Below are 475,424 nucleotides of genomic sequence, written 5' to 3'. Positions count from 1 at the left end.
CCAACAAAATTACATTTAGAACATCATACACTGCATAGTCTTGAGTTAAAATGCAAAACCAAGGCGCAAGACCAAGGTGCAATCCCCGTAAATAACCCCTGACCAGATCTAAACCAGGACTAGACCAGAACCAAAACAAGTCTACATCAGGACGTAAATCTGGCATCAAACCAGGACCAAACCAGGACAAAGAAGTACAGCATAGTCTAAATAAGTTAAGAAACATTTAGTCTAACTCTTTACATCCCTGAGGAGTTGAAAAATCCTCCATGTTGTTTTGCTGTTTCTACCCTGAGATCACGGGGAGCAGCGACAGGAGCACAGCGCCGGAACCCCGCAGACCTCCTCTTCTCTGGGCATTCGGACGAGAGGTGGGCAGCATGTGGATCCTGGCTCCTGTCCCAGCCAGCCCTGCTAATTAGTGCCCCTCTTCTGAGCTAATTGGGCGATAAAAAATGAGGCTGGCCCTTCACCGCTGCTGCGTCGTGGTGCAGACTGGCAGCAGAGAGGATTATGGGAACTTATGAGCCATGGTGACACACGGCCGGCGCTCTCCTCCGCTATTAATTTGCCTGTCAAGTGGTCTCTTCTATACGTGCGAGTCACTTTGGTTTGTTAGTTCACTTGAGAGTTTAAAGTGGAGCTGACTTCTGTAAAGCTATTGTGTATCTCTCTGGCATTTAAAGGTCTCATATGACGCAAAACTGAGTCTTGTGAGCTTTACGCCGTGTTAGAATGTTGTTATGTCCTCAAAAGCATGTGTGGAGTTGTGTTTTGTTTCATTCACACATGTTTCAGTAATCCTGCTTCATTAGTCTGTCTACATCTCCAAACCTCAAAATGCTCTCTTCCACATCTCAGTGTTTCATTGTTATTTTGTTATGTCACGTGCTAAATGTATATTTGTTGTTTTTTGTTTTACTTTTATGTGAAGCACTTTGCTCAGCTGAAGTTGTTTTAATATTGTCGTATTGTTGCACATAAGGTCGATATGACGTAATAAACAGGTATAGTCTGTTTTTATTCATGAGTAAGAAACAATATAAAATGTAAATATAGAATTGATGAATAATAACACAAACATAACGGCGGTCACATCAAATGTACATATTTTACTGGATAAAAAAAATATTATTATTAGTAGTAGTAGTAATATTACTATGCATTTATTATCATCATCATCATTATTATTTTTTATTATCATTATTATTATTATTTTATTTTTTTCATTATTATTATTATTATTATTATTATTATTATTATTATTATTATTATTATTTTAATTTATTATCATTATCATTGAATTTTTTATTATCATTATTATTTTTGTATTTTATGTATTATTATTATTATTATTATTATTATTATTATTATATTACTATTCATTTATTATTGTAATTATAATTTTTCATTATTATTATTATTTTATTTTTTATCATTATTATTAATTATTCAAACACAGGCACAGACCACGGTAATAGCACACATGATAAATATGCAAGGACATTAAAATATACAAATAAAATCATTAATACAAGATCTCATGATTGTCTATGTCTAAAAACTGGCTACACTAGAACTGAAATGGGGGGGGGGGGGGGGAAGCTTTTGATTATTGTGCTTCCCAAGAATGGCTACAGCTGAAGGACATGCCAAACTGGATACTTTGGTGCCACAAAGCCACTGTAATAATTTGATAATAAACATTTTATACTCACACCTGCAGCTGTTTTAATGTTTTAAACAGACCTATGCAGTTATTTATTGTTTTCTGTATTTTAAACTCATGAAAAGTAGAGTCTGAGTGCTCATATTGGGTATAGATAAAAACAAATGAATGGAAAAAGAAAAGAGAGGGCATTCACTTTTATGTTCCTAAATATCATAGATTAAAACTGTTTAGCAGATACAAGCACAATATGTCTTCTTTAAATTACAATACGAGGGTTAAAAGACCAAAAAGTAGTGAAGTGGATCCAACTTTGATGCTTGTGCCACAGTTTAGCTCACACAGAATGACAGAAGACTTTGGACCAGGCTGTTGTCCTGTTGAAGCGTGGCCAAAGCTCCTCCACGCTCCTCTCTGTATTTTTTTTTGGTTTTTTTTTACCAAAGAATAACGTGCACATGTAGAGGACTCTGGTTATGAATGGGTGCATCCTTTTAGTCCCGCCTCTTCCGCTCCACGCACGGGCCAATCAGAGGCTCCGGTGCGCAGCGGTGGGACGTCGCGTCAGCTGCCGTCGTGTCGGGATTGGAATGTTACCGACTAACAATCGAAACAACTGAGCACTCGGTAATTGGACACTGGGATCAAGGAATCTCGTCTTTTGGAGGATTTCTTGCGCTGTTTTCCCGGTGTGGAGCGCGAGGTGTGGTGGCCCCGCTCTGTTCACTTACCTACGCTCCTCCTCGCTCCGCTTTTTCTTTTGATTTTTACGCACAGCAGACAGAGCGTGGAGCGGGTCATAAATAAGAGCGAAATGCAGGGATTCGTCAGGTTACATTTGTGCTGCTGAGCTCCGCTGCGCTGCGCTCACGCTGCTGTTCACGCGGGACCATGGAGTGACCAAACACCGGGAATAAAAAGACTCATTCAGCGGAGGAAGGCGACACGGAGCGGGGCTTTTCTTTTTTCCACTCCTGCCTCATGCCATAGCGGCTCCAAAAACATCCAAAAAACGCACTGTACCTTTCCATCTGGGAGAGCCGAGTGGACCCCAGCCGCGGGGAGAGCTCCCAAGGCGGCTGGCTGTGGCGCGTTACCCCGCACAAGTCGGTCCAGGTTCGTGCGTAAAAGTACCTGACGCAAATATGATCAAACTCTTTAATCAGAGGGAGAAATAAAGGACAAGACTTGTAACCAAATCGCCCACATGCACTGGAACAATTTGCGGTTTTGGGAAGCGAATACTCTGAAGGGGGGAGACGGAGGATGGAGCGGTGCAGCCGGGGCGAGTGAGAGCCAAACTTGGGGCTACTTTGAATTCATCGTTCTCTCACAAGTCGCCTCTGTTCCCGGGACACATGCAGGCCAAAAAACGTTACCTGATCCTGCTCTCCGCCGGTGCTTCTCTCGCGCTGCTCTTCTACCTCCTTATTGACCTGCCACCGGCGCGGAACATCAGGCATGAGCGCGGCGGCAGGAAGGAGCAGCCGTGGCCGCACTTCTCAGACCCGTTACCGCCGCTGCAGCCCTGGGACCACGCGGATACGGAGGACTACAACGTGCACACATCTCCCAGACAGAAAAGAGACGGGAATACGAGTGTTTACAAGGGGAAACGGTGCCGCATGGACTCCTGTTTTGATCACTCTCTGTGTCAGAAGAACGGGTTTAAAGTGTATGTTTACCCCCAGCAGAAAGGAGAGAAGATTTCAGAGAGTTATCAGAATATTTTAGCTGCAATAGAAGGGTCTAGGTTCTACACGTCTGACCCGGGACAGGCGTGTTTGTTTGTTTTGAGTCTGGACACGTTGGACAGGGATCAGCTCTCTCCTCAGTACGTGCACAACCTTAAAGCCAAGATCCAAAACTTGCCTCTATGGAACGAGGGGAGAAACCACCTTATATTTAACTTATACTCCGGCACGTGGCCCGACTACACGGAGGAGCTGGGGTTTGACATCGGACAAGCCATGTTGGCCAAAGCCAGCATCAGCTCAGACACCTTCAGGCCCAACTTTGACATCTCCATCCCGCTTTTCTCCAAGGATCACCCGAGGACAGGGGGCGAGAGGGGCTTCCTCAAGTACAACACCATCCCGCCGTTTAGAAAGTACATGCTGGTTTTCAAAGGGAAACGTTACCTGACCGGGATAGGCTCGGACACCAGGAATGCCTTATACCACGTGCACAACGCGGAGGACGTGGTGCTGCTGACGACGTGTAAACACGGGAAGGACTGGCAGAAGCACAAGGACGCGCGATGTGACAGGGACAACGCCGAGTATGACAGGTGAGGGACATCAGGGACTACTGGAGTACTTTTAACATACTTTTAACAGACTTATACACTGCTGCAGTGACATAACAGTGAACACGTGTGTGGAAGGAGACTACATGCTGAGGTATTTATGGATTGATTTGACACTTTTGCTGGGGATAGGGCTCGTGTTATAGGTGTGTATCAGGTGATGGTAGTAGCAGTAGTAGTAGGTGTAGTTGCATTACTAGCAGAAGTAATAGTTGTAGTAATGGTAGCTGTTGTTGTAGTAGTTGTAGTAGATGCAGTAGAAATGGAAGAGGAGTAAGTAGTTGTAGTAGTTGCAGTAGTTGGAGTTGCACTAGTTACAGTAGTTGCAGTGTTTGCAGTAGTTGTAGTAGGAATAGGAGAGGAATAAGTAGTAGTAGTTGTAGTAGAAGTTGCAGTAGTTGTCGTAGTTGTAGTAGTTGCAGGAGTTGTTATAGTTGTAGTTGCAGCAGTTGTAGTAGGAATAGGAGAGGATTAAGTAGTAGTACTTGTTGTAGTAATAGTTGCAGTAGCTGTAGTAGTTGCAGTAGGAATAGAAGAGTAGTAAGTAGTAGTAGTAGTAGTCAAGTATTGCCAGAATGTCTTCAGGTTTTGTCAGTGAGGCTTGGACGTTGTATATAAGGATAAATAAATATGAGGGTAAATATGAGGTAAATAGTTGATATCTGCAATAATAACTTCTTAAAGTGTACATATTACACTATTTTCTCATCTATGTTATAATGTTTAGTCATCACAAACACACCACACACCTTCACTAGAATCATCTGGATAATTTCAACCATGGAATTCCCAATCTCTACTGAACAGAAGGTCAAAAGTCGCTGTTAACTTGAAAACTACCACCTCATGACATCACAAGGTGGAACAGAGCATTTTGAGCTTTGGAGATGTAGACAGACTAATAATAAAGAGTTGCTCAAACATGTGTGAATGAAACAAAACACAACTCCGGACATATAAGTAGTAGTAGTGAGTAATATAGGACCTTTAATGAAATATATATTATTGTCGTCGTTAGTAGCAGCAACCTAGTAGTGGTAGTAGTAAAAGTAGTAACCTAGTAGACATTGCTGTAGCAGTAATATTAGTTAGCAGAATTTCTTACAGTATTCTTCTGTCTGCTTTGTTCCTCGCTGTTACTTTGAGCACCTATGTGTCACTTTAAATCTAAAACTGTTAAAATAATTGTCAGTTTTATCTTCACTTTAGATGGAATCGGCCAATATTTCTATGACAACTCACTCAGCATTTCATCTGCTTAACTGTGTTTTGAAACGACTGAGTGCAAATCTGCCTTCTTAATCCATAACAATAATAAGGGCAATGGGAGATTATGTCATTCAATACCCCATAAATCCTATACGCTTAAAGTGGTGTGTGTGTGCGTGTGTGTTGAAGTTTGCGCGTTAGCTTTTTGCACACCGGCCAATCCACTATAGTGTATTTTCCTATTCAGTTCAATTCAAGTTTATTTATAGAGCGCATTTTAAACGACTTCAGCTGACCGATGTGCGTCATATAAAAGCCAGCAACAAACAAATATACAGATAACACGATACACAGGAAAAGGAAAATAAAACACTGAGATCTCCTGTGTGGCTTGTGTTAAATGCCAGGGGGGAGAGGTGGGTTTTCAGATGAATGTTAAACTGTTAAAGACTGAGAGGATGTGACAGGCAGAGGGAGGCTGTTCCACAGACTGAACACCGCCACAGAAAAGGCTCCGTCACCTCTGGTCTTGAGCCTGACTTTTGTTTTGTCAGCTATTTCGTACACGGGAACTTAAAGTGCATATGACAGGTTTTTGTGGGATAAAAAAAAACAAAAAACGAAACCCCTGGCATCAACACTGAAAATTCTATCAAAAATGCATTAATAATTTACGCAACAGGAACATGTTTCTCTGCTAATTTAACGTTTAGCAAAATAGTTGTGTTTAGTCTAATCATCTAATCTAAACTATTGTGCAGTTTATTTCAGTTTCTCCCCGTGTTGTTAATGTTATGGTTGCTAAGTAACAGTTGTGGAACGTCATAACTGCTGCCCATGACCAACCTTAGAAATAACATTATAAACTTTACACCTTCAGACAGACTTATATTCTTCAAAATTTAAAAACTAGAAAATAAATACATAAATAAATGAATAATAATAATAATAATAATAATAATAATAATAATAATCATAACAACAATAATAATAAATATAGTAATATTAGCAATAAAAATAACAATAATAATAGCAATAAAAATAACAATACAAATAATAAAAACATAAATAAAATGATGATAATAATAATAATATAATGCCAATAAAAATAACAATAATAAATAACAAAAAATAATAATAAAAATAATTATACAAATAATAAAAAAATAAAATAATAATAATTTTAATAATAATCATAATCAATATCATCGTCATCATCATAATCATCATAATCATAATAATTTAATAACATCATATATAATTGTGTATATGTAAAATGCCATATGCACTTTAGGGGAGTTAGTGTCTTTAATTAAGTAGTTACTAAGTCTGAATCATTCTTAATATACAATTTGTTCATTATGTATTGAGTCCTGGTTCATATCCAACTGTACTCAAAGCGTTACCACATTTTGCTTTAAATTGTTAATCACCATGACAACGATCCTCATTTCTCTTCATTCTGAAACCCACAGATAGTTAGTTAGAAAAAACAGAGGAAGTCGTGCGTTGTGGTTGTAAGTCAAAGTGCACTGACCACACAGGCGGTGATGGGGCTGCGTGGGAACTTGACAAATTTGTTACAAGGGTTACTTAAGATCCCAGCGTGGCGTCAGTGCGCACTGCTCCACCTGTCTGCTCCTCTCACTGCACTTGGAACTAAATTACCCATAAATACCTCTTAAAAAGTTTACAGAAATTCCAGGATTAGAAGCGAAGCAGCCGCGCCTGTACACAGCAGTTTGTACTGCGCCGATGTGGCAAATTGTACTGTTAAGATTATTGACAATAGGAAGATTACGGTTTATTATTATTATTATTCATGATTTATTGACACCATGGCAACAATAACATTTTCTTATCATTTCTGTTATACGTATGTGTCTAAGTTCATGAAGTCGATCTGAATCTATAGACAAGTTAATGCGACATAAACAGCCAAGCGTTTTACATTTAGGTTTACCATTTTGAAATATACAAATGCTCTGTTCCACCTTGTGATGTCATCTTGTGGTAATACAGGAAGTGCTCCACTGTATTTTTAAACTCCATACACCTTCACTAGAATCATTTGGCAATTCCAGGTCTGAAATGATCCAATCTCTAATGAACAAAAGGTAGCTGGCTGTTAACTTGAAAAACTGCCACTTCATGACATCACAAGGTGGAGCAGAGCATTTTGAGCTTTGGAGATGTACAGACAAACATGTGTGAGTGAGACAAAACACAACTCTATGTATGTTTTTGATGACGTAACAACATTATAACAACGTAAAGCTCACAAGAGTTGATTTTGCGTAATATAGGACCTTTAAAGGTGCATTATGTAACTTTTCTGTTGGAGAGTATGCCACGTGCTTATGAAAATATTAAAGCTTTGTCTGGAACGTTTCACAGTATGACATTACATTTTCTTCCCTTGCTTCATAAATTGTATATATTTTCATCTCTAAGTCTCATTACATCATGATCTTAATACTCCAGATTATGAATAAACCTAATAATCTTGGCATCTGTAATTTGTAAATATGTCTATAGATTAGATGGCGATGGATGTATTTACTTTTGAAGGTACTTGTCAGAGCGCTCACTGTTTTGAAGAGTAGACAGGAGCAAAGACACGCCTGGCTGCTAATGGGGCCAGAGAAAACACACTTTTATAATGTCAAACAAAGCTTCAAACGGTGGAAGTGTGCTGGCAACTGTGGGCCATGGGTTGGACAATTCAATACACAAAGAGCCTTTTTCTGTGACACATTTTCAAAACATTGTATTTAAAGGTCCTATATTACGCAAAGTTGACTCTTGTGAGATTTAAGGTGTTATAATGCTGTTAAATCATCAAAAACGTATGCTCTGATCCACTTAATGATGTCATGAAGTGGTAGTTTTCAAGTTAACAGCTACGTTTGACCTTTTGTTCAGTAGAAATTGGCAATTCCAGGGCTGAAATGATCCAAATGATTCAAGTCTAGGTGTACGGACTTTAAAAACACAGTGGAAACACCAGTGCACAGCCAATCAGCTCTAATTCAACAGCATCTTATATAACGATGTGCAGAGCGTTTTCATATCAGGTTATGTTTGATAAAATGTTTGTAAGATTGGACGCGACACACACAGCAGTACGCTTTACAAGAGGAAATTTGATAAGCTTCGTAATACACCTTTAAAGGGCTCATATTACGCTGTTTTCTGATCTATGTTATAATGTTGTTTCTTCATCCTAATACAGGAAGTGCTCCACTGTGTTTGATTCCAGTGAAGGTGTTTGGAGTTTACATTTTGATGATTCTAGCCCTGGAATTGCCAATCTTTACTGAACAAAAAGGAGCTGTTAACTTGAAAACGTAACACTTCATGACATCACAAGGTGGAACAGAGCATTTTGAGCTTTGGAGATGTACAGACTAATAATAAAGTGTTATTCAAACATGTGTGAATGAAACAAAACACAACTCCAGGTCTGTTTTGGATGTGATAACACCATTATAACATGACTTAAATCTCACAAGACTCAGTTTTGCGTAATATAAGTCATGATTTAGCCTAGTTTATGATCATGTCAGTTAGTATACAGTAGGTAGAGGGATTTATTTAGTCCTGGTTTAGTTCTGGTTTACAAAGTTTGTATATCTGGGTTAATCCTTGTTTTGTTATTTTGTGTAAACCAGGGTTAGTCTTGATTTAACCCAGTTTCAGTTCATTATCATATCAGATGTCACGCTATGGAAAACTCAGTAAATGTTCTGGCTGTTCTGACCATTTACTTCAGACTAACACCCTGGGACGTCTCTTAAAAATTTTAGATTCTTTAAAGATCCTATATTACACAATTGTGAGGTTTAAGCCATGTTATAATGTTGTTTCCTCATCAAAAACAGACCTGGAGTTGTGTTTTGTTTCATTCATGTTTATCACACAAATCCTGCATATTTAGGCTGAGTTCTTTTCTCAAACACAAAACGCTTGGATAATTTCAGCCCTGGAGAATATGCCACTTGCTGGTTTCCATGGAAATATGAATGCTTTGCCCGGAACGTTTCACAGTATGGCATTAAACTTACCCATCTTACTTCAAAAATTGGCAATTCTAATTACAGTAGAGATAAAAATATATACAATCTAGTCTAAACAAAAGGTAAAAGGAGCTGTTAACATGAAAACTACCTCTTCATGACGTCACAAGGTGGAAAAGAGGATTTTGAGCTGTGTAAATGAAACAAAACGCAACTCCAGGTCTGTTTTTGATGAGGTAACAACATTATAACACGACTTAAAGCTCACAAGAGTCAATTTTGCGTAATACAGGACTTTTAACACTCGTCCAGTTGTTGTTGACATCCATAATCCCTCACTCCAGGAGGAAATGAGCGTTGATCATTATTATTGACCAATGGGATCCACTCTCTTTACTTTAGCACATGACTGATTGGGATAATTGCGTTGACCTTTTGACCTTTTGAACAATGTTTCAACAGGACTAGTCTCCACTCCCCTCTCTGCTCCTACGGGCTACTTAACACGGAGTCACGTTTCAAGATCTGGAGGGCTCATTTGCCGGTTTAGACATGTCACAGTAACATGTTTGTGTTTTCTCGGCTTCACCAGAAAACCATCAAAGTCTGGAGCTGTCAATCAAGAGAGTCCTGTGTGTTTAGTTTGCCACTGAAGTCGAGGTTTTATTGATTCAAATTTGCAGATTTCAGTTGGAAAGAAATAATATATGGAATACACGATTTATATTTTAAAGGTCCTGTATTACGCAAAATTGACTTGTGAGATTTAAGCCATGGTATAATGTTGCTATCTCAAAATGCTCTGTTCCACCTTGTGATGTCATGAGGTGTTAGCTTTCAAGTTAACAGCTACTTTGTAACTTTTGTTCAGTGTAAACGGGAAATTCCAGAGCTGAAATGATCCATCTGATTCTAGTGAAGGTGTATGGAGTTTAAAAACACAGGGGAGCACTTCCTGTTTTACCACATGATGACATCACAAGGTGGAACAGAAAGAGAAGGAGAGATGTATAAAAGAAGAACTTGGTCTAAATATGCAGGGTTTGTGTGTTAAACGTGTGAATGAAACAATATACAACTCAAATGTTTTTAATGAGGAAATATTATAACATAATCCACTGTAGGACTGAGCAATTTGTTTATTTGATTTTTTAATTAGATTTTTTCCCCCAACTCTCTCTGCTAAAAATATTATGCAAATTACAGAAAGTATAATTGTTGTAAATTCAAGTTGTAGTGCAAGTAAATAGTGAGCTTCTATTATTTAAAAGCAGCTGAAGTATCTGATGTTACTTCAACATTTTATTGAGAAGTGATGATATTTAACTCACTGGTCATTGAGGGAAATCCACCTCCATTTTATGAACATCTCATTCAAACTATTATTACTAGTATTTTACAGAATATAAGTCGCACCAGCCAAAAAATGCATAATAATGAAGAAAAAAACATTTCACATATAAGTTGTATCTGAGTATAAGTCGCACCCTCGAGCAAACTATTGTATTTTATTTATTTAACCTTTATTTAACCAGGAAAGTCCCATTGAGATTAAAAACCTCTTTTTCAAAGGAGTCCTGGCCAAGCGGCAGCAGCAATTAAAAAATACAGTTACATAATTACAAAGAGACAAGATAACAGGAAAAGACAAACAGATTATGAAAAAAGTGACTTATAATCTGGAAAATACTGTAACTATAGTGTTGTAAAATTAAACTTGTAGGTCATGTGGATAAAAAGTCGTGATTTACACTTTCACAACATTTAATTTGACGTCACTGATTTCAAAGTCCGCTCTGGCCTTGTGCTAAACTCCTTTGTTTTTCTCTGAGAGTTACAAACACACACAAAGAGTACATCACTTCTAAGATCGTGCTCACAGCGGCCCAGTCGAACCATGCCCAAGCACGGATAGCCCACACACGATTTATGTTTGCCCTGTCTCGCTTACGGAGAGGAAAAAGTGAATGAACTCTGCTCCAAAACCCACAGTGAACCTGCACTCACCGTCAGTCAGGACATACAGCACTTCAGAGTCACACTGCGATCCAACATTTAAGTAAATTTGTCTGAACACATTCTGTACTGTACAGGAGACACAGCACGGAGGAGACTGATGGACAATGGTGTACAGTCCAACAGCCAATCAGGACGCAGAACACAATGCACGATCATACACTGTAAAAAAACAAACAAAATTGAACTGAAAAAATCCGCAAAACACCGAGGCCACGAAAGGTGAACCGCGATATAGCGAGGGACAACTGTAACTGTCAAATTTTCTTCCAAACAAATCGATTTAAACTTAAAATTTGATTGGTTGATTTAATCTTTTTTTCTTTTTTTTTTGCCCAGCCTTACATTGAACCAGCCGGTGGGAGAACCCAAACACAAAAGTTCCTCAATGCACCTTTAATAACGTACTAAAGTATTCTATCTAATATATTTTTCAGTAGATTTATAGATTTGTCATCCATCTTTCACCTTTCTCAGTCTCTCTGTTCTCTCCCTCTTCCTCTCCTCGTCCTGTGTTCGTCTATGCACAGACACGTTTTATTTGCGCCCTGCACTTAACACAAATGGAGCAAAAGTTTACCGTGGGAGTTTTGCTTTGAAACGGAGCTATCCATTTAGCCGATGACCTTGCGATGACAAAACGCTCGCCTCCCACTTTAAAAGGTTGCTGTTGGCAGAGACGATGGCGTGTTGCTGTGAATAAATCTGTCGTAGAGCTTTAATTATCTTGTTAATTTCTCGGAGTTAGCGGCACGCTCTGCACAGCCTCTGGGGACCCTGATTACCACCGAACGTATCGCAGGTCGCAGCTTTGTCGAGGTGGTAATTAATGATTCTTCAACAGCTGTATGCGGCGTTTTGAGTAGCGTGCACTTGACTTCACAGACTGACAGCCGGCGCTCTGAAGCTCTGAGGCAGTGTCTTCAATGGGAGCTCATTTGGAGCGAAACGGTATTTAGTTAAAAGGAGGAGCGGCGGCGTCTGGTGTGATGCGGGGGTACTCCGGTCATGCAAAGTCTTGACATAACTGAGCCAAGGATCTAACATGCAAAGGGCAAAACGCAAGTGCAACAAGTGCAGTTAAGGCTAAGAATACAGAGCGAGTGTGGGCACGACTTAAAGGGACGACGTGGATCTGAGGGTTGTGTAGGTTAAGCTGTCGTGATAATTACTATACAGACTTATCGCTCAGTACACAACACATAGAACTATATTTTTTGTTTTTTTTGGCTTATTATAGACACAAACTAATTGCTTAAGTGTTGCATTCAGTTGTTTCGCTTTTACCGCTCATGGTTTTTAACAGTTTTTTACATTTAGAAAAGTTTTTGGGGGATAATTCTGCTTTATGGTTTGGTTTCAATATTACCGTTTATTGTAGGCATTTACCGATTTACCGGTCAATCTACGTTCCTACCCTCACCTATGGTCATGAGCTTTGGGTAATGACCGAAAGGACAAGGTCACGGATACAAGCGGCTGAAATGGGCTTCCTCCGCAGAGTGGCCGGGCGCACCCTTAGGGATAGGGTGAGGAGCTCGGTCACACGGGAGGAGCTCGGAGTAGAGCCGCTGCTCCTACACGTTGAGAGGAACCAGTTGAGGTGGCTTGGGCATCTGCTTAGGATGCCTCCTGGACGCCTCCCTAGGGAGGTGTTCTGGGCATGTCCCACCGGGAGGAGGCCCCAGGGAAGACCCAGGACACGCTGGAGGGACTATGTCTCTCGGCTGGCCTGGGAACGCCTTGGGGTCCCACCGGAGGAGCTGGAGGACGTGTCCGGGGTGAGGGAAGTCTGGGAGTCCCTGCTTAGACTGCTGCCCCCGCGACCCGGCCCCGGATAAGCGGAAGAAAATGGATGGATGGATGGATGGATGTAGGCATTTACTCCAGCAATATGTCGCACTTCTAAATGTGTTATGTTGGCATGCCTAGTGGAAATATCTGCTAAGTATTACAAAATAGAAATTAAATAGGAGATAGTTGTTGCGATAACCCTTTACACTTTATTATTTATTAGTCTGTCTACATCTCCAAAGCTCCAAATGCTCTGTTGCACCTTGTGATATCATGAGGTGGTAGTTTTCAAGTTAGCATCTATCGTTTTACCTTTAGTTCAGTAGAGACTGGTACTTCCAGGTGTTCTGCCCCAGTGGTGAAAGATATTTCTATTTTGAGTTAATGTGTTTTGTCTATTCCGAGCCACTGTAGCTGCCATATTGTTGCAGACTTTCAACAGTTCAGTCATTTTTCACTGGGTCTAAGCCCTGTAAACTTTGGCCCCATGTAAATATCAGCTACGTTTTACATACTTCTGTTCAGTAGAAATTGTCACTTCCAGGCCTGAAATCGTCCAAATGAGAGTGGAGTTTTAAAACACATTGCAGCACTTAATGACATCACAAGGTGGAACAAAGCGTTTTCTGTTTAAGAGAAGAGCTCAGCCTAAATTTGCCGTATTTGTGTGTTAAACATGTGTGAATGAAACAAAACACAACTCCAGGTCTGTTTGTGATGAGAAAACAATTGGAAACAGGTTAACGATAATGAATATTGTGCTGTAAGACCAGATCTGTTTTCTGATAAACTGATACAACTGTTAAATCAATTGTAAAATGAAAGCCGCGATGAAAAGCAAAAACGTCAGCAGACATTTTAACGTTTTGATCTTTGAGCTTTGATCTGTGACTTCTCTGACTCTGAGGGTTGGTTTAGTCTGTGCGCATTAGGGCTGCAAAATTATACTAAATCCGCAGTAGCTCAGTTGGCGTTTCTCCTCGTTTCCTCATACTGCCATTGTGTCCTTGGGCAAGACACTTAACCCACCTCGCTCTCAGTGTCTGCGTACACCGGCGAATGAATGTGTGCGTGAGTAGGTGAGCGCGAGTGCCTTGAAGTCGGAAAAGCGCTGTATAAAAATGTGACCGTTTACCGTCAATACTCATTTAAATAGATATAGATGGGGAAAGAGTGGTCTACATCAGATTAAAGATTCAATTTGAAACATTTGTATTGACATCTCATCTCATATTAAACCAACACAAGACCCTACGTAGCCCTACCGCTGTGCAACTCACCTTAAATATACATTCCTCTGCGATACTGTCATCTGTACTGCGTCCTTGGAGTAGAATAAATTATGAAAACACTCTTATATTTGTTTGGCCAATAGCAAAACTCCGACTTGTCATAACGTTAATATTTCAGTGGATTAAACTAGCACCATCTTGCTTCTGTCACCGCTATCAATACATGAACTTCCATAGCTGCACCTCGAGGCGATCTCTCTCTGGATGTATAAGTCGAGCCTGTGTATGTGTATATCTGGATTAGGCGCCATGGTTTTTCTGTCATCTTCTCCTCCTCCTGATTGACACTCGTGTGATCTCCAATACCTTCCTTACATCTCCTCTACCTCTGCAAAAAACCCAAGATAAACTTCGACATGTGATAACAGAACTTATGGCATTGTTCCTGCTTTTTTTTTTGTGCGAGCGAGTGAATACCTGCACCTCCGAACAGTCAAAAAAGGGCCAAAGCGTAGGAAAGTTAACCCCTGCATATTTCCACTCTATCAATCAGCCAGATAAGAGCTACGTCTTAACTACGAAAAGGGGCCGAGAGGAAGACGACTTTCTCTGAACTCGGAGTGAACTTTCAAAGCACTTCGCAGTCGCAGGAATAATGCAAAAAGATGTGCTCCGCATGCATGCACTTGTCCGGCAGTTCGTCATTGGCTTTTCCTCTTAAATACGTCTCTCCTTCTATCTCTCTTTCGCTCCCTCTCTCCTGAATACCTTAAGCTCTGTGTCAGTGGTGCAAAGATGTCATCCATTATCAAACATGGCACTCATTGGAGGACAGTCCGACACATAATCTCTCCCAGAGGCTCCTGTCTAAGGATTTGGATATGAATCTCACTTTGAAGCTGGAGTTAGAGAAAAAAATGTTCAATGTTCAATTTTAGTGTTGTATTAAAGCACTCATGTTGCGCTGTTTTCTGATCTGTTATAATGTTGTTTCCTCATCACAAACACACCTGGAGTTGTGTTTTTTCATTCACTTGTTTAACACACTAACCCTGTATATTTAGGCGGCGTTCTCCTCTCAAATGGAAAACACTGTGTTCCACTTTGTGATGTCATCATGTGGTAATACAGGAAGTGCTCCACTGTGTTTTTAAACTCCATCCACCTCCACTAGAATCACTGGGTTAATTTCAGTCCTGGAATTGCTAATTTCTACTGAACATTAAAACATGGGTTAGTTTTGAGTAACACTGGACCTTTAATGTTGCTAAGTGAAAACATTGGTGTTTTTACACATTTTGCATGTAATACAATAAGATTACAATGAGAATAGATTTAAGTGTGTTGAGGCAGAGGTTTGTGTTTGCATTGCTAGCTTCAGGTTCTATATGGTGGATGAAAGATTGGCGTAGTTGTTTGTTTGGTAGAAATCTGAGACGTGACATAATGACCCAAGTGATGCAATATAAATGTTAAAACTTTTTACTTTTTTATTTGAAAAATCTCTCAGACAGGAACCATCTGCAACTTTAGACCTAACAATACCTGGATTTGATTTTGTTTTATTTTATTTTATTTATTTTTTGTTATATTTATATTATTTTGTTTATTTTTATTATTATTATTATTATTATTATTATTATTATTATTATTATTATTATTATTTATTTATTTATTTTTATTATTTATTTTTTTATTTATATATATATCTTTTTTTCAGTATGCATATTTTGCGAGGATGAAACCTGGAAAAAAATACTATTTGGTGCCTATTTAAAAAGTGTTCTTCCTTTTACACGCCCGAATTTTAGAATGAATGAATGCATTTGGGGTTTTTTTGTTTTGTTTTTTTGCTTTATTCCATGTGCCATGTGACAAACACTTAAATAAATGAAATGGAAATTGCAGGTAACACTGTGAACACTAAGAGGTTCACTTTGACACAGCCCTGGTCCCAGTCTCTCCACTGCACTCTTTCACGCTTCATACATTTAGATCAATACTTCTGCCCCTTCATCATTCCATTTCCTCCATTGATCCTGTATGTGATTTCTCCGCACACGAAATACATTAATCCTGATCACATCTCCACCCAGTCGCCTCCCGCTGCCTCGTTTCGTTGTACACGTCGTCCCGAGTCGCTGCAGGTCCGGTGACTCTCTGTGGGTTGTGCTGGTTGTGTTCATTTATTTATGCAGAAATAGAAATAGAGTTTCTCACAAGGACGATGGTTATCACTGATGCCCGAGGCTGCGTGAAGCCCGACTCAACCAGTAATGGCAGTGGATAGGAAAATGTGTATTTTTGTGTATTAGCATGCATTTACTTTGAATGTTTTATCACGTAATGGAGAATTTTACAACAGAAACAAATATGTGCTTATAAACTGCTGCAGCTCATGAACGCCACTACATTTAGAAGACACTAACCGTAAATATTAACTATCAAATATCGTTTTATAAAATGCCAAAATACACCAGATGAGATGGTACTGCTATGATTATTGTGAGGAGAAACATTGCAATTTTTTATTCAAGGTTTTTGACACCATGACCATAAAAGTGAATGTTTAAGACACGAGAGCGAAAACGAGAACAGATTTTGAAATAATTAACAATAATCAGATCTATGCACAATTTTCTCAACATGGTTTATACATACAGTGGTCCCTCGTTTATCGCAGGGGTTACGTTCTAAAAATAACTTTATTTTTTGCAATTATTCTATGTTTTTGGCTGTAAAACCCCTCACCACACACTTTATACACATTTCTCTCACAGGCGTTAACATTTTCTCACATTTCTCTCTCGTTTAAACACTCTCAAACCTTTTCAAACCTTCGTCAGCGTCTTTGTCGGTGCAGAACGTTTCATCGACATTGTGGGTTTTGTCGGGGAGAAAACAAATTGCAAACATACAGCACTTCAGAGTCACACTGCGATCCAACATTTATGGTGTGGTGGGTGTATTTTATGTGTTGATATCGCTCTAATTGGACCAAATGAAGTAATTTTAGTCATGTGGGTTTAACGGCTTTAATACATTGTGTGCTGTAAACACTTAAACCTACTTAAACACTAACACGTGTGTAAATCTCCACATGCATCACTGCTGATTTATTACAATATACTCAATATATTATGTGTACTGCACCTCATTTGTATTATTCAAATGATTAGACTGAAGCTGGATCTGTTCTGTCGGTCCAGCTCCTCCCATTCTCCCACTGCTATATACTTTTATATGCACATGGAGGAGAGAGAGACGCAGACACAACTTATTTTAAACTGAGTTCTCGATGAAGAAGCCTAAATATCTCTGGATCTTTTTAAAATAATGTTCAAGTGAGGAAAACGTCGCCTGTTCTGCTCTCTTCATCATAGACTCGTGTATATTTAATTATTATTTCGCAGTCTTTTTGTACAAACTTTAGCACCGATTATCTGCGTCAATATTGGTCCGATCACTACGAAATAAAAACTGGGGCAAAGTTTAACGTTTTCGCTGTCCAAATATGTGAGCTCCAAGTCTCTGAGGAGGAGTGTTTTAGCTACAGCTGCTCAAAGATACGCAACTTTCCTGAGCTTGAGCAACACGTAACCCTTTCATGCCCGCGCCAAATGTAAAGATGCAGAATAGAATCTCACGAGGTCGTTGAACAGACTCGTGGCACAAGATCTCGTCCCAGGTCCATTAAATACATAATTTTCTTTCATTCACCCTGTTCAGTAAGGAGACCCTCCCTCCAGTGTGTGTCTATATCTCTAAGAAATCAGGCTGCTCCTAAAAATGTTTTCTCTTTTTTTTTTCAATTATACTGTTACAATTATTGATCTCTCTTGTCAGAAGTTGTCAGTCCTGGAGCTAACTGGATACCGTCCACTGGTTCTGTGCCAAAGAGCCGTCATCAGAGCCATCACTGCTGCTGATCATGAACGAATCGTTCTGTCAAATATCGCCAAGAGCAAATTGTTGTATGATTTTATTGCATGAACTGGAGCAGGTATAAAGAAGAAAAGTCTCATCAATCAACTGTGGTTTTACCACAAACTCTTTTAGCAACAAATCCACCAAGCTACCAGATGTCGTCTTCTTCCCTCTGTTGGCATCAAGCACCTAGCAACAAAAAACACCACGTCTCCAACCAACTTGAGCTCATGGAAAAGTAGCACCGCATCCCCTCTCCTCCCCGAAAGAGGCTCATAATCTCTGAAACTGAAAAACAAAAATGTGAAACTAGGAAATTAAGTTTTAATGTAGAACTGTGAAAAATAAACATTTGTTTTCAAAAGTTAGGATTTAAAATATATTCATAATAATATAATACATATTTTTTCATTTTTTTTGTCAAGTTCAAACTTTTATTTCACCTTCAGATTTTTTACCCTGCGGAACCAACTTTTCAAGTTTGAAGGGGGTTTTTTTTCTGCTTCAAATCCATTGCCGCCCCACTCTCTGCAGCTAGTAGCCCCTTAGGGTGCTCCCAAGCCCCGCTGAGGCAGAGGCGTTCTGTCTCACAGCCTCAGGCCATGACCACCGCTCTGCCTCCTACAACACTTCTCAAATGGAGAGCCTCACCCTCAGACGGCCACAGTCCCTCACCCAGAGCCACGATCCCTCGCCCACAGACCTTCACCTCTGCAGCTCTGTCTGTGCACAGCACCCAGTGCTGCTGCTCTGGCCCTGGGACGTGGCCACAGTGAAGGGCACTTGGGGCTGCTCTATGAGGAATATGACACTGGCCTAAATTAAATAATGACCTGTTTTTCTGTTTTCCCATTTTGAATTTTCCATTTTTAAAGCGAAAATCAAATGGCCAGCAAACCTGATGTTAAAAGTCATGTACAGGTTTAGTGGGGCGGGCCGCAGGGCGCTGCTACTTTCATGTCATGAAAATTGTGTTGGGGAATCTTGAACTCCAGAAAATGACCAAGTTATACTTTTTAGTTGTGTTTAAAGTACCACGAAGGCACCACGAGGCCCCGCCCCATGCCTTTAGGATCCATGCAGTGCAGGCAGAGGAATGCACACACTTGTCAGAGCAGCTGTTCACTGTGGCACAGGGAGGAGGTGAAGGAGGAGAGGGGGATGAACAGAGGTATAGAGAAGAGAGAGAGAGAGCAGCCAGACGTGTCTATAATGTAATGCACAGTGTTACTGCATGTGGACTATAGAAGTTTGAGTTTTGGAGATGCTCAGACCCTGCAGTGTAGAGTTTGATCTTTGATAATTATAGATCAGAGAATTTTCAGTTAGCCAAATTTTTTTCTCTAAGGTTTTAAAGGCACAATATGTAACTTTCTGTAGTAAGCACGTCACTGTATAGTATATATTATACTAAATATCAAACTTAGCACAAGTGATAGATGTATTTACCAGAGGTCACCCAGCGGTCAGTGTATTGAGTTGGTCCACTGCTCTTTTCTATACTTTTTAATATTGTTTTGGATATTGCTTCTCTATGGACACTTTGCATGCTGGGACACCAACATGAGCCAGTTTAAAGCCAAAAATGGCCCGTTTTCTCCCTGAATTAGATTGTGTCGTTGGGTGAATCTCTGCTTTTGTGAAATTTCTATAGACAAACTTGAATTACTTTGTTAACTTTAAACGACCCATATTTTCTGATGTATGTTATAATGTTGTCTCCTCATCACAAATATACCTGAAGTTGTGTTTTGTTTCATTCACACATGTTTAGTTCTTCTCCCAAACAGTAAACGCTCTGTTCCACCCTGTGATGTCATGTGGTAATACAGGAAGTGCTCCACTTGTTCAAGTGTTTTTAAACTCCACACAACTTCACTAGAATCATTTGGATGATTTTTGGCCTGGAAGTGCTAATCTCTTCTGAACTAAAGTATGTAAAAGGAGCTGTTAACATGGAAACTACCACTTCATGACATCACAAGGGGGAACAGACTGATGATAAAGGGTTACTCAGACATATGTGAATGAAACAAGACACAACTATGTTTTTGAGGACGTAACAACATTCTAACATGACTTAAAGCTCCTAAGAGTCGTTTTTGCGTAATATAGTTAATTTTATTTCATATACCATTACCTCTAAGTCTTACTAAGTCTTTACTCTTGGGTAACAGTTACTCATACAGTCTCAACAACACATCTACACGAATATAAAGGTGCCATTAGACAAACTGCGGTCACTAAGTCTGTTTACAATCGATGCACACCACCCACACTGCCATACTTCTCTCCATACCTCGCGACCTTCTGACCCCTGAGGAATGCTAGCGGAATGCAGCATTAAGGGCAAAGCTAAAGCTAACGTCACGGTATATAGCTGTGTACTGTCTCTCACCCACACAGCTCTTACTTACTGCACTCATTCAATTGATTTTCTTTGCTTTGAATTTGAGGCAGTCCGCAGCAGTTCCATGGCCAAACGCCGATGAAAAGAAACATTCACGGGCGCATTATCCGGCCCGGGCTCAGGACCGCTGACAATGACGCCGCCACACACTGAACTCTGCAAAGCTATTAGACCAATGACAATCCAAGCGTTTAAGATGAGGTGGATCATTGGGGGGTACTTTAAAAACTCAAATGTTATTTAATGTGTTTTTTCTTTACGCTTTTGCTTTGTGGTTTTCAAAAAGTCCCTCTGAAGGTTGTTTCTTCTTCTGCTTTTTAGTTCTCAAAAGTTGGGGGAAGTTTGGTGCGTAGCCAGATTGTACAGTTGGTGCGTTTATAGTTTGGGTCTGGTTTGGTTCTGTTTTGAGCCCAGTGTAGTCCTGATTTTGACTTGGTTTGGTTAGGTTTTAGTCTCTTTTTAGTCTATATTTAGTTTAGATTTGTTTTCCCTGTGTCTCGGTGGGTTTTTCCCATCAACCCAAAACTTGCACGATATAATATCCTCCAGCTCAGGTAGTTCTGACCAAACCTAGCTCAAGATCATGGAGATGGGCCCTGGAGTCTGCTCTTGACAGGTTTCTCTAAGACGTATCTTTGTTTTAAGTGCATATAGTAATTACAATACAGTTTTACATAAATCGCAGTGTGACTCTGAAGTGCTGTATGTTTGAAAGTTTTCTCCCCGACAAAACCCACAATGTCGATGAAACGTTCTGCACGGACAACGAAGGTTTGAAATTTGAGAGTGTTTAAACAAGAGAGAAATGTGAGAAAATGTTAATGCCTATGTGAGAAAAGTGTATAAAGTGTGTGGTGAGGGGTTTTACAGCCAAAAACATATAGAACAATTGTCAAAAATAACGCTTTCTACTTCGCGGATTTCGCCTATTGTGGGTTATTTTTAGCGATAAACGAACCACTGTATAATCTGTCTGCACTCAGAGGTCTCTTTAAATATATTTGAAGTACTTGTGTTGTTGCTCCTTCTGCCTTGGGCCTTTAAGACTTTAACTCGCTCCCGATCAGACACTAACAAACATGTCCCCTCACGCTCTTCTGCTTCACAGAGATATCCATTATATCGACCTGAGGAGATCCAGTCAATAAGGCATCAATGCAGACCAGACCAATTAAAGAGTACGCAGTGTCAGCCATGTTAACAAGCTCATTAGGAACGGCTAAGTAAGCAGCATTTATCTGAGAGAAATGGGAAAGATTTGTAGAGTAAACGCTCAGTGAATCAGAACATGCCACCTTATGTGCGCATGGATTTATACAGTGTAGTGGAGTAAGGTTCAGACGAGAACAAGAGCGAATGTGCCCTACACGACAATGAATGAGAAATGAGAGTATTATTTTCTGGATGAAGGGCTCTCATTGGAGTTTTAGCCAATCACAGCAACCAAATACAGCGGTCCCTCGTTTATCGCGGGGGTTACGTCCTAAAAATAACCCGAAGTAGGCGAAATCCGCGTAGTCAGCTTTATTTTTTATAATTATTCTATATGTTTTTGGCTGTAAACCCCTCGCCACACACTTTACACACTTTTCTCACACAGGCGTTAACATTTTCTCACATTTCTCTCTTGTTTAATTAATTAACAGCGAATTGTCCTGCTGTTTCTGACTCTCGGATATAACCTTTTCGCTCATCAGTCGTACAAGATGGAGTCTCGTGAGTTTGAAAACCCAAACTTGAACCATGTCTTTTTGTTGATCCAAACTTAGGTGGACAGTTTTATACATACACTTTAAAACGTCTAATCATTGTGACCTTTTACGATAGCTTTAAATATTCAAAAGCTACAATTTTATGTAAAACGAGCGACTTCTCATCAGTATGGAAAGCGCGCGTCCCACCCTCCATTTGTGCTCAGTCAGGACGTAACGCCGCCTCTTTATGCCTCACAGAAAAGCACTCTAAATACGGGTTTATAGCATTTCTTTCTTTTAATCCACACGTTAAATCAGAAAAGGAGTGTTTCCTATTGTGGACTGACCTTCAGGTGTGTGCCATTACTGCGGAAGTGGCTGCTTACATACAAATGATGATCCTCGACAAGAGCGCGGCGATGCGTTGTGCAGATGTCAGGACTACACTCAGTTTCTTAAAGTACATTCTTGATAAGTGCTGAGTGGTCTATAACAAGCTGCCTACACATATTTTTCTTTGATTAATACTTAAGCAGCTCTGTTGACTCGTATTGACTTTGTACTTTCCAGACGGCGTTGGAGCAAGGTCACCTGGGTAAGACCGGAGCGAGGGAGCGGAGACCGAGGAAGTCATGTGGGGTTTAAAGTAAAACATGAATCTATGGGAAAAGTTCTAACGAGTTTTTTGTGGTTCGTTTGATTTAGTTTTGAAACATCTCTAAGGCTGAGCGATATGACCAAATTAATTAATAATTTTTTTTTTTTTGTCATATTTGCTCCAATCAGAAATTAAGTAAAATGCTTTGTAGCCATTGGCATTTATCAACGAATATAATTATATATATATTTTTTTAGTAGAAAAAAAAAAAGTCCCAAATATTGGCAACATTACAATCACTTTAACACAAAAGAATCAATACCCTGATACTATTTGATACTGCAACCACAATCGAACTGTCCAAAAACCCTTTTCTGGACTCATTGTGTGAATGTGACCATCAACCTTCATATTAGTTTTTAAAAGCCATAGATTTGTGTATAGTTGTACTTCAGTGCGTTCTCATGTACAGTGTCCTGTGTATTTGTGACTCACCATCTCTCACTGAACACCTGTGAGTATTACACCGGCTCTTCCTCTTATCTTGTTTAAACAGCGTTAAGAGCAGCAGCAGCAGCACTCGGGTCCACGTCTGAGAGGAAACAGTATCTGTCCAACCCCTCACCTCCTCACTACTACTACTATTATATTACTACTATTGCTACTACTACTTCTACTACTGCTACTGCTACTTCTACTACTACTGCTACTGCTACTGCTACTACTGCTACATCTACTACTTCTACTACTTCTACTGCTACTGCTACTCCTAGTGTTACTACTGCTACTACTACTGCTACTTCTACTGCTACGACTGCTACTACTGCTACTACTGCTACTACTGCTACTACTGCTACTTCTACTGCTCCTACTACTGCTACTACTGCTACTGTTACTTCTGCTACTACTGCTACTGCTACTGCTACTTCTACTACTACTACTGCTACTACCGCTACTGCTGCTACTTCTACTATTGCTACTACTACTACTACTGCTACTTCTACTATTGCCACTTCTACTACTGCTACTAGTGCTGCTTCTACTAGTATTGCTACTACTACCACCACTACTGTTACTACTATTAGAAATGACCATATAAACCTACAGTTTACTACATCATAATTTACTATTCACCACATCCCTCAGATGAGAGAATTAAAGCCTGTCTGTCTGTGCAAAGGGTATTACTACTACTACTACAACTACTACTAGTACTACTGTTACTTCTACTGCTGCTACTCTTACGACTCCTGCCTCCCAGTCGGTTTGAGCTGTGTCACTCCGGGCCCTCCTGTGTTTGTGTTTCCGCTCTCATATTAATAAATGATGAATATTTATGCTGGGCTCTTTGGATTAAGTAGCAGTGTGCGATGAGAATGTTAACGATGCAGAGTATAATTAGCTCCAAACCGGCGCCGCTTAATTAGACCTCATTGATATTTGGATGTGTACTCGGCTAAGAGACGCTGATTTTAGACAACGGCTGGCAATTTTTCACGTATTTGTGTGTGTATCTGGTGTAAAGACCCGCGTTTGAGGGACTATTTTTCCACGGCGTCGGGTTTCTTTGGTTTAAAATCAAGGCTGAGTGTCTGTGATCGTTTTACAAAGTGTTTCTGTCGGATCTTTGTCTGTCTGGTTAAAAAGCAAGCAGTTTTTCTTCATTTATAGTTTTGTAGTACAGTGTTTTGTATCAACAGAAGCATTGGTTTTCAAAGAGTTGTGCTGTTACTTTTGGTGGTACGTGGGATTTCAGGATTCAGACCGTTTTGTTCCTGATGTTGTTAAAATTTTGAACTGATTTAGTTACTTTAGTCCGGGTTTAATCCAATGTATTTGTAGTTTTTTTCACATTTTTAGCAAGTACTTCGGGAGTACTGCTATGGTACGCACCTGTCCTGATCTGATCTTGATTTGAGCGCACAAACTGTATAAAAAAAAATAAACTGAGTGCGACATCACTATTAGCATTAGCTTTGATTAGTTTCATTTCACATTTGGAGCTGATTTCCACAAGTATCATAGCAACCAAAGAGCCAATCCAGAGCGAGACTGTTGACGGTAACGCCCCTTTGCTACCCGCACCGCTAGTTTAGCAGCGAATGGGCAAGGGCTTAGCGACGCTGTCAATCAAACCTGTTGCTAACACTAGTGGGAGCTTGTCTTTTCCTTGATTTATGGACAAAATAGCCAAATAAAAACGCTAAGATTATGTAGCGCAGGTTAATACGAACATTTTACGACCAAAATAACGAGTTTGACAGCAGCAAATATGGAGAGAGGAGTGAGAGTTTTTTTATAGAATGTGAATGGGAGCCTTTGGAACGTAGCAGCGGCGGATAGCAAGTTAGCTAAGTCCAATTAGCCTTATTGTATTTCTCCATACTCTAATGCAGTGATCTTTTGAGATGTTCCTGATGGTTCTTTTGGAGGTTTTATCAGTAAAAACAACAGTGGCGCAGTGGGTTAGGTGCTCGCCCTCCAACCACAACATGGCTGATTATAACCGTAATCACAAATGCATCAGGATTTCACCGAATAGCACTTAATTTTCACCAAAAAAGCATCTTTTACATAGACTTTTCCCCCTGTTAAGTCAAAGCATCGTCTTCCTCTTTGGACTGCCCAGTTTTGTTTTGGTCTTTTGTCTCTTTGGTCGCCGTGTGAACGCTGTCCTATGTGTGTGTGCGCTCCGAACAGGGGGGTCGTGACCTCTCTGTCTGGCCCTCTCCTTGCCGAGTGACGAAGCGCGCTGACCCAGATTCACTCAGGCATTACCAGACCAGCCAAACACCCCTCCTCCTCCTCCTCCTCCTCCTCCTCCTGTGACCCTCCCTGAACCCTCTGGCCCTGGCCTCAGAGGTGGCAGTGCTGCTGTTGTATTGTGTTTGGGTGACTGGAGGACAGGGGACAATGGGAGGCCGGGTTAGACATCAACCCCGTTACAAATAAGGCCAGACGTAAGGATGCGCTACAGTCAAATATAACATTTAAAAAAACAATAAACGTAACACGGTGATCTAAATATGTTACGTGTAAAATACCCCTCTTTAAACAGAAATATCACACACTTTAGTATAAAACTGTACTGTACTTCCCAGACAAATTGTTAAAGGATGCTCTTCTCGCAGTGGGAGATTGATCAGTCAGGAGGGATCCCCAAATGAAAATCAATGGGCGTATTAACACAGCAGAGGTCCGGCCGGAACTCATTTCCTTCATTAAAACCTGCTTACTTCCACTTGAGCTGAAAACACTGCCTCTGCTCACTGTACTGTGAAAGAAAATGAACAATAACCAGGCTGTAAATTAATAATGCATACTGTTTTTCCACCAAGTTGTGCTCATTGTGTGTCTGTGCTTCTCAAACCGAGTTCAACCAAGTTAAATTGATGTAATACCTTTTATAAATACTTTTCGTTGTCAGTGTATTTCATTTTTTGGGGTGTTCAATATGTCAGGAAAAATGCGGCGTGTCACTTTTCTGATGTCTGCTTGTCTTCATGGAGGTGTTGTTGCATTGTCTGGAATGTTTCACAGTATGGCTTTAAAACTGTCCCCCTACAGACAAGCAAGTCGCACCAACAGGCCATGTTACAGGTTACATCTATGGAAAGGCAAGGACACTCAGAGTAAGATCCATGTTTTATGGTATGAATTAATCAAGTGTTTTTTTTGGGGTTTTTTTAATAGATTAGTAATTAAGAAGTTCAAATTCAATAATCTATAATAATCTGAATAATCTGTAATAAAAGCAGTGGATGAAGTACTTAATTTTGATACTTCAGCAAAAATACAGATATAAAGGCGAAAAGTTACTCAAATAAAAGTAAAATTATCATATGAAAAAAATCTACTTAAGTAAAAGTATTTAAGTACCTGTTTAAAAATGTACTTTAAGGGTAAAAAGTAAAAGTATTTCACGTTGTTAATTTGTTAATGTGTTAAATGTAGTGATACTGATTACTACTACTGCTACTACCGTACTACTACTACTACTGCTACTACTACACGTATTTTGGTCGATAGTAACAATACGAATCCATTTTTAATTTTTAATTTTTTTATTTTGTGTATTTATTTTTGTTTACTCAAAGCCAAAACTTGAACTGGAAAACTTTAGTCAGGATGTCACCACGAACATGGTAAGAATAACCCGTCAAATCATATGAAAAGTACTTTTACTCCAAAACGTAGTGGAGTAGAACGTACAAATACCTGCTCTCAAATGTAGTGAAGTAAACGTAAAAAGTATTGCAGTGCAGATATCTAAAAATCTAAAAGCACAGTACTTTACTACATGTACTTCGTTATCATCAAACACTGAATAAAAGTACTCACATTTGTCCAATTAATTACACATCGTCCTAGAATATACCAGCATTTTTCAACACGGGGACCAGATTTTTTTGGGACTAATACCACGCTAAAAACTCATAAAAAGTAGTCCCTCGGTCCGTCTCTGTCTTGAATCCGTTCCAGTGGTATCTGATGTAGCGGTAAGTGATGTGTGCAGTGTTCACACAGACAGGTGGAGTCTTGGAGTGCGGCGGTGCTGAACAGACCACACAAAGGGAGCAGCTGATTGGACTGTTACAAACTCTATTAAAGACGACACTTTTGTGAATGGGACGTGTGATCAGGAGGGGCGTGTGAGTGGCAGCCCCGTCAGGTCGGAGCTGCGGAGGGGCGCGTAGAGGCGAGGGGGTTCTGTCCCTAGAGTGAGGAGAGGAGTGTGAACGAGGGCTGCACATTAAGGGGACAAATCAAACTGGTATTGCGTTTGCGTTTCATGTTTAAAAAATAGAATTCTGTTCAGACGGCGCACTCTAAACAACCTCAGGAGCATTAATATTTGAGCGGAAAGACGGAAATATGAACTGATAAACTCATGCAAGAAGCCCATGAATTTCTGAACATGTTTAGAGAAGTTTCAAATACAAGACAACAAGACTTTTCTATAAAAAGACGGGCTGTTTTTGTTCTTGTGTTGTCGAAATAATTCCACTTTTTGCCATTTCGTAATTGTGCCAACTCAAACTGCAGTTTTCATTCATTTGCAAGATATTATGCAACCTTACTTTGTCATTTTCCTATATTTTTGTTCAAAATCTTCATTCTAAACACAAACGTTGCAGATTCCTTACAGTAGTTGTGCCCATTTGCAGCACACTCCTACAAATCCTTTTCAATCTATAGCATAGGCTGTATATATAAATGGACATAGCAAAGCCGTTAGCTGTTGCGTTACAAGTAGAAGTGGGCATGGGCGCGCTACCGGCTCTATCGACACTACACTTCACTTTCTATTGAAAAACCGTCTCCGTTCTCCCTTTAACTGCTTCTGTCAAACTTGTCATTTTGGTCTTAAAATGTTTTGTTTTGTTTTGCTATGATGTCTGTAATTCACAATACGAAAATGAATAACAGACGAATCAGGTGCCTTGTTTCCCCGACGTTGCTCAAGCTAGCGTTAGCAACAAGCTTAATTGACAGAATTGCTAAGCGTTCGCTCCTTGCTAAACCAGCAGTGCAGGCGAGAAGAGGCGTTACTTTCAACAACCTCGCTCCGGATTGGCTCTTTAGTTGCTATGATACTCAAACATGGAACTCGGCTCCAAATTCGCCCCGATAACTGCTAGCTTTAGCTCCAGCTGAACGCTACGGGTGACGTCACACTCACTTAGTCGAATGCTTTATACAGTTTATGATCTATAGCGCTCAGATTGGCCAACACATCCCACAAACGCGACTACTACTTTGAAAATGATTGAACGAAGTGTGTAATATTATGTCATTAACTTGCGTGACCGACATTATCGCAAACCAGAGAAGACCTTATAGTATTTCCTGCCCTAAACAAACATGAATATATTCCGAGAGACTAATTCCTATATAATCACATTCACTCATCCATCAAAACACAAACACACTTCAGAGCTCTTTTTCCATATCACATGTTTTTCCCATTTAACGCAGCTCTATTAGTCACACGCTGAAAAAACATGAACGTGACCTTTGAGCTGCGCCATAAAACGTTCCGAAGTCAAGTAAATTCCTTTTTGATGACTGTATTTACCGCACTTGAGGCTGACCGTTTGCACACGTGACGAGGCGTGCAGATAAGATTTTGATTTCCCTTTGCGTCACAATAGAGTTGGTTATCTCTTTACAACGGAACAGTCTTCGTTTAGGGGAGTGTGTTTTATGGAGTGTGCAGATTTGCCTTTAGTCCAATGGCCCTAAACTCCAGTGTGTGCTTTATCTCACCTATGAAGAGCAGTCAGGTGAAGATGATGGTCTATATACTCACTACACAGACGCTGCAGGGGGAGTGTCACTATGGATCAGCACTTATGAGCTGTGGGCCAGACGTAACCTGCTGCTGACTGTTTCCTTTAATACTACATTATAATAGTCATTTTATCCAAGTGGTTAGTTTTAGATGTGGACAATATATCTGGATATTGAGAATTTTTGGTAAACGGCCACATTTTTATACAGCGCTTTTCCACCTTCTAGACCAGGGGTGTCAAACTCAAAGTCACAGTGGGCCAAAATTTAAAAACTAACACAAATTCACGGACCAAACTCCATATTTACTGAAAAATTGACTGCACCTGACACGTAATGTTTAACCTTTTCATATGGAAACTTTAATTTTGCTTAAACACAAAATCTGGAACAACTCAAGCTTCATTTTACAAACATGAGAAATTAATTTTGAAATAAAAGAAACGCCAGTAGTATTAATTTCTTATTTAAAGAGATAGCATACATTATCTCTCTCTGCGTAGCAATTAATTTGGCCGAGGTGACCGGTAGCTTAGTTGCTAATGAGTGTCAAACAGAAAAGGTGGGGTGCTTGCTAGTTTCAACTGCAGCTTACTAGCAAAACATTGGGGGATCTGTAGTATTAATGGTACATGCACTATATACCAGCGGGTCAGCTCCAATGCACATTTGATATGATTTCATGGGACAAATATAATTACACCGTGGGCCAGATTTCACCCCCGGGCCTGAGTTTGACATATGTGTTTGTTCTAGACATTCAAAGCGCTTTACATGAAGGAACCACTCACCCATTCACACACACTTACACACATTCACACACACTTCCACGCGATGGTGTACGCAGACACTGGGTGAAGCAGGTTAAGCCAGATAAAAACACAAAACTAAAACATTTTGTCATTAATTTTACAACAGTGTAGAGTGATTTGGTGAACTGTCTAAAACTTTACTTCAGGTTGTCAGTTTTGCCTTTGATTGTACAATATGTATCAGTAAATGGTCCTAACTATAGGACCATCCCTGGTTTGTTACATTCCCTGTAACTATTGCCACCATTGGAGCGTCTGACTTGGGAACAGGAAGTTGTGCTTGGTGACATGGAGCTAAAGATGATCATTTTATGGCTAAGCGCTTCCTGGTTTTGGAAGCAAAGGATGTCACAAGTTACCAGACCATAAACAGGGAAAACTGACTCATTCAGGACTATTTTAAAGCACAGTTCCTTTTATTTCTTTTTCCTGCCTAATAGAATCACACATAAACTCTTTTATTTGCTCGAGTCCTGTTTGAGAGTTTCAGTTGGTTCAGACTTCGAGGTGTCAGTGGGTGGAAAACGTGCGTTTGAACATGACAAAGTACGTCACTTATGATTATGGCTGAAGTGAAAGACCTTAAATAAATCAGTTCAGTTTTATTATATAGCAACTTCAGCTGCCCAAAGTGCAAAAAACTAAAAACAAATCCTGCTGGTTTGTTTCTTGACCTTCTGAAGTGAAGATCTTATTTGATTTGGACCATAAAAGTTGACATCTTACCATGTGGTTGCTCTTGTCTCTTTGTTTTTCAGCATTTTCAGATTATGGCATCAATATTTTTCTGCACATTTCAGTGTCTGACCAACAGAAACAAACAACAAAGATCCGAAGGTTGGCGGTTCGAATCCCGCTCTCGACCTTAAACATCATCGGTCGAGCGGTCAGATCCACCGACCCATGTGTCTTCAAGGTGGAATAGTGCGGTATAAAAACGAAATGCACAGAGTAATAAAAAAAAAACATGGAACAACTTAACCTCATTTGTGAATTGAATCATATCAGATGTTATGATGAGATTACATAAGATTATCTCTGCAGTAAAACCCACTGCAGAATAATTACTCTGGGCCAGATAAACAGTGTCAGTGTCGGTCATGGGGCGTCCTGTACTCTCATGTGTCCCACGAGAGGACACTACCACTGGGACAGGGAGAGGGGGACAGACGGAGAGGGGGAGGAGGAGGAGAGAGATGAGAGAGAGAGGAAGAAAGATGGAGTGAGAGGGGGAGAGAGGGAGAAGAAGCAGAGAGATAAAAGATATGAGAGAGAGTGAAAGGGAGGGCGAAAGATGGAGGGAGAGGGGGAGAAGAGGGAGAGATAAACGATATGAGAGAGAGTGAAAGGGAGGGAGAAAGATGGAAGGAGAGGTAGAGAAAGGGAGAAGAAGGAGAGAGGTGAAAGATATGAGCGAGAGTGAAAGGGAGGGAGAAAGATGGAGGGAGAGGGGGATAAAGAGAGGAGAGAGGTGAAAGATAAGAGAGAGAGAGATGGAGGGAGAGAGAGAGAGAGAAGAAGCAGAGAGATAAAAGATATGAGCGAGAGTGAAAGGGAGGGAGAAAGATGGAGGGAGAGGGGGAGAAAGAAAGAGATGAAAGATGAGAGAGCGAAAAGGAGGGAGAAAGATGGAGGGGGCAGAGGGAGGAGAAGGAGAAATGAAAGATAAGAGAGAAAGATGGGAGGGAGAGGGAAGGAGGAGAGAGGCGAATATGAGAGAGAGATGGAGGGAGGGGGAGAAGGAGGAGAGAGATGAAAAATATGAGAGAGAGATGGAGGGAGAGGGAGAAGGAGGACAGATGAAAGGTAAGAGAGAGAGAAAGGGAGGGAGAGAGGAGGAGAGAGATAATAGATATGAGAGAGAGAAAGATGGAGAGAAGGGGGGAAGGAGGAAAGAGATGAATATGAGCGAGAGGGAGGAGAGGGAGAAGGAGAGAGATGAATATGAGAGAGAGAGAGCAAGAGAGAGAGGGAGAAAGATTGAGGGAGAGATGAGAGAGAGCGAAAGAAGGAGAGTAAAGGGAGAAGGAAGGAAAGGAGAGGCCACAGAGAAAGTGATAGAGTAATAAAGAGAAGAGGGAGATGAGAGAGAAAGAGATTGTGAGAGAAGGAGAACAGAGGGAGAAAGCGAGAGAAAGAGGGAGAGTAAATGGGGGAAGGTAGGAAAGAAAATGACAAAGGACAGGGCACAGAGAATGTGAGGAAAAGATAGAAAGATAAAGAGAAGGGGCAGAGGAGAGAGAGATAACAGTGAAGGGGAAGAAGATAGGAGGGAGGACAGGGGAGAAAGAAGGGGTAGAGGGAAACAGACCGTGCGTAGAGTGAGAAAGGAGTAAGAGGATGAGGAGAGAAGACGGATAAAGAAATAGAAAAGAGGGAGAGAAAGATGAGCGGGAGGAGGGAGGTTGAGTGGTGGTTTTTATGGGCCTCAGAGACATTTAATGAAGTTTGCAGCTCTCCTCTGGGACTGCAGGGCCTCATATTCTGGTCTGACTAACGTTTTATCACCGGATACATTTGACTTTTAGGAATATATAGCAACAACATGCTTTTGAATTTGGAAAAATCGTTTTGTAAATCTGCACGCTGCTTTTGTATCTTTGTAAGGTTTTAAACTACAAACTGGATTTTGAATACATAAATCAAACCACATTTCATTAAAGGACCTATATTTCATACCTGGAGTTGTGTTTTGTTTCATTCACACATGTTTGAGTAACCCTGCATTATTAGTCTGTAACATCTCCAAAGCTCAATGCTCTATAACACTTTGTGATGTCATGAAGTGTTAGTTTAAGTTAACAGCTCCTTTTACCTTTAGCTCAGTAGACATGGGCAATCCCTAGGGCTAAAATGATCCAAATGATTCTAGTGAAGGTGTAAGGAGTTTAAAAACACAGTGGAGCACTTCCTGTATTACCACATGATGACATCACAAGGTGGAACAGAGTGTTTTTAGCCTATATATACGTGCAGGATTTGTGTGTTAAACATGTGTGAATGAACTAAAACACAACTCCAGGTCTGTTTGTGATGAGGAAACAACATTATAACATAGATGATAAAATAGCGTAACATGGGCCCTTTAACTTCCTTGTTTGTATAAAATAACTTTATGTACAAAAATGCTGATTTCAAACGATAAATGCATTGACGGATTTTGTGTGCCTTCTAGTCATTGCCCCAATTTTGGTGAGAACTTTGGGGGTAGCGTTGAGGAAGAGGAGGGGTGCCGTAGAGTCGTCTGTGAGGAGGAGGGGGGGGAGGAGGGGGAGGAGGGGGAGGAGGGGTGAGGAGGGCATATAGAGGCCAATAGCTTAAAAAAGCATTATGTCACTGAAGAATGCATGTGTGGTTGTGTGTGAGAGAGGACCAGGCTCCAGGCACAGAAAGAAGGTTTTGTTGGGGCAGATCTGGCACCCCGGCTTCGACGCGCTGCTTTATGGCCCAGACCCTCTCCCTCTGTCGGGTGTAAAAGTTAGAGCGGCCCTCAGGCTCTCCAAAGGGGGCCTATTCAGTGAGAGTTTGCCCCACTTCCAGAGAAGAGGCTGGGGCTTGTTGACACCGCAGCCTCTTCATGTGGTTTCAGTTAGCGCACGCTGCTACTTCATGGCTCTTGTCTCACAGGAGTTTTTGGTCTCGTTTGTCTCTGCTTCTCGCGTTGATACTGAATTGCATCAAGCTTCAGATTTTCAAAACAGAAATATGTAGCGATAGTTCAGTCATTTCTACTCGTCAATGATAATCTTGGGTATTTTTAATGGAGTGGTCTACAGCTAACATCAAGCGGTTTGGACTTTGACAGAATACATTTGACATCATTTTTGTCTTAAAAGGCATTTAATAAAGGTCTTGTTTTTGTGTGCTCTTGTGGCTGCCTTGCTGACACACTGAGCGGTTTTTAAATGTTTTGGTTTTCAACAGCATATGTAATTTTAACCAAGAAGTGCAGCTTGTGGAGTTGAAAGGACAGAAGTTGGGGACTGTTGGATTGTGTGAAACGAGCTGTTTTATTTCTCCTGTATCCATGGATGTAAGAAGTTAACTAAGTTGCTAGCTATGGACATCTGAATCGCTACAGGGTTTTTAGACCAAATTATGGTAGAAGAGCTTCCAGAAGAAACACTAGTTTGATATTTTTTTTGCTGGATTTTGTCAGATTTGATTTTAGATATTGATTTGACACATGATTAAAGCCAGATGCCCTTCCTTTTTGTTTTTAGAGCATTGACCACCAACCTGAAGGTTAAAGGGCCCATATTACACATTATTATTTCCTGATCTATGTTATAATGTTGTTTCCTCATCACAAACAGACTTGGAGTTGCGTTTTGTTTCATTCAAGTTTTTCTCTCAAACAAACAAAAAAAAAAACACTCCACTTTGTGATGTCATCATGTGGTAATGCAGGAAGTGCTCCACTGTGTTTTGAACCTCCACACACCTTCATTAGAATCATTTGGGGGCCATTTCAGCTCTGGATTTGCCAATTTCTACTGAACTAAAGGTAAAAAGTACCTGAACAGAGCATTTTGAGTTTATGAGATGTACACATAATGCAGGGTTACGTAGACATGTGTGAATGAAACAAAACACAACTCCAGGTATGTTTTTGATGAAGTAACATGATTATAACACGGCTCAAAGCTCACAAGAGTCAGTTCTGTGTAATATTGGACCTTTAACCAGTTGATTCTCGCTACAATCAACTCAGAGGAGGGACTGATTCATGATCTTACAAAAGTTTTATCATAACTCTGGTTCAATTCTGTTTTTGTTGTCCTCTCTGGCTCCAACAATTTGTCCTGTTTATCCTTGCTTATTAGTGTTTTGGAAATACCAGCATGTCCAGTTCTTCCCCCCTGCTGACTCAGACTCACCATGTCTTCACCGCTCCATTCCAGCAGGTTCGTCATGCTCCATTATGGTTGGCTGCTGCGTGTCATTTTCTTGGTTGAAGTCTTTGAGACAACTGGCAACAACTGTGATGCTACTGAGCCAAGCCTGACAGCACCAGACCGGTTTGGCATGGCTCAGGCCCTTCACGGATCAATGGTTTTGCCAAAACTCTGCAGCGAGGGTGGAGGATGTGGGCTAGGAGACAAGGAAAGAAGGCATCTGGTACCAACAAGGAGATTCCCAGATAAAGCCAAAGAGTGGGCGTGTGAGCGGACCAGGAGAGGAAACAAAAACAGGAAGTGGGGGATTATAGCAGCACAGTTTGTCACAAAATTATATATATTGGTTGATGCGATATTCATTTTCTAAGTGAATTAATGCCATGTAATAACAAATCTTTTGTACCATGTTGTAATGTTTATTCATGAAAAACGTTCCTGAAGAGGTTTTAGATGACATTCATGCACGTTTGAGTAATTTAGCGACTTCACCGGGCCTTATTCGAACCCTCTTTATGTTTAGCTGTAAGATTCTGTACAAGGCTCCGCCCACAAACCTATATCACCCATTCTCCCACATGATAAGTCTACATAAATATACAAAAACATGTAACTAAAGTGTATACAACAACTTGACAAACCTGATGCGATGTGCAGTAGTTTCATGCTGATTGTGTTGTGATAGTGCTCTGAAGGGGGAGTGACTTAGCGCAGAGAGCAAAAACTTGTAAAATATGTTAATACGTTGTTGTTTTTTTTGTTTTGTTTTTTTGTATTGGTCTTGATTTATGTTTAGTTTAGCACCAGTAAATTACATTATTATTTTCCTGTTTTACGTAGTGTAAAGGTACACTATGTAACCTTTCTGGTCAGTGGTCTGCCACCTGCTCGTCTCCATGGAGATGTTATTGCTTAGCCAAGAATGTTGTATGGTGTTAAATTAGCTTAGCTCTATGAAAACAAGCTAAAAACAATCATAATTAAATAAATGTAAGATACATCAGTTGGTTGCACTTTTCCACCTGCCACCTCTTCAGTGTCTTGCCCAAGGACACAACGACAGCATTAATCTGTGGGAGCTAGAATCACACCGCCAACCTGTGGGTCAGTGGATCGGACCGCTCGACCAATGATGTTGATGTCAAGAGCGGGATTTGAACCCCCAACCTTTGGATCAGTGGACAAATGCACAACCACTTTAACTAAACTCTCTGTGCCACTGTAAACTATTAAACTATTATAATTTTCCCAATAGTTCCACTTAGTTATTGGATTTTGCCAGATTTTTTTTCTCATAACATGCCGCCGTAACTCCATCCAAGTGAGCGTGGGTGTGTGAGGAGAGGAAACGAGGAAAGGAAACGAAGAGAGGAAACAAGGGATCATTGAGTGGTTCATTGTGGTGTGTTTTTGTGGCAGTTTGTTTGGTAAAGTGGGGTCTTTATTCATAAGCTCCGAGGGCCCCCTTTTCAGGCTAAGTGGAGGAATGCGTGCTTGATTTTCGGGGAGGCAGACTCGGACAGGGAGCAGCTGCCGATGGAGATGCAGGAGATTTTAAGTTTACGCCCACTCCTCTTGTCTTCGTCGCCTCCCGACTCCTCTTCATCAATCCTTCGACTGTTTCAGGGAGACCTCCATGTCACCTATAACACAAAGAGACAGAGCGGAGAGTTATGTGAACAAGAGATACAAGAGTAGTGTTGAAATGTTGTCATAATTGCATCCCATATTACACAAAATGGATTCTGTGAGTTTTAAGTCATGTTATAATACTGTTATCTCATCAAAAACAGACCTGGAGTTGTGTGTGTTTTTTGTTTCTTTCACACATGTTTGAGTAAACCTTTACTATTAGTCTGTCTACATCTCCAAAGCTCAAAATCTTGTGATGTAGAACTGATTTTTGGACCTACGAGTATCAAGAAATGCAACTGACCAGCACTTAACTTCTTTTTCTTGCCCAATCCAAATGTAAACACATGAAAAACAATCTCACCACATTGTTTTCATCATGTGCAGAACCATGTCTCGCGAGATCTTGTCCCATCCTTGTCGTGTAGTGGTAGCTTTCAAGTTAACAGCTCCTTTTACCTTTAGTGCTGCAGAGATTGGCAATTCCAGGGTTGAAATTGTCCAAAAGATTCTAGTGAAGGTGTGTGGGTTTTAAAACGCAGTGGAGCACTTCCTGTTTTACCATATGACATCACAAAGTGGAACAGAGCGTTGGTGCACAGGCTAAATATGCAGGATTTGTGTGTGAATGAAACAAAACACAACTCCAGGTACATTTGTAATGAGGAAACAACATTATAGCAGAGAGAGATCAGAAAATGGCGTAATGTGGGCCTTTTTAAGTATCAACATTTCCACATCTTTTTAAATCAATTCTTAAAATCAAGTCAACATGGCCTGTTAGATTTTATTAATTTTATTATTTTCACATTTTCAAACTGTATCTCAACCCTAACCCCAATCAAAATGTTTCCAAAATACACAGAGCTACTCATACCTTGCAGTTAAATATAAGTATAAAATCATTATCCATTCACTCCACAAGCTTCTATTGTAGCCACATCTGCCCTGGGACAGACTGATAAACACAAGCGGCACTGCCAATCCGTGCCGTCAGCCACTCTGCCAACCAACACCGCTCAATTCAGCTTCAGTTTATATCCCAAATTTAAAAACCACTTCAGCTGCCCAAAGTGCTTCACATAAAAGTCAACAAAAAGTGAATAAACACAGGATATGAAACAGTCACATCACATTTATAGCAGGGTGGGTGAAGTGTCTTGCCAAAGGACACGCGGACTGTATGCCGAGAATCGCCCTGTACCTGTCCTGGCTTCTTTTTATGATTTCGCCCTCGTGCTCTCTGTTCTAGCACATCCAGCATCAAAGCAGAGCCAGAGACTATAACAGGAGAGAGATCGACTGTGGAAATCCTGTCATCCCACTGAGAAGCAGGAGGCTCTATGGGAAAATGCATCTGAACATAGAAAAGAACAGCGCTGTGGAGGAGGAGAGGAGGAGAGAGGAAAGGACTGAGGAAGAAAAGATGGAGATGTAGATAAGGAGAGAGGTGGAGCGGAGGTATAAGAGAGAGGCGTTTTGATAGAGAGGGAGGGAGAGATGCGGATAGGAGGGTATAAGAGAGAGGAGGTGAAATTGTGAAAACGAAAAAAAAAAAGTGGACTGGAAAGGAGGATATGGTGAGTGAGGGAGGTAGGTGAAGGGAGAAGTAAAGATGGAGGGATAGAAAGAGAAAACAGGTGTGCGTGTGTGAGAGAAAGAGAGAGAGAGAGAAAGAAAGAGTGAGGGTGGGGGATTGAAAGGAAAAGAAAGAGAAAAAGGAGGAAGAATGATGGATAGGATAGATGCCGAAAGAGAGAGGGATTGAAAGGGGGGATTGAGAGTGAAAGAGGAGAGAGGGGCAGTGAAAGATAGATAGAATAGGCAGGGAGAGAGAGAGAAAGAATGAGGGTGGGGTATTGAAAGGAAGAGAAGCAAAGAGAGAAAGAAGAGGAAGAATGATGGATAGGATGGATGCCGAAAGAGAGAGGAATTTCTAGAAAGAGGTGGGATTGTGAGAGACAGAGAAAGAGAGGGAGGGATTGAAAGAGCGAAAGGGATAGAGAAAGAAGAGAGAGGGGCAGTGAAAGATAGATAGAATAGGCAGAGAGAGAGAGAGGGTGGGGGATTGAAAGGAAGAGAAGCAAAGAGAGAAAGAAGAGGGAAAATGATGGATAGGATTGATGCTGAAAGAGAGGGATTGATAGAAAGAGGTGGGATTGTAAGAGAAAGAGAGGCAGGGATTGAAAGAGCGAAAGAGATTGGGAGAGAGTGGCAGTGAAAGATAGATAGAATAGCCAGAGAGAGAGGGGGATTGATAGAAAGAGGTGGGATTGAGAGAAAGGATACAGTAGCACAGTAGCATAAATGGTAGAGTGTTTGTCCACTGATCTGAAGGTTGGAAGTTCGAATCCCGCTCTTGACGTAAAGATCGTTGGTTGAGCGCTCAGATCCATTGACCCACAGGTTGGCGGTGCGATTCCAACTCCCACAGATGAATGCTGTCGTTGTGTCCTTTGGCAAAACACTTAACCCACCTCGCCCCCAGATCTTGTGTACACTGGGTGAGCGGTTCCTTCATATAAAGTCCTAAATAAAAATGTGACCATTTGCACTAAACGAGTGAGAGACACAGACACAGGAGAAAGAGGGAGAGTGCTGCTGCATTCGTTTTCGTGGCTGTGCTTGGCTGTATTTTCTCAGCGGAGGAGCAGTCTACTGTTTATTTTCCCGGAAACGATGACACGACGACGGCACTTTGTTTTGACTTGGACTTGTTCCTTCACAGTAGACTTGGCTAGCAGGAGCTCAGAGGTGAGGTCAAAGCAGACGGCAGGTCCTTGTGCCACTGTGAAGACGAGACCGACAGACACAGGATCTGACCACGGTGAAGCCTAAGTGTAAATAAAGCCACATTTTGGTTTGTCCCTGTTCTCTGTTCCCCGTGTATTTGAGTGAAATGTGTCTTGCTACAGCACAGATATATTGTATAAGCAGCTGAAAATAAGGTCAAAATAAGTCTGTGTGCATCCAATCAGAAAGCGTTTTATTGTACTAGAATCAGGAAGTGCACTGTCTGTATGCTAGTTAGCCTTACAGTTATGGTAAAACTCATCTTGGGCCACTGAAGCTAAGCAAGACTGGGACTGGTTAGTACTTGGATGGGAGACCGCTGGGAATACCAGGTGCCACGGTCGGGCTCCACTGGTAAAAATTGTTTTTGTGTCCTTAGGCAAGACACTTCAACCACATTGCTAAGTATGAAAGTGGTGTGAGCGTTGGCGGTGATCGGAGGAGGGCTAATACCGCAGATTACCCCAGGCGAGCTGTGGTTACAATACAAGCTCACCATCACTGAGCAAGTGAATAATGCACAGAACTGTAAAGCGACTTTCAGCGTCTGGAAAAACCCTATGTAAGATTATTAGTATTATTATTTGTGAAATGTGCTTGTAAACTCATCCTGGTGATTCAGTAGGATACTCATAATGCTTTAGACCATTGCCAACCCTTAAAAATATGAAAAGCCGAACAATTTCATTTTAAAGACCGTAAAAGTCAGGTACAACGCCTTTAAGGTTGTAAAAATACCCATGATTTTAAAACTAATATCAATAAGTAGGCGTATTGATACTGAAAAAAAATTAAATAATAAATCACATATATAGGACGTTATTGGACATTTTTTGAGAAGTTTTAAAATGGCTTCGATCTATATCAACACTAAGAACACATACTGAAAGAAACTACTATCGTTTGTCTTAAAAGTCACATTTGGTTGCCTAAAAAAATGCCCTTCCATACATCTATTTTCCAGCAGTCTAAGCAGGGACTCCCAGACTTCCCTTACCCCAGACACTTCCTGCAGGTCCTCCAGTGGGACCCCAAGACATGTTTTTGATTACCATTATGGGTTGGAAATCTGTATAGACTGTACGTATAGATTACTAGTGGATTTATTTGCTCTGAACTGAAAAAAGTCCAGATTACAGTTTTAATTTGCACGTAACAATTTCCTGTTACAGTTCACACTCGTCTATGCTTCATAAAAATAATCTGAAGGAAGGAAATGGAAGATGCGAGCTGTGGTCAGTGTATCTAGTCGATCTTTTTACACATAACACTACAGAGCGTCGCCATGTGTGAAGTAAACACGCTCTGAGAAAACACATTTGAGCAGAAATAGTTTAAATTATGTTTGAATCTTAACCGCTCAAAATGCACGGAGTGACCTTCGCTCTGAAAGTCATCACTGTGACTACAATTATAATCAATGATGAATAAAACCCCACACTTAAACCTGATTATGTTTCTCAAGGCTGCCTAAGGTTTTTCATTTTCTTTAAACATTGCAGGAATTTTTCAGTCCTTTTGAGTCAGTGTTGACCCAATTTCCAACTCATATTGAAGAAGACGCTTTATGGCATGAAGCAAAATGGACTTTTAGCTTTTTACCACGATATAATGATACTCAGGTAAAGTTGTATTTTGAGTGAGTTGTATTTTGAGTGAGTTATGCACGTTTGAGTAATCTTTATAGTTCTCTGTTCAAGACGCCATTGCTCTGAAAAATCCCGTTTTCACCTACCCCCCATGTACGCCCACCACCTTGTACTTCCTTTGTTTTTTTTATTTTTGATACATGTAGTGTTCAACTATGATGCTACTTTCTATTCTGGTGCAAATAATAATAATAGTTCTTGCTGTGAACTACTTTAAAATTTACTTTAACTTTTAACCTCAAAATTCAAATAATAATTTACACAGGTCATATACCTCAGTAACAGAAAATGAAGTATTTGATGTATGAATTCCTTATTAGAGATCGACTTCCTGGCCAATGGCGATACCGATTTTAGAATCCAGAGCAACCGATGTCCAGTAAGCTCTGCCGATATTTTAAGCCGATATGTAGAGCCGATTTTGATTATTTTCCCTATAAATTTATGTGAGTATTCATTTCAAATGATATATGTTGTCTATACTTTTTACTGCTCTACATAATTGAACTATAATAAGGAACGAAACATAATCTTAATAGAAATTATTTTTAGACATCCACAGCTTTTTACTACTAACCCATAATGGAGCTGTGTAATCTCATTTTGCGAGTGCCATCATCGCACTGAAGTGTTCAAATAAAGCTTTATGCAACAATCGGAGAGACTTATCCATGCATTTGTGTCCAGTAGGTTAGACTACTGTAACGTCCTGCTCACTGGCCTCTACAAACGAGAGTTAGTTTTGATTTTTTTTTTTTGTATTGTGATTTGAATGCCTTTCTTCTTCTGTAAAGCACTTTGAATTACTTTGTGTACGAATTGTGCTGTACAAATAAACTTGCCTTGCCTTTCCAAACCAAATATCGACTTAGGCAGGAGAGTTGAGGCCAATAGCTGATACGCAAAAAAGTGCAAATATCGGCCTATCTCTATTCCTTATCCTACGTATTTTGAATCCTATTTTCTATGTCTGTACCATCGTTTATTGCACTACTTAAATCATCTGAACTGCTGCGTAGATCATGTGTTCAGAATATGGAGGTGAAAGGTCGTTCGCTCCTGATGTCCAGACACAGATGTGCTAAAGTAGACCCTGTATTTGCCAGGGGCCCAGTCTGGCCTGTGTAAAGGATCTAGTGCCTGGAGTATTTGCTTTCTAACATAGCTTTCTATCTATAAACAGTGCTACTATATCCACTGGGGTCAACTCGGCACCATATGGAACCAATGAGGTAATAATGTCTGGAGGTGCTTTCTATTTATTGTTCTCAATGGAAAATGTGTGTATAACTTGAGTGTTAAATGCTATGGACTTAACCTGTGTAGTGTTAAAGCCAGAAGTTAAACTTGTATTGAAATTTAGACGAGTATGTGCGACGTTTATAAAGCAGTCTGAGCTTGGCTGTGCGTAACTAAAATATACACAGAGAGGTAGACCCCTGGCTGCAATTTTCCGCAGTAGCCAACCCTTAAATTCCTACAGACAGACCGCATTCCCAGGGCTTAAGTAACCTGCAAGTGTGGCCATGTCCATTTAAAGCTTCACACAGGAATGACCAGGAGAGAGCTTCAAATCCAGAAGAAAAACTAAACACAAAAAAACAGATTCACACATTCTATAGCTTAAAGAAGACCTATTGCGCTATAGTTATACAGTTGTCCCTCACTTTATCGCACTTCAGCTTTCCTGGTTTCGCTGTTTCCCGGATTTTCTTTGTTTGTTTAAGTTTGGATAAATGTTTAGTCGCTAGCAGTGTGACTCTGAAGTGCTGTAAAACCCCACAATGTCGATGAAACGTTCTGCACCGACAAAGAGAGTTTATACACTTTTCTCACACAGGCATTAACATTTTCTCACATTTCTCTCTTGTTTAAAGTGTGTGGTGAGGGGTTTTACAGCTGCAAAATATGTGTATAATTGTGAAAAAAAGCTGACGACTTGCGGATTTCGCCTATTTCGGGTTATTTTTAGAACGTAAACGAGGGACCACTGTAATCTATGACACCCGTGGATCATTATGTTTTCATTTGCACGTTTTAATTCGCAATATTAATCTAGAACAGGGGTGTCAAACACATTTTCACCGAGAGCCACATCAGTAAAATGGTCGCTCTCAAAGGGACAGATGTAAAATTAATCTAACTACTTTTTTAACTTGTTAATAAACAGTTTTTGTGTTTATTACTTATTCAAGTTACAAATATTGCATATGCATTTGCCTAGATATAAAAATATGGCTGTGTAACTGCGTATCTCCTGATAAAAAAGGCATTTTAAGTCCATCATACCTATAATTTACCCTGTTATGGGCCACATAAAATGATGTGGAGGACCACATTTGGCCTGTGGGCTTTGAGTTTGACACATGTGATCTAGAACAACTTAATAAAAGAAATGAGTCCGCTAATTTCCACGTTAGAAAACTGTGGTGTCCAATGGGAGCTGACATCGCTGTAAACGTCATAACAACAAAGAGCCGTGTAGCTGTTGGCGCCCCCTATGGATCGCTGCACATTACGCTGGCGGAGATCTGATTTTTTTTCATTGTGCCAAAATAACTGCGTGACGCTGCTGAAGCTTATGCGCGTCATCACTTAGGAAAATATAATTGGAGAACGAAGTAAGTACAGAGCAGTGGGCAAATGCGGTTAAAGATTACTCAAACATGCACGAATCACTCCAGAAACAACTCCGAGAAGAGGAATGAGAAGCAAAACAACTATAATATGGATAAACGCTCTGAAAATTGATCTGCGTTAAGACTTACATTGGGTTTACACTAACAATTAACCGAATAATAGGGCGACAGCAGCTCAGTTGGTAGCGTGTTCATCCGCTGATCTGAAGATTGGCACAGATTCCCACAGATGATTGCAGTTGTTGTGTCCTTGGGCAAGACACTTAACCCAACTCACCCCTGGTATCTGCGTAAAGTGAATGTGTGTGTGAAGGGGGAGAGTGCTGTATAGGCAGATGAAACGTGGAGAGCTGGTTGAGGAAAGAGGAAGAGGACTATGAAAAAAAGTTTGTTGTTCTTAAAGTTGAGGATTTACCGAGCACGAGAAACTGCAAAAAATGAAACTTTATCATGAAATTTAAATGATAAACGTGATCATGTGCAGATGTGTATATTTAGATCTTGTTTGACGAGCCGTTCGCGCTGTCTGCTGCTTTAGTTCTGTAGATTCTTGTGAGCTTTTATTTTTGGTGTTATTATTATAATGTGTGAGCTGCTGTTTCCCAGTGATTTCCCTCATGGATCAATACCAACTGTCTGTGTCTAAGAAACCCTGTTTACACCCTGTACTCCTCCTGCTGCTGATTCAGAGGAGACTCCATCTCTTTCTCTTACACCACTCTCTTTCCCTCTCACCCTTTCTCTCTCTTTTCCCATCTGTGCCGCCTCTCTCTTTCTGTCTCTTTCTCCCCCCTCTCTCTCTTTATCTCTGTCTCTCTGAGTTTCCCTCTCTCTCAAACTCAGCACTGAGCATCACAGCTTCTTGTTTGGATCTCTCTCTCCCACTCTCTCTCTCCCACTCTCTCTCTCTCCCTTTCTCTCTCTCCCTTTCTCTCTCTCCCTCCGTCTTGCTCTCTCTCTCCCTCCCTCCCTCACTCCCTCTCTGTCTCTACCTCTCCCTTTCTCCCTATCTCTCTCTCTGTTTCCCTCTCACACTGAGCATGACAGAGCCTTGTTTGTCTCTCTCTCTTCCTCTGTCTCTCTGTCTCCCTCTCTCTCTCACTCTGGCTTGAATCGTAGTCACTGGTGTGTATCTCTGTCGCTCCCTCTCTCTATGCCTCTGCCTCTCTTTCTGTGTCTCTCCCTGTCTTTCTCGTTGAATCATAGCCACTGGTGTGTATTTCTATCGTTCCCTCTCTCGATGTCTCCCCCACTCTCTCTCTCTGTCTCCCCCCCTCTCTCTCTGTCTCTCTCTCATTGAATTGTAGTAACTGGTGTGTATTTCTATCTCTCCCTTTCTGTCTCTCTCTCTCTCCCTGTCTGCCCACTCTCTCTGTTTCTCTCTCGTTGAATCATAGCCTCTGTCTCACCCTCTCTCTCCCCCCTTCTCTCTGCCCCCTCTCTGTCTCTCTCTCTCGTTAAATCGTCTCCACTGGTGTGTACGCTCCCTCTCCCTCTCTCCCTCTCTCCCTCTCTCGTTGAATCGTCTCCACTGGTGTGTAACATCCAGGAGCTACAAACATGAATAATTCATGGTGGACAGCACTTTCCTCTTTTATATTAAGTATCGTGTCCACATATGTCTACAGCAGACAGCCCCCGATCGGCTCCGACTCGGTGGTCCTGGTTCTGAGCTTTTTTCAAATGCAGCGAGCCCTGCTGAGATCGCACGGGCCAATCTACCCCCGATGGAACATTTTCACATTTGTTCCCCAGTATTTCTGAGCTGATCCTGTGATTCCGAAGCCCGACTTGTGTGAACACTTAAGTGATAGATTGGCTGAGGTTTTGCACAATGTTGATTTTTGTAGAATTTGATTGCTCCAAATTTGAAACGGTTGATTCGGCTGATTGGGAAGAGGCAGAATTTGATTGTGGTAAAACAATAATAAAAATGCAAATTGCGTTTTCAGAGTTTTCATAAATTTGCTCCAGCTTTTTTGGGTTGGAATAGAAACAAAACAGGATCAATTCAAAGTATTCTTGAAAGTTTCACCCAAACTTCCACCCATATTATTTATTCCTCATCATTTTCAGAGTCTGTTTAAATCTGTGATATTTTTAGAGATGTTGAAATTTTTTTTTATTTCTGGATTTGTGAGTGACCCGAGGAGCAGTTTTTGAGTGTCATTGAGCTGGTTTACACAGACTCAGAGGCAGACGCAGATTAATTATTCAATAAATGCTTTAATTTGAGTTTAAAATGAGGCCAGATGATGCTCGCTCCTGTGATTAGGTTTTTACAGGACTACACGCAGGAGGGAGGGGCTGTCAGAGCGCGCCCATCCACAGACGTTATCTACGGGAATAGACATCGTCATCGTTAATGCTCTTACTTTTATTTAGCTCTTTTCAACCTTCAAGACACTCAAAGCGCTTTACATTAAGGAACCAATCACCCATTCACACAACACATTTGGGTTAAGTGTCTTGCCCAAGGACAGTGGATGTGAGTGCTCAGCCAAAGGATTCGAACCGCCAACCTTCAGTGGTCAGTGGTGGATCAGTGGACAAACACCAACTGAACTTCTGTCTCCCGTTCTTGTGTTGGTTTGGTTTCACATTTCCGTCGTGTACCATTTTGAGAACCCCTGATCTAGTAGTGCATACCGTTGTTGTGTCCTTAGGCAAGACACTTCACCCACATTGCCTAGTATAAATGTGAATTGTGAGGGGCCCATGGAGCAGATTTGCAGCCTCGCTCTTGTGAGTCGAGCCCAGGGCAGCTGTGGCTACAATAGCAATAGTTATCATCACTAAGTATGGACTGAAATGGTGATATTGGTTTTGAAAGATACATTGCAAATCTAATGGGAATTGAAGTTTTTTGTTTTTTTTTGTTGTTGTTTTTTTAGCTCTTAGTCATACGAGAGGCTTGCTAATATCAGTGAAAAGCATGGTAAATACACTGCATGTTTATTTTAATAGCTTCTTTTATTCAGACCAAGGTTTACTTTGTTTTCATATCGTTTAAAGTCCTATGGGGGGGCTTTTTTACTCTCACACACCTGGAATACTGTCCTGAAGAAGTCGGACTGCAGATGCCTCCAAAAGTAGGAAAACAGCGCCAAAAAAGCTCTTTAAATCAGCTGACCGGACACTCTGAGCAAGAGCGCTAGTGAGCAGTCCAAAGTGTCAGGTATGAAAACAAACTAAACCTTTGACTGAAAAAAGAACTGATTGAAACAAACTATCAGAAGACCAGATGAACCTCATGGGACTATGCATTGCGCGTTTGCAGAGGCTTCGCGCTCCTGCCTGTTCCTGATTTCCGTGGTATTCCTGCTTCCTCTCTCAGCCCACAGATGCTGTAGGAGACACGGTGTTAAAGAGTCAGAGATGTGATTGTCTGTCATTGCAGTGCAGGTTCCAGCCCACACCTGCTCCTGTCAGGAATACCAGGAGGAAATCTTTCACAACGCAAAAACTTTGGCCTTTCCTGCGTAGTTTTTTTAGCGTAGCATTGATCAACAGTATTTTTGAACTCATTTAAGACCAAACGGTAATAGAAACATAAAAACATGATTTCTTCTCATTGCCAAGTGAGTCTTTCGCTTATTTTTTTACAGGATGATTTAGTAAAAGTGGAGCTTCAGATGAGAGATTCATTGAGGTCAAGGCAATACAAACCCAGATATTTTTATAAAGTGATATTTTCTTCACTTGATTAAAAAATATCTCTGTCCACATGCAGTGTTTTTTTTTTTCGTTCAGTGTCGACATAATCGTTCCATTTTTTTCATGTCTCCTGTATTGATTTTTGCATTACTTTACCCTGTTTAATTAGTAAGAACTGCATTTAACTTGAAGAGCAGACATTGAAGATACAGAGCATAGACTAAAAAGAGCCTAAACGTCCTAAATTGACACTGCTGATCACTAAGTCCTGACAGCGCTGCCTTCATAACCACAGGAACCCGAGCCTGTGTGTCCACATGACGACGTGGACCAAACAAAACAACAAGAGAATGTTGAAATAAAAATGAAATAAATGAGCGGCTGTTCAGTCACATCTCACATTTAAAATGATGTAATGCCCAAACACAGGGAAATGTGAGTTTATGAAAATATCTGGGTGGGTGTAGCCAGGGCCTTACTGTAAACACCTGCCCTGATGTGAGCCATTCCAGATCCTGAAGACGATTGTATCAGAAATAAACAGAATGTAAATGCGCTTTTGACGTTAAAGCATTTTCAAATCGGATTTTTAAATGTTGTTGTAAGTATTTTTGACCCAAGAGGTTCTAATCAGTTTCCATCCATCCATTTTCTTCCGCTTATCCGGGAGGCCGGGTCGTGGGGGCATCAGTCTAAGCAGGGACTCACAGACTTCCCTCACCCCAGACACGTCCTCCAGCTCCTCCGGTGGAACCAGCCGAGAGATATAATCCCCCCAGCTGTTTTAATCAGTTTATAGTTTGTCAGAAATAAGTTTTTGTTTAATTCTGTCGACCATTACTCTACAAAAAAACTGAAATACTTAGAAAAAACATAACTGGAATGCATCCTCTTTGTTTTGTGATAGCACTCTGAAGGGGAAGTGACTTAGCACCGAGAGCAAGCGGTGCGTCAGAAGCCAAAATGAGACTAATTAAACATGTTAATACATAGTTTACAGTAAATATAGCAGTTTTTAAATCAGAAGATGTGTAATATTCCCTCTTTAATGGATTTTCTCGTGGGTCATTGGCGCAAATTTACACAATTATTTTATTTATTTGAAGCGTTATTTTAGCTGAAGTCTCTAAAATCCTTCTCTTTTATGTTCACCTTTATTAACTGTCTATACAAGTGTCATCTGTGTGTTATTTCACGTCATATATCGTTTGCGCATACCCCCCGTGTCTTGTATAAACTGTGGGACTTATTGTATGTCTCTAAGCTTTAATATGCAGATTCGTTTGTTATTATTAATTATCGCTGGATGAAACTAAAACCTTTTTCATCAACAATGCTGTCAAACCATCGTCGGCTTGTTTTTCATGTGGAACTCTAAAGTAAACAGTGGAAATCTGGCTCCAAATGCCAAGAACAGCTGGAGACAAGCAGCTTTTCATTACAGCCCAAAACAATAGGTTTGAATTCTCCATCTGGAAACACACACGGGCCGTAATATATGACAATTACATTCTCTACATTACAGTCTCTTTCTCTGTGACATAAGTGTGCTTCAAATCAGCTTTGGGAGAAAGTGACACTGTTTGATTTGTAGATTGAAGATTTCCATAGAAAAGCTGTGTGGTGTTTGACTGTAGACTGTAGATTTGTACTGGGGGAATTTGTGATTTTGCATTTGACCCGTTCTTTCTGTCAGTGGGGTTTGACTTGTCTGGAGCAGCGCGGGCGGCAGGAGCTCAGGAGTTTGTATAGTGCTTGTTTTCTGATCTGAAGGTTGGCAGTTCAAATCCCGCTCGTCGCTTAAAGGTCCTATATTACGCAATATTGACTCTTGTGAGCTTTTATCGAGTTTATAATGTTGTTACTTCATCAAAAACAGACCTGGAGTTGTGTTTTGTTTCATTCACACATGTTTGAGTAGTTCTTTATTATTAGTCTGTAACATCTCCAAAGCTCAAAATGCTCTGTTCCACCTTGTGATGTCATGAAGTGGTAGTTTTCAAGTTAACAGCTCCTTTTTACCTTTATTTCAGTAGAGATTGGTAATTCCAGGACTGGAATTATGTAAAATGCTTCTAGTGAAGGTGTGTGGAGTTTAAAAACACAGTGGAGCACTTCCTGTATTACCACATGATGACATCACAAGGTGAGACGGAGTGTTTGAGAGAAGAAATACACCTAAATATGCAGGATTTGTGTGTTAAACGTGTGTGAATGAAACAAAACACAACTTGTGATGAGGAAACGACATTAGGACACAGGTTGGCAGTCCGATCTCAACTCTCACATTGTGTCCTTGAGCAAGACACTTAGCCCATGTGCGTAAACTGATTTGTGACGTTTTTTATCATTAACCAGCAATATACTTAATTTGACTCATTTTGCATATTTACAAAAGTACAATTATGCTAGTATCCATTGTTTTATATACCCCCAGCCAAAAATCACACCTGACACCTTCTTGTCGTGAGGCGTGGGTGTTAGCTACTCCGCCGCTGTGCTAACATATTGAGTGTAACAATGATGCATAAGCGGTGGCTAGCGTAGCGCGTATCATGACCTCCGGTTGGCCTGTGGTCTGTGGTCAGAGCACAAGTGGAGCTGCTGTATTGAGGCTAACCACAATTTTACGCAACACTGGAGTTTGTTTTTCCAGTTCATTAGCAGCAGTGATGCTAACAACAGTGAAAGAGCCTTATTACTGCTACTAGCAAGGTTAATACAAGACGGAAAGTGGAAGTTGATGGTTTATCATTTAACACTGTGATGCTTAATATTTACTGAGATTCAAATGTTTGTAGAAACTGATTAAACCTTTATTACGACTCTTTATTGACGCGATACAATAGTTAGCATCAAGTGAACATTTTTTCCTTTTTGAAATGAATTGTTAAGCATTAGGATTTGTGGAAAAATGTATATAGCAAAAAATGGTCTTCCTATAGCTAATCCTTAGGCCTGTCGTGATAACAAATTTCGAAGTTCGATTTATATAGATGATAAACGATAATATTGAAACTAATTTACGCCACTGACGCAACAATCCAAGAGCATTTAAACCACAAAACTATTCTGAATCTACAATATTGTTAAAAAAAAATCATGAGCTGCAATAAATAAACAGCAGAATGAAACACTTTAGTACTTAGTTTGTCTTTAAGTTATTAATTCGATCTTTTACGGCTTAAATCTTATCACATAGCCCAAAAAATTATCAAAAAATTCCAAGTAGTGTAAAAAAAATGTACACTTGATAAATATTGACCCCAAAAATTATTGTTCCAGCTTTAATATAGCGCTCGATGAGTCAGTATAGTAATTATCGTGACAGACCTGCTAATCCGTTCAGTTCATATTATTGGCAAAGTAGAGTAAGTCTGGACATGATTTTTTTAGCGTATCAAAGTTGTTTTATTAAATATCATTGGCTAAACGACTACTGCAGTTGTGTCCTTTGGCAAAACACTGCTTCTAACACTGCCAGTCGTGTAACATATGAGTGAGTTTCGATAAAAGAATGTTCCATTGGTTTAAAATGTTTGGAGTGCCTCGTTTTTACTGCGGATTGGCTGTAGACGTTGGCTGCAGATCTCGGGGACCGTACTCGTTGAAGACTCTGATCACCGACGGGGGTTGAGACCATTATCCGTCCTAGTGGCTTTGGCCGGAAGTGACCCGTCCCTCCATCCAGAAGGCAGCAGGTGGAACATGCGGCGTGCTGGATGCGAGGAGTCCCTGAGCGTGCTTTGAGTCCGGCTCATGCAGTGACAGTCTCCGGGAGGTTGAACCCGATGATTTTTCCAAGCGGTTTTCCACCACCCTCTGCAGTGTTTGCTTCTCTGCTTTAGTGCAGCTGGTGGACCACAGACAGACAGAGGATTTGTTTTGTCTCTCTTAAAGTTTAAATAAAAAATGCACCAAAAGAAACAACCGCAGACCGTAGCGCATTTCAGAACATGTTTGTACGGTTCTGAACTACAGGGTTAGTAGGTTTTTACGCAGAAGATATTTTGTTATTGTGGAGGTAATTATGGTACTTCAAAAATGGCAGACATTGCGATTTGCTAATGTCATTCGTTCATTCAAATTGCGATTTAGATTAAGTTTTGATGAATCTTACGACCATAGCTCCTGTCAAATGAAGCTCATCAAGGCTAGTGATTACAGAGGTCAACCGCGAGTATCATAGCAACCAAAGAGCCAATCCAGAGCGAGACTGGTGAAGGCAACGCCTCTTCCCGCTGGCTTAGCAACGCTGTCAATCAAACCTGTTTCTAACGCTAGCGACAGTAACCTTGGGGAAAGAAGGCACCTGATTTGTCTGTTATTAATGTTCATATCTTGATTTACGGACAAAATTACGCTAGGATCATGTCGTGCGGGTTAATACGAACATTTAAAGACCAAAATGAGGAGTCTGACAGCAGCAGTTATGGAGAGATGCAACATTTTTTTATTAGAAAATGAACTGGAGCCAGAAGTGCATCCATGTTCTTTCCCTATTTAGAACGCGGCAGCTAGCAGGTTAGCTTTGTCCGTTTATATATGTACATTCTATGAGCCCTAGCTAGGTCCTAAGCTCTTCTTCATTTAAACAGAAAGTATTTTGCATTTTCAGCTTTGTGAATATTTCTTTTGGATACGTCTTCCAAATAGCATTTAATCTAATCAGCCACGCCGACCTTTGACCCCGACACTGTGACATAATCATATCTTTTAAAACAACCGCTTTCATTCCTTCCATTTCACCTAAACCAGCGCGGTTTATTTTAAATGTCCGTCAGGTCTTTGTTGTTTTGGAAAGCGCTTGGCCCCAGATTGTGATGGATGGTTGCAGTCCGGTGCGTGTTGCCGTGGGTTACAGATGGAGTAACCGCGGGACCACTGCATAAACAACAGCATGTGTGTCCCTGCCCCATCCCGTCCCACAATGCCCAAACCAAAACACAGGGGCATGCTGGTCTCCTCCGCTCCATAAATATGTACTGTGTGTGTGCTTTTAGAAGGCAGCATCTGGTGTGGTCAGTGTGGTCAGTCAGTCTAACCTCTGGACCTCGTTTAGCTCTGCCCTCTGTGTCCCGTGGGGCTGTTCTCCACTGCAGCTGCGCACCTCTGCTCCGCTCACATTAATTAAGGATTTCTCAGTAGAGCTGCGGTGATGTACGAGGAAACGGCGAGCCTACAGCAAGGAGACGGCCTTACACAGGAAACGGACACAGTACGATGAAATGCTGGCTTTAAAGCTGCTCCGTGTAACTTTCCTGTTTGTGGGGGGTCGCTCACCTGCACCTGTAATGGAGTAAATGCAAGATAAGCAGGTTTAAAGCTGTACAGCGGAACATTCCAGGCAAGGCGATCGGTTCTACGTGGAGAGAAACAGGTAGCAGACAGTCCACCATCACGTCACGCTATGTAACTTTTCTCGTCTCCATGGAGATGTTATTGTTTTGCCTGTAGAATGTCCATCCATGCAGACAAGCGGGTGACATGAGCAGGCCAAGTTACAGGTCAAATCTGTGGAGAGGTGATCATTTACGGTGTTTGTTAGCAAGAAAAAACACCTGTAATTGAAAAGGATCGTCATGGATTTGTTTAATGCCATACTGTGGAACATGTAGGCGTAGGAAAAACATCTGGACACAAGCAAGAAGCTAATCCCTCGTACCAGAAAAGTTCCATAGTGCTCCTTAAGTAAATGTATTGTACCTTGTCTAAACCAGTGCTCGCTTGACTCGTATAGATGCTTTTCAGGCTCATATTGACACTGGGGGGGTTCTGCGTGCAAGTGTATGGCGGAATGTTCAGGCGTTACCATGGTGACACAATGCACACGTATGCAAAGCGATTTAAGCCTAAAAACACGAGAAAAGAAAACACAAAATGGATTGAAACAGCACATTTTCAGGACCTGCGATCAATCCGAGCGCTCATGGTTCTGTTTAGGAGTTTGATTTTCAACAAATAAGTGAGAGAGACTAACTAAAATCTGTTGGCTAATGCTACTTAGCTTGTGACTGTAATGCTAACTGAGAAGAACATGTTTAACAGTAAAAATCAGCTCATCTGTTGTAGTTCCGACTAAGTCACTACTTTCTGGTCAGGCTGTGTTGAAATAAAGCACAGAAAAGTTAAAAGTCTGACAAACCCTCAGACAGAGCGTGCCCACAGTTAGCATCACACCCCCGGGGAACGTTGATGACATCAGCTGCAAAGTGTCCGTAGATGCCGCGTCGAAAAGCAGAGTTCTCCTCGTCTCCATCTGTCTGAGCACACACGGTGATAACAGAACGAGGAGGCTCTGTGAATGTGCTGTGAGTATAAAACATCTGCATCTCCTCCTAATGTCACACACTCCGGGCTCAACGTGGAGCTGGGTTTACTTTGTTTTCATATTTACAACAGAAAGACAGATGTGTGCAAGAAAAACATAAGCTTTTATTCTTCTTTTTTGGCTGCACATCCAAATGCCACATAGTAAGATCATGTGACAGGAAGTTATGGTGTCTCTCTACATCTAGTCAGTGTTTTTTTTTAAATACACTACTCTCTCATTCAGTGTTGTTTTTTTCTTTGTTTTACTACTTATATACACACAGAAGACATCAAATATATGAAGTAAGCTATATGAAATCACGTAGCAAAGAAAAAAAGTGAAATAAATATAAAATAAATATCTTTCGACGAGTGGCTACTTTGAGGATTTGAATATAAAGTATTAAAAACAAGGATTATTTTTCTTTACTACATAATTCCATATATCTTGCTGCATATATTTGATGCCTTCTGTGTGAATAAAAAGGGGTTGAATGTAATAAAAATAAAGAAAAAAAACATTCAAAGAGAGGCTGTGTTCAAACTTTTGATTGGTAGTGTACTTATTTTTTTTCAATTTGTTAGTTTTTGTAATTTTCTCCTAAAAATATTACGCAGAATAAACAAAAATATGCCCATGCACCTCTTGATAAAAGACAGAAATGTTTTAATTAGTAAACATCTAGTCTACTTTTAATGAAACTGTCTTTACAATAAACTTCTTGTACCGCAAATCTGTTTTATATATACAAAATTCTCATCAGTTATTAATATCATCATTTTTATTTAAAGCATCACATCCATCTGACTATTATTTACCTCCCTAATGCATTTAAAGTAGTGACCCGTAACAGTGCCCGTCCAGGTACGAGTCCACAGTCTGTGATTCTCTCCACACATCCCCATTACACAAATAAAACCCCGCATTAACAATTAGCGGAGTCTATATCGTTTTCTTGTTTTGCCCCAGTCCTGGAAATGCTCCTGCAGCTCTCATTAAGATATCAATAGTGTTTAAGTTCATTAGCACAGCTGCATCCATTCTGCTAATGATACCACACACACATATACACACACATATACACACACATATACACACACATACACGTCACACTCCAGGGATGAGCAGTATCAGTGTCAGTATCAGTGTCCTTATAATGGTACATAGTCACATGTTTATATATTTACATCAAGGAACCGCTTACCCATTAAGTGTTTTGCCCAAGGACACAACAGCAGCATTTATCGCACGACCAGCCAGTGATGTTTATGTCGAGAGAGGGATTTAAACCGGCAACCTTCAAATGGACAAACACTCTGAAAACTGAGCTACTGTCGCCCTCACGATATCACTAAGGTTATCTGTCTGATAAAAAATGTGATGTTTATTAAAAAAAAATGATACTACTACTACTACTACTACCACTACTACCACTACTACTACTACCACTACTACCACTACTACTACTACCACTACTACCACTGCTACCACTGCTACTACTACTACTACTACTACTACTGCTAATAATAATAACAATAATAATAAATGAACAAATAAATACTGCCTAATAATAATAATGATAATAATCATAATAATAAATACCGCCTAATAATATAGATGATAATAATAATAATAATCATCATCATCATCATAATCATAATAAAGGAGGTTTTATTAATATTTTTCCTTATTATTAAGTCCAAAATTCCCCTGGTAACTGGTTTTGTCTCTGCTAAGCATTTAATTTTGACACTTGACACTGTATTAAACCAGAAACTAATGTCTCTTGGCTGGCCTGGGGGCACCTCGGAGTCCCGCTGGAGGAGCTGGAGCAAGTGTCTAGGGTGAGTTAAGTCTGGGAGTCCCTGCTTTAGACTGCTGTCCCCGAGAAACAAATGGATGGATGAATAAATAAAAGCATGTATTTTTTTTGGTTCATTCGCCCTGAAATTCTTGAATCAAAAACTATATTTAAATATCTCAGTATATCTCAGTTCATAACAGCCATATCTCGTATCGAAAACATGTTCTGATATCACACTGTGCAGCCGTAATTCAGACTTTATTTTGACAGAGCCGGGCCCTGTGGAAAGTATGAGCTCAGAGGAGAGAGAGGGGAGGGCAGCTGGTTTAGGAGCGCTGCAGGCCAAACACACAGGGCTGGTATGAGAGTGCACCAGGTGAACCAGAGGCTGTAGAATGCACCGCTCACACATGGGAGAGGCCACCAGGAACCCACGAGCTCAATAACCTTTTGCAATGTTTGTATGAAAATGATGGAACATGTTTCTGCCTTTATTTCAACACTGGTTTGAAATAGAGATGTTATGACTATGTGGACTGGCAGAGTGGTTAGCAGATTCTGTGAGGAGTTTGCTTGTTTCTTGGTTACCTCGGTTGCTTGGTTTTGTCTTTGTCAGAATGTCAAATAAACACGTTTGTTCAGTCATGTTTTGTAACTTTTATTACACCATTATCTGATCTATGTTATAATATTGTTTCCTCATCACAAACATACCCAGAGTTGTGTTTTGTTTCATTCACTCATGTTTAACACACACATCCTGCATATTTAGTTCGGAAAACACTCTGTTGCACCTTGTGATGTCATCACGTGGTAATACAGGAAGTGCTCCACTGTGTTTTTAAACTCCACACACCTCAACGAGAATGATTTGGATGATTTCAGACCTGGAGTTGTCAATTTCTACTGAACAAAAGGTAAACGGTAGCTGTTAACTTGAAAACTACCACCTCATGACATCACAAGGTGGAACGGAGCATTTTGAGCTTTGGAGATTAAGTACTTAAACATGTGTGAAAGAAACGAAACACAACTCCAGGTGTGGTTTTGAGGAGGTAACGACATTATAACATGACTAAAAGTTAAAACGTGAGATTTGTTCACCATAAATTGCCTTGTTGTTTTACATTAGTACTGTGTAACTTACCATTTTCTTTTCTCTCTTTTCCGGTCTCTTGTGCCTGGCTCTCTCCACCTCCTGCACTTTGCAACATCAGGTAAGAGAATACTTTTACACATTTTGCTTCGTTGACCTCCAAACGTGATTGTTTTTAGTCGTTTTGCTGGTTTTGCTCTGTACTTACTACATTCCCCAGTTTTATTTTCTTAATGTGTGATAAACGCTGCAACACAACGATCTGCAGCCATCTATAGGAGGCGCCGATTCTTTGTTGTGATGACGTTTACGGCGACGTCAGCTCCCATTGGGCACCGCAATTTTCTACTGTGGATGTCAGCGGACTCATTTCTTTTCTTTTTTTTAAGTCGTTTTAGATGAATATTATGATTTAAAATATGTAAATGATAACATAATGATCCACGGGGGTCATAGGTCTTCTTTAAAGCTCTCAAACGTCACCTCCAGATTTCCCTCTCGTCTTTAGGCTCTTGCTAAAATGCGAGCCCTCGTAGCTGCTGCACGTCGAAACCATATTGAGAAGGACGAGACTCTCAGCAGAAGATTTCACATCGTTTTCATGTTTCTCTCCAGGTGTACTCTGCCTCATGTGCAAATGCCCCATCCTCACAACTCCTGGAATAATAAACGCCTCTTTGCAAATGTTTTCTCAAATGTCACGCTGCCACTTTCATTCTATTAATAATCTGACAAAACACCGTCTGCTGTGTTTTCCCGCGGTCCTTGAATGCATCAGGCCCGAGCACGTTGCCAGTTTTTATCCCTGCATCGCTCCTGCTTTTTTTTTTTTTTTTTTTTTGCTTTTTTTCTCTGAGCGGTGGTTTTCTGATGAAGCGGTGCCAGGGAAAATGAGTTTGTTTTCTCCGGGGGAAGTTCGAGGTGTGGACTTTGGCCCGGATTGTTTAGCGTTTGAAAGGATGTCCGCTGAGAGGAGGAAGAGGAGGAAGAGGAGGGTACAGAGGGGCAGAGCTGTACTGAAGCAAAGGACAGAAACACAGTGAGGTCCTAGTAGTGTCGTCATGATACTAGAATGTCAAACTCAATGTTGATTCTAAGGCACTGACTCCGATTATGATCCCACAAAGAACGTAATGTTAATGCTACATATTAAAACTGTTCAGGAAAGCTTTAATTTGTCCTATTAATGTGACTTTTTTAGTATCAATCAAATGAGTATCTAGTTTCTGTTCTAATTTTAGTATCGAGTAGTACATGATTTTCGATACTGTAGCGTTCTGGTGCAAGGAAACACACCAAATTTCTTCTGGTTGTTTATTTTCTGAACACGATGGGCTACTGTAGGCCGTAACCAACGCCAAAATGAGAGCAAAACAACAGCCGTCTCAAGTCACTAGAGCCAGTCTCCAAAACAGAATAGAAACTGACCAATACAACCTTCACATCAACGTGTCGGCATAGCAACCAAGCGTCACATACAGAAGGAGTTACATCAACGACACATAAACAGATACAAGACCAACTAAAAGTGTCAACGCTGAACTAAACACAAAATAGCACATTATTACGTTAGTTCTGTCATTTTTTATGCGGATTTGACCAAAACTGGAGTTATAGACGTTAAAATACCAAGCAAAGCCGTTTAATGACTAGATTACACTTCACAACATGTTGAGTTAGACACATTACACACACAACACACGTGACACAGTGACACAGTGGTGAGTGATCATGCCTCTTGGCTGGAGGTTTGTCAGTTTTGTTCCTCAGATTTGTTCTTTTTGGTCCACTTTTGATCGCTTTTTTAAACATTTGCTATCTATAATTTCACAAACATTGGTGCTAACATTTCTATAATACGTGGGATTATTTGGATTAGTCCAGCTGTTTATATTTCAATCTGCTGTCAACAGAGATGTAGCACCAAATTTTGGGCCCTGGGTACAAATCGTCTTTGTCGACCCGCATTACCTTACATGATGATTAATGAAAAATGGGAATTGCAGACTTTGTAAAGGGCCCCTCGCTGCACTGGGCCCTTTACCCCCCTCAGTCTAACGCTCCTGTCTTGCAAAATAGAGTTTAAAATGTGCACTCTAAACAAAAATCCTGATTTAAAAACATAAATGGCTAAATCTTATCTTAATACTTAACTTTTTCCCCAGAATCGTGCACACATAATGCTGTACTCTGCTAACATCAGCTGTGAGCGTGACCTTTCCATTGAGACATATCAGCGTTACATCGAAACTCCAGCGATTTAAACTGCAAAATCACAGACCTGACTTCAAATCTATGTGGCAGTTTTCCCCTCTATCCCTGTCCTCTTTCCCTCTCGCTAAACTCCCAATCCCTTTTCTCGCCGTGGTAACCGTTCCATCCCCTCTCAGCTTCAGCCTCTATGCCTCCTGTCAGTCATCGCTCTGTAAAATCCTCTCTCGGCTCCAGTTTGGATCAGAGCGCCCGTGTCCCTGCGTCTGCTCCGCTCCGTGGGACTGAGAGGGTGGAAGGGGGGGAGGACGAGGTGGAGGTCGGACGGGTCCACCGGGGGGCTGCCTTACACCTCGCTTCTTTGCCCCAAAGTCCCTGAGCTCTGGCCCCAAAGGGTACAGAGTGGAAGCAGGATGTCTTTACTTATGCGGGGGAAAATATGACGTTTTTTGAAGATATTTTTAAAAAAGAAAACATACTTTGACTAATACAAAACTTGATTTACTCGTAGTAGTCAATTACGAGTTTCCTGTACCATGTTATAATGTCGTTCACTCATTAAAAACATGAAACAGCTGTATTCCTGATTACTTTCTCCTCAATCTGAGTAACTACAAAGCAGTATTTTTTGTATTTTTTCCTCTCCATAAACCATATATTTGACGCAGCGGTTTAAAATCCGCTCCATGGAGCGATTACTGTCCAACGCGATGACACACGAGTGCAGTCCGACCTCACCTCGACCTCTGGCACGGAGAAGGGGAACTTTTTCATATTTATCGTGAAAAACCCAAATTGTTCAACAGTGGAATATATGGGTCAGAACAACGGTGATCTAACCCGGCGTTTGTTATGGGCCCAGGGGAGGAAGTGACTGCGCTTTTCTTGTTCTGGACCCAAAGCTTATGAGATTTATCAAAGGCCAGACTCAGGTTTCCAGTGTGCAAAGGAAAAAAGGATCCAAAATGGAGTCGCGTTGAAAGAGCAGTGCAAACAAATTGTCTTGTGCCCTTACTGAAAGCTCGCTGCCTCCAGACCTGTGTTCTCAGTCTGGTAAACCGATGATATTTTTTTCTTTTCTTTTATAAAATACCTCTCCGTGAGTCATGCCTTTTCAGACTTCTTGCAGAAAGTCACTAAAAGGTTTTGGTTCCAACGCAAATTGAAAAGTTTAAGGCAAATCAGCTTGTTGTGTGCGTTTTTTCTTTTTATTAGGACATTTTCAAAACATAAAATCGCACTATGGTTCTACGTACTTCTTACTTTCTCATGTCTAATGCCAATACTGAACGAATCGTTACTGTAAAAATGAGTTAAACGCCTTCTACCTGATTTTTTCCCCATGTATTTGCTAAAAATATGTCTTGCCGCAGTGTTGACATGTTACAAAAGCAGCTCTTAAGGTCAAAATAAGTCAGCGGCGTACTGTCTGCATCGAATTACCAAGCCCGATAATCAGGAAGTGCGTGTTAGCATGCTAGACAAAACGTCAAAACCCCGCTCCTGCATCTGAGAGTTGTGAAAAGCACTTAAAAACTCATCATGGTGAATAATTGCGTTATGTAAATGAGAAATGACTTGGGACCACTGCAAACTGAGCTAGTTGTTTTTCACGTTTTAAGGCGGTGCAAATCAGGTGCGGGGGATTTACTTACAAATTTAAGGTAGAATTGTCAGTCTTGATAGAGCGCAGGTTTCACATTTTCAAATTGCACCAAATTATAAAAGATTACTGTTATCAGAATAATGTCCTGTCAGTGAAGGCTGCTATTAACAATTTTGATCCAATTTGACCAAAGACCACCGCACGGGACGGTGTCAAATCCAACAATTTTTCAAACATAGAGCGAAAATCATGGTCGCGTTTTAACCGTTTTGAAATTTGTAATACATCAGCGTGACTTCAGGTTGATTTTGTTCATCAATTCACCTTTTTTTACCTTTTCTGTTTCATAATAATGTCTCGTAGCATTTTTAACAGATCTACTTTTGAGTTATTTAACGAGAGGGTATAGTGGAAAAACACGACTGAAGAGGTTTTAGATGCCATCCGTGCATGTTTGAGTCATTTAGCGATCTCTCCTGAACCCTAATCAAACCCTCCATTGTGTACAAGGCTCCGCCCACAATCCTACATGTCAATTTTCCGTAAATATACAAAAACATGACACAAAACTGCACACGACAACTTCACAAACCTGATGCGATGTGCAGTAGTTTCATTAACGGGACGCATGCTGATTGTGTTGTGATGGCGCTCTGAAGGGGGAGTGACTTAGCATGGAGAGCAAAGTGAGGAAAGACTCAGAGTGAAACTAATAAAACATGTTAATACGTTGTTTTGGGCGAATATAGCCGTTTCAAAACAATAAAAGCTAACACGGTGATCTAAATATGGTAAGTGTTAGCAGTTAATACCCCATAGCAGTTAAATACACCCTCTTTAATAAAACAAGTTAAAATAGAAATAAAAAATACCAGAAATATGAATAATACGACTTTCCCAGGTTGTATTTGTTATGTTAAATCCTGTTTCTAGGACCACAGATGTGTTCAGTGTTTTACAGCGGTTTAAACATCCTGGTATTTGAGCTGGCCTTAGTCTCCTTCTGTTACTGTGGCCTTCGTCCATTTAAATCTCTGTTTCAAAAATCAATGTGTGAAACGTTATAAGGTCCAGGGAGGGAGTGGGATGGAGGCAGCTGGATCGTGTTATCAGGGCAACATGGGAAACGCCGCTGATGTTCTGGCTTATGATAACTACAGTATTCAAAAGACTTAATAAAACATGACGTCACTCGTAATGAACAAATAGTTTAGTAAGAATGATTCAGAGTGGCTTAAGTATTTCATTTAGGGGTTAGGAGTTTTGGGGTTTTAAAGGTGCTGTAGATGAGTTATTCCTCACTTATCTTATGCATTCAGAGCATCCTAATTATTCACCATGATGAGCTTATAAGCACTTTTCACAACTTTCAGCCCTTCCTGATCTTTATTATCATTGAACAGCTTTATAATTAGATGCAAACAGCGCATATGCAGACTTATTTTGACCTCAAGAGCTACTTATACAATATATCTGTACTGGGATAAAACGTTTTTGCTCAAAATCATGGGAACCAATCAGGTGCAGGGCCTTAAGTTATTACAGTATATACAAAACTGACCCTTGTAGCTTTAAGCCATGTTATAATGTTGTTACTTCCTCAAAAACACACCTGGAGTTGTGTTTTGTTCCACTCGTACATGTCTGAGTACGCATTTATCATCAGTCTGTCTACATCTGCAAAGCTCAAAATGCTGTGTTCTACCTTGTGATGTCATGAAGTGGTAGTTTTTCAAGTTTTCAACAGCTCCTTTTACCTTTAGTTCTGTAAAGATTGGCAGTTCCAGGTCTAAAATGATCCAAATGATTCTAGTGAAGGTCTTGGAGTTTAAAAACACAGTGGAGCACTTCCTGTATTACCACATGATGACATCACAAGGTGGAACAGAGTGTTTTCTGTTTGAGGGAAGAACTCAATGTGCCTAAATGTGCAGGGTTTGCGTGTTAAACATGTGTGAATGAAACAAAACACAACTCCAGGTCTGTTTTTGATGAAAATAACCATTAATCATTCTTAATCAATTAGTTCATTACGGAGAAAGTCTTTGTTCATGTTTTATTAAGTCTTTTAAGGTGTAGTTATTATAAATAGAGTCTTTTTTGTGCGTCGTGCTTCAGTAGCGCCCCCTCCCCCTCTTTTTTGCTGAGTATCATGGCTTTTAATAAAACAGGCTTCCTCGATGTTTGAGCCAGAGGGAAATATCTGCAGTGTTTTTAATCTTGTTTTGTCCTGTCCTCAGCACGACAGACAGAAAGAGAGTAAGAGAACAGAAGAGACATATCTACAGTGAGACGAGACGCAGGGAGGTCAGGGAGACACATCTGGACAGAAACATGAGACATTTTATACTTTAAACCTGGACATTTGGTATGAAATTACAACTAGAAATGTATGAAACTTAGGACTTATAATGAGCAAAATGTACGTCTACATATTACTTGCTTTTTGCCTGAAAGTTAATTTTTAAAACTTGAAAATCGACAAAAATTTTGTTTGAATATTAGGACTAGAGTATCATAACAACCAAAGAGCCAATCAGGAGTGAGGCTGTTGAAGTTAACGCCCTTTCCTGCCTACACTGCTAGCTTAGCAGGGGAGCGAGAAAGTGCCTGCTATTAATGTTTGTATCTTGCTTTACTGATAGAATAGCAAAATAAAAAACACCAGGATCATGCAGCGTGGGTTAATACGAACATTTTAAGACCAAAATGACTATTCTGACAGTAGCAGTTACAGAGAGAGGAGCGACGTCTTTTCAATAGAAAGTGAATTGGAGCCAGAGTCGATGTAGCCAAAAGCACCCCTATGATCACTTTGTATTTGTAACACGGTGGCTAGCAGGTTAGCTACTTCCATTTATATATACAGTCTATTCTGCAGACACATTTGCGAGTGCCCTCTTCACACTCGTGTTCAAATAAACCTAAGTGTGTTTCCTTTAGTCTGGTGCTCAGCCAAAACAACATATTGGTCTGTGTACTTTATACTGCGAGAGCCCAATGAGAGTACTTAGACTCTTTTTCATGAGCGTTCTGTTCAAATACAGAACAATACGATAAACAAACAAACCAAATAACTGCATAGGTCAATTTAAAAACATTAAAAACGGGAGCAGCTTTGAGTATGAACGTTTATCACAGATTATTAAAGTGCATTTGTGGCACCAGTGTATCTAGTTTTGCATGACCTTCAAATGTATTCTATTAAATAAAAGATTTAAGGCCAGTAGCTGACACGATAAAAAGTGGAAATATGCCTCACCAAAATATATATACTGTCTGTATTTATCTAATGTTTTGCTGTTAATTATTATGAAATGATTGGCCCTAAAAGATTAAGTATTTTAAATTACAGTTTACATGTAGTTGTATTTGTAGAAGTAGAAAAAAAAGTAAATTAGTACATAGTTAGGGTTAGCAGTAGCAGTAGTAGTAGTAGTAGTAGTACCAGTAGTCGCATTATCGTGGTATTAGTAGTAAATAAAGTCTTACATGAAAAGTTGAAGGGTTGAGTCCATGCACTAACAATAACAGTACTGCAGATTAATTTAATTCCATTGGTAAAGTGAATCTGCCGACTCATGACTATGCACTTGATCCAATCTCGCCCCCCCACCTCCGCCCTCACCCCCACCTCCGCCCTCACCCCCACCTCCCCCACCTCTCCACTCTTAAAACTAACCACAACATCCGCCGCGCTCTCCATCAGGCACACTCTCTTATCCCATTACCGCTGCACACGGCGTAGCTAACCATCTTTGCCGCTCCATTCACAAACTGCTGAGCCAAAGTTTACTCATTAAGTTCCCCAGCCTCTCCTCCTCCTCCTTCTCCATCTTCCTCACTCTTCTACTTCTTCTTCTTCTCTCTCTGTGCCAGATTTCATACCACACATTTGGATGCTTTATTGGTTCTACGCTGTTGGATTTTGATGTGAATGTGTGATTCAAATCGCGGCAGAGCTTTGACTCGTGCTGTTCCGATACGATACTTGGCCTTTGTTCGCTCACCGATACCGATACCGATCTGATACGGCATAGTGTGAAGACGTAGACTACTGCTACTCGACTTTGTTACAGTACAAGAGCAAAACATATCTCTCGTAAAAGGCAATCGCTAAAGAAAATCTACAAGAATAAATGAGTTTTTCAGGAGCAGTGGTGGAAGGTGACGAAGTACAAGTAGAAAAGTACTGTCTGCACTTTATTTACGTGCATTTTACAGTGGATATTTTCTACTTTTACTTTGCTACATTTGAGAGCAGGTGACTTACTTTTGAGTCTTGTTAAAAAAACATAGTGGAGTAGAAAGTACAAAGTATTTTTTTATGATTGTGTAAAAAATATATATATAATTTGAGCAAAAAAAATAAAAAAAATAACAAGAAACAGAATCAGCTACAATAAACACATCGATTCAGTTGTTTCAGGTACTTAAATACTATTGATTAAGTAGTTTTTTCATGCAATACTTCTACTTTTACTTGAGTTTATTTGTGCTCCAGTATCTGTACTTTTCCTTAAGTAACAAAATCATATATTTCTTGCACCACTGGCTAATACTGTATTTTGTTTCGTCTTTTTCGCTCGTTTGCAGTTCGTTCCCCGTACAGTCTCGTCCTCTCGTCCTCCGTGTACTCCACCGTCGCTCATCTGCACACGCTCAAACCATCTCATCTCAATCAAACCGTGTCATAAACAGAACCTCAGCGTTGTCAGATCTGCCGTCTGCCTTTCATTACATCCCCCAGATTACAGTACTCGGTTAAACTTCAAACAAACCATATTCCAACAAGCTCACCAAAAGCAGCAGACGTGTTAAGATGTTGTGAAATACACGTGTGAGTAATACCGGTGACTTCATTTATAACTGAAGAGATTTCCTGAGAATGCTGTTTTTTTTTTTATGTAACAGGAAGTGAGTGAATCGGCACCTCTAATTCAAGACAGAAAGTAGATCTGACAATGCTGAGATTCAGTTTATGAACATGTGCGTCGTGTGTTTGAGATGAGATGGTTTGGACATGTACAGAGGACAGACAGTGAGTAGAAGAACAAGTATGCAGAGGTTTGATGATGAGGCTATAGAGAACGAACTGCAGACAAGTGAACACAGGAAACAACACTGAGTATGCCAGTGAGTGATGCCAGTGATCCAAAAATAGCATTAGCATTTTAAAATGTGATTTCAGTAGCCTGCTGTTTATTCCTCTTACTCTTGTGTCAATGTTAAATGTTTACAGTTTAAATTAATTATATCTAATTCATTTTAAAGTTGCTATATTACACAAAACTGACTCTTGTGAACTTTAAATTGTGTTATAATGTTGTTACCTCATCAAAAACACACTCAGAGTCGTGCTTTGTTTCATTCATTTGAGTAACCCTTTATTATTATTCTGTCTACATCTTCAAAGCTCAAAATGCTCTGTTCCACCTTGTGATGTCATGAAGTGGTATTTTTCAAGTTAACAGCCCCCTTTACCTTCAGTTCAGTACAAATTGGCAATTCCAGGGCTGAAAACATCCATATGATTCTAGTGAAGGTGTGTGGAGTTTAAAAACACAGTGTAGCACTTCCTGTATCACCACATGACATCACAAGGTGGAACAGAGTGTTTTCTGTTTGAGAAAAGAACTCCAGGTATATTTTTTTTTTTATGAGGAAACAGCATTATAACATAAAATAGCGTAATATGGACCCTTTTGTTTATTATGCCTTATTCTTTAAACTTTTTTTTTCTTTTTATTAATGCTATAATTTAACATAAAATGGGTGTCCAAAGGAGGGAGGAGGCCCTGGATCCAGGATACGCTGAAGGGACTATGTTTTTCAACTGGCCTGGAAACGCTTTGTGGTCCCACTGGAGGAAGTGTTTGGGTGTTTGGGGTGAGGGAAGTGTGGGCGTCCCTGCGTAGAAATGTAGCCATCCCAAATAATTGCCATAAATTAATAAGCTTGTCAAAAGTAATGAAAATCAAATACTAATCAGTGAACTTTCATGAATAGTTTTATAATGATGTTGAGCTGTATCAGAACAAGTATAAGACACATAGACTAGTACACACATGTCCCACGAGGAACCTACTGGACGATTGAGGGATTACACAGATATAAGACACATGGGAATAGAAAAGAAAATACTATGATTTAATGTTGAAAATTACATTCTGTTGTTTAAATAAAGTTTTTTGTTATCATCGTGGAATCATAAACGGTATTGAGCATCGAGTCATATTCCGTAGTATCGAAATCCAGTAAAAACTTTCGATGTCGCTTGATACCCTCCCTAACATCAGCCTTAAGTCCACATAGGGACGTAATGAAGCCCACTGCCCTGGCATCACCCTGGATGTGTTTTTGGTGAGTAAACATCTCACTGCTGAATGGGCCGATGGAGCAGCTGTTGTGGACGTTTACACACTAATTCAATGGACGCTGCTACAGGCTGGAATGAGATCATTTTAACCAGCGCCAAATGTGGCTAATACAGGACTCCATACAGACCCATTTAACATGGGAAATCTGCGAGTCAGGGGGCGTATTGGGAACAGATCGTCTTCTGTGTAGGGCCATTAGCTGAGTTAGGGTATTACTGCATGTGTCAGAGCGAGTGCAGTACTTTTACTTTTACTTAACTAATATATTCTTAAGTAACAGCACGTACCTGAGTAAAGGCTTGTGAGAAAGTCTGAAAGTGACAGTGTTGACAATATCTCCATTTCTGCTTGTCTTGTACTGGAAAAGTAGGAAAAGTACTGTACCTGAGTAAAGTGGATAATTTTCACTTTTATTTAACTACATTTGAGAGTAGGTATCTGTACTTTCCACTACACTTGAACTGGACTGGAAAGTAAAAGCATTTTTTTCTTATTTTTATTTTTATTTTTAGTGCATTTAATTTGAGTTAACGTCCCAACTTTGAGCAAACTTAATACACAAATACACAAAAACAGCTAGAAACATAAGAAAGCGAGTGAATCACTTAAATCAGCTAAATTACTTATCAAAATCACTACATTTAATACTTTAATGGTTCTCAGTGTCTGTTGTCTGCACATTTTTAAGAAGGAGAAGGAGAGAGGGAAAAGAGGGAGAGAGAGAGGGAGTGAGATGGAGAGAGAGGGAAGAGAGGAGGAGAGATGGAAGGAGGGGGAGACAGTTGGAGAGATGGAGTGAGGCTGTGATAAGTTGTGAGGAGAGGAGAGAGGAAGAGAAAGGGAGAGAGATGTAGAGAGCTGACATGAGAGTGATGGAGAGGAAGAGAAGGGAAGAGGGAGAGATGGAAAGAGGGAAATAAGGGGAGAGAGTGTTCCCAGTGAGACTCATTAAGCGGCTCAGGGGCGGCGAGGAAGAGGAGAGGGTGGTGATGAAGGCAGGTAAGCGAAAGTGTGAAGATGACAGACAAATGTACAGTACGGGAATGCATTATAGTATCATTATTATAATATAGATACTTTTGGATCAATATACTTTTCTCAAATTCTATTATTATTTCAATGTTTAGTCCCGTTCACGTCCAACCTCCTCAGACACTTTGAAGATAAGACTGAACCCATAATATGCTTAAAGCTGCACTCTGTAACTTTTCTGATGTAAGGTCTATCACATGCTTGTCTCATGAAAATGTTATTACCTTGTTTCTTGTTTATTCAGTTGGACGTTTCCATGGAGACTGACAAGTTTCATGCCATTTTTGTGGAACATTCCAGTCAAAACTTGAACATCTTTGAGAATAGAAGGTTTTGGACGCTACATTTCGCTTCAGAGATTCAAACTATTGCCAACTTTCAAGAAGGAATGCCACATTTAAGGGCAATCTTTACCGAACTAAACGTAAAAGGTACCACTTCATGACATCACAAGGTGGATCAGAGCATTTTGAGCTTTGGAGATGTAGCCAGACTAACAATGCCGGATTACTCAAACATGTGTAAATGAAACAAAACACAAGTCCAGGTCTGTTTTTGATGAAGCAACAACATTGTAACACGACTTAAACCTCACAAGAGTCTATTTTGTGTGGACCTTCAACATCCCCATGCTCTGTTCACTGCCCTGTTCGCTTTATGTTGACACTTTGATTGGACAGGTTGTTTTGCTCTGTGGGGTACTCCCTGATGCCTGCTCCCCTCCTCCTAACCTCCCAGCATCTCACAAACAGTCCGAACCATTTCTACCCGCGACGCAACAGGGAGACGAGCCGTGCCGAGGTGCATTTTGTAATGATAGCTGGAACGGAGCGTCTGAACACACTCGGCTGGCTGTTGATTAGAAGGGAAACCAAGCTGAGGGTCATTGTGGTTAAACGCACTTGTGGGTTCAGACTCCTCAGCACTGGTGGTATAATTAGCCGAGCGCTCATCTCTGGTGCGGTTGTGGTTAGCGCTTCACTTCCTGCTAATTTAAATTTTGTAAAATAGCCGTGAGGCGCGTGGCAAAACGTGTTATTAAAGTTATTGTTTTGGACTCATTACATGTATCCCCGTGGCACTTCTGAAAGCTAATTTTGGGTAGTGCTTTTAAGAAAAAAATAAAAGCACTTTTTTGCATGTTCCAATCTTGCTGGAAACATATACCAGCTCCAGACCTCGAAGGCATTTGCGATTCAAATTTCTGCAGAGCGGTAACTCAATCTGGATCTGCCTCACACAAAGTAACAAGAAGTGACAGGAGAAAGTTATTCTAGAGGGGAACTAAATGCAAATTGGGTTAGAAGGATGCAACTGTGCCTGTGCTTTGTGTTTCTAATTTAATAAACTGTCAAACATGCGCGGCTTCATTCTTTTTTTGGCAACATTGTGATAACTAGACAAAGTTTGTAGAAAAAAAAAACAAAACTCAAAAGATATTCACAAAAATGATGTACTTTTGACAGGTTATCGTCACTTGACTTCACCGTAGGCAACGCAGCTGATATTTCAACGCAGGTCATTTTAAAAAGACTGTATGTATAAATGGACATAGCTAACCTGCTAGCCGCCGCTTTCAAATAGGAAGCGATCATGGGCGCGCTTCGGCTCCATCGACTCTGGCTTCAATTCACCTTCTATTGAAAAACTGCCGCCTCTTTCTGTAACTGCTGCTGTGGGTCTCGTCATTTTGGTCTTAAAATGTTCGTGGGTCAAATCAGGCACTTTCTTTCCCCAAGATCACTCCTGCTATCGTTAGCAACAGGTTTGATTGACAGCGTTGCTAAGCGCCCACTCCCTTCTAAACCAATGGTGCAGTACAGGCGGGAAGTTTGGGTTTTTTCATTAGTTTTTTCCAGTTTGAGAGAAGAACTCAGCCTAAATATGCCGGAGTTGTGTGTTAAACTTGTGAATAAAATAAAACATAGATGCGCTTGAAGCTTGATGTTGGGGTTCTTCTGGAGAAACATCGTCATGGTTCCACAATGGACCACGTTTCCTTGTTGTAATGGATTAAATTTTACTTTCTCGTCCTGTTCAGCTGTAGCATTTACTTCAGTGAGGAATGAAGGAGAAAGTTGGGACAGAGCGCTTGACCCAGCCCTGAGACTGATACTGGAGGAGGTGGAACTGGTGCTAAGGCCAGAGTCTGTCATCGGGGGACGGGTGACAGTCATCTGGTACTGAGCGTAGTATGGGCCCTTTAAAGACTTGATATTGTTTGCATACCTCCTAAACCAAAACAGCATTCTATCCATTGTTCCATGTATCTCCCCTCCTCACAAAGCAGAAATAGAAACATCATTGTCATTGAAACAAACTTTCTTGGTGCTGAAAAATAGTCTTTGGCCTTAGACCTCAACCGTCCTGCCGACTGAGGCCTCTGCAGCAGCACAAGGCTCTGGGCCAGTTCTAACACTGCATTCTGAACTGTCACACTGTGTAATAGTTCTGTTTTTAGGGCCAAACTTGGGGAGCACAGTGTGTTTCTGAGAGTGTCATGAGCCCAAAGCACAGTTCTGTAGTTTTAATGCTCCAAAACTCTCAGTGCTGCTGTTCAGACCAGAGCTACAGGGGGCCGTCCTCCTGTTCTGTCTGTCCTGATGCCAAACCATGAAAACGTATTTGTGTTGTTGGGTGTTTACTGTATAGGGTGCGCTGAACATTTTGGTCAAAGTTTGGTTCCACTTTACGGTAACTCAGCTTGAATTAGTGTTTTAAAGGATCTATATATTACACAAAATTGACTAGTGTGAGCTTGATGAGTATTTCTTTATTATTACTCTGTCTACATCTCCTAAGCTCATAATGCTCTGTTCCACCTTGTGATGTCATAAAGTGGTAGTTTTCAACTTAACTTTGTACATCTTGTTCAGTAGAGATTGGCAATTCCAGGTCTGAAATGATCCAAATGATTCTAGTGAAGGTGTATGGAGTTTAAAACACAGTGGAGCACTTCCTGTATTGTCTTCCTGTTTTGTGTTTGAGAGAAGAACTCAGCTTAAATACGCAGGGTTTGTGCGTTAAACATGTGAATGAAACAAAACACAACTCCAGGTCTGTTTGTGATGAGGAAACAACATTAGAACAGATCAGAAAATTGTGCAATATGACCCCTTTAAAGTACTTGTACCCGCAAAATGTATCTTGCCCCACTACACATATATTGTACAAGCATCTAATTAAAAACCTTTGTTGTTTGATAATTAGGAAGTGCACGTCAGCCTGCTGGTTGTTCTTGGCTTTACTGTCACAGCAAAACTCCTCTCTGCTCTGGTCTGTGAAAGTTGTGAAAAGAACTTACAAACTCATCATGGTGAATAATTAGGATGCTCTGAATGCATAAGGTAAGTGAGGAATAACTTTGGAGCACTGCAAACTGTTTAAAATGAACTCGTTTTGTTTTTCATGTTTCAAAACCAGGAAAATCAGGTACAGCGTCTTTAGTAAACTGAATAATACATTTTTGTTGCGTTATTAAAGCTAAAGGTGGGTTATTATAAAGGTGGGTTATTATAAAGTGTTGTCTTCTCTTAGAAAAAGTTTAACGAAAAAGAAATATTGATGTAAACCCAACATAGCAGCTTATCATTAGAGAGAATATGGCAGTGAGATTATTCAATATTGAGTTCATTTGAAATTTGAATTTGCAATTAGCAGTTTGGCAGCTCATAGTTCAGTCTGTTCTCAAATGTTAATGCTCCCAGTCATGGTTAAAATGTGGAATCACTCTGAACTGAATCCTGATTTCATAAATACAAATCACAAATCTAATGAGAACATTTGAAATTTTGATTTTTGGTTGATTTTCAGCTAGAAATGTATAAATTACTCTGCACTGGTTCTTGAACTCTGTGAAGTATCAAGCGCATTTGCCTAATGGGTCATGCGTGATGTGTCTTGCCCAAGGACACAATGACTTAATAATAGCTAATCTCTTCTTGTTGCTGAGAAAATGATTAGACCTCCTGTAGATCCGTGGTTTCAGAGTGGCAAAAAATTAGTATTGTCGCCGTAGCAATTAACAATTCAAAATAAAATGTGTGTGTGGTCACTGTTACCATGACAACTCAGTGCTACTAAGGTAAAAATGACAAAAACGCTTCAAAAACTACATTTTCTCTACAAAAATGCTAAATAACTTGAGTAAAAAACGAAATAGTATCCATGTGCTCCTGGTCGGTGATTAGCATTCCCTGTGGCCATTCCGTAGCCAAGGCAGTTACTAATTCAAAATAAAATAGTCTTTTTATGTGGTCAAAACTGATTAAAAACAAACATTTCTTCACAAAAATGCCACATAAATTGAGCACTTGTGCGTAAATCAGCCCGTTTCCTGGCAGGACACTTCCGACCCCAGTTTTTGTCCGTGCTTCCTGTTGCTGATGAGGATTCCCTGTGTCGTCACCGTTGCCAAAGCGATTAATAATTCAAAATAAGTCTGTGTAATGTCCAGGTATGACTCATAGTACAAGAAAAAATCAAATCTGTCAACTGGACAAAAAAGACTGAAGACTGAAGCCCGCCCAGAACTGAAGAAGCAGCGAGACGTCTTCACTCCTACAACCTTTTGTCCAGTTGACAGATTGGAATTTTTCTTTTACTACAGTTCAAAATAAGTCTCTCTTTTTGTGGTCAAACGTTCTCAAAATTTGAACAGGAAGCTAAAAAGTACTGTAGCTCTTCAAAGGTATGAAACTGATTAAAAACAGCATTTTCTTCCACATAACTTGAGCACTTGTGGGTAAATTGAATCCATGTGCTCCCGGTTGGTGGTGAGGATTCCCTGTGGCGTTACTGTAGCCAAAGCGATTAATAATTCAAAATAAAATAGTCTTTTTATGTGGTCAGAAGTCCTCAAAATGTCGGAAGCGAATACACAGCCCTGCAAAGGTATATAACTGATTAAAAACAACATTTTCTTCACAAAAATTCCACATAACTTGCGCACTTGTGAGTAAATTGAACCCATTTCCTGGCAGGACACTTCCGACAGCAGTTTTTGTCCGTGCTCCCGGTTGGGGGTGAGGATTCCCTGTGGCGATTATTCACTCTGAGACAAACTGTGCTTACTGCATTTAGGTGCAGACATTTTGTACAGAGCGAAGATAAATGACCCATGTGATCACTTATTTGTCCAGTCAATGGGACGGCGTACAGTACCAGAATAAGAGCAGTCTGGCAGAGCTGAATACACTCGGAATACTGAATATGTGAATGAATGGGAGGAGTGGGACGCAGCCAACAGCGTTACGAACAATAGTTTTTTGTTGTTTTTTTCTTTTTTGCCTCGAGGAGTTTGGCTTCGAATTGACCTAAAACGAGAATGTGATAGCGGCCTTTGTAGCTGTAGTTAACTGCAGTGTTGGAGTAAGTTTGTTGTTTTGAACAGTTTTGATCTGATACATTTTTTGTAACAAGCATCAAGACTTCAAGGAACCTTTGAGATCACACTGAAAACTGCTAAAACTGCTTGGTTTTGTGTATATAAGACCCCATAGAGACTTGATATTTTGGTTGGACACATTGACTGTATATATAAATGGACATAGCTAACACGCTAGCCGCCGTATTCCAAATCGGAAGTACTCGTGGGCGTGATTCCGGCTCCAGTTCACTTTACATTGAAAAGTTGTCTTACTTCTCTGTAACTACTGCAATAAACCTCATTTTGGTCTTAAAATGTTTGTTATTTCGCTATTGTATCTGTAAATCAAAATATGAACGTAACAGACAAATCAGGCGCCTTCTTTCTCCGAGGTGCTCCCGCTAGCGTTAGCAACAGGTTTGATTGACAGCATTGCTAAGCACCCGTTTCCTTGCTGAACCAGCGGTGTGGGCGGGAAGGGGCGTTATCTTCAACAGCCTCGCTCCACATTGGCTCTTTGGTTGCTATGATACTTGCGGGCGAAATTCGAAAAACTTTGCTTCAAATTCGCCTCTATAACTGCTCGCTAACCCTGAGCTTCATTTGACTGGAGCTGAACGCTGTGGTTGACGTCACACTCACTTCTTTATACAGTTTATGGGCGAACTTTATGCTACCAAAATCTTAGCACAGTTTAGGATTTGACCTTTGAAGCTACTTAAATATTCTGTTGCAGTTTTATAGTCCATGTTGCCTCAAAAGTGAATGTGTCCTTGTCATTGCTAAAATAAATACAGGATTTACAGAAGTGGTTGTCCTTCTTTGGGTCACTTTTGATAGGCACTCACCATTGCAGACTGCGAACACTCTACATGAGCTGACATTTCGGAGATATTTATTAGTGTCCTCCCAGTAGACGTCGTATCCAAGGAGTCCTTTTTTTTCCAGGAAGAACAATGGCTTGAAATGTATTTATAGCGTCAGCATTGTTGCCATTAGGTTGTTATTCTGCCATATCCTGCTTTTGTTACAGACACTAGTGGTTCAAGTGGTCCAAAGATAACCTATTCATACCTCAGACTGTTACTGTCTTGTCCTCTTGTACCACCCAAGGAACTATTCAGCTTTTCAAGTACCACTAGGTCTAAACTAGGTCTGTAGTCACGCATAGTCATGGGCAGTTGATTCTCATCCAATAATGTCTCTGATCAGATTTGTAATTGGTCCCACAGCGGTTCTGGACTCTGATTTGATCAAATTGGTAGTCCCTGGCAGTTGCTTCTATATGGTTCTCATCCAACAAAATCAATGTTAAACTGTATAAGAACTAGAGAACGGCCAATATGGGTTTTTCCAAGGCCAATGCCGACTCTGATTGTTTATAATACAGAATAACCGGTGGCCGATAAGCTCTGCCGATATTTTTAGGTCAATATTTTGGGTTAATATTGCATATTTTCCCTAAATTATGTCATTTAAATTCACTGCAAACTCACCTGAAGCCCCTTTTTTAGCACAAATCTCCTAATTAAAGTGTTAATATAAAGTTTTATGTGTATTTTTTAGACAGCAAATTGACCAATACAAAATATCAGTAAGTTAAGGCCGATATCAGATACGCTAAAAAGGCCAAATATCGGTCTGTCTTTAATAAGCTGTAGCATTCAGTCAAATGTTTTGCCAGAAATCGCTGCTTTTACACCAAACTATATGAAGTAAGAGGCATTTCATGAACTAGTACAAATTGGATACGTTCCCTTTAAGTAGTTTTACCTGAGGCTGTGGTGTGTCCCGCATTGTCCTGAAATGGTATATGTCATATACAGTGTTCTGCCTCAGAGCCATGAGCATGGCACACCTGACTGGATCTGTTACAGCTAATCTAGGACAAGAGTTTGGACGAGCTCGAAGAGGGACCACCCAAAAGTGCCACTTCATTAGCGTAGACTCTATATATAAATGGACATAGCTAACCTGCTAGCTTTCTCTCTGTAACTGCTGCAGTGAGCCTCGTCCTGGTCGATCCTGGTGTTTTTATTTCACTATTGTGTCCGGAAATCAAGACAAATCAAGCACCTTCTTTCCCTAAGGTCGCCGCTACTGGTCTTAGCAACAGGTTTGATTGACAGCATTGCTAAGGGCCCGCTCCCTTCTAAACCAGAGGTGCGGGCGGGAAGGGGCGTTACCTTCAACATCCTCGCTCCGGATCGGCTTCACGTGGTCCATTTCTTTATACTGTCTATGGACATTAGGCAGCCAAGATACTTTAGTCCAGTCTGTCTTACTGAAGTGCCAATAAATTCAGAACAATTTGGCCGGATATAGGAAAAAATATAGTAGCATTTAGGGTTGAGCACGCAGTCAAATTTTAAAAGAATCGTGATCCAATTATTTCAAATAATTCATGAGATGCTGGCGTCATTTTAATTGGGAGTTTTAGAGCCAATTCAGCAGCAGTAAAATAATGCGGTTTGGAGCAGTTCAGACTTTAGATAAATACATTTGCAATACATCCAAGAAATAATACAAATGCTATGCTAGGTTGGTATAAATCCATTCCCCACCAGTTTTTAATTTATGTAGCGTGCTAATTTAATCTTATGCTAATCCTGCTCTTACTAATGTTAGCCTCTGTGTGCCCTCCAGTCTGTGAGCAAACCTGTCACAACATTACACTGGACACTGTTTATTCTGATACCAGTCGACAGCCACCACCCTGCACCCCCGTCCCCCCCCCGTTCCCTCCTCTCCCTTCCCTCCTCTGTCACCCCGGGGACCCTCTCCGAACGAGCCGCTTTGATCAGCTCTTGTTCCCCCTCGCCTCCGTCTTGCCCCGCCACCAAACGCTTTCATCACAGAGATATTTAAAGCAGGGGTTAGTCTTTTTTTTATATCTTTTTTTTTAAGTCTCAAGAGGAGTTCGAGAGTGTCCGTTTTTTGTTTCGGTGTTTTGGTTGAGGGCCGCGCTGACAGGTAAAGTTCTCCGGTCTAAATGCATTCGAGGTGTAGTGTCTAACATGCGGCTGACAGCTCGGTGACACAGGAGAGAGGTTGGTCGGGGGGTGGAGGAGGAGGAGGAGGAGGAGGAGGAGGAGAGGTGAGACGGGGGGACGTGGGAGGGTGGTCTTGGTCTGGTTGGCACCTTTTCATGTGTTGACGATCTTGTGTGTCTCGTGTTCACTGACCCTCCTTCACACAGGCTTTCAGAGTCCCGTCCTGGTCCTGTCTACTTCTACTGACGCTTTATTTGGACAGTAAAAAGCTGGCTCGGTTTTTGAAATGTACGTTTTGATGTGATAGCTTAAGTATTTGTTTTATAATGTCTATGCGTGAGTATAAACTCTTAGTCTGGGTTTCCATTTTCACTCGTACTTTGTTTCCTTGCTATTCAGTCAATGCCTTTGCCAATTAATCTCATATTTGTTTATTTAATTAGTCAAACAAGCATAGAAAATATGAATTGTGATGCAAAATGTGATATTGTGACATCCTTATACACATTTTATACAGCGCTTTTCCACTTTCAAGGCATTCAAAGCACTGGGGGCGACGTGGGTTAAGTGTCTTGCCCAAGCACACAACGACAGCTTTCATCTGTGGGAGCTATAGAATCGTGCGGCTAACCTGTGGGTCAGTCGATCTAACCGCTCAATCGATGATTTTATACGTCGAGAGCGGGATTCGAACCGCCAACCTTCGGATCACTACCAACTGAGCTACTTCCTGTCGTCCCGATTATGTTAAATGACCTGAAGTCGTGCAATAAACCTCCAAAATATACTGTGAAACCAGCTACCATAGATGAATTCTGTTGTTGTGTTCTCGAGCAAGACATAACCCCACCCCTGGTCATACGCCCTGGTGTATGAACGTGATGTAATATAAAGTGCTTTTGAGCGCGTTGAACCTATAAAAGCTCTATATTAATGTAACCTTTTACCATTTTATATTGACCAGAACAATTATAGCTCCCATACATGCCCGTCTGACCTTGTCCCTTTGTCAGTGTCTGCAGCTGCTCTCTCTCTCTCTCTCTCTCTGTGTGTGTGTGTGTGTGTGTGTGTGGACTTTGGGTGTGGGGTTTGGATCTGGCCTGGCTCTGGGCTTATGGGGGACTTAGAGCCGGGAGAGCGCTGCCTCTTCAGCCTTTGATCCACGGAGGAGCGACGGCACGGCTAAGACCCCCAAACTCCACACGCTCCTCTTGGGAATCAAACCCCCCAACCCTCCCCTCTCCCCGGCTTCTCTCCAGCTGAAGTCTTTGCATTTTTAGGATAATTGTTCCTTCACTGCAAAACGTCAACTTGGATTTTGAATATTGCAAGCATGTGCATTTGTCAAGCCTTAAAACTTGGTTTGTATAGAATAAGAGACAAAGGCAGATGTAACTATACAATACTGTTTTTTTTCCTCTTCTCATTTACCCTCTCGAAGTTGTAAATGAAGTGATTCGTGCATGTTTGAACAATCTTTAATCGTTTATTTTCAAGACGCCATTTTGCCGATCAACTCAATAACAACATTATAACATGAGTTAAAGCTCACAAGAGTTTTGTGTAATAAAGGACGTTTAATGCTATACTTTGCCACATTTTAGGCAAAAAGACAACATGGACGACTTGGAGACAAACGAGTGGCAGTCCTTCCATCAGAAAAGTTACATCGTGGACCTTTAAAATAATCAAAAGTAAACTGAAACCTCAAACCAAGTCAGAAACATCTTGAGACGACGACTTAAATCAAGATTCAATTTCGATATATCTCTCTCTTCCTTTTTCTGATGGCTGTTATAGTTCCCTCAGCTGAAACCAGGCTGCCCGCCGTGTCATATGTTTCTCCTTCCTCTCTCTTCCTCTTCCTCAGTGATGTAACGTTCCCAGCCTTCTCACATGGAGCTAATTCCAAGACTCGCTGTCGGCACCCACTGAACCGACGCGGCTAATGCTATGTGGTCTGCCGCGCGCCGTGACATAAGCAGACACTGACATCCACATCTGTAATTTTCTCCTTCTTTTTTTTTCCTTTCGCTTTTTTCAGACTTTCTTCGACTTTCCATTGAGTCTGAAGAGAAACGTGAACCCCGGGCAGTGGAGGGATCCCCTGTATTTTCACGGCATTTGAGGCGAACCGTGCAGCTCTTAGACTCTGACTCGTGTTTTTCTGAATCGCTTGTTTCAAAGATGTTTTCACTGTGGAGGATGCATTACACAGTTTACAACAGCACACAGAGATTGGCTGTATCCTGCATTGGTCGGAGCGTATCCATAGAGACCACATCGCCGGTCTCTATGGATAAAGGGAACAGACTATAGGAGCATATGGAGGCTTCACTTGCCGTTATGTGCTACAAACACTACAGCCAATTACTGTAATCACCTATATCCTGTATAGTGTATGTGCCATGCTGTACTGATGGTTCTCTCCCATAATGCATTGCAGTGTACATTTCTCTGCTGTTAACATTTTTATATTGACAAGCACCATAGACTGTATAAAGAAGTGGATTAAGTGAGTCACCCGCAGCTACAGGCAAACGAAGCTCATCGGGGCAAGCGGTTATAAGGGCGAATTTGGAGCGGAGTTCTGTAGTTGGAATTGTGACCACGAGTATCATAGCAACCAAAGAACCAATCCAGAGTGAGGCTCAGACTGTATCAGACTGTACTGCATTTTTTTCACACAACTACCTCTATTTTACACATCTGTATTTTTCCTTTGACGCATCGAATAACTGACTGGGAAAATCCTCGTGGCAGCTGTGCTCTGATTGGTCGTCTTCGAGGGACGACGTAAGCAGATTACCGTAATGACAGTAAAATATTTAAATAGCCGGATGCCTCTGCTTTGAGTCGCCGTTTGAATTTACATGAAGCACAAGAGTTACGCTAATGGAAAGTCCGCAAGCACGAGGCTATGTGCGACGATAGCATCCGACACTATAGGGTTAAACAGGGAGCGGGCGCTTGGCAACGCTGTCAATCAATCTGTTGCTAACGCTAGCGGGGAAAGAAGGTGGTTGATTTGTCTGTTATTATTGTTCATATCTTGATTTACAGACGCAATAGTGAAATAAAAACACCAGGATCATGTAGAGCGGGTTAATACGGGCATTTTAAGACCAAAGTCGATGGAGCTGGAATCACGCCCATGCTCACTTCCTATTTGGAGCGCGGCGGCTAGCAGGTTAGCTATGTAAATTTATATATACAGCCTATGACCAGTACCCAATATAAATAACTAGTTTGAATATAATTGATTGGGAAATACTACTAGTTTGCCTGATGGTGGTGGCTTCCTTCTATTCTCATTAAGATCTAAAAGTATATTTATACCAGTGTTTGTCAAACTGTGGCATGGGTACCACTAGTGTCGGCTTTAGGTGGTACCAGGGTCCTACGCAGTTCTGTCTGGGTTTGGGTTTAGTACTACTCATATCAGCCTGGCATAAAGTAGTTTTTTAGATCTGGTGGTATGCAGAGATCTGACATTTTCTTTACAGGATTTAAAGTGTAGAAATAACTGTTTCATTGTGGCAGTTTGAATTTGATAGAAGGGTTGATGTTAATTGGCCAAAGAGTTGAAAGGAAGTGTGTCCTGGATATCATCAAATATACTATGGAAACAGTTTGGGATATTCTGTGTCCATTCCTTAGATAAATACTCATGAATTATGTTCCCCATCATCTAAAATCACTCATTTGTCATGTCTTTCATATCCCCAAAACCAACAGTACCTGCTGTTTATCCGCCCAAACTGCCTGTATTTCCAGCTTTGGCCAAATGCACTACACAACCTCCTCTTATTTTGTTTATTTTCTCCCTCGCTCGCTCTGCCTGGCTGCACCCCGCTCACCGATTAGTCACTTAGACCATCGCCGTGTTTATTTTCAAATGGCTTCCAAGTGCCCTTTTTACGCTGCGGGCTGTTCTCACGCCGTGCCAAGCGGCTAAAGTTAGCATAGGCCAAATGATGTAATGCTTTCTAGTGGGGCGCGTGGAAGGAGGGTACGGTTGGATAAGAAAATACTGGACGTGGGTTTCTAGTAAAAGCGGTGCGTGGTGTTACAGCTACCATCTGAAGGCTGTAAACGTCCACAGCGTCGGTTCCAGGCGCATATGTGCAACGCTACGCTAGTTTTACAAGCGCTCAATCTCATATAACTAATAGACTGAATGAGGCGTTCAAGGTTATCATATTTTTCTGTAATTCTGGAAACTGCAGCTTTTTTTCTTTTTTAAGTATTGTTTGATTTTCTTTTTGTTATTTGTTATTTGATTAGAGATTTGATTTTATATAATTACATTTTGACTTTAATGGGCTCAATAAACATGTGTCTAACGCTCATTAATTTACTAGAAGCCGTATTTTATCTCTAACGACGTAGCACTAACAGAGTGATTCCCAAACGTCGCCATGGAGATGTTACCGCTTTGCCTAGATCACATGTGTCAAACTCAAGGCCCGTGGGCAAAATGTGGCCCACCAGGTCATGTTATGTGGCCGTGACAAAGTAAATTAAAAGGTATGACTGTCTTAAAGTATCATTTTTTTCATATCTATGCAAATCCATATGCAATATTTGTAACTTGAATAAGTAATAAATATAGAAAAAAGTAGTTGCATTTATTTTACATTACATTGAGTTATATTTATCTTACAGTTACGTCTGGCCCTTGGAGAGCGACCATTTTGATGATGTGGCCCTTTGAGAGAATGACTTTGACACACCTGGCCTAGATTGTTCCACAGTACGACATTACGCTTGTCTGCCTTCCTGGAGACAAGCAGGTGGCGCTAAAGGCCGAGTTACAGGTTAGGTCTGTGGAGAGGTATCCCTATTGCGTATTTGTTAAGATTAATGAAAAATTGGAAAAAATGCAAGCAAGTTTAATGCAGTACTGTGGAACATGTCCATGATGAGTCCAGCTATCAACCAATCAGCTTCATTATCTGTTTGATTCTGCTGTATTTTATAACAGTATAGTCAAAATTGCATTGTGGGAAAAAAATGACACAAGCTCTCAATGGGGTCTAATAAAAGACTACACATTAAATTAAAATAAATGAAAAATATTTTATTTTCAGTGGTTTCGGACAAGTTTGGAGTCCTCCTAACCAGCCATATCCCAGTGCGTGTGCGTGTGTGTGTGCGTGTGTGTGCGCTGGACCCTGCTGTTGTGTTTACCACGAGCAGAGACCGTGACCGAGCACACAGGCCGCGCCGCTGCCACCGGCCCACAATGCACTGGGGCGTGTGTGTTTGTTTGGGAGTGTATAGAGAGGTCATTAGATCAGAGCAGAGCAGGTGGTCACAACCCTATAACCCCTCCCCTCCTCTTCCTCGTCTTCATCACCTCCTCCCGGCAGCCCCGCATACAGCCGGGACCGCTGTTGTGGGAGTGGCGGCGGGGGTCAAAGGTGAAAGGTCATGTCCAGAAAAAGGCTGGTAGATACGAGACAGAGGCATTCCTGCATTCCTCCGGTGCAGTCTAAACCAGATCTGACAAGAACAAAGGTGTTATTAGACTGTATAGATGCCATTTGTCTTTTTTTTACTCCAAACTCAAAGCTTTTCTATTTCCATTCTATTTCTATCGTTTCATGGCATTTTAAAGAATAAGTGGAGGAAAGCTTGCACGGCAGTCATGGCTGATTTGATTAACTCGCGCAGACAGACAAACACAACCTGTAACCTTTTTTTTAAATGAAAAGTGAAAGTGAAAGTTTTTATATAGCACATTTAAAACAACGTCATCTGATGAAAACGCTTCACATAAAAATAAAAATAAAAAATTAATATGTGGATTTTGTGCTAACATTCAAACATTTAGGCTTTATTTCCGTGATTATTTGCATTGTAGATTCTCACTGAAGCATCAAAACTATGAATAACACATGTGGAATTTAGCCAACAAAAATACACTCAAAATGACCAGTTTTATTATTATTTATTTATTTAATTATTTATTTACTTTTTTCTTTTAATCTCCACCCTTTGCTTTGAACCCCAGTTTGCACTTTTGGCATTTCTTGACTCTGACGCAGCATCATCTGTGAAGTGAAAACCATTCAGGAGACTTCATCAAGACGCTCATTGAAGGAAGGTCAAGGGTTTGCAGCTCTCCCGACAGCAAATTTCAGGATTTCAGGTTTTGAAAAATTTAGTTGAGCAATTTTATTTTTTCTCTTGTTGCATAATTCCACATTTCTCTCCTGGGCTGTATTCAAAACCTCCTTACGGTTAGCTGTAAGATTCTGTGCAAACCTCTTCCCACAAGCCTACGTCACCTACGCTCCCACACGACAACTCTACATAAATATACACAAACATGATACAAAACTGTACACTACGACTTCACAATCCTGATGTGATGTGCATGATGATGATACTCTGTTATGTGATTATTTTAGTTGTATGATTTTTACCAGTCTTGTAAATATACCCGGCGACTGTCTGTAGGGAGAGGGTCACGGGGGGTGGGTTGTGGGGAGGTCGCGGGGGGGTCGGGGACAGCCGCTGACAGACGACACCACAGTGGACTGTTTTATCTCTCCCCAGATGACATCGCTCATCGCTCATCCCATAAAAGACCCCCTTGGACTTGACACATTCTTAAATGATTTACACGAGCTGAAAATATATTTGAGATTTTAAAATGTCCTCCTCATGACATAAAAAGAGGCTCCTCCAATGCATTATGGGAAAAACATGATGAATATTTCACTTTAATCTGTTGGGCTCCTTGTCATCTCAATCAGACAATATGAATCTTTTATCAAACTCTTTTATCGTACAGTTTTGGACCTCACCGCTCCATGTAGGACAGAAGTGACTGAATAATAAATACTTCATTTTTGGGGCTGACCTTGTCTGATTTCCAACAAAATTCGGAAAAAAAGTGTTTTGCCATCGTAAAAGATAAAAGTTTGCAAGTTTTGAAATAGCAATTAATCCAGGTGCCCTTCTTTACATTATCCTCTTACTGTCACGCTTGAGAATAACACAAAGAATACGCCACCGATAACCTCCCAGAATAAGATTGAACATGGTGTTCACTCTGTAACTTTTCTGCTGAAGTTGTCCACTTGCTGGTTTCCATGGAGATATTGCGTTGCATGGAATGTTGTTATCTCTCTTGCATTTATTAAATCGCTTTATTGCTCAGAAATACCTTCAAAAAACACGGATTCTTACTGTAAGCGGGGACGTAGAAAGTTACCTAATGTACCTTTAAAGGTTCTATATTACACAAAATGGACTCTTGTGAGCTTTAATCCATGTTATAATACTGTTACCTCATCAAAAACAGACCTAAAGTTGTGTTTTTTTTCATTGACACATGATTGAGTCACACTTTATTATTAGTCTATCTACACCTCCAAACCTCAGAACGCTCTGTTCCACCTTGTGATATCATCAAGCGATAGTTTTCAAGTTAACAGCTACTTTTTACCTTTAGTTCAGAAAAAAATGGAAGTTTGAGGGCTGAAATGACCTAAATGATTCTTCTGAAGGTGTGTGGAGTTTAAAAACACATTTGAGCACTTCCTGTATCACCACATGACATCACAAGGTGGAACAGAGTGTTTTCTGCGTGAGAAAGGAACACATAATATGAGCGCCGTAAATCAGATTCTAGCTTCTCCATCAGAACAGAGCAGTGTACTGTAATTTCCTCACTATTCTTTTTGGATAATGGCCAAAATAGTTGTGTATGTTGCATTTTGTTTTCCCTTTGAGCTGTCAATCATAATCCCCGTGTACCTTCGATCCAGAGCCAAATAACTGGTAAATATATTTGAAGTTCGCATTATAACACGAGCTGGAAGGTTCCTGGCTGGAATGCTGACAGCGCAGGGTTCTTGACATGGCTTGTTTGGTATGGAGTAATGGCATTTTCTGATCGTAAATTCACACGTAAAATAATAATGTTGAAGGTTTTTTTGGCCGAATCCCAAAGTAAAAAAACAAAACAAAACGTAGATTTATTGAAAGCTTTATGCAGCGTTTCAGCGACGACTTCTGTGTTTTGTAACGGGGTGTGAGCGTTTGCGCTGCAGGAGGGCAAATCAGGAGACATCCATTATTTATACAGTCAAAGCTGCAGCTAAAACCTGAGCCAGAGTGAGGTAACACAGGAGGTAAGAAAAACACCGTCAAACAAACGACAAGGTAAAGAGGAATGTGCCACTGACCGTTTATTACATGCCAAAAATCACCTACATTTAAATTTTCTACCTATTTTCTCCATTTAAAAGTGGATTATGTAACTTTCCTGGAACCTAATACACCATCTGCTTTTCTTTATGCAGATACTATTACTGTCACTGGAATATTCCACCGTACAGCATTAAACGTATTCATTAAACGTTTTACTTGGTGTGGTGGAGCTCGCCTCTCCACAGATCTCACACGTGTAACTTGGTCTCTGTGGAGATGGTTTACTGTAAGTTTAATGTCATAACGTGAAGCATTCCCGGCAAAGCAAAAGACAAGCTAACAGAGGCTTACCAGAAAAAGTTACATAGTGCAGCTTTACTAATTTTGTATTAAATTAACTTATATTTTTACATTTGATCATCTTAAAAGTCCTATATTACGCAAAAAGTCTTGTTATAATGTTGTTACCTCCTCAAAAACATACCAGGAGTTGTGTTTTGTTTCATTCACACATTTTCGCACAATCCTCTCCAAAGCTCAAAATGCTCTGTTCCACCTTGTGATGTCATGAAGTGGTAGTTTTCAATTTAACAGCTACATTTTATCTAGTCGTGATTGGAAATTCCGGAAACTACATCATCCAAATGATTCTAGTGAAGGTGTTTGGAGTTTAAATACACAGTGGAGCACTTCCTGTATCACCACATGATGACATCACAAGGTGTAACAGAGTGTTTTCTTCTAACATAATATGGCCCCCCACTGTAGAATCATTATTTGGCATTTCTTGAGCCTTCAGACAATACAACAACAACAATTTTCTTTCATTTAAAACCTAAATCTAACCCATTGTCGAGTAGCAAGAATTCCAGAATTACCGTGAATATGTCCAGAACATTCCCAATATGTCCGATTTTAAGTTTAATTTAATCCAAAGCTAAACAGGCATTCATCCGAGACCTACCATATGCTCAATCTTCAACCTTCTGCCGTTCTGTAGAGCATCGTCTTTATAAATCAACTCAAAGCCCAACAGGGAATTCGGACTTGACATTTTAACTCATTTTCAACACTCCCGACGGCAGTAGCGCTTTAACTGTAGTGGGGAAGATCAGATTTTTTGCGTCCAATTTGTGAGTGATGAACCTGACCTACACCAGGAAGCGCGGTATTCCATTGTCCCCTCGTAAATTAATATAACAATTGTGCGAAGTGATTAAGCACGTTTGTTTCTAAGCCTTAGGCAAACCAACGTGACCGGTGTTTTTAACGAGACGGTGTTAGCTCGAAGTACACATGTATAGGTTTTAAAGAGATGGGAAATTTCCACTGTTGCCATAACGATTCCATAGAGTCCATCGCCTCCTCGTCTCAATGTAGTTGTTATTGTTTTGGCCCAGAATGTTCCACGGTTTGGCGTTAATGTTCGCCATCTTGGATTTACCAATTACAGGTGTTATAATTGCTGAAAAGTGTACACTGAAATATGCCTCTCCGCAGATCTGACCCGGTTTAAAGACCCACTGCGTTAACTCAAAATTCACCTCTATAGATTGTGGGGATGGATGATTACCACTGTTGCCATAGCGATTCCAAAGATGTGCTAACAAACGTGACAGGTGTTTTTAATGAGACGGTTTAAAGGTTTAAAGCCCCACTGCGTTAGGTTTTTCATGGTAGAGTGATGGAAAATTACCACTGTTGCCATGGCGATTGTAAAAATGCGCTTTTCCGGGGGTTCATCCTCCTCGTCTCAATGTAGATTTTGCCTGGGATGTTCCACAGTATGGCGTTTACGTTTGCTATCTTGTATTTACCAATTACAGGTGTTACTGCAGCTTAAATGTATACAGCGACACACGCCTCTCCACAGATCTGACCTGTAACTCATAAATTAATGTAACAATTGTACGAAGTGATTAAGCACATTTATTAAAAAAAGTGTTTTAATGAAACGGTTTAAAGCCTCACTGCGTTACCTCACAGTACACATGAATAGGAGTGATGGAAATTTACCACTGTTGCCATAGCGATTCTAAAAATGTGCTATTCTGGGGAGTTCATCCTCCTCGTCTCAGTGTAGCTGTTTTAATTTTGCCTGGAATGTTCCACAGTATGGCTTTAATGTTAGCTATCTTTATCAATTGCGGGTGTTATTATTGCTGAAAAGTACACACTGAAACACGCCTCTCCACAGATCTGACGTGTAACTCATAAATTAATATTACAATTGCACATTTATTTCTAAGCGTTTTAATGAAATGGTTTAAAGCCCCATTGCGGTACCTCACAGTACACATGCATAGGAGTGATGGAAAATTACCACTGTTGCCATAACGATCCCATCACCTCCTTGTCTCAATGTAGATGCTTTAATTTAGCCTGGAATGCTCCGCAGTATGACATTAATCTGAGGTAACTTGTATTTACCAGGTGTTATTATTGCTAAAAAGTATACGTCGAAGCATGCCTCTCCACAGATCTGACCTGTAACTTGGCTGTTTGGAAAGTTTGAGGTAAAACAAGCAGGCAGCAGACCAGAAAGTATGTCTTTAGTTGTTAGAAGTCCTCAAAATGGCGCCTATAGCAAGACGCTGAATCCAATTTCGTTTAGTATCTTCTGGCAGATATTTAGTTTGTTTTTCAGTATTTGTCCTGCAGTTTTGAGGACGTTTTGGGAGAGTCTGTGAAATGATCGGTGAAGATAATGGTTTGTTGAACCGTCGCACGTCGCGGGAAGCTAATGTACTAGCATATGGAGAGAATGAATTAAACAGGGAACACTGTACTGTACTAACCAAGGATGGAGGGAGGGTTTGTTTGGGGAGAGAGAGGAGGGAGAGGTGAGGAGAGGACAGACGGAGAGAGAGTGGAGGGAGGGGAGAGAGAGGTGTGAAAGGAAGGAGACAGGTGAGAGGCACGAGGGAGAGAGGATAGACAAGTGAGAGAGAAAGAGGAGAGCGAGGAACAAGAGTGGGGGGAAGAAAAGGGAGGAGAAGAGGAGAGACGCACGAGAGTGGAGGGAAGAAAGAGAGAGAGAATATGGAGGAAAGAGAGATGAGAAGGAGGTGGAGGATCGAGAGGAGAGAGAGGGGGGAGGGGAAGAGAGAGGAGAGGGGGAGAGAGAGAGGAGGAGAGAAGAGAGCGGAGTGAGGAGGAGAGAAGGGAGAACGGAGAGGAGAAAAAGTGGATGGAAAAGAGAGAGGGGAGGGGGAAGAGAGAGGCAAGGAGAGGAGAGAGAGAAAAGAGAGGGGATAGGGAGGGAATAGAGAGGAGAAGGAGGAGAAGATAGAGAGAAGAGGGGAGACAAAGAGAGAGGAGGGACAGAAGAGGAGAGAGAGCAGGGAGAGAATATGGAGGAAAGAGAGATGAGACAGAGGTGGAGGATGGAGAGGAGAGAGAGAGGAGGAAAGAGAGAGAGGGGAGGGGGAGGAAAGAGAGGAGGAGAGGAGAGAACAGAGAGGGGATAGGGAGGAAATGGAGAGGAGAAGGAGGAGAGGATGGAGAGGAGAGAGAGAGAGAGGCGGGAGGAAAGAGAGGTGAAGGAGGAGAGAGAGAGGATGGAGGGGTAGGAGGAGAGAGAGAGGATGGAGGGGTAGGAGGAGAGAAGGTCATATAGTCACTGGACCGTAGAGTCACTAATGGATCCCAGCAGTAGAAGTCTTCACCTCTCCTCCGTTCCCCCTCTCCTCCGTTCCCTCGCTCTTTAGATGATCCTCAGGCTTCTCCGAGGCACTGAGCTGAGACAGGTCAAAGTTCAGACTGAGGCCCGAGGAGGAGCTAGCGCAGGTTAAGCTATTCTGTGGTGCAGGGAGAGTGTCTTAGCTCTATGTGCGCAATATTCAAGCACAGGAACACTTTAAGGGCATTTTTACATTCTCTTTACTCCAAAAATTTAAACTTTCCCTTTATAAATGTGTTAATTGAAAGTAACTGAAATATTTGCCTTGGATCAATAAAAATGAATTACATTGAAAAACAACACTTTGAGTTTGTTTCCATGTTCTACAGATATTAGCAATGACAATAATGTAAAGTGTTTTGTATCAAGAAGGGGCGGAGCTATATTTTCATAGTAAAGTAAAGTATATTTGGCTTTTGAAAACATTACTACACTAAGAGTAAACTTCAAGCCTCCGACGACTTTTTCAAATGGCATGTGTCTGTTTTTGCAAATGAGCTCTTAAATAAATTTTTTTGTCTAGTTTAACAGCAGTAATACGACTATGCTATGATTTTAAATAGATTTGAAATTGCAGATTTATTTCAGATGAATTCACCCAAATATTACAGGCATTTTGGTGTAAACGTGATTATTTTTAAACTAAACTTTGGATGGAGGTAAGAAAGGAGAGGGGGAGAGAGTGAAGGGAGGAGGGAAAGAAAGAGGAGAGAGGGGCGGGAGGAGGGACAAAGATGTGTGAGAGAAAGAGGAGAGGGGGAGGGAGGAGGGAGAGAGGAGGGGACAGAGAGAGAGAAAGGAGGAAGGGAGAGGTGAGAGGAAAAGGAGCGAGAGGGGGAGTGGTCACAGAGAGAGGAGGGAGAGGACAGAGAGAGAGAGGAGGGAGCAAGAGCTGAGACAGGTGAGAGAGGAAGAGGAGAGGGGGAGATGAGAGGACAGAGAGAGAGAAGGAGGGAGGAGAGAGGAGGGAGAGGAAGGGGAGAGAGAGCGAGGGAGAGAGAGGGGGAGATGAGAGGACAGAGAGAGAGAAGGAGGGAGGAGAGAGGAGGGAGAGCGAGGAGAGAGTTGAGAGAGGAAGGGGAGAGAGAGCGAGGGAGAGAGAGGGGGAGGTGAGAGGACAAAAAGAGAGAGGAGGGAGAGGTGTGAGAGGAAGAAGGAGAAGGGGGAGTGGGAGGAGAGAGGATAGACAGACGAGAGAGAAGGAGCGAGAGATGAGAGAGAGAAGAGGAGAAGGAAAGTGGGCAGGAGGAAGGGAAAGGGAGGAGAAGGGATGGAGCGGAGAGACGCAAGAGAGGGGAGAGAAGAACGAGGAGATAATAATACACCTATGCTATGTTTAGGTATGTGTAAATGTGTAAGTACATTTGAATGAGCAGATTTATTTCACATGCTCTTTGGCATAAACGTGATCATTTTTAAAAAACACACTTTGAATTCTGTTTTCATTTTATTGTACTTTATCTTACATTAGCATAAATTTGAACTATATTGTGGTTCTGCCCGTCTCAAGTCTCTAAACCACATCATTTTTGCTCAGTAAAAGGCTGTTGTGTTGGAAATGACTCTTCGACTAAACATAGGTAGGAGCTGATCCACCGCTGCAGCGTCTGTAATGAAGACAGATGACGCTCCTATTGTTCCGCTCTCTGCACCAAACCCACAGATAAACCAGGTCCATACATCGCACTGTCGGGTTCATGTGTGTTTTTATCCCAGCGTCATGTAGAATTATGTGCTTAGCTCCCTATCACCGTGCGGCGTCGCTTTAAACCATTTAGCTCATTACGGCTGGAAGCTCCCCGCACAAAGACGTCCTGCTGAGGAAGACTGGGCCCATGGAAAGTCTATTAGACACAAGCAAACAGAGCAAACGCACTCGGTATTAAACGGATCCACCTCGGCCTGTCACCGCTACACTTTGTGAAGTTAGATACAGTTGTTCGTCGCTATATCGCGGTTCACCTTTCGCGGTTTCACTGATTTTTTTAGTTAGTTTAAATTTACATAAATGTTGGATCGCAGTGTGACTCTGAAGTGCTGTACGTTTGCGAGTTTTCTTCCCGACAAAACCCACAATGTCGATGAAACGTTCTGCACCGACAAAGGCGCCTACGAAGGCTTGAACTTTGAGAGAATTTAAACAAGAGAGAAATGTGAGAAAATATGAATGCCTGTGTGAGAAAAGTGTATAAAGTGTGTGGTGAGGGGTTTTACAGCCATAAACATAGAGAATAATTGTAAAAAAGAAAGCTGCTACTTCAAGAGACAAACGAGGGACCACTGTATAGCGCTACAGAGAAATGTTGTGGTAAATAATAATAATGAAACTACTTTAAACCACTGACACAAAGCAGGTTAATCCCAGTAAACCGTTTTTTAAATAGACACAATTATTAAAAAAACATGAGCTGCGACATGTAAATTGTTAACCACAGAAGTTATTTACTTTGTCCTCTACAGCTCAAGTCTTCACATAGTACAGGCATGCCCAAACTGTGGCCTGGGGGCCAAATGCGGCCCTCAGACCAATTTTTCTTGGTCCTCAAGCTTCCAGGTGAATTAACCCATATTACCTTAAACAGTACTTTTTACTGTACATTTCTGAAAATCTACTTTAACAAGCCCATATCAAGTATTTAATGTGCCCCACTGAGGATGTGAGCGTGAATAAAGGTCTAATGGTTCAGTCTAACTTGTGATAATAACACAGATTTGAAGTATTCAATGTACTGGCGATGAGTCCATGGCCCTCAATTGGCCCTCAGCTTTGTCTGTGTTTTTATATGTGACCCTTAATGAGAAAAGTTTGGACACCCGTGGGATAGTAGTTTGACAGTAGCACAGTTGGTTGAGTGTTTGTCCACTGATCCGAATTTAACAGCAAACTTTTTACATTTAGTTCATTAGAGATTGTCAATCCAGAGCTGAAATAATCCATTCTAGTGAAGGTGTATGGAGTTTAAAAACACAGTGGAGCACTTCCTGTACCACCACATGACATCACAAGGTGGAACAGAGTGTTTTCAGAGTGAACGAAGCCTAAATTTGCTGGGTTTGTGTGTTAAACGTGTGATGAGGAAACAACATTATAACATAAATGAGAAAATAGTGTCATATGGGCCATTTAAGAAATGAATGTAACTGTTCTAATATGATAGATCCATTACAAAATAACTGGTTTGGGCAATTTCTTGAGCATTTATTGACTGACACTCAATATAATGTTTGTAAAAGTGCTTCGTATTAGCAGCTCATCCAATTTATTGTGTGGGTTTTGTGCAGCTTTGTCTCAGACGGGCTCAGGCTGTTATTAATCACACTGAAGGCTTGTTGTGCTGAGACCACTGCCTTAGTAAAATACAAGTGTTTCTGGTCTGAGGTGGGAGCAGTGAGGCTGTAGACTCCACGTGCAGTATACGTGTTATATACATGTGGGCGGGGCTAACACACATGTATCGATTTTGACCTAGAAAACTCTCTGTTTCATTCATGCACAGAAAAGATTTGTTTCCCTGTTTAGATCAAACCAAGGAAACTGGTTCTTACTAAAGTAGTCCAATACCATGACTAGTTTCCAGTAAAAGTAGTAAAGTACTGCAGTTAAGTATACATTTTAAGTATCTGTACATTTTAAAGTGGATGCTTTTTACTTTTACTTCACCACATTTGAGAGCAGGTATCTGAACTTTCTTCACTACATTTTTAACTTGATTGATAAGTAATAGTATTTTTTATTATTCTCTGAGACGTGCTAAAAAGGCTGAGGGGATTATCTTTAACACGTTCACAGTTTGAGCAAACAAAAATGTACAAATAGAATCATATAAGATCAAAATTCAGCACAAGTCTTTATCAAAATCACTACATTTGAAGCGGTATTACATGTCAAAATCTGTGTGAAATACTTTTACTCTTTAAGTACATTTTTAAAGGGGTACGTTAATACTTTTACTTAAGTAGTAGTAATAGTAGTAGTAGACGTTGTAGTAGTAGTAGAAGTTGTAGTAGTAGTAGTTGTAGTAGTAGTATTTTCATGTGATACTTTTACTTTACTTGGGTTTTTTGGTTTTTTTTTTTGCGGTATTTATATTTTTACTTACTAACTTAAGTAACAAAATTGAGTACTTCTTCCAAGTCTGTTTATTTTCAGTAGGTAATGCTCCAATAAGATAAAGTGCATTTGACAGATTCATTTTTTTGTTTTTGTTTGGTGGGATAGTTCCTGTGATAAATATACATGTATAATGTGACATAATTTAAGTGGTAGTTTGTGAATAAAAGCACAAAACGAGTAACTTAGAATCCCTCGAACTATATCATCAACTGCCGTCAATTCCATCGAAAATCCAGAGACAATTTACACACAACGAAAGCGTTTTTCTGACAGTTTAAGAAGTAGTTCCTTTGAGCTCTGGTTGACTTCTATTGAAAAGTCTTTGCCCCTCTCTCTGTAACTGCTGCTGTCAGGCTCCTCATTCTGTCCTTAAAATGTTCGTATTAACCCGCTCTACATGATCCTGGGTTTTTATTTCACTATTTGGTTCCTAAATTAAGACATATAACGTTAATAAGAGACCAGACTGACAGAATTGCTTAGCGCTCACCCCCTGCCTATCCACGAACGGGAGGGGGCGCAAACTCGCTCCTGATTGGTTCTTTGGTGTCATGGTTAGATTTCCAAATATGGCTGTTTGCAGATTAGCCGCTATAACTGCTAGCCTCAATGTGCTTCATTTGATTGTAACTGAACACTATGGAGACGACACACTCACTTATTCCTCTTCTTTATTCAGTCTGTGGGCTCGTATGTCATATCTGCAGCCTGTATCCAGCCAGGAAGTAAAGTTTAAAGATACTTGATACTTTCTCCTTTTTCTTATCTTCTGTCTCTGTTGTATGCTGCTCTATACCTGCTCTTTATTGCACTTCCTTGAAAAATGTGCTTGATCACTTCTCTGAGTCTGACTGGTGTGATCTATAGAGGCTGATAAGATCAAAATTGGCTGAGTATTTGACAATTCTCAGAGGAAATGTTGTGTGCTGCAGCCAAACTGCTGACATTACAATTAGTAATGTTCACATGCATTCTTCTATTTGTCAGGTCATTTCCTCTTGGCTCAAACATGTCTGTAAATATATATCTGTCTCTCTCTTCATTAAATTATCCCTTTGCTGTCTCTCAATCCATCCCTCTCTCTCTATTTCTCACCATTTCTACCAGTATCTCTCCCTCTCTCTCTCTATCTCTCGCTCTCTGCTCCCCTCTCACCCTCAATGTCTCTCCCCCCACCCTCTTTCTCCCTTCTCATCCCCCCCTCTCTCACTCTCCCTCACACCCCTTTCCTCACTCTCTCCCTCCTCCCTCTCTCCCCCTCTCCTCAACTATCTCTCCCTCTCCCTCTTCCCCTCCTCCCCTCTCCCTCCTCCCACTCTCTCTCTCTCTCTCTCTCTCCCTATTCCCCTCCTTCCCTCTCCCTCCTTTCCCTCTTTCTCTTCCTCCTTCCCCTCTCCCTCACTCTCTCTCCCTCGTCCCCCTCTCCCACCCCTCCTCCCCATCTTCCTCACTCTCTCTCCCTCCTCCCCCCTCCCACTATTTCTCCCTCCTCCTCCTCTCCCACTCTCTCTCTCTGCCTCACTCTCTCCTCCCCTCTCTCTCTCTCCCTTCCCCTCCCCCTCTTTCTCACTCTTCCTCCTTCCCCTCTCCATCCTCCATCCCTCTCTCCATCTCCTTTCCCTCATTCTCTGAGTTGTTTGTGGTTTGCTGCAGTGTGTAACATGGCACGGCTTCGATTTCCTGTGATTCTTGTCTGGTCTCTCTCTCTCTTTTTTCTCATTCTCTCTTTCTCTCTCTCTTTCCTCCTCGTTTTCCATGCCGCTCTTGTTTGATGTTTTCATTGCATGTCTGTTCCATGCTAGACGCTAAAGGTCCCTACAGGACGCTGCCAATGCAAACACAGGCGAGTGAAAGGAAGTCCCTGATTGGACGAAAGACAGGAAGTGCTTGGCTCAGTTTCCTGTTTGTGCCGCCTATTGTGCTCCTGAGAGGTCTGGGCAGGACCTGTTTGCATGAGATTAAAGCCCGCGGTTACAAAAATTCATTTACAAGTGTGAAACAAAGCGGTGTCAACACTGATAAGGCTGCGTTGACGTAATTGTTCCATTGGAGAAAGCTGCGTTCGATCTTGCTAATTTTCCAATGGTTTTCCGAATCTCGAAAGAGCCAAGGGATCGGGACACTGTACGCTCAATTTATTTAAAATGGGGTAAAATTCTAGGCGGGGAAACAAACTCTATAATGAAATGCCCCTGAAAAACCTCACTCAGCAAGACCTGTCCATGCATGGGTCCCAAAGTAATGAAAAAGAGCTGCGTTGCCATGGGAATTAACTATTCAAAACTAAATAGTGTTAAAAGTTCTCAAAATGGCGCCTAGAAACTGTAAGCTGAAACCCATGGATGTCTTCTTGCTATGTGCTAAACTCAATATGGCGTTTAAGTGTTTGTCCGCTGATCCGAAAGACTGACGGTTCGAATCCCGCTTTTGTCCTAAACATCGTTGGTTGAGCGGTCAAATCCAGTGACGCACAGGTTGGCGCTCGGTTCCAGGTCCCACAGATGATTACCGTCGTTGTGTCCTTGGGCGAGACACAAAGCACATATCTGAAGTGTATCTAAGAGGTTAGACTACACATTTAACTAAACTTTAGTGAAAAAAAATCCATAGTTTGACCATTTTCGCCAAGTGTATCGTTTTACTTTCTGGTTGGACATGGGCAGCAGATGGGATCTTGGCTAAACCGAAGTTGCGAACATATAGTCAAACAAAAGATACGATTAAGAATTTTATGTCAAAGCAAATTTGAGCAGGAGTCAAAGATCGTTGAGGCACAGCTGCGACAATCGGGATCCTTCTCTTAGCCTTAGAAACTGGGAGGTTTTCTCAAGTTCCTGAAGAAGTAAGGCTTTGTGGTGCATGTGCGTTGGGAGAAGTGGAAAGTGAATTGTCCATTTTACGAAGAATTTGATGAAATGTTCGCCCGATGTCCTGATGTTTTAGTGTAATGACGACAAGATGAAATGGTTGTTTCAGTCTAACGTTTATAAGTTAGCTTTATTTCTCGGTAAAGCCTGGAAGAAACGGTGGATGAGTTTGTTTAAATGAGTCCATTGGTGTTTGTAGCACACGTCTGGAAACTTGCATATGGAATTTTTTTATAGTTTGTTAATGGCGCCTTATAAGCCCATTAAAGGGTTCGGCATTCATTAATTCATTCATATAGATGTCATTCCTGTCCAGTTAGCTGTAAACATGAACCAAATCTCTCTCAGTTTGCAAAATAGTCATAATTTAAAAGTAAAACCACAGAGAAGCACCTTTACTTTCTTAAATCAGTGTTACAAAACCACATGGTCGTAATCTGTCCCTGTATTTGACATTGTTTTATACATCTGGGCTCTGCTTCCTGTATGTTTTATCCTTTCTTTCTTTTGTCCTTCCCAAAACTATCTCTTAACTGATGCGAAACTGATCGATATTTACTATCCCACCAGATGAAGTAATAATCACAAAAACATGTCGAGCTGTCATATGCACTTTTAGAATATCCCACTTACTGCTGCGTAGAGTCCTAACTGTCCATCAAAACATCGAGCGGGATTACTTCACCATATTTTTGGACCAGAGTTCCTCCATCACGTCCAACTTCATTCTTTGTCTATAGAAACCGGTCTGAGTTGCACCACGGGGATTTGATACAGTACATTTTTACAATTTTATGTTTTCTTTTTCAGAATTTATGAGGGACGAGATCTGAAACCGACCAGCTGAACCACTCCTGTTTTTAGAGTATCTGACAGTTAGAAAGTGTAGATTTTGACGTGTGTGGCATGGTCAACTATCTATAGCTCGATGACAGACGAAAGGTCGAAGGTCAAGAGTAACCGGCGGTACTCTTGTGAGGTACTCTTGTGAGGTACGGCTCTTTTGGAGAACCGGGCGAGTGGGGGGGGACATTGAGGGTGAGTGAGGAGGGACGGAAAGAGACATACCGGTAGAAACAGAGAAAGAGGAATGGATTGAGAGACAGCAAAGACACAATTTGATGGAGAGAGAAAGAGTGATAAATATATTTACAGACATGTTTGATGATCCGAAGGTTGGCGGTTCGAATCCCGCTTTCGACGTAAACATCGTCGTTCGAACGGTCAGATCCGGTGACCCACAGGTTGGCGGTGCGATTCCAGCCTAAACAGAATGAATGCTGTCGGTGCGTCGTTGGGCAAGATACTTAACCCGCCTCGCTGAATGTGTGTGTGAGTGGGTGAGCGGTTTGTTGAAGGTGGAAAATGTGAACACGTACTATAATTTGACATATTGTGATAATCAAAACAAAACAATTACCGTATTTTCGTATTTTCTGGAGTATAAGTCGTATTGGAGTATTAGTTGCACTGGAGTATAAGTCGCACTGGAGTATAAGTCAGCCAAAAAATGCATAATAATGAAGAAAAAAGCATATATTTTGCATATAAATTGCATCTGAGTATAAGTCGCACCCTCAGTCAAATTATGGACAAGTACAAATAAGTGTGACTTATTGTTTTTTCCTTGTACTTTGGTGTCATTATGTATTTGAGTTTAATTTAATATGCGACAGAGTAACATTACTACACATTCTCGAGTAGATATTTAGCCAGAGTAAGACCGAGCCTGAAGCTGAACCCGTGCTTCCTTAACTCCACAGTCTCAAGTGTCGTTAGTGTTCAGCTTGTCTCATTAAAAGTTCGTTAGAGCCCTAAAGCCCGACATCACATCAGATCGACTCCACTCCCGTGTCCCTCTCTGTCCTCTGGCTCAAATACAGAGTCATGGTGTATTTGTGTAGTACTGCGGTCGTAGTAGAAGTACTGTGTGATGTACGCGTGTTTGTGTGTATGCAGATGAACGGTGACGTGGGAGAGAGTGAGTTTTGTAAGAAGAGTGAAAAGTCTTTACTGTAAACCTGAGGCGAGCTGCAGCGGTTTTGGTTTCACTGCAACCCACACAAACGCTCCTGCGGTCTGACACCTGAGAGAGAGAGAGAGAGAAGAGAGGGAAGAGAGGAGGAGGGGAGAGATGGGGAGAGAGATAGAGGGAGAGGAGGGGGGAGAGTGGAGAGAAAGAGAGAGGAGGGAGAGGAGAGAAAGACAGGTGGTGGGAGGAGACAGAGAGGGAGAGGAGGGAGGAGAGAGAGCGATAGGAGGGGGAAGAGTGGAGAGAAAGAGAGAGGGGGAGGAGACAAAGAGGGAGAGGAGGGAGGAGGAGGAAAGGGGAGGACGGAAAAGAAAAAGCGATAGGAGGGGGAAGAGGGTAGAGAAAGAGTGAGGAGGGGGGAGGAGACAGAGAGGGAGAAGAGAGAAAGACGAGATGAGAGGAGACAGAGAGGGAGATTAGGGAGGAGAGAAAGGAGGGAGGAGGAGCAAAGAGAGGGGAGAAGAAGAAAGATAGAGAGAGCAGGGTGGAGGAGAGAGAGAAAGAAAGAGGGGGGGCAAGAGGAGGAGGGAGAAGAGCGATAGAGAGAGGAAGGTGGAGGAGAGAGAAAGAGAGGAGGGGAAAGGAGAAAGAAAGAGACGAGGTGGGAGAAGAGAGAAAGAGAGGAGGGGGAAGGAGAAAGAAAAAGAGGAGGAGGAGAAGAGAGAGGGGAGAAGGGGGGGAAACAAGGGAAAGAGAGCTAAGAGAGAAAGACAAAATGAATGATAGAAAGGAGATGGAATGAAAGAGAAAGGGCAAAAGGGAGAATAAAAGAGAGACAGAGGGAGAGAGAGCGAAGAGATAGACAAGGAGAGAAAGACAGACTGAATGTGAGGGGTGTTGGGAGGAGAGAGAGTGAGAGACGGAAAAGGAGAGCGAGACAGAGAGAATGCACAGAGAAAGAGAACACAGAGAGAGAGAAAATGAGAGAGATAAAGCAAGGGGAGAACGAAAGAGTGTATAGAGAGAGCAAAGAGAGAAAGGGAGAGGAGGACAGACTGAAGGAGGGGTGTGTTGAGAGGGAAGTAAACCAAGAGAGAGAGAGGGAGAGAGAGATTTTTTGCTACTTCCATAGTAGTTTTAGAATAGAATCTAATTACGTATAATATTACTACATAAAATACTCAAACCTCAGCCAGGATCCATCCATTCCAGGACGTTCTGATTGAGCACAGCTGGTCCGGGCCGAGTCCAGCCCCTTCAAACATCACATTTACTCCTCACAGTCTGGACTGAGCTGTCAATCAAAACAATCTCATGTATTTGACCATATTTTGGGCAGAATTTCCACCCACAGAACTGAGCTGAAGTGGAGGAGAGAGTAAGATGTTGACCAGTGTTGTAGATTCCCACTGGACTTGAATGTAACTTCTGTTGTCACACGTCCTGAGAGGTTTGGGCTGCGGCCGCACTGACCGATATCAACCTTTAAACACAACCTGCACGACTCTGTGACCTTTCACTCCGCTCTTTTGGTCCTGTTTGTTTACAGATCACACCCCTCTTTGGTTTGGGGGATTTTAGCTCGGCCTTTACCACCTAAGACCCAATGAATAACACACACTCGTACTGGCATATTAACGCTATAATATTTGAGTTTTTTTTTTTTTTTAAGCACTTTGGTCAGCTGAAGTTGTTTTAAATGTACATATAAATAAACTTGAATTAAATTGGTCAGTTTGTTATGTGGTTTTCTGAAGATTCTTGAACATATTACATTTTCGTTTTGAGTTTATTTAGTTTTTTATTCAAAACAAATAAAAATGTCTTTCAGAAATCATTTCCTGACAGTACAGACTTTGGATCACTGCCATGTGCGCTCAAGTATATAACTATGACTATTCACAAAGAATCTCTGTTTAAATGACTAATTGCACAGAAAGAGGTGAAGAGGGGAGAAAAGAGAGAGGGAGAGAGAAGGGAGGGCAGACAGGAGAGAGAGAGATGGGGGAGAGAGCAAAGAAGAGAGAAAGATGATGATAGAAAGTGAACGATAGAATGGAGAGGGTAGAGAGAGGGAAGGAGGGAGAATGAAAGGGAACGAGAGAGGGAGGAAAAAGAGAGAGGGAGCAAAGAGAGAGAGAGAACATAAAGAGAGGGAGAGAAAGGGAGCAAAGATGGAGAGAGAGCAAAGAGAGAGAGTGCAAACAAAGAGGGAGAGAGAGCAAAAAGAGAGGGAGAGAGAGTGCAAGGAGAGAGAGAGTAAAAAGAGAGGGAGCAAAGAGGGAGAGAGAGAGCATGCAAAGAGAGAGTGCAAAAAGAGAGGGAGAGAGAGAGCAAAAGGAGAGGGAGCAAAGAGGGAGAGAAAGCAAAGAGAGAGAGCAAAAAGAGAGGGAGAGAGAGTGCAAGGAGAGAGGGAGTAAAGAGGGAGAGAGAGAGCAAAGAGAGTGAGAGAGCAAAAAGAGAGGGAGCAAAGAGGGAGAGTGCAAAGAGACACAGAGAGAGAGAGAGAGTGCAAAGAGAGACAGAGAGTAAAAAGATAGACCAGGAGAGAAAGACAGACTGAAGGTGGGGGAGGGGGTAACAACCCGGTTTAAAACAATACAGGAAATCTCCAAACAACTTCTTTCTGTATCTGTCATTATCTGGATTTGCACCTCCAACCTTCAGATCAATGAACAAAATGCTCTACCAACTGAGCCACTGTCACCCACATCCACCCACCTGCAGGATCTCACTTCCTTCTCAAAGTTAAAAATGGCCGCTCCTCATCGTATCAGCCTTTGCCGGTCCACACTTTCTGACAAAACCTCTGTGATAACTTTAACCTTTCCTCTGGCCTTTCCTTGTAGCTCATCACATTTTTCCTCCATTTTGGCTCTAGCATTTCCAGCCTGCAGACACTTCACCTTCTGCACCGGGCTTCAAAGCGTCCCATAAACAGTTCAAAAGCGTGATTCAAACACAGGCGCCCTATTAAAGAGCGCATTAGCTCGTAGCGCACATAGCGGCTGCATGCTAAGTGACAGCAGCTTGTGGGATATTTAGTGCAAGCGTTGGGCTCCGTGGCATTTAAAGCAGAGAGAATGAGCACTGTTCATCATTACACTGCAGCTGTGCTTGGATTTATGGGGCGGGCGCTTCCAACAAAAGTCAGATCTTATTTCATGAAATTTCTGTCACAAGTCGAGCGTTTCGGCTTCATTTTTTTGTCTGTCGCTGCTGCAAAAGGCTTTAAAAAAAACTTTCCAACCAAGCCTAGTGTAGAGAGCGAAAAAGAAGTAAAAAAAACATTGCATATTAGCATTTTGTGACATTAACTGTGTGAAATTTGATTTAAAGGTCATATATTACACAAAGTTCACTCTTGTGAGCTTTAAGTCATGTTATAATATTGTTACCTCCTCAAAAAAGGACCTGGAGTTGTGTTTTGTTTCATTTACACGTTATTAGTCCGTCTACATCTGCAAAGCTCAAAATGTGACGTCATGAAGTGGCAGTCCGATGATTGTATGAGTTTAAAAACACTGTGGAGCACTTCCTGTATTACCAACGTGACATATGGGCCCTTTAATTAAGAATATGTCCTACTTTCAACATAAATTATATCTTAAAAGTTGCTCCTTGGAATTTTACAGACGGGGGTATCTCCATGGAGATGTTGGTCACAGTTTGTTATATAGCACTTTTCCTATGACGCTTATGTCGAGAGCGGGATTTGAACCGCCGACCTTCAGATCCGTGAATAAACGCTTTACCAACTCAGCCACTGTTGCAATATTACTGTGTTCCCTTGAATGTTCCAGAGTATGTCTTTAATTTCACAGTGCTTATCTATCTTGCATTTATTCTATTACAGACTTTACTGCTTAAAATTTCCTCGCCTTTCCACATATCTAACCTGTAACATGGCCTGGCTCCATGGCGTTAGATATAGATATGTTTAACGAATCAAGCAGGCAGCCTCTTGCCCAGAAAAGTTCCGTAGTGCACTTTTAAACAGATACGCGCTTCTTAGGACATAAATATTGCTGGAAAGTGTTGAGCTCCCAGTCTTGCCAGATCGATACTATGGACTGCAGTATTAATAATGTTTATAGAGCTGTTTTTAATTGGCCACATTTATGTTGTAGAGTATATATATTTTTAAAGAGATGATCAGGGAAGCAACAGAATGAATAACGGACACTAAAATCAGCTGCCGATCTGTGAGACTGAAGGTGGTGGAAGTGATTCGTCAGTGATTGGACTTGTTGTCTAATTAATCCGTGGGCTAATGACATTTCCTGTGCTGCGTTCAGGCTCCGTGTGGAAATCCCTGCTCTTGTAAACAAAGAGGTTTTAACTGCCTCCTCTTTCCCACTGCTCCGACAATGGAACCAGCGAAGTGTGCACGGCTCACCTTATACAGCAGGGCCCTGGGCTGTGGAGGGGTGTATACAGGGCTTTTATGAACCGGTGTTTGGATTATGGGATGTACTGTTACTCTGATGCTGCGGTTCAACATTTGACACGTTGACACTGTATTTTCCGGAGTATAAGTCGCACCGGAGTATAAGTCGCATTGAAGTATAAGTCGCACCAGTCAAAAAATACATTCTGACTTTATTTAAAACCAAAGTGTTAAGACTAGCCACAGATGAATCCTGCCGTTGTGTCCTTGGGCAAGATGCTTAACCCATAATGTCTGTGTACACTGGTGTATGAATGTTTGTGTGTGGGTTCCTTGACATAAAGCGCTTTAAGTGTCTTCAAGGTGGGAAAGCGCTGTATAAAAATGTGACCGTGACCACCATTTTAAACATGTTTCCTGAAACTGATAGACTGCGCAAGTGTAGAAAAAATAATGCTAATCAATACAAGCAACTTTTTTTCTCTTAGTTTCGTTAACGTAAAGGTCCTGTATTACACAAAATGGACTCTTGTGAGCTTTTATCCATGTTATAATGCTGTTACCTCCTAACATATCCAGAGTTGTGTTTTGTTTCATTCACACATGTTTCAGTGACTCTCCAAAGCTCAAAATACTCTGTTCCACCTTATGATGTCACAAAGTGGTAGTTTTCAAGTTAATATCTACCTTTTACCTTTAGTTCAGTAAAGATTGGCAGTTCCAGGGCTGAAATAATCTGAAAGGTTAAGAAAACTCCCACACACTTTCTCACTCTTGGTTCACTTTTATTCACACATTCCGGTCCCTCTGATCTCTGAGGGAGGTTTATGTGAACTTTTAAAGGTGTCACTTATTTTGCTCAAAAAGGTCACATTTACAGTATACAATTGTTACCTTTTTAGCATGATAGTAATCTTTGTATTTTTCTAGTCATTATCCATGCGTTTTAACTCGCAAAAGTCTGATGTAAAGTGAATTCTGCACAATTTTGCGGGTACATTAGGGTCTGATTGTAAATGTATGTTTTTCACGGTTGTGATTGGTCGATTACTTTTAAAGAGGCAGTTCCTTAACTTATATAAGGGGAGCGGAAGGGGCTGGATGTGTGAATGAAACAAAACACAACTCCAGGTCTGTTTTTGATGAGGAAACAACATTATAACAGATCAGAAAACAGCGTAATACGAGCGCTTTAATATTACCGCTATTAATCTACAGTAATATACATTTGTTGTAGCGCCTCCTACAGTCAGTCCTCCATCACAGCTTGGTCCATTTCACAGAAAGTGTGACCTACAGTTATGATATCAACCTTTAAGCCTTAAACCAGGAACAAGGAAGCAGTATAATCTCAGAGTGGAGTGGATTTCCTCCCAAACACAATTCACTTCTTGTTCTGAAACTGTTTTATCTCTCTTCAAGTTGTGACAAGCCGCTGTAATCTGGAGAGCAGCGTGAGCTTATTTGTCCTGATACGGCGCTTTAAAACGCTTAGCAATCATGGCGTTCCCACTCAACGCTTCCTGTTATTTTAGATTACACAGGGAACTTAATTATTGGGGTTGGTTGCCAGAAAGTGAAGGCTTATTGCAATTTTTCTTTTTTCTTTTTTTTTTTCTTTTTTTTTTTTGAGAGAGAAAGTGCTCACCTAACACAATGGAATTCTGTTGACGTTTCAAGTTTGTTCGGGTTTGAAACAAAGTGGAGAAAGTTGGTGCATGATGGATGATGGCAGTGGATGATTGGCTGGTGCGTTTATGTATAAATGGATCTCACTTACCAACGAGAAAATCTTAAAGGGCACATATTACACTATTTTCTGATCTGTTATGTTTTTTCCTTATAAAAACATCCCTGGAGTTGTGTTTTGTTTCATTTTCACATTGAACACACAAATCCTGCATATTTAGACGGAGTTCTCCTCTCAAAATACACAGAAAACACTCTGTTCCACCTTGTGATGTCATCATGTGGTGATACAGGAAGTGCTCCACTGTGTTTTTAAACTCCACACACCTTCTCTAGAATCATTTGGATCATTTTAGCCTTAGAATTTACCAATTTCTACTGAACAAAAGGTAAAAAAGTAGCTGTTAACTTGGAAACTACCACTTCATGACATCACAAGGTGGAACAGAGCATTTTGAGGTTTAGAAATATAAACAGACTAATATGCAAATGAAACAAAACACAACTCCAAGCATGTTTTTGATGACGTAACAGCTTTATAACACGACTTAAAGCTGCGTCCATTTCTTGTAGTAATGGCCCTTTAAACTCCGCTCACACAGAAGTGCTCGAGAGTCCCAAAGTATGTGTATTACTAAAATCCAATTTCAGTTTTATTTATCTTTATTTGTACAGGGAGAGCCCAAAGAGAGCGCTCAGACTCAGTTTTTCATGAGCACCCTGATCAAAATATAGAAGAATACAAACAAAAACAGCAAATATAGGAGCATTTAAAACATTAAAAATAAGCGCAGGTGTGAGTATAAATGTTTATCATCGAGATTAATGAGGTGGTATTTAACTTCTACGGGTTTTTAACTGCTAACACATATTTAGATCACTATGTTACCTTTTATTGTTTTGAAGGATTGTGAAGTTGTAGTATAATGTTTTGTATCATTATTTTGTGCATATATGGGAGATGTAGGCTTGTGGGCGGAGCATTGCTTAAAATCGCATAGCTAACTGTAAGGAGTGTTCAAATAGAGCCCTGGAGAGATCACTAGATCACTCAAACATGCACGGATGACGTTTAAAACCTCTTCAGGTGTTTTTTTGACGAGGAAACATTATAACATGTATTTTTCTTGTACGAGTATCCATATCGACCCAATTTTTCCAACTGAACGCTACTATAGTCGATTTATTATCTACTGTTAACCACATTAATGAGACGATTCTATCCAGTACATCCAGTCCCAGGCCCCCTCTCCCTGACCCTGGCCTGTGGGTGCGTTTGATGTCCCCACCCGGGCGGGCAGGAGGCAGCAGCGGCGGCGACGGTGTGTGGGAACATGTGGTCCGGGTGCGTTTGCGGGTCACCTCTGTCATGTGCAGTGCTTTGAGCCTCCCCCCCGCTGATTCCACTCTCTCTAATTGAGGTTTTCACTACAACCTGGCAACCCGCTGGGGCCCGTTTGAGTGTGCGTTGCCAGTGTTAAAAGCTGCGGTGGAAAGAAACCAGGTCTGGAGTGATGGCCGGCGAATGCCTCATCGGGATCTGACATTTGTGTAAATTGGTTTCACTTTTTAATGGCATTGTAATGAGCACGTTCTGCATTTTGACATTTGAAAATATGTCAGGTTTGTAGGTTAGGCTTTTTAGGCCGACCTGCAGGAGGGAATGTTTTGATTTTAGAGGTATTTTTTTGCAAAGTTGAGGAAATTATTTTGAGTGGAGTGGTTAAAATATGCTTACAATTACTCGAGTAACTTATAAATAATAATACTACATTTATTCTACGCTAGTATTATTTTAAAATAGCAGTACTTTTACATGACTTGTCTGTTTTGAATGTGTGTTTTTAACGCAGCAGTTCAGTTTTTTCTATGGTTATGTTTTTTTAAAGGTCTTATATTATGCAAAATTGACTCTTGTGAGCGTTAAGTCGTGTTATAATACTGTTACCTCCTCAAAAACATGTCTGGAGTTGTGTTTTGTTTCATTCACACATGTTTGAGTAACACTTTTATCATCAGTCTGTCTACATCTCCAAAGCTCAAAACGCTCTGTTCCACCTCGTGATGTCGCAAAGTGGTAGTAGCTACATTTTACCTTTATTTCAGTAGAGTTTGGCAATTCCAGGGCTGAAATTACCCAAATGATTCTAGAAATTAAGGTGTGTAGAGTTTAAAAACACAGTGGAGCACTTCCTGTATTACCACATGACATCACAAGGTGGAACAGAGCGTTTTCTGTTTGAGAGAAGAACTCAAAGCCTAAATATACAGGGTTTTTGTGTTAAACATGAGTGAAACACAACTCCAGGTCTGTTTGTGATAATGAAATAACATTATAACAGATCAGGAAATCGTTTGCATTGTATTTTGAACACATAACTAACCATACATTCTCTTGTTTCTCTCTTTCTCTCTGTCCGGTCTCCTCCGCCTGATGCTGTGTCACTGTCCATCTGCTCAACTTTACAACTCCCAGGTAAAACTTTTTATATATATATATTTTTGCAGTGGTTTGTTACATAAATCCTCCAAATCAATTCCTTTGTGCTCGCTGAGTTTGTTTCCAGCACACAAACATGCTTCACTTTATCAACACTTTCATATTTTGAGTTACGGTTTGTCTGGTTGTAGTTGAAAAGTTTTAATGAAGAGTAAAAGTATAATCTTACTTTTGGATTGGAAAGTATTGGACAGTCAGTTTTATTACTTAAGCACAAGGACAGATGACAGAGCAAAGAAATACTCAAGTAAAAGTAAAAGTATCACATGAATAAATCTAATTAACTTAAAGTATTAAAGTACATGTTTAAAAATGTACTTAAAGAGTAAAAAGTAAAAGTATTTTGTGCAGATTTAAGATCTAATAAAGCTTCAAGTGTAGCGATTTTGATACAGATTTGTGCAGAATTTTGAAAACAGAAACAATTGAAGTGAAACGAACTAAAGTACAGACACCTAAAATGTATACTTAAGTACATTTCTCCTCACTTGTTATGTTCTGCCACTTGTATTGCAGGAATTATGTTGTTTTTACTCTGTTTATTTGCATATTAACTTGCAGAGCTCAGTAAGTTTCACTGTCTGACAAAAAAACAAAAAAAAAGTGCTGAAGCTACAGGTTGAGTGCACCAGATTTTGCAGTTTTTAGGCACAAAAAGCGTTGGTGTAATAAGGTACGAGGATTTGGAAGTGAAGAGTATGTGAAATAGATGTGTTATAGTTGTGTCTGTATCTGTTTTATTGTTGCGTTTTGGCACATTTGGCTAGAATTGTCTGTTAAAATCATATAGTGAGGGACAACTGTAACTGTAAGAGAAATTGCCAGTCTAACATAAAGCCTATAAACCTTGATTTGTAAAGTAGTTGCGGCTCTGAAAAGGCCAAATTTCGTTCTTATAATTCGCCGTGGAGATCTCCTCTGCATTCCTCAACTCTTTTCAACACGCTCCTCAAATGTAAAAGAAGATACCAGACATTTTTGGTGATATCGCAGAATAAAACCTGCTCGTACTTGTAACTTTAGCTGCAGCTGACGGCTCTGGGTGCAGCACCTGTGTGAAGAGGGATTCATATTTTATCTTTGTTGTGAGCGTCAAATGTAAAGGAAAATGTCAAGTAGTTGGAGGGTGATTAGCAGGGAAATCCCAGGCTGAGGATGCGTCTGTGAAGGGCAGAATATGGGAGTCACCTGAGCCACTGTCACCTGGTACAGTTTGTTACTCGTAAATTGTTCTTGAAAACAACATAAATGCGACAAGTTAAATACAAACTTCACGTCATTTTACTCCTGCTGCTGCTTCATTGTATTTCATACTGCACTGGCTTTAAGTGCAGAGAACATATGGTCTGGTTCTTGCTCTCCTCTTACTCTCCTCCTCCTCTCCTCCCCCTCTCCTCATCTCCCTCCTCCTCTCTTCTCCTCCCCCTCCCCTTCTCTCCTCCTCTACTCCTGCTTTCCCTCCTCCTCTCATCCGTTCTTCTTCACTTTCTGCTCCTCTGCTCCTCCTCCTCTCCTCCCTCTTGCTCTCTTACTTTCCTTCCCTTCTCCTCTCCATCATCCTTCTCTCCTTCTCCTCTCCTCCTCTACATCCCTTCTTCTCCGCTTTCTGCTCCTCTCCTCCTCCTCTCCTCCCTCTTGCTCTCTTACTTTCCTTCCCTTCTCCTCCTCCTCTCATCATCCTTCTCTCCTTCTCCTCTCCTCTGTTCCTATCCATCCCTCCTCTACTCCTGCTTTCCCTCCTCCTCTCCATTCCGTCTTCTCCGCTTTCTGCTCCTCTCCTCCTCTCCCTCTCTTTTCTTCCTTTCCTTCTCCTCTCCTCCTCTCTCCATCCCTTCTTCTCCACTCTCAGCTCCTCTCCTCCTCCTTTCCCTACCCTCTCCTCCCTCTTTCCTCCTCTTGTCCTTCCTCCTCTCCATCCCTCCTCCTCTCCTCCTCCTCTCCATCCTTTCTTCTGCGCTCTCCGCTCCTCTCCTTCTCCTCTCCTCCTCCTCTCCTCCCATTCTCCTCCTTTCCTCTCTCCTCGTCTCCTTCTCTCCTCTCCTCCCCCTCTCCTCTCCTCTTCTCCCCCTCCTCTCCCCCTCCTCTCCTCTCTCCTCTCCTCCTCTCCCCCTCTCCTCTCTCCTCTCCTCTCTCCTCTCCTCTTCTCCCCCTCCTCTCCCCCTCCTCTCCTCTCTCCTCTTCTCCTCCTCTCCTCCTCTCTTCCTCTCTCCTCTCTCCTCCTCTCCTCTCTTCCTCTCTCCTCTCCTCCTCTCTTCCTCTTTCCTCCTCCTCTCCTCCTCTCCTCCTCTCTTCCTCTCGTGTACTTCTTTACTAGACTGTATATAATCCTACAGTAGTTAAAGATCTGGACGCTGGTCGGACACTCGAGGGGTCGTCCACGACTCTCGACAGCTTGACCCAGTTTCTTTGAAGAACTGTTCAAATTCAAAGACAAATCCCCATGGCAACAAACGAGACAATAACCCATGTTAAATCTTTAATGTCCAGGCTCTTCCTCGCGCTCACGTCTCATGTTGGCGGGGCCGTTGAAATGTGCAGAATGATAAACAGTTTGGGTCAGGGGCCGATCGATTCTCAGAGCGCCACAAAGAAATGCATTATGGGTGCAGACAGACCCTCGTGATTTCCATTGCCACCTCTCTGCTCCACTCTGGGCTCGGACTGGACAAGTTTGGCTCGGCTCACACGGCAACGCTGCCAAATGTCCCTGTTCAATGCTTTAAGTGCATTAAGAGGAGAGCAGAGGCCTCGCTTTGTGTGGTAGTCTTTAATCACAGAGGAGAGGAGGAGAGGAGGAAGGGAGGGAGGGGAGGAGGGAGAGGAGAGAGGACAGAGAGGGGAGAGGAGGGGAGGGAGGGGGAGGGAGGGGAGGAGAGACAGGAGAGGGGGAGGAGGAGGGGAAGAGGAGAATAGGAGAGAAGTGAGGAGAGAGAGAAAGAGGAGAAGAGGAAAGAAGTGAGGGGAGAGAGAGGAGAAGAGGAGGGCAGGGAGGAGAGACAGGAGAGGGGGAGAGGGAAGGAGAGGGGAGAGGAGAGAGAAGAGGAGAGAGAGGAGGAGAGGAGGGAGGGAGAGGAGACAGGGGAGAGGGAAGAAGAGAGAAGAGGAAAGGAGGGAGGAAAGGGGAGAAGGGAGGAGAGAGAAGAGACAGAGGAGAGAAGTGAGGAGAGAGAGAAAGAGGAGAAGAGGAAAGAAGTAAGGAGAGAGAGAGAGGAGAAGAGGAGAGAAGTGTGGCAAGAGAGGGGAGGAGAGGAGGGCAGGGAGGAGAGACAGGAGAGGGAAAGAGAGGGGTGAGGAGAGAGGAGAGGAGATGAGAGAAAGGAGGAGAAGAGGGAGAGGAGACAGGAGAGAGGGGAGAGGGAAGAAGAGAGAAGAGGAAAGGAGGGAGGAAAGGGGAGAAGGGAGGAGAGAGAAGAGGAGAGGGGACAGGTGAGAGAAAAGAGAGAGGAGAGAGAGGTGAGGAAAGATGGGAGATGAGAGGAGAGAGGAGGGAATAATGAGGAGAGAGAGAGTTTGGATGTGCTCCGTTTGACTATCTGCTCCTGATCATGTCCACTACTGCACATTCATTTATGTAGTAGTAGTAGTAGTGGTAGAAGTAGTAGATGCAGTTGTAGCTGTTTTTGTTTTACATGCAACAAGCCTAATCCTAAACTATATGTAGTAGTAGTTGCATCATTAGGAGTTGTAGGATTAAGATTAGTACCATTTGTAGCATTGCTAGTACTCTAATATTACTACAACAAGAAAAGGTACAACACTCATCAATACACTGACAATCCTACTACTGCTGAAAAATATTAGCATTCATAGTAATTGTGTGCGTAGTAACTGTAGTCGTGGCTGTTTTGCATTTGTTGTAATAGTAGCTCAGTTGTGTAGTCACAGTATTTTCCACCGACTTGTCCAGTGACCCACAGGTTGGCGAAGTGTGAGATTCCAGCTCCTACAGACGAATGCTGCCGTTGTGTCCTTGAGCAAGACGCTTAACCCACGTGAATGTGTGTGTGTGAATGGGTGAGTCGTTCCTTGACAGTGGAAAATGGTAATACAAGAATACTGCGATGCTATAACACTTCAATATGCAGTTGTAGCAGCAGTAGTGGTAGTACACAGTAAGTAGTAATAATAGTAATAGCAGCAGCATGAAGCTCTGTATATGATTTTCACTGGCAGCTCTGGAGTAGTAAGTAGGTACTGTGGGTTGTTGTGATATTCCTCTCTGAACTCCTCTTTTTTTTCATCTGTATCTTCAGTATTTTCTCATGGAGCCTCGTATCTCCATGGCTCCTTGTGACTTTCAAACCCCACTGTCCTGTATCTCTGCGTTTTTCATGGACTTACGTTTGTAGCACACACTCTTTTACTGACCATTTTGTGTTTCTCTCTATCTCACACACAAACACACAAACCCTGTTCTTCTTCTTTTTCTTCTTCTTACCAGCTGATTGCGTTCACATTTTTTCCTGTGCTAGAGATTTATGGTTTGGGGAATGTTGGAGACAGCGTATTACCATGTCCTGTTTGAACTCATCAGTCAGACAAAATGCAGCTATAGGTGGAGCGTTTGCCTCTTTCTCCTTCTCTTTTCCTTCTCTTTTCTTTCACTCTATTCCTCTCTTTCACATGTGAACCCTGTTTCATTAGCTGCCTTTACCACATTCTCTTTCCCTCTTTCTCTGTCTCTCTAACCTCTCGTTCTTTCTCTCTAGCCATCCACGCTTTCCCATATACCTCTGGTTCACTGACTTCTCTTTCTCTCTCTTCCCTCTCTTTCTCTCTCTGTTCCATCTCTGTGCTTTCTCGTTATCCATTCCTCTCTTTTCCCAATGTTAACCCTGCTTCACTGGCTTCTCTTTCCCTCCCTCACTCTCTCTATCTCTCTTCCTTCTTTCTTTCTCTCTATCCATCCTCTTTTTCGCAAATAACTCTGGTCATTGACTTCTCTTCTCTCTCTTCCACCTCTTTTCTTTCTCTTTATCCCTCTCTCTCTCTTCCCAGTGTTAACCCTGTTCACTGGCTTCTCTTTCCCTCTCTCACTCTACCTACCTCTATCTCTCTTTCCCCCTCTTCCCTCTATTTTTCTCCCATTCTCTATCACTCTTTCTTTCTCTCTCTCTCTCTCTTTCCCCCTCTATCTCTCTTCCCTCTCTTTCTTTCTCTCTATCCATCAATTCTTTCCCACGTAACCCTGGTTCACTGACTCCACTGACTCCTCGCTCTTTTCCCTCCCATTTCTTTCTCTTTCCCCCTCTTCCCTCTATTTTTCTCCCATTCTCTATCACTCTCTTTCTTTCTTTCTCTCTCTCTCTCTTTCCCCCTCTATCTCTCTTCCCTCTCTTTCTTTCTCTCTATCCATCAATTCTTTCTCACGTAACCCTGGTTCACTGACTCCACTGACTCCTCGCTCTTTTCCCTCCCATTTCTTCCTCTTTCTCTCTCTTCCCTCTATTTTTCTCTCATTCTCTATCACTCTGTTTCTTTCTCGCTTTTCCTCTCTTTCCCTCTCTCTTTCTCTGTATCCCCCTTTCTCATGTTAAACAGCTTCACTGGCTTCTGTCTCCTTGTCCCTCTATTTTCCTCTGCCTCTTCCCTCTCTTTCTCTCTTCCTTTCTCTATTCCTCTGTTTCTTTCTCTCTATCCATCCTCTCTCTCTCTTTCCTTCCCTCTCTCCTCTCTTCCATCAGAATAAGCGTGTCAGTATGCTGTGGTCTTGTAGCTCATTGTGGCATTGGGTTTATCACATGTTACAAACCAGAGTTACTTGAGTCTGTGTTTTGGTTCATTGGAGCTGAGGCTTTGACAGATTTATGGAAGGAAAAGAGTCAAAACAATGTAATGGAGCCAGTCGAAGTGATAAGTGATATTTTTATTTTATTTTTTTTTACATTTTTTATTATTTTACGGACAAAAATGCTAAGCAACAGTTTCATTACAAGTCAGTGCTCAAGTGCTCAAACCTAGTATATTTATAACTCAAACAGCTACAATATGTCAGTGTTTTTATATCATTGACGCACTTCTTAATTCTTTTTTTCGTAATTTTGAGAGTAGATTACACACTGATGATTATATTATTGCAGTATACTGAAGTGGCAGCAGTATTGACAGTATAACTCAGGTGACAGTAGCTCAGTTGGTAGAGCGTTTGTCCACTGATCTGGAGGTTGCCCGTATTTGACATAAACATCACTGGTTGAGCGGTGCCATTCCAGCTCCCACAGACAAATGCTGTTGTCGTGTCCTTGGGCGAGACACTTACCCGACTCGCCGCTTGTGTCTGTGTACTCTGGTGTGTGAGTGGGTTCCTTGATATAAAACACTCTGAGTGCCGTGAAGTTGAAAAAGCGCTGTAGAAAAACGTGAACATTACCAGGGCCGGCTCAGACTATAAGCAGACTAGGCAGCTGTTTAGGGCCCCGAGACCAGCAGGGGGCCCCCAAGAGCCCATACATTTACATTGAAAATAATATCAACATTAATAACATTACGTTTTATTGGAAACAGGGCGTGTCTGTTTACAGCAGCCTAAATATTTCTCTCGAACGATTGCATTTGTTTTATATCTATAGTAGCAAAATATCTACTGCTGCTTCATTTGTTTTTGAGTCGGGCAGAGGTGAGGGCAGCTGTGTGTTTACACCGGTGCAAGGACCTTTTATAATGTAAATGTCAGCCCACTGTCACCAACTGGAACACATTAAAATCCACCAGAAACTTGTCTAGAATTTCCAAAATTTTGATCCTCTTATATGTTTGTGTTCTGTTCTTGTGACTGTGGTAGTTGTGACATTCTGGATGTTTTCAGTCTGATGTTGTTCACATAAACATAAAAACAACTGGTCAAAGTGATGAGAGCAGAGTCAGAATGTGTCAAATGTGAATCACCAATAGCTGAGCCACTACTCTCGGGGGCCCCAGACATAAATTGAGCTTAGGGCCCCCTGAAAGCTAGTGCCGGCCCTGACCATTCCCAACTTTTCCTATCAACGTGGTAGTAGTAGATGGTAGATAGTAGTAATTTGACTGTTCATGTATTTATCCAGTCCAGGCTGATCTCTTCGACTGAATTACTGCTATTGATCAGTTTAATGCCATTCCGCGGGACATTCCAGGCAAAGCGACACCATCTCGGTGAAGACGAGCGGGCGTGGATGTAGTGTAGATTCATTGTAGATTGTTCCGGAGGGTCTATAATCCCGCCTCCCTCTGATCCACTTGCCTTGACTAGCTCGAGGTGTCTTCCCGGATCTCCTCCTCCGCACGAAATTATTGTTATTTAGTTTATGGCTTCGACAATTTACACAGCCTTCTTTCTATGCACCCATTCATCATGAGCGGCTGACGGAGCACAAAAGAAAGCATTACGGCAAGTTTCAAACGCCAAGATATAATACCGCTTTGGACCTTAAAAACTGCTGTCTCAAATTTCGCCAATAAGTCTTTTTTGGATGTTTTATATCTTTGTTTTGTTGAGTAACACATGTGGAGTGATTAATCTAGCTTTTCCTCCCTGACAGAAGAGCCGCAAACATCTGGCTCTTGATAAATGTTGCGGGGATAGTGTTGGCTCTGGTTGGTGATCCATGCTTACTGGAACTTTTTGGACCACCTGGCTCATTTTCTCTGCTTTTCGGTACTACAATAAAAGTCAGGAGCAACTTAACCAGGGATATATCACGGAAATATTGGTTTGTTTCTTATTAATGTTCATATCTTGAGCTACGGACGCAATAGTGAAATAAAGATACCAGGATCATTTAGAGCGGGTTAATGTGAACATTTTAAGATCAAAATGACGAGCGACAGTTTTTTAATGGAAAGTGAATTGGAGCCAGAGTCAGTGGAGTCGGAAATGCAGCCCATGATCACTTCCCATTTGGAACGCAGTGGCTAGCAGGTTAGATCTGTCCATTTATATATACCGTAACCCACGCCAAAACAAGAGAAAAAGTGCAGCAGTCTGAACTCACTAAACCAGTCTCCTAAACAGACCAGAGAGACTGCAGCGTGTGCCCTCCTCCTTCAGCTCGTTATCATTAAATCTAAGAAAAGTCAGACGATTATAATGGCTTTGTTTTGTTGTTTTTGATATTCAGCTGTTGTTCAAATCCAAACAGCTCCTTTTATAATTGTCTGCATTCATCATTTGGAGACGCCACATATGAAAGAATGATTCATTCTCGAGGAGACGCCTGCAAAGTTTTATGTGCAATAATAATAAAAATACCTGAGCAATAACTTCCTCTGTATCAAACTGTCGGCAAGTTTGGATTTATATATTTCTCAAGAAACAGCACAATGAAAGAATATGACGAGGTAATAACCTCACACTATTCAGCGTCTGTCTCGTACTGTGTTTCTCATTGCTTTAGTCTAATGTTGTAGCTATTTTTAACATGCATACACCTCCAAGGCACTCACAATGGCATTTCAATTCTAAATTCATATCGGGTGCAATTCAAAATGTTACTGATTGTGTTTTTATGTGTGCATTCTATGAGTCCAGGTTATTTAAGGGAGCAGCTCTATACTCCACCCAGAGCCCTGAGGTCAGAGGTCAGCTGACCAGCTCCTTCTACTGTGCCCAAAGTCAGACTCAAGGCGAGAGGAGACCGAGGCTTTTCTGTGACAGTGCCCAGACTATGGAACAGCGCCCTCTGCCTGTCAGATCCTCTCAGTCTTTAACACAGACTACACTGAACCCCCCCCTTCTCCCTGGCATTTAATACTAACTACACAGGATATTTCCCTATGTATCATGTTATCTGTACATTTGTTTTTTGCTGACTTTTATGTGAGGCACTTTGGGCAGCTGAAGTTGTTTTAATGTGCTACAGAAATAAACTTGAATTGAATTTGAAATGTCTTCTAATTGAGAGTTAAATGTTATTTTTTACCTGTAGCCTGAGTTTATACCTCACAGCAGTAATTAGCACGTATTTAAACAGAACATTTGTTCTCTTAGTGAGCCTCATAATTTATTTAAGCGTAGTTTAGATCTCACTTTCTGTCAAGGCCACAATCTACAGTTCTTTCCCTTCTCCACTCAGCAGCTGTTCATTTTAGTTTAAGATGTGCTCTGCAATTGGCTTGATGTGAATTTGGAACATTTATATTCTTTATTAAAGGCATCATCAAGAGCATCCCTGAAGCTGGGTTTGGTCTAGTCCTATATCCAGTTTAGTCTGTCTTCTGAGATCAAAATGCTCCCACACTGTTTCAAGAGTTTGGAGTAATTAAAACAGCCATGAGAATGCGTACTATTTGACTTTTATTATCTTCTTACATGTTTATAATCCATCTGTACCACATTAAGACCACATTGCTACATCTGAAGCTTTTAAAGACCCATGTTCATTTCATTTTATGGGAGCCCACCTGCATGTTCTTGTTCCTGGGTGACCTTCCTCAATGGTCTCCCTTGATCGTACTTCTTCTCATTACATCACACCGTCTCCGCCCCTCCACATAGACTCCGCCCCTCAGTATAGGCCCCGCCACCTCAGCAGCACACAGAGCAGGACCTGTGGGGTTTAATGCAAAGTTAGTTATGGGTCTATAAAAAGGAGACAATGCAACTTCCTCTGCTGTTTTTGAGGACTTACTGTATGGAGCTCCACGCTAAAGCTAGTGCTAAACACAAAACACAACTCCAGGTCTGTTTGTGATGAGGAAACAACATTATAACATAGATCATAAAATTGCGTAACATGGGCCCTTTAAATGTGCACTGTGAACTGAATCTTCACTTAAAAAATACTGCAAATTTCAAAGTATGCGATAAACCATGTTAGATATTTTGAAACCACTGAGACGGCATTTGTGCTCCCAAAATGTCCCTCCTCTCATCAGCAGTTCTTTGTACAGTTTTACATCTTATTAAATTAGATTCTCATTTTCTGCTCGTCTGATTCTTTCATTTCTGAACACTGTCCGTGTTATCAGAAACAGATTGCATTACTCACTGTGTTGTTTTTTTAAATACTGGGGTTTGGACCAATTTATTTTTGTAGACGTATCATGTGGCTTGTGCTACTATACTGAGGATTTGGGAGAGAGATCAACCAACGAACCAGTCACTATAGCACTGCCAACCATGAAAACGATAACAAAGTGTGAAAGTCAGACACAAAAGAACATATATTTGATACTATGGTAAATGGTAAATATGGAGCTTTTCCACTTTCAAGGCACTCAAAGCACTTTACATCAAGGAACCACTCACCCATTCACACACACCACTGAACGCAGACACTTGACACAGATGTATTGGGCCGTTATTTTCACTTTTTAGCACATCAGCTATTGGCCTTAAGATTCCAAAACAGGCCGATATTTACTTTGGCCAAACCAGCTGCTTAAATATACATAAAAATTATATATATCTGAACAATTTGCATACGCAGAAATGTGCGTACACTTCTCTTTTATCCAGTTTGTAATAAAACAGAATTGTGGATTAGTTTATAACAAATTCAAACTATATAATTTTGGGGGAGAGTTACCAAAATTGGCCCAACATATCGGCCCAATATATCAGCCATAGTTTCTTAGAATTCGCAATAATCGGTATCGACATCGCCCATGAAAAAAAACAACAACAACATATCGGTTGATCTCTATTATGTTCTAACTCAAAAAGGACTGGGCATTTTGACCATGTAAACTTATAAGTGTGACCAAAAATAGCTGTGTTGTTTTAGATACATTAGGTCAGGCATGCCCAAACTGTGGCCCGGGGACCAAATGCGGCCCTCAGATCAATTTTTCTTGGTTCTCAAGCTTCCAGGTGAATTGGCCCATATTACCTTAAACAGTACTTTTTACTGTACATTTCTGAAAATCTACTTTAACAAGCCCATATCAAGTATTTAAGTATTCACTGTACTGGCGACAAGTTTATGTCCCTCAGTCGTCCCTCAGCTTTGTCTGTGTTTTTATACGTGACCTTTAATGAGAAAAGTTTGGACACCCCTGCGTTAGTGCATTCAGTTATAAATCGGCATATCACACCCCAGCATTTTTCCCATTTTCAGTTTCCATAGTTTCACGTGTGGCGGTTTTCATTCTTACTTTATCCCCTCAGCCCATTCGTTATCACTGCACCAGTCCTATTCAGGCCCGAACGTCACCGCTGCCTCCCTGCTCCTGCCCCTCCCTCCCCGAGTCCCGTACACTTATCTGGAGGCAGCAGAGTGGCTCTCCAAAACACAAGCGCACAGTCGAGAGCCCACTTCCTCGCCAAGATCCCCCCCTCCTCCCCCATCGCCGCCCCCTTCTTCTCCTTTCATCCACAAACAGATATGGAGTTAGCGTGCAGCATATTGTAGCATACTTTGTCATGGAGTGGATATCAAAGCTAACATGACCCAACCACACACTGACACGGGGAGCGAGAGCTTTGGATAAACATGCGTGTCCATTGTCGATAGCTCTGCAAGGGGCTTATGGGTAATAAATAAATAGAATGAAACATGGCTCAATATTGATGTCGGTAATGTTATGCAAAGTTACCTCTACCTGGCTGCCCGTCTATTCTTGAAAACAGATAAACAATTGGGTCGTGGTGTCGAATGCAAAGTACCACATACAGTGAGAACATGTTTATACAGTATTTGTACTTTATATACTGGCTCTGGGTAATATGCCTGTTTATATTTTCAGAGTTTCACTTCTGTTTAAATGTGATCTGTGTGTTAAGTTAAGGTACGTGCACATTTTAAGCCAGATGCCCTCTCTGACTCTGTCTCTTGTTGGTGGACTTAACAGTGACGTATTGTGGATTATACTGATATAAACAGACAGAAATTAGCTGTAGCTGTACGTTCACACACAGGACGCATATAGTTAAACAAATTTGCACTAAAACATACAGAGACTGAACATAATTTTAGATTTTTTTGCAAAAATCTTGCCTAGTTCCTCATTTAACAGTTTTGATGAAGATTATAATTTGACTTCCTGGTTGTACAATGAGACTTTAAACAGAAAAGGCTCTTAGTTTAGCTTATTTTATCGACTGAAACCTGTTTTTTTTGTGTTATACTCTTCAGTACTTGCCTCTTTCTCTCTATTGGACATCTCCTATACAATTCTTTACTCCTGTTTTGGCATTTGAGGCACAGTTAGAAGCTTGTTTTGCTCCAGTCGACCCCAGTGCCATTTGTCATCACGGTTGGAGGGCTTGTGGCTGACAAGCTGCTCGAGGGGGAAGAGGGGAAGAGGGGGAGGGGAGAGGAGGGGGTGATGAAGAGGAGGGGGGACAGCAATGCAAGGGAGGACAGAAGAAGTATCAGCAGGGGTTCACATGTCAGTCAACCCAAACACTAATCGCTCTCTTCATGATTGGCTGCTGGAGTCATTGGTTCAGTTCAAATCCAGTCCATGTTTTAGTTTTAGTAGCTAGACTAACTGAGGACAGGGAGTTTTTGGTATCTTTGTTGCTTTCTATACTTTTTTTTTATGTTATTAGACGTGATCGTGTACCCAACATTTAGTTTTTGAGTTCTTGAATAACTTAATTTATCCCCAAGAAGCAGTTTAACACATTACATTGACAGTCTGTGTCAAAAGATGAAGTCTTTTTAGCCAAATCATGATAGTAGTCAACATACAGGTCTGAGGTTGTTGTTTTGTCTAGAATATTCCACAGCTGCGTTATTAAACTTCTCTAACTCCATGGAGGCAAGCAGGTGGTTCCACTGTGGAGAGGCGCTCACACACAGAGTAAGGATGAATGTTTTTCAAGGTATTTTTGAGCACTAAAAAGTCCTTCATTTCAAGATTTTATACGTCCTAGATTATGTAAAATCTCGTGAGCTTTAAGCCATGTTATAATGTTGTTACCTCATCAAAAACATACCTGGAGTTGTGTTTTGTTTCATTTACACCTGTTTGAATAACTTTTTTTTATTAGTCTACATCTCCGAAGCGCAAAAATGCTCTGTTCCACCTTGTGATGTCATGAAGTGGTAGTTTTCAAGATAGCAGCTACGTTTTACCTTTTGTTCAGTTGAGATGAGCAATTTCAGGGCTGAAATCAACCAAATGATTCAAGTGAAGACATATGAAGTTTAAAAACACACTCGTCTCGTGCACTTCCTGTATTACCACGTGACGAGTGTTTTCCATTTAAAAGAAGAACTCAGTCTAAATATGCAGGGTTTGGGCGTTAAACATGTGTGAATGAAACAAAACACAAGTCCAGGTCTGTTTTTTATGCAGTACTGTGGAACATTTCAGGCAAATAAGTATAATTTCGTGGGATTCAAGCAGATGGCGGGAGCTGACTATCGCGGAGAAAAGACTACTGTAGTTTGAAGAGGAATAGTAGCAGCAGCAGTTTGTTGTAGATCACAGCGTCTCTTTTGTTTTGGAGTGGAAACATCAAGGTTTTCGTGGTCATTAACCGACTCTGCCTCTTTCTTAACAACAGCTTGTAGTCAGCCTTGAAACACATTTGCCCTGGCCTTCCAACAACACTGCGAGAAACAATATCAAGGCGTTCGCTAACAAGAGCAATTTGAAAAACTAAGTGTCTCAATCACGCCTTTATTCCTCCGTCCTTGTGAGCTGTGGTCGTGTTTGTACTAAGGGGACTTCTCGGCTTTAAGTAGGATGCAGTGTTGGCTGGAGCTGATTATCTGTCTGTCACTTTGAGCGCATTATAGTGTGTAAAGGAGTCTCAGAGCTGCAGTCTCTTATGAAGTGAACGACTCCCGCGGCGTCATTTTATTCAATGGGCCAAGACGCTCTCCGGTGATCTACAGGTGTGACAGTCACCTTCCCTCCTGCTCGTGTCGATGGCTGTTTTTTCAAAGCTGTGTGAGACGTGAGCTGGATTTGTGACTGCAAATATTTGATTAGATATGAAGAGCAAAGCAGTATTTCTACGCCTGTCCTCTCTCCATTACAGTGACATGAGGTGTAGAAAACTTATTGAACAAATAAATTTCATCTTCAGAATGAGCGATGTCATTGAATCGGGGTTGAGCCGGGTTAGTACTTAGATGGGAGACCTCTGGAAATACCCATAAACCACATGTGTCAAACTCAAGGCCCGTGGGCCAAATGTGGCCCACCAAGTCATTTTATGTGGTCCACGACAAGGGAAATTAAAAGGTATGACTGTCTTAAAATATCAGTTTATCAGGAGATACACAGTTATACAGCCATTTTTTCATATTTATGCAAATCCATATGCAATATTTGTAACTTGAATAAGTGATAAATATAGAAATGGTTAATTATCAAGATTAGTTGCATTTATTTTGCATTACATTTGGTTACATTTAGTTACATTTATACTATCTTACAGTTACATCTGGCCCTTCACTTGCTCCGATTCACTTTCTATTGAAAAACTGTCACCTCTCTTTCATAACTGCTGCTGTCACACTCGTCATTTTGATCTTAAAATTTTCCTATTAACCTGCGCTACATAATCCTGACATTTTATTTTGCTATTTCAGTGAATCAAGATATGAACATTAATAACAGACAAATCAGGCGCCTTCTTTCCCTGAGGTTACTCCCACTAGCGTTAGCAACAGGTTTGATTGACAGGCAAGACACTTTACCCGCATTGCCTTGTATGAATGTGGTTTGTGTGTGTTTTGTGATGATGTCAGAGGGGCCAGTGGCGCAGTTTGGCAGCCAGCTTCGGTCAGTCTGCCCCAGGACAGCTGTGACTACAATAGCAGCTTACCACTATAAAGTATTGGCATAGACTATTAAGATATGTTGAGCATCTGATAAAAAAGATGGTCTGGTATTTAAGATAAATCATTATTATTATTATTAATGTGATTAGCTTTAAATTTGCATAGATGTAAAACTGTGGAAAAATACTTGTTTACACATTTGAATGCTTCTTAAAGGTCAAACTTTTCGCTTGCGTTTTGATGAATGGAAGTGGATCCTTTGTGTTTAACGTGCTTTAGTGTTGGTGTAAGTGACTGATGAGCCAATTAAAACAAGTCGCCATGTTTTAGAAGCCACTACCTTTGCTAAAGTCGCACTGGAGTACATGCAATTATATGGACCGTTACTTATTCAGATATTATGGAAATTGATTATAATGAATATTAATACATTTTATTTATAAGCGCCTTTCAGAACACCCACGGACCCTGCACAGAGCACGTTAAAAACATTAAAAAAACAGGTGAAAAATTGTAGTTGGACCCATTTGGCTTAGTAATATCTCTGCAAACTGGTCACTACCACTACTGTCCATAAACATCACTCATATACTACCACTAATTACACAAGATTTACTTCATTACGTGCATTAAGTTCCTCCTGCCACCCTTTTGCTCTCTCTACCTGTCTATTTTACATAAGAAACCCCACTACCGCTGAGGGACTTTTTTATGATTGGAGCCTGACCTTGGAGTAGCATGTGAAGCAATTATAACAAATGAGCCAAGTATTAAAGTGCGGATACTTTAAGTGGTGCTAAACCTTTAACACAGGGAGACGCACTGATGAATTACCTCCATTAGCTGCTGTTTAAAGAGCTGTTTGGATTATAGACTGAAAAAGTGGCTAAATCCGGTCTATAAAAGGCTATTACTGATGAGCTATTATCATATATAGAGGGACGTCTTTGTCAGTGCAAGTCCATAATGCAGGATTAATGTTGACTCTACACACAGTGACAATGAACGTAGAAACGGCCCACTGTCCTCCGCTTCACGCTTCACTGACTCTGAGCCTTATTCGTCTTGATTAGTAAATTAATTTATGACTAAATAAAGCAGCCGTGGAATGGGATTTCCGTGTAGCCGGCTTTGTACATAGTTTTAATCAAGTCCCTCGGTGATGCATTTGAGATGTACATTAAGAGCGCGCGGAAGTGTTGGGAGTTCAGAGGAGGTGAGCGTTGCGACTAACTTTTATACGTTTGAAGATTCATAATGATTAAAAGTAAATGGATTGTATTTGGCTCATGTGTTGATTGAGGACAACACATGTACAGGATGTCCATAAAACGTGTATTACAAAGGCAGTTTATCAGATATCTTACTCAGACCATCTCTATATGGGCACCATTAGTCACACGAAGCACATCCAGACGGTACAGGATTTCTTGCCGTGTTTGTTGTAGCATAGTCTCATTAGTGGTTAAAATCACATCTGTTATCTTTTGCTTTAGTTCAGTAATGTCCCATATCTTTGTTCGATACACGATATCTGTAACATAGCCCCATACAAAGAAATCCTTCTCTTGAGGAACAACCATTTCTTAGCTGTTCTTTCAAAATATGCCTTTTTAATCAACAGGATGCCCGAAATACAAAAATGCAACGTGTTTAAAAACTTTTATTACCACTGAATACAATAGAACAAATGTAATTAATATATTTTATCAGGTGCCTTTGTAATTAAATGTTAAAATTGTAAAGAGACTTTATGGACACCCTGTGCAGTCCAATCAGAAATGATCCAGACTTTGCTATGATCTTGAAAACAGATCGTGACAAACTTCACTGAATCATCATTTCTTATTTACATTCAGGCTGCAGAATGTTTGTTTTAGTATTCGGCTACACAACATTTCTTTTGCATAAATAGACTAGTAAAATTTTCATGTACTGCTGATATTCTTAAATAAAACTTAGATACTTTTCACAACGTTTAACAGAAACTCTGCATATTTAGGCTGAGTTCTTCTCTCAAACACTCTGTTCCACCTTGTGATGTCACGTGGTAATTGACATTGCCAGTCTCTACTGAACTATAGACAAACAATAGCTGTTAACTTGAAATCTACCACGACCTGACGTCACAAGGTGGAACAGAGCAGATGTAGACAGACCCTTGACTAACCTTTTAATAATAAAGAGTTAATCGAGGTATGTTTTTGAGGAGGTAACATTAAAACATGACCTAAAACTCACAAGAGTCCATTTTGTGTAATATAGGACTAATTATATCACTGTTGCCATGTAATGCACTTGATTTCTTGGATGTGCATAAAAAGCCCTGCTGAAAGTTGAATCTTTAAACACTTTTCATTTGAAGGAGTTTTGTAGAATGTCTTCAATATTAGATGCTATTTCATTCAATTATTAAAGATCTCATATTGTCCAGTGTCATGTACTTTGAAAAAGATTCATATCTAATTTGTATAAAACCACCTACAAGGACATATTTTGACTGCAGGGTTGGCTTTTCTGTAACTCTGACAGAAAAGCACTCATAAGTGCTCCCCTCGAACGCCCTGTTACACCTGCCCTATGACAGGATACAGTTTGCCCTGTTAGACTTGAAGTTTGCCCTGTTAGACTTGAAGTTTGCCCCGTTAGACTTGAAGTTTGCCCCGTTAGACTTGAAGTTTGCCTTTTAGACATGAAGTTTGCCCTATTAGACTTGAAGTTTGCCCCGTTAGACTTGATGTTTGCCCCGTTAGACTTGAGGTTTGCCCTATTAGACTTGCCCTATACCAGGTTAAAGTTTGCCCTGTTAGACTTGACGTTTGCCCCATTAGGCTTGACGTTTGCCCTATTACACCAGCCCTATGCCAGGTTAAACTTTGCCCTGTTAGACTTGCCCTATGCAAGGTGCTAAGTTTGTCCTATTAGACTTGCCCTGTGACAAGTTCAAAGTTTGCCCTGTTAGCCATTACGCTCATCTAAGACCCACCAGCTAGCTTCATGCATTAATCACGTTGTCTGTACGCTCTTTAGAGAAGGAGTCTGTTTCTAGTAAAACAGCCAGCCCTCGGAGGAACCCTCGGGTGCTTCCCTGCTCCCTAATTAGTCCAGATCCTCGTCAGTTCTCCTCATTCGGGTCCCGTGGGTGCTGCCTATTCTACGTCTCCCTATTTACCACGCATTCCTCTGCTTCCTTCTCGAGCGCCGGGCCGCGGGGGAGACGGGATTTTCAGCACAAATAGACATAAAGAAGACAGATGATGCTGGGGACATTAGCATGGCCCGTGCCTTCAGCTCACTCTGGTACAGCGGTGTGTCTACAGTGAAATTACACAGTCTTAAATGTCACTGATGAGCCGCTTGGACACTGTCGCCTCTGGTGTTCTGCAAAGAGGAGCGGTTTGGAGTAGCTAATAAAGCCCTCTATTTTATACAAACAGCAAAATACACGATTGAAATTCTAGCTCTCGTCTGAATCTTTTTTTTTCTCTGCTTTAAATTGGTTCAGTGAGAGTTTGATATTGCATTTTAACTTTTGCTAATCTGTAGACTGTTTTCTCATAGACTTCCTTTTGGAATTTGGGATTTTCTTCAACAATATTATTCATTTGTGGAAGCTGGAATCGCACCCCCAACCTGTGGGTCAGTGGATCTCACCGCTCGACTAATGTCAACTAATGTTTACGTCGAGAGCAGGATTTTAACCGCCAACCTTCGCATCAGTGGACAAACACTACCAACTTAGCTGCAGTTGCCTGTTGAGGAATGACCCATATTTAATTAAAATCTTGACTGTTTTGTGAATTATTTGCTGAAATTACAAGAAAAACAATTGAAACAGATTTGCACAGATGTGTTATGGGTAAACTTAACGTTCCATCATAACTCATGTCTCCAAACTTAAACCTGAGTGACTGTTGGGAGTTGGTTATTATTTCTAAATACAATGCAATTAATAAAAGATAATCACCAAGTTTTAATAATTAGCCAATGTATTTTTAATGTAATTCTACAAAGCCCTATTTAATATTTAGAAGTAATAATTTTGAAATGCGATTCTTTCTGTTTGAACCTTCTTAGCAGCATACATGTGACGTCCATATTACAGTCTTGTGTGTACATTTGCCCTGCATTAGTGCGTCTGGATGTTAAGCCCTGGTCGTCTCCGGCTCTCACACTCTCTCCTCCGGCTGCCTCTAAATATACGTGACCTTTTTATTTCCCAGATGTGCACACAGACTGGATCACATCAGCTTTACTCTATCCTCTCTCACACAGATCTGCTCTCATCCTGAAGGGCACCTGTATGAAGAGATTGTTTGGTTTAGACGAAAGTTATTTATTTGCAGTATTTTGTGGATGTTCTTGTTCTCAGACTGAAGACAAAAGTGTTTTTGATTCTTTGTGACATTGTCTGCTGTGGAAGCTTATTACAATTAGATGTTGTTTTGTTTTTTTCTTTGAAAAGACTGAATGTGATTTTGGTGTCCTCTATCCCTCCTCTGGTTCTCCCCTGGTTCTCCTCCTCTGTCTCTCCTCTGACTCATCTGTCTCTCCTCTGGTTCTCCTCTGACTCATCTGTCTCTCCTCTGGTTCTCCTCTGACTCTCCTCTGCCTCTCCTCTGTCTCTCCTCTGCCTCTCCTCTGACTCTCCTGTGGCTCTCCTCTGACTCTCCTCTGCCTCTCCTCTGCCTCTCCTTCTCTCCTCTGCCTCTTCTCTGCCTCTCCTCTGACTCTCCTCCTCTCTCCTCTGCCTCTCCTCTGACTCTCCTCTGCCTCTCCTCTGACTCTCCTCCTCTCTCCTCTGTCTCTCCTCTGACTCTCCTCTGACTCTCCTCTGTCCATCCTCATGCTCTGTTTGATGTGAGCTGTGGTTCATTGCCGCCCATAACCTGCGCTGTGTGGCTCTTGTCACTTATTACTGCTGGCACCCCGGAGCTCCATCTCTTTAAAAATTCTCTGCAAGGATAAAACAGGAGAACACATGAAAGGCCACATACCACGAGCGTATATGTGCAACCCTGACCTATAGAAATGATGAAGATGACGGCGGTATGTAGCAATACGTCTACGTCGGACTTCAGAGAGGATGAGAGTATTTCAAAGCAAGTGGCTCCATTGTTCCTGAGATTATGTTGAAGTTACCAAACCAACTAGTGCACGTACGGACCAAAAATACGACGGTTACTGGTCGCAGCCTTTCAGATGTTCAAGCAAATACACCTTGAGTTCTTTGTTGTTCGTGTATTGTGTGTTTTGGGGGGATATTAACACGGCTAACGATTCTAACTTGACAACATTGGGGATATTTTGGAGCTTCAAAAGATCTGTTTTTTATGTATGGAAAAAGATGTCTTGTATATTTTATGAGGCAAAATTCTGTTAGTTGCTTGTATAAAGAAAAGCAAAATGTTACTTTAACTGGATTTAAATGTTTGCTATTTACTGTAATCCAGTTTAAAACAACTCTTGGTTCATTAGAATACATTTGAAGTACCAGAGATCATAACGTCACGGGTTCATAATGTCGTCATGAAGGAACCATTCACCCACTCACAGACACTGGGGGCGAAGTGGGTCAAGTGTGACACAACGACAATGTTCATCTGTGGGAGCTGGAATCGCACCGCCAACCTGTGAGTCAGTGGATCTGCCCGCTCAACCATTAATGTTTATGTCGAGACCGGGATTCGAACCGACAACCTTCGGATCAACGGACACTCAATTGTGCTACTGTCACTGTGCCATATTAAGTTTTAAATTTACGAAAAATCTGGCCTAGTTTTTTTGTAGCTTTGCAATTTTAGCGAAGGTTATAATTTTACTTCCTGGTTGGACACGGGCAGCACATTTGACATATGTAGAGCTATGCTACCTAGCAACCAAAACGTTACCAAGGGCCAAAACTTGTCTAAATTACACAACAGTTATGATTTGACAAATAAAAATAAAAGACAACACCTTTATTTTGTTGCATAGACGTTTAAACTGTCAGAAAAAGCCTTTTGTTGTGCATTTTGACTTGAATTGATGACAGTTACTTACATCTACTTCCTGGATTTTACAAACTACCACTTCGCTGATGAAATTATTCTAAATATTTACCCACCAAACCAAGTCAGTATTAGATAAAAATATTTGAATCTGTCAAATGCACTTTGCATGTCACATCGTCTTATTAGTATTTTAATTTGATCGTGTTTTATTGAAGCGTGACGTCGCTTGTGTTTCCCAGCCTTAGCATTTTGTATTGTTATGCTCTGTGTAAGCTAGCTCTGAGGTGTCAGCAGGAGCGGGAGCCATGCGGATTCTGCTATGGCGCTAATTAAATGTGTTTAACCCAAGGTCGTTCACAGAGACATAGAGAAAACCCTCTAAATTCAAGAGCAGTAACAGCCCAGAAGATGGTAGGCAGAGGAGAGAAAAGAGCGTAACCGTGTTGTTAATGTTTTATTGAGCTGCTTTGAACTACTGGAGCTGAAGAATCGTGATTCAGAGGACTCAGGAGAGGGTCTTACCTCTTACACTGATGACCCAGTTAAAGTGAATATGACAGATTAGGATAATGATTTAAAACGGGGTTAATGTCATTATATTTAAGATTTTACTGAAAAGTCCTGCTTAATATTCATCCATTTTTTTTATTTGGAAGTTTATAGTTTTATTTCCTGGTTGGACACGGGCATACATGGCGGTAATTCCAAAACTGTTACCTAGCAACCATAATGTTAACAAGGGCTAAACCTTAAATTGCACAATAATTATGGTTATATAAGAATATACGACATACTTCGATAGACTGTATATATTAATGGACATAGCTAACTTGCTAGCTGCATGCTCAAAATAGGAAGTGATCATGGGCGTACTTTTGGCTCCATCGAATCTGGCTCCAATTCACTTTCTATTGAAAAAACGTCACCCCTTCCTCCATAACTGCTGCTGTCAGACTCATCATTTTGTTCTTAAAATGTTCGTATTAACCCGCTCTACATGATCCTGGTATTTTTACTTCGCCACTGTGTTGGTAAATCAAGATATGAACAATAATAACAAATCAGGCGTCTTCTTTTCCTGTGGTTGCTCCCGCTAGCATTAGCAACAGGTTGATTGACAGCGATGCAAAGCGCCAACTCCCTTCTAAACTAGCGGCGCAGGAGGGAAGGGGTGTTACCTTCAACAGCTCTGGCTCTGGATTGGCTCTTTGGTTGCTATGATACTCGCGGTCGGGATTCTAAATATGGAATTCAGCTCCAAATTTGCCGCTATAACTGCTAGCCTCGATTAGCTTCATTTGACTGGAGCCCTGCACTATAGGTGACGTCACACTCACTTAGTCCACTTCTTCAGTATAGGGTTACTTCCTGTAGCATAAACTGTCACTTGACTGATCTAAATGTTTACCACTGGTACTGTCCCACCGAAAAAGTTATAATTAGAGCAACTCAAGAACCTGTTATACGCGCTCACCAAATATACACTTTCCAAACTGGACTCCTGCTGAGCTCCTGCTGTGTATGTTCTTCAGTGAAACTTCCTCCAGTCAATTTGCCAAAAGTACAGCAGCTTTTGATCATCGCTCATCAACCAGCGGCCACACAGTCTCACTTGAGTTGAGCTGAAGTTAAATTGGGCTCTATATAAATCTCTGAAACGGCCGTAATCTCTGATGTTTTTTTTGATTTGGGAGATTTGAAAGTCAATTATGTGCTTAGATGTTTATGAGTGAAATAAAGATGGAGACTTTTTGATTGGAGAGTTGGTCAGTGATTGTAAAAATCATTGGTTCAGATGATATTTTCCTCTTGCGTTAATCGGTGTTGAAAATGGTTTTGGATCCTCGTCAAATGAACTCGTTTCTGTTCTCAACATGGCATCAAACTTAGCTTATACTTTTATCAAATATACAGTGAAACATTTAAAAATAAATAATTAAACTAAGACATATTTTAAATCCTTAATCAGGCTTAGCTGTTTGTCAAAGTAATATTAATTGCAGCCCAATTGGTAACAGAAAAAGTAACTTAAAGTGACACAATGTGAGTTTTTCGGTGGACGTTCCTCTATTTTATAGTTTATTTTCTCCATGGAAATGTTGTTTGCCTGAAATGTTCTTATCTTATCTCTTATCTCTATGACAACAAGCAGTTAACTCCATCAAACCAAGTATGTTTTGGCAGTAAAAACACCTGTAATTGAATACTGTAATTAAACATAGAGCTGTTTAAAGCATACTGTGGAACTTTCCGGGCAAAGCAATAACTAGACCTGTCACAATAATGAATATAGCAACTTATCGTTCAATATATAAAAGCTGGAACATTATATTTTGGGGCTCAATATTTATCGAGTGTATATTTTCTCTATAAAAGTTGGGAGATACTGGGTATTTTTGTTGTAATAGAGTTACATTTGACTTCTATGGTTAATTATTGACTAATATTATTACATTATATACTGCAGCTCAGAGCATTTAACGATACCGTTGGTTTACTCAGATTATCTTGCATTACTGTTATTGTGTCAGTGGCTTAAAGTAGTTTATATATTATCATTTATCACAATATATCTTTGCAACGCTGTCAATCAAACCTGTTGCTAAGGCGAGCGGGAGTGACCTCAGGGGAAAGACAGCAGCTGATTTGTCTCGTATTAACCATCATATCTTGAGTTACGGACACAATAGCGAAATAAAAATGGCAAGATCATGTAGAGCGAGTTAAAACGAACTTTTAAGACTTAAAATGACGAGTCTGACAGCAACAGTTACTAGAAACGCGGCCATAATCACTTCCCATTTAGAACACGGTGGCTAGCAGGTTAGCTATGTCCATTTATATCCAGTCTATATACCTGTCTTTGGTTTAGATCAATACCAGTGAACGATGGATCCAAATGACATGTAATATATCTGCAGCAGTGTAACATACTACATTTCCCAGGGCGCATCTTGATAAAGTGAAACGCCCCTTTAATTTCCATGTGGTGAGCGCTCGATGAGCACAGATCTGATGGGCGTCTGCTCTATGTCTGCGTTTCTAATTGCATTTCACCGTCGCTAACACAAACCTAAATCTGAGCCCTGTCTGTTTAACCATAATGCTAGCATGATTAGCTCCTTCCATTAGCATTTATTGTTTTGGCAATCTGATTCTTGGTAGGTGGGGAAACCATTCTCACAGCGTAGCGTTTTAAGTTCACTGTCACTGTTACGTAATGAAACTAAGGACTAGCGTTACCTCATGTTAAGTTTGAAAATAATCCAACTGGGTTTGAGCAGTTTTGTCATTGATCCAAAAGAGTTTCAAAAAGTGGGATAATACCTTTGCCGTTATGTGCCAATGACTCACTTTAAACTTTGGCAATGAACTAAAAATACTTGTCTCGCCAGAGCTTTGTGGTCATTTTAAGCAGCGTGCAGTCATAACGGGACAGGTCTTATCACGTTTAAGTTTGAAAGACATTGTTTTTTTAATCTTTTGCGGGTTGTATCCAAATTATAATAGCAAGTTTATACCAATCAGATATTTGGTAATGACAGATGATGACAACTAGCAGTGCAAAACAAGAGACTTTTGTGCTTGGAAGCTACTGTAATGAAAGTAGAAGCAAAGTCCACTGCATTTGACCCATTCGCTAATGCAGGGTTGCCAGATTTTTAGATTTTCAAGTGATTAAGCTTGATTTTTTTTTATGTATTTATTTATTTTTTCAAAATTACTGATCCAAACCATAAAAAATAATCCAAGAATTATGAAAAAACTTAAGACAACAGCTTTCTTTCAGTTACTGTTCAAGATAGATTACTCAAATTTTATGATGTTTTTGTGTTGTTTTTTCTGTATTGATACTTAAAATGAGTATCAATTATCGCAAGTCAGATACTAATCAATACTAAAACCAGTAAAGATTAGCATTTGACTTTCGATACTTTTGACATCCCTAAAAGACATCCAGGACCACTACACACAAAACCCAGAGAATAAAAGTGGGTCTTAAGTTCTTAGCTCTTATTCGTCTGCCACTGGTTCTCCTTTTAGCATTTGCGTCTTTGAAATGAAGGAGGTAGGAGGAATGCTGTGAAAAACCCAGTCAACAATATCCCTCTGTATAGTCGGAACAAGAGGAGAAGGTTTGGCTCTCTGCTCCATTGCACCACAGTAATGTCTGACTCCTCAATGGGACCAAGAGCACAGCCAACTTTAACATTTGGCTTTGGCTCAGACTGTATCCAGATACCTTTAATCCTGCATTCCTTTTGTAGACGGTGTTAAAATGGTTTCCACACTTTGCCATTGAGAAAAGCTGGAGTTAGTTCTGAACCTGTTGTAAATTAAGAATGAATACATGGCATCTGGTGCAGTAATTGCTAAAATGACAAGATTCTGATTTACTCCAAATTGACTCCCACGAGCTTTTCGCCATGCTATAATGCTGTTATCATCAAAAACATACCAGGAATTGTGTTTTGTTTCATTCACACATGTTTGCGTAATCCTGCATTATTAGTCTGTACATCTCCAAAACCCAAAATGCTCTGTTCCACCTTGTGATGTCACGAAGAGGTAGTTTTGAAGCTAACAGCTACCTTTCGCAATTTGCTCAGTAGAAATCGACAATTCCAACGCTGAACTTATCCAGATGATACTAGTGAAGGTGTATGGATTTTAAAAACACAGTGGAGCACTTTCTGTATTACTACATGACATCACAAGTTGGAACAGCGCGTTTAATACATACAAAGCTTTATATTAACACTTTAATATGGAGACATAGCTGCAGAAAACATGACTACACAGCTTTCTTATTGGGCTGTGGTTAAGAAAGGGGCTGTGGGTGAGTTTGTAATACGTTTAATTTACATAAATTGATGAAAATAATCAAAATTGTTCAAACATATTAGTCCAAAATATCGACAGAGCATATTGGACACATTCAGTATCGGCATTGGCCATAAACAAAACCATATCGATCGATCTCTACTAATAATAATCCAATTAAATTTCCTGAGCGATCCCAAACTTTGACCTAACATAATTTGGATTGGCGAATGGAATAATTACCCAGAATGCAAATTTTTAAAACTCTCAATACAGCCTATCAATATTTAGCTGAAAATGGTACAAAAGCTATTTTCTTCCAATCTTATTCTTAGGATTTTTTTGGACGCAGCGCTCCCATTCAAACTGTGTTATTGTCCACCCACATGCCCAAGAGACTCACAGTTAGAATGGAGCACAAAAGAGCCATAGAAAGATGCTTCGAAATAGAAAACGATACAGAAAGATCGGTTTAAAATTTATGAGAAAAAAATATCTTTGAAAACGTGTCCCGCGGCATTTATGAATTGGTATAGTTCATTTGTCTTGTGTCTTATCGTGGCGTGATGTGCAGTGCTTTGTAAAGTTAACTTCCTTTGAAAAGCCGCTCAATATTCCTCCCTTTTTCTAAAATAAAAAGTTGTACACACTTTGAGGTCTTTAACCTTTGAAAAACTGGTGAAATAAAATTGCATCTTATTATTAGCTGAAGCTTTCTGCGTTGTATTCTTCACCTGCCAATGTAAAAGCACCGGGTTATGGGTCGGTGCGTATCCACCTACACAGCTCTCATCCTTGGTAATCGTACCTGCAGCGGTTTTGTTAAATGGTAAAAACGTTCTTGAGGAAAACGCCTCCGCCAATGCCCCATATGTGTGTAATTCAATCAAATGTCATGGGCGACTTGTGAAACTTAACCCTGAGTCTTTTGTCCTCGTCCGCACCCTCCTTCATCACGTTTCAGTTTTGTCAAATTGTGCTGACGTTGCCCCTGTTAATGCAAACCAGCTTTAGTTTCAGCCTTGGATTTTGCATTTACATACAGTCATTTCGAAATCTGAAATGTCAGGTCTGTTTTGGCGTAGCGTGTTGGCGTTCTTGTGTTTTTCATTACCTAATTCTTTTATGTTTGGTCTTTTTTATCCTTTTATCCTTGTTTTCTTTGAACATCCAGTCCCACCTTGGAAATTACTGACCTCATCTGATTTTGGAAGCTAAGCAGAGGTGGGTCTGGTTAGTACTTTGGATGGGATGGGAGACCGTTTGGAGGGAATGCCAGGTGCTGTAACGGGGCAACAGTGGCTCTAGTGCACAGTATTGTTGTATGAATGTCTTAAGACTAGAAAGAATGCAAGGAGAAGCCACAAAAAATGCAATGCAATTTTAGAAAACACATTGAATAAAGACACATTTGACTCGTATAATCCATATACTGTATATAAATGGACATAGCTAACCTGCTAGCTGCTACGTTCCAAATAGGAAGTGAGCATGGGCGCGCTTCTGGCTCCATCGACGCCAATTCACATTCATACACTGAAAACCTTCTTTCCGTAACTGCTGCTCGTTATTATGCTCGTCAAAATGTTCTGCATGATCCTGACGCTGGTTTATTTCGCTATTGTGTCCGTAAATCAAGATATGAGCATAAACAACAGACAAATCGAGCGCCTTCTTTCCCCGTGGTCACTCCGGCTAGCTTTAGCAACAGGTTTAATTGACAGCATTGCTAAGCGCCCACTCCTTGCTAAACCAGCAATGTGGGTGGGAAGGGCCGTTCAACAACCTCGCTCTGGATTGGCTCTTTGGTTGCTATGACACTCGCGGAGAGAATTCCAAATATGTAACTCGACTCCAAATTCGCCCTTATAACCGCTAGATTCGATGAGCTTCATTTGACTGGAGTCGAACGCTATTGCTGACGTCACACTCACTTAGTCCACTTCTTTATACTTTGTTTTGCCCCCCATGTGGGAATATAACATCACCACATTCTATAATCTGAAAGCCACCATATAGACCTATTTCATAATGCTTTATGCGACCAAAACAGACCACTGAAATTCCAATTTACTGTCCATATTATAAAGCTCCTCTGTGCCCATATAAGACCTATACCTCACCCTCCCTGCCTCTTGACACTTTTTATTGCATGATCCACAGACCACAGTATAGAGCAGGATTTGCACCATGACAGAGCACAGATGGTCTATCAGCTTCAGGACATCTCTGCTCTCATATGTTTCCATGGAGACAGGCTCTGATTAAACACAACATAAACCACCGCCTGGTCACATTCATGTCATTTACAGATCACATCATACACAGGCAACATATAGACGTGAATGTCCAACTCAGTCATTTATAATCGAGCACATATTCTGTAAAGGTCCTGTGTTATGTAAAATGGACTCTTGTGAGCTTTAGCAGTAGTTGTGAAGTTAACAGCTACTTTAGTTTAGTAGACATGGGAAATTCCAGAGCTGAAATAATCCAAATGATTCTAGTGAAGGTGTGTGGAGTTTACCTAGTGGAGCACTTCCTTTATCACTCCAGTAGGTTGAAGAATGTGTCTTTGTTGGTTGTGATTCTTTCCTTTCTTTCCTTTACAGATGCTAGCCACTCTGTCTAATTCTGTTTAATAGCCGTTTACAGTGAGTGAAGATTCTCTGAGGCTTTATGTAACACCTTGAACAAGTTTCCACATTCATATTTTAACAAAGGTTTTGCTCAGAAAGTCTAAATTGGCTCCCGGCCTAGTTTTGGTCTCCCTCTTGCACTCCCTGATCTTCAAATTGTCTTCTTGTTGGAGATATTATTCTTTTGCTCAAAGTGTCGAGCGAAAGGGATTTAGCGTCTCGTCCGAATTATACTTTTTGTTCTTGGAAGTGCTACACAACATCTCCAATAGTTTTCTTTTGTTCCTCAGAGAGACAGAAGCTCCCCTCCTGCACAAACCTTATTAGTTTGGGCTGTCATGGTCTTCTTCACTGCTGGAGCTGACCTGTGCAGTTTGTGGTGGTTCTTCAGACTTATCATATTATGGGTTATCCTGAAATAGACATCATCTCCAACGGTGGTCTTTATTTAACGTTGCAGTGGGGTTTCAAGCCTGATGGTCCATTTTCAACTCTAAGTGAAGAGCTAATAACGGTTATTTTAACATTGGAAGGAGTTATATTGTGGGGGAAACCTTTATCTATCTATAATTGGTAAATAGATCCATTTTACATTGTGAAGTACAGTATATCTGTGTAATCCCTCAGTCGATCCACAGCAAAAGAAGTTTAAATCTGTCAAGTGGACAAATCGTTGTACGAGTGAAGACGTTTCGCTGCGCATCCAAGCCGCTTCTTCAGTTCTGGTCAGATTGCTGGTGGATATAAGGCAGTGTACACCAGCATTGTGAAGCTACGTACACTATTTTCTGATCTATCTTAGGTTACCTCATCAAAACATACCAGGAGTTCACACACACTCTGCATATTTAGGCTGAATTCTTCTCTCAAACAGAAAACACTATGTCCCATGTGGAAATACAGGAAATGCTATATTTTTACACTCTTTCACTAGAATCGTTTGGATAATTTCAGCCCTCGACATGACATTACAAGGTGGAACAGAGCATTTTGAGCTTTGGAGATGTAAACAGACATCTACAGAATCAAGGATTACTCAAACATGTGTGAATAAAACAAAATACAACTCCAGGCATGTTTTTTGATGAGGTAACAACATTATAACATGGCTTAAAGCTCACAAGAGTCAGTTTTGTGTACATATTGCACTTTTAATCATAGACATCGATCCATTGACTTCCTGTTTAAAGCTGCAGAATGGCAAGCAGTGGATTTTCATGTGTGTGTTTATTGTTGAACATAAATGATCGGAGTACTTACAGCATAAAGCATCCATCAGTTTGAACCTGTTTCCAAGGGGTGCACTGAATCGATCTAACGAGCTTCACATACGGAGATCAATAATATAATTCATGACATATGCTAAGTAAATTCACTTTGCACATTATTCAAATCTGTACTGACATGTGCCTGAGTTCGTTTGGGATTTGAGATCGAAAATCGCTGACCATCTAAAGATACGGGACTGTGGTTTCCCAGTGCCTTCCACATTCTGCTGAGTCTAGACATATCTGCATCTGTGTCGTGTGCAGGAATCTCACGTGAATGGGTTTATATACATTTAAATGGGATCCTTTTAAGTAAATCCCATATGGTTTTATTGAAAAATAGTGGAATGGTTTTACTGTTAAAGGTTCTACGTTATACAAAATTCTCTTAACCTTTTATCTACATCTCCAAAACTCTGTTCCACCTTGTGATGTCATGAATTCCAGTGCTGAGATGATCCAAATGATTCTAGTGAAGGTGTACAGAATTTAAAAACACAGTGGAGCACTTCCTATTTTACCACATGACATCACAAGGTGGAACAGAGTGTTTTCTGTTTGAGAGAAGAACACAGCCTAAATATGCAGGTTTGTGTGTTAAACATGTGTGAATGAAACAAAACATAACTCCAGGTATGTTTATGATGAGAAAACAACATCATAACACAACATTAATTGTTATTTATTCAATTAAACGTGCTTTTGTTGCTAAAAAAGATTACATACATTTGAGAAACATTCTTACTGTAGCCGGGTCTCCTCTCCACATATCATACCTGTAACTTGGTCTTTTAGCCTCACTTGTTTGTCACAATGGATATTGATATGTTTAATGCCAGACTGTGAGAAATTCCAGGCAAAGCATTAAAAGATACGTCCAAATTTCACTACACTTTGGGAGGAAAAAGTATACGAAATAACATGCGATTTGAATAATATGTATTCTGAAAACGTATCAGTTTCCTTGTCAGTCACGATTCGCTTCATGTAATGTTTCTTAAGTAAACTCAGCAGAGGGATATCCTTTCTATCCACTAACCTCTCTCTCCTCTCCCACGATGTTGTTGAAGACCGCAGTTCCCAGAAGCCTCGGGGCACAGCTGTAGTCCGCGCTTGTCTTTCTCTGACCTCTCGGTGCAGTGCTGCCGAGCAGATGTTGCCTGTACACACGAGGCCATGGGCGGGTGCGGGCTTGATGTGGGGGTGATGTGGGGGTGATGTGGAGGTGATGGGAGAACTCTAGGGGGCGCTGTGGGGCAGCAGGGGAGCGGGGCAGAGTTCACATTGCAGGTTGTTTTCACACATTTACACTCAGAGTTACTACTACTTAGGCTCATCATTTGCACTCCGCACAGATAAAAGGGATGATACAGTAGGAGGACATACTGTGCTTGTTTGGGTGTTTTGTATTGATCTAAAACAGCTCATATAAACACAGAATATAGAATAGAAACAGGTTCATTGAGTTTTTCATGGCTGATCCCGATGTCAGTTGTTTAGAATCCAGAGCAACCATTGGCCGATTAGCTCTTCCGATATTTTTGGGATGACATTTAGCACCAATTTTGATCATTTTCCCTAAATTATGTAATTAAAACTCACTATAAACTCCTTCCAAGCCCTTTTTTTTTTTTTTTTTACAACAAAGCAGCTATCTTTTTTATCTTAAAGTGTAAATATAAAGCTTTTGATGTATTTTTTATACAGCAGATCGACCAAATCGACCAAAATCGACCTGCGTTGGAGATTTAAGGCCGATAGCTGATACACTAAAAAGTCCAAATATCGGTGTGATATATCGGTCAATCTATCGCTATTTAAAATTTCTCATAGTGACACTTCATCATAACAAGGAATAGATTTTCATGTTTTTGTTGTTGAAAAACGAGTATGTGACATTTTTTAACCTATCATTCGTGACCTCGAGTATTATTTTTTGTAATATTCGCTAATAACTAGTACTTATCTCCGCCCCTATCTGCCCTTATCTCCGCCCGCTAGTGTTTTGTGAGAGCTCAAGTCTTGAACGGATGACAATAGACGCTTCAATGAATAGAAATACAACAAGTAAGCTAGACAAGGAAACGCTTATAAAGGTTGATTTTACTAAGTATGTCCCTTTTAAGTTCATTTTAATGTATGTATATTTATGCATAACTCTTTGTTGTTGGGGGTAATCCTTTGTCAAATACCACAATTCCAATACTGATTTACTTTTGAATACCACAACGATTCCCACATTTGCCAGGCACAACAGCATCCCGCCCTGTTTAAACTTGAGCCGCCGAGACCCCCCTCCTCAGAGACTTAATCCTCCTTTTGTCTGTGTGGGTGGAGATCAGAATGACCTTTGAACCTTGCTCTGACCACGCCTTCGGTCATATGACAACCAGGTCAGTCCCGGAAAAGGTGAATCATGTGACCGTAGCCGCGGGCATGGGTTGTTTGGGTGACAAAATTATACAATGCAATCTATCCTGTAATTAGAATAGTTTCATATTGTGTTGTTTGAGAAATTGTCGTGAAAGAGTTGAAGAGTTTTGAGTAATTTAGCGAACTCTCCTGGGCGCTACTCGAACCCTCCTTACGTTTAGCTACGAAACACCGTCCACACTTACGTCACCCATGTTCCTACATCTCAATTCTCCATAAATATACAAAAACATGATGCAAAACTGACAACAACTTGACAAACCTGATGTGATGTGCAGGAATTTCATTAGCGGGACGCACGCTGATTGTGACATGTTAGTGCTCTGAAGGGGAAGCGACTTAATGCAGAGAGCAAACAAAGGCGAGACTGCATTTGCAAAACAATAAAAGGGAACATGGTGATCTACTACGCTACGTTTTATCAAGAGTAATATGATGACGACACTATTAAAACATAATTGTGCGTTTTAGACACAGGAACTCATACCATTTGATTTCGTCTCTAAAAAGTATACATTTTGGTAGTTTTTATGTAAACTTTCTTTAGTCATACCCTTTTGAATTAACCGTTTTTGTTGTTTTGTTAGTTCTGGCCCTAGTGTTCATCCTACCTCGTGTCCTAAGTTGCCTTTTTGTACATGTCTTTGTCTCCATATTCTCTCTGTTTTGTTAAGTCTAATATGATGTAGCGTCTCTTTAAATTCTAATAAGATTTTGGCTTGAGTTAAATTTGTCTGGATTGTCTTTGTGCTCCTCCTAAATGTCAGCAGCTGCTTCTGCTTTGTCTGCGGTGACTCAGGGTTTAATTAGACCTGCTACAGACTATGATGGCACGGCTTCTGCTATAAGAAAACTATGAGAAAACATATTTACAATACTTAAGTGCAACGTCGCTGTAGTCTTGTTATGCATAAATGAAATTGCGAGGATCAGGCAATTATTTTTTTAGTTTGTTGAAAGAAAAGTGAACTAAACTCATATCTGTCACACTTCAAAATAAGAATATAAAGTTATAGTTCTGCATTTCTGTGGTTGTTTTACATTTGGTTGATGCTTCAGTTAGACATGTTAAGCAGATATGTTTTGCTAATTGCTATGTCAACGGTGCTAGATTTGCATAACTTCTTCTTTCTTAAAATTCTTATGGGGATACGCCAAAAATATTCAGATGCAACATTTTCGGCCATCCTTCGTTTTGTTGTGGACCTGGTTTAGTCCTGACTCCTATAGGGTCCTGGCCTGTGTCCAAATGTCACCGTAGTGTCTAAACCTTCATCCACTGCACTGCCCTGCACTCTTTTATCAGACTCTATAGTGTCTTATTCACAGAGCAATTTGGAGACACTACGCTCAGGTCATATGACTCTGGCGTCTGGGTGAAAAAAGTCTGCTAAACTAATAAAACTTAATTTCTGTCTTAAATAATGATCAAATTGGACTGGCACACAAGTATTTGTGGACTAATAATAACTGTACAGGTTTTTGTCAAGCTGGATCTCATGTAAATGGAGTGGATTTTTAAAAACTTTGTCTAAGATGTGAAAATTATCGCTCATTTAACGGCTCAAGCTAAGATAAGTGGCTAACCCTAGTAACTTTACACAGCAACGATTTATTTAAGAGTAAATGTAAGAATGATAAACCAGCGCTTCAGTCGTGTTGTGTGAAATTTTGAGTGCACTACTTTTTCGTCAACTGGCCATTCTCACACCACTAAAAATGGCGTGACCCCTAAATACTGCCCCCTGTAGGGAATAGTTTGGACATTTGGCACAGCCTTGTTTAGTTCTGGTCTAGTCCATTTAATTCTCAATGAATCTTGATTTTTGATGAGATGGATGTACAAGTGTGAACACGCTGGAGGGACTATGTGTCTCGGCTGGCCTGGGAACGCCTTGGAGTCCCAGCGGAGGAGCTGGAGGAAGTGTCTGGGGTGTGAAAAGTCTGGGAGTCCGTGCGTAGACTGCTGCCTCCATTGAAGTGTCTTGACTAACTCCACCATTCAGTCATTACCATCAATTAGAACGCCCTGTTACAGCAGACTCCCTGTTCCCCCATCGCCACATCGGGCTCTGAATGAGAATCCAGACCTCCAGCTGACTCGTGTCTGTGATTAATGACAGCCTTGGGTTAAGTTTGGACTCGTAATGACTCCAGTTTGAGCCGCTGAAGAGCATATCGATATTTGACATGTCTTTTGAATGTGTTTGCATAATGGATGTGGGGCTCTCAATTGAATCATAATTTCATCATAGCGGCCAATTCTCCTTTCCTCATTAAGGGTGTCCTCTGCACTCGGTCCTCTGCGCTCGCTCCACTCCTTTTACCGTGCACTCATTTGTAAAAAGTTTGAGCCCTGGAAAATTTGAAGCTTCTCAGATTTGAATGTTTTGTAAATCTCGGAATTATATGAAAACATTTTACCACGGATGGAGCCAGCAACAGCCTGGGAAAAGCATCTTGGCACCACATCTTTGGCTGATTGTTTTGGTGCCTTGACAAAGTTTGTTCTATTTTGAAATTCCGAAATATCTTTTGTTCAACCTCTGATGTCATGTGAAAAATCATTTGTTGTTGGTAAAACTGTTTGTTGTATTTGACAGGAAGTCATTTATTTCTACTTCCTGAAACGTTGTTGTTTATTCTGTCCATGGATAGAAGAAAGATTGGCAGCACGGTGGCTTTTTGCTTAACATAATGCTCCATAGCAAGAAGGTCCTAGAGCCTAGTTCCCCGTCAAAGTGGAGTATTTTTGGATGGGATTTGCATGTTCTACCCATGTCCTAAGGGTACTACTGTTGCCCTCGTCAACCCAAAACGTACATTATAATTATCTTCCAACCAGTTACTCCTGACCAATTATATCTAATTACCCCAGTGGTTTTGAAGGATGGGTCAAATGCCAAGAGGCTGGAAAGTATATCCCCAAGACATTGAACTTTGTGACAGTTTTTGTTTCATGTGGATAGGCCCAGTAATTAGAGATATTAACCATAAACCAGGTCAACGAATCTGCAATCTGACAGTTAAAGGGCAAAGTCCGCCATAGAAATCTCGTCCCTAGTTTATTGCGGGGGGTTACTTTCTAAAAATAATCCGTGACGTATCAGCTTTATTTTTTACAATTATTATATGTTTTGTGGCTGTAAAACCCCTCACCACACACATAATATTTTCTCACATTTCTCTCGTTTAAACTCTCTCAAAGTTCAAACCTTCGTAGGTGTCTTTATTGGTGCAGAACGTTTCATCATCATTGTGGGTTTGTTGAGGAGAAAACAAGGAGAACAGGAGACTGATGGACAATGGTCTACAGTCCCTTAGCCAATCAGGACGGAGAACACAATGCACATTCATACACTGTAAAAAAAAGCATGTAAAATTGCACAAAAAAATCCACGAAACAGCGAGACCGCGAAAGATGAACCGCGATATAGCGACGGACAACTGTAACACTTTTCCACCTTCAGGGCTCTCAAAGCGCTTTACATCAAGACACTGGAGACGAGGTGGGTTAAGTGTCTTGCCCAAGGACACAACGACAACATTCATTTGGCGAGAGCGGGATTCAAACCCCTTCAGATCAGTGGACAAACGCTTGTACCACATGAACCCGACCTATACAAAACACCTTCTCTTCTGAAATACTTTGTTATTATATTTATTGCATCATATTCTCCTGTTCAAATCACCGGTGAGCATTTACCCCTGAACTCCAACCATATCCGTTGCCATAGTTCCCCGTATTAGCCTAGCACGAGAGGCAGATGGGCTCCGACAGACCCTCCGTGTGATGAAGTGTTGAGTGACAGCGGCCATCACGCGCTCGCTGGGAAGTCTACGGTCGCGCTCAGATCGGCCTCTTTGATTGACAGCCGCCCCTCCCTCCCTCACAGACAGAGGCCGGGGGGGTGGGGGCGAACGAGACACCCCCCATCCCGTCCCATCCCGCAGCGCTGACATACCCGACGCTTGATGCCCCTGTCGAACTCAAATTATTTCCGTTGCAGGCAGAGAAGCAGAGAGGAGCCGACACAAGCAAGTCTATACATCACACTGCATGTATATTTGATAAAGCCACGCGAATGAATTTTATATGGCCCTGTTGTTATGGGGAAATCTGCACCGACATCATATTGTGGAGGTCAAGTGCCTTGTTCTTTGCAGAAAACAGAAGAGAATGGCGCCGCGAGAGAAATCGAAATCGCAATTTGAACCAACGCAATTACCAAATCGTAAAGGCTGCAGTTTTTGAAGTGCCTCATTTTCTATAAAACAAAATGTCCGTCTTATTCTGCACGAAAACTGCAACCCCGGTAGTTCGGTCGTGTTCTGAAATGTGATCTGGTATTAGTTTGTCGGTTCATATTTCAGTTTTTGTCAAATCTGGATGCGTTTAAAATGGGAACTTTGAACCGAAACTCAGTGGCGGAATGTAACGGCGTAAAAGTAGCGAAGTACTGTACTGAACTATAGATTTTAGGTATCTGGATAGTTTTTACTGAACTACATTTAAGAGCAGGTATTTGTACTTTCTACTCCAGTATATATATTTTTTTTAATATTTAATTGTATTTGTGGTTTAAAATGCCATAGCTGGTTGTGGGTTTGATCCTTCTAAATGTTACATATAGTCTAGCAGAACTTGTGTATCTTACATTCACACTAACAATGGTTGCTATGGGTTACTAATATCTGCACATGTTGACAGCAGCATTAAGTTCAGCATTCATTTACTACAAATAAATAAATGTAGCTGTAATATGAAATGTTTTCTGCCGACAAGAAGTATCTCATATTACGGGGTCCTTAGGTCTGTATAAAACCTGCTAAAGTAAATGTAGTTTAAAGCTTTGCAAAAAATCCTTGTATTAGTTTAAAGGTCAAAAAATTAATTCTTGTGAGCTTTAAGCCTTGTTATAATGTTGTTACATCATCAAAAATATACTCGGAGCTGTGTTTTGTTTCATTCACACGAGTAATCCAGTATTATTAGTCTATCGACATCTCCAAAAATGCTCTGTTCCACCTTGTGATGTCATGAAGTGGTAGTTTTCAAGTTTCAACTTTTACCTTTTGTTCTGTAGAGATTTGCAATTGGGTTGAAATTATCCAAATGAATCGAGTGAAGATGTATGGAGTTCAAAAACACAGTGGAGCACTTCCTGTATTACCTCGTGACATCACAAGGTGGAACAGAGTGTTTTCTGTTTGAGAGAAGAACACAGCCTAAATATGCAGAGTTTGTGTGTTAAACATGTGTGAATGAAACAATTTAAGCCCTTCTTGCAATCTCGTGAATCATTCTTCTAAGTCTCCATCCATTTTTGCAGCGTTGTGCAGTGAGACCCAGGTGGCAGTGAGTAGCCAGCGCTTTATTTAGCATTAGCATTAGCATTAGCACATCTTGTGGACAGCATGCATTAGAATCTGTTTGCACGTGTGAGATTAGACCTGCTGAAGTTTGTGCCGTGGACCCATGTTTAGGACAGATGGGAGCAGATAATGCCAGCGCTGTCTTGGGAGGGGCAGGGGCAGTGAGGAGCGATGTGCATTTTAATACCATCTCAAAGGGACTCGTGCCAAAAAGGAATGAAAAATTCTTCCTTTGTGAGTAGATTTATTCAGAGAGCTTTGGCACAGACGAGATCATTGTTGGTTTATAGGCCTGTCGTGGTGAGAGGGTCTGAAAGCTCTTTTCTTGCATTTTTTCCTCTTTTAGTTGGAAAAAAAAGCTTGTGAGGATGCTGTTTCCTTTTGAATCGACCTGCTTGGATGTTGTATATTTTATGTTAAGAGCTATATAATTATTCTCATCTAATCTATTTCTTATATATTTGCAGACTTTATTTATTTAAAGCAGACCTATTGCACTTGTGTCTGCTCTATAGTTATAATCTATGACATCCGTGGATCATTATGTTATAATTTGCACATTTTAAATCGCAATATTCATCTAAAGCGACTTAATAAAAGAAACAAGTCCATTGGGTTCCATGTTCTAAAACTGCAGTATCCAATGGGAGCTGACGTCACCGTAAACGTCATCACAACAAAAACTTGAGAAGTCGTCGGCTGCACATCACACCAGCGAGTGGCACTTTTTTTTTTTTCATTTGTACCAGAACGACTACACGACGCTGCTGAATCCCCCATGTATCAGATAAAGAAAATAAAATTGGAGAACAAAATAACTACATGCCACGTTTGATAGATTTGACTGTTGCTATAGCGATGGAAAGTACATGAGGTAAAGGGACATACTGTAGTTTATTCTTGGAGTGACTGGTTCCTGAGGATGACAGAGTGATTCATGGTGAAAGTGACTGATTTTTCAAGATTCTGTCAGTGTGATGTGGACATGTGCGTTTGGGGCCTCGCTTCATATAATCTCCATTATCTTCTGGTACATGTCGGCACATAACTAAATCTGACACTGCCCAACACATAAAGATCAGACAGAGTGAAAATAGGGGTCCCCCAGGGGCCTTTGAAGGGGCCACAGCTGGTTTGGACTAATCTGTGACTGGGACTAGGATAATGACTGAGATAATTGGACTGGGCATGGTGGAATTATATCAAAGCTACATTTATTTTAAAATATGCAGTCATGAAACATGCCCCTTGAATTTTCAGATTTTGTTTCCTTTATATGATTTATCAAGTTGTCCTTATGTTTTACCCTTATATTCTACTGGCCCTTTATTTTATGTATTTACAGAATTCCTCTGTTAAAATACTGTACTGTCAGTGCTGTTACTCCTTCATTTTTATGATTAATGGAAAATGTGTTTTTATATAGCGTTTTTCCATCTTCAAGGCAAGTGTTTTACGTCAAGGAGCAACTCAAGGCAAGGAAAGTTTATTTGTACAGCACAATTCATACACAAAGTAATTCAAAGTGCTTTAAAGAATAAGAAAGACATTAAAATCACAATACAACAAATGAAAACATAAATAATCACAAATAATCATCATAAAATTAACATTAAAGGAGAAAAGTGCCCCGATCCCCAGTGTACTCAGACACTGGGGACGACGTGGGATAAGTGTCTTGCTCAAGGACACAACAACAGCATTCATCTGTGAGAGCTGGAATCGCACCGGCAACCTGTGGGTCAGTGGATCTGACCGCTCAACCGATCATGTTTATATTATCAGAGGACAAACATTCCACCAGCTGAGCTACATTTGCTGCATATTGATATTTTTTGTAGTTTTTAGTTATCCATAATCAGAAAAATAGTAGTAAAAAGTGATAAAATGATAGCATGTATAGGATGAGGTGTTAAATAAAAGTACACTTATATTATACACTAAATATATACAAAACATACAGTATGGATGGACAGAACAACAGAGTGTAACTATAAATCCAAACTGATGTATTGTTGACATGTCTAAACAACTTCCTGTTTGTACTGTTCTCCTCCGGTTTGAAATGTACCTCACTGTCGCCCCCTTGAGACACATCTGTTCGCTGCTGTTTCTCTACTATCTCCACTCCTGATTCACTGAACATATCTGAACACCTCCCTCCATCTGTCTGGTGTGGGAACCTCTGTGTGGACAAATTGAAAAGATTGCATTGCTTGGATAAAGGCGTCATCGCGCGTTAGCTTCTCCACGGGGCGACTCTTCGTTATCGGGTTGTTTGTAAAATATTCCGGCTCTCATGTTTGAAGGGGTGTGAGGACAGCTGGAGGCAGAGGAGAGGATGCTGAGTCCCACTGATTTGGAAGTTTGTGAGGAGCAGAGCGTGAATGAGTATAAGGGCCGTCGGGACAGGGTTTTTGAACACCTGCCGACCAGCGAAGAAGAAGAGTTTGAATATAAGTATCACAACAATACACATTTGCAACGAATGCGGTTTTGAAATTCTCACGAAGCGAAATCTAGGGGTCGTTCATGTTTTTAAGCAGTTTCTGTTAAAATGATTGGACCTATTGGATACTTAAACTTTGTAGATTTACTTGGGATCAAAGTTCTTCTCCCAAATGGAAAACATGCTGTTCCACCTTGTGATGTCATCATGTGGTGATACAGGAAGTGCTCCACTGTGTTTTTAAACTCCATCCACCTTCACTTTAATCGTCTGGATCATTTCAATACTGGAATTGTCAATCTTTACTGAACTAAAGGTAAAAGGAGTTGTTAACATGAACACTACCACTTCATGACATCACAAGGTGGAACAGGACATTTTGAGTTTTGGAGATGTAGACAGACTGATAATAAAGTGTTACTCAAACATGTGTAAATGAAACAAAACACAACTCCAGGTATGATTTTGAGGAAGTAACAACATTATAACATGCTTAAAGCTCACAAGAGTCAAAAGATCGTGTTTTGTTCATTCATTTTACCAGATCGTGTAGGAGATGGTGGTGCCTCACAGCCAGAAGGTCCCCGGTTCAGTCATTTGCATCCATCTTGTCCATGTAGTGAATTGCCAATACAAGAATCTATGAATGTAAAGTGAATTAACAATAGCACAAGGAAGATATTTATCAAGATTGGGGTTAGTCAATGTGGGGATTTAAGCTCTTGTACTTTGATATTATGTACGGTTTGTAGATACTGAAATCTGTACTGAAGAAACTGCATTGGATAAAAGTGTACATTTACTGAATAGTTTTAAAGCAGACCTGTTGAGCAAAACTGATTTAGGCATGTTATAGTTGTTTTCCTTCACCTTTTACTCACCCGAAGTTGTATTTTCGAGCGATTCCTGCATGTTTGAGCACTCTTTAATCGCTCATTTTCAAGACGCCATATTGCAGATCAACTCTCGTTTTCACCACCACCGCCTTCCTCTGCTCTGTATTCACTTTGTTCTTCAATTTTATTTTGTTAATCGATGATACACGTAGGATTCGGCAGTATCGCGTCACCACTTTGATACAAATTTCTAAAAAGTCAAGTCTTGTGATGAGGTTTACGTCGACGTCAGCTCCCATTGGGCGCCGCAGTTTTCTAACGTCAACGAACTTGTTTCTTTTATTAAGTCGTTTTACATGAATATTGTGATTTAAAACGTGCAAATTATAACATAATGATCCACGGGTGTCATAGATTATAACTATATAACAACCACAAGCACAATAGGTCCGCGTTTGACAGTTATATATTACGACAACATCAGTTTGTACTCTAAAAATTCTAGTAGCGAGTTTTGAATTCATCGACGGTAGTAAGCAGAGTCCTCCAGGTCGGGGATTTATGAAAGATACATCACTTTTCCTCCAAGCCTAAAGTCCAGAGCCGTATAGAGAGAAAAGTGAATCTCGTATATATTAAACATGTAGCCATCAGTGAGCGTTCCCCTGCAGAAATCCACTTTACTGGAGCAGAGCAGCCCGTCACATTTGGGCCTGTTGTATCTGATCGTGCACATCCTGGTCCTGTTAACACTGTGCAGACAGAGCTAAAACTCACATAGTGTCAGCCTCCTCAGACTCTCCACTGTCACAGATATCACAAAGGTACTACACACACGTCATGTACTCAGACCTACAGAGGTGGGGATGGAGGCGCGGAACAGCGGGGAGGAAATGGGCAAATCAAACCTGTCGGATATAGCGGAATTGTCTTATGTCTTTTGTACAACTCTATGTCAGTTTGAAATCCTTTGGACGACTTTGCATGGACTTTCTGAATTAAAGCCGCACTATAACGTTTCTAGGGGTGGATCGGGTATCTGCTGGTTTCCATGGAGACGTTTTTGCTTTACCTGGGATGTTTTACAGTAGCGCAGTTGGTCCAATTATCTGTGAGCGAGTGGTTCCCTGATATAAAGCTGTGTGAGTGACTTGAAGGTGCCTTGAAGTATCCATACGTACATATACTATAGAACATTCCCGGCATTGTGGTCAATTTGTATTCATTTGCTCAGTACATTTTGTGTTCCCATGCTTATTAAAAACATCGACGAGCCAAATGCCCAGTATGCGTGTTGTGATGCATTCATAATAGACCAGTGCAGTGAGCAGATTTCAGTCCATTCTCCGTCACATCTGTGTAAAACATCTGCCACTTGTTTCAGTTTGGCCACATTTGCGCTGATGGATAATACACGGTGTTCTGGTTCTGTTTAGTTCTGGTTACTCATCGCCTGTAGGGTTTATTATTTTGTATATTTTGGCTCTATTAGAATAACTGCTGCTGCTTATACTTTAATAAACTTTATCCGCAACCCATGTACCGTAAAACCTTGTCATTACGCCCAAACTGAACTTTGTAAGAATGATACAGAATCCACTTTGACTTTGTTGACCCAGACCCATCTCTCCTGGGCCCATCTCGCCTGGGAACCACCTCGCCTGGACCCGCCTCGCCCTCGCTCCCCGTTTATTTCCAACCTGTCTGAGTCCCGACGTCATAGCTAATATTTACAGTATGTGATTCAATGGGTGTCTAACTACTTCATCTGTTTTTATTAGCCCAGATGTTTCTGTGGTATTCATGGGTTTCAGGCTTGAGGATTGCTTCCTGATTTGAAGGATTTGGCATGGCAACGAACGGTCCTCGGCTGTTATAGCAATGACACAGTACAAATCAAAATATTGTATCTTTTGAATGGGGGAAGGTCCTCACAAAATCCTTCAAATCAGGAAGTGAAAACTCTCGCCTGAAATCCACGAACAGAGACGTGATCAGAATGAAACGGCTGCTTTTTATCACGCTACTGTTCACTTGTAAACTATTATATTCCAGTGTAAATATAGCACATTTAAAGCTGCAGTATGTAACTTTAGAAAGGGGGTACGTCAATGGCATGATTAGATGGAATAGAAAGTTAAAACCATACTTTGGAACATTCGCCATGGAGTTTTATGCCATATCTTTGGAGATTATTGGTGGTTTTCAGTTTCTTGAATGTGATGTTGTCTTTATGAGGGGAAAGAGCCAGATTTCTCGATTGATTGCGTTGTACTTCGCCGTGAAATATCTGAAAGGTAAATTCATAAATGTTGAACCTGATCACTTCTATTAGTGACTAGACCCAAGAACTCACCATGTTACAGCAAAAATCATCAATTTAACACATCAGTTCTATCAGTTTTAGCTGCCCTGATATGTATTAAATATTATGGGCCTATAGAATGTCACCAATAGCCAAAGGACAACATTTCCATGGAAACAAGCAGGACAGGTGTCAGGTTTGTGGAAGTACAAGCCCACGTTTTTTTATGTTTTTCACTGCAATAAAATCAACTTAAATAAAATCTGTTTTATTTTACAAAAACAGACAGTTGCACAGGGCAGGAGCAGCTCTCTTCAGCAGTGCGTTGAACTGCAACTATACACGTTTATAGTTTGAGTCTTGAGCTCAAACTTTAGGTATTCACACTGACCAAATGCCCTCTGTTCATTTTATTAAGAAAAGCAGCAGCAGCAGCCGCCCTTACCTCACATTTTCCATGCATGTTTTATGACAAATGCCCCATTTCACTCCACAGCCCAGAGACGGCAGACTAAACTAAACCCGTCTGGTACATGAGAACACAGGCAGAGATAGACTTAAGTATTGGGGCAGGCAAACATCTTTTAACCAACATTACCAGTGCTCCTTCAACACAATTTAAGCCCACCTTAATTGTGCACATTATGTAATTTTCTCCACCACTTTGTCTCCATAGAAATATTACCGCTCTGCCTGGAATCTCATACAGTATGGCTTTAAACTTGTCTGTATCCATGGAAACCACCAGGTGACGCTACCATGGATCAGATTTCTCACAGTAAGAATGAATGTGCAGGGATTTACAAGCTAGAAAAACACCTGTAACTAAACAAACGCTAGATGTGTTTAATGACATACTGTGGAACATTCCAGGTAAAGAGTTATAATCTCCATGGAGAAAGGCAGGAAAAAGTTACATAGTGCAGTTTAAGATGTCTCCTGCACTTGTTTGGGCCTTGATCCACCAAATGTTCAAATGTTCTGATTGTAAAGTTATTATTTTATTACACTGAACTTCTTTGTCTGTTGATGTAGTGACATACTCCAGCCACCAGGGTTCGCACTGCGCCCCTGCCCGCTTCTGGGTAACATTTGATCAGGCCTTACGTTGAAAAACCTTAGCGTCCTTGTGTATTTGACCATGAACTGTTGTTTGTTTAGCAGACTGGACCGCGGTATTATTCTCACTCTCCAAAGCTAATGGGAACTAGCATAAGCCGGCTAATGAGCGCTAATTCGCCAAATGAATTAGACGCGGGTTTACAGGCGGCGATGGCAGCGGAGGGGCCATAGGGACAAATGGACAGCCAACTGACATCTGGATAGGCTCACCAGATGTTCACTCTGCTAAAATATTAAAGATAGATCAAAGAAGGGACGCCGGATTCATTATAAATCTACAGCTTGTGAAGTTAGCTAGCCTCCCTTTAGACCGTATACTTCAAATACATTCACGGTTGAGAAGGGGCAAACATGGCCCGGTTTTATCCGCTCTCCGTTTGGCGTGCGCATCTGGAGCGGTCTCCTAGGATCTTGATGCTTCATGATGTGTTTTAAGTTTTTCACGAGTGTCATTGTTAAAGGGCCCATAATGCACTCTGTTCTGATTCATGTTATAATGTTGTTTCCTCACTCATAAACAGACCTGGAGTTGTGTTTTGTTTCATTTGCACGTTTAACACTCAAATCCTGCATGTTTACGCTGAGTTCTACTTTCAGAAAACACTCTGTTCCACCTTGTGATGTCATGTGGTGATACAGGAAGTGCTCCACTGTATGTTTAAACTCCATATTCCTTCACTAGAATCATTTGGATAATCTCAGCCTTGGAATTGCCAATCTCTACTGAACTACTGAAGGTAAATGGTAGCTGGTCAGTTGAAAACTACCACTTCATGACATCACAAGGTGGAACAGAGCATTTTGCGCTTTAAAGACAGACTCAAACATGTGTGAATGAAACAAAACACAACTCCAGGTCTGTTTTTGATGTCATAACAACATTTTAACATGTCTTCAAGCTCACAAGAGTCAATTCTGTGTAATATAGGACCTTTAATTATTATCAAGAGAATCGAGATCCCGTTTTTTTCAAATCGTCGGTAATCAGCTCGGGTATCTTTAACAGCGAGGTCTACAGCTACTCTTTCATAGGTTTGGAGCAGAGTTCAGATTCTGAAGGAAGAAATGTGACTATTTTTGTTGAACGGCACTAATGAAAATCGTGTCTCATTTACGTTCATGAAATTAAGACCGAAAGCCATAATTATTTATTTTTTAGCGAAATTGAAAAGTGTGATTCGTGTGTTTGCCATTTCCCAAACCTAAAATGTGTTTAATCATGATGATGGACAAGGCTTATGCTGCAATTTGTGAATAATATAAAACTCTACTGATGTGTGATTTCAAATCTAAAACCAGCATCTAATTACGACCTTAGTAATATGTAAAGTAGACCTAAAATGTGACTTTTTGCCATTTTTCAGGGTTACTTCTTGGCTAAATCATGAGTCCTACAATCAAGGTTATGCCGCTCATGAAAAAGCGTTATATAAATCCTCCTGTAATCACAATTTGCTTAAATGGAGGCACTGAAAAGTAGATTTAAAGCTTTGATAAAACAGCACTTGTTCCTTTTGTGTTCATTTCTATTTAAACACAAAAGCTATTGTTTGGACTGCACATATTGCCTTACAGCTGGAGTGGTTATTAATTCCAACTTGACCTGACCTTTCTCTGTGTGTTTTCTCAGCAGTCTCTTCATGTTTTTCCAGATAAAAAAGCACTGATCATCCTCCATTTTAAAATCTGACCACAATTAGCCCCGGTCCACCCCACTTCAAAACCCAGACCAAAACTTTGATGTTCTTTACACAGTTTTCTCATATCGAGTTCAAATACAGGCCACAGCTAAAGAGGCTCCAGGTTCAATGCTCTGTAAAATTAATAACTTCTTCTTCTAGGTTTATTTTCTTGTAGAAATGTGAACTCACTGCAAACCTGAGGATATATTTTGCTTTATGTACTAGGAAATTGGTCCGATTTTCATACTATGTTCAACCCACAACTCCCAACAGAGGCTGCAACTGTCCTGTATATTTATATATTTGTGTGTTTTTGAATTATGGATTTGTGTAATTCACTTTTAATAGGCTCTGTGCACACGAGCACGCTAGCTAACTCACTGTCTCTCAACGCTAACAGTCACTTTTATTAATATTGATCTGTGGAGAGGCGAGCTTGCACACAATAAGAACGGACATTTTGAAGGTATTTTGAAAAATATCCATCATATATCCATCCATTTTCTTCCGTTTATCCTGGGCTGAATCGCGGGGGCATCAGTCTAAGCAGGGAGTCGCAGACTTCCCTCACCCCAGACACCTCCTCCAGCTCTTCAGCCCTCCTCCTGTTGTGACATTCCCAGAACACCTCCCTTTAAACTTTTAAATGCAAAATAGACACGTTAAGACAATTAGTTAGCAGACACGCCATCAGAAAAGTTACGCAGTGCACCTTTAATTTACTTTCTACTTTAGTACATCTTACCGCATTGACTTATTTATCTCACGTTGCCCCTTATTTCCGCTTGTGTTGTTTGTCAGAGCTGTTTAGTTCAGGGACCACAACAGAGCTGTAAATTGGCCTGGTTGTGTCTCCTCTCCTTTAGACTCTTGACATTTCGTGGTTCTTCGGTTTTCTTTGGCGAGAGTTTGGCACCAGACAGAGCCAGGACCAGACCTTTTTGGTGGCTGTCAGACCCCCGTGAGTTAAGTACATTAGTTGGAGTGGTGCAGTTCAGTCACTTTAGTGTTTTTCATGGCCGTTTTCTTTGCATTAAGAGCCCCTCTGTTCTGTCTGTTCCCCATTACACCTGAAAGAAAGAGGATCTAAGCTAAAGACGAGCGCTGGGAACTGGGAGCAGACTAAGTGAATCTAGGAGAAGTGAGTCAATCCTGTTAAACGTCTATAGTGGTACAAAAGCGCAAAAGTTGTTTATGTTTCTAATGTGTCCATAGACGTAACAGCCAATAGAACATACCATAGTTTAAGCTGAATAACTATGGGTTTCAAGTTTGTGATTATTTAATGTTTTTGACAGTTCCTTGAGGTTAGATCTAGTTTATAGACATTATTCCGCCCCGCCCATTTTTGCCATAAATGAGAATAAACCACAGCACTTCCGGTTAAGTGAGAGCCTCATTCATTTCAATGGAAAATCTGAGAAAATCTGATGTAAAGTAGGTTCATTTGTGTAAAATCGTCTTCTCTGTGAGGCTTTAAAAAGGCTCTGTAGTCCCTATAGAACCCCAAAGACTATAGCTGCACCACGATAATCTCTGGAATAAGATGATTAGACCTTGCAAACATGTAACTTTAACTTATATATTCGCATAAAGTTGAAAACCAGCTTGAAATGAGTTTGGCGTCTCAGTTATAAAAGTATCTGTAGATGTAGTTATTAACTTGGCTTTCAACAAGTGCATAAAAGAAAAGTTTAAATGTAATATTATGTACGCTTGGTTATATAAAATCATTTTGAATTAGCCGTTCTTTCAAAAGCTCAGTGGCAGTATATTTGCTAGTAGCATGACTCATATTATAAATTCCATTAGATTATTATTAAATCGCATTATTGTAATCTATTTAAAGTTGGCGGTTGGTCACAAACAAACTACTTTAGTACTTTTACTCATAAGATCTGTATTGTTTAGCTTTTACGTATACAACATGCCCTTTTACATATACAAAATACCCAAAACATTCCAACCTTTGCTTTAGAAATGCCCTTTAGGAGCGATTGAGACGAAAATTAAATAAACGATGTGACGTGTGTGGACCACAGGGGGGCAGTGGAGGTGTAATGAACAAGTGGGCGGAGTCATCAGCTAATTCTGGCCTCGCAATTACCCCTTCTGTGAGGATGCTCCGCTCTATGTTACCGCTGTAATTAAGACGATACTAACCAGGGAAGTTTAATGACATGTTTCCACGGCAACTGTGCAGAGTCGTTACTGTGGCGACGGTTTGCGAGAGAACAAGAGATTTTATACTTTTACTATTATACTATTATACTTTTTATATTGACAAAAGGCCGGATTGAGACAAATGACGTTATTGTTTTATTGTATTGTTGTATGAAGAGGAATGCAAGAGATTTTTTAAAGGTACAGTATGTAACTTTTTGTAGATTGAGCATCACCTGACTGCTTCCATGGAAATAAAAAGTTAAAACCTTCATATCTAAATGGTATAAAGGTTTAGGGGTCAACAGGAAAAATACGTATCGTTATACATTAGGGATAAATGGGTGAAAGAAATTAAAGAAGAAATAAGTGTCAAAATCAGACAACCTCAACTAATTCAACAAGAACATAATCAGATTTTTCATCACCCCAAAAATTCAAAAAAAGCATCACTATCTGTGGATTGTGTTGGAGACAATGTGGGGAGTATAATGTGGGACATGTGTTTTGGCAGTGCAACAAAGTGTCACAATTTTGGGATACTTTGGGCAAAAAAATTGGGAAAATATTTGGCTACACATGAGCAAGAACATGCATAACAATGTATTTTGGGCAAACCACTGACGCACACATCCCACAAAAGGACTATTATTTAATCAAGATATTACTGGCAGCATCAAAAAAAGCCATTACCCGCAAATGGCATAAGGAAGACGCCCCCTACGCTCGGCAGCTGGAAGGACATCGTGGAAGAAATTCGCTTTATGGAGAGACTTACTTATTTAGACTCTAAGGTTTCAAAAAGAAAAATATGAAGAACACTGGGAAAAGTGGAAACTGTATTTAAATAACAGCTGACTAATTGGTCTTTGTTCTATTATCATGTCTTTTGAAAACAACAAAATATAAGTTTCTAAAAAAAAAAAAAAAAGTTAAAACCATACTTTGGAATATTCTCCGTGGGGATAGATATGTTTTATGGCATATTGTGGAATATTAAGTATAGCCATGGAAACAAGCAGGATGAAGCCCTCCTCCATGCCAAATAAGTCAGGTTTATGGAAAAGCAAGCATGCTGTCAGTAAGGATCCATGTTTTTAGTGCAATAAACACAACCGAAAATGGAAAAAATTCTGTTTATTTATTAGAATTGTATATTTATTTAGTGGCTTTAAAGTTCATTTTAATTTTTATGTTTTTATTTATTTCTATTTTGTTTCTTATTGTAGTGTGGACCATGTGGTTTGAGTCTTTTATGGTATTGGTTGGTGCATTATAGTGTATAGAACTGTCCCTTTTGCCTTTTACATGTTTTTTACATAACGTCTCATCAATAGAAACACAATCTGGGTCTGAACTCTGACTTAGTACATTTCTGTCTGTATGTGTGATACTTGAAAGTTCAGGCAAAGTTACAGGTCAGATCTGTGGAGAGAAGTGACCACATGTAGGAACGCACATGTTTTATAAAAAAAAATCACCTATAATTGAATAAATGTGATAATAACGCAACAACATCTGCATGGAAACAAACAGAATGTAATAAAAATGTTACATACTGAACTGTTTAACCCACTCCCTGCTGTATTGTCACATACTGTTGTGTTGTCCATTACCAAGACACATCCCACGCTATTTTTCAGTACGATAACTTTCAGTGCCTTTTAATCATAGTGTATCAAACAGACTGGCCAACCTGACTATCCACGTGAAGTCGAACTCAAGAGAAAAGGAAAAAAAAAAAACGTGTTAAACAGAACACTCAGAGCAGCAGCTGCAGTGCAGTGCATAAGCCAGGAGTCAAGGTCGCCACGGTTACCAGAGACTGTATTCAGACAGAGCAGAGAGAGGAGAGAAAATGCAGAGGAAAACACATAACCACACCAGGGTCTTTTATTAAATTGGTATTAAAATTCTTAATTAAAAGTGTGTAAATCTGCTTAGACTCGCACATAAACAAAATGAGCGCGGCAGGTGGTGGAAAAATCCTCAATCCAAAATAGTTTGATTTAGATTAGCATAAATTTAAAGGTGTACTACATAACTTTTCAGGTGACGGGTCTACCACCTGCTTGTCTCCATGGAAACATTAATCTTTTATCTATTCTACAGTAAACTTGTGATGCTGTGCCAGTAATAAGTGTAGATGCAAGGTATTTTTTAACCATCTGTAAGTGATTAAATTGTCTTTTAGTTTGTTTTCATACCTGACAGTTTGGACAATTGATTGTTTAAACCGTGACTCGTTGCCATGGTAGCCTTCATACGGACTTGAAAATGCCTTGAAATACTGTATGTAAACGACAAGTGTTACAACAACTTTTCATATCAGCACGTTTTGATGTAAAAATAACAGCAGCCATCTTGGATTCCTCTCTTCACGGTAGCGCCCTTCATCGTCACTTGCCTTGGCTGCGTTCACACCTGCATGCCTACATCAGAACTGGGACTAAACTGAAACTAAACCAGGACTAGAATTGGCTCAAAACAGGACTATATATTATAAACGCCCAGGTCCACAACGTTTTAACATGTGATTTCTAAGACAATAGTTTTATGACCTGACATTTACTCTCTGTACAATCTTTATATTCGTGACTCGTACCTCTTTAGCCCAGACAGACAGCTGGTATGAGGATATGACTTGTCAAATATCTACAGGTGACAGTGAGAAGGCGCGACGGCGTGTCTGTCAAATGTATGCGAGAGGAGAGAGAAGAGAGAAGGTGTGAAACCAAGGTGGGATTTTAGCACGGCTGTAACTTCCATTTTAATGATTGAAGACAGGAACTGAATGCATTGAGGAGCGTTCAAATTGCGTCAGCCCGGATTTGTCTGTGGTCCATTTCGGAGGTGTAAAATGCAGTTATGTAAGCTGAAGTTTGTCTTTTATGGTGTTTTTGCATTTGAGATATACTCGTGTCTAGTGTCAAGTGAGTTGTTTGAGCAGAAGTGATGTGTAAAAGGTTCTAGTTTGGAAATTTATGAATGAACGAGTGGATTCATGACTTATCCAGTGCTAATAGATCGATAGATGTCTTCATAAAATGTCTAAATTCAAACATAACTAGTTTATTTCCAGTTTAAAGGTGTACTTTGCAACTTTGCAACTTTTCTGGTGCAGCGTCCGTCACCTACTTGTCTCCATGGAGATGTTATTGCTTTGCCTGAAATGTTCCACATGCAGTCACTGTTTGGCATTAAGCTTGTTCTTCTAGCATTTATTTCATCGTAGGTTTTGTATGGCTTAAACACCAAAAACTAAATGTGCATGTGTTCTTAAGGTGAGTGTGCTCACCTCTTCATAGACCTGACTCAGCTTGATGGCATCACCTGCTTGTATCCATGGAGCTAGTCTAATGCCACACAGTGAATCATTCTACAAAACACAATGATATCTTTATCGAAACAAGCATGTGCATATATTCTCCGCTAGAAAAGTTACATAATGTATCTTTAAATGCTAAACAAAAAAAGTATAAGTATAAATTAAAAATATCCAATACATGACTCACATAGGGCTCTGGATGCTTTATTTACTGGGCTGCACATTTGTCTCCAAATCTCAGGGACATTCTAACGTCCCTGGAGCCTCCATCCTAGTCCTATTGTGCACTTGTTTATCGATGCTTTCTCAGACCGCTGCCTCAGCACCTTCTCCTGCTCGAGAAGGACACACAGAGGGACATGAGGACTGGGACTGTAGCCTCTAGAGTGGGACTATAGCTGGACCAGGGGCCAGAGACCAGAGATCAGGGACCAAGAGACCAGAGATCAGGGACCAAGAGACCAGAGACTATACACTAGAGAGCAGGGGCGAGAGACCAGGGACCAGAGACCAGGGACCAGAGACTAGGGACCAGAGACAAGGGACCAGAGACCAGGGATGAGAGACCGAGGACTAGAGACCAAGGACTAGAGACCAAGACCTAGAGACCAAGGACTAGAGACCAGGGACTAGAGACCAGGGACCAGGGACTAGAGACCAGGGACCAGAGACTAGGGACCAGAGACTAGGGACCAGAGACAAGGGACCAGAGACTAGGGACCAGAGACAAGGGACCAGAGACAAGGGACCGGAGACAAGGGACTAGAGACAAGGGACCAGAGACAAGGGACCAGAGACTAGGGACCAGAGACTAGGGACCAGAGACCAGGGATGAGAGACCAAGGACTAGAGACCAAGGACTAGAGACCAGAGACCAGAGATTAGGAATGAGAGGCCAGGGACCAGAGACCAAGGACTATAGACCAGAGACCAGAGACCAGAGACCAGAGACCAGAGACCAGAGACTAGAGACTAGAGACTAGAGACTAGAGACTAGAGACTAGAGACTAGAGACTAGAGACCAAGGACTAGAGACCAGAGACCAGGGACCAGAGACCATTGACTAGAGACAAGGGAGCAGAGAGAGATGGATGAGGCCTAAATGATAAATGATTTCCTGCCTGAGCTCCTTGTTAACCCACAGTCCCCAGAAACCCTATACTTCATTATGTTGCTATTCTTAACCTGATGTCAAGACGTACGATACAGAGGAATATGTTCAGGGCTATTTTAAAGTACATCTGTGGCTTATGTGTCAGAAAAAGGTTGTATTTTTGCTGGCTATGAAAATAAATCCTTACATTTAATAAAAAGATTTAGTTTGGGATTCACAATGAATATTCAGGTCAGTTGCAGGACAAGCCCGATAGTCGGATACTAACATCACCACAAGGAACGGCCGTTTTGTTTTGGTGGGAGACTCTGAGTTACTTGTGAACTCTTGAGATTCACAGTGTGGGTTCTTGTTTGGATACAATCTCTTCTTTATTGAAATCAGAGTTAGTAGAAATGATTTTGATACAGTACATAGATGTTTGGAAACTCATCACTCATAAGGTTTTGGTTCCAGTTTTGCAGGTGAAATTGATGATTACCATCTATTGTAGTTCAACAAAGCGACTTCTCCCAAATATTTGTTCTATTCAGACTCCTTTTTGCCTTTCAGCCCAGAATCAGGGCATAATGACCTAAACACTCTGACGATTGCATCAGTTTGTTTAGTGATCTGCATATTTGTAATGATCAAAGCTTCTTTTGATTTGGTGAAATTGCAGCTGCACATTCAACAGCAGGGGTCCAACAAGCGGCAAATAATGAGATTTTAATCTGTACAATTGGTTTAAATTGCTCTCTGAAATGCCGACGTGGATGTAGAAATAAAAGATCTACACGTTTATAGTGATGTGATCTAAGCTACAGTCGTTTTTATTGTATTGTGTTCGTAATTACAGAAGTGTTAAAAGGGCTATTTTCTGATCTGTGTTTGTGTTTGTCTCTTGCAGATATGACTACAGAGAGATGCTTCATAACTCCACCTTCTGCCTGGTCCCTCGCGGTCGTCGTCTGGGCTCCTTCCGTTTTCTGGAGGCGCTACAGGTCAGTGCCACCTCCCACTAACATTTAATTTAAGTTTCATTCTGTTTATATTAAAGGATTGCTAAACTATTGGCCCTGCGCTTTTAATAAGAACATACCAGACCACCAGTGAAGAGCAGGGAGGTGGAGTTCACTCGAAAACATTTTGCAGTGTTAGTTTAAGTTGTTCAGTTCGCTTTGTTTGTGTAGCGCGCAGGGCTGGGTGTACAGGGGGGCAAAAGGGTGCATTGTGACCTCAGTTAAAAATGTTTGCACCCAGAGCTGTTTACAAAGACGTCAACTACTGAAAAACGATTAATTCAACCAAATGTAACACTATAATTACTTAAAAGCGATACAATTTAATGAACAAAATACTGTCTGAGGAATGGTACACTTGGAAGAGACCCATGATTTGGCCAAAACATGCAAAATAAGCAAAAATCTCCAATAAAAGTAGTCCTAATCAAGCTTAAATCTGGAGATGGGTCTCTTGGGTGCAGCACTTTGGTCAAACACAGCTCCTGGCAGCTTGCCCCAGCAGGTCTGATGGATGGGTGTAAGTGTACCTTAACACAAGGATGGGCACATTTTTCAACCCGAGACCGCCCAAAGTAACCACGCACCCCACCCAGGACCCACACAGCTGAAATACATCAATGGCAATTATAATTTCATGCAGAAAATGTTTGTTTAATAGAGATTCAATGGCATTTCGGTTGGTAGAGTGTTTGTACATTGACCCACAGGTCGGCGGTGCGATTCCAGCTCCCACAGATGAATACTGTTGTCGAGTCCTTGGGGATGACACTTAACCCGCCTCGCCTCCAGTGTCTGTGTCTGAATGTGTGTGTGAATGTATGACTGTTTCTTTGATGTGAAGTGCCTTGAAGGTAGAAAGCGCTATATAAAAACATGACCTTTTACCATTAATTTAGTGGTTTATTGTGTCATTTGACCCAAACATATTCTATTTATTTATCAAAATCACAACAGCAGTGGCCTCGCAAGACTTAACAAAGTTTTTAAATTAGAAAATCAAACAGTGAAACAGTCATTGGTCAATTAGTCTAGACAAACAGATAACATTGACAAGAAATAAGCAGATTTTTTATAGCACTTTTCCACCTTCAAGCACTTTACATCAAGGAACCACTCACCCAGCGTCTTGCCCAAGGACACAATGACAGCGTTCATCTGTGGGAGCTGGAATCGCACCATCAAACTGTGGGTCTGTGGATCTGAACCCTCGACTAATAATGTTTACATCGCCCCGAGTGGATTACTGCTATGTATACAGTTTTCGGTTCAACTTAAATCATAAAAGAAATCATAAAAAAGCATCTTCGGACCATCCACTTTGCAAATCACTGACTCAACCCACCTTAACCTCTTATGGGACCAGTGGTTTTAGAATTCTAAAGTCACTGGTGAATGGGACGGAGCCAGTACAGACGCTGTGTTGCGCTGTGCCTTGGTTTGTCTAAACAGGATGTGGTTGTGTGATCAAAGCCGCTGTGCAAAAGGGAAGAGCTCTGTTTGGGCTTGATCATGTGTCAGATAAAACATGCTTTCACTTTAGTTTAAAACGGCTCTGGCTCCGTCTACAAATCGGCACAAATACAAGTGTGTTTGAAGTGTGGCCCACGAGCCTCCACATGAAATGCTTGTTAATCAGGTTTGGGGGATTTGATTTATCAGACAATGATGTTTAAATGTGTTTGTGTTTTTATAATGTGACCAAATCATCGTCTTAACATGAACTGATACAATGGCTCTTTGACTCACATCACTCGTCTGCTCGTGGCTCTCGTCTCTCGACCGTGGCTCTCTTCACTCTCCTTTCTTTCACCTTTCCTCTCCCTCTTTTCTCTTAAGTCTCTTTCTCCCAATCTCATTCTCCTTCTCTTTCTCCCCCTCACACTCAAGCGCTCTCTCCCACTATCTCCCTCTCTTTCTTTCTTCTTCAGTCATCGCCCCTCTCTCTTCTACACTCTCCTCACCCTCTGCCCTCTTTTTTATTTTCACCTTTCCCTCCCTTCTTTCTTCTCCCTCTCCCCCACTCTCTTCTCTCTCTCCCTCTCACTCTCCCCCCTTCTCTCCTCTCTCTCTCTTTCTGTCTTGCCCTCTCTTCCCCTCACTCTCCCTCGCTCTCGTCTTCTCTCTCCCACTATCTCCCGCTCTTTCTCTCCTCTCTCAATTGCTGCCCCTCCTCTTTTCTCACTCTACTTACCCTCTTCCCTCTTATTTTTATTTTCACCTTTCCCTTGCCTATTTCCTCTCCCTCTCTTTTGTCTTAACGCTCTCTCCCACTCTCTTCCACTGTCTCTCCCTCTCACTCTCTCCCTCTTGCTCTCCCCTCACTCTTTCCTCTCTCTCACTTCTTTCTCCCCCTTCCTGACCCTCCCTTTCTCCCGCTCTTTCCCCTCTCCCCCCTTCTCTCTCTCTCCCTCTCTCCCGCCGCTCTCTCCTCTCTCTTTCCCTCTCTCCCACTTTCTCCGTCTTCTTTCTCCCTCTCTCTCCCCTTGCTCTTTCCTCTGTCCCCTCCCTCTCTCCCCCTCCCCCTTCTCTCCCTCTTCTCTCCCTCTTCTCTCCTTCTCTCCATATATCCCTCTCTTGTACATATTGTCTATGTTTTTATAATGTAACCAAACCGTTCCCGTGAACATGACCTGATAAGTGCACAGGTCGTTCTGAATCTAAGTTGGTTGGATTTAAACGTTCATAATGAAGAGATAAAAATAAATGATATTATTAAGAGTTTCATGTAATGATGATGTGATGATGGATTTCACCTTTCTCCTTCACCTTTCTCTTTTCAGCCTATTTGACACTTCACACTACTCGTTTACTTGTCTCTCTCTTCTCTCTCAACCCCCCTCCGTCTCTGCTCACTCTCCTCTCCCTCTTCCCTCTTATTTTTGTCTTTCACCTTTCCCACCCCTCTCCCTCTCTTTTCTCTTGACTCTCTCTCTCTCTCCTACTCATCTCTCTCTCTCTCCCCTCTCACCCTCTCTTTTTCTCACTCTCTTCTACTCCCTCCCTCTTTCTCACCTCTCTTTCCCCCCATCCCTCTCTCTCACCTCTCTTTCTCCTCTATCCCTCTCTCTCCCTCTCTCACCTCTCTTTCCCCTCATCCCTCTCTCTGTCTACACACCCTCTTTCTTCTTTCCTCCTTCTCTCTCCCTCTCTTCCTATATCCCCCTCTCGCACATGTCCTATGTACTTTACCTCTTTACCCTCTCTCTCCTTCTCCTGCTCTCCCTCCCCTCCCTTTCTCCCATCTCTCTCTCTCCATACATCCCTCTCTCATACATATCTGTCCTTTACCTCCATTTCCTCCACATAAATCGTTCACAGGACTGATCCTTGTGTGTCTCAGTACTTCAGTGTGACCAGACCACTCCCGCTGTGTACTGTCATATTCTAACTTTAAGAAATTGGGTGAAAATGTCATCTATTTGTTTCTTTAATATTTTTGAGGCAGCAGAGGCTCATCAGGTTGTGTTTGTCCAAACTCTAAACTAAACCTTTTGTGTTTCATGTCATAAATGAAGGTGTATTTTGCCCCAGTAAGAGCTGATACTGTAAAAGCAGCTCTTAGGGTCAAAATGAGTCCACTGTCTGCATGTAATTATAGAGTGTTTTATCCTCTGAGTATCAGGAAGTGTGCTGTTGACATGCTAGTTATTGTTAGCATTACCATGACGACAAAACTCCGCTCTGGTCTCTGAAAGTTGCAAATTGTGCTTATAAACACTGGTTAACTAGGATGCTCTGAATACATAAGGTAAATAAGGAATAACTTTGGACCAAACAGTTTAAAGTACTTTTGTTTATCACATTTTTAAAACCATAAAACTCAGGCACTTTTAAATAAACCTTGCTCAGTGAACTTTGACCATTGGTATTTGATTGTTGCACTCAAAGTTTGGTGTGTGTGTGTGTTCAGGCGGCCTGTGTCCCGGTCATGCTGAGTAACGGCTGGGAGCTTCCCTTCTCCGAGATCATCGACTGGAAAACTGCAGCGGTCATCGGGGACGAGAGGCTCCTGCTGCAGGTAAACACATATACTGTAAATACAGAGCGAGGCACTGCTGTGTTTAAGGTCGTTTTCACTCAGGTTACAGCTCTCAGTGCAGCGGCCCCCTGGCACTGTGTTTAAGTCTGTTCACTTCTTTTTTGGGGTTGGTTCTTGCGTCGCTCATCATTCAACCCCAAACATAGAACTACAGTATGAGCCACGTGAGCTGATCAGTAACCTTATCTCCATGACAACGTGTTTTTTTATCTGATTTTAAGCACTTTTACTGTCATCACTGTCAAATGCCCTTTGACCTCAGAGGTGACAGTGTGAAAATGACCTGAAACGACAATGTTTTTATGTTTTTTTATATATATATATTTTTAAACATTTTTACACGTTATTTATTTTATGCACTAAGATGTAATGCTGTGTTTGTAAAATCATACTTAAATTCAAGAAAAAAATGATTTTTTTCCACAATGGGGCACCAGTACAGTAAAAGATCAGCTGTTCAAAAGTAGCCAAATGTATTCGATCTAAATAAGACAGTTTAAATATCCAGTATATTTGTTCAAACCTACAAAACATGTTCAAGTAAAAATATGATTTCCACTGATGTAAACGTACTGATTGAGACAAAATGAGCGGGACAGTTCTCTGAAACGACGCTTTCATTTATCGACTGATTTCAGATGAACCAGACCAGTTCCTCCGTGTTTTTTTCTGTAACATTCTCACAAATCGCAAACTAATCAGTGTTTTATTCAAAGCCAAAGAAAAATCATTACCTCCACATTAAACCCGGAGTGTGTCGCCAGTTTTCTCAAAAATCTCACCAAAACAACTTCTTTATAAACTATACTTTCAAATCAAATGTACTTTAACATAGGACACACACAGCACATGGAAACAACTATAAATACACACATTTTTCATCATACAGTGCTCATTTATTTGTTTATTTATTTGCCTTTTTTGCATGTTTTTAGTGTCACATTTTGTTATCGCTAAAGGATATTTATGTTACCAATTTGTTTTATATTGCAAACGCACGAGGGAGCGTTTTAGTTCTGTGCGTGCCAAACACCATAATTACATTGTTACTTTAAATGTGACAATATATGCCTTTGGGTTTTGCAGTGAGAGAGACAAAAACAAAAACACAAATCTATTTTAAATGCACCTAAACAGCTGCACACTGTGATTCTTACTTCTTGGCAGCTGTCCAAATTGGAGCCGAGCAAAGAAATCTTCAAATATTTTCGACAAGCAAAAACACTCACTAACGTTCTGAAAATCCAGCAGATGTAGAGCTGTTATTTAGAATTTAGAATGAAAGGCATGCTGCGCCGAGGAGGAACAGCGTAAAGCTTCATTCACAAACCCTTAGAATTTGTGGAAGCAACGGTATTTGAAATAGAAGTAGGAATAATACATAGTTTATAGCGTGTTTCAAAACACTCAAGAGCACTCATCTTAACATTACTTCTACAAAAAGAGTGAAAGAGCAACAATAAAAAACTTACAATGCAGCTACATCAACTTCTGCTCTCACTAAGTAAAGTGTATGCAGTATATGATATTTCTTTAATGGTGTCAGTATATCTGGAATGGATTTTATTTTCACATAAAAGTCAACAAAAAATGAATATATAGATAATACGGTACACAGGAAAAAAAATAAAATAGGACATCCTCAAAGGCCAGATTAGTCCTATTGTAGTTCTGGTTTAGTCCTGGTTTAGTCCTGATATTCCTGGTTTAGTCCTGATATTCCTGGTTTCTGTCACATGTCTGATTGTGTGTTTTGTGTGTTTTGTGTGTTTTGTGTTTAGATTCCCACCACGGTGCGCTCCATCCACCAGGACAAGATCCTGTCTCTGCGGCAACAGACACAACTCCTCTGGGACGCATACTTCTCATCTGTGGAGAAGATCGTACTGACCACACTGGAGGTGAGGAGAGGAGGAGGAGAGGAGGAGGAGAGGGACAGGAGGAGGAGGATGAGAGGTGATGAGGAGAGAAGGAACAGAGAGAGGAGGAGCAGAGGAGAGGGAAAGGAGGAGGAGGAGAGGAAATGAGGAGAGAAGGAGGAGAGGGAGATGAGGAGAGGGAGAGGTGAGGAGAGAAAGAGAGGAGATGAGGGAGAGGAGGAGGAGAGTGAGAGAAGGAGGAGAGGAGGAGGAGAGGAAAGAAAGAGAGGAGGAAAAGGAGAGGAGGAGAGGGAAGAAACAGAGGAGGAAAGGGAGAGGAGGAAGAGAGGACCAGGAAAGGGAGAGGAGGAGGAAAGGAAGAGGTGGGAAAGAGGATGTGGAAACGGAAAGGATAAAGAGAGGGAGTGGAGGAAGAGAGGAGGAGGAGACGAGGAGAGGGAGAGGAGGAGAAGAGGAGGAGTGATTGGATCAACTTACAATCACTCTAATATGTTGAGAAGAATAAAAATAAAGCGTCAAATAAACAAAAATAGCAGAAAGTGACTGTGACTGGCATGTAGTGTTTAGTGAATCGAGTCTTTAGGGCAGGTCTAGCGCTGTGTCTGTCTTTTTAAGTAAATATGTCTTAAATACATCTTCTTAAAATGAACTCCGGGGGCTGAATTTGATCCTCAGCACATGTTCACCGTTACCGGACATGTCCCGTCAGTCTGAAGGTCACACACATCTCCAAAACAAACAGAGAAATATCGACAACACGATTCAAACGGCAGCTCTATAAATCCCTGTTGGGCTCAAATCATGTTATTTAATAGAGATATCCGTGTGTAAGTGAGAACGCACCCTGACAAATGAAGTCTCCTCTCTTCTGTGGATTGACTTTATTAACAGTATAAGAGTTGAGCATCTGGGGGAATCTCGTCCTTATCGAGTGGAGAGAGGCTGTTGTTTACATATGCAGAGGACGGGCTCAGAGCCGGCTCACGCTGTGGGTACAAATGTTCACTATTCAGGCTAATGTAATTCTATTCACGCTGAAGCCTCCAGCAGCAAAACGCTCTAATGAAACATACAGGTAAAAAGACTCTTGTGAGCTTTAAATCATGTTATAAGGCTGTTACGTCACCAAAAACATACCTGGAGTTGCGTTTTGTTCCATTCGCACATGTTTCAGTACGATTTTATCATCAGTTTGTTTGTATCTTCAAAGCTCAAAATGCTCTCTTCCACCTTGTGATGTCACTTTTTACATTTTGTTCAGTAGAGGTTGGCAGTTCCAGAGCTGAAATGATCCAACTGATTCTAGTGAAGGTGTATGGAGTTTAAAAACACATTGGAGCACTTCCTGTATCACCACATGATGACATCACAAGGTGGAACAGAGTGTTTTCTTTTTGACAAGAACTGTGTTAAACATGTGTGAATGAAACAAAACACAAAACCAGGTCTGTTTTTGTATGTAATTCATTAGAAGAATAATTGTTCAACCAAATCATGACCATGCTGTACTGACAAAATTCAACTACACTAAATGTCAACTACATTAAAGTTTTGCCATGTAACTTCTCTAGAGGAGGGTCCACCTGCTTACCTTAGGGAGATAAGCAGGTAATAACTTGTAAAAACATGTCTTCTTACTGTGAGCAGGGTCATCCCTCCACAGATTTGACGTATAACTTGACCAAGGGGCCTGTCTCCATGGATATACACAAATTTAAAAACACACTGCGGCTCATTCCAGGCAAAGGTTTGATTGACATGGAACCAAAACAATTTACGTAGTATAAATTATTAGCTTTGTGCAGCTAATTCAAATTCATGTATACACTGCCTGGCCAATAAAAACTAAGCAAATGCGTTGGGGTTGCTGCAGTTGGTCAGGTCTAGATTCAGCAACAGAATGAGGTCAGCTGACACCTGAATATACTGAATGACCAGGTTATTCCATCAATGGATTTTTTCTTCCTTGATGACACAATCATATTCCAAGATGACAATGCCAGGATTCATCGGGCTCAAATTGTGACAGAGTGGATCAGGAGCATGAGACATTATTTTCACACATGGATTGTCCACCACAGAGTCCAGACTTTAACCCCATTGAGAATCTTTGGGATGTGCTGGAGAAGCTTTGTTCAGCGTCAGACTCGACCATCATCAATGCAACATCTTGGTGAAAAATGAATGCAACACTGGATGGAAATAAATCTTGTGACATTGCAGAAGCGAAATCAAAACAATGCCACAGCGAATGTGTGCGGTAATCAAAGCTAAAGGCGGAAAAAACAAATATTAGAGTGTGTGACCTTTTTTTTGGCCAGGCAGTGTATAATAAACTACCGTAAATTTCGGACTACAGAGCGCACCTGAATAAAAGCCGCACCAGCTAAATTTGAAGAGAAAATCAATTTTGTACATATATAAGCCGCACCTGAATAAAAGCCGCAGGTTTTCATATTGTAACATGAGATATTTACACAGAAAGACGGTGCACTGACACGCTTTTTTTTTAAACTGTGCCTGAAAATTGGAACCAACACGACAACAACACGGGATGAACACATCTGCAGGTTTAGAAAATAAAACTGCACCAAAACGGAAAATCTGCTTTTATTTCCTCTGAAAACTTTTGTCGTCTTTTACATTGACCAAGTTGGATTCATTGATGTCGAGCTTACGTGCAGTGGCTCTATTTCAGGAGTCGGCAACCCGCGGCTCCGGAGCCGCATGCGCCTCTTTCAGCCTTATACTGCGGCTCTGCATGGCTGAAGTGTATTTTATTTGTGTTAGCTCTTTTTTTGTTGTAGTTTAAATTGGAAGATTATTATGATCTTAAAATAAAATTATATTTTCTTATTTTTCGTTGCTCAAAATAAGCGTCACACTCGCGGAACAATGTTCAAAACAAACACCGCTCACGTCTCACAGACACAGACACAGACACACACACAGACACAGACACAGACACAGCTCACAGTCCTGCGTAAAGAGCCCTGATTTTCAGACGCTGTACGCACAGGGGTCAGGAGCAACTTTGGCCCGTCCCTAATGACACACTAATAAGCTCGTCCGTAGATGTATCATGAAAATCCTGCTGGAAATCGCCACAGAAATCTATTTGATGTAGTAGCAAGTATATTATCTGCTCTTGTATCCGCGATGACGTATCACGTATAACACATCAGACACGACGCACAAAAGTAGAGCCACAAGCGAGTGAAAATGAGCCAAAACAAAAGTCTTTGGAGAGATTTTAACAAAGGGGAAAAGGACAACTGAGGAGCCAGAAGAGGAGACTACGACCTCCAAGAAAAAGAAAGATAAATTTAACAGACAATGCCTACTTAAAATCTGGGTTTGTCGCTGCAGGTGACTCTCACGCACAGTCCGCTCTGCGTAACATACGGGAAAAGCAAATAAGGCAATGAAACCTTCAAAACTGCTTTGGCACATGGAGAATAAGCACCTGGGATTAAACGATACGCCTTTAGAGTTTTTTTGTTGTTTTTTTTTTTTTTGAAAGAAACTGCGGAGCAGAGTAGACATAATCACATAATCAGCGCAGGGCTCCCTCTGATGCAGCAGTTTGGTGAGTTGTATTTTTTTAATGCACTTAAGTTGTTTTTGCCATATTTATCTGCCACGTGTAGAAGGCTTGTCCGTGAAAATAAAACCCAGGGGCCGTTATCCAGTAAAAAATCCATAAATAAGCCGCACTGCTGTATAAGCCGCAGGGTTCAAAGCGTGGAAAAAAAGTAGCGGCTTATAATCCGAAATTTACGATACTACTGCTGCTGATAGTACTCACATTATTACTATGAAACAACTACTTCAGTCAAGGGTCAAACATAGGATTGATGTTTATTGTGTCCCACTTTTCCAATAATACTAAATGATGCTCTGTGTGTACATTTAAGTATTTAATTTCCTCATAATTTTGAAAATGCAAGTTCTTCAAGGCACTCAAACGTTTTACATAAAGAAACCACTCACCCATTCACTCACCCATTCACACACACATTCACACACACATTCACACACACATTCACACACACATTCACACACACATTCACACCGGTGTACACAGACACAGGGGTGAGGTGGGTTAAGTGTCTTGCGCAAGGACACAACAACAGTGTTCATCTGTTCTAGCTGGAATTGCACCACCAACCTTCAAATCAGTGGACAACAAAAGTAAAAAAAAAAAAAAGTTTAAGAAAAGTTTAAGTGAAAAAAAAGTTAAGAAAAAAGTTTTTTTTTTTTTTTTAAAGTTAACAAAAAATTTATTTTAAAAAGTATTTTTTAAAAAGTAAAAGGAAAAAAAGTGAAAAAAGTAAAAGTAAAAAAGGACAAAAGTTAAGAAAAAAGTAAAAGGAAAAAAGTCAAGAAAAAAGTTTTAAAAAAAGTTTAAGTTAAAGTAACAAAAGTTAAGAAAAAAGTTTTTAAAAAAAAGTTAAACAAAAAAATAAGAAAAAAATATAAGAAAAGAAAGGAAAAAAGTAAAAAAAAAAAAAAAAAGTAAAAAAAAAAGTTAAGAAAAAAGTTAAATAACTCTACTAATGCTAAATATCCTGGCTGAATCATCTCATTGGGTTGTAGCAGTCACATTCTATAACATCCTTGGGCCGGTCTTATAAAGCGGGCATCCCTCCCTTGGACACATCTTATCCGGAGCCGTGTTCATATATCTGTTTGATGAGTGACCACACAGCATCGCTGGAATCGCCCCACCGACCTTCAGATCAGTGGACAAACACTCCAACACTCCAACTCCTACCAACCGACCTACTACTTGCCCGTGAACGTCATAGCAACCGATTTATATTTGACATGTCCATTATATAAAAATAAGTGTGTTTTTTGTTTGCTATTTTTAGCTTCACTGTAGCATATCCACACCTTGCCTCCACACGCCTACACTCCAATACGTCAAAACCCTCCAGAGTGGCGCCCCCTTATGGCTGACTCTCCATCACGCCGCCTTTAATCACGCTTTAATCACTACGTCTACTCTCGTTCCCTTCGCTCTTCCTTCACTAGCTGTTGTTTATTAACTCCTACTCCACCGCGGTAGTCCATGTACCTGAACCTGTCCGGAAAACCTCCACCAATCACGTCCCATTTCCTGTCAGGAGATGACCTTGTTCCAACCAATCACAAGGTCACTGTGCTTTATAGACACTACACCGGCGCAGCTATTAGCCCCGCCTACGACAGCGGCGGGCAGATTTATCTATCATGCTCTAATTGGTTGATTGTGGCCGTTGTGAGGTGAGATTGAGTCGTCTATCACGCGCAGGGCCGAAGGGGGCAGAGCGCTGGAGCGGACCCAAAACACCTCCCAGGGCTCAGAGGAAGAGCAGACACAGGATTTTAACATTGTAAGTCTGCTTTTGATAGAGAGGAACGGATTTTCAGTTAATCCGCTCGGCCGAGGCAAATGGTTATCGACTGCCCTCAAGGACCGCGGAGAAAGGTGTCCGAAGCCCCGCCCCCTCGTAATGAATTTTGATGGGGGTTTGTCGATATTCTGTTACAGTGACTGAGGGCTCCAGGCTGATTTATAATATAGAGCTTTTACAGTTGAAGCGGTCACGGTTAGAGACACGGTACACGGGCAAATGGAAATAGAGTCTGGATGTGCGGCGGTGGTGAAACCAGAGCGAGTGCGGGGAGAGCGGTTCATCGATAAACAAGGAAATTATGCAGGAAACAATGATATGAACCAGTATTTTTTTAGAATTATAAGGAAGGTTGAGCGAGTTTGCAGCATTTTTGTGAGAAGCATTGGGTTTGAGATTAGAATAATGATTTATACGACCAGTCAAAAGCTTCTACACACCATCTCAGTCAATTTGCATGTGTTTTTCTTTATTTTTACTACTTATATACACAATATATGAAGTAATATATGTGGAATTATGTAGCAAGGAAAAAAAACATGCTAAATATTTGTTTAATATTTTATGTTTAAATCCTGAAAGTAGCCACCTCTTCGCTTTGTCAAAAAATATTTAGTAGATTTATTTTACGTTTTTCTTTTCTATATTTGTTCAAAGTTTACATTTTAAATACGTCTAAAGATATTAGCATTTGAGAGCATGTTTGTACTGGAGGATATTTTGTTTGTTTGCAGCTCAAATTGTGACTGAAATAATTGTATTCTTAATTACTAAATACGGCCATTCAAATTCTGATTCAGCTGTGATTTATGTGGCAGTCCTGTTTCTGAAAATCCTTCAGATTTCATATTTTATTGCTTTCATTTATTTTATTTATTTATAGCTCGGAAGACGTACACGTTAAGCATTTTTAAATACAAGATTGTAGGTCCAATAAGTATTGATAATAAGACATGCATAAGACATAAGACATAAGACATAAGACAGCATGTTGAAGTTAAAGGGAAGCGAGAAAGAGCGAGTGAGAAGGATGTGCTCACATGAAAAAATTAACAAGAATGGAGAGATGAAGTGAGTGATTTGGACACACCCTCTCATTCAATTTAAAAAAAAATATATATTTTTACCTCTTTTTACATTTTATATACACACAGAACACATCAAATATATGAAGCAATATGGAGCTATATGGAAATATGTAGTCAAGAAAAAAAGTTTTAAAAAAAGGAAAAAAAGGAAAAAAGTTAAGGAAAAAAAAGTTAAAAAAAGGAAAGAAAAAAAGGAAAAAAACAGTTAAAGGAAAAAAGGAAAAAGTTAAGAAAAAAGTAAAAAAAAAAAAAGTTTAAGTAAAAAAAACAAAAAAGTTAAGAAAAAAAGGGGGGAAAAAAGTAAAAAAGTTAAGAAAAAAAAAGTAAAAAAAAAGTTTAAGTAAAAAAAAAGTTTAAAAAAAAGAGGAAAGAAAGAAAAAAAGGAAAAAAAAACAGTTAAAGGAAAAAAAGGTTAAGAAAAAAAGTTTAAAAAGTTTAAATAAAAAAAAAAAAAGTTAAGAAAAAAAAGTAAAAAAAAAAAGAAAAAGAAAAAAATGAAATAACTCTACTAATGCTAAATATTCTAGCTGAATCATCTCATTGGGTTGTAGCAGTCTCTAGTCACATTCTATAACATCCTTGGGCCGGTCTAATAAAGCGGGCGTCCCTCCCTTGGACACATCTTATCCGGAGCCGTGTTCATATATCTGTTTGATGAGTGACCACACAGCAGCTGTTACCTCCACTGTCTCAATAGCCTCCATAAAACACTGCCACAAACCTCTGTCGTTTTTACTGAACCAATTTAGCTTTGCTCAAGGGCACAGCGGCAGTATCTCAGTGGCAGAGTAATGCAGAGTGGACTTATTTGGAGAGGAAACATTGATTATTCTCTCTGTCCCTTTATTCCCTGACCGCTCTATTTGTTCACAGGCGATTCTGAGATACAGCGGTGCGATTCCAGCTCCCATAGATGAACCCTGTCATTGTGTCCTTGAGCAAGACACTTATTTGTTACTTGTTATATACACTTTAAACTGTTATTTGTCTTGTTCTCACTGTGCATGAACTCGGTAGAAAATGGTTCACTGGGTTATTACAAAGAGTTTAAAACCTTCAATATTTGTTACATGTAAAACTGTAATAAAAAAATATTCAGTTTATTTAACACTACACACGTTTGTGGTTTTGAAAAGATGTTCAGTAATTGAAATTTTTCGCTAAACCTTTGTGTTGCGTTCAATGTCAAGGCTGAGTTTAGTATGTGTGATAGTATTTTCACTATGGACAGGCACAGTTATGAAATATTTCTTTGTTGTTCGGGCCTTTTTCAAATAGTCCGTTGGATAAAATGGTAATACCAGGGTTCCATCTTGTTACTGAAAAGTCCAACAAAGAATCGCACTCTCAGGTTGCACATGTCAAAATGTTTTACGGGGGTAACATTTCATCCTTATAGCCTTTGTCAGATTTGTTTTCTTTGAGTCAGTTACAAACATACAGCTCAAAAAGGAAGTTTATCTTATTTATGTAGCGCATTTAAAACAACTTCAGCTGAGCAAACCACATAAACCGTCTACATAAAACAAACAAAGATAATATGACACAGGCGAAGAACAATAAAACACCAATAAAGCACCAAGATATCCTGTTTATATCCTGTCTAGCTTGTATTAAATGCCAGGGAGAAGAGGTGGGTTTAAAGAGGAACCTTAGAGTGCAGACATTTATACACAAACACACATAAAAAGTAACAAAACTACATGAAAAAAGACCAAATAAAACAGGCTAATGTGCAGTCGGACAGACAAACCTTAAAATCCGATGTGGGTAATCTGATTTTGTTCCGATCAGGGTCCCACGAATTACTCATTTTAATAATCTAACAGCTCCAGAAAACTGATAATAATGTTTGTGTATGTAAACCATAGTTGGCATATATAAATGGACATAGCTAACCTGCTAACAGCCTCGCTCCGGATTCGCTCTTTGGTTGCTATGATACTTGCGGTTGGAATTCCAAATAATGGACCTCAGCTCAAAGTTGCCCCCTATAACTGCGAGCCTCGATGAGCTTCATTTGAGGTTGACGTCACATTCATTTAGTCCACTTTGTACAATCTATGGTGTAAACACAGTAAATTAAACAGCAAAATCCACCATAGAATTCTACCATATTTTAATATCTAATGTCTGGTGTGTTGTGTTTCCAGATCATCCAGGACCGCGTGCTGGAGCAGGGGTCCCGCAGCTCTCTGATGTGGAACAGTCACCCCGGGGGTCTCTTCGCTCTGCCTCAGTACTCCTCATATCTGGGGGACTTCCCCTTCTACTACGCCACACTAGGTCAGTCACACGCTCAGCTGTGTGCCTAGAGGAGGTGTAGGGTTTGCCTAGTTCTGACTTCCCACTGGTGAAGTTAAGCGTTTTACATAGTTTGGACCTTGGTTTAAATGTTTTGTTTAAAGTTGTACTGCGTAACTTTTTGGGTAGAGGGTACATCACATGCTTTTTGCCTAGAAACTTCCACAGTATGCCTTTAAACATATCTATTTATCTCGCATTTATTTGATTACTGGTTTTTGACGCTACACTGAAGTTACTCCACATTTACTCCACACTCTGCACACTTAGCCTAAGCCGACCTGGGGCAGACTAACGGAAAAGTGGTTGCCAATCTGCACCACTAGCTCCTCTGACCACCATCAATCACTCACACACACCACAGTCATAAGAGGCAAGGTGGGTGAAGTGTCTTGCCTAAGGACACAACAACAGAACTTGTTTCGTTCCTACCTTTTGGATTTTGGACGAGCGGTCTGACCACTGAGTCACTGTCGCCCCCAAAAACCTATACCAAGTGTTCCTGCTCGCCTCTCCACAGATCAGACTTGTACTTGGCCTGGTCTGGTCTAAGTGCTCATACACAGATGACCTCATGTGCATTTAGTTTTCTACAGACAGGAGGATATTCATGTAAATTTACAGTGTTACAGTTCTGCAGATCACAACCCACCCACCCTCACCCTCCTCCCTTACCCCCCGTCTCTCCTCTGGGCCATCCCGCTGAGGGATCACCTCCCTCTCTGACTGATGGAGCAGGAGGTGGAGTGATGTGCAAACAGATGAGCAGCGACAGGCTTCATGTGGCACAGCAGAGACAAAGAGGCTGTCAGAGATATGAGAGACAGGAGACAAGATGGCCGACACGAGCGCGCCGTTTAGTCATGTCAGAGGAAGAACGGCATGGAGCTGGTGTTTTTATAGAAATAGAGTAAGTTTAAAGATGGACGGATAGATAGATAGATAGATAGATAGATAGATAGATAGATAGACCGATAGATAGACTGACAGATAGACCGACAGATAGACAGATAGATAGACAGACAGACGGACGGAGAGATAGATAGATAGATAGATAGATAGATAGATAGATAGAATGATTGTTTGATTTTAACACGTTTGTTTTGTCCTAAATTAGTAGCATTCATGAGTCCAGAACAGTGGTGGAAGAAGTGTTCAAAGTATTCAATTTTGTCAAGAAAAAGTACAGATACTTGAACAAAAACTACTGAAGTAAAAGTATGGCATGTAAAGTATTAAAGTACCCATTTACTTAAAGAGTAAAATGTAAAAGTATTTAAATTCAGCTGATAAAAATGTTACATATTTACATCCTCTGTAGTAGTAGTAGTAGTAGTAGTGGTGGTGGTGGTAGTAGTTGTAGTAGAAACGTTACATATTTACATCATCTGTAGTAGTAGCGGTGGAAGTAGTAATAGTAGTAGTAGTACTGGTGGTGGTAGTAATAGTAGTAATAGTAGTAGTGGTAGTAGTTGTAGTAAAAACATTACATATTTACTTTGTCGGTACACATCAGAGCTGTACACAGAGTAGTTTCCAGACTCGATATACTTCCATAATGATGGGAGTTAGTGAGGGGTGTAGAGGAGGTGGTGTAGAGGAGGTGGTGCTAATGCCATCAGCTCTGCATCATGTTCATCTGGTCCACATTACACTTAAATGAGAAAATGTCTCACACATGGAGGTTTTGGCTTAATTACAGCCAAAATCAGCATTTTTGTTCTTTTTAGTCACTAGATTTATGAAGCCAGAAAGACATAAATACCGTAAATTTCGGACTACAGAGCGCACCTTGATATAAGCCGCACCAGCTAAATTTGAAGAGAAAATCAATTTTGTACATATATAAGAATAAAAGCCGCAGGTTTTCATATTGTAACATGAGATATTTACACAGAAAGACGGTGCACCGACACGCTTTTTTTTAAACTGTGCCTGAAAATTGGCACCAACACGACAACAACACGGGATGAACACATCTGCAGGTTTAGAAAATAAAGCTGCACCAACACGGAAAATCTGCTTTTATTTCCTCTGAAAACTTTTGTCGTCTTTTTACATTGACCAAGTTGGATTCATTGATGTCGAGCTTACGTGCAGTGGCTCTATTTCAGGGGTCGGCAACTCGCGGCTCCGGAGCCGCATGCGCCTCTTTCCGCCTCATACTGCGGCTCTGCGTGGCTTGGGAACTGACAGACACAGCTCAGTCCTGCGTAAAGAGCCCTGATTTTCAGACGTTGTGCGCACAGGGGTCAGGAGCAACTTTGGCCCGTCCCTAATGACACACTAATAAGCTCGTCCGTAGATGTATCATGAAAATCCTGCTGGAAATCGCCACAGAAATCTATTTGATGTAGTAGCAAGTATATTATCTGCTCTTGTCTCCGCGGTGACGTATCACGTATAACACATCAGACACGACGCACAAAAGTAGAGCCACAAGCGAGTGAAAATGAGCCAAAACAAAAGTCTTTGGAGATCTTTTTAACAAAGGGGAAAAGGACAACTGAGGAGCCAGAAGAGGAGACTACACCTCCAAGAAAAAGAAAGATAAATTTAACAGACAATGCCTACTTAAAATCTGGGTTTGTCGCTACAGGTGACTCACGCACAGAGTCCGCTCTGCGTAACATACGGGAAAGCAAATAAGGCAATGAAACCTTCAAAACTGCTTTGGCACATGGAGAATAAGCACCTGGGATTAAACGATACGCTACGAGTTTTTTTGTTGTTGTTTTTTTAAAGAAACTGCGGAGTAGAGTAGACATAATCACATAATCAGCGCGATGCATGATGCAGCGGTTTGGTGAGTTGTATTTTTTTAATGCACTTAAGTTGTTTTTGCCATATTTATCTGCCACGTGTAGAAGGCTTGTCCGTGAAAGTAAAACCTACATTATTCCGTTACATTATTGTTATTATACAGTGTTATCTTCATTTTAGATGTCAAAAAGTATTTGCGGCTCCCAGTGTTTTATTTTATGTGGAAAGTGGGTCCAAATGGCTCTTTGCGTGTTAAAGGCCGACCCCTGCTCTGTTTCCTTTCTGTTTCTTTATCTTAAAAACGGCATCATATCCATTTCATGATGCGCAAAATGATCGTTCAAAATCAAAACTAGTGAATTCTTCAGAGCAGAATCTTTCCCCACGTCTGTCTCACTTTTACGTTTACAGCTAGAGAGCGCCCCCCAGGGTCCGTTATCCAGTAAAATTCCATATATAAGCCGCACTGCTGTAAAAGCCGCAGGGTTCAAAGCGTGGAAAAAAAGTAGCGGCTTATAATCCGAAATTTACGGTATATAGTGTATTTTGTTGTCTGCCTCAAGTACAAGTATTCTGTCTGACTTTGTTGTTGTTTTTGTTGTTGCAGTAGTAGTAGTAGTAGTAGTTGCAGTAATAGTTGCAGTAACAGTTGCAGTAGTGGTAACAGAAGTAGTTAGAGGAGTTGTAGTAGTAGTTGCAGTAGTAGTAGTGGTTGAAGTAGTAGTTGTACCAGTAGTTATAGTAGTATTTGCAGTTGTAGTAGCTACAGTAGTAGTTTCAGTAGTAATAGCTGCAGTAGTAGTTTCAGTAGCAGTTACAGTAGTAGTTGCAGTAGTAGTAGCTGCAGTAGTAGTTGCAGTAGTAGTAGCTGCAGTAGTAGTTGCAGTAGTAGTTTCAGTAGTAGTAGCTGCAGTAGTAGTTTCAGTAGTAGTAGCTGCAGTAGTAGTGTCAGTAGTAGTTACAGTAGTAGTTGCAGTAGTAGTTGCAGTAGTAGTAGCTGCAGTAGTAGTTGCAGTAGTAGTAGCTGCAGTAGTAGTTGCAGTAGTAGTTTCAGTAGTAGTAGCTGCAGTAGTAGTTTCAGTAGTAGTAGCTGCAGTAGTAGTGTCAGTAGTAGTTACAGTAGTAGTTTCAGTAGTAGTTACAGTAGTAGTTGCAGTAGTAGTTTCAGTAGTAGTTACAGTAGTAGTTGCAGTAGTAGTTTCAGTAGTAGTTACAGTAGTAGTTGCAGTAGTAGTTTCAGTAGTAGTTACAGTAGTAGTTGCAGTAGTAGTTTCAGTAGTAGTTACAGTAGTAGTTGCAGTAGTAGTTTCAGTAGTAGTTACAGTAGTAGTTGCAGTAGTAGTTGGACTAATGGTAAAAGAAGTAGCTACACAATTTACAGTAGTAGTTGTTGCAGTAGTAGTAACAGAAGTAGCTAGAGGAGTTGTAGTATTACATTTGAGTCTTTTCTTTTTGTGAGTTGACATTATATATTCATTTTTCATCTTTTTTCACTCCGTTGCCTGTTAAAATAAAGAGCCAGTCTTACCAAACAGTACATTAGTTTTACTTTGTTGAAGCCGAATTGACAGTATTTCTTTAAAGTACCAATTTACCAAAATCACACCTTAAGGAGCTTAACAACAGGCTCCTCCAAATCCTTTTCTATAACCTTAATAACGTAACGTAGCTGTTATCAGACGACAGGAGGCCGCGTATGGACCAGCACAGATATGATGTGCTCCACTATCTTAATTATACAGTAAACAAAAGCTTCTCCAGACACACACACGACTGCTTTTTCATATTTCCTTATTAGTGAAGCTGATAACAGACTTCCAGCCTTCACTGTGGTATTAGGCTCTTTGAAGGCGCTCTCAAACTCACTCCAAAAAAGTACAAGTACAGCGTGAGTCCTGTCACTGTACTTCAAATACTGCGCTCTCTTCACTGTCAAGGCTGTGCATTCTCAAGCTGACATGAAGTATTCAAATTCAAGCATTTCAAGGTTTTTCCTTTTGGTATTTCTCCTGGTTTAATAACAGAATACAGCCAAGTTATGTACTACTTTTTATATAACATGGTCATATTTTCCACTTTCAAGTCACTCAAAGTACTTTACATCTGCACTACTGTTAAATCTATCAGTGAACTACTACATCTTTATAGTTGCAGTACACATTTTATATTTTTATCACAAATCATTTTAGTTGTAACAGTCCAATGAGGTTCATCTGGTCGTCCGATAATTTATTTTACGACACAGTAGCATCACGTGACCACTGTGAGGCGCCAGTGATGAAAAACAAACTAAACCTTGGTCTAAAAAAAAATCTATTCATATAAATCTTTTTAGTTAAGTTAAGTATTTAAAGACATTTAAAGATGCACGATGTAACTTTTCTGGTTGAGGGTCCACAGCTAACCCCATGGAGACAAGCAGATGACCTCACCGGACTGAGTTACAAGTCAGATCTGTGGAGAGACAATCCTGCTCAGAGTACATGATAATCAGTATTTTTTCACCAATAAAAATGTTTGTATCTGGGTAAATGCAGGATGGATACTGTGGAACATTACAGGAAAAGTAATAATTGCTCCATGGAGACAAGCAGGCGGGGGGCACTCTACCAGAAAAGTTACATAGTGCAGCTTTAAGACTGAACATATGTCACACTTGAAATATGTGCCTTTACTTTGTATTGCATTATGTCTTTGTATAAAACTGGGCACTATATGAAACAAAAGTCCTGCTTCTTTGGGCTTTTCATGTAAAATCAAATAGAAAAGTGGATAAAATGAGGTCTTGTGAAATCTATAATATTGTCACTTACATTTATCTCCCAAAGATGAGTGCAAATATTGATAATAAGTGATAAATGACCGTGTACTATGTGTGTGTTTCAGGTATTAGACCGTACCCAAAGTTCACTGCGGTGATCCATGCCGTGTCTCCTCTGGTCTCTCAGTCTCAGCCCATCCTCAAACTGCTGCTGTCGGTGGCCAAATCCCAGTACTGCGATCAGGTATGGAGGTTTCTAATTACATCTGTGTACTCTGTAGTGTTTCCTATGATTATTTCAACAATACAAAAGCGTAAACTTGGATAAAAATACTTGATTCAAAAGGAGTTGTACTTGTGTAGTAGCAGATCAATAGAACACAATGGTCTTGATCTGTTGTATGTCAGACCTAAGACAAGACACATAACAGAAAAGAAAGAGCTGGTTGATGTGCTACTCCAAAAAAAAGTTGTGTTTTTCATCATTGGGGGATCCAAATCTGTGTCAAGTGTCTTTCAGGCTGTTACCTTAGTACAAAAATCAACAGTATAAAGTTACAGGACCTATATAGTACTATTTTTAATTAATGCTATCGTGTTTCCTTATTACAAACAGACCTGGAGTTGTGTTTTAGGACTTTTGTTTAGCCCGTATACTCTATGTAGTTCACTGTTAGACCTGTCAACAAAGGGTAAAGTTAGATATAATTAGTACCTAACATTAATATGACTACCCGACTATCCAGTAAATGGTGTTGTTGCAAATTGTGGCTAGCAGTACTGTGTCCTAATAGACAGATTTCAATTTTCAGTAATCATAAAATCCATCTATCGTTTCTTATCACAAAGATCGTATCACTGCTCGTACCCGTGCGTTCGTCGGTGGTTTCGTGTTAAAGCGGTGGATTTGACGTCGCCATGGCAGCGGGCTCGCAACTAGGCCCTGGATCGATGCTGCTCTTTTGACTGGAGCAGGAAATTAAATGTTCTGCTGTGTGTGTGTGTGTGTGCGTGTGTGGGGGTGTGCGTGTGTGTGTGCGTGTGTGTGTGTGAAGCAGCTCTGTGGTCTACATGGGGATTTGGTCAAGATCTTAGCAGGATTTGTATATATTGTTTATTGGCCCTCGCCACTCACGAAGTGATGGCGAGGGGCATTGTTCTTCCTGGGTTTCTTCTTCTTATTATTATTATTTTTTTTCTCCCCCTGGGATCGCAATTTTCACCCCCTGAACGTCGACGAAAAGTCTCACATGGGGGTATCAAATCGACCGGCTTGGCAAAAAATTCAAGAAAATATGCATCACGAAAATGACCCACACACACTGGCTCGACAGCGCCACCTAGAAAATTCAAAATTTTAAAATGAATTGGGAGCCGACACGCATTTTTCGCCCTAGCTCGACGAAATTGACACCAGTGATAGAGCTCATGGAGACAAGCAAAAAAGCCAATCATAGTGCGGCCCTAGGACGGACAGGAAGTCGGCTATATTGAATCGAAAATTTGCCAAATTTTTCGCTGCGTATTTTCAAAACCCTACTAGTCTCAGGTTTTTGGTCCAAATGAGCTCAGATTTCACATGCCACATCCAGACACATGGGTTTTCAAAAGTTATCCACGTTTTCTCCAAATTCCACACGGTTCGCCCGTACGCCGCCGCCGAAATATGCCTTCGTTTCCTGTTTTTTCGATGTCCTCTCACGACCACAGGCATTGCCCTACAGAGCTCACATTCACATCACATATGCGAGATTGGGGCATGAATGGAATGCAATATTAATTTTAATCAAAATGAACACTATAGCGCCCCCTACCATAGGGGTGAAACACCAACATTATCGGATTCCTACGAAATTCAGGGAATAAATTGGGGGCATGACGTGGACCAAAAAATAATATTACGGGCATAGGTCATTTTTCACACTTGGCCACCAGGGGCGCAAAGACTCCAAAAAAAATCATTTAAAAATGTCTGACACGCACATGCATTGGTCTACACAGCTCAAATTCACATCACACGTGTGATATGAGGGTATTAATAAAATTGATTATTAATTGTAATAAAAATGAACACTATAGCGCCCCCTATCATAGGGGTGAAACGCCAATATTATCGGATTCCTACAAAATTCGGGGAATAAATCAGGGGCATCAGAAGAAACAAAAAATTACATTATGGCCATGAGTCATTTTCCACGGTTGGCCACCAGGGGCGCAAAGACTCCAAATAAAATCATTGAAAAATGTCTGACACGCACATGCATTGCCCTACACAGCTCAAATTCACATCACACGTGTGATGTGAGGGTATTAATAGAATGCACTATTAATTAGTATCTAAATGAACACTATAGCGCCCCCTACAGTATTGGTAAAATACACAACTTTGTCCGATTGGCATGAAACTTGGGGAGATAATTGTGGGCATTAAAAGGGGCAAAAAAGTCAATTACACTATACCTGTATTATGTACGTAGTTGCCGGTGCAAAGCCACAGACCCCTCTCATATAGAGTCAGGGCCACACAGCTCAGGGCCACACTGCATATTAACATTGTTCTTCGTTTTTCCGCCAAAACAATCGCATTTTTCACCCCCTGAACATTCACGAAAAGTCTCACATGGGGGTATAGGATCGACCGGCTCTGCGAAAAATTTCATAAAATTGGCGTCGGGACAATGTTCGAAGCACACCGGGTCGACAGCGCCACCTAGAATATTCAAAATTTTAAAATGAATTGGGAGCCGACACGCATTTTTCGCCCTAGCTCGACGAAATTGACACCAGTGATAGAGCTCATGGAGACAAGCAAAAAAGCCAATCATAGTGCGGCCCTAGGATGGACAGGAAGTCGGCTATATTGAATCGAAAATTTGCCAAATTTTTCGTTGCGTATTTTCAAAACGCTACTAGTCTCAGGTTTTTGGTCCAAATGAGCTCAAATTTCACATGCCACATCCAGACACATGGGTTTTCAGAAGTTATCCACGTTTTCTCCGAATTCCACACGGTTCGCCCGTACGCCGCCACCAAAAAATGCCTTCGTTTCCTGTTTTTTCGATGTCCTCTCACGACCACAGGCATTGCCCTACAGAGCTCACATTCACATCACATATGTGAGATTGGGGCATGAATGGAATGCAATATTAATTTTAATCAAAATGAACATTATAGCGCCCCCTACAGTATTGGTAAAATACACAACTTTGTCCGATTGGCATGAAACTTGGGGAGATAATTGGGGGCATTAAAAGGGTCAAAAAAGTCAATTACACCATACCTGTATTATGTACGTGGTTGCCGGTGCAAAGCCACAGACCCCTCTCATATAGAGTCAGAGCCACACAGCTCAGGGCCACACAGCATATTAACATTGTTCTTCGTTTTTCCGCCAAAACAATCGCATTTTTCACCCCCTGAACATTCACGAAAAGTCTCACATGGGGGTATAGGATCGACCGGCTTTGTGAAAAATTTCATAAAATTGGTTTCGGGAAAATGTCCCATGCCCCCTGACTCGACAGCGCCACCTAAAATTTCACCCCTATGGGAGAGGAGCCTGTTTAATTTTGGAATACATGCACAAAAATCAGAACAGTGATAGAGCACCATCGGACAAGCATAAAAATGAATTGAAGCACCGCTCTATGACGGACTGGAAATCGGCCATATTGGGTCAAAAATTCGCCACTTCATTCGCAGCGTGTTTTCAAAACGCTACTAGTCTCAGGTTTTTGGTCCAAATGAGCTCAGATTTCACATGCCACATCCAGACACATGGGTTTTCAGAACTTATCCACGTTTTCTCCGAATTCCACACGGTTCGCCCGTACGCTGCCACCGAAAAACGCCTTCGTTTCCTGTTTTTTTGATGTCCTCTCACGACCACAGGCGTTGCCCTACAGAGCTCACATTCACATCACATATGCGAGATTGGGGCATGAATGGAATGCAATATTAATTGTAATAAAAATGAACACTATAGCGCCCCCTACCATAGGGGTGAATCGCCGACATTATCGGATTCCTTGGAAATTCGGGGAGTAAATTGGTGGCATCAGAAGAAACAAAAAATTACATTATGGCCATGAGTCATTTTCCACGGTTGGCCACCAGGGGCGCAAATACAAAAAAAAAAAATCATTAAAAAATTTCTTACACGCACATACATGGTTATAGACAGCTGAAATTCTCATCACACATGTGATATCAGGGTATTAAAAGAATGCACTATTAATTGTCATCTAAATGAACACTATAGCGCCCCCTACAGTATTGGTAAAATTCTCAACTTTGTCCGATTGGCATGAAACTTGGGGAGATAATTTTGGGCATTAAAAGGGGCGAAAAAGTCAAATACACCATACCTGTATTATGTACGCGGTTGCCGGTTCAACGCCTTGCACAGCCATTGTAATGTGTTGGTCACACATATTTATATAGAAACTGTTTGAAGGGGGGCGGATTGCGGCCGTGGGGTGGCCGGGCGGGGAAAATGGTGCGTGGGGGCGGTGGCCGGCCCCGGGCGGTCGCATGGGGGGGCGGTCGCGCGGGGGGCGAGGGCCATCATCGCCGCTTGCGGCTTTAATTATTTTTGCGTTCCCTATGTTTCCATTGATTTAGTTTGTCAGACGCAGGGTTAAAAATGCAGCGAGTGGTTTTATGAGGAAATCGATTTGGTCTCGACTTGAAATTTTGAAACTTGCTTTGGAAATGTTGCGCTAAAGTTTTTGTGAGTTTCGTTACTTGATGTTCTAACCTGTGACTTGTTCTGGGGGAGTCGCCTGCTTGTCTCCACGGGGATAAACAACTATAATAACCATTCTAAGCGATAATATCTCCATGGAAACCAGCAGGTGGCACACTCCTCACTAGAAAAGTTACAGAGTGCCCCTTTAAGAGATGCGTAGATGTGTTTCCGTCTTAAAACTTCATCTACGGCATACAAAACATGTATTTATCTTTGTATTTTTTCTTATATGTACATTTAACTAGTCGACTACACCATCCACACACTGTATAATCTAATTGCTGTCGTTCTATTTTGTTTTAAATCGTTTATCGCTATGGCAACCTCTGACTGTCTATCTGTCTGTTTGTGAAGAAGCAGACTCTCGCTGCTGTTTCCTGTTTCTGTGTTTTTATGTTTGTGTATGCTGGTTCCTTCGATGTTTGCTCTATATCTGCGTGTGTTTTCTTGGCTCAGAGCACAGAAAAACCCGGGGTATAAATAAATAAATGAATGAATGAGACGGCGGAGGGTTGCTGACGTTATTCCGGGCTGTGGTGGACACTAGAAAGCTTTAAAGTGGAGTTGTTGGTGCGCACTGACAGACAGACCTCCTGCGGCGAGCGTGGACGTGCACACTCCTCACGTGCACACACCTGCGGCTCGTGCACGTGGGATTTCCTCGACTGATACAACTGATACACAGAGATAATGGAGCGAGGAGAGGGGTCTGTGGACTGTGGCCGAGTCAAAACAAACAGGGGCAAAGTCAAGTACCGTGTAGTCTGATAAGTGCCATGCAGACCAAAATACTTATTCTCATTAGTTTGCTTATTTGCTAATGAGCTGGTAGATTTATATTACCTCATTTGTCACATTTCTGGGATACAATTGACATCACAACAACCTTTTCATGGGTTTAGTCACAAGGATTTAAAGGGCCCATGTTACGCTATTTTCTTTCTTTCAAAGGTCTTTTTATTGAGCAGTAAGAGGAACAATGAAGTGGACAATATTTATAATAATGTAACTTTTTCCTTTTTTTCCAAATAACATAACAAAATTACCCCACCCACACACACAAAACAACTACAGACCAGCTGTACAAAACAAAAATGAGACATACATATAATAATGATCATAATAATAATACAAAATAATAAAACATAAATAAATAAATAATGTTAAAAATAATAATAGAATATAATTTTAAAGCTATAATACGCTATTTTCTGATCCATGTTATAGTGTTTCCTCATCACAAACAGACCTGCAGTAATAGTATTTTGTTTAAGCTGAGTTCTTCTCTCAAAACAGTCTGCTCCACCTTGTGATGTCATCGTGTGGTAATACAGGAAGAGCTCCACTTCAGTAGAATAATTTGGATAATTTCAGACCTGGAATTGTCGAATCTCTACTGAACTAAAGGTAAAAAAAAAAAAAAAAGTAGCTGTTAACTTGAAAACTACCACTTCATGACATCACAAGGTGGAACAGAGCATTGGAGATGTAGACAGACTAATAATAAAGTGTTACTCAAACATGTGTGAATGAAACAAGGTTAGAGTTAGTGAAAATGTTTTGGGGTAGTTAACGTGTTAGCTTATGTAACTTAAAAAAAAAAACATAAAATAAAACATAAAACAGTCAAAATTATAACATTTTAGTCCCGTTCACCGCAACAGAAGCTAACGTGTTACCATGGCAACCAGCACTACATGATGACTTCTGTCCCTCCGGCTCGTCTGATCTGATCTTTATTATTACACATGTGCTTGGTAAAATCAGTATTGTTATATTTTTGCAGATTATTGGTTTAATTTGTGATCTGTGGAAACTAAATATTTTCCCGTCAGCGTGTCCTACAGTTTTCTGCTGAGGCCGTGTTGGCACAGTTTATCCATTTTTGAATAATTTGATTGAAAGTGATTTCTGTAGAGTGTCACTTCCTGCCAATATTTAATCTGTAAAGTAGAGCTGAACAGTTTTGGAAATGTATCTAATTGCATTTTTTTAATTTAAGTTTTACTAGGATTTTGTTTAGAGCTCAACATTTTAAACACACCAGGAACAGGAAGTGGTGTTTATGTTGCTATTTGCTCTCTGTTTAATCATAATACAAGTAAAATGTACTGAAAACATAAAGGTACAGTCTGGAATTTTCTGGAAGTCACATGTCACCTGCCTGATTCCATGAAAACAAGTTAAAGCCATATTTCGGAACATTCTCCATAGAGATAGATACGTTTCATGACACACTGGACAATTACAGCCGAAGGAACAACATTTGAAGACATTTGAGGCTTAGTAAAAGTCAGGTTTGTGGAGATGCAAGCCGAATTGGCCCTTTAACTAGGCCTAATGTCAAAAGCCGTATTGTGGGACATTTTAGGCAAAGCAATAACTGGTTACGAATAGGGTTAGGACAATGTTTTGGGGTAGTTAGCACATTGGCAGAATTAACCTTAATAAACAAAAGCTAAATAAAAAACATGCTTTAGTTTTAGTTTGTTTTTGGCTAAAATATTACATACTATGGCTTTACCAGTACATGTTTAGCTTGACTTCAGAATACTGATAAAAACACAGCTCTTTGTCCTATATCTCCCTGCTATAGTCAATACATTTTCACACTTGCTCATGGCTCCCCGTTTCTGGCCTGTCCGCTCAGTATCGAACATGTCCCGTCACATTCCCGTCTCCGTGGGAACCGGGCGCTCGTGGTGTCGCTAATGTCAAAATAATGTGGAACTTTATTGATCCCCGACGGCGAAATTCTTGCAGTTTTGTATTGAGAAACAGCAGATGATTTAGTGAACGCAGCTTCAGGCCTGAGCAGACGAGAGCCGACACGACGCAGATGAAATATTGATATGACATTACTAATAACGCTGTTGATGGGACTAATTCTTTACTTAATTTTGTTGATAGTCAGCGTCTGTGGTGTCGTCTTACACCTTAATATCGTCGGAGTAGATTTATGAGCTATGGTAAATAATGGTTTTGTACAGCTCCAGGCAAATCCACATTCAAAACAGTGTTATCTTATAGAGCTAAATGATTTCCGTGCCTGGAGGTCTCAATTTTAGCAGTTTAGATAAAGTGGGGGAAGTATAGTGGTTTGTCGTTGTCGGGGGAAACCAAAATAGCAGATTATGAATGCTTTTTTTAATGCAAATTCATAATTACGTAAATGAAGCCCAGTTGATGTTTGCTGGCCGCTTTTCCACCTTCAAAACGCTTTATATCAACGTACCACACACACATTCAGGTGCGTTAAGTGTCTTGCTCAAGGACATAACGATGGTATTTATCTGTGGGAGCTGGAATTGCACCGCCAACCTGCGTGTCAGTGCACAAACGCTCTACCAACTGAGCTGCTGTCGCCCTGTAAACTGTTAAAGTCCATCAGTTGCACTTAAATCCAGCCCGTAATGCCGAGTTTACCTTCACCCGTCAGAGTCCAAACCTTTTCGTGCTATTTCAGGACTCAACCCTGGTCCCGTGTGTGTCAGAAGGCTCCATTTTTCATGTCCTGTATATCAAACTTTAATGCAGTCTGCAGTCTGAGCTCTCAAAGGTGAGCTTATCTCATGTTCGCTACTCAAACGCAACCACAACACCTTTACTCTGCCTCGAAAACACGCTTAAATCATATAAAAACCGTGTAACATCGACAGCCTACATGGAGCAAGCTGTATCAACCCGTGTCAGGTGTGCAAAGGATTATGGGTAAAATGTTGTTGTTTTTGTGCAGGTTTTTTTTGTGTGCGTGTGTGTGTGTGCTCTGTGGGCTGCTCTGCTCTTTGTAGTTCAATCGCACCATTATTAGATGACATTTGCGGCCGCGGGGCACCGAAATGTCACACTGTCAAAAAACAGAAGAAAAAACAAAACAAGGGAACACAAATCAAAGAGTCTAATTGAACAGTTTTGGGTAAATAGTGCACTTGTGTGTTTTTATGTAGACTTTCTGTGTGATATGGCAACAACAAGGTCTCTGTTTTTTGTCTAAGAAGATGACAGTTAAGGACGGGTTTTCACAAATACGTCAGATTTGTTACATGAATAGAAATTAAAGGCTTTTGATGGGTTTTAACTGCGAACACGTAACATATTTAGATCACAATGTTGCCTTTTATTGTTTTGAAAAAGCTATATTCGCCAAAAACAACGTATTAACATGTTTCACTCTTGTTTTTGCTCTCTACACTAAGTCACTCCCCCTTCAGAGCACTATCACAACACAGTCAGCGTGCATCCCGCTCATGAAATCGCATCAGGTTTGTGAAGTTGTAGTGTAGTTTTGTATCATGTTTTTGTATATTTATGGAGAATTGTCGTGTGGGAGCGTGGGTGATGTAGACTTGTGGGCGGAGCCTGGTACAGAATCTTACAGCTAAACATAAGGAGGGTTTGAATAGGGCCCGGGAGAGATTGCTAAATTACTCAAACATGCATGGATGACATCTAAAACCTTTTTGAGCATGTTTTTCGATGAGGAAAAGTCATTCCAAAAGAGGAAAAAGGCATTTTGTTATATGTACAAAAGTGAAATATTTGAACGTCTTGACATGGATTTAAAAATATTAATATTGGTATCGGGAAATATCTGTGAGATAAATCGGAGATCGATATCGGTTAAAAAAAAAAAAGTCTTTAAAAACGGTTCAGATTTGTGCAAACTGTACAACAAAACTGGTGCTAAACTGAGACAAAACCCAGGACTGAACCAGGACTAAACCAGGACTGAACCAGGACTAGAACAGGACCAAGATATATATTTTTTTAACACACTTGGTCTCTGTTAGGACTAGTATAAGACCACATGGAACTACTAGAGAAACTAGCCTTATTTTGGATTGAAACTTACATTGCAGTTGTCCCTCACTATATTGCAGTTCACCTTTCACGTACCTTTTGTATGAACGTGCATCGTGTTCTGCGTCCTGATTGGCTGTTGGACTGTAGACCATTGTCCATCAGTCTCCTCCGTGCCGTGTCTCCTGTACAGTACAGAATGTGTTCAGACAAATTTACATAAATGTTGGATCGCAGTGTGACTCTGAAGTGCTGTACGTTTGCGAGTTTTCTCCCCGACAAAACCCACAATGTCGATGAAACTTTCTGCACCGACAAAGACGCCTACAAAGGTTTGAACTTTGAGAGAGTTTAAACAAGAGAGAAATGTGAGAAAACCTTAATGTTTGTGTGAGAAAAGTGTATAAAGTGTGTGGTGAGGGGTTTTACAGCTGCAAAAGTGTCCTATTTAGTGTTCGTAATTAAAATCGGTATCAGGTATTGAGTTTTTTACCAAAATCAAGTGTGATTTCTGTACATAACGGCTCTGATTTCTAACACTGCAACACTGACAACTTCTATTCATGCATCAAACTAATGTGTTCTCATTTCCTTTCTCATTTCAGATCATTGTATTGTGGAACTGTGACAAGCCTCTCCCCGCTAAACACCGCTGGCCCGCTACGTCAGTCCCGGTCATTGTCATCGAGGGCGAAAATAAGGTACAAACTATCTCGCAATCTCGCCACCTCACTGTAACTCCTATCCCCAAACTGTACGAGGCTATAGTTTCTCCCCTCTTATGCCAACTGTAATGGTTTTCGATTTGTGCAGCCGCGATCCCATTAGAAGACAGTTTGTGTGGTTTTAATTAAGGCGCGGTAATGGGAATAGTACTGCAGGAAAACAGCTAATGCATATTGGGTTGAAAGATAAGGAGCGGGCTAATATGGCAGTGTGCATTTATTTTCTGTGTGGCTCTGTTTGCTTCATTTTTCAATCACAGCCCAAATCTCATTAAGTGAAGAGTGGCGAGGGGCTCTCCGTGGAATTGCACCAATCACATCACTGCGTTTGTAACCAATGAGTCAGACCGCACTAAAAAAGTTACATTTGTGGGTTATTTCAGAAAAGCTGCGCGGTGCTGTTTTAGTGGGCTGCAGCTAAATAAGTTTCACGGTTAAACAAAATGGATTCTTTTGAGCCTTAAGCCATGTTATAGTGTTGGTACAGCCTCAAAAACATACACGGATTTGTGTTTTGTTTTATTTACACATGTCTAAGTAATCCTTTATTATTAGTCTGTCTACATCTTGGCGCTGTTCCACCTTGTGATGTCATGAAGTGGTAGTTTTCAAGTTAACAGCTACTTTTACCTTTAGTTTAGTAGAGATTAGTAATCGCAGGGCTGAAATTATCCAAATGATTCTAGTGTGGAGGTTACAAACACAGTAGAGCACTTCCTGTATTACCACATGATGACATCACAAGGTGAAACAGAGTGTTTTTAGTTTGAGAGAAGACCTTAACTTAAATATGCAAGGTTTTTGTGTTAAACATGTGTGAATGAAACAAAACACAACTCCAGGTCTGTTTGTGATGAGGAAACATTATAAAACAGATCAGAGAATAGTGTAATATTGGCCCTTTAATACTGAGTTGAGCTCTGGCCAATCAGAGCAGGCGATGCAGTGATGTGAGGCAGATACAGAGGTACGACAGCAGCGGAATGAGGTGATTGGGACTTGTGCTGTGCTCACGGTTTAAAATTTAACTTATTACTATTACATGGCTTTAATTATACCCAATTATAAGTACAAGTTTAAAAATCTACTCAAAATATGTTACTACACGTGCTGTAACGTGAGTATTTGTCACTAGAAACTTTCCACCCCTGTACGTTCTCCTAGTTTTATTATAATGTTGTTCAGTCATGAAAGTATGTCTAGAGTTGTGTTGTGTTCATGCATATTTCTGTAATCTTTCATATTCACTTCAGTCTAGTATGTCCTTCTCTAGAGCTCAAAACGCTCTATTCCACTTGCTGATGTCATGAGGTGGTTCCCTGGTGCAGTAATATTTATCAAAACATGGTCTTATTAGTTATTATTATAAAAGGCTATGTGCACAGCGGCGCGCTAGCTAGTTCACTGTGTCTCAAAGCTTTTGCTAACTTTTATTAAAAGTGTAAAATATAAAATAAACAACCTATTACCTATGTTGTTTTAATATTTATTATGTCTCAAAATTAGCATTAGCGTTAGCATTGAGACACAAACCTCTGTCTTTCTAAACACAGTCCTCTGGTAAAGTACTCATTTTATTTGTGTCATTTTTAACATGTTGACAGATACATCCACACACAGCTCTCTGTCCACTGCCTGATCTTTAAATATTCATTCATTTTAACGTGACTGAGCAAAAACCTCACAGAGATAACACTGGACAGGAAGTAGTGACGCTAACAGTCAGGGTGAGGGCGCTGTTCTGCATAGAGCCAATTAGCCAAGACAACTATACCTGCTGTAGCAAAAGAAGGTTGAATTCTGTGGGTTTTTTGTGGTTTTTTTTGTTTTTGTTTTTTTGAGTGAATACGTTTCAACCTTCATTTAAGTAGCTACTTGAGTTTTGTGGCTGTTCTGGTGAGACTGTCACACCTGAGCTGCGTACCATCAGGGGTATTTGTTTATATAGCTGTTATATAGTAGACACAGCCAAACACATAGAATAAACATGATAGTTGTATAAATACTGATGCTTTTCCAATGTTCCATATGTTTTTATCTTATCGGCTGCATACTTTCCACAATATGCCGTGCCAGGTTAAATCTACCACTGTTCTCCACAAACAGATAGAGTTACACTCCTCTTGAGACTGAGAAGCAAAACATATTTTTCTTGTATTTTTCTAAGCCCCCAGCGACTCGTAGCTCCCAGCATGCCTCAGTGGCACTTATTTTGACAGGATTATTAGACTTTACTTTGAAGGGGCCGATGTGTTTATTTTGACTTTCTCTTAACCGGTCCTCAAGAGTTCAAAGGTCATGTGAGGAGCAGAGTAAAGACAGAGACTAAATGTTTTTTTTCTGAGCTTGGAGTTTGGGAGCTTACGTGTGTTTTACAGCGAGGATTGAACCCGACTGTCAATCAAAATAAGAGCCTCCCCCACATCAGTGTCTGAGATAGTCCAGGTTTACACTGAGTTTGTCAGAGCTGTCAATCAAACTCTGCCTCTGCTGCTCTGTGAATGCGAAAGACGAGAGGGCGGGACATCAGGACCACAGCGATAAAGAGAAGAAGAGGAGCCGGCGGCTTTACGGATTTAAAATGTAGAAAAATCACTGTGTCAATCAAACTGAAGAATGACATAGAAATCAACAATGCTTAGAGAGCGCTGTGCTGTGTTCACTGACTCTACAAATAACAACTTTAGACAGCGTTTTATAGACAGCGCCTCAAAGTGCTGAAGTGGCCTGGAATCATCCAAATGATTCTAGTGAAGGTGTGTGGAGTTTAAAAACACAGTGGAGCACTTCCTGTATTACCACATGATGACATCACAAAGTGGGACAGAGTGTTTGAGAGAAGAAATCCACCTAAAGATGCAGGATTTGTGCGTTAAACGTGTGAATGAAACAAAAAACAACTCCAGGTCTGTTTGTGACGAGGAAACAACATTATAACATAGATCAGAAAATCCTGTTGTATTGGACCTGGAAATCTGATCTGAAAGTGCTAAACTTTACTCATTATTCATTCACTCTTTGTACTTTTTGATGATACTGACAAAAATAAACACCTTCTAATTTCATTTTGTATATTTCTCAAATGTTTTGGTTGAGGTATCACACAAAAAGCAAATGATCGAAACACAAATTGCTAAAAATATCACTTTATATTCATCATTTTGTCATTACACATAAAGTACTTTTCAAAATATTTCAGTATATGCCCCACGTCTGTCCTGTTATACGTGTACTACCTCCATGTTTGTGTTTATAAGCAGCCTGTGATTTAACTACAGTACTATGACTTTCCCTCAGACCCCTCCTTTCCCAATCCTCCCTCTCTTCCTCCTCCTCTCTTTCATCCAGACCTCTGCTTTTCCTCTTTTCCTATGCCCACGCACTCCTCCCCTCCTTCCCTCCTCCAGCGTGATAAATATTTCAGGCCATGACGATACACACATACATCTTTAACAGCTCCGGCTCCTTCTATAAATGCACTTGACATGTTTTAAAGCCAGGGAGAAAAATAGAAGGCGTATTACTTTGAAGTTGTACAGTGCAAGCTTAATATAGTGTTTTTATTAGGCTATAAGAGAGTCGGACTTGATTTTAATAACAGATGCACTGGTACTGACAGTTCATATTTTTGCCTTTTATTTGGGTTTAAAATATGGAGTGGGCGATTAAAAACTGTTGGTCTATAAAACCTTTTAAAAAAAATAATTTGTCAAGAATGTAAAGGAGATCCATAGACTGTATATATAAATGGACATAGCTAACCCGCTACCTGCCGCGCTGCAAATAGGAAGTGAACATGGGCATCAACTCTGGCTCCAATTCAGTTTCTATTGAAAAAAACGTCGCTCCTCTCTCTGTAACTGCTGCTGTCAGACTCGTCGTTTTGGTCTTAAAATGTTTGTATTAATCCGCTCTACATGACCCTGGTGTTTTTATTTCGCTATTGTGTCTGTAAATCAATATATGAACAATAATAACAGACAAATTAGGTGCTTTCTTTCCCCAAAGTTGCGCCCTGTTCATTTGACTGGAGACTTAGTCCACTTCTTTACACAATCTATCGTAATACATTTTCTATGGGAAGATTAGCAACCTCTACCACAAAATAAAGCAAAAACAACGCAAAAGTCTTGTTTGATATTGAATTGAATAGAACCTTAGCAAGTATAGCAATATTTATAGAATATTTAGGCATTTAAAGTTCTTCTCTCAAACCTTTTAGATCATTTCAGCCTTGGAATTACCAATCTCCACTGAACTAGGTAAGGTAAAAAGTAGCTACTAACTTGAAAACTACCACTTTATGACATCACTAGGTGGAACAGAGCATTTTGAGCTTTGGAGATGTACAAACTAATAATAAAGAGTTACTCAAACATGTGTGAATGAAACAAAACACAACTCCAGGTCTGTTTTTGATGAGGTAACAGCATTATAACATGACTTAAATCTCACAAGAGTCAGTTTTGCGTACCGGTAATATAGAACCTTTAATAACCTCATATTTTAACATTTTCTCAAAACAAAATATACGTTTTTGAAGGTTTTTTGGTTTTGATAATATCCTGTAGTAACACATCTACTCTCTCAACTCTTATTTTATTTTCAGTGATAAAAATTCCCTATGCAACTGCAGCAGCGTGCATTTGTATTCTGCGTCTGCACATCCCATAATACTATTTCAAAAGGTCAGCGGGTTCCTATAGGGCCTGAATCAATAAACACATTACAATTTCCTCACCTGCTTCAGCCACAGAGACGAAAATTAACAAGAGTTTTTCTGTCAACAAAACTCCTCTTCTTCTTTTGTGTCGGCTTTTGTTGCCCCCAAAGACTGATACATTGTTTTGTATAGAGTTTACACCATCTTTAATATTCTACCATCTACGAGTGAAAACAAGACGAACACAGTTATAGCCAGGAAAATATTAACCAATCGACCATCAAAAATCATCCATACACTGCATTCATACATTGGCAAGATGTTAAGTTTGTTGCTCAATGACACATCAATAACGTGCACTTCTAAGAGCTGGGTTTGAACTGTCAACCCTCTATTTATAAAACAACCAAAGCACGACAGATTTACTTGTAACTTGATTCCTGTTTAAGGACACAAGCAGTTTGATACTTAATATGGCTTAAAGGTTCACTGTGTAACTTTTCTGGTTGGGGGTCCACTACCTGCGTGTATCCACAGGCGTAAAATATGTTCCACGGTATAGCATTATACTGTATTTATTCAATTACGTGTACCATAATTTCTGGACTATAAATCGCACGTTTTTTCATAGTTTGTTCAGAGGTGCGACTTATACTCAGATGTGCCTTCTTCTTCTGCTTCTACTTCTTTTTTTTCTTCTTCTGCTTCTTCTTCTTCTTCTGCTTCTTTTTTCTTCTTCTTCTGCTTCTATTTCTTCTGCTTCTTCTTCTTGTTCTTCTTCTGCTTCTTCTTCTTCTGCCTCTTCTTCTGCTTCTTCTTGTTCTTCTGCTTCTTCTTCTTCTGCTTCTTCTTCTTCTGCTTCTTCTTCTGCTTCTTCTTCTTCTGCCTCTTCTTCTGCTTCTTCTTCTTCTTGTTCTTCTTCTGCTTCTTCTTGTTCTTCTTCTGCTTCTTCTTCTTCTGCCTCTTCTTCTTCTTCTGCTTCTTCTTCTGCTTCTTCTTCTCTAAACATACCAGACAGTTTGTTCTGTTTGTTACATTAGCGTGTGCTGTACTGTTATTCAGCCTGTTGTTCTCTATTTTATTGTTATTATAATTTACCTTTAAAGATAAAATGTCTGTTCTTGGTCTCAGATTTTGTAAAATAAATTTCCCAAAAAGAACGACTTATAGTCTGAAAAATACTAGTATTTCTATTGCTAAAAATGCCTTAAACGTGCTTTATCTTGTAAGCAACGTCGCCTCTCCGCAGACCTGCAACTTGACCTCATTGCGTCACCTGCTTGTCTCCATGGAGATAGAGAAGTTCAACACCGTACCGAAGAGCAGCAACATCTCCACGGAGACAAACTGGTGATGGGTTCTACGTGAGAAAGGTTACGCAGTGCATCTTTAAACTACATCCAGAGCAGTTTGTGGAGTTGCTCTCGTTTCGTCCTGTATCTTTGAGTTTCGTGTTTTTTTCCTGATCACATGCTGTTATCCAGTCCAGGTGTTTTCTAAGAGTGTCGACCTTGGCTTTAAACCGTATTACATTTCCTCTTGGGTTCTGAGTGCGTTTGTGAGTGGGTGGTTTTTCTTACAAGCCCAAACAGTCATCGTCTACATGTCCTGGAGACGTTTGAACCCGGACCCCGCCCACTCAGATCGGTCGCCGTGGGATACACATTTCCTCTAAATATTCAGATGAGCTTTGGTGTAACATGTTTAGCTGCTGTGTTGTTTATGGTGAGTCGGAGGTCTGTTTGTGCCCAGAGCGGACATGAGTCAGTGTGTATGCTGCTGCTGGTTTGTACTGATTAAAAACACAATGCTAAAACAACAGTACTGCGGATTTGAACAGACTTTAACTGTGTCTTTTTGGGGGTGCTCTTTTGTAAATCTTTGTCTATCACTTACCTAACTACAAACAAACTATAAACAAATAGATGTATTCGTTTCCGTGTTGTTAGCTCCTTACTTCAGACAGACATAAGGCAGTGTTTTGGCTTGATTTCGTACAGTTTGAAGCAATTTTACTCCGTTAGCACGTTATATTGTTATGTTAGGAAACACAGTGGCAGAGTTGGCACGTGTGGAGCCATATCAGTCCAGTTACATAGTTAAACTCTATGACTTTCAGTTGTTTTCTAGTTGAAATTGTACTTAGCTTAACACCAAAACCTTTTACAGTTGATACAAGCGTGTTTTAATCCTCCTGTAATCCTTGCTCTTGTCGCTTAAAGGTCCAATATTAAACAAAATTGACTATAGTGAGCTTTAAGTCATGTTATAATGTTTTTAAATCCTCAAAGACATACCTGGAATTGTGTTTTGTTTCATTCCGTCTACATCTCCAAAGCTCAAAATGCTCTGTTCCACCTTGTGATGTCATGAAGTGGTAGTTTTCAGGTTAACAGCTCCTTTTACATTTGGTTTAGTGGAGTTTGGCAATTCCAGGGCTGAAATGATCCAAATGATTCTAGTGAAGGTGTATGGAGTTTAAAAACACAGTGGAGCACTTCCTGTATTACCACATGACATCACAAGGTGGAGCAGAGCGTTTTCTGTTTGAGAGAAGAACAGAGGATAGTGTGAGCCCTTTAACATGTGTCACCACCTCATTATGTGTCGGGCGGTGTGTTCATACGGAGTGTAATCTCTGTTCTGTACTTAGAGACGGTGCAGTGGTGGGAACACGATGTTTTCTTGTTGTAACAGTGTGTGTCTGTTTCTGCATTGTGTACCTAATATGTCTAATACACATAAACTTCTCTAAATATAAAAAGCAAGTATTTTTAAATCTAGTGCTATGAAAATGGCATTAACTTTAAACCTGTCGTCTCTCTGTCTCCCCCTGTAGGTGATGAGCAGCCGGTTCCTGCCGTATCCGAGCATAATGACAGATGCAGTTCTGAGTTTGGATGAAGACACAGTTCTCTCCACCACCGAGGTACAAACCAGTCCAACTAACTCCTCTGGAAATAGATCAGAAAATCTTATCTTTGGTCTTCCTCTGTGTTCACCCTCCCTCCTCTACATCTATTCTTACTTTGAGGGGTGTCGCTTCTCCACAGATCTGAATTGTAACTTGGCTTGGTGGCAGTCACATGCTTCACTCCTTATATAGATACGTTTAATGTGGAAACACCCCAGATGAAGCAATAACATCGCCATGGCAACAAGCAGGTGGCAGACTCTTCACCAGAAAAGTTACATAGTGCACCTTTAACTTCCGAATCCATTCTTATGATGAACAAAAATAGATAAACCAATAATTCTCAAGCCGTTTAACGCAAAAGTCAGACCAGAAAATGGGATCTGAAATTTTAAGTGCTGATTTAAGTCCAAAATCTTCTTAAATATTAATAAATCGATTCTAGGCCCAAACTTAATCTCAATACTTAAAGGTATTTATGAGTTTCATCTTACTGTTATATGCAACATTTTGAGGGTTTTTTCCCATTCAATAGACTGTAAACAAGACAATATTGAAGTAATAATCAAAGTTTATCTAAAGTTTTAATCACAAAGTTTGGGGAGTTAAAAGAAGCAAAAGTTCCATCTTATATTTCTGTTTTTTGTCACTCAGTGTTTGTCCCTGTCGCTGCTCTGATCCCCTCTGTGTCGCTTGCCTATTCTATGTGCTGGTGGGACTCTTGTTTCCCGGGGACATATTTTGGCGCGGCACCAGAGGAAGCCAGACGCTGCTTTGAACAGATCAGAGTTGGATCTCAAAGTCTGTTTTAGCCGAAGGGAAAATCCAAACAAAACCAAATCGACCCACAGCTCGATCAATCACAGACGCATCCGAGACTCAGGAGTTTGGAAACGAAATATTGTGAAACTAGAGATGCTTTTAAACGCATTTGAGACACGTCTTATTCAATCAGTCTAATGGCTTCAGTGAATTCTTAAAATGTAAAGGCCTATCGCACACTTTTATCATTTTTATTATATTTTATTTAACTATAGTATCTTTTTTAGACCTATATACTGTTTCTTCATCTAAGCTGTGTTCATTTTGACCAAACTAAAAGGGAAAAGTTTGAATTAATTAGTCAAAGACATTTTAAAATTTCATGTTTTGTTATTTTTTCCAAACAAAACCTCAAACTTAACTATAGCTCATATGATTAAATGTCCCATATTATATAAATTGACTTTTGTGAGCTTTAAGTCATGTTATAATATTGTTCATCAAAAACAGACCTGGAGTTTTTTCGTTCACACATGTTTGAGTAACTCTTATTAGTCTGTCTACATCTCCAAACCTCAAAATGCTCTGTTCCACCTTGTGATGTCATGAAGTGGTAGTTTTCAAGTTAACAGCTACATTTTACTTTTAAGTTCAGTTGAGATTGGTAAGTCGAAAGCGGAAATGATCCAAATGATTCTAGCTTAGCTGTATGGAGTTTAAAACCACAGTGGAGCACTTCCTGTATTACCACATGATGACATCACAAGGTGGAACAAAGTGTTTACTGTTTGGGAGAAGAACTAAACATGTGTGAATGAAATAAAACACAACCCCAGGTCTGTTTGTGATGAGGAAACGCCATTATAACATAGATCAGAGAATACTGTAATATCTTGACTCACGGGCGTCAGAATGATGGAAAATTAGGATTGTTGCCATAGCAATTTACAATTAAAAACAAAAAATATATATATCTTTTGAACTGGAAAAAAAACGTCAAAATGTTCCATATTACCAGGTGCTGAAATGCATTACTGTGACCAACTAAAGTTTGTCTGAGCATAACATCACTCTCTCTCGCTGCGTTCTCAGGTGGACTTTGCCTTCACCGTGTGGCAGAGTTTTCCGGAGCGGATCGTGGGGTATCCGGCCCGGAGTCACTTCTGGGACAGCAACAAAGAGCGCTGGGGCTACACCTCCAAATGGACCAACGACTACTCTATGGTCCTCACCGGAGCGGCCATTTATCACAGGTACATGGCAACAAACAGGTCGCAAACTGAAGCAAATGTAGTGGTGAGACGTTTGAGTAAATGAGGATAGTAACCAATGTTGTTACAGAAGTAAAAGTGCAGTAAAAAGTATTTAAGTAGCCGTTTAAAAATGCTTTCTACTTGTACTTCGTTACCTTCCACCACTGTTTTTTGTCATTACTAAATGGTACAGTAGATCAGAAAGACAATAGAGGAGATTGGAAAGTAGTAATTGCAGGAATAGACATAAATTCTATACTTGAATCATCATCTCTAAATGTTACATATCACTGAAACTCCTGAATATAAACAAATCCCTTCATTAGGACACGGACAGTCCCTGTGTTTTCCTCAGTGCTGTTTCCAACACAAAATAATAGAATACTTCAAACACACTCCTCGAGAAATTTGTCTTCATAAAATTACATCCAGATTCTCATTAAAATCTTTGTATTTCACCATGTATTAAAATGTTCTGTTCTGCTTTTATGCTTAATACTAATCAGTCAGTCTCACATATGTTTCTATATCTCCTTTTGTATCAGTTTTAACCTTGGACTCCACACAAACTAGTCGCTGATTTTGTGCTGGTTTCTTTCAGTATTTTCTTTTATTTGTAGCAGATGACAGCCTCTCTCCTCCCTCCCACTTCTTCCTTTTTCTCTCTTTCCTCCCTGTTCTTCTTCTCTCTCTCCTCCCTCTTCTTCCTCTCACCTCTGTCTCTCTCCTCTCCTCTCTCTCCTCTTCTTCCTCTCTCTCCTCTCTGTCTTTCTTCTCCTCTTATTCCTCTCTCACTCTCCCCACCCTCTTTTCTCACTCCTCTTCTTCCTCTCTCTCCTCCCTCTTTTCTCTCTCCTATTCTTCCTCTCTCTCTCTTCTCTCATCCTTCTCTCTCCTCTGTCTCTCTCTCCTCTTCATCCTCTTGCTCCTCTTGTTTCTCTGTCTCCTCTATCTCTCTTCTCCTCCTCTCTCTCCTCTCTTCTCCTTCTCTCTCCTCTGTCTCGCTCTCTCTCCTCTCTTCTTCTTCTCTCCTCTCCTCTTCTCCTTTTCTCTCCTCTGTCTGTCTCTCTCCTCTTCTCCTCCTCTCTCTCCTCTCCTCTCCTCTTCTCCTTCTCTCTCTTCTCTTTCCTGGTTTTGATAAGGCCGTTTGAAGCTGATGTTCAGATTACACAGACTGATATTTGTTGTGCGCTGTCTGTCCACTGCCTTCGGAAAACTCGTCTGACTCTGGGCACTTTTATCCCATAATGTGCGAGCTGCAGCGCCCCCTGTGTGCTGTGTGTGAACTGCAGCTCTGTCAGGTTTAATCCTTTTGGCTGATGTGATGGGGACAGTCCATTAATCTTGAGTCGGCCGATCAGCGCTCGCCAGCGGCCGATCACTTTCAATAAGACTCGCACGTTCAGTCGAATATAACACAGAAATATGTGTTAGCGACACAATTATAGATGTGTTTAAAGTTGTACTACATAACTTTTCCGGCAGGCAGTCCGTCACCATGGAGATGAATGTTAGTTAATCTGCCCATCTGTTATCGACTAATTTACCAATCTGTTTCACTGTTTGATTTTCTAACTTTCTGTTGGTTAAATTAAGGATCGTGTTAAGCCCAAAGAGCCACCTGCTGTTGAGATAATGAGATTTACAAAAATAAATTTAATTGAATGTTACCGCTTTCCCTGGAATGTTCCGCAGTGTGGTATTTAAGTTATCTAAGTTGAATTTATTTAGCTACAGGTGTTTTTATTGGTCACTGAAAAACATGCATTCTTACTGAGAGCGGGGCCACCTCTCCACAGATCTGACCTTGTCTCCATGGAGATATGTTTAATGCCTGACTAAGAAGCGTTCCAGGCAAAGCAATGCAATCCGTGTGAGCAGGTGGCCAGCTCTCCACCAGAAAAGTTACATAGTGCAACTTTAAAGCACAAAATGATGTTAAAAAATACATTATTTCTGTATTATATAAACCTTATACAAGTCTTTATGAGTATTTATTCCTAAAGCGCAAGTAGTACATCCGGACAGTGATTTCCTTGTTTAAGTGATTGGAGGTCGTCTGTACGGCCAACGGCGCAGACTGGCAGCCTCACTTTTGCCAGTCTACCCCAGGGCAGCTATGGCTACATAAGTTGTTTACCATCTCTGGGTGTGGGAGTAAAGAAAAACTGTATGAAACTGGGTCAAAAATTTGTGTAATATAAGACTATTTCATTATGTTTGTATAGTACAGTTGTAATGTGTGTTGCCCAAAGACACAACAACAGCAGTAAAGATTTGATTGGATGACAAACGTTACCAAAAATGTCGTGCAGCGTTTATATTATGTTTACTGTGAATTTGTGATGACATAATATTTTGAAATAAACACACAAACCTCCATCCGCTGACAACTGATTCACATCCAAGATTAGTTCGTGATCGTTTCGTTTCTTCGTCCCAGGTATTACCACTTCCTGTACACGCACTTCTTGCCGGTGAGTCTGAAGACCATGGTGGACCAGCTGGCCAACTGCGAGGACATCCTGATGAACTTCCTGGTCTCCGCCGTAACCAAACTGCCCCCCATCAAAGTCACGCAGAAGAAGCAGTACAAGGAGACCATGATGGGGCAGGTAATGGACCGTTTAACCAGCGTTTAGTCCAATCACTAAGGCTGAGTTCACACTTACACACTAAGTACATGCTGGGTTTAAATGTCACATGGGGAAATTACATTGATTTACATTCATTTCCTTTTAAACGTAACCTACTTTTAACTAATTGAGGGTCTGATTGCTGCCCCATAGGTCATGCAAATGTGTATACAGTATACCACATCAAAAACAAGGACTACACAGGGACTAAACCCAGAACTATACCAGGACTAAACACGACTAAAGCTCAATAAAACCAGGACACTTGAACGCAGCATCAAACATTCTTTATTATACTGGATGTATTGTAACGAGAGGTACACATAAAATCTTACATCACAAAATTGGTCAATGTAAAACTGCAGTAACTCAGTGTTGATATGTTACAGCTGATGTCATCGACGTTCCCTGGGTGTGTGACGCTAACTGTAGGCTCTTGTCTGTCTGAAGCTCTGTTAGACTTTAATCTGAGCTTTGTTTTAACACATTCGGACCATATAGAACAGAAACTACAACCAGTGAGCTGATTTGAGCTGTTAAACAAGTCTCTCACACATAAAATTATAGTGACAAGCTAGTTAGCGTTAGCCAATAGTTTTTTTAGTTTGTCGCTTTCACCATTTTGTTGAAAATCAAACGCTTTGATTGATCACAGAGTCCTGAAAATGTGTTGTTTAAATCCATTTTGTGTTTTTTCTTGAATTTTCAGACCATCTTAAAACTTTGCCAGTGTTTGCAATGTGTCACCATGGTAACTACTGAACACTCCACCATAGAGTTCCATATAGAACACCCCCAGAGATCAATTACTTGGGACTTAAAACCTGTTGACCATATCTGTAGTTGCGTTTCCACTGATTTCTTAAGCCCTCCTACTCAGGTTACGTGTTGAAATCTCTTCTGGAGGTGACCAAAAACGCAAACAGATGCCCCTCTTCTTGACAACCCCACAATAGAGTGAACATAAAGTGTCCCTGTGTAGCCATAGTTTTGTCTCATGTCTGAGCTCTGGTACTTCACACAGCTGGAGCTTCTGAACCACATGAATTATTCCTTTTAAAACATCGGGTCAAAGAGCAGCTGTAAACAGTGTGTCTGAACAGAGACACGGGAGCAGGGCCGTCTGCAGACTTCACACTGAGAGACAAATACTCTTCAATTCAAACATGTCTCTATGAATACATATCTTTTTCAGTATGATGTATAACAAAACTTCAACCAGTAACTTTGATCCAAGAAGCTAGTCTCTCGTTTCAGCAGAAAATAGCCACTATGTGTGTCACTATTCAGCCAAAGTCACACTGGAATCAAGATCCAATCATTTCAAATTGTCAAAGATCAGCTTGGGCCTTCGCAGTGTTGGGAAGAAACTGAGCACATGTACTGAAAACGCATATTCTGAATACTCATTTTGAGTAGCTGCATTCTTGTACAGTTACTCTTGCATTTGGTGATATTCAGAATTCAGTTACTTTGCTAAATTAAAAGGAATACATGACAGAACTTCAGCTAATTTCGGCTTTAACTGCACAGAATTAGTGCGAAATACACAAAAAACACAAAAACGCAGCTTGTGTGATTGGGTGTGCGTTATTATGTCTCTAATTAGTTAATTCATAACAATAAAAATAAAGCTGTTTGTAAGTCCATGTCATGTTTTTTTTCAGAATACAGTACTCTGATTGGCCCATGTAACAGAATATGTTACAAAGTACATTTTAATTTGGGTATTCAGTATTCTGTAACTATATGTTCAATGTATTCTTCCCATCGCAGAGTTCAGACTGTGGAGGGAGAAAGAACTTTTATATTACATGGAGTCAAGGAGTGTTTTGTTTATGTCCGTAGACTTTAAATTTAAAGTCATATGTATTTGTTTTGAATAAGAAAATGTAAAATCAAATAGAAAATTGTAAGTGATCAATACAAGCAACTGTTTTTTTGCCATATGAAATTTTTCAACTACTACTACTACTACTGTACTTACACTATACTTACTGCAGTATTATACTATGACACTGGCAAATGTTTTGAAATGCATTTAATGACCACTTAGTTTTTTTTTGTTTTTTTTTTACCATCTACAACCACATCAGAGCTTAAAGTGAAAGTTGTACCTCAGCCAGAATTTATATTGATATTTTTATGGGTACTTTTAAATCACGTATATTCTCTGTCATTATTTAACCCTAAAAGACAGTGGACACGAGTACAAACATTATGGATTGGAGAGATTAATAATAATGGGGGGTCTGGGTGTCCTCCCCCAGGAAATTTCAAAATCAGGTCTTATTCTCTCTAATTTGTTGGATTTTAGATAAACAACAGTCAACATAACCAACATAACCATAAATAAACATAATTTTGGATTGTTTTACGTGATCTGTAACAGTAATGAAGAAACCGGTCTTGTTTTGGGTTGTATTTACTTGCTGTAGTTAGCTCAAACACAAGCGCACTTATTATTTCACTGTTTAACTTGTCCTGACTTCCCCTCTCCCCTCTTTGTTTCTTTCTTCTTCAGTCTTCTCGGGCGTCTCGATGGGCCGACCCCGACCACTTCGCCCAGAGGCAGACCTGCATGAACAAATTCGCCAGCTGGTTTGGCGCTATGCCGCTAGTCCACTCCCAAATGAGACTGGACCCGGTTCTGTTTAAGGACCAGGTCTCCATCCTGCGCAAGAAATACAGAGACATCGAACGCCTCTGACAGGACAGACCCCCTCCCACGCCGGGGGACCCCAAAACGGACTGAAGAACCAGCCGTGAAGGGGACGAAACCAGGGGCTGCACCCAAACACTACTGACATGAACTCATAGAATATTTTTTGTACATGGGGAATGACTTTAACCGCTTCGGCACAACAGCGGGGTTCGGAAAGAGGGAAGATGGAAAATGTATTATGCATCAGGACTTCAGAGTTGGTTTGATTTCTGTACAAATCAGCTGATCGTTTATTACATAACCATATTACATTCAGCTATACCAATAGCACTGGTCCATGGGTTTAATGTTGTTCACTCATGCCAATTTTGAACCTGTTCTGTCTCCACATGGAAGTTGACAAATCATATTTTCTTTTTCCACATACAGTTAAGCCCCAAATGATTCATACCCTCGCTAAATGTTATGACAGATCCAAGTATAAAACCTATAGAACAAAGAATCAGATGTTAGCAACACATTTTAGCAATTATTTATTTAACATTTTGACAAATTAGTTGGGAAAGAGCCTTGTATTTTCTAACTGTTGACAAAATAGTTATTTGCACATCTAACTTGGGTTTTCTGGCATCCATTTTTGTGTTAAAAGACCTCCAAGAAATAACCGTGGTCTTCAGATTTCTCCATCAATCCAGTACTGTAGATGTATAAGTCATCTATATAATTAGCTTAAACAGCAATACTTCAGTTTGTGGTGTTGTTTTACGCATCCACTGCCTGATCTTTAAACATTTATTAATTTTAGACTCGGCAAAAACCTCTGAAAGATAATATTGGAGAGGAAGTAGTGACGATAACAGTGAGGTTGTCAGGTGCTGTTGTGCACAGAGCCAATTTGGGCTGCTAAACAATGCTAGAACTATAATAAAACGATTGCACAAAAGTTAAAACTCACAAAAACTAGTATTAATTCTTTTAGAAATAATAAGACAACATTCATCACTACTTTTGCTTCATTTTGCGTTATGGCTTTGAGCTTGGGTATGAATACATTTGGACTTACCTTTTACTTTTTAAAATATATTTTGTTAAACCATCCTGTTATTTCAGAAGGCTGTCCACATCTAGAGTTTTATCATGTCTGTGGCGGCACTATCCTCAAATCGCCTCCTGTCAGTAAACAGCAGTATTTGTGCCTGGCTTCTCTGTGCTGATATCACTTCTATAATGCTCTATCTGCCTCTCCGTTATCACAAAGATGGACCCAAAAACCACAATTTCATATCCCATTTCCCTCTCGTGCGCTTGTACTTTTCTCATTTTCACTTTTTTCCGTCTTTCAAAGTGCGTTTTTGTGTGAGCGCGTTGCAGACTTGGCTCATCCGACCATAAGCCAGCACGGAGTCCATTTTCCCTCTGTTAGTGCAAATCCAAATGAACATTTCGGGGTTAAATGGTGCGTGACGTCGCTCCCAAGCTCATTCCAGCTACGGTAGTTTTTCCACCTCTCCCCTTTCTTCATGACTTCAGACATCATCGCTTGGAGATAAAATGTCTTTGAGTGCTTTCATTAAAACCAAGTGCCAGTCTTGTTTTAGCCGCCTTTAGTGGACTTTAATCGTGGACTTTTTAACTTTTCTGATGGGGTCTGCCAGCTTATCGTCTCCATGGAGATGTTGTCACTTTACCTGGAATGTATCTGATATATGTACCGGATTTTTATGGTCCTAAAAACATGAAAAACTCGTTCATTTTAAACAGTTTGCAGTGGTCCAAAGTTATTCCTCATTTACCTCATGCACTCCGAGCATCCTAATTATTCACTACGATGAGTTTCACAACTTTCAGAGGCCACAGCGGACTTTCCGTGACTAGCATGCTAACGCGCACTCCCTGATTATCGGACAATAAGATGCTTTTACATTATATCTTTACTACGGAAAGACATTTTTTCAAATATATGGACAAAATGTATTTCTCTACAGATGCACAAGATTAGAAATATCTTAAAAACATACATTCTTACTATGAGCAGGGTCACCTTTCCAAAGATCTGACCTGTAACTTGGCCTTTATGGCACTACCTGCTCATTTCCACGAAGCAAAGTGTAATGCCAGGCTGTGTGATATTCTAGTCAAAGCTACTTAATCTCCATGGAGATAAACTGGACCCTCCATCAGGAAATTTGCATAGTGAACCTTTACATTCTTCATTGCACTGTGCATTTTTTATTTTTTATTTTTTGCTTGAAAGAACAAATTTAGGATGCAAATTGACAAGCGTTTGGGTGGATTAAATACCATGACCAGTATGACCAAGCTTACTGGTCCTATGTTACGCACTGGTATTTTAAAAAGCTAAACATAAAACAATACAAATGTACAGATCACTCAAATTGTTCATGGTTCACATTTGACCTGGTTTTAGCCTGGTTTGGTCCTGATACAGACTTGGTACAGTCCTGGTTCAGTCCTGGTCTAGTCCTAGTCTAGTCCTGGTCTAGTTGTTGTTTAGTTCCAGTCTGGTCCAGGTCTGATCTTGGTCTAGTCCTGTGTTTAGTCCCAGGTTCAATATGGTGTGAACACTGCCTTACTCTTGACTTAAACTCCTTCCCGAACATTTTAATCCATATTTCTTGTTTGGTCCTGGTCTAATCCTGGTCTAGTTCCATGTTAAATCCCAATTGTTCAGACCTGGCTTATACTAGTCTCCACCGAAACCATTTTTGTTTATTTCCGACAAATTGTGTAGCTAATACCACGTTTTCCATTGCCGATTTTTGTTCCTCCATTTGTCAAGCGCACATTCACTCAACCTTTAATTTGCCGAATGAGTCTGCACTTTGTGTCATCAAACTTCACCCTGATTGGCCGAGTGTGCTCTTAACGCGTCATAAATAAGCGAGTGCGTCAGGTTATAATTGGCCGCTTCCATCTCTGAGCACTGACACTAGCATTATCTGTTGAAACACTTGACGGAGAGAGCGGGGCTTTTAGTGGCCTTTTGGAGCAGAGTGGTCATCAGCAGCTTCAAAATGTGTCACTTTTCTTGTTTTTATTGTCAATGTGAAGTGTTTTCTGCATTCAAGTGTCCAAAATATGCTGTTTGTTTTTAGTGCCATACCTTAAATGTGCTGCTAGAGCCTTTACATTTGGTTTTACGATGCATTTATGAAGCGTAAATGTGGTTCAGACTCTTTTGAATTGTTTTAAAACATATGTGGGATCCTTGGACAGTTCTTCTGCTGTGGTAAAGTTGAATATTAAGGGTTTTGTCAATAAAAAATACATTCATAAAAGGTGTCTTGCCTGGAATGTCCCACAGTATGGCATTATATCTATCTCCGTGAAGACAAACTGAACGTCACCAGGCTTAATTACGGTTCAGCTCTCTGGAAAGGCGACCCCAATCATAGAAAGAATGGTTATTTTTCAAACTATTTGGAACCAAAAAAAAATGCATTTTATACATTTTATGCCATACTGTGGGACATTCCAGGCAAAGCAATAACATCTCCAAGACAAGACAAGCAGTTAGTGTACCGTCTACCATAAAAGTTACACAGTGCAGCTTTAAAGCGCTTTATTAAACCTTCAAAACTGCTGCAAAACTAAACATTTGAAGTAGCAGAAAGCATCGTATTGTAACTCATTTGACGGCTCTATCCCCTTCATATCATTGTTTATTTGTACATCGTTCAGTCATATCTTGGGTCTGGTGGTGAGTACGGTTTTGAAGTTGTTTACTGGGAATATTTGCATTGGGTTTACTGAAGTATCACGTGATCAAATCCTGGAGGGAAACGCTACTTTCTGTACACAAGCCCATATGGCCCACCGCACAGTCAGAGCCGAATGATCCATCCGAGCTTCTCATGTATGTTTGTTACTGGTTTCCATCATCTCTAAAGACTCAATGCTTTGTGTTTATGACTTGCAAAAACAATTCTGTATGTATTTATTACAATCTGAGATGTGAATGAAGATCTTGCATTGTTAAGGGGAGGAAATGGATTCAAAGGACCTGTACTTGATTTCATTTTGCCGTTAGGATTAAGTATTTCGCTGAACCATAAAGGAAGCAACCGCCACGGACAGTTGTATCCATTCTCCCAGACACACAAATTAAAGGTGAACTATGTAACTTTTCTGGTTGAAGGTTCACCGCCTGCTTGTTTTCATGAAGTATGGCTTCAAACATACCTATCGCCATGGAAACAAGCAGGTTACAAGTCAGATATGGGGAGAGTCGACCTCGATCACAGTAAAAATCGAATGTAATCGAATATAAAATTATTGCAGAAACGTTGAAAGATGAGAACTATGTAGAAACAACTATCCTAAGCAGTTTCTCTTTCATGGTTCAAAAAGGTACTAAGTGGACAGGCCTAAAAAAAAAATCAACTACAGGTCCTCATATGCTTTGAGAAATAATGCCATGTACAACGTTTGGTTTTCCTTTAGGCTCCGATCACTCTGTCCCGTATATATTTCAAAGTCTTGTAGCTGAGGGGGAAAAAAGTGAAAAAGATCCCAGTCAAACAGTGATCTCAAATTCAGTAGGGCTACAACATCTTGGCTCACAGCGGGAAACAAATTGGAAAAATCCCACTAAAAGCTACGGCGATTCTGAAGAGCAGATGGGAACGCGGCGCAGAATGCTTCAATGGTAAATTTACTCTTCCATAGCTTGGTCAAATAAGATGGAAAAATGTGGGACCATTTTTCAAAGTGTTTAAAAAGTGGGATTTAAATATGTAACAGGGAAATGCAAAGTTAAGGGAGTTTTGACATCTGGGTTTGGTCTGGATTCTCGAGTCAATTCAACTGTTTTCATTTGGTCAGATCATTATATTGTGAAGCGAATTACCAAATCAAAGTTGCGTGTTTTGTTTTGATAACACTTTATAATAACTACACTTGTAATTCATTATAAATTGTGTATGAACATGTTTATTAAGAATGATTCCGGCTTAGTCATTACTTGATATACACTAACTTCTAACTCTTTAGAAGTAGCTTTAGCAGCCTAAGTAAGCCTGAATCTTACTTAAAGAATACTTATTATGCTTGTGTCTGCACTGTAGTTATAATCTATGACACCCGTGCATCATTAAGTTATAATTTGGACATTTTAAATCGTAATAGTCATCTAAAATGACTTATTAAATGAAACACGTTCGCTAACTTTGCCGCGAACATCATCACAACAAAAAGCTGTACAGCTGTCGGCGCCTCCTATCTAAAGCGGCACATTAAGCCGTGGATTTATGTTTTTCATTTGTACCAAAATGACTACGCACCGCTGCCAAATCCTATGTGTATCACTGACTAAGAAAATAAAATTGAAGAACAAAGTAAGTACAGAGCAGTGGGCGTGTGCCGGTGACGGTGAAATAACATATTAAGGATTGCTCAAACATGCACGAATCACTTCAAATACAACTTTGGGGGAGTAAATGGTGAGGGGAAACAGCTAGACCATGGTTAAAAGATCTGAAAAGTCAATTTTACAGAAAAGCTAAAGCTAAAGCTAATCAAGGTATAGTTATTATAAAGTGGTACCCGTCACTTAAGTGTAATGTCTGTTTTAATTATGCTTTTTTAAATAGTTTCACTACAGTTTGGGAATCACAGACAACAGTAAAAAGTGTATTATCGATAAGTTTGTAATCAATAATTCCTCTGTTCTCATCAAATGCAGTGTTTCATGTGTAGAATTGTACGTTAAACTCCCATAATCCCTCTCCATTACCTTATCCACCATTTTCTAAAACACTGGTCTAGTCTTTAAACTTATTTTGTTGGACCAAAAACTTCAGCTGTGGAAACTCCCAAATAGTTTTTCATTTTACCTTCATCCAAGCGCTTATGGTTTGCTTCAGGAAAGACTTTAATATTAAATGTGCCAATCATTTTTGTTCATATCTTGAGTTTTGCGGACTATAAAACTTGTCTGCTCTTGATTTGTGCCTTTAAATCTGTTTGAATGGTTAAAACATGAGATCTGTCAGTATTCACCCTGCCTTCATACACTGGATCAGCTACAGACGCCATTTTGTTTCTTCACTTTCTTCACTTCCTGTTCACTTCCTGTCCGGACACTGTTGCCACGGGCGACAACGCATGTTTAGGATTATTTATCAGATTAAACAAGTCAGAGTATAATAAAAAAATCTGTTCTTTGACGGTTTGGGACTGTCCTGATGCCTTTTTCTTCCCTCAAGGGTGTAATTAACAGAAGACTTTTATAGAAGTCACAAATGAAACAGACAAATGCCAATTTTGTAAGAATGATTTATAAAAAATAAACTCATATTTGATAATTGCATCTCTACGTGTCTTTTGTGGTCAAAAGTGAGGGGTAGGCATAATAAGGTTACTTAAAATATACTTAAAGAGGAAGTATGTTACTTCTATAGACTATTAACCGCTAACACATAACATATTTAGATGACCATGTTGTCTTTTATTGTTTTGAAAATGCTGTAGTCGCTGAAAACAAAACGTATTAACATGTTCGATAAGTTTCACTCTCGTTTTTGATGCTCTGAGTCCACCTTCTGTTTCCTCCCCCTTCAGAGCGTTATCACAACACAATCAGTGTGCGTCCTAATTATGAAACTACTGCACATCACATCAGGTTTGTCATGTTGCCGCGTACATTTTTGTATCATGTTTTTGTATATTTATGAAGAATTGTCATGTGGGAGCATGGGTGACGTAGACTTGTGGGCGGAGCGTTGCACAGAATCTTATAGCTAAACATAAGGAGGGTACAAATAGGGCCCAGGAGAGATCACTAAATTACGCAAACACACATGGATGACAACTAAAACACCTTCTGACATGTTTTTGATAACGGAGCAGCATCACAATATGGTAGAAAGCTGTTGTTTACGGTACTGTATTTTGAAACGAGAGGAGCTTTATTATAAAACATGTCTGTTCATTGTGTGTTAAAATCCCCCATTTTCATCTCCACTGTGAGACTGTAAAAGTTGTCATTGTGGGGTCTGGACATGTTAAGGACAAGTTAAAAATACTCCCACAAGAGAGAGAGGACGAAGGAGGAGGAGAGGACAAGTGTGGGAGAGATACTAATATGGTTTCATACTACAACTTTTATATAGGAGCAAAAAAAAAAAAAAACTGTAGGATTCCAATCAAAAAAGTAAATGAGACCCACACCATATTTCCTTCAATGTTGCCATAGCAATAACAGAAACTCCCCATTTATTCCAACGCTAACATCACCCATCTGTGTTGCGCAGCATCAACAAGGGCCTATCATTGCCGCTTGCTATTTTTATTTCCTTTATCATTTCTGCCCCTGACCTCTGAATGAAATCCCACTCCATTTGTCTGACCATAAAACTCCCACAATGCAACAGTGCCCTTAGAGATACAATAACCACACCTGCATTAGCTCTATGAGGAGGGCTTGATAAGTTACTACACACCATTGATTTTTTATTTTGCCGAAAGCCACGACTGTCCTTCTACATCTCCCCAATGGACTCTATCCACAAAACTAGTCTAAGAAATAACTTCACTTCTGAATATTTAAACACTAGATCTGTAAGTCTGTTTTAGCTCGTGTTTATAGGCATAGGACTAAAAGTGACAGCTGTAATTAAAATTGGAAATAGCTATTAGCATGTATCCCTATAGTTTAAAATTACAGTGAAGGACAAGTGGAATTTGCTGTTTAACTGTCAGATTGCAGATTTGTTGAGCTGGTTTATGGTTAATATCTCTGTAATTACTGGGTCTATTCACGTGAAACAAAAACTGGCATCATGAGGAAAGAACATTCTGTGGAAATACTGAAGCAACATCTCAAGACATCAGCCAAGAAGTTAAAGCTTGGGTACAAATGGATCTTCTGAATGTACAATGACCTGAAGCATCCTGTCAAACTGGTTACAAAGAGGCTTAAGGATGATAAAGTAAATATTTTGGAGTGGCCATTACAAAGCCATGACCCCTCCTGTTGAATCCTATTGAGAATTGATGGGCAGACCTGAAAAGGCATGTGCGAGTAAGGCAGCCAACAAACTTGATTCTGTAAGGTATTTTCTAGCAGTGCAGCACTACATCAAAGTGGTATCTTGATTTACTAACGCTACGGTAAATAACACGTGCCCACCAGGGGGTTGGTAGACATATGGAATGCGTGGGGACTCATGAAAGACACTATGCAGTCCAGCGCTGAGCTAACGAGGACGCCATGCAGGTCAGAAGGACCCTCATCGGATGCACAAACATATGCCCATGCACACATACATTGGGAAACAGTATAAAAACGCAAAAATAAAAAAGCATATCTTCATATCCTTTTCTGAGAGTCTGTTGCTTCATTGTTCAATTTACCTGTGTGGAACTCATTAAAACCCTTCTGACTTTATGTTTCAGACTCTTGGTTTTCTCGTTTTTGAAGCTTACACCAGAAACAAACATTCTTACAGCTCACATACACCAGTTCTGTCAGGATGAATGGGCCAATTCCTATTGTGAGAAGCTTGTGGGATATCCAAAACGTTTGACCCAAGTCATACAGTTTAAAGGCAATGGTAGCAAATATTAATGAAATGTATGTAAACCTCTGACTTTGAAGAAGGTAATGAAAAAATGCCTTAAAAATCATTCTCTCATTAACAGAAATAATTGTGTTAATCCTAATTGACACGAAACAGGTTAAGTCTAGTCTAGTGATTTCATGTCAGACAGTGAGAAAAAAGTATGTGTCTTTTTATACAGTGTATGTAAACTTCTGGTTTCAACTGTATAAACCACAGTTATATCTTTTTCACAATAGCTTCAGAAAGTGGTGCCATTACTCTAACCCAAAAGAATAACTGTTGAAAGAACTTAACTTAATATGGAAAGTTTGTGAAGCCAATTCCTAACAAATATTGATAAGGTTCAACATTTGTGGATTATACGTTTGGATAATTTTTGAGAAACAGCCGTGAACACAATCTATATAATGCCCACTGTAATTGTGGTCTAACTGTGTGTATATGAAACCTGCTAACCCTGTAGTTTAACATTCTGAAACAAAAAAACTACTGAAACACAATAGCTTTGTTGCAGTTCATATTTCAGTCTTCTCTCCAATGTCAGTGCTTACGTCATGTTTAAAATGAGCACTTTGAACACAATCTTGACTTTAACACAATTCAAATCTTACACATATTGCATTTGGATTAAGACAGTCTTCCAAATTCATCCAGTTTGTATTTTTTTTATCAGTTGTGAGGAGAAAAATACTAATTCTGTTGAACCGACTTGCTCCGACGGTGAACATATTGAGCGGAAAATGAGGTTTAAAAATCCCAGCGAGGTTTAATAGTTGAACAGAGTGGTTAACAAGGCTTTGAGATGGCATGTCCACAGTAACTAGAGCTAAGTGCATCAGATCTGGTTACACACCGAGACTCAGCGCTTTGCTACAGTGCGATTTCAATTTAGAGAGCCCCCAATCTGCAATTCAAAACTTGAATTTAGCATAAAGCCACGCACAAGCAGTACATTAAAGCTACCATCGGTTGTATTCTCACATTAGATGACACTCCTAACCTACCCCGTATCGCTAATGCTAACCCTTACCCCAGCCCTAACACTAAACCTAACTCGAGCTCTAACCTTAGCCTTAACCCTAGCCTAACCAAATCCCAACCTTAACCCCACCCCTAAGCCTAACCTTACCCCAACCCCATCTGTCACACTATCAGACATTATTTCTGCCTGATAGTGTGCCACCTTTGGCCTGACAGAGGAAGACCAGAGAGCACAGGTGAGTCTAAACAAAGGACAGGTAAGGAAACGGGGCGGGGCCAGGGCAATACAGGTTTCACATCTGCTATCTACTAGTTACAGATGGTAGCTTTAATGGAGGTTATACATCTGCAGTTTAATATGGCTGTATTTGATGAACTGGACTACTTACTTTGTGTTGAACAGACCACTAAGGCAACAGGGAGTCAATTTAATACCAACACAGAATACATTAAACACACTGTTAGGCAGCTAAAATACGCAATAATACAGACTGAGATAGCACCAAGTATACACATAAGAACAATAAGAATTCACAGTGCTTCTTGAGTCTGGTTTTCAATTTGTGAAGGGCAAATTGATGGAAGTCTAAAAGTATTGCTACAACATTACTATTGGAATTATTACTAGATTTGATTGTTTAGGACGTGAATAATGTCTTAACTATGTCTTTGGTAGAGTTGTCAACACTAACTGATACTCTATTATCAAGTCATTGTATGTGCTGATGCTGAAATAAAATGATGAAACTAGGACAAAGTTGGACCTTTACTGAAAAGTTTAAGTTGAAACTATCTATATCAAATATTTAAGACCTAATATTATGTGATGATATTAAAGAGGGGGTATTTTACTTCTATGGGGAATTAACTGTTAACTTTTTAGTGTTTTGAATTTGCAGAAAACAACGTATTATCATGTTTTATAAGTTTCACTTTGAGTGTCCCCTGCCTTTGCGCCCCGTGTTAAGTCACTCCCCCTTCAGAGTATTATCACAGCACAATCAGATGCATCCCACTAATGAAACTACTGCACATCACATCAGGTTTGTCAAGTTGTTGTGTACAGTTTTGCATCATGTTTTTGTATATTTATGGAGAATTGTCGTGTGGGAGCGTGGGTGATGTAGGATTGTGGGCGGAGCTTTGCAGAGAATCTTACAGCTAACCATAAGAGTGTTTGAATAGGGTGCGGGAGAAATCGCTAAAATACTCAAACATGCATAAGTGAACGGCATGTTTGAAAAGCTTTTGCATAATACCCCCTCTTTAAAGACACTGCTATAATCTTGCTTTAAAAATACATTGCTTTACTTGAGTGTGTTAAATTGTCATTTTGGTATTGATTGAAAGATATTATCAAGTACCAAGCCTTGTCCTTAGTGTAGAAACATGATCACTTTAGTCTTTGGATAAGCTGTAAACCTGGGAAGGATACAGCAGTCATTGTTAGCATGACGTAGCTACATTACTTAGCTAAACTTCCAATTACTAATCATAAACCTTTCTTCAGAAATGATAAAGATGCTAAATGTATGCAAAACAGACTCTGTATTCCACCCACCTAATGAGTTTTTGTTGGACAATGGATAAACAAATACGTACGGGCCAATGCTTTTACAGATTAGGGGCTCTTTAAAGTCCTAAATATTAAACCTTTTGCATTTAATTTTATACACTCAGACAGACAGAGACAGATAACATACAATAACAGATTACTTAAATGACGAACAGTAGAACAATAGAATATATAAACTTTGTCGCTACATCTACAAAAAGATAAAATTACATATATCTTCACTCTTCAGGTTAGTCTGATAAAACGTTGAATACTGATCACTTAAGAGATGGGTTGTCCACATTGTCATAACAGTTGGTCTTGTTGCCTTCTTCATTTCATGTCCTTCATATCTTCAGCAGAAACAAGTTCAAATTGTGTAATATCATTTAAAGTGCGCTCTGTACCCTGTCACGTGTCCAGTTCTTGACCACATTGGATTAGCCTGTCTGTTGTATTTAAAAATAAGGATTAGTTTTACTCAGAGTCTTTCAGCTCTTCACGGCCAGCATTGAGTTGATCTCCCAGATGAGGTTTCTCAGTTGGTCCATGATTTGCTTCAGTTGCTGGTTCTTCTGCCTCAACTTCTGCAAGACACAAAAGCGTAAAAGCATGTAATAAATATAAAAGCGTCACAATCAAACAGGTCTTCAAAGCTTGGAATTCTTTCATCTTTTAGGCGGTAGGCCTCTCAACTTTGGGGAAAAAAATGTATGAGATTTACAAAATGTTTAAAGGGCCAATGTTACACTATTTTCTAGTCTATGTTATAATATTTCTTCATCAAAAACAGACCTGGAGTTGTGTTTTGTTTCATTCACACGTTTAACACACAAACCCTACATACTTCTCGGAGTCAAACTGAAAACACTCTGTTCCCCCTTGTGATGTCATGTGGTAATACAGGAAGTGCTCCACTGTTTTTTTTAACTCCATACACCTTCACTAGAATCATTTGGATAATCACAGACCAGGAATTGCTAATCTCGACTGAACTAAAGGTAAAAGTTTGGTCAAAACTACCACTACATGACATCACAAGGTGGAACAGAGCATTTTGAGCTTTGTAGATGTAGACAGACTAATAATAAATTGTTACTCAAACATGTGTGAATGAAACAAAACACAACTCCAGGTCTGTTTTTGATGAGGTAACATCGTTATAACATGGCATGGGTCAATTTTGCATAATACAGGACCTTTAAGAAGTAGGGTTCTGTTGTGAGTGAATTGTAAACAACTCCAGAAGCATCCATTTTTGACTAAAGACTAAATATGATAAATTAACACAAGAATCACATTAATTTCATGTTTGCAGAAATCTAAACTACAGGTAAAACATCGTTTCTTCTACAAAAAGACTGGATAGGTGTTCTGGAGTACAAACATAATTCTAGCCTTTGATTATCTTTCAAATTGTCATGTAAACCTTGTTCATATGGTTGGATAACTTTGTCCCCAGGGATTTACAGAAGCAGAGCAAGAACTTGTGGAAAGGCTTTTGATAATCTCTGGTAGTCTGAGCCAGGATTTCAGTGTTACGATTCTAAGGCAGGTGAGTCGTATATGCACTGTACAACAAACCACGCACACACGCACGCACGCACGTACACACACAACACTGGAGGAAAATGTTGAATTATTATCAACTGAGTCAGAGGCTTAAAAGGACCACATTACTCTATAGTCTGATCTATGTTATAATGTTGTTTCTGTTGATGTTTCTGATCTTTAAACGTTTATTTTCAAGACGCTATATTGCCGATTAATTCCTGTTTTCACCATTACCACTTACACTCACTGCTCTGTATTTACTTTGTTTTCTTAATTAATGATACGTTCAGGATTTTTAGTGGAAAATTAAGTTGTTTTAGATGAATATTGAAATTTAAAATGTGCAGATTATAACATGGAGATTGACAGGTTTCATAGATTATAACTATAAAGCAGACACAAGCACAATACGTCTTCTTTAAAGCAACCATGTAGTAGTAATATGTGAATGTATATAGCCATTTACTATACTAGTTTCTGCTTTCATAAAAATATTGTATAATTGCTGGTTTACTTTCTCTCTTTCATCCAAATGAAAAGAAACATGACCAACTTCTTTGTGCTTTCACAATCCAAACTGCTTTCAAACTGTTTTACGTCACGTGTATAGAGGGATCTACAGTTTAAACTACAAAGCGTTCATTTGGTCCAATCCTCACCTCATAATCTGCGTCAAACTAAAGTGAAACATCTGGAACAATAAAAACAGCTCTGAACATAAACAGGAGATTAAACCACATAAATGAGTTCAAAAAGCCAGAGCTGCTTCAGAATAACTGTCCCCTGACACCAGACAGACAGTTTTCCAACAGACCCAACACCTTGTAAAATATTCAAGAGCTTGTGTTATTTCAGAGCCTTATAAGATCACTCTTGTGCGCTTGTTTTTGTGAGAACAAGAGTTTTGGTCCAGTGGGATTTCTAAAGGTTAGTGTTTCTGTCCTTTTAAGCTGCTATCAAGTTTACACCATAAACTAGTGCGATACTTTCATACTTTGGAGGCTCGAGGGAGGGCTAATAGTCGACCTGAAAAATAAGAAGATACACCATTTTCAACAAGGATATTTGGTGAGTCGAGCCACAGGATTAAAAACAGCCTGGTATTTTTAAAAGTTGTTCAAAGATCCACTAGCTAAAGTAGAGAAAAGAGTTTATTAAAAAACAAGCGCTTAAGGAAAAAAAGGGCATACTGGATCAACCATAATATTCCCCCACACAAAAAGTGACAAAGTTCAGTTTATAAGTATATTTGACTGTATTTAGACTGTATATATAAATGTACATATAAGTGGACATGGGTAAACTGGTAGCCACCGTGTTCCAAATAGGAGATGAGCATTCAACTCTGGCTCCAACTCACTTTACATTGAAAAACTGTGGCCCCTCTCTCCGTAACTGCTGCGGTCAGGCTTGTCATTTCGGTCTTAAATGTTCGGATTAACCCGCTAATTTTATTTCGCTATTTTGCCCGTAAATCAAGATATGAACATTAATAACAGGTTCGAATGACAGTGTCGCTAAGCGCCTAATCCGTGCTAAACCAGTGGTGCGGGCGGGAAAGGGCGTTACCGTCAACAGCCTCACTGTGGATTGTGTTTTTGGTTGGCATATGGAACTCCGCTCCAAATTCGCCCCATGACTGCTAGCCTCGACGAGCTTCATTTGACGTCACACTCCCTTAGTCCACTTCCTTATACAGTCTATAGTTCAGGCTCAAAAGTGCTCTCTTCTGTCAGCAGCAGCGGGTTGGCCGGTGTAATTACAGATGGTAGCTTTAAACACATTTTCCGCTTTTTCCCGCTACAGTTCAAATCCATGCCCCTCTGTAGCTGTTGTATTTTGCACATGTAACATTGCACTATTGATCTAAAACAACTCCATTGATCCCCGGGTTGAGAACTGCGCAGCTGATTCCAGTCTTGACATAAATATCACCACAACCAACATTGCTACGCTAATCAAACGTGTATTACCAGTTAAGCTACAGTTTTATGCAACAATTTGAGGACTTTTTCCCATTCAACAGATACGTTTTGTTTTAAACTGTTTATCACTACAGTCCCAATCTTTTATCGTTCTTAAATCCATGAATATAACATGGTTTAGATCTTCTTTTGAGTTACTTTGTCCTCCCTTTGCTCAATGACTTACTCTTCGTGTGACAGACAGCCACGGAAAGTAAGAAAAAGACTCTACTGTAGAGTTAAGAGCAGAAATCTATTAAGATGAAACTGGTGTGGCTAACGCTCCTTTAGCCGTGACCAATTACAGCCTCTTCTACCGCACTGATAGCACCGCGAGCCATCGATTTCACACGCAGCTCTTAATATCAACTGTTTAGCTGATTGTCCTTGAAGATATTTCAGCGTCTAGAGCAGAGCAGAGGATCAAACATTTCAAGTACCACCCCAGGACAAATCAGGCCTTTAGACACTTCTATAATGAACTAAATGAGCTACGATATTAAGATCTAAAATTAGGGGGTTGATAATGTATAGATAAGAACAGACGGTGAATTTAAGAGGAAAGAATGGGGTTACCAGATTTTGTATTACACTAAAATGGCATAAGACTGATCTATTGCCATGGAGACAAGCAAAAAAACGCCACCAAATCGAGACATAACAATCCATGTAATTTAAATTAAAGCTGTGGAACATTCCAGTCAAAGCAAGAACATCTCCATGGGACAATCAAACACCCAATTTGGTTAAAGTTAAAAAATACTTTATAAATTTGTATTTTTGGAATGAACTGTGAAATCCTTCAACAATGTATATACACTTTAAAAACTAGGGTAGTCCTGACGCTCAAGATCTGGAGATGGGTCCTCTGGGTGCGAGACTGACTGGGTCAAATGCAGAAAAAAATGAGACAAAATGTTAAGAATTATAATATATTGATGGTTACATGTTTATATAGCGCTTTTTCACTTTCAAGGAACTTCTCAGCCATTCATACAAAAGTGTACAGAGACACTGGAGGCGAGGTGGGTTAAGCGTCTTGCCCAAGGACACAACGACAACGCTCAACCACCAACCTTCGGATCAGTGGACAAACGCTCATGAATTTTGGACAGAAATATGTTGATATAAAATGAAAATGATGAAAATGGTTACGGTATTTGACACAACTAAGTCCATACCAGTGAGGATGAAATACTTAGAGATTTCTCAAAATACTCGTGCGTGTTTAGTTACCGTTTTTGTCTCAGTAAAGAACAGTATATCACACGTTTGGATAACCACCACAGACGGCTTTGAAAACCACATCACTAACATTCAGAGCTAAACTGTTGCTTTGTAGTTTTTTGTTCTAATCTACCTACAAAATCTGCAGTTTCACAGTGGAAATAACAGCACAAAGGCGGAGTGCGCTTTACAAAGAGTTCATTATGAAACGGATCAGTGGCATAATCTTCATACACGAACACAAGAGCTGTAGTTACGCACAAACGATCGGGGACCACAGAGGAATACTGCCATCACATTCACATCATAATTAGAACTACCCTCTTTACACTTAGAATCTGTTTATAGGATCATTTATTATATAGGCGCTTGGAGACGTTTTTAATTATATGGTCATAAGGAGAAATATGAAAAAGTACAAATAGGGTCAAGAGAATAAGAGCAATATTTGTTTAAGCCTAACTAGAGGAAACTTAAAGGTCCTGTAGTACGCAAAATTTTAATGGAGAGATCTACAGCCAAACCTCTGTCAGTAACAGCATGTGGTTTAAAGCAGAGTTCAGACTTTGAGATTTAAAATATAAACAACTGTGAAGTGTGTCTTGCGTGTCTATGGAAAATAGAGATTGATAAATACAAGGTTAGAAACATGTTCAAAGTAAATTCAGATTAACATAGCACAGAAATTCACAATGGCCTGTTCACACGCACACCCAAATCTGATTCTAATCTGATTTATTAAGTTTTAAGATTATTTAAATGTAAACTGCAAAATCTGATGTGAGTGATCAGAAGAACCGTGATCAGAAAGACAATTTTAAAGAAGCTTATAACGCCAAAAAAGTGTATATTAATCATATTTCCAGTGTGCATGTAACCATAGCCAGTGTTACAAAACTAAACATTAGAATTAATATTAAATAACAATGTGGAGCTTCTGGGGAAGGCTACAAGAAGAAGCTGAAACATGTAAAGCAGGTAAACAAACTCTCCTGCCTGGCAAAAAGATGCATTATTTAATAAAACTGAACATAGAATGAGCGTTTACCAAGAATGGGACAGCTAAGGAAATTCATTACAATATTTCTGAATCACAAAGTAAGAAAATATCTGACTTGTTTTCTATGTTCTTTTGGGAAAAACTCCTCGCTAGTAGTGAACATTAGTGAAGCTGTTACTGACCTGAACCGCCTCCTCTGACACTAAGAGCAGCACACGCTGTTACTAAATGCCCTGAAGCAGACACTGGTTTAGAGCAGAACCAGTGTGACACTGTGACACTATGACACTGGGCATTTTCAACTCAACACAGACGACCAAAACACTCCCAATGCACTGCACTTTACAGAAATAATAGAGAAAGTTATCTGATCCAGCAGGTCTGCAGGCTGTTTGTTTGTTATATATAATATTAATGTCTGAAGGAGAGTTGGAGCATGCTCTCTGCTGCACATGAATATAAACTGAATACATTTCCATGTCTCCACATTAAATACACCTCTAAACTTTAGGGCGGCTTGATTTTTAAGACTGAAATTTACGATTATGGATGTCACAATATCACATTTTAGTGGTACGATTATTGTGAGAAGATTAATCATTATTCCATTATTCACAATTATTAACCCATAACAAAAGTAAAGAGTCCTTCATTTTCTTTCATTCTGGTCCATTAGCACTCCTAGTATGTGGTCAGCTTTATGAAGTCAAACTTATTATTATTGTGATATAAACAGCCACATAAAAAGCTCTGCATATCTAACTCTACTTTGTGGAGAATAGATTGAATTGAAAAAAAAAACTAATTTTGCTTCTAGAGCTGTCATGATTATTATGTTTTAGTTCCTATGATTAAACTGAACCTGAATAATCACGATTTTCAATTAACCAAATAATCTTGACGTCCCTGTCAGCGATATGTTTGGAAAGGATTGTTCTGTGAGTGGATTTTATAAGCAACACCAGTGTTCACATTTGAAAGACTGGAGCTGACAAAAGAATGCAATGTTCCCATGGTGTTTGCAGAGGTCTAAACTACAGATTTTTCTATAAACAGACAGGATGTGTTGTTCTTTACAGGGGACATTCTGTCGTCTAAGTAACTGCAGCCTTTGATTTGATAATTGTGCCATTTCAAAGTCCAATTTAGATTTGACTGCGTTAAACTGTAGTTACACATTTACACATTTTAGAACATTTTCTACATTTTCCTTGATAAAGTTTAACTCATTTTGAACAAGTTTTTTTTTTCTTTCGTAACTTGTCCTTCCTCTTTCTCTGCCCACATCTTCAGTCTGTGGAAGCCTTTGAAGTGGTCTCTCTAATATGCAGCATTGCTTTAAATATTCAATAAGACAGATCCTGTTCGGCAAAACACTATTGTTTTGGGATTTAGTCATTTTGAATCATACTTAACAGGCCTCCGCACGATTTTTTCACATGCATTTGAGCAAAATTAGCCTTGTCCCAGTTAGCGATGGGTAGACCTGTCACGATAATGAATGCGACATATTGCTGAAGAAAATATAGACAATAAACGATAATAGTGAAACTAATTTATGCCACTGACACAATAATAAAGTAGGATTATCCTGCAAAAATATTCAAAATATATAAATATGGTTAAAAACACAAACTACAATGAATAAATAAACAGCAAAATTAAAACACTTTGGTGTTTAGTTTGAATAATGAGTCATAAAAGTGATTTAGTCAACCCTCTATAACTCAAATCTAATCGTGAATCAGAAAAATAACAAAAAGTTCCCCACGTTTAGAAAGAAAAAGTTCCCACAATAAATACTGACCCTCAAAATGTGCTTTGCCATTTTATTCCACCTGTCATGTATTGAGCGATAAGCCTATATAGTAATTATTGTGACAGGTTTAGCGACGGGATGATAACTGGTATTACGGTATAACTGCAGTATTAAAATGCCACAATGTCAATATCGCGAGGATGGGCATCTGACAGTATTGCCACCTCATTTATTTGACTGGGAATGTGGAAAACACTTTTTTTTCTTTTTTTTACACTTTTTGCTCTGATATTAATTGATCTGTGTTTGACCAAAGTAGGACATAACCAATGAAAAATAGGCCTATGTCATACACTTACACATTTATAACTTAAGACTCTTGTTGTCGTTAAGCATTATAAAATACACAATTCCAAAGTATAGTGTCACATTATGTTATTTTTGGTCATGCTTATCATACTGTTGAAACTTCATACCGCCCCGCCCCTAGCTGCAGTACAGATATATCGCATAAGCAGCTCTTGAGGTCAAAATAAGCCAGCTGTGTTCTATCTAAATAAATATAAACCGTTTCATTGTCCGATAATCAGGAAGTACACATCATGCTAACTGTTAACATGCATTGAACTCCACTATGGCCTGTGAAAGTTGTGAAAAGTGCTTATAAACTCGCGGTGAATAATTATGATGCTCAGAATGCATAGGGTAAGTGAGGAATAACTTTTGACCACTGCATTTAAAATTAACTAGTTCTGTTTTACACGTTTTCCAAGACAGTAAAAATCAGTGCCTTTAAAATTGTTTTATTGGGATGCCAGAGCTTTGGGAGGCAGCCAGCTCTTTCTTTGCTCTATAGTGAAATATGCAGCACAAACAAGGCCATATCTCCCCTCAGTGACAGTAAAATGAATAAGGTCGTAGACTTCAGGTGTTATCTGATGGCTTATTGACCGCTAAATGTAAAACAACAGCGCTATCAATGCTAGCTAGGAGCAAAGACTGGATTTTAAATAAGGCTGGGGACACACTTTTTTCGGACTTGTCGGACTTAAAAGCAGTAACTATTGCCAAACTTCTTGCGAGCTCTGATCAAAGTGGTTGTCCTCAGAAAAAGGGTGAAAGACAGTGAAGTGAAAGTGAAACGATGAATTTTTGATCAAAATCGCTTTATTAAAATTCTGCCGCACTCAAAAACTACAATAACAAAAAGATGTGAGAAGGGACTCGGACCACTGCAGTACACCACGCTTTAGGCTAGTGATGTCACAATACTAACGTTTCATAATCGTTTGACAACAGAATGAGATTTATGGAAGTACTTTCTTTTATATTGTCATGTGTCCTTATATCTGTGTAATCCCGCAGTGGTCCAGGTAGGTTCATTTCTGTCTTGTGACTACTACAGTATCAATACTTGCTTAAATGAGTATCTAGTTTCAATACTAGTTTTAGTGTCAATTTGTATTTGATTTTCAGTACTGTTGACTCTTTAGGCTGTAGAAAATGGCTTCTTAACTGGCACAGAGGTATTCAAGTGTAAAGGCGTGACATATTACAATAGTGAGTTTTGTTTTTTAATTAAGTTGACTAAATTAAAATAGCGAACACGGTGATAAGGGGAAGAAGTCTCAGGTCTCAAGAACACACCGATTGAAAATTTGTTACTAGTTAAAAATGATTATTCTTAATAATTTGCCAAATAATAGAGAGTGAATGGAAACACTCAAAACAAAAATCACACAAACCATGCAATCCACCTCAGGAATATCTGTTATATAGTCCCGCCATAGACTGTATAAATACTTGGACATAGCTATCCCGCTAGCCACCGCGTTTCAAATACCATCAACTCTGACTCCAGTTCACTTTCTATTGAAAAAAGTGTTGCATTCTCTCTCTGTAACTGCTGCTGTCAGGCTCGTCATTTTGGTCTTAAATGTTCATATTAACCCGCTCTACATGATCCTGGGTTTTTTAAATTTGCTATTGTGTCTGTAAATCAAGATATGAACATTAATAACAGACAAATCAGGTGCCTTCTTTTATTTGTACATTGAAGAGAAGACAGTGATTTCAAACTATTGTGATCTTGGTTTTGATTCAAAATGTGATCTTTTTAAAACATTAGTGTATCATGTACAGGTTAACTTACAGCAAAGGAGGTTTTGGCTTTGTCCTATGATCCTATAGGGAAAAAAATGGAACAATGGAAAAACAGGAGCCTACCCACATGCCATTTGTCAGCTCATAACAAATGTGGGAATAAGACCTCTTCAACATAATGATGGTTATTCATTTGGCATAGATTAGGGCTGGAAATGACAAAGAACCTCACGATACAATAAGTATGGTAACAGCCAGCACATGAATATCTCTACTAAATGTACTTTTTCATTACACTGAATTACAACACGCAATGCTCTTAATATCTGAAGACAATGAAATGAAGTCCTTTTTTCAGCCTTAAAGAAGTGGTATTACACTTCACATAACATACTGTAGCATTGTGGTGTAAGGAGACGCGCTGGATTTCTTCTGGGTGTTTATTTTCTGAACACAAGGGCTACCGTAGGCCGTAACCCACGTCAAAACAAGAACAAAACAAAAACAAACTTGACTCACTAGAGCCAGAGTCTCCAAAACAAACCAGGAACTGACCGACACAACCTTCACATCAACAAATGACAATTACTCAAACATGCATAGATGGCAAAAAACCTCTTCAGACATGTTTTTGATGAGGGAAAAGCATGGCAACAACATGGTAAAGCTACAAATAGCTGATTTTGCATAATACTGTGTCTTTATTGTAGTAGTCGGCAGGTGTTTTAGTGTATAATTGGTTTGTTTGCTTATAAATATCACAATATCTCTGTTTATTCACGCGTTGTCAAGAATCCATCAAGATACAGCCCTATTATAAAAGTGAATACAGTGAACTATAGGACTATTTACTCAATTAGTCAGTTGAAGCCATACATAAAAAGTATCCAATTTACATATTGATTCCACAGCTCACATCGAGCCGACTTTCTCCGAGACGTAAACATAACTCGACCTCCATTAACTACAGACGCATTGAATCGGCGCAGATTTATTTCAATTAAGAGTGAAAAAATCTTTGCAAAGTCTTCACTAGATCAATGCTCTTCAGTCAGCCGGCAACGCCAAACCACCACTGTAATCTTGTAAACAGAAGATTTGACGCAACTAGGTCATGAAGAACCTCCATCTCCAAACGCATCAGGGACGATAATTGCCATCTCTATATTAATTAAGTCTGCAGCATTATTTCCCCATTAAAACTGATTGGAGGAGTCTTATCCAAAGCACATTATAGGAATATTAAGCTAATTGTCTAATTATATTGAAATATGAATGAGTATTGTGTGCAGTTTGGATTCATTTGTCTTTGATTAAAACAGAGCCAAGTGTTCGTCAAGTGGAGTTGTTTTTCTGATAAGAGTTTTGAGATGAACGGTTGGGTGAAGTATACTGCTTCTTAAGCTAGGAGAGGAGAGAGAAAATGGTAAGATCCTGATTGTTTTACAGCAATAAGGTCTTACGTTTAAATATAAATGAATTGGTAAAATCTGTTATATTATTGTTATATATTACTGAGAATTAAAAATGCTTAGCAAAATACAATTAAAAGCAGGCAAGTGGTACTTTTGTAGCCACAGTTGCCCTGAGGTAGACCGACTGATTAACGGCTGCCACTCTGCTCCAATGACGTCTCACCGTAGACTGTGTAAAGAAGTAGACTGAGGGAGTGTGACATCACCCATAGTGTTTAACTCAACTTAAATGAAGCTTATCAACACTGTCAATCAAACCTGTTGCTAACGATAGTGGGGGTGGCGTCGAGGAAATTAATGTTCATATTTTGATTTATAGACACAATAGTGAAATAAAAACACCAGAATCATGCAGAGCAGGTTAATATGAACATTTTAAGACCAAAGAACATGACTGACAGCAGCAATTACAGAGAGAGGGGCAACATTTTTTCAATGGAAAGTGAATTGGAGTCAGTGGAGTGCACCCATGATCACTTCCTATTTGGAGCACACCGGTTAGCAGGTTAGCTATGTCTATTTATATATACAGTCTATGCTCACAACACCCCAGTTTTCCCCAGTACATATTATTTAAGCAGCTCTTGAGGTCAAAACATGCCTGCTACATGTCGTCAACATTTAATAATCTAAGTGTTTTAATGTCTGATAAGTGTGCATTGGCATGCTAGTTTTTGCCATCTTTACTGTGATGGTATCTAGTCTAGAAAGCTTTGAAAAGCACTTATAAATTAATCGCCATGAATAATTAGGATGCTTGGAATGCATAATGTGAGTGAGGAATATCTTTGGATCGCTGGAGCACTTAAAATGAACATTGAGATACCACGGTTTGAAATGTTCGATAAATAGCTTGAGGCTTTTTAATGGTGGAGTCTAAAGCGAATTCTAAGTTTGTAAAAGTATGTGGTTTGGAGCAGAGTTAAGAGTTCGTTCTGTTTATGTTTATGAAATTAAGATTTATAGCTATATCCATTATGGTTTTTTTTACTAAATTAAAATCAATCATCAAACATTGCCATCAGTCGATAAGAGGACAAAAATCTTGAGAATAGAGCTCTGTAAACTACTCTAGACCATCACAAGATTCACCGTACGTATTCCACATCACCATGGTTTCTTCGTCTCATATGGTCTTAATACAAAGTGCAAATAAAACGTGCTTTCCCGTTACTGTCACCTGTGCCTCCAAACGGATTTTTCTCAACCAGAATCTTGTGCAGAATTACAAATACAAGTGCCTACGAGTGAGCAGAGGGGATTATGGGAAAGAGGTGAGGAGAAGAGCGTGATCCCTGGACATTTATATTACCAACACATCTCCTCCATCTCTGCTCCAGTCTGTAGAAGTCACCCAAGCAAAACCACGGCTAAGGCAGTGTGTGACAGGGCCCAGTCAAATTTAATTAAAGTGAGCAGCGAATATTAACTGTCAGAAACTATGAAATGAGCTTTGAGTTGGGAAAAACAGAGCTTCCACTTTTACGGAATTAAACTAAACAATCAAACTTTGTTCAAGGGGATTTGTGCTGCTCAGAAAGAAGACAATCAAACTTCCAAGGTCTTTTTGTGATGCCAGGTTCAGTTCAATTAAAGGTAAAAGCTTCCAAATAACAAACACACTGAGGTTTTTACTAATATGTGAGAAAGATTTGGGACATGAGCCATTTGATTCTGTGATAATAACACATCAGAGTTTAACAATGATTCAAATGTTGCTATTTATTACAACTTCTTTTAAAGCTGTGCAGTGTAACTTTTCTGATTGGGAGTGTCCGCCACCAGCTTATCTCTGTGGAGTTGTTATTGCTTTGCCCTGAATGTTCCAAAGCATAGCATTAAAGTTTTCAATCTTGCATTTATTGAAGTGTATTAATTGCTAATAGAAACATTGAAAAACCTGTATTATTTTTTGTGCGTGGCTTGCCTCTTAAAAGATCTTATCTGAAATTTGGCCTGGTGGGAAAATCAGCTTGTTTCTATGGAGATTGGAATGGAAGTTTAATGCCATACTGTGGAACATTGCAAGCAAAACAATAACATATAACAACTAAGAAAGAGTGACTAATATAATCTGTGTTATTCACCAGTCACTATGCAAAATGTATTCTGAGACTTTTGTATCAACATCAGCTTCTTTCATTTTAAGTCCTACTTTAGATTACTTTAGATTATTTTACTTTACTTTACTTTACTGTGATCATGGAGCGCAACAGCCCCACCCACTTTGAAGTCCACTCCGGTTCCAGAAGTAAATTTTCTATTCATTTTTCCAATAGACTTTTCAAAAAATTCAAATATTAAGAGTTCAAAGGCATCAAGGAGGCTAACCAGCTACATGCTAACTAATACCCATAACGCGGTTGTTTTAAGTCCAAAAAGCAAATTTAAAACACAAGCCTCAGTGAAACGCTTTAATAACTCAGCGGTTTATAAAGTTTCAGAAACAGATTTTAAATAAAATTATAAGTTTTGGTCACTAGTTACCACAGAGCAGACTAGCCCTGAGGAAGCGTTCAAATTTTTAATACAACATTTTTTCTGAAAGTTTATGCGAAAAATGAATGGGAAATTTACTTCCAGAACCAGGGGTGAGTGGTCACTGTTGAGCTCCAGAGGCACCTGTTTTAACACACTGACTTTGAGGAGAATAAGCTTCAAAATCACCTCAATCCTGCCCCATTACTAGTTTCATATTATAGCTGAGAGACTGCAGGCTCCAGTCCGTGGAAAACTGCATAACTTAATCAGAATCTGAAATATGATCTATAATGGATAATCTGTACTATTGAATAAACCATGTCTTTTCAGTTTGCTTCACGTTCTTTGCATCGAGTCTTTCATTTGAATTTCATAGTTCTTCTTTTCTCACAGTATCTAGTCCACACTGCATATAAATAAAGCTTTTCTACTATATAACGACATGGTTCCCAATCGGGAGCTTAATATCACTGAGACTTGGGTCTGCTGCTGAGGTAATTAAATGGGATTTGCTCAGTTAGGTCGACATTTTATACAATTAACACAGTTGTATTCTTGGGTTTTAGCTCTGTTGGCATTTTTACTCATGTTTTAGCTGCTTGCATCAGTGGACATCATTGGTTTTACAGGAAAAGTAGAAAATTGGACCATCTCCTGATCTCTATAGACACTGGACTCACAGGCTGAACCAATCAATGGGGTTAACCTGGCACCGGCTCAAGAGCTAAAGAGAAGACTTCTGATTACATTGATCCTAACCATTCTGCAACACTTACTTGGCCAGTTTTCAAAAATGAAGAGAGGGGCTTGTATGGCCAAAAATAATAAATTGCAAAAGGCTCTAGAGTTAAAATAATGTTTATTTTTGCAAGCAGCAACACAAAAAACTATTTTGTCTGTAAATACAGTCCATCAGGAAGGCTTCAGTTGGATCCAGTTTAGCCTAATCTGGGCCAAATTTATTACTTTTTCCAATCAAATAACTAATTGAGTTTGAACTGAAATGAAAGATAATTGTCAGATTAGCAACAGAATAAATATTTTCCACAACTATATATATAAAACTGTCTCTGGGTCTCTAGCGAATTTGGGCAAATTTTATAAAGAGCTAATGTGTTTTGTTTAATTCACACATTTAACACACAAATTGTGCATATTTAGGCTGAGTTCTGTCAAATAGAAAATGCTCTGTTCCACCTTGTGATGTCATCATGTGGTAATACAGGAGGTGCTCTGCTTTGTTTTTAAACTCCATACACCTTCGCTAGAATCATTCGGATAATTCCAGCCCTGGAACTGCCAATCTCTACAGAACAGGAGGTAAAAGGAGCTGTTAACTTGAAAACTATTACTTCATGACATCACAAGGTGGAACAGAGCCTTTTGAGCTTTGGAGATGTAGACAGACTAAAAAAACACTCAAACATAACATTCTAACATGACTTGAAGCTCAATTTTACAAAATATAGGACCTTACATTGTCATAACATAATTTACGTCATACACAATTACAAGCAGACACACTATTGTAACGCAACTAGGGGCTAATTAGGACCTGACTGCAATGTGACCAGATGTAGGTACGGTAGGGAGCCAGTGTGTGTGAATAAATACATCAACACGGAATCTTAGTCAAAAAATTATATATATTAAGTTCAATATTAGTTATTTAGGCAGGTATGCAATAATATATATATATACATATATACAATGAATTATAAATATGAAATTACTTTATGATTAATACAAAAACAAAATGTAATGCAACAGAACCCAAAAAAAATGTCCCGTTCCAGTTCCAGGTTCGAGTATTTGTTCCAAAGGTTGTGTTCAGTGTGTAATGTCTTTATGATCCAAAACTTGTTATAATCCAAGAAAGCAGGAAAATGAAAAGGTTCGTTTGTTCCTACCAGTCTATGAAGGAAAAAGGGTAGCTCGCCATCCAGGTTATTGTGGGGTTGTCGTGGGATTCAGTGCAGGGAAAAAAAACCTGACCGTTGAGCGGATAGTGATAAGTATCTGTCGAGTCCAAATGTAGTTTTATGTATTTTCTTCCATGAAATTGCCAAAAGAAACAGCCAGAAACAGCCAGAATCAGCCACAATCAGCCACAATCAGCCACAGCAGGAGCAGCATGAGACAGATCTTGGCGTCTGACGTCACCCCTAATAAAGGAAATTGTCCCGCCACAACCAACTCCTCACCGGAAGCGGGACATTATATGACACGGGTTACACTTTCCCCCCCTGATCTCATGTTCGTCCTCGGACATGGACCAGGCTGGCACTCAATAACGGACTGACTGGAGCACGGAAACACCTCCTCATTTTCATCCTCTTGAACAGCAAAGGTGAAGGCTGTGCTCAAGCCGTGAAGGATGGTTTGGATGCTTTTTAACAACGGATGGCCAAGTTGTACATATTGCAGTCTCTCAGGTGGGCATCTTGTGCGGCCTGTACGGCGTAGGGTTTGTTCAGGTTCAGGACTCGACGGTTCTGACATGGGCGAATTGGATTCTGGATCAATGACAGAAGGTTCCGGAGACGTGGAAGGAGTTTTGGAATCTTCTGCCAGATTGATTGGTTCAAGGTCAATTGGTGTAGGTTCAGATTCAGTGTCAAGTTCTTCTGCGCCTTTAGCCAGAACTTCTTCAGCAACTTGAGACCCACCACCTGCAGACTCAATCATAGATTCTTGATGCTCATTAGTGGCAGAAGCTGGTGGTGAAACAAGAGACTCAGGCAGCTCAGCAGAAGGAACTGGCGGCATGGCAACAGGTAAATCAATAACAGTTGAAAATGTTACAGGTTCAGGCACAGACGGAATGTATACAGGAAAGATTTCATCCTCAGACTCTTCATCGCTAGGGTGTGGAGGCAGTGACACTGGCAAAGGCGGCACAGGTGAGTCTTCCTTCTTCACAGGTAGGTTTTCAACATGAGCAGGTAGGTACCCACAGGGCAGGAGAAGGTCTCTGTGCAGAGTTCGCAGTGGTTTATCTTTGCCCTCTGGTCTCACGGTGTACACAGGGAGATTGCCGGCTTTTGTCACCACTATGTATACATCGGGCTCCCACTTATCAGCCAGTTTGTGCTTGCCTCTCAAGCGCACGTTCCTCACCAAAACTCTGTCTCCGATGTTTAACTCTGAAGCTGTAACATGACGATCAAATCTGGTTTTATTTCGGTCCATCAGTTTCTGGGAATTCTCACTGGCCAGCTGGTAACTGTCCCTCAGGTGTGACCTCAACTTCTGGACATACTGTAAATGAGAGTCTGGCTTGTTATCATTCAGCGGCAGTCCGAAGGCCAAATCAACAGGAAGTCTTGGTTGGCGGCCAAACATAAGTTCGTATGGTGAGAATCCCGTAGCGTCGTTCTTTGTGCAATTATATGCGTGGACAAGAGGTTTTACATGATCTTTCCAATGTCGTTTTTCTTGTTCACTCAGAGTTCCCAACATGTCCAGTAAAGTTCTGTTGAAACGCTCCACAGGGTTACCTCTTGGATGGTAGGGTGTCGTTCTGATCTTGTGGATGCCCGTCATTTCACAAAGTTCTCGAATGATGCGGGACTCAAAATCAGGGCCCTGATCACTGTGCAGCTTTTCTGGAATGCCGTAATGCACAAGAAAGTTGTCCCATAGGCACTTGGCGACGGTGGTGGCTTTTTGGTTGGTGGTCGGTACAGCAACTGCATATTTCGTGAAATGGTCAGTCATGACAAGGATATCTTTGATTCTACCACAAGGCTCAACAGACAAGAAATCCATGCAGACCAACTCCAGGGGACCCGAGGTCTGGATGTTGACAAGAGGTGCCGCATGTTCGGGTAAGGACTTCCGTCTCACACATCTGCCACAGGTCCTGATTTTGTTGACCACATCAACAGACATCCTCGGCCAGTAAAAGCGGGATCGGACCAGGTCCAGAGTCCTCTCGATACCCATGTGGCCCATCTGGTTGTGAAGTTGGTGCAACACATCAGCTCGATATTCTTCCGGCAACACAAGTTGGAAGGTGTGCTCACTTCCCACCTGTCTCTTCCTGATGAGAAGGTTGTTATGGAGCTCCAGTTTTTTTACTTCTCTCAGTAACAGAGGCAGGTCGGGCAGCTGTTCTCTCAGCAGTGGTGGGGGCGACTCTCCACGCTCGAGCTGTGCAATAACATGCTGGATGGTGGGGTCGGCTCGCTGCTTGGTGGCAATGTCAGCAGCTGAGAGTCGAGGAAGAACAGGCGAAGCGAACTGTGTGTCATTTACAAAACTGTCAGGGACACTGTCGGCTTGGATAGACAAGGACAAAATGAGAGCACGGTTCAGGTCAGCAGCTTCTGGTCCGTAGATCAAATGACGATCAGATATTGCTCTGATAGTGTGTTGGTCAATTGAGGCATATTCTAGATCTTGTAAATGTTGCTGGGCAAATTTCAATACTCGCTCTCTTTCTTTACGGGATAGTGGGTCATCAGACAGGTCACCATGCGGACGGCGTGACAGCCCGTCAGCATCAGCATTCTGCTTGCCTGCTCTGTAAATGAGTTTGAAATTGAAGGTGGACAGAGCGGACAGCCATCTGTAGCTGGTGGCGTCGAGCTTGGCTGATGTCAGCAGGTAAGTTAGAGGGTTGCTGTCTGTGACAACGGTGAATTGAGCGCCGTAGAGATAGTCATTGAACTTTTCTGAAACTGCCCATTTCAATGCAAGGAACTCGAGTTTATGAGCTGGATACTTTGCTTCGCTCTTGGAAAGGCCTCTGCTGGCATAAGCCACAACTCTGTTCTGCCCATCTTGTTCTTGGTAGAGCACAGCGCCAAGGCCTGTAGAACTTGCATCCGTGTGGAGAGTGTAAGGTTTCTGAGGGTCAGCAAATGCGAGAACAGGAGCAGTGGTAAGTTTGTCTATGACAGCTTCAAAGGCTTTTTGACACTCAGCTGACCAGCGTCCTCCGAATGGCTCTTTAGGATTCAGGTAGCATTCTTGTTTTACTTTGCACTTGAGCTTTCTCTGAGACGGAGGGTAACCAGCAGTGAGTTCGTGAAGTGGCTTGGTGATGGAAGAGTACCCTTGGACGAATCGGCGATAGTACCCAGCGAAACCAAGGAAGGATCGCAGCTCTTTCAAGTTTGTTGGGACTGGCCATGTGGTAAGGGTCTTGATTTTATCTGGGTCCGTTTCAACACCGTGCTGAGAAACGACGTGGCCAAGGTACTTGACGGAGGTTTGGAAGAACACACATTTTTCAACAGACAGTTTCAATCTGAACTCTTTCAGTCTTCTCAGGACTTTCATCAGTCGTTCTTCATGCTCCTCAAGAGTTGGCGCAAAGACAATGATATCATCGATAAAAACAAGGACCTCTTTTAGATTGAGCTCTCCCATACATTTCTCCATTAACCGTTGAAAGGTACTTGGAGCATTAGTCACTCCCTGTGGCATCCGGTTAAATTCATAGAATCCCAAAGGGCACACAAAAGCAGTTTTAGCTTTGTCAGACTCCTCCATTTCGATCTGGTAGTAGCCAGACTTCAAATCGAGCACAGAAAACCATTTTGATCCGGATAATGCAGAGAACGTGTCTTCTAGCTTCGGGAGGGCATAAGCGTCTTTAATCGTCTGCAAATTGAGTTTACGGTAATCAATACACAGGCGCACACAGCCATTCTTCTTGCGGACCACCACAATTGGAGAAGCAAACGGCGAATCAGACTCCCGGATGACTCCCGACTCCAACAGCTCCTGCAGGTGCTTCCTCACAGCGTCAACATCCTGAGGGTGGATTGGTCTTGGCCTCTGTTTGAATGGGCTTGGATCAGAAAGTTTGATCTGGTGTTTCACTTTATCTGTCTGACCAAAATCCAGGTCATGCTTGGCGAAGACCTCAGGAATGTCGTTCAGCTGGTGGATAATGCGGTTTTTCCACTGCGGAGGGAGTGGTGAGTCTCCAAAATCATATTGTAGTGGGGCTGACGGCTCTGCAGACTGGACTTGGTGTGTAATGCTTTGCTCTTTGGAGTAGATAGTCCGGAAGGCGCTTATTTCTGCAATGACTGCTTTTGCTGGGATGGTAATTGCATGATCAGACTCATTGCTGACTATAACTGGCAGATGACATGGCCGTCGCCGGGGCAGGTCAGTAATGCAAGACTTCACAATGAGTCCACCCGGCAGAGAGCATGACGCGGGGTGTTCAATCAGTACTGCCCTTTCGCCTTGCAGTAACCGTGTGGCCAGTAATCCCTCGAGGACAGTAGTTTGGCCAGCACAGATGGTATGTGACTGGTTAAAGTGCAGGGTAGCTGTGGCGTGCTGTTCATCCAAGCTCTGACTGTACCGAAACTGCAGGATCTTTAGAACGGCTTGGTAACCAGGGACAGCAGGCTGGAAGGACTGTTCAGTTTGTACATGCTTGGTGTAGGCGACGTCAAGAGTATTGGTGCCAATGAGGATCAGTGGTTGCGACTGCTTTACATCAGGGACAACAAGAGCCAGAGTGTCAATGTTGATGTTTGTGCCGAGGAACTCAGGTGGGAAAGTCATATTTATTTCAATGTACCCCAGGTATGGTACAGACTCTCCATTTGCTCCTTCTATTTCCAGTAGGTCATCCAATGGCTTGATCTCATGGTCTGACAAGTAAATGTTGTAGAAGGAATGTGGAATTGTGGTGACTTGGGAACCAGTATCAAGGAGACAGTTGTAATGATCGTCTTTGATTTGGACTTGACCAGTGCTCTTCATTCCCACAAGACCTCTTGGCAGTACACGTATACTGTATGGCTGGTTCTTGGGACTGTTGGTGATGGCAGCTTCTGAGTGTCCCTTCACAGAAGCTGCTTCTAGTTTAACTGAAGGTTCTTATTTGTCCAGGTTTGCTGCTTTTGCCGCAACTGCTTTTTCTTTTGCTCTACCAGACGAGGATTGGCTGTGTTGGTGCAGGAAGAGGAAATGTGCCCATCTTCACCACACTTAAAACAGTACCATGGTTTGGGTTTGGTAGTGGACTGAGGCTGGTTAGACTGGCGTGAAGCTGGTTTGGGCTCGGCTGGATTTGTCTTGGACAGAAGAGCAGACATTTGGCGTTGAAGTTCTTGCATTTGTTTTTTCAGTTCTTCGAGTTCCTCCTTAGATGTTGAGGAGTGGCCACAGGAACAGGTGCTCTGGGACTGGATGTTGGCTTTCTGCTTTGAAGAACTGAAACCAATGTGTTTTTTCATTAATGATTCTTTGGCTTGTTGTCTGTCTTCTTCTGTTCGTAATGATAGCAGGAGATCTGAGAATGAAGGTGGATCATCTTTCTTCTGCTCCAGTCGTAGCTTTGTTATTACAGTGTTGTCCCAGCATCCACGCACAAATTGCTTAATGAGATGTTTCTCCATGTCGACAGCCTGTATTCCTCCCCTTTTGACAACAGTGTTGAGCGTTAGCTGCAGCCGCTGGAGATAAGATGACGGCCGCTCCCCTGGGTTCTGCAGGATGTTCAGGTACTGGGCAAACAACTCCTCTCCGTCCTGTACAGTGTCAAATGCTGAATCCAATATGCGTAGCAAGACAGTAGGTGGTGTTTCTGGGCCCAAACCTCTGACCAGGTCAGCAGCAGGCGACAGCAGGCCCTCTATGATGCGTCTGGTCACATGCAGTAGCGATAAACTGGGATCAGCAAGCAGTAACTCAATTTGTGAACGCCATGATTCAAAGTCCGCTTCATTGTTTGGCTTGGGAACTCGTCCAGAAAATGAGCGGAGTCTTACCGAAATTGGAGCAGTTAGTTCTGTGTTGCGTACGACATGCTCGACAACAACTTTCTGTATTCCTAGTGGGTTTAGTTCTTCATTAGTGAGTGAAACTCTTGGCCTTGATCCAGCATCACTTGGTCTTTGTTGTTGGCTCTGTCTTGATTGTGGCCCCTGCTGGTCAGCAGTGAACTGGCTAGGGGCAGGCTGAGAGGCTTGAGGTATGGACAGTGGTACGTGCGATCCGGACACTGGTTGTGTATTGGTCATGTCCACTGTGGGCTCCTCACCTTCATCATCATCGTCGTCGTCCTCATCATCATTATTATTATTATATTCATCATCATTTTCATTCTCTCCACTTGTGCTCAAATGTTGGCTGATTTGTTTCATCACAGTTCTGAGCATGTCTTCAAAACGTGTACCACTCTGGTCGGCCATTTGTTTAAGTTCCTGCAGGTAGTCAGGGGTGACGCTACTGTCTCCTGCTGTGGCTGAAAGCTCGTCCGCAAGCGAAGTGACGCAGTACTCACGGTTAGTAAGCGTAGACGTGTATTTATATGGTAAAAGCGGCTTTAGACCAATAAAAGCGGCCGATTCATTAAACTCAACGATCAGGTTTTTATGTAAACTACTGCTCGGTTCACTAATAGGCAACACGCGGTTAAGTGCCCCATACTTGCGCAAGCAATCCAGTATTTCATTGTCAGAACTAGAATTAGTTACACCAGAAATCATCACGCACTGTGATATATTAACACCTGATTGCAAAATGAAATCCATAGTTTACTTTTTTTTCCCAAAACCAAAATTAATATTCACACACAAAGACTCCTGGCTAGCTCGCCACTTGTAACGCAACTAGGGGCTAATTAGGACCTGACTGCAATGTGACCAGATGTAGGTACGGTAGGGAGCCAGTGTGTGTGAATAAATACATCAACACGGAATCTTAGTCAAAAAATTATATATATTAAGTTCAATATTAGTTATTTAGGCAGGTATGCAATAATATATATATATACATATATACAATGAATTATAAATATGAAATTACTTTATGATTAATACAAAAACAAAATGTAATGCAACAGAACCCAAAAAAAATGTCCCGTTCCAGTTCCAGGTTCGAGTATTTGTTCCAAAGGTTGTGTTCAGTGTGTAATGTCTTTATGATCCAAAACTTGTTATAATCCAAGAAAGCAGGAAAATGAAAAGGTTCGTTTGTTCCTACCAGTCTATGAAGGAAAAAGGGTAGCTCGCCATCCAGGTTATTGTGGGGTTGTCGTGGGATTCAGTGCAGGGAAAAAAAACCTGACCGTTGAGCGGATAGTGATAAGTATCTGTCGAGTCCAAATGTAGTTTTATGTATTTTCTTCCATGAAATTGCCAAAAGAAACAGCCAGAAACAGCCAGAATCAGCCACAATCAGCCACAATCAGCCACAGCAGGAGCAGCATGAGACAGATCTTGGCGTCTGACGTCACCCCTAATAAAGGAAATTGTCCCGCCACAACCAACTCCTCACCGGAAGCGGGACATTATATGACACGGGTTACACTATACCTCAAAACAACTGTATATTTTGACTTTATTTTGAGTTTTATTGAAATTACTCCAAAGTTTTTAGGTGCTCATAAGGTTGCACTATTGCCATTATATTCCTGTCGCCTCTGACTGGCTGGCCTTTTATCTTCTCTGAAAATCCCTTTAAAAGGCCTCAATCTCTCAGGACAATCCAAACACAAAATGCACAGTCATTTAAAGCTCTCCACTGAGACAAAGCTGCTAAGTTTGTCGTCAATTAACCTTTTCTTTTTTTTACAGTGATGGAAAGAGAATTAAAGCTGCTTGGTGGGATCCCTTGGGTGCTCTGACCTACCAGGACCCGTTCAGAGGGTTTTGGAGCAGTAAGGAGCTTAGATAGACCCACCTCATCAGGACACTGTTAAATTTGTCTTAAAGTGACAGTGCTGTTGTAGTGTTGAGCGAAAAAAGAAGGGACAATATGTATAAAAATATGATTTTCAAAGAGCCAGATCTGTATTTAAGAGCCCACTATTTTCTGATCAACATTCTAATGTGGTTTCTTCATCAAAAACATACCGGGAGTTGTGTTTTTTGTTTTATTTAGACATGTTTAACACCCAAATCCTGCATATTTAGACTGAGCTCTTCTCTCAAATGAAAAACACTCTGTTCCACCTTGTGATGTCATCATGTGGTAAAACAGAAAGTGACCCATTAGAGCATTGGCAGAGACTGACCAATAGGAATAGTGGGTGGGGAAAAGTGCAGTTGTTAATGATTAGAACTACATTTAACAGAACAGCACTGAACCAAAAAAGCAAGTTCAATGCCACGCTATCCTAGCAAAGCAATAAAATCTCCATGGAGACACAAAGGTGGAAATAGTCTCCAAGTCAATCAAGAAAGTTAAAGTTATTTTGTTTTTGTTTTTTTTGCATAAGACATTGTTTTCAGTGGATATAGCATTTTCAAATTACTGCTCCGTCCCAGTCCATAATGTTCTCTCCTTTACAATGGCTGATTTAAGTTACTCCTGTTCTGCTTTGTGTTTTGTTGGTGTGCACACCTTCACTATTTCCTTCCCACATTTTCTCCTTTGTTCCTGCAGATATACGGACTGCAGATGGCGCTATCGATCTGCCTCTACTGATAAAAAGCCAGCGCCAAAACCTGTTTAAATCAGCTGAACGGATACGTCACATCAACATCACATGACCACTCTGAGGATGAAGCCCAAACTGTCAGGTATGAAAACAAACTAAACTTTGGTCTGGAAAAATCCATCCATCCATTTTCTTCCGCTTATCCGGGGCGGGGTCGCGGGGGCAGCAGTCTAAGCAGGGACTCCCAGACTTCCCTCACCCCGGACACGTCCTTCAGCTCCTCCGGTGGGACCCCAAGGCGTTTCCAGGCCAGCCGAGAGACATAGTCCCTCCAGCGTGTCCTGGGTCTTCCCCGGGGCCTCCTCCCGGTGGGACATGCCCAGAACACCTCCCTAGGGAGGCGTCCAGGAGGCATCCTGAGCAGATGCCCGAGCCACCTCAGCTGGTTCCTCTCAACGTGTAGGAGCAGCGGCTCTACTCCGAGCTCCTCCCGTGTGACCGAGCTCCTCACCCTATCCCTAAGGGTGCGCCCGGCCACTCTGCGGAGGAAGCCCATTTCAGCCGCTTGTATCCGCGATCTTGTCCTTTCGGTCATTACCCAAAGCTCATGACCATAGGTGAGGGTAGGAACGTAGATTGACCGGTAAATCGAGAGCTTCGCCTTCCGGCTCAGCTCCTTCTTTACCACAACGGACCGATACAGCGACCGCATCACTGCAGATGCTGCACCGATCCGCCTGTCAATCTCACGCTCCATCCTTCCCTCACTCGTGAACAAGACCCCGAGATACTTGAACTCCTCCACTTGGGGCAGAGACTCACCACCCACCCGGAGAGAGCAAACCACCTTTTTCCGGTCGAGAACCATGGCCTCGGATTTGGAGGAGCTGATTCTCATCCCAGCCACTTCACACTCGGCTGCAAACCGCCCCAGTGCCTGCTGCAGGTCCTGGCTTGAAGAAGCCATCAGGACAACATCATCTGCAAACAGCAGAGATGAAATCCTGTGGTTCCCAAACCAGGCCCCCTCCGGCCCCTGGCTGCGCCTAGAAATTCTGTCCATAAATATAATGAACAGAACCGGTGACAAAGGGCAGCCCTGGCGGAGTCCAACATGCACTGGGAACAGGTCTGACTTACTGCCGGCAATGCGAACACAGCTCCTGCTCCGGTCATACAGGGACCGGACAGCCCTTAGCAAAGAGCCCCGGACCCCATACTCCCAGAGCACCCCCCAAAGGACACCACGAGGGACACGGTCGAATGCCTTCTCCAGATCCACAAAACACATGTGGACTGGTTGGGCATACTCCCATGAGCCCTCGAGGACCCGATGGAGAGTATAGAGCTGGTCCAGTGTTCCACGACCAGGACGAAAACCACACTGCTCCTCCTGAATCCGAGGTTCGACTATCGGTCGGATTCTCCTCTCCAGTACCCTGGAATAGACCTTACCGGGAAGGCTGAGGAGTGTGATTCCCCTGTAATTGGAACACACCCTCCGGTCCCCCTTCTTACAGAGGGACCACCACCCCGGTCTGCCATTCCACAGGTACTGTCCCCGACCGCCACGCGATGTTGCAGAGACGTGTCAGCCAAGACAGTCCCACAACATCCAGAGACTTGAGGTACTCAGGACGGATCTCATCCACCCCCGGAGCCTTGCCACCGAGGAGCTTGCCAACCACCTCAGTGACTTCAGCCAGGGTGATGGACGAGTCCGCCTCTGGGTCCCCAGTTTCTGCTTCCTCCTCGGAGGACGTGACAGTGGGATTGAGGAGATCCTCAAAGTATTCCTTCCACCGCCCGACAACATCCCCAGTCGAGGTCAGCAGCTCTCCACCCGCACTGTAAACAGTGTTGGTGAAGCACTGCTTTCCCCTCCTGAGGCGTCGGACGGTTTGCCAGAATCTCTTTGAGGCCGTCCGATAGTCCTCCTCCATGGCCTCCCCGAACTCCTCCCAACCCCGAGTTTTTGCCTCTGTGACTACCCGAGCCGCGGCACGCTTGGCCTGCCGGTACTCATCAGCTGCCTCAGGAGTCCCACGAGCCAACAAGGCTCGATAGGACTCCTTCTTCAGCTTGACGGCATCCCTTACTTCCGGTGTCCACCACCGGGTTCGGGGATTGCCGCCGCGACAAGCACCACAGACCTTACGACCACAGCTACGAGCAGCCGCATCAACAATAGAGGTGGAGAACATGGCCCACTCAGAGTCCATGTCTCCAACCTCCCCCGGGATCAGGGAGAAGCTCTCCCGGAGGTGGGAGTTGAAGACCCCCCTGACGGAGGGCTCCGCCAGACGTTCCCAGCAGACCCTCACAATACGCTTGGGCCTGCCAGGTCTGTCCGGCTTCCTCCTCCGCCAGCGGATCCAACTCACCACCAGGTGGTGATCAGTTGACAGCTCAGCCCCTCTCTTCACCCGAGTGTCCAAGACACGCGGTCGGAGGTCAGATGACACGACAACAAAGTCGATCATCGACCTCCGACCTAGAGTGTCCTGGTGCCATGTGCACCGATGGACACCCTTGTGCTCGAACATGGTGTTTGTTATGGACAAGCTGTGGCTAGCACAGAAGTCCAATAACAAAACACCGCTCGGGTTCAGATCGGGGAGGCCGTTCCTCCCAATCACGCCCCTCCAAGTGTCACTGTCGTTACCCACATGGGCGTTGAAGTCCCCCAGGAGAACAACGGAGTCCCCGGTTGGTGCACTGTCTAGTACCCCTCCCAGGGACTCCAAGAAGGGCCGGGTACTCTGCACTGCTGTTTGGCCCGTAGGCCGACACAACAGTGAGAGACCTGTCCCCGACCCGAAGGCGCAGGGACGCGACCCTCTCGTTCACCGGAGTGAACCCCAACACGCAGCGGCTGAGCTGTGGGGCAATGTGCAAGCCCACACCAGCTCGCCGCCGCTCCCCGCGGGCAACGCCAGAGAAATGGAGAGTCCAACCCCTCTCAAGAAGTTGGGTTCCAGAGCCCAAGCTGTGCGTGGAGGTGAGGCCGACTATATCTAGCCGGTAACACTCAACCTCCCGCACAAGCTCAGGCTCCTTCCCCCCCAGCGAGGTGACATTCCATGTCCCCAGAGCTAGTCTCCATGTCCGGAGATCCGGTCGTCGAGGTCCCCGCCTTCGACTGCTACCCGGATCTCTCCGCACCCGCCCCTCATGGCTCCTCCCGCAGGTGGTGGGTCCACGGGAGGACGGCCCCACGTCGTTTCTTCGGGCTGGGCCCGACCGGGCCCCGTGGGGAAAGGCCCGGCCACCAGGCGCTCGCTGCCGAGCACCCACCCCAGGCCTGGCTCCAGGGTGGGGCCCCGGTAACGCCAGTCCGGGCGACGTAAACGGCCTCGTTGGATTTCTCCTCATGAAGGGCTTCTGAACCGCTCTTAGTCAGACCCGTCTCCCAGGACCTGTTTGCCATGGGTGACCCTACCAGGGGCATGAAGCCCCCGACAACATAGCTCCCAGGATCATTCGGGTGCTCAAACCCCTCCACCACGTTAAGGTGGCGGTTCGGGGAGGGGGGTCTGGAAAAATAATCTATTAAAATAAATTAAAAGAAGACTAGACTAACTTCATCGTACTTTGACAACAAAAATGAACTACTACTATTTGTCTACTTGCCAAGTTGAAAACACAATTCTCTCCTGTGGCGACTTAAACCGTATATACACCAGCGTGAAATCCTTTTCCTATTACATTAAATTGCATTACTCTTCCTGGGAGCCTCTTACTGTACCTGTATTTGTGTATATCTCGCCTGTACTGAGGAGTGCGTGGAGAGCTTTTGTGAACATTAAGTGTGCGTGCTCCAGAGTCTCAGATGCCCCGCCGCTCCAATCTGAAAGCAGACGGGAGGCCTTTCTTTCATCTCCTCTGATGTGTGGGGAGGCGTATATCATCGCAACACCTCACCAGCGTTAAACATGACACCGGGGGAATCTGAAATGACCAGTGAACCACTCCAAAGAGGTCGGCACTCCTTTGATTTGAAAAGGGTACTACCAAAGGTTTTTAAATAGGAAAAAAGTGTAAGGTTTTCATGTTTTATTTATTAGGGCTGAATGATTGCGGTTTTTCTGACAAGCATTGCGATTGTGATTAGATTTGCAATTTATTTATTATTTTTAATGATAGGATTCAAAGTTTCCATTTTAAAACACATCCAGATTTGAAAGGTCCCATATTATGCTGTTTTCTGATCTATGTTTTAATGTTTTTTCCTCATCACAAACAGACCTGGAGTTGTGTTTTGTTTCACTGACACATTTTATACACACAAACCCTGTGAGTTTTTCTCTCAAACAGAAAACCCTCTGTTCCACCTTGTGATGTCATCTACTATATTTTTAAACTCCATTCACCTTCACTAGAATCATTTAGATAATTTAAAAATGCTCTGTTCCATCACAAGGTGGAATTGCCATTTCAACGTGATTACGATTACTCTTGCAGCCCTATTTATACACTCTTTTGGTTTGGTTATGCAAGAAACACAATAGGAACCACTGTTGGAACTGGCCTAGTTTGACTTACTGTCATTGCTCAAGCTATACAATTACAGTAATATGGGAGTCTAGTTTCTTCTTGCATTTGTTCAATTATCTAACGACAAAATCAGGGAACGAAAAGGAGAGTTCAAACAATAGGCTTGAATAAACCATAAATAGCTAGAAGCTGTTTCTGGCAGTAACTTGCCCAAGGTAGAAGCTCTATACCAGTGTTTCTTATAACGTGACACTGGTGCAACTGGTGGTGAGCAAGTTCCTGCAAATGTTAAAGAAGACCTTTTTCATTTTTACCAAGATATCTAAGTGACACTGCAGAATCCTACATGTATCATCGATTAAGAAAATTAAAAAAAAATGGAGAACGAAATAAGTACAGACCAGTGGGCGTGTACAGGTGGCAGTGAAAACGGGGACAGATCAGCAAAATGGCGTCTTGAAAACAAGTGATTAAAGACTGCTCAAACGAATCACTCCAAATACAACTTCATGAGGGTAAGTGAAATGGAACTATAACATGGTAAAAAAGCTCTGAAAGTCAATTTTGCAGAAGAGGTCTGTTTTAACTTATGGTGTAGTCCTATTATAGACCTGTTTTGACTTGGTTTAGACCTGGAGTAGTTTTGTTATAGACCTGGTTTAGATCCGGTGGTGGAGGGGAGGGCAAAGATTCTTCTTAATTTGCATATATTTCTTTTTCCTTCTTTTTTTGGTTTTTGGACCAATTCTTCAGATGTCAGAAGTGAGTTATTTTAGAGTGGTGTTGTTAAATTGGTTCAATCACTCAAACACTCTTAAACACAGCTCCCCTCTGGCAACACTCCAGCTAAATTGTGTCTAATTACCTCTATCGTTTTAACAAAGACGCCAGCTGGACCGGAAAGAAGACAAGCGCGGGAACAAAATACAAGAGGTTAATGCGTATTTAAAACCTTCAATTCACATCAATAAGTGTCATTTGTTAAACTGGAGAGAGAGATTCTAGACAGCGGTAAACACTTTCAGCAGTAAAAGCTTATTTCTGATCTATGTTATAATGTTTCCTCAACAAAAACATATCCATAGTTTTGTTTAATTCACACACATTTAACAAACAAACCTGTCATATTTAGGAGTTCTTCTCTCAAATGGAAAACACTCCATTTTGTGATGTCATGTGGTAATACAGGAAGTGCTCCACTGTGTTTTTAAACTCCATACACCTTCACTAGAATCATTTGGATAATTTCAGCCCAGGAATTACCCATCTCTACTGAACTAAAGGTAAAAGGAGCTGTTAACTTGAAAACTATAGCCAAAATTCAACCAGCTAACGCAATTTTCCATAATATAGGATTGTTAATAAAGCAGAACGATTAAAAATATATATCATACTTGAAATAAAACCAGCTAAACAAATGCAAGAATCACATGCATTTCACAAGTGTAACAGGGCCCATGGAGAAGAGAGATTTTGTCTTATAATTGCAAAACTAATAGTCTATAAACGTCAATATCTGGATTTAAAGCAGGCACATTGTAGACGAGACACATACACTGTAAACCCTTAAGATGGGTTTCGCGTTATTGTCCTACAAACCTGGAATTATATTAACAGAAGATGGGATAGTTTTGCCCGTGGTGTCATTACAGCACTTGACACAGAAATAATCAAGATCAATTTGGACTTTGTGATGCTCCTCGTCCCTGATGAGGAGCTACTGTGACCATTTCCAGTCTCATTCATGATCCTCACACCAGTGGCACAACATGAAACCTCTCTTTTGCACTTCTACTAATAAATGTCACTCTGAAGAAAATTAGTAGAACAATTATTAAATAGTACAAACCAAAAATATATCTAGATTCTCCATTTGAGTACTCTGCCAATAACTGATACCAATCATATCAACTAACACCAGTAGCAGAAATTCTTGTTTGACATGTTCTGTGCAATGATTAATAGACTAAAAGGAGGCATGGAGCTAGCAAAAGAGCATATCATATCACAGTCTTACACAGAAATTATGTGTGACCGGCCTCCTGCTTGTGCCCAGAGTCAGGACTAAACATGGAGAACCAGCGCTTTAGTTTTTAAGCAGCTAAAACCTGGAACAGTCTTCATGAAGATGTGAGACAGGCCTCTACTTTGACAATGTTTAAATCCAGGCTCTAAACGGTTCTGTTTAGCTGTGCATATGACTGAAAGGTTGTTATTTGGCACTCTTCATTTTATGGTGATTATTAGTGATTATTTATGTTTTGATTTGTTGTGATTTTAATGTCTTTCTTATTCTTTAAAGTACTTTGAATTACCTTGTGTACAAATTGTGCTATACTAATAAACGAGCCTTCCATTGCCCTGTACACCAAAGTACTAATAATCGGCATCTTCATAAGTGAGAAAGGAGAGTCCAGTCACAAACTCCAGCCAACGTTCTCCTTCTAAATCAACTAAACTACTAATGGACTCCAGCTCTAGTCTGTAACTTTCAAGTGAACTCAACAAAATAGGCCAAGAATGAACTGGTTTCAATTTAAAGACATTTAGTTTGAAAAATACTGATATCATACAATTACATTACTAAAAACCAAGATCTAAAAAACATATTTGGTTAGATGTGGTGTATATAACTGGTCCTGACATACCAGTGAGTACAACTGAAATCAGCTTACCAAATTAATTATATTTAAGAAAACTTAAATAATGCTTTGTGTGCACTATCCTCTCTATACTCGACATTCTTGGCTGAGCAGTGAACTTACATAACCGATTTCTAAAATGTGATACTATTCTTTGGCTGTGTGCCACTGGACAGAAGTGGAGCAGCAGTTTAGAACATGGAGGAGGAGGAAGAACGTCCTGGCTGAAGGCTGGAGCAGAGCCAAGTCCGAGTCCAACCCAATGAGGTTTCAGCCTTTGAGAGAGGAGGAAAGAATTTGTTTTACAGCCCTATTGCACAATCACCACCAACGCTGCTCCCTCTGGACCACGTCTCCACACACTTCATCATTTCATCACAGGGACTTGAACTCTACACTAAACAGAGGACTATAATAAACAAGCTGATCCAGTATCCAAAATTCCTGTTAGAAAAATGTGTCATCTCTTATTTGTCCGATTTAAGGCTGATAAGGTGTTTTGGTGGGAACTGGAACACAAGACGGACAAAATATATGGGATTTTAATAGGTTCTGTTCATAGTCACTCTCACTCCAGAAACATTTTCCCCAAAGACCACAATCTAAAATGAATAGTTGTATTTTAGCCAGTGCTACATCAGTTTATAAAATGACCATAGATTTCAATACATGGTAGCGTTTAGCTTTTAGTAGAAGGGTGCTAGATGTGCCCAAAATATACAAACAAAATGGCTACCCTCATTACTAGAAAAAAATATCTGTTCCATTGGCCCCTCCAACCACCACCAATCAAGCACTCACCACGTGCACTACGCAAGGTGGGTGAAGTGTCTTGCCTAAGGAGACAACAACAGACCTTGGCTCAAGTGGGAATCAAATCTCCAACCTTCAGGTTAGTGGACAAGTGCTCTAATCACTGAGCCACTGTTCCCTATGATTTTATATAGGGCCAAACTGTCATGTTTTATTATGTGGCAAATCCAAAATTATCTCTATATATTTTTTAATACAGAATGATACCAGTTTAGTCTCCACATTCTCCGTCGCGTCTCAAGCCCGGTCAAATGTAATCATCCAATCAGATTTATTTTTTTCAGTGACACATGTGAAACAAAGAAGCTCATTGGTCACTCATCATTTACAAATAAAATCAAATTTCTCTCAGCTCAGATTAACAGAGTTTAGTGCTTCAATCATCAATTCTGCAGAAATCCGCAATGTTTTTCAGTCTCCTGTGATTTTTTTTTAATTTTTTTTCCCAATACAGGCAGACCATAATTGTCCCTGATTGGCTAACCCACCTGTCAATCAATCATCAATCACGCTCATTTGAGAAGGGAGAGATTCACCAGTGACCAGACTCAGATGTTCGTACAATATTGAAGATATAAGAATTCTGGATACCAGGCATTATGTTTCAGTCTAATGAGGAAAAGTAATTAAGACTTGGCATTTGACAGGAAGTTTTCAACACATTCATTTTAAATAAAAGTTGAATAAAAGTTAGCTATTACAAATTGTACAAATCTTACAACCCTAGAACACAATCCTCGTCCAAATAAGAACAGCTTGTACTTTTTCAGCGTAGCCCAATTAGCGCTATTATAAACGCACTTTTGTTTTGATTGTTTTATCTACTGTGACTCCTCTATGGCTTGACCTTGTTATTATTACACATGTTACATAATTGGCCTCATAAACCATTACATTACGCAGTTAGGGGGCCTGTTTCCAATTGTGTAAAAAGGCTAACAATGTAAATATGGTAAACAATGGTAGCGATTTGTCCTATATTGGTGGCTCTAATTACTTACATGGCCTCTAAACATTGAAATAATTGGGGTTGTAATGGAAAAAAAACTCAAGAAACAAATGCGAGAGGGGAGCTTTGGAGTTACAGTGGACCGTATGACCCCTGCAAAACAATTAAAAAGCCCCAAGTATAAAAAGACATTGTAATGGCCCACATACGAGGCTGCTAATAAGACAGAGGTGTAGAGCTGCGCTGGCTTGTAATCCACAGGCCTCCAGACAGTGTGAAAGCAGCAGGAGATGTGGTCCGAAAAGAGGAAGAAATGAATTTAAGTGACAAGTGGAGTGCCAGATTGACTAGAGTGTAATATAAAATACATACACGTGACAAAGGCGTTATTTTTCATCATTAGCTTGACGTTTCTCTTTCCCCCTGCAGCAATAGACCAGTAGATCTGCATTAGACACAAACAAACATCGACAAACATAATTAAGATGACAACAACGCTGGGGGAAAATGCATCTCGAGTGTGGAAATCAGTCTTCTGTTGCTATGGTGGAGTTAAAAGTATGGACTTGGTTTTAATAAATGATAAACAGATCCTAGAAATAGAAAACAAGTTGTCATCACACATCGCAACACAATCAGAATATGGTATTTTAAATGGCAGTTCATAAGTAGGTTGATGTGAGAGCGTGACAGCTGAAAAAGAGCTATTCTCTCAACAAGATGATTGAGCATTTGGGCTGTAACTAATTGATAACTTGAGTCACTTATCCAGCAATGTTTTTGATCTATCGGCTGATCAGATACTGTTCAGTCAAGATTTTTAACACCATCAAGAAGAAAAAGAATCAAAAAGCAGAGTGAAGAACTTACAGACATTTACAGTAATTTTTCAAGCCCTATTTTCTTCTTTACATAAACGCCTTTTGTATTTTTACAGGCCACATAATCCTCATCTACTGACAAATATAAGTCATCATTTAACTGACATGTTTGTTGATTAATCCCTCAATTCATCTTATTCCAGAAGTTGCCACGGGCGCCGCCATCATCGTTTTGGTTGTATTATTTGGCGTGGATTGCCGATCTTGACAGCAAATACATTCTATAGGGACCATCGACTGTATATAAATGGACATAGCTAACCTGTAAGCTGCCGTGTTCTAAATAGGAAGTGATCATGGGCGCGCTTCCAGCTTTATCAGCTCTGGCTCCAATTCACTTTACATTGAAGAACTGTCACCCTCTGCCTGTATTTGCTGCAGTGAGACTCGTCATTTTGGTCTTACAATGTTTGTATTAACCCGCTCCATGTGATCCTGGTGTTTTTATGTCGGTATTTTATCCGTGATTCAAGATATGAACATTAATAACAGACAAATCAGGCGCCTTCTTTCCCCGAGGTCGGTCTCACTAGCATTGGCAACAGGGTTTGATTGACAGCGATTGTTGACGTATTGGTCACATTGAACATTGGCCACTTCACACAATAAACGTACTTTATGTCATATTTTAGCGGCAAAACTTTTCGCAAGTTCACCATTTAAATGACCGGACCACAAAGAAAGCACGGTTTAGTGGCACTTAGAGGAAAAAGGGGGCTGGGAGGAATCAGGTCAATAAGACATAGTTGTATGTGTACCTACTATATTTGTAAGATACACAGTGAATTTAAAAATAACATCTAACATCCTCTCTTTCAGTTCTGTCTTTCCCACAGTAGTTTTTTTGCATAATTTTCCTTGTCAAAACCTACACGTGTGAACAATAAGAAAAACTCAGACTCGGCCTGTCACAATAATCACTACATCGACTTATCATTCACTATATGAAAGCTGGACCAGTACTTTTTCAGGTCAATATTTATTGTGTGTACTTTTTTCTTTGCATAACTGGGAAATGTTTGGTTATTTTTTGGCTATGTAATAAAATAACTTCTGAATAACTTCTGACTCATTACAGATGCAAACTAAGAACTTAAGTGTTAAATTCTGCTGTTTATTTATTTATTGCAGCTCATGCTTTTTTAACAATATTATAGATATCAATAATCTAGTTTTTTAAATAATTTTCCTTGCCAAAACCTACACAAGTGTGAAAGAAACTCCACTGTCTAGACATGTTAATAATCCGAAGACTCCAGAAAACAGATAATTGTCATATTGTCAGTGTGCATGTAAACAGCCACTGAATATGTCCATGTACTTTTTATCTGTTTGGACACTGCAAAAAACTAGATACCATAACCATAACTGTTTGGATAGGCTGAAAACTACAAAGGCGATCTCCTTCTTAAGCCAGAGCTCAGTGTAATAATCACTGACACATCACACATTTGGGGAATAGCGTAAAAGTTGCATTCTGAATTCCAATTTGTTGAATTTAACCAGGTCTGAGAAGGACAATTGCAAAGGCAGACAGTGGATATAGCTTTCCCATTTCAAATTGCTTCTAAACTCTTCCCCTTCCCCATTTGAATAAAAAGAGGACAGGCGCAGTAATTAACAGGGTATTAAAAAGCCAAGGCGGAGAGCAGGGGAGACCAAGATAGTAACTAAGAGAGGAGAGAGGAGCCGAGCAGAATTAATAAGAGCCCGGATCTCTCCAAGGCCCCCTTAATGGTCTGTGACAGGAATTTATTCACACTTAGGCCGGTATTAAATCAAAGAGCAAGGCGAGTGGCAGAGGCAGACAGCAGCAACACGGAGGTGGAGCTGGGGGAGGAGAGGAGGGGCAGAGAGGGGAGGAGAGGGGAGGAGGAGGGGCAGAGAAGGGAGGAGGAGAGGGGAGGAGATGGGGTGAGAGGAGGGCCAGAGAAGGGAGGAGAGGTGAGGAGAGGAGGGGCAGAGGCGGGAGGAGAGGGGAGGAGAGGGGAGGAGGGGCAGAGAGGGGAGGAGAGGAGGGGCAGAGAGGGGAGGAGAGGGGAGGAGAGGAGGGCCAGATAGGGGAGGAGGAAAGGGGAGGGGAGGAGGTCCAGAGAAGGGGAAGAGAGGGGAGGAGGTCCAGAGAAGGGGAAGAGAGGGGAGGAGGAGAGGGGAGGAGGAGTAGAGAGGGGAGAAGGAGAGGGGCAGAGAGGGGAGGAGAGGGGTAGAGAGGGGAGGAGAGGGGAGAAGTAGAGGGGCAGAGAGGGGAGGAGGAGAGGGGAAGAGGGGAGGTGAGGGGAGGAAGAGAGGGGTAGAGGAGAAGAGAGGGGAGGAGGGGCAGAGAGGGGAGGAGGAGAGGGAAGGACAGGGGAGGAGGAGGGGGGGTAAAGAACGGAGGAGAGGGGTGGGGGGAGAGGGGAAGAGAGGAGGAGAGGAGGGGCAGAGATGGAAGGAGGAGAGGGGAGGAGAGGGAAGGCGAGGGGAGGAGGAGCGGGGTGAGGAGGGGGGTAAAGAGGGGAGGAGAGGGGAGGACAGGGAAAGAGGAGAGGGAAGGAGAGGGGAGGAGGGGGGGTAAAGAGGGGAGGAGGGGCAGGGATGGGGTAGAGAGGGGAGGAGAGGAGGGGCAGAGAGGAGACAAGAAGGGGGGAAGAAAAAGGCAAAGAGGGGAGTAGAGAGGAGAAAGAGAGGGGTAGAGAGGGGAGAAAAAGAGGGGTTGAGAGGGGAGGAAGAGAGAGGTAGAGGGAAGGAGAGGAGGGGCAGGGGGTAGAGAGTGGAGGAAGAGTGGGGTAGAGAGGGGAGGAGAGGGGAGGAGAGGGAAGGAGAGGAAGGGTAGGGAGAGGAGGGAGGAAGACTGGGAGGGGCAGGCTGGTCATCAAGGTTTAGTACAGACTCGACAGCCACCAGTCATGTTTAGAGCAGGTGCTCAGGTGCACAGGCTGATTGAGCTGATCGGGGATAACATCCTTGCACAAGATGTTTTTCATATATTTTTGAGCAATAAAAACACCAATCATAGAAAAAAATATATAACTTACTGCAATAACGTTTCAATCAAATAAGCAATAACTGCCTCGTGACAAACCCCCTCTCGAGAAAAGTTCCATAGTGTATGTTCAAATAAGCTTTTTATTAAACCATATTTTAGTCTCAGCTCAACTGACCTGAAGTGATTGATTTTTTTCTTTAAGTTTTTTAAAACAATCTTATTTAAAAAGATTAGAGCTGAAAAACTTTGCCCTGCTGTAGCTGCACCAAGATCTTGATTGCTGTCAAAGAACCACAGTCAATTTAGTTTCTTTTAAAGGTCCTACATTACGCAAAAATGGACTCTTGTGAGTTTTAAGCGATGTTATAATGCTGTTATCTTATCAAAAACATACCTGGAGATGTGTTTTGTTTAACTGGAACAGAACAATTTCGGTTTGAGCGAAGAACTCAGCCAAAATATGCAGGGTTTGTGATGCGGAAACATTGTAACAGATCAGAAAATAGCGTAATATGAGACTTTTAACCATGTCACTGCAACAAAACAATACATTTTAGACGCAGAAGCCTACACTGAAAGCGAACGATAATATAGTGCAACTTTTGATATTGCACACTGCCAGTACTGTTCTCCCATTTTGCTGCTCCCCTGATAAAAATGCATGGGCGTCTGCTTGGTTTATGGCACCATTCTTTGGAGCCATTCTGTTCACAAACACTGCACAGGTCTTCAGGGTCATCTCGAAGGCCTCCCGGGACGAGCAAACAGCACATAAAAAGACGAGGCAGGGGAACAAACCAAGAGTGATGGTCCAATGACGTGAGCGGCTGTCCCGTGCCCAGATGGGATGATTATCAAGCGGTCCAGAAAGGCTCCGCTGTGAATCACCGCTTCCTCCGTCCCGCAAAATGCACAGTCACTGGACCAGACATGTCGTTAGCCAGCCAGCATCTCCACACGCCAATCGGGCACGGAGGCATGGGCCGAATATAATGTAGAGACTTGGACAGCGCCGCACGGACATCTGGAGAGTCCAAACAAAAACTGTCACCAAATTAGACAGCGGAGGGAATGTCCAATGGAGCTCGGGTTTTATGGAGTAAAGTGGCAAATGTTATTGTCAGGGGCAGATCAACATGCTGTGAGTTTGATTTACAATGAATTATTATGATGCAGGAAAGAGACTTGTGCCGTATCTGAAGGGAGGAGCTAACTGAAACTAGCACAACTATTCAGTGCAGTTAGCTCCTCCCTCCAGATAGATATAATTCAGTGTCCATCAGTAACCTGACCAGAACTGAAGAAGTGGCTTGGATGAGCAGCGAAACGTCTTCACTCCTACAACTTTTGGTCCAGTTGACAGATTTGAATTTTTCTTTTATTCTTCTGGATCAGACCTGGACAACTGAAGGATTACATAGATTAGCTAAAATGCTGAACGAAATGATTGAAAGAAGTTTTTACTGTTTTTACTGCCAACCGCCTACAGCTGAAACAAAAAAAAAAACAACCTAAAATTAATTTAAAGCAAAAAGAAATTCAACTCAGCACTGATGGACTGGACTTGGAGCAGTGGATGTGTAATATGTTGCAGAGTTCTGGTGTCAGGAAACACACTCAATTTCTTCTGTTTTTTCAATTTCTGAACACAAGGACTACTTTAGGCTGTTACCCACGCCAAAACACGCCAAAACAAGAGCAAAAAAACAGCAGACTTAACTCACTAGAGCCAGTCTCCAAAACAGAACAGTAACTGACCAATGGAGCCTTCACGTCAACTTGTCAACATAGCAACCAAGCGTCACATACAAAATCAGTCCCATTAACAAAAACACGTAAATTATTACATTACATTATTATATTCTCTGTATAACTAAAGTATATAAAGACAAGTGTTCAAAAATGACACTAGGGAGATTGGTCACTTAGAATAAATGGATTAAAACATCACAAACTGATTTGATGTCTGCTTTTTATATAATAACCATATAGGCTAATGCATATTACTGAGTCTTTTTTGTGTAGTTTGTCTCTGGTTAAATCATAGAGATACTTAACCAACAGCTTTTACTGCAGTGCCACAAATCGCTCCCTTTGCGTCAACCAGCCGTGACCATAGGAGACACTGTACGACACTGTATTCTCAAGGACAACATTAAAACAGATGTGTCTCTGTATACGGAGTCAAACTATGGACCTCGTTAAATCATGATTTCAAATGTTGTACAAGAGTTTTGAAATAAAAACATAATAATAGTTACAAGGATTAAATAATGACGGAGTAAGGAAAACATTAAAGTTAATAAAATGTAAACCACAAGAGGATAGTGTAAACATGCATGTGGCTCATTGGTGACTTGGTTGTGGCGGGGAATGATTATGATGGAAACATTTATTTTAATGATCTGTGAAAGGAGCAGAGTTTATATGATCAATGTCCTTCCTTTTCTTTTTGTTCATGCCAATAATGACAAGGCAAATAATGGCTGGAAAATGTATTCATGTTGTCAGTGTTGGTTTTGCTTTTGACTCTTTAAATTGATGGCAACAAAATGAAATGGCATGAGCAATAAATAAATAAATTCATTTCTTTAGTCAACCAACATTTCATAGTATCTATTTGTTGTTGTTGTATTGGTTTAGAAGTAGGCATGGGACGATACGGAAGTTTGGTGTCACTATTATCATGGCCAAAATAATTGCAATGAATGATTATATTAAAGTTGCCGAAAAATGTTATGGAGATGAATAATTTTTATTTTTATTTTTTATATATTACGAATAAGCTCCATAGTTAAACTCTTCAAAAGAGATGGGTCAGGGAGAAGTAGGTTTGTTCTGCACGTTCTGGTGATACGATGGCGATTACCTCACGATTATATAAAATGTCCCACACCATTGTCCCGTTTCATCCCTATTTAGAAGCCCGCTGATACTTCACACAATCAGCCATATTGGACACAGCTCAGGAACAGAAGCTACAAAAACATAACAAATTATGCCAAATTTGATCTAAAAAATAATCTTGTTAGTCAATGTGTTTTTGCCTTTGTTTTCCTTCATTAACAGCGGTGTGACCAAAACTGCCGCACATTCATTAGAGCCAGATTTGGGTGTTCACTTGGGGTAAACTGATTTCTGGTCTCTCTTTTCCACTGGAGCACGAGCTAAATTGAAATGCACTATTGCGTACTATATGAAGACTGCAAGAGCAAAGAGGCTGAGCAATTGCAACCCATTAGGCACCACTGAATTCTGGGTAATGCATTTTAAAGATTCATGGAAACGCAGCTTGACTTTCACACATGCTCAGACAAAAGTGACACTTATGGAGATGTGGGAATAGGTAAGAGTAGAAGTAATTATTCATATAACCATTAATGACTATACAAGAAAATGGCATTAGCGTCGTTCAGCGCTAACAACGTCAATTTGGTAAAACTCTGCTACCAATTATAATCAACTACTCATTTTTAAAAGTGGGAAAAAGTGCTCCATTTGACCCTTCACTGTCACTGCATGGGGCAACAAGCAAAGATTTTGGTCTGGAGTACCTAGCTGGAGGATTAGCTTAGCATATTGCGATGTGTATGTGGGATATGTTTTGAAGCTTTTGCTACACCACACAGAATAGTCAAATTCTAAAGCATATTATGTTGGTATTAAAAGTAGCTTGCATAATTTTCTCATTAGGGAATAATTGGCTCTTAAACAGTACAAGGCTGTATCAAGGACAGAACTGCATACAAATCACGGCAACATTAGCAAACGAGAGAACAGTAGCAAGGCAAACGGAAGCGATGGTGTGATTATTTTTTCAGCAGATACCGATATCCAGTATTTATCTTCTTGTTGTGATTAGGCCTGTCATGACAATCACTATATCGACTTACACTTCAATATATGGAAGCATGTGTACAGTTTCTTTGCACTATTGAGAAACTTTTGGTTATTTTTTGGCTATATGATCAAATTCAAACCGTAAAATGTTGAATAATAACTTCTATGACTCATTATAGATGCAAACTAATTCTTTAAGTGTTTAGTTCTGCTGTTTAATTATTGCAGCTCATGATTTGTTAACAATATTGTAGATTTAGAATAGTTTTTGTGGTTTAAATCTGCTCTTGGGTTGCTGTGTAAGTGGCATAAATTAGTTTCAATATTATCATTTATTGTGTTGCCACTGCTGCTGACAGGTTGCCCCAGTGGCATTAAAGGACGGGTCAAATGCAGAGGACAAATTTCCCCAAACGGAAAAGTGTAGCTTATCTTGGTTATAATCACAGGCTCTATATATAAATGGACATAGCTAACCCGTTAGCAGCCACGTTCCAAATAGGAAGTGATCATGGGCGCACTTCAGGCTCCATCGACTCTCGCACTTAGCCCCTCTCTCCGTAACTGCTGTTGTCAGGCTCATCATTTTGGTCATAATATGTTCGTATTAACCCACTCTACATGATCCTGGTATTTTTATCTCACTATAGTATGTGTAAATCAAGATATGAACCTTAATAACAGACAAATCAGGTGCCTTGTATCTTCGAGATCACTCCCGCTAGCTTTAGCAAACAGGTTTGACTGACAGCATTGCTAAGCGCCCACTCCATGGTAAACCAGCAAAGTGGGCGGAGAGGGGCGTTGCCTTCGACAGCCTCACTCCGGATTGGCTCTTTGGTTACTATGACACTCAGAGCCGAATGTTATAGGTGACGTCGCACTCCCTTAGTCCACTTCTTTATACAGTCTATGGTTATAATGTGATGTAATGTGATTTAGCCGCCTCTTTAGCTTCATAATGCTTATATTTCACATATACTTAACTCACTAGTTTATTTAAAAAGACACAGGTATCTGATGCACTGAGATTGGGAGAGCTATGAAATAATAATACAATGGTTATTAGGGCTGTGGTTGACTAAAGAAATTCTTGGTCGACTAAAGGCATGTCCCGCAGATCGATAAGTCGACTAAAAAGGGGCGTGGCAAAAGCTCTCAAAATTAATACGCATCTCTGTGTACTGACCCAAATGGCACTCACAAGGCTACACCTGCAGGAGGGGTCATGCAAAAACAGCTAATTATGTAGAAGAAGAGTACATCATCGTGTGAATCATGAGTTTAATCTGCCATTTTAGAAATAATCATCAAAAAATACACAAAATCTCACTCATTAACTTCTGCTGTTGTCCCGTATAAATCCTTATAATCAAAATACAATAATTAGCTGACAAATGCACATCTGGGGTAACTAAAACACCATTGATACCTAAATAAAATAGTTTATCTTTGGAAACGAAGGGTTAGTATGTGATCTATATGATTGATGTAATGCCATGTTTTTGCTGGTCAAATGAACTTGCACATTGCTACAACATGTTTTGCAAATAAAGAAAATAATAATAAAAGTACTGGCACCAATTAAATGTGGGCAATTGTTTTACAGCAGCCGATATCAACATCACCACCCGAGCACATACTGTTCATCTCCACCAAGGACAGATAACAAGAGCCGCATTGGATTACACGGGGAAAATTCTCCCTCTATGTTGAAGACACAAGAGAGACAGATGACCCCACTCCCTCTCTCCTTTCTCCTCCTCCTCCTCCTCTTCCCATCGCATCACCATCCGTCAGAGCGCCTCAGACAAACAGCAATTACCCCAATCGACAGCTAACGAGTGTGCGGCCATCGCTCACACGCGGGACGTCCCATAAAGCTCCACACATTACGATTAATCTGGCTCCTGTACAGACAACATTTCAACGCGCTCCTGTTCTTCCTCCTGCCGCCTGTGAGCGAGCGGTGGGAGGCAGCTTCAAACGTCAAACGGGCCGACGGTAAAGATAGGGCGAAAAAGTGTTTAGAGTGTGAATGGTGATTTATAATGAGAGGCTTATAGTGGCTTTTCACACAGTAATGGCTTAATCAAATGGATTGAGTGAGTTCTCAATGGAATGCAGTGGGAATCAACTATATAACAAAATGATGCCTGTTTTATCTCTCTTCTAGACGCACATCAGTCTTTTTTATTATAGGCAAAATGCAAGTAAGGACAGCATTGAAATCGTACAGTTTTGCAGGATTTTATAATGGCTTTCTCAATCTGTGCAGTCTTTTATTATAAGCAACATATTTAAGACTCTTCCTATTCAAAAGACATTTGTTTTTAGTTTTTAATTGCTATGGAAATTGTCATAGCAATTACAAACATGTCAAACATTTGCATTTTCATCATTCTGCAACCCACGGATAGACAAAACTGAAATGCTGAAACAATTGAAGTTTTTAAAATATATTTCCCACCTCTATTACTATTATGTATTCCAAATTATTCTGATTTAAATTCAATATTCATAAAAGTTATTGTTACATCGCATAATAAAAGATGACAAGAATCTGCCTTGTGTAACATGGCTTGACAGAATTGTTCATTTAAAGCTGCCGATCATAAATGGCTGACCTATTCTTGTTGTAATACCACATACCACCACTAGATGCTGTCTACGTTGCTGCTGTCTGATAGTGTGCCAGCTTTGGCTTGACAGAAGAAGACCAGAGAGCACAGGTGAGTCGGAACTAAAGGGACACAGGTTCATTTCTGCCATCTACTGGTGAAAAAAAAATAGGGATGGTAGATTTAACCAACAGAAAGTTAGAAAATCAGTAAGTAGGTTGACATTCAAAGGAAACAAACAAATGGATAACCCTGTCCTTAAACCCATCTCTACAATCAATTAGCATAATATAGATCACATATATTAACAAAATTAAAACTCTACTAACCAACTTTGGACCACCCTTTGCATTTAGACCATTCCAATTTAGGTTTGGTGATAATTGGTTCCCATTTTGGACATGAGAGGATGAACTGAACTACACATCAGCAATACTTGTGCAGCCTTACATCACTAAAAATACAGAATCCGACCCGTCAAAGCGGCTCTGTGGGTGACGCAGATGCTGTGTCAATATTTCCACGCTATCGGTGGCAGCGGCGTGTTTGGGATGAGGATTTTGACAGGGATTAAGTGAGGATTTCCAGCTTTGACGTATACAGAGGAAAACTAAGCCATGTTTTATCATTATTCCCGGTTGTAAGCAGAAGGTGTACACTCGACTTGGTTTTCGATGGGTAAACAGCTTCCCAACCGTGCGGGAGAAAACCTGTAAAAACTCCCTATCCTCTCCCTTCAAGAAGCGTTCCATTGTTGTTCATGATTTGCCCGAAGCTATGGTGAATTTCAATTTTGATGGTCTCGTCTTATTTATGAAATCTTTTAAGTCCTGTTCAGAAGTGGAAAGGCAATCCTCAACCGCAGTGACATATCAGTTTGATTGGCTGCAGTTTGGGCTCATCTTTTTCACTCGTGCATCAATCTACAGCTCTCTCTCTCTCTTTCTTTCTCTCTCCCCATCTCTATCAGTCTCTATTCTTTTTCCATCTCGTTCTCATCTCCATTTCTCACCCCCCTCTCCTTCCCCCTCTATTTCTAGCTTCTGTTTCTCTCCCCTCCTCTTTCTCTATCTCCATCCATCTGCTTTCTTGCTCCCTCCATTTCTCTCTTTCATGGTCCTCTCTTGCTCACTCTTTTCTCACGCCTTTCCGTCTACCTAATTCTCTCTCCCTCTCTCTCCATCAGTCTCTCGCTTTCCCTCTCTCATCCCCTCAACCCCCTCATTCTCCCTCTATCTGTCTCTCTCCCTCACTCCTTATCTGCCTCCCTTTCTCTCTCTCTCTCTCTCCCTCTCAGCTGTCTGCCCCCCCTCTCGCTCTCTCCTGTCCCTGTCTGGCTCTCTCTCCCTCTATTCTGTTTCTCTGTCCCTTTGCTTCTGCTCTCTCTCTCCCTCTCTCTCTGCCCCCTTCTACCTTGCTCCTGTCTATCTCTTTCTCCCCCTCTTCTGTCCCTCTCTCTCTGCCCCCCAGCTCTGTCCCTCTCATCCCCCCGTTCTCTCCCTCTCATCTGTCTCCCTCTGTCTCCCCCCTCTGTCTCCCTCTCTTCTGTCTCCCTCTCTCCCTATATTCTGTTTCTCTCCCTCCATCTCTGCTCTCTCCCTCTCCATCTGTCCCTCTCTCCTTCTCTTCTGTACCTCTCTCTGCCGCCCCGCTCTCTCCTTCTCATCTGTCCCTTTCTCTCTCTCTTCTGTCTCTCTCCCTCTCTTTCTCTCCCTTCATCTCTTCTGTTGCCTTCTCTCTTCTCTCTCCCCTCTCTTCTGTTTTTCTCCCTCTCTTCTGTTTCCCTCTCTTCTCTCTCCCTCTCTTCTGTTTCTCCCCCTCTCTTCTCTCCCTCCCCCTCTCTTCTGTCTCCCTCCCCCTCTCTTCTGTCTCCCTCCCCCTCTTCTGTCTCCCTCCCCCTCTTCTGTCTCCCTCCCCCTCTTCTGTCTCCCTCCCTCTCTTCTGTCTCCCTCCCTCTCTTCTGTCTCCCTCCCTCTCTTCTGTCTCCCTCCCTCTCTTCTGTCTCCCTCCCTCTCTTCTGTCTCCCTCCCTCTCTTCTGTCTCCCTCTCGCTCTCGTTTCGACAAAAGCCATCCCCTTTTTCTCCCTGTAGCTCCATCACTCTTGTGTTATTCCGTGTGAGGAGTCGATCTTAATGGGAAAGGCTTTACACTGGCGATGTCCCACTGTCTACAGGTCCATAAATACAGCCTTTCGTTAAACCTAAACCTGTGTCTACTCTGTACTGACCACTGAGGTTTTAAGACTGCAACTTAATACGTTTGATAATTTATATACTGGCCAAGTAATGGTTCCACTGCCGACCAGCGCATAACAAACCGAATGTTCGACAAGCGATCGATGCAGAAAGAATAAAATAAATCAACTGAACCGTGTGTACTTTTTTCAGCTAATCTGTAGCGTTGAGATGGGGTCAATAATACTGCCTCAGGACTCCAAATGGACGACAAATACATTTTAGTGATGCTCCGACTAAAGCAGCAATTGTTCTGATGCCAAAAGTGATTCTGCAAAATGGAGCTGTAGTACTTTGGTCCTTTAACCGGTCGATGGAGTCAAAATTTGTACATTATTACAGTTACATTATAAGGATTTATATGGGACAGCAGCAGGAGAAGTAGAGTAGAGTGAGTCAGCTAAAGATTTGGTATTTTTGGGTAAAAAAGCAGATTCAACTCATGAATTACATATTTATTTTTTATATGAATGCATCGCTCCATAGTACTTTTTTCTGCATAAATATATAAAAAAAACACAAATATAGTACAAAGAATAAAACTGATCCATATTATCCATATTGTGTAACTCGTACAGCTTTGTATAAATAAAAGCTCGAGTAAAGGTAAACAGTCTTTTGTTATTGTCATCACTTCATGGGTCCAACCAGGACACGGGCTGAATTTAATTATTTTCATGTTGGTGCTTACGAAATAGAATTCAAGTTGTCAACTGGACAACAGTTTTAAAGCGACCTAAACTGAATCCAACACACCGTGGTTTTTGAGTCATATTTTACAGACTTTTTCATGGCCTTTTTGTGTCATTTAAGTCCTATTAGTATGTCCTGATTCAAATTAATCACATAAATTGCACTTTGTGTGTCTACAGTGGTGGAATGCAACAAAGTAAAAGTAGTACTGTAAGTAAGTAAAGTACAGATATTTAATATGTATACTTAAGTAGATTTTATAGTGTTTACTTTTACTTCACTACATTTGAGAGCAGTATCTATACTTTCTACTTAGATACTTTAAGACTTTTAATAGATTAGACTTTTTCACAAGATAATTATACTTTTACTTCAATATTTTTTGCTCCGGTATCTGTACTTTTACTTAAGTAGTCCTCGCCACACACTCATTAACCTTGAATCCCTGTCTTGACTCTGGTGTATTTGAAAAGGCAGTATTACATGTCCATATGTTTTTCTCCATTTTAAAAAACACAGAGTTTTTCCAGCTCCATAGTATTGTTTTCCTCTCCAGTTCACACGTCCACTCTCTCAGACAGCGCTGCGATCTGTCGGGTCATTCATCCATCCTCCGCTTTCCCTACCTCAACAGTCAATTTGTTCCAAAACACAATCTTTCCACTTCGGCAGACGAGTTCTTCCAATCTGGGCTTTTTCTTCCTCCTCTGCACAAATACAGACGCTTCCTCGACTTTCTCAAACGTATTCATAACTTTATACCTTTATTCTTATAAATACCAAAACACAACTCTACTCATGAATTTGTAAATGCTATGGATTCTCTGCGTTCATTTTGCATAATTTTCTATTGGTGACAAAACAAAATATCTGGAAAAAGAGGAGATTGAGAATAATAATTGGGATTTGACGGGATGCAAATATATGTTTCAGCTCTAAACAGTATCACGTATTATAACATTCAGCTCTCTACAAACTCTAGACATTATAACTTATCTGTCTCTAGAAAGGCAAGCCACCAGGCCAAGTTACAGGTCAGATCTGTGGAGAGGCGATCACACTTACAGCAAGGATGCACATTTAACACGGTATTTGTTCTGCCATGAAAGAATAAATGCAATACAGATCAGTTTAATGTCATGAGGGGGAACATTCACATCTCTACGGAGACGAGCAGATGGTGGACTCCCCAACCACAAAAGTTACATCGTGCACCTTTAAAACAACTCTAATGAGAATAAAATATAGTAAGCTGTAGTTTGTAATTAGATTTGCCGACCTATATCTGTCGTATTCTCACTTATCGCCACTAGAGGCTGTCTACGTTACTGCTGTTTGATACTGTGCCAGTTGTAGTTTGACAGAAGAAGACCAGAGAGCACAGATGAGCTTCAACAAATGCTAAGTGAGGGGAGGGGGGTGTCCACAGCATCATATTTTTGTGTTAGCACCAATAAATAATCATAAAAATCCCAGCGCTTTTATACCCACAGTAGACACATGTACTTAATATCTGTGATGATGCAGAGATGTCCCGTTCGGTTGTGGCCAGGCACAGAGCAGCAGATGTAAGCCTTTCCCAAACATCTGCCCCCTCTGTCCCTCGTATCGCAGATTTGCTGATCACAGTAACAGCGCTAACTCACACAAGCTGCTGTCTGTGCTAACGCCTCTGTCACAGCTGGGCACAATCACAACCAGATATGACACGAAAATCAGGTACTGAAACACAGACCCCGTATCCTTACACTGAACTATGGCTCTCTGTAAGGTTTCTCTCTGTCCTACTGGGTTGTTTGGAGTTTTTTCTTGCTGAGAAGGACATGGGGCACTCTGGAACAGTTGTCCATTGGCCTGTTTCATGTTGGATAATCTGATTGTCTTTTATCGACTGCTGACTGTTTCATTGTTTGGGTTTCTAACTTTCTGTCGGTTAAGTCCCGCGAGGCGACTGCTGTGGTGATTTTGGGAGCTGTTTTGGGGATCGATTTAAGGGAATTTTAAATGACAGGTCTACAGCCAATCGTGTTTTGTTTAGATGAAAGCTCTGAGTCAGGGCCACGGGCGTCTCTTCGTTACGTCTCCTCATGTGTCCTTGCGTTTCCCAAATTTTGACTTAAATCTAAACGATCTGACTAAAATTCCAGAGCCCAGTGTTCACTTTCCTCCGCCGCTCTGCTTCCCCCTCTCTGATCCAACCGCAGCTCTTCATCTTCTTTGCACTCTTTTCTCTCATCTGTGCATCTTATCGTTATAATCCAAGTTAATGCGCGAATACTTACACGCTTAATGTATTGTACAAACTCATTCCAAACTTTACGTGTGGATTTCTCTGGAGTTATTGGTCCCTAACACGAAATTGAAAAAGAAAAACTGTAGTGATCCTGACAGCCTGATCTTTATGCCTGAAGTCCACCTGTTTATGTTTAATAAGATGGAAGAAGATCAAATCGAAAATCAAGATTGATCAGTATGGGAGGAAAAATAATTTTGATTCTTTTATTCCCCATATCACCCAGTGCTATTTTGGGCTATACAAAAACAAATAGTATTTAATTGTTCTGCGGTTTTTCATTTGTCATTTAGTCTCAATCTAAAGCCAAACTGAGATAAAGCAGACTGTTGAAGTAAAAAGACGATATCTAACTGTTAAAATTATTAAGGCTGAGCGATGCAGCAAAAAATATATATAATAATCATGTTTTTTTCCTCCTTCTACCACATCCACCTTATTCCATCTCACCCACATTTACTCTGTTGTGGTTGTCACCTCAGGTTAAGGAGGAATCCCATTCATTTCTATGGAGAGCGAGAGAAAAGTTTTGCAGTTAAAACCTAAAAAGAAGTGAGTAAGAAAGAAAGTAAAGCCTTGAAAAGAGCTTGGCAGTCTGTATTGCTGGGTTTCAGATGACATCAAAGCATTATACACGATAATATTTAATCCAGATGGAGGATGGCAGCTAAAAAGAATACGGTTAAAATGCAGATTTGTGTGATACAGTGAGTTCTAGGGTCTAGTCGAATATAGAAATGATCAGGTTCAACATTTCATGGCAAAGTACAATGTAATTAATAAGAAAAGGCTATAAATAAGCTATAAATTACTAAAATACATGTTAGTTGCAGTCCTTTGAAAGACTGCTAATCAGAAGTTAAAAAATGAAATTCTTATGATTTTTAGCTCATTTTTATTCCAGCTTTTGAGGGAGGGTTGTTGACATTGTATTGAGCCATCTGTGTTTTAAATAACCTTCACTCATCCAGTCTTACGGGAATAGCAGGGAAATGTGTTCATTACAAATACTTGCAATATTTGTACTAAACTGGCTAAGTATGAAACCACAACAGCACATATTGGCTTGTTGTTTTTTTTTTAACATGGCATCATCAGACCTAGTCACTGATTTCTCATTTTTATTAAAAGGTTACACTTACAGTTGGCTTGACTACAGCGCCATATGGTAATTTAGAGGAAAAACTGGCTCTTGCCCCCGTCTGGGATTATGACATCACTGTAGAAACTAAAAACCACCAATATGAATGATTCTGAGATCGGCATTCAAAAATCACACAACACAAATGAGGGGTGCAATTGATGGTGGTGTCCATGGCAACTTCATAAACGATGTTAAAGTACACCTATTCTGCAAAATTGAGCAGTCTTTAATCGTTTATTTTCAAGACCCCATTTTGCCGATCAACCCGCCTTTTCATCGCCGCCATAGCTCCATTCTCCAATTGTATTTTCTTGTTTTGTGTGATGACGTTTACAGCAACGTCAGCTCCCATCGGGCACTGCAGTTTTCGAACGCAAAAACCAGCAGATTTATTTCTTTTATTAAGTCGTTTTAGATGAATATTGTGATTTCAAATGTGCAAATTATGATAATGATCCATGGGTGTCGTAGAGTATAACTATATTTGTTCTTTAAGGGCTTGTATCGAGCTAAAATGTAACAGAAATATTTACAATGTTGACTTTTTTCCAGTTTAGCCTTTTCGCTAATTGGTGCGTCTGATGTATTTGTTACTACGGTTTTACGTTACACTTGTTGTGAATTGGATGCCAGTTGCTAAACCATTTTGTTGATTCATAATTTGCAATATTTGCCCAGTCTAGCAAATAATCCACTGTTTGACTTGATATGTGTAAGTCCCTACATGCTATTGGTGCGTCCTACTCCAACACCCATTGTAAATTGAATTAACGAGAATGAAAAATATGCTGTTTGTAAATGACCTATTTTATATCCATACAAAAAGCCATTATTGATCGGACAGCTCAATAGACCCTTGTTTAAAAGGCATCTATCTCTTCTATATTAGTCCAATATGTCCTCTTCTGCTTATAAATTACACTTAAATAACTCCGGTGTTGGCTTTTAATCAAGACTAATCGCTAATATGTGAGCAGGTTATTTACTCCGAGTGCTTTATTCTCAGGGAAAAGTGAATCATGACAGCAAGTCAATATTAAAATCCTTTCTTATTAAGCTATTTTCATTCATTTACTATAGCGTTGAGATGGGAGGCAATATACACAGTAATAGTCCATTTGTCTATGCAGTTATTGAGAGCACAGTGTTAAAATGGGGTATAGAAGTTCCCTATGGGTTGACTCCTCTCCATCTGTATACTAGGAGCTATAATTCAACAGGACTCAATTTGCATGCTAATGTTTTGCATAGGGGCAAGGTCGATCTGCAAATAAGGCCATTTATAACCAACAAACCAAGCTGTTAATAGCGTCATTTTATACTTGGATATGGCCGGTACAGTATGTCTTATGTCCATATGTAGAAGCTTAACAAAAAGTAATAGAAAACTCATTTATCAGTGATAGTTCTGTTGTTCTGCCCATACCGTATATTTTGTATTTGTATATTATAGTCATTTTTTTTTTACTTATTTTAAAACATGTCCTTATTATTTATTTTATTTTATTTTTTATTATCATTTGTTAATTTTGTTCACTGGCTGTTCTCTGGTTCCGATTCCAATATAGAAATCATACTTTCAATGTCAAATAGATACATTTTTACCAGGCCTGTCACAGTAATGACTATTTCAACTCATTCAATACATAACAAATGGAACGATCATTTTCGGGGGTCAATATTTATCGTGGGGGCGTTTTCTTTGCACTACTGGAAAATATTTGGTTAATTTTCTGTACCATGATGAGATTTGAGCTGTGGAAGGTCGAATTATGAACTTCTATGCCTCATTATAGACACAAACAAATTACCTGTTAGTAAGTGCTACATTCTATTATTTATTGCAGTTCATATATTTAAACTTTTTTTTAAATACTGATTCTGCTTTATGGTTTGGTTTTAATATCATCATTTATCGTCTATATTTACTTCAGCGTCGCATATCGCACTTCAAAATATGTTGTCACGACAGGTCTAATTTTTACTGTAAAAATGAACTGAAACAAGATTTAGACCTGGTCACACTGAAGTTATATTATGTAAATGTTTCCAAAGGAAAAAAAAAAGTAAAAAATCTTTTTCCATTGACTTTCTCAAGGCAGCAATGTATAACAGATCATTGTAAGCAGCAAAAATGAAAGGTCCTATATTACACAAAATTGCCTCTTGTGAGCTTTAATTCATGTTATAATGTTGTTACTCATCAAAAACAGACCTGGAGTTTTGTTTTGTTTCACTCACACATGTTTGAGTAACTCTTTCAATTCCAGAGCTGAATTCTAGTGAAGGTGTGTGGAATTTAAAAACACAGTGGAGCACTTCCTGTATCACCACATGACATCACAAGGTGGAACAGAGCGTTCTCCGTTTGAGAGAACTCAGCCTAAATATGCAGAGTTTGTGTGTTAAACATGTGTGAATGAAACAAAACACAACTCCAGGTCTGTTTGTGATGAGGAATAACAAAGGAAATAGTGTAATATAGGCCTTTTAATTGAATAATCATAATAAAAACAACTTCTATACTGCGTGTTAGTTGCAGCCCTATAAAAGGCTACTAATCACAAGTTAATTTTGCTCCTTCAAAGTAAAACTTAAATCTTTCCAATTATTTTTAGCTCATTTTTATTTCAGCTTTTGAGGGAGGGTTGTTGACATAGTATTGAGCCATCTGGTTTTTAAATAACCTTCACTCATCCAGTCTTATGGGAATAGCAGTGAAATGTGTTCATTACAAATACTTGCAATATTTGTACTAAACTGGCTAAGTATGAAACCACAACAGCACATATTGGCTTGTTTTTCTAATATGGCATCATCAGACCTAGTCATTGATTTCTCATTTTTAAGAGGTTACAGTTACAGTTGGCTTGGCAGCACCATTATTTCCACACAGTAAAAGGCTCCATGGAGGTGGTGGGAACACTTTTGTTGCAGCTAAATAAAAAAGTAAATGGATTTTAAAGCGTTGTTATAAGCGCTGGGTTATTTATCGAGCTTGCTTTCACCAGCGACTCGGTGGGTATAGACTCTTCGTGTGAAAATGCGCGTGTTTGTTTTGGATGGAGCAGAGAGCAGCAGAGGTCAGTGCGATGTTTCACTGCAGTGCTGGCGTTTAAAAGCAGTCAGGGGAGCCGAGCGACCGGGGCTCTAAAAAAATAACATCCCTGACCTCAAACCATTATCAATGCACCACACTCCGCTTAGGCTTGGCATCCACGCAGTCGGGCGCAAGGCGGCGGCTTGGCACGGCGCGTTCAGAGGCAGGGAGACGTCGGTAAAACACATCTCTCTCAGAATATGTGCGATGTGTTCACTGTAGGGTTGCAAAAATCAGATACTAATGATGTATCTTTAAAACAGGGAGAGCCCAATGAGAGAACTCGGACTCTCCTTTTCATGAACGCCCTGTTAAAATACAGAAAAATATAAACAAATAAACACAAATAAAACAAATACAAATACATAAGTCTATTTAAAACATTAAAAACAGCTGCAGGTGTGATTATAAATGTTTATCTCCAGATTATTAAAGTGGATTTGTGGCACCAAAGTATCCAATTTTGCATGTCCTTGAAATATGTTCCACTTTTGGGCAACAAAACAGCCAAAAGCCCTTTTTTCCATCTCAGTTCTGGTGCGTCCTTAGATTTATACAATCATGAGATCGTGTATTAAAAGTTCCCGTACCAGAGTTCAACAAACAAGTGAGATATTCAGGCAGTCTGTGAAGTAGTCTCTTATAAATAATTTCATACAGTGTTGTTCTCTTCTGACAGATGCGATCGCCAAAGTACTTGAGTGAACAGTGATGGGTTTTAAATTCATTTCGTGTTATGAAACGAAGGGCTGAGTGAAAAAGAGTGTCTAAAGGTTTAGAGTAGAGGCTGAAGTCTGCGTGTACATTATATCTCCCTAATCCAGTACAAAAAGAAATGGACTAAAACTGGTATTGAAACTATACTCATTTGAACAAGTCTCAATACCAGTAACAGTAACATCAACAGGACAGAAATGAACCTTTAGAATCATATTGAGCTCTATCAGAACAAGTATAAGACCCATAGACTAAAATACACCCATGAACTATTATGGAACCTACCTCTGAGGGATTACACAGGGGGAATAAAGCCGTTTCAATATAATCATTGAGCGTCTATATTTACTTTAACAATATATCGCACTTGTTGTCTATTACAACACATTGACTCCCTGTCCAAATATGTGCGATGTGTTCACTGTGCATGGGAGAAAAGAACAAAAGCACTCCCGCTGTCACTCAACATACACAAAACAATCCAGAGCCGAGCAGCGGTAAAACAGGCTGCTAAATAATGCATGATGTGTTTCATCTGAAGCTTTGGCCCTCTGCATTGTCCATGCTGTGTTTTCAGCTTTAGACGCAGGAACGCTATTGTGCAGAAACAACTGTAGAATAGGTCCAGTGTTTCCAATGCATTCACTTGTGCCATGTTTAACGGCCACGGTAAAATTCTCCTCTTAAAATTCACCTGCCGTTGCCTCAGTGGAGTTTAGTGCTACACATGGTTGGTAAACTGTAATAAGCTTATGTCTAGTATTAGTCAGGTTTTTATGAGAAGTGTTTTGCTGCAGCTTCATTAGAGCAGATGTTGTCATGGTTTTTAAGTTCTTGTGTGTCACTGGTGCCACACTCTCCACCGCTCTGCACACCGGAGTACACACAGAGGAGACTTATGTGAGATCGAGCTTTGCCGTGTTGTTGTTAGCAGTGAATAAACGCTAACAGACTAAACACATTACATTTGATTAGAGAATCTACTAATTTTTATTATAACTTTGCTTTTATTTAAATGTAATCACAGCACCACCTGGGCTCTGGAGCCAGAGGAAACACTGAGGTCTGACTTGTACAACTGTCTGTTCTTTTTGTGAAGGGATGACACTGTTCTGTTTATGAATCTTAAGTGTTATAAAAACAGTAACATATATATTTATTTTTGTAGGTTCTTTTTTCAATCCAGGGTTTAGTTTTTTTCATACCTGACAACTTACTAGAGGTCACGTGATGTTACTGTGACATGTCAGATCAGCTGACAAGGGGGGTCTTTTTAGTCTCACACACTTGAGATACAGTTTAGAAGAAGTTGAGCTGCAGGACTGAGGAAGATCCTCATGTGCAGATAAAACTGTCAGGTATGAAACCAAACTAAACCTTTGTCTGAAAAAAGAATCTATTAAAATAAATTGTCAGAAGACCTGATGAGCCTCATTGGACCAATAAAATATATATATAAACCAGTCCTACTTCATAATATAGTTACTGTAGAGGTGTACTACTGTTCAGACACAAACAACCCGACAATTTCCTCATTCCTCATTTCCTGAGGGAATGTCCTCTCATTTGACCCACCCTTCCGATGCCACTGGGTCAACCTGTCAGGAGCAGTAGAGGCCGCAGTGCAGCACAAACATAGGACGTCTTTTCCAGATTCTAGTACTTAACATGTTTTAGGTTAACTTTAGTTTTCTTTACAGATGCAATGTATTTACAGGAAGAGCTCAAAGTTTCATCTCAACAATGGTCTTGGTGGAGTTTAGAAGGACGGGGTGGTAGGTGGTAGAACTCCAATAAATGACAAACTTGATGCAGTTAGCTTTTCTTTAACAGCTGCAAAGAATGAGCTACTAAACAAACCATTGATGCTGTGAGAAGCAGAGGAGCCGAAAGGAAAGGAGCAGAACACATCAATTATGCCCCCAGTGTTTGCACTGATGTAATAAAACTGAAGCACATTTTATTTTGGTTAAATTCAAGTGTAAGGAAACACATATTGTACTCCACATTTGAAGATGGTTCAAATAGTTCAAACATTCATCATTACACATGCGAATGATGCAAGTGAGAGGGTCCACCACCTCCTTGTCTCTATGGTTCCACAGTATAGCATTAAACATATTTATCTCAATGCGGACAAGCTACAAGTTACATGTCAGAGCTCAGTCCCACTCAGTGTTACAGTTTATTTTTTTAAAAAGGTTCTATATTACGCAAATCTGACTGTTGTGATCTTTCTCCAGGTATGTTTTTGAGTAGTGTTACCTCATCAGAAACAGACCTTGAGTTGTGTTTTGTTTCATTCACACATGTTTGAGTAAAACTTTATTATCAGTCTGTCTACATCTCTAAAGCTCAAAATGCTCTGTTCTACCTTGTGATGTCATGAAGTGGTAGTTTTCAAGTTCACAGCTACATTTTACCTTTAGTTCAGTAGAGATTGATAATTCCAAGCCTGAACTCGTCCAGATGATTCTAGTGAAGGTGTATGGAGTTTAAAAACACAATGGAGCACTTCCTGTATTACCACATGACATCACAAAGTGGAACAAGTATTATCTGTTTGAGAGCTCAGCCTAAATATGCAGGGCTTGTGTGTTAAACATGTGTGAATGAAACAAAACACAACTCCAAGTCTGTTTGTGATGAGGAAAGAACATTGTACCAGATCAGAAAATTGCGTGGGCCCTTTAAGTGTATCAGCGCACTTTACCTGATAACTGATTATTTTAAATCTTATAAAGTCCAAATAAACATTACTATTTTATAAAGGTGGATGAAATACTCTGAAAATCTGAGGCATCTCCAACAAGCTGCAACATTTGATTGACTGAAAGGTACATTACTTTGAATAGTGTCTTATATTGGTCCCTTTTAAGTGTCAGGGAGCATCTCCATGTGAGCGAGCGATCTCATCCCTGACAGAAATACATCAGACTGAGGCTTTTACAAGAGTGACGTGGTTTCAACACCTCACAAGAAAACATCAAGGCATCACTGTGTCTCCGCTTCTGTCTCCTATAGAGCTGTCAGCCATTCACTCAATTCACTGTCAAAGTCCTATCTATTGGTTCAGAATATCTTTAAAAAGAAGAATAAAGAGTGTTGCCGTTGTCATGTTCCAATTTAGAAGCAAAATCAGAGTCAAAATTCAAACTACAGATGCCTCAGAGGGACACAACCCTTTTGATATAATGTTATATATGATGTGTGATTTCTGTGTCATTAATATAACTTTCAGTTCTTTTCAGTTCTTTTCAGTTTCTTTATAATATATTAGTTCTGATACATAGACCATTTTAAATCTTTTCCAAAAAGGTTGAGTTATGTCCTGTTTATGAGATTTCCCCTAGTATCGATAATTGTTCAAATGAGCATTTAGTTTCAATACTAGTATCAACTAGTATCTGGGTACACATCTTTGGCAAACCTACACAGTAGATTATGTGAGCTGTTAAATAAAAAGTCAAAAATGACTCTCACTAACAAGTTGAATGGAGTTCTGCACATTACACATCATCATGATGAATATTTGGATCTGACTGGGCGACACATGCAAGTTTATCTGGATACATCAGAACAACTACTACTTTTTTATTGGTTTTGCCATATTCTTGGTTATTTTTCTTATGGGGGGCATATCACACTAGAACACCAGCGCCTGTAAAGAAAAACTCCATCAGCAATAAAAATTTATCTAGTATAACAGTGTCATTTTGTTTAGCACCAAACACATTTTATAACCTCCAGAGCTCTCAAAATAATTGAAAGTCACCAATTAAAGCTGCAGGTTAATGGCAGCAAACGCTGGAGGATAATGAATTTAAATCCAAATGATCATTATGTCCCATTTTGCAGCTGAGAAGGCAACTCTTATTGGTTTAGTGCTTTTGTTTTAATAAAAAGAGGCAAGACCATAAACCTTATAATAAACATCTATTCATTTCAATGGATAAAATGCCACTTTCTGATAAATAATTTCAAAGACATTGGGGCAAAACTTCATTAGAGACTAAATTACTGCAGCCTCAGAGACACTCAGAAATATGGAAAAGTCTAAAGTCATTCACATTAGCGCAGTTGAGTCTGAATTGTTCTCAGATGTCAACATACAAATAGATGCACAATGGGGTTTTTTTTTGTTTTTTTTACACTGGATGCACTACCGGACGCAGCCAATGCCTGACATTGGGCTGATCTTTGTGATACATTAAGACAATACATATAAAAAATAAGAAAAACGTGGGTGAAGCGAGAGGAGAGACATTTAGCACATTGTATAAGGTTTAAGCCATTTCAGCATGTCAGAGCCAAACTATACACAACTGACCTGACAAATTGATAAATACAAAAGTTTTTTTTTAAATTTAACTATTAATCCAAAATTGTCTTCTCTGAGCGCTCAAAAATACTGTCTGCATTTTGTTTGGATAAGCCTTCACCGGACTTGTTCTGCTCTAAAATTGTGTTCACAGCGACTGCATGGCATTCAGCCTAATGTCAATTCAACTGTTTATTTCCCATTGTTCGTTCCCGTTGCTGACAGCAGAGGGCACACCAGCACATCATAAACAACCATATAGGTAGTTTAAATAAAACCTACATTTTGAGTTCATATGTAGGTTTTATTTTAAGTCATGAGATATGAAATACTTGTTCCAAGGTGACCAAAAGCCCGTTTAAAGGGGAATTAAGCCACAAGAATGAATAATATGTGCTACACCAGCACAACTTTCACACAGTTATGCTAAACCACGCCACATCAGTACCTTGTTGACCTCCAGGATCTCTCTTCTTTCTTCAGCTGTGGTTCGACTCATTGAGCGGTCCTCCAACTTGGACCCGTCATCTTCCACAAACGGAATAAGCAGCTGTAATAAACATATGGACATTTGTATTAGAATGATCGATGTAGGAGGACACAATGTATGTAAAGATGGTCTTTCAGAAGTTATTACCCAAAGTAAAAGTTTGCGCTTAGGAAAAGTTAGGAACTAGGAAAAGTGAAGGAAAAGGAGATGGAATTAGCTGTAAGAAATGTTTAGGACATAAGGGCGCCCCCTAGAGACTTATGCATCCTGTAAAATATAATTTATATATCTGGTACATCAGTCAGTTAACCCCTTAGCATTCCGGGTCATTTTGGTGAAATTGCCTTTGTTCTGACCTCTCCAAATTAAAATAATCACCATTATTGAACACAAAAAAAAAACATGTACAAAGTCCTGTCTTTATTTTGAGTCAGTTAGTCACCTCATCTCTAAAAAAACGTCCTTGGGAGAGGGAGGAAGCAGGTACCAAACAGAAAACCTTGGATTTCATGAATATTTAGATGATAAACAAAAACACATCAATTTTGTATTTTGTAAAATTACACCATCTTCACCAAGGACGATGTTGTATTTGCCAAAATTGTTTTGTTATGTTGGGGAAATGGCTCTAATTTTTTTTTTTTTTTTTTTTTGGAATACTTTACAAACACAAAGCCAACACCAACTTACTTGTCTCCTGACAGGTTGTTTACTAAAAAAGAAATAAATAAATGACTCAAATTTAAAATGGTGCTCTATGCAACTTCTCAGGTGGAGGTCAGCTGCATTTTGTCTCTGTATAGATGTCACAGTTCAATCCAGAATGTTACAAAGTATTCAGTTACAGGAGATTTAACTGCTAAAACATACTGTGGAGAAAATGCATTCTTACACTGGGTTAAACACTAACCGCACTGCATATTTGACTAAAACAGCGGCTTAACATGGATTCACATTAGTAAGTAGCATTTCAGGTAAAGCAATAACATCACCATGGAGACAGGATAGTGACCCTCCATCAGAAAAGTTACATAGTGCACCTTTAAAGTCATTGTTGAATAGCATGAATAACTTTCACAAAATCACTAACTTCTGAAACAAGAAGTCAGCAAAGAAACTGTAAACACTGACCACAACAGGAGTAATGCAATAGATATGCAGCTGCTGTCAGGATCTAGGCAATGTACTGTACTTAAACACATTGCAAAACAATATGCAGGGTTTGTGTGTTAAATATGTGTGAATGAAACAAAACACAACTTCAGGTATGTTTGTGATGAGGAAACATTATAACATAGATCAGAAAATAGTGTAATACAGGCCATTTAAACTACTTACTCACATTAGTATCCATTTATATCACTCAATATTAATACAGTCAAATTGCACCAGCTTGAAATTCCACTCTGCACTTTCTTCTCAACTCAATAAATGGGAATATCCTCTTTTCCTCTGCGTGTACAACTCCATCGTCTCTGCCTGCACGGCCCAAGTGTTTTACAAGACCCATTAATGCTTTTATACCGCGCAAATAAAAGTGTAATTTGTCAGGAGTAGATTACTTTGAGAGATAAAACGGTATTTTACTTCTGAATTTAAAGAGCCGACGTAAAGAAGACTTCATTATCAAATAAAACTGGGGCACATTTATGGTTTGGCTTCACACTAAAAGCGCTGGTCTGCACTTTAACCATCGGCAGTTATAAGGGTGAGTTAGTGCACTCCTTCTATACCCCAGATATTACCACATTCGTAATCTTGTTCCCGTGATAGGTGAAAATGGGGATTCGGTGTAAGCTCTGAGGATAGCCGCACCAATGGAGGGAAAGAGAGAAGAGAAAGAGGGATATTAATTCATTTTTAAACGCCCCGTGTGCTTGACCTTGTCTGCGTGACTCTACAGTGCAGAAATGAGCAGAGGCTTCGGGCGGGAGAGGGCTGAGAGAGCAGAGAGAGCAGAGAGAAGGATAGAGCAGAGAGAGAAAGAGAGAGGGGCTCGGAGCGGACCGGAGACCCACTGCTGTGAATGTACCGGATGACTGCGGGTGAAAAATGGCACAGTGACACCTAGTGGAAACTTGTAGAACTATGAGAAGGGACGGTGCTCTTTGACTTCAATAAAAGCTACTATTTGAAAAGTCTTAAGTTGAACCCAAAATAGGACAGATAGTTACACATCAAATGTAAAAAGGTAGCTAGCTGATATGTTCATTTTCCAAGATTATTTTTTCATAATTAATATTAAATTAAGAATATTAAGGCTAAGAGCTGTCCCACTGTTCCATTTAAGACTGTAATCCACTAAAGAAATTCGTAGTCGCCTTAAGACATGTGCTGTTGATCAATTAGTTGACTAAAAAGGCAAGTGGGAAAAACTTTCAAAACTATTAAATCTCTATGTGTCTGACCCAAACTGCACTCCCAAGGCTACATCTGCAGAGGGAGTTCATGCAAAAACAACTATTTACGCAAAAAAAAGTACTAGGAAATGAGTTTAATCTGCCTTTTCTTTTAGTCAAGTCAAGTCACGTCAAATTTAGTTATAAAACACATTTAAAAACACCCACACTTGCCCAAAGTGGGTACAAAGGCAATATAAAGTGCAATCGTATAAAAATAAACATGCAAAAACGCAATGCAACACAATACAAGAGTCCCGCTCAGCTCGTGTTCAAAACTAGAGCAAACAAATGAGTTTTCAACAAAGATTTAAAAATATTTAAAGATTGGGCTGTTCTAAAATACAGAGGAAGATTGTTCCAGAGTCTGGGACAGCTACAGAAAAAGCCCTGTTCCTTCTAGTTTTTAGCCGGGACCTTGGAACATCCAAAATCATCTGGTCTGCTGATCTCAAAGTTCTACTGGGAACATGGACAGAAAGAAGCTTAGAGAGAAAGAGAGGAGCCAACCCAGGGAGACATTGAAAAACCATCATCAGAATCTTTAAGTCAGTCCTGAGGCTGAAATGTGCTCATATTTCCTGGACTAACCTGGTCAAACCCAAAGTACAGGGAGTTACAGTAGTCTAATCTGCAGGTGATGAAAATAGTAACATGTAAATAAAATGATTAGTCAACAAATATAACTTTTGGTTGACTAAGACACCAACCGATTAAGTGACTACAAGTACGTTTTTAACTTGTCAGAACAGAAATCATTCAGGTTTTTTGCTCAGCCTACATTGACCACAGTTGCTTTTGCTCTTATAGTGTGAAATATTAATCATAGAAAAATATTATTTGTTTCTATGAATAACAAAACTGTAGCAAAAATGACTAATTAGTTTTCAAAAAGCGGTAAAGGTCATTGCGGTTTTGTGAGACAGTTGGACCTCAAGACATTTCCAGACACTGAGCGCTGACGGATTGTGAAAAACACATCTGATTATCGTTACTGTTCATTTTATAACTTAAACAATGAACTTCAAAGGGGTCAAATGTATACATCGTTACATTCACTGTTCAACTATTTCATTTCACAATAAAAGCCAGACAAGATTCAGACGAGATCGCAAACAAAGATAAGGAGGCGTCTCTGTTAGCCAACGTAAACTGCTTAAAAGTCCAAATTCACGTTGGCCCAATAAGGATTTGGCTCCAAACTTAATGTGAATGTGAAAAGAGTGGACACAGCTGGAGAGGAGGCCCTGAGGAGTGCAGACAGTGACCTGACCGGAGCACCTCCACACAACAAAAGACGGAGGAATAATAAAGGACAGACGGCCAGAGAGGAGAGTACACATATAAGGAGAGGGCAAAAGGAGGGCAGGAAGAGAGGCAATGCATTATGGGAAATAAATGAAAACGTGAAGGAGAAAATAGGAAGTATCTGAAAGCATGATAAACATAACATCAAGAGGAGTGAGGAGTGAGACTTTTGCATTTAATCAATTTAGAATTTATCATACTTAGGTTAGAAAAAGGCCAGTGTACGTTTGTAGTAAAAGTTTTTTTTGAGCCAGGTTGCGGTTTTATCACGACTCGCGTAAACTTGCCGTGTTAATATATATTGCCTTGAAGACTTCATTGCAGTTGGTTAAATTTACTTGTCGCTCACTCAAAGTGTTACTGAGACCAATAGGGGGTGTGAACATAGAGCTGCATTCAAGAGAAAATGTATGAAACCCAATACAGTTATTATACCAAAATAGTATTTACGATAGCACACTTCAGTTTATGGTGGTGTTGTAATATTTACTATAGCTCAAAGTTAGCATTAGCATTGAGACACAAACATGTCTCTTTCTAAACACAGAACTGTCCTCTGGTGACGTATGCATTTTATTTGTCGTTTTTAACATGTTGTCAGTGGCATCCACCTGCAGCTCTCTGTCCACTGTCTGAGCTTTAAATATTTATTCATTTTAACGTGACTCAGCAAAAACCTCATAGAAAAAAAAATTGGACAGGAAGTCAGGTTACCGGGCGCGGCTGTACACAGAGGCGATTATAATTTGATCACCATAATCATCCAGCCCTAGTTACAACTTTACTTTACTGTAGCGTAGTACTCAAAGTCACTGTTATATTGCATTGTGTAACCGCTGATAATGACGTACGTATATATGAGCAACTGAACTGAAATTGTCAACCTAAACTTGCACAATATATCAGTTTAAAGAGTTCATCAAAAAGTTACAAAGTCTGCCAGCTTCACTTCCTCCTTGCTTCCTCTTTTCTTCTTCTCTCCTCTAATTACCTGTCACTTCCTGTGATGAGTTGGAGGGCGAGATTGTTGTGATCCACGATCTTGTTTTTGGTTTTGTGACATTTTGAATTTGCACTAATGAAACTCAGAACAATGATCAGTTTTGGTGCTCTAATTTAAGTTCCTTTGACCGAACACAAAAACACATTTATTTCCGGCTAATTAGGAGCCAAGGTTTTTGTTGCCGTGGGAACATAACTTCTGACCAAATGGGGGAAAACACAGCTCATAATGAGGACCTTGTTAAAAGATTATTAGAAAGTGAGTGCATAGTTGTGCTGTGTGCTACTGCTTTGAGGGATACACTCAACAAATGTGCTGCTTTCCCTTGTTGTGATGAATCTACCTTTATAAGTAGTGTTGTGTTATTTCTTATTACAAAAAAAAAAAAAACACACCTAATTTGTATTTTGCTTCATGTTTTGAGAATTGTTATTTAGTCCTGCTCAGTCTCTAGAGCTCAAACCGCTCTCTTAGGATGTGTGATGTCATTAGGTGGTTATGCAGAAGTGCTCTTGTTTATAAAGTCCAGCAGACTTGTTAATTTTATCCCTCAAATTGCCATGACAACGCAGAAAACAAACTCTGGCTGTGTCCGAATGTCCACACTATTCGGTACTTGGGACACTATTTAGGAGTCACGCCATTTTTAGCGGTGTCCAAATGACGAAGGAGTGAAAAAGTAGTGCAGTCAAAATTTCCCACAATGCACCTTTAAAAGTAGTATTAAGACTAGGGTGGACATTTGGACACAGCCTCTGACATTAGGTACAGCAGCTCTGTTTAATGCACCCATCGGAACAATCTAGTGTCTTGACCAGCGCTCCATGGCCCTACACTGTGAATGAGTTTCAAGACGTCCCCCTCGGTGAAAGAAAGTTTGTACACCCCTACACTAGCAGCTGTAGCTCGTAGCCCAATTTGAACTGCTTCACTCCTTAGTACAATAGAAAATGAGTCTCTGCGCCCTCTATTGGCTACAAAGTGTTCAATGTTACACAGAAATAAAGCTCTCTCTTTGTGTGTATATATATATGTATGTGTTTATTATGAAGTTTTGTTGTTTTTCTCTTCTTTTTCCATTATCATCATCATTATGGCTTTTATGGTCGCGTCTCCCCATTTACTTTGACAAGTACCTAACTACAAACTTCTGTCTTACATCCCTCACTTTTGTATATCCACCTAATGTTCCTTTCTCACTTGTAAATATGCATTCCATGTTGTAAATATTGATGTTTGCAAAAAAAGAAAAAAAGAAATATGGCTCTAATTACTTTGTTTTCCAATAAATCCATGACAATTTAAGTGGTAAAACATGAATCCCACAAGCAGTTCAAAAAGTCTGAATCATAGAAAAATAACAGGAAAAAAAAGAACTTTTAATTTAAAGTTTAATTTAGAGTTACTCAACAGTAAAAGGTTTTCTACAAAAGAGCACTATACAAAAAGTATGAAGGCAGGCGTTTTTGGCACTTTCTGAGAGCGGTGACAAGTTGAATAACATTGAATGAGTCACTGACCCCAAAGTCAGCGAGTTTAGTGGTTTAGTACAAAAAACTTTTATAAGACTGAAATCTCTTTAAATATTCAGGGAGGAAAATCTCACCAGCTTTTCAGAGCCATAACATAACACATGATATAGAAGCAGAAAGTATAAACGGTTTTGTACAGTATTGCACAACATATCTGAATCAAATCAAAATCTCTATTTGAATGGACGTATTTACCAAATCGCAAATGCTGCAGTTTTTGAAGTACCATCATTTCCTTCGCAAACAACAAACTCTCTTGTCTTGTTCTGCATAAAAACTCCTAACCCTGTAGTTTAGAGCTGTACAAACACCTTCAGAAATGTGATTCTTGCATTGTATTGTAGTTTGTCAGTTCAGTTTTTAGTCTTCTCCAATCAAATCGCAATTAGTTTTAACAAATCGTTCCGCTCATAGTAATGTGATTGAAAGAGGAAATGAAGATAAGAACCCTGCAAAGAATGAATAACCAGCCTCACAAGTATTTTTGAATAGATTTTCTTGATCAAAAGTTTTAGGACATATCTCTTAAAGGGCATTTTACTTCTATGGGATATTAACTGCTAACACATAACATATTTAGATCTCCATGTTACCTTTTAATGTTTTGAAAATGCTATATTCACCTAAGTTTCACACACTTTGCATATAAGTTTCACTTCCCCTTCAGAGCGCTATCACAACACAATCAGTGTGCATCTCACTAATGAAACTACTGCACATCACATCAGGTTTGTCAAGTTGCTGTGTACAGTTTTGTATCATGTTTTTGTATATTTATGGAGAAATGTTTGGGAGCTTGGGTGAAATAGGCTTGTGGGCTGAGGATTGGACAGAATCTTACAGTTAACCAGAGGGAGGGTTCGTACAGGGCCCAGGAGAGATCACTAAAATACTCAAACATGCGTGGATGACATTTAAAACCTTTTGATGAGGGAACGTTACAACATGGTAGAAAGCTAAAAAAAAAATATATATTTTGCAGAATACCCCCACTTTAAACCACAATAACACTCACGGGCATTTGGGATTGAAATACGTACTCTATTCAAACAAGAAAACAAGTAAACACATTTTAACTTGTCAAAAATAATAAAATTCTGAATTAAACTTGTTTCAACTTTAGATATAAAAACATTTGCGTGGTATATGGTTTAAAAATGCCACATATAAAAATAATACAAATATAAATCAGACACTGGAATTTTAGGCCAGATCAGGACAGGATGGACATAAAGTAAAGTGAGGGCGAGTAAGGACAAGCACAGCCTTATGAACTACTGAAGGAAATGAGCCAGTTAATATCATAATCCTAATCAAAATTAACTCTCTGCTTTATGAATGCAGCACACTCATTTTTGCTGGAAGATTTTACCCGATTTGCCCTTAGTTTGTCCCTGCTGGGCATCTGTAGAAGGCGATGTCACTTCAAATATATAATTATAAAAAGTTATCCAACTGACGCAAACATTTCAGATTATTGGTAAAAGTAGGTCGACCTTTAAGTATTGGTGAGTTTTTTCTAAAATTATAACTGAAACTTGCTCAATAGCCTTTTGTTACGCTTGCCCCCGTCTTAAAAGTGCCTTGAATGTTCCACAGTATGGCATTAAACTTATCTATCTACATGGAGACAAGCGAGTGATTCCACTGTCTGCTATGCCCAGTTACAGGTCAGATCTGTGAGGAGGCAACCCTGCTCAGTGCTTACAGTAAGAATGCATGTTTTCAAGGTGTGGCTTAAAAAAATACCTATAATTGAGCGAAACTATTTTAATGCCACACTACTGGACATTTCAGGCAAAGCAATAACATCTCCATGAAAATAAGTGGTAGTGGCAGGGTTACATTTTGCACCTTTATGTTTGACAAAAGAGGGAAACTTTTAATGGGAGTACAATTGGAGCCAACGATATATCAGATTTTAAAGCGACATACAACAGGTACATACAACTATGATTTAATGTTGAAAATGACATTCTACTGTCTAAATAAAGAGGTATCAGAATCCATATCGAGTATCAAGTCAATTCCTTAATATCGAAATCGCGTTTAAAATTTTTGTATTGTGACAACATTACTGGGAGGTAAAGGAAAAGCGCTGAGTGTTTGGGAAAGACTGATGGAGCGAGCGAGGCCTATTGTAACAGTGTGCTTTCTATTGTGAGCAGGTCCAAGAGTCTCATTATAACACTCAGAGATGGATGTGGTTTACCTGCTGACACAGAGGAACGGCCAGATGACGTTACCCAGGCTTTCCCTTAAAGACAAAAGGAAAGAGTCTGACAGAAGAAATGCTGGATGATGATTAGTTGATGAGATGTTAGAGAAGAGGAAAATCAATAATGGGACGTCCCAAGTTATAAGGACAAGGTGAGCCTATATATGAACGCATATGTCTGCGTGAAAATATTATCTATTTTACCCTGTCGGAAGAATTGCTTTTGATTTAATCAGTGTTGGCGGTTCACCCTGCTTCACTTCGTCATCTGAAAACTGTGGCAAAAGCTTTAAAAGAGCCAGGAACTACAGTGAGGAGACTATGGTAAAAAAAATTAAATTGGTAAAACTAATTATGCTTTATGCCTGTAGTATTATCTTAAACATATAAAAGTAACTATAGTTTAACTGTATTTAGTCCTTTTTCATCAGTAGAGCAAAACATTTATTCTCCATATACTGTATTGAATAAAATGCTTCAAATATGGATCACTTGTGCTACCATAGTCTCAGTATAAACGTGGGAAACACTGAGTAACATAGACAGACTAGAGAGATTTAACATCTTCCTCCTTTTACAATTTGGAAATAGGGAAATACAGTTGTAATCGTCATTAGTGCTACTGTTAAGCATGTTTGCTCAGTGGTTTGCTTTGCTCTGTTATTGTTAGCAACAAAGGAAAGTTAATGCGCTAACTAAAGTCACAGCTTGTCGGAGTTAAAGGACCAGAGCCCCATTCATCGCAAATATAGGTTAATATTATAAGCATTTAACAGAGAAGCCATATCATTTCTAACGTGTATTATATGTTTAATGTATATGTGTAAATATTATAAGTTATCTGTTTAATTACTGTGAAATGTGTGTTAATTGTGCTTTGATACTAATGAGTAGGTCTATAATCAGCACTGCCACTGTAAGCCTCAGGGGCTGGAGGAAGCACTGATAATGTTTGTGAAATGGAAGTGGTGGAAGAAGTACTAAATTTACTTAACAGTAAAAGCATTAAAGTATCCGTTTAAAAATGTACTCAAGTAAAGTACAGATAGCTAAAATGTATACTTAAGTACAGTGCTTTACTACTTCTACTTCAGTACGTTTCATCACTGGTGAAATGGAAGTGGAGCAGTGCAGGAAAAGAGGAACATTAAAAACAAGGCTCAGGCCAAGAAAGTGCTGCAGCAGCTGTAAAGGAGCGCTGACGTGTGCGCTTGGTCCAGATGTTCATTAAACGCCTCTGTTGCTAATTAGGCAGCCATGAGGTCACGCTGCTCGAGCCATTGATTCACTTCCTGTTCAGAGCAGCCAATAGCGCGCGGCTGTCAGAGAGGCACCTGAATGCACCGCGATGATGGATGGGACTGTAGATCACGGCCAAAACGAAACTCCAACAATAGAAGCCAACAGCACACAGCTATGGGCAGTGTAGCAGTGGGTCAGATGAGAGCGGGGAATGTAAGCTGGAAATGTAAAGAGATGGATGGCAGAAATATTATTAATCGTATAATTTGAGACATGGCTGGGGACGTTGGTGTTGTAGTAAAATGTTGAAGCTGATCATTTCTGTTAGTGACTAGACAAGATCCTATAACTCGCTATATCACAACAAAAATTTGCATTATAACAGCACTCATTTTAGCTGTGTCAGTCATTAATGGACTGTAAAGATTATGCCGTCTTCTGATTACCATGAGGTCAAGACCAATCTAAAACCATTCACAAAAGATCCAATTATGTCCTGTTTTGTTCCAGAACTGACACTTCAACTGAGTATCTAAGTATCCACGTTAAAATGTTGTGTTGCATGGGTTTTAACAGAACAGGACTGTCAAAAGTGTCAAAAATCAGATACTAATCAATACTAAAACTACTAAAAAAGTCATATCCACACGACCGAAATTAACCTTTTCCTGAATAGCTTTAGAATGATCTTGAACTGTATCAGAACAAGTATGAGACACATAGACTAGTGTACACACATGGACCACTATGAAACCTACTGGACCACTGAGGGATTACACAGATATAAGATTACTTGGGAGTAGAAAAGAAAAGTACTATGAATTAATGTTGAAAATTACATTCTACTGTGGAAATAAAGAGTGTCATTGTCATCATTATGGCATCGGAATCAGTATTGAGTATTAAGTCTATTCCTTAGTATCGAAATTGACTTTGAAATTTTAGTCAACACTATAACAGAATTCTGCCTTTTCCATCAAACAAAAAACTGATGTGAGAGAACAGCTGTATGAAAACTAATTTGATTCAGCTTCATCTTCATCTTCGTTGCATAAGAAGCTGCACACGCGTAATAGTGGCCTGTTTGTTGACTAAAAGTTTTGCTACATCAGAGGAAACTCACAAAATTAATTCCAATCCTCTTTGGCTCAGACAAAAGTGCTGCCACAAACTTTGATAAACAGTGACTCATTTATACCCTCTATATCTTTTAAAAGCACTTCAGACCAACTTTATTAGTGAATGAGATCAACGCGGTGGCAGCCTTCACTAATTTGTTCCAATTTAAGGCCCTTCTCCTCCCACTCTCTGCTTTATCCCGCGTCCAAGTCTGGCGAGAGAGATTAGCTCCGAGCCAATCTGTAGAAATTGGGAAAGGGACTCTGCCGCAGTCATAAATCCAATCAAACCGGGGTGCAGAAAGTGTCGGTACAGCGCGAGCCCACAGAGAAACAGTCTATGTGTGTCTATGGACCTAAAACACCTTTGTGCGACACGCTACACTGAACGAAATAATGTTTGTTTTTGCTGGAGGTGGATGTTGACCGTAACCATGGGTAAAGACACACAGGGGGCAGGCTATAAGGCACACTCGGGGAGACAGGTGGAATAAGTGTCCCCAGGAGATTAGCAGTGTTTTGTGATGTCCTATTTACTTTGAATGAACAGCTCCACGTTCTAAATTAGAAGCAGCGGCATTGGGAGAAACTGGGTTAAAGTGTTTACAGGTCAGGGAACAATTCTGACAGGTCTAAAAATTTGAATGAATTATTTGTGTTTACACTCGTTACCATTAGAGGTGAGTCACTTATTTTACTTCTATGGGGTATTAACGTCCATCACATAACATATTTAGATCTTTACGTTACCTTTTATTGTTTTGAAAAATGCTGTATTTGCTGAAAACTACTTATTAACATAATCTCACTTTCATTTTGACAATCTGAGTCTCCCCTCCCTTTGCTTAATGTGCAAATTCACTTCCTCTTCACAGCGCTGTCTCAACACAATCAGTGTGCATGCTACTGGTGAAACTACTGCACATCACATCAGGTTTGTCAAGTTGCTGTGTACAGTTTTGTATCATGTTTTTGTATATTTATGGTGAACTGTCGTGTGGGAGCATGGGCGACGTAGAAGTCTAGGCTGAGCGTTGCATAGAATCTTACAGCTAACCCTAAGGATGATTTGAATAGGGCCTGAGAGAGGTCACTAAAATGCTCAAACATGCATGGATGACAAATAAAACCTCTTCAGGGATGTTTTTGATGAGCTATAACACGGTAGAAAGGCTATCCAAGGCCAAGCAACTACACACAAGCTGATATAACCACAGACGGCCCCAAAGATATCGGCAGAGCTCATCTCTAATTACAGTTGTGGGTCACCTGCTTCCCTTGAGAGTTCACACTTTACTATGATTGGCTACGCGCTCAGAGAATAAATTAACCAATATCAGAAGTGGGTGTGGAAAATTGGCTTTGAGTTGCATTGAATAGAGAAGCAGTGATATAAAATTACAGTATCAAGAAAATAGCATATTGCCACAGGGATGATATACTAGAAACTTGGACACTTATACTCATATTAACAAGGCAAGTGGAGAGTGTCTTGCCCAAGGATACAACAACAGTAGGAGATGCAACCAGTAGCTTTTCAGTAAGTATCAGTAACTGTGGTAAGACATCAAAAGTTTAAGACTATAGGTTGCACTCACATTCTAGAAGATGTTGTAATTTCAGTCAGAGGTCAAGGGTCAACATAATTATGGGATATTTACTGCGTTTGAAATACTTATGGTCCACAAATAATGAGCTCTATTCATTATTAATCACCACTATTCACCTGAAAAGACGTGATTGCTGTCAGATGAAAGGAATTCAAACCATAAGATTAAAATGTGTGGAGCAAATTCAAAATTCAAACAAATAATCATAAGGTTCAACACTTGTGAATCATTTCTTGCTAAAAGAGTAAATCCTCCAGAGAATTATACAGGCCCCAGCCCTACATCGGAAATTTTGACATCATCAAATTCTTGAACGTAAACCCAACCAAAATGTTTCTCTTACCTCCGGGGGTATTGGGTCGAGCCCGGCACAGTTTTCGTTGCATTTGTCGAACACGAGCCGGAGCTTCCTGAAGAGCACCGAGAGCATTCGGAGATGCTCCTGCAGTTTTCCCAGTCGGTCCTGATGAGTGCTGGGATTGTACGTCACTCCATTTGGAAGCTAGGGGGCACCACACAGACACAGGAAGATTAATATAGGGTAACAAACTTCACTTCTTTCCTCTCCACATTGTCACTCCCTTTTCAGAGCACTATCACAACACAATCTTATTATGTCATTATACATTTATGGAGAATTGTCGTGTGGGAGCATTGATGACGTGAGCTTGTGGGCGGAGCATTATACAGAATCTTACACCTAACTGTAAGGAGTGTTCAAAAAGATTGCTCAAACATGCATGGATGACATCTAAAACCTTTTCAGACATGTTTTTGATGAGGGAACGATGTTATAACATGGTCAAAAACTCAACAAAAAAAAAAAATCACTTTTGCAGACTATCCTCTCTTTAAACAGTTTATATCTTCACTCTCTCCATCATTGCTGTGTTAAACCACTACAAGTGTTCTTAAGGATGTTTTTTTATTTGCAACGATGGTGCTGTCTGCTCACCAATATCAGACATAACATAAAACAAGTGCCTTCAGGGCAGTGTGCAAACAGGGACACACAGACACAGCAAAGCAAGAGACAGACAATATAAAAAGCATTTTTATGAGAATCAAGATGTGAAAGGAGTGAAAAAGTCCAAACAATAGTGTCTGTGTGAAAAATGTGTCTGAGCACCCTGACCTTTGAGCGGAGGACACAACCTCAACTGAACCCAAAAACAAGAAACACTGAAGAACTAAATAAGATGTTATAATTTTCAAATATTTTGTAACAAATTTTAACCTTGGATCCAGAATACACACTTCAATACTGTATGAAGATGTGCGTCTGGTCACCGGTGTTTCTTCTCATTTTCAAATGGGCATGATTGACAGGTAAATTAGCCAATCAGGGACAGGCATGGGCTGTCCATAACAGAAAAAAATAAAAGAAAAAAAATATCACAGGAAACTGAAAAACATCACAAATTGCTGTAGAAACAATGAGCAAAGAACTAAACCTGTTGATCTGAGATTGAGATCAATGTGATTTTATGTGTAAATCATAGGTGGCCAATGAGCTCCTTTGTTTTACCTGACACTGAAAAAAAAAAAAAACTAGTCTGATTGTACAACCACGTTTGACACAACGGGGGACATGGAGACCAGACTGATATCGATCTGTATAAAAAAAAATAGAGAGATATTCTGGATTTGCCAGGTAATCTTTAAACCATTTTTGTCTTTCTTTCACAGTGCATTAAATTCATGCAAATTTCATGCAGACTGAATTATTAGTAAAAATGAGTCCTGTATTATCCCTTCAATCAAACTGTATGCTACTAAATATCCTACTCTGTTTCTTGTAATAAGATATTTTTGGAGTATAAATATTTCTTCATAGCTAAGTGTGTTTAATTGTTTTCTGTACTTTGAGGTTTCTATTTCTGGATAGACCAACCCTGCATTTCTGTGAATAAAACAAAAGGATGTTCTCCTATGATCAAATTATTGGCAAATATATAAATAATTGCCAACTAGACGATGTACAAAGGCATTTCATGAAATGGGGCAAGAATAATTATAATAAACTGTGATTTTTATGAATATTCTTTTAAGGATAGGCCAATACAATATCTGCTATTTGGCCCACTGCTGTGGCTGATAACTGATAATTGCTGATATTTAGTGTTTAATCCATAGCAAGGCCCATATAAACTTAAGTTAGGTAAAGAAGATTACAAACTTTTCATTTTGGAAAAATGAAATCTAAATGTATTTATCTGCAACATAGTATAATATGTTACATGTTTGTGTAAATATACAGCCATAAAACACTCTTCAATTTCCATTTTTACTCATGTCTCTGTTCAAAAAGACAAATCTGATGCACTGAGGAGAATGTGGGACCGACACAAAAACAAACAGACACTGGGTTATCGCTGAAAAAATATCGGCATCAGTTACCGTTATTGAATGTATAAGTCAGTTCTGATATTGACAAAAAAATTGATCGATATCATCTGATATTAGAATTGATATATCACGCATCCCTACTCTGTAAATAACCACAAGATCAGCCTATTAATATAATGACTTCAAACAAATATAATGGTGGCTGAATAGTCTAGTGTGGATGGATGGAGCATAATTTTAATTATGGAAAAGTAATTTTAATATTAAAAGACACTGTCTCATATCGCTCTGAGGTAGTCACCTGCATGTTCCTGAGCAGTTGAAAGATCTCCATGGTCCTCAGCACGATGTCCTGGACTGTCTCCTGGCCAATGCGGCAGAGGGAGGCGGTGTTGACGTCCCGCGCCGCCTGGGCCTGGGGCAGAGGTGGAGGCTGTCCCACGAAGGGCGGGGCCAGCGGAGGGGTTGTCATGGAGACGAGGTGGGGACCGGACAAGGATGGATGGAGCTCAAAATTTCACCACATTACATGCCTTTAAAAACACTATTAAAATCAAGTTCAAAAGCAGATCATGCAAGTTTCCCTAAGTTCAAAACTTCTTAAGATTCGATTTTCAAAAGTACCTACATTTGTACTTTGACATAAACAGTTGAGCAAATGTAGTTTCCCTCATTAATACATTAGCAGCAGATATGAAGACAAGTTAATTCTACTAATGTTTCTACTCCATCATTTCTTAATTGGTGAACTTGATAACCAGACAAATGAGGGTGTTTTTGAATAAAAATGAACAAAAAATAATAATTAAGAGTTTAAACATTATGACAAATGGAGGATGCAGGTATGCTTTGAGGATAGTTAGGTGAAACCAAGGGATTATGCAAATGATTTAACATTTAAAGCTGACACCTGCTTTACATATAAACTTCTAAGCCCAAACTCAACAGTTATAAAATAGGGTATTGCACAACCTTACTATGCTTTAAAATGAACCTCTGCTGTAATAAAAGTAGCCCGAAACAGCTCAAATGCATAAATAACTGGATAAAGCAAAGATAAACATTTAGCTACACAGAAATAGAAAACATTGCTAACATGTGTGCAACTGTCACCAAAGCTAAGTGAACTGTCAGCAGCAGACGACTTTCTTTTCGTTCCTACTTTTGTCTTCGTTTACAGGGAGGATTTTCATAACAAGCTGCCAAAGTGTTCGCATTTCATCTGTGTCAAATTAGCAAGCGTTTAATGTTACCTGCGCGGCGATAATTTATCTTTTTTGTGGACATGTCATGCTCCGGCTCTGCTCCACAGGGCTCAGCTGCTACATGTATCGCGAGACCTCACTGGAAACCTCGCGAGATTTGATTTACTAGGAAAGAAATAAAACTTACAACAGCTTTCTTCATTTGTGTAGTTAAATATTTCTTTATGCTTAAATTTAATATATTTGAGCTAAATATAGTAGCATAATTTCACTGAGCTTGAATTCGTTTTTCAATATATTTTCAACCAAGATAACGCAGAAAAAAAAACTACATGGTTTAAATGTTAATACCACACCGCCATCTTGTGTTTTACTTAAGAAATACATCCACATAGAAGCCCCAGGCCAATTTACACCACTTGATTGCTTCTCATGCATCATTATAAGTTATTTAGTAAGCCTATAATTTAAATTCCCATAAACGGAGAGGCAATACGTTCTCTAATTTAATCATCTCGTGTATCCAGCCACCCATTATTTTTCATATGCAGTGGTGCTTGGGTTAGTTTTGCAAGCTATCTAAATTCAAATGAGTTTTAAATACATGAGATGTCAAAAAAGGACAGTATTAGCTTCACAGACTGCCTCCTCAGCATAAGGCCAGCCACTGTGACTACACTTGGATTGGAAAAGAGCTTCGCGTGCAGGGTTTAGCTGTCTATTACTTAATTTCCATTATTCATTCAAAATTTGGGTAATAGTCGGACATTCAATTTAATTTTTATCCTCAACGTAGTTTGTTAATAATAGCCTGCAGTTATGTCTTATTACTCTGGGAGAGTTGGCTGAAGACATCAAAAGTTTTTGAGCTATGAAGCAAATATGAAAGTAACAAAATAAATTGGTCAGCTACTAGATGTCTGTGTGATCCCTGTCGTCCAGGTCTGGTTTGACAGGGGAGTTAAAGAAGCTATTTTTCTTAGGAAAGACAATCCTTCCTTGAACAGGAATGGGGTCTGAGACATCACCTGTCCCCAATTTATAACTCCATCCTTAGACCCAAAGCAAACAATGGAAACAAAGAGAACAGAGACAGCAAGTAGGGCCATTAAAGGCTGAATGTAGGCCATTAAGGCTGAAACTGTAAAGAATAGCTGTTTACAGTTTCAGTGTAGTTAGCCCCTCCCTTCAGTGTCCGCCAGAACTGAAGAAGCGGCTTGGATGAGCAGCAAAAGGTCTTCACTCCTACAACGTTTTGCCCAGTTGATAGATTTAACTTTGGCTTTTATTATGGTCAGCGACTACTATTACTTCACCGACTACTCTTAGCCTACTACTAGAACTACCTTGGTAAGTCTTCAAAATGTACTATTTCCTCAAAAAGTAAATAATTTTGTTAATTTGGTAAATTTCATTGACTTGCAGATCCAGCTTTCAGATTAGCTCTATGGAGAGGCAACCCTGATCAGCACGATCAGGCTGCAGACCTCCACCCAGAGGACCCTCCACTCACCTCCATCCACGGCCCAGTGTCTGGTTAAACTGTTTTCCCTACAAAAGCAGAGTAGAGCAGAGACAACAGGAAGCCAGTTAATTTTAAAACAGAAACTAAGTCTATTGTTGATTAAATGTCTTTTAAGTGCTTCACTCTAAACAAATGAAATGAGTTTTTACAAAGTGTAATTAAGGTGTTAAGTAAAATGAAAATGGTGAATGGCATGACCGTGGAGGTGCATCCTGATGGAGGTCTGCAGCCAACACTGATGGCATGAAAAATGCAAGGTATTTATAAGCAGTATAAACACCACCAGTGAAATACACGCCAGGCAAGTTTAATGCTATACTGTGGAACATCCCAGGAAAACTAATGTCAGGATAGAGCAGCGGTGATTTGGACACTGAGAAATCGGCTATACTGTCCATCACTTCCTAATTGGACAGGGATATGTGGTTAGCTGGCAGGAAAATTACTTCCCTCCAGCTGCTAGCCTGGAGATTGGAAACAAGATCTACTATAATGAACAAGGCTTGTGTTTTGGACAGAAAATAAATGAGCTTTGCAAATGGGGATAAGAAGTAGCTCTTTCCCTCGTAGGAAATTGGAATTTGAAAATGCAATAATTATTCTGAAAAAGTTAGAGTAAAAAGTAGAAAGGTTGCGTTCTAAATGTCATCATTTCACATGGAGGACAGGTGCATAATTTCACAGTTTTTGAATGGAATAGCCAAATAATAACTGTATCTGTGACAAGTAATGATAAGGTAAACACATTGGGCATAGCTTTTGTGGGATTCAGCCTTTTCAACTGATAATAATCTAGATCATTTTTGCATCACTAGAATAAAAAATACATTTCCCTTAGTGAAACTGCTCTTGCATAGAAAACGCTGCAAAATATGACAGATTTTGATTCTTGTGAATATGTGCAGTAATTACAACCAAAAATTCTGCTTGCCCCCACCTCAGTTGTATACAATGGGCTTCGTAAAATGTCATTAAAAACGATTCCCCACTTTCGTCCACTCAGCCCCCACAATTGCCCGACTCCAAACAACCAAACAACCCATACTCAGATAGTCACATGCATGCACACAAACACACTCTCACACGCCAACATGCTAAAATAAATGAGCCGAAGTACAGACAAACCAATTGAGAAGGCACCATCAGAGAAGCCATGTGAGCCAGGCAGGGAAGAGATAAGGTCAAAATACCAACCCTCCACCAGGGGCCCACGGGACAGGCCCCAGCAGCAGCAGTCAACCACTGCCCAGAGAGCTCCTACAGAGAAAACACTGGAGATCCTGAAAGTGATAAAGCAATATGAGCTCTAGCCAATAGTACGCCTAAAATAAATTACATACAATAAAAAGAAGTAATACAATTTTAATCAAAACCTAAGCTAAAAAGGTGGGTCTTGAGCCTGTTCTTGAAAACATAAATGTTCTCTGCAGCCCTGTGGTCCTCCGACAGGCTGCTCCACTGGACTGGAAGTGTGTGTTCTGGCTTTGGAAATGACATGGAGCCCGAGGAGCACAGAGTTCACGAGGGCCCAAGACCATTAAGACATTTAAAAAATACTCAGACAGACACAGGGAGCCAATGCAGTGATTTTAAAACTGGTGTAATGTGGTCCCACCCTCTGGTCCCAGTCAGGACACAACCTGCTGAATTTTGTAATAAACTTGTAAACCTGAAAATACTGAAATACTTTTTGGGAAGACCACAGAGCAGGGCATTACACTCAGCTGTACAACTTGTGATAAAAGCATGCTTCAGCGTTTCCATGTTGGCAAGAGAGAGAATGTTTTTGTTTTTTGGTGATGTTCTTAATGTGTGGGATAAAAGTCAGCTCAGAGTCAAAAATGACACCCAAATTTTTCCACTTATAATGGATACTGTGTTGAAGTTTTAGTCATCAGTCCTGAGACCCAGAGAGAGAAACTTTTACAGTTTTGTCCTGGTTAAGCTGGAGAAAGTTTGATGATATCCAAGATTTGATATCTAAAATGCAGTTAAAACAGCAGTCATTGGCCTGGTGTCATCAACAGACATGGAGATGTAAAGCTGCACATCATCTGTACAACTGTAGGAATTAAGTTCATGTCTCCTGCTGACACTGCCAAGAGGGAGCATGTACAAGTTAAGAAGCACAAGACCTAAAATTCTGGGGAAAACAACATCATTTTATAAACCTAGGAGGATACAGGTGACAAATTGCTGTTCAAAGATGGTTTGTCTTTCCTAACAAAAATAGCCTCTTTAACTTTCCTCTGAGACTCTTTTCTTTGGCGAGGATCTGTAGGCCTACCGCACTAACTTGGATGAGCAGCAAAATGTCTTCACTCTAAAACTTTTGTCCATTTGACAGAATTGATACCTAGCAGACTGAAATATTATATAGACCTGTGTTCAGAAATTAAATATACAAGTGTTACAAGCCAAATAGGAAGGGTTAGGCTGAGGGTTAAGAGGATAAAGGAAAAAGATGTCAATTGTGACTGTACATCATATAATCTTATACTTTAATAACAAATAAAATGAATCAAGTGGATTAAACCAATGAACAGAGGTGACATAGAACTTTGTGCCAATGTTTGCCTCATGAACAGGGTCAATAACTGTAAACCATAAACCACCAAGACAAAAATGCATTTTGTCAGTTTAAAGCTGCACTGTGTAACTTTTCTGGTGGAGGGCCACTGGCCCTGGTTTGGTTCTATGGAGATGTTATTGCTTTGTATAGAATTTTTCACAGTATGGCATTAAACCAATCTACCTCCGTGAAGACAAGTAGGTAATACCACCAGGCCAAGTTACAAATCAGATCTGTGGAGAGGAGACGACGCTCATAGTAAGCATTCATGTATTTGAGTGATAAAAACACTCAAATGTACAAATGTAAATGTATACATGCAAGATAGATAAGTATAAAGACATACTGTGGTTACACAGTAAGTTACAGAGTGCAGCTTTAACACCAGAAAAGGCAAAGCAAGGCAAATGTATTTGTACAGCACAATTCATGGACAGTAATTCAAAGTGCTTTACAGAATAAGAAATTAAAATCACAATACAATAACCAAATCAAAACATAAATAATTATCGTAAACTGAATATTAAAAGAGAAGAGGCAGAATAAAAACCTTTCAGTCATGTGCACAGCTAAACAGAACTGTTTGAGCCTGGATTTAAACATTGTTAAAGTAGAGGCTCACGTCTTCAGGAAGACTGTTCAGGTTTTAGCTGCACAAAACTGAAAATGCTGGTAATATCACCAATCTCTTAATAGAGATCCATGTACCTTTTTACTTTTTTGTACTTTCTTTTAGTATTATATGTTTTTTTTATAATGTTTAACTAATTTCTTAATCAGTAACTCCTCTGTCAATCCTCTACCAATATATGCATCTGGTTTGGAGGAGAGTTTAGACTTTGGTGGAAGAAACTTATGTTCAGAAAATTAATATCAAAAGCCATTTTTATTAGTTTTTAATAGGACAAAATAAAATTTAAAAATGAGATGGAACCACATGTTTTTTTGTAATATTACCCAACCCTATTTACATGATATACAGATCATGTGAGATTAGTTAAAAGTTTAAATACATAGAGATTGTCATGTACATGTGGACAGGGGATTTAAATCTACTTTTTGGGGTCTTCACAAAGTGGGCAGCCTGGTTTGAGGTCGGCTTGTCTCTCCATCTGAATGGTGATCAAGTGGAAGTTGTACGAGGAGTAACACGCCTGTGTCATCTCTCTCAAGACCACCTGAGCATCAACTGTTTCATCTGTGAAAAAAGAAAAGTTTGCAATGTTTAAAGTCACAACTGCTAATTATAATGTATATTTTCCACCCTCAAGGCACTCAAAGCACTTTACATAAAGGAAACACTCACTCATTCACACACATTCATACACCAGTGTACATAGACACTAAGAAATATAATTAGGATGTTTTTCACAGTATAAAAACTCTTCAGACAGGTTTTTTTCACAGCTCCTTAATTTATACTTTGCAGCTGATGTCATCAACATACTCTGGGGGTCTGAAGCTAACTGTAGGCACTGCTCTATCGGAGGCTCTTGCTGAGCTTTGTTTTACCACAATCTGACCACAAAGAACTGACATAACTGGAACTAGAACAGGTGAGCTGCTTTGTGCTGTTAAGCAATTCTCTCTCGCACAGTCACAGACGAGCTGGTCACTCTCACTGTTGTGTTGAAAACCAAACACATAAAAAGAGGACTATTAACATTTTGTATTTTTGCATGAGTTTTCAGACTTAGATCTTTAAATGTATTCGTCAGTGTTTGCTAATGCGCGGATTATGTCACCATGGTAACTGCTGAACATTCCGTCATGGATATACTTTGCAGTGACATCATCCTGGGGGTGGTCTGCCTGTATCAGTGAGCAGACTTTGGACCAATTAACCCATCTCAGATTAGCACTTTTCTCACAGTTGCCAATGAACAAGTGTAACTCAGTATTCTCACCTATAGCCACGTGTGCAGTGAGCAGAACCTGGTTCATGGTCAGGGCCCAGATGTGCATGTTGTGGACGGCTGTAACGCCCTTCACGGCCAGCAGGCGGTCCCTCACTTCACTGTACTGCACCCCGCCCGGACTACCTAGGGACAGACTGTTCATTAACTAAACAAAGTCCTTTACCATTTCAAATATTTGTTTCAGAAACGGCTTACCCTCTAGCAGCACAACAACGATGTCCTTAATGATTGTGAAAGTGGTGCATAAAACCAATATGGAGAAGATAAAAGTGCAGATGGGGTCAGCGATCTTGTATTCAGGCTGAAAAATACAGAAAAAAGGCGTTTATGTCACTAGTTTATTGTGTACAGTTTACACTAGTTTACACTGGAGGAATAATAATTATGCACTGGATTTATATATGATGTACTTAAATTTCATTATTCATTCCCCACACTACTGGTCACTCTACCATCTCAGCCACTGGATATATTGATACTTTGGATGGATTTAACATATTTTTGTGAGCCTGTGATCAATACAAGCCTTCATGGTCCTGTTTAGCAGTTTGATTTGAAAAAAGATGAGAAAGACTAATTAAAAAACTGACTCTGCAAGAGAGAATTGTTTAACAGCACAAATCAGCTAGCTTGTCTCAACTAATGTTATTTGAGAAGGACTTGTTTAACAGTAAAAATCAGCCCGTTTGTGTTGTAGTTCCAACTAAGTCAGTTCTTTTTGGTCAAATTGTGTTAAAATAAAGCTCAGACCGGGACAAAAACCAGACTGCTCCTCCTGAATCCGAGGTTTGACTATCGGTCAGATTCTCCTCTCCAGTAATCTGGAATAGACCTTACTGGGAAGGCTGACGAGTGTGATTCCCCTGTAGATGGAACACACCCTCCGGTCCCTCTTCTTAAATAGAGGGACCACCACCCCGGTCTGCCTTTCCACAGGTACTGTTCCTGACCGCCACGCAATGTTGCAAAGGCGCGTCAGCCAAGACACACAACATCCAGAGATCCAAAATACTCAGGACGGATCTCATCCACCCCCGGAGCCTTGCCACGGAGGAGCTTGCCAACCACCTCAGTGACTTCAGCCAGGGTGATGAGTCCGCCTCTGAGTCCTCAAACTCTGCTTCCTCCTCAGAAAACGTGACGGGGGGGATTGAGGAGATCGTCAAAGTGATCTCTCCACTGTCCAACAATGTCCCCAGTTGAGGTCAGCAGCTCTACACCCGCACTGTAAACAGTGTTGGTGAAGCACTGCTTCCCCCTCCTGAGGTGTTGGATGGTTTGCCAGAATTTCTTTGAGGCGGACCAGTAGCTGGCCAGCTCCGAGTTTTTGACTCTGTGGCTGCATGGGCTGCGGCACGGTTGGCCTGATGATACCCATCGGCTGCACCATACTGGGTGAAGTCACAATCTTAGTTATATTACTCATCATAGGGGTATTGGGAACTGTTCTTTGTCTGACCTAGGACCTGTTTGCCATGGGAGACCCTACCAGGGGCATAATGCCCCAGGCAACATAGCTCCTAGGATCATTCAGGTACACAAACTCCCCCCTACGATAAGGTGGCAGTTCATGCACCAATCGCTCCAAATACAACTTCAGGTGAGTAAATGGTGAAAGGACAACTATAACATGGTTAAAAGCTTTAAAAAGTCAATTTTGCAGAATAGGTCTGCTTTAAAATATTTTAAACATAAGTGCCAATCTCTTTCCAACAAGATGTAGCCTGTAATATGTGGCCTCTCTCCCAATGGAGTGCATCTCTTACCTTGAAGAAGATGATGATGGCACTGACCAGGACACTGAGGCTCTGGAGTAGATCCCCCACCACATGAACAAACGCGGCTCGCACACTGGCATTGGCCTGCTGAGCCCTGTGTCCTGGAAGGAAAACAAGACAAAAATCATATTCAATCCAATCCACATTCTTTAATAGATTAATAGCAAAATACAAATGACAAAAAATCTAAAATAAATTGCCAATGTCGATAAGATGGCTGGGTCTGTAAAAATCTGACTGTCCAAGGGCAGAGCCAGTGGTGGAAAGTAACAGAGTACAAAAGTAATAGTACTGTACTTAAGAAAAAAATTACAGTGGATGCTTTTTACTTTTATTTTTCGACATAAAAGAGCAGGTATCTGTACTTTCTATTGCCCTGCCTTGAGTCGTTAACGTAAGATATTTTAACAGTTAATCAGATAAATAAAGCATAAAAAACAAGCTAACAAGTTTACTCTGGATCTCACTCCAAATCACTGTTGATTGATCACTATCATCCATTGAATTCTTCATCCTCGGTGTCGCTTCTGAACAACCCTGCCTGCTCCTGAAGTAAATGAAGCACCTCTTCCTCTTCCACGTGTCTGTCATCAGATTCAGCAAAATATGATTTTCTTTTAGCGGGTGTTTGTTCAGTCTTTTTCAGATGTCTTTTAAATTGCCGTAATGTTGAAATTTTTAATTTTCAATGGTACAGGAGTAGTAGATACTGACACACATGTGCCCTCGCGTGTTTGTCTGCGTGACAATAATAAGATGTGAAATTATACATTTTAATAATTTCACATATAAGTCACATCTGAGTACAAGTCGCACCGCGGGACAAACTATGAAAAAAAAGTGTGACTCAGCAGAAGAATGAGGAAATTGATTCATATTGCTACTTGTTTTCAAAAATCATTCAAATTCTTTATAAATGCATTACTATAATTAACATTTTAAATCCATCATCCGTAATTAGATTGGCCGACCCACCCCTGTTATATTCTCACACTTCAGCACTTTTAAGATTTTTATGCAATACTTTTACTACTTATTTAACTTTTTAGCATTTTTTTCTCTCCTGTATCAGTACATTTACTAAGTAAACTAATTGAGTATTCAAGTACCACGTTCTCAAAGACTCCAACTTTTTTTGTTTTTAGGTCATGATCATTTCTCTCAGTGACGTCTAGACCCTAAAGCCATATTAGAACCCAAAACTGAATTTTAACACCATTTTCTCTGGTCCTCATCTGTATTAAATGTTGGCCTATCCATAGGCCTTGAATTGGAAAAAAATCCTCAAAATGTTGTATATAACAGCTGAACGCATGAATGGGTCTTTCTCACCTTTACTGTTGAAAATCACCTAAACAGGACCATGAATGCTCCGATTGATCACAGGCTCATGAAACGTGTTGCTTAAATCCATTCTTTGAGTTTTCACTGTTAAAACTTTTTTTGACAGTGTTTGCAAATGTATGCGTTGTGTCTCCATGGTAACTGCTGAAAATTCCACCACAGAGATATATGTACAACACCCCCAGCATGTCATCGCTGCAAAGTATCAATACTATCACCTGCCACTAGAGGTCAGTGATGGGGCCCAACACGTCCGCTGGACTCACCCTGGTTGTGGTTTTGCTCCAGATCTGGGTCTTGGTTGGATTTAGACGTGAGAGACTTTGTGGAGTTGGTTTTGAGACTGTGGCTGTGTCCGTGTCCGTGAGAGCTCAGACCTCCATGACTGTGGCCGTGTCCCGATTGGTGCAGGGTCAAAGCCATTCTAAACAGAGGAGGAATGTTATAACCTTGCACCTAATTCTCGTGATATTTGTAAATTCACAAACTCACGAGACTCCATCTTGAGAGATTCCCGCTGTACAGTTAAGCACCCAAATGACCCAAAACAAACAAGACAACGCTGATAAAACAAACGTCAGACTAGTGTCAATACAAACTAATCTGTGAAAAAAGTGCATAAGGTCAGAGCTGTGTATATTTGTGGAGAGGGAAGATGTCTTTGCTTTTTTCTCAACTGCATGTAACAAAACTTTGATTTTTCGGTTTGTTCCGCTGCTGTGACGCTTTGACCAATCACATTCAATTAATCGTCATGATGTTCTGTGTTTCTGGGGTGGAGGGTCAGAAAACTCCCTTGTTGTTTTGTCTAAAATGTTCCAAAGAATGAGATAAAACCAGCAATCTCAATGAAGACGCTTGTCCCGAACCAAGTATTTCTGGCATTAAAATGTAACTAATCAATGATCTGTTCTAACCAGACTGTAGAACATTTACTGTGAACATATCCTGTGTGAGGGACTCATCGATAGAAAACCTGGGGCACCATTAAACAAATAATATTGCACATTGAAAAGTGGTTATAGATCATGCACAAGTAAACAACTGTCTAGGAATTAACGAGAGCAATAAGACACAATATACTTTTAATGGATATTAACTCATTTACTGCAGTGTAATGAGTAATCCAGTGGTAATAAACAGTGAAGCATCTCAAACCTCAAGTAGTATGGTTAAACACAGGGATTTTTAGAGGTAAACATACTTTAGTTAGTTAATTCTGTCCCTTATGTAGCCTATTCATTAACAAATAAAATATGGGTTTATTTATTTTTAGCCTAACTTCTTGATTATATAAATGTATAGTTTGCTTTATGACAATGACAATATTATTACTTTATTGTTTTGTTTTGTTGAACACATATTAAAACTTAAATGGTTAAATTATTATTGAACTATTAGAAACAGGAACATGGAATTGATCATTTAATTTAGTAGAAAATCTGGCATTAAGGATTAAAAAGTTCAGTCATTTTTCTCATATTATTCAAGCGTTACTCAAGTAGTATAAATACAAAACCTTTGTAATATTTGACGTACATGATATTGGCCAGCACAGCACATGCGGAGGTTATTAGCATGATGGTGCCTTCAATGGTGTAGTCATCACTGATCAGTCTCTGCACTGCCAGATAAACCAGCACACCAGTGACCAGCCAGATAGTGAAAACAGACAGGAGCGCTCCCAGGATCTCTATACACACAAAGAAATACAATTAAATGTAACTGGTACAGAACTAAACATGGATAAAATGATTAAAATCTCCTTTATGACAGAGGGGAGTAACTAATGCAAGAATCACATACATTTCAGAACATGTTTGTTTGTTCTATACTACACGGCTAGCTGATTTCATATAGCACTCACAATTTGCTAATAACGATTATTAAAATTGTCATTTCATATTGCACGTTAAATCATCCAAAGGTACAGATAAGCTGAACTATCGCACTAGTATCCAAAAAAAAAATAAAAAAATAAAAAAATCAATACAAATCACATTACACTAAAAACATTCAAGATGTTTGTTGTCAGTAAAATTGGAAGCAACAAAATACCCAGGTGAGTTGAAATGTGCTCTAAAAATCCAGGCAGATTATATGATGATCACAACTCCCTCTAAAACTGGACTTTTCCCTTCAAAATTCACATCCTCCATGTACTACAATGCAAGCCCACTGTACAAAGAGTCAAGAGTACATAAATCACCATTCATACATAGTTCCTACTAAATTGCTTGGTCCAAAATGTCAGAACACTCAGCAGTGACCCCCATTCACACCTCACCACTTCTTTGCAATAGCAGGGAGATATTTGCTATTTTTATGTAATAATGCAAGATTTAGGCTGTAAAGGGTTGACTATATAAATTCTATGGCTAATTATCGGTTCATTGTGCCGTTTATTTGTTGCAGCTCAGACTTTTTAATGATACTATATAAAAATTTGTTTACTGGGATTACCTGTTGTCACTAGCATAAAGCAGTTTCAATATGATCATTTATCACAGTATTTCTCTGTAGCCGTGTATCGTGTTTTAAAATTGGTTGTCGGGACAGGTCTAGTTCTGGCTTTATTCACACACGACTCTGTTCTGGCAAAATGCAGGTAAATTCCAGTGGTGGAAGGTAATGAAGTACAAGCAGTAAAGGACTGTACTTAAGTAGAATTTTTAGGTACCCGAAGTACATTTTACATTGGATACTTTTTACTTTTACTTCAGTACATTTGAGAGCAGTATCTGTACCTTCTACTCCACAATATTTTTGAACAGGACTGAAAAGTAAAAGTCATATGATTTGAGGGGTTATTTTTACCCTGTTCGTGGAAACATCCTGAATAAAGTTTTCAAATCCATGCTTCAGCTTTGAGCAAAAAAAAAAAAAAAAAAAAATGAATAAATGGTTTTTACTTCTTTACTTCTAACACTTGAAGTACATTTTTAAACAGGTACTTCAACACTTTTACATAAGTGAAAGTATCACATGAAAAAATCTAATTAAGTAGAAGTACAGATACAGAGGTAAAAAGTTACTCAAGTAGCAAAACAGTACTAGTAATGGAGATTCTACTCTGTTACTCTGTTAGTGGTAAACAGATGCTCTGCTCAGGGCCTCACCTCTGTTACCATGGCAACCAGCAGATTTTAATTTATGGCATTTGAAAGGGATCAAACTCATTTTTGATCGCACAATTTCTGGAGCACTCAACCCTCAAATGCAAGACAATGCAGGAACGTGTGAATTCATTAAAATATTACTCTGATTAAGTCAATGGTGAGAATAGGGTTGTCAAAAAATAACAATAATTAAAACCCAGATGCTTAACGATACTCAAACTAGTATGGAAGGTTGATGCTCATAAAAACAATCATTGGTACTGGATTAAAAAAATAAAAAATACCACATGAGTGTGTGAAAACACTGAACAACAGTGTAGATTTTTAAATTGTATTTTAGAGTCTAAAAGAGTTTTTGCTCGCATTGGGGTCTCAATATCTGTATTTGATATTGAACCATTCCCTTAACACAACGCTAGACACAATTTCAAAGGTGCACTATGTAACTCAGGTGGAGGGTCTGCAAACTGTTTTGTCTCCATGGAGATGTTATTGCTTTGTTTGGAATGTCCCACAGTATGAAATCAGACCCATCTCTATCCCTAATGTTGCCTGTATTTAATCACAGATGTTTAAGACTCAGAATACTTAAAACCAGATTTTGTTACAAGGTCTCCTCTATAAAGCTCTGACCTGTGTATCACAGTAGCTCAGTTGGTAGACTGTCCACTGATTTGAAGGTGGAGAGGTCCACTAACCCGCAGGTTGGAGGTGCAATTCCAGCTCCAACAAATAAATGCTGTCATTGTGTCCTTGGGCTACCCACCTACCCAGTGTAGGTGGGTAGTGTACACTGGTGTATGAATGTGTGTGTGTGTGTGTGAATGGGTGATGTATGTGTACACTGGTGTATGAATGTGTGTGTGAATGGGTGATGTATGTGTACACTGGTGTATGAATGTGTGTGTGAATGGGTGATGTAAAGTGCTTTGAACGTGGAAAAGCACTATATAAAAATGTGACCATTTACTATAAATGTAATGTTGTGATGTGGAACTATTCAGGCAAATGTGTAACATCAAGAAGGTGGCATACCCTCAACCTGAAAAGTTCCATAGTGCACCTTTAACATGGTCAAAAAAGCTCATAAAAGTAGATTTATCTCACACTACATACCTGCTCGATGCCAACCGTAGCTCAGCTTGTGTGTGGCCGGGAGAGAGGAGAGCCACAGAGACACGAGGCTGATGATGAAGCTCATCAAATCCACCATTAAGTGAGCTGCGTCCGTCATCACCGCCAGACTGCTCGCAAAATACCCCCCTGCAAAAACAACAGCCCTTCACTGCACCCATCCGCACCCGTCCCCACACCTGTCCCCACACCTGTCCCCACACCTGTCCCCACACCCGCACTTGTCCCCGCACCAAGCTATAGTCTGTGTCCATTGTGCACTGTTGTTATCACTGGGGCCAAAGCAGAGCTGACAGGGTGGATCTGGATGAGGAGCAGAAGCCACTGCCCTGCGCCTCTGTTTAAATGAATCTCAATCTATAGACATTATGGATCCTGGACGTGTTTGGCACCAGAAAGAACGGCTGCACTAAACTTGATAACTAAAAAAAAAAAAAAATCGTTGTTGGATTTTGATCATTGTAATGTCATCTGGACTATATAAACGACATAATCATGTGGACTTGATATAAACTCTAAATTTTATCACAAAGATTTTATCACATCTAAAAGAACAATTTGTGATTTCCATCAATTTGTAATTTATTTATAATGATTCTCAATTTAAAAATCAACCTTTATTTGGTTGATGCTGTATTTTAGAGTCTTTCCACTAATCCAAAAAAACTCGTCAACAAGTAGCTTAATCGTTAAGTGCAGCCTTATCAGAAAGGCACAAGCACAAACTTACTAAAACTTAGTTTTATTTTGTGAAGGTAAATCTCATGACTGGAATTTGCCACATAATCTCAAAATTTAAAAGAATTTGTCCAGATAAAAGTTTTAAACAGGCTGGTCGACAGGCATTTGAGGAAAAAAAGCCTCAAATGGTCCACCATCTAATGCTCATGTAACTAGCTCTGTTTACCTGAAATAACTATTACAGTCATATCATTTTTATATCATTGAATTTATCCAATTATTTTACCAGTGACTATGGCGCGCAACAGTTACAACCATTTCAAAGTTCAGAGCGCCGCTATTTTAATAAGCAATTTATAAACTTTCAGAAAGAGATTTTAAATAAAAATATAGTTCTTGTGGTCATGAGTTAGCGCATACTTGATTAGCCCTGAGCAAGCTTTCAAACTCTAATATCACTAATTTATTCCTGTAAATCTATGGGAAAATTAATGGGAAATTTATTCTCAGAGCTCCACTTTTTAAAAAGCAAACATGACATTTAAACAAGTTGTTGGTTAAGACCTGGTCCAAGTCTTACACATGTCCAGCCCCTTGTACAGCCCCATGTCCCACTGTTAGCCTGAGGTGTGGCCAGTGCAGTGTTTTACCCAGGATTTCTCCTATTATGAAGACCAGGCAGATGATGGAAACCACATAGAGCCTCCTTCTTGCCACTTTCTTCTCCACCTCACGGTCCTCCTTGGCACGACTGTTGTCATGGCAATGCTTCACATCCACATTCTTGTCTGGAACAACGTCTATGCGTGCGCTATGGGGACAGTTCAGAGAATACTATAAAAATTGGGATCAAACTTTAGTTTGAACACTGTGGGAACATTTGTTGCATGATTTGTTCTGACCGGAGTTTAAACACAGTTTTAAAGGGGAGATTTGATATTTCAAGCACTTGAAGGATGTAAAGGTCATTGCTCATAATATTAAAGATTAGACTAAAAGGAGGTTTAGGACTTTCACGCAACACTGTACAAACACACTCCGTTCTTGCCCTATTGCATAGAAAAGAACGTACTGTGACAATAGACAGTGTAGCATGTCCTCCCAGATTAAGCTGTTACAGATAACGTTGCACCAACGGGGCACCTGGAGGGTAGAGGAGTGCCAGAAGGAAGAAGAAGATGTCCACACCCAGCTACTGAATATTCATGATTTATGTTTAAATGTGGCGTTCAGGGTCAGGCACTCAGATCAAAACGGGACTGCCCCTGAGATCTCCGTGCACGTACTAGGAACAGCACCACGCCTGACTTGTATTAGATTGGATATAGGGAACAATAAAACTCGAGTGATTCTACTCTCTGGTCTCCAGTGATTCTTCTGATCGGATAAAAGGAACATGCTTACACACTTTATATGGAACAATACATTTTTACTTTGTCATACACAAATTTGTAAGAAGGTGCAGAAGCACCCCCAACTGGGGGAATGATGAAACACACATATATATTATAGGGAACATAATAATGCAACCCAACAAAGGAACAGAGTGTGTGACAGCACACCACAGGATAAACTGTTCCTACTATACTTTTACCAATCTAGCTGCCCTGATAATTGCTGCTTGTGTTTATATTTTAAGATTGTCATCAAAAAACTTTTGTAACATTTTTTTTCTCACTGTGGGGAACACCAGTAGTGGAAGTACTCAATTGTGTTACTTAAGTAAAAGTACAGATACTAGATCAAAAAATACTCAAGTAAAAGTATCACATGAAAAAATATACTTAAGTGAAAATAAGTTCGCATTTAAAAATGTTCTTAAAGAGTAAAAAGTAAAAGTATTCTGTGCTGTTTTTCAGATCCAATACAGCTTCAAATAGACTTCGATTTTGATAGTAGAAAGTACAGATACTGCTCTCAAATGTAGTGAAGTAAAGTAAAAAGTATCGACCGTAAACCCTGAGGATGCTGACATAAAGCTTAAAACCTAAGATCAATGCTCACCTCTGATAGCTCCGTGGTTTCATCGATAAAAATGTCTCTGTCATTGTTAATTGTTTTTACATGGACCGTCTCAGTTCTCTTCGCTCCTTGAGTCAGTTTGTTGTGCACTATTTTCCCCAAGAGTTGCCTCTGCAGTGCAAGCTAAAATCCAACCCTCTGATACAGCTCTGTAACCCACCAAGTCAACAGTAGGATGACTTTTCTGGATCCATGGTGTTTATCTAGTTCAAGTTTTTCGTTTACCTTGCTGCGCTGTAGCTCCTCGCAGTCACTCCAGTCACAAGGGGATATTTGTCGGGATTTTGGCTTTTAACCATGATGGCAACAATAAAAAGATATAAAAGATTAAAGTTAGGCTATAAAAAATACCTGTGTAAAAAGTTAAAATTACATAAAGCCAAATCTAGTGTTGAGTGGCTGGGAAACACCTTATCCTCTGCTCCAATACTGGCCACCTATGGGTTCAGTGAGTGATTAGTGTAGCAGTCCATCCTCTCAAAGAAACGCGTGCGCACCGCTTACAACACCCTCCAGGCCTTGTGACAGCACCGTGCGCAAAGCCCCCCGCTGCTGTCCCAATCCGAGACGCAAACCCAAACCTCTAGTGCGCAATCTGACACCGCATAGTCAACGAGTCCAAGTACAATCGTGTTTATTTCGTGCGTAATTTAGCCAATTGGATGCGTCCCGCGCGTCAAACTCATCACAAAAGCCTCCACGCCAAACACCACCCCTCTCCTCATTTCCAGACGGCACTCTTTCGAAAACAAAACCCCACGAGGTCGAGGTGCCGTGTGCTCCGCCTCGTGCGCTCCAGACCTCATGGCCCAGACCCTGACGTGCGCAAAAGTCCAGTGTGATGTGATGAGATTATGCTGTGGAGTGGAGGATTTTCCTTTAAATACAGTTTACCCAAAGCTCTGGTTGTAAGGCTTGAAAGAAAGTTTGATTTTAGCGTGTCAGCTTTGTCTGTTGTTCAGATGAAACCAAAATCATAACCTATAACCTCATTTTCACCTTTGGCACTAAAGTTTCCACGCACTGATCTTTAAATGAGAATTCACAGAGCTAAAATCATCTTAAACTGCAAGCTTAAACCATCTTGTTTTTGTTGTTGAGCCATTTGAAAACAAGGTAAAACTTCACCAGTAATTTCTGATAAAAATGTTCTCATAAAAATTAAAATCGCAAGCGGTGATAAAGGGCTCTCACATCCTTAGTCGTTTTGGAAAATTAAGAACAATGGTTTTCTGTTTAAGAACTTTATTTTGTGAATTGTTCTAACATTATCAGTTGCTTGTGCAATATTTATGGTTCACATTATTGAAGAAACCAAAGAGCGCGGCCCTGTTTCAAGAAGCAGGTTTACTCCAAACTCAGAGGTCAACTCAGAGTTTTCAGTTTCACAGAGAGAGTTAACCTAAACCCCGATTCAGTCACCACGGTAATGCTCTCTGTGAACCTGACCTGGTCCAGAGCAGGGCCATTTGAATTCCCAGTATGCAGACTCTGTACTGTCATACTCCCAGGTGCAGACTCGGAGGAGAATCAGGAGCGAGCAAATCCTCTGCTCTCTCAGCTTTTGGGGCAGGTGGACTTGATGACGTCACAGAAAATAAAGTGCATGTGGGTGCTTGCTATAATAAAACAATAAATAAATAAAGTTAATCACAGCATTACTTTATTTATCAACCAATTACTCAAATCAGCACTCTGAAGCAACTGGTGATGAAGATGAGATAAGGCTGATCTGGATCTACATATTTAAAGACAATTTCCGTGTCTTAGTCAGATATAACATGAAAATGAATGATTATAAAACTGTTGATACTTGTGGGGAAGCTGGCCCGAGTGATCAAAATAGGAGGCAGACTCAAAAGAAGTCCCATTAGACACATTTATTTCCGTGTAGTGGTACACCGTGAACACACAAAAAATAATCCATATGTACAAAAATTAACGGTGCTCAATGAAAAACTAAGCAACCAAACTTAAGCAACTGAGGCAAAAGCCACGTGTACCCTGGCTACACTGGTGTTCCTCATCTGTCTAATTGCCCAGACTAAAATACTTCCCTGTACCGGAAGCCCCACCCCCGGTCTACTCCATCTCTTGTCCAGGGGGCGGTGGGAGTAACATAAGCCTATATTCCATAAAAACATCTCTCGGACCCGAGTCCCTTTACCAAAAGTGTTTAACTAAACAAACTATAAACGCTTAGTTCAGGAAATGAAAATACACAAGACATTAACACAAAGAAACAAACTTAAATCAGTTTTTCCCTCTCCACATGGTCCGGCCCACGATCCCACACAAGCCTATAAAATGGCCGACATAGGGCACACCCCCTCTTTGTCTAGACCATGTGGAGATGCAGGTAAGATGATTATTGAACTGAACTGAATAGATGCATTTAACTAAATAAAATATATTTAACTAACAAATGTGTGGTGATTTAACTGATTACAACTAAACAAAACAAACCCGGGATAGTTCTATTTCGTTGAGTATTGAAGTTATAGAAAATGAACAAACATGTGCAAAACCAAATCATAATACTATTAAAAAGGGACAAAGGCCCACTTTGTCACAATACTGGCAACAGCTGTGCCAACATTTTTTCAGCGATTCTCATTGGTGAAGATATGAACATTAAGCTGTGTGGAGGTTTACAGGAACTGAACGAGTCTGAACTTCATGAACGACTCAGCTCTTTTGAACGGTTCCTTAATCTGAACGTTTGGATCCAGATCTCATTTTTTAAAAGACGAATCTTTTTCTGTCTAATTTGTTTGCATTTTTACACTGATTCACACTGAACTCAAACTCAACTCAACTTGAAACTGGAAAATAAACCAATTCAGGATGTATTTTAGGAGGAATCTTAGAAATTGTTTCCAACAGGTGGCAGCAGTGGGACATAAAGTGTCTAGAAACAAACTGCAAAAGGAGGCACTGCTTGAGTTTCGTAAAAATTGTGTCAAAATTTTACAAATACAATAGTGTGTTCCTATAGGACAGACAATATTCTCTAGAAGCCGTCTGTCACCATATTTCATCCTGTATTTGGTTAAAAATGATAGACTTAAGTAACTGACCAGTTGCCAAGTGAAACAGTTGCAGCCCTATAAGTCCTCCATTCAAATTCTAAATGGCTTTTTTTCTGTTTTGGTTTAGCATTTTTCTCAATAACTCCATTTGGATGTCTTCACAGCTTTACAATGAACCTTCTGACGTCTGTTTTCTTAATTAGCTCCAAAACTCTCTAAAAATAGCTTCCATTTCTTTACCGCTCTTGTGTCTGCGCTGGCCTCAGTTTGGACTCTGCTCTTTTGAGTCCAGATGCCAGGGTCCCGTGGCGGTGAATGGTCCCGGGACAGTGGTGTTGCTAGGGGCAGGAGCAGGAGGGGAGCAGGCATGAGGAGGTTAGTTACACTTGGCTGTCCACACTGTCCCGACACAGAGAGACTGGAGTATCGAGACAGATGCACAAGCCATTTTCACACATGGAACAACAACAAAAGACTTAAATAAAACTAACTTTACATATGTCTTGATTTTCTCCATAGAGATAAATTTAATGACATACTGTGGAACATCATAACAATAACTCCATGGATACGAGCAGACCCAACATCAGAAGCGTAAGCAACGTACCTTTAGCTTTAAGGAGTAAACTTTTGTATACAAGTAAATTAGTACAGTCGTATAAACCTTTACTGATACTTTGCAGTGATATCGTGCTGGGGGTGTTCTACATGTGTCTCTATGGTGGAATGTTCAACAGTTGCCATGGTAACGCAATGCACACACTGGCAAAAAAGTCTTAGGACTGTCTGAAAAATACACAATAGATCTGAAAACTCAAGAAAAGAAAACAAAATGGATTTAAAGGGCACATTTTCAGGAGCTGTGATCAATCCGAGCGTTCATGGTCCTGTTTAAGAGTTTGATTTTCAACAAAATGGTGACTGTGATTAACTGAAAAACTGTTAGCTAGCTCGTGACTGTAATTTTATGTGTGAGAGACTTATTCACCACACATGTTGAGTTGTATTTCCAACTAAAGCAGCTCTTTCTGATCAGATTGTCCCAGATAGAGCAGTGCTTACAGTTAGCATCACACCCCCAGGGAATGTTGACTGATTAGTTTGAACTGCAACATGTGAGCTGAATTGTGCTGTTAAACAAGGTCCTCTCACATAACATCACATTAGCCAACAGTTTTTCAGGCAGTCACTTTGATTTTTTGTTGAAAATCAAACCTAAACTGGACCATGGACGCTCAAACTGATCACAGGCTCCTCAAATGTGCTGTTTAAATCCATTTTGTATTGTTTTCATGAGTTTTCAGACAATCTTAAATCTTTGGCAGTGTGTCTCTATGGTAACTGCTGAACATTCCACCATACACATACATGAAGAACAGCCCCAGCGTCACTGCAAAGTATCAATTGGCCAAAAAAATGACTTGGTTTGGTGCTGTTACCATTGATACAACTGTGCTAAATATAATACATGCATAAACACATCATTTTGGTTTGAAATCTGACCCCAACACAATGATGAATCTTAATAGTGAATCTTTTAAATGAGGGACTTGCAGGATTAGCTTAAAAAATAGTAAATAATTGTACATATATGTGAGAAAAATATTAGTCCTAGTAGGTGTTTCCGTTCCTTCACTTGTCCTTTTGTCCAGAACATTTCTGTTTTCGAAAGATACACATCCCGTTTCCACTGGCAACCCCCTCCTCCTCCTCCTCCCTCCTCCTTCTCGTCTCTCCTCTCTCTTCTCTCTCTTATAAGGATCCCATGTGTTTGAGTGATAAAAATGCCTAAAGTGGTAAACAAGCTGAGGTCATCCAGGCATCCACACAATGTACTGACGTCAACCCGAGCTCTCTTTCACTAAAAAAACATTTGAAAGTGAAAAAGGAGGGGACAAGGAGCTGTTTAAAACCAAGAAATCGTCCCAACTAGCTCATGAGTTGTAGATCATTGGAGACAAGGCTGTAGCTACCTCACAGCTGCCTTTTAACTTGACTAAACTAAATACTGATAATGATGGAAGTGGTACTAAACAGACTAAGGGATTTCTCCTCTAAGACTTCACAATTTGAGTGTAACTCTGGAGCCGTGGTGGCAGGGGGGCTGAGAAGGGACCCACCCAGAGCAGAGTGCTTCAGAGCGGGATGCACAGCGGGACGAGGAGAGGGCAGGCTGGATATAGAGAGCGCCCTAGCCTGGCTCAGAACAGAACTGGTGAGTTTTTCATGAAAAAGAAATAGATCTTTATCTATAGTTAGCAAGACAAAAACTTCTTACTTCACGTCTGCGCTGATAGAGAGTCACGGAAATACGACAAAGTTCTGGAGGAACTCAGAACATACTATTCTGCTATTCTACATACTATTCATACATCATCAACTGATATTTTATTGGATTCAGCTGTTGTAAATTCTAAAGAGGAAATATGTGATGCTTCTAATAGGCATTTTATCTCTGCATGTGGCGTTTTGGATAATAATGATGATCCCTCTGATCTTGATTATGTTGAATCTGAACCTTGAGCAGATAACACATTTTCTCTTTAAGACACATGGAGGTCTTAAATGCTCTCCACTCCATAGAGCCAAACAAATCCATGGGACCTGATGACCTTGATCCAAAACTTATATTACTTGTTGACGCATATTTAATTCAGCCTCTATTTAATTCAACCTCTATTATACTATTTTTAATTTGTCAATTCAAATGGCAGTGATACCAGAATTATGGAAATCACAGCACATGTTTTGGCTTTACATAAAGGTGGGACAAGGAAAAATGTAAATAATTTCTAGCAAATATCTAAATTACCTTGTAATTACCTTTAGAAAAGTTAGTTGCAAATCAAGTAACAATTTATTTAAATAAATGCTCAATTTTGAAGTCAGGTTTCAGAAAAGGTCATAATACTGTTACTGCAAACACACAAGTTTTAAATGACATTGAGTCCTTGATGACAAACAAGATTGTGTAGCTCTGTTTATTGATTTAACTAAATGTTCTGTGGATCATGAAGTCGTCTTGAAGCGTCTGAAGCATTTTGGATTTGGCAGTGCTACATGTGATTGGTTACAAAATGATCTTTCAAACTGAACCCAGACAGCAGAAGCCGATGGGATTAAATACATTTTTGTAACTTTAAGTAAAGGAGTGCCCCAAGGCTCAATTTTGGGCCTGCTACATTTTACTTTATTTATTAATTACATTGGTTGCAATCTAAGAGATGCAGATGATGCTGTTTTGTATTCAAGTGCTCCCTCTGCTGATCACACACTTTTAAAACTGCAGCAATCCTAAATTCCCTCATGAATCTTAAATTATCATTGAATATGAATAAAATGTATGTATGTATACTGTATATGTATATAAGTGTATATGATTAAAAAACAAACACAAAGCTACAAAATTGTTATATACTAAATGGTACGTCGATTGAAAGAGTCACCACTTATAAAAATCTTGAGTTTTGGGTTAAAAAAAGTTTTAAAAACCTTCAAAAAATCCTTTAAAATCCTTTAAAAACATATCTCAGAATTATGTAAGAGTTTAAAATAAAAATGATAATTTTATTACAGAAACAAATCAGCCTTTCTTTCTGTACTGGATTATGGAGCTATAATGTACACGCAGATTTCAGCCTCTAATTTGAAACCTTTAGACTCTCTCTTTCACTTAGCCCTTCGTTTCATAACACTTGATGAATTGAAAAGCCATCACTGTTCACTCTATAAAAATCACATCTGTCAGAAGAGAACAACACTGTATGAAATGTTTTTTATAAAAGACTACTTCACTACTGCTCACTTGTATGTGGAACTTTAATACAGGAACTTTTAATACTTTTAAGATCTCTATGTCTAAAAACTGGCTGCACGAGAACTGAAATGGGGAAAAAAAGCTTTTGGTTATTTTGCTTCCCAAAAAATTTAATACATTTCAAGAACATGCATAAGTGGATACATAACTGCAATTTAATACTCGGGTGGTAAACATTTATAATCACACCTCCTGTTTTATGTTTTAAATGGTCTTATGTGTTATTTGTTTTGTTTATTTGTGTTTGTGTGTTTCAGTATTTTAACAGGGCGCTCGTGCAAAGAGTCTGAGTCTCATTGGGCTCTCCCTGTTTAAATAAAGATCAATTAAAAATGAAATAGTCTAGAGTCTCTCAAGTGTGGAAATAATTAATAGTCTAATTTTTTGTTGTGCATAGAATAGTGTTTAAAGTTGCACTATAACTTTGCATGATATCACAAGGTTTAACAGAGCATTTTGAGCTTTGGAGATGTAGACAGACTAATAATAACGGGTTTCAGGTGTGTTTTTGAGGAGGTAACAGCATTATAACATGGCTTAAAGTTCAATTTTGCACAGTATAGGACCTTTAGATAGCATTTGTGGAAGTATTAAATTTAGCTTGTATTTAATTTTTGTAAAGCAAAACAACCAAAAGCCCTTTTTTCCCATCTCAGTTCTGATGTGGCCAGTCCTTAGACTTACACAGTTATCTAATCCTGTATTAAATGTTCTAGTATCAACAAGCAGGTGAGATATTCAGGCAGTCTATTAAGTAATCTCTTAAAAATAAATTGAACCTTTTCATTATTCCTTTGGGACTGTCTCCATAAACTGGTTACATTAATATTATGGCTTAAAGTCCTTTTAACAGGCAACACTTTTTGGTGTTGAATAATGGCACTACTCTTTTTTAAAGTCCCTCCCACTACACATTGATTTCCAAGTTTTCCAGTTTTTGTTTGTAAGTTGAGCTGTTACATCGCTGAACAGCTCTGTGTTTGTCCCAGTCTGTCCTCTGTGTGAGCTCTATTGTCAGAGGGTCATAAATTACTCTGCAGTTAATGAGTGACTCTTCACTAACTGACTGTTTGCCATGGCAACCAGGACGCACAAAAAATGCAATGAATATGTATTAGAAATATATGGGGAGGAATATACCAGGGCTAAACTACAGCTAAACCTGGGCTAAAATAGGACTTCATACCCAAAACAGGACAAAAAATGACCACCGTTCACAATATGAGAACTACTGTAGGATAAGATTATGTAATTATACTGGAAATGTTATTGATAGTTTGCAGTGACATTGCTCTGGGGGTGTTCTTCCTGTATGCCTATGGCGAAGTGTTCAGCAGTTACTATGGTGACACAATGCACACATTAGCAATAACTACCAAAAAAGTTATAAGATTGTTTGAAAACTCAAGAAAAAATACTAAATGGATTCGAACAACACATTTTCAGGATCAATACGAGTGTTCATGGTCCAGTTTAGGTTTGATTTTCAGTAAAAAAAAAAAAAAAAAAAAAAAAAAAAGTGCATTTGACTAACTATTGGCTGATGCTAGTTATCTTGTGTTACTTGAGAGGGACTTGTTGAACAGCACAAATCAATCAGTGTTCCTGTTGTAATTCCAACTAACTCAGATTTTGTAAAAAAAAAAAAAAAAAAAATCAAATTAAAGTCTAACTTGAGTAACAGAGCTTCAAACAGAGCAGTGCCTACAGTTAGCATCACACTCCCAAGGAATGTTGATGACATCAGCTGCAAATTATTGGCTACGACACCCAGAATGTCTCACAGTATACAACCTCGTGCATGTTGCATTTATTCAATAGTTTTTGTTTTTATAGTTCAAAATACCTCAAAGATATGTATTCTTACTGTGAGTAGGTTCACCTCTCCACAGATCGGACCTGTAACTTGAGCTACTTGTCACCTTGGAGATAGATAAGGTTAATGCCGTACCGTGTGAAAACAGCGTTCTAACCTAAAGAAAACAACACACTTCATGTCATTTTCTAATTAGAGATTTTCTTATCTGGAGATACAATTCATCAATGATATAATCCAGGCCCTTTAAAGTTTTGAGGCTTCATGTGTGAAATCTTGACACTCACGCTATTAAAAATGAGTTTGACTTGCAAAAAACACAAAATAGCTCCATTTCTCCATAAGAGCCGATCTAATTTCTGTTCAATTTCTCGTTGAGGGCATTAAATCCAGCGGCTCTCGGTCTGAGCACACAGCCGTAATTACAGAGAAAAGAAATGCAGATGAGTTCAGGGACGCCTTTGTGTGTGGGACATTCCTACCTCCTTAAACAAACTTGGACTTGGAGTTAGTGGATTGTGAACTTCTGATTTCACAATGGCACCAATTAGACCAGTGCTAGTACAGAGAAAGAAGATAATGCAGAAATGTATTAGCATGTGAAAAGTGGGACTGTAGTGAAAGGCTCTGTGGCTTCATGCTGTGAGGGAACCTGCTCAACTTTATGTGGTTAATCCCAGAGGTGGGCAGTACTCAGTTACATTTACTCGAATAACTTTTGAAAGAAATTATACTTTTCTATCAGCATACTTTTAATTCTACTTAAAGAGGACATATTGTGCTTGTGTCTGCTCTATAGTTATAATCTACGACACTCATAGATCATGATGTCGCAATTTGCACATTTTAAATCGCAATATTCATCTCTCACTGTGTCACTTTTATTCAAACCTATCACCTATTAAAAGTCAAATTAATTAAAATAACTACCCATTTATTTTTATATGTAGAATACTTCAGTGTGTTGTTTTAATATTCATTATGCCTCAAAATTAGCATTGAGGCACAAATATTTATTTTTTTAAACATATACACCCGCAGCTCCCTTTCCACTGCCTTATTTATTTATTCATTTTAACGTGACTCAGCTTCATAGCGATAAAACTGGACAGAAAGTACTCACGCTAACAGTGAGGCTGCCAGGCGCTACTGTGCATAGAGCCCATTAACTTGGCTTCAAACACATGACATTTTCCTGTTATGGCGGCCATTTTGAGGACTTTGGGCCGTAAGATGGAACTTTGTATTGATATGATTATTTCACATTTAAACTTCTTTTTTTTATTGTTTCAGATGGAGATGCGCTCGCAGGACCAGGCCCTGATCCGTCAGCTGATGGAGCTCCACTCGGGCATACAGGAGCTGAAGCAGGAGCTGGAGGAGGATGAGGAGGAAGAGGAGGTGTCTGGGGAGAGGGAGAGCAGCGCGTGGGACAGTGACAGTGACCACAGTGGCAGCAGCAGTCAGTACTCCAGCTCAGGGGAAGTGTCTTATCTGGCAACCCCCGTGAGGCTCTGCGCACGCACGCTGAACAAGAGGAGGATCAGGAGGAGCTCTGTGCCCTGAACAAATAACCAGGCTCACATTTGGGTTTACTTAAAGCTTCACTGCGGAACATTTCAGCAAGATCAAGAAACATCCACACTGAAACAGACGAAAGAGCAATGATCAAGAGGAGCTTTGTGTCCTGAAGAAATAACCAGCTTCAAATATTTGTTTACTTAAAGCTTCACTGCGTAACATTTCAGCAAGATGAGATTATATTATGTATAAAAGAAAACATCCATAGAGCAGTAATCTGGAGGAGCTCTGTGCCCTGAATTACCAACCTACTTCAATGTTTTGTTTACTGCTTATTTTGTTGTAAAGATTCACTGCGTAACATTTAAAAAAACAAAAAACAAAAAAAAAAACCTAAACAAAACATAAGTGTACATGCTCTTTGGTATATTTTTGAACCAAAAAACACACATATAAAAATAAACAAAAAGACATAGATGAGAAGTTGCTCTGCTATCACGCACTAACCTCATATACTGAAATGTATTTTGTTTACTTAAAGCTTCACTGTGTAACATTTCAGCACAAAAAAGACTAGCAAGGCTGCAAGTTTTGAATTCACCCATACTGAATAAAAAAGAGAGCAGTGACCAGAAGGAGCTCTCTAAGAACCCGTGTGCCGAAAGCAATTTTGTATACTTAAAGTCCATCTAAGGAACTTTTCACTCATAGATACTGATGTATTCTGGCAATATATTGAAATAAAGGCTTTTATTGTAGCCATAAGGTGAATGTTACACAGATATACAAGTTTGGTGTAATGAATGTAAATGACAATGGATTTAAACGTCCTGTTTACTGTTTGCTGTATGTAATATTGACTCCCGTACGTTCTATGGTAGAGTATTGGAAATATGATTGACAGCTGTTGTGTTTGGCAAGATGAGATTTTTTATACACAGAAAACCTGATTGTTGACACCAAATAATTTCTTTTGTCTTGCTAATCTTAAAACATTTTCAAATTATCATATTTTGGAGTCTACCGTTTATCAGCTCTTATGCAACCTTCACCTATTGACAAAACCTACCGTGTATCTTATATCTAAAAAAAAAGAGAAAAGTACTAACTGACCTGTTTCACGTGTCACTGACTATAGACTCGTTCATATTGTCATGTAAATAAATGTGGATCACTGGTTTTATATGACATTCTTGGTGGTTTTTAGATTGTAGACTGTGATTATGTCATACTTACAGAGGCTCTGTGCACCGTAACACCCGGCAACCTCACTGTCAGCGTGACTACTTCCTGTCCAGGTTTATCTCTATGAAGTTTTTCCTGAGTCACGCTAAAATGAATAAATATTTAAAGATAAGCCACTGACAACATGTTAAACACTACACAAATAAAATGAATACTCCAAAGAGACATGTTTTTGCCTCAATGCTAAAGCTAATGATAATTTTGAGGCATAATAACCATTAAAACACAGCACAAATTGAAGTATTCTACATTTAAAAATAATTGTGTAGTTTTTATTTGAATTTTAATAGGTTGTTTATTTTGTTTTACCGATTTTAATAAAAGTGACTGTTAGCTTTGAGACATAGTGCGTTAGCTAGCATGCCGCTGTGCACAGAGCCCATTGACTACATTGTATTTTGTCGTGAAATGGCCAAATGATAAATTCACAAACGTTAAACCTGATCATTTCTGACATGTACTAGACCCATGCGTTTTAACAGTATTCATTTTAGCTGCCACCATCTGAATTTAATATCATTGACCTATAGAATGTTTATTGTTTTAGGCTGACCAATTAAATGTATGTGCAACACTGAAGCTTCTTGACCTTTAGGTGCCGTCTCACGCCCTCATAAAGACTCTAGTTTATTATGTCCATGTTTGCACTGACTGTTGTATCATAAAGACTGTACAATGATCAGATATGAATGTACAGTATGTGTCTATGTAACATGTGGGGATTTATACAATGTGTTATTAAACAGGTACTGTGCGCTGGTGCAGTATGCCAATAAAATAAAGACATGTAAAACAATTTTGCACTTGCTTTTATTTAAACTTTTTTTTTTCTTTTACTTCACACAAATTATTATTTAAAAAACAAAAAAACAAAAACAGTTGCAAGCCTTCAACCAACTATGACTTCTTTTCTCAGCATAAGTGCATTGGCAAAAATCATATTACTTACAATCATGTTTTATTTATTGATACTTTGCAGCTCATGTCACCAACATTACCTAGGGGTGTGAAGCTAACTTGAGGTTCTACTCTGTCTGAAGCTCTGTTGCTCAAGTTAGACTTTAATCTGGGCTTTATTTGAACACAATCTGAGCATAAAGAGCAGATTTAGACAGAACTTGACAATGTTAAAACTTTTTTGACAACGTTTGCTAATGTGCTAATGTATGCATTGCGTCACCGTGGTAACTGCTGAGCTTTCCACTATAGACATACATGCGTGATGGCACTGCAAAGTATCCATGTATTTAACAATATCTTTGGACTCACAAAAACTACAAACTATAAGCTCGTATAAACAGTAACAAACTCTCTTTCCAAGATGATTTGTCATTTGTTGTAATCGTTCTGCAGTGAAAGAAAATGCCCATGTGAAATCCTACTGCTATTGTCCAAAAATCTGACAAAAAATATGAAATGTTGATTTAAAGATGCACTATGTCTAAGAATGTTCCACAGTATGGTATTACACTAAGCTTATCTCCATGAAAACAAGCAAATGACGCCACAAGGCCAAGTTACAGGTCAGATCTGTGGAGACGTGAGCCCAGTTAGAGTGTATGTTTTGATGCTATCTTTGTGCAGAAAAAACACCTGTAATTCAACAAACGTGAGATAGAAAAGTTAAATGCCAAACTGTGGAACATTCCAAGAAAAGCAATGACTTCTTCTTCTGTACGCTCCACCAAAAAAGTTACATAATGCGCCTTTAAATTAAACTCATATATACACAGGATTGCTTTCCACAGATGCAAAGCAATTCTGTGTATTTGCAATTAACTCACATGGAATCAAATGACATATGAAATTGAATAAGTCCACATTACATTTATTCTTGTGTATTCACTGTTGCTCTTCGATGTCTGACCCTCCAAAACTCTCCCTCCTCAGTCTCTGAATCTCACTGTTCAGTCCCAACAGAGTCTGAGCCAGCTGCAAGTCCTGGGACCGCATCTCCAACTGAGAAGCAACAAAACACAAGTTAGATTTATTTATTTAAACATAATAAGGGCCATGCACATTCATCAATATGTCAGCAAAAGGCTTCAGTATAAATATGACAGCTGTTTCATCTGTTAAAACTGAACTTTATTACACAGAAGAAGATCAGTTGCAGTAAAACAACACTCACAAGGAAAAAAGATTTCACAAATAAACTTGACTTTTTTCTAAATTACTTATATATTCTTATACCACACCAGCTTCAGCCACATATATTGACATAGATGTATTGATCATTGAAGAATTACAATTAAAGTGCATTTTATGTATTTACAAATCTATTCATTTAGTGCAGTGGTGGAATGTAACAAAGTAAAAGTAGTAAAGTACTGTATCTAAGTATACATTTTAGGTATCTCTATTTCACTTAAGTAGATTTTACAGTGGATACTTTTTTACTTTTACTTCACAGCATTGGAAAGTATTTATTTGTAATTTCTACTCCACTACATTTTTTTAACAGGACTGAAAAGTGAAAGTATTTTTTATTATTGCCTGAGACCTGCTGAAAAGGCTAGTTTGAGCAAACAAAAAGATACAAAATAAAAACAGCTAGAAAAAAAAAAAAAAATGATTCAATTGTTTCTGTTGAATAAAATTCAGCATAAATCTGTATCAAAATCACTACATTTGAAGATATGTTTGATCTAAAAATCTGTGTAAAAAACTTTTACTTAAGTTGATTTTTTCATGTAATATTTTTACCTGAGTACTTTTTGCTGTATTATTTCTGCTTTTACTTAAGTAACACTTCTTCAGTCGTTGATTTTGTGTAAGTTTTATTATTCTGGTTCTTGGGAGGCCAAACAATAGGCTGCAATTTGTGTGAAAAGTTTAAGAACCACAGATTTAACTGTTAAACTTTGCTCCTTGTCAAAGTCACTAGATATTTTTAAACCTTAGTCTAAACCTTCAACTTTGAGGATGAAATGTTTACTTGCGGTACATTGTTTTTCTAGTGGACGGTCTACTACCTGCATGTTTCCTTGGAGATATTATTACTTTACCTGAAATTTACTGAAGTATGGTATTTAGCTACAAATCTTGCATTTATTCAGTCACAGGTGGTTTTATTATAAAGAAAATATCTTTAAAAACATGGTAAAAGAGCAGGGACATCTCTCCACAGATCTGACCTGTAACTTCACGTAGTGGCTATATAAGTTTAACACCGTACTGTGGAAGATTTATAAAAGCGCTCTTATAGGATCTCTTTTCACACTTTTAAAAATCCCATCTTTACTCACCAGCTCAGACCTGATCCAAGTTATGGCCCCGTCGATCTGCGCCCTCCTCAGCTCCTCGTTCGCCTGGAGACTGCGGCCGATGCTGATGGGACGTCCAGCGCGAGCTCCCCTTTGACACCCCTCTCCTCTGGCTCCTTCTCCTGTCACTCTGAAGGCATGTATAAGCTTATTCTTAATATTATCCAGCATCAGCGTGGATAGAGTGTCCTCGGTGTGGCTGTCCCGGTTCATTTTAGGGGGGCAGGTTTAAACACCCCAAAAAAAGGTGTCAAAATGTGAGTCTATCCCGGTTGTAAGTCCTCTTCTAACAAAGTCTTAGCATGCGCTCTCTGTCAGCAGCTGCCTTGTCCCGTGGCCCATGTGGGACTGCCCTGTTTTGTCATTGTTGCTATGGTGAGGCTGACCCCCCCCCCACCTCCCGTCTCCCACCTCTGTTCAGTAGCACTAAGAATAATGCTGGAAGATCCCGGACAAAGACTATTGTTGAGTCTAACTAAGAAGTGAAAAGGACCCCCCTCCCTCCCGCACCCTCCCCCTTTTTACCCTTTTTCAGTCGGGACGGTCCCATACAACTCCACTGTGAGAATTGTGCACAAATGGATTAAGTGGCCCTGTGCAAAGCTCCCTGTACACTCTAAAACTGTACATGTGTAGTTTTCTTTACAATGTTTAAATGACATAGCGTGATATTCAAGGTAAAATGAGTAAATATGGGTTTCAACGTCCTGTTTATTGGAGACATTTTGAGGACTTTTGACCTTTCAAATGATAGAATATTTTGTTTTGAATTGTTAGCTGCTATGGCAACAGTGCTAATGTTGTATCACCCTCTCCAAGTTGTGAGACAGGCCTCTACTTCAACAATGTTTAAATCCAGGCTCCAAATAGTGAAGTGAAACCTTTTTATTCTGCACTCTTCTCTTTTAAAGTAAATTTTATGATGATTATTTATGTTTTGATTTGTTGTATTGTGATTTTAATGTCTTTCTTATTCTGTAAAGCACTTTGAAATACTTTGTGTGTGAATTGTGCTATACAAATAAACTTGCCTTACACTGAAACCCATAAAGACAATGTGTATATTTCATTTACATTACATTAATCAGGCCTGACAACATCTAGAATATAAAATTGGCATTCAAAATTATTACAAAATAAAGACCAAACGCTATTATTTTTTATTGGCCTATCCTTAAAAACTATGTCAAAGTTTTCCTCTGGTATAATTCCAAATGTGAAAAGAGTTTGTATTACTTAAAGAAAATGTTTTTTGCAGTGTACAGTCCGTGGGCCTTTTAATGCCCCTATGTCGAGAGGAGCCTAAATAAGACCCCTCTGTCAGATTACGGGACAGTTGCACACTTACACAGGGAGGAGGACACAGACAGACCTGAGTCCATTCACAATGCACAAAGCCACTGAAATATAACTAGCTTTCCCGGTAGGAAAATTTGTTCTCTGTATTTGTGATCAGAAAGTGGGTTTGGGGGACTAAGCTTTGAGCTGTTTAACACCTCTCCAATGCCCTTATTCTCACATTCATCACACACACTTTGTTTACAGATGTGCAGACGAAGGAGGAGGGGAGGAAGAGGAGCAGGACAGGATAGAGGAGGAGGGGGTAGGAGGAATGGGGAGGAAAAGAGGGGGATGGAGGAGAGGAAGAGGAGGGGGAAGAGTGAAAAGGACGGGGAAGGAGGAGTGAGGAAGAGAGAAAAAGGAAGGGCGAGAGGAAGAGGAGGAGGGAGTTAGAAGGAGAGGAGGGGGAGGAGAAGAGAAAAAGGAGAGAGGAGGAGAGGAAGAGAGGAGGAAGTGGAAAGGAGGAAAGAAGAGGAGGAGGGAGAGGGGGAAGAAGAGAGTGTCAGATGAGTGAGGAGGGAGTTAGATGGAGACGAGGGGGAGGAGGAATAGAAGGAGAGAAAAAGGAGAGGAAGGGGGGAAGAGGAGAGTGTCGGATGAGTGAGGAGGGAGTTAGAAGGAGAGGAGGGGGAGGAGAAGAGAAAAAGGAGAGAGGAGGAGAGGAAGAGAGGAGGAAGTGGAAAGGAGGAAAGAAGAGGAGGGAGATGGGGAAGAAGAGAGTGTCAGATAAGTGGGGAGGGAGTTAGAAGGAGAGGAGGGGGAGGAGGAATAGGAGGAGAGAAAAAGGAGAGAAGAGGAGAGGAAGAGGAGGAGGAGTGAAGAGTAGAAAGAGAAGGAAGAGGAGAGGAGGAAAGGAGAGGAGGAGGAGGAGGGAGGGGGACGGAGGAGGACCTGTCAGAGCTGGTCAGACCTGAGCCATGACTCCATTTGGACCTCGTGAACTGAGAGAGAGACACAGACTTCTGAAGGTCAAGGGGCAGACACCAATTAGCACAGCCTCTGACACACTGCACAAGAGACACTAGAGATGTCCTGGTCCATAGATACAGCAGAAGAGCTCCAGTAATACATTAATACATCATCAGGAAATGGAGCCTAACTGCACAGATGCAATCATGTCATCCAAGTCGTATGTAAAAAATTAACTTCAGTAAAGACAGGATATGTTCTGGAAACTTACTACTTGAGGGTGAAGTAGCCTAATTAATACAAAAGTACTCACATATAGGCCGGCAAGAGATATAAAACAAACTTAGTAAGCTTGCTCAAAGTTGCTTGACAAATACATGATAAACACTATATAGACTTATCGTTCAGTATATGTAAGCTGGAACAATATTTTTTTTGGGGGGTCAGTATTTATTGTGTGTACTTTTTATTAGCACTACAGAAAGACATTTGATTTTTATTTATTTTTGGGCTATATGATGACATTTAAGCCATAAAAAGGTTGAATTAATAACTTCTGTGACTCATTACAGATGAAAACTAAGTCCTAAAGTGTTTCATTCTGCTGTTTTGTAATTATGATGATTTTTAACAATATTGTACATTTAGAATCATTTTTGTGGTTTAAATCTGCTCTTGGGTTGTTGTGTCAGTGGCATAAATTTGTTTAAATATGATCATTTATCATCTATATTCACTTCAGCAACATCGCACTTCAAAATGTGGCTAATACTTCTGCCACATTTTGAAGGTCCTGAATTCAACTTCTGTAAGACATCTGTGCAGAGTTTGTGTCCTTCTTACCGCATCTGGGTTGTTTTTTCTCCAAGCGCCCCAGTTTTCCCTTATCATCTGAAAACATAATCCACAAGATATAGTCATGAACAAGCCAAGCTCAACATCAGGAGAGAGGTCCCCACTGCTCCTGACAGGCTAAACTAGAGACATTTAAGGATATACAAATACAACAGATCAATTTCTCCAGCTGGAACTTAACATGAGCTTTACTCCAAGTTAAGATTAATAACACATGAATCTGAAAAGGTCTGAGCAGGATCTGGTGTAAAATTTTGACTTCATATTGTGTACTATATGTGTTGGTGAGGTCCGTTCATTGCAGTCCATTCAAGTTACGCTGACACCCCCTAGTGGACAAAAACGTCAGCTTTTATTTAGTCTAATAATATAATATATAATTACTTGAATATTTAGTTAAGCATTTATTTTAATTTCTCACAGATTCATATAAAGACCAGGCAATTTATAAGCTGATTCGCCAATTAAGCCTGATATTGTCAAATTAGCATAAAGTTAGCTAGTTCTGAGCTAACGGTCGCATATATTAACGTCTTCGCATTACCTCACCGCGTTAGCTGCGGCCCCGCCCTCCCTGTGTCTGTGCCCAGCTTCAGCACCACTCTCACCGGCTCCGCTTCGTCCAATCCCCGCTGAACTCTCTGGAGGAGCACCGGAGACGCGGAGCACCGGCGCCATCTTGGTCCTTCTATAGACGAGGAGTGATGGAAAACCAAAGGCGAGCTGGACTGCGGCCGGTACCGGGGCGAAACCGCTAACAGGTGAGTCATTTCGGGTTTATACTTAAGAGATGAGGTTACGTAGGCTGCGTAAATGTAGTCTTATATGTGGAGGGTCTAATTGTGGAAGGGGAATGAAGCACTAGCTCATCTGCAGCAGCACCTGTTGGGTAATAATCAGACGAATGTGCTGTCATGGTTATGTTTTAAATGATTTGTTGATCTGCTCTAGTTGTTTTGTGCAATTACTTAATCTGTGCATGCATTTGGTTAATATATAGGTCTATGCATCACTATGGAGATGAACCTGGATGACATCATTGTGCTGCAGCCTTCAGTCCTGGTAGTTGGTTGTCTTGTCCTTTTAGGTGAAATAGATAAATAAACTAACTAACTAATAGATCTATTAACTTAAAACGATTCTAGCAGTGCCTTGTATTTGCTGAAATCAAAAATAGTCAAGTGTGGTTATGGACAAGGACAAGGGTAGATATAACAAAAAGTATTGCTCATAGATATCTTCAAACTGTGTGTTAATGTATGCTCCATTTTAGAGACAAATTATGATATAAATATTCTAAGCAAAATGCACACAAGTTATTTTTCGCTCAGACAGATACGAACAGATTATATCTTTGAGCACTCTTTTGGTAAACTTGTCGACATCTTTGATAAATGTCCAGTTATGAATTTCAAAGACCCCCAAAGAGTCCTTTCAACTGTCATGCATTGTTTTGTTTTTGAATCATGTCATAAGGTTGTTTTTACTGATCTTGTATTGTGATGCTAACTTCCTCCCAGGACCCTCTCCCCTCTCTCACCCCCCTGTCTCACCCCCCCCCCCCTCTCTCACCTTCCTGTCTCACCCTCTCTCACCTCCCTCTCTCTCACCCCCGCTGTGGTGAAACTGCATTGGGACAATGTTTTACGCACACTTTGTCTTGAGTAAACGGGGGCCGCTGGCTAAGATCTGGCTGGCGGCCCATTGGGACAAGAAGCTGACCAAAGCACATGTGTTTGAGTGCAATCTGGAGAGCAGCGTGGAGAGCATCATTTCACCCAAGGTACATTTAGATCAAAGTTTAAGGCTGATATTTGCAGTTTTGCAGCCTTAAATCTCCAGCTGAAGCCGACATTTTGTTATGGCCAACTTGCCATCTACAGAGTATGCATAAAATTTAAAAGTATGCATAGAATCGCACTGCCAACCCATGTGTCAGTGGATCTGACCTCTCAACCAATGAGGTTTATGCCAAAAGTGGGATTCAAACCTTTGGATCAGTGAACAAACACTCTACCAATTGAGCTACTATTGCCCAAAGGTACAATGCAACAACACTGCGAAAGTTGTCTCAAGATTAAACTGTTTTCAACTTTTTATACAAATTAATAAAGTTAGCAAATTGGGTAACTTTAAACTATCTGTAGCAGATAATAAACATGAGAGGGGTTGTCTGTCTGACTTTCACTTTCAGTCTGTATAGCCACAGTTAACCCTGCCCATAGGTGTATAAAAGCTTGAACAGGTCTAATAAATTGTGATTGATCATATTTTAAAATTTAAAATAATTTAAAATAATTATTAATATTGAACAGGTGAAGATGGCTCTGCGCACCTCGGGACACCTGCTTCTGGGGGTGGTGAGGATCTACCACAGAAAGGCCAAGTATCTGCTGGCAGACTGCAATGAGGCCTTCATCAAGATCAAGATGGCCTTCAGACCAGGTACAAACCGGAACATTTTTATTTATAAAATGGCTTGTAAGTTATGTCGCTGAGCATGGGCGTGCTTCCTGTACAACTGACTCTGGCTCCTATTCACTTTACATTGAAAAACTGTCGCCTGCCTCTTTGTAACACCTGCTGTCATTTTGGTCTTACAATGTCGGCTCTACGTGATCCTGATATTTTTAATTTGCTGTTTTGTAAATCAAGATATGAACATTAATAACAGACCAATGAAGTCAATCATTAATTTCTAAAGTCAAAATTATTTTTTACTGTAAATGTGTTTAAAAATAGTAAGTTCATTGCAAAAACCCTACTTTTTTCCCATCAGGTGTGGTGGATCTCCCAGAGGAAAACAGAGAAGCAGCTTACAACGCCATCACACTCCCAGAAGAGTTTCATGATTTTGACCAACCGCTGCCAGACTTAGAGTGAGTTTTTAACTATTGTTGAAAAATATTTGAACGACTTAAAACTATTAAGTCTTTCAAAGGACTTAACTGAACATATACTTAAATATTTGCTTTTGGGATCAGACTTGAGTAGGAACTTTGAAGTACAGTGTCTTCTAAGGTTTGTGTTTAACTTGGTTGTTATTGTAAAGACTATTTTCATTGGTGGTCATCAGCTCCCATCCAGAAGATATTTTCAGTTTGATGGAACTTTCTTGAAACACTGGGAGTTGAGGTTTACTTCCCAGAGCTTCAGGCCAGTTCTTCTGTATGGGAGGCGAAACTTTGTTATCAAAAACAGTGTCCAGATGACCACCGTCTCTAGATTGAACCACTCCTGGACAAACAAAGGATTACACCGTCTAATTTGGCTTTTACCATTTAGGTTTGTATTAGCTCGGACTAGTCAGGTGTCAGTGGTCACATTTTTATATTGTGCTTTTCCACCTTCAAGGCACTCTAAGCGCTTTACGTGAAGGAACCACTCACCCATTCACACACATTCATACAGTGTACACATGTCTTGCCCAAGGACACAACAGCAGCGTTCATCTGTGGGAGCTGTAATCGCTGACCTGTGAGACGAACACTCTTCCACTCTACCAACTGAGCCACTGTTGATCTGTCTATCAAAATTCAGTTCAACTCAGACTTCAAGTTAATCCTGGTTTTAAGCTTATCCATATAAAATAATAACAAGTACAAGTGTATACAAACTACTGCAATGTTTAGCCAGTTTGGACTTGGAGTGGACTCTGGCTAGGTTATCAAAACTCAGACTTTAATTTAATCTTGAATGTAGGAACTTGGACTCATAAAATCCATGGAAACACAACTAACCCTAAATCTGTAATAAATATTTTTGTTCAGTGATCTTGATGTGGCTCAGCAGTTCAACCTAAACCAGAGCAGAGCCGAGGAGATTACCATGAGAGAGGAAGTGGGGAACCTCAGTCTGCTCCAGGACAATGACTTCTGTGAGTGAAACTTTACTTCCACTGCCTCAAAATGCATCTCAGTTCTCACATTATGATACATGTTTTTACCTCCAGCCTCTCAAACCCCTTTGAATTGCATTACTACATCCAACGTTCTGCCGTGTTATCATTTTTTTACCCTTCACCTCTTTAACTGTTAAAAAAATTCAAAAGAATTAAAGGGTCAAAAAATGTGTCATACCATTTAGTTTTGGAGAGAAGGGATAATCAAGACTATAAATAAACCGCCATCCACTCCAATTCTCTTTATATTGAGAAACTGTCCCCTCTCTCTCCAACTGCTGCTGTCAGGCTCGTAATTTTGGTCTTAAAATATTTGTATTAACCCATTATTTTTTTTTATTTTGCTATTGTGTCTGTAAATCAAGATATGAACATTAATAACAGACAAATCAGGCACCTTCTTTTCTCAAGGTCACTCCTGCTTGTGTTAACAACAGGTTTGATTGACAGCACTGCTAAGCGCCCACTCCCTGCTAAACCAGTGGGAAGGGGCATTTCCTTCAAAAGGATCGCTGCGGATTGGCTTATTGGTTACTATGATACTTGCGTTCGGAATTCCAAACATGGAGCTCGGCACCAAATTCGCCCCTGTAACCGCTAGCCACAACAAGCTTCATTTGACTGGAGCTGAACTCTATGGAAGACGTCACACTCACTTACTCCACTTCTTTCTACAGTCTATGGTTAAAACACAAACATGTGACATGCTACTAACCTGCGTTTTAGTTGTTTTGACCTGACAATAACTATGTGTTCTATGTCTTTTCATTATCAGCTGATTTTGGGATGGATGACCGTGAGATGATGCGTGAGGGGAGCGCGTTCGAGGTGGACATTATGGGCGCCTCTGCCTCAAACCTTCTTCTGGAGGCAGAGGGCGGGGCCAATCAGACAGACAAATCCAACCACCTAGAGTATGACCAGTACAAGGACGACTTCGGAGACAACCCCATGGAGAGCAATGAGGGAGGCATGCTGGGTAATGTAGTACAGCAGACTATAATAATATTGCACTGAATTTATTTAGCGCCTTTCAAGACATCCAAACCTCTTTACATTGCACTATTTGGCAGTACTTATTCTCTGAAGAGCAGGTTGGTAGGTTGAATCCCGCTCCACTGTCTATGCTGAGAGTGGGATTCGTCAGATACACTATCCCTCAGGTTGGCAGTGAGATATATTATATATTGCAGTTGTGTTCTTGGGCAAGACACTTAACCCACCTCACCACCACTTAGCCTTATGTAAAACTGTGAGACATTTACCATTTACCAGAGCGCTTTTCCACCTTGAAGGCACCCAAAGCGCTTAGATCAAGGAACCACTCACCCATTCACACACATATTTATACACCAGTGTACGTAGACACCAGGTGCAAGGTGGGTTTTCTTGGACACAGCAACAGTAATTATCTGCTGCGTCTATCAATGATGTTTATGTGGAGAGTAGGTTTCGAACTGCCAGCCTTCAGATCAGAGGACAAACACTCTACTAACTGAAGTACTGTCACCCAATTGAGCTACTGTTGTTCAAGTTATAGTTTAGTGCAAATAAAACAAAACAAAACATGTGACCCAATACTTTCTGTTATTTTTTATTGTTAAAATGTCATGCTCTAATATGCTATTACTATCCCTGTCTGTGTAGTGGACAAGCTGCTAAGTAATGAGGACGGAGGGGGGATTTTTGATGACCCTCCTGCGATCTCTGGAGGAGTGATGATGCCCCAGGACCATGGCGATGATGATGACGACTTTGATGCACTCTCTGGTCAGTTATAGTTTTTATCTGCCCCTAATAATAATTAAAGGATTTGACCAAGTGGAGGTTTTCTAAACCAGGACTAAACCAGGACTAAACCAGGACTAAACCAGGACTAAACCAGGACTAAACCAGGACTAAACCAGGACTAAACCAGGACTAAGCCAGGACTACATCAGAAGCAAATTGGGGAGTAATGATATGTTTGTTTATTAATTATTGTGACAGACCTATTTGCAGCCATAATCAACCATAAAAAATTAACTTGACTGTGAAAGTATTTGACATGGTAAAAACCCTCATTATATACACTATGGTAGTGCTTTGGTAAGGTAATGAAGTAAAAGTAGTAAAGTACTTTACTTACCGGTAAGTAGAATTTTTAGGTATCTGTACTTTTACATTGGATACTCTTTACTTTTACTTACATTTGAAAAGCAGGTATATGTATTTTATACTCAACTGTATTTTTTAACTGGACTTCACATGATTTGAGGGGTTATTTTTACCATGTTGGTAACATAAATAAATAAATACACAAAATCCATAAGAAAAATAAAAAAAATTGATGTGTATTGTTACTTACACTTCAATCACTGTCACTATCAAAATCTGAGTGAAATACTAATATTTTACTCAGTACATTCTTAAATGGGTACTTAAATATTTTTACTAAAGTAGATGTTTTCATCTGGTATTTTTACTTTTAGTTGAGTAACTTTTTGCCTCTCTATCTGTACTTTTACTTAAGTAACAAAAGTGAGTACTTCATCCACCATTACGCTGTGGTGGTTGTATTCTGTGCTGCAGCTGGAGCTCCAGACAGTCCAGACTCTGGTCCCACTGAGCCCCTCCCGGCGATGGCAGACCAGGCGGAGCAGACGGCTTTGGCTCATAACGAAGAGGAGACGTTCGCTCTGGAGCCAATCGACATCACAGGTACCACAGGCATGTCCCCTTTATGTTACACACAAGAGTCTGTGTTTTGTGTGTATTTAGGGTTTAAAATAGTGAGTATAAGAGAGGAACAGACAACTTTATTAGTAGAAAACCTTCACGGAATATGAGGATAAAGGATGTTATATCTTTTATCTGTATTTTCAAAAAGAGAAAAATGAATAACGAAGTTTATTTTATATATATATATATATATATATATATATATATATATATATATATATATATATATATATTTCTCATAGACCCTTAACCCCATAATACACTTCTACAAAGTTTTTGAGTGTGTGTCTACTTATGTAACCGGTTTTTACTCTGAAAGGTAATTTATATCTTCATTCGTATTAAATATATAACATTTTAGGGAGAATTTTCATTTTTAATATAATAAAAACTGCCCTTTTAGGAGTGTGAAGACCTTTATCCAGTTATTGCTATGATTTATAGCCATACAACATTTATATTGCAGTAGGTCATTAAACTTTTCCTCTTAAATGTGCATACTGTTAAAACCCACACATTGTGTTACTTGCTTGTATATTGTTCTAGTGAAGGAGACTAAAGCCAAGCGAAAGAGGAAGCTGATCGTGGACAGTGTGAAGGAGCTGGACAGTAAGACCATCCGGGCGCAACTGTCCGATTACTCCGACATTGTGACAACACTGGACCTGGCCCCGCCCACAAAGAAACTCATGATGTGGAAGGAGACCGGAGGAGTGGAAAAGCTTTTCTCTTTGCCCGCACAGCCACTTTGGAACAATAGACTGCTCAAGGTACAAACAAGACCAGGAAAATGTTTGTTTTTCATGTTTTGGCTTCTGTTATAGGTGACATTTTGAGTACTTTTCACCATTCACAAGATAGCATATTTTGTTAAAGTCCACAAAATGGACTCTTGTGAGTATTAAGACATGTTATAATGTTGTTACCTCATCAAAACTATACTCTACACATACATACCCAAAGCTCAAAATGCTCTGTTTTACCTTGTGATGTCATGAAGCGGTAGTTTTCAAGTTAACCGGTACCTTTTACCTTTAGTGTGTAGAAATGAGCAATTGCAGAGCTGAAATCACCCAAATTACTCTTGTGAAGGTGTATGGAGTTCAAAACTCAGCTGAATGCAGGTTTGTGAGTTAAGTGTGTGAATGAAACAAAACAGAACTCCGGGTATGTTTGTGATGAGGAAAGAATGTTATAACATAAATCAGAAAATAACATAATATATCAGTCAAAGCAATGTGAGTTTGATGCAAAAGTTTATGTGTTTTTGATTGGAAGAACAAGTGAAAATGTAAAAAAAATATATAGTGGCAAAAGTCCCCTGTTATGTTTTTTGACTGATCATTAATACCACGATAGTGAAAGAATTAAGATGGAAAAAGTGCGGGAACTGCAAAAGCAAAGGGTAAAGTGATACATGCATTCTGCTGCTTTGTGTCCATATTTTCATCAAGAATACAACGATTTAATGTCCCTTAACTGTAGTATGAACCTGTATTTGTCCTGCAGATGTTCACCCGCTGCCTCACTCCTCTGGTTCCGGACGAGTTGAGGAAGAGGAGGAAAGGAGGAGAGGCCGACAGTCTGGACGAGTTCCTCAAAGACCTGGAGAACTCTGAGGTCCCCCGTGAGGAGACCACCGCACAGCAGCAGCAGCAAGACATCATGGGTAAACTCTTGCATGAAATGAGAAAGAAATTAGTTTTTTGATAAGTAGGTTGAATATTAGATACTTTATGAACAAAGATTCATTCATACTGAACAAGGTTCATTCATAATGAACAAGTTCAGACTTAGTAACTACTTAATACTGTAACCCTAATTTGTAACACTAACCCATAGACTGTTTATATAAACGTGGACATATCTAACCTTCTAGCCGCCTCATTCCAAATAGCAAGTGAGCATGGGAGCTTCCGGCTCCATTGACTTTCTGTTGAAAAACTCGCCCTTCTCTCCAAAACTGCTACTGTCAGACTCTTCATTTTGGTCTTAAAATGTTTGTTTTAAACCACTCTACATGATCCTGATGTTTTTATTTGGCTATTTTGTTCATAAAACAAGATATGAACATTAATAACAGACCAATGAGGTGCTTCTTTCCCCGAGATTGCTTCCGCTAGCGTTAGCAACTGGTTTGTTGCTAAGTGAGTATCGTAGCAAACATTTGACATCACACTGCCTTAGTCCACTTCTTTATACAGTCCATGCCCTAACACCTTAATTTAGCAGTTCTAATCCTGAAACATGGCAATATTTCAAACCGGTGTACCTGACAGCAAAGCATAACAATCTTCCAACCCGAAATCAGCAGACTTGTTTCTTTTATTAAGTTATTTTAGACTAACATTGCAGTTTATAGTGTTCTAAATATAACATAATGATCCACGGGGCTCATAGATTATAACTGTATAGTAGAGAAAAGCACAATATGTTTTCTTTACTGACCCTATAGGGGCAAAGCTAGGAGAAATGATAAAACTATTGATCACTGCCTTCCAGACCAGACGCTGATGGAGGAAGCCAGCGCTCTGCAGTCTGCAGCCGTGGAGGGCAGCAGGACTCTGGACGAGTCTGTGATGCCGCCCCCTTCTGGTCAGAGAGGGCTCAAACGCAAGGCACAGGACGCAGAACCAGCATTGCCTGTGAGTATAGGAACTTAGTAGAACACAACTAGCTCTGAATTTTGAGGGATATAGATCCAGAATCCAATGGTGAAAAGTGACAGAGTTGCAAATTAATGAAAGTAGATTATTATTTTTTATTTAAAATTTTACAGTTAATAATTTGACTTCATTATATCTGAACTTACTGCCCCACTTCATTAAGCATAAAGCAGAGATGGTTGTATCAGACTGTGGCTTATTTGCTAATATTCATCTGTACTTCTTGGGGGAAGGAGTCACAGTGCAAAATATCCAGTATAAGTAATACATACAAAATAATGAAGGCAGACAACTGTTACACAATGAACAATGGGCCGCTACAGTCAATGAAGGACCTCTGAAGTATATTCTGTTCTTATGTAGCAAGTATTTATGTAATACTGTTAACAGTTATAGCTGACATGACATGAGAGCCTCAAACTGAATTGTCATTTTGGGATAAATGAAGCTGCTGATTAATTGAGAGTAAATGCTTGTAAACGTGTGTGTCTCAGATGTGTCTTCATTTTGTGATCCTTTAATAGCTGGGTGCTTTGGATCAGCAGCAGGGCTCCAGAGGTGTGTCCCAGGATGAGGCCTCTGAGCTGCCTCCAGAGGAGCCATCCATTAGCCAACTCATCGAACTGGACCTGCTCAATGACAAAGACAAGAAGAAGACCGACGACGACTCTGATGATGAGGTGAGAGCCTTGTATGAAATCACTTCCTGTTATAAACTCTTACTTTCACACTGCCAGAAGTTGACATTAAAGAGCATTCAATCCTAGAGCGGTGCATGTGGGCCGATGTGAACCCAGCACCTGTACTCTGGAGTGCAGTAAACAGCCACTCTGAAAGCACTTGAAACTGGGAGTTGGATCTTTAAGCGGCTCCACTTGCACTCTGGAGGGGGCAGAGCGTGGTGTGAACGGGGCCGAAATCGGGTCGACCTACTCAACCGTCAAATAACAGTGATTGGAATTGGATCAAAAAGCGCTTGGATCACATGTATTTGTATGAATGGGCACTGCAGAGCTTACAAGCAATTTGGACCAACTTATTATGAGCATAATATTTTAAGATACACAAAGTCAAAGACCATGGCTACAGTGTCCAGACTGTGGGTACAGTGTTCAGAAGCTGAACAGTACAGGCCCTTTGAGAATAAAAGTATAATTTACTTGTCTGTAGTTTTTACTTGTTGTTTATTGTTTCAGGAGGAGGAAGCTCAGGGAGGAGACCAGGACCAAGAAGAACGAAGATGGAACAAAAGAACACAGCAAATGCTTCACGGCCTTCAGGTTTGGAAAAGTTTGCAGTATTACACATTTCATAAAACATACTTCTTGTTACTTATTGAATAAAGGCTAAATACATCAACAATTTGAAACCCTCACATCTAAAATTGTACCTTCCTTGTTCCTGTACTTTCAGAGGGTGATGGATAAAACCGGGGCACAGTCTGTGAGTCTCCTGGACCTGTGCAGGAACAACAACCGGAAACAAGCAGCCGCAAAGTTTTATAGTTTTCTGGTTTTGAAGAAGCAGCAGGCCGTGGAGCTGCTTCAGGAGGAGCCCTACAGTGACATCATCGCTACGCCTGGACCACGATTCCACATCATTTGAGCTAACACAACAACAATATGCTACACATCTGCCAATTAGACAAATGCTGGTAGATTTAAGTCATTCAGTCCTGCTATTTTGGCTAGTTTACGCATAGTCCTCGCAAGTTATTATTATTGTGATAGTGGAAAGAGGTTCAAGGTTTAAACTTTAAATAGAGGAAAGGTTACTTCCCTATAAATGCACTTATAAGCCTTTTGTGCTATCAAAATTATATTCAAAATTTTTGTTCATATTGGCTGCACTAAAATGGAGCAAAGAATTATGGTTCATGTGGTTTCATTTGCTTCTTCGCTCTGACTAACAATGTATTTTAGACCCAGGAGATTACTTTTAGATACATACATAGTAAATTATATCATAATATTGTCAGAATATGAAGAGCAATGCGATATCAAAACTGCTAACGCACACAAAATACTTGACTTTGGAAACACTTTCTCACAGTAGCCATTTTTGTTTATTGTTTATTTATGGTGCTATTGTTTGCATGTTGATGTTTATTGTGACTTAAATCTTATTGGTTGGTTTTACAATCATAGCGTGCAATTCTTATCTTAGACTGTCCACTGATGTACAAAGTCAAAGTATGACAAAAAAAAACAGTTACGCAGAAGTTTTATTGGCACATTTATTCTTAGACAAAGGCCCTTTTCCTGCAGTTTAGGTGTTTATATTGTTGCTAGTTTGGTTCAAAAACAATGGCAGCTACAGATATTTCCCCTCCTCGTCCTTACATAAAGTGTAATCATGAGACACCAAGGATAAGAGTATAGAGAGATGAAAGGGTCTCATGTTAGATCCTCTTCATGTTGTTGCTAGTCCCAGCGCTTTGGCTTTGTTCATCATAATATGATATTGTTTGCGTAATATGATACTAATCTTAAGCAGGAGCCACGTGTTAGAGTGCCAGATTGTTTTCCTGTTTCTTGTTGTTAAAAGCACTAGACAGTGGGTAGAGGGTTTGCAAATTAATTCTTAAGTCTTGCTCATAATAGCACTTGATTGCTTATATAACATATATTGTATAATTTTTAGTAGCATAATTTTACTGCACGTCAAGAAAACACGTTAGCCGTATTTTAACATGATAAATCATCCACGTCAGGAGTATGCATGATATAAAACACTGCAAGAGTTCATTTAACAGTTAAAACAGAGGAGTATTACATCATAAACATGTGGGTAGTTTAGCCGTAAGGTAGAGTCTGTGGTGGTAGAAACGCGTTGCATCGGCTGTTTACAGTATAGAGCCGCTATCAGTATGCATATCCATACTTGCATGCTCTGTCTGAAAATAATTTACAATAAAATATTATTATAGTCATATTTTATTGCAAAAGAAAAAAACAATGAATGCACTTTAAGGTAAATCTTATGTTTACCAAATAAGGTTAGACTTGGTATTTTTATTACTTGTTAATCTACCACCATATCATCACAATTACAGAATAGCATTAAAAAGCTTATTTCACTAAGGATTCAAGGAAAATCAATATATTCATATATCCAAAATTAACATTAAATACCTTAAAATTGCCTGACTAAAAATACCATTAATACATGCTTTTTAAGTTAGCATAGGCAATTTTTCCAATTGAGACTTCATTGCACTTTACTTTTAAAATGCGTTTAGAGTCTATGTTATGTTGTCTAAAATTTGTATCTTAATGTTAGCGTAATGTTGTTGTACTTTTCTGTGTTTAAATTATGTGCCTGCAATCCTGCCTTTTCATTTTTTGTACTGAAAATATGACAGACCTTGGTGTAAGCAGTGCTCATTACCAATGTTGGAATACAAGTCTTTTTTGTGGACTCATCAAGATGTTTTCACAATAAAAAATACCACAATATGTTTAAACATCTTTCAATTTTTTGTTTATTTTCATGGGTGGTGAAATGTACAGAATAGGCAAGTAATTCATAATATTATGAAACCACACCTGACTTGACTTGGTAGTTCAGTTTAGATATGATGTTATTATCTCTCCAGGGTCTATTATTTACTCAGCAAATTTATGACAATATTGACTGAAGGCATGACATAAATATTGAGTGAAGACATGGCACCAGTCAGTTTAAACTTTAAATAGAAAATAAATGCATTTACAAGTCTTTTCTGCTATCAAAGTTATATTTCAAAACATTTCTTCATGTTGGCTGCACTAAAATGGAGCAAAAGGTGATGGGCCATGTAGTCTCATCTGCTATGAAAAGATTATATATGATCATTCATTCTCAATATTATAAAACTTAATCTGTCTTTAATAATTGATGGTTCGGTTTAGATACTATGCTACTCCTTCAGTCTGCAGTTAAACATATTTGAAAAATGGAATAAACACATTCCTATTGTGGCCCTATTATATTGTTCTATTCATTGATGGGGAGCTGCAGGAGCTGTTACAACCCCACTACTTTTTCGTCTTTTATGTCGACTTCTTTTCTTCTTCTGTCCATCCTCAGTCTTTTTTGGTGGTGTGGGTTCAGCTTTCTTCTTCTTTTTGAGACAGCTCAGAGGATTGGGGCCTTTTCGTTTCCTCTTCCTTGGCCTCCTCTCTGTGTCTCTCGGCCCCAAACCCTGCTCCTCCTTCAGACTGCGGATGCTCTCCTGTTGGGTCGGACTCACCAGCTCTCCCAGCTGGACTTTTTGGACATAATCAAGAGAGGCCTCACTGGGTTTGTCCAAAACAATGGTGTTGAGGATGATGTAAAACAACGGGACACCAGGGATTTCCTTTAGGCTAGTGGTCAGTGTATGATCCTATAAACAATACAATAACAGAAATGTATAAGGAGGATGCAGAATGACACATCAGACTTGTTCTCTGTCCCTAAAATAAAAAAGAACATTCACACTTACTCTCATTTTTTCCTATATTTACCTATAAACCTGATGCTTTTGAGGAGATGAATTTACCTTGGTGTTGAAATTTTGTATACAGTCGTAGTAGTATTAATACTCAATTGTAAAAGAAACTGTAGTTGTAAACAAATTGCATAGTTCTAGTACTGTGAGTACAATAGTAATAGTAGTAAGTAACAAGTAACAGTAGCTGGTGCTGTGGTGATTGTGGTAGAAATAATTGTAGTATTAATAATAGCATTAGAAGTACCACAATACATTGTGTACTTGAACTTTCTTTAATTTTACACAGTTTGGTTTGGAGTAAAGGTTTTCCACAAGAAGCACAAATAAAGTCAAAGTACTAATGTACCACCTAATAACGCAATAACCATGTAATACTACCTGTGTGGCTATAAAATAGTGGTGAGGATTGGTTTTCCCCAGCATGGACAGCAGACACTCCGAGGCCGGTATAGGGTCTTTGAAATGGGCACACTTCCGGACCTGGTAGCGCTGAAGGATGAGTTTAGCTCCGTACAACTCTTTCCCTAGAGACTCCAGTTCTTTGAGAGCACAACTAACGGCAAACAGACAAATTAAATAATCAAATTAGTAAAGTAGTAAATTACTAAATCTCTTCACCATTTGTTCACAGTTTAGTACTAACTTAGTTGTACACAGTTGCACCTCTCCCATCAGGTATTTGGGCATTTGCTCCTTGATTTGAATCTTGTTTTTCAAAGCTGCCTGACAAAAGGTGCCATCAACGAGGATCTGGAAAGGTTCCCTAAAACTGAAGTTGTATTTGTAGAAGCTGATGTTCTTCTTTGCCTGTTTCTGTCGTTTGATCTTCATGCTCGATTAAAATACAGCAATACTCGCAAATAACAACTAACTAATACAACGTAGTCGCAACAAGATGATCATAGCATTCATCTAATGCAACCAGAATTCTCTCTATATATATATATCAAGCAAGAGTGGTCAGCATGGGTTCTGGAGAAGTAAACACGTTTGCGGTCCGCCCTCGGAATGAGTCCGACTGGGAACAACATCAAAGAATAACAAATTGAACGTTCCAGAAATAATAAAAATAATAAATGAATAAAAAACAGAGTTACCTGTATCATTTCAAGGTTTTGAAATATACGTCTTAATATAATATAGCCAGTGCATTTTCTTTGTGCCCTGAATGGCAGCTGCTTATCTTGGCCAAATTCATTGTTACAGCAGTGCTGAAGGAATGTTTAGTTTATTGATATGAAACTAATAATACAATGTAAACACGTTAGTATGGTAGTTGTATATTTATTTATCAATAAATCTCTTAATGGGCGTTTTTAATTTGCTCCCCACCCTTCGGGCACCTTCGTCAGTCTTCGTGCATCTCCGGAACCGGAAGTGTGTATGCAGGTAAAGTCTGCTGACAGCTGCCTACTGTTAGCAGAAGCTCGGCAGTAAGTGGCGCGGGCCCGTTCACTGTGCGCTTTTGGACTTTTAATCGGGACTCGTTTATTGCAAACATGTCGGCCGGAGTCGGGGGAGTACCGGTCGGGGAAAGCAGCAACGACCGCGGCGGCTCCGGAGGCAGCAGCGGCGGGGGCAGCGCGGAGACGGATCGTGCTACCTTCGAGTGCAACATTTGCCTGGACACGGCCCGAGACGCGGTGATCAGTTTGTGTGGACACTTGTTCTGGTACGAAGCACAACAATGATCCGAAATTAGCTTGGGTTTGTTTTGGTGATGGTCGTTTATGTGTTTTGTTTATCACGTTTCAGATGATCCGTATCTGGCAGGCCTTTATAGTGCAACCCATTTGAATCTTGATATACATGCTATGCTGAGGGTAAATGCTTTGGCTGACAGGTGATGAGTTTCTTGATCCAGTGATAAAACTGTACACGTTGTGAAGGAATTTGACCCTGCTATTTTTGCAACGTAGGTTACTACATCTCAGTGGCTCTACGTAAACTATTCTCTTTACAGCACCAAGTCTGACCGGTTTAACTTAACTAAGTGCCTCAAAACCACGAAAAATATAAAAGACTGGAGAAAATAGTGAGAGTACAATGTGAGAGTACAATGCTACTTCGTGTGAAGTAACATATGATCCACAGTGTGACAGTAATACACAATGGGTTGGTTGATCTCAGTTAAAATGACTCCTATTTGGAAAGTAACCCGAATTTGTCCTTTTCCCCCTTATGTTTTCTGAAATAATTTTCTAGTTTTTAAATGCTACTCGTTTTAGCCATGTAGGAAGTGTAGTTATACTGAACTCTTATCTCCAGCTGAAGTAAACATTGATGTAGTTGAACTTTTGTCCTCTACTACTGTTATAATGCAGTTATATAGTTCTATGTATAAATTAAGTAACTATTATCTCAATGTTCTTCTGGTTTCAGTGTGATTGTGTGAATTTTACAAGTTTTGCCTGAAAAGATTTTGACAGACCAAAAAAACATTCAAGTGTCACTTCATAAATACAGATTAACTAATATTTGTTGTCAAAAAATTAACTCATTAACTAGTATTTTTTGTAGAACATGGCTCAGATTGTCCAATAATAGACATATTGACAGGTAAATTCCAGCTCTTCCTACTGCTCTTGGGCAAGACAATTGAGTTTTGACAGTGAGATAAATTGTTGAAGCTCTATGGTCCCTATACCGTTCTGGCACGTGTGATGTGTAAAAGCTGCTCACATGCCGTAATGCCTCTTGGAGCATCAGTTAATATTTATAGTTTGTAAGAATGAAGTAATTTTTCCATGTACAGAGGTCATTGTTTGGAATGAAAACATTGGTGGTGTATGAGGCTGATGTAATGTGTGGTAACTCATTTACCAGCAACACATGGTCCTGTCACATTGACATTGTGACAACTTTTTAAATAAATGTCCAATTTTAGCTCGTGTAACCAGTGTAGGAGAATATAAAAAACAATGGGTAAGATAAATTCTTAGTGACTGCTTTCAAGTAGTGTCTTACTCAAGGACAAAATTACATTCACAGAACCTTCAATCTTCTGATTATAGGATGCCAAAATGCATTCCATATATTCACAATGGGCAATATTGTCATTGTTTACACATTTAGCTAAAATCATCAGTTCTCACATTATTCTCGTTTATAAAAAATATCACAGAGTTTAGTTTAATTTAGTTAAGCAGCTAGTAGACAGTCTACAGTCTGCTTGTTTTAGTATTTCAATGTTTTGTCCTAATTAGTTTTGTCTTGAATTTTAAATATATTTGTTTCCTTTCATACCTCAGCAGTCAATGTTTATACTTGTTCTAAAACTTGTCACTGTTGTTGTGCCGTGTCCTCTGATCCCAGGTCAGATTAGGCCCAAAAGGATTCAGGTCAAACTTAAAGCTGCCGTGAGTGAAAATGCACTGGCTTTGTTTTGGGCGGATGTGTACATTTGATACTTTGCAATGACACTGGGGATGTTATGCCTGTATGCCTATGGTGGAATGTTCAGCAATTACCATGGAGACTCAATGCACACATTAGCAATAACTACCAAGAAAAGTTTTAACATTGTCTGTGTTTGATTTTCAACAAAAAGGTGAGAGTGACTCACTGAAAAAAACTGATGGCTAATGCTAGCTAGCTTGTGATTGTAATAGCTTTTCAGAGGGACTTGTCTAACAGCACAAATTGGCTCAACTGTTGTAGCTTCAACTAAGTCAGTTCTCCATGGTCAGATTGTGTTAAAATAAAGTAAGTCCTTCAGACAGAGCAGTGCTTACAGTTGGCATCACACCCCCAGAGAATGTTGATGACATCCGCTGCAATGTAGCAATAGGCTATAGCAATATGTCATATGCCAGTACAAGGTCTCTAGAGTTGGAAAGGACTTTTTTTGTGAACTAAGAAGCCCGTTGCCATTAAATTTAACCAAATCTAGAGACAATCATTTCTTATCGTCAGTGATCAGTTTGTGTCTTTTGAATTGAGCACAGCCAATCCTCTGTGAGAGTTAAGAGCAGAAAAATATGTTTATGAAATCAAGATTTAAACACTTTTGTTATTTATTTAGTTTTTATCATTAGCCTGCCCTCCATGTCACACTATAATACTAGTACCATGGGATTTTTGATTCATAGTGATTACTGGGGTACTTTCATTCATTTTGTGGGATCTGTCTTGTGAATATGTTAGAAAGCTGATAAGGCTATTATGCATTGACTCTGTGGTATTTAATAGGCTAGTAGTAAACTTAGACAGCTATACTTTATATACTCTCAACCCTTAGTACTAGTCTCTTATAGCAGTAGTAGTAGTAGTAGTAGTATTAATACTGTCCATATGTCCTCTCCTGTGAGCGTTCTGATGTAATGTCCATTCTCTATTGCACCTCTCTCTCCTCCGTTAAAGAAATGATGAAACAAGCAACGAGGGACTTCTGTGTCATCTGCTGCAACCTTCCCCCTTCATTACCTGATCTTGCACTCAACTTAAGTCAGGATTACATAAGGAGGGATCATTCAAGTCCAACTAAGCACTCAAACCAAAAAGCATGAGTTGTCTAGTCGTTCTCAATTGGGGTGCCACAAGGCTCCATGTCAGGTCCCCTCTTGTTTAATGTTTATATTAATAACACACAGATGTACGTTGACGATGCCATTGTATTTGCCCATGCTGCATCTGTGCTCCAGTGCACTCACGTATGACTCTAAATGAGCATGCATCTCTCGATGAGGAAAAATCTTCATTTGGCTCCTGAACTTGTCATCAAGTGAATAAATTCTGTTAAATATTTAGGTGTTGAACTGGGCAGAACACTGTCATGTAAAAAGCATATATCGAAAATGTCAAATTGAATTTGGCTCAGTGCAGATTCATCCGTCGCCAAATAACAACAGATTCCCTCAGGCTTTTTCTGCATTCAGTCATATTTTAACATTTTACAGTCACTGGCAACAAACTCTGCAATGTAACCTCTTCAAAGCTTGTACAAACAAGTACTCAGGATTTTACATAAGCAACCTGTGTCACATCATTATTGTAATATTAAGAAATATAACATGTTACATTTCAGAATGTGACCCTATTGTTAATCTTTTTCTAGGGTACAAGATTTTTCATAACCAGGTGCCCTCACATCTAAAAGGTTTTATGAGATCATGTGAAGCAGGAGTGAGGACGACTAAAGCCTCCTCTAGATGAGACTGTTATGTGAACTTTAGGTCTTCTCTGTCAAAGCGGCAGGGCCTGGAACTCCTTGACTGTATCTGTGAGGGAGTGTAGCATTCTGGGACATTTTTAATTCAACCTTAACAAGAGTGTCAGGGCTGTAGCCAGTAATGATTTGCTGTTTGTAGGAATAATGTATATATGTAAATATTTCTATTTGTAAGTTTGTATTTGGAGTTCTGATGAGGTGCTCCCTCTGCTGGTGATGGGTTGTTGGGGTTTGTTTTTTTTAATCTTTATTTTAAATGTTGACTTGCTGTTACTTTGCCTCCCCAGCGACTACAGAGGAAAATTAGCTTGCGGCTAAATCTGGTCTGTGCAACACATTTATTATACAATGTCCCTGTCAAATAAATACATAAAACAGAAAGAGGAATGTACTATATTAGATAGATTCTGTTCAAAGTTCACATTTTAAACGTATCCAGGAGAATTGACAAAAAAGACTGAAATATGAACCGTCAAACTAATTCCAACACAAATAAAAGTGATCACATTTCAGAGCATATTTGTACAGATCGAAACTACAGGGTTAACATTACTTTTTATTTTTCATCTAGCAGACAAGTTTGTTTATTTACCTCGACAAGTTTGGACTCCTGTCTGCAGTTAACAGAAGAGTCACATGATGCTGTGTGTCTCTCCTGATGATACAGACAGGAGTCCAAACATGTCAGGGGAAATAAACTGGTCTGTTAAAATGAATGAATATAGTTGTTTGTGAAGGAAATTATGGTATTGGAAAAAAAAAAAAACTTTGCTATTTGCTAATTATGTCCATTCAGATAGCTATTTCGATTTGATAAACACTGCAGCTTTAATCACTATGATACTAATATACAAGTTGAATATTTTAGCCCTATTAAACCCATTCTTTTAGACTACTTGTTTTCTAACACAAGGCAGGTTGTTGTGTTAGAGATGCACCGATCTGATACTGGTATTGGATATCGGCAGATTCTGCACCAATACTGAAAAATGAGCAAAATCAGATATCGACTTGGAAATATTGATTAAGCTGATGTCATAGTTGTAATAAATGTATTTACTGATCATAGTTGTCCCTGAAAGTCCGACAATGTTTGAATTTATATTTATACAAAGCTGTTCTGTAGTAACATGAGCGATAAATAACATCTACATAACAAATTTGCATCAATATTGTCGTATTTGATTTTTGTTTAAAGGAAATAAATGCTGTTTTCAGTCTCTGCCCTGGTACCCAAAACATATAACTCTCCAGTTTTTTAGTGCAGCAATTTACTGGTTATTGTCCTTTTCTCTTGTAGTTGCTATCATTCTCTATCATGGGAATATAATACAATAGAAACTCTTGTTTCTAACACATTTGATCAGGGCAGAGCCGTGTTAGTGTGTGGTATTAAAGCGTAAATCATCCGAGGTTAACAGTTCAACAGTGATTCATGGAGACAAACTCATGTGACCTCATTTTATTCATCTTAATGGACATTTCATATCTTTACTGCTTTACAAGCCACGTCACCACAATGCTTCATAAATATACAAAAACATGATACAAAACTGTACACAGCAACTTGACAAACCTGATGTGATGTGCAGTAGTTTCTTTAGCGGGATGCAGCTGATTGTGTTGTGATAGCGCTCTGAAGGGGAAGTGACTTAGAGTGGGGAGCAAAGAAAATCGAAATTGAAATTTATACTTATTGTACTTATTGAACTTATTGTTCAGTATATGCAAGATGAACATATTTTTTCAGGCTCAGTATTTATCCATGGACCTTTTGTTCGCACTAGTGGGGAAATTTGTTCTTAACTCTGTGTGGGATTAGGTTTATGTGATAACATTTGGATTGTAGATGGCCCAATGATTACCGGTAACTTACATGACACATTATAGATACTAGAACTAACTACTTAAGTGTTTCATTGCTCTATTTATATATTACAGGCCGCATTATGTTTAAAATGAATCACTTAGAAAAGGGTTTTAAAATTATCGTGCCATTGATATAAATTAATTTCAGTCTTATTGTTTTATCATGATATTTTCAGAATCAGTGTATCTTACTTTAAAATGTATAATCGTGACAGGTCTAATTAGGACCGAAAGGACTCTCAGCAGCAAACTCATAACTGTCATTCTTGCTCATGTGTTCACTGTTCCTCCTCTGCACATGAGCTGTGCCTCTGTGTTATTAACATGTAATTAACTTTGTGTTTTGTGTTTCTGTTTTGTGTCTCCACAGCTGGCCCTGTCTTCATCAGGTGTGTATCTATTTTATCTGTTAGTTTGTGTAAATGTGATTTATCTGAGAACCTGTGCTCAAACGTTTATTACAATTCATTTAACATTCATGAAGGTGTGTGCATGACCCTCTCTGGCTTCAGCTTCATGTTTGCATCTGCTGACTCTGTGTCCCTGACAAGACACTTCACCCACATTGCCTTGTCCATCAGATTATGTGTGACAGGATGGGCATCGGCACAAAAATAAATGAACTAGTGTGTAAATGGTTTGATGTAGCAACTCAGGCAATTTAGCATTTGTTCTGCATTTAACTTGTCTATATCCATGGAGACAAGCAAATGGTGCCAGCAGGTCAGATCTACGGAGAGTTGACCCTGCTCACAGTAAGATAATAATAAATGCCACATATAGTTTAATGCCATACTGTGGAACATCTTTAGTTGTATAGTGCTTTTTGGGGAGGTTTTTGGAGGCCCTTCATTTAAAGCTGGTCTGTTTTGTAAAATCAACTCTTCAGAGCTTTTAAACATTAACCATCGTTAAGTTGTTTCCTTGTCATTTTCCCTCACAGTTGTTTTTGGAGTGCTTTGTGCATGTTGGAGTAATCTTTAATCACTTATTATCCATATTGTCGATTAACTCCCGTTTTTATCCCCACTGGTACACGCGCACTGCTCTGTTCTTACTTTGTTCTCCCATTTAAATTTAATTTTAATTTTATTTTAATTGTTGATACACATAGGATTCAGTAGCGTGGCATAGTCAGCTCTTGACATGTTTCTTATATTATCCTCCTAAGACCTGAGCTCTTGCGTGACTTTATTCATTTCTCTTTGTTATTTAGGCTGATTGGACCTGATGAGTGTAAAGAATTATCTTTTTACAAAAGTGATGCAAAATAATAATAATAATAATAATAGTAATGATAATGATAATAATAATGACAATAATGATAATGATAATAATAATGATGATAATAATAATAAAAAAAGTGGACATTTTAATCATTTTGATAAAACATTTGAATAATGATTTGCAAAAAATATTTATTAAGACCCTGAACACAGAAACATTTTGTCCTGAGTAAAAACAAAATGAGAAACAACAATTGTGCCTCTTGGAACAATGTGTCTCATGTGAAGAGCTGCTGACAGGAGCAGGAAAACATGTGCCTTTACAAAAAAATAAAAAAAACTTAAAATATTCTGAACATTCTAAACTCTTAAAAAGATTCTAAATTGAATATATTTGCATTGTTGCTGTTCTTCTTCTTCAAAAAAATTTGCATTGTGGCCTAGACAACCCAAAATGTGTTGTCCTCATATGTGGACGCCAGGTCCTAGGAGGATAAGTCATTTTAGATGAATGTTGTGATGTAAAATGTGTAATTTCTAACATAATGATCCACTGGTGTCATAGATTGTAACTATAGAACAGACACGAGCTCAGTAAGTCTGATTTAAACGACTCTTAAACATGTTAAACGTCTCATAGAAAAGAATGTGATGTAATGTACTCAGAGGAGATTAAACTAATGCAGCTAATGCCTGTGTTTACTCTACTATACTCCTCCTCCACCACTCCCTCCTCCTCCTCATCCACTCCCTCCTCCACTCCTTCCTCCTCTCCTTCCTCCTATCTTTCCCCCTCTCCTTCCTGCTCTCCTTCCTGCTCTCCTTCCTCCTCTCCTTCCTTCACTCCTTCTTCCTCTCTTCCTCTTCTCCTTCCTCCTCTCTTCCTCCACTCCCTCCTCCTCTCCCTCTTCCTCTCCCTTCTCCTTTTCCCTGCTCCTCATCCTCTTCCTCATCCTCTCCCTCCTCCTCTTCCTCTCCCTTCTCCTCTTCATCACTACAACTCTAATTCTCAGAATATTGGTCTGAAATCACATTGTGTAGTTGTTTATTATGAAAATCACACTGGTACATGTTTTGCCCTGAGCGTGAAATATAAACCAGTTTGTCGGGGTCATTTTAGTGGTAAATTTAGACAGTAAACAGCACTGACAGTGGAATCAAAGTGAATACAAATGTGACATAAAGACACATGGAATTAATGCAGCTCTAGACCCTGAGCTCAACTTGGTCAGGAGTCAGGACGATCTTAGCCAGAGGATTAAAGTATTAAAATATTTAAAATATCTTACTTTACCTTTTAAAGGACCTAAATTACAGAAAACCGACTCTTGTGACTTTTAAGCCTTGTTAAAATGTTGTTACCTCCTCAAAAACAGACCTGGAGTTATTATTAGTCTGTCTACATCTCCAATGCTCTGTTTCACTTTGTGATGTCATGAAGCTGTAGTTTTCATGTTAACAGCTCCTTTTACCTTTTGTTCAGAAGAGATATAAAATAAAATTGAAAATAAAACAAGGAAACAACGTTATAAGATCAGAAAATAGTGAATATAGTAGATTTGATTAGTTCTTGCTGTTTCATAGTAAAAATATCTAGTACTATTATTGTACTGCTGATACTACTTTGACTTCTACTACTTGTAATGACTGTCCTCTAAACTGTAACTCTAACCCCAGACAGTTTTTACAATGAAAAGTTTGAGTTGTGAAAAGCCAACACTCTATTTATCAAACATGGTCTGACCTCTGACCTCCTATGACCCTGAGTTTACACTATTTTAGGTTAAATGATGAGTACGTTTTAGGTCATGCCTCTATTCAGTTCAACCACAAAAGAAATATTTAGTTATTTTTTCAGTTAAAGTGCACATGAAATACATATATAGAAGTAGCGCTGAATCCAGTCTACCATGACGCAAAATGCCATCCACAATACAGGAACCGCTTATGCAGAAGGAACAGAGTTTTCTCACGGCTGATATACATAGGAACATTTGTCAAATAAATAACTATTGTGCTCATTCGATGCTGTTTTGACTCTTTTACAGTTACTAGTTTCAAACGATTACGTTTTAAAAGCAACAGTAACTCACTTGGTGGAGCCTTTGTCCTCTGTCTGAAGTTTGGCAGTGTGATTCTAACTCTTACAAATGAATACTGCCGTTTTGTCCTTGGGCAAGACACTTACCCCACTTCGCCCCCAGTGTCTGTGTACACCGGTGTATGACTGTGTGTGTGAATGGGTGAATGGTTCCTTCATTTAAAGAGCTTTGAGTGACTTGAAGTTGGAAAAGCACTAAATAAAAAATGTGACCATTTACCAGTTCATAAATGTGTAATCAAAGCTGTCGTTTGAAGTTAAGTCTTTTGTTAGTTTAAATTTAAATTGTTTTTCCCAGTGGTTGGAGACCCGTCCCAGCAGACAGCAGTGTCCTGTGTGTAAAGCCGGGATCAGCAGAGACAAAGTGATTCCTCTGTACGGACGAGGCAGCTCCAGTCAGGACGACCCTAGGTACTCAACACACACGGCAAAGGAGCTATTTACATATTTACAAGTATTTAAGTTCTGTCTTATTATGTCAACACTGTAGTTTAGACATCAACAAACATGTTCTGAAATCCATGTAAATTTTGAATTACTTAGACTCTAGAGGAGACTGAAATATACTAATACTAACGCTCGTGGAAATGTTTAAAAAAAACGTGTCTTTGAACAGAAACCAACTATGAAGGGGAGACACTACAGCCAAACATACAAAGCAAACAAACTTAAGTTAAAATATTTAATTCAATCAACCTGCATCCATAGTTATATGGGACATTGTAAATTCAAAGGCCATTTTCTCAATGGCACATTTTCAGTCAGATCTACTCAAATACTACACAAGTCTGTATATGTTTAAATTTCTAATATGTTAACAACATTTAAACCTGGCTTTTTTCTTGTTTCTGCTATGAATGTCCCAAAAATTGTCGATTTTTGGCCATTTTTACACATAAAATCCCTTATTTCTATATGAAAACAAACTTGTAATACATTCTTTTCTTACATTTCTGTTAGTAAACTGCTATAGACATTCTACGTTTACATTTTTTCCAGTCACCTGCAGTGTCTTGCCAAATCTAATTGTAATTGTAATGTTTGTCAGAAAAATTGCAACTGTATCATTTTTCAAAGCGTTCAGCCCAACCCTGAATGTGCTGAAGGCCTTGTGTTGTCATAGACAAAGAGAGAGGCGCGTCTCATCCAGGGCTGGGGAATATGCCAAAGAAAAACTGACAAAAACAACTTTCAATTTTGATTTAATGAACAGAAGCAACACACGATTTTAATCTTCGGTCAATCTGCTGCCCAAAAAAATACACAGAGTTTGAGTTTGTAGTAAATTGAAATCACATAATTTGAGGAAAATAATCAAAATAGGCCCAAAAATATCAGCAGTTTATCAGCATGGGCCATGAAAAAAACCATATTGGTCGATCTCTATAAAAAACAACAACAACCATATAATTGATAATTAGAAATGACTGAATAACATAATAATAATCTATAAATTGTACCTTCACACTTGAACCTTGAGTTGGTAATGAACACAAAAAAGACATTTATAATTAGTTTAATCTCTTTTTTGTTTTTTCAGGTTGAAAACACCACCTCGACCTCAGGGACAGAGGACAGAACCAGAGAGCAGAGGAGGGGGCGGGGTCAGTCCTTATTTCCATCATGCACCTCTTCTCTCTTCACCTCTTCTGCCCCTCTCTCGTCTGTTTATCATGTTTTTGTGTTTAGATGTTTCAGGGTTTGGGCGACACAGGGTTCCACATGTCTTTTGGGATCGGGGCATTTCCCTTCGGGTTCTTCACAACAGTTTTCAACGCCAACGACCCTTTTCACAGAGCAGGTAAAATCTACACAAGATACAACATCGTCTAATGTGAAAAGTATTTATAATAAGGCTTTCCTGGTGTTAGTGGGCTCTATGTACGCTGCCAGTCAAAAGTTTAGACACACCCTTTCATTCAGTGTTTTCTTTTTTACTACTTTTATACATTTTATCTACACACAGAAGACGTCAAATATATTAAGCAAAACTCTACTATTTTTTTTTTTTTGAACAACACCAGTCAAAAGTTTAGTTTAAAGTTTTGTTTTTTTTGTTTTTTTACTTTTACTACTTTCTATTTTTTGGATACACACAGAAGACATCAAATATATGAAGTAAGACGTATGGAATTATGGATTATGTAGTCAAAAACAAAGCAAAGCAAAGGGTCGCTACTTTGAAGATTTGAATATAAAACCCCCCCAAAAAATGTCTTCTGTGTGTATATAAAATGTAGAAAGCAGTAAAAAAAAACAAAAAACAAAAAAAAAAAACATTGAATGAGAGGGCGTGTCCAAACTGGTAGTGTATATACTCATTATTGTGTTATTGTGTTAATCAGTATATTAAAAATAATGATTTTCACATGTAAAACAGATAAGACGATGCCTGATTTCTGCCTCTCAAAACCTCTAATTAAACATCATTTATACTGGATTCATGTGGAGTTGATTAAATCCAATCAAAATCCCATGAGTCCACACACGAATCATCCAAACTGCCCAGTGTACTGTTCTTGAAAACAACAGAGGTTATGCACTGACATCGTTTTATTTGAAAAATGCTGTTCAACATTCTGACTGAGTGGCACTGAGGCCGAACTACGGGGAGAGCAACAGACAAAATGTGTTTCTTTGCTTTTTTGGCCTAATTTTTGGCTCAAATTGGCTTTATACGGCAAAATGGAAAGTGAAAGTAGTTTCTAGCGAGCTTGTTAGCTAACGACAGGGGGACGTAAAGGACAACAACACACAATTAATCTCCTCACAAACATGTTATTTAAAGACAGAGGTTAATTTCACCTGTGTCTGATCCAAAGTCTGCATCAGTGGTAAAAGGGATTGTTGTTAATGTAACTGCTTTTATATGGGACACTTGGTTGCTATGCCAACATGTTAATATAAAGGTTGTATTGGTCAGTTTCTGGTCTGTTTTGGAGACTGGCTCTAGTGAGTTGAGGCTGCTGTTGTTTACTCTGGTTTTGGCGTGGATTATAGTACAGTAGCCCTTGTGTTCAGAAAATAATGCCACAATCTTAAATCTTTTTGAATGGGGAAAGTTCCTCACCAAGTTCTTCAAATCAGGAAGGAATAGTTTGTCTGAAATCCATGAATAGGCAACATTTGAGGAATGTACACTATTCAAAAGATATAATATGTAAAGGGATAAATAAAATGTCAACAAAACTATAATTTTTTGAAAGGTTTTGACAAAAATCCCTCATTCTCTCTCTCCTCAGACCAGTACACAGGCGAACACCAGGCCAACGGAAACCATAACAACGGTAACCCTAACAACAACAACTGGCAGGACTCCCTCTTCCTGTTTGTCGCCATTTTCTTTTTCTTCTGGCTCCTGAGTGTGTGACCTCTGCGGCATCTGGATCTACAACAAGACAACAAGTACTACGGCGAGAACTACGGCAATAAAAATGGCCAAAAACACTCACGCTTCTTCCCAGTATGGTTCATAACAGGGCCGTGGGCGTTGGGAGAGCATTTTATTGTATACCTAAAGGCCAAAGAGTAGCAGCATTCATCATTTTCAAAGCAAATGGACAGAAAGAAAAGTAGCAAAGTTGAATTTTTGGAGCTACATTTTGTCTTAAACTGCCATTGCACTGTGAAGACAGCACTAAAGTAATGTCCCAGATGTGAATGATCAGTGAGGGAGAGCCAAATGAGCACGCACAATAGGTTGCCACGGTCACCACACATCACAACACTGAAAATAACCCAGAGTTCAAGGTCCTATATTACACAAAAATGTCTCTCGTGAGCTTTAAGTCGTGTTGTAATGTTGTTACCTCCTCAAAAACAGACCTGGAGTTGTGTTTTGTTTCATTTACATGTTTGAGTAACACTTTATTATTAGTCTATCAAGTGAACAGCTCCTTTTACCTTTAGTCCAGTAAAGATTGGGCTGAAATCTTCCAAATGATTCCAATGAAGGTCTATGGAGTTTAAAAACACAGTGGAGCACTTCCTGTATTACCACATGATGACATCACAAGGTGGAACAGAGGTGTTTTCTGTTTGAGAGAAGATCTTGAACCTAAATCTGCAGGGTTTATGTTAAATATGTATGAATGAAACAAAACAAAATAGAAAACTTTCCATGTTTTTGATGAGGAATCAACATTATAACATAGATCAGAAAATAGTGTAATATGGGCCCTTTAAGTATCTAAAATATCTCTGTTCCATGGAGCTTGCCCTTCATCTGAAATCATAACATAATCAGATTCTACAAACACAACCTATTGGTGAAGCTGGTTTGGAGGAAAGATCAAAACAGGTACAACAGTTTTTAAGAGGCAGGTTTCACAAAGATACTGGTACGACACCATGTTTTTTCAGTACATTTTTATGAAAAGAACAAAGGACATATTAACTTTTCCAAAAATGTTTACTGTTTACACATTTGCCTTGTAGGTAAATATTGCAAATAGGATACATTATAATTAGCTCAAGAGATAGATGAAACTACTGCACACAGACCTAAAGGAACCTCAGGATTTGAGATTTAAATGGGAATTCTTCCATCTTAATATTGTAACTTAATGTATAACTTCAATCCCAATCAGCCAAAGAGACGGTGTAATCCCTCGTTCATGCAGTAGTGGTTCAATGTAGAGACGTTTCAACCATAGACTGTATATATAAATGGACATAGCTCACCTGCTAGTCGCCATGTTCCAAATGGACGTGATCAAGGGCGCACCTCCTGCTCCATCCTGCTACTGCTACTCTGCTGCTGTCAGACTTTCATTTTGGTCTTAAAATGTTCCTATTAACCCGCTCTATATGATCCTGATATTTTTATTTTGGTATTGTGTCCATAATTCAAGATACAAACCTTAATAACAGACAAATCAGGCACTTTCTTTCCCCGAGATTGATCCTGGCAGCGATAGAAACAGGTTTGATTGACAGTGTTGCTAAGCGCCCGCTCCCTGCTAAACCAGGGGTGTGGGTGGGAAGGGGTGTTACCTTTAACAGTCTCGCTCTGGATTGGCTTTATGGTCTCTATGATTCTTGCAGTTGGAATTCCAAATATGGAACTCTGCTCCATATTTACCCCTATATCCGCTCTCCTCGATGAGCTTCATTTGACTTCGTCACAGTCTCTTAGTCCACTTCTTTACACAGTCTGTGGTTTTAACTGTTCTCATATGGACATGTTGTTTTGGCTCTCATCCTGAACACATTTTCATTTTGATGGAACTGGTTTGAAGCACATCCAATCAATCAAAATACATTTGAAAATATAAAATGCCTTACTCGTTACTTAATATGATATGATACATTCTCCTAATGTTGTGTTTGTCTCTGTGAACACTTAGCCCTTGTCATGGTCCTATATGATTTATCTTTGTGGAACCAGTCTCTATTTAAATCATAAACTTGTTTGGTAGCTTTTAAAAGTCAAAGTTGTGAGGATTTCATTAATTTTGTCCCACTTCTGTCACAGTACACTTTTGTATGCATCTGTATGTTTGGGTGAGTGTGAAATCGCTATATATTTGTACATATAAATATTGTAAAAATGAGGTTTGTTGTAAGTGTTAAAAGTGGAGAGGAGCCATAGGAGGAAGTAGACAAAGTTTATGAACAAATTGGATTTGAAAATGCCCAAAATCTTATGGAGGACTAAATTGGGTACAAGGATTTATCGCAGTGACATCAAACTGAGGGGGTTCTGCATGTATGTGGATGGTGGAATGTTCAGCAGTTACCATGACGACACCAAGCACCCATTAACAAACAGCCTGATGAGTTTCTAGATTGTCAAGAAAAAATACAAAATGGATTTAAACGGCACGTTTTCAGGAGTTTGTGATTAATCCGAACATTCATGGTCCTGTTTGATTTTCAACAAAAAGGCAAAAGCGGCTAACTGAAAAACTGTTGGCTAATGCTAGCGAGGCTGTGACTGTAATGTTATTTGAGAGGGACCTGTTTAACAGGGCAAATCGGCTCTCCTGGTGTAATTCCTGTTAAGATGGTTCTTTATGGTGAGATTGTGTTCAAACAAAGCTCAGATTAAAGTTTAAAGTAAGTAACAAGATCTTCAGACAGAGCAGAGCCTCTAGTTAGCCCCACACCCCAGGAAATGTTGATTACATCAGCTGCAAAGTCAACAATCAACAGCAGTTTTCTCTAATAGTACACAACTTTATTACTGTGTACTAGGCCAAAATAAAATATAATAAAATAAATTGTATTTACAATATATGGTACATCTTGAGTTCTACGACATAATTCACATACACACATATGCACATTTTGATACTTTTTCCATCATTCAACCTTCAATAGTTTCCTCGGCCTCTAAAAATGCTACGAAATATGAATAATTTATGTTGAAAATTAAAGTGTAAACTACATTTCTTTATATTTCATTTAAAGTTTGGTCCTCCATAAGAAAACTCTAGATAAATTTTAGATATTTTCAGGTTCTTTTTAGTGTCAAATCTGTCCACTCTTTTACAGTAGCATATGCTTTTGCCTGTTATGTGACTGACACTAACTCCAAGCACTAAAAGCCTGTGTATTTATAAACTACTCCGTTTAAACAAGAGGATCAAAAGATGTAAAAAATGCTTGTTACAATGACACAATGATACAAAATGCTAATTATTTTTGTTCTGTCAAGTTTTTAAAAGTGTTCAGTTCTGTGGATGGACAGATGGTTCATGGGTAATTTCACTCACACTTCGTATTAAGACACTAAACTACATTGTGAAAGCGTCGTTCAAAACTCAAACTGAATCGGAAAATTAAAGGTTGAACAAAATTGTCATGTGTCCTGTCATTAGTCTACTCAACACTGCCTCCATGTGGACTGAGAGGGTTTGGACATGTACACAGGAGGGATAGTGAACATGGGGACACTTTTCAGGCATTTTTAGTTTTTGAGTAGATCTTTTCACAGTATGGCAGTTCTTCCATTTATTCAGTTACATTTTCTTAATAAATATACCTTGACAGATCTTCAATATATATATATATACATCTTCACAGATCTGACCTGTAACTTTGCCTGGTGGCATCGAGTCCCCTGCTTGTCTCCATGTAGACAGACAAGTTTATACCATATTGGCTAACATTATTGAGAAAGCAATAACGTCTCTTTAGAAACATGCAGATGGCAGCCCTTCCATGTGAAAAGTTACATAATGCGCCTTTAAATAAAGATCAAAGAGGAGCTTTATGTCGTCATGAATAGTCGTCCTGTTATAATCACTTACTGAATGAGAAAATGTTCAGTGTTATTTTGGGATATTTCTTTTATTCATTCAGCATATCAGCTGAGCTCCTCCACCGCCACACTACCCACCCATGCCCATCCGATCCGATGACACCAACCTCCTATCTCCCCCCAACAGGACAAGATCTGGGGGAACAGGGCCATCTCCGCTGCTGCCCCCACCCTCTAGAACTCCCAGCCCAAAAACACATCAGAGACTCATCCACACTCATCTTCCAAAAAGTTCTGAAAAAAAGATTCAGATATGAACAGGTGAGTTTCATCTGTTTCTTTCATTTGTGTTTTGTTTTGAACCATGTGAAGCGTCTTTGAGTGTCATGAAAAGTGCTACATACAAGTGTTATGTCGTATTATTATTTTATTGAGATCTATAGTGTCTATAATTTAGTAGAGGGTTTAGCGGGAAAATAATTATGGGTTTTGGTGTCAGTGCCATTATGTGGCCTAAAATATTACAGGTTATAGTAGTATTTTCTGTAATATAACACTCTAAAATGTGTAATAGTGACAGGTCTTGTAGTAAAAGTGCACTTGACGTGAGCTGAGAGGATGTAGACCAATAATTGAGTCTATGGTTAAACGTATTTACAAACAAGTTTAATGTAATAAATGTTTTATTTAAAATATTATAAAAGCATTATTTAATATTCTTAACTTTATGAATCATTTTAGTATTTGACAAAGAAACAGATTGGTTCCATCCGTCCAGCAAAAATATAGTTGTATTAATGCCGTTCTGTACAGTTATTAACCTGAGGCACTTAACGTCATGAAATATAATTATAATCAGTCTTTATGTATAGTACAAAAACACAACTGAAAAAGTGCAAAATCAGCAAATGGTTTTCAGTAAACTTATTTAAAAAGATAAAAATGAGCCTGAATCTGAAATCATTTGACACATTTAGGAAATCGCATCTTCATTTGTTTTTCTTGTTGAGGATTTTCATCAGGTTTTTGGACATGAAGTACGGTTTCTGTGTAGAGCCATCGTTCCTCTCCAGATCCTCCACTGGAACAAAAATGACACAAAAAAAGTTACAGATCAGATCTGTGCAGAGGCTCACAGTAACAATGCATGTTTTTTTTCCCAGGCAAAGAAATTACATTTCCATGTTAACAAGAAGTCTTTAAGAAATCCTTAGGATCAAATAAACAACACATGACACTTGTGCAGAAAACATCACTCTGGTCTGTTTAAAAACTTCAAAGAGCTTCAGTTTCTTCCAAGATTATTATCAAAGTTTCTTTTACTTTTTTCATGCAAATATGTATATGGTTTCCACTGCTCATAGTTTGATTATACTTAAAAAGGTGCCATGTTTTTAGTTTGAGACTCACAGAAGCAGAGGAAGAGCGTGTCGACACACATGTTGTAGACACTGAAGAAACCGTGAGCGATGAGGTAACTCCCAAACACCACCGTCTGAAAAAGGGTTAAAAACAAACGGGAAACACACAATCAGTAATGTAACTCAACCAGCTCTGGGCAGATTCATGTTTGCGTAGCCCTGAAGGTTAAATGTGACTCGTACTGAAGGAGAATTTGACTGTACATGTATTTACTGCACTTCTACATAACAGCTTTGGAGCCTTATACTTTTACTCTACTTTATTTCTACATGTTTTAGTCTATTCAAGCTTTGTTCTAATATTGTAGATAGCTGGCTACATTTCAGTAGTAGGAGTTTTTTATCTTTATTTTCAATTGCATATTTTCTTGTACTTTACACAAATGGTTCTGTTATGTTAATTCTCTTAAGCTCTATCATTGTTTCTTCACCAGAGAGTTGCCAACAATAATTTCATTTTTTGCTTGACTTCACAAAAGGTAATGTAGTATTGGTAAATGTTAGTGTGTTTGTAAGTGATAAGAGACAAATGTAAAATGTGAAATATGTCTAAGCATTAGGAAATAAAATGAGTCAAAACTCACAATGATGGGCATCCAGTAATAGTTGAGGCTTTCAGAGGGGAAGGAGGAGCCTGGCAAAGGGATTTGTCCCGAGAAGAAAAAGAAGGACAACACGCCTAAAAAGAAAACAGAAAGTTATAAAGATTTAAAAATAACTAATAGCTAAAGTTTACTCTGAACTATATATTAAACTTAAACTAATATTGACTCTCACCGACTCCTCCAACGACCAAGAGCTTCCCAAAGAACAGCAGCAAATCAGTGACTTTATCCAGCACCACCACCCTGAGAACAGACACGGATTAGAGGGCATCTAAGGAGTTAATCATTTTTGGTCATTTACAAAGTCAGTATGTCATTCTGAAGAGAACTCCTTAATGAAAAAAACAAAAAGAACATTTGTATATTTTGATTTTTAAACTGCCATAATATTGTCAATGTGTTCGAAACACATTGACGGTTTGAAGTTACAAACCTTTAAAAATGTATACATTTCTGGCCTTTGTTTCATGCTCACTAGTCTTTAGGCCTGTAGTGTTTTAAATCTAATGGGCATGTAAAAATGATCACAGTTCATACACATTTAGTGATGTGGATTATTACTGAAATCTAGATAATCTGAAAATAGCCAATAAATAATTTAAATATGAAATTCTAAGTATTAAAATCTAGTTGAGACGTGGCACTGACCTTATGATGTTTCTCATCAGCAGCATGAAGGCGTTTTTGGCAGAGACGCAGAAGTTTTTACCATAAATGGCAATCTGCCAAGATCAAACGAAGACTTAATTTCATTATATAATTCACAATAGAAAAACTCTGTATACTAAAAACACCCATACATCATCTGTAAATGTATGTAATAATTCTACCCATTTGTTTTTGTTTGTGTAGAGTAGAAAAACAGACATTTCTAATTTTGATCTGAAAACCAGCAGTTATGATTGGGGTGACTGCAGACACCCATTGAGATCAGTACAGAGACTTTCTGTAAAGAGCCCATATTATGCTACTTTCTTAACAATGACACACCCAGAGTTGTTTTACACTTGTTTAACACGCAAAGCCTGCATATTTAGGCTGTGCTCTTCTCTCAAACCGAAAACACTGTTTCCCCTTGTGATGTCATGTCATATACAGGAAGTGCTCTGTTTTTAATGACATTGCTAGGTGGAAATGAGCATTTTGAGTTTTGGAAATGTAGACAGAGTAATAATACTGGATCAAATATGTGTGAATGAAACAAAACACAACTCTAGGTGTGTTTCTGAGGTGGTAACAACATTATAACATGACTTAAAGCTCACAAGAGTCAACTTTGTATAATATAGGACCTTTAAAACTAACATGAGTAGATTCTCTGATACTGGTATTGTGTTCAGTCTTTTGCCCATCCAAAAAATATAATATTTAGATTTTAAGTGTAATTCTGAATTACAATACACCCACATACTGTGCCTGTACTGGTGATCTATAAACAATACGGTCTGATGTTTTATAAATACAAGTGATGTATGATGTGTGATTTCAGGTTCACCATGATGTAGGCGTTTCTGTTGAGAAACTTGATGAACTTCTCGAGGCACCAGAAGCAGCACTTCAGACAGCACAGGATGAACCGGGCGCACGAGTTTTGAGCCGCTAAAAAAACCAAACATAACTATGAAAAAATCAGAGTACATGTGCAGAAACATCTCATGTCATGTCCTGCTCACATCTGGTTTTGTGGTCAATGTATTCCAAGATGATTCTCACGATCTGCACCAGAGTCAAAATCAGGGCTCCGAACGCCAGTGAGCCCACATGATATCTGAAACAATATTACAACTAATATTAGTCCACTTAAATAAATAAATTATATAGTAAAAGTCACATTTTTATTCAGTTCAATTTCATTTATACAGTGCATTTAAAATACAACTTAAGCTGCCCAAGTACACATAAAATACAACACATAGGCAAAGAGCAATAAAACAGTAAAACACCAAGATATCATGTCACGCTAGAACCAAATGCCAGGTGGGTTTTTATACAGTGTTTTTCCACCTTCAAGACTTTACATCAAGGAACCACTCACCCATTCACACACGCATTCATACACCAGTGTACACAGACACTGGGGGTGAGGAGCGTTAAGTGTCTTGCCCAAGGACACAACAGCAGCATTCATCTGTGGGAGTTAGAATCCCAGTGCCAACCTTTCTTTGTTCAGTTTGCCTGATGTTAAATTTTACGATGCCAACTACTTGACTACACTGACTACTATTTATGCTAGTGCATCTCTATGGACAGTTTGCCAGCTTATAACAGAGATGGTAGATTTTACCAATAACATTTGATCCATGACATAAGATCTCAATGTCTAACAGGAAAACAAAAGTAGTATTCTGTTCAGAGTGCACATTGTAAACAACTCCAGCAGCCTTAAAATTTGAAAGAACAAAATATGAACTGAATGTGTGAATGTGTTTATACAGGTCTATTATCTAAACAGTTGTTGTGATTTGACAATCGTGCCAACTCAAATTGGTATTTTGATTAGATACAGTGCAGTTCCATAAAAACCCATGAATACAATAACAAAGTATATAGTCTTACCTGAGGGCCCGTATGAAGGAGCCGCAGACAGGGAACATGGGGATATCTGAGGGTTTATTGAAGGCCCAATAATACGACGCAAACGCCCCAGCCAGAGTGCACTGTCCCAGGGCAATCACAAAGTTCACACACCACAGAAAGGCCACGGCGTTGTAGATCTGCAGGTTAAACATGTTCTGCTGAAACAGGCCTTCATTGTTGTAATTGAAGAATATGCAGCTGGCAGAGGGGCATTCTGGGTATTCTGATGCATTGAATTTCTGTGGCAGACAAGAAAACAGAAAGCAGTGTTAGTGATTACGCAAGTGTTTATCAAACTATTGTCATCACAACTGATTTTGAGTGGACTACAGTTTTATCTTAATCCAGGTTTGTGTGGCACTTTACAGGCTCTTTAAGGGAAATGACACTCAAAGTTTTACCTGAGGGTCACATAGCTCAGAACCGTTGACCTTCTGGCATCCCTCCATCGTCGAGTTCAGAGCCACCACTTTGTAAATAGGAGCTCCTGAAGTGGCCAGATATCTGTGGACACTCACTCAGGAAATACACTTTTCTCACACTTCTTATTTTGGAATGACAAAACTGAAATGTTGTTTAGAGGAGAGTAGAGCCAAGTAGCTAAAACTTGTAACCAATAATTGTACCATTATAAAAAAAATACTATTATTCAAGGAAACGCACAAAGATTTGGTGAAAATGCTGGTCTAGTCTGGGTTTCAGGTGACATCACAACCTTCGAGTAGGTCAATAATATTTAATACAGATGGGGGCAGGTAAAATTAATATTACTAAAATGCACAATTCTTTTCACATATAGCGTGTTCTTCAGTCTATTCACAAATATAAATGATCAGGTTCAACATTTGTGAATTTACTTACATTAATATAATATATTATTACAAAAGTACAATGTAATCAATTGTAGAATCTGAAAACCACCAATATGTACAACAAATAATCAACTGAAGTGGTGGTCTTCAGATCCTATGTAATGTTCAGATGTCATACTTCCAGATGGGAGGGGGCCAGTTTTTCCTCTTAATTATATTGTAATTTGCCATGAAATAAATGTTAAACCTAATCATTTCTATTAGTGACTAGACCCAAGAGCTCACTGTTTTACAACATAAATCTGCATTTTAACAATATAAATTTTAGCCGTCCCCATCTGAATTAAATATTATTGTTGTGATGTCACCTGAAACCAACCAATACATTTACTCATATTTAAATGACTCTAAATTTCCATGTTTTCCAACCAGTCCAACACAAATCTATTCAAAATACCACCATTATTTCCTGGCAGTTTAAGTGTGATCCATCACTGTCCACCTGTGCTACTGCTATTATTAGACTTGAGTGATAAAGGATACAGGGCAGTGGCTCCCCAGTAGGCCACACACACCAGCAGCATGATGAAGGTGACCAGAGGGTAGACCAGAGAGGACATCATGTAACCCACCGCTCTGGGGAGGTAAACATATGACTGTGGTTAATATATTTAATTTTAAGTGCCTCGCTATGAAAAATAAACAAAACAAAACAGAATCTTCTTGAGTCAAAATTTTTATTTCTTTACTTTTTACCAGCTCGATCAGGGGTGGGCCAACTTTTTGACATACGGGCCACAATGGGTTCTAAAATTTGACAAGGGGGCCGGGGCAGGATATATATGTGTATATATTACATTAGGGATTTGGTCTGTAACATGTAGCAAAGCATGAATAGGCTCATTGCACACATTGTTTTTCAAATGCATTAATTAAATTAATAATGAATTTATTAAAGTTTTCAGTTAAATAAACACATCAGAAAAACTTTGAACAAGGTTTACCCTTATCTATTTTAATATACAGTAATTTGATCACGTTCGGCGGGGTGGATTAATAAACCCAAAGGTGTGGCCCCCGAGCCGGAGTTTGCCCATGGCTGAGCTAGATTATATAAGTGTTTTGTGAACATGTGAAAGCCCTGTCTTTTGTATGCTAGCAGAAGGCACAACAACTTCACCTGCTGGCACACTGGGGAGTAAAGCAGTTTAAATTTGGCTAAATACAATAGCTGCTAGGAGGTTTGGTTTGTTGAAATGTTTGGGCACTGGAGGCCGTACTTGCTGGACTCCTGGATGAGAGCGATAGCAATGAGGATCCTCTTTCTCAGAAAGATCAGGGTCAGGATTAGAATGACCTCCACAACAGAGATGATGATCACTGTGGGACATAAAATATGTTATCAACTGGAGCCACACGATTAACAGCTATGGAATCAAAATCACAATATGAATGGATGCTATTAGCAACAAGCACAATTTCCCCCCAAATATTGTGTCTTATTCTGCGTAAAAAGCTGCTAACCATAGTTTAAATCTCTACAAATATTACCTGAAATGTGATTCTAAATTAACTTAATTAATAGTTCAGTCTTTTTGCAAATTCTTCTTGTAAATTCTTCTGGACATGTGTTTTATTTTTATTTTTTTTTAAATATGGACATACAAATTACACTGGATTAGACTAATTCAATTTATTTTTGTAAAACCCAAATTCACAACAGCAATTAGCTTTTAGTGCTAAACAAGGTTAATGATTTAACCAACAGAAAGTCAGAAAACTTAACCAACATTTATAAAAAAAAACAGGCAAATGGATAACTGTCCCAGAACATCCCCTGTTCTTAGACCCTCCTTTTTGGCAAGGAAAAACTAGAAAAAAAAACATTAGGTAAAAGACAAACTTCAAGGAGAACCACAGCAAAGGAGAGATCCTCTCCCATGGGCTGAACCAGGACAGAACCAGGACTAAACCCATGACTAAATCAGGACTAAATCAGGACTAAATCGGGACTAAACCAGGACTAAACCATGACTAAACCATGACTAAATCAGGACTAAATCAGGACTAAACCGGGACTAAACCGGGACTAAACCAGGACTAAACCAGGGCGGGCAGGCTGCAGATGTGTCCGAGACTACCATCCATTTGCAGATTAAGTTAAAGAATTATTAAAACATAAATCTAATCTAATCACAATTGCAAAGCCTGTCAGAAAAATCATCATTGGATGTGTTTTTCCCAAATCGTGCTGTCCTGTTATCAACCAGTTACATAGAACCACTCTAACCCTAATCACTAACCGCTCCATCTGTGGTTTATGACACAGAACAAGGACCAACTTCCGCCATAAAATGAATGGCACTTGTCTTAAGATCAGTTTATTTACTTACAGCTGTTAATCTTTTTATTGTCACCGACATCGTGACGCAGGAGAAGTTAATTTACCTTAATTATAGGAGGAATGAACGCACTGTGCTATTGTCTATTCAAATCTGACTGTCCTTCTGTTGTAGGGAGTATTATAACCTCTGATGATGTAGGCCAGATCACAAGGACTGAGTCAGAGCCGTCCTTGATACAATTTCCCCAACAAATTAGTTTCAGATTCCCTGACAAAATCTTCAACATTGTTCAACATTGTATTTCCTGTTTGGAGATGTTGTTTTAAACTGTCAATTGATATATTGATATATTAGCCTCTGCTGTGCTGTTTGAGATCATGAGTAGAACCTGTTACAATGCATTTCCAACTTACAAAAGGCCAGCCATGTCTCCTGGACTTGCAGATAAACATTGAAGTTCGTGGTAAAGCCGACATCTGAGATGGAGGCTGACTGCTTCTTGTAGTTGTCGTATTCCCTGTAACAGTGCCATATCCCTAAAGGAACATTATGATACAGTTTTAGGTATTTCAGTGCTCCCATAAATGCATTTATTTTTGTTTATGTTCTAAGTCAGTGGCTCTTTAAACACTGGTAAACTTAATAAGACCTGGCTAACTAGATTCATTTAACTACACAGAACTTCTGATGAAAATAACTGGGGGCTGTAGGTTGGGTAGTTAGATCAGTCTTGGCCATACAACAAATTCATATGGTGTTTTCCATGTTTCCGTTAAAAGATGATTGATTTTTTTATTTTTATTTTTGTGTCATTGTTACATTTATGAGACATTACCATAAGCTCCAGTGCCCAAGACCCCGAAGATCAGGACCCAAACCATGACTGGGGCCGTGAACCTCAGCAGCAGCAGGAACAGCAGACTGGTCACCATGGCGATCAGCAAACCACTGAGACAGAGGAAGGATGACAAATTCTTCTTCTTCTTATTATTATTATTATTATTATTAATGAAGATTTCCATTTTGAGCTTGATAATGATTCATGAATTAATAGACTCCATTTAATTTTATTCAGTTTAAATCGATCATGATGTCTGAACGTACAATACAAAATATGATCAGCTCTATTAAAGGTGCACTGTGTAACTTTTCTGATGGAGGGTCCATTACCCGGTTGTCTCCATGGAAATTATTAGTTATTGATATGCCTGGAATGTTTCACAATATGGCATTAAACTAACCCACGTTCATGGAGACAAGCAGGCCACAAAAACCAAGTGACAAGTCAGATCTGTGGAAGGTGACCCTGCTCATAGTAAGAATGCATGTTTTAATGGCAATAAAAACACTTTTAATTGAAAGTTACTCGTACATTAATTTAGTCATCCTCATATTGCTGCTCTTAAAGAAAAACAATAGTTAGATTTTAAATTTATTATCCAGTGTAATTATAAAATAGATTAATCTAAATGTCCCTTGCTGGCAGCAGCTTTTAGTATTGTAATTAAAAGTTAGCACTGTACTCCCAACTACACATTAGACATTACTTATATGTATGTATCCGTATGCTCCAGCAGGTGGCAGCATATATATATATATATAAACTTACAGCAGAATCCAGGGCCAAGCAGAAGCAAAGTCCTCAAAGATCCGCACTCCGATGTCTTTGGCGTTAAAGCCCTTCACTACGTCACTGGTGAAGAAAAAAGGGCAAAACAGGAAACATCAGGCTTACAACAATCATAATCATGGGTTTCAGAATGATGAAAAATTATGACTGTTGTCACAGTGATAAACAATTCTGAAATCCAATAGTCTGTGATTAACCAAAACCTGCAAGTGGTTAACCAAGAACTACAAGAGGTGACAAACATCTACAGATGCACTAACAAAAAAAAGGTATACTTGTGATTCTCAAACTTTTAAAGCGATGTAATAAAAGAACTACTTGCCTTCCACAGTTTAGGCAATAATGAGGCAGAGGTGGGCAGAGACAATTACTTAATACTACTACAACTACTACTAATAATAATAATAGTAATAATAATAATAATAATAATAGTAATAATAAAAGTTTACTCTAGTAAATGTAACTGAGGAAATTATTGAAAAAATATTGATACTGAGCAGTGACATCATGCTGGGGGTGCTCTGCATGTATCTCTATGGAGGAATGTTCAGCAGATACCGAAATACAAAATGGACTTAAACACAATTTCAGGAGCCTGTGATCATAGTCACATTTGATGATCAACAAAAAGGTGAGAGTGACTAACTAAAAAACTGCCGGCTAATGCTAGTTAGCTTGTGACTGTAATTTTATATGAGAGTGGTTTAACAGCAGAAATCAGCTCACTTGTAGCAGCTCCAGCTAACTCTGTTTTAATACAATCTGAGTAGAAAGAACTAAAATCAGATTAAAGTCTAACTTGAGTAACAGAGCTTCAAACAGAGCAGTGTCTACAGTTAGCATCACACCCCCAGAGAATGTTGATGGCATCATTTGCAGAGTATCCATTTTCATAGATCTGAAGTCAGATTAAACACTAAACCACCACATCTCCAGGACAAATATTGGTCTAAACAAGACTAAGAACTCATTTAGAAACTATAATAAATTGAAATAATCTATTTCATGTTTGATGATCCACAAATTTGATCTGAATTTAAAGCCTTATTGTGGAACATTCCAGGTTATGTGCCCCTAGCATAGCAAGACAAACATGGCCACAATACTGAAAGCACTTCTAAAGCCCCGCTACACTGACAAGTATCAAATAAATAGAATAAGCAGATGGATGAAATGTTCCACAATAGGGCATTATCATGTAAAACATGGATAAATTGCATAAGTGATATATTTTCATATATTCCACCATAGGAGTCGATAGCACAGTTTGAGAATCACTGATCTAAAATTTTACCTATGCAAATAATACACACAAAGCATTTTCCTACAAAGGGACTAGAATCTACTTCACTGACCTTTGGCTGTAAATAGAAGAGACGTAATGCAGGTTTATGTTAATGTAAAATTACTATTAAAATAAAGTTATTATCATTTGTAAAGTTGATGAGGAGTCTTACCCAGTGCCATTTCTGATCAGATCAGCGGTATCGTTGATGGATGGGGGCAAACCTGGGATCTGATTGAAGAAGTTTGGGATATTATTGAGAGCGGTGACGTCGGGTAAACAACGACCGAGAACTGAAACAAGACAAGACATACATGGTACATGGTAAAAGCAAATGGTTTTATTTACTGAATATGACAGGTTAGGCTACTCATTTCTCTAAAACATAATTAAGTATTTTGTATTTTAAGATAATTAAGTATTAAGTATATTGAAGATTTTACAAAATATTTTGCTAGTCTTTTCTAGTAAGACTAGCATAACTAACATACATGACCATTCACACAGACAGTGGCTCCCTCTTTTCTGCATCGCATTGCCGGCAGTAAGTCAGACCTGTTCCCGGTGCATGTTGGACTCCACCAGGGCTGCCCTTTGTCACCGGTTCTGTTCATTATATTTATGGACAGAATTTCTAGGCGCAGCCAGGGGCCGGAGGGGGTCTGGTTCGGGAACCACAGGATTTAATCTCTGCTGTTTGCGGATGATGTTGTCCTGATGGCTTCTTCGAGCCAGGACCTGCAGCAGGCACTGGGGCGGTTTGCAGCCGAGTGTGAAGCGCCTGGGATGAGAATTAGCTCCTCCAAATCCGAGGCCATGGTTCTCGACCGGAAAAAGGTGGTTTGCTCTCTCCGGGTGGGTGGTGAGTCTCTGCCCCAAGTGGAGGAGTTCAAGTATCTCGGGGTCTTGTTCACGAGTGAGGGAAGGATGGAGCGTGAGATTGACAGGCGGATCGGTGCAGCGTCTGCAGTGATGCGGTCGCTGTATCGGTCCGTTGTGGTGAAGAAGGAGCTGAGCCCAAAGGCAAAGCTCTTGATTTACCGGTCAATCTACGTTCCTTCCCTCACCTATGGTCATGAGCTCTGGGTAATGACCGAAAGGACAAGGTCACGGATACAAGCGGCCAAAATGGGTTTCCTCCGCAGGGTGGCCGGGCGCACCCTTAGGGATAGGGTGAGGAGCTCAGTCACACGGGAGGAGCTCGGAGTAGAGCCGCTGCTCCTACATGTTGAGAGGAGCCAGCTGAGGTGGCTCGGGCATATGCTCAGGATGCCTCCTGGACGCCTCCCTAGGGAGGTGTTCTGGGCATGTCCCACCGGGAGGAGGCCCCAGGGAAGACCCAGGACACGCTGGAGGGACTATGTCTCTCGGCTGGCCTGGGAATGCCTTGGGGTCCCACCGGAGGAGCTGGAGGACGTGTCTGGGGTTAGGGAAGTCTGGGAGTCCCTGCTTAGACTGCTGCCCCCGCGACCCAGCCCCCAGATAAGTGGAAGAAAATGGATGGATGGATTTTCTAGTTTGGTAATTTTGGTGATGTTTATAATTTTACTTCCTGGTTGGACAGGGGCAGCAGATATGACATATGTAGAGGTATGTTACTTAGTAGGTCTGTCAAGATAACAAATTTTGAAGTTCGATACATCACTGAAGTAAAGATAAACAATAATACTGAAACTAATTTATGCCACTAATGCAAAAATCAAAAGACGAAGTTTAAATCTGTCCGGTCAGACTGCAATCTGACCAGAACTGAAGATGAGCAGCAGCTTGGATGAGCAGCGAAATGTCTTCACTCTTACAACCATTTGTCCAGTTGACAGATTTAAACTTCGTCTTTTGCTATGGATCAGACCTGGACGACTGAGGGATTACACAGACACTAACGCAAAAACCCAAGAGCAGATTTAAACCACAAAAGCTATCCTAAATCTACAATATTGTTAAAGAATGATGAGCTGTCTCTGCATTTTGGATGATGACAATGATGATGATTTTGGAAGTGATGACTGACATAGAGGGATTCTGTTTTAGAACTCACAGCTAAAAGTTGAAAAATACTCCCTGTATTTTTCAACTTTTTGCTTTCCAAATTTCTTCAGAAAGTGCTAATTTACTGATGTAGCAATTAGAAAATATATTAATCTGTCAAAAGCACTTTAAAAGAAACCAGTCTACAGTTTAAAACTGTATAGATGCATTCACATTGATCTTGATTTGGCCCCACTTTCTTTGTGATGCTGTTCGTCTAGTCCTGGTCTAGTCCTGGTCTAGTCCTGGTCTAGTCCTGGTCTAGTCCTGGTCTAGTCCTGGTCTAGTCCTGGTCTAGTCCTGGTCTAGTCCTGGTCTAGTCCTGGTCTAGTCCTGGTCTAGTCCTGGGTTTAGTTCAGGTTTTGATGAGGTGTACGCACAAGTGTGAATGTAGCGTTAAAGGTGCACTGTTTTTTGGTGGGGGGTCTGCAGCATGCCATTAAATCCATCTTGCATTTATTACTGGTATCTCTATTACCAAAAATAAATACACAAATAAAAAAAAGATAAAAATGGAAGACTCGCCTCTCCACAGATCACAGATATTATGAAAGGTTACAGACTAGGCAATAACATCTCCATGGAGACAAGCAAATGGCAGACCCTCCCCCAGAAAAGCTCCATAGGGCACCTTTAAGGAATCATTTATTACAGTTTCTACTCAAAAACTAAAAACATCTTATAGCTACATTTAGATTAACCACAAGAAAATAAGACAATGATAAAACATGAATCTATTTATTACATTGTCCTACCACAAAAAGTGTAACTCCTGGGATAGATACAAACTCATGTACTTTACTAATGACAGAAAGAACAGAAATCATAAAAGGGGTTTAAGTGCGGAACATACCAGAAATTGTTGGTGTGTAAAAGAACGGACACTGCTCTTTATCTATGATCTCTGGTACGCTCTGAAACAAACACAAAAACATGATTCAGTTTTTTAAACAATTAGATGGCTTACATTCAGCTTGACTGGGTTGTTTAATGCCATACTGTGGAACATCCCAGGCAAAGCAATAACATCTCTATGGAGGCAAGCAGGTGGTGGACCTTCCATCACAATCAGAGTGTACTTTTACATGGGAAGGAAAAATCAGATAACTAGAATATTCATCTAACCGACTGCAACCACTCTCTAAAGAGCCACATGCGGCTCTTTAAAGCCTCCAGCCTCCGGCTCTTTGCACTTTATTGAGAAAAAAAAGTTAGTATATTTATTTATTACATTTGTATTTGACAGTGATTGTAGCATACCAAAGAATATTAATTCTATTGAAAGTATTTTTATTTATTTATATTTTTTACTATTCATCTGAGCAAATTCCATGCAAAAGATCGGACAGAATAATGACATTAAGTAAGTAATTATTACACATAAAATGCACCAGAATGCAGGAAATTCTATATAATTTGCTCAAAACCCCTAGACCTCCTAAAAAAACCACAAAGTTCATAAAAATAAAATGTTACATATTCTTTATAATGTGTTAATAGATGCAAACAGTTGACTTACTTACTTACTAAATTAATCTATTAATTTGAGTGTGCATGTAACCACAGCCACCACTGAAACCTGACTCACCCACTTGGTTGTTTTTAGATCTAGAGAAGGCACACAGAATTTTGGATCAAAAACTTCTGAAGGCGGTTTTGTCAGGTTCTGAAGTCCCACTCCCCAAAAGTTGGTGGGGCATTCTTTCACGCACACCTGAAAAAAATCAAATACAAGGACCACAATTATTACACTGTAGAGGGGTTTTATCAAATAAGGTCAGCCACTGCAGGTGAAGCTTCTTCTGCAGTTTACTACCATAAATATATAAATAGTACTTATTAACACCTTATAAATATAAACATGACGTAATTATTAATGTTCTTTATTACATATATTTAGGAGTAAAAATGGAGTAACTTAATAAGATTATGGATCTGAATAAATATTTTCTGAAAACTTTAATTTCAAACGACCGTAAAGAATCAGGCTTAGACAACAATAAATCCTTCTATGTGCGATCTGTTAAAATGTTGCATGTTGGCGTTCAGTCAAAAGTTACTCTAGTAAATGTAACTGAGTAACTGTAAAAGAAATTGTACTTTTCAAAGTACTTTTCAAGCAACATACCATTACTCCTACTTGAGTAATACTTTTTATTACAGTACCATACTCTTACTTGAGTAAAAGTTTTGGTTCCTCTTCCCTCTGAGAGTAAGTCTACAAGTGACAAAATCTTTGTTGACCAAGATTTGAACCACTTCTTAAGATATGATTTAGTGTTTTTTTTCTACTTTTTGTGTCCATCCTTTGAAAACACCAGATTTTGTGCATTATTTTTATTAGTCATTTTCCCCAATACTTTTTACTGTTACTTGACTAATTTCTTGGAACTACGTGAGTAATATTATTTTTAAGTAATGTTACTCTTGCTTCAGTATAATCTTTGGCTGCTCTACCCACCGCTGCATGGTAGAAAAGTTTGGTGTTTGTAGGTGCAAATTTAAAGGGAACATAGTCTTTAAAATGCCAGTGTCCCATATAACTACAGATACAGATTAACTAAATGAAATACAGTAATAAACATATTTAGGTGCAGACGAGACAATGTGGAAGAGTTTTGCCAGCTGTCAATAACAACAAACTGATATTAGGTAAAGTATGTAAATAAGTACATTTAAAATACATTCAGAAGCCTTACCTGTGTGGTTGGACATTGAAGCCCATTGAGGGCTGAGGCCATTATATTGACTGAGGTTGCACATTTGATCATGTCAAAATAAAATAAGTTTGGTAAATCCCTGAAAAACACACAAATCAAAGGTGAGATGTGTTGGGTATTGGGTTAAAATGATAACTAACTCAAATGCAGTAGTTACTTGTTTGGTCCAGTGCCACAGAACCACCCGGTTGAGTTTCGAGGATAGAGGACGTGTCTGGGGTCGCCATAGAGCCAGGCTGAGAGGACAGAACACAATGAGCTGTAATAATGCAACAAATGTAGTGAAACGACTTTGTGGTGAGTAGCTTTACCACAAGGACGATTTGTGTTATTCTAACTGACCTCAGACTAAACCAGCTCAAAGAAAGGATTAGCATAGAAGCCACAATGGAACAGCGTACTGTTACGACGCTAAAATTGAAAATGCATGTACATATTATGAGAAGGGTTTGACACTCAAATAGCTCAATAATGATAAATGGTAGTAGTGTTCACACTTGCACATTGTGGACCACATCAAAACTGGGACAGAACCTGGAACTAAACCTGGAACTAAACCTGGACTAAAGTAGGACTAAACCAAGTCTAAAAAAGGACCAAAGCAAGTTTATCAGGACTAAAATGGGCAGCAAAAAACAGACCAAATCAGGAAAAGTGGGAACGTACCCAAAAAAGATGATGTTTTTCATACAATAGAAATAGATGTCATTTTCAATGTTAAACAATTTAATATTACACTGGAAATATGCTCGTTCTGATAAAGATCAAATTCATATTTAAACAAAAGAAAGGACCTTTTTATATGCAACTTATTCAGTATTGATACCTGCTCATATAAAGATACAAATTTATGTATGCAAGTATCTGAGTTTTGTTTTTTATTTAGGCAACCCCGGTAGAGCTTATTCGATCCCACCTCACAATCCAAACTCCAGTTATGTCCTTGGGCAAGACACTTGACACAACTCACCTATGTATGCATGAGATGATAAAGAGGCCATTTACACAGAATGGCAGCAGTGGTGAAACGTAACAAAGTTAAAGTAGTAAAGGACTGTACTTAAGTAAAGTACAAATACCTAAAAGTTTACTTAAGTACATTTTAACTGGACTGAAAAGTAAAAGTTTTATTATTGTCTGAGACCTGTATACAACCATGAAGATTTATTTTTAACACATCCATAATTTAATAAATAAAAAACTACTAGAATAAAAAATATTGATTTAGTTATTTCTGTTGAACAAAATCTTTACCAATCTTTATCAAAATCACTACATTAAGTTTTAATAGATCTCAAAATACTTCAACTTTTTAAGTATATTTTTAAACAAATCCAGTATTGCTCCAGTATCTGTAGTTTTACACTTTTCAAAAATTGAATACTTCCACCACTGAATGTCAGCCATGCCTCGGTCATTCAGCCCTGGCTGAAAATGTAGCTTACAACCGCAGAGTGTAAGCTATGAGGTCGCTCTTCTTTCTTTTGACTGTTCCACACCGATGAATGATTTCCCAAGTGGACATGTGCTGCATTGAGCTGTGAAAAAAAAACCTTTGTACTTCCTCCTTCAATACAGCCCTTGTCCAGTGACCTCTGTGTTCACTCCTAAGTGAACATACCAGCTCGGATTTGTCCAGATACAAACATTTAAAAGGAACTGAACATAACAATTGACTGATCTGTGTCCCTAGACATGATAAACATGTTGAAATCAAATATAACTTTTACTGATAATTCTAATGCTGATTTATTCTTAATTACAAAAAGAATCTCTCATTCTTGTCAGTTTCAGTGCTGAATTCCAGTTGTTTTAAACCTAAAAGGACTCTGAATCCTCGCTACTTTAACCCCAGAACCTGCAGCCAATCATTAATCAGTGCTCCAATAGAGCAGAACATTTAATCTGATACATATTTCAGATGAACTTGTTGGTTGATTTGAGTTTTATCTTACCTAAAATTCCCACTACCAGGTAACCGAGGATCACCAGAAGGAACAAGACGCAGCAAATGATGTCTGTGCAGCTCCTGAACACAACAGAAGTGAAACAGAAGCACGTGTGTTATTATGATGATAAATTAAAGTAAAAATCATTATTTACAAACCACATTCACCTTTTCTTTAGTGGTCCATTGAAGGTGGGGTCAAACTGGCACGGCTCTCCTGTAAAACAAAACAGAATGCATGTGCTTTAGGATAAAAATGTACACTGCAAAAATGGGATTTCTACTTTTAAATAGATTTAAATTCCATATATTAACTGTGATTTGAGGGGGGGGGTTTAGGTTTCAAGACAATTTAGCTTGAATTATGAAATATCTGCCAATGGGGTATGTGCATTTTTTATACTCAACATGCATGAAACAAGATGAGAAACTAAGTTAAAGACACATTATGTAGCTTTCTGCTCCTTACCTACATTGAGATACTAATGCTTTGCCTGGAAAGTTCCACAATATGGCATTTAAATTGTATTTCAAAACAGAGACAAGCTGGTGATGCCACCAGGGCAAGTTGCATGTCAATGCATGTTTTTTAACACCTTTATCTATCCATCATCTATCTTGATTAAAGTCAAGATAGATAATAGATAGAAGTATAGTGCGGAACATTCCAGGCATAGCAATAATATCTCTATGGCAACAAGCAGGTTATAAGTAAGGTGGCGGAGTTCTTTAGAGGCTGCTATGACTGGCGTATCATTGTATCAACTCTGTTGTAATTGCAAGTTATTTTTATGAGTTTTTACTTCTTATTGTGAAGCACTTTGTGACTTCTCTGTCGGTGAAAGGTACTATATAAATAAACTCTGCTTGCTTGCCTGTGGTCCTTCCACCAGAAAAGTTCCATAGCACCCCTTTATAAGCAGGATTCATTGTCCTAATGAGAAAAATTGACCTCTGTAAATCAAGCTAAATCGCTCAAATCAATTCATTTTATCAGCCAATATGCTTCTCTCAAACACGAGCTCACTGTTGGACTGGTCCATTATGTGTGTCAGTGTGCACAGGCAGATAAGCTATCAGAAAAGTAAACACATTAACAACGCGTGATAATAATATTACTGAAGGCAAACATGTGGTGGAGGTTATGGTAAGGCACAAAATACAGGAAATTTGCCTAAGTAACAGCACTGATAAAAGTATGTGTCAAAATGAAAAACTTTACAAAGAATAAATAACTTTACAAACGGTTAAAGTGTTTATGAGGTTAAACTACTAATTTCTCTAAAACATATTTCACATCATTAGATTTAAGAGTTTACTAAATACCTTGGCTCGTTTTTTCTAGTTTTGTAATTTCGCTAAAGTTCATAATTTTACTTCCTGGTTGGACTCGGGCAGCACATATGACATATGTAGAGGTATGTTACCTAGCAACCATATTATTAACAAGGGCAAAAGGTTATCTAACTTACATAATGGTTATGATTTGACAAATAAAATTAAATGTTAAATCAATGTTTAAACTGTCAGATAAATGCCTTCTTTGTAAATTGTCTGCATTTTGGATGCACTTGGTGACACTAGGGAGAAGGATTCTGTTTTAGGATGCACTACTTCCTGTATTTTTCAGCTTTTTGTTTTCTACTTTTCTTCACAAACTGCAACTGGACTCAGGTAAAATTATGACATATTTGCCACAGGATCTCTCCAACCAAACCAGGCTACAATTCAAAAAGTATATTCATCTGTCAAACACACTTTAAAAGGAAAGCAATTCATCACACTTCCTGGAAAAAAGCAAATGTTTTTAAAAATAGCTGCCTTTTACTAAGAACTGCTCTTACGTACTGGGACACAGGTATAATCCCCCAATGTTCATATCCATGTAAATGACACATTTGTTTAGATTTTAATAGCACTATGAAATGTATTCCATTTAAATCATTATAATCATGGCTCCAAACAATTACAAAAACTGCACAATTGAAATAAAGGTGAAATAAAATCCTATTGTAAATGAAGTTTACAATGGCTTTTAAAACAAGAATCATAAAACATTACTAGTACTACCAATATACAACCTTTTCTTCCTCTGGGGTTAACTATTGAAAAAGCATTAACACAAAATCATTATTGAGGAGGGTTATTTTGTTAAACTAAAATAAAAAAGGACAAAATACTAAACACTAAAGTAGCAGGACCAAACAAAACCAGGTCTGAGCCAGAACTAAACCAGGTCAAACAAACTATAGTCTAAACCAGGACCAACCCAAGACTCATCAGACTTTAAACCTGCCCAAACTACTTGTATTAACACAAAGGATTAGTAGCTGCTGTATCTGAACTTGTTTAAATCCATTTGAATATTTTGGTGTAAAGAAAGTCATGTGCCACTATGAGTGAAACAGCAAAGAGAAGGCAGAGAGAAAACCAGTTTAGCAAGAAATACAGGCAAAATACTCACTCATCACAAAATTTAGACCTGTAATATAGCCTAAATGTGTGGGATAATACCAGTGATAGTACTTAATATTGCTACTACTGATACTGGAGCACAAAAAAATACTTATGCAAAAGTATCACATGAAAACATGTACTTAAAAGTATTACAGTACCTGTTCAAAAACATACTTAAAGAGTAAAAAGTAAAAGTATTTCTTGCTGATTGAGATATAATACAGCTTCAAATGTGTTGATTTTGATACAGGTATGTGCTGAAGTTTGATCAACAGAAACAATTTAAATCGATATATTTGTATATTTGTGTTTCGTGAACATGTTAAAAATAAACTCTTCAGCCTTTTCAGCAGATCTCAAACTTTAATAAAAAAATACTTTTACTTCTCAATCCTGTTAAAAAATGTAGTGAAATATAAAGTACAGATACCTGCTCTCAAATGTAGAGAAGTAAAAATAACCACCAGTAAGTATCCACTCATTTTTACTCTTAATTTTAGTTTATTTAACGTTTTGAGGAGTAGTTTAATTAACTATATTAACACTGGCAAATAAGCCCAACTCAGACTTCCATTTAACTTTGGAATAGTTAGAATAACAATTTTTGTGTTAAAAATATGTTATTTGAATTGAGATCTAGATTCAGTCATTTCTATACATCAGTGATCAGCTTGGGTCTTCTCCTCTCCTCTGTCAGTAACAGCATGTGGTTTGGAGCAGAGTTCAAACTTTAGAGGAAAAAATGTGACTATTTTTGTGTTAAACGATGTCTGTATTTTTTCTGTACAGGAAAGCGTAGCCTACTACTTTACTATACTTTTACTTCTACCTCCCTTGAGACAGAGTTTTTTTCCCTGAACTTTATGACTTACAAAAATGTGTCCTCATGCAGTTACACTAATAAATCCTAAAGCTCCAACCCTAAACCTTAACCAGACTGCAATGTTTGACTTTTCCTGAGCAGTTTTAGAGAGGATAGAGGTGACAGCAGTTTATAAAAGCCCTGTAGCTTATGTATTTAATTACACTGTGGTGTCAAAAATCATATTGAGTATCAAGTGCTTCATATCACGTTTGAAATCTTATTATTGTGACAACACTTCCCAGCACAGAGTCAATATGAGCCCCAATGGAAACAGTGGTTGGTCTGTGTGTGTTTGGTCACATTCAAATGAGACAAATGCAAAAGGCACATGGGACGGAATCTGATTGGTGGATTACATGAAGGAAGAGTTTATGTTTGGATTAAATGTTTTTACTGGGAAAGTTCACAGCCTTTATAGCTATTTGGTGCAATTTCTTAAACATGACTTAATGTCCCCAGATACAAGGTACACATGTTCAGATCAAATATAGCTTGTACTGATAATAATTGTAATGCTGATTTATTTCTAAATAGGAAAAATAACCATAATGTCATAATGGACTTGTTTATGTCTGTGTCTGTTTGATGTTTTGGTTCTCAATTGTGAATTATATGACTAGCAAACAAAAATAACCAGGAATTTCCTATGGCAATTGATACTTTGCAATAACATCACGGTGGGGCTGTTCTACATGTATCTCTATGTTTGAATGTTCAGCAGTTACCATGGAGATACGATGCACACATTAGCAAGCACCGTCAAAAAAAAGTTTTAAAGATTGTCTGAAAAGTCAAGAAAGAATACAAAATGGATTTAAACAACACATTTTCAGGAGCCTGAGATCAGTGTGAGCGTTCATGGTCCTGTTTATGAGTTTGATTTTCCACAAAAAGGTTCAACAGTTTTTCATTGATTAACTGAAAAACTGTTGGCTAATGGTGTGAGAGACTTGTTTAACAGCATAAATCAGCTCACATGTTCAGCTAAAATCAGTTATTTCTGGTCAGATTTTGATGAAATTAAGGTCAGATTACAGAACTTCAGACAGGGCAGTGCTTACAGTTAGCTTCATGCCCCCAGGGAATGTTGAAGACATCAGCTGCAAAGTATCAATATGGTACAACATAAAAAAGGAGTAGATGGTGTAATAGTAAAACAATGGTAAAAAAGGTATTTGAAATAAAATACACTCCATGTCATTATTGTCGTAGCTTATATTAGCGTGACAACTTATTTTAGATATTTTCGATAAGGCTGTTTGTGTGATAGTGAACGTTATCGGGCAGAATCCTGCTGAGGTTAGAGCTGTCAGGAAACGGGGGAAAAAATGTATGATCGTAGAGGAATAGTTTAGTCACTGCACGCGGTTAGCGGCCAAGTTTATGATTTTATTTTGTCCACTTTACGATCTGTGACATCAGAGCTAGCGGTATGGAGCAGAGACTTAATCAGTGAACCTTTAACAGTTTCCCCTCAGCCTGTAAAGTTCCCAGGACATTCTTATTACGACAGACACCATAATATTTAGTCATTTTATACTAGAGATGCTGTTACTACTACTTCCTTAAAGCTGCACTAATATTTCAGCCAATAAATATGGCAAAATAAAATGTAATTACAACTGTTTTTATGAGCAGGCGTGTCCAACCCCAACAGACCTGACTCATAACTTGGTCTTGTGGCAGGCACCTACTTATTTCCATGGAGATAAGGTAAAGTCATATTCAAATATTAGAATTTTTTTGTTTTATTTATTCAAATTTGATCATGGTGCACATTTTAAAAGACCCTATATTACACAAGATTGATTCTTGTGAGCTTTAACTTATGTTATAATGCTCTTCCCTCTTCAAAAACAAACACAACTCCTGGTCTGTTTGTGATGAGGAAACAACATTATGACAGATCAGAAAATAGCGTAATATGAGCCCTTTAAACACATTCAGAAAACTGTAGATGAATACACCACAGAGTGAGGCAGGGTTTACATTTTAAAGGACTCCATAGAGAGAAGATAGTTGACTCTGTGCTTGGTCCACTCATGTAAACACATTGGTCTCAGGGCAACAAGAGCTCCAGGGAACTGTCTGTACTTCAGTATAGTTTTACACTGCATCATATTTACAATGTTTCCTCAAATGTTAAATGAGGAAATAGACAGTTGAAAGCTCACTGATCACAGTTCATATTATAATAATGTCAATCGCTGCCTTTATTTTTGAATCGTAGGCGAACCATATCTGACTGCTACTAAACCACAGTGTCGTTGTTGTTAAAGGGCCCATATTACATGTTATACTGTTGTTTCCTCAAAAACATATTTGGAGTTGTGTTGTTTCATTCACACATGTTTAACACAAACCCTGCGTACAAAACACACCTCCATGTATGTTTTTGATGAGGAAACAACATTACAGCAGAGAACATAAAATGGCCTAATATGTAGTAGGAAGTAGGAATCCTATACATATTGATGGAGAAGTAGAGGAAAGTTTCCCCATTAAAATATCATATACAATGGGCTAATTTGTGTAAAAAGTTCAGTGTTCAGAGGTACCAACAAGTCACCAATACCTTTCTTTGCGTGGCTTGAAAACAGCTTTATAGTTTGTATGTAACTTATTTGTGATCCAGATGTGGCCCTATGCAAAACCATGTTGATGGTGATGTTCATGGTGATAAGAATGAGACAACAGAGTGTGATTTTGCTATGTCAATAGTCCATACCATCTACTACAGGGAGTCATTTTATACTATGGGTGGGTCAATGTAATAGTTTAGGCCAGGGGTGTCCAAACTTTTTGCAATGAGGGCCAGATTTGGTGAGGTGAAAAGGTGCGGGGGCCGACCATTCACCCTGATCATTCTTTGAACCATTAATATTAAATGCACATGAACTATTTACTTTTTTTTTTTTTTTTTACTTTTTATTGCAACTGGCTTTCACCTTTCAAAAACAAAATGAATTATACACAGATTATAAATATGAAAAAGTGAACATTTAATCTGTGGTTTTGATTATCACAATAAAATTAATTCACAGAGATTTTCAAATTTATTCACCAAACAAACTGAGATTGGACTGAAACTGAGATCTGGACTGTAGTAAATAGGCCTGGTCTGGCTCAAAGACGGTGGTTTGGACACGCAAAACGTCACGCAGGTGAGTCAGTCTTGTCCTGGCACGGTTCTTGTTAAAGTTCATAACCGAGACTAAACAAACTCAGCATTTTCTTAGCAAATGTTCAGATTTCTTTAAACCTGTCTTTATCCAATTGCTGTTAAAAGTCAGCAAGAGCACGACCTCGGAGCACGGCCCGCATCTGCTGCCATCCTTGGTGAAATATAATATTGCTTGTAAATGTGTATTTTACGTTGGACAACAGTGCAATGGGCCACACATAATTCTTTTTATTCCAGAGGCTGCGGGCCAGTGGAAATTTGTACACGGGCTGCAATTGGCCCCCGGGGCAGACTTTGGGTATGCCTGGTTTAGGCTAATCAAATAAGAAAATCAAACTTTCAAAACACCATGTGCAAGGCTAACCACACACAGGGCAAATACAAACAGCGTTACTAGCAGCGTGATGCATGGATTTCATTGTATTGTATCTATTTGCCATGTGGCTCCAATTCATAAAACTGCAAAAGAAGAGTACCGGAAGAGTACCAGGAGTAGCAGGGGTCAGGTTCAAGGGAGTTTGTTTGAACTCGGAGCTAGATTTGTTTTGCATCAATACAGACACGTAACCAAACATTCAAACATTCACAGCGTGGCATTGCCTTCTGCCCATAACCAAAACCCTCCACAATGATCCAATAATAACACTGTAGAACAAGGCTACATGGGCTACCGGCATTGTAACATGTCTGGTTTTAAGTCTGATGCCCTCCCTGAAGTAACACGCTGCATAAGGGTTACCACATGCCCCCGGGCCTGTCACAGTAACACATTTTGAAGCACGATATATTGCTACTGAGAAACATTGTGATAAATGATAATATTGAAACTACTTTATTAACAATACAGCAGGACTATCCCAGTGAAGGGCTTTTAAATAGACTGAATCATTAAAAGACATGAGTGCCAACAAACAAACAGCAGGATGAACCATTAATTAACCATAACATGTACTTATTCAACCCTTTACTGCTCAGATCTTGCCCTATTACAACAAAAAATACTAAAATCTCACCACTTTTGCAAAGAAACTGGACATAAATAAATACTGAACCTTAAAATATATTGTTCCAGGTATCATATATTGAAAGTTGATACAGTAATTGTCATGACAGGCCTACATGTCACTCTTTTAGTTTTCCTGTAGCCTACATTTAAGTCCCTGACCTGCGTCCAACTTAAAGTAAAAGTAGTAAAGTACAGATATTTGTGTAATCCCTCAGTCGTCCAGGTCTGATCCTTAATAAAAGCTGAAGTTAAATCTATCAACTGGACAAAAATCTGTAGACGTTTGGCTGCTCATCCAAGCTGTTTCTTCAGTTCTGGTTGGATTACTGGTGGACACTGCCTTATATCTGTCTGAAGAGAGGAGCTAACTACACTGAAACTGTAAACAGCTATTGTTTACAGTTTCTGTATGTAGGTTAGGTCTATTGAGCTACACTAAGTATGAACTAAGCCTGGGACCTACTTAACATAATAATTCAGCCTAAAAGAGCCTCCTGGCTAGCTCTTTTGTTTTTTGTTTTTTTGTTCTTTTTGTTTGCTTTGGGTCTGAGGATAGAGTTATAAATCGGGGATAAATTATGTATTAAAGTACAGATAAAAAAGTACATTTTACATTGGATATTTTTTACTTTTACCTCACTACATTTGAGAGCAAGTATCTATACTTTCTACTCCACTACATTTTTTAAATTGACTGAAAAGTAAAAAGTACTTTTCATATGATTTGGGGTTATGTTTACCATGTTTGTGGTAACATCCAGACTAAAGTTTTTGAGTTCAAGCTTCGGCTTTGAGCACAACATTACACAAAATTCAGAAGAAAATTTTAGAAATGGATTTGTATTGTTCCTGTTGACAAAAATAGGTACATTTTTATCAGCATCACTACATTTACACTTTAACAAATGAACAACGCTGGTGTGAAATACTTTTACTTTTTACTCTTTAAGTACATTTTTAAAAGCGTACTCAAATACTTTTACTTAAGTTGATTTTTTTTCATGTGATACTTTTACTTTAACTTTTTTGCTTTTGTATCTGTACTTTTACTATAGTAACAAAATGGAGTACTTCATCCACCACTGGTAAAAAGTGAGAAAGCATGAGAAAAATATAGTTATTCAGCATTTTATCAAAGCTTGTATCTGTTGTCAAAACGTCTTTGGAAACAAAACCTGTTCTGGGATGTCGTGGTGTCAAATTACTGTTTCGTCCTAAAGACATAAACTGTGACACCGTTTTTTTTATGTTCTCATAAAACTCCAGGAAAAGGCAAGAAAAAACTTTGGACCTGAGACAAACATCAAGAAGAATCTTAAGAGACATAAAATACAACAAGTGGTACGGTCATTGGTCAACCTTGGAGAGACAATATGTATTATCAAAGTACTAAGAACTATAGGACTATGAGCGATATGACCAACACAAGGACTCGTTAGTATGACCACAAATAACATACATAAACTAAAAAAAAACAAAAAAAAAAACAGTCTGCACAAATTCAAAAGTCCTTGTTACATGGTGGATGACTGTAAAGAGGATTATTGCGATTATTGGTCTTGGTTTCAAAAGTATTATTTGAAGTATAGTTTGCATCATGAGGGACCACAGTTAAAATAACATTAAATGAAATAATTTATTTTGTTAATGAGGAAATACTGTCAATACTTTGGAAACCGATATTTAAAATGGAAAAACTCAGTTATATGAGCATATGTAGGTTATATAACAAAATATGAATTACACTTGTAAACAAGATTCTGAATCAAAATTCCTTTTTTTCTGTTCCACACTTAATGACACTGTATGTGCGAATGCAGTTCATAGTTTAAAGTGGTTTGGCTGAATGATGTTTAAGGCAATCCAAAAATCAAACATTCTTTTTGCTCTGTTGTCTTGACAGATGGACTTTTATATCCTACTTTCCACCACATGCTCAACTGAGGCAAACTCTACATATGATTCCAGGGCTTACAGTTTTTGAAGATGATGCCATTTGAGTTTTCCAGCAATTTTGAGCAATTTAAATGCAACGCTTTATGGTTTTTAGTGCATTATAACATTTCTATTTTCTATAAATAAAGAAAGGGGGAGTTTTGAAGTGGTAGTTTAAATCATCTTGAGTGGAGATGAGACATTAATGACTTGCTGTGTCTGGGTGGGCATGGTTTGAGTGCAGTGGCCCTGAGTGCCCCCTCCTTCAGCTCTAAACTGAGCGGTCAGATAACCAGCTGAGCTTGTGTTTGACCTGGTGGGTCTGGTAGTCACGTTTTGGGTTTTTCTTTTGCTGAGGTTGGCCTGGTGAGGGTTTGTGTTTTGTCTGGTAGTGGTGTCAGCTCCAGCTCCTACGGCCCTGTTTAGGGCCTGGTGTCTCATCATCTGTTTTCTTTTTAGCCGGACCATCAGATCCATCTTTCTGTTCATTCCTTTTTATGATTTTTTTTTCTTTTTGGAAAGGGTTATTCTACATTTTATTCAAATTAGTTTTTTCATCTTTAAAGTGTTTTAAACTCTGAGGCAGAACAGTATTTAATACTGTTTTTTTTGTTTTGTTTTTTGTTTTGGTTGAGAATAAAGTATTCAAATTTGATTTTAAATTTGATTCCAAGGTTTAATGTCATCTACAACTATAACACAGAAGAAAGGTTTTGAGTCATGTATTTGAAGATTTTTTTCTGGAGAGAAATGGACATTGTTTCTTTATTTTTCTTCTGAATTTTGTGTATTTATCTTTGTTTACGCAAAGCTGAAGCTTGAACTCGAAAACTTTAGTCCGAATGTTACCATGAACAGGGTAAAAACCCCTCATCTCATATGAAAAGTACTCTTTACTTTTCAGTTCTGTTAAAAATAAAGCGGAGTAGAACGTAAAGATACCTGCTTTCAAATGTAGTGAAGCAAAAGTAAAATGTGCTTAAGTTCATTTTCTTTAGGTATGTGTACTTTACTTTAGTATAAATTTTAGGTATCCATACTTAAGTACAGTACTTTACTACTTGTACTTAGTTACTTTCAACCACTGATGTCTAAGTCATTAGTCATTAGTCATGTAATAACTAACCTCTGCTTTTTAACTTCCTTTAGGACACTTTTGGTCAATGATTTGCTCAACTTAATGTGTCACCACTGATTTTCATAAGAGGCAAAGTTACAAACAGGTCTGAGGAAAGACGTTGACCAACAAGGAAACAGAGTTAAAGAGTTTTGGTGTTTCCTTGTTGTGTTATTCTCATTCTCTTCCTTCATCTGTGTGACTTTCTGTGTTGTCACAATGTATTTGAGGATGACATTATAATCAGGGAGTGCTTGTTAGTCTTTTTAAAGCTGCCCACAAAGTCAATACAACCTACATGTACCGGTACATCAATGTATCAAATAACACATACCAGGATGTACCAAGTTTAAAATAGGCCACAAGAAAACGCATTTACTCTAGCGATTTACTTTTTGGAAATGTGTTAGTTAAGTACAGTTTGAAAAGCTGAGTTTAAAGTTTAAACAAAACAGTGTATGCTTTTTGCACCCGGGTGACACGACGATGCTACTTTGGCGACACAAGTGAGACTAACTGAAGCGTGTTTTCAGTGGTGGAACATAACAAAGTAAAAGTAGTAAAGTACTGTATTTAAGTATACATTTTAGGTAGCTGTACTTTACTTCAGTAGATTTTAAAGTGGATACTTTTTCATTTTACTTCACTGCATTTCAGAGCAGCTATCTGTACTTTCTACTGCACTACATTTTTGAACTAGACTGAAGTATTTTTTTTATCGTCCTCTGAGACCTGCTGAAAAGGCCCGGGGGTTTATTTTCAACATGTTCATAATTTGAGCAAATACAATTATACATAAAAAAAAAAAAAAAAACAGGGTATGGCAAATGCAGATGTGTCTGGTACATTTCAACAATTATTATTTTGTAATGGACAAAAGCCAATTGCAATAATTAATTCCAGTTAGTGTAGGCCTGGATGGAATAATGGTGCACAGTGCATATTCTGAAGCCCTCTATTCTCTAAGGAGGTATTGCTTTGCGTAAAATGTTCCACACTATGGCATAATATGCATCACCATGGAGACAAGCAGGTGACACCAGATCAAGTAGGCTATTGTTTTAGCTATATAAAAAAACACATGTACTTGAATGAATGTAAGATAGGCAAGTTTAATACCATATTGTGGAACATCCCAGGCAATGCAATAGCATCTCCATAGAGACAAGCAGGTGACATCCTAATGTAACTTTAAAATACTGTTAGGCCATTTAAACTGAAGCTTGAATTAGGCTGTTATATATTTTTTAACCTTTAATTATCTTGTAGATGCTGTTGTGTCTAGCACGCGTACACACACCGTTGGGAAATAGCTGAATACATGTACCACAAATACATATACCGAATACTAATTTTGAGTAACTGTATTCCAGTAAAGTTAATTTTGATGGCATTCAGAATTCAGTTAATTTCCTAAAATAATAATAAAACAAACAAAGAAAAAAAACAACAACAAAAAAACATTGCAGTACTGTACTTGATCACACAATTAAGGCTTCAAACTTCACAATATTAATGGGAATGTGGCGCGATTTTAACTTCTCTAATTTGTGATAGGAAATGCTTAACCAACAGTGTAACAAATATAAAGCTGTGTTTCTATCATATGCTGCGTTTTGACTGTATCATTTTGATGCAGCTCGGTTCAGAGTACTGTATTCTGAATACTTGGAATACTGTTACACCATGTATCGGGTTGGCTCATAAAACACACTTTAATGTATTCAGCCACACGATGTTTATGAAAATCCTGTTGTAAAATAGCCTAAGTACAATAATGATCCTTTTAGCACATGTGTGACAGTAGCGTTAGCTTGTAGTTAACAGTGATTGGAGCGGGGCGGACGTGCACTCACCGTACTCTGAGTCCGACGCGGGCTTGCTTTGCTTCTTTCCCATTTCCCGCCGCCAGCCCCCGTTTTTTTTCTTCTTAAAAACTCCCCAAAACTGAAATATCTTTAAAAACTAACGTATAAACGGAGGCCCGAGCGGATTTCAAAAGGCGCTGAGTCGTATTCGGGCGTACATCGTAACTAAGCAGAAATCTTTCTTCCTGACAGCGGTAACCAGGCAGTTGTAACCAGGCAGAGCGCACCTGTGATCCGCGCGCACCTGTGATCCGCGCGCACCTGGGCGTAACAGAGATCGTGTGAGGACGAGAGGAGGAGTTTTAACGGTGGGATTATAAGATACAAGAGCATTTATTGCTTTCACAGTGGGGACATAGCATTACCTATCTTATTTGTGATATGACTTGATTCTTATTCCACTTACGCTGTAGGCTGCTTAAAGATGCATTATGTAACTTTTGTAGTGGAGGGTACGCCACCTGCATGTCTCAGTATGGAACTAAATTTCAATATTCTTGCTGTAAACAGGGTAATCACTTGACAGATTTGACCTGTGGTGGTGGTCAGGGAACATGGTCGGGTCAGATGTAGGCCTGTTTATTTTTTATGTTATCTACTGTTCTGTCAGTAAGTAAACTTTCTTATGGTATGGGAAAAAATTTAAGCCTATATAATATCTAGTAGTCGTGTAATCTTTAAGTGATCACAACAGAGTGAGGCCTCTCTCTTTTGTTCGGTCATCCCTAATTGATCTCTGCTGAATTTGATGATTCAACAACAGGAATCACTTGTCTACTGTCACTATTATGCAAGTACAAGTTATTTTAATTTGAGCTGATTTTCAATACTTAACTGACTTTTGAAATATAAAAACCCAGCAAAAATCACATTAGATGATCTGAGCCCAAGAGAGTAGTTTTATTGCAACGTTTCAGTCATAATAACTCATACTTGTTTGAGCCAATTTATTATTCTAGCAAGATAAAAAGTAAATAAAAAAAACAAAAAAAAACAACAACTATAAAAAGTAAACCATGACAGAATATTTAGTTGTTTTGATAAAAATGTGTTAGGCACAAACACAACAGACATGTGACATTCAGGGCAGTAAAATGAATATACAGTAATAGCAGACAGACAGTAGACAGTATATTTTCCTATTAGGACACAAAAGAGTCCAAGTCCTCTATAATAATGTACATTTCATATAAAAAGACACTATAGCACCAGACACACAATACGTAAATTGTCTATATTTTATTTTTTGTCATGCTGAAGTTGAAATGCAGTGTATGGGTTATGGGTTTCCGAGGACCGAAATTCCTGAGTCCGTTCCTGGTTCTGGGCAGGCCTCAAGTCGGGACAGTCGACTCTGCTCCTGTGCAATTGCCTCAGCCGAATGTTTGCACTTCTCCGACCCGCACTGACATGTGAAGTACTTACTCTTGATGTCCCAGAAGCGGTCTCCATAATCAAAACTAAAAGGCAAATAAAGACATATTTGAGACAATTGAATCTGACTATTTATCCATAGATTATATATAGGATTATTAAGTTGGAGAGGCTTTAATATAACACTGTCGCTATAACAAAAGTAATAGTAACAGTAATAATAATGATAATGATAATAATAATAATGCCAATACTACTACTATCAATTATAATATAGTAATAGTACAAAAACACTCACTTATCACTAATAAAAAGCAGTAATTACACAATCTGCTGCTTGGACAATACATTAGAAAAAAGTTAATGTACAACTAGTTCAAGATAAAATGAAGAAACTATCGCTCACTCACTCTCCTTCCTTTGTAACATCATGTATTCACAGTTCCTCCTCTGTACCATGTATTTACTCTCCCTCCTTTGTACCATGTATTCACCATTTCTCCTCTGCGCCATCCTCCCTCCTCTGTATTCACTATCCCTGCTCTGTACCATATTCACCATCTATGTGTACTTGTCCAAATCATCTTGATCTGGATTCTCAGGCTGATTTGTGGCCAATTTGTGGCTTATGCAGCCCCCGGAGGATGAGAAAACTTGCAGCACCAACCGTGGACCAGTCACGGGGCAAAAGCCAACAATCAGCGATGAAAATAGTCGTACTAATACTTCTTGCCAACAACATCCACCATGCAACCTGCATGCAAGAAGCTGAAAAGGGACTGAGCGTCCTTTGTCACATGATAATATAGACTCCCATAAGTCACCAGGGGTCAAGGGTAACTTTATTGTTAAATTCCCAACCTGCGTATGCACAAGGATGATCACCCAGTGCTGGAAGCACTGCTTCTGGCTGGCAGCTACCCATTTAACCCTATCCATGCTCATTATGAAAAAAAGACCTTAACATCTCTCCAGCTCTTGTTGTACAGCTTCTCTTTATGTAACCCCTACTCATATAATACACTCTCCACCCATATCAGCTTGCACACCCCTCTTTTCTAAACCCCTTCATGCCAGAAAAAAACTTAATTTCTATATCACAAAAGACATTACAGACACTATGCTTTGGCCTTATGTGTGGCATACAACTCTTTTTGCATGTCAAATTAATGAACACTGCAGTTATTGACACGCCCTTTGACCAGGAGTTTTGTATATTAAGCATGTTGACCTTGACAGACCAAATATAATAACAGATGACTTGTCTAAGATACCCATGGCATGGTATAAATTATTACAGTTTAAGCGACCTGTGAAAAACAACCATCATGTTGATGTTGATAAACTATGGAATTTAAAATAATTCTCTTTCTATATTCTCCTATTTCTAAAGCTGTTTGTGCACAGTGCAGGTTTTTCATGATTGAAAAAACATGTTTTCCAAGGTGCAGTGTTTAAAAGGTAAAGTATGTGACTTTTCTGGAAGAGGGCCCATCACCTGCTTGGCTCCAAGGACATGTTAGTTTGTCTGGAATGTTTCATGGTATGGCATTAAACTTATCTAACTCCATGTAGACAAGATGATGCCTGTAGGCCAAGTTACTGGTCAGAAGAGGCGACCCCTCTCACAGTAAGAGGCTCAAAAGGCTAACCTGTATAATTAAAGAATTCATACAAAATAATAATTGTATGTTTTTAGCAATAAAAACACCTGTAATTGAATAAATGCAAGCTAGTATAATGCCAAACTGTGGAACACTCCAGATAAAACAATATCATCTTCATGAAGAAAAGCAGGTGGTGGACCCTTCACCAGAAAGGTTACATGGTGCACCTTCAAATGGCTGATAAATAAAATACCCATTGCATTGTAAAATAGCTATAACTTTTCGTATTCAACTCTAGACAATTCACAGTTTCACTTCAGAGTATAAATATTTTGTTTTGAGGCCTCACCCGAGCTCCTGTCCACTGAGGATGTCTCGTGAGCTGAAGAAGGCGATTCGGGGAAACCTCAAGTCCTGGTGCAGCATGAAGACTCGGACTGGGATCAGGTTTGGGTCACACAGGTGGTTTATGAACCGGCTGATGTTTCCATAATAACGGGCATCAATGCAGTACACCTCCCCATCCTATAGAGAAGAAGAACACAATTACCTCTAATGGTCTGAGAATGGAACCAAACCATAAACGCCATGTTCGTTTTGACACAAAGAGACAGACCATGTTTTTTCTGGTTAATCTACGTGTCAGTCACACTCATCGGAAATTATACAGAGAGGATATGGTTCCGAACCTCGTGTCTTTGGAAAGTACTGTAAAGCATGTGGAGTTGACTGGCCAAGCAACATTTTCCACCATGTATAACCCAAATGAAATTAAGTAAAATAATATTTGACTTGCCTAAATCAAGGGTGTCAAACTCATTTTCACTGAGGGCCACATCAGCAAAATGGTTGACCTTAAAGGGTCAAATGCAATACAAAAATGTAACTTAGTTTAACTAATGTGCAATGTGTAACTTTTTAACTAATTACAAAAGTAGTTACATTTACTGTAATTAACTGTTTCTATATTTATTACTTATTCAAGTTACAAATATTGCATTTGCATAGATGTAAAAAAAAAACATGGCTGTGTAACTGCGAATCTCTTGAGAAACTGACATTTTTAAAAGTCTGTATGTGGTCAGGGAGCACCTGCTCACTGACCTTCAGCACTGCTCCAAAAACGCACTCTCTGAAAAAGACTTTGGAACGGGCAATTTCTTCAGTCACAATAAAGCTAGTTTCATTGCTGCATCATTTTTGGTTGTGGCTTTTATGAACAAATTTGGCTGTGATCGCAGTTTGCCTTTTAATTCTAGGACAATTTGTTGTTTTTCTTGAAGGCTAACTTTTGCACACTTGGCTCCGTGTTTGGTGTCAAAATGCAGATGTAGATTGTACTCTTTGACAATTTGACACAGCGCCTCATAACACGAGACATACAAGTTTTTCTCCTTGAAGCACAAACATAGATTTGCCTTCTCATCTTTCTTGAAACTGCCTTCCATCTGCATCAATTTTCCTCTTTCTGGACATTTTAGGATCATTCTTTGTAAATATTTCTCAGTTCCAGTTGTTGGGGAAATTCTCATTATGTAAACACTGATGTGGATACACTGCCATCTAGTGGTGGGATGCCAAGTAGCAGCATAGACTTATTTTAGAGCTAGAGATAAACCGATAAATCAGTTGGCCGATATTTGGACTTTTTAACATATCTGCTATCGGCCTTGAATCACCAGCATGGGCCGTTATTTTGTTTTGGTCGATCTGCTGCCTAAAAAATGCACAAAAGCTTTATATTCACACTTTAATACGAAGAGATAGCTGCACAAACCATGACACAGCTCTCTTTTAAGTTGTGATGAAAAAAAAGCTTGGGGGGAGTTAGTAGTGAATTTAAATTACAAAATCTGGAGAAAATAATCAAAATCGGCCCAAAATATGGGTCATGTATCAGCCATCGGTTGTTCTGTATTCTAAACAAGCGGTATTGTTATCAACCATAAAAAAAAAAAAACCCACATCGGTCGATCTCTATTTAGAGCATTATAAAAAAACGTCTCACCTTGTTGTCCAGGTCAAACAAATACGAGTCGTCCTCTCTAACATCTGCCTCTGCGTCAGAAATTAGCTCTCCCACATATCTGTAAAGAAAATGTACTTAATATAATGTAAACCATAAATAATGTTTAAAAAAAAATTAAACCTACTCGCAAATGAAGCTTCCTTGGGGAATGTCTTGCAAAGCTCGAACACCCCACCCCATTTTCTCTGTCCTGTACAGCTGGAGACGTACTCTGAAACAAACAATAATAAGGTAAGGTAATAAGGTAATGTATGCAATTCTACCAATGATGTTAACTTAATCTATTTGCTAGCACTTTTTTTTTGCAAATATGCAATATAAATAAAGTATAATTACATTTGCTATACTTACTTGATTCCTGCCTGCACCACTCTGTTTTTACACGTCCGATAACAGGAACACGCCACGTTACACTCAAATATGAGTGGGGGTTCAATTTTATTAAACTCCTGTAGAAGTCGCTGGTCCTGGAAATAAAAATGCATGATACAAAATAAATTTATACAAGAATTATACATGGAAATTAGAGAAACTAAAACATTTGTAATAGAATGTTGTAGCGCATTCATGGTCATTGGTTGAACTGTGTATTCCATTGTATACAGTGAAATAAACCCCATACATCTGCAATTACTGTATTATTAAAATAACTTCAAAAATATTAAAGGGCCAATATTACGCTATTTTTGATCTATGTTCTATTGTGTCCTCATCAAAAACAGACCTGGAGTTGTGTTTTGTTTCATTCACGCATGTTTAACACACAAACCCTGCAGATTTAGGCTGTGTTCTTCTCTCAAAAAGAAAACACTCTGTTCCACCTTGTGGTGTCATGTGATAATAGGGGAAGTGCTCCACTGTGTTTTTAAACTCCATTCACCTTCACTAGAATCATTAGAATAATTACAGCTCTGGAATTGCCTGACAGACTAATAATAAAGTGTTACTCAAACGTGTGAATGAAACAAAACACAACTTCAGGTATGCTTTTGATGCGACAACAACATTCTAACATGGTTTAAAGCTCAAGAGTCACGTTTGCATGATATAGGACCTTACCTTATCATACCAGCAGCGAATACTGAGCTGTCCACATAGGCAGTTACTGGAGGAGCAGTCGTCAGTACAGCTACAATGCTAGAATGGAGAAAAACACACACTGAACTAAATGTATTTAAAGCTGCACTATGTAACATTTCAGAGTGAGAGACCACAACCTGCTTGTCTCTATGGAGATTATATTGCTTTGCCTAGAATATTAGCATTAAACTTAGCTCCATGGAGACGAGCAAGTTAGAGGTGAGGTCTGTGGAGAAGTGAACCCACTCACAGAACTAAGGATGCATGTTTTTCAAGGGATTTTTTTAGCCATTAAAGCACCAGTGATTAAATTAATGCTGTTAATGCCATACTGTGGAACATTTTAATCAGAGCAACACGGCCATGGTGACAAGCAGGTAGCAGACCGCCACACGAAAAAGTTCCATAGTGCCCCTTTAACGAGAGTAAAGTATTTTAGCTATGGATTACCTGTAAGTGTGTGATGTTGCGGTCTATGTTCATTGCAGATGTTTCACAGTTTTCTGACACGTATTTGTAATCTGAAGGACAGCCCTCATCGTCCACAGAGTTCACACACGGGATAGGCACATTCTCATAGCCCTGTGCAATGTCCCTATGACAACAAAAACAAATAATTAATCTTAATATTTACAAAGGGAAAGGTGGAAATAGGGCGAGACGATTTGGACTAATTAGTAAAACTGCTGTCAGACAAAATACTTCATAATTGTGGCTGTACACTGGTCTATTAGTGCCGACTTGTTTTGCCCCTGTCTCAGTAAACGCATACATAGGCTATCCATGGGTTTCAGAATAATTACCTGTTGCCATAACAGTTAATAATTAAAATCTAAATATTATGTCATTTGAATGGTAAAAAGTACTCAAAATGGCACCAATAAACAGGAAGCTGAATCCCAAAAGTATTTCAAAGTTAGGACTCCTTACAATCCACTCCTCTGTAAAATATATTAATACTTCATGAACAATATGACATGGCCTGGCCAAACAAAGAGGAGGCTGATGGTTCTTACGTGCATACGATTTTCTCGGTTCGAAGCATGCGGTTGGTGATCCCTCTTCGTATTTTCCTGTTGATTTGAAGTGCGACCCAAACAGGTGTGTCGACTCGAGCTAGCGTTAGCGGTGTCTCTCCTTCTCTGTTCATGATGTCAATGTCTGCCCCACGAGACAGAAACAACCTGGAGGCACAAGGTCTTTCTACTTTAAACCAGATACATTTTAGATCTTTATTCTTAGACAGCTGGATTCCATTTAGCCATTTTTAAAGATTATCCCTAAACTCTGTGTAAGTCTTATCTTGACCATTTTAACAGTTGTGTATGTAAATGTAATAACAAAACGTAGTTATTTAAGATTTAAAGGTTCTATATTACACAGCATACCTTGTTGTAGCACCACTGACGTGAATTCAAAACTGTTATGTGCACAAATACATGCCGTTTAACACTGAGGAGACCATGAGTGTGTTAGTTTGAGAGAATAACTCTTTTGGGTTTATGTGTTCAACATGTATGCAGGTATGTTTTCAATAGATATATTTTGTATCTATTGTTAGTTCCTGTGTAAATATCTGTTTCTTAAAACACAATATATATACTCACATGACACAGTCCAAGTATCCCTCTCTGGCGGCGATGTGCAGGGGTGTGTCTCCATGGATGTTCACTGAGGCCAGGGAGCAGCCGGAGTTCAGCACCAGCTCCGCAATATCCACGTTTCCAGCATATGCCGCCCAGTGAAGACACACATTCAGCTCCTGAAAAGATTAGAGACATACAAGGAGATGGTAAAAACAGTTAAACAATGGAGAATTTTTTTATTGGTGCCAACTATTCAGATAAAAGTGTTGATTCTCAGTGTGTGAGAAAGCATATTACTAGTAAAATTAGTAGTACAGAATTGATTTTAAACTTCTACTTGTTTTTAAAGCACTTCGTGGCACTGCCCCAGCATACATCAACAATCTACTAACTGCAACACTGCCCCCCTCAGGTCAAACTCTCAGTACCTTCTCGCTGTCCCTCACACCTGCCTCAAGGTGAACGGTTTTCTCCATCACTGCCTTCTCCTTGCCTTTGGAATACACTTCCTCTTCACATCAGAACGTGGTCTTTTTATAGGTCTCCTAAAGACCCGCTTTTTAAATATGACTTTTAACTAAATTAATGTTGTTGTTGTTTTTACATTTTAATGCACTTGAAAAGCACTTTGGTTCAGTTTTTGCTGTTGTAAAGTGCTATACAAATAAAGTTTGATTGATTGATTGACTGATAATGAAATTAGTCTATTTGTGTAGAAATTAGATCATTTCTTGCTGAATTTGTGGTATATTTCTTGTGATTTGTAAAGCAGTTTGGTGCAACTTCTTTCGTTTTAAATGCACTAATGTGACATACCACAATTTTTTACATTTTGAGAACAATATTTAGTTGTTAAACCATGACCTGCACAAATGTTTCATGAAAAATGCCTATTTTAAATCACCAAAACACTGAATACATCAAATATGTCCCAAAATAAATGTGTAAAGTGTATGTCTGTATTTATATATATATAGAGCAGCTGCTGTGTCACCAAGACGGTTATAGCCTTAATACTCACCTTATCATTAATGGTAACATCTGCTCCTCTGTTCAACAAAGCTTTAATTACTTTAACATGTTTGTGCTCTGCTGCCCAAATGATTGGTGTCCAACCACCGCTGTCCTGCGGAGAGAAGAAAAACTAAAAAAAAGATGTACAAAAGGAACATTGTGATAAAAATATCCAAACTTTTACCTGTGCATTGACATCAACCTGTCCTGTCTCTAAAAGTAAGTTAACGATTTCCAAGCTTCCCAGTTTTGCAGCATGATGGAGTCCGGTGTATCCATCATCTTCCTGGACAGGTACAAAAGGCACATTAACAAATATAACTATAACATGGACTGGTAATATGTTTGGAAAGGTCTATAACACTGGGTTACAAAAAAAACATTTTTGAAAGTTGTCTGTGTATTTTCAACTGAATTAGGACCATTTTGCACCATTGAATCCAAAAATGCCAAAAATGATGTCAGGTTTTTATGCTAATTTGATTTTGAAAAATCGGATCTTCTGACTAAATTGATTACAATTTTGTGACATTATCAGTTGATTTTCTTTAATATTTCTCATCCAAAAAATGTTTTAGGAGATAAAAAATAGTTTTCTAACAGAATGTATTAATTAAAAGTTACGTTATGTTAATTGATAACGGTAAGTACATGTAAATTGGAACGTTATGTTATCATTGTGCAAAATTCAGGACGTGAACTTCTGTTTTTATGAACCCCTTGAATGCTCAGCAGCAGGGATGTCTCTCTTCAGAGTCCAACAGTAATCAGCAGCGTCCCTGATACCTGGTCTCCATCTCTTTTATGTCCTGATGGAATCTCTCCACCTGCTCATCACTCAGTGATCCCAGATTCTCAGGAAACCTGAACCTTTAGCTCCTTTTGAGAAAAAGGATGTGGAGCATCATCATTAAAACCACACTGGAGGAATCTTTGTCACTGATGTCAGGAACTTCTACAAAGACAGGTACTGGAATTTCATCACAGTGAGCTACAGGACAACATGCTGATTCACAGTCAGGACATTTGAGGCTGCTTCGGTTCTTTCTGTTGATCCCAGTCACATCAATAGCCCAGAAGTAGCTATTGATGTCGGCTCCCTCCAAACCATGGGGATTCCAAACTTCAGACAACTCTTCTTGCCTTTAGTCCACTGACGCAATTACTCGGTGCATGACTTACATGCCAAGTGTGGTGCCCAAGCTTCATCTTGGTCACCAAGTTTAATACCAAAATAAGCATGGTAAGCACACTTTATGAAACTTGTGACTTGATTCCTGTTAGGAACATTGGTGTATTCACCACAGATGTAGCAGAATATGTCAGGCTTATTTTTGCAAGATCTTCTAGTCGAAGCCATTTCATTCACTTGTAATATAAAAAAAACAATTCATCATAAGTTGGCACATGCAAAATCTTCAGAATTTGTTTATAGCGAGAAATATAACAGAATTTTGCATCATATGACGTGAAAATACTCATACATGTAAACAAAATCGTCCAAAAACAAATATGTAGCTTAGTTCAGAACGTTGACCTGATTGAGCAAAACCAATGTGATTTTTGGATTCAGCACATCAAAATTATCCTAAATCAGCTAAAAAATCTTAGACAATAAATTTAGTATTGACCAGTGTAATAAATCCAAGTACACATAACAGAAGATTTTATAGAATCATCTATAACAGTGGTCCCCAACCACCGGGCCGTGGACTGGTACCGGTCCGTGGATCAATTGGTACCAGGCCACCGGCCGTCCAAGAAATAATTAATAATTTCCATTGTATTTATTATCTGAGTCTGAACAATCGTTTATTTTGAAACATCTTTTATTTTGAAAAATGACCGGATTCTCTCGGTTACATTTCCGTCACTTGAGCGCCGACAACTTAACCACTTAGCGTTCCGACGGCCCGCGGGCTGATCCTCATGTGGACTCACATGAAACTGAAAGTTGGCACCAATGAAGTGTGGTTTTTCGGTGCCTGTACTTTACAGAACCTTTTCATTTGAGTTTTGGTGTCTGGCCCTGGATACAGAGAAGTTTAAGTTTATGGCTTGCCCTGATTACTGCTCTTACCACGTGGTAGACACACGCTCCACTCTGGACCAGGTATCGAGCCACTTCCAGGTGATTGTTGATGATGGCCTCCAACAAAGGGGTTCGCATCTCTTTGTCCTGGGCATCTATACGAGCTCCAGCCTGTACGGTTATATGAACAAAAAAGATTTAACTAAAAGATAAATAGATGGACCAATGAAAGGGCACAAAGTGTGTTAATACGCGAGTGCTATATTGTAAAACAAAATGTGAAAATTATGATGCATTGTTGTATTTATTGCATGTTTTTTGTCTGTTATACACAATGATGTGAAGAATACTTTGAACATGTATTTAGTTACAGAACACTGAATACCTGCATTAAATTAATTATAAAAGTATTTTATAATCGATTCTAGTGCAATCAGAGTACTGTATTCTGAATACTTTTACACTGAGTTGCATTTCAATTAGTGTGTAAAAATGAAACAGGATTAAAAACAGCTCAGTGGAGAAAGAAAACTCACACCTGCACTCACCACAAAAACAGCATTGTCTGCTAATACTGAGCAGTTTGAAGCCTAAACTGTGTGATCAAGTACTGGAATGTATTCCACTGATTTTGAATACTACCAAATACTCATTTTCAGTAACTATTTTGGTAATTTCAGGTTATCTGCCTCATTTATTTTACCTATACATTTATATTATCAGCCTCCCTCTGCCCATCAGATCTTCTAATACAAACTGAAAACACACCTCTACAGGATATCTTGGTGTTTTACTGGCATTTTATAGTTTTAGTGTTCTTTTCTCTGTATCGTGTTATCTGTAGATTTGTTTTTTGTTGACTTTTAAGTGAAGCAGTTGTTTTAAAGGTTCTATATAAACAAAATTGAATTGAATCTGCTATACTTCTACTATACTTCTTTTATTCACCTGTATTACTATTTTACTTGCTTCCACTGTGTTTTTAAAGGTTTTATTGTACCATTGAGCTACTGAGGCCAGGCCAGGTAACGCCCCATATCATGATAGTTTTAAGTGTAAGTCACCTGCACCAGGATGTAGCAGACCTCCAGCAGCCCCCTCTGAGCTGCTGCGTGAAGAGCTGACCTCCTGTTTTGGGAGTCGGGCTGGTAGGTGGGGTCTATGCCTTCCACTAAAACACAACAGATCATCAAAACAAATATGGATAAACAAAAATAAAGAATTATGAATATGGTTTTATAATACAGAATTTAGTGAGACTGACTGAGCATGAGCAGGACCCTCTGGACCTCGCCCTGTTTGGCAGCGGGGTAGAGCTGACGTGGATGGAAACGAAGCTTTTTCTTCCTAAAAGCAAGTAATAATACAGGTTAATAATGAACAAGAAAAGGTGTTGTGTTCACATCCAGCAGTGAATTAAGTTTATTAGGTTTGTCAAAAATGTATACACAGGTACCAATCTAAACTAAATCCAGAACCTAAACTTGGAAAAGCGATATATAAAAATGTGACCGTTGACCATTTCAACTTCAAAGCATTCAAAGTGCTTTATATCAAGGAACCACTCACCCATTCACGCACCCACTAATACAACAGTGTACAAAGAATACTGTCATTGTGTCCTTGGGCAAGACACGTAACCCATCTCTTAGCTTTTAATTTGCAGACTCACCTCTCAGTGTCCTGTGTGAGAATGGCCTTTTGCAGTGCCGCTCTGCTGGGCCCTGGCGGAAGTGCACCGGGGCTGATGGGTTTTCCGTTGGGCATACAAAGGGAGGGTCCCACGCTGTCCACACCCCCCTCTACTGGTGGGACAGAGGCGGCGGTCGTGGCTGAGCCCACAGTCTGAGGAGGCTGCTGCTCCACGGTCAACTTCAAACCGTGACTACGCATCCGGGCGCTGAGGGAATAATGTGCAGCATTACATTTTAATATAAATGCAAGAAACAAGAAACTAACAAGGGGATGGGCAAAAATGACATCACCAACTGAACTCCAAAACAAAATAATAAGGGAACATATAGCTGATGATAGCATTCACTTCACTCAAGTAGTATCATTACAAATGTGTGTATAAAAGTGCTAGGTAAACCTATCACGATAATTACTGTATAGACTTGTTATTCAATACATATGGAACAGATGAAACCATATTTTTAGGGGTAAATATTTATCATGGAGATTGTTTATTTGCACTAGAGGGAACATTTTGGTTATTTTTCTGTACTTCAATGAGATTTAAGATGTAGATGGTTGTATTATAAATGTCTATGACTCATTAGACACAAAATAACTACTACTAAGTGTTGCTGCTCATATGTTTTAACAATATTGCACATTTACAGTACTTTTTGGGGGATAATTCTGCTTTTGGGTTTCGTTTAAATATTATTGCTTATTGTTTATATTTACTTCAACAATATATTGCACTTCAAAATGTGTTTTCGTGACAGGACTATTGCTAGGTTTTAGAGAAGACATCACATTGTATTGCGCTTTTATTAAAACGTTTAGGTTACATTAATATTGTCAATACCAGCTCATAGACCTCATCACTAAGATAAAACAAACATTTGTGGATTTTCCATTTTTTGTGTCCTTAAGTTTTTTTTGGGTTTTTTTTCCATTTCACTGATATTGATAATTATTATTACACTTGAATGAGGAATTTCAGAGACTCAAAGATGTGTATTAAAAACCCAGTTGTACCTGACGGGTCTCTCCGGCATCTGCCCGTCTTTGGTCCCGCCTGTGGATGCAGTGAGCGAGGGTGCGTTGGGGGTGCAGGGGGGCAGTGAGGGGGTGGTCGTGGAGGAGGCAGACATGGTGACCACTGTCGCAGCAGAAGCCGAGCTCGGGACAGTCACTTCCTGTGCCTCTGACGCGTCCTCTCCACAGTGAGGACAGAAGATCATTCCGCCTCCGTGCGCTCTCCGACCCCCACTCAAAACCGTCACACAGCCCCGGTGGAAACGATGGGTGATGCGCTGGTCGGGACAGCACTCCAGAAAAGTGCCCTAAAATGTTTAAAGGGACTATATTACTCCAATTCATCTGATCTATCTTAAATGTTTTTTCCTCATCAAAACAGACCTGGACTTGTGTTTTGTTTCATTCACACATATGTGGTACACAAATCCTTCATATCTCAGCTCAGTTCTTCTCAAACAGAAAACACTGTTCCACCTTGTGATGTCATGTGGTAACACAGGAAGTGCTCCACTGTGTTTTTAAACTCCATACACCTTCACTAGAATCATTTGGATCATTTCAGACCTGGAATTGCCAATCTCTACTGAATATAAGGTAGAAGGTAGCTGTTAACTTGAAAACTACCACTTCATGACATCACAAGGTGGAACAGAGCATTTTGAGCTTAGGAGATGTAGACAGACTAATAATAAAGGATTACTCAAACATGTGGGAATGAAACATACACAACGCCAGGTATGTTTTTCATGAGGTAACAACATTCTAACACAGCTTTAAGCTCACAATAGTCAATTTTGTGTAATCTAGGACTTTTAAATTAGAAATACAGTTTATCATTTATATGTAATTTAACCATTTAAACTTGTATTTTGATTTGGCATCCACAAATGTACAACATTGCAATTGGGTGTAAAAACACTTTTGCTTATTTTTTTGTTTGTGTTTTTAAATGTTATTTCACTGTAACTGCATTCCTTTGCTATTGGTTTACAGCACGGTCCCCATTTGCACAATTCAACAACAAACATCCTACTTTATAAATTCTGTTTAATTACAATGGCGTTAAAAGAATACTAGTTCTAATTTAAATATACTCCTGCCACCCAATAACATGACAGCTATAAAAATCAATATTTCAAGGTAAACTTTAGTTACTAAAGCAGTGCTAAAGTAGTTTTTTTCTTACAGCGAGGCAGAAATATCCACAGCCAGGACAGCAGTGGTGTTTGACCATATGGGACCGATGGATATCACAGAGGATCATGAGGGGCACACGACTCGAGGGGCGCATCGTCTCTGCCTTCAGGGTCCGATTTGTACACGTCCGGAGCTGAGTGAAAAAAGAAGATATTTTATTAATATTTTTATTTATTTAATCATTATTAATAGCATTCAATTGCATTTAAGTTTAGCTTTTTAAAGAGGGGAGTATTTTACTTCTATGGGGTTTTAACTGCTAACACATAACATATTTAAATCCCCATATTTTATTGTTTTGAACATGCTACATTCGCCGAAAACAAAGTATTAACATGTCACAGTGAAAACAATAAATAAGTAATGAGGAACATGTCCGACATGCTAATGTATGAACGTAGCAGTAATGAACACCGATGACAGAAAACATTTACAAAGGATTACTGAAACCAGCTTGAATGAAGCCAAATATTACTCCCAGTGTGTTTTTAAGGAGGGAACAATATTTGTAACATGGTTAAAAGCTCAAAAAAGTCAATTTGGAATAATACATGTTCAGGCTATTAAGTAATTTGTAATTTTAAAGTGGTAGTCGTTATAAGCAGTCATCAGTATAAAGTGGAAGTCATTATAAAGGGGTAGTCATTTTAAATTTTACTGCTTTATAAAGTAGTGGTCATTATAAAGTGTTATCGCAGAGCCTACTAAAAGCCTTACCTCTCCGTTGAGGCTCTCTGTGGCCATGCAGGCTCTGAAGCAGCGGTGAGTGGAGCCGTCAATGCGTGGAGCCTCCATCCGACAGCTGCACAACGGGAGTTCCTCCAACCGCTCCACCTCTCCCCCATCACTGCCCTCTGCAGGCAGGACACAGCAAAACATGGGTATAAACAACAAACAGCGATGAATGAATGTATGTGTTTGTGGTTTAGTGTGTTGCCACCAATCTGGAACCAGCGTAAAAAACATGCAGGCACTTAACATCATGCTGAAATAAAAATGATTAAGCTGTGCAATTTTAATACAAATATAATCATGTTCCCTTCAAGCCAAAGTAAAGTAACTTTCTTATGTAAATGTGCTTATGTAACAAAAGATAATGAAATACAGTGAAAAACATTAAATCTATACTTTTTCTACAGGTTCATTCTGACAGTATAGAAGTAACCATTTGATATACGGTAATAATTTTGAAAAAAACGCATGTAAAATGTCTATTAATAAGGACATATAGGGACAAAATATGTGAGTCTTTATTATAACTTCTGTAAACTCTTGTGACTCTCATAAATAACTAAACCCACTAACCCACTACATCTATGGCTGAATACTGTGTAAATAACTTCATGTCACTGTAATAACTGTAAAACTTATAAACATAAATTTACCAGGCTGCGGTGACTGTGTTAGACTGTCCGCAGCAGCGATGTCCAAAGCTCCCAAAGGAACCTCAGTGTAGTCAGGAGCGCCCCCTGGTGGAGACATTAACAAAGAAATAAAATCCATGGAAGAAAAAAAGAAATATGTTTGGAAATAATCATTTCAAATAAGAAAAATAAATGAAGACATGCTTCTCACCTCCTACAGTTTCTACTGCGTCTTCCGAGTCTTTATTCTTATCTGACGTTAACCAGTGTCCATTTTTGGTCTGTGCCGTCCTCGTGTCAGAATCCAACTGCTGCCAACATAAATTATCAATAATTGTTTTTTAAAGAGAGGGTATTTTACTTCTATGGGGTTTTAACTGCTACCACATAACATAACTAACTGTAAGAAGGGTTTGAAAAGAGCCCTGGAGAGATCGCTAAATTACGCAAACATGCATGGACGACATGTAAAACCTCTTCAGGCATGTTTTTGATAAAGGAACACCATGATAACAGGGTAAAAGTTAAAAAGAAGACACTATATTGCAACAGTGTATATTATTTTGTGATCAATCAAATATTCATTTGTGTCCAAAATTGTGAGGCTGATCTCATACCTTGTCCAATGAAACTGGACTGGAGATAAGGTTTCTCCTGGTGCTTTCCTCTGTGTTGCCCATAGACCCATTATTTTGGATTGTCACTGGTTTAGAAACATGCTCTGGGGTTTTATGAGATTCCTAAATTCATCCAGAGAAAAGCTATAATTATTACTCAGGAAAAAAGAAACTAAAGCTACACCACAGTTATTTACATCATACCGTGTTGTCTGGTCCTGTCTTTGATAGACTATCAAACAAGTGTTCAAGTTTTCTCTTCTTAGCAGCTGTAAAAAAAAAACCCTCATATTAACAGGTAAGGGGTTTGTAATGTGATACAAGGCTTTTTATGTAGCAAAATACAACAAAATGCAGTATAATATATATTGTATTTCATGTTTTACCAGAGCTATTGCCACTTTCATTCATGTTGTCCTTGTGCTTTTTTATGTGGTGAGCCAAAATTAATTTCTATCTCCGCAAACAGTAAAAAGATTCTATACTCTTCTACAGTTCCATAAAGTCTTAGCTCATGGTACAAGCAATGTTCATGTGGGAGAGGTCCTTTTATCATTTATACTAGTCTCTTTAATTAAAATACATACATAAAATGGCACAAAATTTCAGTTTATCCATTTATTTCTTCATACTACGACATGCTCAGTATTCAAATGTTGCATATTTCCAAAACAATTTCATTATAATATTTTTTTATATTTTTCTATTCAAAATATAACAATTAGACACTGACCATGTTCTGCATCAGTTTGGTCCGAAGTCTGTGCTCCACTTATTTGATTTAGCTACAAAAAACATCAGTGAGAATGTACACAACTTAAACAGGTTTAAAATACTTAGTTGTATCGTTAACTGAAAAAAGCAAACAAAGTAACTACACTTTAATTAGCCGTAATAATGCAGGAACAAAGACTTGATACATAATGAACACATAGTTTATTAAGAATGATTCAGGATTAGTAGCCACTTAAAGAAAAAAAATCTCATCTATGTTATGTCATTTCAGGGAGAGTTTTTTTTAAACTCCATACACATTCACTAGAATCATTTGAATGATTTCAGCCCTGGAATTGCCAATCTCTACTAAACTTGAACTTCAGCTTGAGCTTTAGAGATGTAGACAGATAAAAGCAGAATAATAAAAGGATTACTAAATCTGTGAAAGAAAAAAAAGACAGCTGTGGGTATGTTTTTGATGTGATAAGGAAACAACATTATTACATGGCTTACAGCTCACAAGAGTCCAGGTTGTGTATTGTGTATATAATATAGGACCTTTAATTGAGGGTTAGTACATAGTTACTAAGCCTGAAACATTCTTATTAATCTAGATTCTTTAAGATTAAAGTATTTGGTTGTGTATTAGGACAATTAAAAGTGTTACTAGACAACTAACCTGTGTAAAACGAGGCCTGTTCATGGTCTTTCGGGCGCGGTGGATTTTGGTTGGACCAGGGGAGGCCGATGGAGAGGCAGCCCCAGGAGAAGAGAGAGGGGCTGGGGGCAGGGAGGACTTACTGCTGCCTGGGCCGGACACACTCATCTTGGCTCTGCCCGGAGACTGGAGCGTAGATGAGGTGGAAGGAGAGGACAGTAACGAGCTGGACATCGACGAGTGGAGTTTAGAGGGAAGAACTGAAAAAATTTAATGAATAAAATCACCAGATCTTTAAATTATATCAGAATAATACAATACATGAAAACAATTTAGAGTAACAAATTCAATTAGATCAATTTGGGTGTTGGGAGCTCCAGCCTACATCTATCCTCTCTGTATATGATGTACTGCATCTGCCTTTACTTACAATAGCCTAAATGTGACTAAAATAAAGTGATCAATCAAAAGCTTCAGACAATACATTTTCATGCATATAAATGGAAAGCTCGGGTTTACCCTTTCACTTCAGTTGTGTGTTTTTCCATTCGATTGTTTTATTTGTTACAAATTGATCATATAATTCCAATTTTTGTCAATATTTTCTGGGGGTGGAAATGCATGATTCCATAGAAATAGAAACTTTAAACCTACTTCGGAACATTTTCTGTGGAGAGAGATTTTATGCATTACCATGGAATATTAGAAACAAAAGGACAATATTTCCATAAAAACAAGCAGGATGGGGGGTTTCATTGATTATTACTCATCCAGGGGGATGTTACCGTCAGGGCAGGAGGCATAAAATATATGATAAATCTAGTAGTACTAGCACCGCCTGTCTTGCAATAGTGAAGATGAGGTTGCTTCTTTTAGACCGTAATGAGAAACACATCACATATTGAGTCATATCAGAAACAGCTACAGAGTTCACGGAGTCCAACTATGTTGACAGTTTGTAAAAAAGAAAGGGAAGTTTGTGGGGGTGGGGGGGTGGTTCCTCCATTACAAACTTCCATTTTCCATCTTGTGAAAATTTCACCACCAGGAAGAAGACATTTTGTTTGGCTCTATTTCTATGTGATTTCACACCAGATCCAGGGTCAGACCCTGACTCCACCCTCAACCATAATTAGAAAAATGTCCAAGTCCAAGGCCATGAGAGACAGAACAGGTTAGAGTCTTCATTTCACTAAAATATAGTTAAGAGAATTGTATTTAAACCTTTTTACCTCCTGGTTGGACATGAGCAGCAGATGTGACATAAAGGTAAACTGTTACCTAGTCCATTTGGTATGTTAGTCCAGTCTGAGTGCAGGTGTCCAAGCAGAGCACAGTTGGAACTTTGGTCGGGTTAGAGGAGGTGGGCCAAAGCATGGCCCGGTTGCTCATGTACACACACATGCCATTTATGCCTCATCTCCTTTTGTCCTCACTGCTCCGCACTGTTGTTTAATCCATAAACTCAGAGTTTCGCTGAGTATCGCTGTAGGACTCATATCTGACTCACTGTTTAAGAGACATTTCATTTCACTGGTCTTAAAGCATTATCACTGCTGCGCGACATATAAACAGCACCACGTGATGATGTCACCAGGCCATGGCTTGGTTTGGTTGTGCAGGTGTGAGTGTGGGCCATATTACCGAACTAAATCCTGCTTCAACACAGCACATTTAAAAGGCCAAGTGTGACTGTGCCCTAAATTGTGCAATATTTAATATTAGACTTATAAAAATAGATAACACCTTTATTTTGTTAAATAACAGTGTAAATTACATTGTCCCTGCATTTTGGATGTAATTTTCAGTGTTCATGACAGAGATCACTGTTATTTTTGCACTTTTCTTTTCACAAAGATACTATCCCACCAAACCAAGTAATAATTACAAAAATATAAAAACTTGTCATATGCACTTTCAACAGCCTTACCTCCTGCTGGTTTGTGGGTTGGTGATGTAGTTGGAGAACCGTCTTTAGATCGAACTCCATCTTTGGACTTTGGAGACCCCAGAATCGAAGTCTTTCCCCCCATCAAGTCTGGTTTCTTCACAGTCGAGAGAGTGCTAAAGGCTGCATTATCTGGAGAAATAATAATGTTAACAGCCAATTAAAATACACAAAAAAAAAATCAATAGATTAGATAGATTATACAGAGTGTTACCTTCTTCTAAATGGCTTGGCCCCGGTAGTGTTTCTTTGGATGTGTCTAGTTCAGTGGAGTCCTAGAAGTAGTAAGACACAAATTGCTATTTAATAACAATTTCAAAGCACATTGGAATCTAAGTAAGTATTAAAAGAAACTGTCTGTAATGTATAATGTAAATAATATGTAATAAAAGTCAACAAAAGCATCACATTGAAAAATTCTAAGGGAATTGAGAAATGAACCAAGTACTGATGTAGTAGAATGTTTTATAATGTATAAATGCCTCATGAAACTATTTGGGTTTTCAACATAAAAACAAAACAATGTATTATGTATTAAGCACATTAAGGTAAATGAACCATATTTCTGTTTGACATAGGTGGAGAGCTTTTTTCACAAACAATGCGGTGGGCAACCAGTGCATACCATTACTGTGTCCTTGGGCAATACACTCAAACCACTTCTATGCCCTTGCTGTGTGAAGGAGAGGTTCCCCAGGTCTTTCCTTTCTGCTGCAGTCAGACAGTGAACAATGCTAGCCCTGTATGTGTCATTCTTCTGTAGTAATCAATATTGTAACCTAATATGGAACTTCATCTGTATAATACACTGACGTCACTTAACCTGCTCTTTATCCAGTTAATATGCTGCATTATACATTGCTGTGAAAACTTTTTCTGCACCTTTATCTCTCTTAGCCATTTCAGATCAAGCAAACTTTAATATTAGACAAAGATAACGCTCAAGTAAACACAAAATGCAGTTTTAAGTGTCAATTGTATTTCCTAGGGGAAAGAGCCATCTGAACGTACATGGCCCATGTGAAAAAGTAATCACCCCTAAACCTAATAACTGACTGAACCGCCCCTTAGCAAAAACAACTGCAGTCAAGCATGGAGGACTTTTGGCCCACTCTTCTTTGCAGAATTGTTTGAAATCAGCCACATTGGAGGGTTTATGAACATGAACCGCCTTTTTAAGGTCATGCCACAGCATCTCTATTTGGTTCAGGTCTGGACTTGACTAGGCCACTCCAAAACCCTCATTTTGATTTTTTAAGTCATTCAGAAGAGGACTTGCTGGTGTGCTTTGGATCATCATCCTGCTGTAGAACCCAAGTGCACCGCTTGAGGTCATAAACTGATGGCTGGACATTCTGCATTTGGTAGAGAGCAGAGTTCATGGTTCCAACAATCACAGCAAGGCGTCCAGGTCTTGAAGCAGCAAAGCAGCCCCAAACCATGACACTACCAACATCATGTTTGACTGTTGACATGATGTTCTTTTTATCAAATGCAGTGTTCATTTTACACCAGATGTAACGGGATGCACCGTTTCCAAAAAGTTCAACTTTTATTTTATCAGTCCACAGAATATTTTCCCAAAAGCTTTAGAGATCAGCAAGACATTTTTTGGCAAAAGTGAGAGGAGCAATTACAGTGCTGTGAAAAAGTATTTCCCCCCCTTACAGATTCCTTCCTTTTTCTGCACCTTTGTCACTCTTGTCACTCTTAGCCATTTCAACTCAAGCAAACTTAAATATTTGAAAAAGAAAACTCACAAGTAAACACAAAATGCAGTTTTAAGGGCCAATTTTATTTATTAAGGGAAAAAAGCCATCTGAACCTTGATGGCCCATGTGAAAAAGTAATTGCCCCCTAAATCTAGTAACCAGTTGAACCACCCTTAGCAGCAACAACTGCAGTCAACCGTTTGCAATAACTGACAATGAGTCTTTGACATCGCTATGGAGGAATTTTGGCCCACACATTGGAGGGTTTCCAAGCATGAACCGCCTTTTTAAGGTCATGCCACAGCATCTCTTGGGTTCAGGTCTGGACTTTGGCTTAAAAAAACAAAATAAGGGTTTTGGAGTAGCCTAGTCATTCAGAAGTGAACTTGCTGGTGTGCTTTGGATCTTTGAGCTGCTGCAGAACCCAAGTGAGAGATGTAATGGCATGTCACGTTTCCAAAAAGTTCAACTTTTGTTTCATCAGTCCACAGAATATTTTCTCCAAAACTTTGGGGATCATCAAAACGTTTTTTGGCAAAAGTGAGACGAGCCTTTATGATCTTTTTTGTGAGCAGTGGCTTTCACCTGTGCCATACATGCCATTTTTGCCTAGTGGTTCATGTAGGTTTGGATAGTATTTTTCTCTTAACAAATAAAATCACAAAAAAACAGCATTTTATGTTCATTTGGGTTATGTTTGTTTAATATTTATATTTGTTTGATGATCTGAAACTGTGATGATCTGAAAGTGTGACACACATGCAAAAAAGTAATAAATCAGGAAGGGGGCAAATACTTTTCCCAGCACTGTATGTTCTTTTTTGTGAGCAGTGGCTTTCGCCTGTGCCATACATGGCATTTTTGTCTGGTCTCTTTCTTATGGTTGAGTCATGAACACTGACCTTTGCTGAGGCAAGTGAGGCCTGCAGTTGTTTAGATGTTGTTCTAGGTTCCTTTGTGACCTTTTGGATCAGTCGTCGCTGTGCTCTTGGGGTAATTTTTGTAGGATGACCACTCCTGGGAAAGTTCACCACTGTACCGTGCTTTCTCCATTTGTGGATAATGGCTCTCACCGTGGTTCTCTGGAGCCCCAAAGATTTAGAAATGGCTTTGTAACCTTTTCCAGACTGAGACATGTCAATTACATTTCTTCTTATCTGCTCCTGAATTTCTTTGGATCGCGGCATGATGCCTTGGCTTCAATATGGCCGACTTCACCTTGTCAGACAGGTTCTATTTAAGTGATCTCTTGATTTAAAAGGTCTGGTAGCATCGAGCCTGGGTGTGACTATGAAAGTGAACTCAGCTTTCCACAATAATATGATTTATCAGTTATCTTATCATTTACTAAGGGGGCAATTACTTTTTCACACAGGATCATGTCAGTTTGGATAGTATTTTTCTCTTAACAAATAAAATAATCACAGAAAAACTGCATTTTATGTTTATTTGGGTTATCTTTGTGCAGTATTCATATTTGTTTGATGATCTGAAACAGTTAAGTGTGAAACACATGCAAAAAACTAAGAAATCAAGAAGGGGGTAAATACTTTTTCACAGCACTGTACATAATAATAGCACTGGGTTACAAAAAAAACATTTTTGAAAGTTGTCTGTGTTTTTTCAACTGAATTTTGCACCGCTGAATCCAAAAATGATATCCATTTTTCTCAGTCAGGTCAGGTTTTTATGCTAATTTGATTTAGAAAAATCGGATCTTCTGACTAAATTGATTACAATTTTGTGACATTATCAGTTGATTTTCTTTAATATTTCTCATCCAAAAAATGTTTTAGGAGATAAAAAAATAGTTTTCTAACAGAATGTATTAATTAAATGTTATGTTAATTGGTAAAGGTAAGTACATGTAAATTGGAACGTTATGTTATCATTGTGCAAAATTCAGGACGTGAACTTCTGTTTTTATGAACCCTTTGAATACTCAGCAGCAGGGATGTCTCTCTTCAGAGTCCAACAGTAATCAGCCATCATGACTGCATCCCAGCGTCCCTGATACCTGGTCTCCATCTCTTTTATGTCCTGATGGAATCGCTCCACCTACTCATCACTCAGTGATCCCAGATTCTCAGGAAACCTGAACATTTAGCTCCTTTTGGGAAAAAGGATGTGGAGCATCATCATTAAAACCACACTGGAGGAATCTTTGTCACTGATGTCAGGAACTTCTACAAAGACAGGTACTGGAATTTCATCACAGTGAGCTACAGGACGACGTGCTGATTCACAGTCAGGATACTTGAGGCTGCTTCGGTTCTTTCTGTTGATCCCAGTCACATCAATAGCCCAGAAGTAGCTATTGATGTCGGCTCCCTCCAAACCATGGGGATTCCAAACTTCAGACAACTCTTCTTGCCTTTAGTCCACTGACGCAGATACTCGGTGCATGACTTGCATGCCAAGTGTGGCGCCCAAGCTTTATCTTGGTCACCAAGTTTAATACCAAAATAAGCATGGTAAGCACGCTTTATGAAACTTGTGACTTGATTCCTGTTAGCAGATGTAGCAGAATATGTCAGGCTTATTTTTGCAAGATCTTCTAGTCGAAGCCATTTCATTCACTTGTAATATATATAAAAAAAAAAAAATTAATCATAAATTGGCACATGCAAAATCTTCAGATGAAATGTAACAGAATTTTGCATCATATGACGTGAAAATACTCATACATGTAAACAAAATCGTCCAAAAACAAATATGTAGTTTAGTTCAGAACGTTGACCTGATTGAGCAAAACCAATGTGATTTTTGGATTCAGCACATCAAAATTATCCTAAATCAGCAAAAAAATCTTAGACAATAAATTTAGTGTTGACCAGTGTTATGTAAGGTTAGTAATATTAGTAATTGTACAAGGGATTGCAATAGTAGTACTAGTAAAATAAAACGGTGACAGGTTTAGTATAAGTATTAATGGCGTATTGTTGTAAGTGTAGTTGCAACATTTTCAAGTGAACTAGCGCTATAACAGTGGGGGTAGCTTCTTTTCAAACTTGTGCCTCAATAGGTTACTTGAGTAAAGGTTCATTGGCCTGAATTCAACTTAATTTAGCAGTAGTTGCAGATTTGCCGTTAGTTTTAACAGATATAACGGTGCACGGCCAACTTCCCGCGGCTCACACTTACTTTCCCTTTGTTTTTGGCGCAGCTAGTGATGCCAGCGATGTGGATATCGTGTTGGATCCTGAGATGCCTGGCCGGGTTTGTGGTGTTCCCAACATATGCCAACTCGTGACGGCACAGTTTACACACAATGCGCCTCTTGTCAAGTACTCCGTGAATTCTCCAAAATCCAAAATATTCCCAAACTGCTGATTTACTCCCTCTGGGCGACACGATTTCTAGTTTTTCACCAAAGCTGCTTTCCATGGCGCCGTGGCCCGTGCATTGTTTAGAGGCGTGCGTGCGCGCTCGTGCAGGGGGTGGGATCACTCTGACTTCCGGTGGGTTTTACGTCAAAATAAGCGGCACAGCGTTACCCAAAGATTCTGAGGAAATTATGGCGACACAAATAATTTTCCTTTGGATAATTTAATGTATAATTTGTGGGATATAAATGTCACGTATTGTCTATATTTATTTTTAAAACTAGTCCTATGCTTTTGTTTTCAAGTAGGCTATTTTAGTAAAAAATTCATAACCTTGACCTTTCTGCGTCCTTACACGAGTTAAACATGTTCAAATCAAATACAGTTTTTACTGATAACAACTGTTATGCTGATTTATTCTTATTTACAAAAACATGACCCAGTCCTATTTATTTATATTATAACTCGGTGTTTTGATCCTCAAGAGACCATTATCCAAACAAAAATCAGAATGATCCTTACATGATTCTCTCATTTGGGTTGCCAATTTCAATGCTGAAATCCAGGTGGCTTAAACCTAAAAGAACTCTGATTTGAGTCCACACAACTTAAACCACAATCATTAATCAGTGCTAGTGCAGCCTCTGCAGCTCAGACAATGAATTCAAGAGATTCTGAGCTTTCACATGAGTTGTTCTATTAATGGGAAACATAAAAAACAACAAAAAAAAAAAAAAAAAAACAACAAAAAAACAATTGAAACAATTCCAATAAAACAAAATCAAATCATAACTGGATACAGGTTCATTGTAGTAACCACAACTGGTTGAGCAAAACCATTGACTATACATGGAAATAATATAGGCTATGTAACTTTTGGGTGAAAGGCCTGCCATCCACTTGCGTCCATGAAGATGTAATTGGTAGTTTTATTGCTCAAAAATACCTTGTCACCCTTCTACAGGTCTAACCTGTAAGCTGTCCTGGTGGACATAGAGAAGATAGATATTAGATAGATTCCAGACAAAGCAATAACATCTGCATGGAGACAAGCAGGTTTCCATTCGCGACCAGAAAAGTTACATAGTGCATCATCTTAAATACAATAGGCCACATTTGGGATTGTTCATTAACCATCAGTGCACCTTTATATTATGAGAAGACATGATTGTTTTGATAAAACAAATTTCTACTTCTGTCATTTTGTATTTGATTACTACGTTGTTATAGCAAATTACTCTTTTATTGATAATCATGAAAGCATGAAATACGATGTATGAAATCTGAACTTTAAGGTGATATTGTCACTTGGTTGTTGTCATTTTGGGACAATTACAAAACATTGGATAGATAGTCTACTTCTTTATGGCTAGTGCTAGTGCTTGCAACCAACTTTTTCCTCTGCCCAAGTTCTGACTACAAACACAAAATCCAAAGCAATACATATTCAAGTAAATAGCCCACTGTATGATAAAAAGCCGAGTGACTCAATTAAAAATGACACAAGCTAGCATTTAGCAGTGTAGAGCAGATCAAAACGCCTTCTACTGAAGTAAATATGGTAAACTATAGCAAGCAATGACTGTGTAGTTTTAGTGTCATGTATTTCTTGAAAATATTAAATGTTTTTAATCCAACAAATGTGTGCAGATTTATGTTGAACGTGTAGGTGAGGTTTGTACCTTTGTCGTCGCCTCAGATGCCGACATGTTTCCAAAACGAGCAACGACGCGTTTGAACGTAATGCGTCATTTCCTACGGCACGCCTACTCACATTTTAAGAGGAGATTCTGAACCCTCGAACGTATTTTCTTTTTTTATCTAATAAAAATAATGTGCACTAGGACATTTACACCAGGCCTTAAAATATAATAAGCTAAATTTGTACAAAAAAAAATAAAAAATGTTTTGAAAATTCCTGTACTAAAAACATTCAGGAGGAAAACGTAAGATCGCTACGCTTTATTTATGGTTATCTTTGCCATTGTAAAGAATCTCTGTTACACACGCCCTAAACATGCTTACTGATCTGAAATCAGTTTGAAGCATGTATTTTGAAAGAAAATTCTTGATACCAAGGTTTTAAAAACTGATTTAGAGCCAGTTTAGCGTCGAGAGCTTATTGGTTTGCATCTGTTGTCATCACGGGATGCACTTCCCCTTTTCCTCCAAAAGAAGACCCAAAAGTAAACACAAATCTTGGTGGTAAAGCCAGCCTGAAGCATGATTCAAGACGGAATCTAGCGGTTCATAAGTTGTCATTTGGTCTTGGTGGGACACTTATATATCCTATATTTGTGTCAACAGCGAGAAAGAGGACGTAAGTGACCCGCGGTATGTGTTTTTGTTGTGTCGTTGGTGGTCAAGCGGAGCAGAAGCTAACGGGGGAGGCTAGCGGTCAACACGGTTCAGACAAGTTTAGGCCACGACGACAACATGCAGCGCTGTTGAGTGAAATCTTTTGCTGTGGGATATAAGACATACTGTTATTAACTTTCTATTACACATGAACAAGAATAATGGATGTAATTTCGAGCAATTCACCCTAAAGCAGTTAATTAATATTCTTCTTAAATTATTTGAGATTGAGACGTACAACAATTTAAGATTCACGTGCACCACAGAATTATTACTGTTTTATCACTACATGAACTAATGGTTCAGTTTACAATGAACTGAAGTCTAGACTTGGCAAATAATAAAATAACAAATAAACACGTGGTAAAAGCATTTCTTAAATGTATTTATAAATCTTTCCAGTCAGTTATTATATAGTTTCTGCTGTCGGAACAACTTTGGTAACACAAAATCGGTTTATGAAAGTACTTTTATAAATAAGAGTACAAATATGTTTATTATGCTTTTACACAGAAATGTCACTGGTTAAATTCAAATATGGAATTAGCTAAAATGACAAACTGTCAACAAACTCAAACACTATAAATGCTGTTTTTGAAGTGTTACATATTTTAGTCGGTTTAAAAGGTGTGTATGAATTTTGGATGCCAGAATCTTTAAACCTGCAGAGTATGTCTGTCAACTTTCTCTGAGTTGTTCTCATTATGGCAGCTAGTAGGACTGGAAGGCTGCATTTTTACAACCACCCCCTTTACAAAATATTCTCACCTGTAACTCTGGTCTAACCAAATCAGCACAGAACTGTACAAATAGACTACTGGTGTCCTAATTTCAACAGTCTAAAGAGAAGATGCACACATACCTGGATCTTAGCCACAGGGTGAACTCAAAAAGTATTTAGTACAAGAAGAACAGCTATATTAGCTCTCAGACCAGTTAGCTCACCAAAGAAGCGATGTTTCACTGGAAACCTCTATGATATACCTTTAGCTCATGTCCTTCTGTCTGCTTTCCTCAGATGGAAACTTTGTGCTTTCGGTTGCCCGGTCACGGGGACTCTACCCTGAAGCACATGGACTCACTGAGATCGCGGCAGCACTTCTGCGACATCACCATCGTCTCCAGCGACAACCAGATCTTCAAAGGGCACAAAGTTGTCCTCGCTGCCTGCTCGCCCTATCTGAGAGACCAGTTCCTCCTCAACCCTTCACCCAAACTCCAGGTAGGACAAGACATAGCCTTATCTGGGTTTACATGGGGTTGACACACATAAAGATTTGTCTACTTTACATTGTGCCATTATAATTATTACAGTACTTTCATTGCTAAAGGTATAGTTCATATTGCAAGTTTAATACATATTTTTGCTATATTTTGTTTAAATAAGCTCAAGTAAGTAAATAAGAGTAAAATTATCTATGCTTGTGTATAGAAATCTTAATTATTGATTGTTATTGATTATTGTTTTTGTTTTAATTTTTTCTAATTAATTTTCCTTTATATTGTATCATGTAATTTGTATTACTGATTTATGTTCTTTTATTATTGGGCGACAGTAGCTCAGTTGGTGGAGTGTTCATCCACTGATCTGAAGGTTGGAGGTTCAAATCCTGCTCTTTACGTAAACATTATCGGTTGAGCGGTCAGATCCACTGACCCACAGGTTGGCGGAGCAATTCTAACTCTAACAGATGAATGCTGTGGTTGTGTCCTTGGGCAAGACACTTAACCAACCTCGTCCTCCATGTCGGCGCACACTGTTGTATGAATGTGTGTGTGAATGGGTGAGTGGTTCCTTGACGTAAAGCGGTTTGAATGCTTTGAAGGTGGAAAAGTGCTACATAAAAATGTGTTCAGACCAGATTGTAAATGTGACCAAACTCAAATACTACATAAACCCTGGTCCCCTCTCTGTTACACACTGCTTACTGCCTAATAAAAATTACCTTTACTTTTATTTAGCATTTATCTATATAGATTTGCATAGATCATTGTAATTAGCTTATTACAGAGGAAATAGGCAACTAACTTAGGGGTTTGGTGTATAATTCTAATAATATATTAACGGGCCCATATTACGCCATTTTCAGATCTATGTTATAATGTTGTTTCTTCATTAAAAACATACTTGGAGTTGTGTTTTTTTTTTTCATTCACTCTTGTTTAACACAAAAACTGTGCATACTTAATCTGTGTTCTCGAACCACTGTGTTTTTAAATTCCATACACCTTCACTGGAATCATTTGGATAATTTCAGCCCAGGAATTTCCAATCTGCTAAACAAAAGGTAAAAGGTAGCAGTTAACTTGAAAAGTACAGCTTCATGACATCACAAGGTGGAACAGAGCAGTTTGCGCTTTGGAGATGTAGAGAGACTAATAATCCAGTGTTACACAAATGTGTGAATCAAACAAACAGCATTATAACATGGCTTAAAGCCATAACAGTCATTTCCATGTAATATAGCTGAGTATACTTTAGATACAGACGTTTCCCACCAAACAGGTTTGTTTAGGCCCTCATTAGTGACAGAGGTGCATTTACTTGGCCAATAAAAATCAGATAATTAAAATAATAAGATTAAAATAATAAGATAATTACATCTGATTATTATGTGTTTACCACATAAGAGAAATCGCATCAACAAAAACACCTGGCGACATGTGTCAGATAATCAAAGTACAGTGGTTTGAAAATAACTCTTTAAACTTTTAACTTCTCTTTGCCACATTAGTTTGTCATGTTATGCATAATTCTCCTTGTCAAAGCCAGAACAGAATAATTAGAAAGAAATCAGATTACTCACTAATCTGATAACTCTAGGTATCAGATAATGGACAGACGTCTGGTGTGCATGCAAACGTAATCAGTAATGTAATAGTTAAATTATAACATTGTACTATCTGTCTGCAGGTGTCTATGTTGTACAGCTCCTCTGTGGTGGGGGATCTGCTCCTGTCCTGTTACACCGGGGTCCTACAGTTTAACTCCAAAGAGATAGTGAACTATCTGACCGCTGCCAGCTACCTGCAAATGGAGCATATTGTGGAGCGCTGCCGAGGAGCACTGAAGAAGTATATCCAACTCAACAGCCTCGCTTCTCTGGGGGTAATTTACATATTAATAACAGAATTTTTACCATATTACACTAGTAGAGGCCGATTCTTGCAAAGTCAAGGTGAGATCCAGTACATTAGATATGTGTTAAAATGTGCCTGGCTTTTACACAAATGTAAAATAAACCACAACAAAATTAATTTGTGGTTATTTTATTTTTCAGATTTTCTTTTTGATTGTTTCACTTAACTATTTCAGATTTATATATTGTAAAGACCGGATTTAGCTCATTTGTGTAGTCCCCGGGCAGAGGAAAAGTGACACCAGGTCAACTGTATGCAGGTACTTCATAATAAGGCCCAATGAAACATTTAACATACAGCTAAAAAACAAACCCCAGCAACCCATCACCAGCAGACAGCAAATCACAAATTACAACCCTGACTCTCTTGAAGCTGCATCTTAAGGTTGAATTTAACTGTCCCAGAATGCTACACTCTCTCACTGATACAATTAAGGAGTTCCAGGCCCTGCTGCTTTGACAGAGAAGACCTAAAGTTCACAGGCTCTAGTGGTCCTCACTCCTACTTCTTCACATGATCTCATAAAACCTTTTAGAGGTGGGGGGCTCCTGGTTATGTAAAATCTTGTAATGTGAATTGTGAAAATATGACTGAATGCATAAAATGCTTGGCAGCGTCTGGACTAAACTTGGACTGGACCAGGACTAGACAAGGGCTATAACAGCACCAAAGCAGCATAAGCACTACACTGGGCTCAGCCAGGACCAAAACAGAACAAGTGTGAATGCACACTAAATATCAGTCTTGAATGTCAACAGCAGCGACTACACTAAATATTGTAATGTTATAATTGTGTTATAGACCGAAGAGGCAGGCCAGTCAAGTCCAGTCATTGTCACTGGCAGTGTGCATTCAGTCGCAGCTGGACCCTCCCCAAAACGTTCTTTGACCCCCGAGGTTTATGACGACAGCCAATCAGCTCACGGCAGTGTACAGCTTCGGAGTGACAGCCCCTCAGTGGACAATGCCTGTATAGAGGTGAGTGGGTTATACAGGGGGTTTATAAAATACATTTGTGTCTAAGTAGTGAAAATAAATCTATAATAAGGACATTTAAGTCTTTATAACACAGACTAGATTTTATTTGCTATGCCGAGAATGTTCCACAGGCATCTTCTGGAAAAGTTCTAATGGAAAAGGCCAGTGGATTATTCATAATTATAAAAAGTAACAGCTCTGAATCTTTATTACAGGTGAATGAGTCGGACGAGGAGGTCACCGTCAAACAAGAGGACAGTGATGTGTATAAAGTGTACATCTCTGAAGAGGAAAGGGCTCACAGAGACGCAGTGGAGAAAGAAGCACAGTCTGAAATGTCTCAGATCATGATCGGCGAGGGAGGGAACTATGAACTGCAACTTTCGGAGGAGCAGCCCGGAGGCAGCAGGGATACAGTGGAGAACTTAAGAGTTGCATTCAAGCACCGTCTTAGTGACTTCAGACAGAGTAAGGCACGTGGCCGGGGGTTAAAAAGGAGGAAATGGAGAGTGTCTGAATGTCAACAGGTCAACAGTTGGTACGTCACTAACTCCGGGGTGGGACTGGCGTTGGGGTCTGAATATAACCACGATACAATCAAACCAGGGAGCTACATCTCAGTCGAACTTCCGCAAGTAGATTACAGTGTGGGAGAAGCTGACAAGCAGGTAGCGCCACTCGCTTTGGAGGAGGCTGGAGGTGGAGAGGGGGTGTCGGGCTTAGAGGTGCAGCCCAGCGAAGGAGCAGGAGGAGGGGATGAGTCTGTGGCTGTGGTTGGGTCGACTTCCAGCAATGGTCCTGCTCCGGTTATATGCGATTACTGCGGTTTAGCGTTCCCATCTGCGAATATATTAGCATTGCATTGTCGCACTTCTCACATGCTCTACGCCTGCCCGTGCTGCGGCAAAAAGTTCCACCATTCGGCCAATCTGAGTCGTCACATGGCGGTGCACAGAACAGGCGGTAAGTCCCACCCGTGCCCACTCTGCTGCAAGAGCTTCACCCAAAAGTCCACCTTAATAGATCACATGAATCTGCACAGTGGAGAGAAGCCGCACCGCTGCGCCTACTGCCACGCACGCTTCGCCCACAAGCCAGCGTTACGGCGCCACCTTAAGGAGCAACACGGCAAAACGACAGGGCAGAATTCACTGGAGCAGCAGGAGAGGGACAGACAAGAGGCGCAGCAAGGAATTGAGCAAAACTAGTGAACCGAGACTCGTACTCCTAAACTGTGTGACTGTTCTAATGTGGTGCTCCAAGATACATATGGATAGCTCATTTTGGTTAATATAGTCGTCTGGATATGCTGCTATAAACTAGGTTAGACTTTTCAAAGTTGGTTTTAATACTAAGGTGAAAAGGCTAAGGCTCTATACCTATTTCAATACCACAATGATAATTTAAAAAAAAAAAAACACTCTTTATACAATAGGATTTTCAACACAAAATAGTAGTTCTTTACTATTGGATTGTGGTCTACTAGTTTTGGACCATTCTAAAACTAATCAGGTATGGTACGACTTGTCCTATTTTTGTTTTGATACTAATTTTAGTATCAGTTAGTATTTGCGGGGTGTCTTTTTACAACCCAAATTCAAACCCAGGTGCTCAGTATTCTTGATATGTCTGTACTGGCCCTACATGTCTTAAATGGGCCAAATGCAAAGGACAGATTTTCCTCCAATATTGAGACCTTGTGGTGACATCACTCTGGGGGTGTTCTACATGTATCTCTATGGTGGAATGTTTAGCAGTTACCGTGGTGACACAACGCACACATTAGCAATAACTACTAAAAAAAGTTTTAAGATACTCTCAAAACTCAAGAAAAAATGCAACGACTAAGGAGTGACGGATCAATATGTGCGTTCATGGTCCTGTTTAGGTGATTTTCAACAAACAAGGTGGGAATGACTAACTGAAAAAGTGTTGGCTAATTCTAGCTAGCTTGTGACTGTAATGTTATTTGAGAGGGACTTTAAGAACACAAGTTGTAGTTCTAGCTCAGTTCTCAGCTCTTTATGGTCAAATTGGGTTAAAATAAAGCTCAGATTAAAGTTTTAACAAACCTCAGACAGAGCAGTGCTTATAGTTAGCGTCACACCCCCAGAGAATGTTGATGACAACGGCTGCAGTATCAGTAGTACTGTATACCTAAACTAATATCAGACTGCTATAATGAAATAAGACATTTTTAGTCATAGTTTCAGGGTTGGGTACATTTATTTGAGTGACATTTTAAAGCAATTCACCTTCTGAGTAATTTTCAGACACCACACTTATACTTCTATTTGAGTGACATATTTTACTCTTACTTGACTACAAGTGACAAATCGACAACATATATCATATGAGATAGGAGAAAGCACTACTAATTGCACAATAGAAACCCTGTATTATTGTTCCTTTGTGTCTACCTCTACAAACTGGACTGACAATGACCAATATAAGGAGAAACATTAGGAGAAAGATTCAGCTATCCATTAGTATCTCTGACCATCACTTTTAGAAATTGCCTTTGAGATGTTTTTTTTTGTTTTGTTTTTTAACCCAAAGCTAATTAAAATTATGTTTATAAATTTAATATTTGATTGCACAGTGATATATGGGTTTTTCTAAAGAGTCATTGGAAAAGTGGACCAAATTTGCTGATAAATAATGCAGATTTAATCCAGTAATTAAATCCTACTGTGTTTGAACATAAAATTACTGATATTAAAAAAGTATACGAATTTATCTTTTTCAGTTTTATTACATTTTGTGCTGTGTCCAAAACTGTTAACCTGTAATTCCCCAAAGGTACAGAAGTGCTAAGATTCAAGGGAAGTTTGATAAAGCTGTGAGAATGCTGCATAGTGGCCTTATTTTTTATTTATTTTTATCTATTAACATGTTTTCCCAAATCTGTCACAGTTTGTAATAGGGAAATAGTGCTGTGGCCCTGTATTTATTCACATAATGGTTGTAGTTTTGGTTTGGTTGGTTCCTAAATGTGTGAGTTCATGGCAAACTTTAACTTACTCAAAATGGTGACGTGATATTAAGTAGATTGAACTATAGACGTTGGCTATTTGGTTGCGATGTTTAAATTGGGTCCCATTTGACCAGTTAACAACAAGGACATTCAATGGAAACTTATGTTCTTACAATTAATCTTCAAATATTACTGGAAGGCTAAAATGATGTTAAAATTAAATGTACCACGTGATATGTTATACTGTTGTAGAAAGAGCACATTTTTAATAAATATAATCAATTATGGCCTTTCCTGTGATTTTGTCATTTTTCGTGGAATTGTTTAAAGGTGCACTGTGCAACTTTGGTGGCTTTGCCTAAAATGTTCCACAGCACGATATATCATTGTATTTCCCCAAGGCTGTTTGTATAGCTCAGATATTTTGAAAAATATGCATTCTTACTTTAAGCGGTTGTCTGGCAAATCCTTAAAGATCTCTCTGTATTTTTTATATCAGTTTGGTCCCCACTTCCTTCATTGTGTGTACGGACAGACGTGATCGTCCAATCAGATTAGTTTTTTCAGTGACACATGTGAAACGAAGGAGCTCTTCGGTCACCTATGATTTACAAATAAAATCTAATTTCTCTCACCTCAGATGAACAGAGTTTAGTGCTTCAGTCATCGATTTTGCAGAAATCCACAAAGTTTTTCAGTCCCTTGTGATATTTTTTTTCCTTTACTTTTTTGGATATAGGCAGACCATGAGTGTCCCTGATTGACTAATCCACCTGTCAGTCAAGCTCTTTTGAAAACGGGGAGATTCACCAGTGACCAGACTCACATCTTTTTTACAAGAGTAAAAAGTGTGTATTCTGGATCCTGAGTGATGTCAACGGGGTTGACTCTCCACAAATCTGACCTCAACTCCATAACCTCCTGAACACTTTGGGTCCTGCTCACATCATCATATGAAATCGTATCTCACACCTTTGAGAACATCAGTTGTTCCTGGAGGAGCTGCAGAAGTGTCTAGGTGATTTCAAATGACCCCAAATAAGCTGTTATAAATCATCATAAACAGACAATCTACATTTGATCTTTTGAACATGACATCATCATGATAACAGAGTAGAGATTTATTGAGCAACAGGAAACCAGTTTAATCCTCTAAAGATATTACAGCATAAATCTATTTGACAACAAAAAAAATACAGTTTTTGAAATTCCGCTCTACAAACATGAACAAAAAATGTAAAGAATCTTGCTGTAAGGGAGAAACATGAATCACAAAAAGTCTTCGCTGTAGACGACCTGGTTCCTCTTGTCACGGTAGGAGCCCTTTGTGCTGTTCTGTACCGCTGCAAATGAGACAGACAGTGGAGATTCAGAAGATATGTGCAAAATGTGTTCTATGTGTGCTATAAGAAGTATTTTAAGTGTTTTTTTCTTTTACCCAGAGAGGCCCAGACTGATTTTCCGGTGGCTGCATCTAACATTGGCTGTTTCCTGGCAATGCTCACTTTGATGTTGACGTCTCCCACTGTATTGCCGTTTAACTGGGACAAAGAAAAAGAGTAAAAATATTAGGCCTTTAAAGGTTTGGTACAGCGAGCACACTGAGAACAAAAATAGGAATATAAATGTCCCTTTTGCAAAATGAATATAGCATCACAAGAAGAAAAAGCGGTGAAAGTTGCCATTAATTTGTGTGCCATTAATTTGTAGTTTTCAGATTCTAAAACTTGATGATGTTACACTTCAAAATGGAGGGGCAAGAGACAGTTTTCCCATTGATTACCGGTACATTGTACTTTGCCAAGAAATATCCAAAATGTAAATGCACAAATGTTGCACCTGATCATTTCTATTTGTGAATAGACCCATGATCTCAATTGTATTATAACAAAGTCTCCATTTTAACAATATACATTTTAGCTGCCCCCCATCTGTATTAGATATCATTGTCCTATAGACTATTGTGATTTCATCTGAAACCAAGCAATAGAAGTGACTGTAGTTCTCTCTCAGACTAAAACAAGTTGACTGATAAATTGCTGATTACTAGTCATTATGCTGTACATTACATTGTAATAATCTGATATCTGATATTTTGACTTTAGTTCAGGGTTGACGCCTGACACTGTTTATGTATTTTAAAGTAACTGCTTTTGTATGTGACACTTGGTTGCTATGCCGACAAGTAGATGTGAAGGTTTTATTCATCAGTTACTGGGCTGTTTTGGAGACTGGCTCTCTTGAGTTGAGACTGCTGTTGTTTTTCTCTTGTTCTGGCGTGGGTTAAGGTCTACAGTAGCCGTTGTGTTCAGAAAATAAACACCCAGAATAAATTTGGCATGTTGCCGTACACCAGAATGCCACAATATGTTGTCTTAGTGTCCCTCTAATAGGACAAGGAAGCAGATGTGGATGATATGGCCAAAAAAATGACAATAACATTTTTCATGATTCATAAATGCACTTGTGGTGTGTATGTATAGTATAGAGTGAGTCAAGCAGACTGTGTACTTTACCATGATTGGTTAATTCTACTTGTCAATCATAGCACAACAGAGGCTGACCAAAATAAAGGATACATGGGGAAACGTAGATGACATTTATCTGGGTTTAATGAAGCCGTATTGTACTAGTGTCTTCTATATAGTTATAATCTATAACACCTGTGGATCATTATGTTATAATTAGCACATTTTAAAATGCATATAATCGATAAAAAAATTGGAGAATGAAGTACATCGATTGCAGTGGGAGTATACTGATGGCAGTGAAAACGGGAGGTGAAGGACTATGATTGAATACGATGTCTTGAAAATAAGCGATTAAAAATTGCTCAAAAATGCATGAATTACTTCAAATACAACTTTAAGTGGGTAAATGGTGAGGGGAAACAATTACAACATGGTTAAAAGAATAGGCCAGCTTTAAATGAATATTGAGAGTTAGAAAACTAGAAAAACTGCACACTTACCTCAGCTACTGCCTGGTCTGCAGACTCCATCTTTTCAAATGTAATAAATGCACAGCTACAAAGATAATCAACAAATGGGTAAATAATTAGTACACCGTAAGTTTATGACCAGTGAGGAGATGCTTATTAAGTTAAGCTGTACATACTTGCGTGGGTTGTCCATAGACAGGTCAATGATGTTTCCGTGCAGAGAAAAGGCAGAGCGCAGGCTGTCCTCTATGAGTCCAGAGCCATAAACGTAAACAGTGTTTCCCTTTCGGACACCTCTGCGCTCGGGGTATGAGTCTGAGCCTTCAGACAAAACAGGGTCACATCAAACAGCAATCGGCAGCATATACAAATGTTTTTTAGATGTACATTTCAGAACTGTCAAGTCAATCTAAAGTTTTTAGATTGTATTCTTAAAAAAAACAGGAGACCACAACAAAGGATGCAAGTATGGCATATTCACAAAGATATTGTGAAATAAAATGTAAACTGAAAGAGACTGGATTGTTCTTTACTCTTACTGCCTTTTTTCCCTTCATTTCACAATTGTCACTGTCCTCTATCAGTATGTATGGTCTGTTTTCTATTAATACGTTAATCTGTTATTTTAGACATTTTGACATTGTTTTGAGTTTGTTAAACACACATTTCATTAATTACAGTATTCACAGCATTTTAGTTTCTTTATTTCAGATTTTTAGAGGGCAGAAAGAGGAACTGCAGCATTAAGAATAGTCCAATGATGTTCATCTAGTCTTCCAATAATTTATTTTAATAGTTGTTTTTTTTCAGACCAAGGTTTAGTTTGTTTTCATACCTGACAGTTTCAACTACTCAGTAGTTCTCTTCCCCAGAGTGGTCATGTGATGTTTCTGTGACATGTCTGGTCAAATAATTTAAACAGGTTTTGGTGCCGGTGGAGGTAGGGCGACAGCGCCATCTGCAGTCAGACTTCTTCAGGACAGTGTCCCAGGTGTGTGAGAGTAAAAAGGCCATAGGACAGAATGTGGGAAGGAAACAGCGAAGGCGTGCACAGGAGCAACAAAACACAAAGCAGAACAGGAGCAATTCAAATTGGCCATTTCTCACCATTGTAAAAGAGAGAAACACATTATGGACTGGGCTGAAGCAATCATCATTGGAACAGAGGACAACAAACATCAGTGCTGGATATAACGAGCGCAACTGAAATACAGAAACCTGGGATACAGTCCTGAAGAAGTCAAACTGCAGATGGCACTGTCGTCCTTCCTCTACCGATAGGAAGACAGCGCGAAAACCTGTCACATGTCATAGTAACATCACATGACCACTCTGAGGAAAACCGCTAGAGAGCAGTCGAAACAGTCAGGTACAACAAACTAAACCTTGCTCTGAAAAAAATTCAGAACAGAATCTAATTGGTTGTTTATATGAGCACACATTTTGTACCGTGGAGTATACTTGTTATCATGATTAAGATTAATTTGAAAGTATGATGGACATCACTGCATGTGGAAAAAATAGGGTGAATGAAAGACAGTAACTTAGCCATGGGGCAATTTTTGTTTGTTTGTTTGTTGTCAGTTTAAATGTATTTTTATGTTTACTCAGTAATGTACACGTCAATAGGTTTGTTGTTTTGTGTTTTGTTTTTCAATATAATGGAAAAAACCTTGAATAAGAAAAATAAAAGATTTATCACCCAGCCCCTACACAAATCATATAAAAAAAACTCACGTCTGAATGGTCCGTCCCTGTCTCTATCTCGGTTTCGTTCTCTGCTCCTGTCTCGGCTCCTGTCCCGACTCCTCTCCCGACTCCTGTCCCGGCTCCTGTCCCGGCTCCTGTCCCGGCTGCTGTCCTGGCTCCTGTCCCGGCTCCTGTCCCGGCTCCTGTCCCGGCTCCTGTCTCGGCTCCTGTCCCGGCTCCTGTCACGGCTCCTTTCACGTCCTCTCTCTCGTTCCCTCTCTCTCTCTCTGTCCCGCCCACGATCACGCTCCCGTTCAAAATCCCGATCGCGATCTCTGTCTCTCTCTCGGTCTCTGTCGCGCTCTCGATCCCGGTCCATTTCCCGACTTGACGACATTCCACTCCCGTCATCATCGTCGCGGTAACGGTCACTGGAACTCACAAAACTGAAGAAGTATAAGATTATATGTATTATTAACAAAAGGGACAGGTTATGGTTATTTCATCGCAGTTCTAAACCAATCTTGCTCATTCCTAAAATAGCACTTGTATAGTGGTAGCAATCACAGGAATAATTAAACATGTATGAATATGAATTAAACAAAACGCAACTCTAGAGATGGAAATTGTGATTGATCAATACTAGGAGACATAATTATTTCTTTGCATATCATAAAAATGAATTTGTTACGTTCTTTACCTTTCGTAGAGTAACTTCCTGTGAGCTCTCTTGGACTATACCAAAAAATGAACATGACACATACAAATTAGACCAGTAATATCAATATCTGCTCAAATACAAACTAGTTTCAGCAATAATTGGTCAATATCTGTGTAATCCTTCAGTTGTCCAAGCGGCAAAATATCTTCACTCTAAAATCTTTTGTTCAGTTCACAGAACTGAAAGTTTCTTTTGCTAATAATAAGTTAATAACATAAATGTTAGATAATGGAAACATTCACATACGTCTGGTGGCTCGTCATCAGTTGAGACGCTTCTTTGGAAGGGTAAGAAGGCTGGAGCAGGGCCTTTTTCAGGGTCCTAAAAATATGGTAAGAAGTACATTGTAGATAAATTTATAAATTTAGGTTCCACTGGTGTTCAAGTGTAACATTGAAAGGCTATACAAGTTTCATGACACATATTTTAATCTGTTTTATCTCTCATAAACACTAGATTGTCTGAAAGAACCATTGTATCACTGAAGTGTGTAATTTTGTTATGATAAATATCTCACCTTAAGTTTAATCTCCAACATCCTTGACCTTTTAAATCCAGAGTTCTTGTTCTCAGATTTAATAGCACTGATGGCTCCAGACTTGATCAGCATCTTTGCTTGTTCAGTTGCTGTCGCTGTGTCCACCACAGGCTGGTCTGATAAAGCTTTAGAGGAAAACAATTGATGGCAAAAACTCAATATTTGTAATTTTTATATATATATATATATATATATGTATATATATATATATATATATATATATATATATATATATATATATATATATATATATATATATATATATATACATACACAAACAATGAACAATTTCATAATTCAACCCCTCTTACTTCGTTTGAGTCCACTCTGATTGGTCTGGTTGGTTGAACTCTGCTTCTTCAAGGCAACTAGCGCCTTTTTCTGAAGAGATATAAACAAACATGCAATAAAGGGTTTTAGTATTGCTTTTTAGACTACGAAAAGTATGAATGTAGTACAGTAGTAGTATGACATAGGTTACCTTCTTCTTAAGTTTAGCATATTTCTTTTGCAATGCCTCTTCTTCATCGGTAAGAGAACTTGGAAATGCCACCATTGTACCCACTGCAACACATTTAAAAAACAACTCAACAATTAGACATTTTACACTATTTTATCGTAAGAGTTAAATATTCCCTTTGTTGATGTGTTGCTTTCTAAGGTAGTGGCTTCTGCATCGTTAAGCTACCACCGACTCCTTTCGTTCAGTTTTAGGCAGACTATCAAATAAATAAGACCGATTATAAACAATACAACGATCACGATACCGTAACATCGAATTATCCTTTACATTATATATATCGCAATTTCTACCAAAATATTACAGAAAGAAAGCGAAAAAAAATTCATACATTTCTTACCCAAACCCAGAGCACAACAAAGTCGCACAAATATGACGTCACAAAGTTTCATCGGCTCGTTTTGCCAAATTATCTTTTTTAATTTAATATTTAGTTGCACTAAATTGCATCCAATCACTGCTAAAATATTTATTGCCTTTCAATTTTATTTAACTACTTGTGTAATTTTCACAAAACATATCGTCGTTGTGTCGCAACATCCGGAGCGACAGCAGCAACTTTTTAGGTTTCATTTATCAGTGCTGGGCATGGAGAGAAATTGTGAGTTTTAATTTTTATGCTAAAAATCTTTTTGAATATATCTCTTTACTCTTTATTCTTTATTTTGCTGTACGCGTCTATTTTATAGACACAGCTGATTGTGGATGCTGATGTGGCGGGTGTTGCCAGTCTTCTGTCAATCACTGATCACCCATAATGTTGTTTACATGTAATTGATTGTCGTTTGTGCTCGTTTCAAACTTAAACCCCACCTTTTACTCAACTCTAAGGATCCTTAAGTGTTCAATCTGTTAGCAAGCCTCGTTTTGGACTGCTTCACCAAGTAGATCAGCATAATCTGATTCTTCCCTTTGGCCAAGAATGATTCGACTTCAACTAGTTGTGTATGTGAGGATGTGGTGCAAACGGACTTTTCAGTAATTAGCCACAATAAACAATAACAATTAAACAATTTTCTAGTAATTTCCACACTCTTCCTGCCTGTGGCTCAACACTGCTAGTCTTTGAATGTCAATAAAGATATGTATTTTGGTCATTTTCTGTTGCCCCTCCCTGCAGATGTGCCCCCTGTGGGCCCCACGGATCTACCTTTGTCCTTGCTGGAGATGGGCTGCTCTGGACGCTTTGAGCTGATCACACACCCCACACCGGGGCAGCCTTTGCCTCCACTCACCACGGTCAGTGCATACTCCATAGTACTATACTCTATTATATTCACTAAATATGAAACATGACCTTATATAATGTGATATCATAATCATGTGCAGCTTCCCCATGGACTGCCCCCCACAAGTCTGAGCTTAGAGAAAGAAGTAGAGAAACAGTTTTTACGGGACCCTGGCTGGCTGCCCATCCATGATAAGGACCTCTGTTTTCAAAAGTTTCTCAAGTATGTATGTCCACTATGTCTTAAACAATAACTGTAAAGACATTGTTATCAATTATTTTTTATATCTATTACATTGTGTCTCCATTGATAGATTAGACGTGGCACAAAGAACTGTCTGCATTACTATTAGCTAATTTATTATTACAAAAGACAAATAAAAAGTTATAATATGCTAAATTGTACTCCAAATATGTAAAACATGTGATAGAATTTAAGGTAAATAAATACTGCACACTTATTGATAACTGCATTAATCAACTGCTTTTATTGTTATTGTGTTGTCTTCAGAATAGCAAAGAGGGAGATTAATGTGGACTCTCTCCTTAACTGTGCCCCTGCTCCTCTTCACTCTGGTTTGTCCGTGGTCCGAGACCCAACCACCGGGATGCTCCTGGACTTCACAGAGGTAATGCACAAAAATCACACTTTGTCCTTCATAATAACACAGCATCTTTCTTCAGATGTGCTGGAGGTAGAACATGAGACATGCACCAGAGACTTTATGTTCATATTACATATTTTCTGATCCTTGTTTCCTCATCAGAAACATACCTTGAGTTATTTTTGGTTTCATTCACACATGTGCAAAACATAAACCCTGCATATTTAGGGCTCAGATGTTCTCTCAAATGGAAATCTACTTTGTGATGTCATGTAGTAATACAGGAAGTGCTCCACTGTGTTTTTAAACTCCATATAGCTTAATTAGAATCATTTGGATAATTTCAGCCCTAAAATTGCCCATTTCTACTGAACAAAAGGTAAAAAGTTGGTGTTAATTTGAAAATTACTACTTCATAACATCACAAGGTGAAACAGAGCATTTTGAGCTTTGGAGATGTAGACAGACTAAAAGACCTGTTACAATAACACGTTTTGAAGTTTGATATATTGTTAAAGTAGTAAATATAGACAATAAACCATAATGCTGAAACCAATTTATGCCACTGACACAACAACCCAAGAGAAGATTTAAACCACAAAAACTATTCTAAACCTACAAGATTGTTTAAAAAAATGTGAGCTGCAATAAATAAATTGTAGAATGAAATATTTTAGTTTGCTTGTGTAACGACTCATAGAAGTTATTAATTCAACCTTTTATGACTTGTATCACATCAAATTAAAAATAACCAAAAATTCTCCATTAGAGCAAAGAAAAAGTACACACGATAGAACGATAAGTTGATATATTAATTATCGTGACAGGCCTACAGACTAATAATGCAAGATTACTCAAACCTGTGTGAATGAAACAAAACACAACTCCAGATATGTTTTTAATCAGGTAACAGCATTATAATATGTCTTAAAGCTCACAATTTTGAATAATAAAATAAAATACTAGTTTGAAGTTATAGTTTGAAGTTATAGTTATAGATTTAGTTGAATATTATAGTACTGACAGGGAAAGAACAAGAACATCACGGTCCTTGTTATCTGGCCATCACAGTGTGTAATACTCCCTACGATGGAAGATTTGAATGAACAAAACTACCACACTCTATTGAATGTTCATGTCTGTGCTGTACAGATATAAGTCTCCTGACTCTCTTTACAGCTCTCAGGCTTTTAGCAATTATTATCTTATGTAATAAATGAAAAATCCTTTTTTTTAGCTACCATGTCATAATGTTGTTCCCTCATCAGAAACAGGCCTGCAGCGGTTTTAGATGTCATCCATGCATGTTTGAGTAATTTAGCGGTCTCTCCTGGGCCTTATTTGAACCCTCCTTACAGTTAGAGGTGGAATGTTCTGCCCACAAGCCCATGTCACCCATGCTCCCACAAGACAATTCTCAATAAATATACAAAAGCAGGATACAAACCTGATGCAATGTGCAGTACTTTCATTAGCGGGATGCATGCTTATTGAGTAATGACAGCGCTCTGAAGGGGCAGTGACTTAACATGGGGAGTAGAGGGAGGAGGGATTCAAAGCCGATGTTATTACGTGTTTTTTTTTTTTTTATATTATGCAAATATGTTTTTCTTTAAGGTGTTACTTGAAAACACTGACCTCTCTGCGAAGAACTCTCTCTCATTACAACGGCAGCCTGGCCCTCCGTCCGAGAGCCTTCGAGGGAGCAACACCAATTACCCTTTTCTCCCGGGTGAGAATCTTCTAAAGTTTTCTCGCTCCTCACAAATATATATATTCCTTTTAAAACTCAAATGTAAACAGACCAGACGTATCCCAAGTGTTGCCATAGAAGTGAATTAATTATGATGTTTTTGCTTTTTGCTCACAGGAGGGATGGAGGAGCTCACTCTGGACCAAATTAAAAAGAAGTCTGACTTGGAGGAGGATATTGACTTTGAAAATGGTTTGGATTAGATTCAAATATAGATTTAAATGTAATATTTCACATATTTTATTTGAAGTTGTGTTTTTTATGACAGATTTACTCAAAGTTGCCCCAGGACTGAAAACTGGGATGGACTTCACTGAAAAAGGTTTGAGATTTAAGATATATTGTTGAATAGTTTCCCAAAAATAATTTCATTCATGTTCATTCTAGTGAAGGTGTATGGAGTTTAGAAACACAGTGGAGCACTTCTTGTTTTACCACAAGACATTATAAGGCGTTTTCAGTTTGAGAACACAGGATTTGAGTGTTAAACATATGTGAATGAGAAAAAACACAATTCCACTTATGTTTTTGATGAGGAGACAACATTACACTGTAGATCAGAAAATGTCATAATATTGGCCCCTTAATTGTAAAAGTAAAAACCTTGTATTGAAATAAACTGAATTTTTCCTGTGTGTGAAAGCTCACATTCATAATAATCTTAATACCTGTCTTTTGTCTTATAGATGCCAAAGTAGCAAAACCAGAGGTGAACCTCATGTCTCTGTTAACCTCATACGATGGTATATCAGACTTCCATCGAGACGTCGAGGAGAAAGAGGAAGTGAAAGACACAAAAGAAGCGCCAACATTACCAAGGACAAACAGCCTCGAAGATCTGGGCATCAAGGTAGAAAATACATTACTAGGAGATTTTAAAATAAACATTAAAAACTTAAAAAGAAAATGTTTACATGTATTACTACAATTCCATAAATTTTGATTTTAAAAAGATTTCAAAGTAACTAAACTAATATAAACTAGTAAAACTCTATGACAATATTTCATCTTCCTACATCTTTACTTTAATGAACAACACTATCAACTGAAATGGCAATATTTCAGAAATGTTTTACTTGCAAATAACATTGTGGGCCTCCATGTGACACTAACTCAGCATAACATGAAAAATGTTATTTTGTGTTTAATTTTATCGTTGTATCATTTTGAAAAAGTAGTACATATTTTAGTATATATTTTATCAATACCTTGCATCTCTGGATGATAATTTGCCTTTGACACAAATAAAATTTTAACAACAACTTGCTTCCAGGATGCTGCCTCCTCATCGGGTTCATCAGAAAAGATCAAAGATGAAAAATCAAAAGAAAAACCAGAGGAGAAAAAGAAATGGGCGATTCCTGTCAACATCAGCTCTCCGTGTGACGACTTCTATAAGCGCATCCCAAACCCAGCTTTTAAGGTAATACCTGCATTTAAAGCAGGCGTATTATGAATGTTTGAGTAAATATACAAAAGAATGATTCAAAACAGTTCACAACAACTTCACAAACCTGATATGATGTGCAGTAGTTTCATTAGTAGGATGCAGAATGATTGTCTTTTGATGGCCCTCTGAAGGAGGAGTGACTTAGTGTAGAGAACAAGTGGAGCGAGCGTCAAAAACGAAAGTGATACTTAAACTTAATTCGCTGTTTTCGGCGAATATAGCATTTTCAAAACAATAAAGGGTAACATGGTGATATAAATATGTTATGTATTAGCAGTTAATACCCCATAAAGTATCTTCTCTAAACAACTATTTTACTAAGAAACCTTATTTTAAAGCACATTACGTTTCTGTTCTTATCTGTTTAGTTATTTTTTTTGTTTGTTTTGTATTTTGAACAGGACGCCCATGAACAAGACAATCTAAGTGCTGTATAAATAAAAAATAAATAAACAAATGACCACTCCCACTATTATCACTTACTGTACCACTCCCATAGAGTTATATAAGCCTCTGTCCCTTTTGTGAAATGTTGACAACTGAACAAAACCTGTAGTATTGTTAATGTTTATCGTTGGTTTTCAGTGGCCGTTTGAGTTGGACGTGTTCCAGAAACAGGCCATCCTCAGACTGGAGGCTCATGACTCTGTTTTCGTGGCTGCTCACACTTCAGCAGGAAAAACAGTGGTCGCTGAGTACGCCATTGCTCTGTCGCAGAAGCACATGACCAGGTACTTCAATTAGTAGACTGTGATGATGTCATACTCTCAGATGTGGGGCAAGAGACAGTTTTTCCGATTGATTACATTGTACTTTGAAATACATGAAAGGTAAATGCACAAATGTTGAAATAATTTCTATCAGTGACTATAACTCAATGTATCACAACAATAATCTGCATTTTAACAAAATTCATTTTAGCTGCCCCCCATCTGCATTAAATGTATATAATATTGAATGTTGTGATGTCTCCTGAAACCCAGCAATACAACTCAATTAAAATCAGTGTGTCTCCAGTCAGAAAGGAAAATGTGTTGGTTTAAATTAGCCTTTCCATAATAATGTAGTGTTCTAGTGTAAGTAAACACACCAAATTTCTTTTTGTTGTTTATTTTCTAAACATACCGGATACCGGAGGCAGTAACCCATGCCAAAACAAGAGAAAAACAACACAGTCAACTCACTAGTCTCCAAAACAGACCAGGAACTGACCAATAAAACCTTCACATCAACTTGTCGGCATATAAACCAAATGTCACGTACAGAAGCAGTTCCTTTAACAAAACATAAACAGTCACAAGAACAACAAAAGGGTCAACTCTGAACTAAACACAAAATATCAGATCATTACAATCATTTATCATGTCATTGTTCTTTCTTATTTTCATTTTTCCCCATATGAGAGGTCTTTAAGGATGTGTTCATCTTATCCTTGTTTGGTCCTGGTTTGAGCCCAGTTTAGTCCTGAATGCTAGACCTGGTTCTGAAATTGGAATTGTAACACCAAATCAAATGTATTATTCATTGCATAAGCTAATTTTTATCTATCTCTTGCTTTTCATAGAACAATCTACACCTCACCAATCAAGGCCTTGTCCAATCAGAAGTTCAGAGACTTTAAAACCACTTTTGGAGATGTGGGGCTCCTCACAGGGGACGTACAGCTCAGCCCTGAGTCGTCCTGTCTCATCATGACCACAGAGATCCTGAGGTAAAACTCATACTGTTAAAATACTAAAATAATGCTTGACCCTGTTTAAGCTCTGTATTATTTATTACCATTTACTGTCTATCGTTTGTCAGGTCTATGCTGTACAACGGCTCAGAGGTGATCAGGGACCTGGAGTGGGTCATATTTGATGAAGTTCACTACATCAATGATGCTGAGGTCTGGTTTCAGATTTGTATTTATTTATGTATTTATTCATTTATTAATTTATTCATTCATTCATGTAAAGGTTCTCTCTGTAACTTTTCTTGTGAGGAGTCCAGTGTGTGCTTCTCTCCATGGAGATGTTATTGCTTTGCCTGCAATTTTCCACAGTATGGCATTAGACTGTAAGAAATTGGCTTACGTAGCATTTTGTTGTTATTACAGGTGTTTTCATTGCTCAAAAGTACATTGAAAATATTCATTTGTCTCCATGAAGATAGAGACATTTAAATCCATACTGTGGAACATTCTTTATCAAAGTAAAATTTCCCAGTGGACACAACCAGAAAAGTTCTGTAGTGCATTGTAAAATATTTTGTTTATGCTCATGTTATGCTTTTTTTTAACATGACTTTTGTTTTGTTCAGAGAGGTGTGGTCTGGGAGGAGGTGTTGATTATGCTTCCAGATCACGTCAGCATAATTCTCCTCAGTGCCACTGTCCCAAACGCTCTGGAGTTTAGTGAGTGGATCGGGTAAGTGCTCATAACTGCCCCTAGTGGTTTCATAAGTTACAGGTCCTATATTACGCAAAATTGACTCTTGTGAGCTTGAAACCATGTTATAATGTCATTACCTCACCAAAAACATACCTGAAGTTGTGTTTTGTTTCATTCACACATGTTTGAGTAACACTTTATTATTCTGTCTACATCTCCAAAGCCCAAAATTCTCTGTTCCACCTTGTGATGTTATGTAGTGTTAGTTTTCAAGTTAACGTCTACATTTGACCTTTTGCTTAGTAGAGATGGACAATTCCAGCGCTGAAATCATCTAAATGATTCTGGTGAAGTTGTATGTAGGTTAAAAACACAGTGGAGCACTTCCTGTATTACCACATGACATCATAAGGTGGAACAGAGTGTTTTATTTTTGCATATTTAGTTTTTCTCTCAGAGTTTGTGTGTTAAACATGTGTGAATGAAACAGGTATGTTTTTGATGAGAACATTATAGCATAAACCAGAAAAGAGCATAATTCTTCTTAAATTAAATTCTTATGAAAGGACTCATAAGAATAGTATATAACAAACTTATCTATGCTGTACAGATGCAGGGTGTGCTTAAATCTAGGAAATTGATGCTTGCAACTGTATTAGGGTTCATACTATAGAGTCTGACCACTTTGAGGCACTGTAGTTTGAGTTTTAGCTCTCTGCTGGTTCTTTTGCAAATTAAAAGACCAACAAGAGAAGTTGGGACTTCCAGTGAAAAGACTAAAACCTTTACTCAAATAAGAATAATGCTACTTCAAATAATACTACTGAAGTGAATGAAAGTGCTTATTACCATGATGAAACTGTAGTACCCATCCCTGCTTAAACATTCCCCCTTTGTTTCTGTCCCAGTCGAATAAAGAAGAGACACATTTACGTGATCAGCACTTTGAAGAGACCGGTGCCTCTGGAGCATTATCTGTACACAGGAAACAGCACCAAGACCCAGAAGGAGCTGTTTCTGCTGCTGGACGCCACCGGCAACTTCCTCACCAAAGGGTACGGGGAATTTCCATGACTTATTTATAGCAGTTTTGTTTATCAGATGAGTTTCTTGTACTTTCATCACACATGTTTTCCCCTGAGTCGATTGAGGCACATCTTTTTTTTTATATTCAAAACTGAACCCTTATTACTTGAACATTTAACTCGGGCACAATGCTAATGGGGGCACTGCTGTGTCTGAAGCTCTTGTACTTAATTTAGACTTTAATCTGAGCTTTGTTTGAACACAATCTGAGCATAAAGAACTGACTTAGTTAGAAATACACCAGGAGTACTGATTTTTTTCTTGTCAGTGTTTGCTAGTGTGTGCTTTGTATCATCATGGTAACTGCTGACTATTCCCTCATAGATATACATGTAGAACACCTCCAGCGTGATGTCACTGCAAAATATCAATAATTGAGACCACCTCTCACTTCTCTTTCTTCACTTCACTGTTTGCTTGTTTAGGTCGTTATTGGTGATTGAACATTTGTTGTTGTTGATGGTTTGAATTGAATTGAAGATTGAATGTTGTTGAATTTGTTGGTTGGTTTTTTTTGGGGGTTTTTTTTCAGATATTATGCAGCAGTTGAGGCCAAAAAGGAGCGCACCAGTAAACACGCCCAGTCATTTGGCACCAAAGGCACAAATCAGAGCACTACAGCCAGTCAGGTAGAGGATAATTATAGTTAATTCTTTAAATTCAGTCTCATAGTTTTGTCCTGGTTTGGTTATGTAGACTTTGTTCTGTTCTAGTCCAGGTTTAGGTCCCGGTATTGTAACAGTTTAGTCCTGATTTTCAGTGCAAGTGAACACACCCATAATTACCGGTAATTACTTTTCTGTCTTTCTTTCTCCATCTCTCCCTACCCCTTCTTCCCTCTCTTTTTCTCTCTCTCTTTTTCTTACCCCAGGACCGGTCAGTGTGGCTGACCCTGCTTCACTTCCTGTCCCAAAGGCAGCAGACTCCGGTTGTGGCCTTCACGTTCTCCAGGACGCGCTGTGATGAGAACGCTCGCTCTCTTGAGTCCATGGACCTCACCACCTCCATCGAAAAGGCTGAGATTCACTCGTTTTTCCAGAAAAGTTTGAGCCGACTGCGAGGAGGAGACAGACAGCTGCCCCAGGTCATTTTAGTTAGACAGATTTGTTCTTCTTTTTCTTAAAGCTCCAAAAAATGACTTAATTAAATGCATTTTTTTTTGGATGCTTGATGACACTAAAAAATGCAGGAAAAAGCATGTGTCCTTAGTGGGCTTGCATTTCCACAGAAGTAGTCGTCACTTAGCCTGGAGAAGGGCTTCCACCTGCTCCAAGGAAATGTTATTTTAGTAATAATATTCCACAGTATGGCATAAACTTTATCTATGTCAATGAAGAATGTTCCGTAGTGTGGTTTTAACATTCTATTTCCATGGAATCATGCAGGTGATGTGCCACATGCAGAAAGTTACACAATGCTGTTTTATGTCTTGTTATATTATTTTAGTAGGTCACAAAAGTACAAAATAACAGTCAAATAAAAAGTTTTTGCTCTGTGGTTGTTGCTCAGATCCTGCTGATGAGGGGCCTGTTGAAGAGAGGCATCGCGGTGCATCACAGTGGGATCCTGCCCATTCTGAAGGAGGTGATCGAAATGCTGTTCTCCAGAGGCCTGGTGAAGGTACAGCCACACTGCAGGGCCACAGTGTTTATTTAGTTTTCCTATCAAAACAGAATCATATGACAAATGCCAGAATTCTGTACATGAAACATTACAGTAACAAAAATGACAAATCAACCACACCGATATAGGATTTTACAGAGTGGATTTGTTAAACAGCCATACACAAATATAACAAATATATTTCACTTCACTTTTTATGTTAATTCTAATATATGTTAAACCATAAAACCATTGAGACATTCACACTTTAAGTGTTGAATATAATGATGATGTAGCACTGGACTTTTTTTCCCATGCATGTGGGAAAAATATACCCTCCCACATATATGGCATAGAAGAGACTTTCATCCCCACTCTCTGTCTGATTACAGTATTTAAAGAGGGGGTGTTATGCAATTATTATTATTTTTTTTTACCTTTCTAGCATGTTATAATGTTGTTCCCTCATCAAAAACATGCCTGAAGAGGTTTTAGTCACCATGCATGTTCCAGTAATTTTGTGATCTCTCCTGGGCCCTTAGTTATTATAATTATTAATATGTGGTTTTCCGGCAAATACACCATTTTCAAAACAATAAAAGGTAACATGGCGATCTAAATATGTTATGTGTTAGCAATTAATACCCCATAGAAGTAAAATACCTCCTCTTTAAATGATATGCAAACTTCATAATCTGATGCAAATAATTTTGCTGTTTACATTTAATTTTAACAGTTTTATTACTTAAAAAACGCATAATAATCTTATTTTGAGTGAGTATGTAACCGCAGACACTGTTATTTAACCTGGTGTCATGTCTGTGCAGGTGCTTTTTGCCACAGAGACGTTTGCGATGGGAGTGAATATGCCTGCCAGGACTGTGGTGTTTGACAGCATCCGGAAACACGACGGGACGGGATTCAGGAACCTGCTCCCCGGTGCTGCCTCTGTCTCCTCTTTCTGTCACTCCCTCTCAAACTTAATCTGACATTTTATTTTAGCTTATTATTTCAGACTCAGAGCTGTTCTGCCTTCTCTGCCCTTACATAATGAAACATTTATGTGGCCCCAGTGACACTACCTCTTCCAGGATTTTCAACAGAGTGGGGGATTTGGTGAACACATAGCTTGTAAAAAAGAGGCCAGTCCAATATCAAAACATTGCAGATTTGTGAAAACTCATTGGTGTGTAAACTAGGCCCTAGGGTGGAATGAGGGGTTGTTAGGTGGCTAGATAGTTTTTTATTTTTGTTACAAGATCTAGGCTGAAAATGCTTACTTAAAACCTCACCTCTTGATAGTTAGTATAGTGCGTTGGCAGTGGTATTTTTCTATTTGTCATCAAAATCCCACAGTATATATGATGTGAATTAATTTCAGATCTCTGATCTGACAATAAAGTATTATCTATTTCTATTTGTCATCAAAATCCCACAGTATATATGATGTGAATTAATTTCAGATCTCTGATCTGACAATAAAGTATTATCTAATCTAATCTAATTTATATTTAATAACATTGCTGTTTTTGTGGAAACATTTTGTTTTCCAGAATGTCATATGTTAACTTTGTTGTGTTGTAAATTAAGTTACAGTGGCAATCAAGTAAGCCTGATGCCCTTCTTCTAATACTTTCCCATATCTGTTTCGTTATTCCAGGTGAATATATTCAAATGGCCGGGCGAGCAGGAAGAAGAGGTTTGGACGCCACAGGGACAGTCATCATTTTGTGCAAAGTTGGAGTTCATGAAATGTCTGACCTCCACGTCATGATGCTGGTTAGTTCTGTAATTTTGTTCTTACTAATCTGCAAGTTTGAAATGAATACATTATATATTATGCTTTTTATTATAGTAACAAGATTATGAAGTTATAATAGCTACAAAAATATGTCCCATTGAATTTTCTCAAGCAAAGTCTGGTTATCTCACATTTAATTATACAGTTGAGTGGGTTATTTGAACTCGCTTTGCTCTGAGGAGATAAGCTCTGGGCTCTTAGGCAGAAATAAATCAATTTTCATGAACTTGAAGCTTTTACAGTTTTGCCAGTTGAGGGTTTTTATGCATAATATTAAATGCATTGTGAGTTTCAAAAATATTTGCTCTTTTGAATGCATTTGATAATGAACTGTAGACTTCATGATGAGGCGTAATAGGGATTTAATATGGCAAGCACAACTCAAGTAATGCAACTCAGGTCTCTAGAGCAACATAACATTTGTATTTAGATTGGTGGTGAATAGTAGCACACTGAAACTAGTTTAAAGGTCCTATATTACGCAAAATTGACTCTTGTGATCTTTAAACCATGTTATAATGCTGTTACCTCCTCAAAAACATACTTGTGTTGTTGTTTCATTCACACTTGTTTGAGTAACAATAATTATTAGTCTGTCTACACCTCCAAAGGTCAAAATGCCCCACTTTGTGATGTCATGAAGTGGTAGTTTTCAAATTAACAGCTAAATTTTACCTTTAGTTTAATAGAGATTGGAAATTCCAACGCTGAAATCATCCAAATGATTCTAGTGAAACTGTACGGAGTTTAAAAACGCGGTAGGGCACTTCCTGTATTACCACATGACATCACAAGGTGGAACAGGTTGATTTCTGTTTGAGAGAAGAACTAAATATGCAGGATTTGTTTGTTAAAAATGTGTGAATGAAACAAAACAGAACTCCAGATCTGTTTTCTGAGGTAACAACATAGATCAGAAAATAGTGTAATATTTGAGTTTGTGGTCTGTGGTAGAAATAATGTTAAAACTGTCAAAATGAAATTCCTGAAATTGAAAGAAGTCTGCATAAATCAAAAAGTTGCAAAAGTGGCTTAATTCTTGAGAGGACATTTATCAGTATAGTTAATATAAGGATATTGTTTTTTCCTATAATCAGTGAAGATTATTTTTTTAAATACAGCTTCACCCATAGTTACATTGAACCCTGCTTTCCATCGGATTTCAGCTAATTCTATATTGTGAATATTGTGACAGAAATGAATCAATATTTAATATACAATTATGAACATATGCAAATTTCTCTTGTTGGATTTCGTCGCAGGGTAAGCCGACAATGCTCCAGTCTCAGTTCAGACTGACCTACACTATGATCTTGAACCTGCTGCGAGTCGAAGCGCTCAGAGTCACAGACATGATGAGGAGGAGCTTCTCTGAGAGCCACCGAGACACACAGGTATCGTTGTTGTTGTTGCTGTTAATTTATTTTATTTATTTATTTTTACATTTTTTATTTATCTTTATTATGTTTTTTATGTTCCTATATTTTTCTTTCACCTCTGTATACTACCATCAAAAGGGGGGTTCAGGAAAATGAGGTGGGAGGTGTGGGGTTTGAAGGGGAAAAAAAATTTAAGGAAGTAAACAAACTGTAACTTGTATAAGTGTAAATTTTATCAACACTTGATTAAATCTCAGGATTTGTTTGCAGTGGTCCAAAAATATTCCTCACTTTCCAAACTGTTTAAAATGAAATAGTTCTGTTTTTTGTTTTTTTTCTCTATGCAGTGAAGGGCATCACAAGATAAAAACAAGTATTTGAGTCTGGTTTATATCATTAAAACTGGGATGTGGGGAGGCTATCTTTTAATCTAAAAGTTTTTAATATATGTGCTAGGCGAGTGAGAGCCGGATCCGTGAGCTGAAGCAGATCCTGTCCTCTCTGCCTCCACTGGACACTGAGGGACAACTCTCTGATCTCCTGGCGTACTACCACACCATGACAGAGCTCAGGACCACTACGGAGGCTGTGCAGGTACAAAAGACACCAGAGAGATGAACTGCAAAGATGCAATGAAACGTACCTTTTTCAAATATATGAAGTTATATTATGCCAACACTCCTCCATACATGTTATTGTGCTGCCTCTTTACCATAGACTGTATATATTAATGGACATAGCTAACCTGCTAGCCAGCGCGTTCCAAATAAGAAGTGATCATGGGTGTTCTTCCATCGACTCAGCTCCAATTCACTTTACATTAGAAAACTGTCACCCCTCTCTCAGTAACTGCTGCTGTCAAGCTCGTTATTTTGCTGTTAAAATGTTCATATCAGCCCACTCTACATGATTTTTTATTTCACCATTTTGTCCATATCTCAAGATATGATCATTAATAAGAGCAAAAGATTAAGTTTAAATCTGTCAACTGGACAAATCGTGCTATGGATCAGACCTGGACAACTGAGGGAGTACACAGACAATATTAATAAGGGACAAATCAGCTGCCTTCTTTCCCCAAGGTCACTCCCACTAGCATAAGCAACAGGTTTGATTGACACTATTGCTAAGTGCCTATCCCCTGCCAAACCAGTGGTGCGGGCGGGAAGGGGTGTTACCTTCAACAGCTTTGCTCCGGATTGGCTTTTTGGTTGCTATGATACTCGCGGTCGGAATTCCTATTATGGAACTTGGCTCCAAATTGGCTGGAGCTGAAAACTATGGGTGACGTTGCACTCACTTAGTCCACTTCTTTATACAGTCTATGGTCCTTACCTTATTTACATTTACATTTGCATTAGTTTATTTTTAACATTATGCTAAGCTATTATTTTATACAACTACAGAAAGCCGTCCTGGAGTCAGTGAACGGGCTCAAAGCTCTGTCTGTCGGTCGAGTCGTGGTCGTCAACAACTCACAACACCTCAACGCTTTAGGAGTCATCCTACAGGTGAGAGATATTCATTACATTTCTAGTCTATTCTTGCACAAACGCCATATCAAAATTGGGACTAAACTTACCCTCGAGTAAACCAAAACAAGAATATCAATTTATATATGTTATTTATATATGAAAGTCTGTTTATAGTCCAAAAAAACTTGATTTTTAAGTCAGTAATACATATTTTTAGTAATCGATGAGTCACTGTTTGTTTAGTTGTTGCAGCCCTATTGTGATTTCAATATTTGATATATGTAGTATATGGCAATCAATTAACCATTTTTGTTCTAATACTGTCCCATATCTGTTTTGACTAGAACAGGACTAAACCATGTCTATATCAGCACTAGGTCCAAACCAGGACAAATGTGATTATTTTATACTCCCAGCTTGGGGACAAGCAAAGTTTTCTCTATTGATTACATTGGACTTTGCCATAAAATATCCAAAAGAGAAATGCACATATTTTTAACCTGATAATTTATATGATTGGCTAGACCTCAGAACTCACTGTATTACTCTCAGTTTTTTAAAAATATAAATAATTTCTGCCCCCATCTTATCTGTGTTAAACAATATTGGCCTATAAAATGTTGCGATGTAATCTTAAACCCAACAATGACCCAGTGCCATAGACCAGGTCCCAAATATTTCACACAGGTACCACCAAAGAAAAGATTTCACTTTCTGAGTACCACCAGATCTAAAAAAGAATTGAATCTATAATAGGACTTTTCCAGGTCTAATCATGGGCTAAACCTGGTCTAAAGCTGGACTACATGGTCTAATTTTTATATAGTGCTTTTCCACTTTCAAAGCACTCAAAGCGCTTTACATCAAGAAACCACTCACCTATTTACACACACATTCATACACCTGTGTACACAGACACTGAGGGCAAGGTGGGTTAAATGTCTGACCCAAGGACACAACAGCAGCATTCATGTGTGCGAGCTAGAATTCTAAAGCAGGACTAATGAGTGGTTAAAATGAAGTCTAATTTAGGCAAACACACAGACTGAAGAGCTGTCCATGCACCACCTGAAGGAGCTCGCGTACGTTGAGAAACACTGACAGACCACTTTATTATATTATAAATGTCCTCTGCCTTCACAGCTGACTCATCTCCATCTCCACTTCACTTTCTTCATTTTATGTTTGATATATTTCCTTGTTTCTTGTCTCCAGGTCTCCAGTGACTCAGTGAATCGCACCTTCACGGCTCTGATCATCTGTGAAAAAGGGAACGAGGAGGGAGGCGGAAAAAACAACAGCGATGCGTTTCCTCATCTGTTCAACACTGCGCTGTTCATCCCTGAAGGTCAGACTGGCACTAAACTCACTGGAATTCACTCAGGGAGTCTTATGTATTTGTCCTTGAAAACCAGGGAAGAGAGACTGTGGTCGGTGTAGAGATAATGCAGTAGTAGTAGTTTCTTTGTTCAGGCTGAATGTGATATAGGGCTGAACGGTTTGGGAAAAATGTCAAATTGCTTTTTTTGTTTTACTTCTGTGGGGTATTAATTGCTAACGCATAACATATTTAGATCACCATGTTACCTTTTATTGTATTTAATAAATGTTTTTTGGAAAGTAGCATCATTTGGTGTAGGGGGTTTGGCTGATTTTCAAAACCCAAGTACTGTTGACCGAAAAAGTTGGATCAGTGCTTGACATAAAAATGTAATATACATACCTTTGTATCACTGTAGTTGACCAGTTCATTTTCTTTACTTTTACAGCTAGTTCATAAGTCACGTGTGTTGTTTCCTCAGGTCCCTGCAGTCACACGGTGCAGAAGCTGAAGCTGCAGGACATTTCTGCGATCACAGTGAAAACTCTCAAAGTGATTCCCGACAGAATCATCGACAACTACAACAAAAGACAGCAGCCCCGATTCAAGTGAGACAACATGATGCTTAGATATAACACACGACCAAACATTTGGATGCACTTTTTCATTTGTTTTTCTTCTTTATTTCCTAATTATTTACATTGTAGATCCTCACTGAAGGCATCAAAACTATGAATGGACACATATGGGAGTTTTTTTGGGGTTTTTTAAGTAGCCACCCTTTGCTTTGATCACTACGTTGCACTTTTCATCATTTCTTGACCGTGTCGTGGCACAGCTATGAAGTGAAAGTGCAGCACTGTCGATAAAGCAAAGGGTGGCTACTTTGAGGATTTGAATATGAAATATTTAAAAAATAGTTGCGTTTTTGTTTTTGTTTTTTTTCCCCTTTTCTACATGATTCCATATATCTTCCATATATTTGATGTCCTCTGTGTGTATATAAAATGTGGAAAGTGGAAAACTTCAAATATTTTTTAAAAGATGTGTATCCAAACCTTTGACTGGTTGTGTACAGAGTATACAAAATAGACGGAGATGCGTGCAATTAATTACTTGCTTCAGCATTCAAAAAATAATAATATAAACTGTGAATAAGGACATGCATTAAGTTAAATAAAAATAGATTTTGATATAGACATATACAGTAACATTAGACAATTCTATGGCATTAGATTAAAACTTAACTTATCTTGGCCAGTTTTTTCCCCAAATGTAATTACATTGTTGGTTCTAACAAATGAGTGAATGAAATGGATAGTCACAAGATTAACAGTGTGTATGAGTGATTTAAGTGAATATATAAAGTAGGACAGCTTTGAAGATTGAAAATAAAATAATAATGATACACCAGACACTTCACTGTTGAATAGTTTTGTTTCAGCGACTGCACATTCGTTGCACTTGTCGCCTTTTTAGATGTAATAAGGAAAAATGCTTTGTTTTTTCTTCATAACTCCAGACAATATCTCTAGTTTTCATCTGAAGAGCATATGTTTAGCTCTCATTTATTATATATTACATACTTAAAATCAGAACTTTGATGATAAAATGACATTACTTTTTCTTGTTTCAGACACCATTTTGAGGACTTGTGGCCTTTCAAAAGATGTAGTTTTGTACAATTGTAGTTTAATTGTTAAAAAATTTAAATCACTTGAAAGTTTAACAGGTCCATATTTATTACAACTACCCATTAATCATATTGAGTATAAGATCATGTTGTGCTTTATGTCTCTATCAATATCAGGAACGACCCTCCCGGACAGGCAATCTCCACGGCAACCCAGGAGCTTCTGCGATTGGCCGAGGCGAACCCGGGGGGAGTGACTTCTCTGGACCCTGTGAACGACCTACAGCTGAAGAGTGTGGAGGTGGTGGAAGGATCAATGAGGCTCAGGCTGCTCCAGGACGCTCTGAGGGACTTCAACTGCATCCACTCGCCCACATTCGCTGAACAGGTGAGGCTAATTTAAAACATGCATAAGAAGTAAAATCCTCCAGGTAAGACAGTGCTGACCAAACCTAGCTCATGATCTGAAGCTCAAGATCTGAAACTCGCCCACTGCTCCTGACTGGGTCATTGAAGGATGGGTCAAATGCAGAGGACACATTTCCCAACAGGGACAATAAAGTAAATCTTACACTTAGGGAGTTATGGACAAGTTGAGATGCCCATACCATTTTATTATAATTCCAATATATGTGTTACTCCGTATGTAAGGAAAAATCAGGAATAAATCAGGACTCTTCCAGAGCTGAGACCGCATGAGTAATAAACCAGATCTAGGACTAGATCAGGCCCAGAGTTTAACCACAATTAGTCCTACTTAAGAGGTATAGAGCACTGACTGTTCATCAGTTTCAAAGTGATAAAAAAGTAGTGCTGTTGTAGAGCAGGTCGATGCGTCACCTTTAATGAATGTGCCAGATAAAATGGGTACAGGTGCGCTCTGAACATCTGCGCTGTATTTCCACACAGAGCACAGCAGTGCACATGCGAGACACACACAGAAGACCATCGCCAGAGAGTTTTCAGATCAGGAGTGATCATGTTGACAGTGTGGATGAATAGAAAGTGAAACCAGGAAGGGCTCCTCATGTTGTAAAATCAAGGCAGACTTTACAGCGCTGCACGTGGCACAGGCCGTCTGCACTATCTGCTCCATCCAAACTGTGTCCAAACGTAAACTGTGCTTCAGGGAGACTATTTCTCAGTGGAGCTACACATGACATGCAGGTGCCATTAACGCTTGAACATGTCCACCATGGAATGTAGGCTACAGGCTCACGACACTGTGGACTGTACAGGCAATTAGTCATTTAATTAGAAAAAATATTGATAAGAAAATAATCGTTTATTACAGCTCAGCACTGTTGCCATAGCAATATTCTAAACAAATGATTAATGGTGAAAAATACTCCAAATGGCGCCTATAAACAGGAAACTGAAACCCAAGAACATAAGTGATAATAAATTCACTACATTACATTACATGTGTGATGTGGTTAAAATATCTCTCAAGTAAAATTCTCAACATTTGGCAGTGTGACTGTGTGACAAGAACATTTGACAATTCAAAATCAGCTTTTTTGTCCCTTCATTTTTATTTTTCATACTGTAAAACCTTGAAGTGAATGTGAACCAATCTTCTCTTTTAAGCTGTCAGACTCCAGCCAAAGCTTCATGTTTTATGTATGCTGCCTGTCTAACTGCTCTGGGGAGACTTGAAGATAGATGTTATTGCATTATGCAAACAGAAAAACTAAATATTTACAAAAAATTACCGGTAATTTATTTCAAAATATGTACTGACTTTCATATTTTTGGTTTCTTGGTCTTGGGTCTTTGGTTTTAATGTGTTCTGGTTCCTTTTTTTCATATTTTGAAAAAAGACATTTCTATGTACAAAATCACTTAACTACTGGAACACAAAATTAGACCTATGCATTTTGGATAAAATTTTATTTTTTCTTGTGAAAAACAAGTAAATATGACCAGAGGAAAATTAGAAGAATCAAAGCTATTTAAGATAAAAAATAGTACAATTACTTCCTCTAAAGTCTGAACTCTGCTCCAAACCACATGCTGTTACTGACAGAGGATTGGCTGTAGACCTCGTAAAAAGACCAATACTTAAAATTGGATTAATTGCATAACCCTAAATACAAATTAACTACAAACTATCTACAAACCAACTACATCGCTACGAGTCAAAACAACTCCAGTCTGGCTTTACTTGGCGTCGTTCCACCTGGTTCCGTCTCTTAATGCCTGGATACAGAAAGTAATGGCACAGATTTGTTTAAAGGGAGAGTTCTGGTCACAGGGACGTCATTAATGTGCTTGAACATTGAAATGTATAGGAGAACCTATTTGTTTTTGCTATGATCTGTAACTTGGGGACTGCAATATTACTAAGTTGATATCCTCTGTTGTTATCAAAATAATGAATAAATAAAGTATACCAGTTAGTTAAAAAAAAATGTATTAATTAAAAAAAAAAAAAAAACTCAAATCAGATAAAAATTCTCAGAAGATTGTCCAGTCTATGGCACAAGGTCACAGATACAGTGAGCTCTTTATTTTTGAAATGGAGTCAGTTTGAAGTTCGGAGCTTACATGCCATTTTATTACCAATTGATTTGTGTTTTTTGTTCTAGTTTTCTCGAGTTAAAGAGCGGATGAGCGTCCAAGAGGAGCTGGACAAACTGCTGTTCCTGGTTTCAGATCAGTCCCTGACGCTGCTGCCTGAATATCACCAACGAATCAAGGTTTGAAATATTGTTAGGCTGTCAATCAACCAATTAATCAGTCACAGGTTTATTTAGCACAGGACTTGCTTGTCTCCATGGTGATACATAAGTCTAATGTCATACTGAGAAACATTCTATCCAAAATACGCCACCTGCTTGTCTCCTTCCTCCAGAAATGTTAAATAATGCACCTTTAACAACACAAGCTTTGTTCAATCAGGTACTCAAATGCATAAACCATAAAAAAATAAAACAACTCTACATGTTGCTCTAGTTGCCACGGTAACACGTTAGCTTCTGTTGCTATGAACAGGCTTAAAATGTTATAATTTTGAGAGTTTTATGTTTTATTTTATGGTGTAAATTGAGATAAGGCTGTAGGGGACAAATTACATCTGCCAACATGTTAAATGTCCCAAAACATTTCCCGAACCTTCGAATCTATATCTGAACTAGTTTAACACTGCATGGCAATATCTTAATTAAACTTACTTTAAAAATAGTTTGTTATTTTTGTATTAATTACCTCACTTTTTAAGGTCGTGCTGTTTTTTCAGATAATCTTTTACTCAAATCCAAATTGCACCTGTCGCACTCCACATTCATAAAACACTGTGTATTCATGAGCCTTATTGTCAAATATGGAAATCCTGAATCCTCATTTTGTCACAGTCTTTTGTGCAAAATTCAAAGCAGCAAATCTATTAAACATGAAACAGCATGTTGATTATGAAAGTTTATAAAATCGTTTGATTTAAAATGCTCCAATTGTGAATTTCTATCTTATCCTCTCCTGTTAATTAGGGGATTGACCCTTATTCAGTCTCTGCTCTTGTCCCTTGAGTGTTGAGTGCTGTTACTCACACCACCAGTTTAATGAGGAGGATGATGACAAGATTTCAGCCATTGACTAGTAATGTACTGTAGTACTATATATACTAATATATATAGTAATCATGACAGGCCTAAAAAAAACAGAATTTTGATCTCATTCCTGTGACATTTTGGTAAAATTGTCATACAGTGATTCACTTATTCTTCTGTTAATGCACCGCTGGACTCAAACACATTTTATCTCACCCCGTGCTCCTATTGGCCGGCCTCTGTAAGATTCTGAGTGTCTGAGTGACTGACAGCTGGATTCAACCAATTCAACCAAAGGAGAGGAACAAAAGTGAATAAAAGATGTTAATAGGTTGTTTTGGGCGAGTATAGCAGTTTCTAAACAAGAAAGGATAACATGGAAATCTACATGTTTTGTTTTAGCAGTTAATACCCCATAGAAGTAAAATACTCCCTATTTAATGAGTAGATGTTATGTTATGGGTGCAGTTTTTCATTGGTCAGGGGTAAATGGACCTTCAATTTGAAATATATAATATACGGCTTATGTTGTATGGTGTCTCCTAATCATGCAATGAAGATTTTCTAAAGCCCTAAGCTTTTCTCTAGGTTGAATTATTGTACTGCTCTGCCTCCACCCTCTATATGTTTCAATATGTGGCAACACCCCTGATTTATGGGTTTCAACTTCCTGTTATATGCAACATTTAGATATTTTTTTTTAGATTCAAAAGATTTATTATTTTGTTTTAAATCTCTAAGGCAACAGACCTAATTTTTCTCATTTTTGTTTCATTCTGAAACCATTGTAAACCTTGTCACACACCCATTATCAATGCCATAACACCTGTACCTTTTATCTGCACCAGGTGCTGCAGTCTCTCCAGTACATAGACAGCAGTGGAGCGGTCCAGTTGAAGGGGCGTGTGGCCTGTCAGATCAGTAGTCATGAGCTGCTCCTCACTGAGCTCCTGTTTGAAAACTCCCTGAGCCCTCTAGCCCCGGAGGAGAGCGCCGCCCTGCTGTCCTGTCTGGTGTTTACACAGAACACACAGGTGGAGCCACATCTCACCAACACGCTCAAAGAGGTGAGACTTGAACATTATATATGAGAGATAAATCATTACGCTTAATATAATAACGTTTAATATAAAAGAATGTAATGATTTTTTTTTTACTTTTTATAAACCTTTGCAATATACACTGTTGTGGAATAAACTGTAGTAGAGAGAGTTGAAGTTAAGAGGCGTGATGCTGGAATTCTAACACAGGACACATGAACCCTCCAGACACTGTGATAGTGTTGTCCTGTCCAGTCTAGTCCAGTCCAGTCTGGCTGTGCTTCCATTGTAGGGAGTATTATACCTCTGGTGATGCAGGCCAAAATAACATGGACTGGGCTGACAGTTGGAGCCCTCAGTACAACACAGACATGTCATTTCTCCATCAGTAATATTTTTATATGCACTGAATAAAATTCAGAATCTGGATAAATGTTTATTTTTATTTTGCATCATTTGTGAGCAGTTACTACTAAGATTGATAAACTTATGTTTATCTTTCAGTATAGCCTGTAGCCACAAACAATACAATAAAACCAGGGTAATGTACTTTTGATGCATCTGCTCAATAGTGAAGGTCATTTTACACATCACACTTACAGGGTTTTATCTGAAATCATGCAGTGTAAGAAATGGAGAACTCCCTTTTCTTTTTTTTTCATTTTAATTTTGAGAAATTTTCAGAATACATACTTTAGAATTTTGTATTTGGCCCTAGATTCTCTACGCCTATATGTATTTAATAGCTTCAGTGTGTAATAAGGCTGCGATCAATGATATCTCATAAAGGTTGTTAAAAACACTGAGATATACACTAATTAAAGGTCCTGTATTACACAAAATTGACTCTTGTGAGCTTTAAGCCATGTTGCAATGTTGTTACCTCCTCAAAAACATACACGGAGTTGTGTTATTTTTTTTTCATTTACACACGTCTGAGTAATTCTTTATTACTAGTCTGTCTACATCTCTAAAGCTCAAAATGCTCTGCTCCACCTTGTGATGTCATGAAGTGGTAGTTTTCGAGTTTCAAATCAACAGCTACTGTTTACCTTTAGTTCAGTAGAGATGGGCAATTTCAGAGCTAAAGTCATCCAAATGATTCTAGTGAAGGTGTATGGAGTTTAAAAACAGAATGGAGCACTTCCTGTATTACAACATGACATCATAAAGTGGAACAGAGTGGTTTCTTTTTGAGGGAAAAACATGTGTGAATGAAACAAAATACAACGGGCCGTTTAAAGTACATATACTAATGTTTTAACTTGTATAATGCATTCAATATAACCACTGCTGAGCTGGTGTGCAGGGTCTCTTATCTAATATAGTGCCCCATGTTTTTATGCTGCTGCCTCGTCCCACTGATGACTCACTCAGTTTGTGTCACAGTGTCGGAGATTTGACGAGAAACATTTTCCCCCAAAGCAAAGGCACAAAGGACACATGACTGGACTCTGACTCACTTATTTACTTCTTCATCTTTGTAACATAAAAATACTGACTTTTAAAGGGTTTATTTTACACCATTTTCTGATCTATATTATAATGTTGTTTCCTCATCAAAAACATACCTGGAGTTGTTTTTTTTTCTTTCATTCTCACATATTTAACACACAAACCCTGTATATTTAGGCTGAGTTCTTCTTCTCAGAACACACTCTGTTCCACCTTGTGATGTCATGTGGTAATACAGGAAGTGCTCCACTGTGTTTTTAAACTCCATACACCTTCACTAGAATCATTTGGATAATCTCAGTCCCTTTCAGCCAAGCTATACTAAACAAAAGATTAAAAAAATATCTGTTAACTTGAGAACTATCGCATCATGAGATCACAAGGTGGAACAGAGCATTTTGAGCTTTGGAGATGTAGACAGACTAAAGGAAAAAAGTCTAAAAACGCAACTCCAGGAATGTTTTTGAGGAACAACATTCTAACATAGCTAAAAGCTCATAGGAGACAATTTTGCATAATATAGGACATTTAAGTCTTAAAACCAATGCTATTGCATAAATACAAACTAGCTAAGATTAATGCCATACTGTGGAACATTTCTGGCAAAGCAATAACATTTCCAAAGTGACAGAGTGGAGCTTTAATGCTAAGACATGCATTAATCAAGACGTTTGTTAGCTTGTAGACAGTATATCATGGCTGGATTGTAAACATTCCCGTTAGTTCCAGTGTGAACTTTAAATTCCTGTGTATTACTTGTGTTTCAGGGCATTGAGCGCGTGCTAGCAGTGGCCAAGCGAATCGGGGAGCTCCAGATGGATTGTGGGATACCGCAGACCGCAGAGGAGTTTGTGGGACAGTTCAAGTTTGGGCTGACAGAGGTGGTGTACTGCTGGGCCAGGGGCATGGTAAGGGTCAAAAACTGCAGTTATTTATGTTCAAAGAAGGCATTTCAGATCTGCCTAAATACATTCAATCTATTTATGCTGTCAAGCTGTATGATAGAGTTTTAACTGGCTTGACAGTTAAAACCCTATCATGCAGCTTGACAAATGTAGACTCAAATAAAAGCATGTTTTTTCAGTTTTTATTGCACAGCAATATAAAGAAAAACAGGTGTCCTTACTCTGAGCAGGCTTGCATCTCCACAAACCTCCTCCTACTTGTTTGTTGGAAATGTTGTTCCTTTGGTTTTAATACTCAACACTATGGCATAACATGTATCTATGTTCTGAAGTATGTTTTTTTTCAGTGGAGTCATGCAGGTGATGTGCCACCTCTATAAGGTTACAGGGTGCTGTTTTAAACTAAAATATACCGGTAGTTCCTCTTTCACTTTCAATGTAACAAAAACGCCATCTAAAAGCTTTATGAATAATTTATCACATTTCATATTCTGTGCTTTGCCACATTCTCACCTCTCCTCCTCCTCCTCCTCCTCCACCTCCTCCTCTTGTCTCCAGCCCTTTGCGGAGATCGCACAACTCACGGACGTCCAGGAGGGGACAGTAGTGCGCTGTATTCAGAGACTGGACGAGGTCCTGAAGGAGGTTCGGCAGGCGGCCCGGATCGTAGGAGACTCGGTTCTGGGCAGTAAAATGGAGCGTGCCTCTTTGGCTATTCGTCGGGATATAGTCTTCACTGCGTCCCTCTACACCCACTGAGCCCTGTGAGAGGTAGGAGAGGGGAGAGGGCTGCCAAACACGGAGGAGGGACAGCAGCAACGTGCCTACAATAGTCATGTTTACATTAAAGAGTGCGAGAATGAACTCTTTTAGCAGGACAAGTGAAGAAAATGAAAGAAGAAAATGAAATCCAGATTGTAATTTATTGTACAGAAATAAAACATTGAAACTAGCCTTGTGTGAATTTTCATTTTAAGGGTGCGTTCAAACATCAAACTGGGACTAAACTAGGACTAAACCTGAACAACAGCAGAACTTAACCAGGACTAGAACAGGACCAAAAGTCTACATCACGACTAAACTGGGCTCTAATCAGGACCAAAGCCAGACTAGTGCGAGTAACGTAGTTATTGTGTAGATGTGTTGCATAAATCATTTCATTTTATCTTGTGCTTATCTGTCTGCTAGGTAGGAGCAGCGGCTCTACTCCAAGCTCTTTACACCCTCTATTTCAAAGGGAGCACCCAGTCTAGTACACTAATATTAACAGTTGTTTATCTCACTTTATTCATTCTGGAAATTGACACAGCAAATCTCGTCTTTCTACTCATATCTTCACCATCCCTCCTCTGAACAGGTCCAGACTGTCTCAGTCTGAGCTTTTTCTGAATCACCGGAGCAGATAGATAAAGTACTGTAAAGTACTACTGTTGTTGAGATATTTAAATCACACTATACTGATTATCACCTTTACTTGTTTGTTGCTGATTTTCAATCATGTCCATCTCTCCCTCCCTCTCTTTCTCCCTCCCATTCTCCTCCCTTTTCTCTCTCCCCCTTTTCCTCCCACCTTCCTACATCCCTCTCACTCCCTCTCACTCTTCACTCTCCCTCTTTCTCTCCACTATATCTCTTTTTCTCCTCCCTTCATCTGTTTCTCCCTCTCTCCCTCTACTTCTACCTCCTCTCTTTCCTTCTCTCCCACCCCTTTTCTTCCCTTTTCTGTCTGCCCCCTCTCTCCCCTTTCCTCACCTTCCTACATCCCTCTCACTCTCCCCCCACCCCTCCCACACTCTTTTTCCTCTCTCCCCTTTGTCTCTCTTTCTCCTCCCTTCATCTGTCCCTCCTGCCTCTCTCCCACTTCCTCCACTCATCTCTCTCTTTCCCTCTCTCCCTTCTTCCCCCCTCTCACTTTCTCTCCCTCCCCCGCATCTCTCACTTTCTCCCTTCCCTCTCTTTTCTTTCTATCTCCCTCTTCCTACTCCTTCATCTGGCTCTCTCTTTCCCTTTCCCTCAGCCATCTTCTCTACCTCCTCTTCTCCCCCCTCCTCTGGCTCCCTCTCTTTCCCTCCTCTCCCTCTCTTTTCCTCCTCTTCTTCTTTTTCCCTCCTCTCCGTCTCTCCTCTCCCTCTCTCTTCCTCCTCTCTCTCTCTTCTTCCTTTCTGTCTCTCTCCTCTCCCTCTCTCCCCCTCCTCTCCCTCTCTTCCTCCTCTCCGTCTCTGTTCCTTCTCTTCCTCTCTCTCGCTCCTCTTCGTCTCTCCTCTCCCTCTCTCTTCCTCCTCTTCCTCTCTCTTTCCCTCCTCTCCCTCCTCTCCCTCTCCTCTCCCCTTCCTCTCTGTACCAGTGCTGATGTGATGGTTAAATCTATTCCTGTGCACTGTCTCTATTCCTCCTCTCCCTCCTCTCCTCTTCCTCTCTTCCTCCTCTCATCTTCCTCTCTCTTCCTTCTCTCTGTACCAGTGCTGATGAGCTGGTTAAATCTCTTCCCCTCCTCTCTTCCTCCTCTCCTCTTTCTTCCTCTCCCTCTCTGTCCCTCCCTCTCTTCTTTTCTACGGGTGCTGTTGGTTACCTCTGTTCCAGTGCACTGTCTCTCTCCCTCTCTCCCTCCTCTCTTCCTCTCTGTACTCGGTGCTGTTGGTTCCCTCTGTTCCAGCGCACTGTCTCTATTCCTCCTCTCCTCCTCTTCCTCTCTGTACTCAGTGCTGTTGGTTCCCTCTGTTCCAGCGCACTATTTCTATTCCTCCTCTCCCTCCTCTCCTCCTCTCCTCCTCTTCCTCTCTACTCAGTGCTGTTGGTTCCCTCTGTTCCAGCGCACTGTCTCTCTTCCTCCTCTCCTCCTCTTCCTCTCTGTACTCAGTGCTGTTGGTTCCCTCTGTTCCAGCACACTATCTCTATTCCTCCTCTCCCTCCTCTCCTCTCCTCCTTTTCCTCTCTACTCAGTGCTGTTGGTTCCCTCTGTTCCAGTGCACTGTCTCTATTCCTCCTCTCCCTCCTCTCCTTCTCTTCCTCTCTGTACTCGGTGCTGTTGGTTCCCTCTGTTCCAGCGCACTGTCTCTCTCCCTCCTCTCCTCCTCTCCTCCTCTCCTCCTCTTCCTCTCTGTACTCGGTGCTGTTGGTTCCCTCTGTTCCAGCGCATTGTCTCTCTCCCTCTCTCCCTCCTCTCCCTCCTCTCCTCCTCTCCTCCTCTTCCTCTCTGTACTCGGTGCTGTTGGTTCCCTCTGTTCCAGTGCATTGTCTCTCTCCCTCTCTCCCTCCTCTCCCTCCTCTCCTCCTCTCCTCCTCTTCCTCTCTGTACTCGGTGCTGTTGGTTCCCTCTGTTCCAGCGCACTGTCTCTTTAAGGCCGCTTCATCCAGTGCGTCCGTTCGGTCCAATGCGCTGATAGAGCCTCATTACCGGAGCAGAGGTTTATTAACGAGCAGCGGTGACAGTGAGCGCACACGGAGAACACCATCGCGCATTTTATCGCGTAATTTTACATTCAGGGACGCACGGAAATAATGAAAACATCGTGAAAATGTGCTGCGAGCAGTTGGATTAAAACTCACCTTTCAAATCCAGCAAAAACGGGGGCATTTCTGGATCACACCGATATCTATTCAGTTTAGAGCGAAGAGAGCAGGCATGTCGTCGGAAAAACACGGTAAGTTCACGGTAAATTTGACACGTTTTTGTGCGTAATTGGCGGTACATTCACGCGCGGTTCATTGCGACGTGAGGCTCTTTTTTTTTTTTTTTTTTTTTTTTTAAATCTGGTTGTCAACATCTAGGTCTCCTTTTTCTCAACGTGATTTTTCAGTAACCGCTGTGTGTGGGAGCATCTAATTAAAACACGTCTTACCATATCCCTGTAGCCATAGAATAGACTTTTACGCACGCTATTAAAGAGACGGATCTAGGATTTGTGTAACTACATGTTATTAGATGTAATACTTGGTTTAATTTGAGCTTTTCTGACCATATAAAGCCTTGAGCGGTGATGAGCGGTGATGAGCGCAGGCCTACATCATACATTATAGTGTGGGTGTCCTTGCGCAGGAAGTAAGGAGACTATTTTTGTCAAAGGGAACGTTTTCATAAACCTTATAGGGGGGAAAAACTGTTAACCAGTGCTAAATGTAACTCCTTTACATTTGAATATTCAGAAAACACTAAATCATGAGCAATTTTGAGAAGTTAAAGGCACAAATAACAGAAACATTTTAACCAGAAAACCTGTGTACCCATGTGTGTTAAGCTATTCCACCATATTGGCAAAGAAAATATACCTTTATGCTGGCCTTTTAGCTGACTAAATGGCAAATGGCATTGTTAACAACTTTGTAGTAGCCATGGAGACAAGCAGATGACAGGAGTAGGCCACGTTACAGGTCAGATCTGTGGGGAGGTGACCTGCTCAATGTAACAGTGTAAGTTTTCAATGTATTTTCTGTAATAAAAACACAGAATAATTGAAAAAAAAGCAACGTAGTTTAATGCCATACTGTAATATAGTCCAGGCAATAGAATAGCGTCTCCATGACAATTAAAACAAATGTTGACTAATACAAATGGTTAATATTTGAACTATTGTAAGTTAATCATCTTGTCTGTTATGGTCACTCTTCCCTGCACAGTAAATTTCTTTTCTATTTGTGCTAATCTAATCTAATCTCCATGGTAGCAGACCTCTACCATCTGGAAAGTTACATAGGGCATCTTTAAGCACTACCATACATTGACACATTTTGCTCGTTACAGTTTATGGGTGCGTTTGCATAGTGAAAGTCAGAAAGACTGCGCAGTAACGACACAAGAAGAACGTTTTTGTGTTATATTTGGTCTGTTGGCCTAAATGTTCTCTTGCTGCTGTAGTTTTTTGGGGTTTTTTTTTGTTACGGACGCATGTGTTCACTTCGTGGTTCACTCTATCTCCTGGGAAAATCTCTGTGTTCTGTTCTTGTGTGGACACTAAAACACGGCGTCCTCTGGGATTCTCCTGTCTCTCTCTGTTTCATTTGCACTGGACTGAGACACCATTTGGGCTATTTTGCTTCATGATTGTGTTTTATGAGCAAAATACACCTTTTTTCATTTGAAGAGCTTTTAGTCATGCTATAGCTGTTTCCTCTCTCCATTTACTCACCTGACGTTGTATTTTTGAGTGATTTGTGCATGTTTGAGCAATCTTTAATGGCTATTTTGCTGATCAACTCAACTGTTTTCACTGCCGCCAGTACACACCCACTGCTCTGTACTTACTTCCTTCTCCAGTTTTATTTTCTTAATTGATGATGCACATAGGATTCAGCAGTGTCACGTGGTCATTTTGGTACAAGTGAAAGGGGCCAACAACTTCTCAGCTCTGACTAACATGGAAATCAGTGCACCTGTTTCTTTTATTAAGTCGTTTTAGATTAATATTGCGATTGAAAATGTCCAAATTATAACCCAATGATCCACAGTGTCATAGATTATACCTATATAGCAGCCGCAAGCGCAATATGTCTGCGTTAAAGTCTCCAATTGAACAGTTTATAATCACTCATTCACATATGGAGCGAATCTTGGAGACTTTAGAGGAAGAAATTTCAATTATTTTGTGTGTTATACGGTGGCTGCATCTCTGCCTCCTCTTTCTTCATAACCCGTATTATTAAATCTTTGAAATTTGAGGGGAAAAAATAGTGTTAGTGCCATAGTTTTGACCCTATTCAAATCAATTTATGTTAATGTCCCAAAATCACAACATCGCAGGGCTGCACAAAATGGCTGCTTTAACCCACAAAAGAAAATCAAACAATGAGATTGGTCAATAAAAGACTTGAGCAGATTAACAAACAGGAAAAAAGCAAATGTATAAGCGTCCCAGAGCGCCCCCTGTCTTCACCTCCCCCATACTCTCTCATACAGTGATTTTCTGTCAGTCCCTGTCTGTGTGTCTCCTCCTTCAGTCTCTGGTGCGTTCGCTGCTCGTCACAGTTTCAGATGTTACGTAAAGTCACTCCCTCCAGCACCCGTGTCATCACTCATCACTGCTCCCTCACTCACTTCCTGTTTCCTCTTTTTTTCCATCCTCCATCTCTTAGTTTCTCCTTTCCGTCTCCTGTATTTCCTTACTGACCTCATGTTCCCACCTCTTCTCTCTTATATCTTTCTCACGCAATTCCTCCCTCTAGTTCCCTTACTCTTTTCTCTTTTTCTGCCTCGCTCTTCCTCTCTTCCTCTCCTCCTTCTCCTTCTTCCATCCTTGCTTCTGTTTCCTTCCCTAGTTTTCCTCTCCTCCTTGTCTCCTTCTCTCCCCCTCTACTTTTTGCTCTTCTACCTTGTCTCTCCTATTTCCAATTTCACGTCCTCTCTCCTTGCCTCACTTCTTTTCTTCCTCCTCACGTCATGTCCTCTGTTCCTCTACCTCTCCTTTCCTCCCTCACTCTCTACATTTTTCTTGTCCCCTTCCTCTCTCTCCTTTTCACACTTCCTTCTCCCTTACCTCCTCTTCTTCTCTCTCCTCCTCACCCGGTTCCTGTTTTCTAGCCTCTTTCCCTCTATCACCACTTTTACTCTCTTCCTCCTCTTTCTCTCTTCTTCCTATTTCCTCCTTGCGTCCTCCCTGCTTCCTGTCCTTTCTCCCTCACTGCCTCCTTCACTCTGTCTCTTCCTCGCTCACTTCCTTCTCTACCTCCTGTTCTACATTGTTCTCATCCCCACTTCCCTCGTTCCACCTTGCTTTACCTCCTCCTTCCTTTCCTCCTTTTTCCCATCTCTCCTTTCCTCCCCAATTCCTACCTCACCTTTTTGATTCTTTTCTCCTCCATTCCCTCTTTTCCACTGTCCCCCTCTCTTTCTATCTCCTCTTCCTCCCTCACTTTTTGTCTCTCTCTTTACCTATCTCCTTTCCTTTCTCACCCCTCTTTTCTCCTTTCCTCCCCCTTCTTTCTCTCTGCCTCTTTTTCTCTCTCCCTCCCTCCCTCCCTCCCTCACTCCCTCACTCCCTCTCTCCTCTTTATAAATGTATCCTTGTCGTGTCCCGCTGTAAAAACACGACACTCCATTGCTCATCCTTTGTTTCAAACTGAGACACAGATCTGCAGATGTCCAGTCAGTGTGGGACAGGACGAGGCCAAAGGACACTCGATAAAAACACTCACTGATCTCGGAACAAAACTCAAGAGACGATGGAGATATCGACAGAAGCCGTTACGTTTTAAAGCAGACCTCGTTATAATCTATGACACCTGTGGATCATTATGTTGTAATTTGGACATTTTAAATCACAATATTCCTATAAAATGACGCTGATGGATAGCTATGGATCATGCCAATAAAAAAAAAAATGGAGTTGGTCCTGTCTGTAGTTTTCATTTGTACCACAATGGCTACGCAACACGGACGAATCCTACGAGTTTCAACGATTAAGAAAATGAAAGAGGAGAATGAAGTACAGAGCAGTGGACGTGTATCGGGGCAGAGGAAACAGGGACTGAGTTATATGTGTTGATATGGTGTCTTGAAAATGAACAATTACAGATTGTTAAACGTGAGAAAGAGAGAGAAAGAGAGTGGGGGGAGGAGAGTGTGTGTGTGAGAGAGAATGTAAGAGAGAGAGAGAAAGAAGGGGGAGAGAATTTGAGAGAGAGAGAAAACAAAGGGAGGGAGAGAGAAAGAAGACAAGGAGATACAGAGCATGAGAGAGGGAGAAAGAGTGGGGGGAGGAGAATGTGTGAGAGAGAGAGAAAGAAGGGAGAAAGACCTTGAGAGACAAAATGAAGGGAGGGAGAGAGAACGAGGACAAGGAGATAGAGAGCATAAGAGAGAGAGAAGGGAAAGAGAGTGGCGGGAGGAGAATGTGTGAGAGAGAGAACTTGAGCGAGAGAGAAAACAAAGGGAGGGAGAGAGAAAGAAGACAAGGTGATAGAGAGCATGAGAGAGAGAGAAGGGAAGGAGAGAGAAAGGGGAGAAAGAGAGAAAGCAAAGAGAAAACATACCTGGATAATAGGTCTGCTAAGAAAGAGATAAATTGGACTATGTTTGTTTTGTTTATTTTTTTTTTTATTTCTTTCATTCTCTTCTTATTTTGCACTGCTGTTTTATAATTGTACATGCGTTTAATCACATTTTAAGTGATGGACCCCAGGAGGAGTTGCTACCATGGCAACTAATGGGGATTCGTACAAATAAATAAACAAAAGCTACCAACAGCAACAACCAATAATATCACGGTGAAGATGTCTCAAACAGATAAATGCACAGACCCCCCCTCCCCTTTATATACATGACCTCCTCTCTCTGTCATCGTTCTCCCTCCGTCATTAACAGAACTGTTCAGAGGAGCCAGAACAAAGAGGTTTTCTTGTTTTGAACCTGTCACTCTGCGTCATGACGAGGCAGAGCTGACGGACGCTTAATACATTATTTTTCCTGTGGATGTTTTTCAAGTGCCCTGGTCTGTGTCATTCTGTTCCTTTTCTGGATGACAAGCTCCAGACTTTCCCTTCATCCCTTCTATTCTCTCTATCCACTCCATTCTCTCTTTCACTCACCCCTTTTTCTCCCCATCTTTCTTTCTTCCTTTGTGTCTCTCAGTCTTTTTCTTAATCTGAGTCTCTGCATCTGAATGCTTTCTTTCTTTCTCCTTCCCTCTCTTTCCCTTGGCCTCTCCTTCTCTCTCCCCTGTCCTTCCCCTCTCTCTGTGTCTCAGGTTCCCTCTCGCCCTCCCTTCTTTCTCTCTCTTTTATGTTCTCTCCTTTCTTTCTCTCTCTCACACGCATCCTTTTTCTCCCTCTCTTCTGTCTCCCTCTCTCTCCTTCCCTTCTTTCTCATTCTCTCTCATACTGTCTCACTCTCTCCTTTTCTCTCTCTCACTCTCCCTCCCACCGACCCTTCTCTCTCTCTCCCTCCCTCCCGTCTTTCCCCCTCCCTCCCCATCCTGTCTCACTCCCTCCCTTCTCCCCCCCCCTCTCTCTCTCTCTCTCTCTCCCTCTTCATCCCCCCCTCACATTCTCCCTCTCCCTCCCTTCTTTCACTTTCTCTCTCTCTCAACCCCCGTCTCTCTCTCCCTTCTGCCCCCTTTTTCTTTCTTCGTCTCATATTCTCTTTCCCCGGAATCCCTTCTCTCTCTTCCCCCTTCTCCCTTCCTTCTTTCTCTCTCTCTCTCTCTCTCTCTCTCTCTCTCTCTCTCTCTGTCTCTCACACACACACACACTTACCCTCTCTCTTCCTCTCTCCCTCCCGCTTTTTCTCTCTCTGTGTAACGTTCTCTCTCCCCCTCCTTCCCTTCTCCCTTTCTCCCCTCCTCTCTCTCCACCTCCCTCCTTTCTCTCTTTCCCCCTCCTCTCTTTGCCTCACATTCTTTCTCCCCCCCTCTCCCTTCTGTCTTTCCCCCCCTCTGTCTCATGTTCTCTCTGCCTTTCCCTTCTCTCTTTCTCTCCTCCTCTCTCTCCCCATCCCTCCCTTCTCTCTTTCCCCCCTCCCTCTCTCTCTCCCTCTCTCATATCTGCTCCTGTGGTGTTGTTTGTTTGTTGTTTGCTTAATTGAATTTAAATCCAGTTTGTTTATCCGTGTGAAGGTGTCAGTGCTGGTTATAACACATCCACACAACAGTAATTCATTTAATGCAGAGAATACATTCATCAGAACAAATGGACATTACAAAAGTGACACTGCGCAATCGATTAGTTTGTCATTTCATAATATGCACAACAATAAAACCTCTATGGGCCGATGGGAGAAGACAGAGACAAAAGTAGACACATGCAGCTTTGTCGCCCTTAGCAACTACACACCAAAAATATCATTAAGCATAAGGAAGATGGTAATCCAAAATCTAAGTAAACAGTTTAACCAGTCAAATTTTTTTGTATGAGATATGACAGTGGGCGAGAGAACAAAGGGAGAGAGAGAGAAAGAAGGGAAGTAGATGGAGAACGTGAAAGAGAGAGATAGGAGAAAGAGGGACAGAGACTGCGAGAAAGAGAGGGAGAAAAACTGGTAAGAAAGTGCCAAGTTGGAGCTAAGTTTGTTTTGTTTATTCTTTTTATTTGCTTTTATACTATTCTTATTTTGTACTGCTGTTTTATAATTGTATGTATATTTAATAGTATGTAGTATTAAGTGATGGATCCTAACTAATTCATGCAAACAAATAAACAAAGAACAGCAACAACCAATATCATTTCTGTAAATCTGGACAAAGTTTCTGCCTCATCTCTGTTCATTCCCAAATGTTTGTCCAGTTCATAGATTTAAATTTTCTCTTGCTATGGATCTGACCTGGACGACTGAGGGATTTCACAAAAACTCGCAGATATTTCTTATCGTTTGTTTTTGCACTGACAATGTACTACAGTATAAACAGTGTGCATTAGCGGCTATGGTCACTCAATATGGCTGATTGACCCAGGTGTTTAAACTCTACAGGTGGGTCATTGCACTTAGGCTACTATCCCTCCACTAACCTCGCTCTCTCTTCTCTCAGGTCTGGATGATGCGGGTCGTCAGTCCATGCAGCCGCCCCCGTACCTGCCCGGTCCGGACCCCAACATGGCCGTCACTGCAGGTGGGGGCCCTCAGGGTGTACAGCCCGGGTACCCCGCTCCTCCAGCCCCTCCTCCCGGGACAGAGGGCTACCTGCAGGAGACCCAGTTCCACTGCGCCCCTCCGCCTCCACAGGGTTACACGGTCCAAACGCAGGGGCCAGGGGGGGCCATGACACACCCGCCTGTGGGGTACATACACCCGGGATACCAACTCCAGCTGCAGCCCTGCACCGCCTACGTCCCTGTCTATCCAATGGCATCGGTGAGGCAATGAAGACACTGTAATGAGTTAATAGGTTCAGTCGGGCAAATTTTGCATTCATTTTTCTAATTAAAAGCTGTATTAAAAGTAGGGCTGAAAATCTAATTACAATGTTCCAGAGAAACTAATTTCAATCACAATGTTTCAGAGAAACACTGTAATTGCAGTTAGATTTGTGATGTTTTAATAACAGGATTCTGTTCAAGACATTCATCAAAACAAAAGCTCAAAGTTCACATTTTGAACACATCCAGTAGAATTGACAAAAAGACTGAGATATGAAGTCACAAACTAATACATGTATCACATTTCAGACCATGTTTGTACAGATCCAAACTACAATGTTAATCGATTGTATGTAGAACAAGACCCCATGGAGACACAGGGAGGGCAAAAACTGCTAAACTACAGGGTTAGCAGTTTTTTTTATGGAGAATAAGACCCCATGGAGACATAGTTCCTCCAGCGTGTCCTGGGTTTTGAGGTCATTTGAAAGCATGTTGTGGTAATTAATGATGAAAAGACCTAAACGTTATTTAAATTCTCTTTCTTAAACTTGACAACCTGCTAAGATACTCAAACATTTCCCAGAATTTGGGGCTCTTAATGTGTTTTTGGACTTGAAGCAGTTGATAGAGAATAGTGGGTTATCTCCTCAGACTGTCTGCTAGCGGCGCCTCTATGTCCTTCCTTTGTTTCTTTGGGCGTCTGTCGATGTCCAGTTTCTTCCATTAACTTTGGTTTGTCCTTGATTGAGAATGGACCACTCTAAAGACCACAATCAATAATGCCTCTATTTCACCCCCAAATCTGTCACTTTACTCAAGGAGTCCACAGAGTAGACTGAGAGTTGAATGTGCTGGAATCAGTGAGACGTGTCTGTGATAACTGTGTTTGTATGAAACCTTTCTTTTGCACGTTCTGCCTGTGTATGTTTCCACTATGACTACAACATATTTGACTTTTACAACTTGTATTGGGGGTGGGTTCATGTGGGGATTTTTAAATGCAGGACACACATGAAGATTACTCAATAATCACTCAGGATGAGGATGACGCAGAGAAAAGATTGTTAAAAGTCGATTGAAGAACATGTCTGCTTTATATTACCTCATTTCTCTGCTTAACGTCGACTCGTTCTTTGATGCATGAAATCTTGTCATCCTCAAAAAAACATTCAACTGTCTTTTCTCTTTCCCTCATCTTTCACTTTCTGTCACTCTCTCTCCCTCTCTCTTTATCTAAAATTTTTTCTCTCTATCGCTTTCTCATTTCTCCCTCTATCTCTCTCTTCCCCTCTTGCTTTCTCCCTCCCTCTTTCTTTCTTTCTTTCTTTCTTTCTTTCTTTCTTTCTTTCTTTCTTTCTTTCTTTCTCTCTCTCTCTCTCTCTGTCTCTCTCTACCTCTGTCTCCCTCCCTCCCTCCCTCCCTCTCTCTCTCTGTCTCTCTCCGTCTCCCCCTCTCTCCCTCCCTCTCTCTCTCTGTGGTGCGTTCAGGGTCAGCCGTACATGCCGGGCACAGCAGGTCACCCTGGTATTCCCCCCGCTCAGATCCACCCCATGCAGATGCCCCCCAGTATCACTCTGATGGACCGCAGACCTCCTCACGACTACCTGCCCATCGCCGTCCTCACCACCGTCTGCTGCTTCTGGCCCACGGGAATCATCGCAATCATCAAAGCCGTGCAGGTGAGAGCTATATAGTCCTGATTTAGTTCTGGTTTAGTCCTGGTTTAGTCCTGGTTTAGTCTTGGTTTAGTCCAGGGTTGGTCTTGGTTTAGTTCTAGATTAGTCTTAAATCTTGGTTAAGCTCTTGGTTAGTCCACGTTCTAGAGCGGTGGGTCCTTTTTGGTTTAATTTCATCTTGTGTTGTAAGGCTACAGTCCTGGTTTAGTACAGGGTTAGTCCTGAGTTCTGGTTTGGTCTTGGTTAAGTTCTTGGTTAGTCCACGTTGTTGCCTGGTGCAGTTCTTTTTGGATTAATTTGTTGTAGCGTTGACTGGTTAGAAAGTTTATTCCTGGTTTATTCCTGGTTTAGTCCTGGTTTAGTTCTGGTTTAGTCCTGGTTTAGTCCTGATTTAGTTCTGGTTTAGTCCTGGTTTAGTTGTGGTTTAGTCCTGGTTTAGTCCTGGTTTAGTTGTAGTTTAGTTCTGGTTTAGTCCTGGTTTAGTTCTGGTTTAGTCCTGGTTTAACCCTGGTTTAGTCCTGGCTTAGTTCTGGTTTAGTCCTGGTTTAGTCCTGGTTTAGTCCTGGTTTTGTTCTGGCTTAGTCTTGGTTTAGTTCTGGTTTAGTCCAGGTTTAGTTCTGGTTTAGTCCTGGTTTAGTCCAGGTTTAGTCCAGGTTTTGTTCTGGCTTAGTCTTGGTTTAGTCCTGGTTTAGTCTTTGTTTAGTCCTGGTTTAGTCCTGGTTTAGTCCTGGTTTAGTTGTGGTTTAGTCCTGGTTTAGTCCTGGTTTAGTTGTGGTTTAGTTCTGGTTTAGTCCTGGTTTAGTCCTGGTTTAGTCCTGGTTTAACCCTGGTTTAGTCCTGGCTTAGTCCTGGTTTAGTCCTGGTTTAGTCCTGGTTTAGCCCTGGTTTTGTTCTGGCTTAGTCTTGGTTTAGTCCTGGTTTAGTCCTGGTTTAGTCCTGGTTTAGTCCTGGTTTAGTCTTGGTTTAGTCTTGGTTGTGTTCTGTTTTGTGGTTTAGTTTAAAACCCAGTAACAATTTTTGACCAAAATGTTGCATTAGTACAGATAAAACGTATAAACTGCTCTGGAGGTCAAAATAAGTCCGCTTTAAGCATTTTATTGATAACCAAGCAGTTCTCAGTTGGCATGCTAGTTGTTGTCAGCATTATGGTGACTGTAAAACTCCGCTCTGGCCTCTGAAAGTTGTGAAAAGTGCTTTTAAACTAATTGGTTTGAATGATTGTATGACGTAAGTGAGGAACAACTTTGGACCACTGCAAACTGTTTAAAATGAGGGTTCTGTTTTAAAAGTTAAAATCAAAATCAGGTAAAGACAATTTGGATGTTCTCCGTCATTGCGAGATCCACGATCCAGCTTTTTCACTTCAATATTTTAACCGATACCAGTGTAGTAACGGAGAATGACACTTATTTCCTTAAAACACAGTGGACTTACTACACAAGAGATACAATTGTGTTATGTAACTGTTATTTATACTTCAAATCATTACTGACCAGCTGCGTATGAATAAAAGTCCAAACATTATGGGACATTGTAGACCAAAATCTGTCTGTAAATAGTCTAATTACATCAAATTAAAGGCTCAACCAGGATAATGACAACACAAATCATGAAACCGATACTCGATCCAGCTATTTTTCTGGTACTGGTATCGAATATCAGCTATTGGCACTGATATTCGATACCAGTTTTGATATCATGACACTACGACCACCATATTGGGTCAGTGAAGAACTAAATTATTCTTTTAATCTGTACCTGTGTTCATAAGCGATTTTCACAACTAGCATGCTAACATTGCACTTCCTGATTCTTGGACATTAAAGCGCTTTATAATTCCTTTCAGACAGTACACTGCGGACTTCTATCTGATGATTCTCATGCTGTAGTATAGTGTAGACTTATGGATTGTCTCAAATATAATTAGATCCGAATCATAAACACAAAAAGTCTGCCGCGTTTGGAGAATATATAAAGTTACTGATTGAAGCTGATTTTTGTGTCTTGCGTCTGCTGCTGGTACCATCCATCTTCAAATCACTTCTGATCAAATGTGCCCAGATCCTCTTTGCATCCCTTTGTTTTATATTTTGCTGCTTATCTGTTAACAGCTTTCCAGTTCTGGCGTAGTCCTGGTTGAGTTCTGCTTTGGTCCTAGTTTAGTTCTTTAACACAAGTTCAGTAGTCCAGCTTTTGTCTCGGGTAAGTCTTTTTTAATGTAGACCTGTTTTTTTTCCCTGGTTTAGTCCTGACTTATTTATAAAACTCTTGATTAGTCCTTGCTTATTCGGAAAGTGAAGCTTAGACCTGGTTTTGTCGTGTTTTAAACCTGGTAAAAGTTCTAGTTAAACTCTTTTAGTAAAGCACTGTTTCATATTCATATTTTTAAGACAGTATTTGGTTTGATGATGTTTCAGTAGAAGAGGTTTCCCTGTTTACACAGTCCCCTGGTTTTGTTCAGTATAAAAATGCTTTAATTGCTCTTGCTGTTTTTATTCCAACTGTGGCCGATACATGTGTAAAAATGTCTAGTACTCCCTGAATATCTCATTTAATCTTGGCATTGCCGTGTTTAAAAGCTGCCCATGTGATGAATAAAAATATTACATTGATAGAATAACCTGGTCATGCATTATATTAAGGTCGTCTGCTGACCTCTTTTAACTGACCATCAGTGTTTGTGTACACTGGAGTATGAATATGTGTGTGAATGGGTGAGTGGTTCCTTGATGTTAAGTGATTTGAATGCTTTGAAGGTAGAAAAGCACTACATAAAAAGATAGGTGACTCTTGCTTTATTCGTTAATTTACTATCAAGGACCACGCCACAATATAGAATAAAGATATTTATATAGATATAGAAGAAATAAAGATATTTATTGATGATATGAATAGATGTGGAGGCTGGATAGAGACTCAGGATGGGGGTTGTCTCAGGCGGTTAGCCCAGCCGATTCAGGACCCTCCTCTCTGTGGATGTTGAGGTCTTCGTGCTGAAATTTAAACAAGAGACACAAGAGAGGGTGGAGACAGACTGTGTTGCCAAGATATTCTTGCATAATTAGGGCTTCTGGGTAATTGGAGGTGTGGTTGAGGTGAGCTGTGGTTCACTGGAGAGAAGCAGGAGGAGGTAGAGGCGTGGTCCTGCTACTGAACCTCACTTAATCATATTAACTCCATATTTGTTTGACCAGACAATATTTTCTGTTTCCATGTGCATTATTGGCTGACGAATCCAGAATTATAGCTCTGTATTTTTTATACAGATTGATATTACTTTGGTCCCTGCTTTTTCCGTGGTATCTTGAGACAGAACAAAGTGTAATCAATTTTTTTTTTTTTTCACTGACGCATTTGAAATGAAAGAGTTCATTGGTCACCCATCATTTACAAACGCTTTGATTTTCAGTCTCCAGTTATACGTTTTTTCTTTCTTTTGAAAAGAAATATGCCTCGTGAGCAGGCATATTTATTTAGATACAGACAGACCATGCGTGTCCCTGATTGGCTAATTCACCTGTCAATCAAGTTCATCCGTGACCAGCCTCACGTCTTTGAATTGAAGAAGTGTGTATTCTTCCCAGCCAATACGCATTAGCTTTAATTTTTGACAGTTCTAATTGACAGTTTTCAGGCCCACAAATATGACAAAAATACATCACCATTCTACACTGACCAGTGAATTCACGTCTTCTCCCTGTTTACCTCAGAGTTTTACATCATCTGACCCCACGTCACAGTACCACACTGCGTTACGTAACAGGCCTATTCTCAGTGGAAAGAGCAAATAGATTTTTCCTTTGGCTCTGCTGTGTGGCTCTGAGCTCAGTGAAGCTGACACAAGCACATACTCAGAGGGCATAGAGAGTATAGACAGAGAGTATAGACAGAGTATAGAGAGTATAGACAGAGTATAGAGAGTATAGACAGAGTATAGAGAGTATAGACAGAGTATAGAGAGTATAGACAGAGTATAGAGAGTATAGACAGAGAGTATAGACCAGGGGTGCTCAGACTTTTTCAGTATGTGAGCTACTTTTAAAATGATCATGTCTGAAAGATCTACCACCTAATACAAAAATGTTAAACATATATTTATTTGTAAATGTATTATGAATTCTTACATGTACAGTGCATTTTCATGTACCTTGCACAACGTCATGAGATAATACTGCACAACACAATTGAACTTCTTACATGTTCATAATTACTTGAATGATGATTACTGCTCTGATGACTTGACTGAGTAGAATCAGTGAGGGATGCATAGTTCGGGCAGTAGCTTCTGACAGCCAGGAGTAAAATTGCATTTTTCGTTTGAAAGCGATAACAGAGCTAATCATGTTGATTACGGTTTTGTCTTTTTTTTTTTTTTATAGCCATAAAAATCATGTTAAACGAAGTATCAGAATTTACTGCATTTTTTCACACAACTACTTCTATTTTACACATCCATCCGAATTTTTTCTTTTACGCATCGAATAAATGACTGGGAAAATCCCCGCAGCACCCGCGCTCTCATTCGTCACCTTCGAGGGACAACAGAGGCAGATTACCGTAATGATGGTCAAATATTTAGATAGCCTCATGTCTCCGCTTTGAGACGCCATTTGAATTTACATGAGAGCACAACTGGGCGCGGAGTTACGCTGCTGGAAAGTCCGCAATCGCACTCTATCGGCGACGATAGGATCCGACGCTACAGGGTTAAGTTAACTCGCATATATATATATATATATATATATATATATATATATATATATATATATATATATATATATATATATATATATATATATATATATATATATATATATATATATATATATACCTACCTCCGAGACCTCGACCCAGAGCACACTACCCCCAGACCTCCACCCAGAGGACCCTACCCCTCCCCCATATCCCACACATTTGTTGTTCATTTTATGGTTCATTCATGTTTACTGCTTGAACCTCAACCAAGACATTTACAGGAACATTTTGGCACAAATCTTACAAATTGTTACACATTGACAAAAATATGAGTGAGCAAAGTACACTTACTGTTCTGTTTACAGTTTCACAGGGTTTACATCACCAAAATTCCTGTAATTTGATGTCAGCGTATAATTAAAATCAAATAAAATACATAGAAAGGTATTTAATCAGACACACTGTAATCCAAAAATATGAGCTGAAGGATTAGCCTGTATGAATGAGTGCAGCTGACACATGAGCAGTCCTGCCTGCTTCCAGCGCCGTGGCCTCTTTCACAACGAGGAAACACTGCACTGAAATCAATACGACTTTGTTAAGTAAAAACATACAGAGATCTGCTGGTAAACGATATGCGACTGGTCTCGGCTATTTTTAGACATTTGAATAATTGATGTGTGAATATTCTACAGCCACAGTGCTCCCAAATGGTTTAGCCTAAAATCAAACCCATTATATCCTCAAAAACATGTGTTAACATTACAGCGCAAGTGGAGAGCAGAACAGGTTCATTTGTTTGTGTTCGAAAAGTGGTTTAAAATTGCACATATTTTTTTAATGTGTTAGTGAGTGTTGTCAGACTAGTCCATCTGGGGAACGGGGAATATATGACTGTAAAACTGTTTTTCTTTTTCTAAACCTTGTAGTCATTGTTAAAAGGTCAGTGGTGCACCCTTTGACCCCGGAGCGTGAAATGGGTGTGCAGAGTAGAGAGAGACATTCAGGAAATTGTTGAAGCCTGAAATCAGTCTCTTTATTTTTTACTGCGAGTTGCCTCTCCACAGATCTGACCCTTAACTTAACATTTGAAGACAAGTATGTGGCAGATTCCTCACCAGAAAAAAATTACAGTGTGGCTTTAAAAATAACCCAGAGATCTTAAATTTGTTGTGTTCCTGGATTAAGAGCAGAGTTTGGCTGAAGAAAGCGAAGTTTATAAGTTGAACTAGATGATGTATTGGTACTTAAACAGGTTCTGTAACTCATCCCTCTCCTCCCTTGTCCCAGGTGCGGACGGCCATCGCTCGGGGGGACATGGTTACCGCGGAGATTGCATCGCGTGAAGCTCGTAACTTCTCCTTCATCAGTTTGGCGGTGGGCATTGCCTCCATCGTCCTGTGCACCATCCTCACCGTGGTCGTCATCATCGCGTCCCAGCACCATGACGACGACTGGGAGCCATAGCGACAATAACAGCTAACCCACACAACAATTATAGAAATGAAACGCCGTACGTCTTTAGATAGAAACTGAATATACAGAGGAGTGATCATAGCAATGTCAATGCACTGCTAAGAGTCTTATATATGCAGTCTTTCAAATACAGATATTAACCCAAAACCATAAGGCACGGGATGGTAGATATTTTGATAATTGCTGTGTAAAAGTGCACTATGTAACTTTAAAGGTCTGGGAGTCAGCCACCTGCTTGTCTTGCCTGACCTGAGATGTTCCACTTTATGGCATTAAAGTTTTATTGCTTAAAAATACCTTTAAAACATGCTTCTCCACAGATCTTACCTGTAACTTGGCCTGCTGACACCACCCGGTTGTGTCCATGGATATAGTTTAATGTCATACTATGGAACATTACAGACAAAGCAGAAATGTCTCCATGGGGACAAGCATGTAGCAGAAACGTTACCCTCCACCAGAAAAGTTGCATAGTGCGTCTTTAATTTCAACAGCGTTCGTTTACGTTTATGAGTATTTCATGAACATTATCTTAACACATTCAAAAACCATGAACCAAAACTTGTACTGTATCAACCAGCTGCCTCTCATTTACATCGGCATGAGAAGGTACAATTAGACAGACGGTTTTAGAAATTCTGTTTTCGTATTATAGAAAATCCTAGCAAAATTTGACTTTTATTTCTTTTTAAAAATCTTGTAAAACCATTGCTTAGCTGAAAATTTCTGTTTAATTTCATTTTGAGTTTGGCACATTTTGAGAAATCACCTAAACTACCATTCATCCTTTGCTTATAGACATCAGTGGTGGAAGGTAACGAAGTACAAGTAGTAAAGTACTGTACTTAAGTAATTTTTTTAGGTATCTGTACTTTACTTGTCAATTTTACAGTGGATATTTTTTGCTTGTACTTCACTACATCTGAGAGCAGTATCTGTACTTTCTGCTCCACTACATTTTTGAACTGGACTAAGAAGTTAAAAAGTACTTTTCACATGATTTGAGGGTTATTTTTACCATGTTTGTGGAAACATCCTGACTCAAGTTTACAAGTTCAAGCTTCGGCTTTGAGAAAACAAAAATAAATACACAAAATTCAGAAGAAAAATTTTGAAATGGGTTTGTATTGCTACTTTTGACCAAAATATGTCTCATTTTTAATCAATATCACTACATTTAACACTTTAACAAATTAACAACACTTGTGTGAAATTCTTTTACTTTTTACTTTTAAAGTACATTTTTAAACAGGTACTTTAAATGCTTTTACCTAAGTAGATTTATTTATGTGATACTTTTACTTTTACTTGAAAACTTTTTACCTTTGTATCTGTACGTTTACTTAAGTAACAAAATGTAGTACTTCATCCACCACTGATAGACAAACACATGACAAACTCCAATTAATGTGTGTCGATAATTAGACTAAATAAATCCACTTTTAACAGTATTAAGTCTTATTAATACAGCTGTAATCTGACTTCCATGTTTCTACTAAATTACCTGTTTTAACCAACTACTACACACATACAAAATTAATCAGAAGTGTGTGTGTGTGTGTGTGTATGTGTGTCTGTGTCAATGTGTGTGTCTGTGTCTGTGCGTGTGTGTGTGCGTCTGTGTGTGTGTAAACAGCTGCAGATTACAATGACACAGACAAACTGTGACTGCAGTGGAAGAACAAAGCCTCTCTCATTAAGTATTTATTCTTTTGTTTTATTCATTGGGGCCTTTGCTGTTTGTATCCTCTGAATCAACTTACAGATAAAGTTTTGTAGATTTTAATTAAGGTTTTGAGTTTATTTATTAAAAAAAATATGTGCCATTTACACTGACCAGGTGAAAAACCTCTTTAATATTGCCAAACTGCATAAGAGAGTGTTCCCAGTGAGTTAAAGATACACTATGTAACTTTTCTGATGGAGGGTCCGGCTCCTGCTTTGCCTGGAGAATATTCCAGATAAAGCAATAGCAAACCAAGGAGATGTCAACCGAAAAAGTTATATAGTGTACTTTTCAAATGGCTTGAATTCAGAATATTGATCTCGTTTTGATTTGTTTAGTTTAATTTACAAGCACCACATACTTTTTCTGTCACGTTTATAAGGCGTTAGCTTAAAAGTGAATCTGTATGTAAGAAGATGTATTTGATTTTAAGTCAATTCATCTATTTGTCCATTTTTACATCATCTAGATCAGTGGTTCTTAACCTGGGTTCGATCGAACCCGAGGGGTTTGGTGAGTCAGTGTCAGGGGTTCGGCGGAGGTCAAGACACGCACCGACTCATATGATTCACAGACTGTGAGCGTTTCCAGACGCTGGCCGTGTCCCAGTTTGACAAATGCACCCTTTGATGTGCCTATCGACGTACCTGCCCGACTTAAATGAGCCGTTCGAATGGCATAAAAACATAAAACGACATAAAAACGAAGAAAAGGAACAGACTTTGCTGTGAAAATGACATGAGAGTGGTCAAGGTGAAGCCACGCGTTTCTGAACTGGTCTCTCAAAGGCAACAGAAGAAGTCACACTGATTTGCAGTAAATATTCATTATTATTGTAGCCTGATGGAAATTAGGTGATGGGTGTGTGTTAAAATGTTAAAAATAATAAATAGCATAAATACAATAAGTTCATTATTGGTTTTAGTCTTTGAACACAGTGAAGTTAATGCACGGTTTATGTGCACCAGTAAAACATACATATGTCTTGAATTTGAAAAAATATATATATATAATTTTCAATAAAGAAGGGTTCAGTGAATGTGCATATGAAACCGGTGGGGTTCAGTACCTCCAACAAGGTTAAGAACCACTGATCTAGATACTTCAGTGGTCAGTCCTTAAGGGTTATAATGTTATGGCTGATCAAACCTGTATTATATTAAGGGACCATATGCACCAAATGTACAGACAAAACCAAACATGTATTTATTTAAAGGTTGTTAAACATAGCATTGTTTTATTTATTGAAAATTATTTATGTATTTATGCTGTCATTTGCAGAGTTATCACAACATTATACAACACTTTCTGATTGGCTACGGGTTCGATATCTTTTGTGATGCCGTTGCACTTTGTTGACAATTGGCACAGCTGCTTACATTGTCAAGATTATGTGAAATAGCGAGATATTTAGAGACAAAAAGTATTTCTAGAATTATAGTGAGATATTATTTAGTTAAAGGAGACAGCGTTTTGCTCATGTGGTTTTATGAGATACAGTGGAAGCACAGCTCAGAGGAGTAGACATGAGCACGGAGACGGAATAAAGAGGGGCTAGTTTACTTCTGTGGGGTAACTGCTAACACATGACATATTTACAATGGGTTTTAGATGTCATTCATACATGTTTGAATATTTTAACTATCTCTCCTGGGCTCTATTTGAACCCTCCTTATGGTTAGCTGCAAAATTCTGTTCAATGCTCCGCCCACAAGCCTATGTCACCCATGCTCCCTCACGAAATTCTCCATAAATATACAAAAACATGATAGAAAACTGTACTGAACAACTTTACATTGTGTTGTGATAGTGCTCTGAAGGGGGGGTGACTTGGCACAAAGAGCAAAGAGTCAAAGTGTCAAAAATGAAAGTGAAACTTAAAAAACATGTTAGTACACTGTTTTACAGCATTTTCAAAACAATAAAAGGAAATATGGTGATATAGCCTACATCATGTGTTAAGACTTAATACCCCACAGTAAAATACCTCCTCTTTAACGATTCATCTCAAGCTTTAGATAATTTGAACAGTTTATATATGGAGTTGCACATGTAGATTTGAAAATGTTTTGGCCTTTTTGTGTTGCACATCTTATACCTCTGAATAAATGTAAATGAACAAATGCTTTTAGTGCCACTACTGACCTGCATGTCATCCTCATGTTTTTAACAGCTATTTTAATATCAAACCTGTGAGATTCCTTATGGTGTTTCCCAAACCAGCCAAGATTACGAGCACAGAAAGTAAACATAAATTATTGCCAAAGTGAAGACAGAAATATCCAAGCATGTTGCAGTATGAATGTAATTTGTCCTTAAAATCTGCAGTGAAAGATTGGTAATGAATAGGCTCTGTGCTCAATCGCACCCGACAACCTCTCTGTTAGCGTCACTACTTCCTGTCCAATTTTATCTCTATGAGGTATTTATTTAGCCATGCTAAAATGAATAAATATTTAAAGATCAAGCAGTGGACAGAGAGCTGTGTGTGTTAAACACGACACAAATAAAATGAACACTTCACTGGAGGACTCTTCTGTGTTTAGAAAGAGACATGTTTGTGTCTCAATGCTAATGCTAATGCTAATTTTGGGGCATAATAAAAACAATTTCATGCATTTATAACTGAAGTATTCTACATATAATTATAAATTGGGTAGTCTTTATTTTAATCAATTTGTATTTTAATAGGTTGTTAATTTTATGTTTTCCAATTTTAATAAAAGTGAGTAGTGGCTCTGAGACACAGTGGGCTAGCTAACGTGCTGCTATGCACACAGAGTTAGGAACTATTTTTGATCAGGCTACATGCAGGGTCTAAAAATACACTTTTTAAGGGGTGTTCCTGGTTGGCTCCAGAAGTGGTCCAACAAAAAATGGTGGATTTAATTAAAATGGTAGTGAGGTAGAACGCATTAGAAAAATATGTTAGAACTGTGTGTGCGTGTGTGGGGTGGGGGTGTGTGTGTGTGTGGGGGTGTGTATGTATGTATGCATATATATATATATATATATATATATATATATATATATATATATATATATATATATATATATATATATATATATATATATATATATATATATATATATATATATATATATATATATATATATATATATATATATATATATATTTTATTTATTTTTTTTATTTTTTTTATTTTTTTAAGTTGCAGGAATACTGTCTGTCCATGTTACAGAAATCCACAGAGAGAAGAGTGCTATTGATTTTGGCCTATATAAAATGAATTAAAATTTTTAATCAAATATTGCAATCTTTTGGTATATTTTTCACTCATTTACTTTAAACATAAGAATGACATAAGACAGGATATTTTCTCCTCACAGTGGCTTGAAAGCCCATCCCTGTTTATGAACGATGTATTGAATGTTTTATTCTAAGAGAAGTCTATATGATATAACTCTATACAAACACTTATACTTGTCTTCAGCACTTTCCTGTCAATCAATCCAGTATTTTCCAAATGGACCTATGACATATCTCCTGTATTACATAACGATATTATTATTATTATTATTGCATATATGAGTGTTTCCAGTGGACACAAATAGAGACAGTTAATGATGTATTTAATGTAATTATATTTGGTTTGACTCTGGTGTTTTACAGATGGCTTTAGCTGCTAGACCCTCTCCTCTAAATCTTTATGCTTTCCTATACACTGCAAAAAGAGGTCGGCTCTGTGGAGATAGTATTGCTTTGCCTGGAATGTTCCACATTATGGCATTAAAAATGTCTATCTTCTATTTTGTTTTTATTACTCATAAATACCTTGAAAAGCATACATTCTTATGGTGAGCAGGCTCAACTCTCCACATCTTTAGTGCACCTCGGCCTGGTGGCATCATCTGCTTGTCTCTATTGTGTTTAATGCCATACTGTGGAACATTCCAGGCAAAGCAGTAACATTCCCATGGAGACAAGCAGGTGGCGTGCTCTCCACCAGAAAATTAGGGGGGTCACCTTTCAGTAGCTTAAAAAGGTTAAGATTTGTTTAGTTTGTATTCCCATATCTGTGGACTAAAGATGTCATTGAGTAGTTTTATGACGGGTCTTAAAGGCTCATATTATGCTATTCTCCGATCTATGTTATAATGTTATGGTTCTGCATCATAAACATACTTGGAGTTGTGTTTTGTTTCATTCACACATGTTCAACACCCAAAGTCTGCATATTTAGGTTCTACTTCTTCTCTCAAACAGACAGCATCCACCTTGTGATGTCATGTAGTAATACAGGAAGTGCTCCACTGTGTTTTTAAACTTCATACACGTTCATGAGAATCATTTGGATGATTTCAGCCCTGGAATTTCTAATCTTTTTTCAACAAAATTTAAAACATAGCAGTTAACTTGAAAACTACCACTTTGGAGCTTTGGAGATGTAGACAGAATAGTAATGAAGTGTTACTTAAATATGTGTGAATGAAACAAAACACAACTCCGGGTCTGTTTTTCAGTTGGTAATAACATTATAACATGGCTTAAATCTCACAAAAGTCAATTTCGTGTAATATTGGACCTTTAAGCGAAATTATAGACCAGTTTTCCAGTAGTCATTTTTCATTTATTCACTTGTCTTGTTTTTTTGAATTTTCTCATTCCATTGGCCCAGAAAATCTTTTCTCCTAAAATTAAGAAACAGACTGAAATACTTTAATTAAAACCCTCAAATCTTGACCAACAATAACAATGCGATTTAACTGTTATTGTGATGTAATTCCAGTCATTTCAGCTCACATTTTTGCAGTGTATAGTCCTCCTCCTCCTCCACTCCCCTTATTTATATTTACTATTTTGTATTTTCTCTGCTTGTAAATGCAATGGTTGCTTGTTGAAAATGAAAGCTGCTGTAAACTGTACTACTGTGGTACTACTGGGGACTAAACATGTTAAAAGACAATTATGTTCATTGTTGCACATGCATTGGTTGTTTTTGTCTAAATAAATGACAAATCTGAGTTGAAATTATCTTTTTTCTTGCCGTTTTGGACGCATTTCTTTCCCTCTATCACTCTGTCCGCTCCTCTCCTCCATTGTGTTGTCGCTATTTATAGTTGGCCCGGTTTTCTCAGTCAGAGCTCTATCTCTCGCGCAATCTCCTGTCTCCAATCACATGCTGTCCTCACATGTGGATTATACTGTAGGAGCCTGTAATATAATGTGCTAATTAAAGTCTTCCACACTGACACAAGCAGTCAACATTATGACGCAATGTAGCGCCAATATTGAAACTACTGCTTTAT

At 39.5% G+C, this 475,424-nt stretch overlaps 13 protein-coding genes across 17 annotated transcripts; 6 read left to right on the top strand and 7 right to left on the bottom strand.

Moving 5' to 3' along the window:
* Positions 1 to 2,300: 2,300 nt before the first annotated feature.
* Positions 2,301 to 204,798, top strand: ext1b (exostosin glycosyltransferase 1b). Its single transcript, XM_033975151.2, has 11 exons — positions 2,301 to 3,959; positions 158,521 to 158,614; positions 162,546 to 162,653; positions 164,456 to 164,575; positions 173,198 to 173,330; positions 178,998 to 179,116; positions 189,028 to 189,123; positions 196,650 to 196,739; positions 198,579 to 198,739; positions 201,183 to 201,354; positions 203,900 to 204,798. Exons 1-11 carry the CDS (start codon positions 3,028 to 3,030, stop codon positions 204,083 to 204,085), a joined length of 2,211 nt encoding a protein of 736 aa, XP_033831042.1. The 5' UTR covers positions 2,301 to 3,027; the 3' UTR covers positions 204,086 to 204,798.
* Positions 204,799 to 205,320: 522 nt separating this feature from the next.
* Positions 205,321 to 350,952, top strand: rnf5 (ring finger protein 5). Its single transcript, XM_033975131.2, has 7 exons — positions 205,321 to 205,324; positions 338,428 to 338,605; positions 344,343 to 344,361; positions 347,598 to 347,710; positions 348,840 to 348,903; positions 348,989 to 349,100; positions 350,542 to 350,952. Exons 2-7 carry the CDS (start codon positions 338,433 to 338,435, stop codon positions 350,667 to 350,669), a joined length of 609 nt encoding a protein of 202 aa, XP_033831022.1. The 5' UTR covers positions 205,321 to 205,324; positions 338,428 to 338,432; the 3' UTR covers positions 350,670 to 350,952.
* med30 (mediator complex subunit 30) lies at positions 213,330 to 289,422 on the bottom strand. Of its 2 annotated transcripts, none has more exons than XM_033975388.2 (5): positions 289,321 to 289,422; positions 288,369 to 288,611; positions 286,062 to 286,220; positions 273,247 to 273,348; positions 213,330 to 215,748 (listed from the first exon to the last, which is right to left on the bottom strand). In XM_033975388.2, exons 2-5 carry the CDS (start codon positions 288,537 to 288,539, stop codon positions 215,653 to 215,655), a joined length of 528 nt encoding a protein of 175 aa, XP_033831279.1. In that variant the 5' UTR covers positions 288,540 to 288,611; positions 289,321 to 289,422; the 3' UTR covers positions 213,330 to 215,652. The 2 variants fall into 2 exon arrangements, with proteins under 2 accessions (XP_033831279.1, XP_055081376.1); XM_055225401.1 differs by having other exon boundaries at positions 213,331 to 215,748; positions 288,369 to 288,600.
* LOC117378728 (proton-coupled zinc antiporter SLC30A2-like) lies at positions 294,242 to 305,992 on the bottom strand. Its single transcript, XM_033975389.2, has 9 exons — positions 305,592 to 305,992; positions 303,995 to 304,155; positions 302,646 to 302,792; positions 299,950 to 300,103; positions 298,677 to 298,834; positions 297,055 to 297,167; positions 295,484 to 295,589; positions 295,277 to 295,411; positions 294,242 to 294,567 (listed from the first exon to the last, which is right to left on the bottom strand). Exons 1-9 carry the CDS (start codon positions 305,663 to 305,665, stop codon positions 294,422 to 294,424), a joined length of 1,194 nt encoding a protein of 397 aa, XP_033831280.2. The 5' UTR covers positions 305,666 to 305,992; the 3' UTR covers positions 294,242 to 294,421.
* On the bottom strand, positions 317,633 to 320,354 carry si:ch211-153f2.3 (uncharacterized). The gene is made up of 2 exons (XM_033975849.2): positions 320,046 to 320,354; positions 317,633 to 318,756 (listed from the first exon to the last, which is right to left on the bottom strand). The coding sequence occupies exons 1-2, from the start codon at positions 320,274 to 320,276 to the stop codon at positions 318,640 to 318,642; spliced, it is 348 nt and encodes a 115-aa protein (XP_033831740.1). The 5' UTR covers positions 320,277 to 320,354; the 3' UTR covers positions 317,633 to 318,639.
* Positions 323,791 to 335,920, top strand: rad21b (RAD21 cohesin complex component b). Its single transcript, XM_055225398.1, has 14 exons — positions 323,791 to 323,929; positions 324,689 to 324,951; positions 325,484 to 325,613; positions 325,948 to 326,047; positions 326,939 to 327,045; positions 327,845 to 328,048; positions 328,717 to 328,839; positions 329,641 to 329,769; positions 330,337 to 330,560; positions 331,300 to 331,459; positions 332,293 to 332,435; positions 332,981 to 333,136; positions 333,653 to 333,736; positions 333,870 to 335,920. The coding sequence occupies exons 2-14, from the start codon at positions 324,808 to 324,810 to the stop codon at positions 334,059 to 334,061; spliced, it is 1,896 nt and encodes a 631-aa protein (XP_055081373.1). The 5' UTR covers positions 323,791 to 323,929; positions 324,689 to 324,807; the 3' UTR covers positions 334,062 to 335,920.
* Positions 335,920 to 337,943, bottom strand: utp23 (UTP23 small subunit processome component). The gene is made up of 3 exons (XM_033975577.2): positions 337,577 to 337,943; positions 337,312 to 337,486; positions 335,920 to 336,825 (listed from the first exon to the last, which is right to left on the bottom strand). Exons 1-3 carry the CDS (start codon positions 337,762 to 337,764, stop codon positions 336,439 to 336,441), a joined length of 750 nt encoding a protein of 249 aa, XP_033831468.1. The 5' UTR covers positions 337,765 to 337,943; the 3' UTR covers positions 335,920 to 336,438.
* A 3,135-nt stretch (positions 350,953 to 354,087) lies between the features above and the next one.
* On the bottom strand, positions 354,088 to 384,555 carry slc44a4 (solute carrier family 44 member 4). Its single transcript, XM_033975129.2, has 22 exons — positions 384,298 to 384,555; positions 372,046 to 372,094; positions 371,885 to 371,958; positions 370,087 to 370,165; positions 369,909 to 370,008; positions 368,798 to 368,923; positions 368,063 to 368,123; positions 365,354 to 365,474; positions 363,876 to 363,959; positions 363,102 to 363,214; positions 362,680 to 362,802; positions 361,202 to 361,301; positions 360,465 to 360,557; positions 359,511 to 359,613; positions 359,089 to 359,348; positions 358,206 to 358,300; positions 358,028 to 358,131; positions 357,181 to 357,254; positions 356,705 to 356,775; positions 356,512 to 356,606; positions 355,917 to 356,001; positions 354,088 to 355,587 (listed from the first exon to the last, which is right to left on the bottom strand). Exons 1-22 carry the CDS (start codon positions 384,338 to 384,340, stop codon positions 355,496 to 355,498), a joined length of 2,145 nt encoding a protein of 714 aa, XP_033831020.1. The 5' UTR covers positions 384,341 to 384,555; the 3' UTR covers positions 354,088 to 355,495.
* A 634-nt stretch (positions 384,556 to 385,189) lies between these two features.
* ehmt2 (euchromatic histone-lysine N-methyltransferase 2) lies at positions 385,190 to 411,026 on the bottom strand. Of its 2 annotated transcripts, none has more exons than XM_033974768.2 (27): positions 410,965 to 411,026; positions 404,459 to 404,519; positions 404,227 to 404,376; positions 402,318 to 402,556; positions 401,655 to 401,706; positions 401,126 to 401,190; positions 400,922 to 401,044; positions 400,516 to 400,615; positions 400,326 to 400,409; positions 399,658 to 399,794; positions 398,930 to 399,073; positions 397,741 to 398,048; positions 396,704 to 396,931; positions 396,296 to 396,378; positions 396,096 to 396,202; positions 395,080 to 395,202; positions 393,184 to 393,285; positions 393,007 to 393,111; positions 392,007 to 392,161; positions 391,416 to 391,583; positions 390,850 to 390,994; positions 390,379 to 390,456; positions 389,671 to 389,786; positions 389,444 to 389,530; positions 389,299 to 389,377; positions 387,640 to 387,815; positions 385,190 to 385,769 (listed from the first exon to the last, which is right to left on the bottom strand). In XM_033974768.2, exons 1-27 carry the CDS (start codon positions 410,989 to 410,991, stop codon positions 385,589 to 385,591), a joined length of 3,423 nt encoding a protein of 1,140 aa, XP_033830659.1. In that variant the 5' UTR covers positions 410,992 to 411,026; the 3' UTR covers positions 385,190 to 385,588. The 2 variants fall into 2 exon arrangements, with proteins under 2 accessions (XP_033830659.1, XP_055081318.1); XM_055225343.1 differs by lacking the exon at positions 410,965 to 411,026 and adding an exon at positions 409,101 to 409,378.
* Positions 411,027 to 411,433: 407 nt separating this feature from the next.
* LOC117378226 (zinc finger and BTB domain-containing protein 12-like) lies at positions 411,434 to 417,981 on the top strand. Of its 2 annotated transcripts, none has more exons than XM_033974769.2 (5): positions 411,434 to 411,602; positions 412,659 to 412,862; positions 414,555 to 414,749; positions 415,583 to 415,759; positions 415,975 to 417,981. In XM_033974769.2, exons 2-5 carry the CDS (start codon positions 412,659 to 412,661, stop codon positions 416,965 to 416,967), a joined length of 1,569 nt encoding a protein of 522 aa, XP_033830660.1. In that variant the 5' UTR covers positions 411,434 to 411,602; the 3' UTR covers positions 416,968 to 417,981. The 2 variants fall into 2 exon arrangements, with proteins under 2 accessions (XP_033830660.1, XP_055081306.1); XM_055225331.1 differs by having other exon boundaries at positions 411,434 to 411,616.
* A 1,037-nt stretch (positions 417,982 to 419,018) lies between these two features.
* nelfe (negative elongation factor complex member E) lies at positions 419,019 to 425,681 on the bottom strand. 2 transcript variants are annotated; one of them, XM_033974770.2, is made up of 11 exons: positions 425,477 to 425,681; positions 425,107 to 425,189; positions 424,937 to 425,006; positions 424,605 to 424,750; positions 424,334 to 424,408; positions 424,067 to 424,101; positions 423,415 to 423,812; positions 421,854 to 421,998; positions 421,708 to 421,762; positions 420,175 to 420,277; positions 419,019 to 420,079 (listed from the first exon to the last, which is right to left on the bottom strand). In XM_033974770.2, exons 1-11 carry the CDS (start codon positions 425,535 to 425,537, stop codon positions 420,006 to 420,008), a joined length of 1,245 nt encoding a protein of 414 aa, XP_033830661.2. In that variant the 5' UTR covers positions 425,538 to 425,681; the 3' UTR covers positions 419,019 to 420,005. The 2 variants fall into 2 exon arrangements, with proteins under 2 accessions (XP_033830661.2, XP_033830662.1); XM_033974771.2 differs by having other exon boundaries at positions 419,826 to 420,079; positions 425,486 to 425,501.
* On the top strand, positions 425,671 to 450,748 carry skic2 (SKI2 subunit of superkiller complex). Its single transcript, XM_033975070.2, has 29 exons — positions 425,671 to 425,746; positions 426,266 to 426,384; positions 426,475 to 426,596; positions 426,885 to 427,002; positions 428,596 to 428,710; positions 428,849 to 428,923; positions 429,000 to 429,053; positions 429,418 to 429,581; positions 430,005 to 430,154; positions 430,767 to 430,912; positions 431,746 to 431,892; positions 431,985 to 432,069; positions 432,483 to 432,589; positions 433,462 to 433,608; positions 434,172 to 434,268; positions 434,511 to 434,723; positions 435,149 to 435,259; positions 436,069 to 436,180; positions 436,902 to 437,020; positions 438,305 to 438,436; positions 438,878 to 439,015; positions 439,828 to 439,932; positions 441,112 to 441,244; positions 441,699 to 441,825; positions 443,028 to 443,238; positions 445,442 to 445,552; positions 447,247 to 447,465; positions 449,661 to 449,801; positions 450,357 to 450,748. The coding sequence occupies exons 1-29, from the start codon at positions 425,734 to 425,736 to the stop codon at positions 450,555 to 450,557; spliced, it is 3,732 nt and encodes a 1,243-aa protein (XP_033830961.1). The 5' UTR covers positions 425,671 to 425,733; the 3' UTR covers positions 450,558 to 450,748.
* A 2,442-nt stretch (positions 450,749 to 453,190) lies between these two features.
* On the top strand, positions 453,191 to 470,851 carry prrt1 (proline-rich transmembrane protein 1). Its single transcript, XM_033975394.2, has 4 exons — positions 453,191 to 453,439; positions 460,250 to 460,572; positions 462,068 to 462,259; positions 468,242 to 470,851. Exons 1-4 carry the CDS (start codon positions 453,421 to 453,423, stop codon positions 468,416 to 468,418), a joined length of 711 nt encoding a protein of 236 aa, XP_033831285.1. The 5' UTR covers positions 453,191 to 453,420; the 3' UTR covers positions 468,419 to 470,851.
* The last annotated feature ends 4,573 nt before the right edge of the window (positions 470,852 to 475,424 follow it).

This window comes from Periophthalmus magnuspinnatus, chromosome 11 (genome assembly GCF_009829125.3).
Source record: "Periophthalmus magnuspinnatus isolate fPerMag1 chromosome 11, fPerMag1.2.pri, whole genome shotgun sequence".
Classification (NCBI taxonomy): domain Eukaryota; kingdom Metazoa; phylum Chordata; class Actinopteri; order Gobiiformes; family Gobiidae; genus Periophthalmus; species Periophthalmus magnuspinnatus.
This window is presented reverse-complemented; position numbering and strand designations above follow the sequence as displayed.

What these genes read in the sequence shown, in the direction of transcription:
- med30 (XM_033975388.2), bottom strand. Translation starts at nt 288,539, where the DNA reads ATGACAACCCCTCCGCTGGCCCCGCCCTTCGTGGGACAGCCTCCACCT. An exon ending in AACTGCTCAGGAACATGCAG is followed by an intron (nt 286,221 to 288,368) that starts GTGACTACCTCA and finishes GGTGCCCCCTAG; the next exon opens with CTTCCAAATGGAGTGACGTA. An exon ending in AGATCCTGGAGGTCAACAAG is followed by an intron (nt 215,749 to 273,246) that starts GTACTGATGTGG and finishes TGTGTCTTGCAG; the next exon opens with AAGTTGAGGCAGAAGAACCA.
- ehmt2 (XM_055225343.1), bottom strand. Translation starts at nt 409,343, where the DNA reads ATGGAAAGCAGCTTTGGTGAAAAACTAGAAATCGTGTCGCCCAGAGGG. An exon ending in GGATACTTGGACTGTGTCAT is followed by an intron (nt 391,584 to 392,006) that starts GTGAGTATATAT and finishes TTGTGCCTCCAG; the next exon opens with GTTGTTTCTGTCTCGTGGGG. An exon ending in CAAGGAAGCTTCATTTGCGA is followed by an intron (nt 389,378 to 389,443) that starts GTAGGTTTAATT and finishes TTTTCTTTACAG; the next exon opens with ATATGTGGGAGAGCTAATTT.
- slc44a4 (XM_033975129.2), bottom strand. Translation starts at nt 384,340, where the DNA reads ATGGGAAAGAAGCAAAGCAAGCCCGCGTCGGACTCAGAGTACG. An exon ending in GGAGACATGGCTGGCCTTTT is followed by an intron (nt 361,302 to 362,679) that starts GTAAGTTGGAAA and finishes TATGTCCCACAG; the next exon opens with TGATCATCATCTCTGTTGTG. An exon ending in CTTGGTCGTTGGAGGAGTCG is followed by an intron (nt 356,607 to 356,704) that starts GTGAGAGTCAAT and finishes TTTTCTTTTTAG; the next exon opens with GCGTGTTGTCCTTCTTTTTC.
- nelfe (XM_033974770.2), bottom strand. Translation starts at nt 425,537, where the DNA reads ATGAAACTTTGTGACGTCATATTTGTGCGACTTTGTTGTGCTCTGGGT. An exon ending in TGTTGGAGATTAAACTTAAG is followed by an intron (nt 424,409 to 424,604) that starts GTGAGATATTTA and finishes CCATATTTTTAG; the next exon opens with GACCCTGAAAAAGGCCCTGC. An exon ending in AGGAAGTTACTCTACGAAAG is followed by an intron (nt 423,813 to 424,066) that starts GTAAAGAACGTA and finishes ATACTTCTTCAG; the next exon opens with TTTTGTGAGTTCCAGTGACC.
- prrt1 (XM_033975394.2), top strand. An exon ending in CTGTCTATCCAATGGCATCG is followed by an intron (nt 460,573 to 462,067) that starts GTGAGGCAATGA and finishes TGGTGCGTTCAG; the next exon opens with GGTCAGCCGTACATGCCGGG. An exon ending in CAATCATCAAAGCCGTGCAG is followed by an intron (nt 462,260 to 468,241) that starts GTGAGAGCTATA and finishes CCCTTGTCCCAG; the next exon opens with GTGCGGACGGCCATCGCTCG.
- si:ch211-153f2.3 (XM_033975849.2), bottom strand. Translation starts at nt 320,276, where the DNA reads ATGAACCGGGACAGCCACACCGAGGACACTCTATCCACGCTGATGCTG. An exon ending in CTTGGATCAGGTCTGAGCTG is followed by an intron (nt 318,757 to 320,045) that starts GTGAGTAAAGAT and finishes GTTGCTTCTCAG; the next exon opens with TTGGAGATGCGGTCCCAGGA.
- skic2 (XM_033975070.2), top strand. An exon ending in TGCTCCTGGACTTCACAGAG is followed by an intron (nt 427,003 to 428,595) that starts GTAATGCACAAA and finishes TTTTTCTTTAAG; the next exon opens with GTGTTACTTGAAAACACTGA. An exon ending in CCACTACGGAGGCTGTGCAG is followed by an intron (nt 439,016 to 439,827) that starts GTACAAAAGACA and finishes ATACAACTACAG; the next exon opens with AAAGCCGTCCTGGAGTCAGT.
- LOC117378728 (XM_033975389.2), bottom strand. Translation starts at nt 305,665, where the DNA reads ATGGTTAAAAGCCAAAATCCCGACAAATATCCCCTTGTGACTGGAGTG. An exon ending in CATAATAGGAGAAATCCTGG is followed by an intron (nt 302,793 to 303,994) that starts GTAAAACACTGC and finishes TTGTTTTTGCAG; the next exon opens with GGGGGTATTTTGCGAGCAGT. An exon ending in CACTGCACACGTGGCTATAG is followed by an intron (nt 294,568 to 295,276) that starts GTGAGAATACTG and finishes CTTTTTTCACAG; the next exon opens with ATGAAACAGTTGATGCTCAG.
- ext1b (XM_033975151.2), top strand. Translation starts at nt 3,028, where the DNA reads ATGCAGGCCAAAAAACGTTACCTGATCCTGCTCTCCGCCGGTGCTTCT. An exon ending in GTTTTCTGGAGGCGCTACAG is followed by an intron (nt 158,615 to 162,545) that starts GTCAGTGCCACC and finishes GTGTGTGTTCAG; the next exon opens with GCGGCCTGTGTCCCGGTCAT. An exon ending in TCGTACTGACCACACTGGAG is followed by an intron (nt 164,576 to 173,197) that starts GTGAGGAGAGGA and finishes TTGTGTTTCCAG; the next exon opens with ATCATCCAGGACCGCGTGCT.
- LOC117378226 (XM_033974769.2), top strand. Translation starts at nt 412,659, where the DNA reads ATGGAAACTTTGTGCTTTCGGTTGCCCGGTCACGGGGACTCTACCCTG. An exon ending in ACCCTTCACCCAAACTCCAG is followed by an intron (nt 412,863 to 414,554) that starts GTAGGACAAGAC and finishes ATCTGTCTGCAG; the next exon opens with GTGTCTATGTTGTACAGCTC. An exon ending in ACAGCCTCGCTTCTCTGGGG is followed by an intron (nt 414,750 to 415,582) that starts GTAATTTACATA and finishes ATTGTGTTATAG; the next exon opens with ACCGAAGAGGCAGGCCAGTC.
- rad21b (XM_055225398.1), top strand. Translation starts at nt 324,808, where the DNA reads ATGTTTTACGCACACTTTGTCTTGAGTAAACGGGGGCCGCTGGCTAAG. An exon ending in GGAGCCAATCGACATCACAG is followed by an intron (nt 329,770 to 330,336) that starts GTACCACAGGCA and finishes ATATTGTTCTAG; the next exon opens with TGAAGGAGACTAAAGCCAAG. An exon ending in GGAACAATAGACTGCTCAAG is followed by an intron (nt 330,561 to 331,299) that starts GTACAAACAAGA and finishes TTTGTCCTGCAG; the next exon opens with ATGTTCACCCGCTGCCTCAC.
- utp23 (XM_033975577.2), bottom strand. Translation starts at nt 337,764, where the DNA reads ATGAAGATCAAACGACAGAAACAGGCAAAGAAGAACATCAGCTTCTAC. An exon ending in GTGCAACTGTGTACAACTAA is followed by an intron (nt 337,487 to 337,576) that starts GTTAGTACTAAA and finishes GTTTGCCGTTAG; the next exon opens with TTGTGCTCTCAAAGAACTGG. An exon ending in ACTATTTTATAGCCACACAG is followed by an intron (nt 336,826 to 337,311) that starts GTAGTATTACAT and finishes TATTGTTTATAG; the next exon opens with GATCATACACTGACCACTAG.
- rnf5 (XM_033975131.2), top strand. Translation starts at nt 338,433, where the DNA reads ATGTCGGCCGGAGTCGGGGGAGTACCGGTCGGGGAAAGCAGCAACGAC. An exon ending in TCCAGTCAGGACGACCCTAG is followed by an intron (nt 347,711 to 348,839) that starts GTACTCAACACA and finishes TTGTTTTTTCAG; the next exon opens with GTTGAAAACACCACCTCGAC. An exon ending in AGAGCAGAGGAGGGGGCGGG is followed by an intron (nt 348,904 to 348,988) that starts GTCAGTCCTTAT and finishes TTTTGTGTTTAG; the next exon opens with ATGTTTCAGGGTTTGGGCGA.